This window comes from Stenella coeruleoalba (genome assembly GCF_951394435.1).
Source record: "Stenella coeruleoalba genome assembly, chromosome: 13".
Taxonomy (NCBI): domain Eukaryota; kingdom Metazoa; phylum Chordata; class Mammalia; order Artiodactyla; family Delphinidae; genus Stenella; species Stenella coeruleoalba.
In genome coordinates this window covers 83,149,071-83,725,786 of record NC_137159.1, presented here as the reverse complement: position 1 = coordinate 83,725,786, position 576,716 = coordinate 83,149,071, and the positions used below count along the sequence as shown (strand labels likewise).

At 46.7% G+C, this 576,716-nt stretch overlaps 6 protein-coding genes and 1 pseudogene across 18 annotated transcripts; 3 read left to right on the top strand and 4 right to left on the bottom strand.

Annotated features, from left to right (window-relative positions):
• Positions 1 to 131,567: 131,567 nt before the first annotated feature.
• On the top strand, positions 131,568 to 288,262 carry ASAP2 (ArfGAP with SH3 domain, ankyrin repeat and PH domain 2). Of its 8 annotated transcripts, none has more exons than XM_079940347.1 (28): positions 131,568 to 132,044; positions 184,844 to 184,916; positions 203,507 to 203,652; positions 219,451 to 219,525; positions 221,293 to 221,342; positions 223,602 to 223,731; positions 227,721 to 227,806; positions 233,840 to 233,915; positions 234,188 to 234,274; positions 242,988 to 243,091; positions 243,189 to 243,258; positions 247,843 to 247,930; positions 253,148 to 253,196; positions 253,274 to 253,440; positions 255,759 to 255,892; positions 263,781 to 263,875; positions 268,689 to 268,878; positions 270,342 to 270,427; positions 272,298 to 272,413; positions 273,418 to 273,485; positions 274,654 to 274,767; positions 276,985 to 277,237; positions 279,626 to 279,760; positions 281,254 to 281,422; positions 283,022 to 283,071; positions 283,567 to 283,637; positions 284,081 to 284,203; positions 285,878 to 288,262. In XM_079940347.1, exons 1-28 carry the CDS (start codon positions 131,919 to 131,921, stop codon positions 285,950 to 285,952), a joined length of 3,006 nt encoding a protein of 1,001 aa, XP_079796473.1. In that variant the 5' UTR covers positions 131,568 to 131,918; the 3' UTR covers positions 285,953 to 288,262. The 8 variants fall into 8 exon arrangements, with proteins under 8 accessions (XP_079796473.1, XP_079796472.1, XP_079796469.1 ...); XM_079940346.1 differs by having other exon boundaries at positions 283,546 to 283,637; XM_079940343.1 differs by lacking the exon at positions 279,626 to 279,760 and having other exon boundaries at positions 285,878 to 288,260.
• A 93-nt stretch (positions 288,263 to 288,355) lies between these two features.
• ITGB1BP1 (integrin subunit beta 1 binding protein 1) lies at positions 288,356 to 301,262 on the bottom strand. Of its 2 annotated transcripts, XM_079940348.1 has the most exons (7): positions 301,103 to 301,262; positions 296,360 to 296,464; positions 293,875 to 293,953; positions 292,446 to 292,582; positions 290,206 to 290,298; positions 289,495 to 289,644; positions 288,363 to 289,006 (listed from the first exon to the last, which is right to left on the bottom strand). In XM_079940348.1, exons 2-7 carry the CDS (start codon positions 296,429 to 296,431, stop codon positions 288,935 to 288,937), a joined length of 603 nt encoding a protein of 200 aa, XP_079796474.1. In that variant the 5' UTR covers positions 296,432 to 296,464; positions 301,103 to 301,262; the 3' UTR covers positions 288,363 to 288,934. The 2 variants fall into 2 exon arrangements, with proteins under 2 accessions (XP_079796475.1, XP_079796474.1); XM_079940349.1 differs by lacking the exon at positions 290,206 to 290,298 and having other exon boundaries at positions 288,356 to 289,006.
• A 98-nt stretch (positions 301,263 to 301,360) lies between these two features.
• Positions 301,361 to 343,394, top strand: CPSF3 (cleavage and polyadenylation specific factor 3). The gene is made up of 18 exons (XM_079941485.1): positions 301,361 to 301,497; positions 306,193 to 306,256; positions 307,394 to 307,491; positions 308,107 to 308,235; positions 309,522 to 309,699; positions 312,729 to 312,818; positions 314,106 to 314,256; positions 317,816 to 317,991; positions 318,947 to 319,105; positions 320,053 to 320,199; positions 322,710 to 322,862; positions 330,320 to 330,428; positions 331,585 to 331,683; positions 333,195 to 333,289; positions 334,882 to 334,969; positions 338,780 to 338,849; positions 340,894 to 340,990; positions 342,768 to 343,394. Exons 1-18 carry the CDS (start codon positions 301,448 to 301,450, stop codon positions 342,867 to 342,869), a joined length of 2,055 nt encoding a protein of 684 aa, XP_079797611.1. The 5' UTR covers positions 301,361 to 301,447; the 3' UTR covers positions 342,870 to 343,394.
• A 2,132-nt stretch (positions 343,395 to 345,526) lies between these two features.
• Positions 345,527 to 358,034, top strand: IAH1 (isoamyl acetate hydrolyzing esterase 1 (putative)). The gene is given in 7 exon segments (XM_079941484.1): positions 345,527 to 345,711; positions 347,625 to 347,677; positions 351,942 to 352,012; positions 352,015 to 352,089; positions 354,329 to 354,480; positions 356,298 to 356,444; positions 357,844 to 358,034. Coding segments are annotated over 7 exon segments (765 nt in total). The 5' UTR covers positions 345,527 to 345,630; the 3' UTR covers positions 358,030 to 358,034.
• A 1,585-nt stretch (positions 358,035 to 359,619) lies between these two features.
• ADAM17 (ADAM metallopeptidase domain 17) lies at positions 359,620 to 410,282 on the bottom strand. Of its 4 annotated transcripts, XM_079941480.1 has the most exons (19): positions 410,022 to 410,282; positions 398,906 to 399,038; positions 390,484 to 390,614; positions 389,602 to 389,690; positions 387,444 to 387,612; positions 386,274 to 386,407; positions 384,343 to 384,432; positions 382,295 to 382,408; positions 379,026 to 379,170; positions 378,829 to 378,917; positions 376,179 to 376,331; positions 371,437 to 371,636; positions 370,331 to 370,434; positions 365,418 to 365,552; positions 363,919 to 364,049; positions 363,098 to 363,176; positions 362,254 to 362,342; positions 360,542 to 360,592; positions 359,620 to 360,067 (listed from the first exon to the last, which is right to left on the bottom strand). In XM_079941480.1, exons 1-19 carry the CDS (start codon positions 410,116 to 410,118, stop codon positions 359,708 to 359,710), a joined length of 2,493 nt encoding a protein of 830 aa, XP_079797606.1. In that variant the 5' UTR covers positions 410,119 to 410,282; the 3' UTR covers positions 359,620 to 359,707. The 4 variants fall into 4 exon arrangements, with proteins under 4 accessions (XP_079797606.1, XP_079797608.1, XP_079797607.1 ...); XM_079941482.1 differs by lacking the exons at positions 389,602 to 389,690; positions 390,484 to 390,614; positions 398,906 to 399,038; positions 410,022 to 410,282 and adding an exon at positions 388,787 to 389,534 and having other exon boundaries at positions 386,274 to 386,427; XM_079941481.1 differs by lacking the exons at positions 389,602 to 389,690; positions 390,484 to 390,614; positions 398,906 to 399,038; positions 410,022 to 410,282 and adding an exon at positions 388,787 to 389,531.
• LOC307196558 (ubiquitin-conjugating enzyme E2 Q1-like) lies at positions 394,539 to 395,947 on the bottom strand (annotated as a pseudogene). Its single transcript has 2 exons — positions 395,813 to 395,947; positions 394,539 to 395,720 (listed from the first exon to the last, which is right to left on the bottom strand). The product of its transcript is annotated as a ubiquitin-conjugating enzyme E2 Q1-like (transcript).
• Positions 410,283 to 428,594: 18,312 nt separating the features above from the next.
• On the bottom strand, positions 428,595 to 460,765 carry YWHAQ (tyrosine 3-monooxygenase/tryptophan 5-monooxygenase activation protein theta). The gene is made up of 6 exons (XM_079940277.1): positions 460,629 to 460,765; positions 459,852 to 460,209; positions 434,340 to 434,463; positions 432,187 to 432,350; positions 431,447 to 431,542; positions 428,595 to 429,676 (listed from the first exon to the last, which is right to left on the bottom strand). The coding sequence occupies exons 2-6, from the start codon at positions 460,143 to 460,145 to the stop codon at positions 429,617 to 429,619; spliced, it is 738 nt and encodes a 245-aa protein (XP_079796403.1). The 5' UTR covers positions 460,146 to 460,209; positions 460,629 to 460,765; the 3' UTR covers positions 428,595 to 429,616.
• Between the last annotated feature and the right edge of the window lie 115,951 nt (positions 460,766 to 576,716).

Below are 576,716 nucleotides of genomic sequence, written 5' to 3'. Positions count from 1 at the left end.
AACAAATCGCGAACTCTATTTGTAGGGTTTGTTTCAGCAGTGATGTGAGTTAGCAATTCTGAAACGGCTTGCTACATACAGTAGGTGAACAAACGAGTACAAGTATTGATAATGTCATGACAAACAAATATGGAAATGCTAAGAATCCCTCGAGCTGCACTCGAATGGGAGCATTAGCATGAACTCGTGGTTTTAAAAGATGGAGATATAGTTATATTTGTGGGGGTGTGTGCATATTCTCTAGTTTTGTCTGCAGAAGGGGCCTGGAAACAGTGATACCCCAAAAGCAATGAACGAATCTAGTGCCTGGGTGTTGGATTCTAAATACTGTTTTCCACCACAAAGAATCAGAGCTTCTTGAAAAAAATGGCTGATGGCAAGTCTGAGACAAGGAAAGTACAAGATGAACCTGAATTGCTTTGTTAGGCTATAAAATGAAGAAGTGTTCAAAACATGAGGTGCGGGCAGGAGCTGCTGAGAGGATACAGGAGCCAGAAAGCAGGAGCTCCCGCTGACCAAGAGCTGGGAAAGTTGAGTAACAGTGATAAGAGTGGGCTATAACCCACTAAGTAAAATAAGACCCCATTAGTTCATACTGATTAAACCACAAACAAAAAAGCACATAAGCAAGAAGGGAAAGGTCATCTAATGCAACTAACAAATTTAGAGAGAACGGTGGACTGAGAAAATTACCCTTTTGCAACTATCATACGAATAATTAATTTAGGCAAGAATCATCAATGAATGTGGAGACTAGTTGTGGGTCTCTCACCCCTAATTACTGCCTTTGAGAGGACACTTACCAGGAGCTAGACAATTAATTCATGTTTAATCATCTCAGCTCAGTGAGCTGGCTACCGTTGTGCTTATCCTCATTTTACAGATTAGGAAACTGAAATTTAGGGCTTCCCTGGTGGCGCAGTGGTTAAGAATCTGCCTGCCAATGCCAGGGACATGGGTTCGAGCCCTGGTCCAGGAAGATCCCACATGCCGCAGAGCAACTGAGCCCATGCACCACAACTACTGAGCCCACGTGCCACAGCTGCTGAAGCCTGCGTGCCTAGAGCCCGTGCTCCGCAACAAGAGAAGCCCCCGCAATGAGAAGCCCGCACACCGCAATGAAGAGTAGCCCCTGCTCGCTGCAACTAGAGAAAGCCACGGGCAGCAACGGAGACCCAATGCAGCCAGAAATAAAATAAATAATAAATAAATTTTTTAAAAAAAAAGGAAACTGAAATTTAGGTATGAAGCAACCAAGGCCACGTGTTCTGGAGACAGGACTCAGAGCCAGCCAGAGCTGTCCCTCGTCCCCCAAGCCCCATGACCTTCTGCCTGGGCTGAGTAGGGACCATGGGGTCTCCGGTGCCCTGAACTCTAGTGGGTGAGGGACGACAACCTGTGGGGAGGATGGGTGTGGCTTTGGGAGCCCCACAGCAATTGCTGCTGGCCGGGGCTAGAGGCGTGATGTAGGCAGGGCGACAGCTGTCGTCCTGGTTCCTCGTCCTTCCAGTTCCCCTAATTTAGGCATGAGCCTCTTGCTTTGCCTTTAAAAGCAGAGTTAGGGGAGGTGTTAGAATTAGCCAGATATTCATCTCATATCTCATTTATCTTGGCCCATGTAAACATGGACTCAAACCTCTCCAGTCACCAGAAAACTTGCGTATCTTTCTTCCAGGTGCAGCCACGAAGACCAGGGCCGATCTCCTGTATTGTCTGTGCACATCAGGGCCTAATTTACACACGGCCTCAGATTCAGCTGTCCTGAGTTGTCTCTGAATAATCTCTATAAATAACTACAGAGGCACTGACAGGATTAAAAGGTTTCCCTCATGCCACTCCCATGGTTAAATGTAAACATTCAAAATATACCGCAACTTGGAGAATCCTGCTTTGAGAATGTTTATTATTATTTGTTTTTATTTTAAGTACACCATAAAAATGGAAGGGATGCAGAGCCTCTGTCTTTCTCTGGGTAGTCCCAAGTCATATGTCTGTTTCCTCCTCTAGAGGAATGTCTTTTGTGGTCATATGAGATCACATGATGGTCAAGGGAGTTTGTTGAAGAAAATAAGGATCTTATGCTGTCAAATTTTCAACCAACATATCACCAGTTTTAGAAACTCTGGGATAAATACCACCAATAATAAGGAGACAAACCCTTACAAAACTATAGCAAATGGAAATTCTAGCAATAGTCAAGATGACTAGCTGGCTTTTGGCCAATTTGGTTATCATTTTTGATAAAATGTCATTCTTTTCCTGGTTTTCAAATCACCTTTTATTTATAGATTTTCAAGCTGCTTTCTTTCCTTGGAGTTAAAGTAGCATTTTAAAATTTTAAAGATTAAATTAAATTAAAAAATAAAAATATCCAAAAAAGTGGCATTTTAATTTAGAGATTGTTTATTGAAATTGTATTATAGTATCTAATTGAATAAAAAACAAATATTAAGTTCTGTTTACAAAATGCTCCTTGCTCTTAAATGGGTAGATTCATGTTTCTCTGTTGGAATAAAAATTAAAGAAATATCACCTCTTAGAGAAAGACAGGTCATCACAGTAATTAACACAAGAGGGTGGGGCACATATAGAATGATTATACCCTTGAAGTTCAATGTCACTGAGAAGGACTACGCATCCATTTGATGCAATAAAGTGTCAAAATGTCTGAAATGCACACTCAGTGTTACCAGATGAAGTCTGAACAAACACATGAGGCCTTTGGGCTTCTATAATTTAAAACATATTTTATCAACTATCAACTCTCCCCATCCCAACTCCTCCCAAATTTTGATATTTTGTCAGGTTCGAAGAAGAAATTAAATCTAACTAGATGTGTTTTTACCCTTTCCCCTAAGCTGGAACACATAAGCTTCATGTTAACTAATCTGTGCCGTATCCACTTGGCAATGAAAGATAGCTTTCATCTCTTTATTACTAGAGAAGAAATTGTTTACTTAATCGGAAGGTAAGTTAGAGACCCAAAAGGAATCTTTGAAATAAAAATTTTGAAAACATTTTTTGAGGTCTGTTGAATCAAAATCAATCCCATTTTTGAGGATTTCAGTATCAAAAATATTGATTAATAATAAACCATATAAAAACCTTGTAAGATTCCCATTTTATAGAGGAGGAAAATGACATTCTGTTATTTACAGAATTACAGCGAATGAACGACAGAACTGGTATTTCAACCCAAACCATTCAGCATTTCACAGGACACCACCCTTCATGGCTTTCTCCCACTCCCACTTCCTCTCCAGATGCCTTCAACACGTTGCCAGAGGTCACCTCCCTGACTCCCCAGAGGCCCAGAGAAGAGTGAGGAGATGACATTACGCATCAGTGATTTTTAGCCCCATACAGAGTCTGGGACTATAGTTCACCTTTTCTGTTTTTCCCCAAATTCTCACCTGCTGGAGGTTAATTCACCTCAGATCCTGGCCTGCTTTCTGGGGCGCAGTGAGCTTAGCGGGGCAGATTCTGGGAGGCAGTGTTCCTAGAGACGGGCCATTATGTATAATTTATGTTTATAGCCAACATCCCTTTAGTGATTAACTTGTAATAGAATACAAAATGTTCTCCCCTGTTACAGAATGTGATCAGTAAACCCATTTTAGTGAATGAATATAAGGGTTATATTTTATTTCCTTGAGTAAAGGTGTAATTTTCTCTTTGGGTATAAGTTTTGGAAGTGGCCCACCATAAGTAGTGAATAATCAGAAAGCATTTCTGCATCTCCTTCAGAGCACGAACAAGCAAAAGAGGTGTTTCCTGACCCCGAGGATCTTACAGTTTTATTCACATACATTTAAAAATGTTTTAATGAATAATGGTTCGTGAGAGTATATGACAAATGCCAAAGTAATTGCACATACAGGAAGTTCTATAAATCATCAAAAGAAGGGTTGTCTCTGTCGTAAAAGGGAGCTTTGAGATAAGTGGGCTTTGAAGGATGGATGGGATTTAAAGAGAGAAAGTGACATGAAGATGACATTTAAATAAGCAGAGGTGTGGTCATAGAGTGAACAGGATGTGTTTAAGAATAGAGGGTATAGGGCTTCCCTGGTGGCGCAGTGGTTGAGAGTCCGCCTGCCGATGCCGGGAACACGGGTTCGTGCCCCGGTCCGGGAGGATCCCACAATGCCGTGGAGCGGCTGGGCCCATGAGCCATGGCCGCTGGGCCTGCGCGTCCGGAGCCTGTGCTCCGCAATGGGGGAGGCCACAAGAGTGAGAGGCCCGCGTACCGCAAAACAACAAAAAAAAAGAATACAGGGTATGCCAGGCTGTTTGGAGAAAAAAATTTCAATTAAGAAGCAATAAAAAATAAGGTTGAAAAGGTAAGATATGTCTAGATTATATAGAACTTTGAGTGTACTTAGAAATTTGGACTTCGTTTTATAAGAAATAAGCATGTATAGGTATAACCTTTAAAAATTGTGAATCACTGTATTTTGTACACCTGTAACTTATATAACATTGTACAGCAACTACACTTCAATTAAAAAATAAATGAATAAAAAAGGCACATACATTAGTCAAAATTACTTTGCATATAACATAATAAATTCAAGCTAGTTTAAAAGGCAAGAGAAATTTTTTTTAATATTTATTTATTTATTTATTTATTTATTTATTTATCTTGGCTGCACCAGGTCTTAGTTGCACCATGAGAGATCTTTAGTTGCCGCGTGCGGAATTCTTAGTTGTGGCAGGCATTCAGGATCTAGTTCCCCCGACCAGGGATCGAACCTGGGACCCCTGCATTGGGAGTGCAGAGTCTTACCACCAGGACCACCAGGGAAGTCCCGGAAGGAAGAATTTTTTACAGAATTTGGAATATCTTGCACGTGGTAATTACTTTACATATAGCTGTTATATTGAATTGAGGTTTTAGAATAATCTTCCTTTAATATGGATGGGAAAAATAAAGAGAAGAACAAAAGATGTGATGAGGAGAAGAGGATGGTTGTGAGAACAGCTATTAGATGACCTTGAGCTCAATAAAAGAGAAGTTGAGGTCATTCTAATTCAAAAATCTTTTGCTCCACATCTCATTCCTTGGGATACCTTGACCATTCCCAAAAGGCACGTTTATGACAGAGAAAACTGAATATTTCTGGCTGTTTTCTCTCTTCCTTTTGTGCAGCCAGAGACGGTAAGTTTCCCATCAAAGGAACACGTTTTCATCAGAGGTTTTTCCTTCCCTCTCCGCTTTGTATTATCATCAGGCACACAAACTACTTTAATCATGTCTCATTCTGCACAGAGCAGGACAAAGTCAGGTAATGCTGTTTCTTTTTAAAAATGGGGGAGGGTGTCCCTGGTGGCGCAGTGGTTAAGAATCCACCTGCCAATGCAGGGGACACGGGTTCAAGCCCTGGTCCGGGAAGATCCCACATGCCGTGGAGCAACTAAGCCTGTGCGCCACAACTATTGAACCTGAGCTCTAGAGCCCGCGAGCCACAACTACTGAGCCCATGTGCCACAACTACTGAGGCCTGCGCACCTAGAGCCCGTGCTCGGCAACAAGAGAAGCCACCTTAATGAGAAGGCTGTGCACTGCAACAAAGAGTAGCCCCCACTCACCTCAACTAACAAGAAAGCCCGCATGCAGCAAAGAAAACCCAACACAGCCAAAAATAAATAAATAAAAAATAAATTTATAAAACAAAAAAAAAAGAGGGGAAAGAACAATTCATTGTATGTTGGAGAGCCCTAGTTTTTATAGTTCATTTTTCTTCATTATACATCTCAATCTTACTTCATTTTGAGAATTAATTCAGAGGGCAAACTTCGCTCAGCCTGTTAATATTAGAATAAGCAGCTGTGAAAGCAAGATTTGTTTTAAAAGCTGTGAGTATAGGTCAGACAAAATCAATATTACTTCATTTGTTCAAAGAAGATTTTTAAAAAAGCAAATTAAAAGGAACATTAAGATCAGAGAGGAAGGCAGTCTGAGAAATGTAAACGAGCAAATATTCTCATATCTTTTTTTTTCTTTTAAGAAACAATTATGGGGCTTCCCTGGTGGCGCAGTGGTTAAGAGTCTGTCTGCCAATGCAGGGGACACGGGTTCGAGCTCTGGTCCAGGAAGATCCCACATGCTGTGGAGCAACTAAGCCTGTGCGCCACAACTACTGAGCCTGTGCTCTACAGCCCGTGAGCCACAACTACTGAGCCCGTGTGCCTGGAGCCCATGCTCTGCAAAAAGAGAAGCCACCGCAATGAGAAGCCCGCGCACTGCAACAAAGAGTAGCCCCCATTCACCACAACTAGAGAAAGTCCGTGCACAGCAATGAAGACCCAACACAGCCAAAAATAAATAAATAAAATAAATAAATTTATGGGAAAAAAGTTATTTAAAAAGAAAGAAACTATTATGAACTTGTGTGACTTTATAGGAAGAAAACCTTAATGTAGCATTAAACTGCAATTGCTATTATTCCAACTTTATTTAAATTATTCCAATTTTAGGGCTTCCCTGGTGGCACAGTGGTTAAGAATCCGCCTGCTAATGCAGGGGACACGGGTTCAAGCCCTGGTCCGGGGAGATCCCACATGCCGCAGAGCAACTAAGCCCGTGTGCCACAACTACTGAGCCTATGCTCTAGAGCCCACAAGCCACAACTACTGAGGCCACAAGCCACAACTACTGAAGCCCTCGCATCTAGAGCTCGTGCTCCACAACAAAAGAAGCCACAGCAATGAGAAGCCCGTGCACCACAATGAAGGGTATCCCCCGCTCGCCACAACTGGAGAAAGCCCGCACGCACTGAGTACCCAACGCAGCCAAAAATAAACAAAATAAAAATTTATAAAAAATAAAAAAAATTCCAATTTTATTTCAAATCCTTTTACATACACTTATAAACTTTACATTGTAATAAGTAAGATACACCTACTATGTTCTGTTTGGGGTTTTTTCATCTTTTTATTTTATATAATCATGTCCATGTACTAACATTAGTTAGCACGCTTGTCATTTTAATATGCTTATAGCATCCTATCATGTTGACATAACCCTAAGCATTGGGGAATTGGAGAGCGAGTTAGAGGGTTTTAATACCATTACAAGGCTTTTCTCCAACTACAAACTGACTTCGTATGTGTAGAAGAACAGCCAAGTGGAGCAGTATAAACGCAGAGCAAGGAAAGCCTTTATGTGAAGGATGTTATTATGGTTGGTATTTTCAGGAGTATGGTCTTCTCAATAACTTCTGTCTGTGAGTTTTTCTTTACCAAAAAACCAAACTGGGGCAAGGTAATAATCCACTTCAGCGTGCTGGAGGAACAGGCTGAAGAGCCCTGAGCCAGTTACCGAGTTATTGTCTATTAGCACGAAAATCACCCTTTCATACTCTGTGATGTTGGAGCTAGGACTCTGAAAACCACATTTCCACTTTGCCAGCAACTCCATGCCTGGCTCTGTCACTAGGAGCACTAGGGGACGTCTATCTTTCAGCCTATCGTACCTCCTGCTGATAACACCTAACATGGAGCCACGTGGCAAAGGAGAGATGTTACATCTCACAGAGCAGCACAAAGAAAAGTCGATTTAGGGCTGAGAGACAATGGCTTACTAAGTGGCACAGGTGCTAGGTCAAGAAGGAGTGGTGACAGACCATGTCTCAGCTTTGTTCCTATATTTTAAAAGAGGTGTGATGTTAGTACCTTCCATCTAGTATAATGCTGAATCCATTTTAAATATGTACTCTTCACCATGTAAAGAAATGAATGTTCCATTCCTATTGTTTTTAGATATTTATGTTTTGTCAAGAAGACATTGCTTCTTGACATCTATCAAAAGAGCTACATTTTTATTATTTTTGTGTTACTATTATGGGTAATATAGTTGACCTTACGAGTGTTATCTTAGTTACATGTAAGTGGACTGGCGTGGCCGTCCGGCAGGAACAGGATGGAACCCCACTCCACGTGAAATTTGGTTTGGATGTTGAGAATGATGACACCACACATACACCAAAAAGTGTTTAAAGATTTATTACTCATGCAATGAAACTTTTAGGGAAGAGCAGAGCAGGTTCCCAAGTTGGTACAAAAGTGGCTTGAGACCACATAGTGCAGGGAGATGAGCTCGGTGCTTTGTGACCACCTAGAGGGGTGGGATAGGGAGGGTGGGAGGGAGATGCAAGAGGGAAGGGATATGGGGATATATGTATATGTATAGCTGATTCACTTTGTTACAAAGCAGAAACTAGCACACCATTGTAAAGCAATTATACTCCAATAAAGATGTTAAAAAATAAATAAATAAATAAAGTTAAACTAAAAAAAAACAGTGGATTGAGAGAGAGGAAAGGGAGACTGGTTTGCCTTTTATTATGGTTAAAGGCTGGGCCTGTGGTTTGAACTTGTGTGGTCTGGGACTTGTGTGGGACTTGAACTTCCTTCTGGAGCCAAAGGAGGGAGAACCCAGGCTTTCTTATCAGCTTGTCCAAATGTGGGGCTGAACGGGAAGAGAGAGGGGTGGAATTTGAAATCTACCAGCAGTCAAACTTCAAAAATGGAGTCATATCAACCGATGGAACAGAATAGAGAGCCCAGAAACAAACCCACACATTTATAGTCAACTGATCTTCGAAGGGGGGCTGGGGGGCAAGTCTACACAATGGGGAAAGGATAATCTCTTCAATAAGTGGTGTTGGGAAAATTGGATACCCACATGCAAAAGAATGAAATGGACCTTTATCTCACACCATATACAAAAATCAACTCAAAATAGACTGAAGACTTAAACATAAGACCTGAAACTATAAAACTTCCAGAAGAAAACATAGGGGGAAAACTTCTTAGCATTGACCTTCGCAATTATTTCTTGAATATGACACCAAAAGCATAGGCAACAAAAGCAAAAATAGATAAATGGGACTGCATCAAACTAAAAAGCATCTTCACAGCAAAGGAAACAACAAGCAAAGTGAAAAGACAAACTACAGACTGGAAGAAAATAATTGCAAACCATATATTTGATGAAGGGTTAATATTCAAAATATATAAGGAACTCCTATGATTCAATAGCAAAAAAAAAGACCCACCAACAACAACAAAAAAAAACTAACCCCAAACAAACAAACAAAAAACAACCAAATAACCTGATTAAAAAGTAGACAAAAGATTTGAACAGACATTTCCCTAAAGACAAGTGGCCAATGAGTATATGAAATGGTACGGGACACCATTAATAATCAGGGAAGTGCAGATCAAAACCACAAGGAGATAGCATCTGTCAGGATGGCTATTAATAAAAAACAAAATACAACAAGTGTTGACAAGGATGTGGTAAAAAGGAAACTTTTGTACATTGTTAGTGGGAAGGTAAATTGGTATAGCCGCTATGGAAAGCAGTATGGAATCTCCTCAAGAAAGTTAAAAATAGATCTACCATATGGTCCAGCAATCCCATTTTTGGGTATGCACCCAAAAGAATTAACACCAGGATCTCAAATATCTGCACTCCCATGTTCATTGCAGCATTATTTACAATAGCAAAGATATGTCCATTGACAGATGAATGGATAAAGAAAATGTGGTGTGTACATACAGTGGAAGATAAACCAGCCATTTAAAAAAAAATCAGGAAATCCTGCCATTTGCTACAAAATGGATGAACTTGGAAGACACTATGCTAAGTGAAATAAGCCAGATACAAAAAAACAAACACTACACAATACCATTTATACCAGGAATCTGAAATAGTCAAACTCACAGAAGCAGAGAATAGGATGGTGGTTAACAGAGGCTGGCAGGAGGGGGTGTTGGTCAAAGGATACATAGTTTCCTCATCAACACTCTGGTGGTTACCAGAGGCTGGCAGGAGGGAGGTGTTGGTCAAAGGATACATAGTTTCACTCAAAAAAAACTGAGTCAGACGGTTATATAAATCTCACTTTGTGTATGGGCTGAATTGCCTCCCTCCAAAAATATGTCGAAGTCCTAACTCCTAATACCTCAGGATATGACCTTATTTGGAGATATAGTCTTTAAAGAGATAATTAGTTTAAATGTGGTCATTAGGGTGGGTGGGCCCTAATCCAATATGACTAGTGTCCTTATAAAAAGAGGAGACTAGGACAGAGACATGAAAGGGGAAGACCAAGTGAAGACACAGGGAGAAGACGGCCGTCTACAAACTAAGGAGAGAAGCCTCCCAGAAGAAACCAATCCTGCCGACACCTTGATCTTGGACTTCTGGCCTCCAGAACTGTGAGGGAATATGTTTCTGTTGTTTAAGCCACCCAGTCTGTGGTCCTTACTTATGACACGCCTAGCAGACTAATATAATTGGTTGTAATGACTATACTTTGATACATCATTAGATTTGATGAAGATCCATTAAACTAGATGAAGTTGAGCGTCCTAAATTATGTTCTGAATATGAGTGTATTCAATTTCTGACTTCTCTTGGGGTACAGCATAGAAGAAAAACACAATAAAAGAGAAGAGAGGAGAATAAAAGAGAAGAGACGAGGGTGACCATCTAGAGAAGAGAGGGTGATCACGGAGGAAAGGACCTTTAGCAGCACCGTGCACTGGCCTTTGGTTTAGGCCTGAAAAATCCCCTGAGGGTCTGTTTGTTGAGCTTCTCTTCCCTGGCAGCGGAGTGGATTTCTTGATCAGGTTTTGACCACTGGGAATATTCGCTTTTTCTGATTTGCTTAAGTAGCACATTTGAGAGGAGCGTTATAAATAAAGAACTACCTCTGGCTGGGAAAGTGAGTGAGTGATTGTGTGTGTGTGTGTGTGTGTGTGTGTGTGTGTGTGTGCGTAAGCATGTGACATATCCCTAGCAGACCTCTTCCACTTATTGTCTCATTCTTTGCAGCTGAGTCTGGGAATAGCTACAGAGGCTGAGATTCTCTGTTAAGGCCAGCATGGATCTCTCATGACCAGGATTGGATTGTCTTTTCTGGAAAGAACTTCTCTTCTGGAAAGAACTCCTGGAGAACCAGAGTGAAATGTCCATCAGTTCCATCTGGGGCAGACTCTGTTATAAGCAATGTCAGTGGTTTAATCTCACTGATCTCAGCTCCTCCGCGCCTACAAGGCTGTGGGCCGTATCGCGGGATGGATAAGAGTGTGGGCTCTGAAGTCAGATTGACCTGTGTTGGAACCTTGGCTTTTCCCAATGATGTGCTTTTGCACAGATTTTAACTGAATCTGTTTGCAAGTCTACAAATGGGAATAATGAGAGTGCTCACATCCAATCATTTGTGATAGGAGCATACAAAACACTTAGGCATGGAAGATATAAAAGATGGAACAAATATTATTTATGATGGTTATTGTGACGTTCCTTAGGCTTCTTAGAAATTGAAGTAAGAGCGTTCAGCCGTATTTTCACGGCTCCTTTTAACAATCTTGGCCTGAGATCAGTTAGTGACACTCTCCTCTTCTTAACAGTTAGTGTGGGCCTCAACACAGGTGGGGAACCGCAGGTTACGATGGCTGAGGACTTTGCCCTTGCGTACAGACTCAGGCTGCATCCCAAGTCCAGCTGGAAAAAACCATGGAGGTTTTGGGGGATCAGAGCGCCGTATTTCATCCCACGTGCAGGGAGCGCTCCATCCATCTGCCAGGACGCCCAGTCTTTTCTAATCAGGGCATTAACTTTAGACACAGGAAATTAGCTGACACAATTCTGAAAGGTAAATTAATTTCTCAATCTAGCCCTCCACCCTCTGAGAACAATGTGTCTGCTTCCTCTGGCCCTTGTCGAAAGACCCCTCAAGAGCCACAGAAAACTGGCTTTCATGTCAGGAATACCTTCTTTAATTATTTCTTAATTGCAGTGTCTGGTTTCTTTGGTACCAATATTATTGGTATGTTGGATCTTATTTAATTAGCTAGGGTGGTTCATGTGACTGGCATCCTTATCATCTGTGCACATAATTCAGCTGTAATTCGGGTTCTCTCTGCTGGCGTATTATCAGCCCCACTGTGTCTTTGCTGCAGTAGCGCTGCTCTTGACAACTACCCGGGTGTCTTGGGTTTCTCTGAAAACATTAGTGTACTAATGCTCATAGGTACAGAGCATTCTTTTGTAAGACTTTTTCTCCTTTATAAAAGATGGTTGGTACCAATTCGTTCAAGGTTCCTCTGAACAGTTCTGTTGCTTCTGCAACTGTAGGTGTGTTGTACTTTGATCTTTCTGGCAAATATTCTATCATTTATTATAGTTAAAGGAGTATATTTATATAACGTATCTGTCTCATTATGCTATGCTATGGCTGATCAGGATCTTCTCTAGTTAGGTCTCTTTAAACAAGACATATCCGGTTTCCTTACCCAGGCAGCAAAGCACTAATTTTATTATAAGTAGATTTGGTCTAATTTAATCTTGACCTCGGTAACATTTCCTAATAGTTCACTTGCTCAATTTTCTAGTGATATTAGAAAAAGAATTTAAAGAATGTTACAACATTGACAACATTAGCTGGAGACAGTAATTGTTATCATAATTTGGAATTCTTTGCCAGAAAGAAATCTGGAAGCAAAGCGTAGGTGACAAAAAGGATGCGGTGTTGAAAAGGGAATCCATGTTTTAGGTGGGCACCACGCCTGGATGGTTCTTGGGGTGTCCCCAACACGAAGATTCCGTGTTCTCTAAGGTGCACAGAATTGCTCAACTCCTCTGCAACGCTCCAGTGTATTCCTTTTCGCCCTGCTCCTTCTCCATCACCATTACGGTGTTATTTCTAAGCAAATACTTGCAAGGCAGCAGGACCAAATAAGGAAACACCAGTTGTTAATTTATGGTATCTTAGGATCAAAGCTAAACCCACTCTAATATTTTTACTACATTAAAAAAAAAAAAAGGGCTTCCCTGGTGGCGCAGTGGTTGGGAGTCCGCCTGCCGATGCAGGGGACATGGGCTCGTGCCCCGGTCCGGGAGGATCCCACATGCCACGGAGCAGCTGGGCCCGTGAGCCATGGCCGCTGGGCCTGCGCGTCCGGAGCCTGTGCTCCGCAAAGGGAGAAGCCACAACAGTGAGAGGCCCGCGTACCGCAAAAAACAACAACAACAAGAAGAACAAAAAAAAGCCAGCTGACAAAAGACTTATGTATTCAAAGGAACACATTTTAAAGAGATGAGAAAGTACATACAGGTTTTCTAAAGTAAATGCTCTGAGAAAAGGGAGAGGAGACAAATCGCTCTCCCTGTTTCAGCAGGGAGAATTAAGACTCTGATTTTAGTTTGTATTTGTCCTTACATAGCCAATGCAATAACGCATCCACACTGGCTTTCCTTCCTTCCCTGCCCACTTCTCCCTGGGATCACTTAAAATCCACCCTGGAGGGCTTCCCTGGTGGCGCAGTGGTTGAGAGTCCGCCTGCCGATGCAGGGGACACGGGTTCGTGCCCCGGGCAGGGAAGATCCCGCATGCCGTGGAGCGGCTGGGCCCGTGAGCCATGGCCGCTGAGCCTGCGCTCCACAACGGGAGCGGCCACAACAGTGAGAGGCCCGCGTACCGCAAAAAAAAAAAAAAAACAACAACAACAAAAAAAAATCCACCCCTGGAAAGCCTGCTTAGCAGGGACCCCCAAGTAGGTTACTCATAACAAAGGCACTCTATAACAAAAAGAGCTCTATAACGAAGCATCATAATTAAAATTAAAAGGCAAAATAATTGGGGGAAATATTACTACAAACGAGGGAGAAATAATATTCTAATATACTAAAATATGTGCAAATTAATTAAAATACTAAACCTTCCCCCAAATTGCAAATTTAAATTAGAAATCATTTTCCCCATCGGTTATTACACACTTTTAAAAGATAATATTGTATTTAATCAAATCTAAGATGCATTAATTACATGATGTACCATCATGTTATGAGCCATTGAGAAAGGAAAAATGCTACCTGTTCAACCATAACCCATTTTTTTCACTTTCATGTATGATTTTATTTAATGTAAAATAAAACGAAAGCGTCAAGCCTTGAACATGGGCTTCTGAAATGTGAATTTCTGATGTTTTTGAGTCAGATTTGGAATTCAAATTTAGAGTCTCTCCTCTAGAATTTTAATTATTGCAAACTTTGCCCTATCCTGAATGACAATTTACATTATATAATAATTATCACCTAAATGGGCACAGAATCAAGAAAACAGAAAACCAAATATAAACACTGACTACTATTAACACAACCCTTTAATGGGTTGAGTGCCAGCAACATACAAGTTTTGTTTTTGTTTTTGTTACTTATACTTATTTTAGAAGAGGCTTATATTTACGGGAAAATTGCGAAGATAGTACAGAGTTTTCATATACCTAATACCCAGTTTCCCCCATTATTAACATTGTTCATGAGTAACGTCCATTTGTCACAATTAATGAGCCAATATTAATATTCTCTTATTAACCAAAGTCCCAAATTGTATTCAGATTTTCTTATCTTTTACCTAACATCCCATTTCTGTTCAAGGATCTCACCCAGGACACCATATTATATTCAGTTACAATATCATGTCTTCTCAGGCTCCTTTTTTCTGTGAAAGTTTCTCAGACTTCCCTTGTGTTTGAAGACCTTGACAACTTTAAAGACTGGTCAGGCATTTTTACAATGTCTCTCGAGTGGGATTTGTCTAGTATTTTCCTCATTATAACACTGGGGTTTTAAGTTTGGGGGAGGACAAACATAAAAGTACAGTGCCATTTTCATCACATCATATCAAGGGTACAGACCGTAAATAGGACTCATCATGGCTGGTGTTGACCTTGATCATCCGGCTGAAGTAACATTTGTCAGGTTTCTCACTGTAAAGTTATTCTTTTCCCCCTTGTCCATACTGTCCTCCTTGGGAGGAGTCACTACGCACAGCCCACACTTAAGAAGGGGGAGGTCACGCTCCACTTCCGAAAGGGCAGGGTATCTACGTGAATCATTTGGGATTCTTATGCATGAAAGATTTGTCTTTTTTCCCTCATGAATTTATTTATTCAATTTTTTTTTTTTTTTTTTTTGCTGTACGCGGGCCTCTCACTGTTGTGGCCTCTCCCGTTGCGGAGCCACAGGATCCGGACGCACAGGCTCAGCGGCCATGGCTCACGGGCCCAGCCGCTCTGCGGCATGTGGGATCTTCCCGGACCGGGGCACGAACCTGCATCCCCTGCATCGGCAGGCGGACTCCCAACCACTGCGCCACCAGGGAAGCCCCCAATCATTTTTATATCAGTATGCACTCATGGATATTTATTTTATACTTTGGGTTGTAATCCAGAACTATTTTATTTATTTTGTTGCTCAAATTGTTTCAGCTTTGGACTTTGGGTGCTCTTTCAGTTGGCTCCTTTGTCCCTTTGACACACCGCGATCAATGTGGGTTTTTGGTTTTGGCTTGGGTTTTTTTTTTAACCCTTCCTTATTTTCTGCCACTGCAAGATGCTCCAGAATCATCTCATGTATTTCCTGCCCAGTCCTAGAATCAGCCATTTCTCTAAGGAGCCCTGTTTACTTTTTTGAAGAATGATTTTTAACACCAAGACCTGGGCACTAGGTATGCTCATTACCACCGGGGTATCAATTCTTCTTGTCCTTTGCAGCTGACAGAGTGAGGAAATACATGTGTGTATACTAAACCATGTATATACAATACATGTATCTATAAATAATTCTAAATTTAACCATCTGTACTGATATTAAGCTAAACATGAGCTCACACTGATGTCTCCAGCTCTACTCCATTACCGCAGGGATCATTCTGGCCTCCTCCCCTTCCTTTTCTGTAAACTACTTCACTGTAGAAAAACTGGCTCGCTATAGAAAAAATTTTTTCTATTTCTTTAATTTTGTATGAGATGCTGGATGTTCACTAAATTTATTTCACGATGTATGTAGTCAGATCATGATGCTGTTCACCTTAAACATACACAGTGCTGTATGTCAATTATACCTCAATAAAACTCGAGGGTAAAAAAACATGATGTGTTCCTTACAAGTTTATCAGCATAACATGTTCTCCGTCTGCCAAAAAAGATATTCAGGGCTTCCCTGGTGGCGCAGTGATTAGGAATCCACCTGCCGATGCAGGGGGCACGGGTTCGTGCCCCGGTCCGGGAAGATCCCACGTGCCGCAGAGCAGCTGGGCCCATGCACCACAACTGCTGGGCCTGCGCTCTGGAGCTGCAGGCCGCGGCTGCTGAGCCCACGTGCCGCAGTTGCTGGGGCCCGCGCGCCTGGAGCCTGTGCTCTGCAACGAGGAGGGGCCACCGTAGTGAGAAGCCCGCACACTGCAACGAAGAGTGGCCCCTGCTCGCCGCAACTAGAGAAAGCCTACATGCAGCAGTGAAGGCCTAACGCAGCCAAAAATAAAATAAATTAAATTAAATTAATTTTTTAAAAAAAGATATTCATACTCTAGTCCAAAAGAAAGTACTGTGGCTCATCAAAATATAATTTACTTAAAGGTTTTCATAGGTCTAAAACTAAAATCAGTTGTAACTGCTTTTTAAGGAGGAAGCAGTGTCAGCATGCTTGATCAGCATATATAATTAAGTTTCTCCACAACATAAAGCCTGTCTTAAGCTCTCACTTGCTAGATCTACGATATGAGTATAGGCTAAGCTGCTGTAACAAAAAGATTGTGAAACACCATGGCTTTAAAAAGTTAAAAGTTAATTTCTTTTTCAAGAAATAGTCTAGAGGTGAGCAGTCCAGGATTAGAGAGACGGCTCTGGCCTGTGGGACCATTCAGTGATCTGGGTCCCATTCCTCCGGGTCCCTTTCAGCATCTGCTGTCTGTGCCCCTTCCCAGGGCTCCGTCCTCATTGTGTGGTTGGAGCTGACTCACCTCCATCCATGGCCCATGGGAAGAAGGGAAGAGAAACTCAAGGTCACACATCTTTGTCTCCTGTTCACACCCAGCTGTAAGGAGGCTGGGAACTACAGTAGCTACTTAGGTGGCTATGTGCCCTGCTAACGCTCTTAGAGGTTCAGTCCCTAAACAGGAGAAGGGAGGATGGGCGTGGGTGTGGGGTCCATTAGCCATCCCAGCTGCGCTGCTGTGGTCCCGAGAGCTAGTATCAGTCTCTAGAGCTGACTGCCACCGTCACTGCTCTTAGTGTTCACTTCTGTCTGGCATATATGCAACTCTCCCCATCCAAGTTCCCTTTAACATGTGTGTCCCTACTTCTCACCTGCCCTTGCCAGTCTCAGAGCATCTGACTCACTAGCAGAGACCACTCCTTTCTCAAATCTTTAAATCCCTGAACTCTGAGTTCTTGGACAATACAGCTAACTCCCTTTAGGGCACAGACCTTCCAAATACAAAAGTCTGAAATGGTCTCCAGGGTATCCTCCTCAAGCCTGGAATCTTCCATCCCTTCAAACATCAAAAACAAACAAGTGGGCTTCCCTGGTGGTGCAGTGGTTGAGAGTCCGCCTGCCGATGCAGGGGGCACGGGTTCGTGCCCCGGTCCGGGAAGATCCCACATGCCGCGGAGCGGCTGAGCCCGTGAGCCATGGCCGCTGAGCCTGCGCGTCCGGAGCCTGTGCTCCGCAGCGGGAGAGGCCACAACAGTGAGAGGCCCGCGTACCACAAAAAAAAAAAAAAGTGGCTCTTCCTCTGAGGGAAAGGAGAACTCAGGCTTCCAGAGGACGGGAGAAATATTTTACTTTAATTCCTTCCAGGTGGGTCTACAGTAATGAAAACAAATTGCAGGGCAAATATCAATAGATCTCCATCCTACATTAAATTATAAATAAATCTCTACGCTACACACGTATTAGGGGCCTGAATTATATCCCCCTAAAACTCATATGTTGTAGTCGTAACTCCCAGGACCTCAATAATGTGACCTTACTTGGACATAGGGTTTTTAAAGAGATAATTAAGTTAAAATGAGGTCATGAGGATGGGCCCTAATCCAATATGACTGGTGTCTTTATAAGAAGAGGAAATTTAAGACACAGAGTCGTACAGAGGAAGAGCATCTGAAGACACAGGGAGAAGACAAAAATCTGCAGGCCAAGGAGAGAGGCCTCCTGCCGACACCTTGATCTCAGACTTTCAACCTCCAGAACTGTGAGAAAATAAATTTCTGTTATTTAAGCCACGCAGTCTGTGGTACATTGTTATGGCAGCCGGAGCGGACTAGCTAACTAATAAACATGATTTCTGAGCAAAATGCAGGTATTGTAGCAGGAGATTTAGAAACATTTGCTGATTTGTAATTACATATTAATAACAGTAGGATTTAGCTTAAGGAGTAGGGACCCAAGTCTGGGCTTCTGAATTTTAACTTTTTTAATTTCTTTACTGTCCACCTGGCCTGGTACCTGCCATGTAACTTCTCTAGACCTTGGATTCCTTATTTATTATACAATGAAAGGCTTTGACTAGATCCTCTTTAAGCAATCAGTTTCTGAGTCCACGCTTGATAAAATTGTTAGAAACCCCCAACTGAGTAACTCTATTCCAGCCTTTACAAAGTGCGCTTTGTGCAATGCTGGAAATTAAAGATAACGGACACCTCCACAAAAAGAGGTCAGATAAAGCTGGGAAACACTGTATTCTATATCCCACTTTTGGAAAGATGTAAGGCCCATTAGCATCTGAAAGGATCTTTTAAAACAATCCTATAGGAAAGAAAACTGTTGGTTTAACCTAAGCTTATGGGAGCCCAGGACAGTCTTTCCCAGTTTGCAACCTTTATAAACATCCTGAGGGGCTAATATTCCACAGCTCTTGCTTGGACAATGCTGAAGTGTCATGTTCCAATATGAAAAGAAAATTATCCTGACACTTGTTAAATGGTAGCGAGACTTTTCAGGAGTATTGCAATAGGAGTTTCATTTATTACAACAGGGGAGAGAGATGGGGCTCAACTCCGAATACAGCAAGGATAAGTTTTACGATAGGCAAGGAACAGAACGAGAGGGTCGGTGGATGCAAAATTACTAACAGGCGACATCAAGAGTTGGGAGAGGGGGCCTTTGATAAACTGACCTAACAGGACTCTTGCTGAATGCTGGCCAGAGTGATCAGATTATAAGAGTGGGGGTAGGAGGGAGGAACTTGGCCAAAGAGCAAAGGTGGGAGGACACTTGCTAAAATAACTTAGCAGGATTCTTCCTAAAACTGGGCTCGGCAGGCTAAAGACAAGGCCTAAGGACGTGGCCTGGTCAAAAAGAGGACTCAGTGGAGGCTGATTCAAGTTTGGTTTGTCACCAGGTCCATCTGTGACAATCATAAAAAGAAGCTTCTGTGAAATCTTTATCACTCAATCTTCTTTTTTCTCAGTAAGTAATTTCAAGATAATCTCATTTTCCAAGAGGAAAAAAAGATGGGAACCCAATAATAGGACTTGGCCTCTTGATTTCGGTCTAATTACTGTCCACCATCTACTGTGAACACAGTCCGTGACTGAGGTCAGCTGGCAGAGAGGCTCCTCTTGATGGTACTGACCCAGCGGCACTGGTTTTGGATCTGACAGTGTCAGGCACTTGTCCCCGTTCAGATATTCGTCAGGCAGTTTCCAACGACCCGGAGGAGTTAAACGACACGGGAGCCCCAGGGCCAACGGTGGCCAAGAAAAATCCGAAGATTATTTCAATCCACGGTGTTACCCCATCCGCTCCCTTCTCTGTCTGTCACCTTCCTTTATTCACAGCAGCTGTAGGACATTTCTATGGTAAGGTGGCAGCATCCTGTTTCACTGGAACAGCGATTTGTGTGCAGTGAGAAGGCTGTGTTCACGACAAATGTGGCGAAAACAGTGATGGTGTTTTTCCCCCATTAAACTTCACTGTTTATCAGGAAGCTGTTTAGGATGAAGGCTTGAAACCCAATCAGAATGGGATGGGGTTATATAAACACTTCCTTTGCACCTACACACATCCTTGAGACTAAAACTAAACCCTAAGACAATTAAATAATGATGAAAGTGGAATGGATGTAAGAACTGCCTGGTTCAGTGATTCCACATCCTACTGGATCGGCATCAGCTGGGGAGCTTGCCAGGGTCCCGCTCCCTGAGATTCTTGTTCAGTTGATCTAAGGAGGGAGAGGGAGGGTTACTCTGAGCTTTTTAAAAGAAAACACATGTGAATAATCTGCCCAGGTGACTTTAATGTCTAACCAGGTTTGAGACCATTGATCTATTTCAGCCTCCTTACTTTAAGCGTGAGGCCCAGAAAAGGGGAGTAACTTTTGAAAGGTCACACAGCTAATTAGTGACAAAGCCAAAAATATAAAACTGGCATTAAGCAGGCTGCAGGTTTTAAGAGGTTTTCTTAACTTCACCTGGTAACCCCAGTTGGCACAATGTTCATTTATGGTCTTAGCAAACAAGGTAGGAAATCTACAGGCTTCTGACTAGTGTTCATCTGCATTCACTCGTGATTTGGATATGCTGATTACAAGAATGTGAAGTTGACCAAGAGTAAATGGAAAAAAGAAATTATATTTCAATCCTTGTGTTTAAATGTTTCTATTTACCATTATAAGTGTCGTGTATTATGTGCATCACGTCCAATATCTATCATTGCAATATCATTATCTGAAGATAATTGATACTGGGAAGAATCACTAAAGAATAAAATAGGGACTAAATTTTTACAGAAAATAGTGAAAAAAGATTGACTGGGACTTTATCTTGAAAAATGAAAGTGTACCTGATACTTACAATTGCCATGACAAACTACCTCTTAGAATGAACAAAGAAAGAACGAAATGTTGATGGCTTTTACGGCATTATTTTGCCATAATAACAAACCATATCCTTCACTTCCCACTTGACTTTCAAAAAACGATCTTAAAAACGATCTTAAAGAGAGGCACTTTGGCAGAAACATTTCAGAGCTTCATAAATTTTCCCAGGGGTTTCTCTTAATCCTTTGTTATTCAAATCCTCCTTTCAAGCAGTGTTCTTGTGTTCTTAGTCGTTCCCTGTTCTTTGTTGGGTACCAGCCTTTCTCCAGCCTCACTTCACCAACTTCATCAAAATCCTACATCTTTAGAAAACTTTACAACATCACTTCACAGGCAATTTGCATGTATTTGCATTATATTTCCATATGCAACTACAATTTGTGAGAGAGTGATGAAGATGTAGCTAGCGGGATCGGGGATAGCTATGCTCATATCAAGTAGGAGTGACATATGAATGGAGACTGATTTTACAAGTGGTCAGTTGTTCAGTGATTACTTCCCGATAGAACAAGTCTTCTGTACATGGTCATCTAAAACTATGGAGACTTGGATAATAATTGCTCAGCTAGGTTGCACACCCTGCACTGGTTGGCAATTCCAGTGGATCACCACGGCCTCTGTGGAGATGGAACCTGCCTTCTTTGCAGGCAGGAAAAGCAAGCTTTGCAACACATCCATGTGGTAGCTATTCTCTGCCTAGAACACCTCTCTTACCTTTTTGTGGAAACAGATCCCACCCCCTGATTACCGTGCGTGGACATGACCGTGCTGATCAATTACTGTACCGCATGCTTGGAGGTTGGTAAGGGGATCTTCCTTCCTCCATAAGTGAAATTCCCATTCTAGACCAGGAGTTTCTCAGCTGGCCTCATGTCCAGCAGTATGGTCCATACAGACCAGGTGCAGCCCTAGCTGCCTGGAACCTGAGTTTGGTGATCACAGCTCTGAAGACAGGAAGATGACATTAGTGGTATCTCCTCTGCCTTAAAGACTTCATGTCCACGGGTGTCGTCTCATTCAGATTTGTCGACTGGTTGGCATACACAGCAGCGGCAGCTGTCTGGCGCCTGGATGGCTCTCCTTGTCCTGCACTGTTACTACAGGAGGTCAAGCAGCATCTTCCCCAGGAAAACGAGATGGGAGGGCATCTTCATGAGGACTGAAAAGAGATGCTCAAATACTCAAGCTTTCTGGCTGTGTGTTAAAGCAGTGGTCCCCAACCTTTTTGGCACCAGGGACCAGTTTCGTGGAAGACGATTCTTCCATGGATGAGGGGTGGGGGACAGTTTAGGCAGTAATGCCAGCGGTGGGGAACGGCAGATGAAGTTTCAGCTGGGCCAGCACTCACCTCCTGCTGTGCGGCCCGGTTCCTAACGGGCTGTGGACCAGTACTTGTCAGGGGCCGGGGGTTGGGGACCCTGTGTTAAAGGAACAAAGCAAAGACATTGTGGCCCCCGGCCCCGGTTCAGAATGAACCGAGGCTGCAGTTGCTCTGTTGCCCAAAAGGGGTTTTACAGGAAAATCATTTCTACTGAAGTACAGAAATGGACCTCAGGCAGGCCCACCTCCTGGATCTGCTTAGTGACGTGATGGGTAGGAAACTATCTTTTGATTAATCCGCAGTCATAGTAAACATTCTGTGTGCGATGGGTGGGGGCTGGGTAGGCATAGGCACGTGAACAGTCTCCAAAGTGAGGTCCAGTAGTGCAGGGGATGCAAATTTAAGCCACGCCCTCCCCAGGAGAATGGCAAAGGCAAGCTCCTTTTCCCTGGTGGGTCCTGGCACCAGGCAGTGACAGTATCAGTGGGTTGGCCCTTGGGGTTCTGGGAGACCCGCATTTGTGTTTGTGGTGTTCTGCCTTACATCACGATATCCATACAATTTTTATCCTTCGCCATTAAATTAACTTTATCACCTCTTCTAACTATGTATCTTTCCAGCTGTCACATTGCCGTCCCTTTGTGACACCCATGCAGTGAAGGCTAGGCCACAGTTAGGAAGACTTCCTTGTTTCAGGGTGTCGGATCTGAGCTCAGGGATCCTTGCAGGAGAAGCCCTTCATCTGGCTCTGTTAGGCCACGGTGCTGTACATGACTGCCTCTAGGCAGCCCATTAGAGACTCAAGGTTACGACAAGCACACGAGGAATGGACCCTTTCACCCCTTTCCTTTCAGAAAGGCAGGTATTTACTGAACCAGCCAGCGGGTTCTACCAGCCTGTACTCCATTAACCTCAGTGGCATCACAAAATGAAATTCACAGTTTAAGCTAGTTCATGTGACCAGCAAGTTCAGGAGACAGCTGGAAGGGTCTGAAATTCAATGTCATAATACAATTACCTCATACCAGCACTGCTTTCAAAAGTCCTCAGCTTGGAGACTTTCCAAAGGCTGTGAGTCCCATTTTCCACTGTGACATGTTAAAAATCATCATGGGTAAATTGTTCCACAGATAGTTTCGGGTCTTATGCCAATGCAATTTCCTGTGAATTGAACAAAATTGCTCTTATAGCATTGAAAGGCCTATATTTTATCTGTGAGGGAAAAAAAGACCTAGAAATGATTCCTTGCAACCTGGGTTGTATGGAGGTTGTACTACTGGCAATGTGACCCCAGTTATCTTGATCCATAAAAACTGCCTCCAATCTGCTTCCACCACCATATTTCTGAAAACAATTCTGTGGGACAGTCTGCCCCACACATGGAGACTTCAAAGCCCTGAGAGAAATTCGAAAACTGTTCCTTTCTCCTGAAGCCGCATTAGCTAACTCCCTACCAGATGGGCTCAGAAGACTCTAATATTGAAGTTGCACCTATAAACTGTGAAATGTTAACAGCAGAAACGGCCACCTTGAGAGGGTATGTGCCCTAAGAGGCTCGGAATGGTGTGTGAGTGTCCCAGGTAATCCAGTCATTATGAATTAGGACATAAAAAGATCGAAGGTGAAATAGCCAGCCTTCGAAAGAGTCACACCCTGAGAGAGGCTTCCTGGGGGCTGCGACTGACCGCTGGCGTTCGGGAAGCACGTGGAAATGGGTGGTGCTTACTTATGGCTGAGGTGCTGGTCGAATGATGCTGGGACTTCACCTCCTTCTCCCATCCTCTTAAAAAACAAAAGATTTGCCTTGCTGAGAATTAAGGCAGGAGATACTCGTATCTATGGAAAGAGAATTCAGAAGTCAGCTAAAGAAAAGGAAATGATGAAACTCCCACAGGTTCCAAGATGGAAATGTGTGGAGTCAGCAACACTGCTCAGCACTGGATGACCGGGGAGCCCACTGGAAGCAGGCTACTGCCCCTGAAAATGAATTCTTGGAAGAGTCAGATGATAACAAAAGAGCACTTACAGAGACTTGGTTAGATCCTAAGACAGACTTTTGAGAAGTACAATGAAATACTTTTCAAATTTAGAAATTCAAATCTGAAGAAGATGAAAGCACTAACTTGAAAAGATACATGCACCCCAATGTTCACTGCAGGATTATTTACAATAGCCGAGATATGGAAGCGACCTATGTGCCCACTGATAGATGAATGGATAAAGAAGCGGAGGTTCTTTATATATATATATAAAGAACCATATATATATATATATATATATATATATATATATATATAAAATGGAATGTGACTTAGCCATAAAAAAAGAATGAAATCTTGCCATTTTTGACAACACAGATGGACCTAGAGGGTATTATGTTAAGTGAAATAAGTCAGACAGAGAAAGATAAATATTGAATGATTTCACTTATATGTAGAACCTAAAGAACAAAACAAATGAACAAACACAACAAAACAGAAACAGAGTCGTAGATACAGAGAACAAACAGGTAGTTGCCAGAGGGGAGGGGGGAGGGGGAAGAGAGAAATAGGTGAGGGAGGCTAAGAAGTACAAACTTCCGGTTACAAAATAAATGTCACAGGTATGAAATGTACAGTGTGGGGAATACAGTCAAGAAATGTGTAATATCTTTATATGGTGACAGATAGTAACTAGACTTATCATGATGACCATTTTGAAATGTATAGAAATATTGAATCACTATGTCTTGTACCAGGAACTAACGTGGTGTTGCAGGTCAATTATACTTTGAAAAAAACCCAAACATATAGAAAAAGAGATCAGATTTGTGGCTACCAGAGGTAGGGGGTGTTGGGAGGGGAAACTGGACGAAGACAGTCAAAAGGTACAGACCTCCAGTTATCATATCAATAAGCACTAGGGATGTAATGTACAACGTGGTAAAGATCACTAATACTGCCGTATGTTATAGACGAAAGTTCTTAGAGAGTACATCTTAACAGTTCTCATCACAAGGAAAACAAATGTTTCCTATTTCTTTAATGTTGTACCTATATGAGATACCGGATGTTCACTAAACCTGTTGTAGTCATCATTTTATGATGTATGTAGGTCAAATCATTACGTTGTACACCTTAAATGTATACAGTGCTGCATGTCAATTAATATCTCAATAAAACTGGGGGGAAAATTCAATAGTCAAACCAAGAAAGAGCATTCACTGTGGCCTGGATCATGGTCTTGGTCTGGTTGCTAAGGAAGAAGACAGGATTCTCTAAATGCTGAGCAAAAATAGAGTTGAAAATCATGATGGAAAAAAGGTGCTTGGAGGAGAGATTTAGGAGACTTAACAGGGAAAAATATGAAGCCTGGAATGTGAAAAATATAAGAGATGAAGAAGAATGATAATAAAATAATAGAAAAAAATGTTTTCAATGAGAGATAAAGCTAAAAATTTTAAAAGACTCCCCCAAACCAAGCAAGATTGAAGAGAAGAACATCTGAGCATATTCTCATAAAATTTCAATATTCCAAAGAGCAGGAATTCTTCCAAGAGATGGTTTAAACTAAGGAATGCCTGGAGACTTGGGTTTTATATTCAAACAGTCACACGTTGAACACTCAGGAATGTGCTGCTAGTGCTTGCCCCTGTCATTTGCCCTTGGAGCACATGGGCAGATTTCCAGAAGAATCCAGAGGGACCAAGAAGGTGCTTTGAAAACCTAAGAAAGACCAAAGTGGGCTTCTCGTGCCTGGTGGGCTGACACTCCGTGAGGGGACTGACAGGCAATGGGCACGTCCATGAAGATTCAGGGGGTCTGGGATGCTGTGTGCCCACCTGTGACACTGCTGCCCCTGTAGAGCCATCATCTGTTCCTTGAGGAGCCACCTCTGCAGAAAAGTTTTCACATCCTTTGCAATTAAAGAAACCTCATATCCCTTAATGTTGTTTGTTGGAATTTTCCAAACATCGATCATTATCATAAAATGACAGACCCACTTAAAGATAAAGCCTTCCAAGCTTCCAATCTTTCCGAAGGAAATAGAATCAGACTGGCATCAGATTTTATCTGTAACTCTGGAAGCTAAACAACAGAGGAGAATCTATAAACCACTGAGGTAAAAAATAACGTGACTCCAGGAATCCCACAGGCAGCCAAGACGAACAAAAAAGATACTGTGGATGTGTGAGAATTAGTATAATCACAGCATTGGTTAGGGTCTTAGCAGCAGAAAGCAGAATCTGCTCCAGCTAGTTTTAGCAGAAAGGGATAGAGATCATTGACAGAATCACTGGGAGAGCTGAAGAAACAGATTATAGGATTAGCTCCTGAGAATAACTCCCAGATCCATACTGCAGAATAGGCCTGCTAAGGATGTGGACATTTTGGGAGGCCGTTATTCAGCTGATCACAGCAAGCAGAGTTATTTTACAGTCCGTGTCCAATAATTTCAAGATCTAAAAGTACTGGAAGGTCTGTTTCTGTGGGCCATCCTTGCAGACGGTTCTCTCACGTGTTGCGTGCTTTGTTATATGCTTGCTGTCTGACTATGTGCTGTGCCTTAGACCCGAAATGTATTATTAAGAAAACATTGATGACTGTAGTGAACGTGCTCTTCATCTAGAAAGGATCTGTGTTTGCCTTTTTCCAAGCATCTGTAAGCATGACCAGTATGGGACCATTTTAAACCAAGGCTGTGGCTTGGGGGTTTTCTTGATGAACCAGGCAACGTCAATCCAGCTGCCTAACCTTGTTCGGGCTGGTTGACTTTTATCTCAGTCTTACCATGAAGGGGAATCTCAGTGGGGCCCCAGCTCATGCTGGGAAGATCTCTTAGAATCTCCACCTTGTGCAGACCTGGGTCTTGATTTCTATTACTCCATGAAGCCAAGAAAAAAAAGTTCAAGTTTCCCAGTCTGTTTCTGGATTTCCATTTTTCCTTAAATTGTGGCCTGACTATTCTTTAATATATTTTCAGATCTCTGATGGCTTGAAAATAACTTATTTAGAACTTTTAGTTGTTTTTAATTTGGGAGTTTGGGGGCCTGAAAAGTAGTCCACCATAACCAAAAATGTGAAGTCAAGTCTCCCCACCACAGTAATAAATAATACATTAATGCATGCTCACAGCATGCCAATCACTGTCCTAATTGTGCTCTATCCTTGTCTGTTTGGTGGAACAATGGAAGGTCTGGGCCCTGAAGTACGCAAGTTCTCAATCCCAGGGCAACTCAAGTAGAGATAATGAGAGCTGAAAAGTACTTCATGTTTATGGTGGAAGAGACATTTCAAACTAGAGGTTTTAAAATGACAGTGAGTCGATGAAAATATCCTCGTAATTATTTCTGAAGCAAGAGTGTCATGTCCTTCACACATTACTTGAATCACTTATTATTCAGTTGACACTTTATTGAACACAAATTATCTACCAGTTACTCTGCAGGGGACTAAAAATACAAAGATGAAAACAGATTCTGAAACACGGTATTATTATACCACGTAGTGAGTGTTGTGATAAAGATACGCCCACAGGAGGGGGTGCCTTCCCCAGGCTAAGGGATTAGTGAAGGCTTCTTGAAGAAAGTGGTCCCTGAACTGAATCTTAAATCATGGTAAGAGCTGTCCAGGTAAAGTTGGGATGAAGGGAAGGGCTACCAGGCAGAGGGAACATCATAAGCAAAGGCCTAGAGTTGAGTAACAGTGTGATGTGTAGGTCAGGAACCCAGTTAGCTGGCAGCTGCAGCCACTACTGCCCCTAGATCTGGCCAAACAGGGCTCCTAGCTCAGTCCCTTAGCCTCTGGCTGCCTCAGATTTTGGAGGGCCTTCCTCCAAGTTTTCTAAGTCCCCCTCCAGTGCCTGGGACTGACTGGGATCTGCAGAGCCATCTGAGAAGGATGTACTAAGCTGGACCAAGAACTGTGTGGACCCAGTCCCCATTTCTTCCCTTTGAGGTGCTTGCTCTCCAACCCTCTAGCATGCATGTGGGGTTGACCAGATGTCCTGTGGAGCCCCAAGATTCATGTCAACGGTGTTGTCTCCCAGGGCCCAGGTACTAGGACAATGGCTTGGCCAACACATTGCTCCAGCTGGCCAGCCCAGTATTTCTTTCATGGGATCCTGAGATTGGGCCACCAGAATGGTGTTGACATGCTGATTCACATTGATTCTCACTCGCATTGTACACAAGTTCAGGGCTCTGGGCTACTGAGAGTCCGTGGTTGATCCCTGGGCTTGATCCACATCTGTGTCCCCATGGATTGGCTCTTGCTCTTCCAGGTTCCAACCGTGGTGCTGCCTCTGGTCTACAGCATCGAGGATGGCAGGGAGGTAGCGGCATCATTTACCTGTGCACCCTCTGCTGCTGGCCACACAGGGTGGCCACCCCACCTTCTGCAGGATCTGTGCCACAGGTAGGGCAATCCTCTAGGGGTGACAGCACCTCTTTCCTCCAAGGGCTTTGAGACCCTTGCTCCACAATGTCAGCAGCAACACATCCATGTCCTCTTTCGCCCCCAGTCTCAGTGATGTCCTCTCTTGCCTCCGACCATGTGGTGACATTTTGTGTTCACAGGTCAGTCTTGAACCATGCCAGATGAGGGACAGACATTCTTCGGGTCAATGCCCCTTGTCTATCCTCCCCGCTAGTGGTGGTTTGTGGAAGGCAGGAGTGAAGTCAGTATTGAAAAGATATCACATCCTAGGAATGCAGCACTTATGGACCAAGGAGATGAAGAGAAGACATGGCTAAAGGCATGACTATAGAACAGATGTATTGTTCTCCATTTATACTCTAACATTTCAACTGGTAAATTTAAGACGACCAGAAAACATTCTCCTGCACACTCTGTCTAAGACTTGCATTCGTGGGCATCATAAACCACGCACAGTAACAGCTTTTGAGGGAGTCACTGGAAGCCCATATTCACCAGGGCCATAAGGAAGGATGCAGCTTCATGAGTAATGATGCAACCAGCACTAAACAAATGATATCAGGGAACTTCAGGGAAAAGTTTACTTTTAATGCCAACAGGACCAGAAAGCCATAGCACTGCAAGCAAGAGCAGTGTTGCCACTTTTTCTTTATGGTGGGAAGTGTGAAACTAGCAGCAAAGGCGCATTTGACAGAAAAGAGCATGAAGACGCGGCTCCTGGGGCTGTGCAGGAAGAGATGGTACCCGGACAGGCACTAACTGGGTCACTAACAAAACCACAAGCACCTCTTTTCTACCAATAATTCTAAATCTTTGTTGATAAACCACTAAAAGTTGTATGGTCTATAAATGTTGTAATACATATTTAATCAAACTGTGTATAGAATAACAGGGCCCTGCTAAAACGTATTTGCCCAGGTCCCCGTAAACCCTGGAGCAGCCCCGGCCGCTGCAGGGTGGGCAGAAGAGGGGGGAAGCTGACCTGAGAACTGACAGTGGGGATGGAGAAGAGGGATCTGAGCTGGACTACGAAGGGTGTCAAACCAGGTGGACTTGGTGGTCATCCTGCTGTGTCTCATAGGCAGGCGATGCTGGAGATGGGGAGGGGAAGGTGGATGGACACGTGAACACAGAAAAAGAACAAGTTTGATATCTAGATGGGTCTGGTGCCATACGAATGAAGCTTCAAGTGTCCATGGGACTTCTGGGAGGCGTCCAGCGAAGAAACCTGGCTGTGCGATGTGAAGCCTGAGTATGGGGGAAGCAGTGGGCCGTCCGTGTACCGGGGGGTGGTGGAAACCTAGAGAGAATATGGGAGTCTTCCAGGAGACAGTGCAGAGCAATGCCAGCAGTGGCTGAGACAAAATGCCCTGAGATTTACTGACCGCAGCTCTAACTAGGTTCTCTTCCTCCTCCTGACAAGCACGAGATCCCAGGCTAAAAGTGGGTAATGGTTATGAAACAATAGCCGTTGCATTATGTAATCTAGGTCCCTGGGATTTGTTTGCTAAGGGACTGAATGTACTTCTCATAAGTAAGAGCTAATAATGGTAACAGGACTTTACATATTTCATTAAATAATGTTAAGGGTGAAAACTCAGAACTAAATCAAACTCAGACATGAGAAGACAAACAAAATTCATCTCAATATTGGGTTATTGTGTTCCAGTGCTTTGTCCCCTAGGATGTCAGGTGGTGTTAAAAAGCTCCTTCCTCTGGAGAGTGATGCTTTTCTTTGGAAGGAGGTATGCACACCCCCTCCCCACTGCTTATTTTTCTTAACAATTGGGTTGTCTAGCAAGGGAATCTCACTTTAGTTCTATTTTTAGCCATGTTGCAGTATAGTCATGCTAAAAGCCTCAAGTACTTGAGGTAAAAAGAACAATCCAATGTTAAATAAAACTGACTTCACAACTGTAGACAGACTTACAGTCAGAAGCACACAGTTCGTTAGTTATTACTGAGAGAATTAGTTATCCATATTAGTGAGTTCCACAGCCTTTAACTCCCGGTAAGATGGAGGCGGAGTACGAATAAATGTAAATTAAAATGTGAACAATTTACCCAGAAGATTTTCTTTGCAACTCACTGACCTTAGATTTTAGCCACAAAGTCTATATAAATGTTAGCTACGTTATCTAATCAGCTAATCATACTGGGTGGAAGAAAGATTTCTTTAGTGACTTTTACTATTATTATAGGACAGTAAGATATACATCAAAGAAAGATGAACAGAAAATCAGAGCTCTCAAGACTGTTCTCTTAAAAACAACGTAAGTAAAGTTTTGAGGTAATACTTACAATCTCACCATCCTAATACAAAAATTATTTTCATTTTTACATGTCTACCGTTCTTTGGCCAGAACATTTCCGTGCTGTTGCAATCACACCATATACATACTTTTGCAGAGTCTGCTTTAAAATTTTTATAAGGTAAAATATTGTGATGTTTATACATACTCTTTAAAATGATCATTTTTTCAAAGTCTTCACGTTGATAAACCATAATTTTTCAGGTATTCTCTTGTGGTTGGATATTCTAGTTACATATAGCTTTTGATGTCCTAGAGAATATGGAAGTAAGCAAACACCAGTATTTTTCCTTCTAATTAGGTTGCACAACAGTACTAGCTAAAACTTCCAGTTTCATCATATCTTTACCAGCAGAGAGCATTATTAGTTTTTAGATGATTTGATAATTTAGTGCACAAGTTCCCTGGAGTTTACTTTAATTGCATTCCTTTGGTTATTAGGGAGAAAACATTTTTGTATGGAATTACTTACCATTATGAGAGTGCTAAAAATAAATCAAAAAGGAATGAAATAAATAACTGAGTAATTCTAGTAAACTAACCAGAGTCCAACTTCTGACTGAAGAAGTTTTGATTTTGTCCCCCTGTGTCAACTTCATCACTAATTGAACAATTAGAAACCTCTACGTCACGATGGGTTTTCTCCCCTTCTCTACTCTTATTCCGCTGAAAGAGAGGGCTTATCTTCTGTTGCTATGTTCAGTGCAGTCCATAAGGTAGAAGACAAATGGCCTCCATAAAGTCCCACCCCTTTATGGGTTTTGTAGCGCTAGCCCATAGAAAAGGAAATTGAGGCTAAGAAGACAAATTACTTACTCAGGATCATACAGGTCATGATTTGGCCCAGCCAGGCTTTGAATCCAGGTATGCCCCTCCAAAGTTCATGCTTTCTCCAATATGCTGACTACCCTAGATGATCACAAAATGAACCTACCCCAGATCATTCTAATGAACAGCTCATTAATCAACCCTCTTTGCAAACAGAAAGTTGCATACAGATTCCTGGTAGCATTAATGTATTTTCTGATAATGAGTTTAGTAGGACACAAGGCCTTCCTCATGTCTGTCTCAGACAGTGTGATTCCACAAAAAATGAGATTATGTAAGAGAGTCCTGTCCTCACTGCTGCTCAGGAACCATATGTAATTATCTCTTGGTGACTGATTTAATTAAGATTCAAGAACTGATTCACATCCAAAACCACATTCATTGTGATAAAATCTACTGGACAGAAGTCCATTGATGTCCTAGTTAATAAGACATACGATTCTCCTTTTAGTTGCTTTGTCTTTGAGTACTTTTCCAAACATTCCCTTTAACAGCTAATGTGGTTTAAATTTTTTTTTCTTTATTCCACTTAATGAGATCTTGGTTGCTACAGGATTCAAGGGAGCTATGCTAAACAATGCTGTTGTATTTAACCAGGTCCAGTCATTTGATAGCTCTTGGTGGCTGTGTAAACCCGGCCAAATGTACACGTTCAGCACGTTCCTTCTATCTTGGGTGTGGGATGGAGCCAACAACTCCGGACAATTTTCTAACTTGGTAACTGGAACACTAGGGGCTTACTTCCATTTTTAGTGAGGGGTAAGTACACTAAGATACATGAGATTCCAAAGTATACTCATAGGAACTTGGACAGGGTGGGCGGGGGAGTGGAGTTAAGATGCTCGATCTCTTGCAAAAAATAAAGTTGCACATGCAGACTATCTATGATAACTCCCAGCAAATGCCATTTAAATCCAATAATCCTTTAAAGTCCAGCTAATAAACAGTCATATGATACAGGATATGTGATAAGAAAAGTATCCTGTTTGGACTAATCCCAGTTCTGCTACTAACTAAGTGACCTTAGCACCTAATAATTTTGAATATTTAAGAAGCATCCAGTATGGACCAGTCACTGAACAAAATGCTTATTTATGAAACACGTCTCATTTAATTCTTACATCCTGTAAGATAGAAACAAAAAGGAGTCCTAGAGAGATTATGTAAGTTACCCAATATTATAAAGTTATAAAGTGGCAAAGCCAAAATATTTAAACTTTAGATTGAAATGCAACATGTATACAGAAATGTGTGCACATCTTAAGGGTACAGTTTGATGAACTATTAAAAAGTGAATACACTCATGTAACCACCAATCAGGACAAGAAATGGAACCTGAAAAGCACCCCAGAAGCTATTCTTCTGGCCCTTCCCAATGACTAACCTGTTCTTCCTTCCAACACCATATGCTAGTGTTCCCTACTTTTGAACTTTCAAATAAATGGACCTATAAAATATGTGACCTTTTGTGTCTGGCTTCTTTCACTTACAAAATTGATTTTTATGTCTGGTGTAAGGTAGTGGCCAAATTTCATCACCATTTGCTGAAAAGACATTCCCAGCCCTGCTGCTCTGCAGAGGTACTTTTGTCATAAATCAAGTGTTGCTATACGTGTGATCTTCTGAGCTTTTTGCTTTGTTTCAGTCATCTGTTTGTCTTTTCTTGTGTCAATACCATACTGAAGTATTTCTGAAGTCTTGGAATCCGGTTGAGAAATTCCTCCAATTTTGGTCTTCTTCTTCAAAATTGCTTGGTTATTCTAGTCCTTTCCTATTATCATATAACTTTTAGAATCAGACTATTAACTTTCACAAAATACCTGTTGGAATTTTATAGGGATTGCATTGAACCTATAGATCAAGTTGAGAAGAATTGACATCTTTAGATTGTTGAATTTTCAACCTGTGAACATCTCTCCATTTATTTAGGTTGTTTTTACATTTTTTTTTATTATTAATGTTCTATAGTTTTCAGCACAGAAGTCTTAAATGTGTTTTTGTTAGATTTATTTCTGGTTATTAGATTTTAAAATGCTATCTTTTAAATACAACTTACAATTTTATTTTATACAACTGACTTTTATAAATTGACTGTGCTTCCAACAATTTTGCTAAATTGACTTATTAAATCTAATAGCTTACCTGTAGATTCTTTGAGATTTTTAAAATATAAAATTATGTAACATGCAAGTAATCTAGTTTTATGTCTACCTTTTCAATCCCTATGCCTTTTATTTCTTTTTCTTGCCTTCTTGCATTGGCTATGATCTTAAGTAAAATGTTGAAGAGCAGGGGGCTATTCAAGGGAGTATCATCAACTTCTTTCTGTTCTTAGAAGGAAAACATAAAAAATTCACCTTTATATGTTTGCTATGGATGTTTAAGATAGACATATTTTTATCAGATTAAGGAAGATCCCTTCTTTCTTCAGTGTGCTAAGAATTTTCTATGAATTCATGTTGAATTTTATCAAATGCTGTTTCTACACTTATTGAGAGAATTATATGATTTTTCTCCTTTATTCTATTAACATGATAAAAAACACGGATCAATTTTTCAATAATAAACCAGCTTTGCTTTCCTGGAATCAATCCAGTTTGCCTGTGATGCATTCTCTTTTTTATATAATGCTGTATTTGTTTTGCTAATATTTTGTTTAGGATTTTTGCATTCATCTCCTTGAATGAAATGGGTCTATAATTTTCTTTTTTGTAATATTCTTACCAAATTTTGGAATAAAGATTTTTCTGTCCCCATAAAAGTCTTAAGAAATCTTTTCTCTTTTTCTGTTTTCTGGAAGAGATACGTAAAATTGATATTTCTTCCCTAAATGTTTAATAGCATTCACTTGAGAAGCCATCTGGGTATGAGGTATATTTTGTGGAAAGTTTTTAAACAGTGTTCAATTACTTAAATTTTCTCTTTATTCTTATGTCAGTTTTGGTAAATTGTGTATTACTAGGAAATTATGCATTTCATTGAAACTTCCAAATTTACTGGCATAATGTTGTTATAATGTACTCATTTTTCAGTCTATTTGTGCCATATTAGTATAGCTGAATTAGGTTTGTTCTGTTTTATTTTTGTTTTGTTTGCATTGAATTATTTTTTTCAAACTTACTTTTCAGCTTCAATAGCCTTACATTTAAAATTTATCTCCTGTAAGCAGAATATAGTTGGGTTTTTTATAACCCATTTTATTGATTTTTAAATCTTAATTGTGTATAGTGCATTCACTTTTAACGTAATTATTGTTATATTTCCATTTAAATCCTCCATCTCATCATCACCTCTTCCTATTTGTCCCACATCTTTTATATTCCCTTTCTCCTTTCTTGCCTTCTTCTGTATTAGTTAACTAACTATTTGTTGTTATATTTTCCATACTCTTTTAGCTTGTTGGTTAGAGGTATATGTAGGTTTTCTGGAGACCTAAAGCTTAATACAATTTCAAGTGCCTTTATTAAGAAAAATAATAGGGACTTCCCTGGTGTCGCAGAGGTTAAGTATCCGCCTGCTAGTGCAGGGGACACGGGTTCGATCTCTGTTCCCACATGCCGCAGAGCAACTAAGCCGGTGCACCACAACTACTGAGCCTGCGCTCTAGAGCCTGCGAACCACAACTACTGAAGCCCACGCACCTAGAGCCCATGCTCTGCAACAAAGAGAAGCCACCGCAGTGAGAAGTCCGCACACCGCAACGAAGAGTAGCCCCCGCTCGCCGCAACTAGAGAAAGCCCACGCGCAGCAACGAAGACCCAACGCAGCCAAAAGTAAATAAATAATTGTTTTTAAAAAAGAAAAGTAATAAAACATTATAGATATAAAATTAAGAATAAGAAGGATATATAGAGAGAGAGAGCGAGAGAGAGAGAATCACAACAAATTTCAACTTTTCAAAAGCTGACCAATATCACAAACATCACCAAACCCAGAAAAAAAAATAACATAATATTTTTGACTGCCTAACATACTTCCATATTTCCCTACTTTTTTGTGCTGCTTTTCTATATGGCAATAATCTTGTAATATCATTTACTATAGAGAGAACAGAAAAACAATTCAGCCTTTCTTCTAATATGGCTGATTGAAATTTTTTTAATTATTGTTCTTTATTCCTGGTCATTGGAATACATAAAACATATGACTTGACACACAAATGTATTCACAGGAATTCTGATAAATTCATTAAAAAGATTTTGATGTGTCTGTAATTGAATATGCTTCATGACCAAGTATGTTCCTTGAGGGACTTCCCGTCAGTCCAGTGGTTAGAACTCGGTGCTTTCACTTTGGGGGGTCTGGGTTCGATCCCTGGTCAGAGAACTAAGATCCCGCAAGGACACAGGGTGGCCAAAAGATAAATAAATTAATTAATTAGTTAATTAAAAAATTAAATTAAAAAATTAAATTTTTTTAATTAAAAAAGATTTTTTAAGTACATTCATTTAACAAAATAAGAGAACTTTCACCTAAAGAAAAAAAAATTTTTTTTTTGGCCATCGTAAGTGGCATGTGGCATCTCAGTTCCCCAACCAGGGTTGAACCTGTGCCCCCTGCAGTGGAAGCTTGGAGTCCTAACCACTGGGCCGCCAGGGAATTCCCAATAACTTTTATTTTGATTAGGCATCAATAGAAAACAAATTTTCTGCTCACGAATACACATCTGATCATTGGAAACATGTTCCAAAGACAAGCTGGTCTTGTATATTTCAAACTTGACCTCATCAATGGCTACACATGTACTTCCAATGCTGTTCACAGAGGGACACGTTCTTATTAGAAAACAATCTGGGTCATGATGCCATGTAGGTGGATGACACAATTATTCCTGGAAGTCATTCTTATACTGAAACAGCTAGAATAACCTTAAATATGCACGAACATGACGGCACGTCCCCAAACACATTTCAACAAAAGGAACTAAATATAATGTCAGCTCGAATTAGCCAGGTCCCGCGTGAACATAGCCGGTGTTTTGTTATTTTCAGCACACAGGTCCTGCACAGATTTTGTTAGACTTATACCTAAATATTTTATATTTTAGGGTGCTATTGTAAACGGTACTATTTCTTTTCAATTCCAGATTGCTCATTACTAAAATATAGAAATATGATGGATTGGCTATTGTATGTTGATATCGTATTCTGGGACCTTGAAAAACTCACTTATTCTAGTAATTTTAGGTAGATTCTTTGGGAATTTCTACAATCTTGTCATCTGCAAATAGGAACAGCGTTGTCTCTGCTTTTCCAATCTGCCTATTTTTTCCTATCTGTGCCTGTCCTATCTGTCCTACCTATCCCTGGCCAGGACCTCCAGGGTGATACTCAACAGAAGTGGTGATAGCAGACATCCTTCTTTTTTCTTGATCGTAGGGGGAAAGCACTGAGTCTTTTACCATTAAGTGCATTGCTAGCTGTGCGTTTTTGCACAGGGCGGTTTATCAGGTCGAGAAAGTTCCCTTCAGTTTCTCGTTTGCTGAGTTTTTTTGTCATAAACGGATACTGAATTTTGTCATGTGCTTTTCCCGAACTCACTGAGATTATCATGGGGTTTCTCTTCTTTCGTCTGTGGATGTGATGAATTACACTGATTGATTTTCAAGGTATAAAACATGCTATTCATGGATTCATTTGACAAATATCTGTGGGCAGTTATTCTGCCCAGGCATTGGGCTGGGTGCTGGAGCCACGTTTCTGACCCTGGCTGGGGCAGGCCCTGCCCTCAGGGAACTCAAGCATCCCTGTACCCCTAGTGCTCGCCAGCTTTGGAGCCTGCACCCCACATCACGTCTGCTTTGAGGACCGTGTCGCCAGTGACTCCCTCAGCCAGAATGGCCTGGTTTTCCTGCCCTTCCGGGGAAGTGTGTTAAGGCACAGCCGGCCCAGGGACGAGGGGAATCAGGAGATCTTGGCTGGGGGAATGCAGGGCTGGCCCTGCAGCCACTACTGCTAAGAGTTCATTCCGCACCTGGATCCTGACGCTACCCCCGAGGGACGCAGCCCTGGCATTCCTGGCTTTCTCTCCACCTGAGACTGAGGGCAGCTATCACCCCCCTGAAGGATTTTAAAAATTCAAAATAACACCCCTGCCATAGGAAAAGTCTCATCGGGTTTGAGAAAGAATACTAAACAGTATCAGGGTGACACCCCTGCGTGGCAGCGATCAAGGTCACATGTCAGCAGTGCTGGAGCTGTTGCCCACAGTCCCCATTCGGAAGCCTTTTTCCTTGTAAAAGACAAAAAGCTCTGACCGCGCTGGAGCTCCCATCATCTCTCACCTGGCTGCTGCCCTTACCTGCTTGTTGCTGTAACTGGCTTCAGAGCTGGGCTCCCCACCTCAGTCTGTCTTCCCTCTAATCCACTCTCTCCATGCTGAGCCAGAGGGATCTTCCTGAACTAGAAAGCCAGGCGTGAAAATGAGACAGGAGGGAAGGGGGCACAACCTTTCAAAGAAGAACACAGCCCTTGAGGACGCAACGAAAACTGGTTAGAACTGATTAGGCGCAAGATGGCGGAAGACTTGACTTCCCTAGACCTTGAGCCTCATTGTAACACATCAGCATATGCTAAGTGACACGCCCACAGGCGCCATGACAGTTCTGAGGCTGACCGTAAAAGGCAGAAAAGTGGCCGGTGGCCCAAATCGTGGAAATCCCTGCCCCTTCCCCGAGATAGTCAGAATAATCCACTCATTAGCCTATGAAATTACGCAGCCCATAAAAGCTAACCACCACACATTCTGGGGCCACTCTTGCGTATTGAGACGGACCACATTCTGCCTATGGAATGTGTATCTCTCTGAATAAATCCACTTCTTACCTATCACTTTGTCTCTCAGTGAATTCTTTCTGTGCTGAGACATAAAGGACCTGAGCTGCGGGCTTCCCTGGTGGCGCAGTGGTTGGGGGTCCGCCTGCTGATGCAGGGGACACGGGTTCGTGCCCCGGTCCGGGAAGATCCCACATGCCGCGGAGTGGCTGGGCCCGTGAGCCATGGCCGCTGAGCCTGCGCATCCGGAGCTTGTGCTCTGCAACGGGAGAGGCCACAACAGTGAGAGGCCCGTGTACCGCAAAAAAAAAAAAAAAAAGGACCTGAGCTGCATTAAGTCCCGAGTTTTGGCTGGGTTCGAATCCCACCTGAGGTGCGACTGGGTTTGAGTTCCAATCTGAGTTGGGCAATTCCAAAACTCCTCCACTTCAAATGTTCCATTGGCTTCTCAGAACCTTCAGGATGAGAATCAAGCTCCAAGCACGACCAACACAAGGTCCCCCCCACCTGGATCCTGCCCACTGTCCCGTCTCCTCGCCACTGCTCCCACCTGGCCTTCTGCCCCCAACCACCTGAGCCAGCTTGCCTGTGCCTCGTGCCTCTGCGTCCTCACAAGCTGTGTTGTGGCCGCCGTCCCCACCTCTGTCTGATTCTCCAGCAACCACAGCCAGGATGGCAGTTCAAAGAAACCAGCCCTTCCTCACACCTAGCTGCCTGGGAGGATCACTGGACCGCTGGATTCAGATCAGGTTTACCAAACATGTGTCAAGCCCTCTAACGTTACGGGAGAACTGGGTTTGCCTCTTGGTGGCTGTTGAGCCAATAGACACAACCAAGCCAAAGACTGGGAGAAGGAAGGAGTTATTACTTGCAGCAAGGAAGGGAACACGGGATCTTTACAGCAAAATTGGGGAAGTTTTAAGCTAAGGGTACATGCATATTCATGAAGGGGCTTGAGCAGAGGAGAGTTCAGCATAGAATTGGGGCAAAGGTCGACAGAGTCCAGGCTCTAGTGACTGAAGTGAGGATGGTCAACGTCATCGTTCCATCCTCCACCTGGGTGGGGACTTAGCTCCCGCAGAGCTCAGACATCTATTATTATGTCTATCCCTTGAGGAGGAACTAGGACTCTGCTCTATCACTGCACTATTGTTTGACTGCCTCCTCCCCCTTCCTGCCTTCCTTTGTTCCCTTAAGATCATTAATTACTGAGACCTGTTCAAGAGCAAACATTGTGGCCAGGCTTAGATCACAAAATGCCTAGGGCCAAAATGACTTCTCTCGTGTCAAGAAAACTATTCCCGGTTCTCTTTCTCCGGGGACCCCCTGAAGTATCTGCTTACACCAAGACCCACACTAAGACTCTCCGTACACACCATGTTCACTGGCTTTGGGCTGCACCCTGCAGGCCTGCAAGGCCTGTACTTGCCCAGCTTTGGGACCAAAGAAAGAGCCTGGAGTTGGCGACAGAAACATCCCTGGTTTAATGGATAGGGGATCTTACACGTCTGAAGCAAGGTCCTGGAGAGACACCCCACCGTGTGTGGTGGACCGCGGGCAGGACACGACAGCAGTGTTCACTCCCAGGGTCAGGGGGAGGTTAGCAGTTATAGGGGGAATTGCCATCAGGTTGCTTCATCAGTTACCAGGGAAACTAGCAGAAGGGCACGCCCCTCACCGCCCTTTTGAAAAGCTATCATGGTGGAGATGCTCTGATCTAAAGTTAGAGTAGGGACTTCCCTGCTGGTCCAGCAGGTAAGAATCCACTAGCAATGCGGGGGAGGCCAGTCGGGTCCCTGGTCGGGAAGTTAAGGTCCCTCGCGCTGTGGGGCAGCTAAGCCGGCGCCACAAATAGAGAGAAGCCCGTGCACCGCAGTGAAGAGCCTGTGCTCCGCAGCTAAGACCCGACGCAGCCAAAAAGTAAATGAATATTTAAAATAAAGTTAGAGTAACGATTAGCTGGGGTGGGACAAGTACGTAGGAAGGTCAGTCATGCGAGTAGGTGTAAGTGAAGCAGGCACTGGCCTGGAGGGGGGATGCCCAGAGAGCAAGAGAACAGGCATCTGGGTTGGCCTGACCATACACATCCTAAGCTGCAGAGTGGCAGAGCAGAGTTCTCAGAAACAGAGCAGCTCAGGCAGCCCGAACTTGCCTGAGTTCTAGTACGTGAGAAGCTCCGGTCTTCTGGTGTGGAGACAAGCACGTGGTTACCCAGCTGGCCTGGGCTCCAGTCCCCCCGGCCCTTTTGTTAATTATTCTGAGATTCTAAAGTGGAGGAACCTTTAAAGGGCTTCTAGCCAATACCCTTAAACCATCTCCTTAAAGATCTCTCGTTCCCGCTCTGGTGCATCTAGAGCGAGTATTTGCTGAAAGCGGACCCCTTCGGGGAGAATTTACCTACAACTCTTGCTGAGCTCTGAACCTTCAACCTTAAATGTGAAAACGAAAGGGAAAGTGTCAGCAGCAGGATGTGGGGGGGGAAGGGGGAACTTGAGTCCGTATGTGCAGAACACCTGCGGTGCGTGGGTGGCTTAATATCACCCAGCGAACTGGGTGGAATGAGGTGATTACTGAGCCTTCTAGAGGAAATAACATGTTCTTCCCTGGCTTCTCAAACTGAGGTCCTTGTGGGGCAGACCAGAGACTGCTGCGGTGCGTCTTCCTGCTGTGTTAAATTTACTCAAAGATTTCGAGTGAAATCAGTAAATTAAGTGGTCAATCAGTGATTGAAAATATTCCTTGTATATAAAAGCAAGCAGAGATATCTTAAGGAGTAGGATAAAACTAAGATGGGAAACTTCATGGAAATATGATCACTTTGGGGGCTTGGGTGATTTTCTGTAATCAACATTCACTCTCCTCTGAAGTTAGGGAAGCTCAGGAGAAAGGGTTCAAGTGTCACTGCTCACAGCATCCTTCCTGGGAGACGGACGGGCATGTAGGTATGACTGCGCACTTCCCCTGAACGAATATTCTGTCACGGTTATTCTTGTCATTCATGCCACTTTGAGCTCTAGAGGCTGAAACCATGCAAGTGGACGGAACCCAAATCCATTCCTGTGGCCCGAACTCTACCCTAAGATGGTGTGGGTTTGGGAAGAGCCGATGCACCCCGCCCCCAGCAGAGATGGCAGCTGAGGGGACAGGAAGAGCAGGCCGCAGCCCCCCAAGCCTACTTGATATTCCGGGGATAAAAGCAGCAGCGGGCAGAATCCTTAGCTGAACCTGCCTGGCCGTCCGGAGGTGGGAGGGTGCTTGGCAGGAAGGCCAGGAAGTGAAATAACAAACAGTCTCCAAAAAGCCCACCCTGCGAGGAGGCCGGGAAATGCAGTGGCCCTTCGCTGCGTCCACCCTGTGGAGAAGTCCCTGGGCTCAGGGCTCGGCCTGCAGCTGGGCCAGTGTGGACGGCTGTGAAGGATTCAGCAAGCCCCGCTCCTGCCCGACAGCGGCTTCCAACCCGTTTGTCTCTCACTCTTTGGCTTAAGCCTTGTCTCCTGTCCGGGTGCAAATGACTCTGTGCCATGATGGCCGTTGTGGTGGCCCAGTCCCCTCCAGACCCCTGGAGAGTCATCTCGGGGAGCCCTGAGATGAGGGGAGGGCACAGGAAGGGGAGCCAGGCAGAGAGGCCGGGGCCCGTGTGCCAGACACACCGCTGCCTTCACGCGCATCCCGGGAGTCTAAGTTCCAGGCGCGCTCTAAATCGTGTGAAATGAAAAGCAAAGAGGGATCCGGGTGGTGCAGAGCCCATCGCCTCCCAACACCGAGAAATAAACTGGGGTCCAGCGAGATGCAAGCGTCTCCCTACTGGCAGCGGAGGGCCCACACGCAGCCCCTGGTGTCTCCTCCTGGCCTCCTGGGCTTACCCCTCACGGGCTCCAGCGCAGCGACCTTCCCGGGAGGGGCTGGCACGCCCGGCAGGGCCTCACAGAGGACAGTCAGGGCCCGTCCCCAGCGGCCGGCTCGTCTCCGTTTCTGCTTGTCCGCAGGAGCGCTCGCAGACGTTACTGGACGGGCCGGGAAACTCCACAGGCCCTGCAGCTGAGCTGGAGACTTGCAAAAGCCCGTGACTCAGCCCCGGGAGGGGAGATGGCTCTGGCCCACACAGAAGGTACCAGAATGGGTAAACAGCAGGGGCAGGGGCCAGGAGGGGCCCCCTTGCTGCCTCCTGAGGGGGTGAGCCCTCTCCTCCGGGTAGGGGAAGGAGGCTGTGGGCAGAACCAAAGAGCTGGGCATCGGAAGGCAGAAAAGCCAGAAGAGAGGACAGTAAACCAGGAGCCAGAGCGGGCCCCGGGGCCAGCGAGGGGAGAGGTGTGGGGAGCAGGCTGGGCGTGGGAGGTTCAGAGTCTAGGTGCCAGGGTGAGTGCCACACGCACCTCTTCACTTCGGGCAGGACGGACGGTGAGAGTAGATTGGGTTGACGTGCGTCTCATTCTCTATTATCCCAAACAAGAGCGGGTCCTTTCTGAAATTCTACCTGTGCAGCTGAGACGCAGACACGGAAAGTGACCATGCGGGGGTCGGGCTGTGCCAGGCAGCAGGAGGGGAAAGTGGGCCAGGGTGTGGGTGCTGGCGTCTTGGGGGCATGGGGTCAGCGGGGGGCCTGGAAGCCCCCAGGGAGGCTCTGGGAGCTGTAGGGACCCCTCTCCGGCCCTCAGGCTCTTCCTGCAACATGACTTCAGCTGGCCGGCGCCCCAGGGACAGTTCTGGGACGGCGGTCACCATGGCTGGACACTGAAATGTCAGGAATGTCAAAGTCGATGCTTCCTGCTCCACAGGCATCTCCCCAGGGCCGGGGCGAGCGGGGAGGGTGGGGGTCTATAAGGGACGTGCCGTGACTGTCACTATTTATAGTTCATTGTCCTGCACTCAGGCCTGGGACCCTTTCCATCCCCCCCAGTTATCGTGTGTGTGCATGTGTGCGTGAGTGTGTCCACCCCCAAGACCTCCGAATAAGGGTTAGAGTGACCAGTGCCAGGATCTGGGCTCCATCCGGCTCTGCCCAGACATGCCACGTGGCCTCCAGCAAGTGGACCCATTAACACTCTCAGGGCCTTTCCTCTCTCAAGTTTAAAAAGGGGTCTAGTCCTTCAGAGGTTGTCCAAGAATCAAGGAATGTAACAGACGTGAAAGGAAACTGCGTCCATTTGCTTTTTAGAGCGGCGCTACCTGCACGTTCACTCATTTGCTTTTGTTCATTCGTTCGTTCCGCGAACACGCCTCATGCTAGGTGCTGAGAAAGTCGGCAGGAGGAAACGGAACCCGCGTGGCCCTCGTTCTCAGGAAGGTGACAGTTTAGTTGGAAAGACAAACTTGAGTCATAAAAGCAGATGCGCAGGGCGCGCCCGATGTCACGCAGGGCAAGGACAGCGAGCTCGGAGCTCCGAGCCCAGCACAGACCCTGGGCTAGGGGTGGGCCTGAAACTCGAGCCTAGGATGGACCCAGAGGCGGGTCCAGGAGGCTCTGAAGCCCAGAACTCTGTCCACAGGGCACGGGACACGAGGCTTATCAGCCAAGACAAGACCCAAAGCCTGGGAATTTGCCCAGACAGGGATGGGGCAGATGGCAGCAGACAGGGTCCCAGTCGTGCAGACCAGCATCAGGACCGGAGGCTTAGAGGCAGGACGTGTAGCCCTTTGGGGGAGCAGGACCTTCAGAAGCCAGTTCCTGGCGGAGTAGGGTGCCCAGGTCCAGGAGGACCCCCAGTGGGAGTGGGGGCCTCGACCCTCAGCATCCGAGCCAGCCTGGGACGTCGTCAGGGGCTCTGCTCGCCACGGTCGCGCACCTCTCCTCCCATCCCACGCCCGGCTCCACATCCTTCGGCTTTGTCCCTCATCTCCGGCCCCAGCTGAGACCCGAGGACTCTGAGGCTGGTTCTGTCTTCTCTACTTTTCTCCTCCATGCTGTTTAAGGCCAGAATTCATATATAGTCGCCTTGTAACTGCCCAGGGCAGTGCTGGCCTCCTGGACCAACGCATCAGTCAAACCTTGTCTGACCCACCTAGAAGGCTTTGAGCATCAAGCCACTGCCGGCCTGGGGCCTCCTGACACACCACTTGGCAGGAACTGGGTGGGTTTCAGAGCCTAAAACAGGGACCTTCTTCTTCTTCTCCTTCTCCTCCTTCTTCTTCTTCTTCCTCTTCTTTCTTCTCCTTCTTCTACTTTTTTTGTGTTTTTTTTGGCCGTGCTGCGCAGCTCACGGGATCTCATTTCCCTGACCAGGGATTGAACCCAGGCCACGGCAGTGAAAGCCCAAAATCCCGACCACTAGGCCACCAGGGAGCTCCCAGGGACCGTCTCCTTGATGGGGGCTCAGTGGTCCCAGGCCAGTCTGCAGATGTGTGCTGAGTGAGTGAATGATGAATGAGAAAAAAGCCAGAGGGTTAAAAATGTTTGGAACCGGGCTTCCCTGGTGGCGCAGTGGTTGAGAGTCCGCCTGCCAATGCAGGGGACACAGGTTCGAGCCCTGGTCTAGGAAGATACCACATGCCACGGAGCAACTGGGCTCGTGAGCCACAACTACTGAGCCTGCACATCTGGAGCCGTGCTCCACAACAAGAGAGGCCATGACAGTGAGAGGCCCGGGCACCGCCATGAAGAGTGGCCCCCGCTTGCCACAACTAGAGAAAGCCCTCGCACAGAAATGAAGACCCAACACAGCCAAAAATAAATAAATAAATGTATTTATTTATTTTTTAAAAAAAATGTTTGGAACCACAATACTCTTTTTTTAACGGGAGCACAGGCTCCGGACGCACAGGCTCAGCAGCCATGGCTCACGGGCCCAGCCACTCCGTGGCATGTGGGATCCTCCCGGACCGGGGCACGAACCCGTGTCCCCTGCATCGGCAGGCGGACTCTCAACCGCTGCGCCACCAGGGAAGCCCAAGATACTCTTTTGTATATAAATGAGACAGTTGAAGAAGACCAGAATTTCCAGTGCAGATGGAAATGGCTACACCCCTCCCCAAATATCTTTTTCTAGAGGGATTTCTAAAAGATTCACACACACACACACACACACACACACACCCCACACACACACACACACACACACACACCTAAACAGGTTTTACTTTTGAGCCCTACAATAACAGAAAACAAATATGGTGTAGCTGTCAATATTCATATTATACCCTTAAATAGTTCTAGACACGAAGTGCTTTCCTCACTCAATCCTTTATGGAATAACACCACGAGGTACGTGTTATTTGTGTCCATTGTGGAGGAGAGGACACTGAGCCCCACGAAGGCAGGCGCACAGCCAGCGACCAGCAGAGCACAGACAACTGCACGTGCAGTAAGCTGTGCTCATGACCTTGGAGTCCGGCTTAGATAGTTTGGTGTCGGTTAATTCTGTTTATGCAACTGAGGCGATTAAATGATTTGGCTCCTTCTTGGTGTTTGTTTTCAGACTTTACAGGATTCACTAAAGGCTGATCCAGACCTCTGGTTGCTCCCACATTCTTCTCCTGCCACGTGCTCGGCCCCCCTGACAGCGACATCAACAAAATCACGTGTTAAAGAAGGGGCGGGCGGTGGGAGAAGGTCTGCAGCTGGAAACCTTCCCAGGCGTTGTGGTGGGCAACCAGCAGCCGTCCTTCATCATCAGACCTCCATCGGGGAGATGAGCTCAGCACCAATTCCTGGCAGAGGAAAAGAAAGGATGCTTCTGAAAAGGAAACCAATTTTCCAAGTTGCCTCCATGAATCATGAAAGGCTAGGGAGGTAATATTCACTATCTCGCTGCCCACAGCACTAGACTTCAGCAAGTATTACAAATAAATACCCAAATAATGTCATTACCAAGGTACTTAGATGACAAGCATACTTAATGGAAACGCTTCTGTTTAAACTCTGAAAATCCTTGTGTAGCAGTTCGAGCGTCTGCTGTAAATGAATTAAACCCTGTTCTGCTCTGAGAGCACTTTGGGGACCCTGCAGAGACCCTCTGTGTATATCACATGATCTGAAGCTATAGCTAAGAAAACCTAGTGAAGTGGGTATGATTCTCAGAAATCAAATATGCATAAACCATAACTTTATTTTTCTATTTTACTAGCCCTCCCTCTTCTGGGATAGTAACAACTAACATCAGTCATGCTGGAGTTCCCTTACCTTCTTCTCTCTGGGGTTCCCGCAAGTTCTGGGGGCAGAGTGATGGTGGTGGGACTTCCATAGCACTGAGGGCTTGGGAAGGGGGACGTCATCTCACGCTGTCATCAGCTGACACTGTCCCACCTGCCCCTTGGTTGAAGGTCCACACCATGTGTCCACAGGCCTCATCTCCTGGGCTTTGCCCCTCAGGTCCTCCTGGTGTTATTCACAGACTTATGGACACGATTCAGCAGCTCTTGTGCTGCATTAGTCACAGAAAACTCTGGGAAGTGGACAAAGGCCCTGTCCACCGGACACACGGTGCCATTTCCTCTCCCAGAAGCCTTTCTTCTAAGTTTGGGAACTTATACGCTTATGGGGGATTTCAGTGCCAGCCTCAGGCTCACAGCCTGGGAAATGGGTCTCTCAGCCTCTTGCTTCCGACACCTGTCAATCTAAGCACGTACTTGCCTTCTAACCTTCTGACCCAGAGTCTGGGGAGGAGGGAAGGAAACCTTGCCCTCACCGTATTTTCTTTTCCCATATTTTCTGTCAAATATGTTGTCTACGCCCAAGTCCATTCTATTCCTCCAAGGACCTAAGTTTGTTTTGCTTCAATGTGAGTTTTTCGGTGTCATTTATATATTGATACAATAAAATGCACAGATTTTAAGTATTCAGTTTGAACAAAAGATACATTTCCATCATCCCAGAAGATTCCCTCGTGAAAGGGCCTAAACTTTTGAAAATCAAGCCCAAAAGATTTCCCTTTCTTCTCCTCTCTTCTCTTTTGCTGTTTCCCTTTGCCAAGGTAATGAGTCTCACCACCTACCTGCTGCTGCCTGAAAGGGCCAAGGTATATAAAGAAATCCCTGCGGCGTGGAGGGCAGAGGGACCCCAGAGGTAACATTTTAGAATATTAAACTCCATATGAATCACCCAGTAACAAAGGATTCTCCTCATTACATTTCCGCAATGCATTACAATTTACCACGTGCTTTCACAGTATTCATCTCATTTACCCTTACAGTGACCCGTTTTATGTATGTGCAGATCATCATGCCCATTTTGCAGATGGGAAAACTGAGGTACCGAGAGTGGAGAAATGATTTTCTAATGCCACAGCTGGTGGGTGTCAGAGATGAGAAAGGACCCAGGTTCACAGCACTACATTCTGTGCCCAGCCCTCAGAACAGAGAACAGACCAGGCAGTCATTGCTGTAGAAGAATCTGAAGGTCTCCCAGCCCCTTCCCCTTACCTAGACCCCCCTCAAGTCCCCAAGGACAGGTTTCCCTCCTTTTACTCTCCATCAGTTCTTCCTGAAGGTTAAGGCATTAAAGTTGTAGTAGGATTGTCCCTGTGGAGTATGCCGTGAAGATGGGGCGGGGCAAATTGACTCCAGCGAGGAAGTGAGTACGACAAGTGATGCCGTGTAAGACGCTGGTCCGTCACGGCTGGAGCTGAATTCCCTGGGCCAAATCTGGTCTTTCTCACTTACAAGCTGTGATTCTGGACAACTTACAAAAAACTTTAAAATTAAAAAAAATTTAAAAACAACAACAAAAAAACCCCTATGCCTCAGTTTCCCCATATGTAAAGGGAAGGTAATAGTAAGAATCTCATGCAAAAGGGTTATCATGGGAATCAAATGAGATAAAGTCGGTAAAATACGTGACTCACGCCTGATGCATCAGTAGATGCTCGCTGGTATCATTGAAAGCAGGCTGTAAAAACACGCCTATGCTAATATTCCACCGTGTCATTCACGCCGCAGAAAGACAAACTGACTGTTTTAAGTCCCCTTTGATGCAGTGTTCATCTGGGGAGGCTCCTGGGAATAACCCAACGTGGCTGGGTCCAAATGGGTGCAGGATTCAGCAGGTACAGGTAGAAGCCACCCTCCACTTTCCAGGGAGAGCAGACCAAAGACAAACACTCGTAAAGGAAAGTGAGGTCATCCCTGAGAAGCAGGCCGGAGTAGAGCAGAAAACTGAGAAAACCAGGCAGGTTTGGGCATGTTCGTCCTGGGACTACGTGTGCCAGGCAGGGAGACGCCAGGCGACATGTGGCGGAATGAGGGCTCAGCTGTGCGGGGAGTTCACCCAGGGCAGCTCCAAGTGGCCTCTAGGCCAGATGTCGACAGGGATTGTGACACAGAAGGGCTTGAAGGTCAAAGCCAGCGCAGTGCTGAGCATGGGGTTGGGGAGCTGCCCTTTGGAGCAGGGCAGAGAGCAAGCCTTGAGGAGAGTCGGGGAGAGTCAGGGTGAGTCATGCAGAAACCGAGGGGACCACGTTTATGTGGGTGTCACGAGGGCTCAGGGCACAGGGCTCCACGTCTGCACTGGAACCGGGTTCTGGAAGGAGACGGGCCTCCCCCGTGGCTGTTTGGGGGAGTGAGGAAAACTGTGTTTTCAGGTTTTAGGAATTGTTTTGCCCTTTTTCTCCCTAAGAAATTGGAATCTGAGCAAGCCTCTTAGCTTATTGTTGAAAATCATCAGGACTACAGAGATTAGAAGCTGAGACTGAGATTTCAGCTAATTTAAACTCACTGGAGCGAGGTGGAAGGAATTATTGTAGGTAGATCAGCTCCTTTAGGAAACAGGGAAAGTGAAGACAAGCCTCGTTGGAGAGATCCTTTCCCTGTGGTCACGCCCATCCGGGAACCCCTGACCTCTTCACCCCCAAAAGGCCGAGCAGAGAGGACCGTGGACCCTTGGAATGCTGAACCTGTTAGAGGAATGAACCCACGACCCGTCAGGAAAGCTTAAATACATGAATGTCACAAGAACTTCCCCCGGGAACCTAGGCCTTCAGCAGCACAAGAATAGCAATTTTCTCATATGTTTTCATTTCAACACCGGAGTTTCATGTTTTTTCTTCTTTCTTTCACTTTACTGTTTTTTGGTGTCTTGAGGCATCATGCAATTCCGTGGAGATGCAGCACAAAAAACTGAGAAGCAATTCTGCCAGTAAGCAGTAGAGTGACAGAACTAAGATCCGAGTGACACTTTACAGTTTACAAAACACTGTGGTGGCCATTTCAGGGCTTTCAGCTTTGAAGGAGCTGAGGGACACGATGTGGAAAAGAAGGTCGTTGTCTCGGAGACACAGAAATGGCCTTGAGAAATGCAGTTAGAAGTGAAACCCCAGTACTACGTATGAGTCTGTCTTTGACAAACCCTCCATCTGAGGTTTCCCAGGTCAGCAGATGACTCAAATTCTCCACCACCGGCTGCAGAAGGGAAAAAAACAAACGGAAAAGAGTAGGGAGAAATTCAGCCCTACATGCTTGTCTCCAGAGGAGGTGGGCTGGGACTAGGGTCTCTCTGGAGTGCGGAAGGCTCAGACCTGTGTGGCTGTAGCCACGCGCCACTCAAAGCCTTGGCGATGTGGTCCAGACGCTGGTACCCTCTCGGCAGGTGACTCTGGGGGAGGGGGGCCAAGAAGCCATCACCTGGGCCTTCAGCTGATGCATTTGGAAAACACGCTCTCTCTCTTCACAGGGTGGGGAGGATTCATTCATATTTGCAAAGACCCTTCCGATCCTTGTTGGGAGGGGCTGGGCCAGCTCTGATTATTCAGGGCGTCAGCCGACACTCGCTCTTCTCTGGCACTACTCTGCCCTGGAAGGTGTCAAAGGAGACTGGTGTTTTGTTACTGTCAGGATGGGCCATTGCGCTTCCAGCTGGTGTGGTTGCTTGTCTGCGTCGCCAATTTACTGCCCAGATGCCCAACCTCAGCAGGGAGATGGAATCTCATTTGGGGAGATGTGACACTAGACCTGTGCCCCACCCGGCCCCCTCCCACCCCAGGAGGAGGCAGCGGTGCCTGGGGTATAATTTGACAAACTCCTAAAAGGATGCACGCAGCCAAAAACAAACCCCATGACTTTCACAGGGGCTGGAAATCCCTTCATTAAAAATTCACTCCTGGGACTTCCTTGGCGCTCCAGTGGTTAAGACTCCGAGCTTCCACTGAAGGGGGCGCAGGTTCGATGGCTTGTTGGGGATCTAAGATCCTGCATGCCGTGTGGTGCGGCCAAAAAATAAATGAAATGAAATATAAAATTAAATTAAATTCACTCCTTTGGGTCTCGGATGATTTTCCTGAGTCCGGGATGCTATAGTAGAAGAGGACACAGAACACCTGGCCCTGGTTCCCGCCCCTTGGTCTGGTGCTGGCTCTGCTTTTTCTAGCCTGATGACCTGGGATAAACCCACTCTCTTCCTTCCTTTTCTTTTTTTTTTCATCTGAAATGGCACCGCTAATGCCCATCTCTCAGGGCTGCTGTGAGGATCAGGTGAGATAATGGATGTGAAAGCCGAGTGTTGCAGAAACGTAAGAAGGACAATTACTACAAAAATGCTCATTGGCCGGGCTGGCTAATCCCTAGTGGGGATTAGTGGATGGCTCCCCGGGCCCAGGCAGGCACCCAGGTTGGGCAGAGCAGCAGAGCCAGGGGGCAAAAATGGGGAGGAAGACTCCGGAAGAGGAAGGGGGCAGGGACCCTCTCCTGCTGGCATGACTGTGCAAGTTTTGGGGTGAGGAGGGGCCCAAGACCTTTCCCTGCTTCCCCAGAGGACTGACTGGGAGCACGATGGGCGCTCCAGTGCTGCGTGCCCACCCCCATCCCCAGCCTCTGAGCCCTGCTCTCCTGTTGCCAAGGCCGTGAAGACTCAGGGAGACTCACTTGGAACCATTAGGGAAAACAACCAGCTGCGCCTAGGTCTATATAGACCCATCACGCAGGTAATTCAGGCGAAAGCCTTGGTTTTGGCACGAGAAGCCCACATGTGTCAGAACAGAGTAATTGCTTTCTTTGTCAGAATTTCCTGGATAATCTCCTCCCCATTGTCTGGCTGAAAGAACCATCCTCGCATCTGGGAGCCTGCTTGCCAAACATGATTGGGTCCTTAGAGATGAAAGGCACAGTGTAAGCGATTTTCCATAAACACGCTGGCACACATATTAATTATTACAAGGGGGAAATGTGCCCGTGTGTTCCATCTGAGGGGACGATGCCGGGGTGAGATGTGTGGGGAGGAGATGGCTGGAGAGGGAACCACAAGAGCGCCTCCTTATCAGCAGCCTGCTGGCACCCAGGCTCTGTCCCGGGTATTTTGCATTAAAAACCTCATTGAATCCTCACAACAGCCCTGGGAGGCAGCCACCAGGAACAGAAAGAACTTGCATTTAGAAGCCAAACGTTAGTGGGTTTGATTCCCGACTCTGCCATTTGCTGTGGGAAGAAGCGAGAGCCCCAGTTTCCTCATCTGTTAATGGGAGAGACGTCGGTGGCCTCAGAGGGTATTGGGAGAACTGAGTACAGTTATGGGTGTGAAGCACCTACCGGGCACACAGCAGCATAGGACAGATGTTCCCCTTCACAGGTGAGCAGATGCAGAGCCATCTCCCTCCAGCGGGCAGGCGTCGGGCTCGGAGGTGATTTGATTCACACCCTTCATGGCATCTACTGCAACCCTGGATGTCTCACCTCCAGGGTTTGCAAGCAGGTCGAGGGCACCGTTGTGCATCTGTCTCTGTATCCTCAGCGTTTCTCACACAGCACCTCACACACATACCCTAATTCCTCTGAAATGTGTGTTCAGTGAATGGAAGAATGAAGAAGAGCCCGGACAGGACTGACCCCGCTGAGTCAAGGTGATCCTGTGACAGGGATCCCCGTGTGCCTGACAAGTCGGGGCTGGGATGTGAGCTCCCCTCTGACTGCAGGGAAGGTAGCTTGAAGGCTTTCTGATGCCCACCTTCCTTATAGGAGGAGTGTCGGAGGTGGCAGAAATGGCCTCAAAAGGAAATGGCACAAGCTGGGAACCCATAAGGGAACTTGCGATGAGCGAGCATTGGGAAGGTCAAATGGGATAATGGCTAGAACACACTCTGAAAGCGCTGCAGCCTGGGAAAGCGAGAGGGATGGCCATTTCTATGAAGAGCTGCACCCTGCAACAAGAGTTAGTGGGGCGTCTTCTTTGGGCTTCCCTGGGTTGTAGCGAGAAGACAGGAAAAACAAAGGCCCGGACAGAATCCCAGTCATGATATACACATAAGATTGTGGGTTTAGAGGAAGAAAACTGGGCACAGTGCCCTCTCTGCCCCCGGCTGTTGTGCCGAGGCCCCAGGGAAGTGGCTCCCTTGGTCCCCCGAGGAAGGAAGAGGCACTTGACCGAAGTGAGCTCCAGAGGGGCAGGTGTGATGGGGATTCTGGCCTCCAGGCCGAGGCTGAGCTCACTGCTAGCCGCTGGCTTTCTTCTGAAGGACAAAGCCCTCAGCAGGCAGGCGCCCCTCCCAGCCCTGCCCAGCCCTCACCCGCAGCCCTCCTCCGCCGCCCAGCCTGTGGTGCCTGGCACAGGGGGTGGCACAGACCACGGGCTCCCCTCCGGAAAGAAGGTGAAGTCAGCGCCTCCGGGCAAAACGTCACCTCCTGCCTCGTGCTGTGACGTGCCCAGTCCTCAGGGCCTCGGCCCAGCCGCTGGGAGGAGTCACACGGCCCCCACCGCTGCTGCCGGGCCTGGGACAGTGGCTAATTAAGGTCTCCCTTGGCCGCCTGCAGCCTCTGCCAGCGGGACCTCAGGCAGCTTCCTAGCCCCTGTCCCTCCCGACACCGCCACCTCCCTCGTAAATGGCATCGGACTTCCTTGATCTGCCTAAGCAAGAATTCTGCTCTATTCAAAAGCAATAACGAATTGGAGGGTGTGACCTCTGCAGTGATGGGGGAATTAGAAAGACACATATGTCCCCTGCTGTCAAGGAGTCAAGAACCCGCAGGGGAGGTGGCAGGAGACACGGGACAGTTAAGTGGCAGCCAGAACCGCTATCCGGACACACATGCTGGCGGAGGAGGGCTCCTGGGTAGAGTCATCCATGAACCGGGCCTGGAAGGGGAGGTGAACAGGAAGTGCAACAGGATGCAGTGAGGCGTATTTTACCTCCACATCAACTTGACAGAGCTGAGGGACGCCCCAGTCACTGGTAAAACATTATTTCTGGGTGGGTCTGTGAGTCTGTTTCTGGAAAAGATTAGCATTTGAATCAGTAGACTGAGTAAAGAAGATCGCCCTCCCCAAAGGTGGCGGCAGGCAGCATCCCCGTCTGCTGAGGGCCTAAATAGAACAAGAAGTTGGAGGTCTTTTGTGTTTCCATACAAATTGTGAAATTTTTTGTTCTAGTTCTGTGAAAAATGCCAGTGGTAGTTTGATGGGGATTGCATTGAATCTGTAGATTGCTTTGGGTAGTAGAGTCATTTTCAGAACTACCATATGACCAGCAATCCCACTATGGGCATATACCCTGAGAAAACCATAATTCAGAAAGAGTCATGTACCAAAATGTTCATTGCAGCTCTATTTACAATAGCCCGGAGACGGAAACAACCTAAGTGCCCATCATCGGATGAATGGATAAAGAAGATGTGGCACATATATACAATGGAATATTACTCAGCCATAAAAAGAAATGAAATTGAGCTATTTGTAATGAGGTGGATAGACCTAGAGTCTGTCATACAGAGTGAAGTAAGTCAGAAAGAGAAAGACAAATACCGTATGCTAACACATATATATGGAATTTAAGAAAAAAATAAAATGTCATGAAGAGCCTAGGGGTAAGACAGGAATAAAGACACAGACCTACTAGAGAATGGACTTGAGGATATGGGGACGGGGAAGGGTAAGCTGTGACAAAGCGAGAGAGAGGCATGGACATATACACACTACCAAACGTAAAATAGATAGCTAGTGGGAAGCAGCCACATAGCACAGGGAGATCAGCTCGGGGCTTTGTGACCACCTAGAGGGGTGGGATAGGGAGGGTGGGAGGGAAGGAGACACAAGATGGAAGAGATATGGGGACATATGTATATGTATAGCTGATTCACTTTGTTATAAAGCAGAAACTAACACACCATTATAAAGCAATTATACTCCAATAAAGATTAAAAAAAAAAATAGTTGGAGGAAGGGCGAATTCACTCTCTCTGCTTGGGCTGGGACATCCACCTCTCCTGCCCTCGGATGTTGGTGGACTCCTACCACCAAAAGGCCCAGGTTCTTGGGCCTTTGGGCTGAGACTTATGTCTTCAGCTCTCGTGGTTCTCAGGCCTTCAGACTTGGACTGAATTACACCCCTGGTTTCCTGTTCTTCATCTTATAGAGAGCGGATGTCAGGACTTAGCTCTCAGCCTCCATACTCACGTGAGCCACTTCCTATAAAAAATGTCCTCTTCTATCTATCTATCTATACACCCTGTGGGTTCTGTTCCTTTGGAGACCCCTAATACACTCCTATTCAGGCACAAATTAATAAGTACGGCATTGCCAAGTGCTGGAGAAGATGTGGATCCACAGATCCCTGGAAAACAGTTGAGCAATTCCCAGTGGAACAGTTACATACACTGTGACCCAGCAATTCCACAGCCGGGTTCATTTCCAAGAAAATGCATAAACAAAAATGTTCATAGCAGGACTGTTCAAACGCTCATCAAAGAAGACTGGATAAGCAGACTGAGATATACTCCCACCATCCGCTGAATATCAGACAGCAGTCAAAAGAAATAGACCACAGTGACACGTAACAATGGATGACGCTTATCGACTTAATATTAAGTGACAAAAATAAGTCCTAAAGTATTACATACAGCATGACATTCGTAAAGAAGGTAAAGACAATTAAAATTTTAAAGACACATTTTAGAAATATGTATGGAAGAGATAAATACCTATTGATGACATGAGAGGGTATAAGAAGGAAAAGAAGAAAAGAAGGCATCTAGGATTCAGGATGGTGGTTACTTAGGAGAAGGGAAGGAAAGAGGGGTGTGATGGGATGAACCACACAGCTGGGTGTTCACCATCGTTAGGGCTCTGGGTGTCAGGTTGGGCAGTGGTTTCACAGGTGTTTATTACTTTTAAATGTGATATATAACATAGGTAGGCAGATAGGTAGGTGGGTAGTAGGGCCATGCATGGGCCAATAATAAAAATATTATCGTGCACCAGGGATTACAGTTTAGGCAATTCTGTGTGCCTGAGATCCACGAGAATCTTTTTTAAGTGGCAGAGAATCCAAGGAAGGGGGAATGCCACGAGCAGAGAGAAGGAGTCTGGTGTACACTGTGGACAATATAGGAACCCGACTTGCTGATGCAGAGAGTGACCTAAGGGCGATCTGAACGCAGGGGGTGTCCAGCTCTCTCCAGGCTTCAGGTGGGCAGTCAGGTGTCAGGCCTCGCGCAGAGCCTCGAGGCCCCGACCTTGCCCTTGGGTTCCAGAACCAGAGCACTGGACAGCTTTGGCCCCCAGAGGAGAAGGAAGGCTGGTGTGAGCAGGAGAGGTTGGTGGCTTCGTCCTGCACTCGTCACCAGGGTGTGAAAACGGGGATCCACATTTTGTCGCAGCAATTTTCTCCTTTCTACTTGGGACCTCTGCCTTGACAGACCTTTCACTAGAACAGCGTGCATATTCTAGGACTGGAGCAGACCACCAGGTCTTAGTCTCCACCCAGGCTCTAGAACGCTGGCCTGGTGGAAGAAGGTGAGGCCGGAGTCCTCCAGGGCCCGCCCTGCCCTCCCAGCTCAGGCCACACTCCCGGGCCAGGAGGTCTCACTGTAACTCCCCCCAGGGCCCTGCCCCAGACCTCCACCCACCCCCCAACCCCCAGGCCTCTGGCAAGTTCTGCAGCCTGAGCGGCCTTCCGCAGACGACTCTGCCTTGCAGCGAGCGGCAAGATCCCCCCGACTCTCTGCACCCCTCCGCCCCGAACAGCCCCACCTCCTCCCTGCACAGCGGTCAGGGTGGGGTCCAGCTCAGCTCCAAGGCCAGCCCCCCTCTGCCCTTGAGCACGCCCTCTCCCTGGTCCTCCTGCACCGGCCTGGCCTGTCCCTCCACCTTCTACCCTGGACCTTCCTTCTCTCTGACGGACTCCTTCCCCTCCTCAGCCTTCACCCGTACTCAGGGCTCGACCAACCTAAGACAGAGAACGTCCCTTAACCGTCAGTCACCATCCAATCTCTCCTCCCCTTTTCTTCTTAAAAGAAAGGCCTGCACTCCGGCTCTCCACCTCGGGTCCCTCCCTCATTACCCGAGGACTTGCAATCTGGAGTTTACTCCACCACCCTCTCCCAACTCCCTGAAACAGGCCTACGTTCTCCAGGGACTTTAATTGCCAGACAGAACAGAACATCATTTTCAGTCCTTATCCAGAGTCCTTAACTCTATTCTTGAAACTCACTGGTCCACTGTTTTCCACGGTCTGTCTTGGCTTCCTCCCTCTTACCTCTCGGACTGTTTTTCTTGGACTCCTTCTTTTATTTGCCCCTAAATGTCGCAGAGTCTGTCTTTGGCCCACTCTTATTCCCCTCTACTCACTCTCCTTGGATAATTCAACAGTGAGTTGGTTCAGGCACCAGCATTTGTTCAGGCCTCTCCGATCTACGCCTACAGGTGAGATGCACCTTGTAACATCAACTTCCGGTTAGTTGTCACCACCCGAGCTACTTGCAGTCACCTCGAGCTCACACTAGTCTTCTCCCCACAAAAGTTGGGCCTCCTATTTCCTCACTCAGTGGGCACCACCATCATCCCATCCAAACTGGGATTCGCTCTTGATTCCTGCTTCCCCCTAACTCCCGCCACGACTGAATCAGTCACTGAATCCTGCTAATTTTCCTTCCCACCTATGTCTTCTCTCCAGTCCTACCATCCCCATCTCTAGCTCTTAGGTGGAATTGACTTCCTCATCTCTGTATCCTCCCAAATTCATCCTCCCCTGTAGCCAGAGTGTTGTGTCCCCAGCCCAGGCTCTGGCCACACCACTCTCATGCCCGCTCGCCTCAAGGAGAAACTTCGAGTTTCTGCACGACACACAGAGGTCCCCAGGGGCCTTCCCACTCTCGCGGCTCCCTTCTCCCTGCCCTACCTTCCTCCAAAGCGGAGCTCCTTGCCCTAACTGCCCACTCCCTCTCCTTGCTGGTTCTGGGCTGTGCCCATCCTGGGTCTCTTCCCTACACACCTACTCATCCTCCAGTTCCCAGTTCAGGCTCTGCTGCCTCTGGGGCACACTTCCTGGCTCCCCCGGTGCAGTGGTCACCAGCCCTAAACCCTGGATGAATGTCCATCACCATACTTTTCACATTGCTTCTTGTTTGCTTGTCTATATGTCTATTTCCCACACTAGACTTGGTCAAGGTGGCATAACTCATCTTTCTCTGCTGAAGCTCCAGCACCAGACCTAGTTCAGTGCACATTTTTGGATGGAAGAATGAGTCACCTTGTGAGGCCCCTTCCAGCTCTGAGGTTTTGTTGTTTCCCTGTTAACTTTAGAAATTGCTAGACTTTGAACTTCAAAGGAAGCAGGAGAGAATTCAAGAAGGTGGAAGAAAGAAGCGTAAACCGAATACACGCTCTGCAGTTTCTTGGCACAGCTCCCGAAGAGCCTCCCGTCTAAGGAGCACGTGCGGTATGAAGTACCCCTTCCTTCAGAGATGAAACAGTGCATGAAAACCGAGCTCAGCTACTGGCTGTCCCATACGAGGTGAGGGAACAAATCTTAATTCTTTTGGCTTCCATTTCCCATGTATACAATGGAATTTCCATTTTGGATTTATTTATTGAGCAGGCATTTCTCATACTCGTATCTCTTGCCACATACAGCAATACGCTCCCAGTACGTCAGAAGGTTAAACACAAAAAGCATAAAAAGAAGAAAACAGAACCACACATTTATTCCAGCCGTGGAGCAAAGATAAATTGCCAGCTCTTGAAAAATTGAGTCTGTCATCAGACAAGATATATGGGTTTGAATAAATAAATCTTTGTACAACAAAATTCTACAAAATATATATGAAAAGGAAAACAACAGAATGGGAAAATTATGTCACCAATATTACTGTGACATTTCAGGGAGTTTCTCAGTTTTCCTGGATAGCTCCCATGTCTACAGGAGCTGTGTGGCTGACAGGGTCTTGGTGGTCTGGCCGGGTGTCAGGCCTGTGACTCTGAGGTGGGAGAGCCCAGTTCAGGACATTGGTCCACCAGACACCTCCTGGCTTCACGTAATATCAAATGGCAAAAGCTCTCCCAGAGGGCTTCCCTGGTGGCGCAGTGGCTGAGAGTCCGCCTGCCAATGCAGGGGACATGGGTTCGTGCTCCGGTCCGGGAAGATCCCACATGCCACGGAGTGGCTGGACCCGTGAGCCATGGCTGCTGAGCCTGTGCGTCCAGAGGCTGTGCTCCGCAACGGGGGAGGCTGCGGCAGTGAGAGGCCCGCGTACCGCAAAAAAAAACAAAAACAAAAACAAAAACAAAAGCTCTCCCAGAGATCTCCATCTCAGTGCTAAGACCCAGCTCCACTCAACGACCAGCAAGCTCCAGTACTGGACACCCATGCCAGACAACTAGCAAGACAGGAACACAACCCCACCCATTAGCAGGGAGGCTGCCTAAAATCATAATAAGGTCACAGACACCCCAAAACACACCACCGGACGTGGTCCTGCCCACCAGAAAGACAAGATCCAGCCTCATCCACCAGAACACAAGCACTAGTCCCCTCCACCAGGAATCCTACAAAACCCACTGAACCAACCTTAGCCACTGGGGTCAGACACCAAAAACAACAGGAACTACGAACCTGCAGTTCCCTGTGAAAAGGAGACTCCAAACACAATAAGTTAAGCAAAATGAGAAGACAGAGAAACACACAGCAGATGAAGGAGCAAGGTAAAAACCCACCAGACCAAACAAATGAAGAGGAAATAGGCAGTCTACCTGAAAAAGAATTCAGAGTAATGATAGTAAAGATGATCCAAAATCTCGGAAATAGAATGGAGAAAACACAAGAAACATTTAACCAGTACCTAGAAGAACTAAAGAGCAAACAAACAATGATAAACAACACAATAAATGAAATTTAAAATTCTCTAGAAAGAATCAGTAGCAGAATAACTGAGGCAGAAGAATGGATAAGTGACCTGGAAGATAAAACGGTGGAAATAACTACTGCAGAGCGAAATAAAGAAAAAAGAATAAAAAGAATTGATGACAATCTGAGAGACCTCTGGGTCAACATTAAACTCACCAACATTCGAATTATAGGGGTTCAAGAAGAAGAAGAGAAAAAGAAAGGGACTGAGAAACTATTTGAAGAGATTATAGTTGAAAACTTCCCTAATATGGGAAAGGAAATAGTCAATCAAGTCCAGGAAGTGCAGAGAGTCCCATACAGGAAAAATCCAAGGAGAAACACACCAAGACACATAGTAATCAAACTATCAAAAATTAAATACAGGGGGCTTCCCTGGTGGCACAATGGTTGAGAGTCCGCCTGCCGATGCAGGGGACATGGGTTCATGCCCCGGTCCAGGAAGATCCCACATGCCACGGAGCGGCTGGGCCCGTGAGCCATGGTCACTGAGCCTGTGTGTCCAGAGCCTGTGCTCCACAATGGGAGAGGCCACAACAGTGAGAGGCCTGCATACCGAAAAAAAAAAATTAAATACAAAGAAAAAATATTAAAAGCAACAAGGAAAAAACAACAAATAACACACAAGGGAATCCCCATAAGGTTAACAGCTAATCTTTCAGCAGAAACTTTGCAAGGCAGAAGGGAGTGGCAGGACATATTTAAAGTGATGAAAGGGAAAAACCTGCAACCAAGGTTACTCTATCCAGCAAGAATCTCATTCAGATTCGATGGAGAAATTAAAACCTTTACAGACAAGCAAAAGCTAAGAGAATTCAGCACCACCAAACCAGTTTTACAACAAATGCTAAAGGAACTTCTCTAGAAGAGGAAAAGACTGACAATAACAAAACAATTAAGAAAATGAATTCAGAGTACATACTCTATCGACATACATATCGATAATTACCTTAAATGTAAATGGATTAAATGTTCCAACCAAAAGACTGGCTGAATGGATACCAAAACAAGACCCGTATATATGCTGTCTACAAGAGACCCACTTCAGACCTAGGGACACATACAGACTGAAAGTGAGAGGATAGAAAAAGATATTCCATGCAAATGGAAATCAAAAGAAAGCTGGAGTAGCAATTCTCATATCAGACAAAATAGATTTTAAAATAAAGATTATTACATGAGACAAAGAAGGACACTACATAATGATAAAGGGATCAATCCAAGAAGAAGATAGAACAATTGTAAATATTTATGCACCCAACACAGGAGCACCTCAATACATAAGGCAAATGCTAACAGCCATAAAAGGGGAAATCAACAGTAACACAATAATAGTAGGGGACTTTAACACCCCACTTTCACCAATGGACAGATCATCCAAAATGAAAATAAATAAGGAAACACAAGCTCTAAGTGATACATTAAGCAAGATGGACTTAGTTGATATTTATAGGACATTCCATCCAAAAACAACAGAATACACTTTCTCCTCAAGTGCTTATGGAACATTTTCCAGGATAGATCATATCTTGGGTCACAAATCAAGCCTTGGTAAATTTAAGAAAATTGAAATTTTATCAAGTATCTTTTCTTACCACAACACTATGAGACTAGATATCGGTTATAGGAAAAAAAATCTGTAAAAAATACAAAAACGTAGAGGCTAAACAATACACTACTTAATAACCAAGAGATCCTGAAGAAATCAAAGAAAAAATCAAAAAATACCTAGAAACAAATGACAATGAAAACATAATGACCCAAAACCTATGGAATGCAGCAAAAGCAGTTCTGAGAGAGAAGTTTATAGCAATACAATCCTACCTCAAGAAACAAGAAACGTCTCAAATAACCTAACCTTACACCTAAAGCAATTAGAGAAAGAAGAACAAAGAAACCCCAAAGTTAGCCTAAGGAAAGAAATCATAAAGATCAGATCAGAAATAAATAGAAAAGAAATGAAGGAAACAATAGCAAAAATCAATAAAACCAAAAGCTGGTTCTTTGAGAAGATAAAGAAAATTGATAAACCATTAGCCAGACTCATCAAGAAAAAAAGGGAGAAGACTCAAATCAATAGAATTAGAAATGAAAAAGGACAAGTAAAAACTGACACTGCAGAAATATAAAGGATCATGAGAGATTACTACAAGCAACTGTATGCCAATAAAATGGACAACCTGGAAGAAATGGACAAATTCTTAGAAAAGCACAACCTTCTGAGACTGAACCAGGAAGAAATAGAAAATATGAACAGACCAATCACAAGCACTGAAATTGAGACTGTGATTAAAAATCTTCCAACAAACAAAAGCCCAGGACCAGATGGCTTCACAGGCAAATTCTATCAAACATCTAGAGAAGAGCTAGCACCTACTCTTTTCAAACTCTTCCAAAATATAGCAGAGGGAGGAACACTCCCAAACTCATTCTATGAGGCTACCATCACCCTGATAACAAAACCAGACAAAGATGTCACAAAGAAAGAAAACTACAGGCCAATATCACTGATGAACATAGATGCAAAAATCCTCAACAAAATACTAGCAAACAGAATCCAACAGCACATTAAAAGGATCATATGCCATGATCAAGTGGTGTTCATCACAGGAATGCAAGGATTCTTGCATATATATATATATATATATATATATATATATATATATGCAAATCAATCAATGTGATAAATCATATTAACCGAAGGAAAAAAAACATATGATCACCTCAATAGATGCAGAAAAAGCTTTCAGTAAAACTCAACACCAATTTATGATAAAAACCCTCCAGAAAGTAGGCATAGAGGGAACTTACCTCAACATAATAAAGGCCATGTATGACAAACCCACAACCAACATCATTCTCAATGGTGAAAAACTGAAACCATTTCCACTAAGATCAGGAACAAGACAAGGTTGACCACTCTCACCACTATTATTCAACATAGTTTTGGAAGTTTTAGCCACAGCAATCAGAGAAGAAAAAGAAATAAAAGGAATCCAAATCGGAAAAGAAGAAGTAAAATTGTCACTGTTTGCAGATGACATGATACTATACACAGAGAATCCTAAAGGTGCTACCAGAAAACTACTAGAGCTAATCAATGAATTTGGTAAAGTAGCAGGATACAAAATAAATGCACAGAAATCTCTTGCATTCCTATACACAAATGATGAAAAATCTGAAAGAGAAATTAAGGAAACACTGCCATTTACCACTGCAACAAAAAGAATAAAATACCTAGGAATAAACTTACCTAAGGAGACAAAAGACCTGTATGCAGAAAACTATAAGACACTGATGAAAGAAATTAAAGATGATACAAACAGATGGAGATATATACCATGTTCTTGGATTGGAAGAGTCAACATTGTGAAAATGACTATACTACCTAAAGCAATCTGCAGATTCAATGCAATTTCTACCAAACTACCACTGGCATTTTTTCACAGAACTAGAACAAAAAATTTCACAATTTGTATGGAAACAGAAAAGACCTCGAATAGCCAATGCAGTCTTAAGAAAGAAAAACAGAGCTGGAGGAATCCAGCTCCCAGACTTCAGACTATACTACAAAGCTACAGTAATCAAGATAGTATGGTACTGACACAAAACAGAAATATAGATCAGTGGAACAGGATAGAAAGCCCAGAGATAAACCCACACACATATGGTCACCTTATCTTTGATAAAGGAGAATATACAATGGAGGAAAGACAGCCTCTTCAAAAAGTGGTGCTGGGAAAACTGGACAGCTACATGTAAGAGAATGAAATTAGAACACTCCCTAACACCATACACAAAAATAAACTCAAAATGGATTAAAGACCTAAATATAAGGCCAGACACTATCAAACTCTTAGAGGAAAACATAGGCAGAACACTATGACATAAATCACAGCAAGATCCTTTTTGACCCACCTCCTAGAGAAATGGAAATAAAAACAAAAATAAACAAATAGGACCTAATGAAACTTAAAAGCTTTTCCACAGCAAAGGAAACCATAAACAAGACGAAAAGACAATCCTCAGAATGGGAGAAAATATTAGCAAATGAAACAACTGACAAAGGATTAATCTCCAAAATATAAAAGCAGCTCATGCAGCTCAATATCAAAAAAACAAAGAACCCAATCCAAAAATGGGCAGAAGACCTAAATAGACATTTCTCCAAAGAAGATATACAGATAGCCAACAAACACATGAAAGGATGCTCAACATCACTAATCATTAGAGAAATGCAGATTAAAACTACAATGAGGTACCACCTCACACCAGTCAGAATGGCCATCATCAAAAAATTTACAAACAATAAATGATGGAGAGGGTGTGGAGAAAAGGGAACCCTCTTGCACTGTTGGTGAGAATGTAAATTGATATAGCCACTATGGAGAACAGTATGGAGGTTCCTTAAAAAACTAAAAATAGAGCTACCATACGACCCAGCAATCCCACTACTGGGCATATACCCTGAGAAAACCATAATTCAAAAAGAGTCATGTACCACAATGTTCACTGCAGCTCTATTTACAATAGCCAGGACATGGAAGCAACCTAGGTGTCCATCGACTGATGACTGGATAAAGAAGATGTGGCACATGTATACAATGGAATATTACTCAGCCATAAAAAGAAATGAAATTGAGTTATTTGTAGGGAGGTGGCTGGACCTAGAGACTGTCATACAGAGTGAAGTAAGTAGAAAGAGAAAAACACATACCGTATGCTAATACATATATATGGAATCTAAAAAAAAAAAGAGTTTCTGAAGAACCTAGGGGCAGGAGAGGAATAAAGATGCAGACATAGAGAATGAATGGACTTGAGGACATGGAGAGGGGGAAGGGTAAGCGCGGGCGAAGTGAGAGAGTGGCATGGACTTATGTATACTACCAAATGTAAAATAGATAACTAGTGGGAAGCAGCTGCATAGCACAGGGAGATCAGCTCAGTGCCTTGTGACCACCTAGAGGGGTGGGATAGGGAAGGTGGGAGGGAGACACAAGAGGCAGGGGATATGGGGATATATGTATATGTATAGCTGATTCACTTTGTTAGAAAGAAGAAACTAACACACCATTGTAAAGCAATTATACTCCAGCAAAGATGTTAAAAAAGAAATAAATAAATTAGTTACAGAAAATAAATAAATAAAAATAAAAATCTGGTCCTGTAAAAAAAAAATTACTGTGAAGAGCTTATTTTTATTTACTTATTTATTTATTTATTTATTTATTTATTTATCTTTGGCTGTGTTGGGTCTACGTTGCTGTGTGCAGACTTCTCATGGCAGTGGCTTCTCTTGTTGCGGATCACAGGCTCTAGGCACGCAAGCTTCAGTAGTTGTGGCATCCGGGCTCAGTAGTTGTGGCTCACTAACTCTAGAGCGCAGCCTCAGTAGTTGTGGCGCACAGGCTTAGTTGCTCCGTGGCCTGTGGGATCTTCCCAGACCAGGGCTCGAACCCATGTCCCTTGCATTGGCAGGCGAATTCTTAACCACTGCGCCACCAGGGAAGTCCCTGTGAAGAGATTATTAACAGAACTGCATAATGAACAGGTCTAGATGCTCCTCCCAGAAGTGAGCAAAGACGTGTCCAGCTGGTACTCAGGGCCTCCAGGAGCCGTGGTCTGGCCTGGAGTGAGTCTCAGACCCGTAATGAGTCAGAGTCCACACATTCCAATTACCTAATGAGCCCACATCTGTCCCTTTACATGTAAAATGGATATAATTATACCTACTTTGCAGGATACTTATAAGGATAAATTAGAGGACCTGTCACTATTGTGAGCATTCAAGAAATGGGATTATTATTATCAGCAGAGGGTAAAAATGCACACTGTTACTGGCAATTAAACAAATGGAAATTATGACAATTTAAAGGTAACATGCCATATCTATTGAAGTAGCAAAAAGATATCGAAATTCACAAAAGGACTTGAACAAGAATATTCATAGCAGCTTTATCCATAATTTCCAAATCCTGGAAAGGGTCCAGGTGTCCATCAGTGGATAAACAAATTGTGATATATTCATGCAATGGAATACTTCCCAGCAATAAAAAGAATGATACATGCAAGAATATGGATGAATAGCAAAATCATCATGCAGAGTGAAAGAAGCCCTACACAAATGACTTCCTACTGGATGATTCCATTTCTATGGAATATTCTGGAACTCTAGAAAAAACTGATCTGTGTTAGAAAAAATCAAAATAGTGGCTGCTTTTGGAGGAGGGGGTCAGGGATTGACTAGGAGGGGGCATGAGGAAATTTTCTGGACTGTGGGAATGTTCTATATCATGATATGGGTTTACATATGCATTTGTCAAAACTCAGCAAAGGTACCTTAAGATCTGTGCATTTCATTATATATATATATATCATTTATTTACCTCAAAAGGGAAAACTATAAACAAATATTGAATTCTAGTTAGTGATGAGCATGCTGAAGTATGTGAGAGGAAGTGAACTGGTGTCTGCAATTTACTTTGAAATATATAAAAAGTGAGATATATTGTTGGATGGCTAGATTGGTGGATATGTGATAAAGCAACTACAGTGAAATATCAAGGGTAGAATTTGGGTGGTGAGTACTCACTGTAAAATTATTTTGGCTTCTCTGCATGTTTGAAACTTTTCATAATAAAATATTAGGACAAAAAAAAGAATTAGGACATTGGTAGAAGCTGAACTCATTCTACATGGTGGCCCTGAAAATATTGCATTGATCTTTCTGTGGAATGTTCCTGCCATTTGCACGTATTTTGACCAGATAACTCCACATAGGGTAATATATCGCCAAGAAATAACTATAAAGTGGGGGAAAGAAACATGCAAGAAGAGAATAAGAAGGAGGGGGTGGGGAGAGGAGGGAGGGGGAGGGGAGGCAGAGGGGAGGGGAAGGAGAGGAAAGTTCACTTTTGAACTATGTACAATAGCGATAAACTGGGAATACCACAAATGCTCAATAGGAGAGGAATGGAAAGACATGATGGCACATTTATCTGGAACATAATAAATTATTAAAATGACAATTATCAGTCAAATGCACTATTTCCACATCTGAACTGTATATGTGAAAAATTGACAAGAAAAATCAGTAGAATTCAAATTAATATGTTCACACTCATTAATACTGAACATGGGTACTCATTCATTTTCAACAAACATTTATTAAGCTCTTTTCTGCACCAAACCCTGGGGAACCAGCAATGGAAAAGATTCAGGGCCAGCCCCTGGATCCCACTGTCTTGTGAATGGGACGTGGACCTGTAGGCCAACAATGACAAAACAGTGAGAACGTTATTAGAATAGAGGCATGAAGAGGGCATTGACCATATTCTTGGTGAAATTTTTGGAAAACACTTGCATGGTATGAATTGGTTTCAATTTTCTTTTCCTTTTCTGTGTTGTTCAAGTGCATAGCTTTGCTCTGTTTTATGAGGGGGTTCACCTTTTACCTCCCTCCTCGAAAGATTGGTGAGGCTCAACAAACAAGAACTTGCTTCTGAATCCCTGCTGGGTGACCAGGACACTTAACACTGGCATCCCATAGCAGCCGTGGCCATATTACTCCTGCCTGGAAAAGGGCAAAACATTCCATAATTCTTAGAGTTTCCATAATTCTTAGAGACACCTGGGTGGCATTCTTCTCCGGGTTATCGCAGCTTGGCATTTACCCAGAACCCACAGCGCACACCTTATCACACCATGCCTCTGAAAGGTGTCCACCTTCAAACACCTGTGCAATACTAACTCCTCATATTTCTCACGTATTTGCCCTGATCAAAGTGCTTTCACATGCGTTTTCTCATTCCATCCCTGCAGTGACGGATGAAGCAGATTAACTAAATTGATTTTATATTTGAAAAAGATAAGGATCATGTTAAAGGACAGCAAGAGCCTGAAACCTAGGAATTCCAATTCCAAATTCAGACTGTACCCGTTACATAAGGGTATGTGTACACACATATATCTATATACGCTTTCCATACGTCCTTCTTAAAACCTGTCTGTAGAACACACCCCACCCTTTTTGGTTATAACTTTGCACCTCTGTTTTGTGTGACTACATCAAAACCTTAATTTCTTTTTTTTTTTAACGTCTTTATTGGAGTATAATTGCTTTACAATGGTGTGTTAGTTTCAAAAACCTTAGTTTCTTCTTCCACCTTCAACAGGCCTTTTTGGACCCTCATATATCAGCTCACCCTACGGAAGGGAGGGACTATTTCTTGAGATTTTACCAAATCCCAGCCGCTGGATCAGGGGCTCAGCGTGTGTCATCACGTTTGACCTTCAAAATAGCCCTGTGAGGGCAGCATGATTCTTCTCATTTTACAAACGTGGAAACAGAGCCTCAGATTCCCAAGGTAACTTGACCAGTGTGACACAGGTAATAAGAGATGGTTTTTCTTGGAGAATAAACAGCATTCTTTGAGGCTTTATCTTTTAGAATAAAACCACTGGGATCAATCCTATTTCAAATTAAAACTTTTCATTGCAGTAAAAATGGCAAACTCATTTTATAACAGAAGAATCAGTCACCCATTTTTACTAGGTTCTGGGGAAGCAAAATGCTTGCAGTCTGGAAAAAGGGTTAATTTTAATTCATTGATTTTCCCCCTGTTTTAATTCCACAGCTTATAAGTCACATTAGCAGTGGCTTGGATTCATTTTTGCAGCCTCCAGGAGACCTTGGGCTCAGGGTGACCTCCCAGGGGCCAAACTTGTTCATCAGTGTGGCTGAGTGATGAGACCAGGCTGCTAAGGATGGGTGGGCATTCTGGGATGCTCCGCTTGGCACCTCTGAGCTGGCACAGGGGCAAGTCTGCAGCCAACCTTCCTCAGCCTGTCCTCTTAGCCCCAGGCAGCTGCTGTCCTGCCCTGGAAGAAGATACACCAGGGAAGAAAAGGGAGCAAGAGGGTCAGAGAGCAGGCGGGGTGTCACAGGGGCACCCCAGATAGGGCACCTCCGCTGTGAACCCAGTTTCATGTTCAGGGTTTGTAAACACAGCTCCAAACTAATGGCTCAGCGACCTGAGCTCTGCCATCTCATCTCCAGGGTGTGTCACCTGCACGGCCATGGAAGGACATGGACTGTCACTCGGGGGTTAGGACCTACTGTCCTCTGTTGGCCAGAAGGCGGTCCAATTGCCCTGATCTAACTGCAAAAAAGGCCGAGGAACGTGGCCTTCGTGTCTGTGCAAAGGAAGGAAAAGGGAGCTGTAGGCATCCGGCCAGTTTCCTGTTTCCTGTTTTACATGGCAACCCATCCCAAGCCCACACACCTAATCCCCTTTACCTCATTTTCACTTTTTCTTTCCCACAGCTCTTCTTTTTAACACATTGCATATATTTATGTATATATTTATTTCTTAGGTTCCTGTCAGTCCTCCCCCACAAATCACATAGGCTCCGTTAACTTAGAGATTTTTGTCTGTTTTGTTCACGGGCCCAGAAGAGTAGCTGGTACGTATGTTGGTTAAAGAAAGGTTGCCCAGTGCTTCCTAAGTGCCGCATGTTCCCCACACCCTCTCTTTCTGGCTCCATTGTTTCTCCGTCACCTGCCTGCCAGCAGCCTGTTCATCCTTAAAAATTCAGCCATGAGGGCTTCCCTGGTGGCTCAGTGGTTGGGAGTCCGCCTACCGATGCAGGGGACACGGGTTCGTGCCCTGGTCTGGGAAGATCCCACATGCCACGGAGCAGCTGGGCCCGTGAGCCATGGCTGCTGAGCCTGCGCGTCTGGAGCCTGTACTCCGCAACGGGAGAATCCGCAACGGGAGAGGCCACAACAGTGAGAGGCCCGCGTACCGCAAAAAAAAAAGAATCCACCTGCCAACGCAGAGGACACCGGTTCAAGCCCTGGTCCGGGAAGATCCCACATGCCACAGAGCAACTAAGCCAGTGCGCCACAACTACTGAGCCTGTGCTCTAGAGCTCATGAGCCACAACTACTGAGCCCATGAGCCACAACTATTGAAGCCCATGCACCTAGAGCCGGTGCTCCTGTTTGCAATGAGAAGCCCATGCACCGCAACTAGAGAAAAAGCTCACTCGCAGCAACGCAGGCCCAACGCAGCCAAAAAAAAAAAAAAAAAAAAAAGCGTGTTTCCCGAATGGGAGAAGATATTTGCAAATGATATATCCGATAAGAGGTTAATACCCAAAATAGATAAAGAACTCATACAACCCAACAACAAAAAAAAGCCTGATTTTAAAATGGGTAGAGGAGCTGAATAGACATTTTTCCAAAGACATACAGATGGCCAGCAGGCACATGGAAAGATGTGCAACGTCACTAATTATTAAGGAAATGCAAATCAAAACCACAGTGAGATATCACCTCATGCCTGTTAGAATGGCTGTTACCAAAAAGACAAGAAATTACAAGTATTAGTGAAGATGTGGAGAAGAGGGAACCCTTGTGCCCTGTTGGTGAAAATGTAAATTGGTGCAGCCACTATGGAGAACAGCATGGAGGTTCCTCAAAAACTTAAGAACAGAACTATCATGTGATCCAGCCATCCCACTTCTGGGTATTTATCCAAAGAAAACAGAAACACTAATTCGAAAAGATACATGCACCCCTATGTTCATAGCAGCATTATTTACAGCAGCCAAGATATGGAAACAACTTAAGTGCCCTTTGATGGATGACTGAATAAAGAATATGTGATACACACACGCGTGCGCACACACATACACACACTCGCATATACGCAATGGAATATTACTCAGCCATAAAAAAGATGAGGTCTTGCCATTTGCAACACAAATGGGCCTTGAGGGTGTCATGCAAAATAAAATTAGGGAAAGACAAATATCGTATGATTTCACTCATATGTGGAATATGAAAAACAAAGAAACAAACACACACACACACATAAATAAATAAATAAATGAACAAAGCAAACAGAAAGAAACATATTGATACAGAGAGCAGAGTGGTGGTCACCAGAGGGGAAGCGGGAGGGGGGAAATGGGTGGAGAGAATCAACGATGCGGTGACGGATGGAAACTACATTTTCAGTGGTGAAAATTACATCTATAGGGTAAATAGAAGTGGAAATACAGTGTTGTGCACATGAAACTTATATAATGCTATAAACCAATGTTACCTCAGTAAAAAAATTACGTTGGAGAAGGAGGATAAATGAAACAAGGTAGGAAAATATTATTATACTACCTGGTGAACTGGGGTGATAAGAGCTGCATTACACTGTTCTCCCTACCTTTGTGTATATTGGAAATTTCCATAATAAAAACTAAAAGCAAACGAGGTGATGAAGCCACCTGTGCCCTGCCCAGTCCCTGTGATGCTGCCCCACCCTCAGCCCAGGTCCAGCTCTAACACATCTCACCTTTCTGGTTCCAACAGAAAGTCATCCACGCTAGGAAAGTGTAGATGTGTGGTGATTAAGACTGAAACCAGGAAGGCCAGACTGCACTACTGTCCCATTTCCCAGGCCATGTCCCCACCCACTAAGGAATGAGGGCACATGGGAGGATTCTTCTAGAGAGTCAGGCCTGGCGAGGGGTCCTAAAAACCGCTTAATTCAACTCCCTTGTGAAAGGAATCCACCAAAGGTTGAATGACTTTCCTAAGGTCACACAGTGAGGCAGCAGCAATACCAGAAGTAAAACCCACGTCTGGGGTCCCCTGAGCCCGCTTCCCTCCTCCCGCGAGTCTCTGATCTATCTGTGAAGAGTATCCGTGTCTTATACATCTTTCAAATACTTTCCCTAATCTACACTCATCAGAGAGGTAAGCCTAGAAGATGGACTCGTACGCACTGGTTAGGTGGACAAGTATTTGTAAAATACTGAATGTAACTCAGACATGGAGTAAAACTCACTAAAATTCACCAAGGAAAAATTCAGAGTCCCTTGGAAATCCGTGAGTTTATGGAGATGTAGTAGAAGGGTCATCTGTGGGGAAAATGCATCCCACCTAGAAGCCGATGAAAGCTCCCCGGCTTCTGCCCCCAGGCTACACGAGACCTACCAGTGTCAGGTGTGTTTTTGTTTTGTTTTGTTTATTTTATTTTTTTTAACTTTTTATTTTATATTGGAGTATAGTTGATTAACAATGTTGTGTTAATTTCAGGTGTACAGCAAAGGGATTCAGTTATATGTATACGTATCTATTCTTTTTCAAATTCTTTTCCCATTTCCCACAGGGAGCAGAGTTCCCTGTGCTCTACAGTAGGTCCTTGTTGGTTATCCATCTTAAATAGAGCAGTGTTTTAGCAGAGCAGCCAGCATTGTTCTACCACAAGCTGTTGATGTTGACTGTTTACTATCTCCAGGCCCTTAGTGTTCACTGTCTGATGCTCTCAGCGACCCTGCAGAGTAAGAATCGTCCTCTTCTTCAGATAAAGAGAATGAGGTCCAGAGAGGGTGAGAGACCTGCCGAAGGCTGTACACCTGGTGAGTGACCGACCCAGAGCGGGAATCAAGTTTGTCCAATCACAGCTTATCCTCTTTTCACTCTGCCAAGCTGTGTGTGAAGAACCTGAATGATTTTGGCCAGATTAAGATCACACCTAGGTGAGCCAGAGCCGTCTGTCATCCTGAAACAAGACGGTGGGCAGAGAAAGATGAAGCAGTGCATCCTCTCAGCCCCCTGGCAAGGGCTCTGCTAGAAGCTCTGCATTTGATAGACTCAGGGGCCCCGCCAGGATCCTGAGGGAAAGGGGCAGTGGGTGACAGGAAGGTACCCCTTGCGGATGACTCACTGAAGGCCTGATTCCGCATTCTCTCTCCAAGTCAAACTGTGCCGATCCGACCTCGGAGCTCAAAGTGTCTTAAACCCTTCTCACCTGCATCTTCTTCCAGCTCAGCAGAGGGGCACTGAGAGAGGAGAGAGGATGGGGTCGTTGAGCGATCCCTCTCTCCTCCACCAAGAATGTCTTCCTCTTCTGAGTGTCTCACCAGCCACCCTCTGGTCTGTTTCCTGATTAGCACCCCTCGCTCCAGCCCACACGGAGAAAGACATATACATGTGCGCTCACACACACACACACACGCACGCACACACACACACAGATCTGCTGCTCTTCCCAGATCTGTTTTATAGACGAGAAACCTGGGCCCAAGCAGACACAGTTTACTCAGTGTCATCCATGAGGGGTCTCCAGAGCATTTGGCTCCTAGAAAAGAATCACATGAAAATAAAGGATAGATGAAAACACGTGACCACACAAAAATCTATGCAAGAGTGCTCAGATAGCATTATCCGTAATAGTCAGACAGTGGAAACAACCCAACGTCCATCGGAGGATGAATGGATAAACAAAATGTGGTCTCTCCGTACGATGGAATGTTTTTCTGCCTTAAAGGGAATGAAGTACTGACATGTGCTACAAACATGGATGGACCTTGAAAACATGATGCTCAGTGAACGAAGCCAGACATAAAGGCCACATATTGTAGGATTCCATTTATATGATATGTCCAGAATTGGCAAATTCGTAGGGACAGAATGTAGATTAGTGGTTGCCTAGTGAGGGGACGGGAGAGGGGGGTTAATACAAAAGTGTGTGGGGTTTCTTTTGGGGGTGATGAAAATGTTCTAAAATTAACTGTGGCAGTGGTTGTGCAAATTATTTCAATACAGTGAAAAATATTGTATTGTACACTTTAAATGGGTTGATTGTATAGGATGTGAATTGTATCTCAATAAAGCTGTTACCCAAATTAAAAATAAATGCTAGTTTCCTAAACTTCTAAGGAGACTGCACAGTTCACTTTCAGAAGCCTCAAGAAACATGTGAAGCTAAAATACATGAAACTGGCTATCTTTAGACAATCTCGCAGAGTGACCCATACTAAAAACCCCAGAGGACCCAGCTCAGGGAATACACTGAACACGGGCGTGCAGCACGGCTGACAGGGCCCAAGACAGGGGTACCAGAGAGACTTGGGCCCCAGGCTGACTCTGTCCCCTCCAAGTCGCAAAACACCGCGGGCAGGTCCCTTAAGTTAGATTGCCATCTGTAAAATGGAGAGAGATGGAATTGGTGTTGGTGTGAATTAAATTAACCCCACGCGCACAGTGTGCATTCAGAGAGGTGGCTGGTGCCGAGACAATTACTGCACCCTCCCAAGGGCAGACCTGGATGGTCAAAACTTGGCTAAGAGGAGGAAGGCATCATGTATTCACTTCAGTGTTCCAAGCATCCTCGGGGTAGATTTCCAAGAGTCTGACCCCAAACTGAGCAGCATCTGTCGTCCTCTTGAATGGAACCGAGAGCAGCAGAGTCCAATGGGCACATTTGCACAAGACACCAGACAGCCTGTTATGACAACACATCACACCCAGCCCATCATTCACGTGGCTTTGCCTAAGACCTTTCCCTGCATTATCTCCTGCTTTTATCAAGTATGTACTGAATCTGTACTAAATGCAAGGTGCTGGGCTGGATTTGCACAGGTGCAAAAAGGAGAAGTTGCGTCCCTACACTCAAGGAGCTCCTAGCAATTCCAGGGGGTAGGCAGGGCTGTTATCTGCATGCTGACTTTACAGATGAAGAAACTGAGGCCAAGAGAGGCTAGATGACCTGCCCAAGGTCTCATAGTGATTTCAGGTGCTAGCGTGGTGAGGTAAAGTGCTAAGCGCCAGCCTCAGGTTTCCTTCCACTGGCTCTGGGTTCTCTCTTTCAGACACCTGAACGTGGGTTTAAGGCTGTCAGTGTCACCACTTGCCTCACAAATCACCAGGGACCAAGGACACTCATCGGGACCACTATGTAGTTCGCCGGGACCAATGCAACAGGAAAATGCAGGACCTCTTGTTCAAAAATCATTAAGAATTTCAAATGGCCAGACTAGAGTGTAAACTGAGCTCAGGCTCTTGTAAGTGCAGGTCACACACCCCTGAAGCCACCGTGCCCCTGTCCCTGTCTCACAAATGCCCAGATACGTGGAGCAGACGGATCCTTAGGCAGCTCCAACGAGAAGGGAATCCTCCTGGGCTGGGCTGTGAGCGCACTCTGACCCCAGCATCCAGCCACCTGCCCTGTGGACGTGTATCTCTCGGGCCAGCTGACACAGCATCCTTCAGCATTTTCAACTAGGCAGTTTTGCAATCTCCTGGCTGACACCACAGCCACCTTCTTTGAGTGAGAAATCTAGTCTCCCAGCCAAGGTTCAACGGCAGCGGTACACGGGTTCATTAACAACTCTCCCACCCCAGGCACAGGGAAGAGGAAATATCTACTCAAAACTCAAGAGCTCTTTGGCAGGGGTGTCGTAGCTTCATTTGTCTCATGCAACTGTTTTCTCCCCCAGTTTGCAGTGCCTGTAGGTGTCTTGCAGAAAACAAAACAGTGCACCAAAAACTAGCTCATCTTTCTTTCCACCATACAAGTCTTCTTTTTCCTGAATAACAGGCACATAGGAATTGCAGACAAGCCAGAAGCTACTAGCATTTCAAGAATTTGAAAGATAATTTGCTATTAACTGGGCACCAGAGGCAGAACGAAGTGAATTAATCAATGAATTAGCTGTGAGATTTAATCAGGTCATAACCCGTCTGTTATGGGTGAATTGTGTTCCCCAAAAATGGTGCGTTGAAATCCCAACCCCCAGTACCTCAGTATGTGATCTTATTCAGAAACAGAGTTGTTGCTGTCATAATAAGATGAGGTCATATTGAAGTAGGGTGGACCTTAGTCCAATATGACTACGTGGATTTTCATTATTTTATTTTTTTATATGTCCCTATGAAAAGAGGAGAGGAGACACAGACACACACACAGGGAGAACGCCCTTGAAGACGTCAAAGGCAGAGACTGGAGTGATGTGTCTACAAACCAAGGAGTGCCAAGGATCGCGAGAAAACCAGCGGAAGCTGGAGAGAGCCTGGAACAGATGTTCCCTCACAGCCTCAGGAGGAACCAACCCTGGCGACACCTTGTTTTCAGACTTCCAGCCCCCAGAGCTGTGAGAGGATAAACTTCTGATGTTTTCAGCCACCCAGTTTGTGGTGCTTTGTTACAGAAGCCCCGCAAACCAACACACCTTCTTTATCTGAACCATAACATGGGTCTTATCCTTGGTGGTCTCTGAGGTCCCTTCCATCTCGACATTCTTGTTACACCAGACCTGATGACATGCCTGCCATAATCCCAGAAATAAAATCTCTCACTCTAGTCAAACCCAGCTGTTTCTTCATTCAGGGAGGTTTCTAGACCCTGGAAATCTGGGCCAACATTCTCTGAAAGTTCTCTTTTTTTATCACTAGCCCTCTTAATATCTCTTCAGTTACTCAGCAATGCTTGAGGACATGGGGGTTGAGGGTGACAGCTTGTGAGCTGTGAAGGGGTGGAAGGAGGGAGACGGGGATGGGAGGGGAAGAAGCGACACCAGATACAGTGGATTGAGGTGCCGGGAGATGTGAGAGGTGTGCGTGTGTGTGCGTGTGTGTGTGTGTGTGTGTGTGTGTTCCAAGGCTCGGATCAGCGGGGTGTAGCTGTCTGCAACCACCTAGTGTCCCTCAACACAAAATCATGCAGAAGCAAATGTGAAATTTGAAATCCGTGTCATGCTCACCTTGTTCCCTGATCTGTCAATCATGTTGGGACAAATTCACATTTCACAGCGGACAGTACAGCAGAACTGAATTCTGCACATCCCTGAGGACTCCCAGACATATTTAGGGAAGGGGAACTTTCTAGGAGGCGGTGTCAGCCAGCAGGACTTGGACCATCAGTGGCTGGTGGCAAGCGTCTCCTCGGAACCGGGTGGGGCCGCTGTGGGCCGAGTGGCAGCAGCTCCAGCCAGCGGGCCCAGCACAGGCAGCTAGCGCTCTCCCCGGCTGTGTGCTTAGCTCCCTGGGCAGCGTGGCTCACAGCAGGTGCTCCGTCTGCTGTTTGCCAAGCCCTTCCATACACCTGGCACCTCTCAACAGTCTCACTGGAGCAAAAGGCGGGCATTCCTTATTCCCATTTGACAGGGATGGAAACAGAGGCTCAGGGAAACTGACACAGAGCCCGCGAATGGAGGGGCTGCTTCCTTGTCACGAAGCCCTGGGGGAAACGCTAGGATGCTGAGCGCAGGCCCAGTGTCCAGGGCAAAGGCTGTAGTGGGCCCCCGGCCACAGGAGGACAGGTACAGGACACCCAGGAGCTGGGAAAGGCACCTGCCCCAGCTGAGCTCACCTCCGGTTCTGTTACCTGCTTATTCTTTCACCAGAAACGGCAAGCATCCGTCCGCACAGCATCTTTAAACATTGCACCAGACAAAGCTGAGGAATGTTCTAGCACGCCCAGGACATTAGCTTTTCTTTTCTTTTTTTTTCTTTTTGCCTCACCTCGCGGCATGAGGGATCTTAGTTCCCCGACCAGGGATCGAACTCACACTCCCTGCAGTGGAAGCGCGGAGTCTTAACCACTGGACCGCCGGGGAAGTCCCAACTTTACCTTCTTTTTAGCAGGATCTCAGGATTTCCTTTTAATCACAAGTCAGAAGCCCCATAAAAAAGACAGCAAGCAGTTTGCACCATGTTTTAGTAACTTGACATTGGTTCTGTGGCCGGTAGTCGTTTATACTATTGGAATATGCAGTTCCCCATACCCTCCTGCTCTCAACTCTCAGGCCATAAACTGGTTCCAGGCTGGGTGCGGCAGGGCCTCGGTGTGAGCGGAGAGGAAGCAGCACACTCAGTGTGGAGTCATGGTGACACTGAACTGACGTGCGAGCTGCTCACCTTTGCCCGATAGCTGCCCCGGCCTGACAAACGAGGCCAGCCTGAGGAAGGCTGGCCTGAGTCCTTCAGTGCCATAAAGGCTACATGGGGCCAATCGGTCACCAGACCACGCCCCCAGCCTTCAGGGGGCGAGCCTGCTCTTCTAGAATATGCTTCAGAGACCTGAGCGTTTAACCCTCACCTGGGCCAGGGGACATTAACCCTTTGCAGTTTATACCTGCCCCCAACTCTCTCTCTCTCTCTCTCTGTCTCTCTCTGTCTCTCTCTCTGTCTCTGTCTGTCTGTCTCTCTCTCTCTGTCTCTCTCTGTCTCTCTCTGTCTCTCTGTCTCTCTGTCTCTCTCTCTCTCTCTCACACACACACACACACACACACACACACACACACACACACACACACACACATACTTTAGCAAGGAGCCTGGAAGCAAAGCCTGTTCTGTCAGAGAAAGAGGCGTGGACACACTTATAACCAGATTCCAGCTTCACCTACTTGGGGTATAAAATGCGGTCACGTGACTCTTCTTTTCAGATGAGCTCATCTCTCTCAAAGGTACCTTGGGGTCCTCCTCCATGAATACCCCCAAGACTCCCCAACCCCAGTGAATGCTTTCCCAGATGGTATCCAGGGGCCTGTTGTTGTGGTCCCTGCCACAGGGTGTCACTGTTGAGCAAAGGTGGCCCTGCCAGCCTGGCCTGTCCTAAGTTCAGAACTGCCCCCAACCTCCCAGCCGTCACCCGCATCCCCAGTTTCCTGTGCAGGGATAGATGATGTTTCAGGGAAAATCCACTGCTATCTTATATTAATTTTTGAGGACATAAAAATGACAGCTGTGTGGTTGAAGGCATATTTTAGGGTCAATCTTTGTAATTGCCATGAGAATCTTGCACCCCCCAGCTGGACTTTCGTCTGGTACCTATTAAGGGGTGTGCTAACTTCTTGTCCATATGCAATCAAAAAACATCTGAGAGGAGAAAGGAGATCTGGACACAGGCTGCTTGATTTGCGGAGAAGCTGCTGCCTTTCCAGAGCCTCGGAGGTCAGGAGCCAGAGCCACAAACTGGCGGTGCCTACTCGCTGGTACCTCCATAGACATCATGTACACACACGTGCATACCAGTGTGCGTGCATGCGTGTATACACGTACATACATATCCATGTGTGCACACACACACCTGCTAGTGTATATTTACACACACACAGGCATACATACCAGTATACACACACACACATGTGCATGCCTGTGTGTGTGTGTTTGTACTGGTATACATGTGTGTCTATATATACATTTTCTATGCTTGTATATATGTATGGATACACAATATATACATATACACATGCTGGCATATGTGTGTATGTGTGTGTATGCTGGTATGCGTGTGTGTGTGTGTATACCTATTGGTGTATATATTGATATGCATTTATGTGTGTGTGTATATATTTACTAGTAAGTATGATGTGCGTGTATTAGCTGGTATGTATTTATGTACGTGTTTACTGGTGTACACACACACACACACACACACACACACACACACACACACACACACACACACAATGCTCTTAGGTGGACTATAACTCCTCTAGTCCCCAGCCCTCCCTTTTGCCCTACACGTGGTCCTTTCTCTGAACTTAATTTGCACGGAAGGGTGCAGACCTCTGGCCCAGCAGCGCCACCTCCTGGTCACCTTGGTATTTCTGGCAGAACCTGATCGGCCGCAGGCACCAAAGGGGAGGAGGAATCTGAGGGGAGACCCCAGGGGGACAGGAGCTCTGAGGGAAGCCCCCAGAATCACAGAGTTCTCAGATGACCCCGAAAGCCCATTTGTAACTGCAGACATTGATTCAAAAGGGCTGGAACCTTCAAGAAGTCAGGGAGTCCAGGCGAGTGGGGAAGGCTGAACCCCAAAGGCGTGTGACCCCGGGAAAGGTGGGAGCATCTACACCCAAGAAGCCAGGACGAGGGCTTGCTGGGCGCCGGCCCTGCACTTCTGTCCCGATCTCAGGCTCAGCCCACACTGGACCCCGTGGCCCAGGTTAGGGAGAGTTTCGCTTACAGAGTGGAGGGGTGGTGGGAGTGTAATCCAGGGGAAGGGGAGGTTCCAGAGCGTCCAGGGCGTGGGTGCTCAGGGCTCAGGGAATGAGCTGGCCCCTGGGGGAACCTGGAGGGAAGAAAGTTTTAGAAAAATCAAGCCAGGGAACCAGCCCATCAGAATGTGGAAAAGGCCTCCCAAGCCTTCTGACCAGAGCAGGTGGGCAGATCGGGGCTGGCGGGGGGGGGGGGGGGGGGCAGGGCTGCAGGGGAGCCAGAGCACCCCAGTTCCACCACCCTCCCGGCTGGAGCCCCTGGCAGCACCCATGGGGGGCCAATGAGCGAGCTCGCCACCTCCCGGAGTCCTCATCTCCATCGTGGCCAGCTCTGACTGTCCCAAAGCCCTTCCTTACCTCAAGAGGCACCTGCTTCCTTACAACGCTTTCATTCTGCCTCTGGGACGGCCCCAGGTTAGCCCGCTCCTCCCCCGGAAGACGAGCCCCTGTCTAATGGATCACAGCCTGCAGCTCCTTGAAGGCGAGGTCAGCCTGGCGTTCCTCCCGCTTCTTCCCAGTCCCCCATCTATTTTATTTTTATCTAAAATGAAGAGGTTAGACTAGATCGTTTCGAAAAGCTTTAACGTTCCATTGTTCTCCGAAAGCTCAAAAGCCATCTAGCTAAGAGACTGGGAACATAAAGAGGTTGATAAGTAAGTAAACATGTGATCTAAATAGATAAATGTATAGATAGGTACAGAAAATAGATGTAAATGTGTATGTACACACACACGTATATTCCATTGAGAGGCTCTGGGAGCCGTGACCCCCCCAGTAGCAACAAGCACACCTGGCACCCGGATACTGACTGTAAATTCTATTCCCCACTGGGTGGACTGGGGCTCCTTGGAGAACTGGCTGTGGCTCCAGGGCTGCGGCAGAGAGAGAACATAATGAGCTTGGATTATCTTATTGCAGCAGAAAACAGGGAGTGCTCAGGACGAGGGGACATGTCAAAAGGACGCAGAAGGGCTTCCCTGGTGGCGCAGCGGTTGAGAGTCCGCCTGCCGATGCAGGGGACACGGGTTCGTGCCCCGGTCTGGGAAGATCCCATATGCCGCACAGCAGCTGGGCCCGGGAGCCATGGCCGCTGAGCCTGCGCGTCCGGAGCCTGTGCTCCGCAACGGGAGAGACCACAACAGTGAGAGGCCCGCGTACCGCAAAAAAAAAAAAAAAAAAAAAAAAAAAGGACACAGAAGCCAGTTTCAAGGGCTCCTCATTAGCCGAATCTGAGACAATTTGCTCCTCAGATAAATAACGATATAATGGATTATAACCCACTGAGTAAACAGGATAGAGATGAATACATGGAAAGTCTGGTGAGGAACGGGATAGTCACAGAGTTTCAACATATTACCCCACAGAGTATTTATTAATTGCAAAGGTAACTTGACAGAGAGAAGCCTGGTGGTCACCACAGTAACCAGATGATACCATGAGTGTCATCATTAATGGGACTAATTGAAATCATGTGCCACGTAAGTAGCCCTTCTAGGATTTACCTGTCAAAGATTTTTAACCTGAATCCAATCACAAGGGAACAGCAGACACACCCGAACAGAGGGACAGTCTACAGACAAACTGACCCTTAACCGTACAAGTGTCAAAGTCGTGAAAGTCAGGTAAAGACTGAGGAAGTGCTCCAGACTGTAGGAGACCGAGGAGGCCCACAGTCAGATGCCAACGCAGACCAGAACTGGATCCGTTTATGACAAAGGAATCATGGGGACGGTTGGTGAGACTTGAACAGCAGTGACGCATCGTGTTTACTACCCGGTTGGGAGTGATGGGTGTATTATGACCGAATAGGAGAAAATCCTTATTGCGGGAAATACACTGAAGTCTTCAGGAGCAATGGAGCATCATGTCAACGTACCCTCAAATGGTTCCAGAAAAAAACATATAACTTGTGCTGAAGGTTTTCTGTAAGTTTGAGGCTGTTTTGCATTTTTTTAAAAAATTCCGTGCGCACCCACAAAACTACCTCTGGCAAAATTCCTGAGAAGGAAAAGCAGTGCTCTCTTCCTTCCAATAAGGAATTTCAACCAGAAAAACCTTAATGCACGCACCCAGCATAAGAATCTGGCCCACAGAGTGGGTTTCCCTGGCCCTGAACCTGTCTTCCCTCAAATCCTGACAGCACAGATGTCAGCAAAACAGGACACCAGCACCTCTGGTAGCCCAGGCCTTAAGAGCATCGGGGCTAGGGTAGTGTCTACTTTTATCGAGCACTCGCTGCGTGTATAGGATTTGAAGTCAAAATAACCAGGGATTGAAGCTCAGCGCACGTTAACTGTGTGATCTTGGGCAAGTCATTCAACCTCTCTGAGCCTCGGCTCTCTGCTGTGTATAATGTTTACTTTGCCAGGTTACGGATTAGAGAGAATTATGCAGAATGCTTGGTAGAGCGATGGTATTCAGACATTGGACCTTGAGCAGGCTGCCTCAGAATCCCCTGAGCATCTTTTACGAAACAGGTTTTCACAACCCACTCCTAGAGATTCTGATGGAGCTCACTTGCCCAGCTTCAGTTCTACCTGCTCCACCTCGCTGCCCCCCTACTTCTGCTTAGGTGAGACCAAACTGTATGCCATTTCCCAAATATACCGTGGAACTTCTTACCACTGTGCCTTTGTACACACCGTTCACCCATACAGAATGCCCTTCCCCTTTGTCGGATTGGAAAACGCCTACTCATCTTTCAAAAGCCAGCTGAAATGTATCCTCACTTGGGAAGCCTTTCCTGACCGCCGCTCCCCAGCACTCCCTTCTTTGTCTGATGAGCTGTTATTACATCACCAAGAATATAATTACCGCCCTTTTAGTGAATCTCTACTATGTTCTTTACATTTCAAGTTGTGTCTTTTTTAAAGCAACCACACCAGGGACTAATTATTAGCCTCGTTTTCCTGTTTAAATACAAAAAAAGCTGAGCCTCAAGGAACTTAAGTAGCTTGCTCCAGGTCCCACGGCTGGTAGGGGCAGAGCCAGAACTGCACCCCCAGGCGCTCCAGCACTTCCCATCATTGTCTTGGCTCTGGGATGTCGGGGCCCATGTCCCGTTCATCCCTGGTCCTCATCAGCCAGTGTAACTCCTGACACGCAACCAGTAGGGATCCATAAACGGTGGTCCCTGTCTCCCAGGTCCACACCTCCTTCCGTCACACCAGGCTTTCCCAGAGCTGGGAGCACCTGAGGCTGAGTGAACCGGGTTCCTGTGGAAGGTGATGGAGAACAAGCATTAGCCGTCCTCAGGCTGCAGCTCTCATATCCACCAACAGATGGCGCTGCTGCACCATTCAGGCCCCGCCGCAGCCCGGGAGGCGCCATCGCGGGGTTTCCACTGGGCGTGTGTCTGAAGCTGTGATGGGCAGAATCTGCAAAACTGAGACTTCGTGGATGAAAGAATTAACGAGCAGATGACAGAATAAAACTATAGAGAGAATGAAATTGATACTAAGTCACCTCCGTCCTCTTTGGGGAAAAATGTCCTCCTTACTTAAGTAGGAGTTGACTTGCTAAAGGCTTTCAGGAGATGCAGCCTGGTTGTGCTCTCCTAGGAAAAAAGGTGCCAAACGGTAGCGATGAACCACAAACAGCTGAGCTGCACACGAGTGTGCCCTGTACGGCAGCCCTGTGCTGAGGTATGAGATCCCGGTGTCCAGCCTCAGGGTCCCCTCAGCCTTAGTTATAGTATTAAGTGTTGTTGACATATTATTCAAATACGTTTACATTTTCCCAAGCCCAGATCTGGTACACACGGCCCAACAAAGCACTCCAGATACAGACTGCTTTCTGGGGAGCGTAGCGGAGGGACCACTATGATGGCATTTGGGGCGGATGATTTGGGGACCTATGAGTAGGTCTGGAAAACCTGGGGCCAAGGGCTGGGACAGCGGTGGGGGAGGACGCTGCAGGCAACACGGTGCCCTGGAGGGGAGCCCAGACCTCTTCCTTTCACAGAACCTTCTCTTTCAGGAAGGCTCTTGCAGGAGCCAGGGCAGAGCCCTTCTCCTCCGTCTGGTATTCCACCCCTGGCATCCTCCTTTGCTCCCTCTGAAAATCTCATCCAGGTCTACGGCCTTAAGTGTCTATCACAGATGCCCCCAAGACACTATTACTGAACAGAGACATTCAAGAAATAAATAAACACACGAACAATCGATGTCGCAGTGGTTACCCAAATCTGCACGCATCATCAAATTGCGCAGAACTGTACATACACACACACGGCATGTTAAACTGCTGGAATCTGAAAAAGCTCCGCGGATCAGGCCAATGTCAGCTTCCTGGCTTTGATACTATACTCATGCAAGATATTACCATTGAGCGAAACTGGATGAAGGCCTGATGGTTTTTTTTTTTTTTTTTACTACTTCCTGTGAATCTGTAATTATTTGAAATTTTAAAAGTTTTTTTAAAAAGTGTACAGCCCAGGGCTTCCCTACTGGCACAGCGGTTGAGAATCTGCCTGCCAATGCAGGGGACATGGGTTCGAGCCCTGGTCGGGGAAGATCCCACATGCCGCAGAGCAACTCAGCCCGTGCGCCACAACTGCTGAAGCCCGTGTGCCTAGAGCCTGTGCTCCGCAACAACAGAGGCCACTGCAATGAGAGGCTCACGCAGCACAGCGAAGAGTAGCCCCCGCTCGCCGCAACTAAAGAGGGCCCACGCGCAGCAACGAAGACCCAACGCAGCCAAAAATTAATCAATTAATTAATTAATTAATTTTTAAAAAAAGTGTCCAGCCCACACTTCTGTCCCGGGCTCCAGGCTTAAGCGTTCAACCACCCTCCCCCCATGCAAATTCCTGCAGCTTCCTCAAACTAGCTTGGCCAAGGGACCCCATCACACACACTTGCTCCCCTGGGCTCTAGTCTCCCCAGAAGTCTCCCCAAAGTCCAGACTCCCTGCCCCAGGCCTGTCTTCAGCCCCAGTGAGTTTTTTTAAACACAGAAGCTATCCTATCATTTTGGCTTCCGAGTGCAGTACATGCTCAGGTGTTGCTTTAAAGTCTAATAATACGGTAGACGGAGAATTCATTTAGATAGTGACCAGTCTCTCTCCTTGACCTCACTCAATCAGGCTCCCCTAACCATCTAGGCCTCGACATTGGTTGTCCTTGGGCCTACACGGTCCAGTTGTAGCAAGAATCCTGTTAAGTCAGTTGAGAAAGAACCCCCAGCCTTTAATCGCCCTCAATATCTGATCAAATTCCACACCCCCCTCCAGGGAAGTCTGATCCCCCAGGGCTGCCTCTAGAAAGAATCCTGCTAGGTCAGTTCAACCAGAATCCCCCCTTACTCCTGATGCTTCCTCTTAGTAATTTTCTACCCATTCACCCCCGCCTCGTTCCTGGGCTGTAAGTGTCCACGCTGCTTTCAGAATTGAGCCCAGTTCTGTCCTGGGGTCCGTTTTCCCCCATTGCAATAGCTTCTGATTAAATCTCTTTTTACTGCATTAGCTACTGTCCAGCTCTGGTTCTCTTGGACAGTAGCTGAAGTAAAATCCACTTATTTCATTGAAACTTTATATCAACAAGCCTTCAGGAGCAAAGGACAGACACAAAGGGCTACTAAGAGTCCAGACGTTTGATTTGAGGCTGACAGGCAGGCTGGGCTAGGAAGGGTCTAGTCAGTCACACCAAGTAGCAAAACCTGAACGTCTGGTTTCCAGAACCGGATGGAGCTTCAGAAAGAACTTCACCTCCCCTGCTGCACCACCTGCTGGACGTGGGGCCTTGAACAAGTTACTTCATGCCTCTGAGCTTGCTTTCTCTTCCGTGAAATGGGGACAATAGCGCCTGGATATCATGCTTCATGGGTTAAACGAGACAACGTCCACTTCATTTAACGCTCAGTGTTTTCTCCGTCCACGGCTAGTCTGGGTCCTGGACCATCACCCCCTGTGTCGGGAGCTTCCAGCCTCCTCTTCTTGCTGGCCGTCCCCAGCAGCAGTTCTCCCCGACTTGGCTCTGTTTTCTGCAGTCTGGAATTTTATTAGCTTGTCTCTTAAGTTGCTCAGAGGTCAGATGGTGGGACAGGGGTGTTTGGACTTTGGAGACAGATGGTTTGAATCCCAGCTGCACCACCCCTGGGATCCATGTGCTGCCACCTGAGAAATCATTTAAGCTCCCCAAGCCTCCATGTCTTCCTATGTAAAATGGGGCTAACCACACCTGCTCACGAGATTTTTGGTGAGAAACTGAGTAGTGCCACCTGGATGGAGCAGATTTAAGGTGTGTACTACAAGAGTCCTGGGCGTGGGCTTCCCTGGTGGCACAGTGGTTGAGAGTCCGCCTGCCGATGCAGGAGACACGGGTTCATGCCCCGGTCCAGGAAGATCCCACATGCCGCGGAGCGGCTGGGCCCGTGAGCCATGGCCGCTGAGCCTGTGCGTCCGGAGCCTGTGCTCTGCAACGGGAGAGGCCACAACAGTGAGAGGCCTGTGTACCGCAAAAAAAAAGAGTCCTGGGCGTGAACCCTGGCTCTGCCACTGTGTGACCTTGGGCAGGTTATACAGCCTCTTGTGCCTCGGGTTTCTAACCCGTAAAGTGGGTGCAATTATAGCACTTAACTCTGCTACGTAACAACTGTGGATCGAGTTCATCTTTGCAAGGCACTGAGCCAGTGCCTAGCATGTAGTGAGCACTAAGTATAAAAGTTTTGATAATAACACAAGCAGTCGTCATGGTCGTTTCAGGAAGGGTCTGGTCTGGTAAGCTTCATTCTCACCCCACACCACGACCACGCCTCTCACCTATGCGCAATGACCACGCAAACCAGCTTGAACAGTAAGGAAGCTTTGCCTCACAGCCAGGGACAGGATGGACTCGAGGATGCGCTTACCCAAGGGCTCTGGCTCCCTTCTGCAGGGGTCCCTCCACGCTCCCCTCCTCCCTGGGTTGTCTTCACGTGTGGGCTGGTGCTAGAGGTGAACCCTTGCCCTCCAAACCCACTCCTCCTCCTGGAGTTCCTGTCGTGGTTGCTAGCACCACCAACCATCTAGTTCCCCAACCATGGGAATCATCCCCACCATCTCCCAGGTCTGGTCAGTTCTATCCTCCCAACAGCATCCACATCTGGCCCTGTCTCTCCTATTCCAGTTGTCACGGGCCTGACCCAAATCATAATACGCTGCAGTTAGACCCACAAACCACAGCCTGTGGACTAAATAGCTACTACCTGCCCCTTTACAGAGAAAGTTTGCCAAGCCCTGCCCTAGATCGTGGCCACGTTATGCTAACTGGTCTCTCCTATCCGGTCCATCCTCCCCATCTCTGCAGCACATTCATCTAATCACATCATTCAGCTACTCAAGATATTTCAGTGGCCCCTCAAGACCTACATTCCTATGATTATCACCCACAGCCTTCACGATCGAACCCTGCCCGCTTCACCCCTACGCCTTTCCCACACACACTCTGAGCTCTGACACTCAACTCCACCGGGTGTTCCCCAAGCACACCCTGCTTTTACATTTTCTCTTTACACTTCGGGTACAAGAGGTTGAGTTAATCACATTCTTCAATATCATCATTATTCCATGCAAGACCCTTCTTTTTCTTTTTTTTTTAAAACTCTTTTTTTGTTTTTTTGTGGTTTTTTTGCAGTACGCGGGCCTCTCACTGCTGTGGCCTCTCCCGTTGCGGAGCACAGGCTCCGGACGTGCAGGCTCAGCAGCCATGGCTCACGGGCCCAGCCGCTCCGCGGCAGGCAGGATCCTCCCGGATTGATTGTCTGTCATTTCCATAGGCTACTCCCATTTCCTTCTCCCCAGAGGCAATAATTTTAATATGTGTAACATATATGTTTCATTTATATGTGTCTTGCAAAATATATACTGCTGCTATGGGTGTGTGTTTTAATGCCTATAAATAGTCTTATATTCTATTTCCTGCCATTTTCTTTGCCTTATGTACTTCGCATCTAATTTAATCGCTGCATAGTTCCCCATGGTATGGATAAAAACCAGATTACCTACCCATTCTCCCTGGTTGCTTTCAAATTGTCACCAGCACAATTAAAGCTGCAGGGAATATCTTTGCATTTGCCCCTTGTGGGTCCAGGTGGGAATTTTTTGAGATTTTTTCCCAGGAGCAGAACAACAGGCTCACAGGATAAACGCATTCCTGATTGGGCAGCCGCCCTCCGGAAGGGCCATGTATATCCGGGGGTTCCTTTCCCTCCATCCTCCACAACACTTGGCTGTAGGCAGGTTTCTATTTCTTTTCAATCTAATAGTTTTTCAATGATCTCTCATTATTGTTTTAATGTATATTTCCCTAATCACTAATGAATTTGGTCATCTCTTTATAGTCCTGTTGGATCTGGGGGAGTCCTCTTCTGTCAACTGCCTGTCCATATCCTTTGCCCGTTTTTCCCGTCATGGCTGCAGACTTGCAGGAGCTCCTCTGCACCTCTTCCCTGGCTCTGCCTCTTTGCATGTGCTGTCCGGCCTCACCCTCAGGGCGTTAAATGGGGCTGCTCGCCTACAGCCGTGCTGGGGAGCACTTGCTTCCGGTAGTGATGTGGGACCGCGGCTGTGTTCCTTTCCCACCTTCGCTCTTCCATCCCTGGCGCTCCTGTTCTGGCTTCACGCTCCTGTGCAGTTACTCTCCCGTGACCCCCTGACAAACACCCTCCTCGATTTTGTATCCTTCACTGTTTTGAATGAGAAGTCTTCCTTTCCCAGCTTCCAGCCCGAAGGAGACGCATCAGCTCTACTCTGTTCAGCTCTACCCTGCTCCCTGTGCCCTTCTCTCCCCTTGCCAAAGCCAGGGGTAAGCCTGGGGGCAAATCTCTTCCTCTGGTGGGGAGTTCCAATCTCCAGGTCCCTCCGGACCTGGTCCACCAGGTGGGCAATCTCATGTTCACCCACCGAGTCTTGGGTCCGCTGTCACCTTGGCCGAGGGCCTTCTGACCTTTCCAAGCAGCTGCCTGCTCTCTCCCCTGAGGTCTCTTACTTTGCTAAAATGAGTGGGCTCCACGTCAGTCTCCACGATCACTCAGGAAACACATGGAAGGCAGGGATCGTATCTCTCTCCTTTCTGTTTCCCCAGCACACAGAGGTAGTCAGCAAGTATCCAGTAATAAGACAACCTTCTGAAGCACTTAACTTCACACCAGACATTGTGCTGGGCGCCACACAAGCACGATTGCAGTCTCACAGCCCTGCACGGTTAGTACTTTAATATCTTCCTTTTGCAGGTGAAGAAACCTGAGATTTAAAGAAATCAGGTGAGGTGTCCAAGACCACACAGCTAGTGAGCAGCGTTCAATGAATAGACCAAAGCATGAACGAACGACTCCAACGGTGATGTTCATGACAAATAGAGCTACCGCCCAGAGCGCTCTTCCCTGGCACAAAATGAGTGTGAAATTACTAACTATTCTCCATGGCTACTAAGCCTACAATGAATGGGAGTTTCAGGAGACTGGGGTTGAGGTGATATCAAGGGCATCCCCGAATTTCTGCCGTGGACTCCCCAGACTGGACTGGATCTCAAGGACCTAACTGTGCAGAGACACTGCACCCACTGGGAATGGCAGCCCCGCTCTGCCCTTACAGCCAAGGAGCTGCCAGGGCTCGGGGCTGGCCGGGCTTCAGCAGCAGCCGGGAGGGGCCCCTGGGGACCCCGGTCCACCTTGTTGGCCGCTCCTGCAGCTCTGCTGATGGCTCACCTCAGAGATGAGAGGGGTTCTTCAGTCCTCTGTGCTGTGACTACCTGAGAACCCATCAAGCTAAGCCCCTTCTTGGGAAGAGCAGGCTGAGATGCGTTCTGCCTGTAAAGAACAGGTGTTGTCACTGAGGCACAGCTCTGGGGACCACTTGCCCATCTCTGGGGCAGTGCCCCCCCGGACACTGAGGTCCAGCTCAGCAGCTCTGGGTGCTGTGAGGGCCTGGACAGGGCCAACCACCTCTCCCAGTAGTACAACCCCATCGGTGGGCAGCCCAGGGCAGGCAGGAGGAGGAAGGATTTGACTTGGATTGACTAGTGATTTGGGGGTGGTGAACTTGACCTCTCTCAAGTCAAGTAGATAAAAATCTCAAGGACCAGTGACAATTCTAATCCTGGTTTCCAACTTACAGGTGGTGGGACTTAGGGCAACGTAATTAAACTCGCTGTGCCTCACTTTTCTCACCTGTGTAATGGGAACAGTGGCATCTACTCTACAGCAGTTGGCTGTGGGATTAAACGGATAATATTCGTTAAGAGCCTGGACCAACAGGTGGGAAATACGCAGTGAATATAAACCGTGATTATTCTGACAGCAGTTCGCGTGGGAAAGGGCCAAGTCAGCCAAAGGAAGGGAACTAACATTTGTCTCTTCAGCGGATACTTATCAAGCACCCGGAGGTCAGGCCATGTTCAAAGTAGTGCCAAAAACGGAGCTTGTACTCCAGAGAGGGAGTCAGGTATGGGCTCTGGGGGCGATGCGCGCTCTGAAGGAGAGGGACGTGGCCCTAGGATAGGACCGGACTCAGGCTCTGTGAAGCGCGGGTTGGGCCGGGCTCACCTCTCATTTCCCAGACACCACGCCAGGCACGTCCACATTCATTACTTGCGGGAATCATCTCGGCAGTCCTCTGAGGTGAGTCTCCTTGAAACCTATTTTACAGCTAAAGAAATGGTGGCTCAGAGAGGTCGAGTGACTTGCTCAGGATCACACAGCCAGCGGGGGACAGCGTTCGGAGGGTCAGTCCCAAGACCGTCTGAATGGAGCTCAGTCCACGCCTTCCCATTGCTCCTCTCTGTGCTGACCTTGAGAATGTGGGCCTGCGAAGGCCACCGTCAGTCTCTTCCTCCAGAGGGGACAGACTCCAGTGGCCCCTGGGGCAAACTGCTTTTCTGTGCCCCAGCAGCTGACCCTGGGTGTGGCCCTGGCAGCCCTGGGAGGGGCCATGAGGAGGGCCATGTGGCTCAGGCCCAGAGAAGAGCCAGCGATGGGCTCTGTCATTCAGCCTAGGTCCTCGGGCTGAGAGGAGAGCTGCTACCGGGCCTCGAGAAGGAAGACAAGTCAGCATTCACAGTGGACCTCCTCTGCCCCAGTGCTGTCTGAAAAAAGCTGTCAAAACTAAGAGAGGACAGAGATAAAAATTACACTTCACAGCAGGCTTGAGGGCATGATGTTTGGAACTAATTGTTCCTTTTTTTGGTCCTAAATCGTGAGAGAAAATTCTACCATAAATGGCTAGCTTTGGAGTGTGTTTCATCCATTATTCATGCCTTGAGTCTCAGAGTGCAGGGACCAGGTACAGTCCTGTTCAAGGAGGCCCTAGAGGACGTCTCTACGGGGTCCCCCCATCCCGAGGCCAGTGCCCCAAGGCTGGGGAGAGGAAGATAGAAGAAGGAAAGTCTCTTCTCAAATCACCTCATTGTCCTGGAGGCCTGACCAGAGCAGTGAGGGTTCTAACGACAAATAGCTCAATGGCTTTCACTCACTTTAGTAAACAAGAACAACTTTTAGCCAAGTTTTACTGACCAGGATAGGGTGTCTTTTCCTGGCACGACTGAAGCCCCTAAAAGTCAGTGTGATTCTGGCTTCTCCTTTACAAGGGAGGGTGAGTTAGTGACAGTCTCTCTGCAGGGCCTCTCACAAATGGCCTGGCCCCGACTTTTCTCAAGCCCCAAATGCCGTGATTAAACGCAGAGCTTTAATGAATCCTGCAGCATTTATATACATGATGTAACTGAATCCTGTGAGGTGGATGCCTATGTCTGCTTATAGAAAAGGAGCCTCAGAGATGGTGGACACACTCATCTACGTCACCTGGGGGTCAGAGCGAGGGTCCCTCCGACCCTGAAGCCCAGGCTCTTTCCCTTGCACAAGGTCTTCAGCAAGGTGGCCCAGGCCCTGTTCCGCCAGGCACTGTAAGAGCCTCCCAGGGACAGCGACTCCACCCCCTCCTGCTGGGGCTGTTGCAATTTCACGACTCCATCAGTGGTAAAAGTGTGTTTTAATGAATGGGCTTTCAACAGCAATTCATCAGTTAGTTAAATTGCATTTGATCGATTTTCCCATGAGGTTTGGCTCCAACCACCTCTTGAAATGAGCGGCCAGAGAGCCAGCTGTGTTCTCCGAGCCTCATCCGTCTCTATCTCACTGGCTTTTGTCATGTCTACAGCTGAAGTGGAATAAATCTATTTAAGGCTAGGAAGAAGAGGTAACTTTTACTTCCTTAAGTCATGGTCTTTTGTAGGTCATTTTTTAAATCAACAAATCAAATGCTTTAAAATTTTAAAATAAAACAAGCCTCCAACTGTGTAATACCTTGTTTTTGTTTGTTTGTTTGTTTTTTTGCGGTACGCGGGCCACTCACTGTTGTGACCTCTCCCGTTGCGGAGCACAGGCTCCGCGGCCATGGCTCACGGGCCTAGCCGCTCCGCGGCATGTGGGATCTTCCCAGACCAGGACACGAACCCGCGTCTTCTGCATCGGCGGGCAGACACTCAACCCCTGCACCACCAGGGAAGCCCTACAATACCTTCTTATAAAGAGTAAGGAGTTCTACACATGATGAGTCACACGTGGGGCAAGAATGGCAGGATAGAAATAAGTCAGCAGATGTCAGAACTTCTCCCAGATGCTAGACTAAGTAAAGTGGTCCCGGGGCACACAGGTTTCTGCTGGGAAGTTAACTAAGTTCTGGGCATTGAGTCCTTTCCTCCTCCTGGACTACTGTTGACAATTGTCTTCTCTTCTGGGCTAGTATCTTATGACAGGGCTTGAGAAAGGCCCACCCAAGAACCATTCTTCCTTATTTAATTAAACCCACATTCAATTCAAGGAAGCAACATGTCTTGCTAAAAAGCTAAATTTCCTAGTCATTCTGAAATGATGTGTGGTCCTGTGACACAGTTCTGTCAAAGGAGAGGCAGTGAAAGGTGTTGGACAAGGCTTCTATGCCCCTTTTAACCTTTTAACCTTCCCCTCTGTCTTTCTGGAATAGAGATATGATGGCTGGAGCTCCAGCAGCCAGCCTGGGACCACAGGGCCACAAACCCCTGCCAAGGATTGCTGTAAGGAAGGACAGAGGGAACCCTGGTCTCTGAGGAACTGCCATATCAGTTTTGGACTGCCCTCCCCTGGACTTCTTTTGCATAAGAGACACATACATTCCCTGTCTTCTGTAAGCTACTGTTATTTGTATTATCTGTTAACTGCAGCCAAATTCAGTCTCAAGAAGTGAGAAGGGGGCTTCCCTGGTGGCGCAGTGGTTGAGAGTCCACCTGCCAATGCAGAGAACACGGGTTTGTGCCCCGGTCCGGGAGGATCCTACATGCCGCGAAGCGGCAGGGCCCGTGAGCCATGGCCGCTGAGCCTGCGTGTCTGGAGCCTGTGCTCCGCAACGGGAGAGGCCACAGCAGTGAGAGGCCCGTGTACCACAAAAAAAAAAAAAAAAAAGGAAAAAAAGAAGTGAGAAGGGAGTAGTCATAGTACTTTAAGGAGGCATTAAGATAATCATAGCATGTAAAATGGTTAAGAAATAACCCATACAGTACCCAGTGTGGAATAAAATCTATGGAACTATTCGTTCCTTGAGGCCCACTGAGGCTGGGCTCCTATTCCACCCTCATCGCTGTGAGGATGGAGTGGTGAGGGGGTGACAGCTCCTCCTTCTTGGGGAGAATTCCCTGTAGCAGGAATGAAGCTTTATCTTGGAGTTTACAGAACCATCACAAAGGGGACCACCCCAAGCCCCGATTCCGTACCTGCCGACTGGACCACCCTCCGTGATGGGCTGTTGTTCCTTTGACAGTGGAACAGGGGACTTGGAAGGTTAACAAAATTATAAATTCTTAGGAATTGTAGGTACTGCTCAAAAATAACCATGAAATCCACATGTGAGTAAGGTACACCAGTTAACAGCATTTTTAGGACACTGTTAGCAAATCAGTTTTAATCAGGGAGTTAATACAGTCTTATAATAAACATGATTTATTTAGGGCTAGATTATAGAGATTATCTTAAAAATCTGGTATGTCAAGAATTGTTTTTTACATGCTCAAGTAACCCCACATAATATTATGTTGCTACGGCCCATTCAACCAGGGAACAGTTAGCCAACAGCATGAGACAGTCTATGATTGAAGGTTGAATGAATGGCATTGCTCCCAACATTATATGGACTGGACAGGGACAGAAAACAGTGCATATCAGGAACCCAAAATGAGCAGGTACCATCTGCCAAGCTAAGGAACTGCTAAGGAGCTGCCCCATGTAAGGTCATTAATCCTCAAAAAACCCACAAGAGAGGTATTATCACTGTACGTATTTCACAATGGAAGAAACTGAGGCTTAGGGAGATTGAATAACATGCCCGTGGTGATGTAACTAGTAGGTAGGAGTTGTATACTTAAACTCAGGTTTGTGTGACTACAGCACCCAAGTTGTTCACTGGTGTATCCTGCCTCACTTGGGAAAGATTGACAGATGAAGTCTATTATTCAAGAGATGGAAAGTTAAAACCCACTGGACAAAAAGTGAAATTTGCGTCCGTATGGTGGGACTTGAGAGGAAGATTATTAGTTAGCATTCGATCAAATAAAAGCTCTGTTTCCTCTGTGCGGTCAGTGTGAGTGGATGCTGGTGCCCCTGCTGGACCCTGGATGCTCTGGCCTTGCCCCAGATCAGGCGGCAGAGAGCTGAGCACTTGTCTGAGTGGCCCTCGGGTACCGCAGGCTTGACCCTCTTCCTTGTCTCGCAGACACAGCTCAGCCCCGGCCAGGACAAAATGCTCCTGGGAATTCACAAGAGGGAACAATGTGGCAGACGTGGTGGGTCTGTACGAAAGTTACTGTTCTGTGGGCAGTGAGGGGCCTGGCCTGGCCAAGGTGCAGAGCTTGATCTGAGAACAGGGGAGAATGAGGTCATCTGGGGCTAGACCGGTGCAGGGCGGGGAGGGTGGCATATGGACCGGACGGAAAAACAAGAATACGAACTCAGCTAATGAAAAAATCCAATAATCTGAAAGCTTTCAGGGAATGTGAGATCGGAAGGATAAAGATAAGCAACGACTTCTCACCAGTGAAACACAACCCACCTCTGGGCTTTGGTGCTGACTCTGTCACTTGGAAGCCAGCTGGCATTACCCCAGGTGGAGGTATGGGCATTTAATCCCAAGGAGTCCTCACTGGCACTTGAAGTCTCTACCTTGTCGTTGTTTCTTTTTTCTTTCTTTCTTTCTCTCTCTCTCTCTCTCTCTTTTTTTCCTTAATATACTGAGTAACTTAGTAATTTCACTGCAAGTAGAAAACAGTTTACTTACTTTTAAGTAAAACAAAAATAAGTCACACTTGTAAAAATTAAAGTAAAAAGTGTTGAAAATTAAGAATTCCCCTTCAATCCTGTATCTCTAACCACTAACTCTGATTTTCACCCTTTCAAACAGTTAGCTATACTCATGTCAACATATGCTACAGTTAATAGAATTTCTAATTTAAAAATTTACTGAGATATGAGTAGATTTACAAGTAGTTGTAAGAAATGATACAGAGAGATCACTTTTACACTTTACCCAGTTTCCCTCAATGGTAACATTTTGCAAAACTATAGTAGAATTTCACAAAGCTACTGCTATTGATACAATCCACTGATCTTATTCAGATGTTTCCCAGTTTTACTTGTATTCTTTTGTGTGTATGTGTGTGTTGTGTGTACTGTGTGTGTGTGTATTAAACACTATACAATCTTACCATTTGTGTAGGTCTGTGGATCGACCACCACAGTCAAGATACTGGACAGTTCCAACACCACAGGGATCTCCCTTTTGTCCTTTTATAACCACACCCAGCTCTCTCCCCAGCCCCTCCCCCATCCTTTATGGGACTGGCCTTTTTCCTTAGGGACTCATTCATGTTGTTGGGTGTGTTCCTTTTGATTGCTGAGTGTTCAGTTTATCCACATTTAAAGTAAGTGTACTTTCTTATGAGGTAGAATTTACATCTGCCTTCTTGCTGTTTGTTATCTATATATCTTATACATTTTGTGTTCTTCTATTTCTCCATCACCGCTTCTTTTCTGTTATATAGACATTTTCTAACGTACCATTTTAATGTCCTTGTTGTTTCTTTAATTATGTTTTTGTTATTTTATTAGTATTTGTCCTGGGGATTACAATTAACAACTTAAAACACTGAGGGCTTCCCTGGTGGCGCAGCGGTTGAGAGTCCGCCTGCCGAGGCAGGGGACGCGGGTTCGTGCCCCGGTCCGGGAAGATCCCACATGCCGCAGAGCGGCTGGGCCCGTGAGCCATGGCCGCGGAGCCTGCGTGTCCAGAGCCTGTGTCCGCAATGGGAGAAGCCACAGCAGTGAGAGGCCTGCGTACCGCAAAAAAAAAACCAAAAAACAAAAAACACTGTAGCTCAGATTAGTAGCAATTTAATTTCAATAGTACTCAAAAAGTTTGCTGTAATGTAGCTTTATTTTTCCCTCTTTTGAGCTTATTGTCATACAAATCATATCTTTTTACACTATAAGCTTATCAAGCACAGTTTTATAATTATTTCTTTATGCAATTATCTTTTAAATGGATTGCAGGAGAAAGATTACAAATAAAAAGTCTTTTATACATACCTATGTAGTTATCTTTACTGGCGTTCATTCTTTCTTCCTGTGGAATTGAGTTCCTATCTTATGTCTCTTCATTTAGGACTCCCTCTTGTATTTTTTGCAGAGGAGTTTTTCTGGGACAAATCCACTCAGTTTTTGTTTATTTGGGGAAATCTTAATTTTTCCTCGTTTTTTGAAGGATAGTTTTGCTGGATACAGAATTCTTGGTTGACAGTCTTTTTTTCATGCATAATAGGAGTCACAGAAGTAAAGGAAAGAGAAAGGGAGCAAAAGAATATTTGAAGAAATAAGGCTGAAAAACGTCCCAAATTTGATGAAAAACATCAATCTGCACATCCAAGAACCTCAATGAACTCCCAGTAGCAGGAACTAAAGAAATAGATACCTAGACACATCATAGTTAAACTGTCGAAAGACAAAGACAAGGAAAGAATCTTATAACTATCAAGAGAAAAGAGACACATCAAAGAGAGCCTCAATAAAATGAGAAGCTGACTTTTCACTAGAAACCATGGGACTTCCCTGGTGGCGCAGTGGTTAAGAATCCGCCTGCCAATGCAGGGGACACGGGTTTGAGCCCTGGTCCGGGAAGGTCCCACATGCTGCAGAGCAACTAAGCCCGTGCGCCACAACTACTGAGCCTGCACTCTAGAGCCCATGCGCCATAACTACTGAGCCTGCGCTCTAGAGCCCATGAGCCACAACTACTGAGCCCATGAGCCTAGAGCCCGTTCTCCGCAACAAGAGAAGCCACTGTAATAAGAAGCCTGTGCACCGCAATGAAGAGTAGCCCCCGCTCAACTGCAACTAGAGAAAGCCCGTGCGCAGCAACAAAGACCCAATGCAGCCAAAAATAAATAAATTAAATAAATTTAAAAAAAAGAATCCGCCTGCCAATGTAGGGGACACAGGTTCGATCCCTGGTCCAGGAAGATCCCACATGTCACAGAGCAACTAAGCCCGTGAGCCACAACTACTGAGCCTGCGCTCTAGAGCCTGCGAGCCACAACTACTGAGCTCGCGTGCTGCAACTACTGAAGCCCGCACACCTAGAGCCTGTGCTCTGCAACAACAGAAGCCACCGCAATGAGAAGGCCGTGCACTACAACAAAGAGTAGCCCCCACTTGCTGCAGCTAGAGGAAGCCCGCGCACAGCAACAAGGACCCAATGCAGCTAAAATAAATAAATAAAATTTTACAAAAGAGAAAAGAAAGAAACCATGGAGGCCAGAAGGCAGAGTCAGGACGTAATCAAAGTGCTAGAAAGAATTCCAGGCTTTCAAGTAGGAGCCTATGTAAAGCAGAATGCTTACCTCCTAATGAAAATGGAACGGCAGTACAATCAGTGATATATTTGTTTGTGGTGACCAAAGAAAGTTTCCTATAAGTTTGTAGCTTCAAAGGAAATGTCGAAAATGTAATTATTTAAGCTGTGGACTCAGGTACACAAAATGTATCTTTCTTTAGTTAATTAGGACCTAGACTCTGTTTCTATCAGTAGTCCCCATTCCTTGCAGTAGCAGAAAAGAATATCTTGCCAATTCAACAGTTTCTCAGTTGACTCATGAGAAAATTACACAATTTATGTTTCTCTGCTCTCCCCTTTCTCCTTAGAGTTGCAGCTAAACTCCGTGGGGAATCCTTAGCATTAGAGGATGACGGTGGGCATATGGTCCTTGGTCAGAAAATATCTCTGAGCTGGCATACACACAGATGTCCACATGCCCGTTTATGCATTTATGTCAGAACTCCCTACAGTGCTAACTGGTCCTCTGCTGGACACAGCTATTGGTGCTCACAGATACCAACAAACATAATCCTCAAAGCAACCCTATCAGGTGGGTCACAGTTCCATTTTACAGAAGAGGAGACTGAGGCACAGAGAGGTTATGTAACTTGCCCAAGGTCACGTACTTAAAAGCGGTGGATTTGGGATTCAAGCTCATGCATTTTGGCTCCAGAGTCTGTGCTTTTCAATTGCTGCCCCTCCACGTGGCCTTCAGTCCTGAGGTCTATGACACCTTCCTTCTTCCAGGCCATAAGGGTCCTCCAGGGCTGCTGATTTTAGCATCCTCACACCAGGAAAAATCTTCAGCTTCTCTCCATGCCCCAGTGGCATGGAGAGGACCGTAAGCCTGCTGTCAGTGCCTCTTTCCAGAGGCTTATCTGTGGCTCCAGTCCCCTCTGCCCTTGCGTCACAAACATATCTGGAACATTCCCCTAACCTGGGGCCCTGCCTGAGGAGGGTAGTGTGCAGGCCCACACCGGTGCCCCTCCCGCCCCCTCCTCTCTGACTCTCCCCTCTACCAGCTCAGGACCTCTCTCTTGTCTCCCAAGGGGATGGGAAGTACCACCTCTGCTGAATCACTTACTTTTCTGAACACTTCTGCCTGTCTTACACCTCGATCATAGCTTTTCAAACTTTAAAGCAGTGATTCTCAGCCCTGATGCATGTTAGAATCACCTGGGGAGACTCTGAAAACTACTGGTGCCCAGTCCCCCCCTCCAGAGAATGAGTCAGTTGGTTTGCAGTGGGCCAGAGGTGTGGCCTTTCATAGGCTCACTGGACACAGCTGGCACTCAGGTGCTAATCAATGGTCAGAGCTGAGCCCTGGACCATGAGTCAGAAGGCCCAGTTCTCACCACGGTTCTGCGGCTCCCTGGACTCTGGACTCGGTGACCTTTAAGGTCCCTTCCGGCTCCAGGATTAATGAAATCTGTCAGCCACTCGCTGTTCTGCCTGTGTCATTTGATCAACAATGTCTGTGTGCATAACAGGATCCTTTCATCTCAGGACTGTACATTTGGCTTCATCCACTTGACCCTTCTGTCAATACTCAGTGCAGCGATAAGGCAGAGCCTTCCAGTCTGGGTCTCCAAACACATGATTAACTGGGAGGACAATGGAAGCACTGCGCTCTCCAGGCTGTGCTGTCAACTTCGACTTCAAACATACAAGGACGTGTGACACTTAAGAATACTCCCCTGTGAGTTGACCAACATTTGAAAAATCTAAAGAGATTGTTCTGATGACCCTTGCAACACTGGGTGAAGTATGCTTTTCATATTTAATCTAAGGCTATTGACTTTTCCATGAGATAGGCAGGTAAATAGACATCTGAACGTTCTCTTTATCACAATACGGCATTTTTTTTTGAGCTGCTTTTGTCTGGGAATGCCAAGGTACTTTATATCCCAAGACCATCACCTAAATGTCTAGATAGAACTCATGGGTTTGGTATTAATTTTACCCCAAAGTTTGCTCTTTAGCTCCATATCCCCATTATAAAGCCAAGAGTCAGCACACAGATCATGAAAACTAAGTGATCTGTCAGTGCACACAAAGTATTTTGAAAATAGAATAACTGCGTATGTGCTTTTGTCATCATCTTGGTCAATAGTAGCAAAATGTTAGTCATTCAAACAGCCAAGTTCAACTGCACTGTGAAGCTTCTATCCAGTCCAAGGCAGAAATCCCCACTCAGCAAACAAGTTATTTGCATCTAGGTCCCAAGGTAGTTGTTGAAATATTTTTTGTAATCTTCTCCTTCCCGACGATGTAAGCTACTGGTGGTGGGCATGACATGACTAAAAGCGAAAATGTGAAGCGTGCGTTTTCCTGGTCTCTAACAGGGTTTGGCCCTGTCTCTTTAGAACAGAAGGAACAGGACACACCATGGAAATGGGTTTGTGTTGCTTCCAGGGGGAAATCTTCTTCCTGCTGCTATCAGAAGTTCCTTTCCGGGCTTCCCTGGTGGCGCAGTGGTTGAGAGTCCGCCTGCCGATGCAGGGGACGCGGGTTCGTGCCCCGGTCCGGGAAGATCCCACATGCCGGGGAGCGGCTGGGCCTGTGAGCCATGGCCGCTGAGCCTGCGCGTCCGGAGCCTGTGCTCCGCAACGGGAGAGGCCACAACAGTGAGAGGCCCGTGTACCACAAAAAAAAAAAAAAAAGTTCCTTTCCTACAACTCAACAGGGTTTCCTAGGGGCTAGATAAATAGATGGGACTACAGAGTTAGTGGCTGAGAAAACCCACGATGACAGCCGTGATGACGCAGCCCAGATGCCCAGGACAGCAGCTGGGGAGGGGCCGGCAAGGAGCCAGAGGAACAGGAGAGCAGGTGCAGTGACCCAAGGACAGGTGCAGGACCGAGGAGCTGTGGGGACGCCACGAGCGTGAGCCACAGACAGGCAGCAGACCCAAGTCACAGGAGCTGGGCATGCGTTCCTGGGACAGCTCTCAACAATCCTTCTAGACCAGAAAGGTGGGTGCACACACCCTGGGCAGCCCCTCTCAACTGGGGTTCCAGTGAATTAAACCCTAATGCCTTATGTATCCATTGTACGTAAACACTGTATGTACACATAAATTGTATGTACTATGTACACATGGCATCCATTGTAAATAACACATTCAGAGGTGCATAGAGAGATTCTCGTGGAGTGGGATCACTGCAGAATACCCTGAGGATCGACCCCTTATAAGGGAGTGAAGGAAGCAGGATTGGGCAGAGGGAAGAGTACAGCTGAGATGTAGGATGGAGTCACAGCAAAGGTTTCAGCCAATCCCATGACCCCACGGGGATCCCTAGCACTGGGATGACCCTCCAGAATTGTCTGGCCTTGAGAAAAGAAGACCAAGCGTGTGTATCCCATTCATTAACCAATTGCTGGATGTGAGCTACCCCTGGGGAGGGCAAACCCTAGGGTGAGAGGGTTTTCTTTGCCCTACGGTTAAGGGCAACGTCTGAAGGATTCAGCTGAGAGTGGTCAGCACCAATGCTCCCAGCAGCAAGGGAATGAACGTCGCAGCCCTGAAGAGGTGTCTTGGGCAACTGGAGCTTCTTGAGATCCAGAGAGATTGGTCCACAGCCTGAGGACATTCAAAGCCTCTCCAAGACTTTAGTGAAGTCCTGTGGGGGGGGGCTTACGTTCTTTTGGCCTCCTTTGCCTCCTATGACCCTGCTTTTTGGAGCCAGAAATAAAATTCAGCCTTATTTTTTAAATGACACAAAACTCCCATTCATACAATCATTTGGGGTTCAGTAGACTTTACTGAAGATCTCAGGCAGAACTTTCAGGGGATCTACATCTCACCGAGTTACAGCCTCTCCCTTTTCTGGATTCCTCCCGTGTTAATTCCCTTGTTGCTCTTTCTTCTCAACTTTCTCCCACCTTTCAGAAGCTAAGCAATACTCGTAGAGACTTCCACTCCCAATCAAGATGGAATCAGATTACCCTTCAAACTGAAACAACTTTTTAAAAAAAGCGGAATAATAAAACAATGACACTCAATACATTGGACATCAGACAATGAAGGACAGTGATCCCTGAGAGACTGGAAACAACTGAGGTGAGCCCTACAGTTGCTCCAGTTTACTCAGTAGAGAAATTTTCCTGGCTGTGGCAATAGGAGGGGAACCCAGGCAGAGCCCAGCCATCTCTGTGACCTGAGGACATAGAGGTGGAAGTTCACGGAAGCCAAGGCAGCCAGAGTTGCAGGCAGGGTACCAGAGAGAACAGAGCTGGAGAGAGAGGCGGACAGGCAGAGAGCTCTGGAGATCTGCAGAGCGTGCCCTCTCCGCCCTGACCCAACTATTCAGCAAGTGCTGATCAGCACATGTGTATGAGAAAAATACCCAAGGTTAAGCAAAGGATCAATCAAAAGGATAGGAGGGGACAGTGCTGGATCTTACACAGATCCAGGAATCGTGTCATCCCAACAGCCAGAGTGGAAAACCCCATAATTCAGGAGTCCTCAGAAGCTTGCATTAGTACTGGGAAAATTAACCCTAGATTAAACGCAGCTCTGGTCCCACCTAACAAATCTCAAAAGCAAAACCTGAAAGGATTAAACTATTTCTAAATGTCTTGACCATGTTCCAGACCAATGCTCAAGAATACTGGTAAGAATACATAAATAACCAGTGTCATACAAGGTGTAATTATAACATTCAGCTTCCTACCAAAAATTACTAGTCAAGCAAAGAAGCATGAAAATATAACCCACAATGAGGAGAAAAATCATTCAATTGAAATGAATGCAGAAATGACACACTTGATAGAATTATAAAAGACAAGAATATTTAAAAAGTTATTATGACCATATTCTATACATATGTTCAAGAAGCTATAGGAATATTAAACACAAACATGGGAGATAGTAAAAAAAGATTCAAATTGAAATTCTACAGATGAAGGTCTCAAGTCAATGACTTCAGCTTTCACCATAAGAAAACAGAAAAGGAAGAGCACATTAAACTGAAGGAAGAAGAAGGGAAATCATTAAGAACCATGTAGAACTCAAATCAATGAAAGGGGGTGACAGAGAGAGGGGTAAAGGAGAGAGAGAGAGAGAGAGAGAGAGAGAGAGAGAGAGAGAAAGGTGATCAATGAAACCAAAAGCTAGTTCTTTGAGAACATCAATAAAATTGATAAACTGCTAACCAGACTGATGTCAACTTAAAAAAAAAGCACAACGTAAAAGCTGTGAGTCGAGTTTAGTGTCTTACTGAGACACTAACCGGGAAACAGCCTCTCAGGTAGCTCTGAGAAACTGTTCCAAAGAGGTAGGCAGGGAGGTCAGTATATGTGAGATTTTGTTGAAGGGGGTACATGCAATCCAGCACTCATCTCGGTGGAAAGTTGCTGCTAGTCACAAGGAGATGTCTCCGTTAATGATTTTAGTACTTTTCTAGGTATGAGACGATGCAAGAAATTGGGTTCATAAAACTTTCCCCTGAAAATATCTAACTATCTGAAGGCCAGCTTTTCCCAGGGCACAGAGTGCCTCATTCCTGATCTCCATCCTGAATTCCTTTCAGGATGTGTTGGAGGTCAGTGACTCCAGTGGCTAATGACCTAAACTTTGCAGAGCCGGATGGCAAGCAATATTCTTTATTTGACGCTGATCAAGAAAATCAAAGACAAAAAAAAAAAAAAGAAAGAAAGAAGATCAAAGACACAAATTACCAATATCAGGAATGAGAGATCACCACAGATCCTACAGATATTAAAAGGACAATATGGAATTTCAATAAATAACTTTATACCAATAAATTGGACAATTTAGAGAATTCAAGAAGAATAGCCCTATACTTACTTTAAAAATTAAATTTGTAGTTAAAACCCTACCCACAGAGAAACTTCCAGATGCATATACCCTCACTGGGAAATTCTACCAAACATTTAAGTTAGAAATAATGGCAATTCTATACAAACTCCTCCAAAAAGTTGAAGAGGAGAAAATACTGCTCATCTCATTTTATGAGACCAGTATTACTCTGATACCAAAGCCGGAAAAAATCATTACAAGGAAACTACAGACCAATATCCTCCATAAACAAAGACATAAAATTTTACAAAATTTTAACAAATCGAATCCAACAACATATAAAAAGGATAATACATCATGATCAACTGAAGTTTATCTCAGGAATGCAAGGTTGGTTTCACATTTAAAAATCTATGAATGTAATTCACCTTATCAACAAACTAAAATAAAAATTATCTAATCACGCCAATAGATTCAAAAAGGCATATGAAAAATCCGTTTTGAGAGAGAAAGGGCAACTATCAACAAACTAGAAATATGGGGAGGGATAACTTAGGAGGTTGGGATTAACAGAAACACACTGCTATATATAAAATAGATAATCAACAAGGACCTGCTGGGAATTCCCTGGCAGTCCAATAGTTAGGACTCCATGCTTTCACTGCCGAGGGCCTGGGTTCAATCTCTGGTTGGGGAACTAAGATCCCACAAGCTGCGCAGCATGGCCAGAAAAACACAAAAAACAAAACAAAACAAAACAAAACAAAACATGGACTTACTATATAACACAGGGAACTCTACTCAATCCTCTGTAATAACCTATATGGGAAAAGAATCTGAAAAAGAATAGATACATGTATATGTATAACTGATTTACTTTGCTTTACACCTGAAATTAATGCAACATTGTAAATCAACTATACTCCAATAAAGAATAAAAACAAAACTAGAAACAGAAGGGAACTTCTTCACCATGATCAGGGGAATCTACAAAAACAAACCAAAAAATCCCCCAAACCTACAGATAGTATCATGTTTAGTGTTTAAGGTCTGCTTTCCCTCTAAGACAAGAACAAGGCAAGAATGCTGACTGTACCACTTCGTTTCTGCATTGTACTGGAGATGCTAACTAATGCAATAGACAAGAAACAAAAACAAGGTAAAGAAGTAAAGTTGTCTCTATTCACAGACGACATGATCTTCTCCATAGAAAATCTTTTGGAATCTACAAAAACGCTACTAGAACTAATAAGCTGAGGAGCAAAGATTCAGGATATATTAATATAAAAAAATCGATTGTATTGCTATGTACTATTGATGAGAAATCAGAAACTGAAAAAAAAATTTTTAACTTCATTAATAATAATGCCCCCAAATACGAAATATTAAGGATTAATGTGACAAAAGGTTTGCAAGACCTGCACTTTTACAACTACAAAATACTGCTGAGAATGGCCATCAACAAAAACTCTACAAACAATAAATGCTGGAGAGGGTGTGGAGAAAAGGGAACCCTCTTGCACTGTTGGTGGGAATGTAAATTGATACAGCCACTATGGAGAACAGTATGGAGGTTCCTCAAAAAACTACAAATAGAATTACCATATGACCCAGCAATCCCACTACTGGGCTGATACCCTGAGAAAACCATAATTCAAAAAGAGTCATGCACCAAAATGTTCATTGCAGCTCTATTTACAATAGCCAGGACATGGGAGCAACCTAAGTGTCCATCAACAGATAAATGGATAAAGAAGATGTGGCACGTATATACAATGGAACATTACTCAGCCATAAAAAGAAACGAAATTGAGTTATTTGTAGTGAGGTGGATGGACCTAGAGACTGTCATACAGAGTGAAATAAGTCAGAAAGAGAAAAACAAATACCGTATGCTAACACATATATGGAATCTAAAAAAAAAAAAAAAGGTTCTGAAGAACCTAGGGGCAGGAGAGGAATAAAGACACAGATGTAGAGAATGGACTTGAGGACACAGGGAAGGGGAAGGGGAAGCTGAGATGAAGTGAGAGAGTGTCATGGATATATATACACTACCAAATGTAAAATAGATAGCTAGTGGGAAGCAGCTGCATAGCACAGGGAGATCAGCTCGGTGCTTTGTGACCACCTAGAGGGGTGGGATAGGGAGGGTGGGAGGGAGACACAAGAGGCAGGGGATATGGGGATATATGTATGTGTATAGCTGATTCACTTTGTTATAAAGCAGAAACTAACACACCATTGTAAAGCAATTATACTCCAATAAAGATGTTAAAAAAAAAAACTTTGGCAAGAAGCGGCAAAAAAAAAATTAATTAAAAAAATAATAAAGTGATCAGGAAAGCTGGTAGACTTATGAGTAATTTTATAATTGGTTTTACCTGAATGATCTGTTAGAAATGGCATGAAACTCCCATTACTTTCAGAATGTAAAGACTAGTGGTAGAAGTGTAACACGGAGAGGATCTGAAGATATTGGAAGTAAAATGGAACTCAGTAATTGTCCTTTTAGATATTAATGGAGTATAAAGTCTTTTGACCAATAAAAAAAAGAATACTGCTGAGAGAAAGTAAAGAAGACCTAAATAAATAGGTCTCTGAATTGGATGATCTCTACTTTCCTGTTCAGTGGATTGAAGCTACTCAAGAAGGACTTAGCAACTGCTTTTAAAAGATATCAGTTTGGGACTTCCCTGGTGGTCCAGTGGTAAAGAATCTGCCTTACAATGCAGGGGAAGCGAGTTTGATCTCTGGTCAGGGAACTAGATCCCACATGCCGCGGGGCAACTAAGCCAGTGCCACAACTACAGAGCTCGCGCTCCTCAACTAGAGCCCACGTGCCACAAACTACAGAGCCCACACACTCTGGGACCCGCGCACCACAACCAGAGAGAGGCCCTCGCATCACAGCAAAGAGCCCGCACACTGCAATGAAGATCCCGCATGCCTCAACGAGGATCCTGCGTGCTGCAACTAAGACCCGACGCAGCCAAAAATAAATAAAATAAATAAATAATATATCTTAAAAAAAAAAAAAGATATCAGTTTAAGGGACTTCCCTCCGTGGTCCAGTGGTTAAGAATTTGTCTTCTAATGCAGGGGACGTGGTTCAATCCCTGGTCAGGGAACTAAGGTCCCACATGCCACGGGGCAACTAAGTCAGCGCCACACCGCAACTACTGAGCCCGTAGGCCACAACTAGAGAGAAGCCCGCGCATCGCAACAAGGAGCCCACGTGCTGCAACGAAGATCCCAGTGAAGATCCCGCATGCCGCAGCTAAGAACTGATGCAGCCAAAAATAAATATTTTTTTAAAAAGATATCAGTTTAAGCCTTATTATCAAATAATGAACATCAACTGAACATCCACTGAGTAGACTTTTGCAGGATCACTTTTTCCTGTAGCCAAAGCTGGAGACATTAAGAACAAGGAGAGGATGCATAGCCCAAGGTTCTCACTGAGACGTCTACACAAAATGGAAGATGCCACATTATGTAAGCTCGATCAGTTCAAATGGTCCAGATCAGGGTATCTCTACCTTGGTGTTACTGACATTATTTGTCGTGGGGGTCTGTCCTGCACATTGCAGCATCCTCGGCCTCTCCCTCACTAGATGCCAGCAGCACCCCTCCTAGTGTGACACCCCAAAATATCTCCAGACATTGCCAGACTGCCCCAGCTGTGAACCACTGATTCAGACCCCACAGGGCAATCCCACTTATCGATGATGTTCTAACTCAACCAAGACTTTCCTCTGACAATTCTATCTTCCTGTAACAAGAAACTGCATTGAAGAATCGCGTCACAGTAATGACCAAAGCTGCTATGGCTACTTTTCAAAAATGGAAACCAGTTAAACACCTGCCACGGACAAATACCACCAGGAGTCATCTCGGAGCTCTTAAATGAGAGCTGAAGTGCGCAGACTTCAGAACCTTAAATTTACAGAATTCCTAAGAGACGTGTGACTCAGAACAGTGGTTAAGTGCTGCCTTAGCATACACCCAATGGCAGGAAAATGTTTTCACCCTGTCAGACATTTCAGCTTATCTGCGTTTGAATCTCAGCTCTGCCACTTACTAGCTGTGTTATCTTTCCTCTCTCGGCCTGTTTCCTCACTGTAACATGGGGATAAAAACAGATGAGAAAGACGGCTAATTGCTTTCTGTTATCTATTTTCACCTTTCTCTTTATTAACAGAACCCTGAATTTTGGTGGCCATATTGCCACCAGGAAGAAAAGACTACAGTTCCCAGCTTTACAAAGATAGAGGAATGGCCTTCCCTACTACCACCCCTTTCCTTTCTTCTTCCTGTTGCTTGAAACAAGGATATGATAACTGGAGCTAAGGATGTGACAGCTGGAGTTCTGGCAGCTATCCTGGACCCAAGAGGAAACCTTGAGAACAGGAGCCATGTGTTGAGGAAGGAAAATAGTAAAAAGATAGGCGTCTGGCTGCTCTATGACGTCTCGTGGAGAGTTCCCGGCCTCTAGAACTCCTCTACGTGAAAAAGAAATAAACTGTCCTGGTTAAATTCATTTTATTTGAAGGTTTTTGGTCATACACAGTTCAACTTAAATCTTAGCTTGGGTGAGGATGATGAGATATACACATAAAGCCTCTAATACAGTACCTGCATTTCTGATGGGACCAGGACCAGGGGCTGCTCAGTCTACCAAAAGGATGGGATAAACTAGAGAGTCATAAAAAATGTTTACGTATTCTTAAACATCTTGTTTTAACTAAAAAGTACACTTATTCACTCATATTTTGAGTAGTTATACATGATTAGACTTCCACATGTAGTAACGCACCCTTATTAAGTCTTTTCTCTAAAAGAAAGTTGCTGTTTCTAGATGACTCTATTTACACCCGCATAGTTTATCGGTTGCATTACATATAATTAAATGATGTAATTAAAATAGCAGGCATTACTGGTAGAAACAGGTTTGGGAACAAGCAGCTGCCTCTTGGTAAGCATGTAGCCCTGCTGTCAGGATAAATGACAGTGGTGTGAGCAGTCTCGGGGGTAGCCTGCTGACCAAGAACTTTGAGCCTGCAGTGGATGGGGTCCATATGGTTTTTAGAGTGAGAGAGTGTCAATTAATCTGTCAAGTAAACGAGTTCTACTTACCATAAGAGAAAGAGGAAACGAATATTATTTGATGCCTATTACATGCCAAGCACTGTACATAGGTTTTCTGCTCTAAAATTCACAGCTGCTAGGTTAGGTACAACTTATTACCTCTGTTTAACAGAAAAGGAACTGAGGGTCAAGGATCTTAAGTACGTTGCCCCCGTGGCAGAGATTTCAACGCTCATTTGTCTGGTTCCAAAACTTCAGCTCTCTTGACACTGTTTAAGTTCCATCCCACAGAGTTGATTCAGCGTCGGGTCAATGATAAAAGATTCTTGGTGTTTTGTCTTATAATAGCTGGCAACCAAAGTTAACAGAGTGTGTGAGAAGATACAGAAAATTCCATACTGAAAGCACAAGATCTTCCTAAAACTGCCAATTCATAGGCACCCACAACTGGGCACCTGGCATCATTCTTCATCAAAAACAGCCTCTTTGTCAGGCGCGGTCGTGCAGGGCAACCCGATTGACCAGTGCCTGGGCCTCACCAGCAGTTAAATATTTTGAATATCACTGCTGGCCACCCCTAACACCAACCCCCAACAAACCACACTCCCCAAGTGGGCTCCAGAGAGATTAATAAAAGTCCGAGAAGCTGAGTCCAAGGCTGAACTCAACTGCCCTTGCAGAGTGTTTTTGGGAGACCCATGTCAAGCAAGCATGAGTCACCCAGGCCATTCGCTTCTTCAGCCAGTACTCACCCAGCACCGAATAAGCCTCTCGCTGGCTGCCCTGGGGCCGTCCGCTGAGGCAGACCCTGCCGCCAAGGACTTCACCGTCTGGGGAGACAGACAGGTGGGCAGCGAAAATAGAGGGCAGGAAACAGTCCGGCAGAGGAGAGCCCAAGGTGCTGGCAGGGCACCAAGTCAGGACAGCATCCCACTGTCTGGGTGAAGGGACGAGGGTGCCCAGCTGAGAGCCTGGAGGGACCAGAAGGGGTCAGCTGGAAGGCAAGGATGAAGGGAATGGGGCTCTGACAGAGAGGGCAGACTGGAGCTGGGTCAGAGGAGCTGGATGTGAGACGGTGCCTCGGGACGTGGGACAGACAGAGTGTGGGGGGGACGAGGGAGGGTGGGAGAGGGGGTCAGGTCTGCACACCTGCCCGGAGCTCTCGAGCAGGTCCTAGAGGGCAACGCTGCTGGCAGTGCTCTGTGCCCTCCCTCTCCTCCCAGCCCATTAATTGCGGCGTATCCTCAGGTTTCAGCCCAGAGGCCACTTCCTCGAGGTCTTTCCTCCTGGCTCCCCTACTCCACAGGGGCAGAAACTGGGCTGTGTGCTCACTACCCTGCTGCCTGGGGCTGGCATGGAGGCTGGGAGATACTAGGCTTAGGGTGTGTGTGTGTTGAGTGAGTGAGTGAGGACAGATCATCGAGGGTGTTGTGAGCCACGTGGGGAGCTGGCGTGTGTACCCCGAAGCCATGGGAAACCACGAATGGTCTCAAGGACAGCGAGAGACTTAGGGAGCTGACTCTTACAGCCGCGTGGAAGATGGGTCGGAATGGGGTGGGGATGGGAACGAGGATATTCCTTGGAGGTTATATGTGATAACCCAGAAGGGCCGTGGGGACTTGTGGGCTGACTGAACCACAGGGTGACACGGGCGAGCACGTAGCATGATCCAGGCTCTGGGCGGGCGCTTTACGTGCATATCATCTAACCCTTGCTACAACCCGAGGACGTGAAATTACTGTCACCGTCCCCTGCAAAAACGGCTGATGAAACAGGAACAGAGATGCTAAATAACTTGCCAGGTCACTCGATAAGGAGAGGCAAGTGCCTAAATCAGAGACGGCCACGCTCTACCTGCTCACGTGTGCCTGGGTGTGCACAGGTGGGTCCAGGTACGCAGGGGGCTGAGGGGGCATCTGCCTCCGGACAGGCCGGGTCTGGGTGCCGTGGGATGAAGGCTCCAGGCACCGGATGTTTGAATCTCAGGCTGGGGGTTTTGAGGGACATCACTCCCCCCTCCTCTCACTCCCTTTGCCTTCTGGTGTCTTTGCTGCACATTGAAGACTGGGGATGGGGCTCGAATGTTGGAGCGTTGCCCCTAAGAAGAGAAATCGTGCTGGCCTGACGCTCAAGCTCCTTATGCAACACGGCAATGAAACCTAGGAACACACTCTGGGCTCTACCCGGCAGAGCCAGCAGGAAGTGTGTTAGAGCTGCTTCCCAGCACGCCTGTCACAGAGCCGTCTACCTCTGTGTGCAAGGGATTCTACGCGTTCCGGCAAATACTATTTACATTTGGAATCCAGCTGTCGAGTGAGAACAGCTGCGAGCAGGTGCTTTAGGGCACCTCTAAGACATGTTTTCAGATTTCAGAAATCCATGCGAGCCACACTGTTTAAACTGTTTCCCCATGGAAGTTCCAGACTGAAGCTTCTTTGTTCCTGCTGAATGACTCATGATTGCCCTTTAAAAGAGGATGAAACAGACGTGTTTTGGTGGGGAAAATACATAAAGAATGCAGTGCATTTTTCCAAACAGCCGTCAGAGCATCTAATTTAGGCCAATAAGGGCAAACTCACTGAAGCTCTCAGGCTGACCTTCCCCGTAAGGGCCTCGTCCTGGCCTGGGCCCACAGATGAAGGACAGACCGGCCTGGGTGGGAAAGGGAAGGCAGGCTTCCCCAGGGATATGAGTGTTCCCGGGGTTCCATTTGAAAGGAGGCTCCCTGTTTTCTAGAATGTTGTTTTTCTGGGTGCAAATCACGTTCGGTAGCAAGGTGATGTAATAACCGTAAGAAACTCAGAGCTCATTTATATGGTACTTCCTGTGGGATGAGCATGGTCTACATACAGTCATTCCTTTAACTCTCATAGCCATCCAGATGAAGAACTAAGGCTCAGAGACAGTAAGTCACTTGCCCAAGGTCACAGAGCTAGTAGGTGGCCCAGCTGGGGCACCAACAGGTAGTCTGACCCCTCCCAACATCCCTGCTGCTTCAGCCTCGGTGCGTACCTTCCAGCTCTTGTCTCAGGCACCCTGGGCTGCAACAGCCCCTCTGAACCCACTGGCTTAATTGATCCCATTCTTGATCTTTAGACTTTCTAGTTGTACAGGCTGATGAATTCTCTTTTTTAGGCTTAACTTCTTTAGAATTGGATTTTTAATCTCTCAAACAGAAAGAGCCCTAACACAACTATGTCCTATAAGGTGTGTAGAATGTCAGACTAAGCAGCTTGAACATTGCCTTGTTGGGAGGGAGCTTCCGAAGATTTGCGAGTCTACAAGGGCATCCGCTGGTTTACACTAACACTCAGGAAACATTTGAGTGCTACCAGGTACCCTGTGGTGGCCCCTCCACTGGTAAATACACGTCATCCCCGCCCCGAGGAACACACTCCTAATTTCATCCAGAAATGATGTTTGACCGGGAATGATAAGTGCTCGTGGACCTAACACACTTGGTTCACAATGGTGGCAAACTGGTGCTGATGGAAGGATGAATGGTTGGTACCAGTGGGCAGGTGTCTGGCTGGACTGGACTGGGTGGGGATGCCATCGGGGGCTGCTTCGAGTGCCCAGCTGTGAGGTGGGGGTGGGGGGTCCTGAGCAGGGACGAGAGGACGGGAAAGCAGGGACAGACTTGAAACCATCTGACCGGGAAGGAACATTGAGGACGAGCTGAGTAACTGGACGTGGAAGCAGAGAAAAGGAAAAGGAGAAGACGGGCTTGAGGAGGACTGAGTGGGATGCCACGACCAGCAGGGTGTTGGGAACAGAAGCTGGCTTCAGGGGGTGGCGAGAAGATGTGAGTTCAGTTAGACGGGTGGAGTTTGAACATTTGTTCAACAGCAATGGGAGAGGCCACTGTGTGTCCACAAGTTGCAGGCTGAGGAGTAGCGAAGTTTGGGGCAGCACCTCAGACCTGGAAGACCTGGATTCGAGTCCCAGCTCTGCTCTCTCTTTGCTCTATGGCATGACACTGAGCCCCTCACTTAACCTTTCTGAATTGCAGAGGGGATAATGGTACCCTCCTTACTTTGCCTGCCGCACAAGGAGATCAAGTGACATGATGTCAACCGTATCACACCATATACAGCTCGGTTATTAGTGTTATTATAAAAATTGATAAGGGAATTCCCTGGTGGTCCAGTGGTTAGGACTGTGCGTTTCCACTGCCGTGGGCCCAGGTTCAATCCCTGCTTGGGGAACTAAGATCCTGCAAGCCTTGTGGCGTGGGAAAAAAAGAACGAAAATGGATAAAGTGTGAAAAAGCATTCAAAAAACTGTGTACAAATGTAAGTAACATTAACTCTTTGGATTAGAATGTTGGGATCATCAGATATTCCCAGATAACTGTAAAGACAGAGACAGTAGGGATTTGGGGCCTAAATGGTGGAAATAATGACTTCGGGTCTCCGTCTGACCCCCGCACTGGAATGAAAGCTTGAATACAGACCTTTCCCTCACCCACTGAACTGCCCTCCAAGGCAGAGCCTGTCACTAATGAAAGAGACAGGCACGGACTCAGGCATTTCAAAACTTCATCTGTCACAACGAACAGAAGTCAATTATATAGCACCAGAAATTGCTTCCTGGGATGATAGATGGAGCTATTAGCAGGTCCTTGGCAGGCTCTGATGCTGCCTCTGGGCCATGTGGTCCTACAGCAGTGGCCTGACCCTTCCTGGGGGCCCAGGTCTGAGACCAGCCTGCCCCTCGGCATGGAGTTTCCCAAGGTCTCGCGTGCCCAGGATGGTTCTGCCACAAGCATATGAGCCACCTCTAGGCCCTGCGGAGGCTATGTTCTCTAGTCTGTGACTTGCTAAGTAATCTGGGCTCAGCACAGAAGAGTTAAAACGAAAACTTTCACAGCAGGGGAAGGAAAACGGGGTCCAATATCTGTCCCTGACACCAGCTAAGAGCAGCTTCTCTGCTGGTCTCGTCCCTGCCCAGCCCCTGGGAACAGGTGTGGCACCTAAGGGCCGGAACAGGCATGCCAGGCCCACTGCAGGTCACGCAGCTTTTCAGACAGCTCAGAAAAGCAGACATTTGATATTTATTTCTTTTTTGAAATATTTATTTTTTATTTATTGTGGCTGCACGGGGTCTTAGTTGCGGCACACGGGCTTCTTAGTTGCAACATGCGTGCGGGATCTAGTTCCCCGACCAGGGATCGAACCCAAGCCTCCTGCATTGGGAGCGCGGAGTCTCATCCACTGGACCACCAGGGAGGTCCCAGACATTCAGACTCTGTTTGCCTAACCTTCGACCTTCCACAAAGATGCATCATGGGACCAGACACTGGTGAGGAGAGGAAGGAAGGCGTCTGCCAAGCGCTGCCCTGCCTGCAACCTCACAGGCTCCTTTCCCGGGAGACGCAGCTCCAGGGGCCAATGCCCGTCCCGGCGGGGGCCGTGGTGGGTGACTCGGAAGGTGGGGAGGACTCAGAGGTGCCTTCCTCCAGGGTAAGCTCCCTGGGCACATGCTGGCACGTTCCTTCCGTGGATAAATGAAAGACGCTGGCTGCTCTCTCTTCTGATTTGCGGGGTTTTGTTTTTTTCCTTTTGTGGCAGGAAAGGTGTGATTTGGCGTTGGCTTAGTTTTAACGATACGCCTCCTATTCCTAGAAATGTAAAGGACAACTTCTTTAGCACCAGTCGGCGTGGAAGGTGGAAGGTTGAAGGTTGACGGTGGCCCCGGGTGGCCAGAGTCTGACAGAGAAGTCAGTTTACAAAAAGGCACCCACTGTCCTAGGAGAGCACAGGTGTTGGAGCTGGGCAAACCCAAGTTCATTGTCCCCGCTGTGCCCCTCGCTAGTTGGGGACGTTGGAAATAACTTTATTTCACTGAGCCAATTTCCTCATCTCTCACACAGGAATAAAAACCCTGCCTAGGGCTTCCCTGGTGGCGCAGTGGTTGGGAGTCCGACTGCCGATGCAGGGGACACGGGTTCGTGCCCCGGTCCGGAAGGATCCCACATGCCGCGGAGCGGCTGGGCCCGGGAGCCATGGCCGCTGAGCCTGCGCGTCCGGAGCCTGTGCTCCGCAACGGGAGAGGTCACAACAGTGAGAGGCCCGCGTACCGCAAAAACAAACAAACAATCAAACAAAAAAACCCTGCCTCACGGATTGTAGACTCACTAAATAAAAAAAGGACACACATCCAACATCCTAATGAATACGAAGTTATTACTTTTTAGAAGATCTATCAATTGTATGAGGTTATTTACCAGGAAGGGATGCCATCACGATCCTATGACTCACACGTTAAACCCGACTCGCTAGATGGCTATGAAGTAAACCTGAAAGGGATCCTCTGTGAGAAGTATTTTTGGAAGCATAATAAATGTGAATCGCAGGGAACTAACCTCAGGCACATAAACACACTGGACAGTAAAATAGCGCTCATAACAATATCGTCTCCGCATTAGAAACATTTCCATAATTGGTTTCATGTACAACAGATGCCTAAAGGTGAGCGATCGTTTCCCACGAGAGCCCTGGAGTATATGCCAGGCGGGCTTTTTAACTGAACGCTTCTTGGAAGAGGTAGAACAGCTTGACCACCAGGCGCTGGGTCACAAGCTCTAATGCTCCGACCACAGTTCATTTTGCCCACTCCGCGGCCCCAACGCAAGGTCTCTGCTGCAAACACTGCTGTGATAACTGACATGCCACAGAACTCCGAAGAATTACGAAAAGCCAGCAATCTGCCTTTCCGGTTGCTGCCAAAGAATGCGCTTCATATTTTATTGCCTCTGAAGATAAAATCAAACGTCACTTCGGCTCCTGCTTGTTCCTCTGCTAATCCGATGCCCCCCTACCTTGAGCAGGCTTGTATGGTCTGTGGCCATTTGTCTGCCTCTTAAATTGCTAGCCACTGGGGCAGGGACCATGACTTTTAAAATTTTTTTTTAACTTATTTTATTTATTTATTTGGCTGCCGTTGGGTCTTCGTTGCTGCATGCGGGCTTTCTCTAGTTGCAGCAATCAGGGGCTACTCTTTGTTGCGGTGCTCAGGCTTCTCATTGCAGTGGCTTCTCTTGTTGTGGAGCACAGGCTCTAGACGCGTGGGCTTCGTTAGTTGCAGCACGCAGCCTCAGTAGTTGTGGCTCACGGGCTCTAGAGCACAAGCTCAGTAGTTGTGGCGCACGGGCTTAGTTGCTCCATGGCATGTGGGATCTTCCCAGACCAGGGCTCGAACCTGTGTCCCCTGCATTGGCAGGCGGATTCTTAACCACTGTGCCACCAGGGAAGCCCCAGGGACATGACTTCTTAAAAAATATTTATTTCTATTTATTTATGTTGGCTGCGACAGGTCTTAGTTGCAGCACACAGGATCTTCCTTGTGGCATGCAGACTCTTAGTTGCAGCATGCATGTGGGATCTAGTTCCCCGGCCAGGGATCAAACCCGGACCCCCTGCACTGGGAGCGTGGAGTCTTACCCACTGGACCACCAGGGAAGTCCCAGGGCCATGACATTTTGTGCGCTTCCTCATGGGCCTGTACCAAGAGAGATGCTCGATAATTAAATCTTGGGCTCATCCCTTCATTTTTACCACCACCTGATCTTTGCATCCTTTTAAGGCTTAAAGCTCCAGAGCAGCTTTTAGGACCGTCATCTCAGGATGGTAGAGAGAAGGGGTCTCATCTCCTTTCTGCATATCCAAATCCTACCGAGTCTATTTCCAATGCCACCTCCTCCAGAAAGCCATCTCACATCTTGGTGACCAAAAAGGGTCTCTCCCTCCTCTAACCTCCCAGAAACGTCATAGGCACCCCTTTGGAGACCAAGTGTTACATTCTCTCGCAGATCATGGGTATTTCTCTATATGTTCTGTCTCCCCTGGGAGAGATTAAGTCCCTGGAGGGAGAGGGCCCAGGCTGGAATCCCAGTTCCATAGTGTCCTAAACGTGTGGCTCTATCTAAGCACATGTCATGACCTTTCTCATTTTTTTTTTCTTTTTTGGCCGCACTGCGCAGCTTGCGGGATCTTAGTTCCCTGACCAGGGATCAAACCTGGGCCCTTGGCAGTGAAAGTGCAGAGTCCCAACCACTGGACCAGCAGGGAATTCTCATGACCTTTCCCATTTAGAGTATAAGCTGGGCAAGGGGAATGGCGATACCTGTATGACAAGGGCTTGGTGAAGACATAACACGTGTAAAGTAAATGGCAAAGGGCCAGGCCCCTCAAAGATGCTCCATAATTATGTCGAGTGAATAAATAAAGAATTGAATTAGTGACTGTATCTCAGTTTTCACCAGTGAGTTTCACTTGTAACCTCAGCAAAGGTGTTTACTGCTTGCAAGACTCCAGAGCCCCAGGCCCCGTTGCGAGGCAGGTGCTGCGAATCAAACACCTCTGCCCGACTCACGTTAAGACCCTTTCCAAAAGAGCAAACCTCCTTCTTACATCAATCAATCCTGACTACAGACTGCTAGAAGCTACTTACAAATAATAAACAAATAATCAACCAAACCAAGTTTCTAGCCTCTTCACCAAAGCCCTACTCCTAGTTTATGAAGCCCACACAGAGCCATTGTGTGGTTGGAAAAGGTACCCCTTCTGAAGATACTACTGCCCCCCTGCCCCCGCCCCTCAAATAGCCTAATCAATATGCAGCATGGTGGTGACTGCCAGGAAGGGGCCCCCCTGAGTTACGGACTGCACAACCTGCCCTGGGCCCCTTCAATGAAGCCAATTTTAAGTTTGACTTCCTGACCAGGCCTTTGCCCAAACTTAGGTACAAAGTCAAGGGTTCCCACATTGCAGAAGGCTGTGAGGAACCTGCAGAGCTCTCCTTTCCTTCAGGAGCCTGTCTGCTGAAATGTACTGCATGGAAAAGAGAGAAACATCCAGGGAAGGGCAAACCCTGTGAGATTTCTGGATTTGGGGCAAATGGGACCTCCAGTGGGGAGAGAAGGAGGTAATATGGAGGGAGTCATGGAAGTCTTGAATCTCAACTTTTCTGTACTTCTTGCCCCTGGTGTAAATTCACCCATTCAAAGAATATTCAAAGAACATGTTTAAAGCAACTAGTACGTGCTAGGCCTTAGGGATGTAAAGCTGAAAGGAAAACAGCCTGGATTCCCTTTATAAACACACAGCCTAGTGATGGGGACGGACATATGATGTGAAAAATACTATAATAGAATAATGAACAACAGACCTTGGGAGCAAAGATGGAGATATGCCCAACTCCGCCTGGGGAGAGGGTGAAGGCTGGTCTGTGAATTTTAAGGATTTTGAGTTGAGTTTTTGAATTTATTATTTATTATTATTATTATTTGGCTGCACTACACGGCATGTGGGATCTTCGTTCCCCAACCAGGGATCAAACCCGGGCCCCCTGCATTGGAAGTGCAGAGTCCTAACCACTGGACTGCCAGGGAAGTCCCCTGAGCTGAGTTTTGAAAGATAGAACTCACTGAGTAGACAAGAGCCAACGGGCATCCTAGAGAAATGAAAAGGCTCCCGCTAAGATGCAACTGTGCAGAAATGCACAGCACTTCGGGGCGCTATTGATGGTTGGACCCATTCCCCAAACTCAGCCAGAGAGACCTTTCAAAAATAAAGTCTGCTTAAAATGGTTCTGTGGCTTTCCATTCCCCTAGGTAAAGTCACGAAATGCTTACCTCTCCCATGACCAAGAAGCCCGCTGGCCTCTCCAGCTTTCTCTCAGCACTCGTAGGCCACTCTTCCCTTCAGCTGCTTGAAAACACCCCGAGCTCTCACCTGTGACTCTGCACACACTGGCTCTCACCACCAACTTCCAACTTCCATCCATTGTTTCTTACTCATTCCTTTGGATCAGGGGCCCGCCCTACATCCTAGGCCAGGTGATGTCCGTCTGCTCTGCTCTAGCAAAGCACCCACTGAACTTGATTGGACTTTCTTGTTCAAAGCCTGTCCTCCGCCTTCGATTGTCTGCTCTAGGGGATCAGGGACTGTGGGTACCTCACTCTCACCACTGGATTATCAGAGCCCAGCACAGGATCCGATACACAACAGGAACTCGAATGAACGAATGAGTCAAGTGTGATTGCATCTCTGGATATATGTGAGGTTTGATGAGAAATTAGATTAGGTTCCTAACCACTGCGCCACCAGGGAAGTCCTGGATTTGCGTTTTTAAAAGGTCATTTTTGGAAAGATAATCCTGGTACCCATGCAAACAGGAGGGGTTGGTGAGGTGTCTGGACTGGAAATGGGAGGATTTGTTATAAAGTCCGTTCTTCATGCACAAAAGGGATGAAGAATGGGATGAGGGATGAATGAGGGATGAATGAATGAGGGATGAGGAGTGAATTGAGGGGAAGGGGACAACTACGTGTGTATCAAACAGGTAGAGTCATCAAGATCTGGTGACTAACTGGACGTGTGAGATGAGGCAGGGAAGAAACTAGGATGGTGATACAGTTTCTGTTTCGACAGCTAGATGAAAAAGAAGAGTGAATTAGGGGCTTCCCTGGTGGCGCAGTTGTTGAGAATCTGCCTGCTAATGCAGGGGACACGGGTTCGAGCCCTGGTGTGGGAGGATCCCACATGCCGCGGAGCAACTCGGCCCGTGAGCCATGGCCGCTGAGCCTGCGCGTCTGGAGCCTGTGCTCCGCAACAAGAGAGGCCGTGATAGTGAGAGGCCCGCGCACCGCGATGAAGAGTGGCCCCCGCTTGCCACAACTAGAGAACGCCCTCGCACAGAAACAAAGACCCAACACAGCAAAAATAAATAAATTAATTAATAAACTCCTACCCCCAACATCTTCTAAAAAAAAAAGAAGAGCAAATTAGATGAATAGAACCATGAAGTGAATTATCCTTTTATTTGGGTTGTTGTTCCCTGGGGCCTTGATCAAAGAAAACCATCTTTTCTACGGCTTCGGATTAGCCTTTCTGAGCAAGGAAGTGAGGTGTCTTTCTGTGAGGGACTCTTACACTCAAGAAGTGTAAGGACCACTTGTTCAGTCTGCAAGCCAGGTGGGCTCTGAGGCCCTACTCAACCCATCTGAGTCAGTCCTATCCTGTTCAGCATGTCCACCGTTCTATCCGATTCAAGGTCTATAAGATGTGCTCTTTGCTTCTAAGAGCTCCGGGCTGGATTGCGGTGTCATTTTATGGAGCGGGGCACAAAGGAGGCATTGATCAGCTGCCTTTGCTCCCATCAAACCCCTCAATCATTCCTCTGCTGGGTCCTGTCTCCGGTGTAATGACTCCAACTGAGCCAGTGTGCCTGACCCCATTTCCAGAGGTCTGGCCCTGTGTGGCCTTCTGACCAGCCCTAGAGTTCGGGGCTCTACCCAGTTCAGGACAGGACTCTGGTGGAGCCTGGAAGCCCAGGCCCAGAGCTGCTGTGCTCAGAGCCTGATGGAAAATCTGAGCAGGGCCTAAGCAAACAGCACAGCCCACTTCTTGGCATCTGCAAGAGGGCCTCACCAAAACGCGATGCAGAGTCGGTGAGGTCAGCTTTGGCTGCGAACCTCGAACAGAGGGGGAAGCGTCCAGGGGAGGAAGGAAGGGACGCTGGTGAGCACGTTGCCAGGGTGTAGCCCTCGTTTAAAAACAACAACAGAGAAAGGAACCCTTGGAGGAAAGGTCCTTGACCCCAGACCCAGAGGCACTGGCCACGGCTCATCTGATGTCTGACCAGGGCTGCCCTGAGCAGTTCGTTCAACGCTGCCTCCCGGTCAGGTTAAAAGGCCTTAGAAAACAACTCACAACCCCTTTCCAAAGAGAGTCATACACACAGCCTCGCAGACAATGGGAATTCCACAGAGCTGAGAAAATGAAGTCTCTGTTTAAAGCCATGGCTAGGCCTCTTACATGACTAAGGGTTATTGCTTCTGCTTAGAGGCAGGAAATATTCACAGCTCCAAATCCTACAGGCGAACCAAGCCCTCCCTGAGTGCCAGTTAAGTAAGCCCTTTCAGAATGTACATTGGGCATTTTCAGATCCCGTGGGAACGGTTTTGCTCTCAGATCAGAATCGTGTCAGGCGTTGTCCAGAGGGCTGAAATTAATGGTCTGTGAAGGGGGCTTTGCTGACTTAAAACCTCCCCTCTAGGATTTGCCCTGACACATGCATGCGTTTGAAAAGAAATCCAAAAGTCTTTGTTCGGGGTTTCTCCTCTACAATGCTACATAAAGCTTCCCAAACTCGCTTTATCTAAAATCTCCCAGAGCGTGTATTAAAAATCTAAAATTCCAGGCCTCTCTCCTGAAGACTGATTCAGTGGGTCTAGAGTAGGGCCTCCTGGAATCTAGATTTTTTTTTTTTGAAGAATGTTCTCCTTTTTATTTTTATTTATTATTATTATTTTGGAATCTGGATTTTTTTAAAGGGTCCCTGGAAATTCTTGTGATGAGGCAAACAACGGCAGTGCTTTTGAGTCATGGGGCACTGGTAGGGGGGCAGGCCAGCCCATGGTCATTCCCCCTGCACCCCTGACAGGTAAGCAGTGACCACCACGAGGAGGAGACCACGCTGACCCGGGCAGCCACAGGGTGACGTGGGGACAATAGGCAGGAATGCTCTGGGGGGAGGAAGCAGCACTAGGACAGGGTGCAGAGGTAGGGGATTTTGTCAGCCATTCTCCATTTCCTCAAAGTTTATGAGAACGTCATCTCTGAATGAGATGTTCTAAATAAGGCTGCATCTGCTGGGATTATGAATCATAACCGTAGGATTGTTTAGATAGGACATGTTTGGAACATAGTGACAGGATGGAATAAATGGACTGTCTAGAGAGTTGGGAGAAAATGTAATTATCGGGGAGGTTTCCCTGGGACTTGACACCCAGATCGCGTGGCACCAAGTCAGAGGTACTCTGGTGTGACCTTGAGCTCCTCTTCCACTGACTGAAGAATGCCTCTATGAAGGGCGTTTGTTTGCTTCTGTGCATGAAACCAGGTGCCTCTGCAGACCCCATTTCACCATCATCTCTGTATTCCCAGGGTCCAGCACAGACAGGGCCTGGGACACGGTACACCATCCATGAGTGCCGCTTAGTGCCTTTGAGTGGCATCTTTTATATTTTTTGACCTTAGGGCTCCGGGCATTGTGATGGAGACATCTGACTCACGGCCAGAGCAAGATTTGATTCTGATTTTCTCTATAAAGCCTCAGGAAATGCTTAAGACTGGTGGCATTTCAGAGACTTGTTCTCAAGTCTTTCTGTATTCATTCCGCTCTTCAGACTCACGCTGACCTGGGTCCATCCCTTCAAACGGATGCGCTACAAAACCCTCCTGGACTCAAAATTAATAACCCAACAGCCCGGATGCTCAAATCCCCCACTGCCTCGAGGGTGAGCTCCTTCCTGAGGAAGCTTCACTCTCTTTCTTCAACTCAGCAACGTGTTCTTTAGTCCCAGCTGGAATGTGTCACTGAAACACTGAGCAGTGTAAGCCTTCTCTGACAGCTTCAATTATCAGCTCAAGGAATAAAAACAAAAGCCAGGCAGAGGTGTCAGAGGCAGAAAATCAGCACAGAATTGGGTCCTCCTGTGGAATGAATAATGTGAAGGAATATGTTTTTCTCCTAAGTCGTAGTTCCATTTTGGGAGTTTGCTTCCTGAAGGGGCATTAAAAAGGCCTTGTTTGACAATTTAGAAAAATAAATTACCCAAAGAAAGATTTATCTGTGATGGAATCACACTATGTTTTCAAGGGTGAAACGTATCACTAATAATAGCTTTTAGGGAGCAACTACTGTGCGCCAGGTGTTTTTACCTAGATAATCTCTAATTCTTGAACAGTCCTGCTAGACGAGTAGTAGTGACTCCTTTCACATATCCCCATCTTTCCCGTGGAGAACTTAAGGCTCCCAGAGCAATTTGCTCAAGGTTACAGAAGGTTGGAGGATTTGAATTTTGGACATGAACCCTAGAAGTCACACTTTTTTTTTTTAGTCTTTAACACTTTTTATGACACTAATTTGTGTTTTGTTTTGGTAACAGCTTTACTGACGTATAATTCACATACCATACAATTCAATCATTTTAAGTGTACAATTCAATGACGTTTAGCATATTCACAGAGTTGTACAACCATCCCCACAATTTTAGAACTTTCCCATCATCCAAAAAAGAAACATGTACCCTTTAACTATCACCCTCCTGTTCCCCCAGCCCCTCCACTGCCCCCAAGCAACCAGTAATCTATTTTCTGTCTTTACAGATTTCTATATTCTGGATTTTTCATATAAGTGGAATCATACAACACGTGGCCTTCCGTGTCTGGCATCTTTCACGTAGCATAATGTTATCAAACCTCACCCATGTAATAGACTGTGTCAGTCTACTTCCATTCCTTTTTATGGCTGAAGACTATTCCACTATTTTAGGGATTTGTGTTCCCCCCAAATTCCTATGATGAAATCCTAACCCCTAATACCTCAAAATGTGACTTTATTTGGAAATATCAATAGAATCATAGCAGATATAATTAATTAAGATGAGGCCCTATGGACTAGGTGGGTCCCTCCTCCAGTATGATCAATGTCTGTATAAAAAGGGGACATTTGAACACAGAGATATGTACACAAGATGAATACCATGTGAACATGAAGGGAGAGATGAGAGTCCTGTTTCTACACCCCAGGGAACACTGAAGACTGACAGCAATCCACCAGAAGATGCGAGAGAGGGATGGGATAGATTCTCCCTCCCAGACCTCAGAAGGTATCAACTTTGCCACAACTTTGATCTTGGATTTCTAGCCTCCAGAAGTATGAGATGATAGGTTTCTGTTTAAGCCACGCAGTTTGTGGTTCTTTGCTACAACAGCCCGAGCAAACTAGTACACGTTATATGAATTTACCACATTTTGTTTACCCATTCATCAGTTGTTGGACATTTGAGTTGTTTCTACTTTCTGGTTATTATGAATAATGCTGCAATAAACATTTGTGAACAAGTTTTTGTGTGAACATGCGCCCTCATTTCTCTCGGGTATATACCTAGATGTGGAATTGCTGAGTCATTTGGTAACTCTATGTCTAAACTTTTGAGGAACTGCCAGACTGTTTTCCTTAGTGGCTGCACCATTTTACATTCCCACCAGCAGTGTATGAGAGTTCTAGTTTCTCCATATCTTCAGATCACTTGTTATTATCTTTTTTATTATAGCTATCCTAGTGGATTTGAAGTAGTATCACGATGTGGTTTTGATTTGCATTTCTCTGATAACTATAATGTTGAGCATCTTTTCATGTGCTTCTTGGCCGTTTGTAGATCTTTCTTGGAGAAATGTCTATTCAGACCCTTTGCTCATTTTTTTCATTGGGCTGCCATTTCATTATTGAGTTTTAAGAGTTTTATGTTCTATATTCTAGATACAAGTCCCTTACCAGATATCTTACTTGCAAATACTTTCCTACAACCTGTGGATTTTTTTTTCACTGTTTTTAATTTTGATGAAGTCCAATTTATCCATTGCTAAATAGTGTTTTAGCCAACTGCCTTGCCTCTACCCTTGCCTACAATCATTTTTCCAAAAGCAGCCAGTGATCTTATTCATTTTTAAGTATAAAGCAAACTCTGCCCATCCTTCTTGTGCAGGAAAATCATGAAGATTCTGAGGCTCTATGTGATCTGTCCCCATCCACCTTCATCATCACCTTACTTCATCTCTCTCTTTTTTTTTTTTTTGGATGTTGATGTTTCCCTCGCAACATCCCAGCTGCTGTGAACTTTTTTCTCTAAATGCCTACCCAGTTCCTGCTTTGGGACTTTGCACTCACTGTGCTTTTGTAATATGCTCACCTGCTCCTTCTGTTCATCCTGGACTCAGCTCAAATGTTACTTTCTCCAGGAAGTCTTTCCTGATTGCCCTAATGCTTCTACTCCTCACCCACCCCAGACACTCTTTATTACATCACCTGTTCCATGCCTGTCGATGGGACTCACATGAAATTAATTTATTTATGTATTTACTTACTATCTGCCTTTCCCTGCTAGAATCTAAGTTTGATAACAGCAGTGACCTTTTCTGGCTTGTTCACAGCTACATCCTAGTTTGGGGGACAGTGGCTGACATACAGTAGGTAGGTAGTAAGTGACGGTTGAACTACCGAGCAATGGAGTACAGCAGCAACTAGACAGAATGGGTGATAGCATGGTACTTCAGAACCGAAAGGAACCTTCACGAATCTCAGCATTAGAAAGAACCTTAACCCTTTAGGTTTTATCAAGTCCCATTAGTACAGTATAGTTGACATATTTTGGGCTTCTGACAGGATGGGAAAGCTAAGTTCCTGCTTGTGGTGTATGTGTCCTTCACGTACGCTAGAAAACTGCTTCTCAAATTTTAAAGTGCAAATAATTACCTGGGGGTCTTGTGAAAGTTCAGACTCTGACTCAGTAGGTCTAGGACTCCGCACTTCTACCATGATCACAGCATCAGTGATGCTGATGCTGCTGGTCTAGGGACCACAGTTTGAGTAGCAAGGATTGAGGGGACAGAGCGCCTCAGTTCACATGGGGCGAAGTCACTCCACCAGCAGGTGGAAACCAGCCACGCAGTAAGGCTTCCAGTACTGATATCAAGGGAGGAGGGCTGAACGTTTCAATCCCTGAAGAGGTCAGGTCATCAAGCAACCTGTCCCCCATCCCCAAGGCTTGACTTCCCTCTACAAGCACATCTTTACTCAAGCCGACAGAGAAGGAAAAGCCGAGTGTGCCACCCCTGCATCTCTCAAACCTGCGGATTTTCCTTATATCGAATTGATATGTCTTCTCTCATTTTGTGTGTTGGAAGAGAAGCACCTCCAAGCAATTCAATCCACATTTATTGGGCACCTACTGTGTGTGTGCCCTGTGTTTTGGAGCTGGAGGTGCAAAGATAAATAAAACACGGGCCCCTTTCCCCCAGAAGCCTAGTCTATGATGTCGGTGAGATGAGAAAACAAATGCTCTGGTCAGGATATAACGTGAAACTTTCTGTAACGGAAGCATCCAGTGCTTTGGGAGAGCTGAAGCATTTTCTTTCCAGAGTGAAGGTAAGGCTTATCAGTTCAGCGAAATGAGAGCTCCCATCTTGCCTGACTCATTGTTTGGCTCCACACCGCAATGAGAAGAGAGAGGGTGGTGCGGAGCACAGGACGGAGGAAAGGCAGGAGACCTTTTCCAGCATGTTAGGATGTAGAAACGGGCACTTCGTTTCCTAGCAAAAGCCCTGGACATATGTCTAAAGCACTGTGGAAGCAGAGAGGCGGAGACGGCTGACTCTGCCTAGATTATTCAGAAGGGACTTCATGGAGGAGAGGTCTGGTTTTGACCCTGAAAGATGGCCAGAAGTCTGTCAGATGGGCAAGAGGATGCATGCTCCAGGCCAAGGGGCTCGCGGAGCAGGAAATACTTAGGGTTAAGAGAAGAGCGAGAGTTAGGCGTGGCCTGGCGTGGTTAGGGTTGCTGGGCGGTGGGTGCCTGGGAATGAGGCTGGAGCAGTGGGAAAGCTTGAGAGGCCTTCGGTACTGAGTGAGGACTTGACCCCTAGGAAGCAGATTAAAGGCAGAGAACCATGTTAATGCCCAGCACAAAAGGGCTCTGTGAGCTGGGAAAAATGAGAAGCTTGGTGAGGTTAGAGCGCAGTAAGCAAACTTTCTCTGTGAAGGGCCAGATAGCACTTAAACATTTTAGGTATGTGGGTTGCAACTACTCAACTCCACCACCACTGCGGATAATATGTAAACGCACAGGTGTGGCTGGGTGCCAATAAAACTTTATGAACACTCAGATTTGAGTTTCATATCATTTTCATGTGTCACAAAATACTGTTCTTCTGCTGATGTTTTTCAACCATTAAAAAATGTCAAAACCATTCTCTCCTCAGGGGCAGTACAAAATCACACTGCAGGCCATCTTTGGTCCCTGGGCTATGGTTTGCCAACCTGGCTGGGACAAGGGAACAGTTAAGGAAGTTAGGAAGAAGCCTGGGACACATTGTGAATTTAAACTTAATCCTGTGGCCAATAGGGAACCACTGGAGGTCTTCAGTGCAGGGACCATGCACAAGTGGCCTGCTGGGCCACCTAAGAGGGTGTCCTACAAAACCTAAGAATCGGTCTAAATGGAGGGGAAGAGAGTGATTTGACTCAAGAAAATAAATTATTGCAAGCACTCTTTAAAAACTTTAGCAAAATTTATTTGCATACAGACTGCTAATTAAACTTTTTTTTGCTTTTTCATTAAAACAGTCCACACCCTCTGTTGGCCCTGGTTTGTGTTGTTCTAAGTACTCGAAAACAACAAATGGCATTTTCTTAATTACTCTAAGAATTTTTATTAACGCAAGTTGCCTTTGCATGTACAGTCCAGTTTATGGAGGTTTTGTCCTATGTGGGCTTTAGCCCATCAGCATGACTCAGAGTGGGAAGGTCTAATGTTCTGCCTCTTGGCAGGGAAGATACAATTATACTCAGCAGTGGGCTGGTAAATGTTTAACAACCTGCCCTGCAAAAAATGTCTGTGTACATACATACGTAAGTTTATTTTCATTTAATCCTATAAAGGATGTATAGCACCCAATTTGTAAGTAATAACAAATTATACAATACTATTTATTATAAATTCCATAGAGCTCATTGATTTTCACAGAACACTTCTGTTGATTTTTGCCCAACTCTTGTATTCATAGCCAATCAGTGTTTGCAATTCAACCATGACTTGACAAAATAAGACTACAAATAAATGCTTGATTATTATCCAGTTCGGCAGAGAAGTTCCTCATGTCATTGACAAATGAGCGTAGTTCCAACATGAATGCTGGTTAACATTTTTATGTTAATGAGTAAGACCAAAGTGAAGCCGTGAAGATGCCTGCAGTAATTTCACTCATCTGTCAATGACATGAGTGCCCTCTTTGCTGAATCATATGACAGTTTGCAAATACTGGAAGAATATTACCTCCAATATTTTCATTACTCACAATGTAAAGGCTACAGACATGACACACTTTTAAGTTTAATCTCCATTTTTTTTTTTTTTTTTTTTTGGGCAAGGTGATGCCACTGAAAGGTGTAAATAAAGGGAGTGACAATTGTGCTCATTCCTCTCTGCAGAAGCCCCTATTTCTTTTTTTGTTTGTTTTTTCCCTGTGCTGTACAGTATGTTCTGATTTAGAACCCCCTATTTCTGAGCTTTGAAATCTGCATTTTTAACATTTTCTTGATCCCTTTATTAAGCTTAGACAATCAACAAAACAATAAATAAAGTCTTGATTTTTTACATTTGCCAGTTGCACTAGTGTAAATACTCCCACTGTGGACGATTTCAAGCTGCCAGAACGTAGAGTTAGGAAAAGATGTGTAGCAGCGCACCATTATAGTGGTATTTCTGCCGTACAGATACAATCTACAGTTTGCAAAACTCTGGAAATTTAGCAGTCAGCTCTCTGGAGTCAGCGTGAGCTGCCTCCAGTGCAGTAGATTATACCTCGTTCATCTAGAATTGACTTTTGCAGTTCGGTAATCAGAATATCTCCGATAGAAAGAGCTTTGTTCAAACAAACAAACAGAATGAACAGACCTCAAATATTGATATCTTACTATGAAGTTAGCTATGAATAAATCAGTTTGTCATCTAAATCTACCAGCTTAACAAAATGATAACATTCTCGGAAATTAGCCCTCAATGTCATCTAAAACATTCTTATTCTTGGGCTTCTCTGATGGCGCAGTGGTTAAGAATCCGCCTGCCAATGCAGGGGACACGAGTTCGAGCCCTGGTCTGGGAAGATCCCACATGCCACGGAGCAACTGAGCCCGTGCACCACAACTACTGAGCCTGCGCTCTAGAGCCCGCAAGCTACAACTACTGAGCCCATGAGCCAAAACTACTGAAGTCCACGTGCCTAGAGCCCGTGCTCCGCAACAAGAGAAGCCACGGCAATGAGAAGCCCGTGCACCGCAACGAAGAGTAGCCCTGGCTCGTGGCAACTAGAGAAAGCCCATGCGCAGCAATGAAGACCCAACACAGCCAAAAATAAATTAATTAATTAAAAATAAATAAATCAATTCAAAAAAAAAACCATGCTTACTCTCAAGTGTCTAGGACCAATGATTAGATTTTCTCAGTAGGAATATGGCCCTTGTAGAAATTCCCTCTTGTGACCAAACAAACATAAAACGTGGATCATGGAATGATGAGATGCCTGCACAGGGAAGGAGTCTTCAAAATTAGCTAGTCCAGCTGCTTTCATTTTACAAATGAGCTGAGTCCAGGGAGGTTAATTAACTTATTCAAAGTCACAGAGAAGCAAAGCTGACATCAAAACCAAAGTTTTCATTTGTAAAATACTTTCTGCATGCTAATTTTTTTCCCCTAGAGTACTAAGGTGAGATCACTGTGCTAAGTGTATTTAAACTTCTCTCACTTTGGGGATAAATTGGTCCCTTCAGCAACACTGTCTTAGGGTGAATCTTGTTAAGCATGGAAATGAAGCTTCTGATTACGCTTACATGTTCACATCACTGGCGTGTTTCTTCTCGTTGTTTTTCTATTTAATTACACCGTTTACCATAGTTCTTTTCAGACACAGATCTCTCCATTCCAAGAGTAATCATTTACAAATTAATAGCAAGTGAACTGGATAAGTCTTGTGTTAAACCAACCAACCCTCAAGCAAATTTCAGAGTTAAGAACATATTTTAAAACTTGATTTGAGAGTGAAAAATCTCAGGTTCTTGAGAACTACTGGGGGCAGAAAATTCCTTTGGAAAATGGGCTGTTGGCCAATCTCAATGGGCTGCTGAAAATCCCATTTTTGAGAAGAGGATTTCTTTCCTCTTTCCTAGAAATGACAAGTCAACACGATTTCTTTCCTCTTTCCTAGAAATGACAAGGCAACACGATGTTTCTTTTCTTTTTTTAAAATAATACAAGTCTACAACCTCTTATCTGAAACCCCTGAGGCCAGATGTGTATAGAATTTAGAATTTTTCAGAATCCAAAGAGTTAATACAGCACATACACTAGATATTTTGAGTCACCCCCAGTGGGGTCAGGGGCAATACTCCATAAGCAAGCACATTTATAGTTTGCACTAAAACATAAATATTCATATGAAGTGGGATAAGCAAGACTGTAAATAGTCACATGTCAATTCATTTCAGATCATTTTACCATGAAAATAGTTTTTTTTTAAACTTTATATTTTTCAGAGCTATTTAGATTTTAAAGTTCTAGGTAAAGGGGTATATAGACCTATAATGGTTTTCCCATCATGTTCTTCTTTTCTTCATGAATCCAAAAAAAAAAGTGTGTGTTTATAATGTTTTCTTGATCCACATTCAACTTTTGTTTTATTATTATTTGTTGGAAACTACTCATTCTCATTATATTAATCTCAGAGACCCATTAGCTACGTTTTATTCTGATCTTGCTTTAATCCCAGGCTTTTGTGCTATGCAAGGTTTTTTGAGATTCTCAGTGATGGTTGGAAGAATAAATTGCTTTGGTGTTCTATCACAGATGTTCTCTTTGCAGTGGACTTGGTGATGACTTGCTTTCCACTAACCTTTGCATCTACTTGTATAACGCAATGCAGCTTTGCAATTTTATTTTTGTGGCTACCAAAGGTTTCTGTAAAAATACTATTAAACTACAAAAAAAAAAAAGACAGTAGCTGCACATAAAGAGAATAAAGAACATGAAGCTTAACTTGGTCCTTGGAGAAGTAGTCTGGATCAGTCTGGTTAATGCTGTACTAGATGTCAAGGAAAAACACTACTTTCTCTTCTTAAATCCTTAAATCCATAGCCTGATAGATATTAGTCCTCTAAAAATCAAGACTTGAAAACTTACCCAAGATAAGAAGAACAACAAAACCGTAGCTAGAAAACTACCTAGGAGGGAACAGAATCTGCCTGGTGTAGGAAAGGGTGCATTAATATAAGTATTATCTATAGGACTTGAATTGTAGAAGGCTGCAAATAGAGGAAACCACCAAAGACACCGAAAGGGTGAAAAAACATACAGGGAAGATAGAAGCAGAGATGCTACAATTTTAACAACGGTAACTTATTGCCTAGTGCCGTTATAAAAGCTATCCACTAATACAGTTATTTCAGAAAGCGAAATTTCATATGCAATGTTACTAAAATACCAAAGGCCATACATAATGTCTGACCCATGCTGCCACCTCATATAGCAAATTCTTACAAGGGAGCTTAAAAAAGATTGGTCCACTGTCCTTCAGTGTCAGGAGACTGCTTTGTCTCACGTATTGAATTTCCAACGTCTCTCACACTTCCTCCTTTTCAGATGCACAAAAGGTTTTTGTAAAGTTTCTCTTGGGTTTATTGCTGGCAGCTACAGAAACCATGCCACATGCCTGGTATAGAGTTATGGGGTGTGATTCTATTGGACCAGCGTCTTCAGAACTTCTGGATTAAAAAAATTTTTTTATTGGAGTATAGTTGATTTACAACGTTGTGTTAGTTTCTGCTGTACAGCAAAGTGAATCAGTTATACATATATCCACTCTGTTTTAGAATATTTTCCCACATAGGTCATTACAGAGTATTGAGAAGAGTTCCCTGTGCTCCACAGTAGGTCCTTGTTAGTTACCTATTTTCTATAGAGTAGTGTGTTTATGTTAACCCCAGTCTCCCAATTTATCCCTCACCCTCTTTCCCCCTGGCAAGCTGGATTTTTAAAAATAATTATGAGAGTTTCCTTAAGACGTTCAATGAAAATCTGTTTTAACTCAAACTCTTTACTGGGCCAGTTATATATGAACTTTGCCCTCTCTTGTTGCACGTTCTCCTGGTTCTCTCACACACTCCCTGGGTCCCTTCCACTTCCTACAGGAGTACCATTTCAGCGTATTCTAATCCGCCCAGAGTGGATCCTGGCCTAGTACCCTGAAACTGTTTCCAACCAACCGAGAACGACCGAGGATTTTAGGGAAAATGCATAGGAAACACGACTGGGACACTGACCAGGGGTCCTGTTAAGCCCTCGGAAGCGCTCCGACTTGGATATGAAGCCCACTGGGCCACTCAGCTTCTCTCGGGAGCATCGTTTGCCTTCCTTCTATGTAAAATACATAACCATCTCTTTACTTGCCTCACAAGGTCGTGAGGATTGGATGGCACAAAAGCACTCACTCTATGGTCATTTCTCGTGGCTGTCACCGAATCCCAAGCTGGCGGGCGGGTGCTGCCGGGCGGGGTGCGGGAGGCATCTGCCAAGCGGCGCGCATGGTCCTGCAGGGGGCGAGCTCCTCACACCTTCTCCCGCGCCCGGACGGGCATTCCCGGCGGTTTATGGGGGACACCAAGAAGGGTTCCACGACCGGGGGTGGGGCGGGGACGAGAGAGGGGGACGGTGGCTCGGCCCGGGAGGTGTCAAGCGCACCCTGCGCGCGCGCTCGCGGACCCGGGGTGGGAGTGAGTGACGGGAAGCTCGGACGCGGCCCGGTCTGACCCGCCGGCCCGGCGGGGCGCGCCCTGGAACCCCGGCGCGCGGCGGGGGCCCGAACGCCGAGACAATGCGGCGCGCGGCGGCGGCGGGCGAGCGGCTCAGCGAGCCGGAGCGCGCGCCGCCTTCCTTCCTGCAGGCTCAGCTTCCCGGCGGCTGCGGCGGCGGCGAGCGCGCGGATTGGCGGCCCGGCCCTCCGCGCCGCCCCGCCCCGCGCCCGGCCGGCCACCGCCCCCGGCCCGGACCCGCCCCTCTCCGCGGGAGGCGCTCGGGGCCCGCGGCTGGGTGGCGGGTAGTTCCCGCCGGCTGTGCGCGTCCGCCTCGGGGCTCGCTCGGGAGGATAGGCGGCAGCGGAGCCCTCGGCGCGGCAGGCGGACGGGCCGGGCCCGAGCTGCGCGGGGCTGCGCGCGCGGCCCCTGCTCCCGCCGCCGGGCCCCGCGGGCGGCCGACCCGCGCCCTGCGGCGGCTCGTGCGGCTCCCGCGGCGCTTCCCTTTGTCCGCCGGCCGGGCGAGCTGCAGGCGCGGCGAGGGCGGCGGCGTCGGCGTCCGAGCGGCCGGTCGGAGCCCTCGCGGCGGCTGAGGCGGCGGCTCCCCTGCGGCCCGCCGCCCGCGCTCTGAGGCGATGCCGGACCAGATCTCCGTGTCGGAATTCGTGGCCGAGACCCATGAAGACTACAAGGCGCCCACGGCCTCGAGCTTCACCACGCGCACGGCGCAGTGCCGGAACACGGTGGCGGCCATCGAGGAGGTGAGCGGCGCCGGCGGGCCTCGCCGGGCGGGCGGCTCCGGCCGCAGGTAGCACCGCGCCCCGCTAGCCCGCCCCCGCCCCGGGCCCGGCTCCCGCATCCCGGGAAAAGTTTCTTTTCCTCGGGATCCGGACGCAGCTGGGCGAACCCTGCCCGCAACAAGCCCTTTGTTCCGTGGAGGTGGCTCAGAAGAGACGGCTGCCGGCTGCCTACCTTGGGCCTTTTTAAGACCCCCCCCCTCCTCCCCTCGCGGGGCCCCGGGCCGGGCGGTACCCAGCCCCGCCGTCCCCCCCGCTCCCTGCGCCGCCAACTTTGGCCCGAGAGTCGGGGCCGGCGGTGAGCGGGGACCCCTCGGCTGCTGTGGCCGGGGTCGTCGGCTTGCCCGCGGCCCCCCAGCGTCCCCCTCTCAGCGCGTGGAGTGCCCCTGTCCCCAGCTTGCCCGGCGCGGTGCCCGTGTGCCCGGGACCCGCTCTGCACGACTCTTGGGTCGGTCCGGGGGACCCCGGCTGCCTAGGAAAGGTGTGCACACCTTAGCCAGGAAGGCCTGACCCGCGCCGTGCCGCGCGGCGCCCGGGGAGGAGTGGGCGAGCCGGGCTTCCGATCCAAAGGCCATTGCTGACCCCCGGGGACGTGTGTCTTACCTGCTCGCAGCTCTGGACGCCTCCCTTCCCCCATCAGCCTGGAAAAGGCCTGCTTTTAGTCAAGGTGCAAAGTCATCGTCTAGTGCTAACTAGTAAGCCCTGCACATCCTGCGGAGAGAGCGCTTAGGACCCGCAAGCTTAGGTGACAGTCAGAGCAGCCTGGGACTGAAGGGCAGGCAGAGTTCGTGAGTCCAGGGCCACTGCCGACTGTGGTTTGGGGCAGCTCCTCACCTTTCTGCCTTCATTTTCCTTACCTATCAAACGAGACTAGCAATGCATCCTTTCCAGGGTGGTTATGAGGGTCAGAGACACTGTATCAGGTGCTTGGCTCATAACAGGGAACTGGTTTGCCAGCCACACGTGTGCCAGTGTCGAAGAGATGATTAAATTCCTCTTGGCCAGAACGTCAAGTAACGTTCTTAAAATGGGGTATGGTAGGTATTTTAGAAGGAGATGACTGGGCTAGAGTGAGTGAGGAGAGGTCACCAGAGAGCTTTAAATTAAGCGATGGCATTCAGGTTTTTGCCGACTTGAACAAAGCAGCTGCTGTTAGGAATTGCTTGGGGAAAAAAAATACAGAATGTTTTCCCTTAATGGAAATTTTTTTCTTTGTAGACATGAACAGTCAATAATTGGCTAAATCAAAAGTAGCAGATTTAACATTCTGAGTGTTTTAAGTATAGTATAGGGCTTTCTTCCCCCCTTCCTTCCTCACCCCCCCCTTTTTTTTGTAGAGGAGAGCTGAATGTAACCTTTTGTAGTGAGCTCTGTGATCCCACATCACTTAACTCTACCTGTATTAGCAAGGCTTCAAGATTATGCCTTCAAATGAGGCAGATGGGGATGAGCGTAGTAAGTTTTTTCAGAAGTGCTGGTTGAAAAGCAAGAAGAAATTTTCACGCTGTTTTGAAAATACACCATTAACAATGTTTATGGAATGATTGCAGCCCAAGAGGTAGCTGAATATCTTTTAAGGGAAGGAAGCTTTGTACACAGTGCCTTAAAAAGAAAGCTTAATTGTGTTTAAAGTTCTGTTTCTTTTCCCTACTGAAGTTTGTCAGTTAAATATTACTAACACTGGCAGATGCTGGAAAGCTAGGCAAATAGGAGTTGCTGTTAAAATTGACGTATCCTTTCCAGATTAATTTTAGTTTGCAGTGTGTAATTCCAGAGCTCTTTTTGTATGCTGTGCAGGAGATTACCCTAGAGCTCAGTTACTGAGCAGATTAAAGAGAGACTGGATTTGGTCATGTTACTAAACTGCAGGCTTGCTCCATGTTGCCATCCAAGAACAAGAATTGGTTAAAGTCTCAAAAATGAAAAAAAAAACCCCAAATCATTACAGGTCTGTCTCACTTTAAGCAAATTCAGTATACATACTAAGATAATGGTACATGTGAGCTTACATTTATGAGAGAACTAAATCTGAAACAGTTTTATTTAACCAGTGATGCCCTCATGTTTTGATTTTAAACAAGCATCTGCTCTTCATACTGAAATGAGACATGAGAGTGGGTATTGTGACAAATTTTCAAGTCCTTGGTCCTGTGTTTAAACAAATGTGTCATGGAATTAGTAAACTAATTTTAAACTGGTTAATGTTTGTGAACCTATTATTTCCAAGATAGGTTATGTCTGCTAAAAGTCGTCCTACAGTTGAAGTGTAAGGGTTTTTTTTGATATGTACACCTGTAGCTGGACTGTGGGTAGCTAATGGATCCCTACCCTGTACTATGAACCTCACATCTGTTGTATTTATTCCTCATCCCTGCTTTACACATGAGGACATTGAAGCTTAGAGAGGTTAATTTGCTCAAGGTTAGAGAGCTAGTAAGTTGAAGAGTTGGAGTTTGAACTTGGTTTCATGCTGTTTTCCAAAATGATGCTGCTTTCTGTTACTTTTAATAATGCTGAATTCTCTAAATTACTCCTTTGTCAGATGGACCTGGGTTCAAGTTCGCACTCCACCACTGGGCAATTGTGTGAACTTAGGTGAGATACCTAATGTTTTCTCATTTTCCTTGGCTTTAAAGTCTCAATCACAATACCCGTCTACTTCAGAGGGTTGTGAGGGTTTAATGAGATAATACACAGCACAATACCTGGTAGACAACCAGTTTAGTAAATGCTAACTGCTTTAATAGGTTACATGATAGTTAATCCATAGAACCTGATGAGGGTGTTTGGCCCCCCCAAGCCGGGATTTACATGGGGGGGAGGGGAGTAAGGGAAAGGAATGGTTGAATGAGTAAGTGAATGGAAAACTGCTATATGTTCACTGTTGCTTATTTTTTAACCAGTTTGTTGTCTTGGCAGCAGGTCAGCACATAGCTGTGTTTTAAAATTTTCACTTTGTGATCATCGCTTTCTCTTGGTGAAGTAATTGTTTTGCACAATTTTAGCAAAGTCTGGTACTTCAACTGGAATCTGCCCTGTGTTTTTGGAAATAATGGAAAAAAAAATAAGTAGTTGTGGCTGAATCTGAAAACCCTCCTCCCCCCCCTTTTGGGGGTTTTTATTGCTGTCTCAGTTTCTTTGAGTCTGAGCTCTTTGAAATATTCTCAAAATAGGGAAAAATTGTATACATGTGTGGGATATTCATAGTTAGACCCTCCTTTAGAGCATCATCCATTCTGTCTTGCTTATTTGGCTTTGTCAGATATGTAGTTTTAAAAATAAATTTGATGTTGACTCGTGAGTATTAAAATTTAATCTACTTCCTTCCGGGCCATAATTCTCCACTCTGTTGTCCTTGGTTGCCTTGGAAATCTCATTGCTGTCACAAGCGCAGGGTTCTAACTGCAGGGGTAGAATGAGCATCTGGGCTGCACAGACTCCCAGGGGCCTTGCTGTCCTTGGGGCCAGAAGCGCCTCCCAGCAGTTATTAGTGGGAACCCAGCCTACGGCCTACGTACTTTTTAGGCAAGAGTGTGATTCTGAATCTTAGCCCTTTGTGACTTGTTTGAAAAACAGCGCTTCCACATCCCAGACTAACAGATTTTAGATTTATTGTCAGAAGGACATCATCTGCTTGCCCAGTCCCTTCTTATTTTCGGAAATGAGCCTCTGTGGATCAGACAGGGCCAGCTTGTTATGCTGTGTCCTGTAATCTGGATATAGGTGTCTGGAAATTTTCGAGTCATTCAAGGAGGGAATGATCCCTTCTTATGTGATCCCCCATTCTCCCCCACCCCCCATTCAATTTCTCTCTTTCTTGTGATTAACAGTAAAAGTACTAATGCTGTTCGTGGTGAATTCCAGGCCCTGTCATTCATTCAGTATTTATTAAGTGCTGCTGTGTGCTAGGTGATGGGAACAGAATTCCCAAGAGGCATGCATTGTCTTTGAAGCAACCTGAAGCTTAGTGGGAGAGACAGATATCCTATAAACAAATCAATGCAATAAAGCGTGGTGAGGCCGTAACCACAAGGCTGTCCAGAATCATGGATGCCTAGGGATGGGAGTGCTCAGGTGTGCCTGGGTCCACGGTTAGGGGGGGCCTTGCATGATGATGTGCAGTTGAGTCTTGAAGCCAAGGTAGTCATCTGTGGCTTACCACATGCTTTAATTACTGAGGGATCTCAATATAGTCTCTTGTATCTGCCTCCCAGCCTTAGGTAAATATTGATCCACTCCTGAGGCGGTGGCCATCTAGGCCTCTGGTTGGATTTTCATAGCCAATCCACAGAGGGCTGCTCAGGCCACGAATTTGGAAGAATCCTTGATTCTTACCCTCCACATGGCCAGGCCCTGATGCCTTTCTTTGTGGAGCACATACATTCTAGACTTGCACTGTCCAATATAGTAGCCTAAAATTAACCCTTCAGTGTCTCAACTGCCCTGGCCACATTTCAAGTGCTGATAAAGCACAGGTGCATTGGACAGCGTAGGTTTAGAACATTTTCCTCATTGCAGAAAGTTCTGGACAATGGTTTTTAGACGCTTGCAACTCAGAGAAGGGTTCACTGACCAGCTGCATTGGCATCACCTGGAAGCTTGTTAGAAATGCAGACTGTCAAATCCCACCCTAGACCCGTGGAATCAGAATCGAGGGTTTAATAACATCTCCAGGTGCATTACATGCACATTAACGTTTGAGAAGCACTGTTCTAACCCTGGCGGCACATTAGAATCACTTGCTGGGGGGCTTATAGAATAGAGATGCCTGGCCCACTCCATGAAATTCTGACTTAATTAGTTTAGGTGGGGCCTGAAGCATTGGCAATTTTTAAAGCCACTCCCTAAATGGGGTTGATAATCACTGCAGTAAAGAAATGTAATGTCAGGTAGTGATAAGTGCTCTGAAGAAAAGTTACACAGAATACAGGAACAGAATGTGACTCTGGAGAGCAGGAAACTGAAATCAGGAAAGGCCTCTCCGAAGAGGTGGCATTAGAGAGAGCCCAGAAGGCAATGAGGAAGTAGCCAGGGGAGAGCAGCACGTGAAAAGGCCCTAAGATGTGCCTGGCCCAGGCCCTGTTGGAGGAGAGAAGTGGGCGTGGGAGAGGGTGAGGGCCAGGCAGGACCAGATCACAGGAGGTCTTCTGGGTCTTGGGAGGGAATTGGATTTTGTTCTAACATGGTGGGAAGCCGCTGGAGGGCTTGATCTGATTTACATTTTAAACCTTTCCCGGTGGTTGCTCCAGAGAGAATAGATGGGCAGCGCATGAGAGAAAAGAGGGGGACCAGTTGGGGCTGGGGGTCATCCAGGCAAGAACGTCGTGGCCTAGGTGGTAGCAGTGGGGGCGACGAGAGGTCTGATGGAGACCCTCTGTGTTGTCTGTGCTGGGGGGCGAGAGGGACAGAGCAGGGCTCCCGTCCCAGCGAAGGCAGAGGCCAGGCTCGGTTCACTCGGGCGCTTGAAGGACGGGCCTCCTGGTGTCCCTGCAGCAAAGCTGACACTCTGCGGAGCTACTTAGTGTTGGTATCGAGGCCGGCTGTGTGCTGCTCAGCATGACTGGCTGTAGCACTTGTGTTGGGGCCAGTGCTGGATATCCATTTTGTTCTCTGCAGACACTGATAAGGGAAGGGAGAGAGTAAGCAGAGTTGTGTAGACAGGGCCGGCGGGGTATGTCTGCTTCTCTCCTCTGCTGTTTGTAGGCAGATGATAGCAGGTGACGCTTTCTTAGCTGTGTCGGATGCCTGGGATACTGCCACATTCAGCTCCCTAAACACTCCTCTTTCCCACTGCAGAGAGGTGGTGAATTCACCTAGTCCCACCACCATAGGAAACCGCCTTCTTTGCCTATACTTTCTGTGTCATGTGGCCTTCAAGTGGTTGCCAGGGCCCTTCCAGGTACTTCTGTACCATTATCGTTTTATCATGTGGACGATGTGGAATAAATGGACTGTCAACCAGAGCTGGAATGCTTGGGCTGAATTTTTATTTGTATTTGGTTGTGTTGGGTTTCTTGATTTGTAAATGTGTGTAGGCATCTACCAGTATTTTGTTACCACCAGGGGCCAGTGATGGAAAAGTGGGCGGGATTAGCTCCTTCCCCGTAAAGCACTTATTTTGTGTGTAGTTAGTGTTTATCCTTTTAGCCCTTTTTTTTTTGCGGTATGCGGGCCTCTCACTGTTGTGGTCTCTCTCGTTGCGGAGCACGGGCTCCAGACACACAGGCTTAGCGGCCATGGCTCACGGGCCCAGCCGCTCCGCGGCATGTGGGATCTTCCCGGACCGGGGCACGAACCCGTGTCCCCTGCATCGGCAGGCGGACTCTCAACCACTGCGCCACCAGGGAAGCCCCTTTTAGCCCTTCTTTTTGTGCCATGGACCCCTCTGGTACTCTGGTGAAGATGGTAGACCTCTTTTCAGAAAGATGTTTTAATGCATTGAATAAAATACATGGGATCTCGAAGGGAACCAAGTATATTGAAATATATTTCAAAAATATATTTGAAAATCTGTGTCATAGTAATATATGTTTCTTTACTAAAGCATTAAATATCAAGATTTGGTTTTGGGTCTAATAAATATTTTAATTTTGAGGTACTGATGAATGTAAGCAGTATTGGAGCTGTTTCCAACACCTCTAAAGCTATGTAAGTATATCTTTTGTTGGAGTCGCAGGTACTGCTAATACCATCACGGTGTGTTGCTTACATTCATAATTGAGGGAAACGCTGAATTTCATTTGGGGGCTCATGAAATCCAGATGTAATTCTTTTTTCCAATCCAAGTTTATGAACCCCCCTGAATTCAGGCTAAGAATTCCAGGCTTATTGGTAAGATTACTTTAGTTAACTGTATTTTGGAGTGAGTGAGTGACTCTGCAGCAATGCTTCTTAAACAGGCTTCATAATTATACCGTCATTGTGATGAATTGGTTCTTAGAGTTGAGCAGAGAGGGGTGACACCCCAAGCCAGCGTTATAGTTGTCCAGTAGCAAAGGTGCTTAGAGGAGCTAGGGGTGGAGGGTGAAGCTGTCGGTTGTGGTTTGACAGCCATGGTGCTCTCCGCATTTTTTCAAGGTCAGGGCTTGGCAGTTTCTCATGTGGTCCTGGTTTAGTTCATACCTTCATGCATGCCTTGGCGTTCAGCAAAACTGTGAATTGCATCTGATGAGTCCTGTGGTTAGGGCCTTGAGCTGGGCCGCCAATTCTCCTACTTTTACCTTTCTTGTTTTTCTGGTTTGTCATATGCTGTCCTTGACTCTGGAGGGCAAGCTTGGATGTGAAGTGATAGATTTACAGGTACCTTCCGCCCAGACTTCTAAGGCAGACTTTGAGTTCTGTCGTGTTTTCGGTGAGGTTGCGTGTTTGAAACGATGCTGTTGTTGCATGAGTGTGTTTGGGGTATCCACAGCATGACTGAAGTGTTACTGTCAGTCCCTGTTGTTGTTTTTTCCTTGCCTTTTAGCACTTATTGGGCGCTTACTGTGTGCCAGGCATGCTTTAAGTTCTTTACACATATTAACCCTTAACTTGCTTGATGATTACAAAAACCCTGTAAGGCCCAGAGAACCTGAGCCACTTTACCAGGATCACAGAGCTAGGAAGTGGCAGAGCCAGGATTCAAACTCAAGCGTTTTGACATGAGAGTCTGCTCCTGTAGCCGCCAACTGCCTCTGTAGAGCCTGGACCGGAAAAGGCCCTCCATATTGATGGCTGTGACCAGCACGACCCCTCTCTTGCTGTCTTGCACTGTGATGCATCTGCCGCATTTCCTGAGTGGATGCTTCTGAAGAACCCTTGCTGCCACTGTTTCCTCTCTGCCTCCTCTGTCCGTGTTGCTGCAGAAACGGTTCCTCGTTACTCTTTTCACTGCTCTGCTGACATGCCCAGCCCTGCAAAGCCGAGTGGCCCCGGGCATTGCTCACACCCTGGCAGGAGGCCTGCCCTACTAACGGGATTATTAATGACATCATCTCTCCACTCGGTGCTGAAGATGGCTTTGTCAGTGTGATTTTATACACAGATGCTCGCAGTAAAGTCGGCCGGCTGGTGAAGATGGTTCCCTCTAATGGTGAATTCCCTCGGCGTCTAGGATTCTAGCCAGGTGACCCGGATTTGGGGGCCTCTTTCCCTAGTTTCCCAGAAGAAATCTTAATAGAGGTTTTGTTTTTGTTTTTAACAGCAATGGCTGACGTTTCTTTGAGCCCTAGTTCTGGGTTAAGGGCTGTGCTGTGTTTTAAATGGCTTGTTTTGATGGCTGAATCCTTTCCCTTATCCTGTCTGCTGTAGATCCTGTTATCTCTATGTTATAGTTGAAGAAACCCGAGGCTCAGACAAGTTCCATGACTGCAGGTAGCCCGCCCGCCCCGCAATTAGCGGTTGATAGAACCAGGAGTCCTAGCCACGCTGAGATTAGCCTGTGTGCTTAGGGGTGTTCCTCCTGCTGGCCCTTTAATGCCTCACCCTCACCTGACGGTCTCCTGCTGGGATCTCTATTGCCCGGGAAGTTCCCTCTTTAGGTGTTTCTCTGGGCTTCTTTAGTGCAGGTTGATAGTTGTCGACCTAGGTCATCAGACTCTAACCCCTGGGGAGGTACTTAGCATCAGAGGTGTTTATTAAGTGGCCTTAACTGTTTTGGAGTGAGTTAGAAAGGTACATCTGCCTCCCCTCCCTCCCCCTCAGAGCTGAGGGACTGAGGACAGCTGCTTGTAAAGGACTCCAGAGCCCCGTAGCCAGGGATCAGGTCCATGCACTGTTCCTCCGTGTCAGCAGATCCGTGTTTGGAGAGGCGACCACTGAAGGGGGGATCACAGATGTGGCTTGTCTAGGCAGTCTGCATGGGGTGTCGGCACCCTGCTGCCAGTTAGGGAACTTTGGGGAGATTCTGAGAGGAAGGGACATGTTAAGTCTTTGTACTGTATTTATTCCTCTGATAGCCCTGACCTGTTAGCTAACCAGGTGCTGGGCCTTGGGCGGCTGATTTCACTGGTCCAGGCTTAGTGGCCTCACTTGTAAAGTGGAGGGTAGATGAGACATTTCCTAACATTCTGTTTCTGCAACACAGTTCACCTGCCTCGTGCCGCTCTTTACTTTCTCTGACCACCTCGTCCACTTTCTGCTGGCCATTCGTATTTATACTTTTCAAGAGACTAGAGGTGAAAATAACACTTTCCCTCTCTACTCCCCCTTTAAAGATTCTCCCTCCCCCAGAATACCACTGGAGTCGATATGGTGGTTGGCCCATGAGCTGGAATTTCATTGGGTGCATCACTAGTTTAAGTTTGGGCCAAATGGGGCTCTGTAGTGTGCTACCCGTCTCACCTTGAACTGCCTTTCCAGGTGCATGCCTTGGTTTCTTGATTACAGCTCTGTTGTGCTTTGCTTCTCTGGTGAAAAGAAGATTGTGTTAATGATCACAGGGTTTTGCGATCACTAAATAACTTGGACTGTTGAATTTTAAGTAAATACTGATTTTCTGACATCAGGGTTCCAAGAGCTTTTCCCTAGCCTTAGGGGGAGCCAGTATTTCATCACTGGAAGACGTGCTATTATGAAGCCCTGTGGATTTGGTTGTGTTAATATGGTGGCATGGGAAGAGCACCAGCCAGGGGGTTAGAAGAGTCGGTTCCAGTTCTGATGTGGTCTCCACCTTGCTGTACGACCTTGAGCAAGTCACTGCCCTGGATGTGTGATCTCTTAAATGAGGTGTTGGGATTAGTTGATCTCCGACTACCCTCTCCAGCCTAAAAATCTCATGGTTCTTTGTATCCCATATATTCAGTTTGAAAAGACACTAGAATAAAGGTGGGAATAAAACTCGGCAACGAATGGCTAGTTTTTAGTCCTGAAAAAAAGTATAGGTTATGAATTAATCAAGTTGATAAAAAAACACCTTTCTGTGGTTTCCTCAGGTGCTTATTTTTGTTGTTGCTTTTTTTTTTTTTTGTGGTACGCGGGCCTCTCACTGCTGTGGCCTCTCCCGTTGCAGAGCACAGGCTCCGGACGCGCAGGCTCAGCGGCCATGGCTCACGGGCCCAGCCGCTCCGCGGCATGTGGGATCTTCCCAGACCGGGGCACGAACCCGTGTCCCCTGCATCGGCAGGCGGACTCTCAACCACTGCGCCACCAGGGAAGCCCTGTTGTTGCTTTTTTAAAAAATTGAGATACAATTCACATACCATAAAATCTACCATTTTAAAGTGTCTAATTCGTGATTTTTTTGGTATATTCACAGAATTGTTCAGCTATCACCTGTATCCAATTCCAGAACATTTTTTAAAATATCTTTATTGGAGTATAATTGCTCTACAATGGTGTGTTAGTTTCTGCTTTATAACAAAGTGAATCAGTTATACATATACATAGGTTCCCACATCTCTTCCCTCCTGTGTCTCCCTCCCTCCCACCCTCCCTATCCCACCCCTCCAGGCGGTCACAAAGCACTGAGCTGATCTCCCTGCGCTATGCGGCTGCTTCCCACTAGCTATCTACCTTACGTTTGGTAGTGTATATATGTCCATGCCTCTCTCAGAACATTTTTTAAAATTAGTTAATTTATTTATTTTTGGCTGCGTTGGGTCTTCGTTGCTGCACGTGGGCTTTCTCTAGTTGCGGCAAGTGGGGGCTGCTCTTCATTGCCGTGCATGGGCTTCTCATCGCTGTGGCTTCTCTTGTTGCGGAGCGTGGGCTCTAGGCGTGCGGGCTTCAGTAGCTGTGGCTCGCAGGCTCAGTAGTTGTGGCTCGTGGGCTCTAGAGCGCAGGCTCAGTAGTTGTGGAGCACAGGCTTAGTTGCTCTGCGGCATGTGGGATCTTCCCGGACCAGGGCTCGAACCCGTGTCCCCTGCATTGGCAGGCGGATTCTCTTAACCACTGCGCCACCAGGGAAGTCCCCAATTCCAGAACATTTTCATCACCCTAAAAGAAAATCCCATACCCATTAGCAGTCACTCCCCATTTCCCTCTCCCTCAATCCCTGACAACCACTAATCGACTTTCCTCCTCTATAGATTTGCCTGTTCTGGACATTTCGTGTAATGGAATTCATGTAATGGAATCATACAATTTGTGGCCTTGTGTGTCTGGCTTCTTTCACTTAGCATCATGTTTTCAAGGCTCATCCAAGTTGTGGTATGATTCTGTACTTTACTCCTTTTTTCTGGCTGAATAATATTCCATTGTATGTATATATGACATTTTGTTTATCCATTCATCAGCTGATAGACATCTGGGTTGTTTCCAGATGTTTTTGTCTATTATATCTGGGTTGTTTTTGTCTATTATGAAAAATGCTGCTGTGATTATTCTTGTACAAGGTTTTGGGTGGACATATGTTTTCAGTTCTCTTGGGTATATATCTAGGCGTGGGATTGCTGGGGCATATGGTAACTCTGTGTTTAACTTTTTGAGGAACTGTCAGAATATCGTCTAAAGAAGCTGCACCACTTTACATTCCCAGCAGCAGCAGCAGTGTATAGGGTGCCATTTTCTTCACATCCTTTTCAGCACTTGTTACTGTCTTTTTGATTGTAGCCATCCTAGTAGATATGCAGTGATCTCTCCTGGATTGACTTGCATTTCCCTGATTGATGACTAGTGGTGTTGAGCATTGTTTCATGTGCCTGTGGCCATTTGTATGTCTTCTTTGGAGAAATACCTATTTAAATCCTTTGCCAATCCAATTTTAGAATTGGATTATTTGGGTTTTTTTACTGTTAAATTGTAAGAGCTCTTTATATATTCTAGAACTAGACTCTTAACAAATACATGATTTGCAGATATTTTCTCCTATTTTTACCCCCTTGATGGTGTCCTTTGAAGCACAGAAGTTTTTAATTTGGTAAAGTCCGGAATATCTGTTTTTCCTTTGGTTGCTTGTGCTTTTGTTGTCATACCTAAGAAACTGTTACTAGTATAAGGTCACAGAGATACACACCTACATATTCTTCTAAGAGTTTTAAAGTTTTAGACCTTACATTGAAGTCCTTGATCCATTTTGAGTTTGTTTTGTGAGGTAGTTAGGGATATGATATGAGGTAGGATTCCAACTTTATTCTTTTGCATGTGAATCTCTGATTGTCCCAACACCATTTGTTGAAAAGAGTATTCCTTCCGCACTGAATACTTTGGGCACCCTTTTCGAAAATCAGTTGAAGTTTGATGTATGGGTTTACTTCTGCACTCTCAACTCTAGTCCACTGATTTTATCCTTATGCTAGGCTTATGGTAAGTGTTGAAATCAGGAAGTGCGAGTCCTCCAACTTTGTTTTCTTTTCCAAAATTGTTTTGGCCATTCAGGGTCCCTGTTACCATATGAATTTCAGGATCAACTTGTCAATTATTGCAAAAAAAAAAAAAAAAAGCCAGCTGGGATTCTGATGGGGATTGCTTTGAATCTGTAGATTAACTTGGGGACTGTGGACATCTTAATATCATCCAGTCTAGGACGGTAGGATGTTTTTGCACTTACTAAGTCTTTAATCTCTTTTAATGATATTTTGTAGTTTTCAGTGTACAAGTTTTGTTAAATTTATTCCTTAGTAGTTTCTTCTTTTTTTCTTTTCCATTATGGTTTATTACAGGATATTGACTATAGTTTTCCTACTGTATAGTGCTATACAGTAGGACCTTATTGTTTATCCATTCTATATATAATAGTTTGCATCTGCTAATCCCGAGTATTCTATTCTTCTTGATGCTGTTGTAAATGGAACTGTTTTCTTAATTTCATTTCTGGATTATTCATTGCTAGGGTATAGAAATACAATTAATTTTTGTGTATTGATCTTTTATCCTGCAATACTGGTGAACGTGTTTGTTAGCTCTAATGGGGTGTGTGTGTATGTATGTATTAGGATTTTCTGTATACAGGATCATGTCTTCAAATAGAGGTAGTTTTACTTCTTCCCTAACAGTCTGGATACTTTTTATTTCTTTTCGTTGCCTCATTGCTGGATCAGTTCTTGATCATCTTTAAATGCCAATGGGTTGCACAGAATTGGGGTGCAATAAATTTAATTTGTTTTGTTTGTTCTCATTTGGGCTCTGAATATACTGAGAAAATTGGAACACTTGGAGGCTTGGTCTCTGGTTGCGAAGTCCGTTAGTGGAAATGTCACCTGCGTTGATAACTGGGTTGCAGACATTTGCCTCATCCGGCCAAGGTGTGCGGTAGGTAGTACCTGGCAGGTTTCCAGTCCAGGGCCAGGCCTTGTCTGTCTCTGCAACAGCAAACTCAGAACGATACATTGTTTTTCCCGGTTAGCAGCTTTTTGTTTGCCTCTTTCCATAAGCATCACCTTGATCTGTTCACGGTGGAGACTGCTCACTTCTTGACAGAAGGTAATTGTTGAGATTCCTGGTTTTCTTCTCACCTTGTGAATCCTCTTGTTGGCTTTTCTTTTGCGGCGAACGGGAATGAGGTGTGTTTACTACTCAGGCTGTTGGGCTGTCAGAACCTGTAGCTTTTGTTTGCCTTGGTTGTAGCTTGCCAGCCGCAGGCTTCTCATTCGGAGGAGGTAGCAGCAGGGGTGGAGCGCGGTGGAAATGGTGAGGTAGGCGGGCGGCTCTGCGCCTTTTTCATCTCCCTTCCCTCCCCTCCTCCGTGCTCCTGTTTCTTTTCCTTGGGGATGGGGTTGCTGTCTAGGCAGTGTCCAAAGCTTAAAATTCTCACCTCCCCTCTTTTTCCCCCTGCATTCTCTTACCTTCACTCCCTTAGTGTATCTTCAGACCCTCGGGGCCCTGTACTTTCTTTTCAGAGTGGAGATTCCAGCCAGAGGGGACTCAGGAGGGAAGCTTTACTTTGGGATTTCAGGCTGAGGCCTTCCTTCCCCGTAAGCTGCTGCTTTGGTGATGACATTTAAAGTTGGCCTCCTTTCCTACCACACTGCCTCCCCTCAGTTTTCCAGAACTGCGTTTATTGTTCTTTTAAAAATAATTTATTGTCTTCTGTAACAGTGTGGAAGGAGCTTAATATTTGAAGCGCACAGTTTTCTTCTTTATGGTCAGAGCAAAGTAAAGGAGGTTTGATTGATCTTATGACAAAATTGCTTTAGTCATAGCTAATGTGAAATCTCTTTAGGGCTTCGGTTTTATTTGCTCTTTTAATTTATGAACCTCCTTGGATCCCTAAGCGTCTGTGCACACAGCCAGTGAGGCCTGCTGTATCAGATTCAGGGCTTGATTCCTGTCCCTGATAAACCATGAGCTGGTATAGGGTTCTGACAGTTGGTTAGATTTTGGTTTGAATTAGGGAGTAGCAGTGTCAGCTGATGTGTGTTTCAGAAATTTGTTACTGTTTTTCCAAAGAAAAATGTACTGTTAGGTTGGGTGGTTAAAGCCGGTGGTAGGCATGTGTTAGAACTTGGTGGTAAACAGAAAAAAAACCCTGTGTAAGTAGCTGCTCTAAAGCCCATCTTGTTTCTCTGTAGGTCATGGTCATCCTCGGGGTTCTGGAAAAGACCATGTAGTGAAATAGAAATAGCAGGGACCGGCGCTCAACAGCTGAGGCCAGTGAAAGGGAGGAAAAGAGAAAATTGGACTCAGAAGTGTGGAGCTGCCCCTGCTCTAGGCATCCCCGAGGGTCTTCCCACAGCAGCAGGTTTAAGAAGAGTTCGAATCAGTACTCTGCTGTGTTGGGCAGGGCAGCACGTAATCCATTGAGGAGAGTTTGCATGAAAATAGGTTTTGAGTTTCGCTGTGTAATTTTGATTACTTTCAGTTCACTGAGAAAATGAAATTACGTGGAACAGCTCTTTCCTTTGGTGTTGGCGCAAATGAGGCGTTTAGGGCATCTTTCAGGATGGGATCTGGGCTCTGGCAGAATGATGTGGAAATCTCTTCCAGGGACACGTAGACTTAAGTGAGGACAACCCTTGGCTCTTAGGCGTCTGCTGTTAAGGAGCGCGAGGCTTACTGGCTGGCTTCAGAGTATCTTGGCGTTTCCTTTTGGGGTGAGGGAGCCTCCAAATCCAAGGTTACGCCTGCTTGCAGTTAGTTTTCCTGTCGGACCCTCACGCCAGGCTGAGTGTGCCTCAGGTTCAGTGTTGCTCCTCTTTGAGTCCTCAGAGCCCGACATGGTTCCCAGCACACAGTTCTCAGAAAGTGTCTGTTGAATGTTGAAGGCCTAGGTAATCTTTCTGTTTCTGTGATTTGATATCTTAACCTTCAAAACACTTGCTGTATGTTTAGAAGTAAATTCGTTTTGATTTGAAAAATCAAGATTGTCATGTTATCCTTTGAAACAGGAAAATCTCTTTAAGAATTACCAAAATCTCCACTCTGTAAAGCACCCTAATATCTAGTTTCTTCATTGAAAAATACATTATGTCTTTTTTATTCTGTAAAGGCTTCCTGGCATTCCCCAGTCCATCAGAACCACTTTCTTCTCTGAATTCTTAAAGCAGTTACTCTAAAGCAGGTTTTGGTCCATCTGTCCATCCATTGATCCATGGATTGGTTGATCCATCTTGGATCGATGCATCCATCTGTCCATCCATCCACCCACCCACCCACCCATCACTGGGACAGACCTGGGCTGTCTGATGCTTGGAGCAAAGCGTGCTGCCGCTGTGCAGTGTGGTGGTCTGCAATAGCTGTAGGTCCTCCCTGGTGCCGGGGGTGGCCCTGGCTTCCTCCTCAGTGCCTGCTTGCTTCTGTAGAGCAGGGGTCTCATCAGGGAGCAGGACAAAGGAGGGTGTAGCTTGACTGAGGTGGGTAAGTTGAAACAATGCAAGTTGGGTTCAGGGCTCTCAGGGTTGTCCCTGTTTGTTCAGGGCAGAGGTTGGCAAACTACAGTCCACGCTGTTTTTGTATGCAAAAAAACAAAAACAAGAAACAAAGTAAACTAAAATAAGGGTGGTATTTGCGGTTTAAAAAGAGTTATAAAGAAAAAAACCCCCAAATCTGAAGAATATACAACAGAGACTGTGTGTATATGGCCTGCAAAGCCTAAAATATTTACTCTCGGGCCCTTTATAGAAACAGTGTTCCTACCCCAGGGGAGAAGATGGGCTGTGACTATGGAGAGTCTGTCTGGACTGAATGGACAGAATGTTTGGGGGTATAGAGCCTTCACGTTGCTTAGAATAGTGGTCCACATATCACACAAGCCCCTGCCTTAAACATCCCTGCTTGCTGTGAGGACCAGGTACTTGCTACCGGTGGAAGTAGCCTTTTCTGCCCAAGGTTGTAGGGAAATCCCTAAGGCTTTTGAGTAGGGGAGCGAAATGAGCAGAAGCTGGGTTTAAGGCAGACTGACTTGGCATGGCGGGGATGGGGGACAGAGGTGAGAGGGTCAAAGGGGAGAAGGACCCGGAGCAGGGAGCCCAGGAGCGAAGCTTCGGCCACTGCCCAGGGAAGCAGTCACTGTGGCCTGGATTAGCGCTTTGGGAATCCAAAGGAAGGTACATCACAAGGTAGTCAGATGGGGGCTGCTCATTGGTCAGCCCTCTTCTGGTTTTGGCCACCTCCTGAGGTTGGTTGGTTTGTGGTTGGTTGGTTCAGGCCTCAATGCCTTCCTTCATTAAACATGTAGAGCACTTGGCTCTGTACCAGGCCCTGGACTTCAGAGTTCCTGCCTCGGAGGTGCTCATGGGTGGGAGGGAAGGAGAAACAGTGACTCCACCAGGGAGAGGGTGGGGGGAAGCATCAGGGACGAGCAGCAGAGGAGCTCCTCAACAGCAGGGTTGTTTGGTGTGTGCTTGCTTGAGCGGGTGTCTCACCCCCAGTGCCTGGCCGGTAGTAGGGCCTCAGAGGTTGAGTATTTGATCTTTGGCAGCCGGCCACACATGCAGAGAATGATGATGCTGTGAGCATTATACTAAAGTGTTAAAAATATCATCTTGTCTCTACCCTTAAGGAACCTACCGTTTAAAACTAAAAGACCAACCGCTAATTAATTTATTCAGTATTTATTTTACAGGAAGCACGTGATATACCTGCATGCGCACATGCATAGTGGTCACTCAGATGCGTATGAAGTGGGCAGGGTCACCTCTCTTAGGCCATGCAGGACTCGGCACACATCTGCCTGCTGCTCCCCTTGAGCTTTTTTCCTCTAAATGCCTTTTGCCTTCTTTCTTGATCCGAGAGTGGCCATTTATGACTTCGAAGGCACCTTCTAGCCTGCCTGCTGCGTGGCTTCAGTGTAGAGGGGGCGTGGCAGGGTAAGCAGTGCTCACGTTGTCCTGTTCTGAACTCTGGCCTCTGCCAGAAGATCTTCCTTGGCTGCCACAGGAGGATCACACTCTCCCCTTCTCCTTTCCCTCTTCAAACTGGCCTCTTGGCCCCAGGGACGAATCTGAGTGGGACGGAGGACTCAGGGAGCCTGGAGAAAAACAAAGAAACCTGCCACCCAGCCCACTGCAATGTCAGCCGCCTAGAAACCTGCTCTTCCCTTGCCTGACATCACCGGCCCAGCCTTTCCGGAGGCCGCCTGGCTCAGCTCTCACCCCAGGGGCGAAAATTGCCTGGTGGTCTGGAGACAGATTGCAGACGGGCACTCTTGGTCAGGGAGCCGGCCCCTTCTCCTGCCTGGCCCAGGGGAGGGATCCATCCACACCTCGGAGGCCTGCAGGGTGGGCTGGGACAGGGTGATTGTCGGCGGAGCCCAGCCTGGGCGGTAGGAGACGGCGGGGAGAGTTGGTGTGGGAGCCGAGGCAGGGTGCTCACTTCTGCTCCCTGGTGAGAGAGTCGGGTGCTGGGGACTCCAGACGGCAGAGGCCTTCCTCCCCCTGTGGACCTATGATCCCACCCATTTAGTTTCTGGGTTCTTCTCCAGCCCTCCTGTGCTGAGGAGTTTCCACTTACCACTAGTAGCCTCCATTAGCTGCATCTCCTGCAATTTTAGGGCACCTGGCCTGTGCTGCAGCCTTCAGCCCTTCGTTATGGAGGGCACTCAGAAGGGAGCCTGGTGTTCTGCAGCCTGTGTCCAGCGGTGCCCGACCCCCCAGGCCCTCCCGCAGGAGCGGTCAGGGATGACTGTCCTGGCGCAAGTGCACATTCCCACCGTGGTCCTGCTTCCTGCCTTTGTGTTCTTGTTTCCTGAAACCAAACTGCACACTCCCGAGAGCAGGAGCTCTTTTTAAAATAATATGCTTGTCTTTTTATTTAAACTTGACTTTTTCAAAACACTGGGCCGGACAGGTTTTATACACTGAGCTGAGGAAACAGCCCCCCAGACGTTTCATAGCTTCGCAAAAGAAGATAGGCAGTGGACTTCCCTTGTGGCGCAGTGACTAAGAATCCGCCTGCCAATGCAGGGGACACAGGTTCGAGCCCTGGTCCGGGAAGATCCCACATGCCGCGGAGCAACTAAGCCTGTGCGCCACAGCTACCGAGCCTGAGCTCTGGAAGCCGTGAGCCTCAACTACTGAGCCCACGTGCCACAACTGCTGAAGCCTGTGCGCCTAGAGCCCATGCTCCGCAACAAGAGAAGCCACAGCAACGAGAAGCCCACGCACCGCGATGAAGAGTGGCCCCCGCTCGCCACAACTACAGAAAGCCCGCATGCACAGCAACTAACTAACTAAATACAATTGCCATCTTTCAAACCACTAAAAAAAAAAGTTTAAAAAAGAAGAAGATAGGTAGTCAGTGGTAGCCCTGAAGACTTGAACGAGGATCTTACAGCTCTTGTCAGTGAGGGATCTTTCTGTTTCCCGGAGCGTCAGAGTACCTGGGAGCTGCTCAGTAATCATTTTATCGAGTTAAAAAATGTGGGTATAGTATTTATGCACAGATTCTTTATGCTTAGAAGCTTCTTTGTTTAGCTTCTCAACTTTAAAAGAGATTCAAAATGTTGTACATGCATTGTTTGCTATGAGTTACCGTCTTTAGAAATGACTAGAGAGGACAGATAATTTAGAAATATTTGCACCTACGTCAGAAGAGAGTTAATAGTACCTGTTACTATTAATACTACTGGTATTAGCTGTTCTGGGAAAAGGTACTATTTAGTCATAATAACCAGATAATAGCAGTGAGATTGGAGAGGAAAGCCCAGATAACAGTGAGTGTAGGTGTAATTATAATTTTAAGTGCCATGGTGGTGGGGGCAAATCTTTAAATATAAGTTTTTAAGAGCTGGGTTGTAGTGTAAGGCATAAGTCCTGTCTTGTCTGTAATAGGAGGTGCTCTTTGGCCCTGTAACCTTGGAGAAGTTATCAGTCTTGAATTATTTATCACTGGAATGAAGTATCTTTTGAGAGAAGCATATCTTCCTTCAGTGTTAAAAATATGTTTCTATCGTGTGTCATAGTGAGTATTCTAGTTACATTGGATATTTCTTTTTTTATATCCTGCCCACTCACTTGGTTATCCTTGAGAAGAGAGACGGATTTTAGGTGGTAGCTAAGTGGTACCCAGTCTTTGGATCCATAATCATATTCCACATTTTTACAATTTTCTCAATCCTTTTGGTTGCTGTTTTGCGATTGGATTTCAGATCTCTTTCTTTGGGAAGGTCGATTGGGTGGCTGCAGCAGAACTGAGCCCATTTAGGGGCTGGTAGATGACGTGTTTTTGATATGCTTGACAAAGTAAACTGTGCCCTTTCCTCCTGAGTGGAGTTGATCTGTGATCGACAAATGAATGGTCTCTTTCCATCTGGCTGTCACACAGACAGGCGAAAACGATGGTGCCATTTGAACGTTGAATTTCTCAGACTCCCAAGGGACAACAGAATGTGTATATGAGCTGGCACACCCAAATGCAAATTATTTCTGTTGATACCTAATGTATGTAAATTTATGCTGCTTGGTTGACAAAGGCATTATGAATGATACTCTTTCTCAATAGTGTTATATAACTGAAATTTTCATTTTATCGTCACAGTAGTGAAGTACAGTTCCTGCTGAATTTCTGTGACATTTCCAGCAGCTCCAAAGCCTGTTATGGGGCTACGGCACCAGAGTTGGAGGATTCGGCGTCTTCTGGAGCGAGTGCTTGCCTGACTGTCTGCTAAAGGCCTTGACTATCTTCTCCCCGTGTAGAAATGCCCTGATTGAGGGCAGGGTGGAAAGTGGACGGTCAGGATAGTGCGATGACTCAGCAGAGAAGAGGAGTTTCAGTACAGATTTTGGGGGAGGTTGAGACAAGGGAGCACTTTGGAAAGAAAGTTATCTTTTCCTTTTCAAAACTGGGTCCTTCTTTCCCCCCCAGATCATTACATCTCAAATTCAGGGACAGAGAATCCAAGCAGGTTCCAAGATAGAAGGGTTCCATCAGCAGAGTTGGTGGCAGGGGTAGCGTGCATGTGCTGGAGGGAACCGCTCAGCCTTGGTGGTGCGTGTTCCACGCTTGCTTTGCTGTTGCTCTGGGGACGTTGTCACTGGGCCGTACTTCACTCAGCGGCCGTGACGGAGGGGAGTATTAGCCGCACTCCTGCTGTCTTCACCTCTGCACTCCCTTGAGCCTTGACAACGGTGTCTCCCCATCTGGTGAACAACCAGCCTGAGGACTGTGTGTCCCGCCCTTGCCAAGCTGGGCACTGGGGACACCTGCACAGCAGGCAGATGGGGCTGCTCTCCTGGCTGTGCCGCAAGCCTGGTGGAAAGGGCCGCTGGTCGGTGTGTTTCCTGCAGGAGCCTGAGCCTTTGCTGGATCTGGGACGGTAATCAGGCGTTCGGTAGCCTGGAACAAGGCCTGACGCACAAAAGGCTCTTCTGGGGTATTTGTTGAGTAAATGACAGAGTAAATGATAGCAGAAGGAGATGAGAGCCTTCTAGGATGAGGACAAAGTACCTGAGCCCAAGGGTGGGGAGATGGGTTGCACGGAGAAAGCTAAGAAAATGCAGGGTTCTGGAGGGCTGTGCCCACTGGTTTTCTCTCTGGATTGGGGGGCAGGGCAGTGTTGGGCTGTCTGTTTTGTGGGCTGGGATAGAAGTGACTGTGTGTGGAGTGAAGAGGGGTCCTAGCCTTGCTGTTAGAGGACAGGAAGGCAGTGGTTGAGAGCAGCTTTATGATTTCTGCAAGGGGAGATGATTGTGTTTGCTTTTTCCACAACATTCACTGAAGGTCTGCCTGTCCTGTTCAGGCGCCGGGCGTTTACTAATGTGAGTAAAGAGCATCCGGATTTCTAGGCTTTCACAGTGTAAACAGATGCGTAAACAAACAGTTACACTATGGTTTGATTAATGCCGTGAGATACAGAGGCAGTTGCTATGGCAATGCCAAGCCACTCATAACATCCTGCCAGCACCAGCAGGCTTGCTTGCTCAGGGTCTTGAATGGGACCCAGCAGGCAAGTGACGGTGACGCGGTAGGGATGAGCCTGCCACTGTGTGCCTGGGTCAGCCCCAACCCCAGCGAGTGGCTTTACCACGCACCAGTCTTACAGCAGCTGTGGGCCTGTGACTTCTCTGGAACTAGCAAGGAAAATCCAGGCTGGGACTGATTCCCCAGAGGGCGGTTCTACAACCAGGTTGTGAGAAGCTTTCTCTGGGGAGATGCAGCCTCATGAAGGGGAGGGGTGGCAGGGATGGAGAGCAGCTTCTGCACGTGGACCTGGGATCTGCCAGGAACCGAGATGCTTATAAATATAGTCCCCGTGTCTCCTGAGCTGCTGGGTGAAGAGGGTGTTCCTTGTTTTCCATCTGGGCTGGGAGCAAGGGCAGGTATGGGAAAAGGAGAGTAGGTTTCTTCCCCCCTGTTTGCGGGAAGATTGTCAGGAAAACATCTGTATTTCATAATCCCCGGAAAAGCCCTTTCAGTCAGATGAGACAGGATCTGTGAGGGTTTTGACGAGAACGGTGAAGGCAGCAGCGATCTCTGTGCAGAGCCTGGCTGGCTGTGCTGCAGACACGGGGCTGCGGGGTTTTGTGGGACCAGGGCGCCGTGCGTGAGGGAGACCTGGTTCTGAGTGGCAGGTGACAGGTCGGCTTCTTGCCTCCCGATGGTACAAAGACCTGCCCGTTTCCGGAGGGGAGATCACTGCCCGGGCTCGGGTTGGTCTGTGATTGTGTGTCACTTTCCCTGAGCCATTGACTTCCTTTTTCTTCTCATACCAGTCTGGAGAGAGGAATCCCTCTTCTACCAGCAGGATAGGTGGGTGGCATTTCTGAGTGCTGGAAGGGTTCTCTGGTGTGATTCCGCCCCTCCCATCCCTCCAGCCAGGGCTTGTCACCTCTGGGAGGCAGGTGACAGTCTCCCTTTGACTCCTGACTGGGCTTTCAGGCTCTGCGTCTTGTTCTGCCATCTCCTCTCCCTCACTGACTCTTGCTCCTGGGATACGTATGATGTCACGTCTAATTTGAGCCCGCATTTAAGGGGCGTCTGGTGTGGTGGTCACGGCCTGGGCTTTATATGAACGTGGATTTGAGTCACGCAGCAGACCTGCCACCAGCTGAGTCCATGCCAGTTGCCGGGTGTTACTTGGTGGAGGGGTTGATGTTGCTGGTGCGCTGTCAGCATCTCCCTCCTTTTTCTCAGAGTGAAAGTCCCTGCGTGGGACCCTACGTTGTCTTGGCGTGACCCGACTCGGCCGCCTTGCTCTGCTCCGGCCACATTCCCTCCTGGCTGCTTTGCAGGAGCAGGGGTTCCTACTCTAGAGCCTTTCCCTGCCGTTCATTCTGTCCAGACCGTCTTCTCCCCTTGCTGCTCATCCACACGGCTCCCTCCCTGGTCCCTTTTGTGTGTCACCTTCTCGTGAGTCCTGCACTGACCACCGCTTAAGCCAGCTCCCTGGCCTCTCTTTTCCCCACAGCTCTTCTCATCACCTCCTAACCTAGTCCAGAATTTACTTACTTGTTATAGTTTTGTTTTCTAATTCTCTCTTCCCTCCATTAGATCCTAAGCTTCATGGGGCAGGGATTCCTGACTCTCTCATTTAATGACGCATCCCCAGGGCCCAGAATTGTGCCTGGCACATAATACATGAATAATGCATGTTTGTTGAATGAGTACAACTGGCCAGCAAACACAGCTTATATTGCAGAGAGTGAAACACATGATCCAGGAGTGCTGGTGCTGTCGGTTCACAGAAATCTTGTTTCTCTGGCTGTGGAGAAGAGACTTGATTCTTACAGGGTAGGGTAGTGTTTGAAAAGTTGAATGAGTGAATGTAGATCCTAAAAAAGTAAGAGCGTGTTGGAGTGGCTCAGTCCCGTAGGCACTTGTGTAGCAGGGGTTGAGGCTGCCTCTTGCCTGTGGATGAGGGGGTTCCGGGGTTAGACGTGTGCCCGACCTTGTTCTGTATCCATGTCACCAGGCTCAGAGGATTCCTTGTATGTTTCCAAACTGCCGCTTAGTAGGAGTGGAGAATGCTGCTCCTCATTTCTTTTACCTGCAGGGACCAAAGCAGTTTGGAGTTAGAGCAGTTCGCAGACATGGCTTTCAAACTGTGTGAGTCAATTAATTATTGTCCAAGACGGCTGGAAGGTTAACCCCCAGGGTTGCTTTGGCTATAGGGATCTGACGTCTTTGTGACAGTTGTGACGAAAGCTGGTATTCTGCTGGGACTTTGAAGAGTCTCGTCAGGTGGTGAAGGAATTGAGAAGCAACGGTTACCACCTGCTCTGTCACCCTGTTTTCTGGTTTGTACTCTTGCCTTGTGGAAATTTATTTATTTGTTAAGGCCTCCAAAATAAACATACTTGGAATGGTTATCCAGATTATAGGGTTACCATGATGAGAGGCTGCTATGCTTTTTGTACTTTTTTCTTTTTCAGGCCTGGTAGTTCTTCGGTGTTGATAATCTCTTTTCGGAGACACCTTTTCATGAATTCTTCAGATTTCCCTCCTTTAGTAACACGACACTTCGAAAACTTGCATGGTGGCCTGGGACCAGTAGCTTTGCAGGAATACAGAGATGAAATGGTTCATTCCCGTGAGGAGCTTCTGTTACTCCTGAGCCCATGCAGTGATCAGAGCCTCTGCTTTGAAGCCACTTGGACCTGGACTTGACTACTGATTTCACCAGTTAATGCCTGTGTGACCACAGGCAGATGGGCTCATTGACTAATGTATGTTTAACAAACACATAACGCTTACTGCTCCAGGCACTAAGTGCTTAACAAATGTTAAATGTGTTTAGTCCTTAGGACGACCCTGTGGGTAGGTACTCTTGTCATCCCTGCGTTTAAAGAAGAGGAAACTGGGACGCAGAGAGATTAAGTAACTTTCCCAGGATCGCTGAGCTAGGCAGTGAGAAAGCCAGAATTTCAACCCCAGATACTGTGGCTCTTGAGTTCATGCTTTTCATCATGACACTATCTATGCTGCCTCTCAGCTTTCAAAGCTTGAGCTTCCTAAATCCATAAAATGGGAGAACTGATCATAATACTGCCTAGGTACAGGACTGGTGTGAGAATTAAGTGAGAAAACCCAGGTAGAACATTTAGCCCAGTGCCTGTCACATGGTGAGGGCTCATGGCAGCTGGCGCCGCTACTTCAGCCTGGCGGAGGGAGATAAGATGGTACACAAATTATACTAATACAGAGTAACGTGTGCTAGGTGTCTTTCAGAGCACTGATAACAAAAATTGCTTCCTGTGAGGCCTAGGAAGCCTTCGTGAAGGGGGCGGGGAGGACAGGCATGGCACTGATTCACCATCTGTGAAGCAGTCACCGTCCCATCTGATAGATCCAGAGGCTGGGGCTCTAACTGGTTACAAAGCCCAGGGTTTGACTAGATGGGAGACGTGACAAGGTGCGGGAAGGTGGGTCTGTTGGGGGTCCAGTGGGCTGGACCCTGAGTGGAGCAGAGGGAGGAATGAGATGAAGGGCTGGCCAGCACCGCGTGGCCAGGTCGCCGCTGGCCCAGCAGAGCCCACTTCCGGCCTTGTGAGTGCTTAATTAGCTTTGCATATTGTCTTTTTGTTCCCTCTCTTTAGAAATTTTCTCCCACACCTTCTTTCCTGTGGATTTCTAGAAATACCCTATTTTTCGTGACTCATTGCTGGGACACATCCTGTTTGGGGAAGTGTTGAGGAGGAATTGGAGGATGGTGTGAAGTGTGCTCCTGGTGATGGGTGGTGCAGGCGGGAGGTGACTCTGCTCTTCTGCTTCCCCCACAAAACCCACAGCCCTCACCCTGCCTCGTACCCGTCTCTCCCGATGAGCTGGATTTCTCCAGATGCGGTGTTTCAGTGCCTCGACCTGATGTGTGCCAACTGGAAGTTTTCCTCTTGTGTTGTAAGCAGGGATCTGTCTGTGGCTACAGTGACTGATGATGGGATTAATCAGATTAGAGATGGGGCCTGGAGTCTTGAACCTGACTGAGTTAGATGACCTTCTGCACCTAACGGATGGCCTGACTTCATTCGCGTGCGCCAGGGTGGCCTGGTGCCACGTGATGGATTACGCGCCAGGTGCCCTGGACGGAGTTGCTTCAGAGCGTTGTTATGAGAAGTAGAGGAGCAGCAAAGGCTCTGAGCACAGACAGAGCACACGCAGTGTGGAATCAGCTGGCCCTTTCCTTGGATGGTCTGATTTTACCATGAACTGCTGTTACTTCAGTTTTTATTGTAGGCCTTCCTCGTTCTAACAGAGCCCGGATGTTTTAAATCATCACGCAGTGGCTCTCTTTTGTATGGCCCAAGGCCTTTTGGCAGGCTGATTGGAAAGCTCGGGACATCAGGCAGTGAAATAATAGAAAAATAGGAGAAGCTGAACTTGAGCCATGGAGAGGGCAGGTGAGGCTTCCCCGGGGGAGTGGGCGCTGGTGTGGGAGGGGCTGGCCGCTGTGACGTGGGGTTGGGCCCAGTGGCAGAATGGTGGGAACGTTTAAGAAGCAAGTCAGGCTGTCTTGTCAGAGCCTGAACCCCGAGGGTGGCCGTGGTGGTGGTACCCGGAGAACGTCGTTGGAGCATGAGGCGGTGGTGCCCTCCCTCGAATGGCGAAGGCAGTCGGAGGAGGCTAGAACAGAGGTGCTCGGCCTGGGCAGTTTTGCCTCCTAGGGGACTTGTGGCAAGGTCCAGAGATGAGCTTGATTGTTTCATCAGTGGGCGGAGGCCAGGGATGCTGCTGAACACCCTCCCGTGCACGGGGAGGCCCCGGGTGTCACGAGTGCGGCGCGGGGAGCCCTTGGGCTGGAAGGTTGTCAAGTACTGGGAGGCTTGGAGGGCGAAGGGGGGACAGTCCTCTGCACCCCAGCTGCTCTTGGCTCTGGTTCCCTCGGGAAAGGAGGGGGAGGGTCTTGGTGGGCCTGAGTTTCTTTTTAAGTTGGACAGGATGAAGATGATTTAGAAATTTTCATAAGCTGAAGCTTAATCAAGTGCCGTGAAGTGAAAATCGTGATTTCAGCGAACTCAGGTGTATTAAGTCAGTTGAGACCTTCAAAGAGTGGCATTAAAATGCCGATCCACTTAAACTCCTGACATGTTCTCATCTCTGCCTGTATTATTTTTTTCTACCCTTTAACCTTGTGCCGTGCAGAATGCCAAAGGGTTGGGGTATGGTTTGATAGCTTACTTTTATGATATGAAGATTAATAAAATTAAAACTGCCTTAGTACTGATGTAAAGAGCTTGAATGTAATTTACTTTTATAATTATCTGCCCTTAAAAATCTTAATTCGGTATCTATAAAAATAGGAAGACTTTTCACTGGAAAGGTGAAGGGAAATATGAAGATTGATAGAATTAAAAAAAATAAAAAGGCAACCTATTACCCCATTATTATGTGTGTGTATGTATTGGTTTGGCCAAAATGTTCGTTGGGGTTTTGCCCTAAGATGTTGCGGATGTTTCCATCTTACAAAAAACCTGAACAAACTTTTTGGCCAGCCCAATATGTGTGAGAGATACATGACACATTTTACTTTTTTTTGAAATGGCCTGCCTTTAAAATTTGGAACTATAATTTATTTCCAGCAGAATTAAAATCCATTTTTCTCTTGCTTTTCTTTCTCCTTTCCTGGGTCGGATAAAAGGTGTTCATTTGCTTCTGAGAATGTGTTGACTTCTGGTTTATCTCTTAATTAAAATTCTGCCATAAGCTGGAGAGCTTAGACCTTATCCTGTTCTTGGTGGGGAGGTGTGGCAGGCTTTTGAGCGAAAGGGCAGGGACGGGGCAAGGTCTGAGTCAGAAAGATCCCTCTGAGGCTGGAAGCGGGGAGACAGGCAGACAGACCAGGGGAGGCTAGTTCCGATTCGAGAGGACGAGTTCTGCGCCTGGGCAGGAGCCAGGGGACAGGGAGGAAATAGGCAGGAGGGAGAGACAGGTCTCGGTGACCTCTTGGCCGTGGCGGCTGAGGAAGGGGTGGGAAGTCAGGAAAACACACAAGTTTCTGGCTTGCGTGGGTAGAAGCCTTAAAAAAAAAAAAAGGGAAAAATCCCTGTTTTGTACATGCTTTGTTTGTTAATGTTGCTTTCTGGCTTTTGCTTTTCAAAAGTAAGTGAAAATGGAGAAGTTTTAACAATGCCTCAAGTCTTGAGGCTGGATTGAGACCTTTCTCACATATACTGTGAATTTTTGATAAAAACACACTTGATATCTTTGGGAAGGTTAGGATGATTCTTCTTCCTTCTGCAAGCGTTTAGGAAGTATCTCGTCTGTCAACCGTGTGATTGAAAGGCTGGGTTCTGAGCTGCCAGGAAGGATGGGAACCAGTCTTGCTCCTCTGGTAAAAAGCACGTAGCACGCCGGAGACTCTCAGTATTCTGCCTTTGATTTGGGGAGTGGTTGCCCTGAGAAAAACCAGTGGACGGTCAGATAGTAGTCTTACACCTATTCCAAACTAAAAGCGAGCAGTACGGCGGACAAGTTCAAGGTGAGCGGCATTCTGTGTCTACCTTGTGGTCCCACGTGTCCGGTTCTGCGGGCAGGTGTGTAGCTCAGGCGACGTCTCGCGTGGGTGTCTTGTGTGTGCTTTCCGCGGTTTTCCCTCTTCCGCGACTGGGAGGTGGTTCAGTGAGGCGGGGAGTGGGTGGCTCTTGCCTCCGATACTGGGTTTGAATCCAGTTTCCAGCACCCCTGGTATTGCTCCCCAGCAGGCTACTTAGTGACCTTTCACGTGTGCTGTTTACTAACTGTGCACATAAGCTACACGTTCAGGTTACACAGTGCTGCTTTTTGCTGTTTGTCCAAATTTAAAAAAAAATTCATCTCCTGGTCTTCGGTAGAAACTTCTGTGTTCTCTTGGGCAACTTAGGTAGTCACTCCTTCTTTTTGGAACCTCAGTTTCCTTATCAGTAACACCAGAGAGCTAGACTGGGGCCCCTTGAGATGTGACACTTTGGGTTCTAACATTCCAGGTCTTTGTAAACACACGGACTCCATGCACAGCGTCGTTGGCTGCAGCCACGTTCACCTTACAAAGCTGTGTCTCATCAGGCTGTGTGGAATCTTGATCACTTAGACCTTGTGTGGAAGTTGTTTTATCCCTGAATTACTTAAAATGACATTCTCAAGAGCGTTTTCTGATTTACAAGTCAGAAATTCCTCCTCAAGGCGGGGAAACCACAACGCTTGAAGCATTTCAGGTCTTCTGAGTACAGTGTTGTGTTCATGTGGGGAGGAGGGTGCAGGTCTGCAGCCTGTGAGTGAGGAGTGGCCGAGTGTTTCCTGCTGTGGTCTGCTTCATTGTGGTGTAATTTACGTGTAATAAAATGTACCGATTTTAAGAGTACTATTCAATGAACTCTGACAAATAGTCATTTAATCATCACCACTACTGTCACTAAAACACTACTATCACCCCCAAAAGTTTCCTCCTGCTTTAAGCTGACTTACTGGTGGTTCTTGTAGCTTTTTTGTAGATTTCTTGGCACCTTCTACACAGATGATCATGTCATCTCTGAATAACAAGTGTTACCTTCTTCTTTTCCTGTTTGCCTTATTTTTCCTGCTTTATTGCACTCCTGGGGACTCCAGTACAATGTCAAGCAGTCACGGGGGGAGCGAACATCCTTGCTTGGTTCCTGATCTTAAGGGGAAGCATTCAGTCTTTCATTATAAAATATGACATAGCTGTAGGTATTTTCTGTAAGCCCTTTATCGGGTTCTCTTCTATTTCTAGTTTGCTGAGAATTTTCCGACATGAATGGGTGTTTAATTTTGTCAGATGCTTTTTCTGCATCTATTGAAATGACCATATGGTTTTCCTTTTTTAGCTTGTTAATGTGGTGAGTTACATTACATTTTTAATGCCGTGACTACCCTTTGGTACAGAAGCCTTATCTGTAGGGTAAGCACAGATTTTGTGTCATCATATTGGGATTTGAGGATTAGCTGTACTTCATTTTTTTTTTCTTTTCCATTATGGTTTATTACAAGATATTGAGTGTAGTTCCCTGTGCTATACAGTAGGACCTTGTTGTTTATCTATTTTATGTACATAGTAGTTTGTATCTCCTAGTCCCAAACTCCTACTTTACCCCTCCCCATACCCCCTTTCCCCTTTGGTAAACATGTTTGTTTTCTATGTCTGTGAGTCTGTTTTGTAAGTTATTTGTATCATATTTTAGATTCCACATATAAGTGATATCATATGATATTTGTTTTTCTCAATCTGACTTAATCTCTAGGTCCATCCATGTTGCCGCAAATGGCATTATTTCATTCTTTTTTTCTGGCTGAATAGTATTCCATTTGTGTGTGTGTGTGTGTGTGTGTGTGTGTGTGTGTGTATGTGTATATATACACCACATCTTCTTTATCCATTCATCTGTCAATGGACATTTGGGCTGCTTCCATGTCTTGGCTAGTGTAAATAGTGCTGCTATGAACACTGGGGTGCATGTGTCTTTTTGAATTAAAGTTTTCTCCGGATGTATGCCCAGGAGTGGGATTGCTGGGTCATATGGCAACTCTGTTTTTATTATTTTCAGGAACCTCCAGACTGTTTGCCACAGTGGCTGCACCAATTTATATTCCCACCAACATCGTAGGAGGGTTCTCTTTTCTCCACACCTCCTCCTAGCCGCACTTCGTAATTGTATTACAGTACATTCAGAGTTCTTGACAGCAATGACTCTTCATAAATAATCTCGCCTGTGGGGTCACATCTGTTTAAGTATAACTCAGTTAACCTTTTTACTATTTCATTGTATTTTGAGTCACATGAAGCCACGTGTGTGGGAAAGAATAACAACATATCTTTCCCTAACCTTTATTCTATGCCAGATACTAGTCTAATATGACCTCTTAATTGCCATGACAACCCAAAGGCATAGGTACCATTTCCTTCATTTTACAAATGAAATTGAGGTCCTGCTTCTTGGAGGGTAAGAGAAGTAATTCCATTTCACCTGACTTTAACTGAGCAACATTTATTTATATGCCAACCATTTGGACCCATATAACTGGTACAAAGCTTTTACATAGGCAGCATCCTCACTTTTTACAGAGGGTACTGATGGAGAGGTTGAAGTAACGTTCCCAAGGTCACATAGCTGATGAGAAGCAGGGCTAGATTTGAATCCAGGTCTTTCATTTCCAAGTTAAGTTCTTTTCCCTGTAGTATTACTATTATGGGGGTGGTTTATGGAAAGGAATTAAGTCAGTGTGAAACTAGACTATTTTCTAGAGCAAGGTAGCCAAGATTTTCATAGTTTGTCTTCACAAACCTGTCTGAATATCAGGATGAGTATAGGAATACATTCCAAAACTAAATATTGCTAGCTCACATATTTATTTAATGAACAACAACCTTCTTTCTTAATTCACCATATATCCAGGAAGATATTTTATCGGTATTAAGCAATGATGCTGGTATTGTAGAATTTGGGTTGAACTGTTATGCATGTAAAACATTAACTCTTTATTTGCCTAATAGTTTTCAGTGAGACGTTTTCTGGTAAGCCATCGCCTATTGCCACCGTGTATGCTAAGCCACGGTGTGATTATGAGTTCCTTACGCAAAGCTGGAGTTGGTTTAAGTAAATGCTCATGCCTCAACAAAAATGTGTCCCATAATTTTCCTATTGTGGACACAGCCAACATGTCTTAAGCCCCTGCGTCATGCCAGACACTATGCTAGATCAAGGAAGGGGAGAAGAGAGAAAGAAATGACCTAGGCCTTACAGGATGAATTCAACAGGCAGAAAAAGGACTAAGGGCCAGCGGACAGAGGATTCCCTGGTGGCATGTGTTAGGATCCAAGTAAGTTTAATGTTTAGAGTAGCATATTAGACAGGTTAAGAACTTTGTTATTGGACAGGCACGTGTGAATGTCAGACCTGATTCTGCTGTTTGGTAGCTTTGTACTTCTGGGCAAGGTGGTTAATCTTTTTTTAGCTCTTGTTTCCTCATATGAAAAAAATGGAGATGAAGGTACAAGGTATATTTCACAGGTGTTCAGTGTGTGTGTGTGTGTGTGTTTCTTGTCTTGGAAGTGAGGCCAGAGGTCTGTGTTCTGTGCTGGAATGAAACTTTATGTTTTTGGCCAGACAGTAGTGACAGGCGTTCTGTTTGGACTGTGACCTCATGGGAGCGTGTTTTGGTGGTTTACAGATAAAATCTAACCTGGCCTGGATCATGGGAAGCGCAGGCTCAGTCCCTTGTTGAGACTGTCAGTTGTTCTTCCAGCACATGGGTCGTGCAAGGTAAATGTTTGTTGAATCCGTGCACTAAGGTTTTACAGTAACCTCTGGAGATCTGCTTTTCTAAGTCTTTTCTTCTGGGAGGATCAGCCCTTGGGAGATTGGATGCTGCAAACGGTGACTAGTCCCAGCACTGTAGCAGCTGTGTTCAGCCTGGTGGCGATGGGTGCATGGTGTGCTTTCAGCCTGGCCTGGAATGAACATCTTGTGTTGGAACAGAGTGTGGCTTCTGTTTTCTGAGCCTTCCTTCTGAAGCCTTTGGGGAGAGTAGCTGGTGGCTAGGTCACTATTAGAAGGAGGGGATCCAAAGGCCTATGCCTCCTTGTAGTTCCAGGATCGATTCAAGGAGAAAATCCACAGTTGGTCACCGTTTTATCTTTTTTTTTTTTTTTAAATCATTTTTTTCTGTTTCAGCTTTTTCTTTTCCTCCCTCCTTTGTGGAGGAAAATTACCCTCCATGGGGCAGCATGTTATTGGGGAAGCAGCTTTCGATTGTGTAATGATTGTCAGGTGAGACTGTTAACATATGTTCAGACCATTAGGTATGAGACCTTGGTGAGCATTGGCTGCTTGGATGTAACCGGGGCACAGTAACATAAAAAACAAATTTTTTTCTCATAAAAGATACACAAGCAATCTTGTGTATTTTCTTTATTTTGGCTGACCCTGAATAACGGTGTCAGGTATGATGGAGAGAAGGCATATGGATTGACAAAGGTTTGTACTTCGGCTTCCAACAGCAGGAAGGATTTGCCCCAGTGAGCCTTGAAACAATTTTATAATGCACATTTTTTTTCATAAATTATAATCATAGTTGGTATAGGAACTCAGATGGACAATGTGACCAAATCAGAGAAGGAACTGTTAAAATGATATTTTTTCAAAAAGCATCTGCTTACTGTGTCATACAGATGAATTTTAATTAAAATACTTTCAAGATCGAGTTAGGTGGAAAATCAAAGATACAGTATATTTTTCAGGGAGGTAGGGTCCGCTTAGAGGAGCTAAAGCTTGTTTTGTTTGTACCTGGACTAATTTGAGGCAGAATGAATGGATATTATCTAGGTCACTCTGGTGTGTATTCATTCATTCACTTGTTCACTTACTCATCGGGCAGTTTGGCTGTATACTGTGCTAGTTGCTGAGAATGGTATAAATATGGACCTTCCAAGGCTCACAGTCTAGTTGTAAGGGACAAATAAATGTAATTAGGAAATAATGTGGTAAAAATAGCCAGCAAAATTGGTTCCTCAAAATAAGTGGTGGTGCACGTGTGTTAGTTTTTATGAAATATGAAGTTTCCTTTTGGGAATTAGTGGGAAAATTGCTTTTACATAAACTCATCATTAAAGAATTTGAAGCTATTGAGGCTTCAACAAGCCATTAAGATTAAGTCAAAATGCTTGCTTTTGGAATATCAAGGGCCTGTTGATCTACATAGGCAGAGGGGGTTCTATAAGATCCAGAAATAAAGTTCTAGGGTTTTATGATGGGGCTAGAACAGAGAGCCCTTTATGAGAACACATTTCTAGCTCCCAGCAGGGATTATGTGGTTAACACTCATGGGAGGGACTTGACAGCACGCTGAATTGAGGCACATTTCCTATTAAGCTCTTTGCCTCAGTGGCTCTGGTCTTTGGTTGGAGGACAGAACCACTAATGGGCTCTCAGGTGGTGCCACAGTGTAGATGATGCTTTATGACCGTGTCCTGAATCTTTACCAGGCACCCATTAGTGTTTATACAAAGAGCAGGGGATGGATTTAACGTGTTCTTATTTACCGTTTAATTGGAATGTGTGACATGAAGGAAGAACGTGTTCACTGGGTCCTTTGTAAAACGTCATGAACAGTATGGCTTAGACTTGGGTATTTAGGCTTTCTGCAGAAATAAACTGCTAGTTTTGATGGTGCTTGAGTTTGTTTGCGTTTCGCCAGCATTAAGTGAGCTCCTAACTGTGATATAGAAGGTCAAGGCGTAAGTCATACAGCCCGGGGAATGGGTGTCAACTTTCACCTCTTATTGGTAGTGTGGTCTGGGGCAAGTTCACTTTGCTTCGCACTCTGCAGATTGTTGGGAGTTTCTCGAATGTAATAATGCAGTTAAATGCCTTCTGCAGTATGCAGCCACGGTCAGGGTTCCGTACTAGGTGGTGGTGATAATATTATCGTTATTAATAGAGGTCGCGGGCACTATGCTTGATTTTTGTACAAAGAGCAGGAATCCTCCCAGACAAGAGCTTGGGGGTCAGAGAAAGACTAGCACTGCCTTTGCTGGGGAGGCCGTTTTTTTCTAGACCCTTTGATGACTGTGGTGTGGATGCCGTGTTGCTGCCGCTCCTGGACGCCTGGGGGTGGGGGCGCAGCTGAAGCGCAGCCGGCCTGCAGGGCCAGTCACTTTATTCAGTGCCGGCTCAGACCCTCACCGTGCTGAGTGTGGAGCGTTCTGTAAAAACAAGCCCCGAGAGATTAGCCATTCATTTATTTTTGGTCATTTCTTGAAGTAGTGGCAATCGCCACCTGTAACGCAGTTGTTACGTCTTTTTTGCACGTGTTGCTCAAATATCACATCTTCCTGACTTTCCTGTCTGAACTAGCACCGCTCTTCACTGTCTCTGTGTCCCTTCAGTCAGAAAATATTCATGGAGCACCTGGGGGAAGCCGGTGGTGCAGCAGTGAGCAGAGGATACAGAAGCCCCTGCCTTGGGGAGCGCCACGATGCTCTTGCTTTGCAGTCGTCACCGTCTGGCGTGCTGTGCCCCGTGCATGCCGCTTTATTTTCTGTCTCCACTGGAACGACACTGGACACTCTGTGGGGTCAGAGACTTTGTTTTGTCTGCCACCAGCTCCCCGGTACCCTAAGCGGAGCCCAGGACGCGACTGGCTCTTAAGGAATATTTTGTTGCGGTTGTTGAGACCCAGACGCAGGAAGAGCGAGCCCACCTTTGATTACTGAGAGTCGCAACTCTGAGCTAGTGTATAGAGGAGGAAGCTATTTAAGTTCAGTAAGGGACAGGAGGGTCACGTCCCGGGCCGGGAAGGAGCTCTGGTTTGGGCGCCAGGAGACCTGGTTTGGGGGCCTTGGATCTGCTCCTGAGAGACTACTTGACTTCGGGCAACTCTTTACATTTGTGAGTGAAAAACTGGATGAGATTCTCTAAGTCTCTTCAGACCCATACTCCCGACCCGTTTAAGATAGGCAGACTCAACCGCCTTTTGATGTGCATGTATCTTTTCAGTAACCTGGATGCTGCTGAGCAGGTGAACTGTGTGAAACTTTTAATCCTTCAACTGTATATAAGATTTCATCCTGGGTCCAGAATATTTTAAAAAACTAAAATGCCTTCACCTCAGTGCTTCTTAGTACGATACGCCTTCCTCGCTTCTCCGTCCTCCGCCGCTGGGCGTCTTGATGAGGCTGAGCTCTCTGCCCTCAGTTAGAGAGACTCCCCTGCCCTTTGCCGGAGAGGCGCCACCTCGGCAGGGTTCCAGGTCACCAGGTGCCTCCGACGGGGGAGCCTCCGACGGTCCGCTGTCCTCACCCGCACCAGATGATGGTTTAGCAGTTTGCCTGCCTGATGGGATGTTGGCCTCATCGACCTTGTTACCTCATGTGTTACTTGAGCTTTTTGATCCGAGCGCTTCTATGGCTTTGCTGGCTGCTTCTGTCAGAAGGGTTTTTAAGCGAGCATGAGACAGTGCAAGGAACGTGGACGGGCGTTGGTGTTTGCGTTGCAGGGTTCACATCTCACCGCCACTGCTTACTGGCTCATGTGTTTTTGGTTCTGAAAGCTCAGTCTGGTCCTCAACTTCCTCATTCTGAAATTTGGGAATGACGATAAGTCAGTTGTTAAAGGAAACCGTGTTCCTAGAGCACGTGGTTCAGTGCCAGGCACAGAGTGGGTGTTCAGTGAGTGGGCACTATCACTGTTATTTTTTGCACATGCAAACAGTGCCCCTCCTCACATAGTCTCTCTGGTCCAGGAAACTGTCCCTCTCTGGCTCCATTCCCCACTCTCCTCCACACACGCACACTCTCCCAGCTCTTAGGCATAATTATGCCCCACTTATCTAAAGGTCAGACACTTAGCATCTGGAACATATCCAGGAACCGGAGGTCAACGGCAGAGGCCTCTCTCACCTGCCCTAGGGTCCAGGCCAGAGGGTAGGTGCCGAGGACGGCAGCTGACGGGGAGGGGAGAATACAGCACCAGGGCGGGGCCGCGAGGTGCGGGGGCCAGCGGTCCTGCTTCCCACGCTGCCCGTCCAGGCTGTCACAGTCCTTGGTGCTCCCAGCGATCCTGAGAATTAAGGCAGAATTGCACTCTCGTCTCTGTTTAAGAAAACAGGACAATATAAAATTTGTTTCTCTGGGATTTCCAACCAAGATGGTTTAAAAAAAAAAACCTTTGATATTTTGGTGTCATTTTTTTCCCCCCAGATAATCACTTTATGTAGAACTCTTAATTTTTCAAGTTTGATGAAAATGTTAGATGGTGAGCTATGGGGTCACAGTCCAGGGTGTGAACACCTACTTGCTGGGTGACCCAATGAGAGTTAACTGCTTGAGCCTCAATTTCTTCTTCTGTAAAATAAGGGTAATACCCCCTGGCTCAGAGGGTCACCCAGAGAATTCGTGAGACACTGACCGGAAGGCATCAGATGCGGGTGCTCGTCAGGTGTGGGAATTTGCTGTTTCCCTGCTGTTCACTCTGTTTCTAGCAATAGCATCCCCTTGTGTCTACCCGTCAGTTACTTGGTGAATTTTCCTAGACCGTTTTAACATCCCCTTGTGTCTACCCGTCAGTTACTTGGTGAATTTTCCTAGACCGTTCGATATGTAGGTTGTGTACTTCAATTAGATTATAAGCTCTTTACGGTCAGGCACCCTGTTTTCAACCAGGGATGTTATTGCTAGTGTCTCCTTACCAGAGTGGCCATGGCTGCTGTGGTCCGCTCCGCCAGGGGCTCAGCATCGGTGTCGAGTGAGACTGGTTCTTGCGTTCATCTGTCACTGAGAGTTCTTCCTGTCCCTGAATCCAGAGAATGAAGTTTGTGTTAAATAATGCTGTCCTTGGACTTTTGTAATCCCCCCACCCCCATGTGCATAGAAGCATAGACGCCTAGAAGTTAGGTCTAGAAGAAATTTCGCTTCAGCATTCCTGTGGACAGTGGCGAGTTCTGCGATGGGTCAGCCCACCCAGGCAGGGGCTCAGAAGCTGTCGCTTGGCCAGGGCCACACAGGCAGTTAGTGGTGGAGCCAGGCTGGCCCTTGGGTGTCTGCGTGACCCAGGTTTCTTCCCTCTTTACAGCCGATGGGGCCTAATGCCTTGTTCTTCTGCTGTGAGGCTTTGGTCTCAAGATCCTGCCCTGAGAGGACCTTAAATGTGGAGTGAACTTGCTCTGTGCACTGGGGTCTGTGGCTTAGCCCTGCCCCTGAACCCTCTCTCTGTCTGCCCCGTCTGCCCTCGTGTCTCCAAAGTGGGTGGCAGAGCTCTCCTCCTGCAGCAGTTTTCATTTCCGTGATGATGATGGTGTCTGAAGGGTTTTATACTCAGAAACCGGAACCACACGTTTAGACTCTCCCTGTACTCAGGTGGGGAGTGATTTGAGGGGATGTCATAAGGCCGTGTCTGCCGCACACACTCCCCTAGGGCCCTGCCAGGAGTGTCCTCTGGAAGGACCTTGCCGAGATCATGTGGAGAATTCCTGGGAAGGAAATGACAGGTGTCACGTGGACTGTACGTCGGGCCTTCACGGGATGGAGCAGCGCAGGTGGTGCCGTGGAGCCCAGAAGGTGGACGCTGTGTGAGGCTGGAGCCCGCGTGGGCTGAGTCGAGCTGGCTGTGCTGCTTCTCTGCAGGGGATGCCTGAGGGCCCTGGTCACAGAGGGGTGCCCTGGAAACCACTCTGCCGACCTTCTGGGTTCTTGTTTGGGCTGGTTGTGCTCGTGGTCTGTGAAGAGAGCACAGGCACGTCAGGCTGTGCACCACGGTGGGGGGAAGGCCGGAGTCGGGGGTCACATCCGAGTTTACATCTCTTCCCGTCTGTACTGTTTTTCTTACTTAGAAATTTTACTTCATCTCTTGAGCCTCAGTTTCACCATCTGTAAAATGAGGGAAATGGCACCTATGCTAACTGCCTTCTAGGGTTGTTATTGAAGTTGAAATGGTACACGTGGTCTTCTTGGGGCTGAAACTCCTTCCTCATCATTTTTAGCATTTAGCATGCTGCCTGACACAGTGGGCATTTAAGGTTTGTTGAATAGCATTCTGTAATCTGTAAGGTATGCTACACACATGGTAGTTGTTACTAATAATTCAGCTTGTGGTGTTTGACCACAGACATTAGGGGCAGGGGGAAGGAACAAGAAATCCAAAGCAGGCTCATTGCGCCGTTTCTAGAACCTCGGAGTTCTGGCAACGCCCAGAGCCATGCACAACTGTGGGGATGTCAGACCCGGGGCCCCGTGCAGCGATCAAGGCCTCGGGCTTAATCACGTAACAAGCTCTGGAATGCGTAAAGTGGTTTCCCATTCCACAGTTGGTATAAAAGGATGGGGGACACGTTGCCTGGCCCCCAAGAAGAATACAGTGTGGTGGGGTTTTGTTTAAACTGGGTCCACGGATAACCATCAGACACAGTTGAAAGCAGTCAGCGCCTAAGAGAGGAACAGGGGTGGGCTGTGGTGCTCAGGACCTATAAATCAGAGCCGGGACGGAGGGGCCGCCTCTCCGCCTCTGAGATGTTGCATCTCTTCCTGTTAACCTGGCTCATAGGATCAAACAATAACTGCTGGAGGTGAAAGGGGCCATGGAGATTAAATCAAATGCAGCCATCTTGGGCCATCCATGAGCAAAGCACCGAGCCCAGCATTGTAGGGGTCAGAAGTAGGTAAGACACGTGCCTTACCCTCAAGAAACCTGGCATCTAGTGGGGAAGACAGTTTTTCACCAATGAACAATAAAACAAGGCAGGGTGAAGGTAGGTTTTCTCCAAGAGGTAGGATCAGGGATCTGGGGAGAACGGGGGGATGGGAAGGCTTCTCAGGGAGGGTGGCATCTTGGTGGATTCTGAGGGCTCTGAGGATTTTAATAAGAGGACGGGGGGGGGGGGAGTGGGGCAGGCAGGAACACCCACGGCTCTTCAGGGAACAGTTGTCCATAGGAACAGGGTGTGGAGGGTTGATAAAGCGACTGTGGAGATAGAGGCAAAAGAGGAAGGTGGTCAGGTGGTGGGAAGCAGCTCTCTTTGTCATCACAGAGATTTATTCTGTGAAGGGATGTGAGCCCTGTGGCTTTCACCAAGTCACTTACTTTGAAGAGAAAGGAGCCGAGGTCCTGAGAACTAGGCTGAGGGTGAGAGGGGACCTGACTCCCACCTCCTGTGCTGGGGGCGCTCTGCAGGGGGCAGGCAGGGGGACGCTGTCCTCCTGGTGGGTGCTGAAAGCACGGTGCTGCAGGGCCCTGGGCAGAGGTTGAGAAGTTCTCAGAAGAACCGCTCGTCCTCAGTATCTGCCGACTGGGTTTCGTCTGTTTAATGATTAGAGGTAACATGTGCATTTTGTCCTTGACACCTCACCTGATTTTCCCTTTCCCCCACCCCGTCCCAGCTGGTGAGTGCTGGGATTCGGTGACCCGTGGGAGGAGGTGAAGGGAACGGGGGGGGCGCCGACCTTGTTGAATTTGTGGGGACGGACGTCTCTCCTGGGGACCTTCAGCTTTGTGACGGAGAGTAGGATGGCTGGGAGATTAGCCGCTGTCTGTCCAGCAAGGGAACTGGCAGGGAGGAAGCCTGCACCTAAGAGGACCGCGGACGGGCCTGGACTGAGCTGAAGGACTTTAGGAACAGGAGGTGCGAGAGGCAGCATCTCTCATTTTTTCCTTTCCTTTAAAAATTTTTTTTTTCCAGAAATTAACATATGTAGTTCATCGAGTTTCTTTCATCAGTTTTTTGTAATGAGCCAGACCACGTGCTTGGGACATACTGACAGGGAGACGTTTGAGTGTAGCCTGCAGAACACATCCCTCAGGGAAGGGCTGGAGGCAGAGCCGTACTCAGTGTGAGACAGCCAGTAACGCTCCCTGAATAGACGCTGACCAGCGCTGTTGCTGGGAGCGGGCATTGGGGCAGGCGGGGCAGACAGATGCCCGAGGCCATGATGCTGGACCTGCATTCGAGTTTAAGTAATTGAGGAACCAGTGAATACAGAGAAATCTATCTTAACGGCCTTTGGAAGGTACTTGATGGATTGAGGCATCAGGCAGTCCTGCATCAGCTACCCCGAGCTTCCATAGTTCACTCCAGCCCTCAAAAGGAACCTGTGCTCCACTCGGCCTCAGTCTGTCCTCAGGTAAACCGTGGTGTTTAATAGTGTCCTGAGAGTGAAGGAACAGTCACGAGGGAATCCAGAGGCCAGACATCTAGGGACTTGAACATTGTTTTTCAAGTTAAGGGACTGAGAACAGCCATTTGAAAGAAATAAATGGGACCGAAAGTTAGGAAAGAAACATAGTCAAGTTTTTGTGTTATTGTTTTAGTTTTAAAAATCAACTTAACTGAGGTATAATCCACATAGAGTAAAATTCACCAGTTTTAAGTGTGCAGTTCAATGAGTTTTGTCACATGTATCAGTCATATAACCGCCACTACAGTCATAATAATAGGAGTCCTGTCACCTCGTGCCCCTCTGAGGTCAGCCCTCCAGTTCCTCCTCTCCTGGCCCTGCACAGTCATCGATGTGCTTTATGTCACTATAGTTTTGTCTTTGGTAGAATTTCATATAATTTTGAAAACAAAACAGAATCACACGGCATGTAGCCTTTTGTGTCTGGCTTTGTGTGTGTGTGTGTGTGTGTGTGTGTGTATACATGTTTATTTTATTTTTGGCTGCATTGGATCTTAGTTGTGGGATCTTCGTCGAGGCACGCAGCCTCTCTAGTTGTGACGCACGGGCTCCATGGTGTGTGGGCTCTGTAGTTGGCGGCACGTTGGCTGTCTCGTTGAGGTATGCCAGCTCAGTGATTGTGGCGCGGGCTTAGTTGTCCTGTGGCATGTGGGATCTCAGTTCTCTGGCCAGGTGTCGGATCCACGTCCCCTGCACTGGAAGGCGGATTCTTTACCACTGGACCGACCACCAGGGAAGTCCCTCTCCCTGAGGTTTTGATTTGTATTTCTCTGATAATGATGTTCAGCATCTTCTCATGTCCTTATTGGCCACTGTATAACTTCTTTGATCTATATGTGGGACTTAGACCATGTAAGTTGGTTATCTTCAGTGTTTACTCTTGTTAAAAAGTTTTCAAAAGCCAAGATTTACACTATAATGTTTGCATCTCCTAGCAGTGTGGTGATATACCTGGAACATTTTGAACTCTTGATGAGGGGTGCAAATTCACTTATTTATTTGTGTGCCTGTCGGTAGGGAGCTCGGCAGGTGTTGAGGAAGACTCATAAACTGGCGTTGCTCCAGTGACGTAGCTCTACAGTGATACTGTTTTTAGTGCCGTTTAGATGAAGGAACTCGTGTGGACCCGGATTCATGGAATGACCGTTGCAGGCAGCCTTCCTAATCAACAACACGTTTACAGGTCAGACAGGTTCGCAGAGAAGGCACTAGGAGAAGAGTTGTTTTAGGGTCCCTGGAGAAGCGATTGTCCTGGCAGCACAATTAATTCATTTAGTGAATATTTATCGAGTGCTAGCTATGTGCTAAGCATGGCTCTGTGGTGATCAAGGTAGAAAAAAATAGCACAGCAGCACAGGCACCAGGATGTTAAAGTTGGTGTTTGGGGCGTGTGTGTGTGTGTGTGTGTTCGTGCGCGCGCGTGCGTGCGTGCCTGGGCCACCTTTAGTTGAACGTCAGGCAAAGCAGCAGGCAGCCGTGCAAGAAGAAATTAGTGTTCCACCCATGATGCCATGATAATATTGACATGGGTTTAGTGTTACTGTAAGTTTCAGGTGCTTGTTGTCTAACACATTTGAGATAAGGAGGGCAAGAAGATATTAGATGCTGTCAGTGATAGAGAGTTGAAACAAATTTCGTACTATTTCAGAGCTTTTGAATTAGTTTAAATAAAGAATATCTTGGCCTGTTTTTTAAAAATGTTTCCGACCATCTGTTTCTATTTATATGTGCAATTCAGAGTTTTCTCCATCTTGTAACTGAAAGAATACTGAAGTGCAAGTACAGGCCACTGGCATCCACACGGCGTATTTCAAATGAATGAAAACAGCCTCATGGTTTCGTTGATCCCGTTTATAGGATGTGATGGTATATATTTGAACAGTTTGTATTCTAGTAAGATACCTTTTAAAGCTACTCTGTTTAAGAAGCCGTCGAACGGGTGAGTGGGACACATCGTGACTGTCCCTTGGCGATTGTCCTGCACTGCCCAGACCTGCTTGTTTGACTGTGTCACCTGCCTGCCGGGGGCTCCTCCACCTTCTCACAACTGCCACTGTCTTCAGGGCGTGACTGTGTTTACCTTCCGCAGGAAGCCTTTCCCTGTTAGCCGGGCTGGGCGATGCGTGTGGTTTAGTCCATGTTCATGGAGCGTTCACAGGTGTCAGGCACTGTGCCAGGTGTGGAGATTCAGAGATGAGAAGTCAGGGGTCCTGTCCTGGAGGAGCTGCTAGGCCTGGCTTTATTCTCTGGGGCTTCGTTTCTGAGAGATCTCAGTTGCCTCAGGAAATTTTAAGGCTTTGAAAGCAGGGACTGTTTCTTGCACAGTGGTGTGAACCAAATCTCACACAACGATGTGAACAGAATAGCTACGTAATAAGCTTTATGCAATGACTGCAACTTTTAAAAAAAACTTTCCCCTCAAATGAAAATAGCTTTATTTTCTTGGTTTGTTGTTTCTTGACTTTTTAACAGTTGTTTACCTTGAACAGACTAAGGAAACAGCACATGATGTCAGAAAGAATAATAGGCTAAGATACCGTGAAAGTATTTTTTTTTTGAACTAAAAGAAATTACAAAGGTGGCATCTTGGTTTTATCATTACTTCTGTGGCCTTGGAAAAATAACTTCACTTAGTCTCTGCTTTGTTATGATAATGTTACCTGTGTTTGAGGATCACCAGCCATAGTATACGTAAAAGCACTTTGTGTTGAAAGTGCTGTACAGATGTGAGACATTTAGTATCACTCCCACCGGCAACACGACTGCTGGTATCTCCACGTTGGTATTTTGACCTTCTGGTAAGTTGTACTGACACACACTTTACATTTCTTCCTATTGTGAGAAGTCCAAGCCAGGGAAATACGAAATTTTTAGTTAAAAATTACCTTTTTCCATTACCAAATATTTGTTTTTACGTTTGGAATAGGACTGATTATTCACAGTGTTAATAGCTAGTCATTAATGGATTCTGTTGAGAGTCTTGGGCAGGATTCTTAGTTACCCTGGAAAATTAATCCATTACATCACATGTATTTGAATACAATTGTAGTCCCTCCTTGGAAAGATAGCTGAAATGCAAACTGTCTTAAAGACAATAGTTTCACAGAATCTTACGTCTGGCACCTCGGAGGAGAAGTGACTCGTCTAAGGCTACAGTATGAGTAGGTGACAGAGCTTGGATGGTGCCTTTTGCCGGCCGCCATGCTCACCCCTTGTTTTGCACGATCCATCGTTCCAGTCACTGTGATAAATGTGGACCTTCCCAGATGCCTGGGCTGCGTGGCTTCGACCAGCAGGACATCTGTGTACTCTGGGAGCTTCCTCAGGTTTCTTAAGAAACAGTACATTTGTATCTCTGCTTTTTTTGAAAGATAGTAAAAACTTTGCATATTAGCTTTAAAGCAGATAGCGTTCTGGTCTGAGAAACGCAGAAACCATGCCTGCTGTGAGACACTGCACCACTACATGCAGTGTCTGTTTTCAGGACTCAGCATTAGGAGTTCCCTGGGGATTGCAGCACGCAGCGGGCACGTGTCCTGTCAGAGGGGCGGGGTCTGCTCTGTGGCCCCCTGGTGCGGGCCGGAGGGGGCCTCTCCCCTAGGCAGAGGGAACCAGCCCCTTGCTCTCCCTCTTGTTCTGTTACTGGGGTTTAGAGTTTTCTTTTCTTTGGATGGAGAACAAAGAGAATAAAACGAATGGTCAAGAGCCCTTCCTTGGGGAGAAACACTCACATCCCCAGATGCTGAAAATAGACAGCCTTTAATGACCCTCAGGAAGCCACGTCAGCCAGCTGAGAGCTGCTCTTGCCTTTGGCTGCCCGTCCCGCCCTCCCCCGCTGCCCCTCAGTGACAGGGACCTGCCCTGCACGCCCCCTCCCCAACGCCTCCCCGCCCCCCACGTCCAGCCTCATCCTGCCGCCTTGCCTGGCCCTGTGGCCTGCTCTTCCTGCCGGGCTGCTCGCTCCTCTGGAATGTCACCCTGTCTCGCTTCCCTGACCTGGCCAGTCCCCCATTTCTGTCCATGCCACGGCCTCAACTCCGCACCTTCTCCCCTGCTTCCCAGCGGCTCCTCCTCTCTGGTCCCCGCTTTGCTCCCCGCTGGGCGCAGTTTGTGGATGCCCGGCCTTCCGAGGCCGTGGAAGCAGTCTTCTGTGCGTGTGTTTAGCGGAGGATTCGTTTCTTTGAATGAGCTCTTCTGATGCCCGGCGTGTGAAGCGGCCCTGCCACGCTCCAGGCGCCGATGCCGAGCTTCCCCAGACCATCTTCTCAGCTCTCGCACCCCTGAAGCATTCTGCGCAGCCTGGGTTAAACGGAGCAGGAGTGTGGGGCCCGGTTCTGCAGGGCACGGGAGTGGTGGGCACCTGGTGTAGACCACTCTAGGCTCCCTGGTGCCGGGAGCCCCATGTACAACGCCAGGGCTCGGGGCAGGCTTGATGCTTTCGCACCTCTGGGCACCTCCAGCTTCGCTCCCAGCATGTGTGTCTAGTGTACGTCCAAGCTCTGTCCATCTCTTCCCGCAGATGGCCACTCTTTGAGTCTAGGGTGGGGCACCGTGGGGAAGAAGCCCACTCAGACCAAGGCTGTGGATGCAGGGTCCTGGGGGGCTGGGTATCCGCAGTGCGGTCTGGGGGTTGGCGTGGGCTCCCGGTAGGTGCGCCCCCTGGCCCCTGTTGTTCTCACCGTATGTGGACAGGGTGCGGCCACAGGAGAGCTGGAGCAGGCCGCTCCAGGGTAGCCGCCAGGTCCAGCGGCAGCCGTGGGTCTGTGCCAGTCAGTGACCAGCCGCACTGCTGCCTGCTGTGCTGTGCTGTGCCAGCTGCCGGGGCGGTGGGAGGGGAAGGGTCCTCAGGTCGACGCGGATGCTCTCCAACTGCTGGGCAGTGCTCACCCGTGTGGTGTAATCTTCACAGTCGCCATATTGAGTAGACGTTATCGCCCCATTCTAGGGATGTGGAAGCTGAGGCCCAGGGATGGAGTCATTCGTGTGTGGCGATGCAGGAATTAAAGCCCAGCTCTGTGTGCTCAGCCATGCTCTCTACTCTAGCAGTGCTCTCACAATAAGCCGGGCTCACGAGGATGAAGTGGGGAGCAGGGTGCGTGGTCTGGGGCAGGAAGATGCCTGGGTGGTTCCCATGCGCGCCTGGCCTCCCCAGTTTATCTTTCTCTGCCCCCATTCCTGCACTACTTGAATTGCAGAAAAATAAAAGGTTAGTTCCTAGACGTGCAGCCTTGGGGATCGGCGGGGCGTGTGAATGGAGGACAGGCACCGAGACTCTGGGGGTAAAGCAGGAGGGGCACCGCGGGATCCAGGTAGCACGTTGGCCTTATTTGCATTTTCACCTCCTTCTTTCAGAAACCTCCCTCTGCTGTGTTTAGAGGGTGGCTCTGTGTGTGGCAGGCAGCTTTGGGGCCTCAACAAGCCTGCTGGCTCCTTCTTTCCTCTGGTCTCCCTTCCTCATTCTGGGTTTCCCTCCTCCCTGCTTTCCACTCCATCGCAGGGCAGGGCTCCAGGTCTTTGGGATGGGAAGCAGGAACCAAGAAGTGGAAGATCAACAGACGGCAGGCTAGCCATGTCTTATCTAATCTTCCTCTCGAAGAGCTCAGGAGTAGATTGTGTGCAGATGGTGACAAATCCGACACCCGCCTTCATGCACTACCCACACCCTCGGCCCCTGGGAAGATTCTGAAGCCCCAGGCTGGTTACACAGGTAGTCTGGGCAGTTGTGCCCGTGCACCTGGATGAGCTTAGTGGAAAGGGGCTTAAAGGAAGCACAGGGAGTCGGGTGTAAGGGGGATGATTTTCCCGAACGTTAGGGAAGGCAGCTGCAGAAGCCCACTGAGCTCCCTGGCGCCCCTCTGGCCTCTGAAAGCCAGGCTGTTAGCAAACGGGGTGGGGGCACAGTTCGGGAAGCTAGCCCCCTTAGTTTGCGGGAGCTCTCCTAGCCTTTCTTTAGTTCAAAGCCAAATAAATGACCTTGGGCAAGTCACTTAAACTCTGAGTCAGTTTCTTCTACTTTAAATTAGGGGAAGTGATGATTTCACAGGGTGTTGTAAATGTTGCCCAAGATAATGGATGTTAAAGTGCTTTGTGGAATTTAAATTGGTCTATGATCCTTGGGACTGCAGATGCCTTTTTAGACTCCCATCTCCTGCTGTCTTCGGAACTAAAAGGTGTTTCTCTCAAATGCTGATGACCTTATCTGAGTAACACTGTGGCTGTTCATTCCCTGGATACACCTGTAGAGCTTCAGGCATCGTCCAACTTCACAGTGCGGCCCTTTGTGAGCAGAGGGTGGGCAGAACTTGGGGTGGCCCCTGCAGGTGTGAGAGCGGCCAGCCCGCCTAGAGGCCTTGCTTTGTGAGTGGGGTTCCTGATGCCTGGGGGTCTGTGCGGGGCGGGGACAGACTGATACCAGGTGCCCACCATCCCCTTGCACTTCAGACCTGGGATTCCACACTCCTCTCCCTAAATGTTAAAGCTGATATGGCCCAGAGCACCCTGTGCTACCACTAGTCATGTGGCCCTGCCTTTGTCGTGATACCCATTTAGAGAGTCAGAAACGCACCAGGAAAAGTTTTGGAGAATTTAAAGTGGTGGAAGGAAACGGATGCATGTGGAAGTGAAAGGCTGGCAAGAGCTACAAAAGTGTTTTTTTCTGAGTTATTTCCGCTTGTTATCATAACCATTATCAGACCTGAAAATATTTATCCTATTGATTGGGACAGTACTGGGGTGATGGTGTTTCCGAGCAGCTGCCTTACTTGGTCATAAGTGTGGTATAGTTTTAGACCCTCTGAGAACCGGAAGACACTGACAACGGCTACTGATTATTGAGTGCCTGCAATATGCCAGACCCTGTATATGTTGATGACCTTATCCTAGGAGGCAGATATTATTATTCCCAACTTACAGATGAAGAAACCGAGTCAGGGAGATGAAGTAGTTTTCTGAGACTGTGCTGCTAGTAAGTGGAGCCTGGCTGTCCAATTCTAAAGCCAGTGATTTCTAACTTCTGCACTATTCTCCAACAGGACAGCACTGAGGGGCCAGAACTAAGATCCCATTCTGTTGGGTTCTTTTCTTTCTGGTGTCTTCCTGTAGGTGACATCGTGGACTTAGAGACGTGGGTGTTAGGAGGGGATTAGGAGATGGAATGGAATGATGGGTTTTCCCATTTTCAATGCATGCGTTGCTTAAAGTCTCTGGTCACTTACGAGATGCACTTTTTGAAAGAATATATAAGACACAAATGTGGCAGCCAGTTGACCTCAGGAAGGCCCCCGTCGAGGGCCCAGTGGGAATGGTGGGGCTGGGTGTGCTAGATGGGGTGAGGGTAGGGACGTTGCCCACAGAGTGGATGTGGTTGGCGGAAGTCTCACTTCGCTCTCCTCGTCTGCGTGTGGGGCTTGGAAAGAAAACGGCCATCTCCAGCCTTCGCTCCCCTGTTCACGTTCGCAAAGTGGAGTTCACGTGGCTTGAGCCTCGTTTCCTGGGGAAATCAGCCTGGCTTGTGATGACGTTGTCCTCTGGGACGGGGACAGATGTGGAAGGCTGGCCTCGCTCTCAGCCGAGGGTCGCCTTCCCAGCCTCTTCTGCATCACCAGGCCTGCGGTGCCGCATCTGGCGCAGCGCCCGCACCGCCTCCCTCCCACTTCCTGCCAGGGGTGTGTTAGCACCTTCTGGGATAAGGTCCATTCTGTTTGTGATTAGTCTCCTGAGATCACCCGTTTCCTGCTTGCATCCAAGCTCTCTTGTCAGCCCCAGGGAGCAGAGCACTCTGGGAGGGTCGGGGGACCCAGGCCAGGCCCTCCCCCTGCCCTTCATCTCCCCGGGAACAGGGCACCAGGGCCGGGGAGACTGGGGGTGCCTTTCTTTGCTTCTGGTGGGTTGTAGCTGTTCTGCCAAAATTTGCCTTTCCCTTTTCAGCTCCCCCAGATCTCCCAGTAGCTTTCCCCCCTAGTAAAAATCAGGACGTGAAGCATTTTTATAAAGCTGGCAGTCACTTCATCTGTTTCCTACGTTTCTCTACATTAGTGATCTAGCGGGGGCTGTGCTGGGGGCTGACCTCTCCAGGGAGAGGGTCCGTGGGGTGCCTGTGGGTACTTGGTTCTTCAACTTTACTTACCTCAGGGCTCTCCTTTGTTAACATGGGCATTTGTACATAGTCTGCGTTCTTTCTGCACTCCATGTTTTCACGTAGTGTGACCCAGTGGGCATCGGTGATACTAACAACTGTCTGGACTTGAATCGTAGGAGTGCCCTATAGTTTGTGGTTATTCTCCTAGGTTAGGCATTCGGGGCTCTTTCTCATTTTTTCTCAGCAACATCTACATCCTTAAACATAAACATAATCTACATCCCTAAACATAATCTAATTTTGTCTATTTTTATTTTTTAAAATTAATTTATTTATGGCTGCATTGGGTCTCCGTTGCTGCACGCAGGCTTTCTCTAGTTGTGGCGAGCGGGGCCTACTCTTCGTTGAGGTGCACGGGCTCCTCACTGCGGTGGCTTCTCCTGTTGCGGAGCACGGGCTCTAGGTGCGTGGGCTTCAGTAGTTGTGACTCGCGGGCTTAATTGCTCTGTGGCATGTGGGATCTTCCCGGACCAGGGATGGAACCCTTGTCCCCTGCATTGGCAGGCAGATTCTTAACCACTGCGCCACCAGGGAAGTCCCATAATTTCGTCTGTTTTTTTAAAACAACTTTATGGTATTATAGTGCACGTTTACTTTTGCAACTTGCATCTTTAATATTTTTGTGAAGTTTCATTTGTGTTCTGGGTGGGTAAAGATTGTTCATCTCCATTGCCGTGTAGCGTTCTGTTATGTGAATACACAACAGTTCATCTGTTTTCCCGTTGACAGGCATTTGGGTTTGTCCAGTTTTCAGCTACTTGGAAGCGTGTCATGAACATCCTTGTATGTGTCTTCCGGTGCAAACATTCACATACTATGAGCAACTTCCATATTATTAGGTAATACCAGAGTGTGTCGTGTTTGTCCTTAGGCACACGTTTCGCACAGCTGTGATCTAGCTTGGCTATTTATTTGATCTTAATGCTTCATGACACCTGCTGTTCTCTGGGCCTCTGCTTTATTCCCAGGAGGAGGTCGATCCATTATTGCCCTCACTTTAAACCGAGCCTGCAGGCCACATTGCATTTCTGTGCTTCCCAGAAGTGGTCTGGAAATATTTGACACTGTCGTTACCATTCTCTGTTACTTCAAAAGTTAAGTCAAATGTGCGCTGAGGGAAAGCCACCATCTAAATATCTGTATGACTCTTTCTTGGCAAAGCTGTCCTTGGGGCACAGGTCTGGGCATTGTTTTGTTTTGTTATTTGGTTTTATGTCATTTCTTCTCCAGTTGGCCTTTCATGAAAGGAACAAGGGGAGAGGAGATGGGACAGGCATGGGTCATGGCCCAAATGGGGAGGCCTGTGGTCAGCTGTCCTCTTGTCCCCTCCAGGGCAGAATCTCTGGGTTCCAAGAATAAGCCAGGCCCTTCCCACCCTTGCTGGCTCAAATTGTGACCTTAGGGTGCTAGGGACCAAGCCGGCCCTGTGTTGTCGCCTCTAGTCCAGGGCAGGAGCAGCAGGGCCGGCTGACGGTGCAGGAGGAACGTTTGTGTGGATCCTCAGGTCAGGGGTCAGCAGACTTTGTCTGCAAAGGGCCCGATAGTAAATATTTTAGGCTTTGTGGGCCTAAAATATTTAGGATTTTCAGGCCTAGAGGCAAAATTGAGGCAAAATGATGTACATCCTTACATAATAAGAGAGAAAAGAAATTTCTACAAAATTTTTTTACTGAAAATTAAAATATAATAATAATAATGATAGTAATGGAGTATAATTTTTTTGGTAGTGCAGGTCTACTAAGAAGAGTGGAATTTTTTTTTTAATATCTTCATTGGAGTATAATTGCTTTACAATGTTGTGTTAGTTTCTGCTGTAAAACAAAGTGAATCAGCCATATGCATACGTATATCCCCATATCCCCTCCCTCCCCTCTAGGTGGTCGCAAAGCACAGAGCTGATCTCCCTGCGCTATGCAGCTGCTTCCCACTAGCTATCTATTTTACATTTGGTAGTGTATAGATGTCAATGTTACTCTCTCACTTAGTCCCAGCTTACCCTTCCCCCTCCCCGTGTCCTCAAGTCCATTCTGTACGCCTGCATCTTTATTCCTGTCCTGCCCCTAGGTTCTTCAGAACCATTTTCTTCTTTTTTTAGATTCCATATATATGTGTTAGCATACGGTATTTGTTTTTCTCTTTCTGACTTACTTCACTCTATGTGACAGACTCTAGGTCCATAGAAGAATGGAATCCTTTCTGGGGGGATAACATTTCTCTCTCTTTTTTCATTATTTATTTGTTTATTTGAAGTATAGTTGATGTACGAACCTTTCTCTTAATGGGTTGTTCAGAGTTAGTATTCTCCATCACCCCATCATCACATGGATTGGAAATATTCATCTGTACAGATCCTTAGTGCATGGCTGCATGAAAACAGGCCGAGGGACAGAAGTGGCTTGTGGACCCTGGATGCTCAAGAGTCATCTCAGACAGACTGCAGTTTTGGCCCCACGGGCCGGCATCAGGACATAGGTGCCTCCGTGCCAGATGGAGGTCCCTGTAGGGCCCTGGGAACAAAGACTGAGGCAGCCCTCCAAAGGGAGACAGGCGTGTCGCACGGAGGGAAGAGGGAACGGACCCCCTAGGTGCTACCAGTGCTTTACGGGGTAGCCCTGGGGGATGGCACACAGAGGGATGCAGGTACAGAGGAGAAGCATGAAGCGGGGTGTGCTTAGAAACAGTACATGGGACGTGGCTGGAGCTCTTGAGAAAGGTAGCCAGACTGAGGAGCTGGCTAATAAATTTTACTACATTTTAATTTTACTCTAAATTTTATTCTAAATATTCCTCTGTGGCCAGTGGCTACCATCCTGGACAGCACGGGTCTGAAAAGGAAAAGTGTGAGCGTCCTCCCAGGCAGGCCGTCCTTTCCCACGCTGCACAGGATCCCAGACCAGCCGTGGACTTGGAGGAGAGCTGCTTCCATGAATAAATAAGAGCCGTGGCTATTAATATAACAGTTTAGGGGATCAAAAGAGATGCTTTTAAAGTGGTTGAAGACAGTTGTTTATTTTCCTCTGAAATATCTGTGACACATCCCTACAGTCTTGTTTATGTGATGAATTTACTCCCTGAAATTTGCTTTGTAAACTAAGGGTCAGCTGTGGTCTGGGTCCTCAGAATTAATGAGGTTTTTGGCCAGACTTAGGCTTTTGCGCAGTTCCTACTTAGGGCCGTATTGTCTGTTAGATTTTTGCTTGTTTATAGTTTTTACACACAAATTCTGGTTGCAGGTGCAGCTTTTTTCCTTCTCCTAAGCTTTCTGGTTACAGTTGCGGCTTTTTTCCTTCTCCTAAGTTTAGGTGGATTTTGCAGAGGGCAGGGTGTGGTGAGTGCATGACCTGGTCGGAAGTCTCAACCTGATTGGTAGAAACTTTTGGTTCCTTGAGACTCTCGAGTTTTATTATTTTTGTTCTAAAATTCCCGTGCTGTTTTTATATATAATTGACAGAGACTTTTTCCAGCATTCAGTCTTAATCATTTTAACTTCTCCTGACCAAGTTCAACCTTAATTATCTGTAAATACATACTGTAATGAGGGGTGTGTTTTTGAGTGGCGAGGTAATTGCTTTTCCCTCTTGTCATTTTAATTAAAAATCACCTCTACCGCCCACCTCACCTGTACTTCTAAGCTCCTCATAATAGACTAGAAAACCAACAGTTACTGTTCATCTTCTCTTTCCTGAGTTCAGGAAACAGTGCGTGCCTTTAATGACAAGGGTACAGTTTCCATCTGGTGGCATTTTTACAAGGCTTCCTGAAATGAATGATCAGGGAGGGGTGTGCCCCACAGTGTAACATGGGAGGGAATTTGTCAGAGTTCAGCTGTGTGATAAAGGGCATTTCCTCTGCCGTCGGCCTTCCACACTGAGGCATCTGACTACCCCCAGTTCCCATTTCTCAGCGCAACTGAGCCAGACCCCTGTGGACAGAAGATTACTCTGTCATCTGTGGGAGGGCCGGCAGCTGGAGTACTAAAACCTGGTTGAGAGTGGCAGAGTCGATCTCGAAGGCCACTCCCTGACTTTTCCAGCATGTCTGCTGCCCTGCGTCGAGCTTCCGTCTGTGGGTCCCGGCCGGGCCCTCACCTTTGGGTAGCCTTTCCCTGAATCCACTTCCTGCCTGCCCCGTTGTTCTCACTGCGGCCAGCATGACCTTTCCCCCCTGCTAAGAGTAAGAAGCTTTCAGTGGCTGCCCCTTGTTTCTGGGCTCAGCAGGGACAACCGTTGTCTGGCTTGGGGTCCTGCCGGGCTTGCTAGTCTCATGGTCATTTTCTGAGCTGTGTTTTGAGTCCTGTTGTCTGCCAGGCTCTCTGCTGGGTGCTGAGGATACAGTGGTGAACAGGTGTGTGCCTTTAGAGGAGAACATTAGGAAGTGTGTCTGTTTGATTATGCGGGGGACGGGCCCCGGCAGGCTGGCACACCCCCAGGGCTCGCTGGTTCACAGGGAGACCTGAGGGTTGGTGGAAGCAGAGGTGGTCCAGGTTAACTCGCTTCACCGCAGAAGGCTGGTGTCCAGCAGGCAGTGAGGGCAGAGGCGGCTCGGGAGCTTCAGGTGGATGAGGCACGTGACAAGGTGGTGGCTTTTAGGGACCACCTGCTCCATCTTCATTCCCACCACACTGAGCACCGGTCCCACGGAGGCAACCCCAGAGGGGCCTCCACATGGCGCTCCTGTGGCTGCTCTCTGAAGCTGTGATCTAAGATCAAACATGTTTTAATGAATACATTCTCTGTATTTTAGGCTTTGGACGTGGACCGGATGGTTCTTTACAAAATGAAGAAATCCGTGAAAGCAATAAACATCTCTGGGCTGGGTGAGTATGCCTCCTTTCCTGGGGGTTTCTTTGTGGAAAATTTTGTGTTTGCAGTCCTGATATCATAATGTTAATCAACCATTAATGAATAATCAGCCAAACTTCTTTTCCTGGGCATACAAATTAGAGAGGTGAGTTGGGATGTGTACGTTTTAGAAGCATGGGTGCTTCCGGTTCTCTGAAGTGTAGCTGAGTCTCGCGTGATGGCCCTGCGTGGACCAGCTTTGCCAGGCTGGCTAGGAACGGTGGACTCACTCCTGCCTCTGTTATTTGGTTTGTGCTGTTAATTATGCCAGATGCCCTTTCCATTTCTCTCTTATCCAATTCTTGCCTTTCTTGTCTGGGAGGAAAATTAATAAGTATAAAAACATGATCAACTACTCAAAGTAATATTTGATCTAGACTTATATAAATAGGTTAAAAACAAAAAACACTGCAACTTCTGACCCAAAGATGATGGGCTGCACGTGTGTGGCAGGTCTGCTCCCTGCACAAAACGTTACTAATGATAGAAGATACTTTTTTTTTTTTTTTGCGGTACACGGGCCTCTCACCGCCGTGGCCTCTCCCGTTGCGGAGCACAGGCTCCAAGACGCGCAGGCTCAGCGGCCATGGCTCACGGGCCCAGCCGCTCCGCGGCATGTGGGATCCTCCCGGACCGGGGCACGAGCCCGTGTCCCCTGCATCGGCAGGCGGACTCTCAACCACTGCGCCACCAGGGAAGCCCTATTTGCATATTTTATATATGGCAATTACATTGATGTTAATATGATTAGACAGATATTAATTTGTTTATGACAAGTACCATATGAATGTGAAATAAGTTTGGGAAGGCAAAGAAGAGCAGGAACTTAATTTGTTCTTGACTGAGCTAGTTCCCGACTAAGTGTGAAAGCTTTCTGGCCCTGGAGTGTGTGGTGCTGGCTGTCATACCCTGGAAGAAGGTACTTAGCGTAACTAAGGTAGCATAACTTAGCATAACTAAAGTAACTTCTAAGAAGTTACTTAGAAGGTACTTTTTTTTTTTTAAATGGATTAAAAAAGTCATACTTGTGCAATGGAATACTGTATAGAATGAAAATGAATTAACTATAAGTATATGCAGCCACAGAGATGAATGTCACAGATAAAACATTGAGCAAAAGGATACACACTGTGTGTTTGAATAGATACAGATATAGATATAGAAATACATATAGATTTCAAAAATCTCCAAAACTATTCTTTTTTTTTTTCACACATACACACTGTATTTTATTTTTACAAGAGATAAATAAACTGACACCAAGCATTGTAAATGGATGACCACAACAGAAGCAACAGTGATTGCAATTACCAAACACGAAACACACTCACACGATGTCATAATATTGACATTCAGTCCAGGAATCCTCCACTGTAACAGCTCCTTTACTTTGCAGTGAAAATTGATTTGTATATTTTTTGCCTCTGGGTCCTTGTGGGATTTTTTATTTTTTTAATTCAAACAGAAAGTCACAAAAATTATAATCTTCCTCATCAGTTCACTCAGTCCCATGTAATTAATTTTTTTCATCTTGATCTTTTGTTAGCACTTTAATGAATTCATCAGTTTTCCATTAGAGTTCTGAAAATGCTTATTCAGTTCAGCAGTATAGTCAGTTACCAGAAACCTGTACTGGTCGGAGTCTTTTCCATGAATTCCTTGAAAATGAAACCCTTTTATAGGAACATTTTTGCAAAAGCATCAGAGTACACCCAGAACTGTCTGTAAATGACAAAAGACTTAAAAATGACCACGGTTAAAGATTTGATAAAAGTTCATAATAATGCAATTGACAAGGAAATTTAGTTATATCTGAGATATACATTTTAAAGTAATAACTAGAATTATGACTTATAACATTATACCAGAACATATAAGATTTTTAGAAATTTCATGTAATGTCTGAAACATTTATATTAACGTATTTCCTACTTAGCATCTTTTAGCCATGGTTTCCTTGTCTCAAAACCAGTCATTTAGGTTAGAATGGGGATCAATTGTTCTCAGCCAGGGTGATTTGTCCCAGTTTGGTTATTAACAGCTGAAGTGTGTGTGTGTGTGTGTGTGTGTGTGTGTGTGTGTGTGTGTGTGTGTGTGTGTGTGTGTGTGTGTGTGTGTGTATGTGTGTGTGTGTATGTATGTGTGTGTGTATGTGTGTGTGTGTATGTGTGTGTGTGCACTAGAGGCCAGGGATGCTGCTGAAGGTCTTGTGATGAACAGGACAGCCCCCAACAAAGAATTATCTGGCCCCAAATGTCAGTAATGCCAAGGTTGATAAACCCCCATCTAGATGCTCTTCGAAGTCCTCTACAGTTTTTTTAAATTTTTATTTTATTGAAGTATAGTTGATTTACAATGTTGTGTTAAATTCTGCTGTACAGCAAAGTGATTCAGTTATACATATATATACATTCTTTTTCATATTCTTTTCCATTATGGTTTATCACAGGATATTGAATATAGTCCCCTGTGCTATACAGTAGGACCTTGTTGTTTATCCTCTACAGTTTTTTAAAAACAAGTGACAAAACAAAAACAAAAACCGCCACCATGCTTAGCTTGCCGGTACATAGATATTAACTGATTACCTGACAACCACTGATTTTATGAAAGACGGAAATAGAGTCAGTTTTCAGTGACTAACACCTAACTGGAAGTAAATGTGTAGGGAAATTTTTATTAATTTTTTTTCTATTTAAAAGTAAATATCAAAGACGAGTATAAAACTCCCTCCGCTTAATACAGCGCTGAGATTTGCTGAAATGGGTGTTGCAGTATCCGAAAAGGCAGTCACCCCCCGGGAAAAGCTCTTTTCCTGGATAAAGTAGGAGGTGGACAAGAAGAATAATGATTGTTTCATGTTTGAACACTTCCTGTGTACCTTGGGCTTTCTGTACCTTATGCTCATCTTTACAGCACATCGTTGTAAAGACTTGTTCTCGGTTTACAAAGGGGGAACCTGAGAGCAGAGGGTTGCCGGTGTTCTCTGGATGCTTCTGGAGCTCAGCTTCCTGCCGGGTAGGGCTGAGGTCAGCGGCCACGCGGCCACCCTGCTGCGAGGCCCCCACTGTGCTGGCATTGACAGGCTGTCCTCAAGACGTCAAGAAACCACCAAGAGGGCTTCCCTGGTGGCGCAGTGGTTGAGAATCTGCCCGCCAATGCAGGGGACACGGGTTCGAGCCCTGGTCTGGGACGATCCCACATGCCACGGAGCAACTAGGCCCGTGAGCCACAACTGCTGAGCCTGCATGTCTGGAGCCTGTGCTCCGCAACAAGAGAGGCCACGATAGTGAGAGGCCCGTGCACCACGATGAAGAGTGGCCCCCGCTCGCTGCAACTAGAGAAAGCCCTCGCACAGAAATGAAGACCCAACAGAGCCAAAAATAAATAAATAAATAAAATTAAAAAAAAAAAAAAAAGAAACCACCAAGAGATTGATGCTCAGTTTTGTTGACAAACAGCAGATTTCAAAAAGGATCTTAAGAGATTTCTTTTTTGTTGTGTTCACTTGGGCTTTTTGAGTTTATAATTTAAGCCTTGTATAAAAGGGATATTTCATATTCTGACCTGACCAGGTTCAAAAGTGATCTTAAAACCCTATGTTGAGAGGTTGTTCTGCTCAGAAATAAGATGCAGTCACGTGTAAACACTGGTTCTGTGACTGCCGCCAGCCTGGAGGAAGGACTTGAGTGGCTCCTGAGGCTGGCCCGGCACCCGGAAGGGGAAGTTTTCAGCAAACAGGCATTAGAAGGGGAAGGTGTAAGCACTTTGGTGTCAGGAAGCTGGCTTTTACGAATTTAACACCACTCGTGGCCAATCTGCGTTTCTGACCTATATTGCTGAGCGTGTGCCATAAACCTCATTGCTTTACCTGCCCCAGAGTCATTTTCTAAAACAGAACTCAGTGGTGTTGCTTCTCTGCTCACAACTCTGCAGAGTTTCTTGTCCACATTGATGTTCGTGACGTTCCAGAGCCTGGGAGAGATGGGGGAGGCCTCTGTGGGCTCCGGAATTTTAGGGAAATTGGACTAAAGCACGGGTAACAGGTTTTTCATCCTGCAGGACTAGCCAAAGACTTTAATACGCTAAAGTGAATTGTGAGGGGAAATTGGTCTTAACCTTTTGCAGATTACTTTGCCTGTGAAACTACTACCGCATCCCTTAACCGCTCCCACCGCGAGCCTCGGGTTAGTAAACATGGCAGAAGACCAGATTTGGTCCCAGCTCCTTGCATCACCTGGACCCAGGCTACCTGTGCGGAGTCCCTCCCAACTCTATGCACCCTTCTTTTTTATTTATTTATTTATTTACTTACTTACTTACTTAACGGCTGTGTTGGGTCTTCGTTTCTGTGCGAGAGCTTTCTCTAGTTGCGGCGAGCGGGGGCCGCTCTTCATGGCGGTGCGCGGGCCTCTCATTATCACGGCCTCTCTTGTTGCGGAGCACAGGCTCCAGATGCGCAGGCTCAGTAATTGTGGCTCACGGGCCCAGTTGCTCCGCGGCATGTGGGATCTTCCCAGACCAGGGCTCAAACCCGTGTCCCCTGCGTTGGCAGGCAGATTCTCAACCCCTGCGCCACCAGGGAAGCCCTCTGCGCCCTTCTTTGATATGACTTGCCTTTTGCCCCAACGTGCCACGTTTCGTGTCCTCTTCTCTCTGTTCATGCTTTTCGGTCTGCTTGAAATGGCATTTTGCTGCTTGATTGGAGGAAACCGAGGCTTCGGAAGTTGAAACGTTTGCTCTGGAATTTTAACGTGGCATTTGGACACCAGCCTGTGTCCTTTCTGAGGTACCACACACAGCAGGCTGACCGTCAGCCTGACCTTGCAGGGGCCCTCTTTTACCCATCTTTATATCATGCCAAGTTTGAGTTATTATAAGGCTGTGAATTCTGAATTTTTTTTTTTAAGCCAGAATCCTGATCCTGAAGTCTTTATTTCAGAGCAAGTGTTGTCTCCTTCAAAAGAGTCACCTGAGGAAGCCCTGTACCTTCTCCTGCGAGTTGCTGGCGTCGTTCACAGCATTTGGGTCTCTTCTCTAGAGCTGCTTTTAGTAGCACATTCTTTTGAATATATTTAGTGGGGGAATTTAAGGATAGATTAAACTTCTTTAGAACTAGATGTCGGAAATGAGCCAGGCATATTCAGTAAGGGATTGAGCTGCTGGCGACCACCTCGGTTAGGAGCGCTGTAACTACCATCCTTCTGGCTCTGACTGCTGTTAGTTCCAGGAGAAGTCCCCGAAGTGGTTCCATCATTAGAGTGTTCAACATCCTCAGGCGACTGCTTGCATAGGAAGAACGCTCGTTTTCTGCATTATTAAAAGAACAGTGAAAATAATTTAGTGTTTATGCCTCACACTGCTGTGTACATTTTCCTGTCTCATGTTCCTTAATTTATGTGCCAGCAGGACTTTTCTGCCGAGTGTCCTGATTGGTCATGGGCTGGCCCCAGCTGATCTCTAAGCGATTCCCTGCCCTCCGCGGTCTCTCTCTGCTCCAGGCTGACCGGTGGCTCCCTGCTGCACGAGCGTGTCACAGCCGTGTGTGTGTCTTTCACACAGTCTCCCATCTGGCCCTGCTCCTGGTCTGTACGCACGCGCTCCTGTCCCAGGCGCCTGTTGAAGGCCCATGCAGCTGTCTCCATCGAGCTGAGACTTGACGCTGAGACTTGACGCGGTGTCAGCCTGCTTTAACTCTCGGTATTATTAGTTTTCTGTGACTGCTGTAACAGATTACCACAAACGGAGCGCCTTCAGATGACACTGATTCACCTACAGCTCTGGAGGTCAGAAGTCCAAACTGGCCTCGCTGGGCTGAAATCAAGGTGTTGGCTGGCTTCCTTCCTGGAAGCAAGTAGGTTTCCCTGCCCCTTCCAGCTTCTAGAAGCCCCTGAGTTCCTCTGCTAGGGGCCTCCTTCCATCTTCAAAGCCAGCAGTGGCTGGTGGAGTCTTTCTCACGCTCTGTCACTCTGATGCTGTCTTAGTCTTCATGGGCTGCCATGACAATACCACAGCGTGGGAGGCTTAAACCACAGACATTTGTCTCACAGTGCTGGAGGCTGCAAGTCTGAGATCAGGGTGCTGGCATGCTCTTGTTCTGGTGAAGGCTATCTCCCTGACCTGCAGAGAGCCGCCTTCTCACCGCATCCCCACGTGGTGGAGAAAGAGAGAGAGACAGAGAGCGTAGGCATGCTAGAGTGAGCGGGCTCTGGACACTAATCGTATCTTGACGGCCCTCCCCTCTTAAGCACATCTACACTTCATTATCTCCCAAAGGCCCACCCCCCACATACCATCATACTGGGGGTTGAGGCTTCAACGTATGAATTTGGTTGGGGGGAGGAGGGGAATGACACACAGTTCAGTCCCTAGCAGACACTGACTCTTCTGCTTCCCTCTTCCACATCTAAGGACCTGTGATTACATTGGGCCCACCCAGTGATCCAGGATAATCTTCCCATCTCCAGTTGAGCTGATTAACAACTTGAATTCCATCTGCAACCTCGGATGGCACAGTATCCCTGCCTGCAGGGGTTAGGAGTGTACATCTTCGTCGGGGAGGGGACAGCATTCTGCTGAACACAGTCCCCCTCTGAATTGTGAGTTTTGAGGTTGAATCAGTTTTGATTTTTCTTTCAGCCAAAACTGAAAGAGTATCTAATATGCAGACTCTACTCTCTCTTTAAATCTTGCTCTTTATAAATAGTTTTATGTCTGTTGATCTTTGCCCCCCAGTTAGATGACAAGCCCTGAGGTCCATGACCTGTTCTGAAAGGCGGTGTGGTTTAGGAGAAAGAGCACATGGGTGTTAGGATCCAGGAATCCTGGAGTCAAAGCTGGCGGTGCCGCTCAGAAAGTCTGTGACGCCGGGAAAGTTGTTTATCTTTCTGAGCCTCAGTTTCCTCATATGTAAAAGGAGAGTATTAATATTTCATGGGCTTGTTCGTGACGAGTAACTGAGGTAACATGAAAAAGTGACAGATGTGGTTCTGGACACATGAACAGCACGACAGCTGCAAATGTACCTCCTGTGTGTCCCTGCAGTGGTCAGCACAGAGGCCGGCAGACACATAGGACATGTCAGTAGTATTCATTTGTATGTTATTACGTTTCTGCTGTAAGTTCTTACACTCTCCTCTTAGTGTAGGAGAGATCAACTTAAAATTTTAGGGGTAAACAGGATTTATACAGATTTATGTATGTGGAAGGGGCGGGGGAGTGGTTGCGGTGCCTTGCAGTAGCGAGCTGTGTCATTTACAGCCTGTGAGCTAAGCGTGGTTTTTAGCATCTTAGCACATACATACCCAGTAACCTCTGTATTGCCTCTTGGTGCCTACAAAATCCTTTAATCTCTCTCTCTTGCTTTTAGGAAAAGTTTGCCAACCCCCGTTTTAGAGTTGCGGTTCTGAAACTTGAGAGCACCCCAGAGTCCCTTGGAGATCTTGTTAAAACACAGATTGCTGGTCTCTACCCTCAGAGTTTCCGGCTCAGTAGGTCCAGGATGGAGCCTGAGTATTTGCTAGTTGAATAAGTTCCCAGGTGATGGTGAAGCTGCTGGTCTTGAAAATACCACCTTAGACACCCCTGCCCCCTCCCCCCCGACTTTAAACATTGGACTGAGCCAAAAGGTTATCAGTATGTTCCCAATATATGCAAAACAATACTTTTCTTACACAATAGCAAGTACACTATGTTTGCTCCCAGTTTTCAAAAGGATAACAGCACAGCTGGATGTATTTTCTAGAACGTCTTGTGTACAGGTTTGCAAAAGCAGTTATGATGATGATTTGTTGAGAAACTGTTTCTACAGTAATTTTTCCCACTTACAATAGACTATCTGACCTCTTTAAAAAAAAAAAAAAAACCCAGTTCATATTTATTCTAATACTGTTCTTAGTCTAAACTTTCCCAATCTCTGTCTCAGCTCATAGGTGTTTTTTTTTCCCCCCAAGAAGTTGATGCTAACATTTTTCAGCTATTTGACATATCAGTGGGTGGAAAAATTCATCTTTATCAAGAAGGAAGCAACAAAAGACTTTGATTTTCACTTCTCTAGAATTACTGTATCTTAAAGACTTGGTGGAGCTATTCTTACCGAGAGTGGGATATCCCTTCTTTACCCTTTTTTAGAGAAATTGGCACATCCTGGAAATGAAAAATGCAAAGAAAGAAATGCTAATTTTCCATCAAACCCTTACCATCTTCTGCCTACAAAAGAAAATGAGAATTTTTGTGTGTGTTTCTCCCTGTTGTTTGCAATGCTAATTAGGATGTGGCTATTAAATTAACACAGAATTGTTTCTATTACCATATCATAATTAGGATAGAGCAGTTCAGAAGAAATATATGTAATTGTTTAGGAAGTGAAATTTCATTGTGCGTTAAGAAGGTACTGTGTCTGGCATGACTTCCCACCTGTTACATAAGAGAATAACTAAATTATAATCCGCAGTGTTTGTCAAGAATAAAGTGAAGCTGGTTTTCTGCTACTTTGTTGTGGCCTTGAAAGCTGGTGCATGGAGTTTTTAGAAAGCAGTTTGGCCGTGCACATCAAGAAAAATAAAATCTTTACTGGGGATGCTCATTGCGTTGTTGCATTGCTTATCAAAGTGAAAAACTGAAAGCCTCCTATAACTAAATTAGAATATAGCTACTTGATGGAATTACGGTTATGTAGCAACGAAGAAAAATTCTTATGATGAAGTCTTCAGACAGTAAAACTGAGGATACAAAGGATGTGTGTATACCATATCTGGGATTAAAAAAAAGAATAGATTGTAACAAATGATGATAAAGCAAAGAAAATACATCTGTATTGATGTACTTTCATAAATTTGAGTGGAAACATAACAATAATAAAAAATCTCACACTCATATAGAGCATTGATTGTAGGCCAAGCACTGTGCTAATAAATAAATGCATAAGTTTAATCCTCACACCAGCTCTGTGAGTTAGGTACTATCAGTAACTCCATTTACAGATGAGGTCAGTGAGGCGCAGAGGAGTGATTGACCCAGGGCTGTCTAGCTGGCAGCTAGAGGAGCTGAGATTCAAAACCAGATGTGCTTCCCAGTCTCTCCTTGTGCCCACGGCGCCACACTGCCTGGATGTGAGCGAGGGTGCACAGGGGAGAAACACCGAGCAGCGACGCCATAGGAGCATCTTAGGTGTCATATGGCTGATGAAAAACCTCCAGGTGGTTTTGCCTGGTCACAAGTTCAGTGGGAGCCAGTACGTGACAGGTGTGCCAAAGGTGAGCACAGGTGACCTTAGGGAAGTATGTAGTGCTGCTAAAAAAGGTAGTTAGTTGTCCCACTATTGTGCTGTAAGAGCAACATTTTAGGAGGAAGCTCATGTTAGAGCTGGAAACCTTGTGGTAGGAGGGGACCTAGGATGTCTTTGCTTGGGGAGAGTGGGAGAAGGCGCATCTGAAGGCTTTCCTCTGGCATGAGGAAGTGAGACATGTTATCTGTTCCTCTCTCCTGGGTAGTTTCATGAGAGTAGGTTTTGACTCATATCTGAGGGGGAAGTTAGCGGGGGAGCAGCCCCAGCGGTGAGCTGGGTGTGGGAAGGGTCCCGGCGGAGGGCTGGTTGGTGGCCCTCTGTCTCTAGGGAAGTCGCGGGGGCGGGGGGGGGACGTGCACTCGGAGACCTTGAGACGTCTTCCGGTGATGAGGCTCTGAGATTCTCGTTGTCTCTTCTCTGATGGCTAAGGATAATGATTGGAACTTAGAAGGCTAATTTGTGGAATCCCGGCAGCTGTGATCAACATATTCATCATGGAAGGATAGCTCATCCGAAGGTATGCTGAGATCTGTGACTTAATGTCCCAAGTATTAACTTGAATTATACGTGGTTCGTACATACTCAAATATCATACTTAATTAAATTTGATTAACATGGTCATCATATTTTTTGGTAGGGGATTTATGCTCATCTAGGCTAGGGCTTTTTACCTGGTGTGTTGGGTCTATGGACAGGCCTAAAGGGTCCTTGTATCCCAAAAATTGTACAAAAAATTATGCAAGGATACCTTTTCCTAAAAAGATAATCCACAGTGTTCTTCTCATTCTTATTGTTGTCTGTGATAATGAGAAGATTAAAGAACCACTCATGTAGCCAAACCCCCATGGTTTGTGGATGGGGATACCATCACAGAGTTGGCTATTTGCCTTACTTACCGTAAAACACTGACTATGTTATTTAGCAAATATGTTTGAATGTGTTTCCTCATCTGTAAAATCCTGCAGAGTTGTGGTGACGATGAAGGAGACTCTGTAAATGGGTGAAGTCTCCCCTCTGTGAATGGCTGTTGTTACATGGGCTTTGAGACCACTGATTTTCAGGGGGCTACTTGTCCCTGAGGCCACAGGAGTCACTTCTCTCCTGGTCTGCTGTGCTCTCCGTGGAGGTGGGCTGGGGGCGTCTGCTGTAAGTGATGGGAATTGTATCCCTCAGGTACAGTGAGGTAAAAACAGAGGGGGAAAGGCTGAGCACGCCATGCAGTGGCCACACGCACGTCCTGTAATGTAGCTCATCAGATGGCTTTGCCAGCAAAGGGCGTCAGTGTGATCGATGTAGCTTCTAATCGCTGGTGGTCCACATCCAGCAGATGTTGACTCACCTCCCTGTTGTGCCTGCCCGGCCTCTGGGGGCTCCCGGCTCACGGGGGGCCCTGCCAGTTCATTAGCAGGAGCCCCTGTCTCCTCTGACTTGAAGGAGCTCCTAGGATAAGGCGAGTTGGATGAGGCAAGCAGCTGGCAGCCCAGTTTTAATCTCACCCTCTGTTGGATTCTGAAGGAAAATTCCTGTAAGCTTCTCCTCTGAGAAGCCTTTCCTGTCCGCAGGCCCCAGGAAATGTCCTCTTTTCCCCCTCCTGTCATGTATACCACGTGGATTGTTATTGCATGTTTATCTTTGTCTTGCTAATTTGTTTTTGTCTTGCTAAATTGTGTGTTGGCTGGTACCAAGCCTGGTTCATCTTTGTCCCCTCCAATTTCACTTTTCTTAAATGCAAGTCTTATCTTGTCAGTTTGTAACCTTTTGGGGGTGCCTGGGATGAAGTCCTTCCCCTGGCCCCCTCCTGCCTCTCCAGCCACGTCATCTGTGGACTCTCCCCGTGCTCTGGCCGTACCAGGCACCCCGAATTCCTCCAGGGTCATCCTCGTTACAACCTGTCTTTGCGCCAAATTGATTGGTGTGTGCGTGTCTCTCATTGGAAGCTGTTCCTTGGATGCAGGGGCTCCATGTCCTGAATCTTTGCATTCGTTAGTGCTTGCGGCGCAGTAGGCTTTTGCCACGATTGGATTCTATGCTGGCATCCAGGGAAGTTCTCGACTGATGGGGTATTCAGGAAATACAGGATGGATCGATAACGTTGAACGTTGATTCTGACCTTCTTAACTCCATTGCTGGCTGCCTGTGCCAGACATCACCAGTCCAGGTACATCCTGTGTTAACAATCAAGAGGTCTCCATAAGGTCAGAGGGGACGCCCCAGGAAAGTCTTGATGGATATGAGTTTTGCATGAAGTTTTGAAAGTCGCAGGGGGACTTCCCTGGTGGCGCAGCGGTTAAGAATCCGCCTGCCAACGCAGGGGACACGGGTTCGAGCCCTGGTCTGGGAAGATCCCACAGGCTGCGGAGCAACTAAGCCCGTGTGCCGCAACTACTGAGCCTGAGCTCTAGAGCCCGTGAGCCACAACTACTGAGCCCACAAGCTACAACTGCTGAAGCCCGCATGCCTAGAGCCCGTGCTCTGCAGCAAGAGAAGCCACCGCAATGAGAAGTCTGCGCACCGCGACGAAAAGTAGCCCCCGCTCGCCGCAACTAGAGAAAGCCCTCGCGCACAGCAACGAAGACCCAGCGCAGCCAAAAATAAATAATTTATTTAAAAATAAAAAAGAAAGAAAGAAAGTAGGGGGAGCGCAGAGTGTTGGAGAGTGGTGGAATGGCGATGGTGAAGCCCCAGGGGCAAGGCCATCTTTCCATGTGCCCGGCTTGAGCGGGGCCCTGAGGGCTTGTGAAATCCGGTGGGCATTCTCATCAGACCCTTGGTGGTGGGTGCTCGTGTCTTACCAGAGACGATGCAGGTGCTCAGGTTAGGTTGCAAAAGCTGTCTCTATCATGTCAACTTGTGCAGGAGAAACTGGTGGAGAAAGACAGATTCTGATACCCTCAGTAGGCATGGAGAACCAAGGTAACTGAGCCGTTGGGGCTGACATTTCAGGTTTCTCTAGTTTGTTTATTCCTTGTGTTGTTGTTTTCTGATTATAAAGATAATATGAGCTTAGTTTAGAACATTTAAAAAATTCAGAAAAGCATTAGAACGAAGTCACAGCCCGGCCAGATGCCACCCTCTGTGAGATGGGAGGGGCCGAGCTGCATTCTTGGTCTGAGGTCCTCCGGGCTGTGACCCTGGCCATTCGGAGCTTCCGCCTGGCCTAGGTATCTCCGCCACCACAGTCTGTCCCCTCCTCTGCGAAATGCCCCTCAAGGAGGGTACAACGATGCACGGAAAGCACCTGGCCTGCACCAGCCTCCGGGTGCCGAGCACCTGCTCTTTTATCACCACCTTAGCATTTTGATGTCCTTTCCTTTCGGCCTTTCTCTACATTTTACCTTTTACAAAATTGAGATGAAATATATAGTTCTGTGTCCTGCCCTTTTTTTACTTGGCATTCTATCCTGACCATATTCCTACATCATGATTTTAAAAGCTTACATCATATTCCATTTTGTAGAGACACTGTTCTTTAACCATTTCCATTTTGTTGGAGCTTAATACATTTTCAGTTTATCAGTTGTTCTGTACATACATCTCTGATCACTTGATTATTTCTTTAGGATAAATTTCTAGAAGTGGGAGGGGATGGCAAAAAATGTTTTTAGAACTTTTAATGCAGATTACCAAATTGTGAATGGAAAGATTTTTATCTGGGATGAGTCTAGAAATAAAGTGCTAAAAATGGTTTTCTCCCATGAGGTGTTCACAGGGTAGAGATCCTGTTGAGAAGTGGGGATTATCTTTGACTCCAGGAAATTGCTTTCCCAGGAGCTGTCTGCCGAGAGTTAGATCAGGTGATGTGCGGGGCTGACAGCTTGAGGGGAAGTGGCCTGGCCTCCTTGACACTGAGTCATACAGATTATCCTGACATTACAATTGCGGCTCACATTTGAATATTAATCCTCATCTGGGGGGGTCTTTATAAAGCTCTACTGCAGAGAACATATGTCTCTCCTAAACCGTGCCCTTGGCGGGGCTGTCTGTGTGGATGGTTGGCGTGTGCAGTGATGTGGATGAGTTTACCTCAGCCTGACCCCTGCCTGGCCAGGAGCGGGGGGTTGGAGGGTCCTGGCCAAGGCGAGCACCGTCAGGCTGCCTCCCCCTCCCCCTCCAACATGTACCCCCATTTGTCTCTGGTTAGGGCACTTGGACTTCGGATTGCCAGTGCGTGTGCTTGGCTGGAGGATTGTAGCACATTTCTGTTAGCCTAGAGCCGAGAATAGTGACTGTGTGGCGAGCAAATGAAGAAACGCTTCCTCGCCTGGTTGGGAGGACTTGCGCGGACCGGAGGCTGGAAAGCTGAGTTCTAGTTCTCGAACTGCTGCCAACTAGCTGTGTGAGCTTGAGCAAGTCAGTGCCCGCTCTGAGCTTTGGCGTCCTTGTCTGTAAAGGACCGGCTTTCTTTTCGGGATCCTTCGGACTGTAAAGACCCAGGAGCGGCCCCAGGTGGGTAGGACAGTGAGGCTGGTGCTGCCCTGAGATGGCTTTGCGTCGGGAGCTGGGTGCAGGCGGAGGCTCGAAGACTGAGAAAGTGTTCACAGCCTCTGAACACACAGGACTCCTTGCTGTTCCCCTGGGGTTGATACCTTCCTGTTCCTGCTCGTCTCTGTCTGGAAATTCCCAGCTGACCTTGGAGCCTCAGCTCAAACGTCCCCTTCTTGGCGTCTCTGAATCCTCAGCCCCAGCACATCACAGGCCATCGTGCACGGGTTGGTGCATCTGTCCTGAGACATGGGTCGCACTCGTCTCGTGTGCACCCAGCACACCATCACAGCCCGCTGCAGGCTGGCAGCGAGGAGCAGGCATCAGGTGGACTTGAAGCTGGCGGAGATGAGTTGGCCGTGGGACCCTTCTTGTCCTTCGGCAGCACTGGGCAGGTGGCTGGCTCCCCCGCCGTGCTGTGGCCCATTGAGCAGGAGTAAAAAGGCTGCCTTTTCCCCATTTGGGTCCAACAATTTTGCTTGAACTATATGCACTGGGCCGCCTTCTTGGTATCAGGGTTTATTTTTGTTTTTTTTTCTGTACGCGGGCCTCTCACCGCTGTGGCCTCTCCCGTTGCGGAGCACAGGCTCCGGACGCACAGGCCCAGCGGCCATGGCTCACGGGCCCAGCCGCTCCGCGGCATGTGGGATCTTCCTGGACCGGGGCACGAACCCGTGTCCCCTGCATCGGCAGGCGGACTCTCAGCCACTGCGCCACCAGGGCAGCCCGTATCCGTTTTTAAAAATGACATAATCAAGTAAACTAGAAGGCACACAACAAGGCCCAACCCTCACCTCTAAATGCAACGTGTGCACATGCTCGCTGGCTCCGTAGCAGAGTTTTCTGTTAGTCTTTCATTTCATCCCCTTGTATGGATTGGTGGAAGGTCTGACCTTTGTGTAGTGAGGTGTGGGAAATGGGAGGCTGTGGGATTAGAACTGGGGAGAAACGGGGTCTCATCTGCTGTGGTCTCAGCAACTCCGGTTCTCATTTTCCCAAGTCCCTCCCACATCAAAGATTCTTGGGTCTGGTTCATTAATAAGAACCAGAGTTAAAGATACAGTTGAATAAGGGGGAGGTGGGAGAGTGAGCTCTTTTTAGAAGAACAGTTTTGACAGTTCTGTAAATAAGAGATGATAGAGCCAGTTTGGATTCTTTCCAGAAAGTTTATTCCCTAGCCATTTATTTTAGGTTCCTATTTTAAATTTAGTTTTGGCTAAAGGAAAATAAAGGCACTCAAGGACTTTCTAGTAGGAACATCTCAGACTTTGGGTGATGTGGAGCAGTAGGCCAGTCGGATACTGTGTAGTTATGGGGCGTTTACTGTCCTGACAGTGGGCACCAGGCAAGCTGTTACAGGGAGACACGGAGAGACACGGGGCTGTGGTCATTATCAAGAAGCTTCAAAGTTGTTTGCAAGAAGAGAAATTTGTCTTAGAAACTCCAACTAGATCAGCGTAAAGAGGTTCCCACTGACCTAAGCTGGGACAGTTTGAGCATCAGAAAACAGTGATCACAGTAGATCAAAATGATTTAAATATAAATACATGAGATGGCGGTGACGATGATCCAGAACACTCATTGATCACCACTGGGGTTGCTGGGATCAACACATTATTTTGCAGATTTAAAAGGGAAAGAGGGGCTTCCTTGGTGGCGCAGTGGTTGAGAGTCCGCCTGCCGATGCAGGGGACGCGGGTTTGTGCCCCAGTCCGGGAAGATCCCACATGCCGCGGAGCGGCTGGGCCCGTGAGCCATGGCCGCTGGGCCTGCGCGTCCGGAGCCTGTGCTCCGCGACGGGAGAGGCCACAGCGGTGAGAGGCCCGCGTACCGCAAAAAAAAAAAAAAAAAAGGGAAAGAATTTTTATAAAAAAACGTGACCGATACCATGTGGTCAGTTGAAAGGCCCAGAAGAAGGGATGAAAGGAAGTGCATCTGTCCTTCCTGGTGCCAGAACCGGAAGCCTCACTGGCTGTTTCTCCTCTGTGCTGGTTTGCTGGACTGCCCGTGGAGAGAAGGCAGGTTCCTCTCTCCAAGGTTGTCACAGGCTGGGGGCAGCCTGCGTGAACACAGGATGGATTTGACCCTTCCCCACCTTCTTCCAGCTGTGTGATCCTGAGCAAATCATTAAACCCCTCTGAACCCCACTTTACTCAACAGGTAGTAAGGACGATGCTTTGACACCTTATAGTCTTATTAAGTTTCATTGAAGGAAAGGCTTGTAGGCCACCTCACGGCCTTTACTGAAGCTGATTCTCTCCCTCCTCCCTCTGGGTGCTCACCTAGAGCAGCTGTGAGGGTCCAGGATCATTTTGAAGGCAGTACTTGGCTCCCGAGGTGACTTTAGCCTCCGCATTCCTGTTTCTCTCTCCCAGGGGAGTGACATCAGCACCAGATGTCTGCTTGTGGCTGCCACGCCCTTCCAAAACCACACTGGAATTGCTCACATCTTGACGACCAATTTTGAAATAGTTATAAAATAGCATGTGGTTTGAAAGGAACTGCCCTTCACTGTTGACCACATGTTCTAGAATTATAAGTCGAACAAAATAGGTGTAACTGATCCACCTCTGAAATGGAATTTTAAAAATTTAAAACTTGGGTACTTTTGGTTTTGGCAAGGTAAGCTGTTTTTAGAAGGAAACACACATCAGTGTAGTAGAGTGGGGGACAGATGGGCGTCGGGATCAGACAGACTTGGGTTTGCACCACAGCTCTGCCACTTTCTGGCCCTGTTTCCTAGGACAGCTTACTTGATCTCCTTGAGTCCCAGTTTCCTTTCAGCATTGTGAGAAATAATGCATGTCATATATAAGTTGTTGTGAAGTCTAGAAAAAAACATATGGAAACCATTTGTGCTCAGTATAGATGACATCTGTGCTGCTGTTAACTATTGTCAGTTCTGGTGGGCGTGTATGTGTTGGGTGTGGTTGAACTGCCTATCCTCACCCACATTCTTTGATTCTTACCTTAACCCTGTGAGTATCTCCCAGCGGGGTCTTTGTCCTTCACGTGGCTGAGACAGCGCCAGAGGGAGTAAATACGTGTGTTACCAGGTCATGCACGTTTACTGGGAGGCATAGGCTCGAAGCCCAGACCTTCTGAGGGCTCTTCCTGCTCTGCCGCCCCTTCGTCACACTCTGTGTGTGTGTGTGTGTGTTTCTGCCTCAAGTCGTGTGCTGAGTATAGTTTCAGAAATACATTTAATGTATCCAGAACTTTCAGGCTCTTTTCTGGGATGTAAAAGATGATAATAATAATAGAAAGAAGGGAAAGGAAAAGGGCCTAAACAGTGAAATTAACGTTCTCTCGTGTTTGTTAGATCCACACGGGCATCCCCTAAGGCACCCGAATGCCCCCGGAAGTCGAGGGCAAAGTACTTGCCTGGCAGGGTCGGTGGACACACAGTCCATGGATCCTGGGATCCGGCTCAGCCCCAGGGCCGCCTTCCGCAAGCACATGTCCCCTGTGTGCTCCGGTTGTCAGGCCCAGGCACCGGCACTGCCGACAGTGGTTTCGTTGCCCTGAGGAGTTGTTTGGGGCGCTGCCAGGGGCTTTTCAGGATCTGTTCTTTGGCAAAGAAGCTGCAGCACTAAGGCTTTCTGTGGCCTCCTGGCAGCCCTGTGCCGTCCTCCTTGTGGGAGCAGAATTCTGAAGACGTGGGCAGCCTGAGGGGGGGGTGTGACCCTGCCCAGTGGAGTCCCCATGCAAGGTGACACGCCCGCCCGCCCGCACTGATGTGCCTGTACAGTCGTCGTGTTACATTTCTGATTGGAGTGATGAGGGAGCAGGAATCAAATGTCCATGCCAGGAAGTTGTTTCATTACAGGCTGGCTGGATTCATTTAAAAATGCTTGACCCAGAAGTGAGGGAATCGTGTCCAGCCACATTGGCTCACCAGAATTACCTGTGTCCCCTTCCCACCCCAGCTTCTGACTCAGAGACGGGACTCCAGCTTCTACAGTTTGACAGAGATCCGTGTATGATTTCGACGTCCACCAGGGCCTGGGAACCACAGAGCTGGAGACCCGGAATCCGGGTTTTTCACATTTTAAGGTGCTGCTTTGAAGCCTGATGATGGTCATATATACCTTCAGATGGATGACCAGCTTTTGCTTTTCCTGATCAAACGACATGCGTCTTGTCTTACTTATATTTCAAGCACAAAGATGAATAAAACTTAGTCCCTACCCTGGAAGCACTTCCACTGTGCTGGGAACCACGCTTACCAGTTGGACATTTGGAATGTGACACTCTGAGCGCAAGTCCAGGAAGGTGCCAGGGACGTGGGGCAGAGGCACGGAAAGACCCCCAGGCAGAGGACGTGTCACGGGCAGCGGCGCCCTGGCCTGTGGCCTGTGCTCTGAGGACCGTGGCTTTTCCGGTGTTGAAAGGAGAAGCTAGGGCATGCGGCTGGGTGAGCGTCACGCCAGCGGCTGCGTTCCAGCAGAGGACTGGGTCTGTTCTGTGTCTCCTGCCAGCGTGTGGGCTACGGAGGAGTGCTAGGAGGTGGGGAAGCGTGGGCGTCCCCGGGGGTCTCACCCCGGGAGCTGGAGGCTGTGGCACTCGTGCGAGGCACTCTCCCTCCTGGTCCTTACGCTTGTTCCTTGGGATCCGTCGCTGGCACCACGGGTGGTTGTCAGGACAGCAGAGTTATTTCTGTTCGCGGTGTGACTTGGCTTTTCTCAGATCTTCGGGCTGTAAATGTGTTCGATTTTATCCACAAGTAAGAAACTGGTGGGGGGCAGGGCTAGAGTGGTTGAGGCCTTCACAGCACCTCTCCCGTTGCTGTTGCAGCGCACGTGGAAAACGAAGAGCAGTACACCCAGGCTCTGGAGAAGTTCGGGGGCAACTGCGTGTGCAGAGATGACCCGGACCTGGGAAGCGCCTTCCTGAAGTTCTCAGTGTTTACAAAGGAGTTGACGGCGCTTTTCAAAAACCTGGTAAGTGTCATGATCGTGTGCAGCGAACGGGCAGCGTGGGAGGGGCCCGAAGTTGCTCTAGCTGGGAAGGTAGCTCCCTAGACGGTAATGAAGGTTTGTTTGGTACACGAGGAATACGTTTCATAGCTCCTGTGGTACCGAAAAGAATTGTATTTCCTGTACGCGTGAGGTCCCTTTGGAGTAAATTTTTAGAATTGTGATTTTTACTCTCACAAGACTTTCAAATTTAACTCGGCATTTTGAAGCTGTGCAGCTGAGGCACAAAATGGGTAAATGCATTCGTCCTCCTAAGGGCCTCTGACTTCAATTTTCAATAGTTCCTAAACTGTGTAGAATAGTCTGTTTCTGGTAATTATAGTAGGTATTTAAACTTAACAGTATTTCATAAATATGTTTCAGACCCGTCTTACACAGCAAGGTAACCTATAATCAGAGCACAGAAATTACCGTGAATATTTAAAGGCCTTTTATGCCCTCACATGCAGAGCCTAAGAAAAGTATCACTTTTTAAGTGAGTGGAGATACGGACTGAGTACTTCTTGCCTGCGGTAGGTGCTTGGTAATGTGGGTGAATGGACTCTTCCTTGCACTTGGCAGCGCTGTACCGTCCTCACTGTGGGAGCAGAATTCTGAAGAATTGAGCAGAGAGGGGGTTTGGGACCCTGCTGAGCGGTTTCTTCCACAAGGGGAATGTACGTCGGGATGGTCCCGGCATGTCTTTCCTGTTTTTCTCCCCCAGCTTCTCCCAAAGGTCGTGGACAAGCAGACCAGGTCAAGAACTCAATAATGCTTTCTGTGTAGGTCGCAAACAACAGTGTCTTTTTCATTTCTCCTGTCAGCAAGCTTATAACAAGTGAAAAAATAGCTCATCATTCTTGAAGCGGTGATGATGGCGGGTCTGTCAGTCTGCTTGTAGAAGGGCAGGAGCAAGGGACACGTGTATGAGTTAATAAGGAGGAAGGGAAAGAACTGGATCATGAAGGCTCTCGGTCTCCCTCCCTGTCTTCACTTGTAAAGTGTTTCATTTGGAAGTGGTAAATATAAAAAGCCGTTGCTGTGCTTAAGTTTTTTACTCGGGTTAATTTGGAATCTCTTGGGGCCTTTGTCAGGTTTGTCACCCGTTTATTGCTGCCCCAAACAGGCTGACAGCATGCAGGGCACACAGTGGAGCCCAGCCCCTTTCCAGCCCCACTGCCCAGACACTGGCACACGGCTTGTTAGGGCCTCACCACTGAGTCACAGTGGAGCTTTTTTTTTTTTTTTTTAAACTGGGGAAGCTGCACGGTCCTGGGGAAGATCTATAGATGGTGACGTGTCAGGGGTCGTCTAGTGTAAAATCGGCCCGCCGCCTCATCTCCCAGACCCTGGGCGGGGGGGCGGGGGGTAAGCCCCTTCCTCGCCCCCTGAGCTGCCAGCCAGCTGCTTCGTGCCTCTCTCTTAAATATGAATGAATGGCCTCCAGAAAGAAAGAGACCAAAATAAACAGAAGAAAGAACTTGGGGAAAACAGAGACAATGCAGAGAGCAGAAGAAAACTTTAAAGAAATTATACTTAATTCCTCAGAGAAATCAGAAGAGAGAATGGGATGAAGCTTGTCGTTAAAAAAGGGGAGAGACAATCAATATAAGAAAATATAAAATTGGAAATCCGATGAGAAGTGTTAGAGTAAAAGAAATCTCTCAGAAAATAGATCAAAAGGACCAAAAAAGACAAAAGAGTGGGAAATAGATGAAAGACGAGTCAGGGATTAATTCTCAAGGTCCGGTATCCAACTGACAGGCGTTTTCAGAAAGAGAGAATAGGAAACAGAGGAGGATGCCGTGAATGCAACAGAACAAAAGATGGTTCCTGAGACTGAAGGATTTTCATCTCCAGATGGGAGGGCCCAGGACAGTAAGGGAAAAGGACCTGCCCCAAGGCACCCCCCTGTGAAATTGCAAAAGATCTTAACCGCTTTCAGAAAGCACACGGGGGATTCAGCATCACAATGCCATCGGTGTCTCAGCGGGTGACCCTGGAAACTTGAAGGCCCGGAGCATTGCCACTAAAGTCCCAAGGAACGCAATTCTAACCTGGAATGAGACCCACCACCTGAGCGTGAAATTCGAATTAGAGATGTTTCAGCCGCCTAAGGCTCCAGACGCCTAAGGCTCCCAAGCATCATTCCTGTGGAACTCCTAAGGGTTGTGCTTTAGTGGCATGAAGAGGGAAGCCAAGAAAGAGGAAGACGTGTGAGTCAGGGAACAGGATCCAGCCAGAAAGAAAGCAGTGAAAGGGGTCCCAGGGGGATGGCAGAGGGAAGCCCTAGCACGGCGACTGAGCAGGCAGCCTGGAGACAGAGGCACGGGAGGCCAGGGTCACCCCTCCCCAGCCAGCTCTTGTATCTTCCTTCAGCTGATCTCCACTCAGGTTTTCTCAGCTGTAAGATGGAGATGATAACGCCACGCCTGGTGTTGGAAGCAGTACAGCCAGTTGCTCTTACACACCTTAGCTTATTTATTAACCCTTGTAACGATCCCATGAGGTGAACCAGCGTTGTCCCCACTTTGTAGATTAGGTAACTGAGGCCCCGGTGGTTTAAAGGGCTAATCTCTCTCGGGACAGGTCTGAGCCCTTGCCAGCTTTTGGACGTGCGCCTCCAGGTGTGGAAGGGCCCCGCCTGCGTCGCTCCACGTGGTGGAATCCTACTCGAAGTAGCTTGTTCTCAGTTTTAACGTGAGCAGCTGCACAGTTAGACAAAAGCAGCCCCTTCATTTCTTGATTTTCCGCAAAACTAAAAGCAGAGCAGGGCCTGGACATTGTGATGGGCACATTGGCCACTGCCCCATGGCTCTGCCACTTTGGGCACATCAGAAATCCCCTCCAGGCCTCGCTGTCCTCCCCCTTCCTACAGTGAGGGACTTACCCACGGCCGTCACTTCCTGAGCACGCGCCGCACTGTCAGCACTGTGCACTGGTTCTTCCTCGTTCACTGAGTCCTCCTGTCAGCTGCACTAGATCCCTCACGTTACCTCCGTCTCAGATGGGGCTCGTAGCCGGCAAGGGACAGGTTAGGAGTCACATCTGGGTCTTAAAACTCCACTCCCATGCTCTTTGCACTGTGGTATTTAAAGGATTTAAGGCCCCTTGTCAACTCCTTGGGGGAAAAAGGGGGCAGAACGGAAGGGAAGGCCGGGTAAAGTGTAGCATAAAGAGAGATGCCCAGCGGGCCGAACTGCTGCAGCCACGAGCAGCCAGACACCTCAGTTTCCTCACCTTAAAACAGTGTGAGAAAACCATTCCCGCCTCACCGACCAGCATCAGGGTGACAGGGATAAGCGGGAATTAGAAATGTCACCCCACAGGTGACATTTCAGTGTCGCTATGGTCGGGTAGCTTACTAAAGCCCGGAAGACAGTAGCTCTGAGTCCACGCGCATGACTGTAGTTTCTGCTTGTACTTTATGGAGTTAGGGTTTTTGATCCTGTTTCCCAGCAAATACCTTATTTGTGCCCGAATTCATGTTCACCAGGCCGGGCTTTCCAGGCCAGGGCTGGTGTTGAAGATCTGCGGCTGTAAGGACGCCAAGTGGCTGCTTCTAAGAAGCTGTCGCCGAGAGTGAGTTGCTTATAGGAGAATTCTCCTTTTTTGGTATTTTGTATACCATTCTTACTCCTATTTTTGGTCACATCTGTCCTATCTCTTATTTTTAAAGCCTTGCTTTTGCTTTTCCTCAGGCGTTCAAAAAACATTTCAGGTCTGCATGGCCAAGACTCTCAATCCTACCTCTTGCCTAGAAAGAATAATAATTACCACCTACCTGCTCTTCAGCATGAAAGAATGTTTATAAAGCAGTTGGACCGTCTCCAGAGAAAGGCCAGCTTAATATAAAGTGAGATTTTGTTACTAAAGGGTGAGATTCTCACCTTCAGAGAGTCTGTGAATTCCTCTGCGGTAATGCAGGATAAAGGGAAAAACAAGGCAGCTCCAGAAATGTGACATGTGTGAAATTAGGCTGGTTATAAAGTCAGGCCAGTCTCCTCGGTTCTTTTCCTCTTACCAGGAATTTGAGGTGGTTGTGAGAATCCTGGAAAGATTTTCCAGGGCCACTTCTGTGTTAAGAAGTGGCCTTTTAAAGAACGGTTGCATGAAAGCACATTCCTGAAAGGTCATTTACAGGTATGTCATCTCCGTCTCTGGTTTCAGAGAATCGCTTGTGAGATATGTACTCTTGGTCCATAGAACCTGCTCCAGGTGAGGAGGCTCAGCCCAGGACGGAGTTCCAGGGCGAGAGCCGAGAGTGGCCCTGGGGTTGAGGAATTTCACTTCACTCACCCGGAAAGAAGAACCTGAAAGTCCCACTGACCAGCGTGCACAGAAGTCATGTTTTTTTTCGTTTGTTTGTTTTTCCTTTACACAAGTGATTGGAGTTAGAAGACATTATAGCCAAAGAGTGAAGAGCTAGTCAGGTTGTTGAGGAGAGTGTGGCTTTGTCCCTGTGATGTGCGCAGGGCCTGGCGGGGAGGCCTGCCCACCTGCTGGTTGGTAATATGGTGGCGCTCTCTTCCCAGCACCCTCGGGTCGGTCGACAGGAGCTGATTCCCCACGTTAATAAAGCTCATCGCGTTGCTTAGCGTAGAGCTCTCTGTAGCAGAGGTCCTCACCCTCGGTGCTCCCGTAAACTTTCTTCTCTTTCCACTTCTTCTATTGAAAATGTCCGATATTTTAAAATGTATTACATTCTTTCTTTTAAAGCATTTTTTAATTGAAGTAGAGTTAACTTACAATACTGTGTTAGCTTCAGTTATAGCAAAGTGATTCGGTTATACATATATCTATTCTTTTTCAGATTCTTTTCCATGAGTAGAGTTCCCTGTGCTGTACAGTAGGTCCTCGTTTATCTTATGTATAGCACTGTGTATCTGTTAACCCCCAACTCCTAATCTATTCCTCGACCCCTACCCCCTGTCACTCTCCCCTCTGTAAGTTTGCTTTCTATGTCTGTGAGTCTGTTTCTGTTTAAAAATGTCTTACATTCTTTCTTATTCAACATGGGCACTGGTCATAGTTTATCTTCTGGGGAGGAAGGCTTACCGTTGTTTGGGGCATAAATTAAGGGGCAGCGCTGAAATCTAGAGAAACTCTTGGTGCCTGGTACCTGCAGTGTGGGAGTACCTGCCCCTAGATTGGTGCCAGGCCGTCGGCTTTCCCATTTTCAACATTTACTTTTTAATATTTTGACACCCTTGTCCCTGCTAATTGCTGGCTTCCACCGCTCTTGGTGCCTTGTTCCGCAGCGCTGTGAGCTGGAGGACGCGATGACCGGCTTGTTAGGCTTGTACGCAGAGCAGGAGTCTGTAAGCTTTGAGTGAGGAGCGCTTGAGGGCTGGGCCTTCTCTAGGGGAACAGAGTTCCTGGATGGACCTACTGACAATTACTTTGGACGCCTAGAAATCTCTGCCACCAGTTGTTTAATCTGGCCTAATTCATGGCTGGAAATGCTCTGAGACTCACAAGGCTTCAACACTGCAAGCTGCTTCCTACACTCAGAGATCCTTGACCAAAATGAAAGCACGTCCTTAGTTTGACCAAAACGACAAAAGCAGTAAGGTTACTGTCAGAGCCCTGTGTTTGGTTGTAGCACAGCCACGACTGTGTGTAAATTGTACTTTGATACTATTTTTTTTTGGAAAGGCAGTGCCACCTCATTGTAACCGCTGTGGTACACTGGCTCCCTGAGGTCAGAGAAAGTGGGAAAAGCCATGGGGGAGAGGACAGGGTGGGAGCAAGGCCTTGGGCCCAGGAGGAGAGCTCAGCTGAGAAGAGTGACTGATCGCCTGCTGGGGGTGGCCCGGCTCTCTGGGCAGCAGGGCAGTAAGCGCTCGTTGCTCCCGTCTGGGCCACTTTTATTAGGATGCTGTGTGTGCTGGGAAGGCCCCAGGACAAACGCCACGGAGCCCCGAGGGCGCGGCCCCGGAAGGTGTGGCGGTGACTCTCCCACGGCCTTGGGTGCTTGGGTCCTGGGTGGGGGTGGGTTGGGGGCCTGTGGGCCACCACAGGGTCCGTCTGCATCTAAGCTCCTGGCAAAGTTTGCGAGCACATTCCTCGCACTTGCCTTTAACAGCTTGTCAAGTGCGTGGAGGACGTGCTGTTAAAGGATAACCATTCGAAAACATTAGCAAATTCAAACCAGGGCTTGTGTTTGCTTTCTTCTGTCACCGTGTATTCTCTCACTTGCTGGCTCTTAAAAGAACAACTGCCACGATGTAGGGCACCTCAAACTTTAAAATCTTTTGCCAAACGCGAGGGATGCTGTGTGGACAGGCTGGAGTAGGGGGTGTGAGTGAAGGCGGAGGGTCCGCCGCACCCGGAAGGCAGAGGAGCAGGAGGGGGGCGGCTGATGAGTGCCGTTGGCCTCGGTGCCGGGGACGCCACAGTGACTCTGCCGTGCAGGCAGGGGACAGTACAGTAGCAGAAGGAGAGACGCGCGGCGGGAGTTCGCTGCTCCAGGGGCAGGCTGCTGGTGGAAGTCGCAAGGGAAGGTTTCTGTGATGGGAGACACTGGCGCCTACTTCTAGGCCCCGGGGGAAGGGGCTGGGGGCTGGAGGAGTTGATGGCCCCAAAGAGAGGGGGCTGGGAGCTGGGGTGCTCGGCGTCCTGGGTCTCCTCCTGTTGGTCATTGGTCATTGGCTGAGCCAGGACTCAGGCCCCTGCCTCCCTGGGACCTGGAGATAAATTCCAGGTCCAGCCTCTCTGGGTGCATTTCCCTTTGGGAATTTCCACTGTTTGTTAATCATTCCTTAAAATCTAAAACTTGACAAACAACATCAATACCTGTATACTCCCGAGTCTGGTTTACAGAGCACTTGGACGTAGTTTGTTTCATTTGCCTCCCTAGGGTCCTAGTCTTGCCTTGCCCTCAGGTGGAGTCATCTGGGGCCTTGTAGAAATGCAGGCTCCCGGGCCCTTGTCCCCTAGGCCTGCTGAAGCAGAATCTCCATTTCCCCAGGGCACGAGTCAGCCCATTGAAGTCTGAGAAGCGTTGCCCTAGAGCAGAGGTGGACCGGGAGCCCCAGCAGGACCTGGACCTTGTTAAAAGGCCACACCCACACCTACTTAAAGGCGATTCCCAGCTTCGCCGGGAGGGTTGCTAGAACCCTCCCTGTTGGGAGCCGTTTCCCAGAGTTCCTGATCCATTCGCATTTCTAATCAGTTCCCTGGTGACACTGACCTCGTTGGTCTGGAACCAGCAGCCGCTCTGACTCCTCCCCTGGGGAGCCTGAGGCCAGGGCTCCGGGGCCTGGCTGAGGACACAAGTATCCAACCTCGAATTCTCGGAGGCAGTGGATTCGGAAAGCTGCTTTCGTTTTCGGTGTGGCTTCACTAAGCATTTTACCATCATGGGGGTTTCAGAAGAAGCTGTGGATTGATGAATCCTGGGCCCTTCTGTGCTGGCCCCCAGAAAACGCGGCTTTTCCAGACGGTTGCAAGTAGGCTGCGGTGTGTGGTTTCATCATCCGTTCTCCAGTGGAAGAGGGTCACTATTTTCTCTCCACTTAGAACCTGAAAGATCAAAGCTGTGTGACTGCCAGAGACGCAGCGTTAAAGGCAGAAAGCAGGTCAGCTGTTTCCCCTCTTCCTTGTGTGAAAGTTGCCAGTGTTTTTGGCAGCTGCCCAGTTTTGATCTTCCAGTTTGTGTTAAACACTCAAGATCTGCGTGGGCTCCCCCGTCTCCTTTGATTAAACAAACCATCAGAGTGGCCCTGGTGCCGAAGAGCCAGGCCTGGGAGCACGTGTTCACGAGGGCCCCGTGTGAGAGCAAGACCGTGTGTGTGTGCGCGCACGCCGTGGGCCTTGGCGGTGTTGTCGCCGGCCCCCGGGGAGAACTCGCTGAAAATGAAAGTGAGCTAGATGGTTTTCCTTTGCAAAGTGTTTCCCTGTACGTCCTGGTGTAGATGGTACCTCCGGTCTCACAGCCTGCCCCGCTCCGGCCGTGGGTCACGTGTGAGTAGCACTGACCGCTCTGGAGGCGGGTTGCCTATGGCAGTGGAATGATGGGAAGGGCTCTGGCCTCATTCTCAGCTCAGCTGCTGCTTAGTTGTGGGATCTGGGGGGCAAAGTGGGTGGCTTAACTCTCCCTCTGTTTCCATTTCTGTAAAACGGGGGTAACACCGACTTCTCAAAGCACTTGTGAGCCTTACATGCGATTAAGTGGCCCTGTGCCAGTTAGTGATTTATTCAGGCCACTTCACCTGGGACCTTCTTCTCCAAAAGATTTCTGTCTGGATGTTCATTCTTTCAGATAAGCAGGAAGAACATAGGAAGAACATAGAAAACTGTGCTTTGACCCTGCCAGGTGCCTGCCTCGTGGCCTTTGTGTTAAGAATTCCCTCTGCCGGGAATGCTCTTCCACCAGGCTTTCACGGGGCTAGCTGCCTTGCTTCCTTCATACTCTGCTCCACGTCACCTTCTGAAGAGGCCTTCCTGGTCACCATTGGAGAGTCCCATCCCACAAGTAATCAGAGCAGTCTTATATGTAAGATTTGTAGTAGCCCCCAAACTAGAAAGAACTCAGAAACCTGTCAGCAGTTGTCTGGATAAGCCAGGAGATGGACAGCTGTTCAGCAAGAAACGGGAATGAGCCGTTGCTGCAGCAGCACGGATGGATCTCAAAGCGAGTGTGAAAGAAGCCGATAAAGAGCAGTGCGTGCTGTAGAATTCCAAGTATAGAAAGTCCTAGAAAATGTAGATTATTCTGTGGTGACGCTGGGGACCGGAGATTGGGGAGTGAGCAGCTGGGAGGTGGGAATTGCAAAAGGGTGCAAAGAAGCTTCTGGGGGTGATGGGTACGTTCACTGTCTGGATTTGGGCGATGATTTTGTGGGTGTATGTATGTGCTGTGACTTATCAAATTGTGCGCTTTGAATATGGGCAGGTTATTGTACATCAGTTACACCTTCAGAGATGCTTACAAATTTTTTTAGGCTACTCGTCTGAAGCGTTGCTGTCCACCAGAACTTTTTTTTTTTTTTTTTTTTTGCGGTACGCGGGCCTCTCACTGCTGTGGCCTCTCCCGTTGCGGAGCACAGGCTCCGGACGCGCAGGCTCAGCGGCCATGGCTCACGGGCCCAGCCGCTCCGCGGCATGTGGGACCTTCCCGGACCGGTGCACGAACCCATGTCCCCTGCATCGGCAGGCGGACTCTCAACCACTGCGTCACCAGGGAAGCCCCACCAGGGAAGCCCCACCAGGGAAGCCCCACCAGAACTTTTTGCTTTGATGGAAATGGTCTGCATCTGCTGTATCCAGTATGAGAAGCCGCTCAGCACACATGGCTCTCGAGCACCTGAAATACGCTAGCGCAACTGAGGAATTCAGTTTCCAACTTGATTTCATTGTAATCCATTTACATCTGAATGGGCACATGTATCTAGTGTCTGTCATACTGGACTGCACAGGCGTAAAGCCTTACCTGCTGCTCTAACACCCCCGGCGGTGCCACCCACACGCACAATCCTGGGTCTCAGGCTCCAGCTCCTGGAGAAGACTCGAAGCTTCCGCAGGTGCTGGCTGTTTCCCAGGTACACATCCTTGGCTAATGCCGAAGCCTCCGCTAAGAATGCCCTTAAATGAAGCCGTGAGGTCTGAGGTCTTTCTGCAGCTCTCCGCCCCCTGGCACGGAGGTGCTGCCAGTGCCTGTGCCCACGTGAGCAGGTGTTGGCCCTTCTTTGAGGTCTTGATTTTACCTCTGACTCTGTGATTGAGCAGCACTTGCCCAAGTTAAAAAGAAAAAAGCCCTGCAGATCCCAGCGTTCTGTCTCTGGTTCCTCATAAATTAGGCATATTGAAATAAACTTAACGACACAGGTGCATTTCAGGCTCTTTGGCCATGTTTTATATATGGTCTTTTAGGAAAAGCTGATTATCCCCACAGAGGGTTGGACACTATTAAGGGTTTTTGAGGAGAGCCCTGGGAAGACCTGGTCTTTTCTAGACTCCTGAACCTGGAGCTGGGAAGATTCTGCCCAGCAACCTTTCTGTTTTGAGTCTATCTTCTCTTTGCTGCTCCTTGAAAATAGAGCACTGTGATACAAAAACCCTGTCTAGGTTCAGGCTTCTCGACAGATCCCCAGCCAAGGAGAAGGCAGCACTGGGGCTCCCAGGGCTCAGGCTGGAACCAGGGGCGGCGCTCTGGCTGGATGGGCAGCTGAGGGTAACCGGTGGCAGAGCCGAAGGAGCCGCCGAGACACTGACCCTGTGGGCAGGGGGAGCGTCACGGGGAAGGGGGGAAAGATTTTTAGGCAAAGCTCGCGGGTCAAGGAGTTTTAAGACCCCCCTCCCCCGCAAAAAATATAATAATTAGGAAGACCCATGTGGAAAGATGGCTATTGCCTGGCGATATTCCCCCACCCCTGCCCCATCTCCTGGTCTTTGTTTGCTAATCATCTATGACGTTACGTAGGCTGCTCGCGATCTCTGATAGCCCTGTCTGCCTGTCTCCCCACGACTGAATCATTCTCCTTCTGAGATTACACACATTGGACTACTTGTCAACTCATCTTGTCAGACATATCCAGGTGAACCCAGGAAAAGGGAAGACAGAGCAGGGAGGGCTGTGACTACAGACTGTCTGTGTGCCATTGGTATTAGATCCATACTTACTGGCAGCAATTAAGAGTAATAATTTGTATTCAGATCATGCTTGGGGTTTCGAAAAGCCATTTTACTTCATATACTTGTTAAAAGCCAGTCAGAGGATAAGAGAAAGCCCAATGCTTGCTTGGTGCTAAGGGAAATATTCTAGTTGGGTGACCCAGGGGTAATTTAATTCTTCCCAGCGATCATAACAGTTTTATTGCTCGTAAATCGAGGCTGGAGCTGCTGAGCACAACGTGTGTGCAGTGATCTCCTGGCTGTGGTTTTCATCTCTCACGGCCAGGATGGAGATGGTTCGTTCAGCTGTGGGCCTGAGGCTGCTGGGCGGCCCCAGTACAGGCAGGCAGAGGGAGACCCAGAGCGAGCCCATCCTTCCTGCCGCAGGGCGCTCTTGCTGAGACAGGACATCTGGGCACCAGCCCATGGTTCAGGGCCCAGGCAGAGACGAGGGCCAGTCATTTCCTGGACGCTCACCCTTAGTCAGAACGCGTGTGTGCTGCGCGGGTTCCGTACAAGAGCAGGAAAAGGCAGAGGGCGGGCGGAGGCTGGTGCCAGGAGTGGAGGGGCTTTGTTAGGAAGCCCGCCGACGGGGACGCTGTGCATGTTTGTAATAATTTCTTAAAAAAAAAAAAGCCTTATAAGGTATATTTTATATATCATAAAACTCACCCATTTCAATTCTACAAGTCATTGATATCTAGTAGCTTTACCAAGAGATGCAACCATCACCTTAAACCAGTTTGGGGACATTTTCTTCCCCCCAGTAAGGTCCCTCCTGTCCCCTCACAGTTAATCCCCATTCCCACCCCCAGCCCCAGGCAACCGCCGATCTCCTTTCTGTCTCTTTTGCAATCATTTAGCTAATTAGTTTCTGATTAGAGGAGTAGTAGTTTCTTATTTTAGATCACTTGAGTAGCCCCCCGGAAAGAGAAATGGATGGAATGGAGGCCAGAATCCCCTTGGTGGGATTCTCTTCCAGCTGCTCTTTTTAGCTCTTATCTTCTGCCGCCCCCGCCGCTCCCCTGGCTGATGTGCTCCCACTTCTCCACTGTTCCTGTGCCTGGACACCCTCCACCCCATCTTGCAAGACGTAATTCTCCCTGTCGTTGAAGGTCTATCTCACATGACCTCAATCAGCAAACATCTCCCTGGTGTCCAGACTGGAAATAATTTTCTCTTCTCAGAAACTCAGTGGTGTTTTATTTCTGGCTCGTAGAGTTTCCACATGGCACTTTACTTACTTAAATATGTGCTTTGGGGCTTCCCTGGTGGCGCAGTGGTTGAGGGTCCGCCTGCCGATGCAGGGGACGCGGGTTCGTGCCCCGGTCCGGGAAGATCCCACATGCCGCGGAGTGGCTGGGCCCGTGAGCCATGGCCGCTGAGCCTGCACGTCCGGAGCCTGTGCTCCGCAACGGGAGAGGCCACAGCAGTGAGAGGCCCGCGTACTGCAAAAAAAAAAAAAAAAAAAAAAAAAAAAGTGCTTTATCTGCCTTATTAAACGGTGAGTTCGTGAGGACTGAGGTTCTGTCTAATGCATCTTTGTCTCCTAAGTCCTCTTACCCACCCAGTTTCATCTCCTGTCGCTCCCTGAGGGCCCCGTGTGCCTCCTTTGTGGCAGTCATCACAGTTTTGACGGCTGTTTAATGTCGTGCTCACCCTGTGTCCAGTGTCCAACATGAAAGCAGCCTGGCCCAGTGTCTGGATGTCCTTAGGTTTTTCACTCTTCTGGATGCCAGAGCTTAGTTTACCTCCTCTTACCTACTACCTGTCGTCACTACCTGAGTTCTTATTTGAATCAAGTAACAAAAAGTCGTCTTTGTTTTTGGCCTTGCCACACGGCTTGTGAGATTTTAGCTCTCCGACCAGGGATTGAACCCAGCCCCTCGGCAGTGAGAGGGCAGAGTCTTAACCACTGACCCACTAGGGAAGTCCCGATAACAAGTAGTCTTAAAATAGATGTGTAAACCAAGTTCTGGGTGATGTGCTTCTCCCCTGCTACAGAGGGTTTTGTTTTTCTCGCTCATTCATGCATACACTCACACGTAATACACCTCTCATAAAAACATACTAGAGTTCTTGCTAGGAACACAGTTTTTAATCTGCAAGCACCTTATTCTTTTTTCCTCCAACCTCCCATATATCTGGGTCGCTCTGGTGCCTTTGGCTCAGCCTCCCACCCTGAGCAGCTCTGACCACCGCCCCTCCCCCCCTTGGGCTGCTCCTGCCGTCTTGCACGTGACTTGTCCAGGGTGGCGCTGCCTTGGCTCCCCTCTGGGCAGCATTGAGGACTGACCGGACTGCAGCCATGGCTCTGCGATCAAGTGGATGAAAGGGCAGAGTCTCGCGGCTCAGGAACTGACCGGTCACCTTCTTCCCAAGCCCAGGTCAGCCCGCCTGACTGCTTAAAGCTGTAGTCGTTGTTTCTTTCCCCCAGGAGCCGCTGGTATCTGTACAGGGTGAAACATGCTGCATGTGGTGTGTCGCAGGCTTTCTGTTTCATTCTTGTGTATATATTTATTCTTCCTCTGAGGTGAGAAGCATCATGTTTTGTTTACATCTGTACCCAGCTTACTGCTGTCTGTAAAATAGGTACTCAGTAAATACATGATGAATGAATTCATGAATTCACACATTAGTTATATGATGTTTAAAGCTATTAATGTATCTCTAGATTCTGTCTCTTATGCATTAGATGCTCAGAAACATACTTAGGTAACTTGATTCACTCAGCCATTGCCACGCTCTGTGTTGAGTGCTGTAGAGAATAGAAAAACTTGAAGCCGCCCCTTGGGATTCGTGGTGTGAGCTTGATAAGACAAATGTAGGGTAGAACCTGTCAAGTCCTTTAAGAAATTTTTTTTTTTTTTAATTTATTTATATTTATTTTTGGCTGCGTTGGGTCTTCGTTGCTGAGCGCGGGCTTTCTCTAGTTGTGGTGAGCGGGGGCTACTCTTCGTTGCGGTGCACGGGCTTACTCATTGCTGTGGCTTCTCTTGTTGCAGAGCACAGGCTCTAGGCGCACGGGCTTCAGTAGTTGCGGTGCACAGGCTTAGTTGCTCTGCAGCATGTGGGATCTTCCCGGACAAGGGATTGAACCCTTGTCCCCTGCATTGGCAGGCGGATTCTTAACCACTGCACCACCAGGGAAGCCCAAGAAATTTTTTTAAAAAGAAAATATCGGAGGATTTGGAGAGGGAGGGGTCACTTCCTGCTGAGAGGTTGGGATGTTGTTGGAAGAGGTAGCATCTGAGAAATTCCTGGTGGATGGGAAGGCTTTGAACAGCGGATACTGAGATGAAACGTGGCAGATGAGGTTGGACTGTGAGGGTCCAGATGCGGGAGCAGGTTTAGTGTTTATCAGGGACACAACGCCAGAGAAATCCAACAACTGCGTAGGAGGGGTTGGGACGGGCAGAGACTGGGAGGCGGTGGCGAGGAGCAGGGGAAGCGGTGCCTCAGTCCAGACGAGGGGCAGTGAGGCCACTGAGGGAGGGGCAGGGCGGTGAGAAGGCCAGAGGGAGCTCGTGGGCGAGCAGCGGGTCAGAGGGCTGGAGCCCAGGAGGAGAGCGCCGCTAGCAGGGAGTGAGGGGCGGCGGCGGCGGGACAGGGGGCCCGAGGAGGCGGGGGTGGGTGCGTTCTCGCAGCGGTGGGAACGAGGGGCGCATGTGGGGACGGAGCCCCCCACGGCTCAGCGGAAGCCCAGGTGTGCTTGCGCCAGGGGTGAGTCACCTGCACGGCCTGTCTCCATCCCTTCCCGTCACCCACGGGACCTCGCCTTAAACTCAGCTTTTCAGTATTTACAGCTTAACTCTCGAGGTTAATCCTAGCACGTCATAGCTGATGACACCGTGCCTCTGCCGGGTGCATGACACACGTTGAGCTGTCTAAGCGCCAGACAGAAGTTACCCCAGAAGGCATTTCTGAAATGACTGACAGTCATTAACTGACCATTTATTTGGCAGGAAAGGTGGTTGGTGCAGGCGTTCTTACACACCTTACCAGTATTTTTCAAGTAAATTTCTTTCTCCGTTTAGAAATTTCATATCCTGAATAGTGCATGGAAATCAGATCCCATATTGCCCTAAAAGTTGTGCCTGTGTTGGGTCTTCCCAGTCAAGGTAATTCTGCTAAAAATAAAATTCTCCTTTGCTCGATTGTAAGAAGGAATGCACAAGGTTCCAAAGTCCATACTCCTGTCTCTGTCCTTTTGTGGTCCCGTAATTTCGTCACGTGTCACCAAAGTGACACATGCGCACAGCCCCAGAAGGCTGCGTGTCACTTGTGCTGACTTAGGGAGAGAGAGCCTGGGGAGGTGAGAAAGTAGAGCCTCAGCTTATTTTCTCACTGGGGAGGGACTCCTGTCGGGTTCAGAAGCTGGGGAGTCTGTGCGTCGAGGTTGTTGCTCACTGAAGTTTTGTGTCTTTAAGCTGTGGCTCAAAGCTCAACGGCCGGCGGGGACGGGCCTGCTTGGCGTGAGCATGCCCAAGTGTGTCAGGAGCGTCTGGTTCTCCGCATTTAATCTGTGGTGACAACTTGCTAAGCCACCATCTTTTGCCTTCTTGCTTCAGGGAGAATAGGGGACCTTAAGACCACTTGTCCCTCCTTTTCCCTTTCTCATCTGCTTTCCTCTCTCTCTCTCCGTTCTTTTCTAGTTCTCTCTCATACACGTTCTCAGGAGACAGAAGCCCCCTTCGTTCTGTTTATCCTTTTAGTCTCCCCTGTTGGGGGCTGGGCTAGGGAGATTGGGGGCTCTGGGCCCCCAGAACTGACCAAAGCCCAGCCCCAGGGCATCAGATGGAGCCTGAGTGAGAATAGGAAGTGTTTGGGCTTCTGTTCCTGTCTCTTTAAAGTGCTTCTGTCATTGATTTTTTTTTCTTTGTTGTAATGATTATCTTTCCACAGACTTTATAGCCCAGTAATAGAAGGTTATTATTGTTGTGAAATATAGACAGATGTAGACTTTTCCTTAGTTATATATTCATTTGTAAGGTAAAATCGTTACTTACAGAGAATGTAAGAATGAATAAGGCTGTCATGCTTGTGCTGGTCAGGTTTTAGGGAAGTTTAATTATCACCGTGTGTTCTCTAACCTCCTTGCTGTCCTTACTTTAGATTAAAAAGGAAATGGAATAAGGATATTTTTTTTCTGTTTTTGTTTTTTAGATTCAGAATATGAACAACATAATCTCCTTCCCTCTGGACAGTTTGCTGAAGGGGGACCTAAAAGGAGTGAAAGGGGTATGACACGAAGAGTCCTGTCACGGGGGGCGGCTTTCATAGGACGTGGAATCGCGTCACGCTGGCCAGTCGGGGCAGCCGCGGCCTCGAGCCTTCTCCCTGGGACGGCGGGGTGGCGCTGTGCTGCCTTGGGCTCCCTTGACTGCCCATCGTGGCACCACCTTCCGGCCCTAACAGTGGTGACCCGTGGCCTTTCTGGCTGTCCTGCTGGTGCTCCTGATGTGGAAGGGAAAGAAACAGCTCTTCCGGAAACTGCCAACGACTTTTGGGTTCTGCCAGTTGAGCAGGGAACCCCGTGTGAAGTCTGGTTTTTCCAGCTAGCGTGTCACTGATTGAGCCCTGGGAGAGGATCCTTGCAGGGTGGTTTCCTGGAGGGAGAATGGGCACCAGCAAGGCCTGAGCCACCTTTATTTTTCTGTCCTGCAAAGGATGCTCGTTGTTGAGGCCTCGCCTTGCCTCGTACAAACACTTGAGGCGTGAACTGTTTTCCCGGGCACGTGCGTGGGGACAGTCAGGGTCTAGTGCTCTGTGGGCACCAGGCACCGAGCAGAAAGTTGCTCTCACACGTCATTGGCACAGACAGGTGTGTGATGGGAAAGAGAGGCAATCGTGCCCCAGTTCTTAGGCGACCGAGTGCTCTGACGGGATCCACACGTGATGCCCGGCGGCCTCTGGCACATCCGGAAGCCCAGCTGATTACGGGGGCCTCTGCAGGGGCAGAAGTGCCAGGAGAGCTGTTGGGGCAAGGAGTCTGGGCCCGGGGAGCCGTTAGGACACGGAGGAACACTGCTCAGCATCCCCTGGGGGCCCGGAGAACACGTCCGGCGAGAACCAGGAAAGCGGGAGGGAAGGGCACACAAAGCAGAGGGGAAACCATGCCTGTCTGCAGCAGCATGACGCGGCCCTGCAAAGGGATGCCCGTCTGCAGCAGCATGACGCGGCCCTGCAAGGGGCCCTGGGTCGGCGGCGCTGCACAGTGGGACGTGAGGCTTACAGGGTGGGCAGACGCCTTCCTGGAGGCTTTAGGTGCCAGGCTGTGGAGCTTAGGCCTTGTCAGAGGCCAAAGAAGAGTCAAAAAAAGAAAAAAATCCCCACAACGAAGGGGTTTTCTCTTCTAAAAGACCCCTGTTAAAGGGAGCATAAATAGGTGGGAACCAAATTTGATAGAATTTCTAGTGGCTCAGTATATTTTTGAGTCAGGCTTTATCAGAGAATATGAGGTCCTGAGTTCCAGGCAGAATTGTGGAATCGGGAGACCTCAGGAGAAGGTGAATGGCTTTTATATTCTTGTTTTGGGGTCCAGATCAGGGGTACATGTGTTGAGGAGATTCCCATATTAATAGAAAAAAATCAGAGTCCCTTTCTTTTAGAGAGATATACTAAAATACTTGAAGATTAAATGTTATGTCTTTCCAGGTTTAATTTCAGAATAATCTCAGGGCAGAGGGCGGGGTATAAGTGAAACAGAATGGGCTGTGAGTTGATACTTGCTATAGCTAGCTGACAGGTACGTTATATAATTCTCTCCACCTTTGTCTGTGTGCATTTGGTATATTCTATAATAAAAATTTCTTAAAGAGAAAGAAAACTAAATGCTACCGCTAGTCTGATTAAAAGCCTGTGCTCTAAGCTCTCCATTTATCCTGGGATCACATACGTCATTTATTGCAGAAATTAATACTCTTTTCAGGGCTAGTCTAGGGATAAGTTTATTTTGCCCAGAAATTAATGATTAGTCCTGTTTAATTTATGCCTCTCTGTTTACAGGATCTGAAAAAGCCTTTTGATAAAGCTTGGAAGGACTATGAAACAAAAATGTGAGTATTTTCATTTAGAAAAGTAAGCATAGGTAATTTGAGATTTTAATTTTAAATCGAGCCTTTATTGCTTAAAGGTATTGTCTAAATAAACCTTAATCCAGGAAAGAATTCACCCAAAACTGTGTTGCTGTGGTTTGTTGTGATACCAGATGCTTTCATACCGGATGTCCACATTCATGATGTCAGCCTCTTTAAACTGTTTTTTCCTCATCCCTCCTCTTGTGTCCTAATGGCTACAGAATGTTATTTTCAGGAACGTTAATTGGCTTCTACTGGTTGACTTCAGGCACTTGTTGGAACATTTCTGATCACAGTTTCTCATTTCCTGGAGTGGAGAGGATTGAGCTAGCTAGAATTGGGCTAGCGATTGTGGGAATGATGATTTCAATTATTTTAAATACTTGAGAAATAGAAAATATTTTTAAATGCCTCATGCTTGCTTTGTAATTGCTGTGCATTGAGTAATAGAGTTTTCTCAGTGGAATTAGAAACTTTTATATGAAGCCATCTGGTAAAGTGGGACACGATAAGAAGAAAGCCTTTTCAGATGTAACTACACGTATTTAATTGGGTTTGTTTGTTTTTACCAGCCTTGGGTCTCTATTCAGAGCTGAAGGATCACCAAGGAATCCCAAACCTTTGGTACTCATCCCATCCTGGAAATCTTAAGTTCCCATACTCCAGATTCCAGAGTCTCACTAATGGCACACATTCGTATGTCAGCACAGATACAGTATTAAACCAGAATGTTTGAAGGTCGGCTCAACCCAGAGAGGCTCCAGACTGACTATCCCAGGCTCATTAGCATCCTGCATCTGTGTGTGAGTTCAGTGCAGTGAATAAGGAAAGGGTCCACGTTCCTCTTTACAGGTGGGAAACCTGGGCTTGGTACTTGCTGCTGGTCACCCACGAGAAGCTAGTTGAGCCAAGGGCAGGACATGGATTTGCCGACTTCATTGAGCTGCCGTCGCTGCTGCCCTCGAGGGCCTTAGAGGAAATGCTTCTGTGCACTTCTGAACCAGGGACAGGAGAGGGTCTCTGAAGAGGGTTGCCTGAGAGAGTCTTCTCCTTCTGAAAGGAAAAGGTTTGAAAGAGGAATGAGATCAAATTCTGTAAAATCAAGACACACGTAGATAAGGTGAGGACAGAGGTACTCACAAAACCCCAGAATTGGAGAACAAAGGAGCAGCACCCGTTAAAACTCAGAGTAATTCTGGGGTAAATTAAAAAATTAGCTCTACCCCTTGACACGTAAGATTGATTTTTCCTGAGAGGCCCTGTGATATGCAACAAACAGCTTTAAGACGTCTTTACAGTTCCTGGCCTGTCGTTCCATACCTGACCATTACAAGAGTGACCGACATCTGGGCCACGTCTTGATCCCTTTGCGGTGGCGTCAGGGGAGGCTTGGAGTTGTGTGATTGTCCCCGGGGCCCTCCAGTCACGCTGCCTCCCTGGTGCACGAGCCCCTTTAACACACCCTCACCAAACGGTCACCTTTTCTTTACGTTCTTAACTCACCCAGTCAAGTCACTGCGGGTCTGCTGTGTGCCCAGTGCTGTGCTTCAAGATAAAGAACAAGGATTAGAAACTGCATTTCTCGCCTCTTCCTAAATACCCCCTCCCCAAATGATGGGGCCTCTGGACCCAGAGGAACCCATTTCATGTTGAACAGCTTCCTAAGACACGCTGCCTGCGTTGTGTAGTGTCTGCCTTGGGGCTCTGCAGGAAAAGTCTGCGCCCTCCTCTTCATGGCACCCTTTATATTTTTGAGTGCTTTCCGTGGCTTTTGTTTAGCCTGCTTTTGTCCAGGATAAAAATCCAGTTACTAGTCCAAGCCCTTACTAACCGATGTGACGCATGGCTGCCTCACCCTGGTCACCTGTCTCGGGATGCACTCCGGGGGTCAGCTGGTACCCTGACCCACACACTGGACTCGAGCACAGGCGAGCATGAGAGAGACGTGGAAAGGGGAACGAAGCTTAAAAACGGGAAAGGTCACTTGTTTTCTTCTGTGATGATGGGCACTGTCCTAGTCGAGTTGCTCTGGAAGCATTTCTTGGGTCGATACTCAACAGAAAGGGCCAAGGTTGACATGTTTATGACGAAACGCTTTTTCCTTTCCAGTGAGTTCGAGGCCGTCCTGTTCTGGAAAGGCTCGGCGAGCATTTGTGTCCAGGGTGGGTGTCGGGATCACAGCGGGGCGCTCTCCAGTCTGGAGGTGTCTTGATTGAGTCTCACCTTTTCCACACGTAGAACCAAGATAGAAAAGGAGAAGAAGGAGCATGCCAAGCTGCACGGGATGATCCGCACGGAGATCAGCGGGGCTGAGATCGCAGAGGAGATGGAGAAGGAGCGGCGGTTCTTCCAGCTGCAGATGTGCGAGGTACGTCCGCCAGGCGCTTCAGGCAATGCCAGGTGCACTGCTGGACCCTGCCGCCCAGTTTCTGTCGTTCAGGGGGCCTGGGGCTCCTGGAGGGTCGGGCTAGACTAGCCCAGCTCCAGCCTTTCTGAAGGAGCGACTCACTTGAAAGCGGGTTCTTTCTGTCTCCACACGCGCACACTCGCCCCCGCTGTGGTGTTCTTAAGGAGGTGCTGGGGGCGGGGCGGTGAGGCCCCAGCCGTGGTCCCCTCTATGAGTGTGAGAGCCTCTGCAAGTGCGTGCCCCCAGGCTCCGCTTGCTCGGGTGGGGACGTTCCCCAAGGCCAGAGGCCCAGGCACCCTGGGGAGGTCCTCTGTCCTGCTCCACCGGCGGCCCAAGTCCTCCCCTCGGGGAGGGGAGAATGTCAGGACTGACATTCAGAACATTTCTCTGCTGGAGGCTCAGGGGTGGAAAATATCGAAGACCAATCGTGCAGGCCTTTGCTTCCAGCCTTTTTTATACCTTGCTTGGGGGTCTGTTTGTGGAAGCAGTTTACCCCTCGGCCTGAGGGTTCGCTCCTCCAGGCGGTGGCAGTGAAGCGTGAGCGTGGTGGCACTTGTGTTCCCTCCTGTAGCCAGGCAGACTTATGTTTTGAGTGTCCACAATGCAGGGGTGATACTTGTGACAGGTGTTGAAACTAGGTTCAGCCAGCTCTCGATTCCCTGTAAGCAGTCCACAGCAGAGCTCATCAAAAGGCACTTTTTGATTTTAGAACGTTTGTTAATTTGTTAATTACAGTAGGAGCCTAGTCTTTTTAGATGCGTGCCTTAGGAGTATATTAAAATGCGTTTCTATTCCCAGAGCAAACTCTTAAGTGGTCAGCAGAGGGGAATCAGTCCCAGGGATCGGGGATATCTGTCTGGTATTAGCACAGCCGCTCCGGCTCTCTTTTGGTTTCTATTTGCATGGGATTTCTCTCTCCAGCCTTTTACTTTCAACTTATGTGTATCTTTGGATCTACAGTGTGTTTCCTGTAGACAATCTATATTTGGATCATGTTTTTTTATCCAGTCTGACAGTCTCTGCCTTCTGATGGGGTTGCTTAGTCATTCACATGATGTTACTGTTGATGTGGTTGGGTTTGTATCTGCTCTTTTACTTTTTTGTTTCTTATGTCTTTTTTGTTCCTCTGTCCCTCCTTTGCTGCTTTGTTTTTCATTATGTGCCTTTTTTTTTTTTTTTTTTTTTTTGCGGTACGCGGGCCTCTCACTGTTGTGGCCTCTCCCGTTGCGGAGCACAGGCTCAGAGGCCGTGGCTCACGGGGCTCAGCCGCTCCACGGTATGTGGGATCTTCCCAGGCCGGGGCACGAACCCGCGTCCCCTGCATCGGCAGGCGGACTCTCAACCACTGCGCCACCAGGGAAGCCCCATTACGTGACTTTTTAGAAAGTTAACTAAGCTCAGAGTGTTATTGTAGATAGGAGAGTGGATGCTTTTATACACGTGCTGTTTTATAAACAGACATCACATATAATACCTGCCCGACCCGTTTCACACAGTGTTGGAGAGATCATCCCGGGCAATAGAGACAGGGACGAAGAAAGCGCTGTGTGTTACACAGACACGGTATTGCTCTTATTGACTCGGGGTAAAATTAAGTAGTGGTGTTTCACAGGGAGTGGATTTGGGAAGGGTGTGTGTGTGAGTTCAGGATGAGCTCTCTTTTTGCCTAGTGAGGAGGAAAGCTATTGACGTAAACTCTGCAGGGCTGCTTGTTAAAGTATGTTTAGTGACTGAGAGACTCAGCCAGTGTTAGTGTCATACCCTCGAGGTGAGGGTGCGGGTTCCATCCTCAGCTCTGTCATTGCTTTCTGGGACACGCACTCAGCACTGGGCTCTTTTCCTCGTCTGGGTGAATGGGTTGTGTGGACTGGTCACATAGGTTATTTTATTGGAAAAACGCTATCTACCCGACGTCTCTAAGTCACACACGTGAGTCATCTGTTGGGCGGGTCCCCAAGTGGCCGTCGGGCCCCAGTCTGTGCCGAGCATCACGGGGTCCCTGCAGTTGGTGGGGTCTGGCACTCCTTGCAGGCACAGAAGCGGAGGTGGGCTGACCGGGCACTGAGGTTGGAGTTTACAGAGGAGCACACATCTGATGAAGCCTGTACACACGGACCAGACACACCTGGGCTGGAAGGAAAGAGCGTCCGAAAAGCAGTCCCTGAGAACCCAACCCCTCAGAGTGAACAGATTGCTGCAGTTAAAATCATTTAAAAATTGTTCAACCATTTCCTCAAACTGAAGTTCTCAAGTTTTGTAAACGTTTGATGTTGTTTAGGTGTTTAAAGTTTTAGTTGCGTGGGATCTAGTGTAGAAAAGTGACTTCCAGGTGTTTGTTTTAAAGCTGTGGAACTTTTTCTTCAAAATGAATCTTATAAAGACAGTCAGTATGCCAGATAGATAATACAGAGCTTCCATGAATTGAGAACGTATGAGAGATCCGCTCTCGCTTTTTTATGATTATAAAAATAAGTGCTTTAAAAAATTGGCCAGTATATATGTGTGTGTATGTATATATGTGTATATATATAAAAGAAATCAAAAATCACCACAGATTTTACTTACCAAAAGATTACCGCTTTGACATTTAGCTAAACATCTTTCAGATATCCCTGTTATACGTACATACAGACAATTTGTATAAACAGGATCATTCTCCACTGCTGCTTTGTAACCTGATTATTTTCACTCACTAGTGTGCTACGGACATCTTTCCATGTCAGGAAGTCTCTGCTTTATTGGCTTAATGGCTACATAGCCCTTCTCTCTGTGGATGTACCACACTTTAATTCCCCATTCATTACATTTAGGTTGTTGCCACTTTTCACTTTTACAAACAAGTCCTCAACGAACCTTCTTTTCTATTCATCTTTGTAAACTTTTATGATTATCTTCTCAGAATAAGTTCCTGTAAGTAGAATTTCTGGGTCAAAGGGTACGTGCATTTTATCGTTTGACGCATGGCCAAGTATCTTATTAACCATGTAACCATTTTGATACATTGCCAGACATCTTATTTAATTAACAGAGAATAAGTTATCAGAAAGGAGGGAGATGAGGACGTCAAGGAAAAAGGCAGTGGCAGTTGACGTAGTTACCGTTTCAGCTTCCCTCTTCCAGCTGGGCTGCCGGCTGACCTGGGAGGCCACTTGAACGCAAGTTTCCCAGGTTACAGCTGAGATGCCTGTGGTCAGCAGGGGTCAGCAGCTCTTTCGGGGTCATTCGGTCTTAGAGGCAACGCATTCTCAGAGTTGTTGACACCCTATTTCAGCAGTGGAAGGGACAGGGAATTTATGGAGTCTTTGTTCTATAAACTTTTAGCAAAGAACAAGTGTATTTCCGGATGCTTGTTTTGTAGATCCCTGGGGCTTTCTGATGTCTTAGTGGTTGTTAATGAAGTCTCCAAGTTAAAAATGGCTTTAATTTATTTGAATTTAAAATTCTTTTTTTTTTTAAACAATCACGATGTTTTTTTAAAAGTATCAGGGAAGTGTTTTAGTATTAGAGACATGGAGACAAAGTCTCAACTACAGAAGACTAGCAGTAAGTGTTTAAACGATGACCTGCCTAAAGAAAGGGACCTGGGACAGAGTATGTGGACAGCGGTGTTTGAGATGGGTAGAATCCCCTTCATTCGCACTGTCATTCTTCCACACAACTAGGGCAAAAATTTCTCCTAGCTGGTTAAGACAGAATGTTTTATTACTGGAAGTTCTTGGCACTTAAAGTTAAGCATTTACTTACCTGTATGTGAGATAATTCATGTGGCACCAGACTGAAAGAAACATTTAGTTATGGCATTCAAAAAACATTAAGCATCTACCATGAGCCCTTCGCATTGTACAAGATGTCAGAGAAGTAGAAGAGGTGATCTGTCCTCAGAGGCTCACGTTCAGCTCGTATTCTGCTTCTATCTATGACATTTCCTGTTTTGTTTTGTTTTTTAACAGTATCTGCTGAAGGTCAATGAAATTAAGATTAAAAAGGGAGTGGATTTACTTCAGAATCTGATCAAATATTTTCATGCCCAATGCAAGTAAGTTGTTTTTCTTTGTTATGATGGTATTTCGGATGTTTCTTTCTTTATGGCAACTTCTGGGAGATCTGTAGTGTTGTGTCGAGGAAAGTAAACACTTATTTAAAACTCTGTAGTAAAAGGAATGAAACAGTGATGCAGGCTACAACACAGATGAACCTTGAAAACGTGTAAAGTGAAAGAAGCCAGAAATAAAAGACCACATACTGGATGGTTCCATTTATTTGAAAGGTCGGGAATAGGCAGGTCCACAGAGGCGGAAAGCAGATTGGTGACTGCCAGGGCTGGAGGCAAGGGGGCCGGGGGGAGTTACTGCCAGCGGGCACAGGGACTCTTTTTGGGGTCACGAAAATATCCTGGAATTAGATAGGGCTGATGATTACGCAACTTTGTGAATAAATATACTAAAAACCACTGAACTGTACACTTTAAAAGGGTGGATTTTATGGTTTGAGTTCTATATCTCAAAAACTAAAAGTAATGTAAAAATCTACATTATCAAATATACTTATTTTTGCTTTTTTCGTAAAGTGGCAAACTAGTTTGATTCTCGGATGTTCTTTATTTGTTAAAAGAGAAATGAGATGGTGTTAATGCAGTGTCTTAAATTAACAGAATACTTTCATGTATTACTTATCATATAAAACAAATGACAGTACTGAGCAGAGGAGGCTGTGTGTGGAAGCGGAGGAGGACCTTGCAGGTCTGGGAGCCGCTCGTGTGCTCAACTTCACCGTGTCCGTCAGCCCTTCACAACCCGGGCCTCGCCTCCTGGCCTCGTTGTTGTCTTCCCCTGTCCTCATCCTGCTTCTCCTCCCTGACCCCCCACAACCCCCACCCCCACCCCCACCCCACCCCCCACCCCCCACCTGTAAACAGGCCGTGGGCTCATTCACTGCCTTTGTTGAGTGTGTGCCACGCCTCAGGCACAGCTCCTGCTGGATCAGGTCAGGGAGTTGGACTTAGGCAAACACACTTCTAAGTGCACATTTAACAAAGTGTTCTGAAGTACGGGAGTCTAAGAAGGAACAGAGTAGAATAGAAGAATATAATTCAGATTAAGGTTGAGGGCAGAGATGTTGTGTCTTTTTTCTGTGTCTTTTTTCGTTCCTTGCTGTGTGTTCCAGAAGCCAGAACACAGTACCTGGCCCACAGCGGGTGTTCAAATTCTTCTTGAATTCGCTGCAGGCCTCTTTGAGGGACATGTATTCATGTATTCTGAGGTCTGAAGGGTGATTGGGAGCCAGCAGGTAAGGAACGGGGGAAGAACATTCCAGGCAAAGTCAAGGTCTTGAGGCAGTAGGAAGGCCAGTGTGACCTAAGCATAGTGAAGGAAATGACGCTGCCTAGGAAAGCCTGGGGTGGGGACGGCTTGGAGGTCCAGTTAACGGCGTCCGATTCTTATCCCAGACGTAATGGGAAGCTCTCAAAGTTTCAAGCAGAGGATTCATTCAGCAAGTAGTGCTTGAGCTCCTACTGTGTGCCAGGTGGTGCAGCACGAAGGAAACCAGCCTCCTACCTGCATGGACCTTCAGGTGGGGTGGGGAGACCACAAGCGCACGGGCAGGTATGTGACAGAGATTCGGGGCCTGGCTGTGGCTGTGCAGAGGCAGCTGTGTGAAGAGAAGAGGGTGTGCTGGCTGGGGACGCCAAGGTAGCTCCTTCCGTTCCGTTTCTGTTCCAGCAGGTAACTGTGTGTGTTGAGAAGGACCCAGATGGGGATGAGCGGGTATGCGACCACTTAGGGCCTGCAGGTTGCGTCCGAGGGCGCTCGGAGCCGCAGCGCCTGGGCGCAGACTGCGACAGTACAGGGAGGGGTGCAGAGTGACGGGGACATCTTTGAGGGTGTTACTGCCACACGCATCCACTTGCCTTTCCCCTTAATGGGCTGTGCCCCACGCTGATGCCCCCTTGTGCCTTCCCCAGCCTCTGTTCCTCCACGAGGCCCAGCTCAGGTGTACCTGGCTGCCTAGAAGTCATCAGCTCTCCCGCTTACCTGAACACTTCCCTTCCTTCTTGTTACCACTGTGCTCTCTGCACATTCCCCTGACGGCACCTTTCATGTTGTCTCCCAGTGACCTGTGTGCTCTTTAAGGATGTCCTCCATGACATTTATTTTTTAACCTTTAGCGCGTTTACCTGGAATGATTTGTGGTGGTGAATTGCACTGAATCGGATGGAGCTGTGCTTTGGAATTCTTACTACGTCTCTGGCGACACTGCATTTCTAAAGCAGTGGAGGTCCAACAGCAAAGGAAGGTGTGCTGTGTGATTCAACCTGGGTTAACAAAAGAGCTCCAAGCGTGGAGCTTAGAAAATAGAAAGACCCCTAATTTGTAGAGTTTTTAAGATGAATTGTTTTACAGAGGCTCAAAATCCTGTGTGATTAACATATAAATTACTTCTTCAGTCTTACCCTCGTAACCTTATGTGAGGCTGGTAAGGAAGTGGGTTGTTTCCTTGCTGATACTTTATTTTTAAAAAGAAGTTATTCTGGGATTTCCTTTTTTTTCTTTATTTTGCCCAAACTAATCAGTTGGGTAGCAACAGACCACTTGTGGAAGATTGAACCAATTGGCCTTTTATGGGCATGAGCTCAGTAATCTTTAAAAATGATGACTCTTCCATTACTTCCTTTCTGGATGAGTGTGTGTGTGTGTGTGTGTGTGTGTGTGTGTGTGTGTACACGTGTACATACATACTGCACGCTCTTTAAAACATTTGGAAGGCTTTGACTTTTCAAATGCATATTTTGGGGCGTAAAATGTGGAGCCTGAGTGACTCAGCCATTGGACAGAGGAGCCCGTGGCCACACGTGTCTCTATCCTCCGGGCAGTTCCTTCGTGTCCCCATTGAACATTCCCGGTCTCCTCTGCTCACCGGGGAGCACAGCTGTGCCCAGCGGGCAGAGGCAGCCTGCTCAGCTGAAGCTGCTGGTCTCTGCAGGTACCAAGAGGCCTCTTGGTGGAAACTAGATTCTGTGGAGCCATGTTCAGGCACTCACCCTTAGAACTGCTTAGACATTACTTTGCTTTTTACTCCTTTTTGCTTTTCTCTGGAAGCATTCTCGAAGAGTATGTTCTTTGTCTTTTATTTCATTTAAGGAAAGACTTAGCATCTCTAGTTCCTAGAAGAGCCTGGAAAACGTGTCTTACTAGCCTTTGCTGCTAAAGATTGAGGATCCTTTTCTCTAGTGTGAACCTAGAAATAGGGCAGTCTTTAAAACAGAAGTAAACAAAAATGGTCATGTTCTAAACGGTAGTGATGAGCGTTGAAGTGACTTGTTCTCTGTGCAGATACCTGCTGAGAACCACTGTGACCAGCTGCGGCTTGATGAACTTGGGTTGCAGATGCAACGAGACCCAGTCCGGTGCCCTGGACAAGCACACTCCAGTGGGGGGCGGGGGAGGGCAGAGGCTGCCGGCCGTGAGGCTGCAGTTGTGAAGGCTGGAGAAGGGAGAGTCCGCCCCACTTGTGGGCGCCTGAAGGTTGGATCTCAGTGGGTGTATTTTAAAGGCTGGCGAATTTGATCAGGTAGGCTAGAAAACGTTAGATAAAAAACGAAAGTCGACATTTGGTAATACCAATGGTAAATGTTGTTTTGACTGAAGCTTGGGAAAGTGTTAACAGGCTCAAGCTAAAAAAAATGTCTGGGGGTTTGTACTTAGGAATGTTGCAGTGACAGCAGTCAGCAAAGGGGCCCCTTTTTTTGAAGCTTTCCCTAAGGCCAGAGAAAGTATCCAAACATGCCTCAGTATGGACGGTACAGAAAGATAGGAGTTTTGAAAATCAGAGGGAGGAGGTTTTCTAGGTAGACGGTCGAGATTGGCTTTGCTTTTACAAGATGAATAAAACTGTATCGTTATTCCAAGTGTGACACTGTGCAGTGTCATGATGGAAACAACGTCTGTGATGAGAAACACCTCTCCGAGCCCTTGACTCCACTGCGAGGTGCTCTCACTGTGGGGACAGTTGCCAGGCACAGAGGTTCTGGAGCCGTGCACCCGCTCCCTTTCCCCGAGAGCAGGACCGTTTCTGTGCTGATCTCCTGTGATAATTTTCCTACTCCCTGAACTAGTGTGTGTTCAGCTTCTCTCTCTCTCTCTCCCCCTCCCTCCCAACCCCGCCTATTTTATAAGAATTTGAATTGATTAATAAAATAGTTATACAAAAAAAAATAGAGCTGAAACAGAACATAAGAACCGAATGAGTTCATGACAAGAGGAAAAAGCTCAGTTTCTCATTCTTGTGTTTATTCTTCCCAGTTTCCTTTTCAATTTAAAATTGCTGCTCTGTGTCGGCCATTGTGCTCAGAGTGGAAACACAGAGACGTATATGGCATGGCATTTCTGCCCTATCAGTGGAAACAGACCATGTGGAAAAGTCATTGTAACACGGACACAGTTGCTACACCAGAAGCGTATTTTACGTTTAGAAAAAAATGAATTAGGCAAAATACAGGAATGAGAATGTAAAGTTAAAATTATGCATATATCTGAAGATTTTTAAGGTAAGAAATTCTAATAGCCCAGCCTCTGATTCCTAATAACTAGCTAGTAGTGGTTCGAAACCCACATCCTGTGTGTACGCTTTCCTCTTCCTTCCTCCTTGGAATTATTGTATTAAGTGTCATGCAGCATTGTTTTTACAACCCCTCCTGCTAATTGCATACTTGATATGGGAAATTCCCACAGGACCATTGCTGAGTTTAAAAGAAATAAACACGTGAACCCCAGATCACTTTTTGAAGATAGTCTCCTTGGTACCCAGTAAACTGGCAGAAGTTAGAAATTCTCCTTCCTTTCCTCATTAATTTCTTCATTCAACAAATATTGTGTGCCTGAGATGTGTCAGGTTTTGTGGATACTGTGTCCTCAACCTCCCGGAACTTCAGATCTAATGGGGGAATTTTATTTTAAACAATTACACCAGCGAACACGTAATGGCAGTTGTGGTGAGTGTTTTGAAGCCAGAGACAGAATGCTCTGAGAGAATCTGGCAAGGAGACCTCTTTGAAGGGATGGGGGTTGTGGCATACCTCAAGGGTGAGGCCGTATCTAACTTAAAACTTGAAGAGTGAGTGGGAATGAACCAGGAGAAACAGAAGGTAGGCTGCAGGGAGAACTCTTCAGGGGAAGGAAACAGCAAGTGCAAAGGGCCTGAGGCAGGGAGGACTTGGCTCCGTAGAGGAATAGAGAGACGTGAATAAAGGGGCAAACGGTGTGGGTGGAAGCCTGGAGACATAGTTAGGGGCCAAGCCCACGGGCATTTTAGGCCTCCTTACAGGTTTTGAACTCTCTCCTGAGCTCCCTGGGAAGCCTCTTCTTCCTCTCAAAAGGGTTCAGAGGCAGTGTGCTGCATGTCAGCCTGCTGTTGCTGCAGAAAAACTCGTCCAGCCTCTGTTGTACTTCCTGAATCACTGGTTAAAGGTGACTTCACAAGCACTGGGTTCTGAGCGTTAAAAATATAAAGTTCCTTTTGATATCCGATCTCAAGGTCTCCAACCACATCTCCCTGCTCTGCCCACGGGGCGTGGCCACTCACGTGCTTCAGGCTCAGCTCGCTTGCTTTTTTCTTGCATTCTTTCTCTTTTCCACTTAGTTGTTGCCTGTCAAGGAAAATATTTTAGCGTCTTATTCCGTGTTCACCCCATGCTTTCCTGGCCTCAGACTTTTCCGTTCCTGAACCGAAGCCTTTGCTGCCATTTGTCAGTAGAGTCCTGTTTCCCGTTATAAACTGAAAATTTAGGGCTCATTTTATATGGGTCAAGAAAAATCACAAATACGAGGCTTACTACAGTGCCTTTTTTCTTAGCTTTGAGTGTTACTTTATTCTTGGTTTGCCTAATATTAGTTTTGAGTGTCACTTTATTCTTGGTTTGCCTAATATTTCAAGGTTTGGGTCCTAGTCTTTTCCCCCAGGAATTACACAGTGATCTCAGCCATTTCCTTTAAAGAAGTTTTTTCTCCATCTAACAAAATTGCTTTCTCTTTTATGAAACACAATCTATGTTTCTTGTTTTTTTTCCTCCTAGTTTTTTCCAGGATGGACTGAAAGCAGTTGAAAGCCTCAAACCTTCCATTGAAACACTTTCAACGGATCTTCACACAGTAAGTAGTTTCCCTCCCACGTGAGTGTTGAAAGGGTTTTTATGCAACAAACACTTGGATTTAAATGTTGCTTCCGTGCTTTCGTGTCTGCGTGCTGTGCCACCTAGAAAGTGACAGCCCTGGAGCGCACGCGGAGTGTGGAGAATGGGGTTCCCAATCCGTCCTCGGTCTTGGTTGGGAGAAGGTTGCGTTTATGGAGAAATGCCCCGCGAACTGCACCATCTCACTGTACCTCAGCCGTACTTTTCTCTGCTTTGTTTTGTTTTTTAAAGATCAAACAGGCCCAGGATGAAGAGAGAAGGCAGTTGATACAGCTTCGAGATATTTTGAAGTCAGCATTACAGGTTGAACAGAAAGAGGTGAGGGGATTTAATTTTGAAAGATTGTTATTTTATGTTTTCATCCCTCAGTCTCGGGGGCTTCGGGACTGAGGAGGTGAGATCCAGGTCTCTGGGTGCTCAGTTCACTGTGGGGCTGTATCGGGCAACATGCAAACACGTAGTTTGTTCTTTAAGCTGGTTTTATAAAGCCATCTTTTTAAAAATACGCTTATTTCATGGGGAAGCATTACCGTAGGCATGGCCTTAATGGCAGTATTTAAACCTCTTCTGCTCCGTCCGTTGCTGGATGAGTAGCTCTTAGGGTCTCCGTCACATAGACACTTGCTATTCATGCCGTTGGTTCTCTCCCTGGAGCTCTGTGGTTTCCCTGCCCACAGATATACATGGACTTTGCCTGTGTGGCACCAGCGGGTGACTGGTGACCATCTGAATCTTCCAGCCTGGAGATTATGTTCCGTAAAATGGGAGGAGCTTGATTTTCTTGGGGCTGCTTTCTGATGGGCAGAAACTTTCGTTTTCTCGCGTCATCTCTTTCACACAATCACTTCTCTGCGGGCCAGCACATTCGCAGTGATGATGTGTATTTGGGGGTCTTGTTAGAAAACCATTAAAAAGTAAATTTTGAGGTAATTGCATATGTTTGCTACAGTGTGGGTATTATAATGTGAAATTTAACATAAATCCACTTCCTTGTCAATAAAGGAGTGTGTTTACGTGTATAGCTAGTAGATTTTAGATCAATACCTCTATTAAACTACTTACCAGAGCATAAAGTTCCCTGTTGGCAGTTTGGCATGCTCTATTTTGTCTTAAGTTCTTGTACTATAACTGAATATTGTTGTTTTTCTCCCAAATGCATTTACCTTTTGTGACCGAAGTCTAGGAGAGTAAGTAGTTCAGTATTTTAATAAATTATAGAACTTTGCATGCTTTTTTCATGAACTTCAAAAAATAGATATTTCCTCCGTGTATATACTAATAGCTAGTAGCATTTTTTATTTTTACTTTTCTTCTTTCAGTAGCTGTGGGCTTTATTAAAGACTAAAGAATTTGAACGCATAAATGTTAGCGAAATGGAAATTTTCCAAGTTTACAGTTTAGCCTTTGGTGTCACTCCATTGTGAAAGTGAAGCTGCTCACCTCCCCCCACTTCCGCTGCGTCGCTGAATTCTGCCTGTCCTTCTGATGTACCTTAATCCCTCCCTCTGGAGGGCTGCCTCTGCCCCCCGCCCCCGCAGTGATCTGTATCGCACATTTTGTTTGAGAGAGTTTTTTTCAGTGGCAGCATATATCTTTGGGGGCTGGATGGCCATGTGCTCAAGCGCACAGGTGCTTTTCCTCCAGCTGGACCTCGAGCAGACTGAGGCTGCCCTCCTGCCTCCTGTGCCCATCTGGCCGTCACGTCATAGCACCATATTGCTCATTTCATCGGTTCTTGGTAAACAGGGGTCAGCTAAGTGAGAGACTGGCCCACTGAGGCCCCATAGAGTGCTGGAAATTACCCACAGCATGGTGACTTCCTCCCCGTCTAGAGAATCTAGGTCCTGACACTTTGATATTCCTAAACATGGAATATAAACAGAAAAAGAAAAAAAGAACTTGGAGTATGGAGAATACAGTGGCCTGATTGTAACAGGAGCCAGGGTGCCGTCGAGCACTGGAGAGCTGGTGGGAATGGTTGGGAGCAAGAAGGATCCGAAAAGGAGGATCCAACCTGTGAAGCAAAGCTCGGGTTTGAAATACAGGAGAGCAGGTGGTGGAGTCCAGGAGGCCTCTGGGCACAGAGCAAGGGCCATGTTTGCTTTGGCTGTGCAGGAGGACGAGGTTTGGGGAAACTGGCTGTTGTCAGAAAGCCGGTTATTTACAGCTCTGCAGAAAAGTGTAACAGAGGTACCAGCACAGACCAGACGTCTTTGACAGTTTGTTGTTTCCGTGTTTTTTGTTGACCAGCCATTCTGCCCCAGATGCACAGCGGGGTCAAATGGACCTTCTTTACTGCTCTCCTCTGGCTTTATGCCCAAAGATCGAACCCACCAATCTCCTGGCTGTGAATGTCTTGTCTTTTCTGTGTATCACATTCTGCGTTGCTTTTTGATGATGGTATTCCCTAAATTGGACAGTCTGTGAACGCAATTGCAAGTAATAAGCAAATACGGATACGTTAAATTTTTTTCTATTTTAAAGTAATTTTTATAATTGGGGTCCCTCCAATTACAGGAATCGAACATTTGGGCGTTACTGTTTTTTAGCTCTCATCCGTTGTTTTTGGATTCTCTTCTGTGAGGCAGAAAAATGAAGGTATTGATGGATTTTTTTCAGTGTTATAAAAACTCTAATTCTACATAATTATAGTTCATAAAAATTAGGTAACGTGCCCCAAGGAGACTGCAGTGATGGTTGGTAGGAGTTAACTCTCCTAGTTCCTTCCTGTGAACCTTGAGCGTCAATCGTTTGGTCTAAGTGGAGGACATGGCCGTCACCTACAGGGGCTTTGGGCTGCTTCTGTGTCACCCGTGGCTGTACTTTGGAGAAAAGACTGTGCCGTCACAATCCCAGCACCCCCACACCTCGAAACCAGCGGCATTCCTATTCTGTTCCTGATATTTCTGTTCCCTGTAAATAGGATGCTACAGTTTGACTTTTCCATTATTTTATTATGAAACTGTTCAGACTTAGAAGTTGAAAAACTGTACAGTGAACACCTATATATGCATCATGTTTTAACATTTGGAAAATACCCCTTCTACAAAGTTAAAACTCTTCAACACTGCCAATCTTTGCATGAACTTCCTCCCTGTGTGCCTTACCTTCTCCCGCCTTCCCCATCCCACAAATGTCCATTTCAGCTGCGTTCTGCTGGGATAGACCCCGCTGCGGTGCTGGAGGATTCTCTGCTATTTGTTGAGAACCCAGACGTGTGCTGTGCTGGGGAGGACTCAGGTTCGGGGGGATGGTCTTGGTAGGTCTAAGCGCTGAAACCACAGTGATTTTTCCACTTTGGAGATCTCTCTTCGTGCCAGTTTTTAAAGTGTCCCTGTCTGGTAGGATGTGGTCGAATAGTATGTGCTGTCCAAGGAGCAGAGGTCCATGACAGCCATGATTTTCTTCCAACTCCGGCCTTTTGGTCTGGGGTTGCATATCTTAATCATGCTCAAATCTGGCCTTAATCAGTACCCTCTGGCTAGGTGTCCACTTCCCACCCGTCCTGCCAGCCTGCTGGGTAGCCTAGAGCTGGCCTTGAGTGCTGACTCCAGGCAAGACTTGGCACATTCGACTGCCATTTCCTCAGCAGTTACTCTAAGCAGGAGCTGCACAGACACACACCGGAGTAGGCTAGATACGGTTCTTCCCTCTTAAAGGGCTCACAGTCTGGGGTGGGGACAGAAAAGGAGTTGAGCGCAGTGTGATGAGAGCTCTACTGGAGGTCACCTCCAAGGAAGGTGTCACCCCAGTGTGGGGTGGGCAGGTGTGTGTCAGGAAGGAGGGTTTGGAGGATGATTCAGAGTTAGGAGAGGCCCAGCAGGTGAGACAGGTGGGCCAGCTTCTGACCAGGACAGAAAGCTCGCCTGGTAGCCGGCTGTCCAGCAGCACATACCGTTTGAACCCTAGGTCTTCCACTTCCTGCCAGGGTGGCCTCGAGCAAGTTACTTGACTTCTCCACGCCTCGGTCGCTTCACCTGTAAAACAGGAGTGATGTTGCCTACGCGAGAGCTGTTATGAGATCTAAGGAACAAGTTCTGTAAAGCACTTACACATTGTCTTGATAAACGGATACTGGTTTGTTCATTCATTCCACAAATGCTGGGCTCCTGATGCCGACGAGACAGGAGTGAACAGAAAAGACCCGATTCCTTCCCCCGGCCTTGGTAGTTGAACAGTGGTGGGTGGCGGTGGTGGTATCTCTGAGGGGTCCTTCTGCCCACTTGACCCTCCTCCGTTGGCTGGTCATCTGGCACCTTGTCTTCGTGACTCTGGCCCCGACCTTTGCCCCCTCCGCACTCTGACTCACACACCAGTCTAGGCTGATGCCCTTGCTCCCGACCCCGGCCTGTCAGGTGCCCCCGACTGCCCCACTCCCCCATTCCCAAGCCTTCATCATCACTCCCCCTGTCCTCTCCCCTGCTCTCTGTTGTCATGGCGTCTCCTGCTTGCTTCACTTCTCAGGTGTTTCCAGGCACGTGATAAGCGTGACCAGTAATCAGTCCTTAGTAAAACAGCATGGCTGGGCAGGTAGTATTAGCCTGCATTTACAACTCAAGTCTGAGAGGAGAAATGCATTTGCTGGAGTTTGGGGGCCAGGGTTTGAGCCCTGGTCTGTTCTCTGTCAGCTATATTATGTGACTTTAATAGCTTGTGTCAGAATCTTTTAAAAAGCTACCCAGAGGGGCTTCCCTGGTGGTCCAGTGGTTAGGACTTGGCACTTTCACTGCCGGGGCCCACGGTTGGGGAACTTAGATCCCTCAAGCCATGCAGTGTGGCCAAAAAAAAAAAAAGCTACCCAGAAATAATGGGGAATAGGTGGTAAGAGATGTTAGAACACTGTTCTTTGACCACAGCTTAGTGCTTGCTTAGCAGAGCCCCCAGTTCCCGGTGCATACACACACACACACACACACACACACACACACACACACACACACACACACACACACACACACACACACACACACGTCCATGGACACACCTGACACGCCTTGGGAAAATGGGCAGCGATTGGACATCACAGCCCTCCCTTGGCAGAGAAACTTTAAGCTTCGTGAGGTGACTCCTCGGCAATCTGTTCATCACGAGAATTGACCGAACACAGACTTTCTGAGAGGTGGACAGGTGAATTGAAAAAGTGTGTGTGATGTTCTAGAGTCTTAGGGAGCTCGGGGATACTTCTGATGTTATGAGTAGACGTGTGTGTGTGCGCGCGCATATATGTGTATATAAAGTATGCAGTATCGCCCTTCCCCGGCCCCACGCCCTGTTCCTGAAGATTTCAGATATTGAGTCTACCGCTCATCTGGGCGGTTTCTGCTTCAGCAGGACCCAGTGGCTAACACTTCATAAGGCCACACAAAACTTAAGATCATGGGCAGTGCCTGGGATCTGAGAACTTGTCTGGATGTCATAGAACAGAGGATTTGTGGATACTGATAGAGTTTTATGAGCGCTTTCTGAAGGTCCATAAAATGCCTACTTATGTGCTTCAGACATATAACAGCCTCCACGTGGAGGCTCACTCAGCCGAGTCTTAGGGTGTCCTTGGCTGTCCTGGAGAAGCGCAGAATACGTGGGAGAGTCTCCAAGAATCCGAGCAACGTGGATGCCCCGGCCAGTTGCCTGCTGTATTGTTAGATGATGGCTCTCCTCAGAAAGAGAGGCTCTTTTCCCTTGAACTGTATTCCATTCAGTTGAAATCTCAGTATGTGAAAGGGCCGACTTCATTTGTCACCCCTTCCCTTGGTCAAGTGTTGTATGAAACACTTGTATAAACAGGTGAAGAAAGGCTATTTTTGTTGGGTCACGTAGAAGTCACCTGGAAGATGCTGAAATAATTAGTTCTAAAGCAGGTTCAATTTTATGTTACACAGATTATATTCCTTACAAATTTTAAATTTCATAGTTTCAGATTTGCTTGCATTTTAAAATTGATTCAAGAAATGCCTTGTCTAAAGAATAAAACAGTGATTTCATTCCTGACCTCTGGCATAGGGTCTGACTCTGTTGAAAAGAAGAATGTCCTTTATCCTGTTCATAAGACCTGTGAAGAGTTCTGATTAATACGCTTGGCATGAACACTTTTAGCAGTGTTGCCACGTGGTTTCATCACTTATTTTGTGCAGGATTTTTTTTTCTCCCCAAATCAATACACGTATTTCTTGGTTGTGACATTTAGTCTTTTGACAGGTTCATTTTTAGTCTTTCACAGAGATTCAGATAGGTGAACAGTATTTCTCCATTTCCCCTCCGCTGCATACATTTCCAGTGATGTTTAAAGCTGGGTTTGCTCTAATGTCTAGTGCTAGTATATACCGCCCCTTTGAGAGAATGTAGAAACTGGGACCGTCCTTATCCGATGAATGAGCTGTTTGCCCTAGTTGTTTAGAGGCATGACCTCCCTGTGGAAAAGGACATTTGTCCTGTCAGGGGGTCTGCTTGTTCAGGGTCTGTTGTCAGTTCAGTAATGGAATACTTGAGCACACTATTGATTTCTCAGATGAAGGTTTTTTGTTTTCTAATTTTTTTGCTGAGTTATCCCATATATATTTCAGAGTTTAAAAAGTCAGTGCTAGGCAGGCCATGTTCATGGATTGGAAAACTTAATATTGTTAGGTTGGCAATACTTCCCAAACTGATGTACAGATTCAGTGTGATCCCCATCAAAATAAAATCCTAGCTGCCTATTTGCAGAAATGGACAGGCTGATTTTAAAATTCGTACGGAAATGCAAGGGACCCAGAAGAGCCAAAGCAATCTTGAAAAGGAAGAACAAAGTTGGAGGACTCATTCTTTCTGATTTCAGAACTTTCCACAAAGCTATAATAATCAAGATGGTGTGGCACTGGCGTGAGGATGAGCATAGAGATCAATGAAATAGAATTGAACCCTTACATTTATGGTCAGTTGATTTTCAACAAAGGTGTTAAGACAATTCAATGAGGAAAGAACCGTCTTTTCAGTAAATGATGCTGGGACAGTTGGATAGCCAAAGCAAAGGAATGCATTTAGACCCCTGCCTCACACCATAATAAAAGATTAATTCAAGGCGGGTCAGAGACCTAAATGTAAGAGCTACAACTATAAAACTTGGAAGAGGGCTTCCCTGGTGGCGCAGTGGTTGAGAATCTGCCTGTCAATGCAGGGGACACGGGTTCGAGCCCTGGTCTGGGAAGATCCCACATGCCGCGGAGCAACTGGGCCCGTGAGCCACAACTACTGAGCCTGCGCGTCTGGAGCCTGTGCTCCGCAACAAGAGAGGCCGCGACAGTGAGAGGCCCGCGCACCGCGATGAAGAGTGGCCCCCGCTCGCCGCAACTAGAGAAAGCCCTCGCACAGAAACGAAGACCCAACACAGCCAAAAATTAATTAATTAATTAATTAAAAATCTAAAAAAATAAAACTTAGAAGAAGACATAGATGTAAATCTTCATGACCTTAGATTAGGCAATGACTTCTTAGATGTGACATCTAAGTACAGACGACAAAAGAAATAGTAGATAAACTGGACTTCATCCAAATTAAAAATTTGCGTTTCAAGATTTTTTTAAAAAACGGTCAAGAATTCAGGTGGCTGGCTGTGGCTTTCGGATGAAGTCTAGGCTCTGACTCCAGCCCGCCTGTCCCTTCGGCCGATGGGCCCCCTTATCTTGGCTGTAGTATTTGTCCTCGTTTCCCTCCCTGTAGGATGGCCACAGCCACCACTTTCCTCTGCAGGCCTCCGCGTGTGTCCCTCCCCTTATCCTCTGGCGGTTCTCACCTTCATCTTTAAAGCTCACTTCTTCCAGGCGCTCCCATTGTTTTCTCCGTTTGACTCTTCACTTCTGGAGCTGGTGTATTCTCAGTTCGGATCATGTTGACTGTCGTGCACTGGTTCTTTCATTGTTTGGGCAGCGCCTAGGGTCCCGGGGGCTGGTCAGCTGCTCGACAGTGGAGTGAGGCTAGCTCTGGATCCTTGGGCGTCCTCTGGTGAGGGCACGAGGCGCAGTGGAAGGGGCCTCAGGGTGCGAGGCGGAGTACCCTTCCACCCTCCGCTCTGGCTCCAGCGAGCCCTGCCTTTTGAGCAAGTGCCTTATTTTCATCGTTTCTGTTTCTTCTGTGACGAAGTGAACGGGGTCGGGAGCTCTCACAACAGATGGAGGCAGCTCTTAGTCCTGCCCGGTTGACCTGTGAACTGCTTGTTCATGTTTTGCTCCCCTTGTTTCCTTTGCCAGAATTTCCAGGGTTAGCGCTTCTGGTATCATCTGTGAAACACCAGTCGAGCGCATGTTGGACCCCAGACACTGGACTTAGGCCCAGGGGATTCATTAATGGTCTTTGCCCTCAAGAAGCTGAAGGCTGGAGTTTCCCAGAGGTGGTGGACTTGGCCATATTCTCAGCTGACCATGTGGACAGTCTGCCCTCAGGCTGGAGCAGTTGGGTGTAGGGCCATGGCCCCTCTGCTGGGATTGATGGGGTCAGGAAGCAGATGTTGTTCATATGTGTTACATAGCAGGTATTCACACACGTGGGCTCACTCAAGCCTTTCTATATTTACTGTCCTTACTAGAAATTGTTTTCCTGTTTTCCCAGGAGGAAACTGAGACAGGGAGCTTAAGTAACTTGCCCAAAGTAAGAGGCAGAACATTGTTTTTGTGTTTTTTTTGCCTGAAAGCCCTGCCTCTTCCAACATGTAGCATTCCTGCCTTCCTTCTCGAGGGCTGCTTTTGCCACACCGGGAGTTCTTGCCACTGTCAGGGACTAAAGGCTAGTAAATAAGTAAAATCTCGTAATTTCCAAATGGCTCATTCTTTCAGCCAGTCTGGGGATACTGGCATTTGTCATTTCCTTCTCCAGCCTGGTAGGTGGCATTTAGGAGTTCCAGGATATGAATTTCATGTCCCTTTTTCGGTGTGTTTAAGAGGGGAAATTCTCTAATTTAAAAAGAAAAAAAAATTTTTAAGGGTGTAAGTGTCTCTGTGTACTGCTTTTTAAAAATTGGAACCTGGACAGTATTAAAAAACACTAACATCTTAACTGTTTGCAGGATTCACAGCTTCGCCAGAGCACAGCCTATAGTTTACACCAGCCTCAGGGAAACAAAGAGCACGGCACTGAGCGGAATGGCAACCTCTACAAGAAAAGCGATGGGTACGTAGACGGCGTTGCTAGAGTTTCAGTGTGTGTTCGTAATCTCCTGTGTCCAAAATTTCTCAACTCTTTTATTTTTTCCCCATTTATCTGTAAGGATCCGAAAAGTGTGGCAGAAAAGGAAATGTTCAGTGAAAAATGGTTTTCTGACCATATCCCATGGCACCGTAAGTATCCTCTGTCATCACGGGCTCCGCTGTAGCGGGATGAGGCCATGTGGGCTGGAGGCCTGGTAAGGGGACCGAGCCCTGCGCTGCGGCACTAGGCGTGCATTTTAAACAAGGTCCCTGCTGAGAAGAGCCTGTTTGGGTGCCTCCTCGGTTTGGTGCCCTTGTTGACGCTCCCCTGGCAGGGGCCCTTGCTGCCTCACAGGGTCAGGAACACCTGAGGAGCCAGGTGGTCTGTATTCAGAGGCCTGTGACTCCCAGAAACAAGCAGCAAACCGCTCGCCAGCTTCCTTTGTCTGTGGAAACTGAACATCACACTTGGAAAGAGTTCTGCTCTTCCATCAAGGGAAAAGAGTTTAGGTAGTCAGGAGTCTGGGAATCAGAAATCCAAGACAAGAGCGATTTCAGTAATTTTATTGTAGACGTACTGCACCCAGCCTTCATCGGGGTCTTTTTCTACGACCCTGTGTATAATTGCCCGTGCAGGAAACTGAGCCAACATACGCTGAGCCAGTTGGAATGCCAGTTGGAACAAAATGATTTTCTTAATCTGGCTTTTGGAGACGAGGGACTGTGTAACCACAGTTACAAACACAGCCCTTTTCCACGGTGGACTTTATGCATATGATCACCTTACCTGGTGTGACGGGATCTGGTGAAAGCCGTGGAGGCCGGTAGAGATTTTTTAAACGTCTGAAGGCAGAGTTGGTTGCTGTCTTGCTGAGAACGAGGACGCTGGTGGTGGCCTAGGTTCCTGCACCCCAGGCAGGAGGCCTGGCCCTGACCTCAGTCCCATAGTGGAGATGAGCCTCAGCCTTCGTCTTTCTTCCTCTGTCCCCACCAGCTCCCCCGTGAGAGGCAGAGCTGGGCGGGAGTGCAGACAGCCTTTTCAGGGCCCTGGCCAGAGGTCATGGCTCAGTGTGGTTCCAGAGAAACCCTGCCCTTGTCAGTATTTAGGAGTGAGGAGACAGAATAAAACCCCGCCTGAAGGGTGGCACTGCAGCGTGGACTGTGTTCCACGGGGTGGGAGTGGGGTCCCTTCCTTTTCACCCACTCTGTATGAGAAGGGAGAGAGACCACAGAACTAGCAGATACCAAGTGTCTGGAGGGACCTGTGGCCTGGGGGATTGAACGTGGCTCCTGCCTGGGCAAATAAAGGTCATTTCTCTTTTCCAGAATCCAGCCTTCACTGGCCTTCTTTACGCCCACCACGTCCCTCATGGGGCCATGCAGTTTGGATCCTGATGTAATGTTTTTCCCGTATGGACGTGTGTGTGTGTGTGTGTGTGTGGGTGTGGGTGTGGGTGTGTGTGGGTGTGGGTGTGGGTGTGTGTGTGTGGGTGAGACTGGGTGTAAGTGCTGTAGACTAAGGAAGGCAAAGTGATTTAGTCACCACTCCTGTTTAAAATGGAGAACGTTAGACTGCATGAAGGCCAGGTTCCCTTCCTGCTCTAACACCTGCGATTCTGTGACTTGCTTTCGAATTGTATTCTACTCTGTTTTGGGTCAGGTTTACTGCCTCAGTGCAGAACATCTCATAAAACAAGACTGGGTTTCGCTTCATATTTGTTTACAGCTCTAAGGCCTGCTGGGATACTTGCTTCATTGGCATGTCCACTAGACCCAGGGCCTCGGCTTAAGCCAAAGAGCGGTTCTCCCCCCGACCACAGAAATGACAGCAGGTCTGGTGATCCTTTGCCGACAGCATAAACTTTGGGTCTCTTCATTTCTGTTGCTTGAGCTTCCTCTCAAGAGACGTGGAGGCTTAGTTTTCTTTAAATGTTGACGGGCTGCCGCAGTTTTGGGCAGATGGTACGGTCCTAAGTAGCTTTACCAGCATGCGGGGAGCTCAGCTTGTCACGCCGCTCGCATGTTGTGTTAGTGCCCCGCCCTTGCGGGGATCCTCCTCCAGGGAGTCCCGCTCTCTGGATGCCGCTTCCAGCCCAGAGGAGTGGCAGGCGGAGGCTCCGTCCCGCTGCCTCTCCTGGGAAAGGAGTGGGTCCCTGTGGCAGCCGTCTCTGCTGCGAGGCACCCTGCGGGCTCTGGGGGGCCAGGTCCCGACACCTCAGTGCTGCTGTGATGTGAATTAACCTCCACCGAGAAAGACAGTGGAGACATGCCTGTTGGGTTGGGTTTGGTTTGGGTTTGGCTCCTTTCGTGGCTTACCTGTTCAGCCAGCATCTCCCTGAGTATGTTTGTTAACTTACTGTCAGGAAAAAAGGGACAGGTTAGGACATGAGATTCTTGTATTCTGTATTTTAGCAGAGGGACAGTGATAGCATCGGGGATGAATTCAGTAGAAAGCCCAAGTCGGTATTCCCCGTTAGACAAGGCTGATTGTGTTTTCTGGCCCTGGAAAGAAGTTATCCTTGGGACAAGATGACTCTAATTAGATATCCTCTTTGCCAAATTCGTTGCTTTGCCACACCGCCAAAGGCTGGGGACTGTATTAAGCTGGAAGAAATGTCTGTTGTTTCTTACAAAATCTAAAAAAAATTTTTAAATGATTATCAGTCATGCAGAAGGAAGACTAGAAACTTCCTTTTAAAAGCCTGACAAGACTTCCCTGGTGGCGCAGTGGTTGGGAGTCCGCCTGCCGATGCAGGGGACGCGGGTTCGTGCCTCGGTCCGGGAAGATCCCACATGCAGCAGAGCGGCTGGGCCTGTGGGCCATGGCCGCTGAGCCTGCGCGTCCGGAGCCTGTGCTCCACAACGGGAGAGGCCACACCAGTGAGACGCTCGCGTACCGCAAAAAAAAAAAAAAAAATTATTTAGTCTGTCGCGGACAGTATCTTTATCTATAAATGTGGAGTAGTTCCTGCCTCAGAGTGCAGCTGGGAAAATTAAATGAGTTAATTCATTAAAAATGCCTACAACAGTGCCTGCCTCAGGTAAGCACATAATAGGATAATAACAATAGCGGCAGCAGCAACTGAGTAAAGGTAGCTTTTACTATTTGAAATCATCTTCTTGTCCGTGGAAGTTTTCTGTATTTACCAAAGTGCATCACCCCCTTTACTGCTCCTGCTTCTAAGACTCAGTGGACACCAGCATTTGGAAGTAGTCCAGGAACGTCACCTAAATGCACCTGTATAGTTGTGTGACCATATGAGGTAATGGAATAAGCACATACTTTTTATGGGCTGAACACCTTGGTGGCGTGCTTGGTTGCATTTGTGCTGTGGTCTCCTACTGTAGAAACGTATCGTTTGGTGTATTGGTTCCTGGACGAGCCAGTTAATTGTATTAATAAAGATCAAAAACAGGATTGGTGGTACTTCTACTTGGAATTGTCAGGGTTTGCAAGATCAGGCAGAGCTTGGAGTCTTTGAATACTGGTTTCTGATGACCCAAGGGCACCTGTTAGGCATCGACAGACTGCAGAACACGCAGTGATTTCCACGTAAGAGATGTCAGCACAGCCGTGAACCAGGAGAGTCTAGTCCAACCCTGTTTATCCAGCTTCTGCTTGTCCCAAATTGCTGTCATCAAACCCAGTTGTTCACACTGCAAGGATCAGTCCTGTTTTAATGGAGGCCACGCTGCCTCGCCCCTGACTCTGAGCTCAGTGGAGAGGGGTCTATAAATGCAGGTCTGCCCAGATATAGACACTTGTGAGTGTGTATCTCGATTAATCCCAACTCCAAGCTTTTACAATTTCTTGACATGGCTGGTGGCCACGGGAAGGGGTAGACAAGAACAATTGAACTCTTAAGACATTTTATTTGGTCTTTCTTTTAGCAGCTTGGTGGGTGGGTAAGATAAGCCTTTCATACTTGAATATTTCTCCAAGATTTCTGAGAGGTGTTTTGCCATTCAGAATTCTTTTTTTTTTTTTTTTTCTGAAATTATCTTATCTTCTGCCCTTTGCTTTTTTGGACTAGTTATGATAGTTTCTGAAATGGGAATAAAATAGTCATTTTTGACACATCTCTGACAAAAACATCTCTTGTTACCATTGTGTGTGGAGGGCAGAAGGTGGGGGACACGTATGTGAACAAGGTGGGTTTTGTTGAAATTTAAGTGACAGATGGCTGGCATTAAGGATTATGAATCTGTCATCTGTCATTTCATATATATATATATATATATATATATATATATATATATATATATAATTTCTCTGTCATTTTTGTGCTGTGAGGTTACTTTCCTTGAAAGTGAGTGTTTATACTCAGGAAAACACTTTTAAGATCACCAGAAATTGATGTGGGTGCCCATGTGCCCAGCTGATCAGGACGGAATGTCTCTGAGCTTTAGACGGGGAGCATTTTGATCTCGGGGAGCCCACTGCCCTTGGCCTCAAAGCTGGGCTGGCATCACTTGTTATCCCTGTCTGGGTGGGTGTGTGCCCCCCCCCGTGTCCCTTGCAGGGAGGGGCAGCTGCCCCCTGGGAGCCGAGGTCCAGGGACACGCTGTGATGTGCCTCTGTCATGCCTTCCACATGAAAACCTGCCTTCTGATAGCTATCACTGCAAGCCAGTGAGAACCTGTTCTCGCTATATTTTAATGAGGAATGATTAATGAGGAAACTGTGGTTTCCCAATCCTTTCCACCCATCTCTGTTTTTTTGTCTTTCAACAGGCTAACCGGCCTCCCGCAAAGCTTAATCTATTAACCTGCCAAGTGAAAACCAACCCTGAGGAGAAGAAGTGTTTTGACCTCATTTCACGTAAGTTTATTTCTCAGACGTGATGCTGCAGAGGAATCATTTTACACTCTCAGCTAGGGCATCAGCCCCATTTCAGACGGTGCATTAATTTAAAGAATTGGTTTTCAAAGAGAAAGCCCTTTATTTCAGGTGACTGCGTGCTTTTTATTTCCGCTGGTGATGGTCTGCTTGCCGGTCTCTCGGTTCAGGGCTTGAACCTGCGGACGGCCTTGCTCCGCTCGCGGGATCTGTAAACTTGGGCACGTCCTCTCAGCTTCCCAAGCCTCGGGTTTCCTATTCGTAAACAAGGAGATTATGCTAGATCAGCCCTCAAGCCTAAAAATCCCTTCACTTCACTATAAAAAAGGACAGTTCTGTCATCAGGGCTCCCCTAACTTGGGCGCTGTTAGAACTCCTGCACCACTGATGTGATGAGGCCCCCGGCAGAGCCCTTGGAACTCTCGGGTTGAAATCTACTTGTCTTCCTGCCCCAGAATTAGTGTTTCTGCTCCTGTGCTGCTCGTCTTTGTGGCAGACCCAGAAGAACCACCACAGAACCACCCGTTGTGGCGAGTGGCCTCGCAGCATCGCCTAAGGAAGAGGGAAAGGGCGAGCGATGTCTTAAAGAAACGTGATGGCCTTTTTGGTCTTGGCAGTTTTCGGTGGCAGGGTTACAGTTTGGGGGAAGGAAAGGGCTAGCTCGCCTTTCAAAAGGCAGTCACTGGGGATTTGGGCACAAGAGTTACATTCATAGAGGAGAACTCCGGACCGTGCCTTCTGGGAAGGTGAGTGCTGTCCTGTTTGCCTCAGTATCCCGAGCACGAGGCGGCTGCTTTAACATGTGTGCTGGGCTGTATTATTGAGGGTAGGAAGTTACTATGTAAGTTCATGCTCACAGCAAACTTAGAGGAAGCGATCACCAGCTCCTCTGTGCTTGGGGAGGAGACGGAGGCCTGGGCCGGTGCCTGTTCTCATGCGCCCGGTCCTGAGCTGCGGCAGCATGTTGAGCCGTGTGGCGTGTGCTTTGGGCGCTGTTGGTTCTGATCTTCAGCTTCCAGACGGATTTGCAAAATAAAAATCGACTCTCTCCGGCTTCCAGGCCTGTGTGCCCTGCTGTGTTTCGTCAGGCCCGCAGGTGCATTTACCCTCCTCGCTCTCCGATCCTTCACTCCCTCAGGACGGTGTGGAATGTGGAGGATTGCCCATGCTTTAAAATGTGCCCCTGGATGGCAATAAAAAGTGACAGTTTAAGGGAGACAGCTTGGGGGTCGTATGTGACGTCAGTCAGTGTCTAGGGGACACTTGGAGGGCTGCGGCCTCTCCATCTTCTGAAGCACTAACTCATGAGAAGGGGCGCATTCCCCTCCAGTAGCTGATCGGCGGTTAGTCACGGAGTATGAGTTCTGCGCCCGGGGAGGTGGGCCCACACACCCTCGCTTGCCCCTGTCGCTCCAGCACCCCTGTGGGGCCCCCGTCAGAGACCACGTGTGCAGAAGCGTTTCTTTCAGGCGTTTCTTTCAGGCGTGTATGCTCCGAAGCCTCCCAGCATACACATTTGAACAGCTGGCCAGGCCCCGGGCATCTGGTTCTGTGCTCGCGCACTGGCCACCTGACATTCGCAAGATTCCATCAGTGTCTTTGTTCTGTTGCCTGACGTGATAAATACCCTCGGTCAAGAGCTTCCAGCCTCCGGTACCCGGAAGGGCTTACCGAACCTGGTGCTAGGCGCTGAGTCCACTGTCGTCTCTGAAAAGTGCTCTCATCTCTTCTTGCCACTGTCTTCCAGTGGGTAGAATGAGTCCCGCTCCTACACACTTGTCATCCTCAGCTAGTTTTCAAGAGGTGATGCTGCCCTGGGAGCGTGTGTAGTGGCAGGCTTTGTTGCAGCGCTATGTGGGTTTGGGTCGTTACGGAGAAACGTCAAAACTGGTCAGACCCCCACCCCCACCCCCAGGAACCATCAAGGGAGACACTGCAGAGCTAGAAAACCGTGACCAGACGAGCGTCCTGAGAGGTGGGGGCCTGGCTTCGGGTCTGACTCTACCTGCTGACGGGGCTGCTGGGACACACACGTATCCCCGAGACACCATTGTGCTCGTGAAACATCTGGGTGGCTGGAGAAATAAAAGTCAAGCTGTAGATGGGCAGTGAGGATGCTGTTTCAGGTGTGAGTCTACCAGGCCCCGAGGAGCCGCCCCTTCCTCCTGTCCCTCAACCTGCAAAGCCAGCTTGGAATCACCCAGAGAGCCCGGGAGGAACAGACCGGCTGCTGGCTTCAGCTGTTTCCCTGCAGGATCCTCCTTTACCGATCTTTCCCCCAGACAGGGACTCCCCGCCCAGATCAAGCCATCAGTGGGCCTGGCTTCTCAAGGAGGAGGTCCCTGTGGCAAGGCCCCAGCCCTTCTGGAGCCTGTCCAGTCCTCTTGGCCTCAGATTGACCCCACTGTTTACGAAGTCCTGAGCCATTATCCTCAGATCATGCAGTCATGCCAGGTAGGGTGGGAGGTGTAGCAGAAGGTGCACATGATCTAGGTCAGTCCCCTGAGTGGGATGGACCCACAGGGTGCCTCTCCAGGCCCACATGGAGGGTTCGTGGCCAGCTGGAGCCCAAGCCTGGGGCAGAGAAGCAGCCCTTCCCAGGATACCGTCGCAGCAGGGCTCTGGAAACCTCCTGTTTTCTCCTCCCTCTAGTTGAATCTGCTAGAAACTGTTCTTGGTGTAAAGGCATCGTGAAAGAGTGTCCATACAAGGGAATTCTTTTTTTTTTAATTTATTTTTTATACAGCAGGTTCTTATTATCTATTTTATACATATTAGTGTCTACATGTCAATCCCAGTCTCCCAGTTCATCCCACCACCACCAGCCCCCACCACTCTCCCCCCTTGGTGTCCATAGGTTTGTTCTCTACATCTGTGTCTGTTTCTGCCTTGCAAACTGGTTCATCTGTAACATTTTTCTAGATTCCACATATATGCGTTAATATACGATATTGTTTTTCTCTTTCTGACTTACTTCACTCTGTATGACAGTTTCTGCGTCCATCCATGTCTCTACAAATGACCCAAATTCGTTCCTTTTTATGGCTGAGTAATATTCCATTGTATATATGTACCACATCTTCTTTATCCATTCGTCTGTCGACGGGCATGTAGGTTGCTTCTATGACCTGACTATTGTAAACAGTGCTGCAGTGAACATTGGGGTGCATGTGTCTTTTTGAATTATGGTTTTCTCAGGGTATATGCCCAGTAGTGGGATTGCTGGGTCATATGGTAATTCTATTTTTAGTTTTTTAAGGAACCTCCATACTGTTCTCCCTAGTGGCTGTATCCGTTTACATTCCCACCAACAGTGCAAGAGGGTTCCATACAAGGGAATTTTTATTTGGAAATTTTCACTGAGAATTTCCCCTGCTTCTCCACCATTCACATGTTAAAATGCAGAATTGGCCAGAGAAATGGGTTGCTCCCCCGTCTCCTTGATTTTCCCGTGGCATCTGTGCCTGGTCTGACCATGAAGTGGCTTCAGGGAAAACTTGGAGGGTTTTAGGCCTGGTGTCAGACCCGGTCCCCTGGTGCAACCTGCCATGGTCATGGCTTCCCGAGGACTCTGAGTTCCACTTAGAGTGGATGTGGACCTGCCCCCTGCGGCCCTCCCGCAGGTAAGGCTCTGCACACCAGGTAGAGTGGGGGCAGGGAAAGCGGCCTCTCTTCCTAGCACCCGACCACTAACATTTGGATCACAGGATTAAGTTTATTTTTCTGAACTTGACACGGGTCTCTTTTTTTTTAAAGTAATTATTTTATTTTTGGCTGTGTCGGGTCTTAGTTGTGGTATGCGGGATCTTTCGTTGTGGCATGTGGGCTTCTCTAGTTGTGGCGCAGGCTCCAGAGGGCGTGGGCTCAGTAGTTGCTGCGCGCTCGGGCTTAGTTGCTCTGTGGCATGTGGGATCTTAGTTCCTGGACCGGGGATGGAACCCGTGTCCCCTGCATTGGAAGGCGGATTCTTAACCACTGGACCACCAGGGAAGTCCCTTGGCACAGTTCTCTTAAACCCTGTTCCTTTCCTCAGCAACAGACTGGGGATAGAGGGTGCGGGGTGTCCGCTCCGTGTCAGGAAAATAGGAAGAGGATCAGAGCTGGGGTCAAAACCTGACCCCTCGGCCACTGGGTGCGCTTGTTCCTGCCTCTTAACCTCTCTGGGCCTTAGCCTCCTCCCAGTCAGCTCACCAAGAATTATCCTAAGAACTAAAGTGCTTTCAGGAGTGTAAAAGCCGCAATGTTCACTCACTTTGAGGGGCACAGGTGTTTATTGTGAACCCCAAGGACAGTCCCTGTGTGTCACCGCTCTGCCATCTGCAGAAGTTGGATCTCCCTCCCCTTTTTTTTTTCTTTTTTAATTTAATTTTCTTTCTTACTTTGGTTTTGCACTGATTGTAGGCAAAGAATTTCTGTATATCCCTTACCCAGCTCCCCCCAATACTGACAGCATAGTACAGGTTATCAGTTACTATTTAGTACATAATATCAGCCATGTCTGCAGCTGTCAAAACCAGGAAATCTACATCGGTGTGATGCTGTTAACTAAGAATCTTATTCCGATTTTACCATTTTTTCCACTAGTGTCCTCCTTCTGTTCCAGGATTCTCTCCAGGATTCCACATTGCTGCTGTTATTTCGCCCTAGTCGCGTACAGTCTGTATCAGTTCTGTATCTTTCCTTGTCTTTCTTACTTTGATACTTTGAAAATTATGGATCAGTTTTTTGGTCATATGTCCCTCAGTTTGGGTTTCTCTGATGCTTTCCCACAATTGGACTGAGGCTATACACTTTGGGCTAAGAAGGCCAGAAAGCTTGTAAGATACTCGCTTTAGATAAGGCTTTTACTATTCAAAGGGCCATAACAATTGGGGGCCAACTCTGTAGCAAGTTAAAAAAAAAAAAAGGTTTTGAAAGGACAGTGATGGTTTTCATTGAAGAGCTTCAGTGTTTGGAAGTTGCTTCTCTTCAGACATGAATGGAGGAAAGGAGCTGGCTCGGTAATTTGCATTAGAAAGCCGCAGTTCCCAGGCGAGGGCTTGTACGGGGCAGGAGGGAGTGCTTGGTTGTATACAAATCATTGACTTCGTGGCAGAGTTTTAGACTCTTCCTGAGGTTAATTACAAACCGCTTTCTTTTGGAATTGTGTATGGATGACTGTCCGGGCTCACAACTGATGAAACCCCTCTTGCCGTGCAGATGACAGGACATACCACTTTCAAGCAGAGGACGAACCGGAATGTCAAATGTAAGTTGTTTGGGGGTGGGACCTTGGAAGGGCAGTTGTCCTTGGGATTTAACACAGCGTCACTGTTATTTTTCTAGATGGATGTCTGTGCTGCAAAACAGCAAAGAAGAAGCTCTGAACAATGCATTTAAGGGAGATGACAATACGGGAGAAAATAACATAGTCCAAGAACTGACAAAGGAGATCATCTCCGAGGTCCAGAGGATGACAGGCAATGACGTGTGTTGCGACTGCGGGGCGCCAGGTGACCCAGCCACCCCCTCCAGCTCTAGGACGTTTAAATCCTGTTCCGATTCACAGAAGCCAGTCACTGATTTTCCCTTTCATTTCAAACACCAAGTTCAGCGCAGCCCAGCCTGAGCTCACGCTGTCACACAGATGCTTACTGAACTGTGCGCAGACTAAGTGGGGGAAAGGGTGGGAAGATGCCTGCCTCCGGGCCCTCAGAGCAGGCCTGCGGGGAGAGAGCCCCATAGCGCTGAAACGGTTTAAATGCTTTTTGAGAAATGAAAACAGAAGCACACAGCGAGGGTGGAACCAGGGTCATCCGGTCATTGTATTGGCTCCAGACTGCGGCTTTTTCCGGGATTCAATCCGTCCTCCCTTGGTACCGCTTTGTAGAACTTCTGCAGCAACTTTAAGCCGCTGTCTAGTCTGTGACCCTGGAAGAGCCACTTACTTTGTTAGATGTCAGTTTCCCTTTTTGGAAGATGAAGGGACCAGTGGAGATTGTCTGTGAGCCCCAGCCAGCTGTCACATTCCGTGAAATGAGGTGTTTATTTCTGTGTTTTCATAAGGCCTACTGGGGTTTCATTTTCAATGGACATAAACTGTTGTAGATTTTAACAACCAGTATTTTAAGCGTTTAATGAGCTGACTTATTCCTGTAGCTCAGATGGGCCGGTGTTAGGGGAGCTGTGGGCTGCTTAGGGTGGCCGTGTGCCTTTTCGTTCCCCTGGTTCTGTAACAACTTCCATTTTAAAAAAGGTGCAACGGGGCTTCCCTGGTGGCGCAGTGGTTGAGAGTCCGCCTGCCGATGCGGGGGACGCGGGTTCGTGTCCTGGTCCGGGAAGCTCCCACATGCCGCGGAGCGGCTGGGCCCGTGAGCCATGGCCGCTGAGCCTGCGCATCCGGAGCCTGTGCTCCGCAACGGGAGAGGCCACAACAGTGAGAGGCCCGCGTACCGCAAAAAAAAAAAAAAAAAAGGCACAACAAAAATAGAGTGGACAGTTGAGAAGTGCCGTAGGTTCCTGTTACCCTGGAGGCTGTATCTGGGGGTAATTTGAGGAATTACCTCATGGGGTCTCGGACTGTTAAAAACATACCTTTGGCAGGAGATGCTGCAGGGAGTGAAGGTAGCGAACTGTGCTTTTTCTTAGATGAGGACAGTGTAGTACTTGGACTTCTAAAACACTTATAAGGGATCAAAGCTATGACATTTTTGTTTTAAAATGCTAAAAGACAGTCTGAGTGATATAAAGCAGTCTAAATGTACACTCATTCCCACCAAAAGCGTGACACAGTCGATTCGGTAGAATAGGTCTAGTGAAGTGAAAACACCAGTTTTTCACACCCGGGAGTATTTCTGAACTCAGATAAAATGTTTATAATTTGAACATTTAAAAAATAACTTTGCAATCAACTAGTGACCCAGGTTGCAATACTTGCCTCCTATGAGTTTCTGAGGGCAACAAGCAATTCTAAAGAGAATTGTACTTCTGGGCTGTGATCCTGTCCTCAAGAATGTTTGATTTTGAATTCCGTGTTTTCGGTAAATTCAGCGTTCATCCGTCACGCACTTCTTGAGTGCCTACCCTGGCGCTCGGCCAGGAGGCGTCGCTGAGCAAGTAAACATGCGGTGCGGGTGTGGGTTTGAGCCCAGGTGAAGGCAGGGCTGTGGTCTGGCTCTGCAGCCTCAAGCAAGGAAGGCCCTTCACCTCTCTGAGCAAGATGGTGAAGACACCTGCCCTGTGTGCCTCCAGGCGCTCTTGTATGTGTTAAATGAGAAATTAAGGGAAAGCACCTGTAATTTCTGAAGCTCTCACACCTTGAGCTATTATTGCTACTATAATTGCTTCAACTCTACGCTGAACAGAGCATGGCCTCAGCACATAGTGGGTGTTCTCTGCTGGTTATTAGCATGTTTGACATATAGACGTGTGTTAAGACAGTCCCCCGTGTGGTGCTAGACTTTGTCCCCTTTGCTGGTACCATCAGGTTGGTGATGGGGGTGGTCTGTATCCAGGGACCCTCGGCCACTAGAGGGCGCTGTGTCCTATTCCTGTACAGACAGCCCTGCCCCTTGGGAGTGCTTAACAAATGAATGGAAGGACCGGGAGGTGGAGCCCTAGGAAGAGGAGGGAGAATAGATACGGGCGGGCGCATGTGTGTATTGTGTGTAAATTGGTGGTAATTAATGATGAACGAGGGTTCCAGCTACATGTAGGATCCAAAAAAAATGCTAATGATGCAACAAAACTCCACGTTCAGTAACTGCAAGAAAAAAGTTCTGACTCCTGCCCTCTCCTTACAAGCTCCGATTTTCCCTATTCTCTTTGGCAGATCCTACGTGGCTCTCCACCAACCTGGGCATTCTGACCTGCATTGAGTGTTCTGGGATCCACCGAGAGCTGGGGGTTCACTACTCCAGGATGCAGTCCCTGACGCTAGATGTGTTAGGAACATCTGAGCTGCTGGTACGTTTCGAATCCTTGATTTTGGAGTGAAAACAAATGATCTGAAAGCGAGGTTTTCATTTTGGCACTTGAATCCATTTCTGTTTCTTAAAATTCCGCTGGGCTGGTAGCTGTTGATATTGCCAAGCGGATTTGGGCAGTTAGAAACTCATTGGTAATTCCTCCTCCTCGGCTGCTAGTGTGATAGTTGAGGGTTGCAAAGCTTTATTCTTTTTTTTTTTGTTTTGGCTGCGCTGGGTCTTAGTTGTGGCATGCGGGATCTTTAGTTGCAGCATGCGGACTTCTTAGTTATGGCATGCGGACTCTTAGTTGCGGCATGCATGCAGGATCTAGTTCCCTGACTAGGGATCGGACCCGGGCCCCCTGCATTGGGAGCACGGAGTCTTACCCACTGGCCCACTAGGGAAGTCCCACAAAGGTTTATCCTTAAATGAATAAAATGAATTGAACTTATAAAGGAGCGTTGAGACTGGTGTGAGATTCTGGAATAGGATGGTGGCAGAGTCCAGTTCACCCCAGTCATTAAGCAGGTGCAGAACCCAGAGCCCAGAGCCGGTAAAGGACTGAGTCGTCTGCCGAGTCTGCGGTGCGGTCACTACCTGGCTCAAGCCTCCGGTGGACTTGTCCTCTGTCTCTTATTGTTGCCTTTTGGGAGAGATACTGGTATTTGCTTCTACTGCCTTTGTTTCTAAAGAAAAAGGTGTTTCATTGTTGGTTGGGTGATAACACATAAGCCATGCAGTGTATTAGGGGGTTGAAGCATTTCCTGTAAAGTGACTTTCAGAGCGTTGAGACTGGCTCCACTGAGGAACAAGCATATCACACATGGGCGGTGCTTTGGGGCGCCTAAAACATGAGCTCTTCGGACTGTTTTCAAAGTCTATGACTGCCGATTAGAAGGTAGTGTTTGAAATTGTTTCTTGAGGTGGCTGAGCATTGGACAGTGACTATTAAGTGGATATTGATTGCCATGGATTTTAATGTCAAGAGCAGTAGTCTTGGCAGAAAATCGATTACTGTGGTCAGTAGATCTCTCAGGGCCGTAAGTCGTACCGATGACTATCCTGGATCCAACGTGTCTGAACTTGTAATGCATTTAGAACTGTCTTGTCGAATCCTTCCTGTCCTTCCAAGGAGTTCGTTTACGGTCTTGAGAGACAAAGCTGGGAGAAACTGGAGTGGATTCTGGTAGCCCAGTTTTAGTAGCATCACTGATTACTTCAGGTTTACAGCTAAGCTAGCCTTGGCGGGACCCAAGCAGTGTATTCTTGGTTACACACTACAGTTATTTTTAATGTCATAACGCATACAGCCTCCATCATAGAGCTGTGTGTGTGCAGGCGGTATCCTGGGTAATTGGCGATGGCATAGATTTGAAATTCTCACGGTATATTTTCAGAGACACATAAATTACTTCTCAGTGAGCCCTGGTAAACTACTGCCTGCAGTGGCTGTACTGCCCTGGTGGGTTTTTTTAAAAACATTGGAAGTGTTAAGTGGTTTATGCTGAAGTAATAATTGTTGATTCTGTACGAGGCGCTCCTCAGGCACTTTGCGCAGCGCTTTGTCCTAGGTCATTTTGCTCTTCACTCCAGCCCTGTGGCCCTGGTGTATTATCCCCATTTTACAAAAGAGGAACTGAGGCTTAGAATGTTTTAACAAGCCCAAGGTTATGTAGTTATCAAAGCACCAGATCTGGGGTGGAGGCCTCTTTAATCTGATTCCAGAGCTCACACTCTCAACCCTTGAGGACTCTCCCTGTGGAGAGCATTTAAACATCACTACCATCCCTCCTCATTCCCCATCCTCATGCCTGACAAATGTCTAACCGCCAGCCCTCTGGGAGGGAAAAAAGCCCGGCTTTGTAGTCCCAGGCACATGATGTAAATGCTCCCACCGTGGCCATTTGCAGGCCGCAGTGTGGATAACTGAATGTGCGGTGGGAAAGACCGCACACATTATGTAGTAAGTTTGCCGCACAAATACAACTTCAAAAACAGCACAGTAAAATAGTTAGGAAGTGATGCATTGAGTATTACTTTGTTTTTAGTATAGTCTTTCTGTTTGTTTTTTCTGAGGATGCACCAGGCAGCTTATGGGATCTCAGTTCCCCGATCAGGGATTGACCCCTGGGCCCCGGCAGTGGCAGCGGGGAGTCCTAACCGCTGGACCGCCAGGGACTTCCTAGTATAGTTTCTTTGATCACGAGTTTATATCATGTAATTTTTAATAACGGCTGTCTAACAGCTGGCTTGTGCAAGCTGGTAGGAGCCTGATCCTGGCACATCTGTTATACCTGCTTACACGTGTCTCAGAAACTTAACTGACGATCTGCCTGAGACTACTGCCTACTGCAGAGAGGAACGCCAGAGACGGTTGGAAGGAGAATGTCTCCATTTCGATGAAAAGATGAGCTGGCTTCTGATCCCAGGCTCAGAGCTTTGTGTCTTCTCCTGGAGCCTCCGTCTGTATCTGTCTGTATATTCTCCTAGGCGTTCAAAGTTTGACCAACTGTCAGCCATTATGGAGAAATCAGGAAGAGGCTGCTTAACTAAGATCTGCAGATGGTTCTGATGTCTGATCTCTGCCATAGCTTTAAACGCTCTCTTATCTAAGCCTCTTTTCCTGAGTGGTTATCAGAAAAACAAAGGGCAGAGGCCTGAATCACGTGGGATTTATTCCCACCCTCTCTTTGCCCCTGAACTCGCCTGTCTGGCCACTCACAGGAGGCAGACGTCTCCCCCTCTCACCCCAACCCTGGTACTGCGGGCATGACACCACCTCCAGACCCTTATTCCTCAGCTGTTTGTTAAGCAATAGGTGGAGGGTGTGTGTCAGGTGTCGTTAGTACCATTTGTAAAGCATGAGAGTGTCGAGCCTTTTTAGAGCGCCTGGTTCTTTTATTTTGCTTAGTCAGATGCCTGAACAAAAGATCTCCTGAAGGCTTGACACACACACTGTGTGTGTGTGTGTGTTCAGAATTACATCCAGCACATAGTGAGAACTATGAAGTATTAGCTATTATTATTATCGTTGTTACCTTCTCCTCCAAGATGATCTGAACAAAATCCTTCCAGAAAAATCATCTGCGCGTCCTAATGTGTGAATCTGCAGGGAGACCCCACCCGGGTTGACTGCTCTGTTTGTGAACCTTTCAGGTTCACAGAGCAGTGGTGTCAGGGTCTTGGGCTGGTGTGTTCATCAGAATACGTTTTCTTGGGCAGCACATGTTAATTAGACCCCTTGTACCCTATTAAAGAGATATGAGGGTGAACTGGAAGATAACTTGCTGTCGTGTCCGAGGCTGCAGCCCGGATAGGGCTGCTTTCCAGAGCAGAGTCACAGAGCCACACACATGGATGTGCTGTGTCAGGAGAGGGGTTTTTGCACGGCCTGATGGAGACAGCAGATACACGAGCAGGGATTTTCATTTCCTGGCTGGCACTGTGTTCTAAACAGACAGATGCTCACCCACCCTGTAAAGTGCAGCTCCTGTCCCCCCATACGGTCTCACCGTGGTCCTCATGACAGAAGTCTTTTGCTTAATTCCATAAAGTATTTTCTGGCCTGGGGTTTGTAAACAGTTTCCCCTGATGATATGTCGTGGCGGTTTCACCATTTCCTTCTTAATTTGTTTTTGTTTCAAAGCATGCTTGATTCCCGTGTCAACCGAGTGGGTTTCAGCAGCATCCGTGAAGGTGGCTGGTCAGCAGTCATCTTTCCTTCCCTTTGCCTCCTGCTTCTAGAATCACTTCTTACTCGGTGGAAAGAAACTGGGGTAATTGCAGTATTAATTTGATTGGAGTTCAGGGCAGCTGTACCATTTTAACTACTCTAGCATGCACCAGCCTAAGATCCTTAGATTTTAAAGCCAATCTGCTTTCAGAAAACCTCCTGATAAGCATAAATTTTAAAAAGATAAAGTTCCTCCTTAACATAGAAGATTACGATTTCAGTTCTGATTTTCAGGTGCTACGTAAAACAGTATTGTCGGTAAGAGGGTCCTGGTATCATATGATCAGTCCCACGTCGTAAGTGAAATTAGTAAAGGAAATTTCAGTATTATGGAATTGAATTTGAGTCAGTAATTTAAAAACCTCCTTCCATCAAAGAATAGGGTCAGAAACCCCCAGGAGCCCATATTACTGACTCGGGCCTATTTTATGACTTTCTCCTGCCTCCTCATGAAGTTGTTAACCAGCTGTTAAATATAAAGCAGACCAGCCGACAGCTGGATCCGAGAGGGGGGGTGGGGAGGAGCGCCCTCAGAAACCAAGAGCTTCCTCACAGGTCGTACTGCGGTTTCACCGGGGTCCGAAATGAAGCCACTCGGGCTGCAGAGGGGAGCAAGCAGTGTAGAACCAGGTACCGTTTATTGAGTGACTGTTATGCTTCAGGCATTGTCCCAGGTCCTTTGTCTTAGCTAACCTAAACAAGAACCCCATTTTAAAAGGGAGGCCGGAGCCTGTGTTCTAGTCTTTGTTCTTAAATCACAACTCTGAACTTTTTTTAACCACAAACCCTACCAGAAAAAATTGAGCACCCAAACATATGCATGTATGTGATGTATAGTTAGACTTGTACCACTTACTAAGGAGCATATTATATACTTTGTCAAATAGACCAAAAGCAGAATTTCTAGAGGCGCAGGTGAAGCACGACACACAGCTCTCTTTGCGCACCACAGGGTCTTTTTTCGTGCTCCGGTCTTCGGAGGCAGCAGTCCAGGGCTCACAGCTGTCTCTTAGCTCGCCTGCCAGGGTCAGGTTCCTTCACTGCCCCGGGCGTTTTTACCCACCTGTATATTAAAGATGTGCCGTGTGCTCCAAGCCTTCCAGCCTCCTGGGGCCTGAGGGGCCCAGTAGCTAACACCCCATTTCCCTACATGCGTTTCGAACCGCTTGAGAGAGCAAAGGTCTGATTTATGGTTGAAAACAGCGGAATCGGCGATCTGGTTCACACGTGTGGTGGCAGCCCAGCCCCAGGCACGGGCAGAGCGGCACACCCACCACATGCTGCCTCCTGTGGGTGCCCGTTCTTCTGAGCCCCTCGGGCAGGGACGTCGTCTCTCTCACTGTCCGCTTCTTTCCTCCGGGTGCGTAAAAACAGAGGAAGACAGAATGTCACAGGAACTGGTGACCCTCCACCTGGAAACATGAAAACAGGGTGCAGGAGGTTCCCCATCCTCACCCCGAACTCTGGAAACAGTTTCTAGAGAAAACCTATGGCCTTTTTCTGGCTCAGCGGGCCCCTCAAGGGTTGGTGCTGCGGGTCTCCAGGCATGTGTGACTCCAGGTCCCCGTGCACAGGGCGCCTTGTGCAGTGAGGGAGATGCACACAGGCTTTCGTGCAAATTCGGGCTGTGGGAGAGCGGGTGTCTAGACCAGGTCCCTGCTCTGCTGCCGGCCCCTGGCCGTCTCCGTAGCACTCAGTCCAGCCCGTATCACGGTGCCCTTCTTTTTCGTTTTCGTTCACCTCTGTCTCGTTAGACCGAGCCCCTTGGAGCAGGCCCGTGTGCCCGGCCCGGAGCCCAGCCTGCCCGAGGGCTCCGCGTGTGTCCTGGGGCTCGCTTCCCTGAGGACGCGGCACCTGAACACCCCAGGGCCCCCCGTCAGCCTCGGTGCAGCCCCACATGCCGGGGATGGGGCTCTGGGAGTGGAGGGCGTGTGTGTCCGGGCTGTTTAACCAGCCCTCCTGCTGCCTAGGCTCCTGCCCGCGCGGCCTGCTGGACCGCACATTTTCTTGACCTGACCCTGCAGCCTCCATCTGCAAGTGCTTTGCTTTTGTTGATGGTTCCAGAGGGTTCTCTGCAGGCTGAACTATTCGCTGGAGGCTGGTGAAGCTGTGAGGCGGCATATTTCTCCGCGTTCGACGAGTGTGACGCACGGCCGTGGTGGCTCCCTGCACCAGCTGTCCCCTAGTAAGCCAGCCAAGCCCAAGCAGAAGGGGAGCAGCTTTCGGATTCCGGGGGATCCTCCTCCTTGCAGACCGGGAGGCTCCCAGGGGCAGGTGCTGTGGCTTGTCCTGTCACTGCCCTGCAGATAACGAGGTTTGGGTGCGGGATGGCGTCCACGTTGCACTGAACGGTGGGGCCTTTAGCGTGGGCCTGGCTCTAAACCGGGGCCCCGACGCCGAGGTTCAGCCTGGATCTGGCACCAGGCGCCCCCGAAATCGTCGGGGCGTTGGCTCCATGGTACGCCGGGCCCCCTGCTCTGCACCACCCTGACGGGCAGCCCCGTCTCCAGGAAAGTGCAGTGAGGCAGCCTGGGGCTTTGCCACCTGACGTCGCCTTGAGGCCCCGGGGACAGGGCTGAGGACCGAGGACCCAAGGCAGGGCTGCTGAGAGCGTGGGGCTCGGGGCACCCGGAAGCTCTGTTCACTTGTCAAGGACAGGGAAGAGTTAGGAAGGCTCCCCACCCGATTATCAGGCTGACTGCGTGTTTCCCTTGTCCTTCGGCCTCCCTCGAGATCCCCTCTTACCTGCCACCAGGAAGTTCGGCCCTGTCTGACCCACATCCCTTTGGCTGTTGCTCCAGCCGGTCCCCCTGGAGCGAGAAGAGGCCACTGGGGCTCAGCCTTTCCTCGCAGAGAGTCCCACTCAGCCTGTGTCCACATGACTCACCGAGGGCAGAAGCACCAGAAGTGTCGCTGCTCCCACGGCATCGTTTTCAACGTGGAAGTGAAAATGTCTGTTCTCCCCAAAGCACTGGGCCCGGTGCTTCCTTTCGGTTTCTTTGTTTCGTTAGATATTGAAGGGTCCGATCTCGGTCAGGTGCTGAGCTGGGTGCTGGGGTTGGGATGAAATCCGCGCTCTTAAGGATCCTGGTCACTCCAGATCCGCACATCCCTTCAGGAGCGTGCCAGAGCGGCCTGGCGTTTATCTTGTACCTGCCGCGTCCAGCACAGTGCCTGTATCAGTGAGCACTGGTGAAAACCTGCTCATTTCTGACGAGTCAGAAGGTTGATCGGCAAGTGAGGACCTTACATTGGAACAGATACACTTTTAGCGCTCTAGTTCATTGAATGCTTTTACAGAAATTATCTCATTTTATCATTATTACAACCTGGCAAGGTAGGTAGGTAGGTATCTGCATTTTATTATTAAAAAATTGAAGCTCGGGGCTTCCCTGGTGGCACAGTGGTTGAGAGTCCGCCTGCTAATGCGGGGGACACGGGTTCAAGCCCTGGTCTGGGAGGATCCCACATGCCGCGGAGCAGCTGGGCCCGTGAGCCACAACTACTGAGCCTGCGCGTCTGGAGCCTGTGCTCCGCAACGAGAGGCCGCGACAGCGAGAGGCCCGCCCACCGCAATGAAGAGTGGCCCCCAGCTCACCGCGACTGGAGAAAGCCCTCGCGCAGAAACGAAGACCCAACACAGCCAAAAATAAATTAATTAATTTAAAAAGAAATTGAAGCTCGGGTAAACTGCCTTGCCTGTGGTCACAAAGCCAGGAAATAGGACCACAATTTGAACCCGAATCTTGGCTTCCTGGCCCAGCACCCTCTCTGCTGTCTGAGCCACCCCCTCACTGGTGCAAGTAAAGGCTGTTAGATCTGTTTCAGTTGGAGCGAGCACAGATTCTTTTTGGGGGGTGGGGAGAAGGGAAAGAAACTCAAGCTGGGCCGAGTTACTGCTTCTCCCTGTCCGTGGAGGCATTCTATCTAGGGGACGTTTTATGAGAACACTCCTCTGTAAGAGGCATGCTGTTTCTTATCTCTAGTTTTATGGGTACCTTTGGGGTTTGGGTTTTGTCCAGCTTCATTAAAGGCAAACCACTTTATTGCTCTGTTTCTTAGTGACCATTAAATAAATCAACTGTGTGAGTCATGTGTAGCAGTGGAAGGTATTAATAATTGAGAACCCTGAAATAGACTTTTGTTTTTGCAGCTTGCCAAGAATATTGGGAATGCAGGCTTCAATGAGATTATGGAGTGTTGCCTTCCAGCTGAGGACTCGATCAAACCCAACCCGAGCAGTGACATGTAAGTATGGGGCTGGCTGTTCTTGCTTTCTGAGCAAAGGTTGGCCTTGTCCCCGGGCCCCACCCCCCACCCCCTGCCCCGAGGCAGGGGAATAAACAAGCTTGGGTGCATCGATTGTTGCTTCTTTAGGGAAGAAATCAGCCTATGTTGTTTATAAAGTCACTTGAACCTTTTTGGATGTCCAAGTAGAAACTTGGTTTGGCAGCTTTTCTTAGGAGCCGGAGGAAAGCGGATTTGCCGGTGGGCGGGGGCGGAGGGAGTCCTGAGTGGCGCCCCCTGCTGGTGGTGTGTGGGCACCACCTTGCTTCTGCCTCAGGGCAGGGGAGTCGCTCTCCCACCTGCCTTCTCTCAGTGTGAATTCTGAGCCGCGCGGAGGGTCCGTTGTCCTAGATACATGATTATGTCCCGTTCTCTTTCCCAGTGCAAATGTCGAGCGTGTTGTTTCCTTCAAAAAGCTTTTCTTTGTTTCTGTTTTACTTTGGACACAAAACCTGATCAAGAAGCTTTCGTGCCTCATCAGGCGTCCAGCTGGCCCGCTGTGGACAGGGGAGGCCAAGTGAGAAACAGGTGATGAGGGAGAGGAGGAGGTTCATTCACCGAGACAGCCCTTCCCTGGGAGCAGCCTGAGGTAGAAGTGCTGGCAGGGCTCCCCCTGGGGCTCGGCAAGGACAGGGAGGACCAGAGGCTGGGAGAGCGTTGCAGAGAGGTGTGGTTCCCGGCCCTTGGCAGGAACATCTTGTGGGCGCCGGTCTTTGGAAGCTGAGCTCACGGGATCTGTGCTCTTCTGCGCTTGGGTGAGGTGACTTGATACGGTGAAGGAGCTTAGACAAACTAAAGGGAGGAGCAGGTACTGTGTGCGTTCCACACCCTCGCAGGTGTCGGCGTCTGAGGTGAGCGCGCGTGCGTTGGTGCTGGGTGACAGTCAGGTCACATCCGGGCCCTGGAGCAAGTGTCAGTGGGGAAGCGTTTCCTTGAGATTGGACGAGGTGCGACGTTAGATTCCAGGCACAGGGCCTATAAAGTGATGGTCCTTTCTTGATGAAGATCCGAGTTCCAAGTCTGTATCCTTACCCAGACCTGGAGAGGCAGCGCGGGACACAGAAAGCTGCATCCTTCCCGATCGTGGGACCTGGGTAGGTTCGTCAACCTCTCTGAGCCCTTTTCCTCTAAGAGAAACAGGTGCAGCCGTCGCCACCTCGCAGAGTCGCTGGGACGTGCGAAGGGGTGAAGCGGTCACGCATCTTGTGCCGGGTTGGTGTCGGCAGCCCTGCTTGCTCGCCGTGGGCGGGGGCAGTGGGGCAGCACACATGCCGGGAGCTGATTCCACACGCCCTGAAAAGTTAGGGTCCTCTCGGGGCAGGTGTCAGTTGGAGAGTTACCCCAAGGAGAGCTGACTCTTCCTGGGATATGAGAAGATCTGTTTAGGACAGGAAACATCGCGGCCCACTGCGGCACTTTACTTACTGTCTAACGGACACCTGCTCTCGCGGTGAAGGGACTGGTCTCCCGAAATGCTGTAATACTGATCAACTTTGAACAAAGCATATGGTAACTCATTTCTTCCAAGTACCAGGGGCACTTTATAAAAGCAGATCATTTGTTTACTGTGGGGCAAGATGATTCTAAAAAAATGAATACCGTCTGCTTGGGACTCTTGGATATAAACGTGGCGTCTGCATTGGGGCCCCTCCCCGCCCCCCAGCCTTGGCACAAATGAAAAGGACGTTTACTCCTCCCCCTCTTATTTTTCCAAAATGAGAGCAGATGACCAATGTGATGGCAAAATGCCACCCACGTTGATACCTCCTCAGCTGAAATCAGTCACTGGGCTGCTGTGCTCCTGTAGCACTCAGTTCTGTTTTAAAGCAGCTCATCCCACTTTACGTTGTACCGAGGTATTTACACATATTTTTCTAATACATTGCGTCTTACTCATTTTTGTATCTCCCACCACAATGTGTTGCTTGTGGTGGGAAATACATATATAATGAATCAACGGGTCAGAGGTGAAGTCCTAGCTCTGTGGCTACTTAAATAAGCTAGTATTTTACTTCCAGATTAAATCTGGCTTTATCTCAGAGCAACACACCATCTGCAGATAAATTTGTTGAAAGGGAAGCCAAAGACCATCTCGTGGGCTGTGAATCCTCAGATGGATTTGGGGGTGTTGAGAGATACACGTAGGCGGGAAGGGGGAGCAGCCAGGTTTGTGTCTGCTCCCAGAGGCCACAGGAGTGTTTCTCTCCTGTGACTTAGGGCCCTCGTGCAGGCCATGTCCTTCGGGAGTATAAGAAGCCCCTCTCTCTGAACACGAATGCCAAATGCATTCTTACATTAAGTTCATTGCCTTTTCTCCAAAAACCTTAGCCTTTCCCAAAAAAAGAGGGGGTGGGGGAATCGCTCCGGCAGAGTGAACTCCCTCCACGAAACCATGGGGCGTGGTGTTGCCCAGAACAGACCTGTACCTGAGCTTGTGGAGGGACGACCTTCAGGGGACGAGACCCAGAGCCCTGGACAAGTGGATAATACATTTAAAAAGTAAAGGGTCCAGTTCATCTCTAGCCCCTTCCTGACTGTCCCACAGTGATTACTGGAGCCGCCTAAACCTTGACACATGTCCAGCCCCACTGCCCATCAGAAGGGACCCATAGAGGTTCATCAGACAGGTTGTCAGTTGTCAACCCCAGACGGGAACCAGGCAGCAGGCTGAGCGGCACGCTGGCTGGGAGCCCCGCAAGGAGAGCTCAGTCCAGCAAAGCAGGGCAGCCCCGAGAGCTGTCCGGCTGCTGGAGGGGACGGGCTCACAGTCACAGCACTGTTGTGAGGGTCAGATGGACAGCACATCTCAATGTGACCTGTAAGCCCGCAGCAGCTGTCCACGTGTGGGGTGATGTGTGAAGTCCACCAGCACGGTTCACACGAGGCTGCATTTAGAAACACCCAGGCAGTGGATTCATCGGGTGAGGCAGTCGGAGTGGTGTTCGCCACACTGGGAGCCTGGAGTTGACCTGCCCACTCCCGAAGCCTGGTGGGTTGACGTGGGGGGCTGGGCCCCTGACGGTAGTAGAAGCAGGTGTGGTGGGTGCAGCCCTGGTGGCAGGGTGGGAGTGAGCGGTGCCCCAGCAGAGAAGAGCTGGCGGGTCCCACCCGCCTGGGCCACCACCAGCCCCTCTTCGTTCTGTGCTGCCACAGTGATTACATCCGAAACCCTGGGCTAAAGGCCTCAGTGTGGCATCTCGTCTAGTCCTGCAAGCAGCTGTGCTCACGACACAGAGGTCACCGGGGGTGGGGGCGGGGGAGCCTGGAGCTGGGCTGAGATCCGGCCGTGTGACCGGGAGCCAGGCCTGAGTGACTGTGCGCTCTCAGAGCTGACCGCCAGCCTGCGGGGGGTGGGGGGGAAGGAACCCAGGCCCCTTCTTCTAGTTCAGCCTCCCCTGCCTGACCTTGTGAAATCTCAGTGTACCTCACACTTTCCAGAAAGAGGGGACAGAAGAAGCAGGGGGCTCAGTCCTCTCGTGTCATTCGTCCTATATCCCTGGTAGCTCTATTGGCTAAAGTCAGGTTTTTGTATTTGGAATTTGGTTTTCCCTGACATTTTTTTTTAAGAGCTTTGTTGAACTGTAACTCACATACCATACAATTCACCCATTTAATGGACAATTTGCCGGCTTTCAGTATATTCACAGCTGAGCATCCATCACCACAAGCGATTTTCGAACGTTTGTATCACCCCGGAACGAACCCCCATACCTGTTGGCCATCCCCGACTCTCTCCCCTCGCTCTCCCAGCCCTGGGCAACTGCGTACCTGTCTGCAGGTGTGCCTGTTCTGGGCATTTCAGTAAATGGGATCACACAGTGTGTGGTCTTCAGTGTTTGGCTTCTTTCATGTAACTTAACGTTTTCAGGCTTCGTCCACATCATGGGCTGTGTCAGTGCTTCCTTCCTTTTGTGGCTGAGTCGTATTGCATTGTATGGACACCTGTTCCTCAGCTGATGGACACTGGGTCGTTTCTTGGCACTTCTGACTTGACTGTCACGTGAAGTAATTAGTGTTTACTGTCCCTCAACAATCGTGTCTTATTATTGCTGCTGCTGTATGTTAGAGTCCTTGGAGCAAAATGCTGCGTCCTCTGGACCAGGAGCTGCTGTTTTTCTTGCTGTGTCTTTCAAGGTCATCGGTACTTTCCGAGGCCCTAAGGACCTGCCGTGAGCGCAGCAAACGTGTCAGCTCATTCCCTTCTCACAGGCCGTGTGCATTTGCACAGATAAGAAGACTTGAGGCCACATACTTGCACGTCAGTCTGTGGTGGGGCAGGATTTGAGCCCGGGCTTCTTTGGCTCCCCTGGAGTTGCTGGCACTCCGAGCTCCTTTGAGAGGCAGGGTCTGCACACACAAGGCCGCGTGAAGGCCAGGAAATAGACCGCGAAGATGGACAGTCGTTTGGTTCGTCAGGTGTGTGGTGAGCCTGTCTGCTAGGCACGGTGCCCGCAAACAGGAAGACAGGCTTCCCATGAGGGCTGCCAGCCCCGCGACCTGGCCCCTTAGCCCTTAGACCCGGGCCTTGATTCCACTTGTCTTGGCAGCTGGAGGGTTTCTGGCCTCTTGAAAGTGCCTGGAGGCTGAGCGAACGCAGGTGCCGAGGGGGAGCCACGCGGCGCCCGTTTCCCGCTTCCCGTCTTTCTGCCAATACTGCTTATTACGAGGAGGGTGGGACGGGATTTTTTTTTAAGTAGTTATAGATGAGTGGGTGTTGGGATCTGTTTGAATAGAGGCCCTTAATCATTTACGAGGCAATTATATTTGATTTCAGGAATGCAAGAAAGGACTACATTACTGCCAAGTACATTGAGAGGAAGTACGCAAGGAAAAGACACGCGGATAACGCGGCAAAACTTCACAGCCTTTGTGAGGCTGTCAAAGCAAGAGATATTTTTGGATTACTCCAAGCATACGCTGATGGTGTGGATCTTACAGAAAAAATCCCACTGGCCAATGGACATGTAAGGAAAGACCTGTAAAAACAGAAAAGAAAGGGTGAGAGGGTGGGGAGTGGCAAGGCAGTGTCAGCAGAAATGCTGACAAAGTCGTGTGCCTCTGAAAGAAGAGGCAGTGGGTCCTGGGGGAGGAAATTAGTGGGTGATTCTTAAACCAGACCTGTAATGGCAGCTCTGGAAGGAAGGTCCATCCCCGGGGGAAGGAGCGTCTTCTCAGAGGCCTAAGCGCCTCCTTCTGTCGTCCGAGAGCCGCATTAGCGCCTCAGCCAGGCCTCGGCTGCAGCTCCCGAGGCCACGCCGGGAAGGAGAGCTTGGACCGGGCCTGGTGCACCGCTGTCCAGCCTGCTCCCCTTGCCCTCCTCCCTGGGGGAACTGGGCCAAGAGGGTGGGGTCTCACCGTCGGGATCCGTCCGCAGGAAACCACCAGTGTTACAGCCAGTGTGGCCTAATTCTCTTCCGTGGGTGTGCCCTTGGACGCACACTCACAGCCCCCCGGACCCTCCTAACCCTCGTGGACGCACACTCACAGCCCCCCGGACCCTCCTAACCCTCGTGGACGCACACTCACAGCCCCCCGGACCCTCCTAACCCTCGTGGACGCACACTCACAGCCCCCCAGACCCTCCTAACCCTCGTGGACGCACACTCACAGCCCCCTGGACCCTCCTTACCCTCAGAATAAAGGCGCACGGGACTGGGTCACCCTTAGCAGCTGAGCACGTTGTATGAAACCGTAATGTCCAGTGTTTGAGAGTAAGACAGGGAACTGCAGCCAGAGTGCCCAGGGCCGCGTATGCTCAGCTCAGAGCTGTGCTGCAGCCGAGGAGGAGGAGGGGGTGGCCCGTTGTCTCCCTCTGCCCCACGTTCCCCGTTACCTGGATCTCCCCTTGGCCTCCAGCTCCCTCCCACCCACCTACCTGAAACAGCCTTCATTCGTGACTCTTCTCTCCCACCGGCCAGAACTTCCTTCAGAAGAGGCAGGGGTAGTCATGTGCCATTTAGTAGCAACTAAAGGCAGTCCAGGTATTAGCATTGATGGCGTTATCTCTAAGTATAGAATGAAAAAATTGAACCCAGCATTTAAGACATACATTTATATTTACCCAGGGAGCAGGTTTAAGAGCCCGGGGAACCTTCCTGGAGCCTGAATGGAGACCCCTCTTACAGGCAATACCTCATGTTGAGAGGCAGGGATGAGGGCAGAAAGATCGAGAGGACTTTGCCATGAAACCCCTGAATTCCTCATTATTTCCCGTGGAGGAAGGAGGAATAGGGCCAGTCTCTAAACGCAGGTTCCCAGGGGCAGAGTTTGCCGTGGAGATTAAAGGGGCCCTTGGTATCTTAGAGGTAACGTTTTTCAAAAGAAAGATTTAGAGGCTTTTGGAAGAGAAATACACAATTTTTCTCATGTGGGACACAGAATTGAATGCTCCCCTTGGAATTCTGGGATGTTTCTGCTTGGTCTTCAGGAGCCAGATGAAACTGCCCTCCACCTGGCTGTCAGATCCGTGGACCGGACTTCTCTTCACATTGTAGACTTTCTAGTTCAGAACAGGTAGGTGCTCTAAAATCAGGGAAGGTGTTTGATTTCGTTCCTTGGTGTTTCTGAGAATGGAGCCAGGGGTTGCCCCATTGCTTTAGTTGTGTGGCCAAGATGCTGGAATTTCCCTGGGTCTGAAGAGGAATCATGGGACAGGGACAGTGCTGCCAGGTGTGGAGTGTTCGGATGCAATCCTAATAAAGCCCCCTCCCGGGGTCTGCGAGGTCCCGCCTCTAGTGTCTGGGACTCAGGGAGACGCCCCGTCGATAGCCCTGCTGAATTCCGAGCCCCGGGAAAGCAGCCTCTGTCTGTGGCCCCCACGACCACCCCTTTGCTTGTGCCGTGAGGTGCGGGTCCCACGAGGTCCAGGCGGGGCCCCCTGAGCAGAGCGGGAGGGAAGCAGGAAGCAGAGATCCTCCTCCAGCCGCTGGCCGAGCTGACGTTGTAAACCGCAACTCGGGGTGGTGGGCTTTCTGCGTGGTTAGAAAAGCTGTTATTTTTAATTAGAAGTTGACTTTAGAGAGGACATGCGCAGACGGCGTCCCTGGCCCCAGCAGTCCCATTTGGTGCGTTCTGCCTCGCTTGGTGCGGGGCCTCCCTGGCAGCTGAAGGCCAGTGGTGAAGCCCCGGCAAGGAGCATCCTGACTGCCTGAGCCTGGCGTGGGTGGGTGGGTGGCTGCTGGAGGGGCCGGTGCTGGTTAAAAGCCACAGGAATTGGCTTCAGATGGAATAGAAGATCCCAAAGTGCAGAAGCAAGGAGAGATTTTTTGCATTTTGTATCTTCTGCCGTTCCCGGCTGTCTTCCGAAGAAGAAATGGCCAGAGGTAGAGGAGCTTGGGAGGCAGCTCCTTCCCCGGGAGCCGGGAGTTCTCTGGATGCCTGGGGGAAGCTGTCCTCTGATGGAGCCCGAATGCTGTCCCCGCGCCAGCAGCGTGGCAGGGGCCAGCTCCGTGAGCAGCTGAGCGGTACCATCCCCCTCAGTGCAAATTCTCGGGGGCAGGAGAAGCGGAATCCTGGTTTCTTTTCTTCCAGAATGGGAGGAGGACAGCAGGAGTAGAGGGGAGATCAGAAGCGAGGCTCCTTTTTCACACTGAAAACGTAGCTGCTTTAAAAAAGAAAGGGAGGGCGGGAGGAAGGAGTAAGTGTGGCTGGTTTCCTGCTGATGGGAGCTGCGGGCATCACCTGATGGGCACGCTCCTGTTCCCACATGTCTGTCCAGCTCCGAACAGGCCCAGGGCCACCTCCACCAGTGGGGTGAGTGGCTTGTCCTGGGATCTCCTGGTTTTGTTTTGTGTTGGAAGAATCTTTGTGGTCTCCTCACGGTTCCCCCATAGCCTGTTTTCAGGGCAGCTCAGAGGAGCCTGGGGACTCCGAACTTTGGAAGAGCGGCTTTTCCCCTTCCTGGCAAGAGTGTTGTTAGTAAGATGAGAGAAGCTCACCCCGTCCTTCTGTGTGGGACAGACTGGGCAAGTCACGCAGGCTTCCTAAGGCCCAGATGGGCACTGCCAGTGAAGCGGGAGGGATGCCAGGTTCACCTGCCTGTGCCCCCGCTCAGGTGCGCACAGGTGCCTTGCTCCGTTTCTGGCGGGCTCTGCCACTGTTGTTTATTCCCCGATGGCCTTAAGCCAAGGCCTCCTCCTGCCCACAGGCAGGGCTGGTGCTGTGGGCCCCCCACCCCGGAGGAGGACTGAGAGAAACCCTGCCCTCCGTGAACCCGAGTTCTGGCTTCCTCTCCCGGGGAAGGAAAGCAGCCATGCCCATCGTTCGCATATTGTCTGTGGCTGCGTTCAAGCCACCCTGGCCGAGCTGAGAGTCCCTGCCCGGGCAGCCCCAGTCCTCTGGCCTGTGCCTCACTGCTCTCTTTCTCTGTTCCCGTCCTTGCCAGTGGGAACCTGGACAAGCAGACGGGCAAGGGCAGCACGGCCCTGCATTACTGCTGCCTGACCGACAGCGCCGAGTGCCTGAAGCTGCTGCTGCGGGGCAAGGCCTCCATCGGCATCGGTGAGCCGCCCCGCGCCGCCCCGCGCAGTCCTGGTGCGGGGCTCTGGGCAGAGCCGGGGAGTCAGTCCCGCCCTGCGAGGCTGCTGTGGTCTCGTGCTCAGCAGCAGTTTCCCTCTGCTGTCTTGTAGGCTTGCCGTCATGTGCAGGCATTTTCTGAGAGGCAGAGGATGGCCCTGCAGCTGTCGCTGGTACCCAGGTGACCTGGACCAGGTTTGGGCATCTCGCCCTCCTGTTCCTGACCCCCACCTGGGATCATGCTGAGCCCCTCACTGGCTCTGGGTGGGCATGTTTACTGGTGAGAGTCACTGTTCACTGCCCCTCTGTTCACTGGCACCAAGCCTCCTCCACAAGGGACCCACATCTGCTTGGCCTTCATCCCTCCCTCCCCTGTGGGACCCTGACCTGTAGCCGGCCAGGCACAGTCTCGCCCGAGGGTGTCCGGCTGTGATGCTGTCCTGAGGTGGAGCTTTTGAAGAACTGTTAAACGGAGAGCAACGAGCAGAGAGAAGGCACATGCCTGCTTGCGAGCCAAGTTGGGTTTTTTTCTTTTTTAATTAATCATTAAATCTCATTGACTGAGGCTCATTTAGAAGAAAATACACAATTCCAAATCTTCAGACTGCTTAAAAGGAGGTGTAAGGTCTTCTACAGTCGGCTGCCTGGAACTAGATGAGCAGTGCTTTTGCTTAGAGAATTACCGTGAACTGCTTTATTCAACAACTTGTGCCTTGGATATTTATTTCCACTAGTTGGCTACTTCAGTGGTTTTATCTTCATTAGATTAGCTCAAACCTTGTCTTATAAAACCTTACCGACTGCACACTGCTGCAGTTTTGTGCGATTTCAGGACAGTTCAGCACCGACTGGGGCGAACTAGCTGGGCTTCGTGAGTCGTGCTCAGTTCCGTTTGGTGCTGCTTCGCCGGGTTCTCTCTAATTGCCTTTCAGTGTCAGACCTCTGCTTGCTTTTGCCGTAACACGTCTGTTTGTTCCCCCGCCTCTTAGCTAACGAGTCAGGAGAGACGCCGCTGGACATCGCCAAGCGCCTCAGGCACGAGCGCTGTGAGGAGCTGGTGAGTGTCCCACCACCCGGCACGGACAGGGTGGAGTTGGGGACGCCGCTCCCTGGGGAGGGCTCTCTCGGAGCCTGCAGGAGGGTCCTGAGCAGATCCCAGTGGCCTAGAGGGGATGGCTTGGAGAAGGTGTCCTGGGGCCCCTTAGAGAGGAGGTGACCATCCCCCCCTGTGGTGACACTCGGAACACGAGTCAGTATGTGCTGGTGGCGCATGTTGACGGCGGCCCTGGCTTCGTCTGGGGTGAGTGGAGCTGAGGCCCCTCTGGGTCAGGCCGGGTTTACAGGGGGCTCCACCGCTGCAGCTTGGGAAGGTCACGCCAGCTCTCTCCGCCGTTGCCTTGTGTGTGAAGGGGGCTCAGGCATACCAGTTCGCAGGTTTTTGGGGGGAATCGTTGTTGAACTCTGCAGAGCAGTGGGCACAGAGTAAGTGCTCAGTCCATGGCACCATTAACAGTCGGTGCTGCAGAGCTGTAGGACTGCTAACAGGTATTATCCTAAGCACTTCATGTCCAATAACTCATTTAATCTTGATAATTACCGTAAACCATTAATTAATAGGTACCTACTGTTACCCCATTTTACAGATGAGGAGACAGGTACGGAAGGGTTAAGTAAGTCGCCCAAGACCACATGGCTGCTGTCTGGCTTTGGAGAAAAGTCAGACCCTCATGTGCTAAGGCGCCCATTTATCTCATGGATTAACTTCTCTCCTGTGCACCTGGAACCAGCTCTCTACCTTCCTGGAGAGAATTGAGAAGCTGGTCATTCACGTCATTTTCCGCAGGGCTTCATTCCCTCGTGCTGGTCAGGAAAAGCGGGGTTAACAGTTAGTGGACACGTTCCTTCTCCTCAGATTGAGATGCTCCCGCGTGCAGTTGTGGGTACCGGCAGGCTGACCGTCACCCTTTAGATCTCAACCCCTTGGCGGCGTGCTGCAACTTTGCAGCTTACAAAGCGCTAAATGGGGGTGGTCGGGCTTGAGCTTCAAGGTTATCTGTGGATTAGGGAGTGTGGGGGCTTGACCTGAGACGCAGCGAATTGTATAAGCCAGCCTCACACTGGGGTGCAGGCTCCCTGCCCGCTACCTCTTGGCCATGTTGGTGGACACCCGCTTTACAAGGCCGAGTATTTGAACAGCGTCACCGACAGTGCTTTGTTGTTCTCAGCTGACCCAAGCCTTATCTGGAAGGTTTAATTCTCACGTTCACGTCGAGTATGAATGGCGACTGCTCCATGAAGACCTGGATGAGAGCGATGACGACGTGGATGAGAAGCTGCAGGTCTGTGCCAGCTTGGGGAGTGCTGAGAGTGTCAGGATCAGCGGCCTTCAGAGCGGCGTGGGTCCTGGCCTGTAGTTAGGGTAGAGAGCTGTTTGCAGAAAACGAAATACGGTTTACTTTTTGCTTCCAGTGATCTCAGTAGGTTTGTGGTTTTACCCTTCCCCTAACTGCCTCCTGTCTCCCAGCTCCTACAGACGTGACTATGAACGAACAATAACTATGTAATCAGAGGCAGCTTCTCGCCTTCTGATACGAAGGAAAGATACAGAGAGCCTTGGATTTTGGGGGATTTTAGAGGGATCTCTCTCTCTATGGATAATGTGATAAAGAGCCAGCTTCCCCCAGAAGCAGTGACCATGTTCACCTAGTTGATCTTTAAAACCTTCGCTGAAGTCACTGACCCTTAGAGATCATTGGGTCCAACTCATTCCTTTATTAGATGGGGTCATTCAGGCCTCAGGAGAGGGGATGTCTTGGCCACAGGGAAGCCAGTATTTGGAGACCAACCTGGGGCTCTTGCCTCCTGGTCCAGCCTCTCCTCATGACGCTCTCTGTCTTGTGCACTTGAGGGCACCCCTGGAAGGCTGCCACCTTCACACGGGCTCAGAGTCAGACCCAGGAAGACTGACTCCAAAGCCCATACGCCTAGCTGCTGTGAAATTAGTGGGAAAGCCGGGTGTAACGTTTTAATTTTTACTGTAGGATTTTAATGTCCTGATGTGTATTGATGTCTGATTATTTATATATGGCATTTCCGAAACCTGTTGGACTATCCCGGTTTATGGAGCAGTTAGTATCCGTACTTACGGTTTCTTGGAATAAGAAATTTCTGAGTTAGCTGTAAAACGGCATCAAAGTGAGGGGAGCTGGCTATTTCACGCTAGAGTTGCCTTTACAAGGGGAGAAGGTTTGAAACACCTGCCCTGGAGCGAGTGCCTCTTGGTCAGGCACACGTCACATTCCCGGGGTTGTGCAGGCAGTGACTCGGCAGGTGCCGTGGACCCAGTGAAAGCCCGGCAGCGGCGCTGACACTCGTCCCCACCCCTTCAGCAGAGAGTGGCGGGTGGTGGTTTGCACAGCCATGGGCTTTGTTGGAATTTAAACTGTGTATGAAGAGCCACTGGCCACTGAGCTCCTCGTACTGGAGCTGGGCGTGAGCCGTTGGTTGGCCAGAGCCTTGGCCAGGCGGGCGGGCGGGCGGTCCCGTGAGGGGAGGAGGCGGTGACTGCCGATACTGATACCTGCTAAGCTCCGGGCACAGTGCCGGCAGTTAAAGTCAGACCCACTGGGGAATTCCCTGGCGGTCCAGTGGTTAGGACTCCACACCCTCATTGCCAAGGGCCCAGGTTCAGTCCGTGGTCGGGGAACTGAGAATCCCGCATGCCGCGTGGCGAGACCAAAAAATAAAAATAAAAGAATAAAGTTAGCCCCACTTATCAGATGAGAAATAGGATCAGGAAGGTTAATTTGCTCAAGATCACAGCTATTATAACGAAGCTGACTTTGAAATACAAGTTCCATCTAATTAATTCCATGGTTCCATGCACATGGCTTTCAGGTGGAGTAGGGGTCAGCAGACTCGTAAAGGGCCAGATAATAAATGTTTTAGGCTTTGTTGCAACTCCTTAGCTCTGCCAGGGTGGCTTGACGGCAGCCACAGACAATATGCAAATGATGTGATGGGCGTGGCTGCTGTCTAATAAGACTTTATAAGAATGGGTTGTGGCCCCATGGGCCGTGATTTGCTGACCCCTGAGTTAGAGGACTCTTAAGAGTTCCAGTTCCTACGGGAAGAAGACGTTGATCTCCCCCGAATTAGCCGTATGGCGGTTGGGGATCCGCTGTGGCCGTGCGTGCCTAGAGCAGCTGCACTGTTCTGCCGTCAGAGAAGGGTGTTTACGGAGGGGACACGCAGTGAAATACAGAGCTAGGCTGAGGTAACTGGATGGTCAAGGTGAAACAGCTTATATTTTAAATTCTTCACAGAATGAAGAATTGTAAGTTTTTGTAAATCATGGCTTTTTTTCGTGTGTGTGTTTCCGTTAAGGGACATGGTAAGAGTGAGTTTTAGGTTTTGCGGCTGTCATGTGACAGTAAAAATGCACCGTGCCCAGGTGTTAGACTGCTGTACCTGAGGCTGTACCCAGTGCGTCAGTCACTGTGCCCAAGAGGTCAGCGCGTCTGTATTTCACACACCTCCGCCCACTACCCCCGCAGCCCAGTCCCAGTCGGCGAGAAGACCGGCCCGTCAGCTTCTACCAGCTGGGCTCCAGCCAGCTGCAGTCCAACGCCGCATCTCTGGCCAGAGACGCCGCCAGCCTGGCCAAGGACAAGCAGAGGAGCTTCGTGCCCAGCATCTTGCAGAACGAGACGTACGGAGCCATCCTGAGCAGCAGCCCACCGCCCGCCCAGCCCGCGGCCCCCAGCGCCGCCAGTGCTCCCCCGCTGCCCCCGCGGAACGTTGCCAAAGGTACTGAGCTGTTGGTGGCCCCTGGATGCACGAGCGGTGTCGTTGGGATTTCGCTTTGGGGAAGCTGTAGTTGCTTTGTGTGGGCCAGCTTCAGGACATGTTTTTTCATTTGGGGTCCTTTGTTTTGTACTTACGTTGTTTGCTTCTTAAAAGAACTCCGTCATTCTTGGGATGGTGGTAGAGTGTCTTGACTCCATTCTCGTTCTGGGCAGGGGTGTGGCACGTGTGACTCGAGGGATGCAGGGACGCCACCAGGGTAGGCCTGAGATGGAGGGGTCAGCACCTGCTGCTGGTCCCTGGATGTTTTCCTGCAGACCTTTTTCCTGGTCCTTTTCTCTTTGCGGTCTGCCCCTCTCTACCACTCCCTTTGCCTTCATTCTTTCCCGTTTTATCTTTCTCCGACCTGTACTCGGCCAGCTTGTGGCATCCGATTATTTCCTATCTCTGTGATCCCCATGGAATGAAGGATAAAGAGATGCTAATTTGGGAAACGGTGCTCAGCCTAACTAAAAATACGAAATAGTCCCCGAGGGTCCTACCAGCGCCTTAAGTGCCAAAGCTTCCTGTGCTAACCTCAGTCGCAGCACAGTGAGTTTGACTCAACAGATGCTGTTTCTTGTTTTTATAAAAATGGAAACTTAAGCCCCCAGAGGTTTAGTGATTTGCCCAGCACTGAAGGCCCACTGGCCATGATGCTCCCTGAAGCAGGTCTCGCAAGTAGCCAGGCCAGCTCTGGGCTGGGGCCTCCAGAGGGCTTCCCAGGGGACCGGGGGCAGGAGCCTCCATGGGGCGTGATGTCTGGGCCCACGGCTGCTGTAGGCCGATGGTGGTCCCAAAAGTAAATCCCAAGTTGCATTTGCGCGGGAGCTGCTCTCCGGCAGAGGCGTGTAGGCGCGTGACCGTGGTGCTGTGAGCCCCGGGAGGGAGGAGTGCGCACATCTGCCGTCCTGTGGGGTCTGTGCTCACAGTGTGGGGTGGCTGTGCCCACCGCCGCCCCCCAGCTGCTCTGAGTGTATTGCAGACCCTCCCACACGGCTCTGCCCCCAGTGCTCAGGGAGGCAGAGAAGGCTAATGAGCCTCCTGTCTGGGTCACCGAGCCACACGTCTTAGGGGCGGACCCACGCTGCACGGGGCAGACCCCTGAAACCCGCCCGTCACCGCCCACAGGGTCCGTTCGTCCAGGGCACCCAGGCCTGACCGGGAGGTCCCTCAGCAAGGAAGGAGGTCACGTCCCCCAGCTGCGAGGGGCCGGGGCAGGCGGGGGCCGCTGCGGTGGCTGGGGCCTTGTGGGTGCGTCTCGTTGCCTCCCCCCAGATCCCAGTGCCTGTGTTTATCTCCACCCCATTGGTGACTTTTACTGACTGTGTGTGCCATGTTAGGAAAGATTTTATTTTGCTCTGTTGGGCCATATAAGAGGAATAGAAAGCTGTTCACCTCTATTTCTTGTTTTCTTAAAATCTTAGGATGAGAAAGTTTGGGTTTTTTTCCCCCCATTTCTTTCTGCCACTCCCACCGTTAGCTCTGTCTCTTCCTTTGGTGACGGAGATTACCCTTCATCCCTGCCAGCCCCCCAAAGGGTACCTTTGTTCTCCATCTGTTCCACGCTCGATCCACGAGGAGTCCCCACACAACAAGCAGGACGGGATTGATGTTCTCGGGCCCTGCATGGAGGAGGACGTTGTCCACGGCAGACGTGTGAAGGCTCGCTCTGACCCCGGGTGGGCCCTGTGCGGGTGTGGCCTGCTTCCATCTCCAGGCCCAGCCTCGGACACGGTCATGCCTGTGCCCTGAGCAGATGCTGCTCCCTGAGGAGGAGCTTTGTGGGCAGAGGAAGGGTGTGGCCAGGACAGTGCCATCTCCCTGGTGTGCCACCTGAGCTGACTTTCAGCCAGAAACGTGTGCCCCTCACCAGGTATCTTTGATTTGCAGCCTTCTCTCCACGTGCTCTGAGGACAGGTGCCCCCCTGTGCGAGGTGGTGACCCCACAGGGAGGACTGAGATGGGTAGAGACAAGCAGACGTCCTGTCCCCGAGTGCAGTGCTCAGGAGGCTCACTGTGGTCATCATTTCCCACTTCAAACAGTGTTTAAATTTGAGAAATAAAATTGGTAAGACTGAGAAGACCAACTGGGAATTTTCCCCGGAGCATCGCTGGTTCGGTGTGTATTGGTATCTGTCTTCCAGATACCAGAAACAAGAATTTTTTTAAAATCAACGTCCTATTTGTGGCCTTAATGTTATTCTGGAAGGGTCATGTGTACCATTTTATAGGGGAGAGGATCAATAATGCAGTGTTCTGTTTCTGTTTTTGTTCTGTGCTCGTGCGTGTGCGTGCGTGTGCATGCCTGCGTGTGCACGTGCGTGCGTGTGCATGTGCGTGCGTGTGCAGTCCAGCCAGCCTCCTCAGCTAACGCCCTGTGGAAGACAAACTCTGTAAGTGTGGACAGTGTAAGCCGGCAGCGATCTTCGTCAGATCCGCCAGCTGTCCATCCACCGCTGCCCCCTCTCCGCGTGACATCTACCAGTACGTTTTTTTCCTTTTTCCTTTCTCGCTGTTGGGCTTTATGCAGCTGGATGGCTGGGGGGGGTCTCTCGGCAGCCACTCGCTGCCGGCTGCCCGGCGCTGCCTGGGGGCCTGTGGCTCTTCTGTGGCCCCAGCCCTGCGGCCGCTGCCCCCCAGCGGCGGACTCCTGTCTGCCTCACACCCCACGGGGGCCCTTCACTCTCCTGCTCTGTCTCCCGAGCACTTCAGCAGCATTTCTGTCTCTCACACATTGGCCCCGGGGCTGCCTTTGGCCATTGGGTGGTTCTCGATGCTGGGCTGTGTTCCTGTGGATTATAATCTGGTCTGTGCTCTGCCCTTCAGTGTCACATGTCTGTGAGAGTCTCAGCACCCGGGGAAGGGGAGGGGCTTTTTTCCAGCTGCGAGGTTGGTGGGGGGTCGACTGGAGGGGGGGCCGAGGTCTGGACGCTGTAGGAGGGAGGGGCTCTGGCATCGCGGGCTCAGGGGTGCTTTGAGGGCGCTGAGGGTTTTCCCTGGTTCCCCCGGTTTCCTTACCCGGAGTTAAGGGGGGAGAAGCCCAGCCCTGGCTGCGGTCGGTGTCGTACGCGCACTGGAGGCGGAGCGGGCACGGGGTCTTCGGGACGCTGGGGCGGGCATCCAGCGGGTCTCAGAAGCCCACTTTCGCACTCGCAGTCTGGCGTCCCGGGGGCTGTACCTCTGCATGCTAGAGTCTGCCTTTTGACTTTCCCTTTAAAGCCGAGAAAGGAGAGAAGAATGGCAAAAGGAAAGAAGGGTTAAGCCGACCCCTCCCTGGTCAGCCGGCTCCCTGCGCCCGCTGCCCTGGGAGAGAGGGGCTGCCGGGTCCATGGGTATCAGCGTCCAGGTCCGGGGCAGGTCACCGCCCCCCGCCGCGCCCGCGGGACACTAACGCCGGACGTTGAGGGGAGGGCTGCTGTTGGCCGGGGAGACGGGGAGGAGGCGTGGCCTCGAGGCGGGGCTCCCTGCCTCACTGGCCCGTGCGCTTGGGGACAGCAGCGGCCTCCTCACCTGTGAAACGTAGAGAGTGATACAGCTCGTCCCGCTGCCCCCTCGCGGACCGGGAGCCTTTCCAGCTAGTTCTTCGCAGCCTTTCCTCAGACTGACCGGCCAGCGGCATGGGTGGGGCCCGGCCAGCAGCATGGGTGGGGCCCCGGGGCGGGACCGGCGCCAGACCCAGGCCGGGCCTCCTGCTGCCGCTTCTCCAGGTCCCCGTGGAGGGCGGAAACCCACAGCGGGTTCTAGCTGAGAAAATACTCCCAGGCTCATAGAGGCATTTTAGTCCCAACCTGAGGCTCGGAAAGACTCCCCGCCAGCACTGTTTTCCGAAAATCGTCAATGAAAGTAGGTTTTTTCCTTACGAGGTAGGTAGGGGAAGGAAAAAGGAAGCCCTTATCGCAAGAGCCTCGGGTGAGAAGGCTGGGAGGGGGCGCCTGAAGTGTGACCCTCCGCGTTTCTGTTCTTTCCTCTCTCCGCAGACCCCCTGGCTCCCACGCCGCCCCCTCCGGTAGCAAAAACGCCCAGTGTGCTGGAGGCCTTGAGCCAGCAGAGCAAGCCGGCGCAGCCCGGGCTCCCGCCCAGCAAAGCCCCGCCGCCGCTGCCGCCGCAGCTGCCCAGCCGCCTGCCCCAGAAGAGGCCTGCTCCCGGGTAACGGCCGCTCCTCTGCGTGCCCCTCGGGCCGGGCCAGCTCGGCTGTCCTTGCTTCCCAGGGGCACCAGCCCCGTAACTTCACCTGCTGAGGTTTCTCTGAACGTTTGAAATCTTCCATGTCTCTACTACTGTGACCCCTAAGGTCAAGTGTTACATAACTAAGTGGTTATGCTTCAGGTGTCTAAAAAATAATCAAGAATGTTTAAAATGCAAAAAACTTCATACCGATGTACATCTTATATCCACGTGATGATTTTAGATTTCCGTTCAGTACAGACACCAGGATTTGGGGAGTTAAAGTTCTCAAGACATGAGGCCTCTAGGTCTTATTTGTTGGTCGCTCACAGGGTTATCTCGACTACATGGACCCTCTGTAGTGCAGGACATGTATTTCCTACAAACAAGGACATTCTCCTACATAAACACAGTACAACCAGCAAAATCAGGAAATTAACATGGATGCTACCTTCCAAAACTCAGACTCCAAGTTTATTTAGACACACGTAATACCTAAATACCGTCCTTTACTACAGAAGAATCCAGTTCATGGCTCCCAGTCTGGATCTTTATGGTGGAAAAATGGTTCCTTTTTACTGGAAATGACATTTAGAAGCCAAGATCTGGGTGCTTAGTGTCTTCTTGGCTGTTGGAGTGTCACTGCGCTCAGGCCGGCCCTCTGAGTGGTCAGAACTGGGGACACACACACACACACACGTGTGTGTGTGGAGAGCCGTTTGTCCCTGGCTTGTCCCCATCTGCCTCTTCTGCCCTCCATCCCCTCCCATCATATGTCAGGCCCCAGTTGTGTGTCTGGCTCTGTGCAGAGAACTGGAATAGGGTTCCTCTCGGCTCATGACAGACATTCTTGTCACTTGTCCTTACTTTGAGAGTTGACAGAACTGGTGTCACACCTTTTGCAGGTGGAAATGCCAACTCACAGAAACACGTTTATCCAGGCCCACCCGGCAAGCCTGAGTTAACAGACCGCTGTCTGCCAGCCCCGGGAGCCCCTTACCTGCGTGTCCCTTCCTGTGGTGCTGGGACGTGCCGGGCCCGGGGTTCATGGGGCAGGGTGTGCTGAGCCATGTCAGTCACGGTGGTTAATAGGCAGCAGGGGTCACAGAGTACAGAGGCATGGCTAACGCGGGCCAGAGGCATGGCTAACGCGGGCCAGTGGTGCTTGGACAGGTCCTGGCAGAGCCACCAGGGCCCTGGGGTTGATACTGCCCCACCTGACGTAGGAAGAGACCCAGGCCGCGCGGGGAGGGGATGGGGCACATCACGGCTAGAGCTGGTTGGTGGTGCCCAGTTTCCAGCCCAGACCCGGGGCATTGGCAACGGGCTCACATGGGACAGGAGAGCCTCAGGAGGAGCCTGGTTTGGGAGTCGGGAACCTTCGATCTAGCGCTGCCCTCTGGACCTCTCATGCTTCCTTTTTCCAAAAAAAAAAAAAGAGGTAGTTGGATGGCAGGTGATGAAATCAGGTCAACCATTTTCAACTCGAACACAGGTCCTTTAGAAAAGGGAGTGAGGCGGAGCGGTAGCGTGCCTTGCAGGCCTCGGGCACCAGTGAATCTATTTTCCCCTTCTTTGTAGGCCTGACAAGTCAAGCCCACTGATCAACAAAGGCCAGCCAAGAGGACCTGGTAATTATTCCACGTGAAACTGGGCTACTTTCTGCTGGGTCTCGGGGGCAAAGTGGAGGGTGTTTCCAGCTGTGGTGAACCCCTGGGTCAGGCCCACTGTCCTGCCCTGGCAGCCACCCTGCCCTCGCAGAACCTCTGGCGCCCCTGCTCCTGGGCTGCTCTGTCCCACGCCCCGCATTCCTGTCCCCCTCTGCCGATGGGGACGGGGGTGTGGGGGAGCCCTGGCGGGGTCTGGGAGTCATTGGAGGAGGTTATGGCGTCTGCCTCACTCTGTGACACCTGCAGGCCGGCACACTCTAGGGAGGTTGCGTGGAAGTCACAAGGTTCTTTGGCCTTTAGGGGACTTTCCCTCAACAGTTAGGAAATCTCAGGCAAGTTGCCTTGTGGCTATGAGAGACGGCGTTTATGTCGTTTCTATCTCATGGTGTTGACTGAGGGGGCATATTGTGAAGTCCGTTCATTTTGGCCCTAAAGCAGTGGATCTCTCTGGGACAGAAACTCTGGGTCCTCTGTCCAACGCCGTGGTCACGCAGCCCCCGGCGCCCATGCCCAGGAAGTCACAGGTGGTAAGCGGACGAGCCCCTTCCTTTCTGCCTCTTTGCCCTGGCCAGGAGCGGGTGGGTTATCGTCCAAGGGCTCAGAGGAAACTCTTCCTCTTGCCCTGGTTGGGGTGGGGGAGGCTTCTTCCTGGGCACCTGGTCCTTCGGATCGGAGCAGGATGCAACCCAGAGCCCATAGCCAGTGGGCTGGGCCCTTCCGGCTCCAGGACAGGCCCCCACGTGCCCACCAGGCACCAGGCCGGCCCGCTCCCTGCTCTCTTCCCTTGGCTGGCCTCCTCCTGGAAGTCCCCCTGCCCCGAGCGCACTGAGCCGCCCATCTTGACACCCGTGGGCTCCCAGGCCTGCGGGCGGCCCTCGGGACCAGTTGGAAGCCAAGTGGCCCGGTTCTCTGCCCTGGAGCAGACGCTTCCCCACACACTAAGCTGTGAGCCCTCTTCTCCCTGACGCAGACCAGGCTGAAGCCCAAGCGGGTCAAAGCCCTGTACAACTGCGTGGCCGACAACCCCGACGAGCTGACCTTCTCCGAGGGGGACGTGATTGTCGTGGACGGGGAGGAGGACCAGGAGTGGTGGGTGAGTCGGGCCCGGGGGTCTGTTCCCGGGCGGTGCCCACTGTGCCCCGCGCGCCTCAGCTGCCCTTTCCGTGCACCCGCTTCTGAGTGGGGTCCTCCCTCGTCGGGGCGGACGGGCCACATGGGCTGCAGTTTGCCGAGCGCACCTGAGGGTTTGAGATGAGGCCCTGGCTTTCTCGGTGGTGCCTCTGCCCGGCGTTGCAGGCTTGGTGGAGTGGGGCGCAGATGGAGAGCTGACCCGGAGGGCAGAGACGCTGGGTGTCGGGCTGGTCCTGAAACCAGCTGTGGCATCCGGGTGGGAGCTGGAATGGGATGAGCGTGGCGCTTCCCCTGATGACCCTGAGTGTCCAGCCCCGGCCAAGGTCAGGCTGGGTGACCTTGGGCAAGGTGGTTATGTTGCTAAGCCACAGCCAGCTCGTCTGAGAAAGGGCGGTGACACAGCACTGTTGCAGCGACGGGCACGGCAGCCCCCAGGGAGAGGTGGCTGTCATAAACTGGGCAGTCGTGCAAACAGCTCCCGCACGCCTGGCAGCGTCTGCCACCTGGGGGCCGCTAACGGCCCAGCTCCGGGGCTTGAGCTCAGATATCAGATGGGTCATGCTTGCCGCCAGGACGCAGCCAGGACTCACGGAGACAGCTCCGCTCTCTCAAGGGCGAGGGGTGTTGGTCAGAGTCCCTAGCCAGGCACCCTCCTGGGTGAGCTGTGTGTTCTCTCTCCAGGGCCTTTGTGAACCAACTCGGGGCCTGGCACCGCCTCTGGCATGGCTGGTTCAGGGGTCTTCTTGTGGCCTCTCCCCTCGAGGGGTTCAAGTACCTGTGGGTCCAGAGCCCCTTCCTCCGTCAGCCTTGCTCCACACAGCGCAGTCGACACCACGGGCGGCAGAGGGGGCGGCAGCTCCTGGTGCCCCTTGGTGCCCGTCCAGGGCTCTGCCCGCCCGCTGCCCACATGGCCCTGAGACAGGTCTGGCCTTCACACTTGTGTACAACCCACCACAAGGATGGGGCTCCAGCCTGACACCAGGCTTAGGCATCTGGAAAACACCTGTTCATTTCAAAAACTGTGGCAAAATCAGAAAGCTATAAAGAAAGTAAATGCTGTCTATAATCTCAGGGTATCCCCCTCACACACACAAAGATAATAATTTAAATTTTGGTGATTTTGTTTTAGATGTTTACTTAACTACTTAATTTACATCGTTGAGATCAGACCTGAGGTATAATTTATATAATTTTCCCAGAGCAAAAGTAAATGGATTTACTGAAGTCTTAAATGCTTTGACTACATTTGGGCCAACTCACATTTGCCACTCTCTCTGACTTGGCAGTGCACAGACTTCTGACATTGTTTCTTCATCCATTTAAAAAAAAAAAACCAAAAAGGGAGGTCGGGGTGGTGGTCTGATCCTGTGCTGCCTGCCCCCCGAGACCACCAGGACTGAGGTGGGGCGTGTGTGCAGACACCGACTCCCCGCGGATAGAAGTCCCTGCGGGTAGTAGGCCGGCACTATTTGAGACGGGAGCGAAAGGAAAAACAGTTTAGATGTTGTACCCAAGTAACTCCCAGAAGAGATTCTTCCAAACACATCTTTTTTTTTCCCCTCCAAATGCTGTAATGCCCTTCAAAGTTTCCAGCATTTGGAATTTGTGTAACAACATAACCTTTTATTCATTTCAGATCGGCCACATCGACGGAGATCCCAGTCGCAAAGGAGCATTTCCCGTGTCATTTGTGCACTTTATTGCTGACTAAATTGCTACTGAACAAAAACACTTCTTTTTAAAGTTATGTCTTGTCTCATTATTGGTACCCAAACTCTTGCCAGATAACCTGTTTCATGAATTGTATTGTACGGTAGCCCACTTTCTCTAAGGCCACTGTTCTGCTTTAAAAACTCAAAGGCAATTTATATACATCAATGAATTGTTTTTATAATTCGTGTTTTTCATGAAACATTGCTACACTTCTATTAGGAACAACTGAATTTCCAAAAGGTGAACTGAAAAGTTATTTTAACTAAATAATGAAGATTCTGAATCTACAGCAGTAGTTGAACCTAAAAATGTTTTGAGTGTGGGAAAGAAATTCGTCCTGTTTTTCTTGGCCCACTTCTGGGGTTGGTGACCTTCAGCACAATTCTTTTGAGGAAGCCAGGAAATTGTTGCTTTCAAAGTCCATAGCCAGCCCGCACTTCCTGCTAAAATGCTTCAGTTCACCTTTAAAGACTTTTTTTTCTTTAAAGATACCTTTAAAGATTTCCTTTGAAACCCACCCAATGTTTATTGGAAATGTATACATAAGCGTTGTACTTTCCAGCCCTGGTGTGTGAGGTTGCAACTATCAGTGTATCCTGCATGTGTGTGTAACCTGTTGTGAACAAGCCTACTTGACCCGACTATAGATGGTTTATTATGGCATATGTCACAGCAGTTAATTCAGTTCCAGATTATATTAACTGCATTTCCTGAATCTGGTTAAAAACTAAGGTTGATGGACTGCGAAACAGTTCTTTAAACTAGTTTCTATGCTTTAGGTGTTCGGGATTTGCCTTCCTGAGCCTCCCGCGTCACACAGCTAGAGTACCGTGGTGCAGACCGACCCCCCCATATTACCACAAGACTTGCTGTTTCCTATCGAGTGTACCACTGCCTTCCCTTTCTAGCCCAAGAGAATGTCCACTCAGTTTAGTGTCTTGTATTTATATAATATACGAACAGGAATGGTAGTTACACTGTCTTGAAATTTAATCTGTCCATTTGTTTGTAATCAAGAGCATATCAGAAATCTGTAGGTCCCAGGTAATAAAATACTCTCAAACATCCCGGTTTTACTATTGGAGTCCATCGTATCATTCTTAAGCTACTGGGGGTGGAGGGATTAGGTTGTATATGATAAAATCAAAAATTCATTAGTTTAATGAACTTGACTATCATACCTCTATTTGGTAATTGTGTAAGACTCATGGTAGGTATATTGGAAATTCTGGCACTCTTTGAGAATAAACAGGCATATGATGACCACTTAGATTTTTACCCAAAGCGAAGGAGCAAATTTAAGAAGAGGCTTGGAAAGCAAGGAGACGGACGATGCTGTTAGTGTGTTTGTTATGATGGTACATTTGATTGAAGCAGCCTGTCTTTATTATGCAAGACTCTTGTAAGTACAGAGCTTTTTTTTTTTAAATTGCATTGTATTTTTTCATTGTTATAAAGGGAGACAGAATAAACTGGAATGTTTTATGATGTTGTATGGCAATCTGCCTATCAGAGTTCTGGGAAAAAATGTGTTAGATCTGTAATTAAAGTCTTTTTTTAAAAGCACTACATCTGTTTTCACTAATGGTTAATTTCTGGTTTTGAACCCTTCATTTAGTTAATTCTCTCATAGGTTTAAGAAAGTAAACAGATGTTTCGCACAGTGCACTTCCTGTGTATATTTTAATACAACGCTCCCACATCTGTATCTTATAATCAGCCTTTTGACTACTTGGTGCCAGCTGTGTAAGGAATTAAAGTTGATTCTTATCAGCATTTGAACACCAGTCCCGAACTGATATATCAGGTTCACTGGTACATCAATATCTAGGAAATATTTTTCCAATCTACAATTTGGTGGTGCTGTTGTGCAGTAATTAATACTACTCTTGCCAGAGGAGAAATTATATTAACTTCCCTACTAATATCCTTTCCTAGTTATTTGCTCTTTGCAAATTAAAAAAAAAAAGCAACTGAGAGAAAGGAACACATTGTAGATATCTATTTATATTTAAAGTTTACATGTCATGAACTTAGCTGCAGGATTCTGGCATTTGGCATGCCATTCTCCATCAGATCTGACTTCTAGGGATGGCGACTCAGAAATCTGTCCACAGACTAATGGTTACTGTGTGATCTGTGAAGGGGTGGGCGGGTACCACGGTCCACAGGGTGGATACTGTCTGAGATGTATGATATTCAGTTCATTCACTTGATTACTTCGGTCTAGTTGCAGCGCAACTGTATATACTGTATAACCTAAATCAGTTCTTATTTTCATTGTCCTAATTAGAGCATGTTTAATAAGTTTACTCTTGTTAGCTAGTCCTTTGACTGGAAAAAAATAAAATACTTTTAAATGGACATGGTGTTTTTCATGTTTTTAATCTTTAGTAAAGCACTATATATAAAAACAGTCCTTTTAAAAATACACTAGCCTACTGAACATGAGATTCTTTACAGTGTGTGACTTTTAACGTGAGCAGTAATCTTTGAAGGTTTTATTACTTCTAATTACCCTGAAGATGATTATTGCGGGTTACCAGCATGTCATCCTGATGGTACACTTTTAAAGTTTTCCTCTTTGTGACTTGAGTTGGCAGTGTCACCTGCCGGTGCTGCAGGATAGACGGCCTTGGTCGTCCTCAGAAAGTTCTCCATGTTCATTCATCACCGAGGGCACTTCTGCGACACGTAAAGGTTATTAAGCTTATTTGTGTTTAAAAGCGACAAATGACGTTGCTTTTTTAGTCCCAGTAGGTAGGTAACTTCACTGAGCGTTAACTCACTGTTAAATAAGATACATTTTAATAGAAAAACAAACGACTGGTATTTTATACATTGCGTTTCTTCAGAAAATCCAGAGCCAAGGATCGCTCATGTTTCCAGAATAGTTCAACACCACCGCAGAGTGAAAACAGAACTATTGAGAAAACAGCGGAACTTGCACGTGAAGTCTGCTTCCCCTTGACTGCAGAATTCAGGGTTTCTCAGATGTCAACACAGAGTCAAATGCAGTGGATAAAACTTTGCAGATTGCTTGTGCTTGTTCCTACGTTAAGTGAAAAGATGATACAGTAAGAGTTCATAAATCGCTTCCCGAAGTAAACGCGACCCTCCTAACGCCTCTCCTAAACCTACACATCACCAGTTTTGGAAAGCCCCAGACACGGCCTGCCTGGGTCACCGTGTTCCTCCGCCCCTCAGGAAGTGCACGCGGTAACACAGGACCCCGTGGCCTTCAGGAGGGACCCTCACGAGTCAGAACAAGGTATGGAAAGGCGTGGCTCTGCCCTGGAGGACACACCGCTTTCCCTCACCAGCTTTACATCTGCTGGCCTAACAAACAACCTGCAGGAGGTCTGGCCCGGCTGACCTGGGGCCTGATTGATATACTCATTTCTCCTGTTATGCCAGGTGTTTGCTAGGCACATGGCAGAGAGCATCTCTTCAGCCTTTGAAAAGACTAAACAGTCTCTGGTTTTGCCACTTTGTTTGATGAATTATTAGACTAATAACCAAGGAGACTGAAAACCTCACCAGGCTGTGGCACTGGTAAACCCACAGGTTGTATTCTTCGTTGCTCGCATCTGTGGTCTTCAGAGCCAATAAGCTTTTTCCTGCCCCCAGACCATCATCATAACACACCATCCGGATGATTAAATATAGAGCATGCCGATGCAAAACATCCTGCAGGAATCAGGGAGAAGAAAGACCGTGCTATTTTACATGCTTCTCCATTCTTAAAACGCATTTTCCTGTGCAGAATTTATCATGAGGTTTTAAACTGAGCATATCCATCCATGGATCGGGCAGAAGGTAGTTTCACAGATTTTTCACCCAGTTATTGGCTCAGTTATGGGCCAATTTGCCTTTAGGATCATACCTTCCTACTTAAGTTCTAGGAAGATGGAGTGAGATGATCTAAGTTCACGATCCCGTCCTCTATGCCCAGCTTCCAAGCTGATGCCTGCTCTGAATCGGCATGGGGTCCTAAGCTGAAAATGCATTAGGGGACCAGCCGGGGGAGGGGAGGGGAGGGGAGGGGATTGGCTTGGGCCCTACACACACAGAAGCAAAAGCCCCTATTCATTTACCCTAGGAAATTGGTCACTTTTAAGGCCAGGTGCCAGAAATGTTTACAAGCCAACCACTCTGCAAACAGAAGCAGACCTAACTACAAGAGGGCCCTTCCCAGCCTGAACTCCCCAACACCTAAAACACATTTTCCCCCTTAATTAAATTACTTACATACTGATCTGACGTGGATACTTTTATGCCATACTTGGAAACTCCCATAATAAATTCTTCCTCCAGAGGAACAAAAGGCAACTTTCCATCTTGCTTTAAAGTAAAAATAAATTACATAATATATATTTTAAAAAATTATGTTTCATTCCTAATTCTGATTGGTCAATTTTAGCATCTGGCCATCATAAACCCAAACCCTTTAAAGAATGTGGGGCATACAACAGCCCAGCAGGAATTTCTCTCCAAAGAGGGAGAAGAAATATCCCCCCGACCTGTTTTACAGTCTGCAAATTTGACCAAAACTCAGATCCATGTACCCCATGCTTACTGTTAACCCCAGTTACAAACTGATACTACTCACAGATCCCAGCGAGGCTTAAATAAATACTTACATTAGAAACATTAGAAAAATGAAGGGCCTTTACTCAAAGTTTATACTCATGTCAGCACATTAAGTGACAGGTAACATGCAGCAAGAGCCATTCTTCTCAGCCGCTTTACATCTTAGCCGGGTGTTGGGTATGTCTGGTATTCCCAGCGCCCCAGGGCTTTGGACAAGTAAACGCTGCTTGAAGAATGGTTACTCGGCTCTCAAAAATATCAGTCAGTATCTTGAGCTATGCAGAACAAGTAAAACAGCACACGATGCCTGATGGTTTCCCTAGCAGATGGTCCAGTTCTATCTGTTAAGTAGCCTAACTTGCCTTCTCTAAAATAAATATGATGTTGCTGGCAATCAGCAGATATTCCATACGGTCAGTGTTTCTGTGGAACCATTTGCCTGCACTAAAGAGATGATGGTAAATGAGCCATGTCCACCTGCCTTAATTCTTGGGTCCTCACATGCAAGAGTAAACTCTTGCCAATCATTTCTCACAGCAGGTTAAATCAATTCCAAGAATCAACAGATGGGCTAATAGCAAGCTATCGTCAATAATAGAATTCTGATAAGCCCCATTTCTGCAGTGATGTGAGAAATTGAGCAGTCCTTGTCAGAATGAAATGCCTAGTGTACTTTTGGGAGAAAACATTATTAGCCATCTTTCAGTAGAATACTTCACTTAGATTAGTTGTTGCTTGCACGTTGGAATGACTTTATATTTCAAACTAAAGTCTGGGATAATTGTGTTTGCCCAGACTACCAACAGTTGTCTGTTAAATGGCAGATTAGCTCAGCTGATTTCCCCTGAGACACCGGAGACTTCCTTCACTTTCATGAGGATATGAAACAGTATATTTAAGGATCCCATCTCCATGAGTTAAGAGACTATATACTCTTAATAGTAACCAGCACGCTATAAATTGATAAGGGACTCTTTCCATTGCAGTAATATCCCTTTGTTAATGAAAACAAAGACAAGCAATTCCATCTTCTAGAAACTTGGGAAGCAAGTTACTAACTGTTGACAGTATTAAGTCTTCTGGCTCATCCACTCCCAACTCTGGCAAGGGTACGGACCTTACAATACTTTAGGCGCAAACCTCACACCTTGATTTGTCTTAATGTTCACATTAAATTTTCCTTCGTGGTGATTTATTTTTTTATCTTCTTGACCAGGATATATTTTTGAAACTTACCTCAGTTCTTGTTGGAAACAGGGTATGAATAAATAGATATGGTAGGTCAACACCACTATGAATTAGATTATTCAAAGAGCTGAACCTAGTTCAACGGAGATACAGTAAGACTTGCCAGACTTTTAGAGATAAGCTTGTGGTGTGTACCCAGCCACCGTACTCGGCTCCCCATTTTTTTATTATTATATTTTTTGTGTGTGGTGCACGGGCCTCTCACTGTTGTGGCCTCTCCCATTGCGGAGCACAGGCTCCGGACGCACAGGCTCAGCGGCCATGGCTCACGGGCCCAGCCGCTCCGCGGCATGTGGGATCTTCCCGGACCGGGGCACGAACCCGTGTCCCCTGCATCGGCAGGCGGACTCTCAACCACTGCGCCACCAGGGAAGCCCTCGGCTCCCCCATTTAAACAAGGGGACTTTTTCAGTCAGCCCCAGAAAAAGTGAAAGGCACTGTGTGAAGGAAGGGACTGTGTCCCTGTGCTCCTCTTCGACTCGGTATCCAAGGTGCCCTGTACCTCCTCTGACCCCAGCGCTCAGTAACAACTAACAGTGATAAAAGCGCGGCTTCAGGAGAAGCAGTGAGGAGACCTGGAAGAGTGTTGTCTTTCTCCAAAGCCATGAGTTCACTCTGGAATCTGAGAAAATTGAACCTTTTTTTTTTACCTGGGCGACATCTATATAATTTATCAGGTCTAGTGGCCCTTCGAGACTTTTTCCCTCGGAGAGTTTCAGTTTCTCAATGGCACCAACGTATTTTATTCGAAATTCTGCACAGGTGTCTGAATTACTGTTGCTTTGTCCTAAAGGTGAAAAGAAAAATTGTAAGAGTAAGACTTCAAAAGAAATAGTTGCATTACAGGGTATCCTCAACCTCTCCCCAGGCAGGAAATAGACAGTGTCATCAGAAGTTAACCTTTAATAAAAATTAAAAAATTTTAAATGCAAACTTTTTGATGTCATGGGAAAGAATTAAAAATTTCACTAACCTTTTCCTCAGTGACTCACAATGTACTAAATATATAAAAATCTCAAAAGGAATAAATTATTACTATGCTTCATTTCTTCTTCAAAAAGAAGAGAACTAAATTGTCAATTTGACAATGATTGAGTACCTTTGTAATGCATATGACATTTAATTATTTTTTGGTTTCTTCTTCCTTTTTACCTTTCACTTTTAGCTTTCTTTCCTGATTCAGGAAACCTGATCTACCTCTCCCATTCAGTCAGAAAAGACCAGAAAATTTTTTTTTCAATGTAGATGGAATAATGCCAGACAGGAAGTCCCTTACAAAACAGATGGTAATAGGTGAAGAACTGTGTGTGCCGTAAAATCCAGCCAGTACAAAGGTACCACAAAGGGTTTTACAACGTCTGCAATAGTAAAGGAATACCCTGTGGTCACTTTTAGATTATGTTTATGTAATAAAAAGATGCCCACATTTTTAATGTTTTAAAGCATCTGGAAGTAAAGACAATAGACCTTATGCTACTATACTCCCTTTTACATCTTCTCTCCCACTCCTACCACCTTTTATGGATAGAGTCGCCTATGATCCCGAAAGGAAAAGGGGAAGGATTTTATACAAGAAAATGAATGTAGTAGGTTTCCAATTACACACCGGCTAGCAGGTGGGTCAAAAACCACCTTTTGATTTCTGAAGAGCTGCTCCTTTTGGGGGGCTGCATAACTGTTTTCAAGGGCCTATGACAGATGCTCCCCTCGTTACCACATGCTCCTGATGTTAACTTTTTTTAATCAGCAGGACGTTGTCTTACCCCCACGAAGAATGTAATTCCGAAATAATTCACAATCGGCCAGCCCATTTCTTACAAAGCTATTTTGACACTTCTAAACTGTCACCACGCAGTTTTCCACAAGTTTTTGCTCCACGACCATTAAGAGCAGTTTCCTCCAAGGCAGCGGCTTTCACCACCCACCCGCCACCCCAACCTGCGTTCCACCAGATCTTGGACCATTTCTGGCAGAGCAGAGGAAGAAAACCCCAAATACTCAAGGACTCCCTGTGCTACTCTGGCAGAACTGCGCAAGCGTCAGTTAGCAGCCTTCGCCAAAATGATCCGCCCTCCGTACCTGAGCTCTTGGTGGAATCGGTATCGAGGCTCGCCACGGTGCTGGATCGCGAGAGCCCCCCAAGGCTGGAGTCTACAGACTGAGAAATAACAAAACAACAGAAAAACCGTAAACGCAATTAGAAGCACTATCTTCTCTCAAGTTCCCTACCAAACGTTCAAATGACTTATTATAGTTGAATTAACACATATAAAATCAGGTCAATTATTCAGGTAGATCGACTTGACAGATTTTTCTAAAGACAAATTCCTTAGCAAACTTCCAGAAAAGCAGACAGTCCCAACTGCTCTTGCCATCACACAATATTGGATAAACGTGAGGTCAACACTCCCACTTTAAATGAGAGCCACTACCTGTATCTCCTTATAAGATACCTGATATTTATGTCATATGTGAAAACCTACACCTTGCTTTTGTAGTATTTCCAAAGAACCCCAAAAGAACCCTGTGCAGAAAGCAGGCAGGGAGTTAATATTATCCTGTTTAGTAAATGAGCGGAGAGACACAGAGAGGTGAAGTGATTTACCCAAGGTTACATCTAGTAAATACCCTAGATCTCTAATCTACGTCTCCTAATTCTCACCCCAGCATCTGCAATGACTCCAACTACTACCTGGCCTACAACAGGTAAACACAGGCCGACTGGTGGACCAGAGCATAACTGCAATGTGAATTACAAAGAAAAACCAACAAACCTGTTAAGCAAAATTTAATGAATCATACATGTTAATATAGTTTGTTCTACAGCATCATACTCTCATTTTTTAGAAATAACAGTAAAAACTTCTGATTAAACAAATCACTTATTGGGAATTCTCTGGTGGTCCAGTGGTTTGAACTTGGCACTCTCACTGACGGGGCCCAGATTCAATCCCTGGTTGGGGTACTAAGATCCCACAAGCTGCACAGCTCGGCCAAAAAAGAAAAAAAATCACTTTTTTACACTTCAAATCAAAATTAAATTTTAAAAGTACACTCAAAATTTTCGATGTTTAAGAAGTGAATCAAGGTGAATGCAAAAATGTATCAAGCCTTACTGCTTCCCTTTCTTAATAACAGCACTTCTTGGAATGTAAACTAAGAGCAGAGCCGTATGCACACGGAAGTTCAACATCATGTGTGGTTCTGACAAATCGGAAAAAAACCTAACTACTCAAAGGGTGACGGAAGGGGAGTTGGAATTAAGATGCCGTTACGAAGTCAGGCTGGCTTCTGGGAAGCGTGTGACAGAGTGAGGTTCTGTGCTTCAAATTACCCCTCCGCACGGGAAAAGCAACCAGGTTGTCAGAACCTAACAACCCTCAGAACAGAAGAACAGGAAGGGAGAAACTGGCCTAGTTTTCTGAGGTTCCGAATCGTAACGGCAGACGCTTACATCATCCTGGCACACAAATCTGAGTCCCAGCACCCTGCTTAGGAACCGCACGAGGCTCGCCATCACTCGGGGTAAGACCTCCCTCTGGGCCCGCGGCCCTCCTGCACCTCTCTGGCCCTGCCTCCGCCACCTGCCCAGGGCAGCAGGTCCTTCAGGAATCAGAAACCGCGCTCTGGTCCTACTCTGCGAGCCGCAGGTCAGCACGTCTCCCTTTATCCACTTTCTGATCTAGAAAACAGGAAGCGGGGCCTGATTCCCAGGCTGAGGTCCTCACACTTAGGTAACAGCGGGTGGGTCTCAGCTAGCTGCAGGAGTTCCGAAACCTGACAGGAAAACGGTCAGTTTTCCCATTTAAGACCGCACAGGACTGCTAAAAGCTCAGGTTTTGGTGCTTTTGGCTACGTGCTGACAGCTCAGCGACGCCGCCGCTGCCCTTGCCTGCTGGAAACTCCCGAAGGGCAGTGGTGCGTGTGTCCGTCCCTGGGCGTGGCCGTCGCCACCCAGGGCGCTGCCCACAGGCTGGTGAGAGGCACCCCGGAGGTGGGCACCCGTGCGTGTGGGCCGAGGGCTCCTCTCCTGCCTCACCCAGTCCTGGCACTGGGCACCGAGAGCTCACAAGGGTGGAGAATGACTTAAACAGGCTCTCTAGTCCTAGTCTAGCGGACCCAGTGGACCAGGACTTGGGACTCGAAGGGTCCCACACACTCACACCAGGGCATTTTCCTCACTATCCAAGTAACTCACCGTGACTAAACAGAATTATAATTTGCACACACACCTCAAGCCCTAGAATTCAAGACATCCAGCTCCCTGAGTGCCTGCAATTCCTGTCATATAAACAATTTAAAAATCAGCGTTTCAATGAGACCGTTCGGAAGTCCCGATCCCTCCAGGTTAGCGGAGTTAAGAACTCCAGAAAATCTACCAAAACAAAATAAAATTAAATCAAGCGCACAATGCGTGTCGAGTGCAAAAAAATGAATGTGAAAAACCTCTAGTTTGAAGAACATCAGCAGGTCTGCCGGGGTTAGTACCCTTCACGCAGCATCGGTTAGAAGAAACAAAATTCTCACCACTTAACGACTGCGGCCTCCACGCCATCATCCCTACCTTGCTCTTAGTACTGATTTCACTACTCTGGGAGCTGCTACTGCTGTGTCGCTTCTTCCCTTTCCGAAACATCTTCCACCATAGCTCGATCCAGAGGCACGCCCCCTGGAAGAACAAGCGTTGGTTAGGTACATTGAGAAAAGCAACTTTAAATCCCTTTACACGTAATAGGAATAAAAATAAATAAAAACCATCAATTCCTCCCAGTTCCACGGCGTATTCCTTTTACTTGAAACATAAATATTTTCCGTTGACCACAAAATGTGGGTATTATTCTTTTTCATTCTTATTCTCTTTTTGAATCACAAGATTCTAACCCAATAAACCAAAAAGGTAGGAACCTTCTTGGCATCTCTGGAGGTGTGAAAAGCACTGTTCAGAAGTAACATCTAGTTCTCAATATATTCAAGTGCCTGCCTTCCCTTTAACCAACTCAAGACGTTAGTAAAATATGTGACATATCAGTTTATCAACCACGTCACTGTCTCCGGTTCCTGTTCTGTGAATGGCAGGGCTAAGAACTGAAGGCGCTGACACATCTCGGAAATGTGCATTTTTCTTGAAGTCTCCAACTATCTTTAAGTAAAGGCTGACATGAAAACCTTGCCAGGTGCTACCTCTCATCTCGTTCCAGTAAGGCCAGGGAAGGAGGTGACCTTAAGTTTCCCAGAGCCAGGCTTATGTATCTCTTTTTTTAAATTTTCGATTTCTCCTTGCACATTTCATAGGAGCACATATATTATACTTGGAAAATTACGAACTAGCCTGCATAATGTTTCATAGTTCAAGTACTTCCAAACACACTGTCTCAATTTATCCTCACAGCAACCTGGTGACACAGATGTTCTCTGAGGGTCTCTGCTGGAGCTCTAGGCCCCCCATCAGGGGGCTTACAGAAGACAGGTTAGAATCTGCATTCTGTAGACAAGGGAACTGTGACCCATCTTTCAGGAGGATTTATGAATACAAGAACCTAACAAATGTTTCCTAAAGGTTGGTTCTACAGAGGGAACAAGGGAACCTGCTCACTACAGAATCGAACACTATCTTATCGTCTTCAAACGTTCAACAGACAGCAGTCTGCACAGATAGCGTCCTTTCATTCCGACATGGTGAATTCTTGTCAGAAAAACAAGGGACCTGATGAAGGAAAAGAATGAGTAAATCACGGGGTGGTCAATGCATGCCCCTCTCCAACACACAGTTTCTCCCATTGAATCTGGAGGGCCACCCCCGCCAAATCCACTCACTAGCATCTGACCTTAGGCCACTGACCCAAAACTCGACTCCTGAGCCCAAGCTTTTTAATCAGCCCCATCAGCCAACTTATTTCTGTATCTCTGCTTCATTTGTGGAGTAACGAGAACATGTGATTCATTCATTCGTTCCTGAGTAGCCAGTGAGCACCTACCAGGTGCTGGGGATACACCAGTGAATAAGATAGAAAAAGCCCCTGACCTCAGGGAGCTCATTTTTAGAGGGAGTAGACAGACCAACAGGGAAACCAAATATAAAACACATTATTTGGAAACAATAATTGCTACGAGGGGAACTAAAGCAACTTAAGGAGATAGTGATCAAAGGAAGGGGGGACGATTTTAGACAGAAAAAGATGTTCTGAGGAAGCGAGAGTTAAGCCCTGAGGGAAGGAGGGGGCAGCCGTGAACGTGGAGGAGAAGCTCCGAGAGTGGACGTCCTTCTGACGCACAGACCGGTGAGAGGCCAATATGACTAAGAATAGGAGGAGGAGGGAGAGTGACAGGAGGGAAAGAGCCACAGGAGACCTTGCAGGCCACAGCGAGAGCTGGGGTTTTGTTCTGGGTTTCACAGGAAGACTCAGAGGGTTTTAAAAAAGCAGTCAGGTGATACGATCAGATTTCTGTTTTAGAAAGATGACTGGCTGCTCGGTAGGGAACTAGTTGCACAGGACAAGAGTAAAAAGAGGGGGCCTACTTAGAAGGCTTCCGTGGATAATTCGTTGCAAACGATAGCCCTGCCATCACAGGATACTTCTCGGTTAGACAGAGAAGGCAAGAGGGCCTCAAGGTGTGCACAGAACTGGGTTAACCTGGCAGCATAACATACCATAATTGATGGGCTAGAAGGTCAGTGTACAGCATATTTAAGCACATTATATTTTAAGTACATATAAGTACTATATATATATAGAAATAACAATTTTAAATATGATTTTTTAAAATTTGATAGTATTGTTATGAAATCCTGAAGCATCTCTTCAAATCCCTGGAATACTAGAACGATTCGAAAATCACTACTTAATAAGGGCTTTGCAACTCCTTAAGACTTTCTTTCCATCATCAATCTAGGAGCTGAAGGGGAAATGCATTTACAAAAACCTTTGATATCTGCCACTATTTTGATGCATGTTCTTAATTAAGCAAGTCATTCTTGTCTCTAAATTATTCGTGCATAAAAATGAGACCGAAGATACTGTCACTTGGGTGTTCCACAGACTCATCAAAGGCCAAAAGGCCAAACCAGAGCCCATCCTCTTCCCCTCCACAGCAGCCCCTCTCCTCTCCCTTTCAATAAATTCCATTATTTCTGGTAGAAACCAGGAAATCACCGACTCCTCTCTGTCCTCCAGCCCTCACATCCAGCCAAGTCCAAGATGCACTGATTATCCCACCTGAAGAGTTCCCTCATCCATGTCTCTAAACAGGGCCTGCATCATCCTAGACTATGGCTATACAGAAACACTTTTTCATTATGTGATGAAAGCAATGGACCCTTAACCCATAAAAATGCACAAAGTCTGGAATACAATGTAAGGAATTCACAAGCCATCAGGAGATATTTCAAGGGTGAGGGACCTTGTCCTGAGACAAACTGGGACCTGGGACACTTTGCTGCAGTGACTGCAAGTGGACAAACGTCTTCTCGAGTAACAGATACAAAGAAACTATAAAGGAACTAAAAATAACTGCGTGCAAGCACGTGCAGTTGGGGCAAATTCTGGACAACAAAACACAAAAAGACCAAAAAAACCCCAACTACCGCTTCTGAAGAGCAGAAAGCCAAAGCAGGGTCCTGCGCGTGCCCCCTGCGCTCAACACCGCCAGGGGGTGGGCAAAACACCTCAGCCGCCCCTCTGCCCGACCCCTGGACACACCCCTACCCTCACCCCATGTAAGGAACGAGCTCGCCCGCCTCCCACCGCTCTGGCCCCTTTTGGCGGGGAGGAGCGAGCAAGGGAACCTGTTACTTGTTTTCGCTCCCCTCCTGCAGCTGCAGGAGCCCCAGTCAAGCCCTGCCTGAATTTCTGGACTGGCCTCTTATCCATTTCTACTGATTGGGAAGGCTAAGAACCCTGGTCGGTATCAGTCCCAGCTGGACTCCTTGCCGCTTCAATTCTGTCATCAAGCTCCAGCTGAAATGATTTCTTTAAAACTCAAGTCAGATGCCATTTAACCTGCTTCAAATCTTTTGTTGCCTCCTCAAAGTTAGAGACTGAAGTCAGGCTCTTTGCCAGGACACGCAAGGTCCTCCATGACCGGGCTCGTGTGGACCCCTAGTCTCATCGTCCACAACCAGTTTCACACTCAATTAATCTGTAAGGAATGCATGCAAACTGGCTTGCGGTTCTCAGCATGCACTCAGCTCCCTGTTTCCACACTTTGCTCCTGCCATTCCCTCTGCTTAGAATGCTCTTCCACCCTCTATTTATTTGGCTAATCAGTCACCTTCCAAGACTCAGTTCAGGCTTCTCTTCTAGAAAGCCTCAGGTTGGGCAACGGGATGGGTCTTCCACAGCTTGAGTTTATACCCTGATCTCAGCATTAGTTAGCTACTGTCTACTCGTAACTATCTCACTCAGAACTGTGAGCTCATCAAAGACCAGGGCTAGGTCAGCTCTGTATATCCGATGCCTGCTACAGCCTGGCAGAGGCCATGCTTAATGAACCGGAGAACCTTCTTGTGAGATAACATCCAGATGACAACTCCCACGTCCTGAGCACCTACCATCTGCCACCCAGTGCCAGGTGATATGTTTTATACACTCACATACACACACAGCCTTATGCCATCTGTGTATACCTCTGACCCTCTCCACTGACCAGCAAGGTTGCAGTATTACAGCCCCTTTCCAATGAGGCAGCCAAAGTGCAAAGTTGATGAAGCAGCTTGCCCAAGGCCACCATGGGGCCAAGTTTGGAACCTTGGTAGAGTTGGCTCCAAAGCTCTTTCCACACCCCGCCCAGCTCCTGTCGGGAGCGCCTGCCACGTGCCGGTGACAGTAAACAAAACAGACGCAACCCCGGACCCGCGCTGCGGGGAAACAGCCACGACGCGTGGAGGAACCAACAGGATCCCGCACAAAAAGTGAACGGTCTCCATCGCCCCTCAAATCAGAGCCTGACATGAGGAACGTGGGGAGCAGCCCCGCGGATGCTCTCACTCCATCACCCTTCCGACCGGACCCAGACACACGCCACACGCCACACCCGTCGTCACCGGAGCTGCAGTCCCACCCCAGACAGGAATCGGCACCGGGGCACTGCCTCCTCCCGCAGGCCCGGGCCCGCTCCTCGGCTCCCGCCGCCGGCCCCGCGCCGCCTCGGGGCCTGGGTCCCCCACCCAGGGAAGGCGGGTCCCGGTGGAGACCGTGGCCCCCGCGGCCCCACCCATCCGCCCCGCCGCGAGCCTCCCCACCGGAGGCGCCCTCGGGACCCGCGTTCCCGGCCAGGCTCAGCCCAAGCGCGGCGAGGGCCGGGCTCTCACCTCAAAGCCGACTGCGGTCGGGGTCAGACACCCACAGCCTAGGCAGCCCGAGCCGCGGCAGCCACTCCGTGTCAAAAGCCAGCGCCCGCTTTTCGAGGCCCGTGGCACCGCCCGCCGGGCCTCATCTCCGAAGCCTCGCGCAGGCGCAGCCCTGACCCCGCCCCCGGTGCCCGGACCGACACCTTGTTCTACAACCGGAAGTTGGAGGGAGGAGCCTAGGGTGGCTGACGCCCGGGCGCCGGAAGTTGTGCTCTCGGTGGACGGCGACCATCCTTGCGGGTTCCCTGTGGCTGCTCTTCCAATTTAGAAAGCCTCCCGCAACCTGTTCCTCGTCCCCGTTTGCAGATGTCTGCGATTCCCGCAGAAGAGAGTGACCAGCTGCTGATCCGACCCCTGTAAGGGACCAGCGAGAGGGAATGAAGCCACGGGTTGTGAGGCGAGGAGGGTACCCGGGTGGTTGGGCTCTTCAGTCGGCCCTTGGTCCCTTGGTCCGCAGTTGCGGGCCAGGCCTCCGGATGCAGGGCTTTGGAGAACTGTGGATAGGAAGGGGCCTGCTCGGTTTCATGGGATTTTGCTTTTTCCAAGGGAGGAGAGTATGTGGAGTTGGGGGCCGGGAAAGAAGGTCTGTGGGGCCGCTGGGCGCTTTCTTGTTCGCCAAAGAGTGGCAGGCTCTGAGGGAACCGGTGACGCCGAGCATGGCAGGATGAGAGGAGGACCTGGATAAGGCTGTGGCAGTGCGAGGAAGAACTAACCTGTTACCTCCAGAACTTGGTATTTGCCAAGATGGGAAAGGAAGTAAATTAGGGACTCGCTGTGAGCTCCATTCAGAGCTCCAACTCTGGGAGAATAAGGAGGGAAGAAAAAGCCGAGGTGTTAAGGACAAAATCTCAGCCCCTGACTGACCAGGAGAGGGCTGGCCTTTCACTGGAAATGGCCTTCTGTCAGAGAAGCACCTTACAGATCTGGAATGCTGCTTAGAAAGGGAAATATAAATGTGGAGGAACTTATTCTGTAAGTGAGCAGCTAGAATCCACAAACATGCTCACTGTTAGAAATGAGTCAGCACCACATGAACACGTGCCTTTTTCAAAAGGCAGAAATATTTCCTTTACATGTTCATTTAGTAAGGACTCCTTGAGCACCTGCTGGGGACGTGCCCCAAGTTTGCCGCTGCTCAGTTCACACCTGTCCTCTCTTCCTGTGCTCAGCAAACACTGAGCAAGTGTCAAGGCCACACTGGACACTAGGGATACAAATAAGACGGAGGGCTGAGTTAACTGGATTCACCCTTTTGGAGGGAGCTGCAGCGCCGCATGAAAAGTACCGGAAAGATAGTTTGAAGGAATAGCAGACTATCACTTTGGAGTCAGACCTGAAGTCCTATCTGTACACTATCGATTGCTAGGACAGCAACCTCACTGAACCCATGTCCTCCTGTGGAAATAGTATAGCAGTACTTAACTGTGCAGAGTAAAGCTCACGGTAGGCGCTCAGTCAATGGTGACTACTGTAAGAGTACAGATAGGCGTTGCACTAAGGCCGTGAGAGTGCAAAAGGGATTTCCAGCAGAGAGGAGAATGCCACCTCATGCATCCTGGAAATTATGATACGAGCTGAGGCCTAAAGAATGAGTAGGAATTAAAGACAGCTGAAGTGTGGGCAAGGATGCTCCAGGCCGAGGAAGTGGCACGTGTGAAAACGAGAGGGCTCTGTTTGTGGCCAGTCTCCCCATGGCTGCGGCTAGAAGATTAGCAGATGAGATGGGAGAGGCTGTCAGGGTCCAGCTTATGTGTAAGGATTTGGGGTCTTTATCACCAGTTATAGAAAGCCAAGGAAGGATCTTAAGCAAGGATGGGATGTGATGGAAATTATGTTTTAGGAAGATCGAAGATGCTCCTGGCAGCAGTGTAGCAAATGAATAAAAGGGTGGAACAAGGGACTTCCCTGGCAGTCCAGCGGTTAAGACTCCAAGCTTCCACGGCAGGGGACACAGGCTCCAACCCTGGTTGGAGGAGCTAAGATCCCGCATGCCGCGTGATACGGCCAAAAAAAAAAAAAATAGGGTGGATTAAGTGGAGAGAATCCAGTGGGATGAATTGAAATAAACCAAGTGATGAAGCAGTGAGAGCTTGGAATGAGTGAAATGAGCAGCAGTGGATTGGACAGAGAGAGATTTAAGACAGTAAAGAAGTGAAATCTTCAGAACTTTGTAACCGATCAGATGTATTGTAAGGGGCCGTTGTTGGGGGAAAGGCAGTGTAGAGAGGAGTGTTAGGATGACACGGACTCCTAGGTAGGACAGCTGGTAAGTGGTTGTGTTATTCACTCCAGGAGTACAGGAGATGGGGCAGGTCTGGAGTAAATTTGGGAGTTTTATTGTTTTAAACAGCCTTATTGAGATTGAATTCACATCAGCACACTCATTTAAAGTGTACAGTTCAATGGGTTTTAATATATACAGTTTTACAACTATCACCACTGTCTAATTCCAGAACATTTTCATCATTCCGAAAAGAAGGCCTTATATATCCATTTACCTCCAACTTCCCCAGCCCTAGGCCACTACTAATCTACTTTCCATTTCTACAGATTATCTTCTTTTGGACATTTCATATAAATGGGTTACAATATGTAACCTTTTGTTACCGCCTTCTTTCACTTAGCGTAATGTTTCCAAGGTTCATAATTTGGGGGTTTTTACTCATTCAATAGGTATTTCTTTCATTCTTTTTTTTTTTTTTCCTGGCCATGCTGTGGCTTGTGGGATCTTAGTTCCCCGACCAGAGATTGCACCCATGCCCTCAGTAGTGAAAGCACAGAGTCCTAACCACTGGACTACGAGGGAATTCCCACAATAGGTATTTCTTGAGGTTTACTGCGTGTCAGGCAGTGTAGCTAGCTATACATTGGTGAATGAAATAGACAACGTCTCTGCTGTTATGGAACTCTCATTTTAATAGTTAGAAAAACCATAAAGAAGTAGATACAATAACTTCATGTAGTTTTAAGTGTTATTACAGAATGTTGTGAAGGGCAGATGAGGGGGTGACATTTGAACTGAGACCCAAATGATACACAGGAGCCAATTATGTCAATATCTGAGGGCAGAGCATTCCAGAAAGAAAGAAGAACAAGGGCAAGGGACCTGAGGTGTAAACTTGTTTGGCATGTTTGAATATAAGGTGCCTGTGGATGTCCCGGGAGAGATGCCAACGCCAGGTGACTGACTGTTAGAGGTCTGGAATTCAGGAGGACAATCTGGCTACAGATACAAATTTGGAAGGTCCTCAGCATGTTAAAAATGTGACAATGAAGATCAGGAAGACTGAGAAGACGACCAAGGAGAGAACCCTTGGAATAACGGCATTTGACGGATGGGCAGAGGCAGCTGAGCAAAGGAAACTAAGGTGGAAAACCAGTAGGACAGGATGAAAGTGTGAAGTCAGTGAAACCAAGCTCGGAGAGGGACGGAGCAGGAGGGATGACGTGCTGCCGGGAGAACAGTGAGAAAAGAACTGAAAGAGGGGCTGTTTGCGCTTAGCAACAAAGAGCTGTTCTGCAGGGAGAGTTTCAGAAGAGCGGTTGGTAAAAAGCCAAATTGCAGTGAGTTGAGTGAGTGGAGGTGAGGAAATAGAGGCAGAGGGTGTATGCAGCTTTTAGGAAGCGGGCAGGGAGACTAAAGGAGATGAGAATTAAGGGATTTTCTTTTGGGGATGAGCATGACTGTGGCATGTTTAAATGCGGTTGGTGAGGGAAAAGCCAATGATGTAGCAGGCAGGGGTCAGTTCCTCAGAAGGAGAGAGTGTGCAGAGTGTAGAACCATGGTGAAATGATCAGCCTTAGAGAGAGAGGTCTGTTCTCTGTTGCAGGAGAAATGGAAGGAGAGAAAGATGCGGGTGGGTTGGTAAGTTGAGGAAATTGGCAGCTGAACTGTACAATTTTTTGATGCAGAGAAAGCCGTGCCTCGAGTGAAGAGTTAGGATAGAGGGTTGGACAATTTAGGAACGGGGAGAAAGGTTGAAATAGTTACCACACTAACTGTAAGAGAAAACTGAGCTAGGGACACTTAAGAGGGAGCGCAGAGGGCCAGTTGAAGTGGAAGGCCAGGAATTCACAGTAGCACTGTGGTGGTCTGATTTTCTCTGGAGTAGGATCTCAGTTTGAGGATGCATCCATCTCATGTCTGTCTCCTAGCAGCCTATGCGTTCCTTGAGCTCAGTGTCTTGGTATTAGGCCTTTCCATATTCTAGGCACTTAATACAGTGCTTGGCAAATGGAAGCTGCCAGTGGTTAGGACTCTGTGCTTCCACTGCCGTGGCCCCAGGTTCAATCCCTGGTCAGGGAACTAAGATCCTGAAAGCCTCACAGTGCAGCCACACACACAAAAAAAACCTGCTTGATCTCGAATGAGTGGGTGAATCATGAGCTAGAATGGTTGGGGAGAGGCAGTCAGAGAAGGGGAGGGATTGGAAAAGCAGGCGAAGTTTAACTTAAAGTCTTACGGGAATTGGAAAGCAAGGCTGTTTCATTAATTTAAGAAGAAAGGAAATTAATTTGAAATACTTGGTATCAAATATACTGAAACAACAGAAAGTAGAAGGAAAAGGGAATGAGATTCAGAGGTAGGAATAAGATAAGTCTATTTAAATTTAAGCTATTTGGTAAATGCATATTTTCATCTTAAAGAAAATGAAAGAATTTTTAAGTGCTGATGGGTTTTTACTTAAGTGCTAATTCAAGAGTCTTATTAAATAATCTGAATCACTGCTAGTTTACATGTTGAATACATCACAGTTTAACCGTAACATTCAGAAGGTTGGATTTAACCTTTGGGCTTCTCAGATCTATACCAGCTTCTCTCACAATTTTAACAACTGAAAGATCCCTGAACTCCCAAAGGTCACTTTTCATCTTTTCCCACATTGATGCTGTTCTTTGCTATCTTTGTAACTTTGTGGAACTTTTATCTGCCTCAAGTGAGTGCTGGCATCAGATGGAACATAGTTTAAGTTGTAAAAAAGTTTGAATTTATTGGGCTTTATTTTGATTGTTTTTCAGTCATTTTTATTTCTTCCTTTGAATGTTTACAGTGGAGCTGGGCAAGAAGTGGGAAGATCATGTATTATTCTGGAATTCAAAGGAAGAAAAATAATGGTAATTATTATTTTGTAGTCTGGTTAACAGTATGTTCCTGTCTGCCTCGGGTGTTAGGTCTTTTCTAGCTCGGTAGTTTTTTCTAGTTCAGTAGTTACCTGTTTAGCTCCCAGAATAATGTCATAGTTGGTATAGGTCGTCTGTGTAAAATGTTAATGTGGAAAACTAGTACACCTTCCACTTAGTAATTTGACAAAACATTAAGTAAACTGAGAAAATATATTCTAAGTTTGTAAAATTGTCAACTGGATCTCCTGATCTTTTGTATCTTCAAAGTCCCTCTTCCATTCCTGAAGGTCTGGCCAACCTAACTGCCCCACCACCAGTGGGAGACCCCAAGAAACTGGCCACCTGAACACATGCAGAGCTCCAGCCACCCCCGTGCGGTGTGACAGTAGGGCCCTGGTCTGGCAGCTTAGGAACCTAAGTTAGCGCTAGGATACCTGGCCTTGGGCAAGTCAGTCTCTCCTCAGCCCACTTCCTTGACTGAGAGGTGGAGGGACTAGAAGAGCTGGTCTCCGTGGTCCTCATTAGGAAGGCGGTGCAGTGGCTTATCGTGGTCCTTTGGTCCCATTCCTCTGTTTCTCCCACTCTTAAAAGAACGGGCGTATGGCAGACACGTTCATCTCTTTAGTCATTTATTGTATTAATTGATAGGATATGACCAAAATGAGGATATAACCCCTTAATGACTGACTCTTCAGATTTTGCCTTCTAATACTTAAATTGCCCTGATCAGGGAAGTTTCCAGTTTCTAATCATTGCCTTCTCACAGTAGTCGCATCTGTAGTAGCGAATCTATAAACTTTAAAAATGTTCACCATTTCTGATATTAAAGTTCTTGAAAAAGAGTTCATTCGTTGTTATAGTGCCTACAAAAAGTAGCTGGAAAGAAGATGTCTTGTATTTTGTGTCCTGTGACTCTAAATGTGAGCTACAGTTAAATTTGTTTGGAAAGTTAGAGGTAATGGCGTATTTGCCCATTTAATAAGAATTACATTCCAAATGCTTCCCACATGTATAGAGTCCATCCTGATTATGTATGGTGTGATGGGTCACTTATAATTATTGTCTATTTGTTGAATGAATTTTAATGTAATGTGGAGGAAATTATGATCTTTTTTCTGTTTCTTTCAGTTGGACTGTGGGATCCACCCAGGCCTAGAAGGAATGGATGCTCTTCCTTACATCGATTTAATTGACCCAGCTGAGATTGATCTCCTGCTAATTAGTCAGTAGGTTTTTTTCTTTATTAAGGACACTGTTTTTCAAGGACTTTCACCGTAAAGATCATTCTTTGCCAGATTTTAAGATTCTGGTGTTTTAAGAGTATTTTATACGAGGAATTATATTGCAGACATCTAAGTCTAAGACAACACACCATATCATCCTCACAGGTGAGAGAAGGTTACTATGAAAAACTTACTTTCCCATCTCTAGAGTGAGAAGAAGGTAACATATGCCTTGGATCCTTGTGAAACTTAAGACCAAGAAAGCTCTTTTGCAGAATATCTCCTGAGGCCACTGTGTTGTCACATTGTTCTGTGGGAACTTCACATATAAACAGTGACATGTTTCAACTTTATACGACTAAAGCGCTTGTTATAATTTTAGCTGTTGAGAATAGGTTTGGCTCCATTTTGATGTTTAAAATATACTTTTAATATCCTTTTCTTACACTAGAACTAGATGCATTATTCCTTCCTTCTGTACATACCTATCCTTGGTGTTCTGAAGGTATCAGTATGTAATTGTTACATAGAACTTTTCTGTACAGTGAGTTTTATTACATAAAATACATGATGGATAATATTTTAAGAACTGACAGAAGCCCTTTGTTTCTTTTTAAGTTTCCATTTGGATCACTGTGGAGCTTTGCCCTGGTTTCTACAGAAGACAAGTTTCAAAGGAAGAACATTTATGACTCATGCCACAAAAGCTATTTATAGATGGCTTCTTTCAGATTATGTCAAAGTTAGGTAAATTACTTTTTTAGATTTATACATGCCCTTGGTTCTACACAATACATACGGTTCAAGATATAGACCATTTTGTGTTTTGAAATGAGATGTTTTCTTTCTGTTCACAAGGCTGTCATTAATTTAGTCATTCATCATAACAACTCATCAAATACCTGTTGTGTCCCCAACACCTCCTTGGCCTTAAAGTCTTTATGTAGTTTTTGCATCCTTTTAAATCTTTGCAATGTAGGTGAGTTATAAGGTATGATAGCAATATTCTATAAATAGAATTTCATAATTTTATTAAAATTTAAAACAAAATACATTTTACAATGCTGTATACTGAAATCTTTTTTGGATGATTTGATCTAAGGAAATTGACTATCTTAATTGAAAAAGTTCTCTGGGGAAGTTTTCTCCAGTTGCAAGAGGAAAATCTACTCCTTTACCAGAAAGTTTGAAGGATTTTTATGATACCTATAGCACAAATGATTAGCCTTCAGAAGTTTACTGTTTAATATGTATATTCCAAGAGTAGCTAAGATGCGATTTGTTATTCTTCTATATAAATACAGAAGAATGGAACAGTTATCCTTAGTAGTAATTATACTGGTTAACACTTAAAGCTTATCATGTGCCAGGCACAGCCCTCAGTTCTTAATATATGTTAACTCATTTAATCTTCATATCAACCTCATGATGTAGGTTCTGTCGTGAATCCCATTTTACAGATGATGAGACTGAGGCACAGAGAGGTTAGGTAATTTGCCTGTGATGGTCACAGTAAGAGACAAAGCTGGGATTTGGACCCAAGCAATCTGGCTCCAGAGTGTGTGTCCTTAACCCCTACTCTCTCTTGCTTTTTTGGAAGTACGTTAGCATAATTTTCAGGAGAACACTTATGTTAGACTTTCTAACACGACCTTTTCTCTTTTAGAGAAATCTTTTCACATCCCAGAGTGAAAAACTCTGCATGGTTCAATGTATGTGAGTGAGTTTATCTCGCAAGAGTGTTGGGGCAGGAAGAAAGGTTGAGAAGTACTAGCCTAAAGAGTACTTTGCCTTACTTTACTGTTTGTGCTTTGCTTAAAATCATGCTTTATAGCTACACACACTGAACATTTTTATTATAATAGCAGAGTAAAACAAATACACAAAAGGTCCAAGAGATTCTAAATAGCATAATATGTACAATATAATTTTAAGAAATATGTGGATATGTCATCCACAGATAATTTCTTTGAGTTCAAAGACTTGTAAAATCTTACCGTTAATTTTTGTTGTTGGCATCTTTAAAAATTTAGTAATATATCAGCAGACGACATGCTATATACTGAGACAGATTTGGAAGAGAGCATGGACAAAATTGAAACCATCAACTTTCATGAAGTGAAGGAAGTTGCAGGAATCAAGTTTTGGTGTTACCACGCAGGCCATGTCCTGGGAGCTGCCATGTTCATGATTGAGATCGCGGGCGTGAAGGTACGCTCTAGCTCGGGAACTTCCTGCTCACAAGAAATCAGTGCAGGGCTTTAAAGAATATTCCCTAAGACTAGCAAAGTGTCAAAACACTGAAACATAAGATAAAATTAAGTTGATACTTTTTCCTTGTAAATATCATAGTTCATACCCCCATGATAATAATTCTCTAATCATGATTAAGAAAAGAGAATGATAAGCATCTCAATAAAGTCCCCTCATGTTACCGTAGGATTAATTCCTTTTCAGTGTCCCTAGAAAACTGAAAGCTCTTTAGGGAAGAGCCTTCTTTGTGGCTGCATGCATTTAACATTGAAATACGTTTTGGCATTCATGTCCTCTTGATATTCTGGGATTCACATATAAACCCCTAAGGAGGGTAGACTGCGTGAGTGAAAGAGGTTAATCAGAAAGGATCTTTCCAACCATCTTTGATGAAAAAGATTGATGGAAGTCTTGAAAAACTTGAGAAAAATGTAGGTGGACTAATGGATTTCAGGACTCACTTGTGCACCAGTTCTCAACTCTGGCTGCACATTAGAATCACTTAGGAAGCTTTCTAAAATACAGGTGAAGGACTTCCCTGGTGGTGCAGTGGTTAAGAATCCGCCTGCCAATGCAGGGGACACGGGTTCCATCCCTGGTCCATGAAGATCCCACGTGCCGCAGAGCAACTAAGCCCATGTGCCACAACTGCTGAGCCTGCGCTCTAAAGCCCGTGAGCTACAACTACTGAGTCCACGTGCCGCAACTACTGAAGCCCGTCCGCCTAGAGCCTGTGCTCCACAACAAGAGAAGCCACCACAATGAGAAGCCCACGCACCGCAACGAAGAGTAGCTCCTGCTCGCCGCAACTAGAGAAAGCCATGCGCAGCAACGAAGATCCAGCGCAGCCAAAAAATAAATAAAATTTTACAGAAATAAAATTAAAAAATAAAATACCAGTGAATCTGAGAGAATGACCTTGGCCTTTTATTTTTAAGTTCTCTGGGTGACTTTTTTTTTGGCCTCATGGCAAGGCTTGTGGGATCTTAGTTCCCCGACCAGGGATTGAACCCAGGCCCTCGGCAGTGAAAGCGTGCAGTTCTAACCACTGGACTGCCAGGGAATTCCCTCTAGGTGATTCTTCTGTGCAGCCAGAGTTGGGAACCAGTGCTATAGTGTGATAGTGTTCTAAATTTTTTGTAGCTGCTCATTGTTTGAAATTTTTACACAATGACTTGTGCTGCGCACTGCTAAACCATTTATTCTTGCCGCTTTGCTCAGAAGCGCAGAAGACAAGCGGGAGCAGCACAAGTGCAAATCTAAAGCCACATTTCAAATGATGAAATTTGTTGGAGGTAGGATCTTATCTTCTATCTAGATAGGTTTTCCATATACCTCAGTAGATTTCTTTCCTCATCATCATGACCTTTTTCTCTAAGATACTGAGCATATGCTTCAAGTTCATTAATATAGAGGTTATCTTTGTGGGCTGATTCTTGGAATATATTATTCCCATTAGTTAGGTTTAATAATTGAAACACTGGATGGTTTATGACTGAATTACTTTACACATTTTGAATCAGACACAAGCACTGCATCTAAATTCATCAGTTATAGGCCACTTTTTTCTATTGAACCTCACTTTCAAGCATTTATGAGCTGAACTATTTACAATAGGCAGGACATGGAAGCAACCTAAGTGTCCCATCAACAGATGAATGGATAAAGAACATGTGGCACATATATACAATGGAATATTACTCAGCCATAAAAAGAAGCGAAATTGAGTTATCTGTAGTGAGATGGATGGATCTAGAGTCTGTCATACAGAGTGAAGTAAGAGAAAAACAAAAACCATATGCTAACACATATATATGGAATCTTAAACAAACAAAAAAAAATGGTTCCGATGAACCTAGGGACAGGACAAGAATACAGACAGAGAATGGACTTGAGGACATGAGGGGGGGAATGGTAAGCTGGGACGAAGTGAGAGAGTAGCACGGACATATATACACCACCAAATGTAAAATAGATAGCTAGTGGGAAGCAGCTGCATAGCACAGGGAGATCAGCTCAGTGCCTTGTGACCACCTAGAGGGGTAGGATAGGGAGGGTGGGAGGGAGACATAAGAGGGAGGAGATATGGGGATATATGTATATGTATAGCTGATTCACTTTGTTATACAGCAGAAACTAACACACCATTGTAAAGTGATTATACTCCAATAAAGATGTTAAAAAAATAAACTTTGGCAAGAAGTGGCAAAAAAATAAAAACAGAGTGATCAGGGAAGCTGGTAGACTTATGAGTAATTTTATAATTGGTTTTACTTGAATGATCTGTTAGAAATGGCATGAAACTCCCATTACTTTCAGAATGTAAAGACTAGTGGTAGAAGTGTAACACGGAGAGGATCTGAAGATATTGAAAGTAAAATGGAACTCAGTAATTGTCCTTTTAGATATTAATGGAGTATAAAGTCTTTTGACCAATAAAAAAAAATACTGCTGAGAGAAATTAAAGAAGACCTAAATAAATAGGTCTCTGAATTGGATGATCTCTACTTTCCTGTTCAGTGGATTGAAGCTACTCAAGAAGTACTTAGCAATTGCTTTTAAAAGATATCAGTTTGGGACTTCCCTGGTGGTCCAGTGGTAAAGAATCTGCCTTACAGCACAGGGGACACAGGTTTGAGCCCTGGTCCGGGAAGATAACCACATGCCACGGAGCAACTAAGCCCATGTGCCACAACTACTGAGCCTGTGCTCTGGAGCCCATGAGCCACAACTACTGAGCCCACGTGCTGCAACTACTGAAGCCTGCGCGCCTAGAGCCCATGCTCCACAACAAGAGAAGCCACCGCAGTGAGAAGCCTGTGCACCGCAAAGAAGAGTAGCCCTCGCTCGCTGCAACTAGAGAAAGCCCGCACGCAGCAACAAAGATCCAACGCAGCCAAAAATAAATAAAAGAATTTATGAGCTAAAGATAGTAGTAAAACGAAGCCTTCCAAAATCCTAACTTTCTGGCTTTATCTTTTTCACAGCTTTTGTACACAGGTGATTTCTCAAGACAAGAAGACAGACATTTAATGGCAGCTGAAATTCCTAATATTAAACCTGATATTCTTATCATTGTAAGTATTACTGCCCTGTATTGTAATTAGTGTAATGTAAGCAGAATTTTTCTAATGGGAAAAAATATCATCTCATTTTCATAATATATGATCAGATATAAATGTGTCTGGGTTTTTAGTATGAAAATTCATTTTGGGGCCTCTCTTTGTAGTGCAGCTCCACTTTCTTGCTGTTAAATATATTAACTCTAGTCTAATATCAGAGATGATATGCTGTCTCCTGAATATTCTTGTCTAGGTTGATTACCTCAGATTTCTCGAGTATCTTAAAAGGTTGTGTAGAATGGCACGGCCCCACTGTCTTTGCCATGGTAACTGTCTTTTGGCCTGTAGCACCTGCTAACTTTCTGTGTATGTTCTACTGGACTACTAGGTTACGAGTCTCAGAAAAATTTTAAAAATATTAACTGTACACGGAAGCTTTGGTGGAGAGGGGGTGATTGCTGAGGAGCAAATTAATAAATGTGCATTGGGCCTGTGGTTTATATAAGAATATCAAGGACAGTTAGTTCAAGGTAGAAGAGCTGTTTCTCCCTCACCACCTACGGCATCCCCCAGCTGCCCAAGAGTGAGGGACTGGTGCGTGTTGCTGTCCATGTGCAGTGTGTCATGAGCAAATTCAGTTGGCTCAGCTCACAGTATACTTGGCATATAAACTGACCTTAAATTAAAGGAAGTTTTTTTTAAACCCTCAGGAATAAGAGTTATTTTCATTATATCTGGTACTGTAGAGCAGTGCTTCTCAAATTTTAATGTGCTTATGAATCATCTGGTGATGCTGTTAAAATACAGATTCTGATTATGGCTGGGCTGGGGCCTGAGATTCAGCACTTCCAATAAGCTCTTGGGGATGCCAGCGCTGCTGGTCAGTGCACCACACAGAGTAAGGTCTAGGGGATATTCTTAAACAAAACTATAAGAAACAGTATCTATTTCTGATTTATAAGCTTTGACTTAACAGAGGTGGGAGAAATATCCTTTTCCCCAGCCATGGAAAGCAAAACGCTTTAAAAGAAAAAAAAGGCATCGCAAAATTATCTTGAGCAGGGAACATACATTTTTGGACTATTTCCTGATTCCATTTTCTAAAAAGTTCTTATTACTTGGATGTGAATTCTAACTTTTGTATCTGTTCTTTCTAACTAGTGTTCTAACAATATATGTTCGAGTAAATGGCATATTAATAGAGAAATAGGTCACTTTGCTTCTGCATTTCATTGATGTTTAACTTTTGTATTCTTTGAGAGTTATCAACCTTGGTCTCAACACTTCTGATATGTTCTTTAGGAATCTACTTACGGAACCCATATCCATGAGAAGCGAGAAGAGCGAGAGGCAAGGTTCTGTAACACTGTTCACGATATTGTGAACCGAGGGGGCAGAGGTCTCATTCCTGTGTTTGCTCTTGGAAGGGCTCAGGAGCTTCTCTTGATTTTAGGTATGCCTTTTCCTTTTTATTTGGGAGATTCTCAAAATCTTCCAGTGCAGTTATATCAAGATAGTTGCATGTCCTTGGATAGGTCATTCTACCCTTTGGGGCTGCAGTTTCTGTATTTAAGAATAGGGACTTGGTGCCAGAAAGAGCCCAGAGCAATAGTGAGTCTCATACAGTGCTACTGGAATATGAATGGTGTACCATCAGCGTCAGAAGTCTTAAAAATATGCTACCCTTTGACCCAGCAGTTCAACTTCTGGGAAATAAATACACAGAAAATTTTGTAAGTAACACAATTCATAATTCTAAATATTTTTAAGTAAATATTATGGTAGTAAATATATTGTAGGAAAAAATCATGGTTCAGATGAGTCATTACGTATTTTTACGTAATATATTAAGTGGACCAAAAAAGTAGGGTCCAAAACTGTGAACGCTGATCCTAGTTAGGTAAAAAACACACAAATGACTGGAAAGGCATTTAAAGATACCCAGATGTTAAATCTGGATAGTGAGAAAGTGGGTGATTTCTTTTTCATTTTCTGCTTTTCTCCGTTTTCCAAATACTTCAATGAACATGTGTAACTTTTTGTAATAAGAGGAATAGTGGGTGTCACTTTTTGCGTATATTTGTATTTAATGACCCTTTTTAACATTCTGTGATTATTTTCTGGGGAATACACTCTTAAAGAATAACTGATAAGTGCCTCGTACGTATATAGCTTCAATGTCAAGAACTAGAAATGATCTTGAGCTCTTACTCTCAGTTCTTCTATCTGTACGATGACAGGGATAAGTAGTATCCCTGTTACACTGAAAAGGGAAACAAGGGAAAAAGAATAAATGGCCTCAGATCAAAAGCAAATCTGAGAGAGACAGGACTTAGTAGAAGCTAAATTTTCTAAAGCCTAAGCCAGTCCGTTTTCTCTTGGTTCTTCTTTCAAACTGCAAGTCACATTTGTCGTTATAGAAGTCTTGAAATGGAAAGTCTCCATAACAAAGTAATCTGAGGAGCAGAAGAAATTAAGAGAGTGAAACCATGTTGTCACCATCAAATTGAGTTGCCAGATCTAGCAAATAAATATACAGGACACCAGTTGAATTTTAATTTCAGATAAATAATAATATTTTAGCCTAGGTATGTCAAATATTTAATATATATTATTATACTAAAAATCTTTTATTTGTTTGAAATTCAAGTTTAATTGGGCATTTGCTGTGTTTGTCTGAAAACCATACTATCAAGTATATTATGATTCCTTTTATGAGCCAGGACTGCCCTATACACTTGGTTGCTCCTTGTCCCTTAAATTCCCCTTGTAATGCGCTATGATAGAAAGAGGGTAACTGCGCAAGCCACTGGTTTCAGATTCCACCTACGATCTAACCATGTGACCCTGGGCAAGTTATTCAACTTTCTTTAACGTTTAAAATTTTTTCTTAAAAATACACCCAAAAAAATAGGAGACTGTGATATGATCATGGGATGTAACGTACTTTGCAAGGTATTTGAGAAATCATGAGAGTATATATGAAAACATCGATACCATTAAAAATTTTAATTACATCTAAAAGAACATGAACAATTAAACCAGAGGGCAAAGCAGGAAATGTAGTTGTAATATGCATGGCAGGAAAAGTCCCTGTCCTTATGGAGAGTTTTCACTTATAAATCAAGTGGAAAAAGAACATTCCCACACTTTTCAACCTTTATTAGCCTCAGCTTCCTAATCTATAAGATGGAAATAATCTTCATAAATTTGTTTTGAAAACAGGAATAATATATGCAAATTGCATACTAGACATTTAATAAATTTCCGAAATGCACGTGTACCTAGTAGAATGAATGATGTCCTGGCCATACTACCTTCATAATATTTGGGGATTTAATGAGGATTTTCAGCTAATTTTTCAGTGAAAACAAGCCTTCTTTTGAAGGTATGTTGCCCACTGTTTTCTTTTCAATAATTATCAGAAACTGGTTAGCAGTTTTCTAAAAATATAGTCACACAATAATGTGACTTTTTTGTGTTCAAAATCGGTTTTAACTCCTTTGGTGGTCCTGTCTTGTAATTAGTAAAGTCTAATTACAAAGTGTCTAATATCAGTAAGTCTATATGAAATATTAATAAAACATTTTATTTAAAACCATCACAGAATTTAGTGTCTCTCTGGAGTAATAAGTTATGGTCTGTTATTCAGCATCAGCTTCTACCAAATTATTTTTAGAAACCTCCACATTTGGGACTACGATCACAGCATTCTTTGTAGGTCACGCGTTAATACTTAGGGATAGGTTTTGTGAGAGGACTGCTACGGGCTGGGAGAAATGCTTGCAAATGACGCGACCGACAAGGGCTTAATTTCCAAAATATACAGACAGCTCATGCAAATCAATATCAAAAAAAACAACAACCCAACCCGATCAAAAAATGGGCAGAAGACCTAAACAGACATTTCTCCAAAGAAGACATACAGATGGCCAATAAGTACATGAAAAGATGCTCAACATTGCTAAATTATTAGAGGAACGCAAATCAAAACTACAATGAGGTATCAACTCACACAGGTCAGAATGGCCATCAGCAAAAAGTCTACAAATAAATGCTGGAGAAGGTGTGGAGAAAAGGGAACCCTCCTTCACTGTTGGTGGGAATGTAAATTGGTGCAGCCACTATGGAGAACAGTATAGACGTTCCTTAAAAAACTAAAAATGGAGTTACCGTATGATCCAGCAATCCCACTTCTGGACATATGTCTGGAGAAAACTCTAATTCTAAAAGATACATGCGCCCCAGTGTTCATAGCAGCACTATTGATAATAGGCAAGACATGGAAGCAACCTAAATGTCCATTGACAGATGAATGGATAAAGAAGATGTGGTGTATACACACAGCCATAAAAAAAGAATGAAATATTGCCATTTGCAGCAACATGGATGGACCTAGAGAATATCATACTAAGTGAAGTCAGTCAGACAGAGAAAGACAAATATCATATGATATCACTTATATGTGGAATCTGAAATATACAAATGGACTTATTTCCAAAACAGAAACAGAAAACAGACTTATGGTTACCAAAGGGGAAGAGTGGGGCGGGGGGATAACTTGGGAGTTTGGGACTAGCAGATACAAACTACAATATGTAAAATAGATAAATGACAAGGTTCTACTGTATAGCATAGGGAGCTGTATTCAGTATCTTGTGATAAACTAGAATGGAAAAGAATATGTATATATATGTATAACTGGAGCACTTTGCTGTACACCAGAAACTAACACAACATTCTAAATTAACTATACTCCAAAAAATAAAAATAAAAATAAATAAATAAATTAACTATACTCCAATTAAAAAAAAACAGAAGGAAAGAAAGAAAGAAGTTCTTGTTTTATAAGTTTGAGTTAAGACCAGGCTAATTTTTCTTAACCTCTTTAAAATATAGTTATGTGCTTTATTTCTTGTCTGAATTTTAAAAAACTAATTGTACATGTCATTTATTATTTGAACTATTTACTCCACATAACAAAATATTTCTTTCTTGTCAAATCTCTCTAGATGAGTACTGGCAGAATCACCCAGAACTCCATGATATTCCCATATACTATGCATCGTCTTTGGCCAAGAAGTGTATGGCGGTGTACCAGACGTATGTAAACGCCATGAATGACAAAATCCGCAAACAGATCAACATCAACAATCCCTTTGTTTTCAAACATATTAGTAACCTTAAGGTGAGTGCTTGTGAAGAAAGAAGGACAGATAATACTCAAGTAAGTCGTTAGTAGTAGGAGATGCCTGACATTGATTCTGTGGCTGCATCCTTGCTGAAGTCTTACCTTTTCTGAAGCAGGCATCACTTTTCTGAGGGAAATCAAAAATTTAGCAACTGGCATTCTTTTTTGCTTAAACAAATATTGCCACCTGTTCCAAGTCTCTGCATGTTCTCAATATTTACTGTTGCTAAGTAACTTGGATTTCTCTACTCAAACCTAATCATCTTTTTCATTAGCACTGCAGATTCCATATATGAAAATGTTCATGTTTATATTTCTAGAGCATTCAATAAAATCTGACTTCCTTTAATTTAAAAAAGTTTCATTCAAACTAATGCTCTAATCATAATAAACATAATACCCCAAATAATTCAAGTAATAAGTGGTCTTCCAGTTATCAGTAGGCTCTGTTCATAAAGTATTATTTTTTAAGTTAATTGCTTAGGAATTAGAGCCAAGTTTTCCCTCGAAACAGTATTAAACTTTTTAGTTAGATTTTCTGGCCAGCTCAAAATATTGATGAAGTGTACAAAGCCATCGTGAGTCTTCGGGGAAATTCTTTCAGAGTTCTCTCTTGGGTGGATAGAAACCCATTTGACTCTTCCTTTTACTTTCTGCCTGCCTGCCTGCTAGGCACTGAAAACGGTCCTAATTGTCTTTTAGCTACCGTAGAAGGTTTTGAAGTCAATGTGAACTAATTGCTTTTTATCATTTTGTTTTCATTTCATTCCCAGCCTAAATCAACTGTTTAGGGACTTAGAAATTAGACTTAAAATGTTTATTAGTCTTGTCAAGGCCCTTCCAGTCATGTGATTAACCTTTTTACCTCACTTTTCGGTATTCTTTACAAATAAGGAATGCTTTGTCAAACCTTGGTATTTAACATGCTTTTACCATTCCTTTTCTTTCTTAGAGCATGGATCATTTTGATGACATTGGTCCCAGTGTTGTCATGGCCTCCCCAGGCATGATGCAGAGTGGCTTATCCAGAGAGCTCTTCGAAAGCTGGTGTACTGATAAGAGGAATGGCGTCATTATAGCGGGATACTGTGTAGAAGGGACGCTTGCCAAGGTCAGTCAGAGCCTGAGACCATCGTGTTCTTCCTAATCAAGGCTGCAGAGGTGGCAGTATCCTCCCAGGTTTTTCCATTGAAGTAGTTCTTTAAATAGTGCAGGTTTTGATTTTTAAAAATGAGGATGGCAGTAGGCAGTTGGAGATGTTCTTAAGGTTGAAGAATGAGGTCCTCAGCTGAGTGGTTGGCACATGAAAGTTTGAGACGCACTCATCTGGTTGCAGTAAGAAAAAAAAAATGGAAGGGAATCTATTTGAGACAAACACATGGATACCCTCATCTGATGAGAAAGAGGTTTACTAATAAGTGTTCTCTTGAAAAGCTGGAGAATGTGTTTGGGTTGATTGCCCATCTTACTCGATATAAGGTGGTTGATATTAACTCTGAGGTATATAGACATTGATGTGCAAAACTTTAGAGAAAGTTTATGAATATTCCTGCATCATGTTCTCTTATCTTTTATTGATAACCTCAATTTTATTTTTTTAATACATTATGATTCCCTGCTTTAATCATTTTTATTACATTACCTTACTCTGTAAGTCACTTAGACAGTGTTGGCTGTGTATCTAAAATAGATTTCCAGAATAGAAATACATCTGTCCTTTATACAAATCCTCTTAACCTGGAAAGTGACTTTTTAGAGCAGATAGTTCGGGATACAAGTGTATCTTTCTAATCATAAGTTATAATTTTCACTTCGAGGATCCCAGGTGTATTGAATTTTTGTTAATCTGCTTACGTTCCTGATTAAATGTTTGCTTGATCGAGAAAAGAAGTATTTGATATTTGCTACGTCAATAGTGTTAGAATGCTTTTTGTGTTAAAGGTCCTAAACTAGTGTAAGACTTTATGGCTGGGTGAAAAAGTAGAAAATGTACCTTTTCTTTTCTAATTAGAGAGTTTATGTGTTTTGTTTTGTTTACTTTTCTTTGTTTTTTAACAGCATATCATGTCTGAACCTGAAGAAATCACTACCATGTCCGGACAGAAGCTACCACTGAAAATGTCTGTTGATTACATTTCTTTCTCTGCTCACACAGATTACCAGCAAACCAGTGAATTTATTCGTGCTTTGAAACCGCCTCATGTGGTTAGTCTGTGAATTTGATTTTCAGCATTAAAGGTTGGAAGAGGCATGCCCAGCAGCAGCTGGTTCTCAGAGCAGACACTGCCTTCCTTACAGCAGCCGGTATCGCTCTCAGCAGTGCCTTCACGTGCACTTGCATCTGACCTTTACCACTCCCCTTTGACTTAGGCAAGCTGTGTACTTCAGTCTTCTCCATTTTACATGGCATCTCTTACTCAGATCTACCAGCTCCAGTGTTCTCTTCTGCTGCGTTCTTTCTGTTTTTTTCTGCTGCCTCCCCAATAACTTAAGAGCCCTGGCTTTGCAATGTGACTGTTTTGAGTCCCAGCTCCATCCCTTACTTGCTATGTAGCCTTGGGCAAGTTACTTAACCTCTCCTTAGCTCATATGTAAATAGGGATGATAATACCTCATAAAGTTATTGTGAGGACCAAATGAGAGTACATATATCTAAAGCACGTAATAGGGTGCCTGGCAAACGGGAAATACCTATTAATGTGGAGAGAGGAGAAAGGCAAGTCATAATAGTAAAAGCTATAAAGATGCAGTTAGATGTGAAGTACATTACACAGCTCCTTACTAATGTGATTTGCTTATATTTTTAAGTTTTATGTAATTATTACAGTAACAGTTATATTTTGGGGGGACTGGAGAGAGTTAAGCTAAAAAAAAGTATCTTAAATTAGAGGAACATTTATGGAGCATGAGTCTAGAAAACAGATGAAGCAATGAAGTACCCTTTCTGATTGTAGCATGTATCAAAACTTCATTCCTTTTTATGGCTGAATAATATTGCATTGTCTGTATAGACCACGTTTTGTTTATTCACCTGTTGATGGACACTTGGGTAGTTTCCACCTTTTGGCCATTGTAAATAATGCTGCCATGCACATTGGCATGTGACTATCTGTTTGAGTCCATTTTCAGTTCTTTGGGGTATATACCTAGGATTGGAATTGCTGGATCATGGGCTAATTCTGTGTTTAACTCTTTGAGGAATCACCGAACTGTTTTCCATAGCAGTTACACCATTTTACATTCCCACCAGCAATGCACAAGGGTTCCAGTTCTCCATATTCTTGTCAGCTTGTTATTTTCCCTTTTTAAAATTGTCACCATACCAGTAAGGGTGAAGTAGTATCTCTTTGTAGTTTTGATTTTCATTTCCCTGGTGACGAACGATGCTGAGCATTTTGTGTGCCCTTTTGTTCGTTTTTTAGTTTTTTCCAGCATATAGTCCTCACAGGTAGTTACCATTGGCCCTTAATGAGCAGATTCTTTGGTGGAGAAAATCCCTCACCTACTTGGCTTTATAGCACGTCAAGTTTAGTTACAGTGTAGGCAGTTCATGGGTGCCTTCTGGTGTGTGTTGTTTATGGATATCCTCCCAGATTTTAAAGCTGTGCAGGAAAAGCTGTACTGCTCTCTCTCTGGAATCACCACCTCATCCTCAGTCCCATTTTGTTGCTCTCCAGACTCTGTCTCTGCCGTCAGTTTAAATTCCTGGATTGAATTTGATGCTTACCTTCCTCCAGTAACCAAGTCAGCAAGTCTGTCCACACGATAAAATAATAGTAGTGTTGGTGGTAGTGGTAAAAATAATAGCTAGCATTTATCGAGTATTTACTGTGCGGTAGGCACTGTACTGGTGTTTTACATGTATCAAGTCGCTTACTTCTCACAACCAACGACTATTTTGTAGAAGAGAAAACAGAAATGTTAAATAACTTGCCTAGAGTTACCCAGCTAGTAAGTGGCAGCGCCAAGATCTGTGTTACAGCAGCCAGGCCCCAGAGCTGGGGCTCGTCATCTCTAGGCCATATGCCTCTGCCTGGTGGAGACACTGGACAAGCTTCTGTCAGTCCAGGCAGGAAATCATCTACCAGTAGTCTATAGGTTAAGAATGATCTGTCTTGTAAAAAATAAGTTAGGAAAATGAATTAGAAAGACTGGTAGCTAATGCAGTCGTTGTAAACACCTCTCTAAAACATGGTTTCATTTGGTTCTGGAATATTTTATATGATATTACTTTAACAAATAAAGTATCAGAAGTCATTTTTTTTCACATAAAAAGCTTATTTTGTTAGTCTTATATTAAGAAGCCTAAAGAAAACCGTGAGCGTTTTCTGAGATAGTAGGAGTAGCAATAGTCGCGTACAAGAACCACATGCATTTAAAGCTGGTCACCTGGTCCAGCCCATTTCTAGTGTGAGCACAGAAGCCTAGAAAAAGTACAGCTTTCTTAAAGTTGTGTATCTCGATAGTGGCAAAAACTGGAACAGAAAAGAAGTTTCTTTACTCTCTCTTGAAGTAGTTCCACTTAAGGATCTTTTAAAGCCAAGTAGAATGAAAACGTCACACAAGTTTGATTGACTGGAGATCCTTAAAAGTAGTAAAGTTTAATAACTTCAAGTATATCTCCATTTCATATAATTAACTAATTCAGATAACAGCCATCATTAATCTGAACTAAGGATGCTTCCCTATGCTCTTTTACAATTTACACTTTGTAGATTTTAGTCCATGGAGAACAAAATGAAATGGCCAGATTGAAAGCAGCCCTGATTCGAGAATATGAAGATAATGATGAAGTTCACATAGAGGTTCATAATCCTCGGAATACAGAAGCAGTGACCTTGAACTTCAGGGGGGAAAAACTAGCCAAGGTAAAAGGTTATGGTTTTTAATCCTGTCCATTCCAAATAGTTCCTAATCCCTTTAGGGAAATGTATACTTCTTAAGAATATCCAGCTTTTAATTAATCAAGTAATGTGCTCAGCGATGATTTCTGTCAGTTTACTCAATATGCTGTAAGACCTTGATCCTTGTGCTTTTAGGCTTTTTCTGGTTCCACTGATTTGTTTTTCACATGGAAAATTTTCAAATAAATTAGATCTTCAGTCTGATGGCTTTTAATCCACATTCCCATTTACTTATCATACCCATGTTAGAGAGTAAACAAATGTCCATTACTGTTTTGTTTTTTTCCATTACTGTTTTTCACTATATCCAATACAGTATTCTGTCTACCTCTTGGCATTCTCCCTCAGAATCTAAAAATAGACCCATATCTAAACATAATATCTGTGGATATGATGGAATTTATAGATTTGTCTTTTCAAGAGTTAATCATTTTTGATGATGAAATATAAGGTTTTCAGAATTTAAAAAAGAAATGGTTACGAAAAAAAAACCTTACCTGGGATTTTAGAGGGATGCTATAAGAAATCTGCATTTTTACCTCCTGTTCATCAAACATCTTTTTAAGATACCTCTAAAGGAAACTTTTAAATTATCTGTCTGAAGTTTTATTTATTTATTATTTTTTTAATATTTATTTGGCTGTGTTGGGTCTTAGTTGCGGCACACGGACTCTTTGTTGTGGCACACGGGCTTCTCTCTAGTTGTGGTGCACAGGCTCAGTAGTTGCGGCGCACAGGATTACTTGTCCTGCAGCATGTGGGATCTTAGTTCCCCTACCAGGGATCAAACCGCGTCGTCCCCTGCATTGAAAGGCAGATTCTTAACCACAGGACCACCAGGGAAGTCCTGTCTGAAGTTTTAAATATCAAACGTGTTAATGAGCAACTTTACAGAATTCTTTCAGTACATAATGAGCCAAATATGAGGAAGCTAATGGATGAATATCATTTCTTGCAGTTGAATTTGAGGAAAATTTGCAAAAATTAGGATGTGAGGCTCTTCTTGCCAAAGAAGAGCAAATGGTTGTATTTACTCCTGAATCTTACTGTTCACAAAACTTTCCAGGGGCCAGTTTAATGGAAGAGATGTTATACCTGTAGAGAAATATATTCTATAGGTATAAGAATATTTACAGTTGGGAATCTAGAACGGTACTTCCCAAACTCTACTGGTTGCAGTGTGGGAAGAAAAAGAAAGTTTTTCGGTCAATTGAGGAGAAGCCGAGTTGAACAAAATTAAGCTGAGTTTATAGCGAGACTTTGCAGAGTTTTTATTAGGCCATTGTGCATTATAAATCCTCAAGAAATACAGTATACAGCATTAAAAAAAATTTTTTTTCACATCTTTATTGGAGTATAAATGCTTTACAATGTTGTGTTAGTTTCTGCTGTATAACAAAGTGAATCAACTATATGTATACATATATCCCCATATCTCCTCCCTCCTGCGTCTCCCTCCCACCCTCCCTATCCCACCCCTCTAGGTGGTCACAAAGCACCTAGCTGATCTCCCTGTGCTATGTGGCTGCTTCCAACTAGCTATGTATTTTACATTTGATGGTGTATCTATGTCAATGCTACCCTCTCACTTCATCCCAGCTTCCCCTTCCCCCGCCCCATTCACTCAAGTCCATTCTCTACATCTTTGTCTTTATTCCTGCCCTGCCACTAGGTTCATCAGTCCCCTTTTTTAAATGCCATATATATGCATTAGCATATGCTGTTTGTTTTTCTCTTTCTGACATACTTCACTCTGTATGACAGATTCTAGGTCCATCCACCTCACTACAAATAATTTAATTTCTTTCCTTTTTATGGCTGAGCAATATTTCATTGTATATATGTGCCACATCTTCCTTATCCATTCATCTGTCAATGGACACTTAGGTTGCTTCCATGTCCTGGCTATTGTAAATAGTGCTGCAGTGAACATTGTGGTATGTATATCTTTTTGAATTATGGTTTTCTCAGGGTACATGCCCAGTAGTGGGATTGCTGGGTCATATGGTAGTTCTATTTGTAGTTTTTTAAGGAACCTCCATACTGTTCTCCATAGTGGCTATATCAATTTACATTCCCACCAACAGTGCAGGAGGGTTCCCTTTTCTCTGCACCCTCTCCAGCATTTATTGTTTGGAGATTTTTTGATGATGGCCATTCTGACCGGTGTGAGGTGATACCTCATTGTGGTTTTGATTTGCATTTCTCTAATGATTAGGATGTTGAGCATCTTTTTTTTTTTTAACATCTTTATTGGGGTATAATTGCTTTACAATGGTGTGTTAGTTTCTGCTTTATAACAAAGTGAATCAGTTATACATATACATATGTTCCCATATCTCTTCCCTCTTGCATCTCCCTCCCTCCCACCCTCCCTATCCCACCCCTCCAGGCGGTCACAAAGCACCGAGCTGATCTCCCTGTGCTGAGCTGATCTCCCTGTGCTATGCGGCTGCTTCCCACTAGCTATCTACCTTACGTTTGGTAGTGTATATATGTCCATGCCTCTCTCTCGCTTTGTCACAACTCACCCTTCCCCCTCCCCATATCCTCAAGTCCGTTCTCTAGTAGGTCTGTGTCGTTATTCCTGTCTTACTCCTAGGTTCTTCGTGACATTTTTTTTTTCTTAAATTCCATATATATGTGTTAGCATACAGTATTTGTCTTTCTCTTTCTGACTTACTTCACTCTGTATGACAGACTCTAGGTCTATCCACCTCATTACAGATAGCTTGATTTCGTTTCCTTTTATGGCTGAATAATATTCCATTGTATATATGTGCCACATCTTCTTTATCCATTCATCCGATGATGGGCACTTAGGTTGTTTCCGTCTCTGGGCTATTGTAAATAGAGCTGCAATGAACATTTTGGTACATGACTCTTTGAATTATGGTTTTCTCAGGGTATATGCCCAGTAGTGGGATTGCTGGGTCATATGGTAGTTCTATTTGTAGTTTTTTAAGGAACCTCCATACTGTTCTCCATAGTGGCTGTACCAATTCACATTCCCACCAGCAGTGCAGGAGGGTTCCCTTTTCTCCACACCCTCTCCAGCATTTATTGTTTCTATATTTTTTGATGATGGCCATTCTGACTGGTGTGAGATGATATCTCATTGTAGTTTTGATTTGCATATCTCTAATGATTAATGATGTTGAGCATTCTTTCATGTGTTTGTTGGCAGTCTGTATATCTTCTTTGGAGAAATGTCTATTTAGGTCTTCTGCCCATTTTTGGATTGGGTTGTTTGTTTTTGTGATATTGAGCTGCATGAAGTGCTTGTATATTTTGGAGATTAATCCTTTGTCAGTTGCTTCATTTGCAGATATTTTTCCCATTCTGAGGGTTGTCTTTTCATCTTGTTTATGGTTTCCTTTGCTGTGCAAAAGCTTTTAAGTTTCATTAGGTCCCATTTGTTTATTTTTGTTTTTGTTTCCCTTACTCTAGGAGGTAGGTCAAAAAGGATCTTGCTATGATTTATGTCATAGAGTGTTCTGCCTATGTTTTTCTCTAAGAGTTTTAAAGACCACTTTAGGTCTTTAATCCATTTTGAATTTATTTTTGTGTGTGGAGTTAGGGTGTGTTCTAATTTCATTCTTTTACATGTAGCTGCCCATTTTTCCCAGCACCACTTATTGAAGAGACTGTCTTTTCTCCGTTGTATATTCTTGCCTCCTTTGTCAAAGATAAGGCAACCATATGTGCGTGGGTTTATCTCTGGGCTTTCTATCCTGTTCCATTGATCTATATTTCTGTTTTTGTGCCAGTACCGTGCTGTCTTGATTACTGTAGCTTTGTTGTATAGTCTGAAGTCAGGGAGCCTGATTCCTCCAGCTCCATTTTTCTTTCTTAAGATTGCTTTGGCTATTTGGGGTCTTTTGTGTTTCCATACAAATTGTAAAATTTCTTGTTCTAGTTCTGTGAAAAATGCCATTGGTAATTTGATAGGGATTGCATTGATTGAACCTGTAGATTGCTTTGGGTAATATAGTCATTTTCACAATATTGATTCTTCCAATCCAGGAGCATGGTATATCTCTCCATCTGTTTATGTTCTCTTTGATTTCTTTCATCAGTGTTTTATAGTTTTCTGAGTACAGGTCTTTTGCGTCCTTAGGTAGCTTTATTCCCAGGTATTTTATTCTTTCTGTTGTGATGGTAAATGGGATTGTTTCCTTTTCTCTTTATGATCTTTTGTTGTTAGTGTATAGGAATGCAAGAGATTTCTGTGCATTAATTTTGTATCCTGCCACCTTACCAAATTCCTTGATTAGTTCTAGTAGTTTTCTGGTGATATCTTTAGGATTTTATATGTATAATATTGTGTCTTCGGCAAACAGTGACAGTTTTACTTCTTCTTTTCCAATTTGGATTCCTTTTATTTCTTTTTCTTCTCTAATTGCTGTGGCTAGGACAATACTATGTTGAATAATAGTGGTGAGAGTGGACATCCTTGTCTTGTTCCTGATCTAGAGGAAATGTTTTCAGTTTTTCACCATTGAGAATGATATTTGCGTGAGTTTGTCATATATGACTTATTATGTTGAGGTAGGTTCCCTGTTTGCCCACTTTCTGGAGATTTTTTACCATAAATGGGTGTTGAATTTTATCAAAAGCTTTTTCTGCATCTGTTGAGATGATCATATGGTTTTTCTCCTTCAATTTGTTAATATGGTGTATCACAGTGATTGTTTTGCATATATTGAAGAATCCTTGCATCCCTGGGATAAATCCCACTTGATCATGGTGTATGATGCTTTTAGTGTGTTGTTGGATTCTATTTGCTAGTATTTTGTTGAGGATTTTTGTGTCTATGTTCATCAGTGATATTGGCCTGTAATTTTCTTTTTTTGTGATATGTTTGTCTGGTTTTGGTACCAGGGTGATAGTGGCCTCTCAGAATGAGTTTGGGAGTGTTCCTCCCTCCACAATTTTTTGGAAGAGTTTGAGAAGGATAGGTATTAACTCTTGTCTAAATGTTTGATAGAATTCGCCTGTGAAGCCATCTGGTCCTGCACTTTTTTTTGTTGGAAGATTTTAAATTACAGCTTCAATTTCATTACCTGTGACTGGTCTATTTATATTTTCTAATTCTTCCTGGCTCAATCCTGGAAGGTTGTACTTTTCCAAGAATTTGTCTATTTCTTCCAGGTTGTCCATTTTATTGGCCTATAGTTGCTTGTAGTAGTCTCTTATGATCTTTTATATTTCTGCAGTGTCAGTTGTAATCTCTCCTTTTTCATTTCTAATTTTATTGATTTGCATCCTCTCCCTATTTTTCTTTTTTTTTAAAATATATTTTTTATTTATTTATGTATTTATTTTTGCCTGTGTTGGGTCTTCGTTTCTGTGCGAGAGCTTTCTCCAGTTGCCGCGAGCGGGGGCCACTCTTCATCGCGGTGCGCAGGCCTCTCACTATCACGGCCTCTCTTGTTGCGGAGCACAGGCTCCAGACGCGCAGGCTCAGTAGTTGTGGCTCACGGGCCCAGTTGCTCCGCGGCATGTGGGATCTTCCCAGACCAGGGCTCGAACCCGTGTCCCCTGCATTGGCAGGCAGATTCTCAACCACTGCACCACCAGGGAAGCCCTCCCTATTTTTCTTGATGAGTCTAGCTAAAGGTTTATCATTTTGTTTATGAAAGAACCAGCTATTAGTTTTATTGATCTTGGCTATTGTTTTCTTTGTTTCTATTTAATTTATTTTTGCTCTGATCTTTATGATTTCTTTCCTTCTTCTAACTTTGGGTTTTCTGTGTCTAGTTTCTTTAGGTGTAAGGTTAGATTGTTTATTTGAGATTTTTCTTGTTTCTTGAAGTGAGCCTGAATTGCTATGAACTTCCCTCTTAGAACTTCTTTTGCTGTAAAAAAAATTTTTTTGACTCTAGAACTGAAAACACACTTTAGGTATATGTGTCATTTTTATATTTAACTTTATACAGGCATAGAGAAACTGTTGTCAATATCTGTTTCCCCAAATGTAGCTTTGTATTAGAGTGTTGTTCTGTTATTTTAGCCATATTTTTATTTAAAATCATTAGCTGTAGTTATTTTTTTTCCACAAGTGTAATAACCTTGCTTCGGGAGAAGTCAGATTTATTAAGGCAGCCATCCTCAGGCATGTAAAACAGAAACTAAGAAGGAGGTAAAGAAATCAGATCCACAAAAACTATCAAAAAACCCATGCAGTTTACCATCGAGAATTGTCAGGCCAGCAGTTGTGTGCGTGGTAAGAAATCAGCATGTTGGGAACTAGCACACAGCTGAATAAACAAAGAAACCGAGGCTGGCAGCAGAGCCAGAAGAACCACTCAGTCTTGTTCTCCAAGGTACTTGGTTCTCCCGGCAGACCCCTCATCAGCATCTGGGATGTCACTGCACTGAAATCAGCCTCCTTAAGTCACCAGCATTTAAGGAGAAAAAAACGCTGACAAACCATGTGAAACAGAGCTAGGTCCCATTATAGTTACAAGAGCAAATGTTACCACTGCCTCACCGCCATCTGCCCTTAACTGATGAAAGGTAAACAAATACGAAATATAAGGTCTTTGTCCCCTTTGAGTTCATTTCTTTGTAGCTGAGAAAAGTTATATTTAAGAATGTTGGATTTCATGTTTGTAAGGGTTTTGTTTGTTTGTTTGGTGTTATTGTTAGTTTCTGAACAGTCAGTCAGTGCTCTCTTCTCTTAAAAAATGCTCCCCCTCAGTTGCATGAGCTCATCCATACCTGTCTTTACAGACCTTTCTATTCAGAGATGCTGCTGCTTTTTGGATCTGGCATGGCCTTGCATCTTTGTATTTTGGGGCTCCTCCAGGTACAGGGTTGAGAGCCAGCCTGAGGGAGCCACGCACGTCTGGCCCTCGGTTGCTGTCCTTCCCACCATGCTGTCTCTGTTGAGAGATTTTTTTGTTTTGTTTTGTTTTGTTTTTGCGGTATGCGGGCCTCTCACTGTTGGGGCCTCTCCCGCCACGGAGCACAGACTCCGGACGCGCAAGCTCAGCGGCCATCTCACGGGCCCAGCCGCTCCGTGGCATGTGGGATCTTCCCGGACTGGGACACGAACCCGTGTCCCCTGCATCGGCAGGCGGACTCTCAACCACTGCGCCACCAGGGAAGCCCTGTTGAAAGCTTTTTTAAGCCCCAGCACCCAGTAGGTTTACTTGGTTGCTGAACTGATTGGAACTGACGGAACCTAACCATTCTTGCCAGGTCTGCCCCCGTGAGTCTTGCCTTTGGTCTCTTGGTAACCTTGTTACTGCCCTGGTCGTAGAGGTATATAACATTTTATATTTTTCATGTTCAGATTCATGGGTTGTTTTCATGGTTCAAATGGTCATGATTGAGTCCCTGAATAATTAATTTCATTTTACAAGATTCTGTTCTCTTCAAATTGTTTTGGTTTTTTTTTTTCTTTTTAATAGGTCATGGGCTTTTTAGCAGACAAAAAACCAGAACAGGGCCAGCGGGTCTCAGGAATACTTGTTAAAAGAAACTTTAATTATCACATACTTTCTCCTTGTGACCTCTCTAGTAAGTATACTATTAAATGTCAAATGTAATTTGATTTTAGCATTTAAAGAAAATCTTCAAAAACTTCTCTTACCCTGTGGCCAAATCTTAAGTAACAGCCAAATAACGAAGTATAAATAGTTGAAACTTAATAATCTAGTTATAGCTTCATTTGAAAAAAAATCTTCCTTGAACTATTACAATATTTAAATAACATTTTCTTAATTGGAAACATAAGTTCCCCTGTAAGACAGATTGACTACTGCCTTCTGAAGCCTGTCTTCTACCTTTCTCCGTGGAATACTGCTACTTTTATTTCCTGAAGTAATTGTGGACTCCCCACACAGGCTTTTTTGGTTTTTATGACCTGTAGTGTTAAGTTGCTTGCTGAGCCTGTGTTTTATGCACGTGTAAATGCTAAGCTGTCATTACTTTTGCAGTAACTACGATATTATCTTCAAGTAAATAACTGTGCTCAATTTTATTTATATGGCACTAATAAATTAAAAGTGCTTTATCAAGGAATAAGAAATAGCAGCAGTGTTTAGGTGTTCAACTGTGAGATAAGCCAACTGTCAGCTTTCAGACTATCACACAGTAGAATATAACTTGTTCCATTAACAGTTGTCGAGGTCTTACTGTATGCCAGGCATTGTGCTAAGTGCTGGAGGACTAGAGAGGTACTAAGAAGCACAGTCCCAGCCCTTGAGAAACTGTCTGTTGAGAGAAACCATCCTGTGAAGAGCTAATCACAGTATTGACCCGGGACATACAGAAGTGCAAGATAACATGTAAGGAGAGAATGGGCCTAGAAGGGTTGGGAAAAGCATTGCATACCAGGTAGCTCTCTTGCCAGGTGGTGAAGGTTAGCTAACCAGAAGAGATGGCAGAGGACAGCTGGCTTACTGGCTTGGAGATGTTAGGGACCAGATGTGTCTTGGAGAATGAGAGTGCCTTCTTATGGCTGAAGTACAAGCTAACTGTTGGCCAGGGTGGGCGGGGGGGGAGGAGTGTAGGATGGGAACCAACTGTGGAGCACTTTGTTAGCTTGACAAGCATGTTCTCACATACTTTCCTTTTACTTCTCTTCTCTTGACTCCTGGTATGTGTTTGCAAATTGTATTTTGTGAGACTAGTGTTGTTTCCTAAAGTATATTTATTCTAATTTCCTCTCCAGATTATACTGACTTGGCCATGAGCACTGTAAAGCAGACCCAAGCCATTCCATATACTGGTCCTTTTAATTTGCTTTATTACCAGCTACAGAAATTGACAGGTGTGTATATTTATTGACATTCACTTAACTGTTTTCTAGTTTTGAGTAAGATAATTATATATCTAGGAAAGGATGTTAATTTTGGTATTTGTGTCAGAATTGCACAAATTTTCTTTGTACTTTACTTGGTCATGTTATTACCACCTCCAGGTGAAAATTTTGAATATACACTGATAAACAATTTGTAAATCTCATAATACCTCTTATTATGATCCACTTAAAATTCTAAAATTGTCAGTAGTCTTTGCTTCTTGTGTTTAAAATCTACTTTAACTACTATACCTAGAATTTATCATAATTTCTTTTCTTTGTTCAGTGAAAATAATTTTTCTGGTTCCATCAGTACAAACCCTTACAGCACGTTATATAAGAGTGCATGACCACTGGCCAAAGGCCAGTAAAAAGTAAACCTATTCTGTTTCTATATTAGACCATTTTGAATTAGAGATTTTTGTGTATTAACATCATGAGAGGTGAAGAGTTAAGTTAAAAGGCGTGGGCTCTCTCTGATAAGCAAGAACACTTCAGATCACAAAGTTACGCTTTCTATGAATATGCTGTTTGTAATTCATACAGTGAAGTACTGCCATAAAATAAAACAGTAGAATGTATCTTTTTTTACTTCAGAACCCCATGTTAGAATTATAGGTTATAACACAGGAAGTTAATAAAATACATCTGAATTAATCCTTAACTAAGAAGTTACTACTGGGAAGACCAGAAAAGCCCTGTCTTAGACAACGGAATTTCCTTGTAGAACCTTTAAACTTATGAAGACAGATGGTAGAAGTGATGTAGTTGATGAGGTTCGTGTTAAATTTTAAGATGCTAGTCACTAAATCCCTTGTACAAACATAGGTGTTTGACAGTCACCAAAGTTTGCAACTGATAAGATGTTTAATGTCCAAGGTAAATCCTATCTAGTTATATGAATATTTATAATACATGTTGAGATCTTTTAGTTGCTATAAGCAATTAATATAAAACTTCGCTACTTGGGCTTCCCTGGTGGCGCAGTGGTTGAGAGTACACCTGCCGATGCAGGGGACATGGGTTCGTGCCCCGGTCCGGGAAGATCCCACATGCCGCGGAGCCTGCGCGTCTGTAGCCTGTGCTCCGCAACGGGAGAGGCCACAACAGAGAGAGGCCCACGTACCGCAAAAAAAAAAAAACTTTGCTACTTAAAATCTGCCTATACACAAGTTATTAAATTTTTTTCATTGTGTATCACCTTATTTCAGCTGTCTCTATAAACAAATGAATAATTATACTCTAGAAGATTATTTTAAAAATTTTTTTATGCTGGCTTTCTCAAAAAATTTTTATTTATATACAATTTTGAAAGGTTACTTTCCATTTACAGTTATCACAAAATATTGGCTGTATTCCCTGTGTTGTACACTACATCCTTGAGCCTGTCTTACACCCAGTAGTCTGTACCTCCCACCCCCCACCCTTATATTGCCACCCCCAAAAAAACTTATATACATCTTACAACTTCTTTTTTTCAGGTGATGTAGAAGAATTAGAAATTCAAGAAAAACCTGCTTTGAAAGTGTTCAAAAATATTACTGTAATACAGGAACCAGGAATGGTGGTATTAGAAGTAAGATCATTTACCTAAACAAGAAGGGGAAAAAAGTTTTGAGTTCACATGTAAATGTAGAGAAAATTGGGTTCTTCCCAGTCAGGAAAAAAATTGTTGGAAAATATATATGTGTATATTTTTCTTTCTAAGATCAACATTAAATATAACATAACTAAGCATTTTCTATATAGTTACAGTAGCATGGAAACTAATAATAAATTAAGACAATATTTAGTATGTGAAATGAGCAGAGGTCTCTCATCTGAGTGAGTCTTAACAGATTTTGTGGTACCACAGGTGTCTTCCGTTATATCAAAAGGTCTTAAAATTATCAAGATAAAAATATAATTCTGTTACTTTAAAGCAAACAAACTTGTCATGCAACACTTCTTAAGAGAGTGGAATTCTGAAGATTCAAATAAGCAACATTAAAATGACCCAAATCCACAAAGGCTAGAAATCATTAATTTAGGTAAATGTGGTTGCCACTGTTAGAATTTTAAATCCATACTGGTACAATTTAGAACCCAGACACCAAATGACTTTGATGGTTGATTTTAACAGATTAGCATCCCTTAAGTTTAAAGAAGGACTTTCAAAGTGAATCCTGGAACTGAGTGATACAGGGAGATACTTTGTTGCTCTGCCTCAAGGTTGAATGTAAATTTCCCAGCTATATGGTCAACTATTCTGTCATACATATTATTTTTTAAAACAGAAAAAGATCTGTCAGCTCTGGTTCCACTGCAGTTCACTGATTTAAGTCTGAATTTGATTTATAAGGCTAAAGGTAACTGGAGAAATTATCAAGAGGAATAGTTATCTATAACATGAAGTTACATACAATAATATATAAAGTGTTATCTGAGAAAGGGGAAAGGTTGTTAGAGACATTAGTTTGGTTCTTGCTACCAAATAGTATTAGAGAATGCATTTTTTATTCCCTAGAATTAACAGATCAAAGAAGATCTTAGAGGAAGTTTTTCAGGTGACTCGTGTTGCTCGTAAAAGTACTCTTTGGAGAGAGAATTAAAAGAAGGGGGTTACTCATTCCTGAAGTAATTCATCTGGTCTCACCCTAACCTGGTGGACATGGAAAACTTTCTTAGAGCAGCAGGCACATGGCACAGTGTCAGGGGATCTTAGGCTTTATGTGAGAAACAAAAGTAAAACTTTAAAAATATTACTGTCTGTGCTACTAAAATATAGTGACTAGGAATTTGAGTTTGAGTCACAGAACCAGCAATTAATTACTGCTTATGTTATCTTGCGTAAGTTACTTTTGAGTCAGTTTACTCCTTTATGATGAAGATGTGAGAGTTAAATGAGATAATGCATATAAGACACTTGCCACAAAGGACATGCTCCATACATTTTAGTGTTGTTTAAAAAAAAAAAATTAGAGAATTCCAGCATTACTAATTAATTTCAATAAACAAAGGGTTTACTGAAATTAATTAGTAATGCTAATCAATTTGAGAAAACAGTTGATTTCAGTGAAATGCTAGAAGCAATAATCCCACACGTATAGTCTGTGGATGGGTGGTAGTGATTGCAGTTTTGGGGGTTGGCTGGGTTGTACCTCCCTAATTCTGCCTCTTGCTTTTCAGTGGCTGGCAAACCCTTCCAATGATATGTATGCAGATACAGTAACAACCGTGATATTAGAAGTCCAGTCAAACCCGAAAATAAGGAAAGGTACAGAATTACTTCATTTTTATCACTTCTTTCATTTCTCCCATGGTTCTTTGACATAAAAAGCAGAAAACAAGAGTCCTAAAGAACTTAAAATATCCTGATTTTTTCATCCCTGTAACTTTTAAGATATGATACATGCATAACAATGTGTATTACTAATATTTTACTCTTTGTCCTGAGTCTTCGTTCATGCTATAAAAACGTGGCTGCAGTTAACACGAAGATAAGAATCTCTTAGTAACGGTCCTCTTAGAAACAATTTAATCAGAAATTCCAAAATATTGCTGAATTGAGCCAGAATGTCTAATAGGAAAATATGCTGCTATATTTGTGTTGAATAAAACTTGTTGAATAGAATGGAATTTCCACATGGGACAATTTTGCAGTAACTTTCTTCCCTTTTCTAAGAAGCAATTTTCAATCAAAGAAAACACCAATGAAAATATTTTTGTGTCATTTCTTTATAGTTTGATTTTGTTTTATACATAATTCAGTGTAACACATTACGGTGCACATATACGGTAGCCCTTTGTGTTCCTGTGGGAAGAAGCCACCCTTGAAGTATTCCAGGAAGCCTCACATGGCAACAGGTCTCTGATAGAATATTTTTGTTTCTTAAAATTTTTTTTATAAGTAAGCAAATAGTTAGTTCTTTGATTTCAGGAGAAAGAAAGCTTGGGTAACCACTTCATAATCCATCTGCTTGTAATTGGTCACATCTATAACATGAAACTAATAAATGCCTAGACAAATCTAAATTATTCATCTAAGTTACTGGTAAGTTTTTGAATTTGAATAATAGTCATTGTAAAATTACAATTTGGACACTATTTGATCATTTTAGTTGAATTAATTCGTGGGTAATGGATGCCCCTGTGTGCCTGTAACATGAGAGATGGAGCTGTGCATTCATACCAGCCACAGAAGAACGCCACACCTTGGATTCCCACATGATGTTCAGTCTCACAGTCTTCGCCCGGGGGCACAAGTACATTCATGCCAGAACAGTTTTAAAGGCAGTGGTCGGTTTTCTGTTATTATTTTACATTTTTCATATCTTAGTTGGTAAAAATATAAAAATGGGGGGGCTAGATGGGAAAGAGGACCTTTTACCAAGGTCATAACTAATTCGTGGTGCAAAGTTAGGAGCAGCGAAGTGGGGGACAGGATTAAGTGCAGAGACCAGGAGTGAGAGATCAAGGCTGGAGCACATGAGCCGGCCCACCTCCCCACGCTGACACCCAGCTCTCCAAGAGCATGGCCCCTTCGCTTCGTAGCATGGCCTCGGTCACTTGGAATCGAACGCTTCTGAACTGAATTGTGTTTTAACCTCCAAGGTTGCTTTCTGTTCATTAAATTCTGATAACTCTTTTGTAAAATGAAGTCAGATATTTATACTTTACTGAAAAATGAAATCTCTATGCAAAAATGACACTTTTCCAAGGCCAGTTAGGATGTTGTGTGGTCTTCGGGGATGTTAAGTACCTGAGCTCCTCTAAGCCCATTTCCGCACTGGGTGGCAGAAGAGGGGACCCAGCGCGTGTTGGTGTGAGATTGTCAGCTATGTTGTCAGGATGTCATCTGCTGTTCCAATGAAGACTCCACCTAATGATTGTGCTGAAAAACCGAAAAGGTGCTGTGGTTTAACAGATAATCACCAAATATTTAATGTCTGTTGTACAGGAAGGAATACATGAGCTATCGTTGCTTGGTTTGACTTTATCTTGGGTATTTCTCTTAGCGCTCTGGTCCAAAGTGAAAATACACCTTTACTCTGATCTGCATTAGTGGAACTAAAAATAATCATCCTGCTATTAGTGATCCATCTTAAACTAATTATAAAAACATTTGTTCAGTTAAGCCTCTGGGCATTTCGGAAGAGGTTCATTGCTGAGAAGTCAGAACAGGCATTTTCCATGAGTGACTGTAAAAGCTAACTGGCTGCCTCATATTGCCTGGTTTCTCCCCACTTTGTGGCGTATCGAGAGTGGGATTTTATACTCTTCTGGGTAATGAGGTGCTTCCTTCTTTTCTTTTTTTTTTTTTTTTTTTTTTTTGCGGTACGCGGGCCTCTCACTGTTGTGGCCTCTCCCGTTGCGGAGCACAGGCTCCGGACGCGCAGGCTCGGCGGCCATGGCTCATGGGCCCAGCCACTCCGCGGCATGTGGGACCTTCCCGGACCGGGGCACAAACGAACCCGTGTCCCCTGCATCGGCAGGCGGACTCTCTACCACTGCGCCACCAGGGAAGCCCTGGAGAATTTCTTTTAATAGACAATTTCATAGCTTAGATGTTTGCTTTTTAATAATGTGTTTTATGAGATTGTTTTTACATGTCAGCTAAGTGCTTAATACTTAACAGAATTGATTATAATTAAAGTATAAAAGTTTTATTATATAGTTTTCTTGGCTGGCATTTAGTTACTTGTATATTCAATTAAAACCGATGAATTTAAAATTAAAGTGACTATGGTCTGAACTATAGAACAATTTAGGAGAAATGACAACTTGGCTCTTTTCCACATAGAGTAGATTCATCACAGTCAACTTGAGAACATACACATTACTCCAAAAAGTAACTTTGTGTATCTTTTAGCTATAATTCCCCACACTCCCCACTCTCCCCAACTCAAGGCAACCACTAACCTACTTCTGTCTCTCTGGATTTACCTCTTCTGGACATTTCATATAAATGGAATCCTACAAAAGGTAGTCTTTTGCGTCTGGTTTCTTTGACTTAGCATAATGTTTTCAAGGTTCATCCATGTCTTTCATAAACAACCTCTCCTGGCCATGTGTTGTGATCTTATTGACACTCTAAGGTTAAAACCTGAAACTATGACGTTTGAATTTACTAATGAACAGCCGGTGAGCTTTTCATGCCCGGGGGATTGTAAAAATATAGAATTGTGTGGCTGAATTCAACTGCATAAACAACAAGCATAAAGACTTTAAAAAAAAAAAAAAGTTAATCCATGTCATAGCATGAATCAGTACTTCATTCCTTTTTATGGCCAAATAATCTCCCATTGTGTAGATATAGCACATTTGGTTTATCCATTCATTTGATGATGAACATTTGGATTGTTTCTACTGTTTGGCTATTGTGAATAATCTTGCTATAAACCTTCATGTACAAGTTTCTGTACAGACATGTTTTCATTTCTCTTGGGTCTATGGAGTAAAATTATTGGGTCGTATGTTAACTCACTGTTTAACTTTTTGAGAAACTACCAGTTAATTCACTGTTTTGTTGCTGGTGATGAACTGGGAGGTACTTAGTGATATTCCCCAGGCAATATTGAAACTTCAGATCAAGTATGGCTCATCTTCCTGAACTGTCAGATTACTTTGTTTTAGGGGAAAAGCTAAGTAATCTAACTGGCAAGTTATTTTAAATATTTTATTAAAACTACTGTAAGTGCATTATATGTAGTAGAATTGCTAAATTTACTTAATATTTTAGATAAAACAAAAACTTCAGAGGTCTCTGAGGATGGATGTGCTCCTAGACCTCTTGGAGTTCTAATTTCACTTACTTCTGCTCATAAATATGGAAAAGACGGAGAAACATTGGAAATAAATTTTTAAATAATCTTAAATGCACTTGTGGTTCCTTAACAAAAACATGAAATAAAGTGATGAAAATATCAATTTGCCTCAGCAGGTAGATGCTCTGTATACATTTGTCACTTGAAGGATTTGACAATTAACCACTTTGGTTTCTCAGCAGCTACATTCTAATTATTGATTTGGAAATTATTCTAAACAGGAATTTGGAAATTGAACCCTCTGTTGCTTTTCTCCCCAGGTGCAGTACAGAAGGTTTCTAAAAAATTAGAAATGCACGTTTATAGCAAGAGGTTGGAGATCATGCTCCAGTAAGTGTTGCATACGTTACCGCTCAACAGGGTGCCGGGGGTGGGGTCAGACAAGGTCACTTAACTGGTCTGGGTGCCTCTGCTTCTATCAGTGAAGCAGTTTGAACCACTTCCTTCTAGCTACACACTCTAGCCAGTTCTGAGAGCATGTGACCTGCTTGGTCAGCCACTTCCCTGTGAAATACGTTTCACTTAATATAGAGCCTCAGGATGCTTTCCCGTGGCTGGAGTAGCTGAATAAAGCACTGTTACCAAGGACATGTGCTAAAATCTTAACCTAGTGTTACTATACCTTTAAGAATTATTATACGTACTTACTTCCCCTTAAATGTGAATTCCACGTTAAGAATGTTTTTTTAGACTCTTCCCAGTAAATCTGTAAACTATGAATTACCTTTAAACTCATTTTTCTTACATGCCAAATATTAGGTCTTTCCCCTTTCCTCCAGTACTTGTTAAGCCTGATTTCAGAATGGTTTTTTCCAAATAAAATAATCATATAAAACTGTTTCTTGGGACTTCCCTGGTGGCACAGTGGTTAAGAATACGCCTGCCAATGCAGGGGACATGGGTTCGAGCCCTGGTCCGGGAAGATTCCCCTTGCCGAGGAGCAACTAAGCCCATGTGCCACAACTATTGAAGCCCAGGCGCCTAGAGCCCGTGCTCTTCAACAAGAGAAGCCACTGCAATGAGAAGCCCGTGCGCCGCAATGAAGAGTAGCCCCTGCTCGCCGCAACTAGAGAAAGCCCGCATGCAGCAACGAAGACCCAACGCAGCCAAAAACAAATGATAAATAAATTTATTTTTTTAAAAAACTTTCTTAGTGGACAACTACAACTTAAGCTTATGTATTGTACCCCAAAAAGGAAAAATAAAAAGATTGAATTGAGTTTTATAATTTCAGCATCTAGCACAGTGCCTTGAACATATAGCAGATCTCTCAAATACTTGTTGAATAAATGCTTCCATTTTTAAATTTTTTATTTTTTATTTATTTTTGGCTGCATTGGGTCTTTGTTGCTGCATGCAGGCTTTTCTCTAGTTGCAGCAAGTGGGGGCTACTCTTCGTTGCAGCATGCAGGCTTCTCTTTGTGGTGGCTTCTCTTGTTGTGGAGCACGGGCTCTAGGCGTGTGTGCCTCAGTAGTTGTGGCGTGCGGGCTCTAGGGCACAGGCTCAGTAGTTGTGGCTCGTGGGCTCTAGAGCACAGGCTCAATAATTGTGGTGCACGGGCTTAGTTGCTCCGCGGCATGTGGGATCTTCCCAGACCAGGGTTTGAACCCGTGTCCCCTGCATTGGCAGAAGGATTCTTTTTTTTTTTTTTTTGGCAGGTGGATTCTGAATCACTGCACCACCAGGGAAGTCCCAGTGCTTCTGTTTTGAAATTGAAAGTTACTTAACTAGACGTTTTGAGGTGCTCTGCATGTTTGGAGATTTTTATGTTAACACTTCTGTTCCTTCCTTTCCTCAAAATTCCACACTGATAATCTTTTAAAGCAGCCATTTCGTGGCTTTTAAAAAATGAATGCTAGGCTTTAAATGGTGACTTTGCCTACAGAAGCCGTCACACATCTTCAGAAGTGTTCTTGGTGTTGTCATTTTGATTTTAAAAAGCATCCCTGTCATACAAACTAAAAAGCAGGCACCGGTGCAGGAGCGCTGATTTCCATTGCTGGTAAAAAGGCAGCGGGTTCTGTGTTGGTTGGTTTCCAACCCTGTGGCTATAGCAGTCCCAGGTCTGGGTGAAAAGGGCTCCTTACCAAAATTAATATAGGTTAAGATAATGTATATAAAGTGCCTAGTGCAATGCCTGCTGAATGGAGCATTCTTAATGAACTATAGCTGTGTATTTCACCTGTATTATAAAATGAACAAAGTATGTGAAAATAAATAATTAAGAAGTACATCTCAGGGGTAGATACAGTCAGTATTCTACTTCAGAACTAGGGCCTATCTTCAATATTATTTCTCCCCAAATATATAAAATTGTACTTTATATATTTGTAAAGCATTTTCCACTAATACTGCATCTTTGTTTATCTTAAGGGACATATTTGGAGAAGACTGTGTTAGTGTAAAAGATGGTTCTATCCTTAGCGTCACAGTGGACGGAAAAACTGCTAACATAAACTTGGAGACACGGGTATGTAGCTGTTCATTCCTACATTTTAAGACACTTGGGAGATAAAGTGAAAGCAAAAATAATCTATTTTGCAGTTTACTTTTGCATTTTGGCGTTTTCTTCCAGTTTTCTTCCTACTTTTTTTTAATAGATTGTGTTTACGCTATCATATGTCAGGCTTTACATCTTTTATTTCTCTGTCATAAGCGTTTTTCCACTTGCTACATAGTACACATTTCCCTTGTCTTTATTACTCCACTGTTTTCCGTTTTCATAATGGAAAGCCTTAATCCACCTCAGCATTTCTCTACTTTGGCATCCAGTTGATTCCAGACTTTCAGAGAAGCTGCTCTTCTGTTTGCAGCAAGATGCAAGTGGCTTTTCCAAACAATAGAACTTGAGAGCGTGAGGCCCACGCCCACCACACCAGCAGACCTTTCATAATTATTTCACAAGCATAAATGAATAAGTATCATCTTCCTTGCTGGGTTGTTTTTGAAGATTACAGCAGTTCATCTACTAAACAAGTAACATGTTTGGGGTTTCTTCTATATAGTCTTTTGAGAAAACACTAGGTTTATTTTACCTCCATAGAAAAATAAGCTAAGAACATAAACAAGTAATTCACTAGAGAAGACATAGAGAGAGCCAGTAAACACGTGAAACAAATGTTCAGATCAGATCCACTAATAATTAAAGGAAATACAAATTGAAAGTATGAAATATCACTGTTTTGAGCTTATACTGGGCACAGATTAAAAACAGTGATATGACCCAGTGATGGTGAAAGAAGAGGGAAACAGTTATTTTCCAGTGCCACATAGGACAGGGAGAAGGTTGTACGTTAGGTGGTGTGTTCTTTCTGCAGGGCGGTTTGGTGATCTGCATCAAAAGCCTTCAAAAAGTAAATACCTTTATCCACAATTCCACTTGCAGGATTTAACAAAGAAAATAATTAGGCAAGTGAGCAAATATATATATATACAAGGATGTTTATCTTAGTATTGATTAGCAAAACTGCAAGAGACCTAAATTTCCAAGAGTAGGATCTAATAAAATAACTGAATAAATAATGTGTATGGTGTACCCTTATACATGGAATACTATCTATACAGCCACTAGAAACGATTTATTCAGGTGCAGAGTTGTCCACCTATACATTATTGAGTGGGGAGGAGTTACAAGATAGTCAATGTGCTGAATTATCCCATTTTTGTTTTGAAGAAATACACATGTATAGCCAGAAGTCTAGAAGGTTATGCACTGAAATGTTAACAGTGATTGATCATTAGGTCATAGAATTAAGGGTATTTTTTTTTCTTTCCTAAATTTTTACATGAGGGATATTTACTGTGTGATAAAAATTGTTTTAAACAGCATAGTGTTTTGTAGTTGAGGAGTAACTGGAAGATGATTAGTGAATCTAAGCCAAATTTAATACCAAATGTTGATTAGATGACCACATCCATTGCTTGCTAAGTAATTTGTGTTGCACAGACTAGATTCCTTGGAGTATTATTTACTAGATCCAAACATGGGCTTTGAAGTAAACATAGTTCACTTGACTTTCCCTTTATTCTTTTTTTTTCCAAAGTTAATCTCTAACAAAGTCATCATGCTCTCGGGAATGTCTCTGCATCCAGGTGCAGACCCACAGGTGTGCAGTGATTCTGGCTCTTAATAATCAACGCCCCCCACCCCTATGGGAAACGATTGTTCTTAAAGAGCATTAGTTTATCTTCCATATAATAATTCTAGACACTTCCATTGAAAGGCATGTCTGTGCTCTCGTTTTTAGACTGTAGAATGTGAAGAAGGAAGTGAAGATGATGAGTCCCTCCGAGAAATGGTGGAACTGGCAGCCCAGAGACTATATGAGGCCCTCACGCCAGTTCACTAATAACCTTATGTCTCTGTAGATGTTAAATTTTTTGTAATGCTTGACTCTACTTCTGTTACTTAAAATAAAATACATTAATTTCTCTGGGGTAGCCTGTTTACTTCTGATGGCAAACGGCCTCTATTGCAGCACCTATTTGAATACTGCTGAATTACCAACTCATTGTCCATTATTCTAGCACTGCTAAATAAACTGCCGTTACTGATTCTGCTTCTGGGGTTGTATGCAGCTCCCACTGAAACCTTTAAGATCTGCTCATAGCAGCTGAAACAGAATGTATTATTGTCCGTTTTCAGGAAGGAAATGAGTGATGGTTTGAATTTTCGTATCCATTTTCTGAATTTGAATTAATAATTACATATTATCACTTAAAGTTTTAAGCCCTTTTTCTATTTCTCCCCTCCCATTATTCTTGACAAATTCCTTAATTTATATGTCTGTAAAATTGGGACTTTTGAGATTCAATAATATTTTCTTTGTATGTATACATTCAATTCAGAGATATTCAAAATATAATTTTTATGACTCAGGTTCAAGGGTTCGTCATGTGTGTTGAATCGTTTCCTGTATAACTTAATCATTAATCCATTTTCTTCCAAGTACGAGCAGTTCAGACTTGGAAGCAGCTGGACACAGGATTGTCGGGTGCCGGGTGCTGGGGGAGCAGGTCGACTGCCCAGGGCGGCTTTGGCCTCTACTTCAGTGAAAGGTCTGGCTGCTCCCTCAGCAGAGGGGGTGGGAACAAGCATGGGAAGGGGCAGCTAAAGAGCTGTTACCCTCACTGTCAAGCTAAAGCCATCGGTCAGCCACAGTCACTAATTTGCACTGACATTGCTTAGTCCTTCCCTGTGCTTTGCTGACACACTTCGGTGCCTGAATCTGAATTTTTACTTGAAACCAAATACATTTATTTCTGTAAGATACCCTACTTTGTCTTTGGCCCAAACCAAAGGCCTAAGGGTCACCTTTTATAAGTGTCATATAAGTGTGTTATGATAGATGTTAAAACATTTTTAAGTTACAAAAAAAACTACACACTTGTGATATCTTTACCACGCAGGTTATACACAGCAAAAGTGGCAAGCCCTTTCTGCTAGCCCCTCTCCCTGAGGTAGCTGATTTCAGTTAAGGATTCTAAATCGCTCTTGAATCTGTCCTCGTCTCATCTCCACTGTGGCTCGGAGTCCAAGTCATCTTTTCCCCTCTGGTTCCTGCCCCAGCCTCCCTCCCTCCTCTCCCTATAGCTGATTCCTAAAGTAACAGATCTGCTGAAAGCCTCCCTGCTGAAAATCCTTCAGGGCTTCTTTACTGTGATTAATTAGGATGAAATCCAAACACCTTAACTTGGCCTAACAGGGGTTCTCTACCCTGGCTGCATATTGGAATCACCTGGGGAGCATTAAAAATGTACTGATGCCCACCACCTACCATCAGAAGTGTTGTTAGTTGGTCTAGAGTGGTGGTCCTTTATCAGCACATTCTTAAAGCTCCCAGTTGATTCTAGCTGAAGCCAGGGAAATCCAGCCTGAAGACGGGGTCCCGCTCTGTATCGCCCTACCTGCCTCTCCAGCTCCAGCCACTCTCCCCCCCAACACCCTACGTCGAAGCCACGGAAACGGCAGCTATTCTAACACACACTGCTCCCCTTCTGGTTTTCACCTTAAGCTCAGTTGTTTCAGGACACCCTTCTGGCTCGATTTTATCACAGCTGTCACACTTCATTAAAGTGCTTGAGCAAACCTGCGCCAGGCTCTTCTGTCTTCTCTCTAAGCACCCCCCCCCCCCACCTTGGGTCCTGTCCTTGGCCCCTTCAGCCCAGTTGTAGCAAGAATCTCGCCGAGTCGGTTTAGCAAAAATTCCTCCCTCTTGGTCTGATCCCCCTGGGTAGCTGCTCAAATTCCGCATCCTGATGTCACCCTGCCCTGCCTTCAGGAGGAACTCTGTCAGGGCAGTTTAGCAAAGATTTACCCCGCCTCTTAGTACTTTTACATTCACCTGACCCCTCACCCTGCTCCTTGGCTATAAATCCCTTTTCTTTCTTGTATTTAGGGTTTAGCCTAATCTCCCCTACTGCCAAAGCCCACCATCGTTGTCCTTCCTGGATAGTCGGCCTTACTGTCTTTAGCACACGTCGTCAGTTTCTCTTTGAGGTCAAAACGCTGGACAAATGCTTGCCTAATTTTACTTAACAAGAGAGGGCTGCGTGATGAACGAGCCCCTTGGAAGTGCTTGCGACTCGCTCAAACTGAACCCACCTTCGCGGGGTGGGTGATGCTGGATCTGGTGGCAGCGCCAAATCGCTCTCCTTTCGGGGTTGGTTTCCGCCTGGGGGACTGACAGGCGACAATGGCCAGAGGGCAGGTAGGCTCCCCGAGGGCAGGGTAGCCACGCGCGCCCTGCATCTAACGACTCGGATAAGTGAACAAAAAGCGAATGCATGCAGGGGGCCAAGCTTTTGTAAACGGACAAAAATGAGCTTTCCAAGAAGCAACAGCTATCGCACGTCTTAAAAGTGACCGGTTGGTCGCCGAAGGAGCCCTGCTACTGGAGCCCCTACGGAGCGACCCGGGAAAGAGAGCCAGCGGGCGAAGACAGCCAACGAGCGAAGGCGTCGGACTCCGCAGGCGCCTCCGCCTCCCAGCCCCCCGGGAGCCCCTCCTCCCGGCCGCTCGCCCCGCCCGGATATCCGGCCTTGCCCCGCCCCCGGCTATTCGCCTCGCCCGGATATCTGGCGTGGCCCCACCTCCCGGCTACCGGTATAATGGCGCTGTGCGAGGCTGTTGTGTGCGGAAGCTCTCTGCTCTGGCCTCGGGTGTTGCTCTTCGGCGACTCCACCACCCAGGTACCGCCGCTCGGCGCCGTCCATTCCGCGGAACCCGGCTCGGCCCCCACGTGGCCCGGTCTCTTGGGCGTCCTCGCCGCGCCCTCGGGGGGGCGGCACTCTGGCCGAGAGCCGCGGGCCAGGCTTCTTCGGTGATTCCTGGCTCTCCCCTCCGCGCGGGAGGGGCCCATTCCTCCCGACTGTTATGAAGTTGTCGGGGCCGCCTCCCTGCACCCCGCTTCCCCCAGCAGATGCTGCCCCAAGGCCTGGACGCTCACAGAGCGTCGTGTCCCCGCCGCCTCCAGGGCCCCTTCGTGACACCCTGGCATTGGTTCATTTCTCGGTGTTGGTAACTTCAGGGAGGATGACATCTTCAGGAGGGCAGCGCGGCTTCGCAGTCCTGGACACACGTTCCGTTTAGTCTTAGGGGGCCTGTTTGACGGATGAGACGAAGTGCAGGGAAGTTCAGGGACTTGTCCACGCCACGCGCTGGGAGTGCCAGGGCCTGGGCTGGCCGCTCTTTCCTTTCTGTGTCATTTTTCATAGGGATTTTGGGAAGACCTGGCACGTTGTGTTCATCGTAGTGTCTTCCTGGTCAGTGGCTGTTGTGCTTTTCCCTGAAAGGTACTTTGAATTTGCTCACAGCGGGAACAGTGCTTTGCCACGCGGAGCTTCCTGGGGCGTCACCTTGCACAGATCACGGGGGCGCCTGAAGCACTTCCTGCAGTTTCGTACCTCCCATTCCATGCGGAAAACACTCAACCCCCGTGCTTCCTCTGATGGAACATCTCGCCGCTCTCTTGAATGAGATGCCGCCAAGTGATACCGACCAGGGTTCTTGGCCTCCCCAATCAGTAGAAATGGATAAGAGGCCAGTCCAGAAATTCAGGCAGGGCTTGACTGGGGCTCCTGCAGGTGCAGGAGGGGAGCGAAAACAACAACAGTTTCCCTTGCTCCCGCCCCCAAAAAGGGGCCCGAGCGGCGGGAGGCGAGCTCGTTCCTTACGTGGGGTGAGGGTAGGGGTGTGTCCAGGGGGTCGGGCGGAGGGGCGGCTGAGGTGTTTTGCCCACCCCCTGGCGGTGTTGAGCGCAGGGGGCACGCGCAGGACCCTGCTTTGGCTCTCTGCTCTTCAGAAGCGGCAGTTGGGTTTTTGGCCTTTTTTGTGTCTTGTCCATAATTTGCCCCAGCTGCGCAGGAACGCAGTTATTTTTAGTCCCTTAGCGTTTCTTTGTATTCTGTTGCTGAAGGAGGAGACGTAGGTCCAGGGGCAAGCTTTGCAGCCGAGGACCCCAGGTCCCAGATCACCTTTTCAGCCAAGATTATTTCAACTCTCATTCAAGGAAAAATAGATGTTCTTACTTCAGGGAGGGGGAGCACGTTTTAAAAATTACCTTCCCATGGTGTTTTTCATTTTGTTTTATTCTTCTCACATTCAGACATGACTTCCTAAACCAGTTTTCTGTGTGTATGCTAACAATTGGTAACATTTTTAGGCATCTAGGGCAGTAAGGACTCTCCAAGTTCCGTGGGAATGTATATCAAAAAATATTCACCCTGAGTTCTGTAATTAATTTCTTTATTCTTTCAACTATGAAGAGGTAGTGTAGTGTGGATTTCACTTCCTAACTGAACATACAGTTGATTTCATCTCTTGTACCTAGATTTAGGTAACTTTTCTAGATAACACTGAGTCTAATACAGGTCTCAATAAAATGCAGGTGATTGGCTCAAATCCAATTGACAGGGAAGAAAACTACCTCTTGCTTCCAGAGTGCTGCTCAGGTGTAGCTCTAGTAATCCCTAAAACGACCGCGGAGCAAAGCAAATGGTGAAGGCCGAGAAGTCAGGGAGTACAAAGAGAAAACAAGAGGGGAGTCGCTGAGCAATATGGCCTAATTACATTGATGAAGCGTAATGGGCTTTTCTTTCTGCAGTTTTCTTTCCAGCAGGGTGGGTGGGGAGCGTCACTGGCGGACAAGCTGGTCAGGTGAGGATAGTTTCTAGATTCCTACTTGAGTGTTTATTGATGGAGAAGAGAGTGAATGATGCAGTTTGAAACAGTACGTTCGTCCTTTTTTTGTCTTTGCAGGCCTTTCCTAGTTAGTGTGTATGAGGGGTTGGGGGAGAGAAGGGCAGCGCTCAGGTTCAGTTAAACTTCGCCACCTCATGAAACCAAACCCTGAAAGTTGTAAAATATATTAGGGGCTTGGATCCGAAAATACAGCTATTCACTATCTAAACAAGACAAGTTCTGTTTCAGTTATGGTGGGTACGATTTAAATAATTAGCAAGGAGTTCAATTGAAAGAATACAAAATATATTCTAAAACCAAAGTTGGATTTATTTTTGGATAGAGATTTTCCCCCCAGATTCTCTTTATAAAAGATATCAGATATATAAAATAAATAATAAAATATATCAGATATATAAAAAATATTTAAAATATATCAGATTAATAAAAATAGTGATGATTTTGGTATTCCATTTGCCAAATGGAAATCATTAAAAGGGAAACAATGTTCCAGTTCAGGTGCCAGAGACTTTAAAATACTTCATGTTTATTGTCTCATTTAATCTCTACAACTGCCCAGTAATACAGTGATTTATCATCCTCCTATCCATCTTATAGCTGAGAAGAATAAGGTGGGGAGAGGTAGATAACAAAGTCACACAACTAAGAAGTGTCAGGTGGCCTGGCCCCAGCGCCCAGGATCCTCCAGCTCTGGGGATGACAAGGGCCCTGCTCTCCTGTTGGAGGGTGAGTCAGCTGCTGTGCTCTGCTTAGTCAAGTGCGTGGCCCGTGAGAAGTGCTCCATAAGTACTGGCTCCTTATTTTTTAAAAATTCAGTACCTGTTTAATTAGTCCATTAACCTTTTCTCATCAAATAGAAGATATGGAAAAGCTAAATAATTATTCAAATGGTCTGAAAAACTGCAGGCATTGCAAATGTTTCTCCAGTACATAATAATGTTAGTACTAAAATCTTGTCAGAATTGTTTACAGGTGTGATTGCTAGAAGACCATTTAATTAGCAAGTAGTTATTTTGCAGAATTGAGAGTAATTATAGGAAAAGAAGCTGCAGACAGTGTGTGGTCTGTTAGGCTTTATCTATGTCACTCTTAAAAGCATCTTGTGACAGCAGGCACAAAACCGAGCGGCCACCGGGAGGCCTCAGCTGGGTGAGTCCCGCCTCCCCTCTCCTGGGCTCACTGCCCTCGGCCAAGCCCGAGAGAGCCCGTTGTGAACCAGAGTGGCACCGCGACCCGGGAGCTAGAACCCAGGCAGAGCGGGCTCCTCCTGTGGGCGGGCGGGCGCGCCCACCTTCCACCAGGCAGGCCCACGGGAGAAAGCAGGAGGCCGTGTCGGGAGGGGTGCGCGGCAGAGGGACCGCAGCTCCAGCCCAGCCCCCCCTTTGTGTGCCGGCAGCGCTGCCCTTTGTCCCACACCGACAGCTGCCCGAAGGAACGCGGTCTTTAGCCACGTTGACGCTGGGGGTGAATCTTTTGCAGAGACTGTCCGCTTCAGCCACGTGCAAGGCCCAGAACTGACTTGATTCAGTGTTTTAATTTCACCTAACTTCCAAGTTCGAAGGTTATTAAGAGTCACCTTACTGTGACTGCCCTTCTGTACTAACTACGTGGATAGCAATAAATTTAAAATATGTAATTGTGTCCCATAGTGACGTCCTTAAGTTTTAGCTTTAAATAAGATCTTTGTATACTCAGTACAAAAAGCATTTTAACCATTCTTAAATCCACTTAAATGCTTTTAATTTATTGATATATTTTCATCAATCTTTTTTTAGCCTTATCCAAGTATTTAACCAAAAATACTTGGTTTGAAAGGTTAGAAAAAACTCACCTTTTTCAGTTTTTAAAAGCTTCTGTTTGCTTTTAAAGATATGGTCTTGCCTGTTGTCATTTATAAAAACCTAATTTACATTTTTTCTGGAAGGCAATCAATCTTACAGAGCCTGGATGTTTTGGAAGGAATCTTTTAGTTAATTCCTATCCTTTTCCCAACTTCATCTGAACTTAAATACCTGTTATTAGCCAGGAATTCATGTAAAAACCTTTCTTAATTTTCCAGTTTCTTCCAGCCTTTTGAATAACTTGGGCACTATTGATTATGTTATTCAATCCAGAGAAATTCAGATATTCTTCCCCTTTCAGAAGGGAACTTTAACAGTTTCAACCATGGGCCTCACTAGCAGTTTTTTTGGTTCACAGCCTCATAATAATGATATATATATATATATACATATTTTAAAATTTATAATGGCTGGCATTTATTGAGCTCCTTGTACGTATCTGGCCACTACATTACTTTTAATCTTCACGTATCCTAGCAGATTGGGTATTAGTGTTCATCTCTCACAGCTGGGAAGACTGAGGCCCGGAGAAATTAAGTAAGTTGTCAAGGCCTCCTTGCCAGTCGAGGGCAGCGAGATCCAGGCACTGGCTGCTCTGCGTCACTGCCACAGCATACAGGCCTCAGGGAGGGAGCTGTTCTGCCTCTTGCTTTTTTTTTTTTTTTTTTTTTGCGGTACACGGGCCTCTCACTGTTGTGGCCTCTCCCGTTGTGGAGCACAGGCTCCGGACACGCAGGCTCAGCGGCCATGGCTCACGGGCCCAGCCGCTCCGCCTGCCTCTTGCTTTTTAAAGTGCTGCCGTGCGTGACTGAACTACTGGATGGATGTAAGACAGACTTGTCAAAATTCTAGAGTGTTCCATTTTAAAGTATTCTAAGTGGAGGCTTTAAAATGGCTAGTCAGCATTTTGTAATCGTTACACACTAAAAACACAAGAACCACACTTAGAAATAAACGTGGCTGAAATTTTGTTGCCCCGAAGGCTTATAAATGCTGAGAAGGGTCAAACAGGAGTCCCCCCTGCAGTTCTCTGGCCTCCGGTGCTTGGCCCTTGGCCTGCAGTTATTTCTTGGTGCCCTGGCTTCTCTGCTTAGTTGCTTATATGTAGGAATTTGAACCGTACACCAAAATTAACCACATCGGTTTGCTAACCATCAATTGAAGTTGGAGATTCATTGGGAAAAAAATTTTTTTTAGTGGACAACTTGAAACATCTACAAACCTACCCGAAGTCACAGCTACTCAGTGTTGGAGCTGGGATTCTAACGCAGGCAGCCAGCTCAGTTTCCATGGTTGGTTTTTTCAGTATACCATACAGTACTGTGAATCAAATCATACATTTTTAAGAAGGAATAAAATGCCCGTTAAACTGGTTTAAACTGAAACACAACTAATACATATTTACTAAAACTACTGAATCAAAACCACCGGGTAATAATGAGAACTGTGTGTCAGTGTAGTTTGGCACCTGTAACAAATGCACCCACTGGTGGGTGGTGTAGGTCGTCGGGGAGTGGGGCTGGGGGTTAGGGGAAGTCTGTACCTTCTGCTCAGTCTTTCCGTAAACCTAAACCTCCCCTTAAAAAACGGTCTGTAAAATAAGTCTCAGGAATTCCGTGTACGCTTATCCCATTAGAGTTCCAGCTTATTAGTGCCTTTCTACCTTTAATACCTGCCTGCTGTAAACTCCATTTCAAAAGTACCCCACTGACCATGCATGAAATCAGCTAGTCTGCATAGCCCCTCTGTTCATTATTATTCATAACCTCTCTCGTCAAGGAATGGGATGGACTTGCTACATCTTGGAACCATGAAGGCGACGAACATGCCTCAACTCTGCTGCTGCTCTGATCTTACCAAAGTGACACCTGGGCAAGCAGCAGGGCCATGGCACAGAGCGGGCACTGTGAGCCCAAGCACACCCTCCCACACGGAAGGTTGCCTACAGGCGACCAGAAATAGTTCTTTGCTCACAATTATTCTTTTTTATTATTATTATTTTAAATTTTATTTTTTAATTTATTTTTTTGGCTGCATTGGGTCTTCATTGTGCGCAGGCTTTCTCTAGTGGCGGCGAGCAGGGGCTGCTGTTCATTGTGGTGCGCGGGCTTCTCACTGCGGTGGCTTCTCGTTGCGGAGCACGGGCTCTAGGTGCGTGGGCTTCAGTAGTTGTGGCACGTGGGCTCAGTAGTTGTGGCTCTCGGGCCCTAGGGCACAGGCTTAGTAGTTGTGGCGCACGGGCTTAGTTGTTCCGCGGCATGTGGGATCTTCCCGGGCCAGGGCTCGAACTCGTGTCTCCTGCATCGGCAGGCGGATTCTTAACCACTGTGCCACCAGGGAAGTCCCTACAATTCATCTTTAAAACTTTTTCATTTCAGAAAATGCGATGTTCTGAATCATGGATTTTCGGGTTACAATACCAGATGGGTGAAGATTATCCTCGCGAGGCTAACCGGAAGGGGAGCAGTTTGGACAGCCCAGCAGCAGGTACAGTTTTCTTCGGTGCCAGTGACAGTGCGCTAAAAGGTAAAGGCATTCTTGTTTTCCTAGTTCATTTTTAATTGTTTTTTTCGTTAGGGCAAACTTAAATTTATATACTTTTTTCATCTGTTTACCTATCTCCCAGTAGGTAAAGTTTTGCCAAATTTATAATGAGTTCCCTGAGTTTACTTCCTTGTATTTCTTCTGGCTTTCTTTAATGTCAGTGAATTTTATTCCCGACTTATTTTCTACATGCCTGGGTCATTGGCAGACCTAAAATTTCAAGCACTTGACTGTTTTTTAGAGTCCGGTAGTGCTGTGCTCAATTTCTAATGTTTCTTTCTCTTTAGTTGATGTAGTTGGCAGCAGAGAGGTCAAACTGGACACCTTGCTGTGTGACTCACACTGATGGAGAAAGGGTAGCTCAGGGCAGCAGCGCCGTGACCCAGCACAGGCTTGACTCCTGGGCGATGGGAAGCAGGTCTGAACAGGAGACAGGTCTCCATATTTTTGGAAGAACTGCTGCTGTGACTAGAGGCACAGGCCTTTCTTCCTTTCCTACTCGTGAAAGGAGAGCCCTCTGCTCAGCATAAAGGAGAAGAGTAGTCAGCTTCCAGAGGCTTCTCCCATGCCCCACCCCCGGCAGCGAAGGTCTGCTATTAACAGGCACACGGTCGGGCCTCTCCGGTGAGGCTGGAGAGAAGGGAAGGAAGGGACAGCTGCTGACTGTGATGCAAGGAAGTCTTGCCGGCTGTGAGAGCATAGACTACAGGTGTTAGTGGAGACTGTAAGCTCGCTCCAAAAAAAACCCAGAAGTTTTCAAACAGGTGAATTTCTATCAAATATAGGACAAGGAGAAATACTTTCTAAGTATAAAAAGTTAGAGGAAATTGCAGTGGAGGAAACTGCAAAGGAAAAAATAGATTTGTGAAATAAATTAGCTGTGTCAAAAAAACTATTAAAAAAAGAAAATGACACATTAAGGAAAATATTTGCAAAAGCATGAGAGACAAAAGGTTAATGTCTTTAATGTAGAAATCAATTAAGAAAAATGTTAACTCCAGTTCAAAAAATAGGCAAAGGCAGAAACAGGTAATCGAAACAGGAGAAATTTAGTAGCCAGTACATGTTTGAAAATGTGTAAAACTTCTGTTATCCACAAAATGAAAACTGAAACAAGGAGTTTTGGTTTTTTGACTCTCAAATCCATGGTTTTAAGCAGTAATACTTACAGCTGACAAGTGTGGAAAACAGGCACTCTTACAGTACTGGTGGGAAAACTTGAAACCTTTCTGGAAAGCTTCCCTAGAGACTTCCCTCATCTAGAAACCCAGCCTAAGGAAACACCCAGTATGTAATGCAGCCAGGTATATGTGTAAAGACTTCTATGCACAGGTATTTATAATAGCAAAACATTAGAATGCTGCACAGTAAGGAAACAGAAGCATCCAGTGTGGTCACCCGACACCTAAACACCATGGTTTTGAGGACTTTTTGTAGGAACAGAGATGCTCATAATGTTATGTGAAAAAAAGCACAATATGGTCGTTTATCTTCAGTGTGATCCCTCTTTTTTCTAAGTCTCCATATCTGCATGGAAAAGACTGGGAAGAAGATGACCAAGTGCCAGCAGTGGTTTTCTGGGTGGCAGGACCATGAGTGCTGTTACTTTTCTCCTAGATTATACTTACGTGTGGTTTGCAAATGGCCTGCAGGGAGCCGTGTGTGAGCCTGTCTAGAAGGAATCCTTTGCAGTGACGTTAGCTGTTGCTTAGTTTATTTATTGAGGGCTTCCTTCCCAGCAGGCACCTTGCTCTAAGTGCCTTACACACTTTGCTGATGTAATTTTCACAGCTACACTATGAGGTAGACCCTACTGTCAATCCTCATTTTACCAGCGAGGAAACGGAGGTACAGAAAGGCTGATCATTTGTCCAAGGTCACGTGGCTAGCCAGTGACAAAGCCGGGCTAGAACCTGGGCAGGCTCACTGCCCAGCGCAGGTCTTACTTCTTAACAAATTCAGCCTGATTGACTAATAGCCACATGACCAGTAAAGGAGGAAAGACAAGCGCTTACAAGGCCTCGAGCCAGAGCCTTTGGAGTCTGTTTTATGTAGGACTCTGTACTTGAACTCTTCCCCCTTCTCTTTCTGCGCTTGGCGCTAAACAGTTCCCCAGCGACGTCACGAGTTATGCCCATTTGTGAATGTGCATTAACCTTAATTGTCATCACTTACAGCAAATGTGCATTTGGGCTGAAGTGTCCGTGTTCCTCCCCAACAGGTGAGAACCCCAAGCAGCGCATCCCCCTGGAGGAGTACGCGGCAAACCTGACGAGCACGGTGCAGCGCCTGCAGTCCGTGGGCGTGCCCGAGAGCAGGCTCATCCGCATCACACCGCCGCCGCTCTGTGAGGCCGCACGGGGACAGGAGCGGGTGAGCTCCTGAGCTCAGGTGAGTGCGGGCCCGGATGCCAGGCCCGGGGAGGAGCAGGTGGGACCTGGTCTCCAGCCTGGGGCCTCGGCTTCTTGGGGGCCTGTGAATTCCCGTCTGTCTGCTTTAGTCGACAGAAGTTAAAGCAGAGCTCCCAGCATGTCGTAGCGTGACACAGAAAAGGATTCTGGCCGTGCGTGAGTCAGGCCCCGGGCCTGGTATCTGCCCGACTCCGGGGTGCACAGGAGGCCACCGCCGTGGCGCTGAGGGTCGGGCTGGCTGCGCTTTGACACTGACATCTGCACTCGGGGTGTCTCCTGACTTCTGAACGGCAGGGGGAGGTTGCTTTGCCCATTTCCGCCTGCACATGGCCCCTTCTCCGCTGCCACCAGTTGCCGCTGCCAACTGGTGGTTGAGTGATCGGAGGCTGCTCCGGGGCTCACCAGCGCCAGGGTTCTGGCTCCTGTTCTGTCCCCACCAACTATGCATCTTGGCACTTTTATGTGCTATACCAGGACCTGGCCAGGTGCGCCGGATACAGAGATGACTAGAACCCAGTAACTGCTGTTGGGCTAGCAGGGGAGCTAGGCCAGCTGTCATCACATATTTGAAGGGCGCCGTCACATAAAGAGGACGGAAGGCCCTGCTTGTTAGCTCCAGAGGGCAAAGGGAAGACCCCCATGGGCACCATCAAGGGCGATTTTAGGTCAAAATGATCACTTGTGAGGTGGAAAGTCGCTACAGGAAGCATTCAGGCTGAGCCTGGACGGGCAGAGGAGTGCGGCCAGAGCTCAGTGCTTCTCACGTTGCAGGTCACAACCCATGCGCAGATCGCGAAACCAAGTGAGTTGTGACTTTTTTAATGGACTATAATAGAATAAAAAAATCTGTATCTAGAATGCGGTGGGCACCTCTCATGAGACTGTTGCACTCTTGTAGACGTGTGTGTAATGAGTCCTGCTGTATCACTCTAGTTTTAGCCAGGTTTATGACTTTGGACCACGTGTGGTTCTCCCGTGGTCCCAGATTAGCAGATCAGTGTCATCTGGGAACTTGGCAGAAGTGCAGATTCTTGGACTCATCCCAGACCTGTGGAAGCAGAAGTTTAGGGGAGCGCCCAGTGCATCCCCCGGTGATCCTGCTGTACCTGAGTGTGAGAGTCCCCACACTGCGGGGGCGGTGGGCAAACGACGCCCCATCGCCTACAACAAGTACAGTTTCACTGGCCAGGCCCATGGTTTACATGTTGTCCGTGGCTACTTTGGAGCTGTGACGGCAGGGCTGAATAGTTGCCCGTAAAGCCTGACTCCTGTCCAGCCCATGGCAGAGAAAGGTTGCTGACCCCCAGGCTGGCCTGAGTGACCTCTGTGCTCCCTTCCAGCTCTTGCCTTCTCTGGTCCAAAGTCTACAAGTGACTTTTCCACTACGTGGCTGTGGCTCCTCATCACACATAACAATTCGGGGCCTGAGCCCAGCGGGCCTCCCCACCACACCCCGTAGCGGTCACCTGCCCAACTCCGTTCGCCTCTGGCCTGCACTCTAGCCAAGCCGCTCAGCTACCCCGGCCTTTTCTGCCTCTGTGTCTATTCGGTGTCCTCTAGATGCCCTCCATGGCCCCTCATCCCCATCGTCCTTGGTCCTGTGCTGGGGAGGGCAGCACACTAGTGACCTGTGAGGCCCGTCCTGTGTCCCCCAAGCCCCGTGGCTGGCCCACTTTGGGTCTGTAAGCACACGCCTGTTCACTTGAACTGAGAAACCCTCCGGGTAGTAGAACTTGCACAAAGACCAGCACTTGGGTTTATCAGTTGCATAAAATCCAGCAGTTGGATTTTCTCTTCTCCATAGGGTGCAAATTAAATCGCCTCAACTCAGTCGTTGGTGAATATGCCAGGGCCTGTTTACAAGTAGCCCAGGACTGTGGGATTGATGCACTTGACCTGTGGACCCTGATGCAGAAGGACAGTCAGGTATAGTGGCATGCTCGGTCCTGTCGGGTGAGTAGGGTCACGCAGAAGTGACCAGGCTGTGCACTGTCCTCCTGGAGCAGCTCTGAGTGGGTGAGACAGTTGTCCTTTTCACCAAATGGAATGAAAACGTTGGCTGGAGTGGAGGAGCTGCAGGGCCGCCTGCACACCCAGCACCGTGCTTGGCCTGGTGCTGTACCGGCACCATGCTCTGGGACCCCCTTTAATAGGAGTTGGCATGTAGTGAAATGAATGAGCAATAAATGGTTCATATTTAAGAATATCTAGGCCAAGTTTTATAATATGGAGAGGGGGAAAGTTAAAAGAGGCAAAACAATGCATTTAAGTAGAATATGGTATTAACTAAAATTCATAGTTGAGGTATGCAGTTCTAATTGGTTTATAGCCAGAAAGCCCAGTTACAAATATAAAAGGTAAAAAGCCAGTCCCCGTGCAGAATGACACAGCCACCCCGGAAGACAGCACGACAGCCTCCTGTACAGTTAAATAAACGCGCGCTTACGTGGGACCCAGCAGTCCCACTGCAGACGAGAAGGCCATGTTTGTGTTCCTCTGCACCCTGAGTGGACTTGACCCACCTTGTGCGTCCCCAGGTCGGGAGCAGGCTTGGCCACGTGACTGCTGAGCCAGCACCCAGAGCGGTGTTTTTGTCTGCGTTACGCTTCCACCTGAGATGGTTTGGAAAAGTAATGCTGCTAGAGAAAAGGAAACTGCAGACTGCTGGGCTAGTGGCTCGTTGAAGTCCTTTTAGACTTACCTAACGTATTAGGAGTCCAGAGCTGGGAAGGTCTTCCTCAGCGATCAGCTGACCAAACAAACACAGCAGAGATGAGAAAACTAAGGCCCGGGAGGAGTGCGGCTAATCGGAATCCCTGGTCTGCAAGTCATGAACCAGTTCCAAGTTCTAATGGGGATGGGCGGAGCTCCCGCATAGGGAAAGGATTCTTCCCCAAAGGAGAAGGGGCTCCAGGGGTGGGGCGTCTGGACTCTGGACAGTACAAAGTCTTTTCATCTAATACTGTGCCTGTCAATTTAATTCCTAGACTGAGAAGAGTCAAAAACAATTTGACACACTGGGCCCTGAGCTCTTGTAACAAATTTTTCACTTTGTTGGCTACATCAACGTGCTGTACTCACTCATTGATCCTCTTCTTCCGTCTGCTGACTTGGAAGGACACTTCGGCTCAGGCGCTCATTAATGGTGTGAGGTTCTGTGACGCTCCATGTGTCATATGCAGACACTGTCCGTCCACAAAGGGCGTGGGAGCATTTGATGAGCTAATGCAGCACCAGAGGCTGCTGTTCAGGCCGGGGACTCGCCGCCTGGGGCCACAGCTGGGAGACCAGCCACCCCTTTAACTGTGTTCTCTTCCCCTTACAGGACTTTTCTTCTTCCTGTTTGTCAGGCGAACTACATTTATCACCAAAAGGAAATGAGTTTTTGTTCTCCTATCTTTGGCCTTCGATAGAGAAGAAAGTCTCTTCACTGCTTTTGTTGCTCCCTTACTGGCGAGACATAGCAGAAGCAAAACCAGAACTAAGTCTTCTGGGAGACGGGGCCCACTAGTCACCGAAAACCAAGTCCAGCTGTTAATCTACAGAACAGGAAGTCGCCAGTGCACAAAGACCCCAAGATAAGTGGTCAGAGAAGTTTAAACCTTTGCTCATGACCCTGCAATAAAAATCACAGACATCTGCCACCAAGATTAATAAAAGCATTGGAAGTTTTCAGGACAGCTTTGTAGGTGCGTCGTGGTTTGATAATAAATATTTATTGATGGATGCAGGTGTCATCAGATCAGTGCCACAGCTACAAAATATACCCTGAGCAGCTTATTAATTTTATAAATGGAAAAAAGGTAAAGACAGTGTTGGTTTTTTAAAAAGTCACAATTTTATAAAAAATGGTTTCTTACATTCAGCTGGGAACCATTTCACTCTCATACATACACCCACACACCCCACTCACCTTATATCAGATTGCGAAAGTGTTAACTATAATATAAGAATATTATGACTAGTTAAAAGACAGCAAATACCACAAGGTACAAGTTCAAGTATTAGTGTAACAGGTATCTGCGTAACAAACATCCTTAGAAAAAAAAGATACGATTTGTCACAGGTTTGGCTGATTGCTCTCAAAGCTTACAAGTTATCTCAGTTAAAATGTGTTCGCTGGTGAGCACATTTCAATACTTAGCAGGGGAAAGAAGCTTTTAAAAGGAAATCAGAATTCAACCTGATGGTTTCTATCCTTCACACAGTAGATGCAGACCATACTGAAGCACTAGATGAAGAAGTAACGGGTAAGTACCAATCAGTCGTGTGGGGAGAAAGCCCCAGGCCAGCACGTCGCACCCAAACCATCTCCTGTGCATCCTTGGCCACTAGTGTTTGAGAAGAGGCGACCATAACTTTCTTATTCTGAAGTAGTTCAGGCTTTCTGAATGGCGAATGTTTTAAGAGGATGGTGACAGTATTGATACATGAAGATAATTCAGAAACACACAAAAACTGCCCAGCTACCTAGGGTCCTAAAACAGTTGGCAGAATTCTGTAGATTCATTGAGCTACAATTTGTAACCCTCACTATAAGCTAGATTGTTTTAATTCTAGACATTAGAGATTCTTAACAATTTAGAATTAAGAAACCCTATCCCTAAATTTAGCAGTGTAATTCCCTTCTGCTGCTACAAGTTCTAGGTAATACCTAGAAACAGAACCCACATTTTGGAGACAATCTATACATTGGTTTTTTCTCCCTTTGTCTTCAAGGCAAAAGAAATAAGTCTATTCTGTGTTCCAGTTATCCTCACAAGAAACTGCTAAATGCCTCATTAAGTTTGCTGGATCATTACAGTGTTTAAAAAAAAACTGAGCATCTCCCTAATCAGTGCCATTCCCAATATGAAAAGTTAATTTACAAAAATGTAAATACTCATAACCTAATCCAGCTGTAGTTTCTGCTTTGGCGTCAGAGGTTGAAGGATATCTTAAAGATCAAAAAAAACTAAAACCTGAAAGCCTCAAAATAAGCGAGATTCACCTTACCTCTTCAGAAGGAAAAGGGCCTGACCACACAAGTATTACATATGCAAAGGAAGTCCAAACACATGACCGGCATCTGCTATGAAGTCACTTCCTTTTTTTCTCCCAAATCTTCACAAAAACTGCAGTGATTTGAGGTCAAATCTATAAAAATATTCTGCACACGGAAGTCAGAGCACTCGGGACGCGGTCCTGAACTAGCACTCGGTTTCCTTGCTGTTAATGCGGTTCTGACGCTGCAGCTTAAAGGACGAGGCCTTTTCGCTTCTGGTGACCGGATGGTCCGTGAGGTCCTCGAACGACTTGGCGGCTGCGCTGCTATTTGGGAAGGGGTCCTTCTCGAAGCCATCCTCATCGGCGTGCGAATCCGTGCTGGGGTCCTCCTGGATGGTGTCCATCCGCTGGTGGTCCAGCTTTGGGGCCACAGGCACCAAAGGCGCGGGGGGCACCGCAGGGGCAGGCTGCGGGGGCTGCAGGCGGCCCGGGGTCGGGGGCGCGGGAAAGGGCTTGATGATGCGAACCGACGCGGAATCCATGCTGCTCAGCATCTCGACGTTCTGGAAAGGCACGGAGTAGGTGCACCCCAGGTCCCACAGTCCCAGCCTCACCCGGCAGATGGCCACGCCCATCAGCACCCTGATCCCCACGCTGGGGAAGGCACCCCAAGAAGCGACTCGAGCGGTTAGTGTTCAAGTCCTGACACGCTGCCGTTTGAAGACCCAAAGGAGACTCACGAGAAACAACGCTGTCAGGATCCCAAGACAGGAAAAGCTCTCTCAGTGTTAAACTAAGCCCGTGCTGAACAGCTGACCACTCAGGGCTGACCATCCAAGCGACTAGCAAACGTTCACCATCACTGTCATGAGAACTGACCTTAGCATCCAACCTATATCCCTCCTGCTACCCCAGGACCTTCCTGCCAGAGACGGCGCCGATGGAAAGGCTGGTGGCTCTTGCTGGGGAGGCCAGTGAAGGTCTCTGCTTAGCAGGCCTCAAAATACAACCGAGAACGACTCGTGAGAGATACTTACACTGGGGTGGAACAGAGACAGCGATTCAAACTGCTTGTCCAGTTTCTTATCCTAGAAAGAAGAGCAGAGCAGTGTCACTCCTGCGAACAGCTCCGTTCAGCGCCCCTTCCTCATAAGCCCCTCCTACTGTCCGGGGAAGAACGAACTCAGAGCTGGAGGTGTACAAAGTGGAAGCAGGTCGCGCAGAGGAGGAGGAACTTTGCAGCCACGCTTTAAGGGTTCTGCCCAAGTGTTTGCTCTGCACGTCAAAGAAATGTGTTTTTTGGCGTTAAGTAAGGAAACAGGCAAGGTTTAAGCGCTGGTGTCTGAGGCCCCGCCCCGGGTAGGAACGAGGGTGGCTCCGTGCGGCCAGCGCTGGCCTCGCAGCGACCCAGCCCACCAGAGCCTCGTCACTCCTCCTGGCCGTGTCCAGGGTCGCTGTGGCCCCAGCTCTTGGCGGCGCCAGGCCTCGAGTCCTGACACACACCCTGCAGAAGGCTGGACACGTGGTCCGCCCTCCGCCCTCGGTCCCTGCCCAGGGCCTGGCTTCCAGCCTGGCTGCCCTGAACGGCCACTGAGGTCAGAGACAAGCCACTGCCCGCCCTCCCGTCGGCAGCCCTGCGCAGAAATTGAGCATCAGGCCTCTCGGTCCACAGTCGTAACTCGCCGTAAACCACGCAGGTCTGACTCTCGGGTAAAAGCGACCGTCCCATCTGTCAAAGCCTCCACCGCGTCCCCTTTAACACCGCTCCGCTTTCGCAGGGCTCCTCCTGGCGTCCGGCAGGCTCGCCGCCCGAGAGAAGAGCCGTTCAGTGAGAGCGCGCAGCCGAGGGAAGGCACGGGGCCGTGAAGACCGGAGAGCTCGCCGGGCCGGAGCATCCCACGTGCTCGCGGGAGGGCCCCGCACAGGGGTTTCAGGGCACAGGCCTGGAAGCCTGGCTCTGACGTCCTCATCTACACAGCAGACAAATCCTCCTTTTCCCACAGAAGCAAGGAGAACGGATCTATAAGAAAATTTCTGGAGAAAGAAATTTTCGGGAAAACAGGACCAGGCCGCCCAGCGAAGCCTCTCGAGCCCCTGAAGCCCTCCCCGTGACAGCACAGGGATAAAATCGTGTTTCTGTGGACAGCAGAAGGGTCTGACTTAGGCGAGTCAAGCTGCCCGTAGGTCTTTCCTACCCACTCAGCACCCGTTTCAAAATCAAACTTCATAAAGTGCCTGGAGTTTCTCAAAGCCCTATTCAACTGTTAACTGTTCCTCATTTTGAACAGTAAAGAAGATGGCTCCCTCTCCTCATGTGGAAGCATCTGAGCGAGCACCCCAGACGACGCTGCCAAGACTGCAGACCTGATGGGGCAGCATGTCTGGAATGCTGCTGTTTGGCATCTGCTCTGCCACAGCAAAGTCAGCCTGGGCGCGCTCGTTTAGAAGCTTCACTCCTCAGAGGTCCTGGACAAGCCCAGTTAACCAGTCTCCTGTGCTTAGAAGTATAAAACTCAGAAATTATACATGAGAGCGAAACATCCGTGCACAAAATACGTGATTTTTTTTAGAGACCATTAGTTAATCTTTTTACAAAAAATGCTTTCCCAGGGATAGCACCAAAAATGTCATTGGAAACAGCAGGTCAGATTTTTCTAAGAAGAACTTTTTATCTTTTCCGAAGATAACATGGTTCGAGTTGCTCAAAATTTTAATAAAATGTTTCATCACTTAAAAACTGGTGACTTACCACACAATGGACCAGAATGCTGAAAGGAATCCAAAATATCAAGGAGAAAACCAGGACGGAGCCTACGATGTTGTCTGCTAAAAACTTCCCTGTGAACAATTCCAAACAGTGAATGTCTTGACCAAGTACTTTAGAAATTGAAAATGCAACGTTCTTAGAGTACTATCACGTGTCAAACGGCACAGACTGCTGGCGGGATATAACAACTGGGCTGGTACCGAGAAGCGTTTCTGTGCCACCTGCTCTACACCCAGCTGTCCCCCCACACACGGGAGCTCTCCCCAGAATGGACCCATGTGCTTGTGGAGAACAGATCACATCACAGGAGGGCCCACACAGTCCCCGGAGGGACAGTGCAGGAGACTCATCCTGGAGGCGGCTCCTACTAGGAACAATGCTTGCGAGGACAACGCTGATGCGGTCTGGGTACTATTGTTTTTGTGACTAAACCCTAACTTATGAGCCCTAGAGGACACAGTGCATCCTTGCTTCTGCAAAGTCTGAGGCCCACTTTTAAATAAATGACTCTTATATCAAGCAGGATTCAGCTTTGCAATCTATAGGACTGAAGGACACTTACGCTGTCACATGTTCATTTTTTAGTAAAGAAGCCAGTATTTTTACTTCCCTTGTTTTAAAATTTGTGCATCCATGCTACACAGGGGCAGACCTATAATGTGTCCACTTTGTTTTAGCCAACGAAGTCGTTTCAGAACAAAAGTGGTAACTATTTCCATCTTCTATTGCACGATTAGGGCCTATCAGTCTGAAACCACACTTTTCTAACGTCATCAGTGAAATCAGCTCAGTTCCAAGCAACCATCCACCTGGGGAAACCACGTACCGAAAGTATTGATGCTCAGCTTGTCAATGAACTCCCAGAACCGCTCAATGACATCCTGCACTCGCTTCTCACATTTGCCCTGTGAACAGAAAGCACCCGTCATTACCCCAGCGGCCATGCATTTAGAAGGAACATGGCTGCCTTCAAGTCAAACACACAATTAACACGAAAAGGGCTCCACTGAAACCAAACGGCCCGGAGAGCCATCTCTGACACACTGGAATGGGCACCTAAGAAGGTAGCATTCTCTGTCACTGACACTCCACACTCAGTCCATTTTCATAAGTGGATTTAGAATTACCAGAAGACAAAACTCAAGAAAACCAGTTTGTTAAAGATGGGCCAATTCCAGTAAGGACTGCACTGATCTCACACACACACTGCCAGAGAAGCCTCTCGAGCCCCCGTGACAGTGCAGGGATAAAACCGTGTTTCTGTGGACAGCAGAAGGGTCTGACTTAGGCGAGTCAAGCTGCCCGTAGGTCTTTCCTGCCCACTCGGCACCCATTTCAAAATCAGAGCTTGCAATCCTGCAGAATTAGTGACTTTTATAATTAGCCCAGAAAACCAAGTAAGTAGGACTCCCTGCCTCAAACTCAGCTTTACCACAAAGTCCCCCAGGTCCTGCCCAGTCTCCTGAGAGCACCTGGTCCTCCGAGGTCACACGCACAGTACGTAACTAGACTCTCACACAACGACAACGGATAGACATGTGAGCATCTGTGCTCTGATTCCCTTCCATTTGCAAAACCCAGCATTTACAAAATAAAAACTTCACATCTGGCTGTTAGAGAAAAAGCTGCAGATAAATAAATACTCACATTCATGTCACAAAATCCTACTGTACAGGGCTTTCCCTTCCTCAAAAATAAGTTCTTCTGTTCGGCGTCGACATAGGGCAGGCAGCGGCCCGAGGGGTCCCTGCAGCACACCTTGCACGAGTTGTCGGTTTCTGAAACAGCAGAGCCTCTTAGACACGCGCTCTCCTCCTGCCTGTCCCCCTCCTACCCCGCTCCCGCAGGGAAGGAATCGCACTCATTCTTTATTCCAACAGCGAATATGATCCTGGTTTCACACCCCTCCCCTCCCCTCCCCTCCCCCTGCCAAGGAGTAACTCCTGAGTTCAGGCTCCTCAGCCCTCAGAGAGGTAAAGCAAAAGGTAAAAACGATTTACACAGAAAAGTTTCCTTTAAGAGATTAAAAGGCAGATTCTCTCTACTTCAAACCCTTCATAATGCTAAATGATTCCCTCCGTCCCAGCGTTATTACGCTGCGGCTTTCAATCCTTGGCTTCTCAGTTTCCAGCACACTCTGGAAAGCCAAGGCTCCAGCGAGAGCCAAGCCACTGTGACAGAACTGCCAGCCTGGGGGCAGATCTGAGTGACCCACCAGCGACAGGAGCACCGCGGCCAAGCACGACCTCTCCCCTCCATGGACACCACCCTCCGACAGCACGCGGGGTATTTGGCACACGTACAAACGGCAGGAATGTCCAAAAGGTCAACAGGCCGTATAACGCGGGACAATCTTTACTTGACCTCTTAGGAAAAACTGAAATCAGCCAGAACACAAAAACAAGCAAAACCACTTTAAAGGGAAAACAAAACCCTTCTCCTCATTCATTCACGTATCAGCATTTCCTGGGCACTTACTATGCGTGCTTCCAGGGCACCCCAAGTCTCTTGCCGCTCACTGAATAAATCATCTGACGTTGACTGTGTGTTACCTTTATTTACATGTTATTCCACCTGGAAGAGCCGCGTGCTCCACTGTGTGGATGCTAAGTGCCCATCCCAGGGGTTCTGACTTCTGGGATTTTTGTTGTGAAAGCAGCAGAACTCTCTCCGATGGAGGGCGGGGAGCTCAGAGCCCAGCCAGTACCTCAGGCCCTTCCTCAGACCCAAGGGTTCCAAAAACAGTGTGGAAATCTGAGGACAAGGGTCCCAGAGGCCGTGGCTGAGAGGTCCCTGCCCCAGGCGTCTGGCAGGGAGCGGCAGCGGCTGGCCCAGCAGACGTCCCGACAGAGGGGGGACCCGGGCCTGGGCCGCACCGGGTGGGTCCTGGGCCACACCAGAGCTCGAGGCCAGCGGGAGGAGGAGTGAGGACAGACCTCCAGCCACCCGCCCTTCCGCAGTCCCCTCTGGCCTCACCGCCGAGTGGCCTCACGGTCTGAAAACACAGCCACGAGGGAGATGGACAGGACGGCTTCCGGAGACGACCGTGGAAGGAGCGGGACCCAGAGGCAGCGGTCCGTCTGCGCACACCACCCGCTGCTCCTGCCCTCGCCCCGCTGCAAGGATGGGCAGGGCCACGTGCTCACCGTTACACGCGCAGGACTCCAGCCTCTGCTCCCGCTCGCAGAAGGGCACACACTTGCCGTCTTTACACTTGCCGAGATCCAAGCACACCGTGTCGTCGGCAGCATCGCCAGGAGGGGGGCACTCACTGCTGTTACCTGCAGCACGCAAAGGGCACACGGGCCGCCCTGAGTCACGCGGCCCAGTTCCACGGGGCGGCCCGTGTCCCGGCAGCCGGGGAGCACCGAGGCCTGGCCATGCCGGGCACCAAGCTGCCCACTCCTCCCAGCGTCCACCCGGCTCCCATGGCCTCGCCTCCGTCACTACTTACACATGCCAAGCATTCTGCTTTTACCTTTATACTGTGAAACATAACATACATACAAAAGAATGTATATACAAAAGAGATCTCTACTACTAGCACCAATAAAAGACACCTGTGTGCCCTCCCTTGACTAAGACGCAAACTCCCTAGGAAGGCACACGACCATCCCCAAGCCACACGCCCGCTCCAACGGCCACCCTTCAATGTACTCCATTTCTCTCTCACCTCAGAACCTGACTGTATGCGCTCAGTACCCACAAGGTTCTTGTCTCCACTCTCTGAGAGGACTGGCTGCTTCTCACCCTTCAGATTTTCTCTCCAAGACCTCCTTGCTCAGCCTTTCTCAGCCATCCCCGAGGACCCTGCCTAAGCTGGTGGCCCCTCACCCCCGCCATGCTCTGTCACTCCACGGGCTCCTGCCCTTCACAGCACATGTTTTACAATTTACATCTATTCGATTACCTGTGGTTATTTTCTGTTTCTTACCACCAGACTGGTAAGCTCCATGAGAGCAGAGCCCCAAACTATTAATGAATCAGTGATGTCCAATCCCTGTCACACTGTAGGTAAGCCACAGATATTTCTTAAATGAATCAATGATTCATAAGGACAAAGAGAAGCCAACCAAGGATGTTAAATTCGAGAGAAAGGGTGGAACGAATGACTCATTCTGGAAAATGAGAAGCACGAGCAGTTGAAAGCCAACACTAAAAGGGAAGGGAAAGACCACAGGCCTGGCCTCTCAGCTGAGGAATGGAACCAGTCAAAAGATTCGGACTCAAAGGGCTGTGAACTTAAAGGAATCTGCCCTATTTCCTACAAAAGCAGCCTTTCATTAACTACCTAACACATATGAGACACTTGCTTAGGCTGCTACCTCTGCCTCTGGTTTTATAAAACCCGTTACGGGTGCTGGGCATTCAGAGTGCCAACAAGACTGTCTTATAGCAAACTCACTGCCACTGGAAGCAAACTCTGGAAAAAGTACAGCAAGTTCGGGGGAGGTTTATGTTCTGTACTGTCACCATATTTTTAGTATGTTATGCTGCCCTCAGCAGAGACATAAAAAATGCTTTAGAATATTTGTTGAACATCTGTTCTTAAAAGATTAAAATCAGAGTATAAAAAGACAGGAAAATAATTAAAAACATATAGCATCACCTATTTAACATGGTACTCCGAGTGGAGCATGCATGCAGATCTGCCAGTGGATGCTGCAACAGAGGGCTGGGCCCTGCCCCGAGCTACCAGTTGCAGGAGGCCCGGGGAGGGGACCAAGCATTTCCATTTCTAACAAGAGCCCAGGTGATGCTGCTGCTGCTACTTTGTATAAAATACCAAGGGAACAAAAGGCTGTTTGAAAAGGAATATCTTTTTTTCAAATTGTTTTACTTACACTTATTTAAAGAAAACATCTTTCTATTATTACAATAAAGACAAACACTGAGCACAGCTAGAAAGTGGTTTTGGGGGGGTTTTTTGGGGGGTTTTTGCGCTACGCGGGCCTCTCACTGTTGTGGCCTCTCCCGTTGCGGAGCACAGGCTCTGGACGCGCAGGCTCAGCGGCCATGGCTCACGGGCCCAGCCGCTCTGCGGCATGTGGGATCTTCCCAGACCGGGGCACGAACCCGTGTCCCCTGCATCGGCAGGCGGACTGTCAACCACCGCGCCACCAGGGAAGCTCCTAGAAAGTGTTTTTTAAAGACTAATTGAGATATTCAGGCTCTTGACATTTGCCAAACTAATGTGATGCTGACAGATCTCAGAATGTAAGAATCATGTGTAACATCTCATAAAATGCACGTGTAAAAGCCGAGGGAAAAATCAAAACGAGATAAAACCTCGCATCCACTAGGATGGCTACAATCAAAAAGACGGGAATTCCCTGATGGTCCAGTGGTTGGGACTCCACGCTTCCACTGCAGAGGGCACGGGTTCGATCCCTGGGTTGGGGAACTGAGATCCCACATGCCGTGTGGTGTGGCCAAAAAATAAAAAAAGACAATAAGAAGTATTAGTGAGGATGTGGAGAAACTGGAACCTTCACACATGCTGGTGGGAACGTAAAATGGGCAGCCACTTGGAAAACAGCCTGGCAGTTCTTCAAAGGATTAAACAGTTACCGCATGACCCAGCAATTCAACAAAAGGATATATATATAGGAGAAATAAAAACATAAGTCCACACAAAAACTTGCACACAGGGACTTCCCTGGTGGCACAGTGGTCAAGTATCTGCCTGCCAGTGCAGGGGACACGGGTTCGAGCCCTGGTCCGGGAGGATTCCACATGCCGCGGAGCAACTAAGCCCATGCGTCGCAACTACTGAGCCTGCGCTCCAGAGCCCGCGAGCCACAACTACTGAGCGCACGTGCCACAACTACTGAAGCCTGTGCACCTAGAGCCTGTGCTCTGCAATGAGAAGCCAGCACAACGAGAAGCCCGCGCACCACAACGAAGAGTAGCCCCCGCTCACCACAACTAGAGAAAGCCCGCGCACAGCAACAAAGACCCAATGCAGCCAAAACTTTAATTAATTAATTAATTAAAAATTGGGTGGGTTCATTAAAAAAAAAAACTTGCACACAAATCTGCATAGTATCATTATTCATAGCAGCCAAAAAGCAGCAACAATCCAAAATTCATCAATTGATGAATGAATAAAAAATGTGATATATCCACACAATGGAATATTATTCAGCAATTAAAATAAATGAAGGACTGATTCATGCTACAACATGGATAACCCTTGAAAACATTATTCTGAGGGAAAGAAGCCCACATATTGTATGATTCCATTTATATGAAACATCCAGATTAGGCAAATCCATAGAGACAGAAAGTAGATGAGTGGCTCTCTGGAGCTGGGATGAAGAGGGGACTCGAAATGGGGGCTGAAGGATGCGGATTTCTTTTTCAGGTGATGAAAACGGACTGGTAGGTGGATGCACAAATGTGAGTATACTAGAAACCACTGAACTTACACTTTAAATGGGCAGGTGGTATTATATGTTAATTGTATCTCAATAAAGCTGCTACAAAAATCAAACCAAGCAACCAAAGGGCACAGAAATTAGAAAAATGCAAGATGGGATAGATACACCAGACAAACAGGCACAAGAACAACAAACAGGCAGCAGACTGAATACTAACACGTTAAAACAGTATATGTGTAACGGATTCACTCTGCTATACACCTGTAACTAACACAACACTGTAAGTCAACTATACTCCAATACAAATTTAAAAAAAAAATTTAAAAGAAATCACAAGGGTCAAAAAGGAGCATTACATACCGATGAAGGAATAGCAGATCAAGAAGATGTAGAGAATATGTCCAATCATGTACCTAATAATATAGCTTGGGGATTTTTTAAAGGAACAACTAACTACAGGTACTAAGAACTACAGGTAATATTGATAATCAATACAATCTCAAACTTAGCTCCAGATAAAGTCCTAAATGTGAAAGGTAAAACTATGAAGCTACAGAAGCAGCTGTGGAAAATATCTTTGTAACTATCCACAACTCAAAAAAATAAACACACAAACAAAATGACAGATTTGATTCAAGTGAAAGATTTCAGTTCCAAAAAGGACAACAGATAGGAGGAAGGCATATGCAATGTTTAAACCAAATGGATTATCATAAAAGAACTCCTCCAAATCAGTAATAGCAAAAATGAAATGCAATTTTTAAAAATGGACCAACTAAATGAACTAGTTATTCACAAAAGGAGAAATCTAAATAGCTAACAAATATAAAGAGATGTTCAAGAAAAATGTAAATAAGAAGAAATCACTTTATACTCATCAGACCAGCAAAAAAAAATAAGACAGCCAGATAATACAGTGTGTCAGCAAGGACGTCAGAATACAGGAACCTGGACCACTGACGGGGGCACTGACAAAACCCGTTACTGCTGTTCTAGAGAACGCTGGAGTGCCTCCCTCCACGACTAAGCAATTCCACTCCTCCGTATGCACCCACTCCTCCGTATGCACTCAGCAAGCTCTCAGAGCTCCCAAAGTAGATGTGTAAGGGTGTTCGGTGTAGTCCTATCTGTAGTATTAGGAGATAAAGGCAATCCAAGCAGCTACTGCTTGGCGAACAGATAAGTAAAATATAGTAAATCACAAAACTAAACACTCAGCAAGTGCCCGAAACAATGAACTAGATACAAAGATACAGATACACAGACAGAAATACAGAGCAATAGAAAACAGAGTTGTAAAAACATGGTATTGAGTTTAAAAAAAAACGATCTAAGGTAGAGTACCACTTTGGCACGTTAAAAACACACATATACAGAAGATAAACACACTATCTTTCAAGGATATACACCTATCTAGGCAAATATTAGACACGTTAAAGCAGATGCCTATGAGGGGAAGGAGAATGGAAGTGAATAAAAGGGAATAAACAACGAAGAGAAATAATCACAGGCCTTGCACAGACCAATGACAAGTGTGCTGAGATCAACTCAACTCTGCACATGAGGTTAACAAAAAGAAAGGGCTATATTCATCTGAATGAAACACAATCTTGCTTTCCAACACACACATACCTGCTTGAGCAAATTATTCCAAGAGAACCGACGGGAGGACATACCTGTGCAGTAAGACACGCCTTTGCACGTAGCATTAATGGCCTCTTGGCACTTCTTCTGGGCCGTCTCGAACTGACAGTTTTTACAGCAAGGACTGTTCCTATCACTACAGAGGAAGAGCAGACAGTCCAAGTCAAAGAACAGCCCCACAGCACAGACTACGGTCATGCCACAGGGCCCCGAAATGGCAGGGCAGGGGCTCCTGGCTGGATCACCCACTCCTGCACAGACTCCCAGGTGGTAGCACCACCTGCACATGGTCCATCTGCCCTTCCTGATGCAGACTCACGCAGCACAGTGGTCCAAAGTGACCCATCTTTAAAACATCTTGGTGTCATTGGTTTTCATTAACTTAATACAGTAATTAAAAAAAAAAAAAAAAAGGACTTCCCTGGTGGTCCAGTGGTTAAGACTCCACACTCCCAACACAGGGGGACATGGGTTCGATCCCTGGTCAGGGAACTAAGATCCTACATGCCGCGTGGCGCAGCCAAAAACTTAAAAAAACAAAACAAAAAATACTCAAGCCCACAAGGCAACAGTGGTCAAGAAACTAGTCAGCCCTGTCAGTATTTACAGTGTTAATAAGCACTGTATTCCGTTAAATCTGTGACCATAAATCAAAGTTTTCCCCCTACTTCTAAGCCAGGCACTGGACGTTAAAAATGGAAATTTAAGTACCTTCTAACTTGTAACCTGCTTCCTCCACAGTTTCTGGGATTAAACAGTATTCTTCAACACTATTTACAGTATAGATACACAATAATTAATTTATGTCCCAGGACTGTCATTTTGATTGTTCCCCATACTTTGTTATTATGAAAGGATGTAGCCATGAACATCCCTGCTGAATCATCTTTGTGCATCTGTTTCCTTAGAAAAGATTCTTTGTACTACGGCATCGCTACAGCAGAGAGGACGCGAGATGGAGGACTTGTGATACGATGTCACATTGCTTTCCAGAAAACATTTTTCTCGCTATAAAGGGCAGAAGGGGTAAACACACACTTGCCAGGCCCTCTGATGATTCTAGAGCCCCGCGCTTTCAGCCCGCTGTTGTGAGGACCCCTGTCAGGCGCCCAACTCCACCCCGCGCCACGCTCCTCACCTGCACTGGACGCCCGGCCTCAGCATGCAGTCACTGTTGCAGCAGGTGTCATTGTTCAGGTACATGATGCCGGGGTCACACTCCTCCCCCTCGTCCACCCTGGAGTTCCCGCACACTTTGTTGCTGCGTTCTTGAAAACACTCCTGGGCCTTACTTTCAATGGTCTTATAGATGGACTGTTTACTGCAGTTTGAAAACATCTTAAGAGAAAAGAGGCCACATAGGACCCAAAATAACATAAAAATTCATTCCCAGGTGGTGTTTGTGCTTCTTTTCCAGGGACAAACTTTAACACAAAAGCCACAATCAGAACCCCCTTGAAGGTATGTCAGGTTCACTGTCGCCTCTAAATGTCATTTGTATGGAATTGAATCATGGCCCTCTGTAAGATGCTAAAAAGGTGACATGAACGTGGTTAAGAGCCTAAAATTCTTCACAGGAAAGTAAGCTACACGAATGCTGAGACCAAACACCCCAGCCAGCCTAGCACGAGCAGAGAGTCACCAGACTCTAAGCCACCCCAGGCGCAGGCACAGGCCCCGCTGCAGGGACACTGAGAACAGGGCACAGGCGGCCATCTTCCTAGATGCAACGTCAGGCCTGCAAAACAGGGTCTGCTCTGGTTTACCTCTTCAGCTTTCCCTGAATATTTACATCAATGATCCATGTTTAAAGTGTTTAAATAGTTGAGCTTAGTAAGAGGCATGTTATTACATATAGTCTATTAAAAGATTAAATTTCAAATTATTACCTAAACGTTTTCATGAGTCCCCAAGATCTTGTTTCTTTGAGTTTCTACAGTTGACCAGCATCTCAAAGGAAGCCTGAACCCTAGCTTGCCCACTTGGTGTACAGAAACATGAAAATGACCTTCTAAATCTGGGCATTTTTACCTGGAGCTCTAAAATGGAGTCCATTTCCCAAACCATCTGAAATTATCAAGAGAAGCGGAACAAGACTTGGGTAAAGCTCAGCGCGGGTACTTGTAGAGGTAGGGCCGCCACGGTTTGCAAACGGATACAATGGCTTCACTTTCAACCCAGACAAGGGCCATGAGACCCCTGAGGAGCAGAGAGCACAGGACCCTTATGAAATAGTATAACATATACACTGGTCTCTGGCCCCAGTTCCTAGCACAGAGCTCCCGAAGCCCCTGTAATTTCCTGGGTCAAAATGGGAGTGTCTTTTGTTGTAATGAGCTGACTTGGAGTGGGCTCCTTGGGGGCTCCTGGATGGGGGCTGGTCACCAAAATGACCAAGCCGCCATGAGAAGCTTGGAATTTTCAGCCCCGCCTTCCATTCTCTTTCGAAGGGACAAGGGCTTAAAATGGAGCTAATGGCTGATCGTGCCTATGCGATGAAGCCTCCATAAAATCCCCAAAGTACAGGGTTCAGAGAGCTTAGGGGTTGGTGGACACGGGGGTGCTGGGAGAGGGGTGCACTCTGAGGCAAGGCAGCGCCACGCCCCTTCCCACACACCTCGCCCTCTGCATCTCTTCCATCTCGATGCTCATCTGTATCCTTGATCATAGCCTTTTATCATAAACTGGCAAACGTGTTTCCCTGAGTTCTACGAGCTGCTCTAGGAAATTAACTGAGCCCAAGGAGAGGGTCACTGGAACCCCCAATCTATAGCCAGTTGCTTAGAAGCACAGGCGATGACCTGGGCTTCTGAGTGGCATCTGGGGATGTGGGGGGGGGGAGCGCAGCATCAGGGCACTCTTACGGGACTGAGCCCTTAACCTTTGGGATCTGATGCTATCTCCAGGAAGAGAGTGTCAGAACTGACTTAAACCCAGCTGGCGTTGCAGGAAACAGCTTGGTGTAGAGTAAAACCTCCACGTTTGGTGACCAGAAGGGTCAGAAGTGAAGTGGGCTCTGTGAATAGTAAAGTAGACACACAGGAAGAAACACACAATAGGGAAGAACTGTGTAGGTTTTCCCTACACAGGAAGAGAAAACTGAATTGATTTTCCTTTTCGACCCTCCAAAGGTGACTGTGACCACTGAATCAGATACAAAAGGATTACTCTCCGAAAGACACTGAAGACCCCATCTCCCTAAACGGAAACACTAATTGGATTTTTTTTAAAGCATAGTAAAGACATTTTTAAGGGGCCTGGTTATTTCAGTCTAGACCTCGGGCAGTTGTATTTTGCTGCGTTTATTCACCAGCACTGCATACTCATGAGCTCAATTCTACGAGTTCATTATGGGAGGCCAGGTCCTTATGAATTCAAATTCACACTGAACCAGTCAGATCTCTTTGCTAATTTATCAGAGTCACACCCCTAAGCAGCTGGACCCCCGGACAGAGCTGAGGGAAAAGTGACCACTTCACTCTCGCTGCTGTTGCCTCCGCACTCCCCAGAGACCTCTGAGCCCTCTCTCTGTATCCTGACCACACCGCCTTCTCCTCCCACCAATAAACTCTAAGAGGTTACAATCCCTAATGCCGTCTGCTCACAGCAGAGCCTGTGGCTTGATACTTCTCAGTGGCTTGTCTGGTGCAAGGTGCCAGGTCCTGTCTTTCTAGGTCGAGGAACCACCTTATTTTTGTCCTGGAGCCTTGTTTACCTAGTTAAAAACATTTTAAGGAATTAATTTTAATTAAGGAATTAAAATGTGGACTAGAAGATGCTCCGTATCTTTTTACAAGGAGATTACTACTTGGGTAAACCAAACTATTAAAGAAAATACACTTGGGACAAAATAAATAAATGGATAAAGTGTTCTTCGCTGATAGACTAGCAGCTCCAGGATAAATAAATGGCTCTGCCCAGCCTCCATCCTCATTAGCGAGTTCCTACAGGGCTGTTCCGAGAGCCCATCGGCGAAGTCTCCCTTAGGAAGAACTTGTAACAGGAAGAGTGAGCACCACGCATGCTCACGTGAACAGTCTGCAAAGTAAAACATTTTACCCCAAAGTACTGATGCCATCCTCATGACCAAGAAGCAGTGACTAACAACTAGAGCTGCACTGTCTAGTACGGCAGCCACTGGCCATATGTGATTATTTAAATTTCTTTTTCCTCACCACATATTTCACACTTTTTATTACAGAAACGTTCAAGCATCTGTAAAGTGGACAGAATGGATTCATGAATGCTCACATGGCCCCTCACCAGCTTCAGCAATTATCAACTCATGGCTTCATGACTCACCTATATCCTCACCATTTTCCCTCTGTTCCCACACTGTTTTTTGTTGTTGTTGTTTGGGTTTTTTGCAGCTTTATTAAGGCATATTTTACATATCACAAAATTTACCAGTTTCAATTGTACAATTCAGTGATTTCTAGTAATTTCACCAAGCGATGAAACCATCACCATAAATCAGTTTTAGAACATTTCATCACCTCAGTAAGGTCCCTCAGATCCTTTTACAGGTAATGCCCATTCCCACCTCCAGCCCCAGGCAACCACTACTGAATTTAAATAAAACAGAATTTAAAATTCAGTTCCTTGGTCTCTCCAGCCACATTTCAAGTGCTTACTGGCCACATGGGGCTAGTGACTACTGTATTGGGTACAGCAGATAGTGTTCCCCCATCACAGAACCTTCCAGTGAACAGTGCTGAACTATAATGTACATCATTAGAAAGAGAGAGACAACCTCTGAAAAAAGGAGAAAAATTCAATAGGGTATGTGATACAATGGAAGAACAGGCAAAACAGGTAGCTCCTCAGGCACAGGTTGTCCAGTGGAGGAAAAATAAAGCATAACAAGCAAAGAAAGAGAGGAATGGACTTTGCACCTAACAGCCAAAGAAAACAAGATGCAACAAACAAAAAACACGACAAAAAAACATGAGACCAGAATTTTAAAAGGCAGGGTCAGGGCCAGGGAAACGCAAAAGTAATCCTTTCCTCTAGCTCCTAGTCAGGCTTTAAAAGGGGAGTCAGGACAAATAACTTGACACTTCCTTCCCGATTAGATGCAGATGGTTAGCCCATCCCCCAGCCCACTGAAATTCTGCACAAAACCACAATATCTTCCTCATGATGCCTCATGCTGCTCAACTTCAAGTAAGAGGAAGAAGGCCCAGACAGACAGAAGGCCCAGACAGACACCTATGAGCACTTTCAGCTCAGGCTCTACGAGTTAGTCACAGCCACGCTTAGCAAAGTCTCTGCAGCTGTTTACCATGTCCCAAGTCAATGAGTATTGTGTACTCCATCAGACACCCTCAAAAATCGTTCCTCTAAAAAAACAAAAATCGTTCCTCTATTTACCTAACAAGTATTTATTATGTACCAGCTACCCTGAACAGGCACTGGAGACAGAACCGGTAACCAGAAAGGCAAGGAAGGGCCCTACCCACAGGACGCTTACATATGGCAAATTAAATATTTTTTTGCGAAGGTTTATTAAAACGTGCAAATTGTGAAGCAGTGTAGGGTTAATATGAATGACAAACCTGTAAATTAAATGAAGTTTTTAATTGAAAGCCTGAGCCCACCAGATCCTGCAAACTAGGACTCCAGTGCAAGCCATTATATTAAGTAATTAATTTTCCACACAGCCCAAACCAACACATGATCATCTTTGACAACAAACAGTCCAGAGGAGCAGATTTAGATGGACCATGTTTCACTCTTAATACACACAACCAAGTTTCAAGGTACTTCGTAATCTGCCGTTCCATCCCTAGAATGGAAAGCTTTTCTGAGCTCTCATTATAATTAAACATAGCCTCTTTCTTTCCTAACCACATAAAAAAAGCTCCAAAAGTTACATACCTTATTGTTCTCGTGATCGCCACTCACAGCTATGGGATACATAACATACTTTCCTCCCTGGTCCTCATTTGGGGCACATTCTGCTAGACCATCTGGATCGTGTTCTGCTCCAAAATTGTGCCCCAATTCATGAGTTGTAACGAGGTCAGCTTCCTGAAGGATCATGCAGAGCAAAGATTATTTCCTAATAGCCAACCATCAAGTGCTCTGGCCAGCTGGGTCCTGCTGTCTTAGATGTTGGACTATGACTTCTTCTATCAATTACAGAAATTAAACAGAATTCATGGGATTTTATTTAATATTGCAAGTAGTATTATAAGGATGAATTTAAATCAGTGTAAGAAAACATAACTTAAAAGATACACTGGAACACTCTTACTGAGGCACCAAACATTGGCCATTCCAAACACCGCCTGGCACCAGTAAACCCAATAGCTAACAGTCAATCACCCAACCTCCCGCCCCTCACCCCAATCACACTCCTGTTAAGATCTAACTATTGCGGGGGAGGGGGTGGGTGAAAATAAGACAACTGAAGAACAACAAAACAATGTTCCTTATCCCAGTGACTGAATTCATGGCCAATGACAATCTTAATGACCTAGAGGATTTTATTTATCAGAATCCAGTTAAAGAGCTGCACTGAACCAATGAGATCACCAGAGGATTTCTACCTGAATGTAACAATGAATTTGGCCAGTAAAGCTAAAAATGTTCCCGTATTTAACTGCAAAAAATAACAAATTTATTTACTGATTTTTTTCCTAAGGGGGGGGAAAATCACTCCATAGAATCTGAAAAAATTTGTATGTATTTTGCAAGACATGGGAATTTTTTTTAAGACAGAGTCCCAATTCTGAAACCAGTGTGTTGAAGATTACCAAGTGTTTATATTAAAATGGTAGTAAAGAAAACTTGGCATTTTAGCAAAAAAGTACTCAAATCCTAAAGGTGCAATATGGAGAAGTGATTCCAAACTGTGCTTTGGAAAAATTCATTAGTGGATTCTCTAACAGACTGACACTTTAAAAACATCGAAGCAATTTATTTTTTGTTCTGTGTGTCTTATAATAGAAAAATTCTGGAAGACCAAGGAAAACATGTCATGAAATCAAACCATTGATGATGCTGTGATACCAAAAAGGTAAAGGAGTACCATAAGAAACAATTCTGGAAATTAAAAAGTTTCCAAAAACTGCTTAGTATATTTTTCTTCTCTCATCCCATTTCACTTTTTTTAAATCAACCAAAGTCCATAATTTATATTAGGGTTCACTCTGTGTTGCACTTTCTATGGGTTTTGACAAACACATAATGTCTTATATCCATCATTAAAGTATACAGAGTAGTTTCAACACCTGAAAAAATCCTCTGTGCTCCACCTATGCATCCCTCCCCACCTGGCGAAGCAACCACTGGCAACCACTGATCCCTTTCCTGCCTCCGTGGTTTTGCCTTTTGCGGAATATCATATAGATGGAATCAAACAGATTGGCCTCTTTTACTTCGTAATATACATTTACAGTTCCTCCATGTCTTTTTATGGCTTGATAGCTCTTTTTCTTTCTTTTTTTTTTTTCAAAGTGCTGAATAGTATTGCATTGTCTGGATGTAACAGTTCGTTTATCCATTCACCTACTGAAAGGCATCTTGGCTGCTTCCAAGTCTTGGCAGTTACTAATAAAGCCGTTATAAACATCCGTGTGCAGGTTTTTGTGAGGGCTCCTTTGAGTCAACACTAAGGAATATGGTTGCTGGATCCTATGGTAATACCAGAGTAAGTTCAGTTTTATGAGAAACTGCCCAACCACCTTCCTAAGTGACTGCACCATTTTGCATTTCCACAATCAAGTGCGAGAATTCACGTCGCTCCACATCCTCGCTAGCATTTGGTGTTACCAGTATTTTGGATTTTAGCCATTCTAATAGTTGTATAATGGTATCTGCTTGTTGTTTTTTTGTTTGTTTGCTTTTGTTTTTGTTTTTTGCGGTACGCGGGCCTCTCACTGATGTGGCCTCTCCCGTTGCAGAGCACAGGCTCCGGACGCACAGGCTCAGTGGCATTGGCTCACGGGCCCAGCCGCTCCACGGCATGTGGGATCTTCCCAGACCGGGGCACGAACCCGTGTCCCCTGCATTGGCAGGCGGACTCTCAACCACTGCGCCATCAGGGAAGCCCTGCTTGTTGTTTTGATTTGCAATTCCCTAACAGCATATAATGTTGAGCATCTTTTCATATGCTTATCTGCCATCTGTATATCTTCTTTGGTGAGGTGAGGTGTGTATTAAGATCTCTGGCCAATTTTTAAGTGAGGTTGTTCGGTTCTTTATTGTTGAGTTTTTAGTATATTCCTTATATATTTTGGATAGCAGTCCTTTAACAGGAGCTGTAGATGAAGGGCGCCAGAAGGGATGTCTTTAGGGAAAACAATAATCCCGACTTGTCTTAAAAGAAATTTGACAGCTAACAATTATTTTCTTCTTTATACTTTTTATTTTCATATTTCCCACTAAAAGCATACATCTTTTTAGGCAGAAACAAAAAACAGTATGTATAGCTTTTAAAAAAGATACCTAAATAAATATGTAATAGCTCAGGTCCTACTACAATAAAGTCAAAATCTACACTTTAAAAAATTAAAGAACATACCTTTGTAAGGATGGTTTTACCATAATTTTTTGTGCTGGTCAAACCACTATTCAAATAGATATTTTTCTTTCCAGTTGGACTATAATAAGCTACAGGAAAAAGGAAACAGAAACAAACTGCTTGTTCAATACAGAATTATAATATAATCCAATCACCTTGCTATCCCCACATATTCATACAACAAATGGAAAACTTACCCTTTGGGCAAACACCTCCATGACTGTTTGCTCTGGGAGAACCAACATAAGCTAATCCAAGAGTTCCCATATCAAAATCTTGGTAGGTGAAAAGATGTGCTAGGCAGACTTTAGATGCTTCTTCAGCTATATCAAAGCTAAATTGCTTTTAAAAAAACAAAGTACTCTTAATTAGATTGACAGTTACATCAGACTAAAAGATATATCAACTTAATATTCCAGAATACTACCATACTTTATGATTGCAATTTTTTTTACATTTTTTTAATTGAAGTGTAGTTGATAGACAGTATCATATGTTACAGATATAGTAATTCACAATTTTTAAAGCTTATACTCCATTTATAGTTATTATAGAATATTGACTATATTTCCCATGTTGTACAATATATCCTTGTAGCTTATCTTACACATAACAGTTTGCACCTCTTATCCCCTACCCCTATTTGCCCCTCCCACCCCCCCAACTGGTAACCACTAATTTGTTCTGTGAGTCTGTTTCTTTTCTGCCACATTCACTAGTTTGTTGCATTTTTTATTTATTTGTTTGTTTGTTTGTTTCTTGGCCGCACTGGGCGGCATGTGGGACGTTAGTTCCCCGATCAGGGATGGAACCCGTGCCCCCTGCAGTGGGAGCGCCAAGTCCTAACCACTGGATCGCCAGGCAAGTCCCTTGTTGTACTTTTTAGATTCCATATATAAGTGATATCATATAGTATTTGTCTTTCTCTGACTTATTTCACTTAACATAACACCCTCCAAGTCCATCCATGTTGTTGCAGATGGCGAAGTGTCATTCTTTTTTATGGCTGAGTAGTATTCCTGTGTGTGTGTGTGTGTGTGTGTGTGTGTGTGTGTGTGTGTGTGTGTGTGTGTGTGTGTGTGTGGTGTGTGTGTTGTAAAAAATGCTATGAACATTGAGATGCCTGTATCTTTTCAAATTAGTATTTGTTTCTTTGGTCGACTGCAGTTTTTCACCAGCAATCACAAAATTGTGCGGTATAGTGCTCCTTACCTATGGTTCTCACTCATCTACACAGATGAGAAGCAGACTGTCATGGGGAGGGTGCAAAAGGGAAAGAGCCTGGAGCTTTTTATAGCATTTCGGAACTAGGAGGGTTGATGTGAACACATGCAGTTCAGCACCGGGGACACTCCAATTCTGCAAGGTGGAGGGCTTTGATACTTCTTCCAGAGGATCTCAGCACCTCATACCAAAACAAATCCCTCTAAAGGACTTCAAGGATTCTATTGGTTTTGTAGGGGTTTTAAAGTTTGCTTTGGTTTTACAATGTATAGAAGTTATAAACTTATAGGAAAACATATATATCTAGTTTTATGTTACTAAAATTAAGATAAAAATTCATTCAAGTCAACACTGGTGCTTTGGGTTTTTTTTTTCTTAAAAGGGGTCCACATATTACTTTATTTTTTTCATTTTTTAATTTTTTGGCCACACCACACGGCCTGCAGGACGCCAGTTCCAGACCAGGGACTGAATGCAGGTCCCCGCAGTGAAAGCACCAAGTCCGAACCACTGGACCGCCAGGGAATTCCCCAGAACGGGTCCACATGTTACTTTAAAAACCTCTACCATAACAGTCAGAGACTCCAACTTAAAAAGACTGATTTTTTTAATGCTTAAAATGAGTGGTCGGAAAGCCCCGTATAAGGAATGAGGTGTTCCCGGGAGCTGTCTCCCTAGCCACATAGGGATTTTGATAGTTCCATGATAATAGGCTTAGGCTCTGGGACACTCTCAGGAGCCTTAGGGAAGAGAACTGGAGAGGAGCATCTGCAGAGGCAAGTCATTCCCTTTTGCTCCTCCCCCGGTGTGAGTTGTCTGGAGGCCCACAGAAAAGCAGAGGTGGGATCGTTCAGCTGTCCTAGATGTCTGGAGATCTGGCCACTTGCTTTTGGCTTTGTCATCACTAGTTGTGTAACTGAACGTAGACAAGTCATTTAACCTTGCTGTTAATGGGCTGAATTGTGTCCACCTCCAAAATTCATAGGTCGAAGTCCTAAGTCCTAGCAGCTCACAATGTGACTGTATCTGGAGACAGAGCCTTCCTTTAAAGAGGTGATGGAGGTAAAATGAGGTCATGCAGGTAGGCCGAACCCAAAATGTCTGGTGCCCTTACACACACAAAGGGAAGACCATGTGAGGACACAGAGAGAAGACGGCCACCTACAAGCCAAGCAGACAGAACTCAGAAGAAGCTAACCTTGCCAACACCTTGACCTCAGACTTCCAGCCTCCAGAACCGTGAAAAGATAAACTTCTATTGTTTAAGCTGCCCACTCTGTGGGGCTTTATTACTGGCAGCCCTAACAGACCAGCACACTTGGCTGAGTCTCCTTAGAAGAGTAATGGTGCTATCTCAGACCCACGTTAGATAAGGTGTGTCAGAGTATTACACAGATACAGCACTCTATGGATCTCAACCTGATAATATCCTTTAATTCCATTCAAGCTTTGAAAACTTGATTTCGCTTTGGCCTTGTTGAGACTAACCAGAGAACCCAGATAAGCCACACTGCCTGGACCAACCCTAGAACCTATCAGATAAATAAAGATGTTGTTTTAAGCCGCCAAATGTGCAGTGATTTGTTACAGCAGCCATAGGAAACTAACACATTAACAACACAGCGAAAGATAAACACTATCACTTCACAGGTGGTCATTTTACAACAAAGCAATAGGACACACAGACAGAAACTGAGATCATGTGACAAAAAGGATAAATCATATCTTGTCAAGGCAAGAATCCATATGACATAGAATGTTTATGTTATCTTTAAATTTGTTACCAGAATAAAAACACAAAAATTTTAAATTTCCATAGAGAACTTTCAGATCTCCAAGTTATACTTCTACCATCTAATACATTTTCATACCATTTGGTAATTACTGACCTAAAAGATCTACTGATAAGCTTCAAAGAGACCTGAACTAACAAAATGGTGTGTAAAAAATCTGTAAGTTGGGTATCCATCTATTTTCTAAAGGCCTATTACTTCACTAGATTCGCAGAGATATTACGGTTAAGAAGCATTGCTTTGTAGCATTTCTTGCTTTCAGTTCTGCCCACCTTGCTGTCTGCCCTGCTACAGGGGATAAGGTCACTGTTGGATCAGCTGGGGTGGGCTGCCCCTGGTTTTCAGTCACCTTTCCTAAGATGCCCCTTCATTAATACAGACATGACCCACGTTTTTAGGAATCAGAAAATGGTGTTAAATAGTATCACTTTCAGGGTTCCACGACCTACCTCTAGCAGCATCTTCACGTCCCAAGCATCCTTTTCTTCATTTGGGTAACTTTTTGCCATATTGAAGTGCTTTTCACCAGGTCTTACCTCTTGTGGAGACTTGAGAATGCGAATCTATACTTAAAGAGATAAAATACTTAGAACACTTCAGAAAAAAGTCACAAGACTGAAATAATACGTCATTGTTTCAGCTATTCAAAAAAAGACCATCTACCATTCTTTAAAAAAAAAAAGTTTTAGAGTCAAAATTCCATAAAATTCTTCAGCTCTAATATCTAATGTTTAATTTAAAAACAAACTGAGAAGCAAATGGTATGGAAAACACATATGTCAAAGAATGACTTATACATTTATAAATGTACTCCTAAAATTTTATTTCCTCTATATAGTTGGAAAAAATGAAAACCTAGGTTCCATGAGCCTAAAATAATTTATTCCAACTACAGTCATTGATTCAGATACAGAACAATAAGATGTGCAGACCGCACACCACAGGAATAAGAGTACAAAAAATAAGGGCTTTTCCTTACACATACAGTACAAATTCATATTAATCCTAATTTTTTAAAAAAGGAACAAAGGTTTCTCTCCAAAGGAGATGAAACGTATAGGTTGGAAAATCTGGCAAAGGAACAGAGCCATGCTCAGCTCATTGTGTCCGGCATCTCTTCCAGATCTGCCTGCCTACAGAGGGGATACTGGGGTCTGCTCTGCCACCACGTGGTAAGCTCACTGGGGCGGCTCTGCAGCTTTGGCGGTGGGTGATCAAGATCAGTTCTGCGATGAACCAGGTGAAGGCCCACTGTGACAGCGTATCTAAACCACAGCCTCCAACCCACCTATCATCTTTAAAGAAACGGGTTTTTTAATCTCCTATCACACCTAATTTTTTCAATTGTTTCCAAATTTTAAAGCAAAAAGGAGCTTTATTTATTGGTCTTCTAAAACTCAAACATGATGCAGCTATTTTAAACAAGTGAGACAACTTTATTGTACCACAATGGAATAATCACCAACATATTCATGAAATGAAAAAGCGAGGTGCAAGAGTACAACATACCACGAATATGTCAAATACACACATATACAAACACATGCTATGCATGCATAAAATATCTCTGGAAAGATACGGATGAAACTAGTGACACGGATGTCTCTGGGGAAAGGAACTGGTTTGACAATGGGTAGAGGTTGAGGAGACTTACTTTTCACTGGCTTTTGTACCGTGTATATATTACCTATTCAAACAATAACTTAAAAAAGAAAATGCAAAACAGTAAAAGAATGGAAAAGGGGAAAATAATTCTCTTAGTTTTCTACAAGTACTATAAAAGTTTAGCATTTATAAGTATGATTTCAAATGCTTTTTTCTTTTTATTCTCTAAATTCTAACCTACAGAACCTATAAGAATATGTCTAGTTTAGTACAAAGAGCCTAGAAAAAATAGAGACAATAATTTCCTTAATTTACATGTCAGAATGTCTGTCCAAAGCAATACCCAATTTCAGAAGTCTTGTTAATCAGTCTTATCAATTTGGAACAATTTTTACTATGTGATATAATTAGGATGACATTAATACATAATTGCTGGACATACTCTATTGACAGATAAGAACTCAGGAGATTTTTGGGAAAAGAGATCTAATGGTTCTGTATGTATAAACGCCTTGCAAATGTACATAGTATTTTTAAGTAAATTTTCTAAGCATTCAACAATACGTGCTAGAATTCTAACTAAAGACATTAAGCATAATCATAGAAAACTAAAGCAAGGCAGGGGATAAAAAGGCTATGAATTCAGAAAAAAGAGAGATCATAGCAGCATAAGGCGGCTTTCTGCCTAAAATAAGCCTAAGAAAAGAATATTTCATAATCTATAAATAATATCAAAACACTGTTAAGTTTATCAGATAAAAATCACTGGCATTTCAGAATATTTATTTATGAGTAAAGTAGAAGGTAAGTTTCTGGGTTGTGAAAACAAGTGACAAATATTTACAACACATAGCTTAGCTGAGTATTATAACCCACATCCATTGATAAATACCTGCTCTATCTGTATTCCATAACCTTTAAAACCTGCATTGTCCCATGAAGTGTTCCGATAGATGTCATCAACTCTGTCAATTAGCTCTATCTGTGTGTATAAAAGGGCGAGAGAAAGACATTATGTATATCTTTACCACTCTTTGCAATGTAATATAAGTTCTGTAGGGGTAAAAAAAAAAAAAATCAGTTCAGATAAAATACCATTGTAAAAGTTTCACCAATTACAAAAACTTGCATTAAGATGTTACGCTTTACGTTCACAGCGCTAATAAAGAAATTATTCCTAGCCTCAAACTTAAAATGTTGGTACCAGAATAGAGCAGTGGTACAGTTCATCCCAAATTTCAGGTAATCAACTGCACAGGGAACCAAAATATCAAGTAACAAGTTTTTTAAAAACTGCCATTCCAGTCAACTACAGAAATGAAAGTTAAAAGTCAATCAATTTACCTAAAATATTCCTAAAAATAAGTACTCTGTTCATTCTATCTCTTGCCACGTACCTCAGAAAAACATCTTCTTCAGAAAGAGGTAAGGAACAGTGACAGATACTGCTAACCCTACACCAGACCCTCCCTGGGCAAAGTTCAGCACCGAGGACCAGGTAGAAACAGAGAGAGAGGAATGAGGTCTCACCACACCTCCTTTCTCCTGTCCTCTGATTTGGGGAGGGGGAAGGTGGGTAGAGCTACTGAGGGAGGAGCCGTGCGTGGTACAATAGCCAAGGACAATTCAAACTATTGCATATATAGGAACAGAATACTCACTACCAATCTGCTCCTCAAAGAGAAGGTTTTATTGTTCAAAAACTGGGTAAATGAGGTTTGCTCTGGCAGCTGTGAAGCACATTATACGTCTAAGAAATTGTTCTTTGCTTACAGTAACTGTAAACCAAGAAATGCAATTTTTAACACCAGACCTCTCATTATATTCATATTCTTGGTGTAATGAACAAAGAAGCAAACTAAGAGCCCCTAATACAAAACCCATACTAAGAAAGCATCTTTTCAAGAAGGACTCTCTTACTTAGGAACAAGAACTATAGTGACTTCACACACTACTCCTACTACCCTCATAATAAATTCACTGGACATGGAAGGGAAGGGAAAGAAGGGTGAGGAAGGGCACAAAAAAACACAGAATGGGAATAGCAAGGCAAGGAGAAAGACGTCTTTGCTGCACCGGGCTCTGCACTACGAATGAATAGCTGCATTCTCTTATTCCCTCAACATCATTTCTGTCAGTGCCAAGTTATCACGAGGAATGAGGTCATACTGACAAAAAAATGTCAATGAAATATGATTCCCTTGACTTTTAAAATTACAATAGTAAATGCTTAAAAATTCAGCATCAATACTTCTGTAATCCTGCCTGCAAATCTTTGCCCTATAGTTATGACCACAAAAGCCCCATCTATTTCATCCAGTTATAGTCCAACAATTAGCTATTTTATACCAGTACAACATAAACCAAATTGACCAACTCCTCTGATATATACATATAAGCAAAGATAATACACACAAGTTCATACAAATATCAATACTTTTTTCCCCCACTCTGGAGCATACATCCATACGTGTCACCAACAGGATCACTGCCATTATAGCAGAGATGTTTTCACAGAGTTCACTTCTATAAAGGAAGGCCTACGTTATGAACTTTCCCTAAACATAATATGCATAAAAATTCTGATGTGCAGAAAATCTTAGTTGAAAGGCAAAATGGGGTTTCAAAAATTTGAAACTAGAATCTCTATACAATAATGTAAGAACCTCAGGTGACAGCCCTCAAATATTCTAGGGAATGACAGAGCATCTGAAACAGATCTCATTTCACTACGTTCAAATTATAGCAGTCTTCTCTTAAATGGAATTTGCCTACCTACGTGAGCTTTTTTGTCCATTACTTCATCCAGTATCAAACACTTACCAAGTAGTTTGTAGTTGTACTCTCTTCCCCTCTGCCCATGTATCTGTAAAAGCGATGATCTGCTACCACCAATAATTTACACGTGTTCTTCAGGGGATTAGGGTCAGCTCTTCTCTTCACCCGATGAACAAGCTCTAATATGAATTTGGATGCACTATTAAATCAAAATTCATCAAAACAAGGAGTGTTTTATAGTAACATTTTAAATCTACTGTATTTTTGAAACAAATATTATTTGAGCTCAGTATCCTTAACGGTATCTTGAACAGGAAAACACTTTGGAGAAAGACAAAAAGTGAAAAGTAATATAAGGTTTTCAAATTGTAGAATTCAAAACCAAGGAAAAGTGCAAAAGTACTTAACAGAATAAAACAATCACCTATCTATTGCTGGGCTATGAAGGTGTCATTTTCTTCTAGAAGAAGTCTACAAATTAAAAATTACAGTAAAAATATCCAGATAATCAAACATTAAAAGATTAGTGGGGATTCCCTGGCAGTCCAGTGGTTAGGACTCCACACTTTCACTGCTGAGGGTGCAGGTTCAATCCCTGGTCGGGGAACTGAGATCCCACAAGCCATGGAGGGCAGCCAAAAAAAAAAAAAAAAATTTGAAAAATTATTTTGTGTCAACAGGTCATTTTTTCTTATCAAATAATCACACTGTTTAAGAATTTAGTTATATACTAAAATGCTAGTAATATTTTTCTAAAGTTTTCAAAAATGAGGACAGAATATTTCTCCAAGATGGGTAGATGGTCTTTAAATGACTCTAAATTCATCTGTCCCAAGACTGATAATTTTCTTCTTTCTGAACAGGACAGACCTCTCTTGCTACGAACTAATTTCTTATAAACATATCTGAAGATTGTTTTTTCACAGTACTATTCTGTCATTTCTAAATACCTACAAAGGAAAATATTTTCCCTCAGATTATTCAATTTCCCCTTTCCCCAATCTTTTTAAAAGTCCAACCTTTATTGCCATCATTATTTTCTAGTGTTTTCAATTCTTACAGAAAAAACATCAAGAAATTTCTGAACAAAACTATTTTCAAGCCAAATACTATAATTACTTGATAATCGTGTTCCTTTTTATGAATTAACAACCACCCACCGAAGACAACTGTTATGCTTGCTTCTTATTTGAAATATATTTTTCTTAGTCTTACCATCAGGTGGCTCTCTGCCTACCAGCCCTTTTGGAAGCAACTCTTCATTATCCGCCTTTATATAACCACACACTTTTGGAGACTGCAAACGTGAAACATTCTTGATATCTTCAGATTTATAAACTAACACTCTTTTGTCTTTAGTATCATTAATTAGTCTCCAAAGTGGCTAAAATAGAAAACAAATATAACTGAGATGGAAAATATAAAAATTCCTAAATATTCAAGCCTTACAACATCCCTTCCCTATTTTTAGATAACATTCATTCCCAGGTTAAGTAAACTGACTAGTCAAAACAAAGTTCTTCTCTGTAAGGACAATGGTCTCATCAGAACCAGACAGCCCATACAGAAAAGATTCTGCGTACGTATATGTGTGTGTGTGTGTGTATGTATCTCCACATCCGTCACAGAAATGAAAATCAAAACCTCAAGGAGACCACTTCATACCCACTAGGATGGCTGTAATCAAAAAGACATGTAACAACAAGTACTGGCATGGATGTGGAGAAACCCTCATCTACTGCTGGTGAGAATGGAATACGGAATATAAAATGCAGTAACTGTAAAATGGTGAGAATGTAAAGGGCAGCCACTATGGAAAACAGTCTGGCAGTTCCTCAAAAGGTTAAAAACAGAATTACCATATGACCCAACAATTCCACTCCTAGTGTATTATATACCCAAGATCAATGAAAATATATGCTCACATAAAAACCTGTTCACAAATGTTCATAGCAGCATTATTCATAACATAAGTAGAAATAACACTAATCTCCAACTGATGAATGAATAAGCAAAATGTGGTATATCCAAACAATGGAATATTATTTGGCAATAAAAAGAAATGGTGTACTTGACACATGCTATAACATGAATGAACACTGAAAACATTCGAAATGAAAGTAGCCAGACACAAAAGACCACATGTTGTGTGACTGCATTTTTATGGAAATGACCAAGCAAATCTAAAGAAACAAAAAAGACAAATCTAAAGAGGCAGAGAGTAGATTAGTGGTTTCCTAGAGCTGGGAGGGTTGGGGCGAGGGGGAAGTGGGCTTCTAAGTAATAAACCACTTTTTCAATTTAAAAATTATTAATCTCATGCAAAAGTACTTCAATAAACCTGATGAGTTTACTTTTAAGTGAACATCTCACAGGGAAATGTTAATTATGGTCATTTTTGTACTTAGTGAAACCGAGAGATACGGATGGAAAGAGAATTCCTAATTGTCCCAAAGGGTATTTGGAAAAGTGAGGAATCTGAGCAAAATTAACTTGGATCCTAAATGCACCCATTTTGGATTAAGAATTAATAGATGATCCTAAGGAAATAAGCAAACCTGTGCACTGTGGCAGAAACAACGCTGTGCATTCCCCACACGGTTTTATCTTTCTGAGCACAAGAGATTATCTTCCCCAGCCTCCTTTGTAGGCAGGTCAGAGACAAGAGTTTCTGGAACGTGGGTGGAAGTGATGTAGGCCACTTGCAAGCCTGGCCATAAAAATCCCCTGTGGGATCCTCCAGCTGTTTCCCTTCTGCGGCAACCTCAGAGAATATGTGTCCATGTTCCAGAGTATTCTCATTTTCCTAGAGACGCAGAAACACTTCAACCCACAGATCTGTAGCAGACGTTTTGTTTTCTGGACTAGTATCTGACATACAGCCATGTGTCTCACACAAATGTGGCCAGTTTGCTCTTGGTTTCTACTGCTAGGATTTCAATGGAAGAATGGCCAGAGCCTGAGTTTCCTACAGTTTCCTCTTTTAACTTCTCAAGACTATGAACTATCACCTTTTATAGATCTTGCATTTCCAGAGCATCTAGGAAAGAAGATTTCATCTTCATCTTTGAGAAGGATTATTAGAGAAAGAATAAAGAAAAAATGAGGCAGTTCCTCTTCCCATTATCCATCTCACATGTGACTTTCAATTACTGTACTTAAAAATACAGAGTGCATCCTATGACAGCATCTTAGATATATAAAATATATGTATATTTTTTAATCATCTATTTGTCTGGTTTAAAAAAAATGTAAATACAAGGAGAAGAGAAGTTCAGTATAAAGACCCTTTTCTTCTTAAAACAACTGCATAATGGCTTTCTAAACATCAGAGATACATGCTCCTGATAAAAATATTCACATGTAGACTTACCTCTACATTATATTCCACCCCATCTGTGTTGATTCTTATTGTGATATCATCATCTCCTATGTGGGCTAGAACCCTAGAGTCAGGCTCACCTTAAGAGAAAAAAAAGTCATTACTAAAAAATATTTAAATCAAAAAATAAACTATGCACTATCAATAAAAATCAAGCAAGCCCTTCTACAGAGTGGAATGTGCCCAGGCACTGTGGAGATGTAAAAAACACAGGCCCAGAAAGCAGCTGGGTTTTCTCACTCCTAAGGAGGAGCCACAACTCTAGTCATTTGAAATCGGCCTCTTTCCCTGAAGCCTCTTATGAGAATTACCTAGCGTGTTACAGAACAAAACAAACAAGGGTACATTTTCTTCTGGAATAACTTTACCTACTTTGGGGTAAGAAAGAGGAAGCAGAAAGCATGATTCAGAATATACAGGTCTTGAACTGTACTACTTGGGTATTTTAGTGCCATTTTTTTCATATTGCAGAAAATTTTCCAGAAGTAAACTGCAATTGCTTGTTTAATATATTTTCTTAAATAAATACATGACAGGATCACAGAGTCAATTATTTTATCTCCTATCTTCCTTGTTTACAATCTCATAAGGGAAGTCGACAATCCCTCCCTGAAGACAAAAGGTTAAATTCGTATGACTTAAGAGGAAATCTGTTGTAATCATGAAAATAGCCAGTTAGTATGACGTACTGGATAATACTCATTTCCTCCTGTTTTAATGTTTCTGCTTCCAGATTTACAAAGCTCAAATAGAACAAACAATAACACTTCTTTGACACCCCTTTTTCCTCCCCTCAAAAAAGAATATACAATCTAGTTCAATCTGGACACCTAACCCCCAAGCACAAAGGCAAACAAATGAGCACCTACTAACCAACCACATGTCCATTGAAGAAGTCCTGCCATTTGACGGGGTACTCGCTTTCATCTTTCCCATCTACCACCACGACTTTGAAATTTTGGGAAAAGCGTTCAGTACTTGATGTCAGGTATAATTTAAAATGCCTAAAGAAAGAATGCATCTGAACTTTAAGCACATAAAACAGAGGCCTAATTTTCATTTAATTAAACTTACTTAAGAAAAAACTTGACATGAGTTTACATTAACGAAGTACTATGCAAGTTATAACTACTGTTTTACTTAGTTATAAGGTACTTAGAGTGTTGTTATCTCCAGTAAAGACAAAACAGACTAGTTTCTTTAGTTGTAAGAACTTGGCAGACCAAAAGGAACTAAAAGTGGGGGGGGAAAAGATCCAAAGAGCTTATATATTCATCTTTTCTGGAGACTCGGAAAAATAAAGAAACACAACTGGATAGTTTAAGCTGGAGTTCTGCTTATCTTAAAAATTTAGGGAAGACTGATATTACTGGATACTTTATTGAACACCTACTCAGTGCTAGCTACTCTGTACGCTGTCTCCACCTCACACAGTAAAAACTGAGATTAATCAACATGCTCAAGTTTCCACAGCTGATAAACAGAGGAACTGAACACTGAACCTGGCTTTTACTTCAAACGCCTGCACTCCACTGCCTCCAGCAACCAGCTGCTCTTACTGCTGCACAAAATTAATAAATATGCTACTTTCCATGTTTAAAAGCAGCCATGCTTCTTTTCTCCTTCTAAGGAGAACTTACCTTGAAAAAAGTAATCCACAATTACCATGAGGAAAATAAGTATCAGGTATCCAACAAAGATATCAAAATACACACTCCAGTTCTTTAGTTGGTTTAAATACTTTTTTTTTTTTTTTTTTTTTGTGGTACGCAGGCTTCTCACTGTTGTGGCTTCTCCCTTTGCGGAGCACAGGCTCCGGACACACAGGCTCAGCGGCCATGGTTCACGGGCCCAGCCACTCCGCGGCATGTGGGATCCTCCCGGACCGGGGCACAAACCCGTGTCCCCTGCATCGGCAGGCGGACTCTCAACCACTGCGCCACCAGGGAAGCCCTAAATACTCTCTTGTACAAGTTTCATTCCTGACATAAAAACTGGACATGGTGAGCAAGAATTTTCAATGATCATTTACAAAATCCTTTCAATGTACCCAAGAACACCAAAGATAAAGATATGGTTTTTATCTCAGCCACAGGAACTAATTTTGTCAGCTATGGTGTTGAAAATATAAAATGTTACAGGTTTGGTAAATCGAAACTGCCAGGAAGAATCCAGAGTGGGACTATCTCCATGGCAACACTTTTTTTTTTTAACTTTTTGAGCATAACAAGGTAACTTCAGTTTGTTTGTGGTTTTTTTTAATGGTCATTGGGAAGGAGACACAATAGAACATAATCTCAGAAAACCTTGGAACATTTTCTCCTGCTACCTTAAAACGTACCTTCCCACACACAGTTATGATTTTTTTCCCGTCAGTCATGCTGAGAACTTTGAAAAGAAAAGCATCCCTCCTGGGAATTCCCAGTGGTTAGGACTCTGTGCTTTCACTGCCAAGGGCGTGGGTTCGATCCCTGGTTGGGGAACCAAGATCCTGCGAGCCGGGTGGCACGGCCAAAAACAAACACAAGAAAACAGAACAACCACCACCACCAAAAAGAGCATCCCTCTTCTGAATGCCTTATTAGTTAGTTTTAGACTCTCTAGGAGTCTCAATACTATTTTTGCTTAATGTTCTTTCCAGGAAAATCACTAGAATTGCACTCTTCATTTTCTACATTAATCTTCTATGTCGTAAAGAAAAGGACCAAGTGTTGGTAAAATTCCTGTTTCTTGAGTTTCCAATCTTCACCTTTGAGCTATAAAACCTCCAACAGGATATGTAAGTCAGAACTTACAGTTTACTTTATCCTTCCCAAATTATGTGAAATCGTGTACTTACAGACTTCCTTTAGCAATTTATCTTTCTGACTTTTAAGGATTTACAGTGACTACAAACTGGTGTTAATCAGTCTGAATTAACATTATTTTCGTATCTTTTTCTGGGGTATATACTGTAAAATGATCACCACAATAAGTCTAGTTAACATCCATCACCGCACATAGTTTTTTTTCTCGTGATGAGAACTTTTAAGATCTACTCTTTTAAGGTCTAACTTTCAAATATGTAGTATAGTATTATTAACTATAGTCACCATGCTATACATCATTACATCCTCATAACATGTATGTTATAACTGGAAGTCTGTACCTTGTATCTATTTTTTTATAGTGTTTTATTTATTTTTGGCTGCGTTGGGTCTTAGTTGCAGCACGCGGGCTCAGTAGTTGCGGTGCGCAGGCTCAGTTGCCCCGCAGCATGTGGGATCTTAGTTTCCCGACCAGGGATCAAACCTGCGTCCCCTGAAATGGAAGGTGGATTCTGAACCACTGGACCACCAGGTAAGTCCCCATCATATCTATTTTTAATGGTCCATTTAGCTGGGTATATATCTCTCTCCTTCCTTCCTCCCTTTCTTTGTGGCTACACTGGGTCTGCATTGCTGCACGCAGGCTTTCTCTAGCTGTGGCGAGCTGGGGCTACTCTTCGTTGCAGAGCACAGGCTTCTCATTGCGGTGGCTTCTCTTGTTGCAGAGCATGGGCTCTAGGCACGCGCGGGCTTCAGTAGTTGCGGCTTGCGGGCTCTAGAGCGCAGGCTCAGCAGTTGTGGTGCTCGGGCTCAATTGCTCTGCGGCATGTGGGATCTTCCCAGACCAGGGCTCGAACCCATGTCCCTTGCACTGGCAGACGGATTCTTAACCACTGTGACACCAGGGAAGTCCCCACTTTCATTTCTTTATCAGTTCTAGCCCTCTTCAAATATTTTGAGATATTTCACTTTTTGTTTGCTTGTTTGCTTTGTAACAACAGAATTTCATTTCTCGTGGTTCTGGAGGCTGGGAAGGCCAGGATCAGGGTGCTGGCAGATTCAGTGTCTGGTGAGAACCACTTCCTGGTTCAGAGACAGCTACCTTCTCACTGTGTCCTCACATGGCAGAAGGGATGAAGGAGTTCTCTGGGGCCTCTTTTATTTCATGTTTTATTTTATTTTATTTTTTGGCCACATGGCATATGGGATCTTAGCTCCCTGACTGGGGATCGAACCCACGCCCCCTGCAGTAGAAGTGTGGAATCTTAACCACTGGACCACCAGGCAAGTCCCTGGGGCCTCTTTTAAAAAGGCACTAATCTCATTCACGAGGGTTTCACCCTCATGACCTAATCACCTCCCAGAGGCCACGCCTCCTAACACCATTGCATTGGGGGTTAAGATTTCAACAGATGCATTTGTGGGGACACACACAGTCTACAGCAGTCATTTTCACAGTGGACCACCAGGTCAAAAGGGCATAAACACCCTCCAGTTTCTGTTTCTCCTGAGGCCTGGGAATTCATCTCTTCCTAGGTTCCTGTGTATATTTCTTTTCTTTTTTTATTGAAGTATAGTTTATTTACAATATTGTGTTAGTTTCAGGTACACAGCAAAGTGATTCAGTTATATACCTATATATATGTATACATCTATATTTTTTTCCCTATTCTTTTCCATTATAGTTTATTATAAGATATTGAATATAGTTCCCTGTGATACACATAAATCTTTTATTTTATATACAGTAGTGTGCATTCTGTAAATCCTATAATCCCAATTTATCCACCCCCTTCCCCTTTGGTAACCATAAGTTTGTTTTCTACGTCTGTGAGTCTGTTTCTGTTTTGCAAGTGAGTTCACTTGTACTAATTTTTAGATTCCACATATAAGTGATATATAACAGGTATAACTTTTTCCAAAAAAATTATAACATTATCAAAATAGTATTAAAATATTTGTATTCATTATTTTTTTTCAAATTAACAAACTGTAATTGTTTTCCCAAAGATACATTTTTTTTTCATATACACCCATCATACACTGTAACCCAAAAAAGCAGTGTACATGAAATAAGAGAAAATAAATGAAAAATCCTTACCAAAGCATAGGTAAGGAGGCTCTAGGCTGGAGCACAGCTGAGTTTCCAGCAATGTAAGGAGGCTCAAAAGTTTCTTTTAAGAATGCCTGCTAGCAAGGGCTCCAGCCAGGTGGTTGGTTGGTCTGTAAGTCAGTCTTGAGTACTTGAAACAGTTCTGTAGTTTTTGTTTTTTTTTCCTTAGCATTTAGAATAGCCATCATTGTCCTGCAATAGGCAGAGCTATTACGTCCAGGAAAAATGAGGGAGGGAACCACAGAGGCAGCATGAGATCCAAATACAGCATTCAAAGGTAATTGGTCCAGTGGTGCCTAGGGAAGGAGGAAGGGGATGGCACTCCCGGGTTAGCCATCTTCCTTCGGGGGTGTGTACTAGCCGTTTTCTTCATGGATCTGCACCAAGGACTTGTAGGACTGCTGTGCTCTTGTCAGGCTATACTGAGATTTGCTGGCTCCAAACTGCACTCGTGCTTTTCCCTTCACCAGTGTGGCACTGATCTGCATGGTCGCTGACTCTCTTCACTGCTCCAGCCCTGCTTGGTGAGAAGTTCCATGCAGATGGCACCTCCGCCCAGAACATACCCCCGGAGAGGACTGGAGACACAACCCTGACAAACGGCGCCTCAAAGGGAAAGTTATCTTTAAAAGAAAAGTTAAGTAGAATGAAGTCAGCTCCTTTTTTCTCTTTGAGGATCTGGAGATCGTTGTGCAAAGCGCTGTCCTGGTCAACTTTGAGGAGTCTGACATTCCAATCATACAGACTGTCATTCACGAGTTCGACTGCATAGTTTCCACCTCTGAAACTCTGTGATGGGTATATATCCCTGAGCTCCTTCATCAGCCGGCCAGTAGCCTGCACCGAGCCAGACACCGCACCATTTAAGGAATCTTGCCTCAGGTTCTTTTTAATTTTCTCTGGTATGGCCAAGTCTTCTTTTCCGATGCCGTCATCTTCAGACTTCTTGCCCTCAGCTGGCTCTTCTTCTTTCATTTCATAGTGATCAGCAGCCAAGTTAGGGTCATCGGACTCCACTGACCAGGTGGGGGCACAGCAGGGTACGACTCCATGATGTTGCAGTGGATGCAGACGGGATCCCCAGGCACTGACCCCCGTGGGGGGAGATGCGGTTCAGGCGCGGCCCCCTCACCCCGGCCCCTCCGGCCCCAGCCAGCAGGAACTCTCAGCTCAGCTCGTCCAGGCAGGCTCTGGCAAGGCGGAAGCGCTCGTGGCCGCAGTGAAAGGTGGACTCGGGCAGGGCCCCCGCCCCGGACCCACCCCCTGGGCCGCCCCCCGGTGCCACTCCCTGGCCCCCCGGCTGCTGCCCCTGCGGCTGCCCCTGCGACTGCGGCTGCCCCTGCGGCTGCGGCATCCTCCGCTCCGCTCCGGGGCCGGCGAGCTGGGAGCCTCCGGCCTCAGCCGCCACCGCCCTCATTACTTTAATAGTAATACTATTTCTTGATTTATAAAAAAAAGGGAATGTAACTTCTGGGTAAATTTCAAAGTTTTTTTTCCCCATAAGATTACTCTTTAACTCATCATACAATCTCTCAGTGTTTCCATGCTTTTTCAACCACTAATAATCACATCAAAATTTAATGTTATGATCTTAAATTATTTTGCTTTCGTCTACCATCTAAAAACAGAACATCTCATTTACCATCACCATCAAATAATGAGTGGCTTCATATAGGCAGTTCAGCCCTCTACAATTTGATCATTTCAAGTATCCCATTTTTTTTTTCTTTTAAGCTTCAATAACACAGTAGAACAGAAAAGAAAGGGTATGGGCTTTGGATTCTGACATACCTGACTCAAATCCCGCCTCCACCACCGACTTGCTGTTTGATCTCTGCCTTAACTTCTGAACCTAATTTATCTTCATCTATACGTGGAAGTAATACCAACTACTAACTGAAGGGTTTTGAGGGTTAAATGAAATAAACTACTTTAAAGTACCCGGTACTAAGTTCTCATATATTGTTAGATACATTTCCTGTTAAACATTTAAGATGAAAATTTAAATTATAAATTTCTCTGCTTCCTTACACAGAGGGAAGATAAGGAGATGTTGTTTAACATTTCCTTAATGAATCAATGGCATCTATGAAACACGAAAGAGAAGTATGTTAGGCTATGGCAGCGTCTGACCCTAGAGTAAGGATTCTACAGGCTACCTCAAGTCTAACTTCAAAAGAAACCCAGAAAACTAAACTTTGAGTTCTTATCATTTTAAAGTCTTCTCCCTTCCTCCTTTGCTCTTACTCATTTCTCGCTGCTACGTCTCCACTCCTTTGTCAAACTCTTCATCAGCATAGCAGAAATAACACAAGTTTTGGAAGTCAGACTTGTGTTCAAATCCTTTAACTTCCACTTTCTAGCTGAGTGACTTTGGGCAACCTACCTAACCTCTCTGAGCCTCAGTTTTTCTTTGCCTTCAAAAAGGGAGTAACAAAGACTTCTATGCAAAGTATGGTGAGAATTAGAGATAATATATGTAAAGTGCCTACTGAAGTAAATACCTGATAAACTATAGCTATTATTAATATCACCACTCTGCTCAAATTTGCTATAGGTGAAGCTAGATAACCTATACTGCAATATTTTGACATAAAATCCAACAAAAAGAAATCATTCAAAAATAATCTTCCCTGGTGGCTCAGTGGCTGAGAGTCCGCCTGCCGATGCAGGGGACACGGGTTCGTGCCACGGAGCGGCTGGGCCCGTGAGCCACGGCCGCTGAGCCTGCGCATCCGGAGCCTGTGCTCCGCAACGGTAAAGCCCACAACAGTGAGAGGCCCGCGTACCGCAAAAAACAAAATCAAAAACAAAAATAATCTAAGGATGATGGCAATAACTAGGAAAAATAAAAAGATATAGTAAAAATATTTGCATAAAATATCAGTAACACATGTGATGATGGATTCATTTCCTTAATACCAAGCACTACTACAATTCAGTAACCCAAAGGATAAACCCAACAGAAAAATGGTAAATGGATACGAAAAGGCAGACAGAAAAATAAGTTATAAACACATGAAAAGATGATCAATTTTACACAAAATTAAAATCAAAACATTTGTGAGGTACCATCCCCTTTCAGAGCAAGAAAAGTCAAAGGCTGATAAAACCTAGTATTGGCAAAAGGATAACAAGAAAGAGGTAAACTCACACACCGTTGCCAGAAGAATAAATTGGTCTAATGTCTTTAGGAGGAAACATGTCAACATCAATAAACATTTATAATATGTATACCCTTGATCCAGTACAGTAATTCACCTTTTAGGAATGTATCTTATAAAAATACCTAGATTGGGTAAATGTATAAAGATATTCACTGGAGCACTGTTTGTTACAGGAAAAAAAATCACTTTGATTAAACAGTATCCATCTGTATGGTACTAGTCAACAAACTGTCACAATTTTACGCAATAGGAACATTTATGCAGCTGAGATAAATCTATGTTATCTATATCACCTACATATATATAGATCTATATGCAAAAAATATGCATTAAAATCTTTTGGAAGTTTATACAGGAAACTTGCTGGGTCTGGGAAGTAAAAACTTCTCACACCCTCTATAGTTTTGTTTTGTTTTTTTGCCACGCCACACAGCATGCGGGATCTTAGTTCCCTGACCAGGGATCAAACCTGTGCCTCCTGCAGTGGAAGCGTGGAGTCTTAACCACTGGACTGCCAGGGAAGTCCCTCTTAGTTTGTTTTCTAAATCAGGTGCATATATTACTTCTATACATGTGTTGGAGAAGGCCTACCCTATGTGTAAAGAAAAAGGCCATTTATATGCTCCCAACGTTTGTTATTTGATATTAGTAAAGCTCCCTAAAAAGACTTTAGAAAGAGGCCTGTTATTATCTAACACATTTACATCTGCAAAACACGAGATATTAAAATTAATGCCCAAATAGACCACATCTATCAGTTTGTGCTATGACATAAGAGCAATTCAATGTGGAAAGAGACCCAGCTCACCACTAGGCTGTGGAGTCCTAAACAAATCCTTCATCTCTAAACCTCAGTGTCTTCATATATAAAATTAAGACAGTACTTAGTATAAGGTGGACAATTCTAAAGTAGCACAAAAGTATTATAATCATTCAATTAATTAAAATTCTTTGTTAGAATTCCAAAAAATAAATAAATATACCATCATTAATTCCTTTGGAATACACATCTACATTTTAAAAAATAGTCATTATATGAATTTTAGAATAAGCAATACACTATTATAAGAATCATGACAGACTATAATTATATTACAAATCTTTAAAATGTAACTTTCTAAGATTTAATTAGACACTCCAATTTTTCTGCTTTTACCACACCAAGTTCCTCATTGCCCCAACATTATTCTATGAATAATTCAAATTACCTTTTCAAGGCTGAAAAAATTAGTAGTGTTTCTAAGTGTGTTGAAGCCTGTAGATCCCTTTTTCTTACAGAGTGCTGTTGGATATTGGATAAAGAGAGGATATCGTAGTCTGAGAGCAAAGAATCAAGCTTTTCTGAAATAAAGGTAAAAAGGTTATTAACACCTAAACCTACTAATCCATTGTAATATCATTAAAATGAGAGTCAGACAACAAACTCTTCCTGATGTAATGCCCCAGCACGACCTACAAAATACTCTTACCAAACACACATACACATACATACACACACACACACACACACACACACACACACACACACACACACACACACCAGTTTTTAAGACAAAAAGGGATTAGAGGTTGCCAAATTAAATAACAACTTTAGGACGTAATCAGTCACACCTAAAATGTTCCATTCCTGCAAAACAAATGACCCAATTTCTCCAGGAAACAAATGGCATGAGAATGACGGGAGGCGTGGAGACAGAAGGGACTTAAGAATACAGCAAGCAAGCCAGTGTGTGAGCCATTTTGGATCCTAGGCCAAGCAAATCAGTTGTGGAAAGATATCTGTGACAATCAGGGAAATGTGAACATGAGTCCATGTTCATATTAGATGCTAATAATTTTGATATCTCAGAGAGTATCAGAGTATGCAGTGAACTAACTTCTAAATTCAAGGAATTTCTGGCTTGTATAGATAGAATTTTTAAGATCAAGCCTGCCAACTTGACCTGCCCACTGCCCACTTGGGCTACATCAATTCCTTATCAGTTGATGTACAGTAACAAAGAGCAACAAATGTATTAATGGCCTGAGGAAACCAAACTGGGAAAGTAAATCTTTTACAGAAAATCTTTTATAGAAAAACCACATATTCCAAATTAGAGAGCAAAGAAGTGGTAATATCCCTATCATTGTTGCCCTCAACAGACACAGCAGAATATCAATCCACTGGACAGCAGGAAGTATAAGTGGCAAGACCAAACCAATCCCTAGGAAAAGAAAAACATTAATTATTTTACCAGGCTGACTTGGAACCCAGGAAAAGCAAAGATGGACTGCCCCAAAGACAGAACAAGCACAAATAAGTTTTTATTTGGTATAGAGCAAGAGTAAACACTATAGAGTATATGCTACCCCCATAAGTCACTTTTTATCCACAGCAACTCAGCTGTCTCTCCCACAATCAGGAGGATTTTTGGAAGACAATTTTGACTTAAGTCAAAGACTTAGGTCTCTGTAAAAACTGTCTAAAAAGATTTGAGCTGATGCTTTCCTTTTCTCTCAACAAATATCACTGGAGAAGCAATGGTATTCAAAATCATTCCACTGGACTTAGAATGTCCTCAAAATATAGCAGCAGGAGCTTAAAATACAAGTGTGTTGCTACTGCAGTTAAATATGCTCACAAAACCATTTTTAAAAGAAAGAATCCACCCAATACTTTTCTCCGTCCTCTTCCCCTGAATATCCTCAATTGGCTCTTTCATCTGTTCATTCACTGCTGTGTGCCAGGCCCTGGTCTAAGTACTGAGATACAGCACTCAACACAGCCAAGTCCTTGCCTAAAGCAGCACTCATTTTAGTGGGAGAGACGGACAATGCAAAAGAAAATCCACGTCAGTGCCATGGTGTGAAAACAGGACAGCAGAGCGGCAGTGGGAAAGGCCAATTTATAGAGAGTGGTCAAAGAAGGAAAAAGGCCCCACTGCCACACAATACTCAAGCAAATGTGAAGAGACACACTACTATATGGTTAAAGCAATGTAATCAAAGTCCACTCAAGGCTCTAACTCAAGATAAGATTAAAGTGGTAGCAAATTTCACACTTGCTGGGTACCACCCATTTTCTGTTAACAAAAATTTCCTTTTAATTTTAATCCAGAGGAAAGCTGTTTCAGAAGGCATCAATCTCTTTTATGCCAATGGATGTTTATTGGTGATTTGGCCTTGCTAATTACAATGCTTCGAGGCACCAATGAAAAACCTTCAAGAAGCTTATCATTTATTCAACAATTTTTGAGTGTTTTGTTTCCCACAAGACACCATACTAGGTGTTCTATGTTATCTACACAAACACCTTGGGGTATTTTCCCCATTTTACAAATGAAGAAACAGACTCCGAGAGAATAGTATCGCAAAGCTAACGAAGCTCAGGACTAGGATTTTAACTGGGGCCTGTCTGGCTGAAAACCCCAAGCTTTATTGATTTCAACTTTTGAAACTGCTTAAAAAGAGCCTACCTCTTCCTGCACCTTCCACTTCTTGGCCTCCTACATTTTGACATGTCAATCAAACATGACCATGCCTCCCTCTGAATTCTGAAGCTTTTTGTTTACACCTTTTTTTCTGGCATTTTTTAGTTGTATTTGTCTTATCTCACAAATAGACTGTAAAATGGCCAAAAATGAGCTGTTTTAAAATCACAGTATTCTTACCTCACAACACCTGGCACAGAACCTTGCACAAAACAGCACTCGTTTGCTCAAATTCTCAATGCTGATAAAATCCTTTAGCTCTTCGACTTCCCTGATACAGGCTGGTACACAGACTCAGTTTCATTCAAGATCATAATCACTCCCACTGAGAAACTTAACCTCAATTCTTTAGTTTCACTGTCAACAAGAGAGGCCAGCTGTTCTCAAAGAGTGCTCGCTACAAGCAGTCACCACCTGGGAACTTGTTTCCCATCCCGGACCCCCTCGATGGGAAATTCCAGGTGCAGGGCCCAGCCATCTGTGTTTAACATGCCTTCCAGGTGATGTGGATGCACACTACTCCTGTTTGAGAACCACTGAACTAGGCTAAACTCAGGAAATAAAGTGAAGAAAAGGACCTTTAAGCACAAAGATGTTCACTGTTCAGCCTTGTATTAGTTTTAAGAAAACTGGAAACGCAGTAAATTAATACCTGGCAAATAGAGAAGTTATAGCATTTCCTAATGACCAAAAAAAAACCTGCAATCATTTAAAATGCTGTTAACAACAGGTTTTAAGAACATGAGGAAACACTTATAATATTAAATAAACAAAGGTAGATTTAAAAACTGTTCATACTGCATGACCTTAACTATGTATACAAATAGGGCTAGAAAAAAAATAAGAGCAAGATAGTAACATCTTTGGTTATCTTTTTTCTATAATAAGCACTTTTTAAATGCAGCTTGCTAAAGCACTTTAAAATACTTAATATGTTTCAATTGTAATTTACTCCTTTTAATAACGAGAGGTCTCAAATTGGACTTCTGGGAGCCATTACAAACAGTGTGGTAAATGCGCTCTCTTTGTCCAACACCCTGAGCTCCTGCTCTTGCAGGTAACCTCTCAGATGCTCAATATTTCACTGCACTTTACTTCCAAAATTCCAACCAACGGTAATCCAATTTTCTATAGCTTTTTCAACAGAATTTATATTTCCCCCCATCCATATCCAAAAATCTTAAGTATAAACCACTAAACTTCTTACAGTAGAGTTTATGACAGTTTATACTAGACAATGCTACAAAAACTACCTTCCTTATCAGCTCAGTGTATGGTCATACTCTCCTGTTTAGAAACGCCACAGTGGCTGCCCAGCATGCTCTACAATGAGAACACTTTCCTTGCTTCCTACAAGTTGCTGCAGCGATCATCCTAAACAACTGAGCTTTTCTCATTTCGGCTGCTACAAACACATATTAGAAAACAGACACTATTCAAAAGGTCAGGCTAGAGTACTGCATTATTTAGGATCCCCTCCCCAAAGCTCTCTGCTCTTCTCTGCCACGTGTTAGTTTCCCTCACTGGGCCTCCTCTGTCTGGTCCTCCTTAGGGACCCTACCCTTACTCACTGCTTTTTTAATCTCTTCCACCCCCACTCCCATCCCTCCTTTCTTGCAAACACATTCTGCACATATTTTCCCCTTTCCACCAGACCCCACCTATTCATTTATTCAACAAAAAGTTATTGAAAACCTCCTACCTTCCAAGCACTAGGGATATTAATGGAGAGAAGGAGAGATACATTTCCAATACTGCGACTTTGGGGGAAAGAGCATCACACAAAAAATCATTATAAAGTATGTCACAAACCAAGGGAGAGGAAATGGGAAGAATTTATAGAACACAGCAGGAGCTTGACCCCTGTCTGGCAAGCCAAGGATGCTTTTCCCAGGGAAACAGCACTGAAGTTAAGACCGAAAGGATGAGGAAGCAGCCAAGAGAACGAAAAGAAAGGACAGGGTTCTAAGTAGACGGCATACCTGTGCTGAGGTCCACAAGAAATACAGAACACAAAGCAAGAACTGAAAGCAAGTCAGTGAGGCTGGAGTACAGAACGGCACCGCGGACATGAAGAGGTGTGAGGCTGCAGAGGCAGGCAAAGGTCTGGTCATGGAGGGTCGTGGAACTAAATAAAGGATTTTTGACTTTGGATAAGGGCAACAGCTATAAATTAGAAATTTCTTCGTGACTGTGAAACCAAATGCCCCTAAAACCAAGTTCCCCTGCCAAGTTTGTGATTAGCCTCCCTATCTGAAGCTATATTCTCTTTCTTGACCTGACTCTGTTGCCCTCAGGATTGAAGAGTATCACATAAAAGGCGGGACTGAAACCAAGCAGGACCCTTCAGGGCCCTCCCAGATAAAAAAAAACTTTTTTTAAAATAAATTTATTTATTTTGGCTGCGTTGGGTCTTCATTGCTGCGCACGGGCTTTCTCTAGTTGCAGCGAGCGGGGGCTACTCTTCATTGCGGTGCGCAGGCTTCTCATTGCTGGGGCTTCTCTTGCTGCGGAGCACGAGCTCTAGGCGCACGGGCTTCAGTAGTTGTGGCTCACAGGCTCAGTAGTTGTGGCTCGTGGGCTCTAGAGCGCAGGCTGAGTAGTTGTGGTGCACGGGCTTAGCTGCTCTGCAGCATGTGGGATCTTCCCGGACCAGGGCTCAAACCCGTGTCCCCAGCATTGGAAGGCAGATTCTTAACCACTGGTCCACCAGGGAAGTCCCTATAAAAGCCCTTCTGTCCCCTGTTTCTGGTTTGTAGAAAAGGCTTTAGTCTCTTAGACCTTCCCCGAGTTCCAAAGAGCAGATTCAAGCAACTACTAATTAGAGAAGTGATGGAAGGCTGAAACAAAGGGAAAACGGTCAAGAAACAATAGAGAGTCCTAGTTCCTCCTCCAGGGATATACAGAACAATCTGACACAAATCTTTGAGTTGTTCTGCAGGAACTAAGACAGCCCCCTCCTTCCAAGTGGAGGATAGTGACTACAAGCTGACCACGAGCACACAGAATCCAGACTGGTTGGAACCAGAAAGTTGATGATTAAGACTCATGAAAAACCACCCTGTTACTTCACCACCAACCAATCAGAAGAAAGTCATGCTCCCTGCAACCTCACCCCAAACGTTGCCTTTAAAAACCGTGTCCAGCCAGGAAGATGGATCTGAGACAAGCCTACATCTCCCATCTCCTCCATCTGTGCCCTCCCAATCAATAAACCTTTTTCTGCTCCAAACTCGGACATTTCCATCTGTTGGGCCTCACTGTGCATCAGGCACATGAGCTTGGGTTCAACAACAACTGCAGTGTGCAGAACGGGCTAGAGGAGGACAAAACTGCAGTCTGGGAAATCAGCTAGTAAGCTGCTGAGCAATCCAGGTGGAGATCACTAAAAGACCCCCAGGTTTCTGGCTTGGATACCTGGGTAGACAGTGGCACCACATTCACTGAGATTTAAAAAAATACACAACTAAGAGGAGGTTTGGGGGAGGGATGTGTTGAAGAGAAAAACCATAAGCCCACTTTTGCTAAAGCCCACGATACCAAACCTAAGTTTAATACCTAACTGTAGTTTCGACCTTCACCAGAAAAGTAATCTTAACCAACAAGTTTGGAATTGTCTACTAATGAGGTAATCTGTCATAGGGGCCCCCTCCATCCCCCAGAGGAAGAAGAGGTTATCCATATGATAAAATCCTTGCCAGTTCCCTTCCCCCAAAAAAGATGATGTCCTAGCCTAAAAACAATCCTTTTCTTTTCTTTCGCTAACAGATCCCTTGCCCCACCCTTACTCCTATAAAAACCTTCCATTTGGTACAAACCCTCAGAGGCCCCTTCTAGTTGCTAGAAGGGATGCTGCCCCAATTCATAAATCGCCTAATAAAGCCAATTAGATCTTCAGATTTACCCGGTTGAATTTTGGGGTTTTTTTAGCAGGTTGATATAAGGGGACAAGTGGATGCTGAAAGATTCTGAAGTTCTACACTGTATCTTGTTCCTTTATATACAGTTTGCAATTATTCATTTACATAGAACTTTTTTGCATTAAGTCATCATATGTTTGCAGTTATGTCACTGATAAATCACGTAATGATTTTAAGCAGGGAAAGAGTAAATCTGTTATTCTATGATTTTCAAAATCAAGATCAGTGGTTAAAAAGCAGCTGATACTTCGTTCCTTTTTTTATGTTCTCAAAGAATAAACAGAGGGCTTCCCTGGTGGCGCAGTGGTTAAGAATCTCCCTGCCAATGCAAGGGACACGGGTTCGCGCCCTGGTCCGGGAAGATCCCACATGCCATGGAGCAAAAGCCTGTGCACCACAGCTACTGAGCCTGCGAGCCACAACTACTGAAACCCGCAAGCCTAGAGCCCGTGCTCCGCAACAAGAGAAGCCACCGCAATGAGAAGCCCGCACACCACAACGAAGAGTAGCTCCCGCTCGCCGCAGCGAGAGAAAGCCTATGCAGCAACGAAGACCCAATGCAGCCAAAAATAAATAAATAAGTAAAATAAAGTTCCCTTTAAAAAAAAAGAATAAAAGAGGAAGCTGGACCTTCAGGCCTGCAACAAACCGGCTTTCTGTATACAGATATGGAGTGGCCTATAGATCTGATAAACCTTCTTACTCTACCCTTCTCTCATACCTGAATTGTTCTGTCTCCATGATATGCTTGTATGGCCACTGACTTTTGGTACAACGACACAAAATATTCCCTTACTTCATTCATCAAGCCAAGGCAAGTTTTTAAGATAAAACTGATTTTTAAATAATGAGGTGTTAGAAGAGTCTGGGAACACTTGTGAACTTTTTACTTAATTTCTCTTTTTTTTTTTGCAATAAGTTGCATCTTCCTGGAATTCAACTTGCAATTGTCATGCAGAATCCCTGTAGCACTCTGTCCACTCTCCACGGCTCTGCTGCACAGAGTATGAAGAGTTCCCCCAAAATGACACAGTGTCATGCGCGCACTTCTGGTGTCAGAAGTGGAAAAGATAAAGCCAGGGCTGCTGTCAAGTGTTTATTCTGCTTGTGCAGAAGACACATGAGACTTGACTGCTCTTCAATACTCCCCAAAATACACAGGACAAGGGAGAGGCCTGGTCGGGTCACTCTGCAACAAGCCCTAAGCATGGGTGAATCCCTCCTTGGGACTAAGGGATAAGAAAAGAACAGTGCTGTTTGCTAGGCAGTGGACCCCAGAACCTGGGAACTAAAAACCTAATTTTATGGGTTTATACCAGTTAGGGAAGCTGGAGGGTGAGCTGCCTCAAATACTTCCTTATCAAGAGCCCTTCACCTGGGCTGGGACTAAACCTGGGCCAAGACTCTCCAGCAAGACCAGTCACATGGAAACTCTGAGCCAAAAATGAAAGTGAGCACAGCCCAAGGGAACCTCCAAAGAACCCTGGATTGATCCATAAGGCTCTGCAGCTGCAATGGATGCAAATTCGGGTTAAGCAATGAGATTACTTCCACAATTTCCAGTGCTGCTGCCTTTTCCTAGATTAAACCTTGTCTCCTATACACATTCTTCTAATCAAAGAGGTTAAGTAATTTTGGACATATGTTTGAGGCACCTGTGAACACTGAGGTGGATACATGAGAGTGGAGCTTCAGAGAACAGGTCTAGGTCAGAGACACATATTTGGTAGTTACCCAAACAGTCAAATGGTAAGTGAAACCAGGGCAACAGATGAGACTTGTCAAAGCCTCCAACTCTTATTAAAAGAGAGAAAAAAAGAAAAGGAGGTATGTGCGGAGGGAGATACCCATCTCCTTGGTTCATTTTAGGACTAAGTTAAGGGATATGTGAAAAAGCACTTCATTTCACCTCCCAACCTCTGTGAAGCCTCTTCCTGTCCCTCCCTCCCTACCCATCTTTTTCTGACTTCCCTCAAAGTATACTTCCAACTGAAAACACTCACCATCTCTCACAAATACAAAATGGTGAAGGATCTAAAATTCAACCACACTTGGCCTTGAAGGACACCTACACTTAATGTTCTGGAAAACCCCATGAAGGCCAAATGGAATTCTCCAGTTTCCCCACCATGGCTTTCTGCTTAACTCTTCTCTTTGTTCTACTCTAGAAATAGTTTCTCTGACTAGTACAAAGGAGAACTGCGTTAAATTTCTGTTGAAGCAGGTGGGGTGGGTAAGTGTTTTAGTTTCAAAAGAATCCAGCCTGTAAGCAAAATTAACATCAAAAGACTAAGTCAGATGTAAAAATATTGAGCAAAATGATGCCGTCAATAATGAGAAATGAGCACTGCAATGTGGAGAATCCCCATGCCAATTACCAAAGGTACATTTCAAATATATGTTTCAGATGCAAATTTTCATCCCTCATCTGTGACCTACATTTTTTTTCCTTCCACCCACTATATTCTTTTATTAAAAGTAACACAGAGAAAACTCTTTTGAAATCAGTGACACTTATATACCCCAGCTGTAACTTCAACAGAAGATATCATTATGACTAAGCTCAAATGACTTGTAAATTTCCTAAATTATGCAATTCATGACAGTTCAACTGAAAGCACTTTGGGTGACGTGTAGAGTACTCCAAAAGCCAGATTCTATTATACACTTTTATTCTTCAGAAAATGTTGTCAAATCCCTAATCAATATTTAGAACTGCAGTTATGGGGTTATGGTAACATTTATAGGATAAGAAGGCTATTAAACAATAAACCATGCTCTTTAACTATGAAATTATTCATTGGCCTCGACCAATTCAATCTAAATGGTAGAGTTAAGCAACAAGCTGCATCCAAAGCTATCAAACAAACACACAAAAAAGTCATTCTTCAAAAGAAAAAATACCCTCAAGCCATGTATTTATCACTAATTGAATGAACCTGACAAGTCACTACATCTTTCAGAGACTCATCTCACCTGCCGCTTTATTTGAAAAACTAGACACGATCTCCAAGGTTCATTTCAATTCTAACAATCTCTAAGTGCCTCCACCAGGACTGTCCTTATTTTCTCCCTTCAGCTACTTAACCTTACAGCCTGGGCTCAATATCATCACCTCCTTCAGGGAGCCTTCACTAACCTTCCCTGGATAGGTTCAGTGTCCCCTGATGAAAATAATACCCACCATAATGTCTTCTCTCACTCTCCTTCCTATTGTTCTAGAATTGTCTGTTTAGATGTCTCTATTCTACTACACCAAAAGCTTTTTGAAGATGAATGTAGTCTGATCTTTATATTTCCAATGCCTCACATAAAAAACTTGCATACAGTATGTGTTCTTCAAACATGCAGTGAATAAATGGTAAGTCTATGCATTTTTCTGGCACCAGTGATCTGCACTCTGCAAATGAAAACACACGGTCAAAGGAAAAAAAAACCCTTACGATTTGTGAATGCTGCTGAGAATTGACCTAGAAAGTAAGGTTTTCTTCTATACTATGTGCATTCCTAGGATTCGTTCTACTTATTTTTCCACTTGTGAACAAGAGAATGATAACAAAAGTGAAACAGTTGTGTTAGAGTGGTAAAAATATAACTTTAATATTTCAAAATACATGTTTATTCTTTTCATTAACGTTTATCCTCACGAAGTGGATCCTTACCCTATTCCTCCATCCTCACCACCCCTAACTCACCATTTTCCTTCAATTTGTATTAACTTATCACATCTCAGCACTTCCTACCAGGTTCTCCCTGGCCTTTCTTTAAACTAATCACCTGTAATCCATTGCAATTTGAGATAACCACAAAGCAGTCGTTCAGGTGAGAACACAACACCTTTAATACCCTCCGCCAATTACAATTTTTGTCCATTAAATAAGGAAAAAGAACTGCCAGGTAAACTAATGCAAAATTTTTATTGGCCATAAAGAAAATCTACAGTGTCTCAATCTGCACGATACTATACTATATGGATTCATGGTGAGATTTGGGGGCCAAAACAACCATGAAAAATGAGGCTACAACTTCTCACGCTGGGAAAATATACTGTTTCATACTTTGTTACTAATTCATCAAGCTCTCTTACACGCTAACTTTTAACAGATAAAGGGCCCTAACAGGGGTCACTATACGTTTACACAAACTAACTCCCACCAAATTTCACATCTCTCAATGTTAGTCCATCCTTCAAATCCAAGCTCTTTAGAAAATCCACATGACCCTCTACTTTCTGGCCTCAAAACTGACCAAATTGGTCGTCCCTGATAATTTTTGTTTCAAATGGCAAGGAAGGCATTCACAGTAGCGGCATTACGAGCTGGCCCGGCAAGTATAAGTACCTTCCATAAGCTACAATTGAAATAACTAACACGCTTAAGATGTTCGCAAAAAGCAACTCCAAGACGAGTTCCCCAGGCACCGCCTTCCAACCAGATTACCGCCTAAGTACCTCCTACAGAAGAAAACCTAGTTCGCTTCCTTGGACAGCCAGGAAGAGCCGTGCAGCCTTGGGCCTTCCTACCCTCCTCCAGAGCCCTGCCTTTGGTAAGGACACAATACAGATTTGCTCCCGAGAAGGGCAGGGACCTGGACCACATCTCCCTCTCCGAACACGAGCCACCACCAGCCCGCCTCACCTCTGTCCGGAACACACGCCCAAACACGAACTCAGCGGGCAGACCCCTCCCAGGCCCTCAGTCACTCCCGGAGGCTCCCTCCAGGATCCCTGCCCACCCCGAGACAAGCCCATCTCCATTCTTTCCTGAACTCTGAGGGCCACACCCCCTTGCTACGCTGCAAACTTAGGGACGCGCCACCGTCGTCCAATACCCCGCCCCCAAACACCTGATAGATCCTGCTCCCCTGCTCTTCCCCGAAAGCTGCGCGCTCCAGGCACCCGGTGCCGGCCGAAGCCAGATCCGCAGGGTCTTTACCGAGTCGCTGGGGGGAGCCGAAGCCCGGCTCGTCCGGCGGTCGCGGCGCCAGCACGAAAGGAACCAAGCTGCTCAGGAAGAGGACACACTGCCTCATGTTCCCGGCCCGGCCAGCGGCTCCACCTCTCTGGGCAGCCTTCGCCTGACTGGGGCTCAGGACGCTGCTCACATTGGGAGAGGAGGGGATCCGCCCGGCCCGGCGCCTGCAGCCTCTTACTCTTACCGCGCCGCCTACCGGAAAACTCTAGAGCCGGGCTCCAGGTTCCCGGAAGCGTAGGCAGCGCTCGGAGAGGCTGGCTCAGCCTGCTTCCGGCCGCCGCCGACCCCCGCACCGCCCACAGCCGGGCGCCGCGCGGCATGCCGGGAGGCCCTCACTACCGTCGGCCCCGCGCCGGCGCGTCGCCATTTTGCCGCCCCTCCGCCCGCGCCCTTGCGTCCCGTCGGGGCTCGGCCGGCGCCGCCTCTGACGCGGCCCGCGACGTCCTGACTCGACCCACTCGGGCCACGCCTCTGTCCCTGGGTGACCGCCGCGAGGGAGGCGGGAGCTCGCGAGTAGGCCTTCAAAGGTGGCCCGGCCACCTCCCTCGCCTCGGTCCGACCCACGTCTGGATAGGATCCCTGTTACCTTTTTTACTACCTAGCTGTGGAAACCACCGTGGGGGTCCAGAGTGGGCGAGGAGGAGCGCCGGGCCAGGTGGGCTCGGGGTGATGACCCAGCAGCGGAGTGCCTGGGACGAAGGACGGGCTCCCGGGAGCAGAGGCCCCGCGTCCATGCGCCAGCTTCTGCGAGACCAGCCTCCTAGTCGCAAATGGGGTGCAGCTTGGCGTTCGGGGCCCAGCGTCGTACCACCCGGGCATCTCAAGCCTCCGTCCGTTGTAACGGAAGAGCCTTTGTGGCGGGAAATAAACAGGCGCTTCCTTGATGCCCATTTTCTCGTTGGCCCCGCTGTATGTAGAGGGTCTGCAAGCATTTCCAGAAACTAAATCCTAAACCTAACTCCTCGTCTGTCCGTACAGGTTCTAGGGAGGTCCAGCCAACTTCTTGAAACCTAACTCCATGCTTGGTCACTTTAGCTTAGACTGGAAATTTGCCAAGACACTTTGTGTTTTGTTTTACAATCCTTTGCATAATTTTAGCTCTAGTGAGTGTTTATGGTACTGAATAAAACATTCTAATAACGTTGGACGTGAATTGCTATTTTGGTTCAACTAAAGTTTATGCAAGTACGACAGAACACATTTTCCACTTAAGAGTGAGTGGGACAGCCTTGTCTCCATTATGAAATCGAAAATTCTTAGGAATAGCATATTAGTCCTGTCTGGTCAAGTTTTACGGCTACTCCTAATAAAATACTCAAACTATGGTTTTGTCCTATGAATTTAGGTTCACTGTGGCATGCCTCAGTAAAATCTCAGCATCTTTTCCCAACAGTTATTATCCAGAGTTACTGGTTTTGTGCATTTTGGGCTTAACTGGACCTGTTGTGTTCATCTGAGGTATAAAGTGCCTTCATTAAACATATACATTGATGGCATACCTAATCAAAAAGTAAGCAGAGGTTCACCTCTGCAAATCGTACATAATTTTTAAAAGATGTATCCCATAAAACATGTGACAGTTGTAGACATTTTTTTTTTGTACAGTGAGAATATCATCTTACTTTCTGAGCACCCAGACACCATGCTCTCCAGCTTATACCTTTAGTAGATCCTAGATTTTACTCTTTCTGTGTTTCACCCACAGCTCTTCTACAGTACCTTGCTTGTAGACGGCCCTTCACCATCTGTTTAATAAATGCCATTTTAAAAAAGTAAAGTTCCTGATTCATTTGCTTATTCATATCCAGAAGTCCTAGATTTTCAGAGACAGTCAAGGTTTCAAGTAATTTTTCCCATTCACAAATCAGGACCCAAATTATGATTTCCAGTTTGAGGTTTATCTTTCATTTATAAATTGTCCATGCCTTTTAGATATAAGAGCACCACGTGGGGGAGATAAAGAGCCAGAGGAACATAAGAGGGATACATTGGATAGAACTAGTAGTCTGAGCCAGCTGTCTTCAAACTTTTATACTCTTATCCCCAAAAGAATTTTTAAAAAATATGTACTCCCTATATACATTTAACATTTTTCATCATAAATTTCCAGCATAATGTAAACACTGACATTTATTTAATTTTATTTATTTTTGGCTGCGTTGGGTCTTCATTGCTGCGTGCGGACTGTCTCTAGTTGTGGCGAGCGGGGTCTACTCTTAATTGCAGTGCACGGGCTTCTCATTGCGGTGGCTTCTCTTGTTGTGGAGCACAGGCTCTAGGCATGCAGGCTTCAGTAGTTGTGGCACGCAGGCTCAGTAGTTGTGGCACACGGGCTTAGTTGCTCTGTGGCATGTGGGATCTTCCCGGACCAGGGCTCGAACCCGTGTCCCCTACGTCGGCAGGGGGATTCTTAACCACTGCACCACCAGGGAAGTCCCAACACTTAACATTCAAAATTAAAACTCTTAGGTTTAAATTTACCCAATGGAATATAAATACCTGACAGATTTGATAGCCACTGTGGTAGTCAGCCTCCCCGATGGCCCCCAATGATCCCTGCTTCCTGATATTCACTCCCTTGTAGAGTCCGTCCCCTTCCACACTGGTCCAAGGTTGGTCTCTGTGGCCAATAGCGCAAAGAGGAAGTGATGGTATTTCACTTCCAAGGTTAGGTTGTAAGAGACTGTGTCTTCCATCTCAGGTGTTCTCTTACTTGCTTGGTCTCTCTTGGATCACTCACTAGGCAAAGCCAGCTTCTGTGTCATGAGAACATTCAGGAAGACTATGGAGTGGTTCATAGGAAGAGAGGTGACCAGCCCACAACCAGCAAGTAACTGAGACCTGCCAAAGACTATATGCCTGAGCTTGGAAATGAAACCTCCAGCCCTAGGCAACCTTTAAGACACATGCAGTCCCCCAACCCAACAGCTTGACTGCAGCCTCAGGAGAGACCCTGAGCCAGAACTGCCCACCCAAGCCATTCCCTGATTTTTGACCATCAGAAACTGGGAGATAATAAATACTGGTTATTTCAACCTCCTAAATTAAGGGTAATTTGTTACACAGCCACTATTGTCTGTTTGAAAAACACATGAACAAGTTAACTGGATCCTGGGTTTCTCTCCTTAACAACAGAAGTGGTTCTTTTAATTTAGGATTTAATAAAGATAAGTAAAAGATTACTTGAGATTTGCTGATCCCAAGCTATAGAATGAATTACTTACAGTTTACTTACTGCAAGTGAATGTAAGAGTAAAATATTTACAATCATTAAACACCTGTTGCCACCTATGGTTCTGGAGTTAACTAGCAGATCCACATACGCATTGGTAAGACCTTTCATCTAAATGATCAGAGACATGGCTGTCTAGCTCTGGCTGAGTTTGGGGGCTTTTTCTTCTGTCATCCCAGCTCTATTTCTCTTATTAGCCACTATTTGTCCTATACCAATCCCACCAGTCCTTATAGATGTATAGATTCTTCATCACTCTATTTCTAAAATGCTAATTATTCCTACATCTGTATCCTTTTTTGCCAGTAAACAAATCTATGTGAAGTTAGCACTTCAAAAAGTATGAGTCGGAACCTCCCTGTTGGTCCAGTCGTTAAGACTTACAATGCAGGGGGTGCGGGTTCGATCTCTGGTTGGGGAGCTAAGATCCCACATGCCTTGAGGCCAAAAAACCAAAACATAAAACAGAAGAAGCAATATTGTAACAAATTCAATAAAAAACTTAAAAAGTATGAGTCAATCCACAAATCTCCATTAGACGATAGATCGCTCTTACTGGAATATGACTATATACAAAGTCATGTACCAAGAACTATAGTTTCCAGGATTTTAGTTCAGAAATTTTAATGTATTTCAGATCCTTTTAGAAAGAAAAATGAAAAATACATCACGCACGGAGCAAAGCAGAATATTTGAGGATCCTCACTGATAAACAGATGATTCTTCGGGAAATATTTAATAGGCAAAAAAATAACCAGCCCTCTTGAAACTGGAATAGTAGTTCCCCTCAAGTTCAGAAAGAGGAAACCAGCCATTTCATTCAAAATGTTATTTCAAGAAGGTTCATTTCTAAAATTTTAGTAACAATTTCTCTCTCTCTCTCTCTCACGTACACACACACTTTTTTATGTCTCTTTCTTATCAGGCATCTTTGTCTTTATCACAGAATTATCAATATTTGCAGCGGCTAATCTGTCTGTTGTGAGCAGAGGTAGCATATCTCCTATATATTGTATGCCATACAAAATGTGGAGCTGTGTTCTTTTCCTTCTTAAATCCCTTTCTCTCTCCCTAGAGATCTCGGAGTAATTGAACCACAGGAATAACTGAACACGGAGAATAGATTGGATAAAGAGAACAAAATGGAAACTTCTGCCGGCTTGAAATTACCTCAGGTCTGAAATGGCCAAAAGTCATTACTCTTGGGTTGACAGGCCCCAGAGAGGAAGCAACAGCCAATTACTCTCCAGTTCTGCAGTGGCCACAAAGGCCTTAATTGAAAACCTGTTCTATTCCGTCCTGTTTAGAAAAACAGAACTCAGTTGTTGAATGTTTAAAATCTGGTAATTCTACTAGCATTTTAAGAATAATACCTCCAAAGTGAATGAAATCAGAATCTCAAAGAGATAACTGCACTCCCATATTCACTGCAGGGTTACTCACAATAGCCAAGACGTGGAAACAACCGAAGTGTCCACTGGCAGATAAATGGATAGAGAAGATGTGGTGTGTACATACAATGGGAGATTACTCAGCCATAAAAAGGAAGGACATCTTGCCATTTGCAACAACATGGATGAACCTGAAGGACATTATGCTACATAAGTCAGACACAAAAAGGTAAATACAGTACGATCTCACTTACATGTAGAATCTTATAAAGGCTAAACTCAAAGAAGCAGAGAGTAGAACAGTGGTTGACAGAATCTGGGGGTGGGAGGGGTGGGAATGGGGAGATATCGGTCAAAGGTACAAACTTTCAGTTATAAAATGTGCGGATCTAATGTACACTATGGTGACTATAGTTAAGAACACTGTTTTGTATACTTGAACTTTGCTCAGACAGTATTTGTTTTCTCTTAAATTTATTTATTTGTTTGTTTGTTTATTTATTTTTGGTTGTGTTGGGTCTTCACTGCTGTGCATGGGCTTCTCATTGAGCTGACTTCTCTTGTGGAGCACGGGCTCTAGGCGTGTGGGCTTCATTAGTTGTGGCTCGTGGGCTCTAGAGCGCAGGCTCAGTAGTTGTGGCGCACGGGCTTAGCCGCTCCGTGGCATGTGGGATCTTCCCAGACCAGGGCTCGAACCCGTGTCCCCTGCACTGGCAGGCAGATTCCTAACCACTGTGCCACCAGGGAAGTCCCTGACAGTATTTCTTAAGTGTTCTCACCACACACACAAAAATGGTAACTATGGATGTGTTAACTAGCTTGACTGTGATAATCATCTCACAGTGAATAGGTATATAACATCAACACATTGTATACCTTAAATATACACAATTAAGAAATATATATATATATATACACACTTTTTTTTTGTCAATTATACCTCAATAAGGCTGGAAATAAAGAGACCCACATCATACCTTTGATCTCAAAGGACTTATATCCTAAAAGATGAAAGATACATAGAAACACAAAAACATACAATGTGTATTGGCCTAAAAAACACTGGTATCATGCATTTTTTTCTATTAATTTTTTTTTTTTTTCGGTATGCGGGCCTCTCACTGCCGTGGCCTCTCCCGTTGCGGAGCACAGGCTCTGGACGCACAGGCCCAGCGGCCATGGCTCACAGGCCCAGCCGCTCCACGGCATGCGGGATCCTCCTGGACCGGGGCACAAACCTGCGTCCCCTGCATCGGCAGGCAGACTCCCAACCACTGCGCCACGAGGGAAGCCCTCCTATTAATTTTTTAAAATAAAATTTTCATTTTGGAATAATTTTAGATGTACAGGAAAGTTGCAAGATAGTACAGAGTTCCCATATACTCCCAGCTTCCCTAATGTTAATATCTTACGTAATCAAGGTATGTTTGTCAAAACTAAAAAAATAACATCCGATTTCACAATTTTTTAAAGTATGTGCCTTTCTGTAGTCTTTAAAAAATTGTGACGTAAATTTTATGTCACATAAAATTCACGTAACATAAAATTTATCATTAGTGACATTCAGCACATTCATGGTGTTGTACAATCATCACCACTATCTAGCTCCAGAAGGTTTTAATCACCCCAAAAGGAAACCCCATACACATTAAGCAGTCATTCTCCATTACCCCCTTGTCCTGGCCCTTGATAACCACTAATAGAACTGCACAGTTTCTGTTCCAGGAGTCAACCCAGGATACCATATTGCATCTAGTCACGTTGACTTTGTACGCTTTAGGACATATGAAACTTTTCCTAAATATTTTACTCTGTAGAGAAGTACCAGTTAATATGCTTAATTGGGGTTGAAGGAAACTATCCACCTCAGTCCCTCACTCTTCTGTCCTCTGTACTAGTCTAACAGCCTCTGAAGTGACTTTCTTGCTTCTCGTTTTCTCTCCACCAACATCTCTTCTTGTCTTGGATAACACTGGCTAAATGTCTCTTCCTCATGGCATGTTTCTTGCTTCTTTTATCGTCTATCCTCCGTTTTGTCCTGCATTGCTGTCTACTGATGCTACCTTGTTTTTCTCCACAAGAGCATAAGTTCCTGAGGCAAGGACTATGCTACCTTCCACAGCAAGTAACACAGTCCTGTGCAGAAGGCTATTCTCATTAACCAAACAACTTAGACAAGTTAATGCTTGTAATGGGTGGAACTGTGTCCCATAAAAAAGATATGTTCAAGTCATAACCCCCTGTATTTATGAATGTGATCATATTAGGAAATAAAATCTTTGTAGATATAATCAAGCTAAGGTGAGGTCCTACTGGATTAGGGTGGGCCCTAAATCCAATGACCAGTGTCCTTATGAGGAGAAGTGACACAGATACACACATAGGGAGAACACCATGTGATGACATGGGCAGAAGTTGGAGTGATGCAGCCACAAGCCAAGGAAAGCCAAAGGTTGCTCAAGACCACCAGAAGCCAAGAAGAAGCAAAGAAGGATTATTCCCGAGAGCCTTCAGAGGGAAGAAGGCTCTGCTGATACCTTGATCTTGGATTTCTAGCCTACAGATCTGTGAGAGAATAAATTTCTCTTGTTTGGGGAATTCCCTGGTGGTCCAGTGGTTAGGACTCACACTTCCACTGCAGGGGGCCAGGGTTTGATTCCCTGGTTGGGGAACTAACCTCAAAAGCCCCATGGTGCAGCAAAAAATAAATAAGTAAACATATTAAAATTCTCTTGTTTTAAGCCACCTAGTTTGTGATCATTTGTTATAGCAGCCTTAAGAAACTAATACATGCTCATGGAACACACTCTGAGATTTCCTCCCCTTCTACCTTTTCTTCTGAAATTCCTCTTGCCCAGAACATATTACTAGCTATCAAAAACCTACCTACTGGGGCTTCCCTGGTGGCGCAGTGGTTGAGAGTCAGGCGACACGGGTTCGTGCCCCCATCCGCGAAGATCCCACATGCCGCAGAGCGGCTGGGCCCGTGAGCTATGGCCGCTGAGCCTGCGCGTCCGGAGCCTGTGCTCCGCAACGGGAGAGGTCATAGCAGTGAGAGGCCCGCGTACCGCAAAAAACAAAAAATCAAAAAAACAAAAAAAAAACCTACCTATCCTTCAGTGGCCATCTTAAGAGACTTTGTGGGTTCCAGGTCTCCTTCACAATTTTTTAGTAGTTGTCGCCTTTTGAAGATCCCATGGTAACTGATAAAGAGTAGACAGAGACCTGTTAACCAATAGACTTTTAGGAGACTTTTTTTTTTATTGGACACAAAGCATGTCCTAAGCCCTGAGAATCAGGCAACCCCCTAATGCAAGCCCAACTCAGAGAAGCTTCCGTGTAGATTTGATAAGTTTCAACATCATAGTCAATATTACCCCAGGTTCTGCCAAGTACTGTGTCATTTCCAGCCATGACAGCCCTCCTCAGAGAGGGGACAGGACTAATGTTATCTGGTTCAGGACCCAGGTCTCATCTTTTGTTATTCCATAATTTATACTTTAACCACTCAATCCTGCTTTGTTCTTTGAGGATTTCATTAAGTCTTAGATGCTAACAGCATGGACTTTGGAGCCAAACAGCCTGGATGTGAACAATCTACCATCTGTTTGACACATCACTGAAACTCTCCTAGCCTTACATTTAAAATAGGGAATGAAAAGTACCTACCTCATAGGGTTAAATGAGAGAGGCTGGTCTTTATCTGGTAGAGATGTAGGGAAATAACTGTAGCATTTTAAAGCAGTTTGTTGGGGCAACTGAATGATGAAAGAAAAAAACAGAAAAGCTATACATTATGCATACATTTGGTCTTTCAAAGCCGGTCTGCCAGAGGGTCGCCAGCACGGAAGAGAATAAATTTACATTTTATTTTACTTCTCCCTGCCTAATTCTAATGTTTAATATGAAAGCTCTCATGATTTAATCATTATTCTTCAGCTGTTCCCATTTTCTCCAAGAATTCTTGAGGCCAGGTCATGGTAGGTGTGGACCCAAGCCCCTCCCTCCCCAAGCTCTATGTTTCTGTTCTTAGTTGGGGGAAAGCTCTTCTCATCCTGGGCTGATGCACTGTTTGGAGAAAACTTGCTATAGGGCATGGGGACTGACTCCGTTCAAGGAACCTTATTTCATGAATCTGTCCCCAGAAAATAAAATAACTGGTTAATATTCTTGAATGATTCACTCTTTGCTTTTTGGCAAATTCTAGTTTATTCTTGCTTGAGGGTGAACAATAAAATCCACACGTTAACTCCCACATTTTTGACCTAACCCAGCAATTTAACCTCCTTGTTTACTTGCCAAAGCTACTATCAAGTAGCTGTGTGCCTGGCTTCCTTTCCCCCTCTCCTCTCCCCCTGTCCTGCCCACTGGCAGAGAGCCTCTTGTGAATTATAAGATGCTCAAGAGATCAGACAGCAGGAGATTCAAAGAGAAGAAGCAAAGCCATGGGTAGACAGGCCCTGAAAGAAAAGTGTTAGGATCTTAGTGGAGTGCTTTTTATGCCTTTGAAATAGCCAGTTAATTTTCCAGAGGGATGTTGGCTTGGGGCCAGAGGGGGTTGGTGCTCAATAAAAATTCATTACACAAATAAGCAAATTTAGGCTTAGAGAGTACTAGCTGATTAGGAATGAGCTTGTCCTTCTTCTATAAAAGCGTATTGTTTACCCACATTGTGGCTTAGGAAAAGGAGGTACAATCAGGTGTGGGGTGTCTGCAGACTCTTTAAGGGGACAGCACTCACTTACATTGTAGTTGATGTGAATGGTGTCCTCAGAGTTGGGCAGTGGGTGGTCTCCAAGTTGACCATGACATCCCTGCAGGGAGCTAAGAGGTCAGGGTCTAGGATCCCAATCAATGAGAGATCTACTTACAAAAACACCTTAGAATCTAGACAACAGAAAGAAGCACTCTTGATTCCACACTGTTCAGATTATGCATGAAAATCAGGGAGAACTCCCTGTCCAGTGGTGCCTCTCTCCAGAGCAGAGGTTCCCTAATTCTGATCTGCGTGGCCACCGTGCAGTCCTGTGCTCTGCTTCTGAGGGACCAGTCACACTGAAGAGCCTGAATGTAACAGAGTTGCCTGGGGGGACATTACCATTTATTTACTGGCTTGCTCTGAAGCAGTACAGATCAGACAAATAAGTCGATGCAGAATTACAACGCTGGCTTATTTTTAGTATCATGTACAGCCCTCAATATTTCATCACTACAACTATCTGGTTATGTAATGATTTTTTTTAACATCTTTATTGGAGTATAATTGCTTTACAATGGTGTGTTAGTTTCTGCTGTATAACAAAGCGAATCAGCTATACATATACATATATCCCCATATTTCCTCCCTCTTGCGTCTCCCTCCCACCCTCCCTATGCCGCCCCTCTAGGTGGTCACAAAGCACTGAGCTGATCCCCCTGTGCTATGCAGCTGCTTCCCACTAGCTATCTATTTCACATTTGGTAGTGTATATATGTCCATGCCACTCTCCCACTTCATCCCAGCTTACCCTTCCCCCTCTCAAAAATATGGAACGCTTCATAAATTTGCATGTCATCCTTGCGCAGGGGCCATGCTAATCTTCTCTGCATCGTTCCAATTTTAGTCTATGTGCTACTGAAGTGAGCACTGTAGATTTATACATTCTGCCTTGTTCTGGAAATAATTTCAAAGTAGACATCCATTAAAAACTCCAGTTAGTGTCAAAGATGTGAATTTTAAATAAACAAGGGAATGTGTGTCATCCAGTTTGGCGATGTTTTCAAGTCTTTTTTTGGGTTGTTATTGTTTTTAGCTGTAGCGCTCTAGCTCCAAAAGAAATCTTTTGCAGAAACTTAATGTGTAAAATAGATCAAAGGAGAGCACTGGGTTTGAAGTACTCCTGAACCATCTTCATAGAATCCCTAGGCCTTCCTGAAGTTTACAGAAAGTTCATTGATTTTCCCAAAGTCCCACAGCAAGTTAATAGCAGGAATGATAGGCCAGGACTCAGATCTCCAGTCCATGGCTTTGTTGCCTAAACGGTGGTAACTCTTTAGACAACTCCTGAAAATGGGCCCTGGCTGAGGCCGGCTAGTTTCTGACTGTCATCTGACAGATGAGTGTGCAATCCAACAGTTGGTAGTAACAGGACCATCCACCCAGCAGAATATACACAAAGAGAACAGCTGGAAGGCCCGTCATTCACCAGTTGTCACCTCCAATGCCTCCACAACAGGGTACTCAAGTTGAGCACAGAATGCAAAATTCAAGAGTGAGGCATCTATTTTGAGAGAATGAGAGGGTACAGTGCTCTTTTTACAGTTAAGAGCTCTTAGCCCCTGGAAAGGTACAGGGATATTTGCCCTTGAGAGTCTTCTTAAGAAGAGAAAGACAGGGAGGGCAGCCTGATCTGGGTTTGCAACCTCTTATTCTATTGGGTTGGCCAAAAATTTATCTGGGTTTTTCTGTAACAACATACAGAAAAACTCGAATGAACTTTTTGGCCAACCCAATAGTTTAGCCTGTAAAGAACTAAGGAGAAAGAGACTAGTATACTCGTTTCTATCTAAGAAGTACTATCTCCCCAGAGCCATCAGGAATTTTCATCACTTATTTTTTTGGCTGTGTTGGGTCTTTGTTGCTGAGCGCGGGCTTTCTGTAGTTGCTGCGAGCGGGACCCACTCTTTGTTGTGGTGTGTGGGCTTCTCACTGCAGTGGCTTCTCTTGTTGCGGAGCACCGGCTGTAGGGCACACAGGCTCAGTAGTTGTGGCGCACGGGCTTAGCTGCTCCACGGCATGTGGAATCTTCCCAGACCAGGGCTCGAACCCACGTCCCCTGCATTGGCAGGTGGATTCTTAACCACTGCACCACCAGGGAAGCCCCTCTAACTTATCTTTAAGAAAGAAAGCTCATTTGCATTTTATTTTGCCCTGAATCAACAATTTAGGATTGACGAATCAGAACAGAAGGAACTCAAGTGCTCTACCTTGTAACAGGAATATTGGACCTCTAGTTTGACCCTGGTGACCCATAGAGCCATTAGTCAGCTCACATGGTGCCCTAACAAGTTTCTGGGCCTCCCGCCCACTGTTGATACATCCCTGGCTTCCTGCCTCAAGCTTTAGGCCAATCTCCCAACACTGATCTCCCATTAATGCTGAAAGCAGACCTCTAACCTCACATCCACCAGCCAGATGGATCCTCCTTACCTAAAACCTTAAGGATCAGTTCTAACTCACCTCCACGGCATCTTGTCAAATCACGAAATCTGCTTGTTTAGTATTAGAGTATAACTGTATTTTATTTTTACTTTTTTTGTTGTTTTTTGGCCACACTGCACGGCTTGTGGGATTTAAATTCCCTGAACAGGGATCAAGCCTGGGCCCTTGCCACTGAGAGCACAGAGTCGTAACCACTGGACCACCAGAGAATCCCCTATTTTTACTTTAAATACAAAACCATTAACATGGGCATGACTGAGAGTCGAGGCAGAGTGAACCGGAGCCTCCAGTGCTCTTCTGCATAATCAACCCAATCAACTTCAGCTGGTGACAAGAAGGCCCTCTCATTCATTAGCCTCAGGTGGGCACAAATCTCAACCGTGTGCTGCTAGATTCAGAATCATTTAACTGACTTTTTACTCCCCTGCTGTGAAAATCACCTGATCTTTTCTTTGGCCTTAATTGTTCATGCTTCCTTAAGGCAGTGGTTTCCTAAGTACCTACCAAGCCCTGATCATTAGCATCAGCATCGCCTGGGAAGTTGCTGGAAATGCACATTATCTATGGGCCCTACCTCAAGCCTACTGAATCAAAATCTGTTTTAGCAAACTCCCCAGGTGATCACGATGCATGCTGAAGTTTGACAATTACGGCCCTGTGGCACTATCAATCACTTACTGAAGTTACCTGTTGAGAAACAAAGGCATTTCCTCTTGGTACTTGTTCCTGATTTTTTTCTCATGTCAACAGAACAACCTTTCCCCATCTGCTCCATCAGCGAATGCTAATTAGAAGCAAAACCACTGCTTAAGTTTTTTTTTTTTCGGTCATTTTCTTTTTGTCTACTATGCCCTTGAAAATCTAGGGCAATAGGTCTGCTCCAAGTGTGGTCCCACGGTTTTCTCTTCCACAAGACTAGTTTCACTTTATTAGAACTTTCCAATTCTGAAATTAGGTTGTCCTGCTGCTCACCAAGTATTCCACATATGTACATCTCACAACCCATTTACACTTGGAAATACTTTCACATATTGGCTCACAGGCCGGGCAGGTGTCTCTTTCATAGGTAAGAAAACTGAAGCTGAGAGAGATTAGGCCTACAACTAAAAAAGTGGCAAAGCTGCAAGTACTAGTACCCAGTATAGTCCTTGGCTCATAACAGGCACTCAATATATTTAACGAGTAAGTGAATGAACGAATGCTCGTGTAAGCTAGATCTTTTTCCGCTAGGTCACATGTCTCTCACATCACGCAGCTGTAGGAACAGACAAGTAATCTTGTCCCATTTATGTTCCTAGTTCCAAAGTAGTGGCGTTGCCCCAGTCTCAGGACACAATAGTCTTCTGAAATCTTTCCACTGAACGCACCAAGGTTCTAAGTTCCAGAAGAGCTGAAAGAACACCACCTGTTAAGAAGAATGGCTGAAATGCAGGGCCGTGTCTGAAGACCCACGGCTCTAGGATGGAGAGAGTGCTCAGCACTAATTCCAAGTGGGCAAAAAACATAAGGTGATGCCAGCAGAAAATAAAATACAAGTAGTTTGGTCTCCCCTTCAGGGTCGAGTTATTCAAGTCAGATGCTGTGGAGTGGCGCTCATAAGATGAGTGAGGGGCAGGAAGTTTTTTCAATAAATGCCGACTTCTAGTATACACATACACGCGTCCTCAGAAATGAGGTTGACCTGAGCCTCATTAAGTGGGTTTATCTCCCCTACATTTCCAGAGTGGAAAGAAAGCCAGGCTGCACCCTAAGTTAAATTTTAATTGACTTTTAAGCAGAACTTTTCTAGTTTTCAACAATGTCATCTGCTGTCACAGAAAGAAAAATGGTGATTTTTGTATATAGGCAAATAAATCTCATCTCAAACAAATAAGTCTACAGTATATAATTTCATTTGTCTAAATTAGCAATGAAATTCCTAAATCTTTAGTTCAAATTACAGTAATACAACTCTTTTCATAGGCATTTGGTAAGAACCTTAGATACTCCTCAAAGAGCTGTATTCCAGCTCAAATAAAAGAACTTAGGAGCCTAGAGTAGTAAGGCCTATTGTACTGATTTTTACTTGGGACTCAACCCAGTTTCAAACCCACTTAGTAATTCATATCCCAAGAAAGCCCTTAATAATCCTCTTTGCTAGCTGAGTAAATCCTAACTCTGCCATGCTTCTAGGGTTTAAGTACTTCCTTGATGGTCCTAGGCCAAGGCTGTGATATGCTGCAGAAAACAGTGTCTGAGGACAAAGAAAAGATACAAGAATTAATCTTCACATAATCCTTCAAGCAGTGTGGAATAAAAGTATTGCCCCCTTGGGCTTCCCCGGTGGCGCAGTGGTTGAGAGTCCACCTGCCGATGCAGGGGACACGGGTTCGTGCCCCGGTCCGGGAAGATCCCACATGCCGCAGAGCGGTTGAGCCCGTGAGCCGTGGCCACTGGGCCTGCGCGTCCGGAGCCTGTGCTCCGCAGCGGGAGAGGCCACAGCAGTGAGAGGCCCGCGTACCGCCAAAAAAAAAAAAGTATTGCCCTCAAAAGAGGGAGTCCCCTTTTTTTCTAAAGGGCATTAATGGACTCACTGCTCAGCATATTCTAAAGTAGAAAGTGTTGCCATTAACACAACGCTTTAAGTGGAAGGGACCCAACAATGTCACCATTAAAAACTCTGATACTATTCACAACAGTGAAATTATGAACTTAACAGTCCTAGGACATGAATTGCAAAGAAACCTCTAAGACCATCTAGAACAAATGGCTCTTAAACTCATTTGAAATCAATTTTACATCACAACCCACTTTTCACATAAAGTGAAAATGATTTCACAAACTATTATCCCTATTAACATGCCATATATATATATTTTTTGGCCACGCCATGCAGCTTGCGGGATCTTAGTTCCCCAACCAGGGACTGAACCCGGGCCCCAGCAGTGAAAGCACCGAGTCCTAACCACTGGACCGCCAGGGAATTCCCATGCCATATACTTCTATTATAAAAGAGCTGGCTGTGACCCATTAGGTTTCCACTATCCACTAATCGGTCATAATGAAATTTTTAAAAAGCACTGTTACTGCTTTAATCTCCAAAAAAAGGCAACATAGCACAGCAGCAGAGTACCAACTTTCAAGTAGATTACCCAGGTTTGAATCCTGATACCGCCACTCACTTAGCTATGAGGACCCAAGTTCTAGGACACATCATTAGCTTCTGTGCCTCAGTTTTCTCATTCATAAATCAGGAGAAAAATCTACCTCAAAAATTTTATGAAGCTGAGTTTTATTTGTGAAGATGCTTAAAAACAGAACCTGTGAAGATGGGTAAGTCAGGCCCCCGAGATGGTGGCCCAAGATCACATGCAGCTACCAGTGGGGCGCCTGGGCTAGAACGCTGGCCGATGGCCTTATCACTATACTGAAGTATTGAGTATACGATGAACATTGACAACACAAGGGCCTTCAGTGTGAAACATACAAAATGAAGAACGTATCTGAACCATAAATTTGACAAATGCTTGGTAATGAACATTATTTCCTTACTTTCTGAAAATCATTAGAGGGCTAACATCTTTTAAAAAAACCTCCTAGGGAAATGTAAATTAAAGCCTTCATTTTCTAAGTCTGAGTGGCAAGAACAAATAATTTTCATTGAAAATTCTTTTCAACTTAGGCAGTAGAGAATTACTGAGAATCTGGAACTATTTTCATCTGTTTTTTTGGTCTAATTTTGTCTAGCTTCAGGTCAAACATTAGCTGGGACCTTGGGAAATTCAGTTGATTTTTTTTGGACTCGCTTCCGTAACCATGGGTTAGGTCCAGCATGTCCTAATGTTCCCTGAGCTGCTTTTAAGGTTTTCCTCAAGGGCAAAAATGACAGATTGAGGGTAAGCGGAGGAAGAGTTAAAAAAACAAACCAACCCTCCCAATACGACAGAAAATAAAAGATAAATAATTCTATTTACTGGCCACAGTAAACAAGCTGAAGCACGCACAGCTGGCAACAGTGACACAGAAATGAACTTGCTTTTGGCACCTGATTTCAAACTATAAGTCTGCCGCTTAATACACATTAATTTTGGACAAATAACTTCATTATTTTTCTGATCAGATGTCCTATCAGTCAAGGCGAAATTAACTTGGCAGGGCAGTTGAGAGGATTAAATAGGACTAAATGTGAATGTGTGTGCCTAATACATGACCAGGCACCAAAATGAATTCAATCAATGCTGGGTCCCTGTAACTAAAACAGAAGGGCCAGACCATTTATGGACATGCTCAAGGTGTTCTAATTTTAAACTGAAGATGGTTCAGTCTCCAGCTTCTCCCCCTGGGTATTTATTATTACTTACTATTTATTATTACTCCCTTTAAAGCATCAAGTCTAAAGGCTTTTGTAAGTGAATTGTGGCTAACCAGTAAATGGCAAGTCTGCTGTGAACTGAATTTCATGATGGTCTGGGACTCATCTTCTGGTATTGACACCACAGGTTTCTTAAGCACCTGCTGAATGCATCAAAAACGTTATTGTGGGGGACTTCCCTGGTGGCGCAGTGGTTAAGAATCCGCCTGTCAGTGCAGGGGTCATGGGTTCGATCCCTGGTCCGGGAAGATCCCACATGCCCTGGAGCAACTAAGCCCGTGCGCTGCAACTACTGAGCCTGCGCTCTAAAGCCATGAGCCACAACTACTGAAGCCCACACACCTAGAGCCCATGCTCCACAACAGAAGCCACCGCAATGAGAAGCCCACACACCGCAACAAAGAGTAGCCCCCGCTTGCCACAACTAGAGAAAGCCCACGCACAGCAACAAAGATCCAACACAGCCAAAAAATAAATTAATTAATTAAAAAAAAAATTAGTGGTTTCTGTTAAAAAAAACGTTATTGTGGCAGGTGGTTTATACTGGTACTTAATTGTGATGGCCTCAAAATTCAACGGTAATATATATGATATACAATGGTAACTCTCCTCTTGCAAAGCTGATGAAACACAAATTATACAAGGTAAGATGATATATGGCAGAATAAAACATACAACATAACTGTCTTAATCAGTTTAAAGTGAGTCTTCCTAAACATATCAGATGACACCTATCTATAACCAGTCCAAAGAAACTCAGGCTCATAATTTAACAAAAATTGTCACGTTTGTGCCTAAAATAGGCCCTCAAATATTTCTGCATGTTTGCCTCAACTCCACAAAAACAAAACAAAAAACTCAGTCCAGTTAAATATAAGTGACTAGAATTCTGATCTCAAAATATTTTACTCTATTAGAATTTTTACACACTTTAAATGGGCTTCCTAGTGTTTTTCATGACTTTTAAAAAAACTAACAGTCTCTACTGATAAATATTTGAAGTTATACACATGACTGTAGTCTACCAATCCCGTCCAAAAAAACGTACTGTTCTTTCCCAATCTCGGGTCAAATAATCATGGCTGAATGTACTGTATGTTGGAAGAGAAATCCCTAATGTTTCTATTTTGGATAATCAGTGTTAGGATGCAATCCACCCTCCTGTTATTTTCAGTTATTAAAACCTAAATGACATTTTAAAGGGAAAACTGCCAATTAAAAAGTTCTAACTACAAAATAGGTTTAACATTTAAAATTTCTAAACTATCTCAGAAAGTAATTATAAAAGTTAGAAAGCTCAAACCTGGGTTTAAACCCTCCCTCTACCCCGACTGAGTTCTTAGCAGTATTCTATTAATATCCTCTACATCTAGTACAAGGAGGCCCCAAAATGAGAGTCAAAAAGAGATAATACCACAGGCTGGGCCCCCTTTTAAAGATGCTCACCTCTCCTAAAGCAAGGAGATAACCTGGGACTAATCTGCTCTTTAAGAAAGAAGGCTACTTTCATAACTCACCAAAGTAATGTAGTCATTACTTTATTCAGTACTTACAACTTTGTTAGGACTGATATTTTTTTCTCCTAATTCACAATGTTCTTTCAATGTTTATTGAAATTTTTATTTAAAAAGCACTGTCTTACTGATTTAGATTTTGGCGGCCAGAGTTCTATTAATCTTATTTAAATGGATAATTTCTGCAAGTCCCCTTCAATTCTGTCTTTTCATTTCCCCTCAGAAAACAAATCAAGTGCAAACAAAACCTTGTTTCATAGTTACACTTTTAGGAGAAAAAGGATAATCCTACACAGCTTAATTTTTCAGATTATTTTCTGACTTTAAAATAAATTCTCAGGCCAATACTAAGACAGGCTAGTATACTAGCCATGGCAATATCATAAAACCCAAATTATTCTGAACTCACCAATGGTACAACTGAGTGTTTACAAAGAGAATTATCTGAAAACAAAACAAGGTACTCTTAAACTCTGACATTCTGTTTGAATATCCACTGAAACGTAATTCTAACACCAGCCAAAGCATTCACAATCACGTAATTTTAACTTTTCTAGTTTTAAAATGTCCACTTTATTTCATTTAACAGTTAGCTAATATCATTTACATCTAAGGAAGAGAGGGTCCACAAAACTGATCTAAGGTAAAACACTAACTCTTAAGAAATGGAGTCCAATTTTATACAGGTCCAGGCATCCCTAGACAAGTGTATCACAATGCAGAAAAATGGGTACCACTACTCCATTTTACATGAGATAAAAGGGAAGTATCAATAACTTCAGAAAGTAGTAAAGTCACCTGTCCCTTAAAATATGAGTATGTAATTGTTACAAAGCCATAGTAAATGGTTTATAAAATGTAATTTTATTTTATGTTACTCTGTTGTTACATAGGGCATAACATTTTCACAAGGCCTTTTTGGGACTACAGTCGATGATTATTAGCAACATACAATAGTGGTCCAACTCTCTAACAATCACTAGACAAACTGGACACCCTCTCACATGTGCACAAATCTGCATGGAAAAGTACTGAAGTTTTAGACTTGGACTCGTGTACTTTATTTCCCCTTTCTAGTGTATTAAGAAATGACATGCACTTTCATTTGCCAAAAGCAATGCTTGTATTCTGGCAGCAACATGCTACTTCTATTACATCGTAAAGTGAATACCAGAACTACAAAGGCAGGAGGTGTAAGTGAATTTTTATTGGGAAGGGAAGTTGTCAACTTAAACAGCAGCAAATGAAGAATGAATGAGGAAACTCCCTGTTGTCACAGATACGCAAGACCTCCATCATATATGATACAGGAGGCATTTTAATTTGTGACCTCCAGCCTCAAAATGTCAACTGCTTTTCCATTCAATCTAATACTTCTGGATTCCTACCAAAAAGGAATATATTAAGAGGATGGAAAAGTTGCTTTACTGAAAGAAAACCCCCGAAGAAGAGTAAGGGAGGGAATGTAGAAATCAGGAAGTTATGCAGAACACTCTTTAAACTGTAATTAACTACATTTTCATATCTTCACAGTAATACAAAACACAGTCACTTGCAGAACTGGTTCAGATTACTTAAATACCAGATACATTTTTAGTCCTCTACATAAGTGTTTGGAAGTTACTTATGTTTATATGAAATGAAGCTATTAATACTTTTCTACAGCAGTAACTGCACACCAGAAAGGCCAAGACAAACACAAATCAAGGAATGGAGTTTTCCCAAAGCTGCGGTGTGAAAAGACTATAAACAGTTGATTCCATACACATGAATGGGTTTCTTTGCTATAGGAAATCCAAATGGAATAAGGAATGGAGATGAGTAAAAAGGTTTCTTGAGGGGAAGAAGGATGACACCCTGTATGCACTTAGTTCTCTGCCCCTTCTGCCGCATCACATTCTTCTCCTGCACTGTCTGATGTCCATAACTAGAAAAAAAAATCATATTAAGTTACTATTTCTAGATCAATTATTTCAAGTCTTATTATTATATCAGAATGTAATTCTTAGAGCAGTAAATTAAACAATAGAGATTATGACTAAGACTGGAAGTTATATTTCACCAACTCCTCCCAAAGTGTACCCCTGTATTCCTTTCACTGTGCATTTGCAAAATGACAAACACATATACACTATTTGAGTACGTTTTCAAAGCTTACTATAATCTCAGATAAAAACAAGGTAACTAACATCCTTAGAATTTAATGCTCTCTCAATTTCTGGCAGCCCAATGCTCTTTTTAAAAGCACTACTAAAATATAATTTATGAGATTAATAAGGCCAAAACAAATTTTTTGGGGGGTGGGCAGGGACCATGGTCAAAGTCACCATTGCCAAGTACTTGAAGGGCTATCATATAGAAAAAGAAGCAGGCTTACTTTGTATGCTGCAAAGAGTTAAACAGGAGTGAACGATGTTAAGTTACAGGGAAGCAGCATGTGTGCGTGAAGATATGTAGATACGGTTCTTGAATTAGGTAGGATGTTAGTCTCTCTAATTTTAGGATGGAACAATGAAGTGAAAAAGGGAATAGTCAATACTTGTCGACTATGCATAATAATAGTTCACAAAATGGATTTCTATTAGACCAGCACCAAGACACTAGTGGCAATTTTAGCAAAGCTGAAGTCTTAACCTTTAAGTCATTATTAAGATACTAAAATAAAGACAAACAAATATCCCCAAAGAACTCTCTCTGGGAGAGAGAAAACAGAACTAGTTAAAAGATAGCTCCACGTGGGCTTCCCTGGTGGCGCAGTGGTTGAGAGTCTGCCTGCCGATGCAGGGGACACGGGTTCATGCCCCGGTCCGGGAAGATCCCACATGCCGCGGAGCGGCTGGGCCTGTGAGCCATGGCCGCTGAGCCTGCGCGTCCGGAGCCTGTGCTCCACAACGGGAGAGGCCACAACAGTGAGAGCCCCCCCTCCAAAAAAAAGATAGCTCCACGGTGTATCTGGAAAGAGGTTAATTGCTCAGTTTGTTTTTCTTCTATAGAAGCTATTTATGCTGATCATTTTTCTATTGTCACCTCACAACCAGAGGGATTTCTAATGGCTGGGAATGAACTGTCTTCATAATTTCTCTCTTCAGCAAAGTTGAACAGATAGGGTGCTAATGTTAAAATTTTTTTTATCTAGTAGAAGATAAAGCATCAAATCTGGGGGGGGGCGGGAGAACTACATTTATATTAAAAGGTGTATTTCTTCCACATTTTGTCTAAGATTCTGACCTATCCAATTTACTTGAACCTACAAAAGAAGCTAAGTAAAGCTCAACCTGTATTTTTTTCACCATTACTTTTTCCTCCATCCCCTGTCTATACAAGAGGTAGGGAGAAAAACAAAAGAAAAAACAAATTAAAAAAGACAAACTTTCTATATTAACATAATTTATCAACATCTTCATACCAGTCAAATAAAGAGTCAATAATGTTAATATTATGAGTTCCTAAAATCTTAGTACTTTCTCAGGAAGGTCTGATAAAATGCCTATTCAGCTTGAAAATCTGCCTACGAAGAACAGTTGTCCTATACAAAATACTAATACATATTTAATATTTTTATGTAATTTTTATATAATCATTTTCTAAGAGCAAGTGTAGCTCTAATATAGGTGCCCCAAAACACAAGGAGCCTGAATAAAGTATTAATACTTTTGTTCCTGAAAAGGAAATAAAATTAAAAGTATGAAAAACTCACTGTTAGGTTGTCTCTAAGCAACTGCATGATGAGGGTGCTGTCTTTGTATGAATCTTCATTCAGTGTGTCAAGCTCTGCAATGGCCTCATCAAAAGCCTGACAAGTATTAATATCCACGGTAAACAATATTCACATTGACACACACTGGTACTCTATAGTCACAAACCATTTTTATAAAATAGATGAACATCCACTTTATGTTCTATTATCACTTAAAACAAAACTCAATGAAATCACTGCCTCGGATTCTCAGCTTAAGAATTTCTGAGGATGACTAAAACTTATCAAGTTATACATACTTAATCAGTAAACAAGCATTTCTTAGTTCTTTCACAGGACAGACAGCACAGTAGCTATGCCCAATATATTTTTTACAAATAAGAACTAGTATTTATTTGCAAAAACCCCTTGGAACACTTCCATTTTGAAACACTTTGAGGAATGCAGAGATTCTACTGATCAAACCTGGCAGGCATTACTTTCCAATCCTTTACATTTCTCTCATACTTTTTTGATTACTCTGACCAATATGCTCTTTAGACAGATCTTACTGCTTACAACCATAGCTGGGAGAGTAAGATCTTGAGAAGGATGGTGGTAGGTGGTCACGATGGTAAGAAAAAGGAGATATCCAAATAAATGTAGAAATCATCCCTGGATATCCAAGTAAAATACCTAGAAATTAACATGCTTGCTATCTCAAATAACCTAAAGAGGGTATTTCTGGAAACACATCTTACCGTTTTAGCCAGTGTGCAGGCAAGTTCTGGGTTATTAAGGATCTCATAGTAAAATACAGAAAAGTTAAGAGCCAGCCCCAGGCGGATTGGGTGTGTGGGTTGCATCTCTTTCTTGCTTATATCAAAAGCCTCTTGGTAAGCTCCTTGGGAATTATCTATCGTTTCTGTGAAGGGAAAAAAACGAAATAAAAAAGCATGATACTGGAAATATCCACCCAGTATACAGTAATACCTTTAACCTATGCTACTAACTCGGTAGAGCCAGACTTCTCTCTGTAGCCTTCGTTTAAAAGCACAGTAGCAAACCAAAAACATTATCCTGTACTGGGCTATTAAAAAACTAGTTTATAATGTTGCTTGTTTATAATCAGCTTAATAAAAAAAACATGAGACAGTGTATCAGGTTTTTCATCTCTGGGGCTAAAACACTTTTCTTCTTTCATGTCTTTTAATTTTATTACCTGAAAATGCAGCAATTATAAACAATTTGATATATGTCAATAATATCTCAATAAAACTTGAAAAAAATCAGCGGCAATATCCCTTCCCACAATAATGGAAGCATTTTACAAAGATCATCACCACCAAAATCTCTATTTTTGTGACTTATCTGTAGAAATAACACTGACCCTCGGTATCAACATGTATTATGTGAAAGGCAATATAAAAGCACCAGTATATAGATCAAAATCTGCTGACCAGAGTTTGATTACTGGCTTAATAAAAATGTCACCTTCCTGAACAAAATGTTCAGGAAGAACTACCAGCACTAATCTGATTATATCATGTTTTGAAAAGGTTAGGTTTTCTGAATGAGGCCATTGGGCCCATTACAGCTCTAGAAGGACTGACCTAACAGAAATCAAGTTATCCCTTTAAAGCCCAAATATGTGCCTTTCCTCCTTCTTCTTCAATGGCACATTCACTGATCTAAACATAGCTGGTATGGCCCTCACATTTAACTAAGGAGCTCTTGGTGTCCAGCACATAAGGAGGCATTACAATGAGAGTTCTAAAGCGTCTCAGCATCTAGACTTTGTAAATACAGACTATTTACAAATCCCAGACTACTGGAGTGTTCTACGTATAGGACAAGAAAATCCCAATGAGCCAGAAAGGGTCAGATCAGATTAATGCTGGGGCTATGGCCCAATCTCCCAAAGATATCCCTTTGACTAGTTGACGTTTAAATGTTCAGTCCTGTGCAAATATCTGTCACATTCAATTTTGCTTATCATTATGGCAACAGAAATTATATATTGATAACACAACAGTTTAGTATACAGATTCTATTACAGCAAGGTACAAAAGTTTTCTCTTTATATTTTCAATTACACTAATTTTGGGGATGCTAAAACTGTCTCACTTTTAGTAACTCTCTGAGAGAGAGGAAGAGGAGGCTGTAATAACCATTTGTGGGGCATGCCCTTTTTGGATAGGGTAAAATGACGAACAAAATAATAAACTTATTGGAAAAAAAATAAGGACTTAAGTGATACTTCTACCCAGACTTGCTTCTACCTAGACTAGCAGGCACATGCACAATATACTACCGTACACTCAGCTACCAATACTCCAGGAGACTGAGTTCACTGCTAATAAATTTACTTTGACTGTTTTACAATCAAGTTAGGAAATCAGGTTACTCTTTTCCCCATAGCTGTGTTTTCTGTGATAAATTATATACCAGCAATAAAACTCTCATCTGACCTCTCCTCCTCAGAAATCTGGTTATGTGTAATTAGTAGTCAATGTTATGATCCCTCAAAATAGGTAGTAATTAATAAATTAATATGTCAAGTAGAAAAAGTACAATGTCCTGTTTCTACTCTACATGTAATTTCCAGTTATCTTAAGTTTCAAGATACAAGATGCTGAAGACCATGTGACACAACAGAATCACCCAAAGCATATGCAAAGAACTCTGGGGCTAAAAATATGGTGAACCAAATTCTAAAGCCTAAAAGATTAAGCCTGTTTTTAATAATATCTTATCAGGTTATAATCAGAGAGTTTATGAGTTTAATTTTTTATAAAGAGCACATAATGTAAAGTCATAACTGTTTTCATGTTTGAGAATGTAAGGTAACATTATAAATTTATCCTCCCTCTCTTTTATACTTTAGCTTTACCCATAAACCAAATACACTTACGTTTCCGATCATCACCACAAGCAACTTCAGCAAGGTACCGGAAGTAATCTCCCTTCATCTTCAGATAGAAGACCTTACTCTCTGGATTAGTTGCATTGGCTATTAAATACTTATCCAACAATTCCTGAAAGAAATAAGTTAAAACATTAGGTACTAGCAAAAATAACTGCCATAGTAACTCCACACCATACCACCCTGGATTGGAAACATGGCTAGAGAGCAGGGGTCAGGTGGTTGCCATTAGTTGAATGCTCTGGGGTCATAGCAAGTCATAATTTCTAATGGTAGAGCTATATCACATCAAACACTAATTAGAAAGAGCCTGTCTGTCCACTCATCCACTCACTGAAGCAAGCATTTCCTGATACCTGCTAGGTGCTAGGCACTGTATTTGACCAGAGGGGAAATAAGGTCCTTGCCCTCAAAGAGTTCACAGTCTAATAAGAGGTAAGTATACCATTAACAGTACAGATATGTGAATAAGGGGCTATGGAAGCACAGAGAGGGAATGTCTAGCTTTGTTGGTGATGATCACTGTAAAGACAGGCTTCCCTGGGGAAGGGATATTTGCCTTGTCAAGAAGTAACAGAAGGAATGCAGCAGTTAGAAAACAAGGATGTGCAGTTTTAGGGAGGGGAAATGAAATGTTTAAGACATCAAATATGAAGAAGAGTGTAATCACAGAGTAAGTAAGTCATCACGGCCCAGAGTAGGGCTACTCAGTGTCCTCTGCGACCAGCGCTCATCCAAAAACAGGGTGAGTCTAGGGGTTGAGAGCAAGTGGCCTAAAAACTTACCTAGCAATGTGACAGTCATGTCTATCAAATACAACTATTTTTAAAAATTAGGTTAGTATTTAAGTATGTCTTTTATCCCTCACTTCATACCAAGAAATGTCCACTTGATCCAATGAGCTAGTGCCTCTCAAACTGAGATATTTGTACAAGGTGTGCCCAGGAGTATTAAAAAGTCACAAAAAATGAATATGATAGACACCTTCTTGGATTATCAATTTTACTTGATGCTAAGTAATTTAAAAATCTTTTTGTAATAAGAAACTTTATGGTGAATAAAATTTGGGGGGAGTAAAATCAACAAATAGATACTAAAGAAGTAGAATATGGTTTAGAAAATGTAGTTTTAACTCAAGAGCTTTCTTGCTGTTTATCTGAATAAAAAGAACCTAAACAAAATGCAATGATTATATGCATATTATTTTAAAGAAAATAAACAGAGAAACATTTTAAATCCTTAAATTTAATGAAAAATATGTTTAGGTTAAAAAAATATATTTTAAAAGGGTCTGAAGCTCAGGGGAAGTTAAACTTAGTATTACACTAAAATTACCTAATGAAGCCCCAGAAATTTATACGTTATAAAAGTGGCAAGTATCAAAAGTGTGGCTTACATCTGCAAAGCCGCTGAGCCAAGAAGGGAAGAAATAGATGGGCTACACCCAAACACTAAAGCCAAATGAAAATAAATGCTGCTTCTGCACCGTCATACTCTTAAGTGGGAAAAGAACTGAAGGATCATGTTGTAAGAGTTTCTCCTGCTCACCATCACCAATACAATTATAATGGTTATTTATTAAAATAAACTTGAGGAAAACTCTTTCCCAGAATCTTACAAAATCATACTACTTTAAATTTTTCCTCTAATACCATTTTTACATATCATGGATGACTTCCAATTTTAAAACTATTTCTATGGAACACCTGAATTTAGGGGGTTTCTGGGGAGGAAGTGGGGGGCAATGGTGAGACAGCCACAAAAACATTCACAAAGCTTCTAAACGTCAAACTGACTCAGTCATCTCTATCTTAAAAAAAAAAATAATTTAAACAAGAGTAGATTCTGAGAAGCAGTATCAAATAATGCAAACACAGTATTATACTGCGGGAACCAACACCCCTGGCTTAAATCCAAACTAACGAACTACAATGTAAAATGGAAGGGCCTCTCACTTTTCTTTTACTCGCAAGTAAGTCAGGCAGTTAATATGAGATCCCATAGAGGATCTCCAAAACAGTGCCAGCACCAGCTCTGGTACAGACAGTATTTACAATTAAAAAAAAAAGCTACTTGGAACATTTAAGACCTAGTACTTTATGATTAAATGTGGCAGAAATGTGGTAGCAGGGGCTGAGAAAAGTCTGACTGACTAGAATGAGGACTTGGGGAGAGGAGAGGAATGTGATTCTAGCTCTCATCCCCGCTCAGTCACTTGAGCCAGATGTGGGGATGCTCATGAGGACTCTCTTATTGGCACAATGGCCTTCCAAGGATTTGGAAAGCTGCTAAACAGCTACTGCACCGGTTTACACAGCCACTTATAAGCTAACTGTAAACTTTTCCCTTCTAAAATTATTAACTTTGATCACTAGTTTGCATATAGCCATTACGTACGATTTACAGTGTTGGCTTTTATAAAGTGACTTGTGCATTACTTCCATCCTGGAGTTTCAGCCAGGTATCATGGTTCTTTGTCAGATGCCACTAGCTCTCTGTGAAGGAAACAACAGGTACAGAATAATTCTGTCTTTCCATGTGCTATCAGTAGTAGCGATGTAGATTTTAGCCCAATTAAAAGACAATGGATTCTGTTTCATGTCTTACCAAAACGATTTACGGCTGTATCAGGTATTACATCAATACCAGTTATTAATTATTAATACCACATAGAATAAAGGCTATAAATACTTAAGGTATATAGAGCCTAGGTGCACAATTTTTTGTTAAAAAAATTAAATTATAAAAAAGACTCTGGGCTTCCCTGGTGGGGCAGTGGTTGAGAGTCCACCTGCCAATGCAAGGGACGCGGGTTCGTGCCCCAGTCCGGGAAGATCCCACATGCCGCGGAACGGCTGGGCCCGTGAGCCATGGCCGCTGAGCCTGCGCATCCGGAGCCTGTGCTCCGCAACGGGAGAGGCCACAACAGTGAGAGGCCCGCGTACAGCAAAAAAAAAAAAAAAAAAAAAAAAAAAAAAAGACTCAATACAGGTCAGAGAGTAAAAACCAAAATGACAAGTGGCTCCCTGGAATAAGAAAATCTTCCCAGATAAGGTCATTGATAAGAAGTCAGGAGAGAGGAAGGGAATCAATTTTTAACATTAATGTAGTTAAAAGTTCCTCCACTAATTCCCCCTTTACATTATTCTTGTCAATTAAGCAGGAGATCCCCTTTGTAACGCTTCAACCAGCAAATTTTATGATCCTGGGAGGCTTGGAGAACTAAGATTGGGGCTCCCTTCAGTGTTGAGTGTTACCCGATTGAGAGGCAGAATGCAAGAAGTACATTCCTTTTTGAGAATCTGAGAGATCTGTGAAGAAGTCAGGGCACTTACTACCCAAAATTACAAGATGCACTAGTAACAAAACATTCTAGACGAAAGAAACTCAAATACAAGCAAAGTCAGAGGAAAAAATATAAGGTATTATTATACAGGTCGTTTTTGGAGATGCTAAAGGACCTCAGAATAAGCTTAATCTCAGAAAAATAGGATGGGAATAACAATAAAAAGGATTACATCATAAAAGCAGTAAAGAACTATGCAAGAAATGAAATTGTGAGAAATAACAGTGATGTAAATTTAGTATAGTAATTATTCCTCTTCAACCCAAAACCTTAGAGAAAAGGTTAGGAAGAATAACAAAACTCCAGTACTAACTCTATCTCTAGGAGTGAATTATGTTTACATACAATAATCCTACCATCACTTCCACAGCTTTTCCAAGACAATTAATTTACCTTCAGTGGTAAGAGTCCATGTGTGGCATTCAACAAACGAATACTTTTATCTTAAATTCATTTATAAGTGATTTGTTTTATAGACAAAATAAGCTGCTCTTCTTCCTCATTATATAGCTTATTCTTTATATACCAAACTGATTTTTTTTTCCAAACTGATTTTTTTTAAGAGAGCAGGTAACCAATGAAGAGCCTTGAAATACAAACAAAATAATCAACAGGAAACAAAAAATGTTCTAAGGATTTTCAATTTCCTATCAGCTTACTGAAATTCATTAAATAAAACACTATTAACATGTTCAATCTCTAACTTTATGGCACATATACTAGTCACTATCTGTATACTTTTATCTGTTTAAGCAGCACACATTACCATAAAAGATTACATTATTCATTCAACAAATATATGTGTTCAGTATGTGCCACGCCCTATTCTAACCACTCTTCCATGTATTATTTACATATAAGAACCATTATGATAATTTTACAAGTGAATAAAATCACCTAGGAATCAAGAAACTTACAAAAAGTCATATTATTAATTAAATGGGGCTAGAATCTGAAAATAAAGCTAGCATTCTTAGCACTACCCTATAAAATAATGGAGCATATCTATGAGAGATGAGGCTTTGGCCTTAAGTTGTTTAATTAGTAAAGCAAACAAAAGAATTAATATAGGGACTTCCCTGGTGGCGCAGTGGTTGACAATCCGCCTGCCAATGCAGGGGACACAGATTCAAGCCCTGGTCCTGGAAGATCCCACATGCCGTGGAGCAACTAAGCCCATGCGCCACAACTACTGAGCCTGTGCTCTAGAGCCCGTGAGCCACAACTACTAAGCCCGTGTGCCACAACTACTGAAGCCCAGGCACCTAGAGCCCGTGCTCCGCAACAAGAGAAGCCACCGCGTTGAGAAGCCTGCGCACCTCAACAAAGAACGGCTCCCGCTCACCACAACTAGAGAAAGCCTGCGCGCAGCAACGAGGACCCTATGCATACATACATACATACATACATACATACATAAATTTATATTAAAAAAAGAATTAATATAGTACATAGGGTAACATAACTATTCAACAAATGGAACATTTATCTAATGGTAAGAGCTAAATTTTTCTAACATCCCAACTTCAAGTATTATATATAGTACAAAGAACCACTGACATGTAGGAAGAATAAAGTCTCTAGACAATAACTAACTCTTAATTAGGTTTTAACTCCAAGAGACCAAAATCAAAGAAAAATTCAATACTCAAGAAGGAAGTCATATTTCATCCAGAAAATTCTATTGCATTTTACAAACAGGCAGAAAGCATGGAGGAAGAAAACAGTCCAAGGCACAGAGCCCATGGCATAGGAAAAGGCACAATTGCACAAACAGGTAGAACGTCACTGAAGACAGTAAAATCTTTTTAAAACAAAAAGAAATAAGTAGAAAAAAAAAACTTTCCAAACCAGCAAAAGTACATTTTAAAAAGGAACCAAATTTCACAATTGAACCTCAGTGGAATGAATGCTGGACCAAACATCTGGTTCTAGAGTCTCCATCTAGAGCAAGTTCCTTAGTTTAATTTCTTCTATAAAATAATCAAAATATTTTCTAGTTTTAATAATCTATGCTAATTCTAAGGTATTAAATCAAAGGAGCAACCTGTTAAGCAGAGCAACTTCTAGATGAAAATGTTTCCTTAATATTTTTCATTCACAAAATTCTGTATATCGTATGTTAAGTATTTAGCACAGTGCCTACCACAGAGTAAGACTCGTTATTTGTCAAATGAACATTAACCATGACATGGCAACATACTGAAATGGATGCAACAGCAAGAGAATTTCACATGTATTATAGGGCTTAAGATGGCACAGGGCTTTTCTTGAATTATTTGTTTTTGTAATTATTTTTATCAAAGTAATAATGTACAACAGTTAATTAACTACCACTCTCAAATTTCTGAAAAAGGAAAAAAGAAATCTCCCCCATTCTGTTCTCACTGTTTCACTCCTTCAGCATTTTTTTTTTTTTGAAAAATCATGATCTCATACTGATATATCCAGAATTCAAATTCAACCTCACAGGATTCTTCTTCCCTTACTTGTATCTTCTTTTCACACACAATAAGACTCTGGTTTCCATTAAAATAATACATAATACTGTCCATCACCTAAAACTCAAAAGTGAAAAACAAAGTTTCTCTCCCTTCCTTGGATCCTGAGCCAGCCAGTTCTTCCCCTCCCAAGGTAACCATCATCACCAGTTTCTTGTATGTTCTTCCAGATATTTTAAACATTTAAAATCCACGTACATTCCCCCTCCCTCATGTTAGCATACTACATACATTGTTCTACACCTTGCCTTTTCCATGTAATAATCCCTCGGAGATCATTCCATATTCATACGTTTATAACTGCCTCATGTTATAGAACACTGAACAGTATTATGTATGTCCACTGTATGGGCATACCATGATTATTTAGTTTCCTCTGATGAACATTTAAGTTGCTTCAAATCTGTTGATATTTCCAACAATGTGCCAAATGTACATTTGATCCTTGGAAGACAGATGTTTAACTGTCCTTCCTTGGGGCAATTTCAATTTACATCCCCATTAGCAATGTGTAAGTGTTCCAATTTCTCAACATCCTTCTGAACCCAAGGTATTATCATTTTTTATCTTTTCCAATTTAATAAGGAAAAACATCTTACTACGGTTTTATTTGCAGTTTTCTTTAAACAGTATGTTTATATCCTTTGCCATTTTCCCAGTGAGTTTTTTCCCTTACTGATATGTAGGGATATATGTTAATGATATTAGTCCATTTTCCAGATGTATCTCATATAACTTCATGTACTTAAAGATTCTGTCTGGGACTTCCCTGGTTGCACAGTGGTTAAGACTCCAAGCTCCCAATGCAGGGGGCCCGGGTTCGATCCCTGGTCAGGGAACTAGATCCCATGTGCATGCCGCAACTAAAGATCCCGCGTGCCGCAAGTAAGACCCGGAGCAGCCAAGTAAATAAGTAAATTAAATAAATAAATATTAAACAATAAAGACTCTGCCTAGCAGTAAAACTGCATTTATTAATATTTTTCTGTTACATTAAATCAGATCTAATATTACCAACATTTCTGACAAATGTGAGAAGCACAAGTTAATGTAACTATTCGATTTTAGCACAAATACACGAACCGAAGACTTTTAATTGAAATACAAGTCCGAATGTGTTTTTAGGTATTGTCTACCTCACCAGATGAAATAGTAACACATATTAAATGTTACCTGAATAGCAGTGTATCAGATTAACACACACACACACACACACACACACACACACACACACACACCCCTCTAACTCACTCTTGTATGGAGTATTTAAGAAATTTATGACTCTTCACCTTAAAATAGATGGGTAGAAACATGATTTCTGGTTGTGGCAATACAGTAAGACCAAGCAGACTTTCCCGTCTAAAAATAATCAAAAATGCTAAACAGAATAGAAGAAAAAATTACAGCAAAGCTCCAAAGGAAGGAAGGGGAGATATTCAAGTGCTAGATAGGAAGAGGAAATGAAGTTAGAGCAAAAAAGTAAAAACTTACAACACAATGACAGTGATGTGTAAGGGGTAAGGACCCTAGAAAAACTGTGTCTATCACTGCTGAGAAGTACCAAGAAAGCTATTTCCTGGGCTTTTGGGGGTGTGGGTGGATGTGGGTGTCGTCCCCCATGAAACACTGAAACCCAAATGCATGTTCTGTGCAGGTGCTCTTCAAATTTTTATTTCATACATGATGTGTGAGTCCACGAGCTGAAAATCTGTAAAAGTGGGCCGAGGCTTAGTGTGCCCAGCAGAAACAAATCATCAAAACCACTTCCATAATCCAAGGCACACACACAAGTTCCACAGGAAAAACTACATCTGAATTTTTAAAAATAACAAAACTAATCAAGGGACAGATCCACCATGAGGGATCAGCAGACAAACAGATGGTTAGTACCCAAGAGCTTAAAAAGTGAAACACCGTGTAATAAAACATAAGTATATTAAAAAGGTCTAAAGACTCTTTTAAAGAATCCTTTAAAGATATGTATTTTAATATTTATGGATTAAATGGATGACGCCCAGGACTGGCTTCAAAATAATGGGTGTGTGTGTGTTGGGGATATAAACAAAACAAAATTTACAATTGCTAGAGCAGGGTAATGGGTACATGGGGGGTTATTATAGCATTCTCTTTATTTTTGTTAAGTTTGAAAATTTTCTTGATTAAAACAACCCAAAACAGAAGTCCAGACAAAGAACAGGATACAGTGAATTAAGAAAAAGTAGCTTGGAGGTGGGGGAGAGAGCTTTTAGAATTAAAAGAAGAAAAAAAAAAAAAAGTAAAACAGAAGGCATATTTGAGGAAACGCCACAGAACACAGAACTAACAAGATGAAACAAGTGTGGATAAGTCAAAAGATGCAAGTAGAAAGAGATGTCTAAGATATGTCTAAGGTAATATGCAACAGGAATTCCAGGAGAAAACAGAAAGAATGAGGAAGAGACGTTATGTAGAGCTAATGGCTGAGATTCTCCCAGTTACGAATATAAATAATCTTCAAAGTGGAAAAGCACACTAAATCCCAAGCAAAATAAAATAAAAATAAATTCATACCTAGACCATCATGGCAAAATTGCAGAATGTCAAAGACAAGAAAATTCTTAAAAGCAACCAGAGAAATGACATGTTACCTATAAAGGAAGAAACAACAGTATGACTGACAGTTGATTTTTCATCAGAAAACAATCAAGTATCTTCAAAGTGAGGAGAAAAACAACTGTCAGCTAGAATTCCAAAACCAATTAAAGTACCACATAAAAGCAGGAGCAAAACAAAGACATTTCCAGACAAAGACAGAAGTTCCCACTCAGACCTTTACTGGAAAAACCTTTTTAGAGTTGCAAAGGAAGGAGTAATGGAATAAAAGAGAAGTCACCAAGTAGAATAATTACAGCAACTACAATACTGAGTAAATGGAAAATTCCTGGTCATAATCTATGAAAACAACTCTTCCAAAACTGTAACAACACAGAAGTATTACAAGATGCTGAATAACAATACATGTGTGATACTTCATGTTTGCAGAGCATAGTATTTCAGATTATTTAAAAGGACAAAAGTTCTTTCGTATTAAGTATGTGCAAAGGATTGAGTTGGCTAGTGAAGAACAAGTGTTTTCCTCCCCTCTTTTAAAGGATTAACTAAATTTTTAAGGATAGTTAATGTGCTCCCTTCCTCCCTTCTTTAATCCAACAAGTGTCTGTCTTTAAGAGACTACACTTTCTAAAAATCTGACAATTAACTATGAAAATGCAATCTGCTACTAGGAGGAAATGTTTCATTAGAATAATCATGGATCTCAACTACTTCTACAGCTCACTATCCATTTTTAAGGTAACTGACAAGATGTGGGTTCATTTTAGATATTTCTTGGCAGGACTTCAGCCAATTATCTACATGCTGATTACTCACAAATCTGCCCTTTACCTGGCTGGGCAATTTACTTTTGCAGCTCATACCTCAGTTTACTGTTAAAAAGAGTTAATGACAATCCCTACTTCTCAGCAGCCTGATGTGAAGACTGAATGACTCAATACAAATTACTTAGAACACTGTTTGGTACACAAACCTCCATCACCACGCACCACAACACAAGTCTTTCTCTTAAACACCAGGCAAGGTGCTCCTATTTGTATTTATTGACACCTGGATGGGCCACTGGCCCTTTAAACTTTACTCATCTAAAATATATTAAATTTGCCTTCCTAATACAATCTGCTGTTGATTCTCCTCCCCTACTCAATTTTCTGTCTTAGGAAAGAAAAGCCCTCAGTTGCCCTAGTTAGAAACCTGGGTGTTATCCTAATGCTTCTTTGGCCTCGCTCCCCTGGTCCCCCATATTTATAGTCACCCAAGCCTGTGGATGTAATTTTTTCCAAGTCAAGGCTTTGGAAACCTTCTCGAAGAAACAGAGTATACTTTGGGAACACACATCTCCCTGCTCTTAACTATAAACCACTGAAGGAAAAGACTTTATTTTGTCTATAATACATACATATATGTATTTGTATAGCAAATTAATAGGAATGCAAGACTTGACTCTAATCCTACAGTATGTAAAGTAAATCTACTTTACAAATAAGGATGAGTCAGTCAGAAAGAACAGTGCTAAGAGGCATGGAAACAGAAAAGGGTTACAGACATTGAAGGAAAAGGATCCAATATACAGTCATAATCAGGAAGTTGCTTATATGGAGGGCCAACCCTATCCATTGTACTACATCATTTTATGGAAGGGACTTGAGCATCTGCAGATTTTGGTACCCTTGGGGGCTTCTGGAATCATTCCCCCTTGGATACAAAGGGCTAACTGCATAGTCTAGGGGAGTGTGAATCACAGTCAATCAACCACCGATTCATCCATGCCCTACCCTGGAGATGATGGCCATTAAACACCTGAAAAGCCATCCACTTCTCTTGTTATAATGCCACATTACTAAGCAACTCCCTCATTATGACTTGATTCCTATGTGAGTCTACTTGCCTCCTGAATGAGATCTTACTGGTCACGCCAACACAAGTACTTCAATCTCTGTGCTAGTTATTCCTCACTGTAAATGAATAAACTAATATTCTTGGTTTTATATATCAGTCACACGAGCTTGATTACTGTGGATCTATCCCCGAAAAATAGCTCAATTCTGGTGTTTTTGAGTCAAAAAGGCTAAAGGTCATACTACAAATTGCAATAAACTCACGGAGGTAATGCATCCCCTGCCACTACCCCATCCACAATCCCAACTTCTCCGTAGTGTGACACGGCTAAGTATTCGTATATATTTTGAAATATGAATAGCCACTAGACCTCAATATGCCTTAAACAGGAAATTTATTTCCAAACCTGTTTCTATATTTATATTGCTTATTTCTACTAATTATCCCACCATCTTCCTACCTCCTAGCCACCCAGCCTCATCACCACAACCTTTGACTTTTCACTCCCCATTTCCCATCCTACCACCAGCTGTTAAGCCCTACTGACTGTACCTCTGTACTAGTATTCTGATCTATCCTTTCAGTCTCATTCCTATTTCTATTACCCAGAATTAACCATATCATTTCACTTCAACTAATCCAATGACCTAACTGATCTACCAGGTTTTAGGCTTTCTTCTTTCTCTAATCCATTTTATATCCTGCTACAAGATTAACCATAAATTCTGGACATGTTAATCCCATGCTCAAAAAATCCCCATGGCTGTTAAAGAATAAACTTAAAGCCTAGCACTCATGGTCCTTCAGGATTAGACTCTAAACCTAGAGCTTTCAACTAATATAAGTGATAAAGAAGTACTGATCCCCTCAGCCATCAGAGCAGTAGGGTGAATGAAGGTGGAGAAGAAATCCATTTGCCCCAGTGTGTCACACAAATATGGTTATTCTGGGGCTTCCCTGGTGGCGCAGTGGTTGAGAGACCGCCTGCCGATGCAGGGGACACGGGTTCGTGCCCCGGTCTGGGAAGATTCCACATGCCGCGGAGCGGCTGGGCCCGTGAGCCATGGCCGCTGAGCCTGCGCGTCCCGAGCCTGTGCTCCGCGACGGGAGAGGCCCGCGTACCGCCCAAAAAAAAAAAAAAGGTTATTCTGTGTGTGCCACAAGACAAAAGGAGCTGAGAAGCACTGTCTCAACTGACTGACATCCACACTTATTTCTACTGTTACCATTCCTGCACCAGCAGGAAGAGCATGGAGCAACAAGATGCCTCCCAAACATCAATACTTAAAGTGGTGAGCTAAGAAGCAAAACACTAATTACTAGCAGGTATGGGGGGCGGTTAATACAGCAGGTATGGGGGGCGGTTACAGCAGGTATGGGGGGCGGTTAATACAGCAGGTATGGGGGGCGGTTAATGAAAAAGCAAACACTGCTAGTATCTACAGCACTATTCAGAGAAGATGGTACTTGGGTGTATGAACAGCGAGGCTTCCAACAGCGAGGCTGGATGGAGCAGTGTTGATAGTAACTAGTCATTAAGATCATCCAACTACTGCCTCTTCTTGTTGGTTTCTATGCTCACCAAACAACCTTCTAATGCTAATTTGGTTCCTCCAGTAAATCGGCCTTCAAGCAATAAACACGGCTAGACAATGACTGCCTGATTTGTAACTCCTGTAGTTCCCCCTCTCAGTGTGCCAGTGAAGTGGATTTGGAGGCCCTAAATCCAAGGAGACAAACCCTGGACCGTTAAGTGTACACTATGTGTTACTCATCTGGCACCCTGACAGACAGACAGACAATTCTGCCTTACCCTGATTTGAGGGACGGAAATCTGTGAAAAAGTCACCAAGTTCTTCATATCTCCAATTTCTATGTACTAAAATTTAAACAGCTCTGGAGCATTCATGAATGTGAACATGCCTTCCTGGGAGAAAGGGTGTAGACTAAGAACCACCTTGTATAAAAAGTGTTCAAACTTTGGAGATATGATTCTACAAGTAACAAAAGACCTAAAATCCAACATTGCCTGAAATACATGTCAAATTAATAAAATAAAATTAGTAGGAACTAATGTGACACGATGAACTGTCACCGTGGTCAGAGAAATTAATTTGGATTCCTCAGATCCAAAGGGATATATGTGCTACTGTAGTGTCAGTGAAAGTAAAATAAGCCAGAGTAGTCCATGCAATCAAGTGGTTAATCATTTTGTGGGCAAAAAGAAATAAGGAGCTAAAACTCAGAAGATAAACAGGCAAAGGGGAAGGGGAGGAAACAGATAAAAAGAATTCAAAGTTCTCAACAAAAAGAGAAAAAGCTCTGATCTATGTCCCTGTCCCAATTATTTCCAAACTCTTTCTCCTGGTCTATAAGATGTCTAGCCACCACCACCCATGACCCAGGCAAAATGATCACCAATGACAGTACTATTGCTATCAACATCTATTGTGGCACCGTGGTGCCTTTTAGTGGCCCTTTTGTGGGCATAGTACACCCCTCTCTCCTCTCCTAAACAATCAGCACTTAAAAACAATAAAAATGCTCTCTTGTATAAGAATGTTCGTCCCATCTTCCAACGCAGCTACAGAGCTGTTATGACTGCAGTGGTGAAGACACATAACAGAAAGAGTTTAGCCTCTGACAAATAATACGGTTTGTGCAAATTGCAATGTGTCAGTATTAAAGAAAATCATGGTCTTTGTCCCCTTACTTCACCCAAGGCAGCCGAGCCAATTCCAGATATTCTTAGAAACAAATGTAATGTCCAGTCCTTTGTGTCTGACCTGCTGTATCTCCACATTTTAGCAGCTAGATACTGAGTGGCCACAACAGCAAGATACGAATGTTATCCCTTCTGCTCAAAGTTCCCAACCCTCTGGTCAAGATATAAAGGTTCGGAAGGACAGTTTAACACATACACTGGAAACACTAATATTGATTTCCAAATTTGTCAATCTGCATTAAAACCAATTACACATAAACAACCACAATTTACCAACATTTACAAATCAATGCTACCAAAAGAACCAAGGCAAGCATCAATGTCCATACTTCCTTCCCCTTAGAGAACTTGCAATTTACTAGTCTCCAGAAACTATGTTAGCCACTGCAATTTGCAAAGTAAAACATGACAAATGATAGTAAGAAAACAAGAGTGTTCCTTAAAAGGAAAAGAAAACAAAACAAACAGAACAGGAAGTCAAATCTTAGTCTGGTCATAAGTAATCCAACTGGACAGACATCCTGATACCTAAAAGAGAATATATTCAAGTAATTAAAAATAGGTCAAAATTGCCTTGCTAGCTTAGTATATGGGTCAAGTTTTGCTATATCCTAGGAAAACTACCAAAAATAGATAATAGCAAAGATACCAGTGTACTTTCACATGAGCTTTGTCTTTTGTAAGTCTATGACAAATTGAATTAAGCCATTTCTACATTATAGAAATGACACAATTATTTGCAGACTAATTTTTCCATCTGTGGCTAACCCACGCCACATACGTTTACTTCTGCAGCTGAATTATATACAACCCTGTAGTTAAGCCTTTCGTCTACCAGACCTATTACAGAGCATAAAGAGAAGAAAATTTAAAAAGAAGAAAAAAAATTCATCGCATTTGCACCTAAACTTACATGGGTTATTGATTATATTCAACTGAACTACTGGGTACAGCACAAAAAATAACCTTGAAAAATAAAGCAGTGCTTAAGAGTATACAGAAGAAAAAATACAGACGAAGTCCTTATTCCTACGTACCCTTACAGCTTACCAATATTGATCTGCCTTAGAGGCAGCCACAAGAGGAACTCAGGACACTGGTACACTCCAGACAATACAGAATTGGGTCTCATTACTAGACGGTGGAAAACAAAACATTATATTAATACAACCACCCATGCTTACACAGGGGAAAGAATAAGAGCAAAGCTAAGAAAGTACAGAATACAGGAGAGAACCATATAATTCCATGTGGCTGGAACACAGAGGGATGAGTAGTGAGAAAGGAAGCTAAAGGGAAAGGCTTGAAGGTCTCCTAAGCCCTGTTAAGGAGCCTGGACTCCATCTAACAGGGTAATGGTTTCAAATTTTTTTGAAGTGTTTATTTTCTCTCCCCCCTGCCCTAAGTCTTTTTTAAGCAATACCAGTAAACAGTAAAAGAGATAAAAGGGAGCTGCTCTAGTTGAAGAGCATAGACTTATAAAGCCTTGACTCTCCCCAACTTACACACGAGAGAACCCAGAGAAAGATGAGATGATCTCAGAAGAACAGGGTCTATAAAGGAAGGCTTTACTATGAAAGGCAGAGGGAACAGAAAGAACACTCTTCTAGAAGAACTGAATTTGAGGTCACAGCTAACTGGCTATGTAACTAAGTAAATCAATATGGCTCAGTTTCCTTGCAGGTAAACACATGTCTCATCCACCCATAACTGCACATAGGAGAGCAGAAGGAAACAGATCTGAAAGTATTAATAGGCTGTAATTTGTAACTGACTATAATAACAAGTGTAGTGGCACCTAAATTCTATCTGGTAGGATAGGTGTGATTTCAACATATAGAAATGGGAGAAGGAAGGGCTTCCAACCAAGAAAAGCAGTGAGTAGAGGGACAGAAACAAAATATGGAGGGCTTTGGGTGAACAATTTGGCTAGAGCATGAAGAATGGAGCAATCACAAGTTTCCCTTAAGTGAGCTTTTATGCTAAACCACTTGTTATTTTCCCCATAAGTTGAGAATTTCAGATCAAGCATACGTGAATATTTCAACAAATGGTGCTGGGACAACTTGAGTAGCCACACGAAAAGAATGATGGTTGGGCCCCACTTCACACCACATGCAAAAATTAACTCCAAATGGACCGAAAGTCTGAATGTAAGCCCTAAAATGGTAAAACTCTTAGATAAGAGCACAGGTATAAATCTTTACGACCTTGGATTAGGTAATGGTTTCCTAAATATTACAACAAAAGCACAAGCAGCCTAAGAAAAAAAAATAAGTCATATTTCATCAAAATTAACAAATTTTGTCATTGAGCCGGGCCAATGCACTGTCCCCTACCTCCTTCCCTAATCTTTTTTTTTTGTGGTATGCGGGCCTCTCACCGTTGTGGCCTCTCCCATTGCAGAGCACAGGCTCCGGACGCGCAGGCTCAGCGGCCACGGTTCATGGGCCCAGCCGCTCCACGGCTTGTGGGATCTTCCCGGACCGGGGCACGAACCCGTGTCCCCTGCATCGGCAGGCAGACTCTCAACCACTGCACCACCGGGGAAGCCCCCTAATCTTTTGAAGTTGCTACTCTCTTGATCCTTTCTCTAATTATATGGTTCTCAAGTTTTTTTCTACTCCAAGTATCTTGGTAGATGTGGGAAAGGTCAGGAGGAAATAAAAATTTCCAGAGGACCATTGGTAGTTTGATAAAGACTCCCATCTCAATTTGTTCAGGAACATAAAATCACCTCAATATATACCATTCCTCATTTCAAATGTCAGTCCCTCGATTTTTAAATATTGCATTTTTTCAAATATATTAAAAGCTAAATTACATAAAAATTAACTTACATATAGCATAACTATATTAAAGGGATAGTCAATCCTTCCAAACTCTTTTTTAAGTTTCTTACATCCTTAAGAATCAAATACCTGGTCTCTGCAATCAGTCCCCAAATAATCTAGAGTATTTCCTGATTAAAGGATGTGTAAACCCTTACTATAACCTTTCTAACCTCTTTACTAGTCCATCAGAATCCTGAGAGAGCAACACAATCACTGAAGGTCTAAAAGTATATTGCCAAATACTTGGAAATAGTACCAGGCTGAAAGATTAGAACACCTAATATGTATTGATATATGTTTAGTTGCAGGTATCTAATACTATAGTTTTTAAAAGAGCAAAACCTTTCTGAGCTGTGCTCAAGTCATGTCTGGTGGAATGAGCAAAATAAGGAAAATGGGAGTACTAAATATTCTAGACGAGTAACAGTAGAAAGTCTGATCCAAAAATCAGTATCATTATGGTTTTAAAGCAGTTTTATGTACTTTCCCACTTATTTCCCACAGTCACCCTGGCACTTACAAAGAGCAATCTAAGACTGTCCTTTAAGAATAAAGCATTTAGGGCTTCCCTGGTGGCGCAGTGGTTAAGAATCCGCCTGCCAATGCAGGGGACATGGGTTCGAGCCCTGGTCCGGAAGATCCCACATGCCGCGGAGCAGCTAAGCCCTTGCGCCACAACTACTGAGCCTGCGCTCTGGAGCCCGTGCTCCGCCAACAAGAGAAGCCACCGCAATGAGAAGCCCGCACACTGCAACAAAGAGTAGCCCCTGCTCACCGCAACTAGAGAAAGCCCGCGTGCAGCAACGAAGACCCAGCACAGTCAAAAATAAAGAAAGAAAGATAATAAAATATAAAAAAAAGAATAAAGCATTTAGATTAAATTTACAGAAGTCCTTACAGTCATGGTCTCACCACGTGCACCACTGTTTCTCCATTTCTCTAAGTAAAGCCTGCAGCAAACATACACAAGAATGGTCAAAGGCAGGCAGTAAACTGAGAATACTTTACAACATGTTTTCCGCACCACACCACGCCATATCCATTCGAAGCAAAAGGCCCAGCTGACAAAGAAATCATGGAATACCGTTCAGCTGGATAGAAAAAATGTAAATGGATAGTCAAGATCTTCGTGAAAGACGAGTTTCACTGAAACGCTTCAACCAATGCTGGCTAACAACTAACCTGACTTCCTGTCTTCAAGAGCTAACTTTCGAACCTAAATGCAACCAGATCCAAAAGCCCATTATCTGCATATTTCATTCATGCCACCTCTGCTTTTGGGTTGGGTACTGGGGAGTGAGACATCATATTAAACCTTACTTTACCATTCTCAACATAAGGAAGCAGAAGCCATTCCAACATACTAGTTCTCAAGTTAGTTGTTCAGGAATGAACAGGGACTCTTTCTTACCCAATATCTAAAATAAACTTTTCTTTATTATCAAGTCTGTGATTTTTTCTGGTCTCCAAAACTATATTCCTCGAATAATTTGGGGGGGGGGGTAAAGGGAGTGACTGGGCAATGGGAAGGGAGGGGAAGGTTTTACAAATTTCATTATCACCACACGATGACCACTACTCAGAAACTGCTCAATCACACAGAATGCCCCTAGAACAGCAATTTTCGAAATGTGTTCAGAGAACTTCTAACCCTCCCCCCAACTTTTTGGATGGGGAAGGGCACAAACTCAAACCATTTTCATAATACGTATTAAGGTACTATTTGCTTTTTCATTGCCATTCTCTCATGAGTGGAGTTTTCCAAAAGCTAAGAGACATGATACTACAACAGATTATGAAGCAATGCCACTTTTCTCATTCAATTTTTTTATTTAAAAAAATGTTAGGGCTTCCCTGGTGGCACAGCGGTTGAGGGTCCGCCTGCCGATGCAGGGGATACGGGTTCATGCCCCGGTCAGGGAAGATCCCACAAGCCGCGGAGCGGCTGGGCCCGTGAGCCATGGCTGCTGAGCCTGCGCATCCGGAGCCTGTGCTCCGCAACGGGAGAGGCCACAACAGTGAGAGGCCCGTGTACCGCAAAAAAAAAAAAAAAAAAAAAAAAGTTATTATACTTACACGAAGTATCCAGAGTTGTCAATTTCAGAGACAGAAAGCAAAACGGTGGTTTCTGAGATGGGAGAATGGGGAGTTAGTGTTTGATGGGTACAGAGTTTCAGTTGGGGAAGATGAAAAATATCTGGAAAGGTGGTGACGATCGCACAACAGTGGGAATGTACTTAATGCCATAGAACTGCATGCTTAAAATGGTAAATTTTACATCATGTGTATTTTACTACAATTGAAAAAAAACACAGGTAATGTTAATTTCTAATGGACTTATTATTCTAAAATGGATTATAAAACCCGCAGTTTAAATTTCTAATAATGTAAATATCTACAGATACAATCTACACAACCAAAACCTTTTAGGTTCCACAGTATTTTCAAGTGTGTGCAAAGGGATCCTAAGCCCAAGAAGCTTGAGAACCACTGCCCCAGAGTACAGTCAGTTCTGTAAGTCTTCCACAGCATTCTTTACCCCCATTAATCTAGTTAGCATCCACCACCAAACGCAAACAAAAGCTATGGTGCCAAGTCCATCAGGGCCATCTCCTAGGTGGATAGGAGACATGTTCTCATATCTTGAGGTCAACAAGACATGGGTTTCACTACTTTTTTTTTTTTTGCTACAGGTATTAAAGGCATTCAACCATAGCGTGTAGAATATTATACCCCTAATATACAGCAACCAACAATTACAGTGAGCACCCATATACCCACCACCCAGATCCTACCATTAACCTTTTACCAAACTGCTTTATCAAATATCCATCCACTTCTACTAGTTTTTGTGTAAACTGAGACATCAGTACAGGAATATCACTAACTAGAGTTTATTTTCTTTTGAAGCAAAAATTTACATACAATGAAATGAACAAATGTTAAGCGCATATTTGCTGAGTTTCCACAAATGCATATACATGTGTAACGCAAATCCATATCAACACAAAGAATATTACAATCACCCCAGAAAGTTCTCTCCTGTCCCTTTCAGTCAGTCCCTGCCTCCATCCCCAGAGGTCACCACTCTTCTGATTTTTCACCCACAGACTACTTTCTGCTTGTTCTAGAATTTCATATAAATAGAATGACATTATGTCCTATTTTGTGCAAAGCTTCTTTCACTTAGTGTGTATTTGAAATTCATTTACATTATAGTATGCGTCAGTAGTCCCTTCCTTTTTACGGATGAATAGTATCCCACTGTATGAATATACCTGTTTATCCTTTTTCCTACTAATGGATTGTTTTCAGTTTTCTGCTCTTAGAACAAAGCTGCTATGGTCATTCTTGTACAGGTCTTTCCTCTTGTGTAAGTATGTAAGAGTGGAAAATTTCTAGGGGTAAAAACCCTTTAATTATGGAAAACTGCAAACATATACAAGAGAAGAGAGAATAGTATAATGAATTCCCATTAAAGCCAGTTGCAACTATATTAATTCACAGACACACTTGTTTCATCTATAACCCTCACCCATTATTTTGAAGTGCTAGGTATCATCATCATTTTGTCTTTAAACACTTCAATATGCAAACAATGTTTTTGAATCTGGTCAAATTATTTATCATGAGATATTTCAGGAACCTTCATTGTTGATTTATCCATGGATTAAGAGTTTAATTAAAGTAGAAATGGATGAACTATAGTTGTTTTTCTTTTCTCATCTTTTCAAATGATGCCTCTCTACCATCCCTCCTTGATACCTAGAAAATCAATGGTACAAAGATATTTTCCGTTGTTACTCTGAAAGAACTAGTGCTAAATACAAAAATGGTATTGATAAATATCAAAAAGGAATAAATAAACATCAATATGATCAAGCAGATTTCCCAACTGTCAAGCACCTTGAATTAACTAATCCCATGCTATGCTATCATTTTATAAGTGAAACTGTATATGAGACTCAAAAAAAAAAAAAAAAAAGTCTGGTAACCAGCCCTTTATGAGAACAAAGGTAGTCCTCATTACATCCAAAACTGAACAAGGAGGTAAAATTTCAACCATTCTAGTCACTAGATTTTTGTTAACCTCGAACAACTGTCTGTGCTGGAGAGGGTAAGGGGAAATGGCCTTTCTCAACAACAGCTGATGACAGTATAAACACATAAAATCTTTTCAGAGGGCTATCTGGGGAAAAAAAAAAATGCGTATCTTCTGATTGGAAATTTCATTTCCCAAAACGTAACCTAAGTAAATCCTAGCATAAAGCACGCAACAAGGATGTCCTTCCCAGTGTTGTTTATAAAAGAGAAAAATTTGTTTACAACCTAGATGTTCAGTGGGCCATTAGTATAATTATGCAACATCCAAATAAACACACAGTACAGGCTGGAAAGTCTGGAACCACATATGCCAAACTATTAATGGCAGTTATGAAGGAGAGGAGAATATTTGCTGTTATCAATTTTAACTGCCTCTTCCTAAATAGATTTCACTATAATTTCAGTTGGATCGTTTTTCTCTGTGCCAAGTTTTTTTTAAAAGAAAAAGCGCAGGGCCTTGGAGGTAAACCCCGAGGTGGAACTTTGAAAATGCAGGACCCACTGAGTAAGTGCCAGAAAGGTGAACTGCAGAGTTAAATAGCATACACACAAGAGTGACAAAGAAAAAAAAATAGCTGAAGTCTAGACAAAGGGTTCTGACAAGATGCCAATATATTAATAAGAATCTAAAGGACAGGTGTGATACAATTCAATACAACTTAATACTGCTTGTTTTATTTATAACCTAACCCAGAGTTTCTCAACCTCAGTCATTACTGACATTTGGGCTGGGTAATTCTTTGTGGTGGGGGATTTTCCTATGCCTTATGTGATGCTTAGCAGCATTTAGGTTTCTACTCACAGTATATCAATAGCATCTCCCCACTCTCACCCCAGCCTTGACAACCAAAAACTATCTCCAGAACTTGCCAAATGTCCCCTGGCGGGTAAATTCACCCTGGCTGAGAACCACTGATCAAACCTTATACTTCTATGCCTGTATGTACAATATGTATGTCCATTCCATTTCACTCTTCAGAAACAACTCTTAGCTTCAAGGAGCTTACACTCTTAATGCCAAAAATCCAAAAGTCAAGTTTTAAAATTTTACTTCAATATCCTGCATATAAGGAGGGCTTCAAAATTATAGACTGAGTTTTGTCCACCACAGATCTATCCTCCCTCCCTCCTAACTTACAAACATTTATTAGACTGTATAAATTCCTCAAAACACAGTGATCTTTAGTCAGCTACTATGTTATTTAGGGCCAAATGTGTTTCATATACTTTCATCTGGAGTCACACCACCTGGGTTCAAATCCTTGCTCTACCACTCACTAGTTCTGTGATACTGACCAAGTTACTTAACTTGCTTATGCCCCCGTTTTCTCAACTTTAAAACATAAATAATACTATCAACCTAACTAATGGGAACACAGTGAGTATATCAAGTGCTTAAAACAGTACTTAGTATATAATAGTAAATGCCCATTAAATGTCAGTTATTACCTATTATTTTAACTACAAGCCTATCAAGGCAAGAACCATCATCAACAGTTTATAGATAAAGAAACAGAGGCTGAGAGAAACTTGCCTGCAGTCACAAAATTATAAGGTTATGGAGCAATGACCCCAAAACAGTCAGTCTTGATTCCAGAGCCCATAATTTTTCCATCATGTCAAAAAGATTACATTAAGACTCATTAACTATCAAAAGCAACATATTGGTCTTACTTCAAAATAACAACTAGCACTAGACATATTTTCATTAAGAGATTAATTTAGAACACAACTAAATTCAAGCACATTATGGAATTAATATTACAGGGCTTTTACACACCAGAGACAAATCTCAGTTTCTATATATTTTAAATGATTCTTACTTAAAAAAAAAAAAAATCACAACATAGACCTTAACTCCTGAAACCGTTTATACGTTATACTAAAGCAACCTACTGAAAATAGTCTAATAAAAAGACCATTAACACAGAAGGATAACATGGGGTTGCCTGAGACGGAGGTTATCTTGTACATTCTCTAAGTGTCCTGCTCTTACTCCAAGGTCATGAACTTTGTACATGATATTCGTTCCCAGGTCCCAGAAGGGCTTTGTGGACCCCTCTGATTTCTTCAATTACCCTTACCTCACACCCCAGTTCTTAATGACTCTTAAACACCTTGTTCAAGTTTTTAACCACTGCCCAGTTGTCATACAACTTACAGTATTAACCTTTCTCACTTAAACTTTGCTATTTCCAACACTGCTTACTAGGATCACCAATGACTTCCCCATCCCCTCTTCCTAAAGACATTTCACTGAAGTCGTTAGTTTTTCCACATTTCTTAAATGATTGAGGACATGTTCTTCTTCAACCTGGACTATAAAAACTACTCATTTTAGAGTTGCAAGTCAGAGCACAGGTGGAATGACTGGGACCATATAACTCTATAGTCCCGAAATATCAGAATTGGAACAGACTTAGAAATTTTAGCCCAACCTCTGGTTTCACAAATGACACTGAGAGACAGAGATAACTTGGTAATATCTTCCTCTTTAACTCCTCTTAGATTCTACGAAGAGTTTGGTCTTGGCCATTTGGGTCTTGTTAATTCCTTTTGCTCTTTAGATTACATATTTGGATTTTAACATTTTTTACTGCCTCCACAATTCAATAACCTCTCTCAGTACAGTGATTGTCAACAGGGTTGAGAGTTGTCTGCCATGTTCGTTTCGAGTAAATAGTCCAAATAATTCCACCCTGAACCTACTCTATGAAATAGAAAGATGAGGCTGAGAATCTCTGCTATTTAAAACCAAAATTTTGCCTAGCCCTCCACGTTACTCTCTTATTAGCCTTCTATAACAAGTCAGTGTCATCCACTTCCTCCACACTAAATTCTCCTTCCTGTTCACCAAAGGGGGGGAAAAAGAGAGAAAACCTAATTCTGGCACTCATGTTCAGCAACTTTAGATTTCATTCTTCTTTCCCCATTATTTGATAGACTCCTGATTAAATCACTAATTTACCAATTCTCAAATTCTTGTTCACTTGTCTATCACTTCCTTATCTATCAGTTCAGATTACAAACCGGAAATTAGCACCCAAACCATGAATTCTAGATACTGCCACCTGCACCTCATTCGAAAATCTTCAGTCTTCCCACTGTCAATCAAATGAGAAAAATTCCCTCTGACATTCTCTTATATAGTTCCTAATTCCCTCTGACATTCTCTTATATAGTTCCTATCTTCTTTTACAGGCTTTTCTCCTGCACCAGCTCTGCACATATTCTGCTCTTCTTCATACAGAAACCTTCTTCCATGAATAAGGCCCATCCTGTATACTTCTTCTGCTTGGAATATATTGACACTCCCCTCCCCTTGATCCCCCTCCCTCAATGCTCGTCCCAAAAGCCACTCCTTGTAAAGCTTTTCCTGAGGTTTCTGTTTCCTTTAAACTACATAGCATTTTATTCATAACCATCTTACGGGAATTAGATATTATTTACATTTGGGTATTTCTCATATGCACTCCTTATTATAAATTACTGGAGGACAAAATCTACCATTTTCAGCATTGCTCTTCCCCATGCTGCTTTAGCACAGTGCCTTGCACATGCTCTCAAATACAGCGGCCAACTTGACAATGGGCTTTCCTCAGGACTTTTTTCGGAGGTTGGCCGTTAAGTCACAATTAGTCTTTTAAGCCATTTCATTAATAAAAATATTTTATTTATTCCTTGGTGTCTGATGAATCAACTCTTCTATTTCACTTAGTATATATGAAGAAAACAGAACGAACAAACAAACAAAACCTGTCCCAATTTCAGGGGTTCTCTCCTACTGAAATGATCTATTTGGTCTCTATTTCAAGTCACTTATCAACTAAGCAAAGTCTCCTCTACTTATGCCATTAGAGAAACTAAAATTTATAAGAGCCACAAAATAAAACAAATATTCCCAGCTAACTTGCTAGAGAACAGGAAAAATTCTGTGGTAATTCTGAATTGCTGCAGGGTAAGTAACAAATTGCAAAACAATAATAGAACAAAGAGATTGAAATATGCTGTGAGAGTGTCCCAAAGTAAAACATGTATAGAAGAGCTTCTCGTTAACATATGGAGTTCTTATAGTCTTCCTCGATGACAGAGTGGATGTTGTCAATAACCATTACCATATGCCACTGAAGTCTACCATCACTTTCAAGTTGGCAAATTTTTTGAATACAAGCAATTCAGTTCAAAAAGCCTAAGTGTTTCCTCTATGCTAGGCAGGGAGTGGAACCTAAGACATGGATGAACATAAAATCTCGCCTACATAAAGCAAATAATCTCAAAGTTTTCTCCACCTCGTACACCTGCTCTGCACTGCTTCCTTCGCCCCTTTACCAGTTATCTCCATCAGCCATGATTTCGTTCAGATCACTTGTTATTTGTACTGGAAAAATAGGTGAAAGGAAAAAACTTTCCTGCCCCACGAATCTCAGGGGCAAGGAAGAAAAGGCTGGGAGAGCAAGAGGCATTTCCTCCTCTATTCCCTCTTGAAAAATCACCAACCTACCATGTTTGTCTTTCAAAGCCCACCTAAAACACAACGTGGAACAAACACATCAAAAATCAGTAGGCCCCTTGGAAAAGTGGCACTTAAAAGAGGCAACCGCATCGGCTATTTCATATTTTATTAGTAGAAATGACTCTTTGCAGTATTAAAACACTTCAAAACACCTCAGGATATAATGCTGGTATCGACATTTTAAAAACTTATCTTACTGATCAAAAGATCCATACGATGACAAAGCTAAAAATGCTCTCTCTCACCAATAAGCGTGAATACAGCAGTCACCCTACTCCACCCAAAGCCACCCTAGCTAAGACTGGACAGTTCAAAACCTGGAAAGCTTTCCTCGCTTACTCCACACCAGATACGAATTCATTTCAACACCTCGGGGTTCACGTGTAGCTATGTAACAGCGAAGAAATGGTATCAAGCACCGAAATTTCCCAGGACATTTTATTCCTTTGATTTAGCTGTGCCTTTTTCACATTTACCAAACTCTCCCCCTTCCCCGCTTTTAACAAGGAAAAAATCAACAGATACTCTTACTTGAAAAACGAGATACCTATTCAGATTTTCGAAGTAAATTTCCATTGCTGGATTTGGGAGGAAAATCGACTTACATACGTGATCTTTATGGAAAAGGCACCCGCCCCTTCTTTCAACGGAAGCCTGAAGCCTACGAACTGATTCAATACGTTTAAAGGGTTCCCAGATCGCCTCAGGACGCTGGAAAACGATTTTCAGCCTTCTACAAACCTACTCTCATGTTTAAACTTATCTGGTGGAGGAGCAACGCAGCACCTAGGAAAGATATACTTACCACAGGAAAAAAAAAAAAGGAAGGAGAAAAAAAAAAGAAAAAGCAGCTTCTTCATCTCAAGAACTGAAATAACGCGTTAAGGAGGGCAAGGCTAACCTCCTCAAGCCCTCTACGCGTCGGCAGGGCGTCAGGCAGGCCCCGGCCCCCACTTCGTTCCCGTTCCCGTTCCCGGGAAACTCCCCACGGAAAGCCTCACACAAAGGCGCCTCGGCGCCCGCCGCCCGGACGGTCGCGGACTCACCAGGACCGTGGTGCAGATGGACCGCAGTTCAGACTCCACTTTCTCCCGATAGTCCTTAATCAGCTGCAGCTTCTTGTCGGAGGTGTCGGTCTTCTGCTCGATGCTCGAGATGACCCTCCAGGCGGACCTGCGGCCCCCGACCACGTTCTTGTAGGCCACCGAGAGCAGGTTGCGCTCCTCGTTGGACAGCTCGGCGCCCTGCTCCGTCACGGCCTTCATGCAGGTGGCCATGTCGTCGTAGCGCTCGGCCTGCTCGGCCAGCTTGGCCTTCTGGATCAGCTCCGTCTTCTCCATGGGGCCGGGGACAGGACAGCGAGGGCGAGCACCGACCCGGATGCCGAGGAGGAGTGCGGAGGGCCTGCGGGCGGGGCGGGGTCGCGGGCAGAAGGCGGGGGCGGCGCCGTCAGACAATGCGCCCGCCGCCCCGGCAGCCCGCCCGCCCGCCGCCCCCTTTGTCTGTGTCCGCACGCGCGGCCCCGTTGAATTTCCCTCCCCCGCCCACGCTCCCCGCGGGGTGCCCGGGAGGTCCGGGGGCGCCAGCCGAGGCGGCCCGCGGCGGGGGGAGGAGGAGGAGGAGTAAGGGGAGGAGGAGGAAGGGCCGCTCCCGCGCCCGCCCGGCCCAAGATGGAAGCGGCCGTTGGCCCGCACCTTCCTTCCCGCCGGAGCCGTCCCTGAGGAGAGCGGCGTCGAGGCCAGCCGCTCCCCGGGGCTGGCCTCCCGCCGGACTCTCGGGCCCGGCCCGACACGAGGAGGGCCGGGGGCGACCCTGGCGCTCACCTTCACGTCTCCGCGGCCGCGGCGCGAGTCCCACCACTTTGATCCGCCTTTGGCTTTAGCCGAGGACCCTCCCGTCTCAGCCTACCTCCGAGCCGGGAGGCGGGCCGCAGCGCGGCGGCCCTCGCTCCCCCCGCCCAATGGCGCGCTGAGTTGTCCCCTAGAGTCCCGCCTTTCTCCCCGCCCCTAGCCAATGAGGACTGAGCGCGCGGAAGGGGGCGAAGAAGGCGGGGCGGGAGAGGAAGCGGAGGCTAGGAGGGTGGGTCGGCTTGGGCAAGTTCGGTTGGCCGGCAGGCTGCGGCTTCGGCCACGGGGTTTCCTCCAATTAGATCCAGGGTACAAGGACGTCACTGTTGCCATGGCGATGCTGTTACCAACTCCCCTCAACCTCCCCGCCACCCCCGGCACTCGTGGGCGCGGCACGGGAGCAGGAGGCTCGCATGACCTCCCCTGCGGTGGCCGGGTCTACTGCTGCAGCACCGTTGCAGATGGTGCATAACATCTTGTGGGCTAATGTAGCTGCGGCTCTCGGCTCTGGTGAGGTCCGGCCTGGGAGGGTGACACCATCGGCTGTTTTGTTGCACAAGCGCCTGCCTTTCCTCCACCTTCCTATAAGTGACAAAGGTTTGGAGCTCAATACACTGAACTCAGCCTTTAATGACGTTGCGATGGGGACCGCGAATTAGAAATAATCCCATCCCCATTAAAGAGGAATTAGTTGCTGGAGAAAGTGGCATAAGCATGCATTTTACAAGATAAATTCGGTTTCAGACGGGCACCTAAAACCTGAAATTCCCTTGGAAAATACCCAAAAAAGTCCAGGCAGGTGTCTCTGGCAATGCCAGATATTATGATTTTCTTTAAAATGGGAAATGACCTTAAGGATAATTTCGAGAAAAACACCCATTTAATCCTCCCCCCGCCCCCCGAAAAAGCAACTTTTTATATTTCTTTCCAGCCTTTCTAGGTCATGCATCTAAATACGTATTTTTTACATCATTGTCGTCTTATGCGTACACGCTATTTTTATCTTCTGGTATTATTATTTTTTAATAAATTTATTTATTTATTTTTGTCTGCGTTGGGTCTTCGTTGCTGCGCACAGGCTTCCTCTAGTTACGGCGAGCAGGGGCTATTCTTCATTGCGGTGTGCGGGCTTCTCATTGCAGTGGCTTCTCTTGTGGCAGAGCACGGGCTCTAGGCTCGTGGGCTTCAGTAGTTGTGGCACACGGACTCAGTAGTTGTGGCTCACAGACTCTAGAGCGCAGGCTCAGTAGTTGTGGCGCACGGGCCTAGTTGCTCCGTGGCATGTGGGATCTTCCCGGACCAGGGCTCCAAACCGTGTCCCCTGCATTGACAGGCGGATTCTTAACCACTGCACCACCGGGGAAGTCTCTTCTGGCATTATTTTTGAGAGGACACTTGAAAAGCTAAACTTCTCTCCCTAGATGTTGACTTCTGACTTTCTACTCATGAACATCCTTCTGAAACGGGAATGATCGCCCTAGATGCCTTTTATTGAGGGTCATGGCTAGACTTTTCCTCTCTCCTTAAACTGGGCACTCCCCTCCAGCCACTCCCTTCTTTCCTGGCACTTCCCCAGTGCCTGACTCCAAATCAGGTGGCTGTCTTGGGTGTCTGGAAAGTGGCCTTTGTGCCATATGGGCTCACACTGCCGTGATTCCAGTTCCGGCAAGTTCAAGGGAGAATAGATGGTTGAAGGCAAAGAACGCCACAGCCAAGAAACAATTTCAGATTCTAAGTGGAGCCTGGAGCAGATCTGGAGACTCTCTAGAATGGAAGATCTGAGGGCAGAGAGACGGCAGGAGAAGGTGCGGACTTTCCAGAAAGCTACACTCCCTCCCAGCTGCCCCTCCCTGTCCTGACTTGTAAAGGTTGCTTTGTGCTTTGACGGACAGGAGAGGCCTGGGCTGGAAAGGGCTTGTGTCTTAATGCAGAAATGCCTTACTATGTTCCAGCGTTCTAATGGAGGTCCCTGCTGTTATTTCTGGAATCCCTGGGGCCGGGCTGTAGACACATGAGTGTTTATGGCCGTGTGGGCTGGGGTGGAGCCGGACACTAAGAAATCCCAATGGAAAGAATTTGCATGTGCAAGGGCAGATAAAATGCTTTCTGTATGACCAGTGAATTTCAAGCTTACTGAAATTAGAGACAGCTCAGGCAAGAGGAGAAACCAGCGCAGGTGGGTGGGGGATGGAGACCCCTGAGCAGAACGGTCAGGGGACAGAACCTTTGTGGTAGGGAGGGAGGGTAGGGGCAAGAACACTAATTCTTTGTCAGAAAGTCTGGGCTGTACTGCCATCTCCCCAGGTGACCTTGGGCAAGATTTTGCTGCTGCCTGTAACTCGGTCTCTATAACTTCTGCTTTCATCCAATCATCAGATATTTATGGAGCACCAACTCATATAGTTACATCTGGAATCATGGGTAAAAACTGCTCGGAAGCGATGGCACACTATGAAATTATATTTTATGAGGGACCAGAGGGATTAGTTAAATCTAAAGTCATCGGCGCCTGAAAGAACTCAGTTGGAGAAAATTAAAGCTCTGGGGACTGGGACTTCCCTGGTGGTGCAGTGGTTAAGAATCCGCCTGCCAATGCAGGGGACATGGGTTTGAGCCCTGGTCTGGGAAGATCCCACATGCCACGGAGCAACTAGGCCCGTGTGCCACAACTACTGAGCCTGAGCTCTAGAGCCCTTGAGCCACAACTACTGAGCCCGAGTGCCACAACTACTGAAGCCTGAGTGCCTAGAGCCCGTGCTCCGCAGCAAGAGAAGCCACAGCAATGAGAAGCTGCACACTGCAAGGAAGAGTAGCCCCCGCTCGCCACAACTAGAGAAAGCCGGCGTGAAGCAACGAAGACCCAACACAGCCAAAAATAAATAATAAATAAATGAATTTATTTTTAAAACTTTTTAAAAAAGCTCTGGGGACTTGAAGCCCCTGGACACACAAAGAGCTAACACTTACTAAGTGATTACGCGTGTCAAACACCATTTTAAGTCTCTTGCAAGTATTAACTCATTTATTCTGCTTAATGCCACTATGAAGTAGGTACTATTCTGATCACCTTCTCCATTTCACAGATAAGGAAATTGAGGCACAGTCCTTCGATTGTGCACAGAGTCAAACAGCTAGTGAGTGGCAGAGCCTCGATGTACACCGATGCACGCAGTCTGGGTGCCAAAGCCCATCCATGTAACGGCTCTGCCAGACCTTTGCTTGATGCTGTAGGGACTCCAGGAGAGATCACACCAGTCTCTGTTCTCTAGGAGTTTCAGCCCGGTAAATATGAAATGTGTTAAGAATCCACATTCAATGTGCTGGGAAGAACTCTAGGGACCAGACAGCTAAGAAAGAAAGCACTGAGTTCTTTATCTGTTTGATGTTCTTGTTATTTTTTCTAAATTACTTGGTGAGAGGAAGCTTCCGGAGAAGAGCAGGAGGGAGCATGCTGAGCTTGAAGCCAGGAGATCCTCAGTCCCAGCTCTACTCTTTATTTGCAGTTTGACCTTGAACACCGTGATCTTCTCTGAACCTCAGTTTGCTAACCTGTAAAAATAATCCCTACCCCAAAGGGATCATGGAGCTATCCCATAGGAAAATGCTGGGTGTATAGCAAGTGTTCAGTAAATATTAGGGTTTTTTTTCCCCTTTTTCCCTCTGCTTGGTGGTAGAATCAGGGGGAGGGAGGGAGATGCCTGTCACGCTGCAAGGAGCCTCAGAGCCTCATAAAAAGTTAGTGAAGGGGACTTCCCTGGTGGCGCAGTGGTTGAGAGTCCGCCTGCCGATGCAAGGAACATGGGTTTGTGCCCCGGTCCGGGAAAATCCCACATGCCGCGGAGCGGCTGGGCCTGTGAGCCATGGCCGCTGGGCCTGTGCATCCGGAGCCTGTGCTCCGCAATGGGAGAGGCCACAGAACGAGAGGCCCACGTACAGCAAAAAAAAAAAAAAAGTTAGTGAAGGTTTATCTCTTGAATCACTGTTGTAATTAGCAGAGTTAATGGTCTGCAGAATGGCTACATTCAGTGTACATTTCAGAATGAATGAGTCCTTCTGGTTGAGTTTACTCTGATAAATTGTTTCAGTGGTTTATTTGCCAAGAGCAGTGGGTCATTGGAGAGGAACTTCTTCCTCTCTTGCCATATGGCAGATATTTCATTGACAAACAAACATTTGAGTGGGAGTTTTCACTGCAAATTTCCATATAATCATTACCAATACTTCTGTCGAAGGGGTAGTTGAAGAGTTGCCCCCATTCTCCACTCCACCTGGAGGGGCTAAATGAGCCTCATGTAGAGCCAGGACAGGTGGGGAAATCAAAGGAGTCTGGTCAGGCAAGGTCTTCCTACACATTTCCTGGCTTAGGGCCGGGGTCAGGCCTGTAGAACTCAGTCTCCCATCAGACCTGCAGCTGGCGAGGTTTATTCTTGCCATCTGGAGGCATCCCTCTGTGCTCGTGGGTGTCCCATTTCTGGCACCTCCTGGACACCTGTCGGCTACACAATGTCTTCCAACTCTCACTGTGTGTTCTCAGGAAAAAAATCTAATCAAATCATTCCATCATTAAAAAACAGATAAGTCTTCCAGCAATATTCCTTCTGCCACGATTTGCATTTTAAGAGAAAGAAAGCTCTTACAGTGGAAGAATAAAAGTTCACTGGTAGGGGAATTCCCTGGCAGTCCAGTGGTTAGGACTCAGCGCTTTCACTGCTATGGGCCCGGATTCAATCCCTGGTGGGGGAACTAAGATCCCACAAGCCATGAGGCCCGGCCAAAAACAACAACAACAAAAAGTTCACTGGTAGAATTTCAGGCATTGTGAACCAGCTTTTGGTCCACCAGGCTTCTGGGGAAAGGCTTAAGCATTCTGACATTTCTCCAGCATTTCCTCTATGCTAGTAGGGTATTTTTATATATATATAAATTTATTTATTTTATTTATTTATTTTGCTGCATTGGGTCTTCATTGTGGTGCATGGACTTCTCATTGTGGTGGCTTCTCTTGTTGCAGAGCATGGGCTCTAGGAGCGCGGGCTTCAGTAGTTGCAGCACGAGGGCTCAGTGGTTGTGGTGCACGGGCTTAGTTGCTCCGTGGCATGTAGGATCGTCCCGGATCAGGGATCGAACTGGATTCTCAACCACTGTGCCACCAGGGAAGCCCAGTAGGGTATTTTTTTAAAAGCTTGATTGCTTTTGTAATGATAATAGTGATGATGATAATGTTGAGTAAAAATGTAATAGCACACATTATATTAAAAAATGAAACAATACATAAATATACAAAAGGAGAGTAAAAAAGAACCTGAGAGGCTGCCTCTGCAAGGGGACCACTGCTGGCATTTTGGTGACCTCCTTCTAGATATAGCTTTTTTCATTTGGACATATGCATGTGTTTTTACATGCATGAGATTACATTCTTCACTTTGTTCAGTACAATGGTTAATTTTATGTGTCAACTTGGTGATCAAACGTTATTCCAGATGTTTCTGTGAGGGTGTTCTGGGGAGAGATTAACAGTTAATTTGGTGGACTTTGAGTAAGCAGATTGCCCTCTATAATGTGGGTGGGCCACCTCCAATCAGTTGAAGGCCTGAATAGGACAAGAAGAATTGTCTCCCTGGAGCAAGAGACAATTCTCCAGCAGACGGCCTTGGACTTCATCTGCAACATCAACGCTCCCTGGGTCTATAACAGCAAGCCTTCAGACTCAAACAGAAATATAGTTTCTCCTAGATCCCCACCCTGCAAGCCCACCCTGCCAATTTTGGACTTGCTAATTCCTTATAATAAATCTCTCTATATATCTATCTTATTATTATCTTATAATATATACCTATGTGTACATATTTTATTCTGTTTCTCTGGAGAATCTTGACTAATACTGTCATTCAACAAAAAATCTGGTATCTTTTACTAGCTTTAAGTGTGTGTCGGTGACATATGTTTCACCTCTCTCCTTTGCCAGACTGTGAGCTTCTTGAGGGTTAGGGTTTTCCTCTTTGATCTGTATCCTTAGTGTCCTCTCAACAAAGGTGTACAGATGAGTAAACTGATGCCCAGGGAGGTTAAATTACCAGTCTAAATTGGTAAGCTACGGAGTTAAGATTCAAAAACAAGTCTGTCTAATTTCAATCTTCTTCTACAACAATAAACAAGACTCTACACTACCTGCGATGGAAGATGAAAACTCCAGCGTTTGCTGGTCTGGGAACAATGTTTAGTTATCTGAGGCTCGTGGGTGGCTGAGTATATATCTGCTGGTGAATCAGCTGCTGATTTTGTTTTCATATGGAAGTCTCTGTTTTACTCTCAGCGCCTGTGCAGGGAGAGGGTACCTCCTCATCTTTTATCTGTTCCCTTTTATTAATTACATGTCTGTCTCTCCTCTCCTCTCCCAGCTCCCCCATTAGACTGTGACCTTCCAGGGGGCAGAGTTTCATCTGCTTTCCATATCCCTAGTGACTCTGACTCATAGAAGACATTCAGTGAGGGTTCGTTTTGAGAGTGAATCTGGGCCATCAAGGGGGACATTTCCAATACCAGCAATTATGTGCACTGGGTGCTTCCTTTGTATCCAACCATATATAAAATCACTAGAATCGCAGTAAATTCACAGAGGAAATTGTAGAAAGCAGAGCTGTACATTTCACAGGTGCTCCCTTAGCACGGAATTGCATCTGCTGTGACGAGCACGCTAAGAACCTCGAAGCTGGCCCTGAAGGTCTCTGAGCATCAGAAAAACGTCCTGAAGTCCAGCACTGATGCTCACACGTGGAGGAGTGTGTGAGGCCCTCTAAGGAGCTCCCAACCCCTGCCTCAGCTCAATTTCCTATTAGTTCATTCAACAAAATATTGAAGGGTCTGCCATGTTCCAGACACTGCCCTAGGGGATTCCAAAAACAATTAAGACACAGTGCCTACGAGGAGCCTGATGGAGAGCATGGAGGTGGGGCACCTAACCTGCAGCTCAGGGGAGAGGCGGGAACGTCTCCCTGGCTTTTCAGTTCTCAGATGCTCAGCAACCTGACTTCCAAGCCACAGCGGTTTAGAAGTAACTATTCAGAAAACAGGAATAGAATTTCTCCTGGGAGTCCCTCTGAAATCCACTCTACCTTCTCACCAGGTGACTCAGAGGAGAGGAAGTGCAGGGGGCTCTGGGGCCAGCCCGGGCCTGTCCCCATGGCCTGACCTGGGATCTAGTCTACGTGGAAGGTCTGTGCAAGGCAATCAGTTGACAGGTGGAGTCAACAAACCTACAAGAAGTGAATGAGAGAGCCCAAGGGGCTGGCCTCTCTTAGTGGAAGGGCACACGACCCGTACGTCTCAGGCCGGGCTAGGTACATAGAAAGGTGCCTCAATTATCACAAAAAATGTTCATTATGTTCTCATTTTTTGTTGCTGTCGCTGAAGTCTGTTATATACTACATGTGTATGCGTGTATACATATATATGCACATATATCCAGAGTGTTTAGAGTTTTAAAAAAAGTTTTGGTACAGAAAGCAACAAATCTTCAGCCATCTCTCAAATTATGACTCATCTGCAGACAATTCAGGACAGTTGAATGGATGAATGAACACAAAACAGTCGCAGAACAATGCACACAGGACTGATTGTGTGGCTCTCACAATAAGTGCTATGGGAGTGGAGAGCAGGGAGATGTGAGTGTTGGCCAGGACCGCTGCAGAAGACGTCAGGCATCAGAAGGCTACAGGGAGAAAGGGATCATGGTAGAAGGGGAGAGCCACCGAGATGACGATGGTCTGCACACCCACTTTTCTGCCGCCCCAGTGGAGGCCTCTGGAAGCGCAGGAAGGCCATAGCAGCTCCCCTTTGTGCGGAAGTCAGCTTTGGACAGGGCTGAACCCCGAGAAGGGGGCTCTGGACAGAATGCCAGAATGCAGACCACCGAGGGGGGCTCAGCATCTGTAGCTCGGAGGTGGACCCTTGTGTGCCTCTTTACCCCATCCCATCAGAACCAGCGCAGCCACACGGGCAGCTTAGCAAGTGCAGGCCGCACTGGGGAGACTGGATATATGAACCTCCTGGCCCCTTCGGCAGGGCTGATCCTGTAAAAAACGCAAGTCTCACCTTTGCTTTACTTTCCTGCTTAAAACCCTTCAGCTTCATTTAACTGCAGCTCAACACAGTGGTTGGACTCGGAAGCCAGATGGCCTGGCCCCAGTACTCACTAGGTAGGTGATCCTGGCAGGTTAGCTGAGTGCGCGGTACCTGACTTTCTCCACTAGTAAAATGGGGATGATGACAATAATGGTACCTACCTCATGGGTTGTTATGAGGATTCAGTGAGTTAATATTGGGAAGGTGCTTTGAACAGCGCTATATATGTGTTTGTTAGATAAACAGAATCAACTCAGAATCCTTCAGGTGACCCATAAGCCCCCCGTGATCTCACCCCAGCGCCTCCCCTGTCTGATCTGTTGGCCCTCTCCTCCTCCTGCGCTCCAGCCTCTTCGGAGATTTGCCCCCGTCATCCCCTCTTTCCTCACATCTTCAGCTGGCTAACTTCTCATGTCCTGAGCCTGCAGGAATGACAGCTTCTCGGGGCTGTCCTTGGGCTCCTCTCTCCTCCAAGCTAGGTGAGCTCCCCCCGCCCTGCACTCCGCAAGCAGGAAGCATGGCACCTTACCTTCCCACTGGGCTGAAGCACCAGGAAGGCGGGGCTATGTCTCTGTGACTTGCCCAGGTAGCCCCAGTGCCTAGCAGAGTGCTGGGTGCGTACACTGGGTACCAAGAAGTGGACAACTGAATGGACAAATTAACAAGGGAGGGAAGGAGGAGTCGCGGGCGAGTGCATGTTGGCCACCGGACAGGGTGAACGGGGGCTGCGGCAGAGGGTGGCTTCAGGCTCTGGCTGGAGTCTGGCCGCCAGCTGGAGGCACGCATCGCTCCAGCTGGGAGGGGCTGGAAGCCCCAGGCAGTCCCTGATGGTCCTCCTTCCCTTCAGTCCTGTCCAGCTCTGTAAACAAACTCCCCATGGCGCCAGAAGGCCTGCTGATTAAGAGAAACCAGTGAAGGAAACTTTGCAGAGGAAAGACCCTTTTGAATATGAATAACCCCTTGATTCATTTGGACAGTTTCTCTTCCGGATTTCCTTAAACCAGGATAAGCCCAGGTAAGAAATTTGGGGGCATCGTACGTCTAAACAAAATACATAAAACCTTGTTCCATCAAAAGCCGCCCCTGGAAGGAAGGAGCGGATGCTGCCCTGCTCGGCTTTTAATACACCGTGAGGTGCCTGGACGGTTTGCCAGGGCTCTAATCAATGTTAATGAGCAAATGATCCCCAGCCACTCTCCCTGCTCCCGGTTCTGAAACTCAGAGACATGCCAGTCAGACTGATGAGCCCGGGACCCCTTTGAAGGATCGTACAGCAGCCGAATTGCCAAAATGTGTTCAAACAGAATGCGGTAGCAGCAGCTGCTACAGCTGTCGGGCAAGCCTCCTGAAATGAAGGGGAAAGGCAGCAGCCTGTCGCTCCTGAGCCAATGGATTTAGAACAAGAGAGATGAAAAAACATACAGGAAGTCGGTGAAACAAGAACTTAGCTCTCCGGACCAAAGTAGGCAGTCTGGAGTCTTCGGAAGAAAGTTTCAGCCGCACAGGCAGCCCCTGAAGGGTTAGGGATTAGGGCGCTGATGCTGAAACTCAGCCTGGACATGATGATGAGGGGGCGGGGATGTGGCAGCCCCATTGCACTCTCAGAGGTCCTCAGGGTCCTCAGAGGATCCACACATAAAAGCACGTTTAGCCACGTTAGCTAGTAGGTGCTAGTAGGTGCTCAGAAAACATGTGTTTCCTTCCCCTTCCTGAAGACCAGCGTGGTCAAGGTTAGTTTCTACGTGAGTCCTTATTTGTAAGTAACACACACTGACTCTAGTTGACTTAAATATAAGACCATTACTTCTTACCAATTGTGAGGAAGGCTGGCGAACCAGGCCTCCAAGATGGGTGGGCACTGGAGAGAGTGTGTGGTCCGAAACATGGCCAAAATCCCACTGCAGACCTCGACCAGAGGGATTCCTGTTGCTTCCTCCACTGGAGCCCAGACACGAGTCCCTACTGCTCTGACTCCATGGGCACTGGACCCTGGACCCTGCATTGGCTCCACCCTCATGGAAATCCAAAGAAGCTTTGCCACTGCCCCCAGAAAGAATTCTCCACAACCCCTGCTTCTTTGGGTCACTTGCTCTAGATTCAAAATCCGAGTCGGGGGTGTCTGGCCAGGCCTGAGTTCAGTGCCATATCTTGTGGCAAGACAAGCTAGGAGGTGGGTATCTGGAATATACACCTTCCAAAAAGGTGTATAAGCCTCCATCCCCCCCCCCCCAAATAGGATTCATAAAGTGAGGAATTCCTCAAAGGGAGGGGCTTCAGATGCTGGGCGGCCCCAAAATAGCCCACGTCCCTTGCAATTATACTTGAACTTTGGGTCTGCATGGTGGAAAAAAGCAAAAGCCATTGTGGTGGGGGAAAGGGGCATGTGAAAGTTGGAGCCTGAGGAAAGCCTTGACGTGGGTCTCATCTTACTCTCTCTGGAAAAAAGAGGGAGGGTGCTTTGCTGTCATTGACACCCCTACCTGGAAGGCCTGTCTCCATTCAAACTGGACCTCCTCCCAGATCCACAAAGATCTCTCTCTGGTCCAAGATGTTATTTCACCTCTAGATTGCATCATACTTTTTAGAAATGAATTGCTTCATTTATATATGTCTTGTAAATCTCCCCCAGGATGGAGACAAAAATCTCATTCATCTAATAGTTAACAAACATTTATTGAGTGTCTGTGAGGCCCTGCGGAGACCGAGGGGACAAAGACAGGGCCTGTGCTTTAGAGAAGAAGGTCATTGCTGGTGCAGGTGCGGGGGTGTGAAGGCTTCTGACCTGGTTTAAATGGGTCTTAAAGATTAAGATGTTCTCAGCCGTTGTGGGGTGGGAGGAAGTAGTGCCCTCCAGAGAGAGGCATAGACAGGGGCAAGGAATCGTGAAAAGCTGTGATGTGTTTGGGAAACAGAATGGGTGGGATGTGGCGTGTGCGTGGCCCAGGCACGGAAAGCAGGGCGATATGGTTTCTAATGAAGAGTGGAACCACATTCTGAGGATCCTTGAATATCTTTCTGAGGAAGGGGTATTGTATCCTGAGACACCAGGAATCATCTTTATTTTTATTTATTTATTTTTCTGGTAATTTATATATGTAACATAAAATTGACCATTTAAACCATTTTGTAACGTAAGTTTCAATGGCATCAGGCACATTCACATCATTGTGCACCAGTTGCCACTATCCATCTCCAGAACTTGTGGACTGTTTTTTTTATGTAAATTTATTTTATTTATTTATTTTTGACTGCATTGGGTCTTCGTTGTTGCGCGTGGGCTTTCTCTAGTTGTGGCGAGCGGGGGCTACTCTTTGTTGTGGTGCACGGGCTTCTCATTGCGGTGGCTTCTCTTGTTGAGGAGTACGGGCTCTAGGCGCACGGGCTTCAGTAGTTGCAGCACGCAGGCTCAGTAGTTGTGGCTCACGGGCTTAGTTGCTCCGAGGCATGTGGGTCTTCCCGGACCAGGGATCAAACTCGTGTCCCCTGTATTGGCAGGCGGATTCTCAACCACTGCACCACCAGGGAAGCCCTCCAGAACTTTCTGATCTTCCCAGACTGAAACTCTGTGCCTGTTAAACTACAACGACACATTCCCCCTCCCCCTCCCCCCGCTCTGGCAACCACCATCTGCTTTCTGTCTGTATCATCAGATACTTTTAAGCAAGACAATGACCTAATGGAATTAGAAGGATCCCTCTGCCTACAGTATGAAGGATGGCTTAGAAGACTTAAGGTAGGAAGCGGTGGCAGAAAACTCCAGAAGAACTGAGAAGGCTGAATCGGGGCAATGGCGATAGTGACAGACAGACAGGGAAGACATTTCAGAGATATTGATTAGATGTTGGAGTCGATTACTCCTAGGCATCTTTTTCTACTTTATTTTCTCTATGTTGACCTCCACGCCCCTTCCTATGTGAGGAAGAGAGAGAGGATTTACAATCCTACAAAAGTGATTTTTCAATATCCCTCTGACCCTACTGGCTCACAAATATTTCACCATTACAGCCTGTGTAGATGGCAAAGCACAGCCCCACATCACTACTGTAGGATGTGTGAGGTGACTTTGGGATGGACTTGATCATTGCACGCTATGATCGATTTTCTTAAAGAGAAATAATTTACAAGAGGAGTTTGTGATCATTAAACGTGCGGTGGCAATTCAGAACAGTTGCTGTGCTAGGAAGAATGATCTGACGCTTGCCTTCAAAGGACAGCTGACTACTCATAGGGTCTGGAGTGGATCTCAGAAAACCTGGATCCCAGCCCAGTTCTGCCATTCACCAGCAGTGTGGCCCTGGGCGATTTACTTAACCTCTTTGCATCTCTGTGTCCTCTTTAGTAAAGTGGTTGGTGATTAACTGAGCTGATCTGTACAAAGCACAGCAGTGTCTGCCCTACAGTAAGTGCTCGGTTTCTGCTGCGATTGCTGTGGTCTTGATGGTGATGACGACGGTCAGCATTACCACCTCGGAGGCCTCTTTCAGGGCTGAAACCCTGCGCTTTGCAGGAGTTCTTGGAGGGAGATGGAATTGTTCATTCCTCGTGGTTCTGAAAGGAAGCACTGGCCTCCTCCCTGCATGGTCTCTCTCCCTCCCTGAAGACTCAGCCTCAGCTTTTCTGCAGGAAAAACATGGCACGTGATGTTTCTGCCAGCCTCATCCTCCCTGCTTCTCATTTCTTCTCCCAACTTGCTCTGGTTCCAGTCACCCTGCCCAAGTCTTCCTTAGCAGATGAGATGTTTTATCTCCTGCCGGGTGTGGGAGCGCAGGAGGTGCAGGAGTCATGCCCTCTTCGCTCTACCCTCTCTTGGACCACAGCCGTCTATCTCCCATTCTTTTTTTTTTTTTTTTTTTTTTTTTGCTGTACGTGGGCCTCTCACTGTTGTGGCCTCTCCCGTTGCGGAGCACAGGCTCTGGAAGCACAGGCTCAGCGGCCATGGCTCACAGGCCCAGCCGCTCCGCGGCATGGGGGATCTTCCCGGACCAGGGCACAAACCCGCGTCCCCTGCATCGGCAGGCGGACTCTCGACCACTGCGCCACCAGGGAAGCCCCTGGTGCCCTTTTGAAAGGTGTGTTCTGGCCACAGAATCTTATCTAGAGCCTTGGGTGATGAGGCTTTCCCCTGGGTGGCCAGGCCCCAGGGACCAGCGGGACACCCTGAGCTCTGTGCCGGCTGCATAGCCGGTGCGTGAGTAGGTGCAGGGCTGCATCCAGGACAAAGCAGGGGCCAGTGTGAACTCTGCTGATTGAGAAGAGACTGGCAGGTGAGACAATGGATAAGATGTGAGTCGAGGCAGCTTTGAAACTCACACCAGTAGGAAATGGCTTTAGCTTTGTCTGTTCCCACTGGGCTAGGCTCTCTCTGCCTGAGGGAGACACGTGCTTTCCTTTTCATGGTGTCTAGTTTTAGATCACTTGCTTTGTTGGCAAGATCCACAGGGCTGGACATGTACCTAATTGACCAATTGATTACAGAATCAAATATTTGTTGATGGAAAATCCTTTAAGGTGCTTTAAAAAAAATTGCTCTTTGAGGTTAAACATCACAGATCTGAAGGTACTTTGGCTGAGGCTTGAGGTTCTATATCACCCTATACAGTTTACTTTTCAGGTCCTTACATCTTTTAGTGTCTTGAAAAAGAGGTTTGCTGTTCACTACATGCTTTGATATTTCCCTAACTTAAGGGCAGGGACAGTGTTTGTCTCTCTCCCAGCACATAGTAGGTATTCAATAAATATTAATGTCAGGAATCTTTTATAGCAAAAAGTATTCATTGCAGACAATTAAACTCAGAAATTCTTTTTTTCCTATAATTTTATTTTATTTATTTATTTTTGCTGCGTTCGGTCTTTGTTGCTGCACACAGGCTTCCTCTAGTTGCGGCGAGCAGGGGCTACTCTTTGTTGCGGTGCGTGGGCTTCTCATTGCAGTGGCTTCTCTTGTTGCAGAGCCTGGGCTCTAGGCTCGCATGCTTCAGTAGTTGTGGCACGTGGGCTCAGTAGTTGTGGCTCACGGGCCCTAGAGTGCAGGCTCAGTAGCTGTGGTGCACAGGCTTAGTTGCTCAGCGGCATGTGGGACCTTCCCAGACCAGCGCTTGAACCCGTGTCCCCTGCATTGGCAGGCGGATTCTTAACCACTGCGTCACCAGGCAAGTCCAGGAGCCACCTTTTTAACTAGAAGTCAGTGGGCACCTCTGCCCAGCCTATGTGGGATGCTTGGCACTGGTCTCAGATGTTGACTTTTAGGCATCCTAGTTGTGCGGGGCAGCAGGCAATGCCCAGGTTTGGTGTCAGACAGACAAAATGCAAATCTCAACTCTACCAGTTCCTAGCTGTGTGACTTTGAGAAAGCTCCCTGCTCTTCTGAGCCTTACTTTTGAAATGGGTACGGAAGGGCAATGTCCAGTATGGTAGCCGCTAACCACGTGAACACTTGAGATGTGGCTCGGATTGAGCTGTGTTGAGAGTGTGAAATGCACCCTGGCTTTCCTTCCCTGCCGGGTCCAGCAGTGACTGGAGACGCTGCTTGGAGGGCTACTTTCCTCGCCCCAAGGAGGCCTGGGCTGGAGGCCTGCATAGCTCTGGAGAGGGCTTTATGGGAGGCCCTCCTCTCCACCCATCACACTTACGGGGACACCAGACATCTGTGGATGGCAGCCTCTTGGTGCTGGCCTCACTTGTACCCAGCATGCCAGTGGCATGCGTGGGAGAGAACATTCTATCTTCCATACTCAGCCTGGGCCCAGGGTGCCACGCTGGGGAACGATGGGGTGTAGATTGTGCCCACAGGAGTTTCTGGCTCTGGCTCTGCCACCTACTGCCTGGGGGACCTTGCATAGGTACTCCTTACAAACCTAAACTTCCTCATCTCTAAAACTGACTAGGCCTGCTGCTGAGTAATTCTCCAGGCCTTTTTTCTTTCCTTCTTTCCTTCCTTCCTTCTTTCTTTCTTTCTTTCTTTCTTCCTTCCTTCCTTCCTTTCTTTCTTTCTTCCTTTCTTCCTTTCTTTCTTTCTTTTCTTTCTTTTCTTTCTTTCCTTCCTTCCTTCCTTCTTTCTTTTTCCTTCCTTCCTTCCTTTCTTTCTCTCTCTCTTTCCTTCCTTCCTTCCTTCCTTTCTTTCTCTCTCTCTCTCTTTCCTTTCTTTCTTTCTTTTTCTTTCTTTCTTCCTTCCTCTCTCTCTCTCTCTCTCTCTCTCTCTTTCTTTCCACTACATGTTCCTTGGCTTCTACATGCATCATTCCAATCTCTGCCTCTGTTGTCACATGGCCATCTTCTCCCTGTGTGTCTTTGTCTTCATGTGGCATTCTCCCTTCTTATAAAGACACCAGTTATACTGGATTAAGGGCTCATCCTAATCCAGTATGACATCATCTTAATTAATTACATCTGCAACGACCTTATTTCCAAATAAGTTCACATTCTGAGGTGCTGGGGGATAGGATTTCAACACATCTTTTAGGAGGACATAATTCAACCCAGAACATATCAGGAGGAGCTGAGATCAAGGTCTCTTGCCTGCTCCCTTTTTTGGCTATTTCCCTCTACTGGAAACCACATCTTCCTCTCCTGTCAGCTACTCTCTCTAGGTTCTGGTAATCATTTTTTCCCTTTGCCCTGGAACTGCATCCATCTTTTGTTGATTGCCCTAAACCCTTACCCACCACTTTGTAAATAGTTCTTAATTAAACTTCCCTTTGATTTCCCAATTTGTGCATCTGTTTCCTGACACGGTGCCTTACTAGCCATCCACCTTCCATCCACCCATCCACCCATCCATCCATCCATCCATCCATCTACCCAAATATCCATCCATTCACCCATCCACCCATCCATCCATCCACCCATCCATCCACCCAAACATCCATCCATTCACCCACTCACCCATCCTCCCATCCTCCTGTCCAGCCACCCACTCTTCCTTTCTGCACAGTACACAGTTCACTGTGGGCGCTCAATACATTCAGCAAACACTGAGCATTAGTGCTATGGCCAGTGCCAGGAATGTTGTAAGTAAAACACAGTGCCTGTTCTCCAGAAGCTGATGATACAGTCCAGGGATAAGAATAAAATATACAAGCCTTATTTCCTAATAGTTCTCTGCATCTAGTGGGGGGAAAAATGCCTGGAGAATTACTCAGCAAGACTTGGAGACAACTTAGGAGATACATTCTGGGCTCTGTGTTTTTTAAATTTTGGAGTAGCTTAGGTCTGAAATTTTCTGTTTGTCTTCTAAGAGACAGAGAGACTAGAGTTGATCATCAATATCTCTCTCTGAAAGAGGCTTCCTGATGGCCAGCTGCCCTCTGGCCATGTCCTGGGAAGACAGCTCTCCCTCGGGACCCTGAGACAGCCTTCTTATCATTCTGTGAACAATGGGAGGGCGCGTTCTGAGAACAAACACAGGAACAAGGGAAGGGAGGCAGCCAGAGCAGTTTGGATTCATGGCGAAGCTCCTGCAGTGGCTTCTTTGAACAGTCCCCGTGTAACCTGTAAGGCGCTGAGTAGGTGAGACAGTGTCACAGAAGCCCACCAAGGAGCTGAGCCTCCTCCAAGGATGAGTCAATTCAGCAGGCCTCAGCTGAGTCCCTGGAACAGCAATTCATCCTTCCAGGCTTGGCAATACAAGGATAAGACCCCAGATCCCACAACCTCATCATCGAGCTGTAATGAGGGTGATGCACGGCGGGGTCCAGGAGACTTCCCCAAGGTCATGCAGCCAGTCAGCGGGTGTCAGCTTTGAGGCAGGGCTGAAATTTGTTCAATAAATATTGGGTTGGCCGAAAAGTTTGGGTTTGTTCGGGAAAGTAAGATCTTATGGGAAAACCCAAACGAACTTTTTGGCCAACCCAATATATAATGAGCGCCTACCATGTGCCTGGCATTGCCTGGTTGCTAGGTGCAATGGACAAGATGCAGAGAGGGGGCCTCTAATTCTGGAAGTCTTCCCTTTAGGGGGGCCAAAAGGGGAAGGCTGTGGGAGGAGAGGGGTGTGTGAAGACCATGTGACTTTGCACTCCACAGCCTCCAAAAACTGCCAAGGATTGAACTGGGTGTGAGGTCTCACAGGGCAGAGACCCTGTCCTACTATTCTTCGTGCCTCTGGGGCCCAGCACTTAGTTGGTGCTCAGTGAACTCTGTAGAGTTTAATTGATTCTGCTCTGAAGAGGAGTCCCTGCAAAAATGGAGATGTAGGGAACAGTCTGCACTCAAAATGTTACAATAACAAGCGGTCGGCAAAACTGCCCAGTGAAGAGGCTTCTCCCTCCCCTCTCTCTTCCTGTCTATCTCTATGGTGACCATTACTAGGACCGGTCAAGGTCAAACATGGTCAACCAAGCAGCAATACTCCCAGGGACTCCAGCAGCTGCATCTTGGGTTATACTATTGTGTGAACAGCTTTTGTATTTCACATTATGAACTTCTTTACACGATAGCGAAGTCTTTTGTTATTGCACATATGATAAAAATATTAAATACATTTTTAAGAAAGGAAAATAAACCACCCCTTGGCCACAGGACTGATTTAATTTTCACATTTGCCTTCCAGCCTTTGTCTATATTGCTGCATATTTTATACTCATTGGTAATCACAGTGAACATACAATTTTGTATTCTGCTTACAAAGCCTTTTTTTTTTTTTTAAGCATTTGTTCTTTCATATAGATTCAGCGCTTGGGGCCCATCTTTGTTGGATATCAGTTTTCCTTTTAAGAGCACATCACTGAAAAGACAATGGGAGATGTTTTCCTTGCTTGTATTGGGTGTCTGTGAAACACTTTGTTTTTCAGAGTTCTATAGACTAAGGAGTTCACCCAAGAACAGAACAGAACAGACTTTTCATACAGATTATGAAAAGGGGCAGGCACCCCTCACACACACCCCAGCCCCTTCCCCTGAACTCACCCTCTTCCTCACTTCCCCTTCTCCTTCTGTTCCTAGACAGAACGCAGAGAGGCTAACAAGGCCGTCAGAGCCACAGTGGGTGCTCAGTGACTTCCCTTTTTAAAAGCTTTTTTGCTGAGGTGCCACTAAGCGTGCTTCTGACAGCCCCTCCTTGGTGAAGCTTTTCCAAAACACCACCTGCTCTTTCTCTGTTCAACCCCTAACCACCCAGTTCTGCTTTTTCTAGGAGTTCTCAAAACACTAAATAATACTGTTTGAGTTTATTAGCTAATTGAATGTACAGATACCTTAAAAATCAGAAATCAGATAGGACTTTTTTCAAACAGGGCTTTAGAAGGAAAGTTTTAATGCAGGCAGTTATGGGATTCCAGCTGGGGGAAGGGGTGGCGTCCCATAACTTGTCTGTCTTTTCCCAGTGGCGGAAAAAGCAACTCAATCCAGAGTTGCTCAAGGACTTCCTGTTAATATTACTAAAAGGAGAAACCCTTCTTCCCTCTACCCACAGTCACATCCACGCTTCTGACCCCAAATGTGTCACCAACAAATTCTCCACCTCTCTGGACACCAAGTCGGGGTCCTGCAGTTCAATTCTGACACTAACTTCCTGCAGGTAGCGCCGATCCCAGAAGTTAAGGGCTCAATATCACAAGACTGCTCCCACTTCAGAGGTCAACGGCAAGGTAGCCCCACTTCCGTGTGACTTTGCTACAAGCTGGGGGTCCCCGCAAGCCCCCTTCAGGTTCAATAATGTGCTCTAACAGCTCACAGAACTCAGAGAGACACTTACGTGATTTATTATATAATAAAGGACACAGATGAACAGATAGAAGAAGCGGTACATACGAGAAGGTCTGGAAGGGTCCCAAGTGCAGGAGCTTCTATCCCTGTGGAGCTGGGACGCATCACCCCCTCAACACATAGATGCGTTCACCAACCTGGAAGCTCTCTGAATCCCATAGTTTAGGGATTTTTATGGACGCTCCCCATGTAGGAATGATCATTTATTAGCTCAGTCCTGGTCCCTTTCTCCTCCATGGAGGATAGGGGGTAAGGCTGAAAGTTTCTAACCATGGCTGGGTCTTTCTGGTGAGCACCCCCTTCCTGAAGCTATCCCGGAGCCATCTCATTAGAACAAAAGATGCTCCAGGAAACTCTAAGGGACTTAGGAGCTCTATGCCAGGAACTGGGAACAGAGACTAATATATATATTTATTATTATTTCACAATTACTTGTGTAGAAGTGAATTAATCACTGCTGTGAAGTGACCACCTGTAGTTGTCCAGTGCTGTCACTGAACTACTGAATGTGCATGCATTGTTTGAGTACTTTGCTCTCTTAAACTCATACAGGGTAGAGATCGTTCCAGTTACTTTGGACACGCAGAAAAGCTACTCCGTAAATGAGCAGTGGATAGATCAATGCTTCCCTGAGCCTATTACCACTTTCTTTCTTTCTTTCCAAATTTAACACTAGTTTATAGACATTTTCTTTACACAAAACTCGAGAGAATTGCATATTAACCACTATGTACCGATCACCCAGCTTCAACAATTATCATGTTGCTATTCTTGTTTCATCCACACTCCCACCAACACTTTTTGCTAGAGTATTTTACAGCAAACCTCAGTCATCATGTAATTTCAACCATAGAGACTTTAGTATAGATTTTGAAAAGGAAAGGACTTTATACGAAAAAAAAACCTCAACTACGTGCCATTTTTGCCACTAACAAAATTAACAATAATCTCTTAATATCATCTTAACACTGAGACCCGACTCAATTTTCCTTGTATCAAAAGAGGTTTTTTGCAGTTGCTTTGTTCAAATGAGGATTCTATTTTTTTTTTTTTTTTTTTGCCTGTGCCGCATGGCTGGGAGATTTTAGTTCCCCGACCAGGGATTAAACCCACGCTGTTGGCAGTGAAAGCGCCGAGACCTAACCTCTGGACCGCCAGGGAATTCGAGGATTCTTAAAAGAGTATGTGTGGCATTAGATTGGTACGTCTCCATGTCTGTTTTAATCTCTAAGTTGCTCTCTTTTTATTTATTTATTTTTAAAAGACTGTTTATTTGTAGAAGCCAGGTCATGGGTCCTGCAGACATCGCCCACGTTTTGGGTGTGGCTGATTGCACGCACCTCGTGACACTGGGCACCTTCCCCTATCCCGGGGTAGCAGATGCTTGTGATGCACTGGGCCACGTGGCTTGGACCCGCCTGGTTTCAGTGAAGCTTAAATGATGATAATTGTGATCCCACACGAAACACTGCAGCCGTTACTCTGCTTATCTGCCTCTTGGGTTTCTCCCAAACATCGTGTGGAGGAGGGAAGGTCAAGGGGGAGAATTAACATTTCTGGGAACCCTTAACCAGTGACAGATAAATTCCCCACCCTCTGGTGGGATTATTTTGAGGCATGTTCTAGATAATTCCTCAGAGGGTCCCCAGTTATCCATCTTTCATTGGTTCTTTGTTATTAATTAATAGAAGGTAACCACCCTTTTTATTTTTTGTTTTGTTTTTTTTGTTTTTTTGTTTTGCGGTACACAGGCCTCTCACTGCTGTGGCCTCTCCCGTTGCAGAGCACAGGCTCCGGACGCGCAGGCTCAGCGGCCATGGCTCACGGGCCCAGCCGCTCCGCGGCATGTGGGATCTTCCCGGACCGGGGCACGAACCCATGTCCCCTGCATCGTCAGGCGGACTCTCAACCACTGCACCATCAGGGAAGTCCTCCACCCTCTATTATTAACACACAGACTTCATTGTCTTTTCTCCCAGGTTTTACGTTCTTCCTTCCTTCACTTCTTCCTGAGACCATCTGGCAAACAAGCCACCTCCAGCCAAATCCTTGTCTCAGGCCCTTTTCCTGGTGGGTCCCGAACTAAGGCACCTCCTTATGCCCTGGAAGGGATGGTTACATCTAGAGGCTTGGCCAGATTCAGGTTCCTTATCTTTTTCTTTTTGGCAAGTCGGCTTCTCAGGAGGTGCTGTGTGCTTTGTTGTACCACGTCTGTCACCGGCATTGTGTAGGCGGGGGACCTGCTAGTATTTTGTGCCTCAAAACATTAGGACTTTACCTCGAAGACTCAGGAGCTTACTCTCATGTTTCCCGTAACCCATTTTGGAGCTGCCCTCCCTGCACACGTATCTAAGCCCTTCCAAAGCTGACGGATATCTCCGCCTGCAGGTAGCACACTGTTCATTTAATGGGAGGAGACGTGTCTGGCTGCCCCTCACACAGAGCTCTCAAAGCAGCAGAGTTTGGCTCACTTCCCCTCACTAGAGCCTCCACGTGTGAGTCATTTCTGCTGCGTGTGTACCTTTTAAAGTCCTCACGGATGGATCACTTGGTATCACAAAAATAGATCGTCAAAGGTGTGCGTTGCTCGGCTGGGTGGCTGCTAACCAATTCCTGTGAGGCTTTGCACCCTGTAATGGAAAGCAGGGGGGAGCCATCAGCTGGGCGGGTGCGTGTGTGCGCGTGCGGGAGAGTGTGGACACACAGGACCGCTTTCCCTTCGGTGGCACAAATTGCTACCTGCTTGGTATGATTTCTCCTTCTGAGAAGCCTTCCCCCTTCTGTATTGCCTCTCCTGGTCCCCAGTTATTCCGTCCTGTCTGAGATACCTGAAGCGGAGGATGTTCAGGTGGGAAGTGGCTTGATGAGTGAAGAGACGTGGAGTTTTGAGTTAGAAGACCTGATGATTCACTGCGTGACCCTGGGCCAGTCACTGAGCCACCTGTTTTTCTTATCTTTAAGTTGGATATAATAAAAACATATGTTAGAATGCTTTGACTTAAATCAAGTGAGAGAGTGCATAACGAAGGAAGAATATCGTAAGCAGTAAAGCCTTGGGTGAACAAGAGACAGTATTTCTATGCCTCAGTAGGAGTAGATTTTTAATTCTTTCTTGGACAGGTTTCAGTAGGAATAGAAAATGAGGACTGAACCAGACAGGGTGCTTAGTTGCAAACAACAGAAACAGACTCGGGCTAATGATGTAGCAAAGAGACTTATTGACAGTATATTGAGTAGCTTTTAGATTTGCCAGGAGGTCACAGAACCAGGTGTGGAAAATGATCAGGAGTGAAGAAATGACCACAGTCGTGGCTGAGACCACACCATGGAACTGGGTCACTGGTACAGCTGCTTTTAAACATAGGACAGCACGGCCCAGAACATTCCACAGCCCTGCAGCAGCTGGTGCCTCCCGCTTCAGGTGGCTCTCAGTGGTCCCTGCTCCTGGGCTTGCTTTTGGCCAGCAGCTAGGCGGGCCTTTGAGGCAAGCCCAGTCACCACCTGTGCCCCTCTGAGCCCCCCTCAGCGGTGAGAAGCGGGCTGAGGGAGGAGACCCAGTGTCAGTAAGCAGAGCAGCAGTGGGATGATGCCGGAGGCTGACAAAGGCCAAGATAAATGCTGATGTTGCCATACTATTGATTATTGATCAGATACAAGGCTCTCTGACAGACATTTGATGAGGATCTATTGTGGCTGAGTGTCATGGTAGCTACAGGGTAGGTAAGACACAGCTTCTGCTTTGAATCCAGAACATAAATTGTGTAAATTACGGTATGCCGCGTGATGAAATTGTAGCCAGTATTAATGATCATTATGAAAATGTGGGAAAATGCTTTTGATACACTCTTAATGAAACAAAAGAGAATACCAAATTGTATGCACATTTGATTACAAGGGTATATAAGTGTGTGTGTGTGTGTGTGTGTGTGGTGTGTGTGTGTGTGTGTGTGTGTGTGTGTGTGTGTAAGGTCGTGTGTGAAATGGAAAAGGGCTGTTTTGGGCTAGGGTAGCAGGATTGTGGGTGATTTTTATTTTATTTTATTTTATTTTAATTTTATTTTTGTCCATGCCATGTGGCTTGCAGGATCTCAGTTCCCCGACGAGGGATTGAACCTGGGCCACAGCAGTGAAAGCCCGGAATCTTTTCTTTTCTTATCTTTTCTTTTTGGCTGCGTTGGGTCTTCGTTGAGGTGTGCGGGCTTTTCATTGCAGCGGCTTCTCTTGTTGCGGAGCACGGGCTCTAGGCGTGTGGGCTTCAGTTGTGGCACGTGAGCTCAGTAGTTGTGGCTCGCGGGCTCTAGAGCGCAGGCTCAGTAGTTGTAGCGCACGGGCTTAGTTGCTCCGCAGCCAGTGGGATCTTCCCGGACCAGGGCTCGAACCCGTGTCCCCTGCATTGGCAGGCAGATTCTTAACCACTGTGCCACCAGGGAAGTCCCGAAAGCCCAGAATCTTAACCACTAGGCCACCAGGGAACTCCTGGGTGATTTTTATTTAAAAAAATTTTTTTTTCCTTTAAGGAAATTGAAAGAAATGTGGCAATCATTCTAATATATATATTTAAAAGCAAAATAAGAACTTTTGGAGGATGATGTTAACAATACTCAAAACTGTAGCAGTATCCCTGTGCTTCTCTGAATAAGTTACCAGGTTGCAAGGTGGGAGGAGAAGATGCAGGACAGACAGAAGGTGCTGGTAATAAGGTCACCTGCCTCTCTCTTTCCTTCTGGAACAGCTGATTCCCAAGACTCCAGCAAGTGGCCTGTCTCTAAACCCACTGCAATGTTTCTTTGCAGCCAAGATGACTCCTTTACCCTCTTCCATCTCAGTTTTCATGGCATGCATTTCCTGGTTCAGTGCTTATCCCTGAACGCATTCGCCTGAACCGTCCGCAGCAGCAGAGGAGAAGGTAGTGCTGGATGGTGGCATGCTTGTCTCTGATCTGCCTGCTCCTGTTTCTACCAGGACATGTATTCTCAACTCTTTCTGTCTCTTTTCCTACCAGTCAACAGATTTGAGTTCAACTAAAGAGAAACAAATGCTGCCTTTTAAAAAAAATTTTATTTAATTTATTTTTGGCTGCATTGGTTCTTCGTTGCTGTGCACAGGCTTTCTCTAGTTGCGGCGAGCGGGGGCTACTCTTTGTTGCGGTGCACAGGCTTCTCATTGCGGTGGCTTCTCTTATTGCAGAGCACAGGCTCTAGGCGCGTGAGCTTCAGTAGTTGTGGCATGCGGGCTCAGTAGTTGTGGCTCGTGGGCTCTAGAGTGCAGGCTCAGTAGTTGTGGCGCATGGGCTTAGTTGCTCCGCGGCAGGTGGGATCTTCCCGGACCAGGGCTCGCACCCGTGTCCCCTGCACTGGCGGGCAGGTTCTTAACCACTGCGCCACCAGGGAAGCCCCAAATGCTGCCTTTCTGACACAAGAACTTCAAGGTGCGAAATGATACAGGTTGTGAAGTACTGGCCTGTCCTCAGCTTACTGGCTGGTCTCTGACAGTGGTGGCACACAATCGGTACTGTTGGCCCTAGTGATGGCGAGCTGATTACTGCAAAGTGCCAGTCACTGTTGGAAATGTGCACAGGTAACCCTGCTTCGTGTAAGATGGACAGGCAGATGTTTCAATTAACTGTAGCTTTAGCAGTAACAGGATATATGCACAGGATACCAAATTCTGCAGGATTATCGGGTTTGCTTGATACAATTCAAGGGCATTTTCAAGATGTTGTCCTCAGTCTTCTACTGATCTATGCAAACTCTCTGTGTCCATTTCCAAGATTTCATTCGGTCCCATAGCTTCCTGTCTCTTCTGTTTGACTGATATCTAGTCCACAACTTGAGTAGGACAGAACGTAACTCACTACCACTTGAATGTGCAAAGTGAGTGCAATTTTTATGTTTTCCATAATGAATACGGTCTTTCTCCTGAAGTCCCTCCACCCTCCACTCCCCACCCACTGATGAATGAAAAAAACTAACTTATTCTCCAATCCTATTTAAACACGGTCTGATCTGTTCATTTAACTGGCCCCTTTAGGAAATTGTTTTTCATTTGGATAAGATGCTCATCTGAGTGAAAAAGAAAAGACTCCAAACATGTCATTGTGGGGTTTGGGGGTCTGGAGGAGACTTCCATGGGAAGATTTGAATCAGGGTCTTGAGTTTCTTGCTGGGACCACAGGGATCACTGCAGAGAGGATACCCCAGGTGATCCGGGTGTGAAACCGCCACGCTGCAAAACCCTAGGGAGGAAGAAGTAGAATGCGGACGGTGCTTAACTCTGACTGTTCCAACTAAGAGATCATTTGGTAACAGAACACAAGAAGAACCCAAGGATGAGGGAGGTCTTCCATTCAGCTCTGGAATGAATCTCTTCCCTGCGTAGTGACAAAAAGTTCAACGAAACATCTCCCAAGCCCTGCAGCTGTGACAGCCATTTTTAGAGGAAGATTTTCAGAATTGTTCCCATTAGGAGAGCGTGCCTGGAGACAGACCCCACCAGCCCTTCAGCCTCACATGGTCCCCACAGTAATGAACAGAAATGGAAATTCCAGGATCAGGGGATGGTGGGTAAAACCTGGTGGACAGAGAGAATGAGACCTCTCCGCAGTTAACACTGTCGACACCAGTGAATACTGTAACCGCATGGACTTTGTGGGGCCGGAATGGATCAAGCACAAAGACAGTGATGAGAAAAGCTATCTGGGCCCAAACCAGGGCAGACTACAGATGCTCCCAGGTGGGAATTTAAGTGCTATCTAGTGGGGCGAAATTGGCCGGTAACTCCAGACTCCCTCCGGAGTGGTGTTTTTATTTTACACATGTGTGTAGATGTAAGTTTCTATCTGGAGTGATGTTTTTATTTTTATGTATGTTTCTGAGTCCTGAGACACGTGTAAGGGGGTGAACCTGAACAGTTCATTCCATGGCGTGGGCACAGTTTTCTGCAGCTGAGCTCTCAGATCCCAGCGCCAAGTCTAAAGTGCACGAAACCTTTGTATAAATTGTTCTGGCAAAGGTATATTGTGGCTGCTATCTCCTTTCCTGGAGGGGATCCTGGGAAGGTGAAGTCTGTTGGGACGGGCCACACCCCGCCCTTGCTCAAGACCGACATGCATCTGCTCTCCTTGGGCTGGTGCCAGCCTGCGTCAGAGCATTTGGTTTGCTGACTGGCAGTTCCTTCTTGGGGGCCGTTGGCAGAACCTGAGGCCTGGGTGCAGGTGCTGATTTAGAATGTGTAGATTCGACACTACAATCAGCAAATGTGCACGCTATGCCCTGCTGGCTTCAACGCTCTAAGGTTTTGTTTACTCATGAATACAAAAGGAGATATTAACTCTACCTAAAAAGTAAAGAGTTTCATGCAGCCGAGAAAACACCAACAGAATATTTCACAGACTCTTTGGATGGTCCCGAAGACTCTCAAGTTGAACGCTGTTATTTTATAGAAGGAGCTGCGAGGCTCATGAATGGATGAATGAAAGAATAGTGTATTTTGAGCCCCTTCTTAGGCGTCTGAGCCTCCTCTCAGCTTCTGTAGCACCCTGCTTTGTATAACACCCCCTCCTACAGGCAGCCCCCCAGCCACACTTTGGCTCCCACTTCACCCTCCACTCCCCGATGTCAGATTTCTGACTCTTTCTGAGAATGTCTCTCAAAGCCTCCCTGTCAGCACATGGAGATATAAGTTTTCATTTTCTTCTCATGACCGCTTTAAGGTGCTATGAGTTTTGAGTTAGAATAACTCCCCTGATGCTCTTTATTCCTTCGTAATACCCTTCTGGGCAGCCATCACCCTGGACAAGGCCATTAGTTATTCTCTAGCCGCGACACAAGGGAGCTGACGGATTTCTCACCGGCCCTGTCATTTTTTCCCCTTAAGGGACTAAAAGTCACTGCAGCAGTCCAGCGAACAGTAAACGTCACTACAGATTTTTACTTTGCAGAGGTTCAATTTAAGCGCAACTTCCCTAAAATGTGCTGGTTTTACAAAGGGAGCGACACCGGTGTTTTGCATGCAGGCCTGCTGAGTACAAGAGGGCCTTCGTTCAGGGTGGCTGAGACAGGTCTGGGGCCGGCCTGCAAGTGCCCTGATGCGTAACCAGGTCAGGACCGCTCAGCAAGGTCACGAAACGTATCCACTCGCCTGTGACCTATGTGTTTCCCTTGGCTGGGATTTTTTTCCCCATATTTGTGTATCAGGCCATCTCAGTGTCACGGGTACTAGTTATCACTTAATACTTTGAAAGGAAACTTTCTATCAATACTCTACATGCTAACTATATTCTGATAAACATAAAAATGTCAGAATAAAAAAAGTTCATCTGTGTACCACCTAAAATCACTTCACATACTGCTAATGCTATGCACACCTCAGCTGGATAAACAGTGTGACCATTGCCATAAGAGAAGTTTGACAAGGTGCACATCTAACAAAGAAGAAGGTGAAAAATGATCGTACCCAGAGCTCTACTCCTGGACTTCACTTTTGCTTTAAGAATATTGTAGCTCCACGCCATATCATATCACACACGTTATTTTTTAGAGCAGTTTTAAGCTCACAGCAAAATTGGGAGAAAAGTATAGAGATTTCCCATGTACCCCAGCCTCACCGCCACCCCATGCTCCCCCTCCCCCATTATCAACATCCTCCCCCAGAGGGTACAGTTATTACCATTGATGAGCTTCATCACCCAGGTTCATGGTTTATATAGGGTTCACTCTTAGTGTTGTACATTTTATGGGTCTTGACAAATACATCATTATATACCATGCATCCACAATTACGTATCATACAGAATATTTTCACTGCCCTAAAAATCCTCTGTGCGCTGTTTATTCATCTCTCCCTTCCCCCAACCCCTGGCAACCATTGATTTTTTTTTTTTTTTTTTTTTTTGCGGTACGCGGGCCTCTCACTGTTGTGGCCTCTCCCGTTGCGGAGCACAGGCTCCGGACGCACAGGCTCAGCGGCCATGGCTCACGGGCTAAGCCGCTCCGCGGCATGTGGGATCCTCCCAGAATGCGGCACGAACCCGTGTCCCCTGCATCAGCAGGCGGACTCTCAACCACTGCGCCACCAGGGAAGCCCTGATTTTTTGTTTTTTACGGTCTCCACAGTTTTGCCTTTCCCAGTATGTTATATAGTTAGAAAATTATGCAGTATGTAGCCTTTTCAGATTGGCTTTTTTCACTTAGGAATATGCATTCTGTCTTCCTCTGTGTCCTTTCCTGACTCGACAGCTCATTTCTTCTTAGTGCTGAATAATATTCCCTTGTCTGGATGTACCGCAGTGTATCTATCCACTTACCCACTGAAAGACATCTTGGTTGCTTGCAAGTTTTGGCAATTATGAATAAAGCTGCTATAAACATCGGTGTGCACGTTTTTGTGTGGACATAAGTTTTCAGCTCATTTGAGTAAATACCAAGGAGCATGAGAGCATGATTGCTGGGTCATATGGTAGAAGGATATTAAGTTTTGTAAGAAACCACCAAACTGTCTTCCAAAGTGACTATACCGTTTTTCCATTCCTACCAGCAACGAATGAGAGTTCTTGTGGCTTCATATCCTTGCCAACATTTGGTGCTGTCAGTGCTTTGGACTTTAGCCGTTCTATTTAGTGTGTTGTGATAGCTCACCACTGTTTTATTTATTTATTTGGTTGCACCGGGTCTTAATTGCAGCAAGCGGGCTCCTTAATTGTGGCATGCAAACTCTTATTCACAGCATGCATGTGGTTCCCTGACCAGGGATCAAACCCAGGCCCCCTGCATTGGGACCCCCCCTGTGCCACCAGGGAAGTCCCTCACCATTGTTTTTATTTGCAATTCCCTAATGATGCATGACGTTGAGCATCTTTTCATATGCTAATATTTGCTATTTGGACATCTTCTTTGGTGAGATGTCTGTTCAGATCTTTTGCTAATTTTTAAATTGGATTGTTCATTTTTTTACCGTTGAGTTTTAAGAGTTCTTTGTATATTTTGGATAATAGCCCTTTATCAGATATGTCTTTTGCAAATAATTTCTCCTAGTCTGGCTTGTGTTCTCATTCTCTTGATGGTGCCTTTCACAGAACCACATTAAATATTTAATTTTGAGTTTTGTTAAGGATATTTAATTCTTGCAATTTAAACTTAGTAAAATTATATAACTCTGTAACTCGAGTGGTGGATGACCAGTTGGTATAATACTTTAATGAAATGTTTAACGTTTTTGATTTTGTCATCTTCACGAGTCAGTATCATTTTTCTGGTTGCACACATTTTTATAAAACCTTGGAGCACATGTTGACCCTTTGCATATGGGCCCTAACAGGTTAACTGTCTCTTTGACAGCAATCGTGACGTTGGCAATCGTGACGACTTCTCAGGGTCGTTTAGGATTGGCATTGGTGGTGATAGACTATTTGAACTGGAAGTGCTCTTAAAGCCCATCAAATTCAATCCCCCAATTTCCTAGTAAAGAAACTTGAGGCCCAGGGAGAGGCAGCGACTTGCTGTGTCATTGTTGCCATCTTCATCACCACCACCACCGTCTACCATTTATCTAACACTTTCCAAGTGTACGCATCTGAGGCTACAGAGAAGAATAAGATGAGGTCTCACTCTCAAGGAGTTTGCAGCCTGTTGAGATGATTGGTCTTGCAGGGAGTTAGCAGCCGAGCTCCGAATAAAGCCCAGGTCTCTCTCTGGATTCCCAGGGCAGTGCTTATCCCATTCTACTGGGGCCTCTTCTATCACCACGGTCACATGGAGGTGGGTGATCTTACACGGTAGGGCAATTAGCATGGTAGATCCTTATAGGTGAATTGATTAGATCCTTGACAGCCTTGGTGATCTTGGCTCAATGCTGAGTATAGGTGTTGAGGTGTGACCTGGGCTGAGGGCCAGAAAAGATGAGGCATAAAAATGCCTAGGGAAGGATTTCATAGGCTCGGCTCAGATCAGGTGTCCACTTTTGGGCTAATTATCTACGGCCACCAAGTCACTAAGAGCATGGGAATTCCTGCTAAAATCAAGGGGTTGGAGTTGGCGGAGCCATTCTCAAAAGGAAGGGTGCTTTCCCAGAAGAAAGAGGAAGAGACAGACAAGCAAAGCCAGAAGCCATCCCCCTCCCCTGCAGAAGCCCGTTCAAAAAGACACCGAAGACATTTAAAGAGGAGAGAGGTTCTGTCCCATCGGGGATCAGCGGTGCCATACTAGACATGGCATTTCAGATGGAGAGTGAAGGGGGATACGTTTGCAGAGGCCCAGAAGCAAGAAAGCAAAAGGCAAAGCCACACATAGAAGGTAGTTAAGTTTGTCTGGAAACTAAACTGGATGCAGGAAAGGGAACGGTGAGTAGGAGGCAATGTTGCAAAGTTAGAAAGGGGCTAAATCCTTGAGAACTGGATGCCAGAATTTGGGCTGTAAGTTGTAACCATTGAGAGATAGGGTTTGCCAGATAAAATACAAGATGCCCAGTTAAATTTGAATTTCAGATAAACAGCAAATAATATTTGCATGGATATACTTATACTAAAAAGGTATTAATTGGGCATCTGAAATTCAAATTTAACTGGGCATGCTGCATTTTTATTTGCTAAGTCTGGCGATCATAACTCGGGAGTCAATGAAGGGTTTCGAACCAAGACACGCATGAAGCGGTTGATTCAGCCCAAACTCCAGCACCTCTTATGTCTGGGGCCCAGAATCCGGGGCAATGAAAACCGATGCCCATTACAATGAGTCAGGCTTCGCCAGCTATCAGGTTTCCTCGGGTTCTCTGATTCCCCATTGTGGAGCGGGAGTGTTAAGTGCACTCTTTAAATGTCTTAATGCTCTCAGCCCTGGAACATCCATCCTCTGTTACTGTGGTAACTCAAATGCAGCCATAGAATTCGATTAACCAGATGCCCCATTCCCTTGAGGATGACTCAGGAGTCAGAACCCCTGGGCTTGCTGACATCACGCATGATTTATCCCCTCAGTGAGCCTGGACAGAAACACAGGCAGAGATCAACGCAAAGGAATCACGCATTTGCAAACGCGTCACCTGCTCTTGCCCCCGATCCTTCCTCCGTGTCCGAGCGGTCACAGGGCCGGTCCACACGGCCCTGGGCTTCCTGGACAGCGGTGAAGAAGGAGCTCATCCGCCTGCACAGCTAGGCCCCTGGGGGAGCTGTTATGAGCACCCAGGAGCCAACTCTCTCAGCAATTTTCACTTACAGCAGCACCAAGTCAGCTGGGAAAACACGTCCTCTTCAAGAAGTAATGCAGATGACCCGATCCCAACTTCTGGCTTCTCTCTTATCGGCCCTTCACACCCTCCCCATCACAGTAAGACTTAAAAAAACCCAACCAAGAGAGAGATGGAGTTTGGGATCTTGCTCCAACAATCCTAGAAGGTGCCAGAAGCAGCCAGAAACTTCTTCCTCCAAGAGGCCTCCACTTTGACTGCAGCCTCAATGACTCCTTCCTCAGAACTCCTGGTGAAGCAGGTGGGCAGCTACCCACCCTGGGCCGAGGTCCCCCAGCCCCACGTGCTCTGGTCCCTTGTACAACCATGCCTCTCACCTCACCCACAGCCATAGAACCCTGCCCACGGGGCTCCATGCTCCCGTGTGCGCCCTTCTTTCAGCCTAGGTCCACCTGCCCTCACTGACCTTCAGATCTCAGCCCACACACCAGCTCCTCCAAAACGGGGCTACCCCTTCTCCTCCCCACAGAAGGCTGTGCCCACTCTGTCACTCTCAAAACGTTGTACCCAACCTGTCTGTTTGCATTCCTGTCCTAACTGTGGGGCTGCTCAAGGTCAGCATGTGTGACCTTCATCTCTGTTCTTTCGGGGTCTAACATGGTGCCAGGTCCAGAACTGGTGCTCAGCACCAATTTCAAACTGGTTTTTAAAATAATTCCAACATTGCAGAAGGGTCTAAAGCAAAAACTAAGTAATGCTCTCTGTCACTTCTCAGTCCTGCTCCTCAGAGGCCTTTCCGGGTATTTACGGTGTGAAGGAGCACAGTCTGTGAGCAGATGCGTATACCGCCGGTCATGTGATGCACTCTGTCCCTGGCTTTGCTTCTCATACTTCACTGATGTATCTTAGACAACTTTCCACGTCAGTGTGTATAGATCCACCTCAGTCTTTCTATCGGCAGCATAACATACCATAATGTAAGTGTAGAAAAATGTATTTACACAATCCTGTGTTCATGAATATTTAAGTTGATTTTTTCCTTGATATTTAAAAGAATGCAGCATGAATAGTCTTCCTTTTAATATGCACTTTTCTGCTCTTGTGCAGGGATAGTTATAAGATAAATTTCTAGAGATGAAACTGCTAGGACATAGAAAAAGTATTTGGAAATTATCAAATGCTCTCCAAAAAGATGGCAACATATTAAATTCCTAGGTACAGGGTGTAAGTGTCTTTTTCTAGAAACTCTTACCATCATGACATACAATATAATCAACCCTTGTGATTTTTTATCAGTCTGGAAAATATAATTCACTGTTCTGACTGGCACTAATTTAATTATGAGTAAAGTTGTATTTTTTTGTAGTTTGATTATTTTAATTTCTTTCGTAATGAACTGCTTAGTTACAATGTCCTCTGCCCATTTTCATATTTGTTTATTTTTCAATTGATTTGTAGAAGTCTTCTATTGATTTGTAGAAGTCTTTTATATTTTAAGGAAATTAGTCTGTTTTCATATATATTATAAAATTTCCTCAGTTTGTTGTTTAATTTTATTTATTTCTTCTTTCTTCCTTCCTTTTTTTGAGATCTCTTACTATTGTATTTTATTCCTTTCTTCCTTTATTGTTTATCTTTGCCACACAAATTTTTAAATACAGTAGTCAAATCTACTCATCTATTCCAGCTTCTGAGAATATATACTTCTTAAAAAGAAGTGAATAAGGGACTTCCCTGGAGGTCCAGTGGTTGAGACTCTGGGTTTCCATGCAGGGGGCGTGGGTTCGAGCTCTGGTTGGGGAGCTAAGATCCTACATGCCGTGCGGCACGGCCGAAAAAAACAAAAAAGTGAATAAATGAAAGAATAAACAAACACCCGTGGCACTCATTATTTGTACCCTCCGCATACAGCGAGGGTCCTGAGAAGGAAGGAGAAGCCAGCCCAGGCCTTAGGGCCAGTCTGGGTCAGAGGCTGGGAGAATCTGGGGAGCTGTGGCCCAGCATGTGGGGACTGGGACGTCACAGGACAGACACATGGTAGACCTCCACTGACACCTCCTTCTGGCCTTCCTTACAGCCCCCGGGCTCAGGGCTGGGAACGGGGAAGGACGCTGCGTTGCTGCCTTCATGGCCACACTGGAGATGCTGAGGCCAGGGCAGCACTCGGAGAGTCTGGCCAGCCCTGCCTGCCCACCTGCAGGACGGGCTGCCTGCCGAGCTCTCTGGTTTCCTGCGTCAGGTTCTTTCCTGGTGACTTTCCTCCTGTTCTGGTTCCCTCTAGACATTCGTCTTTCCACCTCTACGGGGGCTCTTCTGTGTCCCAACCCCAGACTTGCGCCAAGAGCCCCAGCGCCTGCCAGCGTCGCCCTGCTCCTGCCTGCCAGCCTCTGGCCTCTTCCCCCCAAAGTGGCACGTCTACGACAAGACCCCAGTGAGACTCTCCCCACGTTATGTTAGTGCATATTCTTCATAAGTTAATGGCTGTCTGCCATGCGCCAGACTCTGCTTGATGCTGTCCACACAGTACCTCCTTTACATTCACCAACAGAGCCTGAGAGTATTGTATCCTCATTTACCAATCAGGAAGCTGAGAGTCAGGGAGATGAGGTCAGTTGTCTGGGATCTCACCATCTCGGAGGGGTGGGGTCAGGACCTCGACCCAGTCTCTCTCTGCACCTGGGGACTCTGAGGCCCCTTCAGGCATCAGGTTCCACCTGTAGAGCAAATTTCCTCCCAGGGCCTCCCATGGCTCCACCCCCAGGGAGGTAGTTCAGTCCAGCCTTTCCCCGCCAACCCCTGAGCCACCTGCTGCCATCCGGAGGTCAGAGGTCGAGGTGGGAGAGTCACTTTGCCTCTGTCCCTACAGATTCTGCAAATGTTTTAAACAACAAGAGGGAAAAAGCATCCAGTTCTGTCCCTATGGCTCCCTTCCTCTCCAAAGTGAGAAAAGCCAGGCTGTTTGTAAACCTTGAAAGACAAAGTACTGCATCCCTCTGGCCTCTTAGAGGCCCTCCAGGCAGGATCACACAACCGGGGGACCAGCTCTGCATCTGCCACCCAACCCCCGGGCCACCTCATCCTCCTGAAGGAACAAATGTGGGGAGATTTCCTGGGAAAGAGCTGCTGTAGCAGAGAATCGGGCTGGTTTGCCTCCTGAGGCCTGCCAGACTCAAGGCTTGAAGGGAGGAGGTGTTAAGCTGAGATAATGAGCTCTTCCCCCCCTTTCATCTTAAAAAATTGTTTAGTCATGGAAAGAAGCAACATGTGAATACGTTACTATAATAGATTCAAATACAGGCATATCAATGAAAGCTTGAAGCTTCCCAGAAGATATGACTAACAGTATGGTATGTGTCATACATCTATAACTAATTACTATTTATCATTTACTAATTTCAAATTATAATTACAAACAGTATGGTATATGTGTCATATAGACCACGTATATATTTTTTAACATAATGCGATAATGCTGTAGTATATAAAATACTATTATCCCATGACTTTTTAAATTTTAACATATTAAATTTGACTTGGAAAAAATTCCATGTGAGAATATACAGTTCTACTTCATTGTTTCTATGTTGTTAATGGCATATTTTACAGTAGGATTAACCATCATTTTAAAAAATCTCAGATCAGTGGTTCTCAAATTGTGGTCCTTGAATCTCTAGGGAAATCTGAAACCCTTCAGGGAGTCCTTGAAATCAAAAGTCTTGTCATACAAGACTTTGTCATACAAATACTAAGATGTTCTGCCTTTTTCTCTGTGCTGACAGTTGCCCTGAGGATGCAAAAGCAGTGCTGAGTGATCTGCGGGTGCCTTAGCACAGATCAAAGCAGACAGAGACCCCGAACTCTTCTAGTGGCCATTGTTCACCACCTTGCACTCACAGTGGAAAACAGAAACCAGTTGCACTTAAGAATGTCCCTGAAGGGGCAGTAGAAATTATTCATTTCGTTAAATCTCAACCTTTAAAGACACGGCCTTTCAGCATTCTGTGGGAAGAACTGGGAAATAATCGTAAGGCACTTTTATGCATACTGAAACGCGGCGGTCGTCCGGAGAAAGGCACTTGTGTGATGGAGCTGCGAGCTGAATGGGCTGCCTTTTCCATGGAACATCATTTTTACTTGAAAAGAACAACTGATAGGCAAGGGATGATTGATTATTCTGACTTGGATGTTTGGCAAACATTTCCACAAAAATGAACAAAGTGGCCTGTCACTTCAAGGAAAGCAACTGACAGTATTTGTTGCCGATGAGAAGATTCAAGTTTTCCAGTGAAATTAGAATTTGGAAAATTTGTATCTGCCACCTTAAGCTGATCGCCTCCTAGCACTTAAAGACTGACGAGATGTGGTTAAAGATTAACGTGGGTTTTTTTTTTTAATATTATATGATGAAATGTGTCAACATTTGGAAGCTCTGTATAACTCAACGAACCAATATCTTCCAAACAACAAAGGCATTGTTACAGAATCACGCATAGATAAAAGATCCATTCAAAGTACAAGACAGAATAATGGATTTTGATGTAACAGAGTAGAAAAAGTGTATCGATATGGATTCAGATTCCACGTTGCAACTATCTTTAAGAAACTACCGCTTGTTGAGAATTTACGTAATGTTGAAGAAGAATGTCCACAGTTACCTGGAAAAGACCATTAAAATCTTCCTCTTTTCAAACTACGTATCTGTGAGGCCAGCTATTCTTTAAATACTTCAACCAAACAATATATCACAATTGACTGAATGCAAAATGGTGTAAAACTCCAGCTATAAATATAAAACAGTGTCACTCTTCTCAGTAAATTTTTTTGTTTGAAATACACAATTATTTTTCATTAAAAACATATTTACCTTCACAGTAATGGGTAACTATTACTTAAAATTCATTAAGAGATATTTTAAAACTTTATCAGTTTTAATTTCCAATTGAATTAATATTGATAAATACAACCTCCATAATTTAAAGCTCTATGGGTTCTTTGATGATTTTTAAGAGAGTAAGATGTCTTGAGACCAAAAAATTTGAAGACTGTTGCTGTAGATAATGAGCTTTTAAACCTGGAGGCTACTTGTTATACTTGACCCTGCTTTGGCCAGAAGAGGCAGCTCAAGGTCATTCAAGGACCAAAGATCTAAATTATCTCCATGTCTCACAGACCCTCCTCAATGTCCAACACACACACATACTCCTGATTTTCTCTCTCCTGAGAAACCAGATAAAGGTTTGTTAAAATTAAGTATAAATTTAAGTCCATAGGTTCCAAATAAGGAGGAAGGAGAGTAGAGACACTTGATTTTATAACACCCATTTAGGAAACTCAGGAGCCCTGTTTTAGGAACTTACAGATTCCCAGTGTTTTCTGGGAAAGCGTTTTCTATAGCCTTGCTACTCAGAGTAGCGGTCCATGGACCACAGCAGCAACAGCATTTTCTGTAGCTTGTTAAAAATGCCAGTCCAAGACCCCTACCCCAGACTACTAGGTCAAAGTCTACATTTTAAGAAGATCTCCAGGTAATTTGTACGCACATTAACGCTTGTGAAGCACTGCTCTAGGATAAACATTTAGAATCTTGAGTCTAAAATTCAAAAGGACTTCTAATTTCCAGAACGGTTGGCAGCTCATCTGGGTTAATTCTGCTACTGAAAGGAACCAAAAACATATGGTTAAGATGCATCTTCATCACAGCATTAAAGAGATTTCAAGACAGCGAGGAACAACCATATCCAAAATGAAAGGAACATGCATTTGGAGAGCTAAGCCTCAATTGAAGATGTTTTGGCACCAAGGTCATTTGCTAAACCCAGAAGTTTAAAACCCAAGTTTGACAGATTCTTGAGGTGAGAGACACAGAATTAAAATCTGGAAGTGGAAAAGCCCCTGGGTCGTAAACTTTCAAGCCTTGAACTTGGTAATGTTTCCAGGTGTGGGAAAAGCAAATGGAAATCCTCTCTGGGGGAAGGTATCTTTATCATGGTTGGCAAATTATTCCCACAAGTAATTTTTAAAATATGATGACTAGAAGAGTCCTAGAGAACGAGGCTTTCAAGGAAACTAGGCTCCACGTGCAAGAACCAGACTACAAGGCAACTATGCCGACTATGTTTAACAAAATAAAGGCAGGCCTGAAAATATCTTCAGGGAATAGGAAACTATCAAAAGTCATGGAGCCAATTTGATAAAGAACCAAATAGAAATAAATATATTCAATAACTGAAATAAAAACTATAAGAATGGGGACTTCCCTGGTGGCGCAGTGGTTAAGAATCTGCCTGCCAATGCAGGGGACACGGTTCGAGCCCTGGTCCGGGAAGATCCCACATGACGCGGAGCCACTAAGCCCGTGGACCACAACTACTGAGCCTGCGCTCTACAGCCCACGAGCCACAGCTACCGAGCCCATGTGCCACAACTACTGAAGCCCGCGTGCCTAGAGCCCGTGCAAAAGCCACCGCAATGAGAAGCCTGCGCACCACAACGAAGAGCAGCCCCTGCTCGCCGCAACTAGAGAAAGCCCGCGCACAGCAACAAAGACCCAATGCAGGTTTAAAAAAACACACAAAATTATAAGAATGGGTTCCATAGCAGAATGTACATGGCTGAAGAGAATATTCATGAATTGTAAGATAGGCTAGAAGAAGCTTTCCAGGGAGCAACATGAAAGAGCAGAAAGATGGAAAATTCAGGGTGAAAAGGCAAGAGAAAGAGTGGAAAAGTCTAATACATATAAAATTGGAATCCTAGAAAAAGAATGTGGCAGAGGTGATATTTGAGACCTAATGGTTGAGAATTTTCCACGACTAATAAAAGAAAGACATTAATCCACAAACTTTAGAATCACAATGAATCTCATGTTGGAAAAATAAAATGAAATCTACACTTAGCTATATCGTTGTGAAACTTCAGAAAAACCACCAAGAGCGATCATCTGAAAAGCAGCTGGAGGGAAACCTCACATGAGCGACACCAGGACTGAGGGCTGACTTCTCAAAGCAGCGACAGAAGCCAGAAGACAACAGAATTCAATCTGCTGACATAATTGCCAACTTCAAATCGTACACTCAACAAAATATCTTCCAAGAATAAAGACTAAGGTGTTTTCATGCAAGGACAGTTAAGAGAGTCTGTCACACAAAGCCCTACACTATAGGAAATTCCAAAGAATCTACTTCAGATAGAAGAAAGATAACTCCAGTTGGAAAGACTGAAGTGCAAGAAGATACTAGGAACAAAGAAACTAGGGAATATGTGGATAAATTTAAATGAAGACGGACTGTATCCGGCAATGAAAACAATGTCCTGTAGGGTTTTAAATACATGACAACAATTGCCTGTAAACTGACGGAGAAGTAAATGGAGTTAAAAGGAGGGAGCAGAGTAAAAAGATGGCTAAGCTAGGATTGCAGGTTGTAATTTTAAAGGTAAACGCTAAATGCATTCAAACAGAATATGTAATTTCCCAATGAGTAAGGGGAAACAAGTAGAATGCTAAAACATAATCTATCTAAAGGAAGGCATGATATGAGAGAAAAGGAAACAGAATAGGCAGGACAATTAGAAACTATAAAATAAGATGGCAGATTAAATAAAATATTTTATTATAAAAAATTTAAATAATGTACAAAAATAGACATAACAGTGTAATGGACCTCATGTACCCATCATCCCAGACACTTAATAATCGAGTTTCAATTCTCTCCCTCATTTTTCTTCTTAGAGTATTTTAAAACAGATCCCAGACATCACATCATTTTATTCATAAATATTTTAGGATGTATCTTTACCAGATAAGGACTTAAAAATATAGCACTACAATACCATTATGACAAAAATGTTACATTTAACCAGAAATAAATCAGAAACTATGTTAAAGGGGATTGAATAATCGTGTTAAAGATTGTGAGACTGGATAAAAGACAAAATTCCACTCTATTCCATTTACATCTACAACATAAGAGTTCAGAAATGTTGAAAGTAAACACTGAAAAAGGATATATTACCTTTAACCAGAAGAAACTTGTACAGATAACAAAAAGCAAAAGGTATTTTACATACACGATAGAGAAAAAGTTGGGCAAAGTTCTTTCACCAAGAGTTTATACTGCACAGAACTCAGTTGTTTGTCTCAGCTGAGGTGGACGTGAACCTAACCTCTGCTTCAGGAGAGGAGAGGGGCTTGGGGAGCCCACTGGCCACAGACCCCCCAGCCAGTGAGTGCGGAGGCAGGTCTGGAGGTGAAGGCAAGTACTCCTTCCACATCCCAGATGCTTCCCCAGGCCTGAAGGGCTTCCTGGGAAGGAATGGGCTTGAAATTTACAGAGAAGGTGGGTCTCTGGGCCCCTGTCACAGGTACAACTTGAGGGTCGTTAGAAATGAGGGCAAGAGCAAGAAAGGCACTGGCTCCAGGGTCCCTTAGTTAGTGACACCTGGGAGAGAGACAGAGGGGGATGTCATGTCTGCCCCTTGGGATCCGTGTCCATTGAGCACTGGGGTCTTTCCAGGCTGGGGCCACAGTGGGGAGGGGCTAAGGAGGACCTCCATCCCTGCCAGGAAGAGTGTTGTTGCCTTCCCAAGACCCTGATGTCCCAGGAGCACGGGGCTCTAAGGCGGCCTCGGGGCACTGTGATTTAGAGGGGAGCCCCCAGAATGAGGCCTCAGTCTGATCTCACTCTGCTCATTCCAGAAGACAGAGGGGAATCTTATGGAAGAAACGTGGCCCACAGGAGATTCAGAATTTATGTTCATCCAGACCTGTCCGGACCCATCTGGGAGGAGAGCAGTGGAGATTGACAGCTAATCCTGGAGGATTCCTATGAGGAGCCTGGTAGGGCTGCCAACCTTCTCACGCTGGCTCGAAGGAGCTGCTGCTCTGGCGACAGGGGTCTGAGCTGAAATTCAGCCACACAGAAGGACAGAAGGACAGAGACATGCACACAAATTTAGGTTTCTCTCTCTCTCGCTCTCTCTCTCTCTCTCACACACACACACAGACAAGCTGGCACTTAGCCACATAAATACACATACACATTTTAATTTCACCCCCTCCCCATCAGGTTTAACTACACACAGACAGACAGACAGACACACGCACCCAGAGTTACAGTCACAAGCTCAACACACACACGCTGCTGTTCCGACCACCTGCCTTTCCCGGCTTGATCACGGGGGACCAGCCAGGAATGACAGGAGCCAACAGGGCTGGGGCCACTCCTCGCCGAGAACAGTGGGAAGAAACACACTGTCCGGGAAAGCAGGAGGCTGTAAGCTGCGGCCTCGCTGTTCCTGGTGGGCAGACATATGGAACAGGCCACGCTGTTTTGCCCCCCTGAAGAGCCAAGTGCAGTAAGATCTGTCTTCACAGGAGCTGTAGTTAGTCCAGTTAACCGTACCGCCTGTCTGCGATAGGATGTGGAAGGGCAGCTCGTACTGTGGAAAGCACAGGCTTTGGAGCTAAATGGACCAGACCTCTGGCCTGGATTTGATGTTTTCCACCTGCTGAGCCCCGGTCTCCTCATCTGTAAAATGGGGATATCACCCTCATCAGTCGTTGTGAGGATTAAATGAAGTAACATACATAAAGGACAGGGCCTGGGACACAGGAGGTGTTCAGTAACTGTTGATTTTTTTTCCCTTCCCAGTTTCTTGCCTTCAAACTACACCTACTCACCTGGGCCTTTAGGGCAAAGAGTGCAGTCAAGGCCATTGACAGGTGGGCCCCTGCTTTGACGACACAGGCGCTGACAGCGTTGTCACCGCTCTTTCCCTCCTACCACTGCTGCACCACCTCCACCCCGTGTTCACAGGCCCCCACTCCAGCCCTCTCCCAGATTAAACTCTGTGGTTCAGCTCAGGACTGGCTGCCTTTGGGAGGGACAAACTGCAGGGCTTCACAGGGGCTAAAACTGACTTACGAGGGAGGGGGCGGGTGGAAGGCAGACTCTGGCAAGGTCCCCAGAGGTCGCAGGTCGTGGCGGGGAGGGAATGAGATGCTGCCCGTGAAGCTCGGAGCCCAGGGCTTTGCACTCAAGGGACACTGAGTAAACAGTCACTCCAATTACACTTCGATTCATCCCTCGGCTCAACAGTTCTTCTGCACGGGAGTTGCCCCGCACACGAAGGATTGCTAATTGGTAGCCCACACACTGGATTTCCTTCATTTGGCTTGAGCCCAAATATTTCCCATAGAAGGTCAGATTTCTGGTTTCTCTCAAAAAATCAGAAACTCTGGGAGCCCTGATTATGAACTCCCTCAAGGCAACAACTAAAATACAGCCGGTCCGTTTAGCTGTCCATGCTCCTACGTTTACCTCAGTCCTCACCGTTCCCTATTGCCCGCACTGGGCCCTCTTCACTTGTTCACATCCCCTGCCCTGCCCTGTGGATACTTGTGGTGCACGCTTTGCATTAGATTGTTCCCACGTGGGGTAGAAAACGACATCAGATCTGGAAGGACCCTTAAAGGTAATCTCATCCAGTGAATTTAAATCTTTGGGGGCAGATATAAGATCAAACCCAGAGGCATAAACAGAGCTGTCCTGGTTGAAGCAGGACTTGCTATAACCCAACCCCGTCATGGTTTAGGTGAGGAAACTGAGGCTCGGACTGGAGACATGGCTCCTCCCCAGAGAATCTGTGGCAGAGTCAGAATTGAGCCTTCTGAGCCCCTGCATGGAATTCGATCCCGCCCACCATCTGAGGGCAGGTACCAGGTGAGGAATGGCGAGAGAACACGAGGAAGATGCTGGAACCATGAGGTGGGGAGAGGAGATCACACAGCATGGACCAGAAGACAGATTTCCCCAGTCTGGTGCCCAGCACTGCCAAGGACTAGCAGCAATGCTGGGTTATGCAGAACGCACTCACCATGTCCGCTGGCATCGTCATGACGCCTGACCTCATGGTCTAAGAGTGACACACCTTGAACAAGACACGTAGGCCCTGGGAGCAGGTGAGAGGCTAAAAGTCTGCATCAGGAAGTTCAAATAAAAGAGGGAAGCTGCTGGATAAATGAGGTTGCACCATCATTTGAAAGGGTCACAAGGAGATCCAAGTCCTGAGTCAGCCTTGGCATTAAAAATAAAATTACCGTGTACTTCCATTCAGACTCATCGGTAGCATCTGGTATGATCTGGGCTTCAAATGTTAAAAGCCCCCAAGGTAAACGCACCTGTGAGCTCACATGGCAAGCAGTCAGAGGCAAGATCTGCCACAAGGACCCAAGTTCATTTCCTCTCTCTGCTCTGCTGTCTTTTGCCCTCAAGTTGAGCCCCTCGTGGTAAAGCTATAATGGACCCAGTTGTCACGTTTTCATGACAGTGTCCAGGGACTCTTTCTTCCCATGTGCTTTTTTATCCCTTTTAATCATGAAGGAGCCTTCCCTGGAAGCCCCCTGCAGACTTCCTTTCATCTTTTATTGGCCAGAACTGTGTCACAAGCCCACGCTGATCAGTGACCAGCCAGGAGAATGAGGTCACTACCATGGTCCTGAGGCTCTGATGCTGGGGGCTGACAACTCGTGAGAGTGGGTACCTGACACCATCTGGTTCTGCTAGGATGGAGGAAGGAGGGACTGGGGGCTTCCAGCAGGGATGCCTATGCCACCTTGTACACCACCTTGCTTCCAGAAACACCCCCAGGTCGGTGGAGCAGGAAGTCGTGTTTACATGCTGTATCCTTGGAATCTCATGAAAAACCACAACATTCTGATCTGAGAAATGGGCATCACAAAAAAAGGAAAGCGGTGGGTCCACAGTCCCCAAGCCCAGGGCCTTCTAACTCCCTGTGTGGCAGCTGTAGGCTCCACACGCTGCCTCATCCCGCCCCTGAGATGGGGTGGCAGCCAGGGCAGGAGGCTGGTGCAGAGGCAGTAGGGCACGGGGGAGAGGATGCAGCCCAGGGGCCTGGATGGGTCCCCACTCTGCCGCTCACTTAGATGAAACTTCCCTGCTCTCCAGCCTCAGTGATCCCAATCACGCAGAGAGGGATCAGACTCTGCAATCTCTAAGGTTCCTGCCAGCTCCAACATCCTTTGATTTAATACCTTCTAAAAGAGGTCTGGGGCCCTCCACAAAAAACAAAAACAAAAATAAAAAAAGGACCCAGTGTGTTTGTGGCTTGTCAGCGCAGAGGCTCCACGACAGGCGTCGGAGGGCTGCGGCTCCACCTATTTTGGGCTCATGATTTCATCCCGAGGCCTGTGCCAGCCCCTGTGGTTTCCCATCTCTCCATCCTGGTCTGTATGACAAAATGACTAAAAATACCGAGCTCCCACAGGCCCGCCACCAGCTAACGCCCTCTCTTGAGTCAATCCCTCTGCAGTTTGAGGTGTGCCTCGCGACACCAAGGACAGGTCCCACGTGGCAGTTTTGACTCCCAGCAACCTCACTCTGGTCTGTCCGTGTGGGCAGGTGGGAAGGGCCCTGCTGTGCCACCTCCCACTTCCCAGCTGGGTGAGCCTGGCCTGTCGGGAGCCTCTGGGCCTCAGTTTCCTCATCTGGAAGGTGGGGGTAATGTTTCCTATGTATAACATTGTTGTGACAATTAAATGAGAGCCTGGGTGGAGGGCTTAACCCAGGCCCAGGGCTTGATCCACGTCGTCTCCCGTTTCCCCTGACCCTCCTCTCTGCTCAGTCCCTCTTGGAGGGTTCAGATCCCAGGATGGGTTCCCCTTGCTCTCCCTCCAGATCTGATGCCCCCTGGCTGTGTAAAGGAAGTCCCTCCCTCAGCTGCTTCCTGAGCCTGTCTCAGATGAATTGTGTGAGGAGAGAAGGTGCAGCTGGGCAGGCCAGCTGATCACTCCACTGGGGTCTGTACGCACCGTCTCCAGTGCCTGGACGCCTCAGCCTCCCTCCTCCCTGCTGTGGGTTCTGGGAGGCCTGATGGAAACAGAAATTAAAGGTGAAATAAAAGGCAACAAATAAATAAAATGCCCCGTGCACAGCTGGGGGAGTTTGAGAATATCTTCTCAGGCTCCACAAGGAGCCCCGCGGCCTTGGGTTCATGCTTTAACCTCCCAGACTCTGAGTTTTGCCTTCTGCGCAAAGAGAAAAATTAAAACGCCTCCCTTATAACATCCTTAGAGGATGTGAGGATCAGAAGGGGTAAGTCCGGGGCCAGAACACACATGTGTATTTATTTTGTTATTTACAGCCTGAAGATGGCCTTAAAAAGACTTACACCACCCCCCTACCCTCCCCCCGCCACACCAGGTTTGAGATCAAATTTAGCTCAACATTTTGTCCATGACATGAATTCAAACAAACGTTCAGAGCACCCAAGGGGCGCCAGGCCGGGGGGGGTTGGGACCTGGGGCTGCATCAGGTGTGGGTGACCGCCGTCCACGGTGAGGCCAGGCTGGAAAGTTGCCACTGCCTGCTGCTGCGTTCCCGTCGTTGTCCCGGAGGGTGGGACTTGAGAAGCTTCGGGATTCTCACTGGTTCTGGGCCTCTGCGCTGTAGGCTGCCTCAGGAAGCCTGTAATTTGGCCACTCAGGCTCCAGAAGTAGATCCCGGTCCACAGGCACGTGCCCCTCCGTGCTGTCCAGGGCTCTCCACGAGGCCGTTGCTCACCTCACCCGAGCGAGGAGCCTCAGCCACCCTGCGCTCCCCTGTGCTTTCAGTTTTACGCGCTGCATCTACTAAGGGGGCAGAGTGCTCTAGATGGTGGGCTGTGAAAACACAACAGGAGTCCCGGACGCTCCGCCCATGTTTCCCGCCCCGAAGCAGTCACCCCCAATCTTGCTCCCCGAGGATCTGGGCTGGCCTCTGCGTCTCAGATACACGCGTGCACACCCACAGTTTAATTTTTCCGTGTGGACACTGTCTCCTGACTTCCACCCGCTGCTCCTCAGGGACGTGTGAGCCCTTCCCATACCCCTTGGTCCCCGTTGAACTGTGATGCAATTTTGCTTAGATCCAGCCACTCTTTATATTATTAAGCCATGGAAACACTTTCTATAGTTGAAAAGTGTGGTGAAGTATGACTTACGACTCCTTCTCCTTCTCTGCAGAGTATTGTTATCCCTGAAATTAATCACCGTGTTGCTTCATAGCCTGATTCTCCGTGTATTTATCACCGATTCCACTGCAGGCTTTTTGCCAGTTGTCAAAGGGTCTTCCCGAGACATTCAGTTGCGTCTGGGGCTCTCTCGGTTTCATCTTCCTGGAGAAGCCCGTCTCTCCAGTGCTTCCGCACCGCCCTGATCAGGACCTGCCACCCCGTGTCCCGAGCTCAGCTGTGGCCCGGCCTCTGTCTTGGCTTCTGCAGAGGCGCTTCCTCTGCTGCTCTTCTGTGTCGGAACACCTGGTTCCTGGGTCCGGTGGCCTCTTCTTTCTTGGGTTACTCCTTTTGAGGGACCACATTCTCTAGAGGTTTCCAAGAAGAGGGTTATTGAAGGCAAGTATTTTGAGTTCTTGCGTGTCTGGAAGCATCCTTGTTCTAACTTCTCACTTGACGAAGTGTTTCACTGTTTATAGGATTCTAAATCGTAAATCACTACCCCTTGAATTCTGAAAGGTCTTCTAGCTTCCAGGGCCTCTGTAAGAACCCAAACTCGTGCCTCGACTTTTGAATGTGACTTGTTTCCTCTCTCTGGAAGCCGGTAGGATCTTCTCTTGGGCCACAGTAAACTGAAATGTCATGGTGATGGGTCGTGGTGTGGTCTGAATGCACGAGTGAGAACAGACGCTCACCAGGGCTCCTTTCTCCAGAGAGGACATTTCCAGCGGCCCCCTTCCACCCCCAGAGTGAAGACTTAGCCCCCCAGGCTTTAGGCAGGGGGCCTGGGGGTATGACCTTAGCATTCAGAGTTCCCACATTAACTTAATCCCGCCGTTTGTGGTGAGACCCCCATATCCTCCAATCCAAAGGGTCACTTTTTACCTTTTTCCAGGGTGTAAATCTCCAGTCTTCCCTTGGGGTGGGAATGGGCAGTTGCCCATTAGTGAGGAGTGGAGGGGACCCCAGGACCCACCTCCTTCTTTGGCTACTTTAGATTAACCCTCCTCATTTCAGCCACGCCTTTACTCCGAGTTCTGAAGTTTCCTGATACTCCTAGTTCCTTGAGAATTCTGAGACGCACAACTCTAGTTCTTAGTTTTCTTCCCTGTGGGTTTGAGATTTCACTTTCTGGGATCTGCTAAGTCAGTTCCATTCTTCCACCTGCTTCCCAGCTTCTCAAACCTTGCTGTGGTCTGCTCTCCTGACGTGCGCACGCGTGCGCGCGTGTGTGTGCGTGCGCGTGCATACGTGGATCTCTTTACCATAGCCCTAGTGAGGTTTTGGGAGAGAGTAAGACTAGATGTTCTTTCTGCCGTCTTTTCCCGGAAGGCTGGTTTCAGTAACATGAGCAAAGTCCAGAGGCCTCAGAGCGTGGAGTTCACGCCATTAACCACACGGTGGTTTTCCTACCACAGAAGGAGTAAAATCCTTTTGAGGCCGGGGAAAGAGTTTGGAGAGAATCTGAGAAAAAAAGGAAGTGAGTAGCCGTTGTAGAGAAAATCCTGGCAAGAGTGAGGGTGGAAGTGGCAGAGACCCCAGGTAGACTGGGGAGATATGTGGGACTCTCCGGGGAGAGCGGCCGGTGGATCCCACGCTAGAAAACCTAGTAAAGACAGCCCTGCCTCAGGCTGAGGCCAGTGGGACAGAGGCCGGCCTGGGAGACAGACAGGTAGGATGTAAGCTCCCCAGGAAGATAGGTAACACTCAGAGAGAGAGGAAAGGGCACCCCAGAATCACAGAGTCATGAAGTTGTCAGCACTGGGAGGGTCTTTAAGAATTACCTTCTCTGATGTCCCCATTTTAGGAAAGGCGATTCTGGGGCTTGGAGAGGAAAAGGGGCTTGTCCCAGGCCACCCAGTCAGGGCAAGATAGTGTTCCTTCTGCGATGCCTCTAAAGACAGTTGATGGAGAGTCTTAACGGTTTATTCACCCCGAAGTCCTGTCCTTGACCTGACCTGTTCCCTCTGTCCTGATCTGCTCGCCTAGACCTTCCTTGAGGCCTTTTGAATAAAGCTTATCTTTTCCACTGACTGTCCTGAGCTTACCTCGGGATGGTCATGTGACCATACGAGGGGCTATTTGAAGTGGACATTGAGGTTGGAGGAGGAGTTCACCAGTCAAAGGAGAAAGGACACTCCTGGCAGAGACTGTACCAAGATGCACAGATGGGTACGCAGAGATGTAAGGGATTTGCTGAATGACAAAATAAATATACGCAGAACCAACCACAGAGGACGGCCGCTGAGGAGGGGGCCAGGGCCCCCCTGCACCTGGTGGCAGCCGGGCAGACTCGGATCTCAGATCTCAGTCCTCCCAGCCGCCCAGCGGCGGCAGCCACTGGCTGGTATTTGTGGAACAGCCTCCACTAGGTTGCCAGGGAAACGAGGAATCCTGTCACCACCACTCACCACCACTGGGCCGCCAACACCCACCACACCCAGCTCAGAGGCTTTGGTTGGCCTCTTTGTGCCAGAGTCACATGTACACAAGCTCCTATACTGTGTTTGCTCACTGGGGTGAGGGAGCTGCCTGGGGTGAGGCCACTACCTCTGGTTCCTGAGTGCCACCCACCCATGGCTCTTGGCACTGAGTTCTGAGCAACTAGCTCCAGGGAGGATTTGGGTAGTTGACTGCCAACACCCATGTGTTAGGGTCCCTGAGCCCCCCTTACCGTCCCATTTTGACTGACACCCTCTCCCACCAGGGACACAGACACAGACGGTCTGCCCGGAGCGGTAAGACCAGTGGAAAGTGTAACTAGCAGTTGACGCCCAGAGCTGGGAAGCCAAGTGTCCCCCAGTCTCCCCATCCTCACTGGTCAGCTCACTGGTCTCTCTGGGGCAACCTGAGCTGCCCAGCAGTCGAGGCCAGGGCAGCAGGATGGGCCAGACCTCGGAGTCTGGAGACCTGGGTCGAGTCCTGGCCCACTGCTGAGAGCCTGCTTGGCCTCGGACAAGTGGAAGGGCTCCTCTGAATGCCATCCACCACCTGCCACCTCTGGGCTCCAGGAGCAGGTAAGGATCGGAGAAGAGTGGGCAGGAAACCTCCTCCAGGGATGCCCTGGGCTCCTGGGGCAGGACAGGGAGGGTGACTCTAGGGGGAGTTTGGTGACATTTCCAGGAGAAAGTCTCAAGTTTGGACAGAATCAGGTTGGGAATGTGGGCCTGCCCTGCTGCCAGGGAGGGTGTGCCTGCAAAGTGAGAGAAACACAAACCCTGCTTCTCTCTAGCTGTCATCCAGGCGGGGGTCCTGTTCCACACCCAGCCCTAGCTGTCATCCAGGCGAGGGTCCTGTTCCACACCCAGCCTCCCGCCTGTTCAGCAGAGGCGATCGTGGGTGACCTGTGTGAGGCCTGACTATGAGCGTGTGTATTCCTAAACCAAATTCAGCCCACCTGCCACGCACGGAGAAATGCGCTGTCAGTTACTCCTGGGCCCTCATCCCGACCCTGCAATGTGCAAACTCCCCACTGCTCCTGCTGAGATGTCCACTGGCCCAGCTGCACAGCACAGCCCGAGGCCCCACTGCCTCTGAGCCTGCAGCCTGGCGTCCTGGGCCCTGAGCCCAGCCTCCCTGTGTGCCCCCTTCTGAGGGCGAGGGTCTTCAAGCAGGTTCAGGACCCTACAGTCCTATGACCCTCGCTGGCTCCCACCCCTCCCTGGCCCCTGGGGCCCTCTTTTCTCCACCTTCCTCCAGCAGACTAGGAAACAAAGGACAGGGAGGAGAGGACTCTGGGGCCTGTAACAAAGGCCTCCAAAGCTTGGGACCTAGGCTGCTGGCTCTTCTGCTGGGGGGAGGGAGGGGGATAATGCAGGGAGAAAAACCCTTATTTCCGTCCCCAGAAACCCAGAGCCCCTTTCCGTGACGCCACCCGTAAGGCCATGGGATTTAGAGACCTCCACTTGCCTCCTGCACTCTCCAGCTCTTTTCTAAAAGTTTTTAATGTACCTTTCATCCCACAGAACACATCAAATACCGCGACCACCACGGAGCAAGATGCTCGTCCCTCGCACTCATTAATTTATTCACCAAACATGTACTGGTGCCTGTCGGATGCCAGGCATGGGGAAAACAGAAAATGAGACACGGTCCCTACCCTCAGGGACCTCCTGGTCTAGATGGGAGACAAGGGAGCTCGGTGAGCTGAGGAGCAGCAGGCACGCGTGTGTACGTGTGCACATGCCTGTACGTGTCTGCATGTGTGTACACACACATACGTGTGCACATGCGTGTACATGTGTGCATGGAGAGAAGGTGGATACGTGTTGGGTGCTTGGGGGCCCAGGAGGGTGTTGCGGTGCGCTCTGCCCCGGCCCTCTCTGCCTCTTCTCTGAAACGATGGCCTCTGGGGCTTGGCCTGCGGGGAGGCAGGCTGCCCTCGTTCCTCTTCAGCTGCGGGGAGAGGCGGGCTGGGGGTGGAGTGGTGAGGAGGGAGGAGATGGGGAGAAGCTGGCCGTTACTGAGCCTGTGTCTGAGCCAGCATGTGAAGTGGCTTGTCCTGTTGGTAAGTGGTGGCCAGGATGTAAAGTTTGTCCTCATGCTTTCCTCCACAGCCCCATTTAGAGGCTAGGAGGGCCCAGAGGGTGGAGGACGGAAGGGTGAGAAGATGTACAGCAGAAGGAAGCACAGCCCCTGGGAGAAGGCTGGTCTGCCGGGGAGCCTTCATGCTGCATCCCCAGGGGCCGAGCTGTCTGTGAAGGAGGCTCCTTATCTCCAGGAGGAACCCCCTCTGCTCCCCCTTCCTGGGCTAATGACTCCTGGATCCTTTAATTTTTCCCCCAGGCTCTGTCTCTGCAGCCTGTAAATCACTTTAACATCTATTTCTGCTCCTGGGTTTGCCTGGTCCATCCGATAACTCAAACCTTGAAGAGCTGGCTTTGGCAGATGGCAGCTGGAGTGGAAAGGATGTGCACAAAATTTTCAAATATCTGAGCAACATGTATCATAGCATTTCCCACCGGGAACGGGCCCCTTCTTACTCTCCTTCTCGCCCCCTCCCAGCCATGCAGGCATTCCCATCATGACATTATTCGCCCAGTTATTCAACAGGTGCTCACTGAACCCATACTCTGTGACCACGAGGATGAATGAGGCTATGAAGGGGAGACAGAAGGAGCAAATAGCTACTACATAGTAGGATGGGGGCTGGAACAGAGGGACATGGAAGCACCAACAGATGATAGGACAGAAAATGTGGCAGAGAAGGGGACATTTGAGCTGGGCCTTGAGTGATGAGTAGGAGTTCACCAGACAGACGCAAAGCAAAGTAGAGAACAGAGTGAGCAAAGCCAGAAAAGCGTGACTGTGTTTGGAAGACACGAGAGTAACCTCGCGTGGCTCCCGCTCACGTGTGAGTAAGAGAGTCAGTAAAGCTGAGTTTGCAGAGGCCTTGAGTGTCGTGCGAAGTAAGGGCCGTCACTGAGCCCACAGTCATCGAAGGGGTTTCGGCAGGAGGACCATGATCAGACTTGCTGCCTGTGACTCCAGCTTGGGTGATGTGCTAACAGGAAGCCCAGGCCACGCTCCCCGCCTCCCCTTCTCCCCCAGCGTCCACCTCTTTCCACGCTTCTGGGAATTCTGAAAGACCAAGCGCCTTCCTCATCAGCTCTCTTCCCACACTCTTCACCAAACGACAAGAACAAGAAAAATGATAACCACCAGTTACTTATTCAATAAATACATATTGAGCACCTACTATGTGCCAGGAATGTTTCTAGAAAATTGAGACACAGCAGAGAGCAAAAGAGATAAAAGACTGTGGCCCTCCACGGAGTGTGAGTATATTGTGGGTGAACTCGGCACAGGATTGCACGGACCTAGCCCTCTAACTCGACTCCCAGAAGCCAGGGCCTGGGACCCAGCTAAGCCTGTTGGAGTCTTGACTGCCACTTTCTTCTTGCACGACCTTGGGCGAGTGACCAGGTCCTGCTGTGTCTCAGCTCTCCCCTGTGTAGCATGAGGGGGCCAAAGCCACTTCAGGGCCGTGGGGAGGATTCTCAGGAGCCGGAGCCTGCTCTGCGCCAGGTGCCGGGTGACAGCTTACCTCAGCCTCCCCACTTGGGGCCCTGACAATGTCACCACAGGGTGCTCTCTGGAAAGTCTCCGAGAACCCGGGGCAGATGGCGTGCAAGGCTACAAGTCTGTCCTCACGCTCGCAGGAGCTTTGCGTCCCTAGAGACAAAAGCTTGTTCCCGTCACAGAGGCCGCTCCGGCCACCACCCTGTCACCGCAGTGCCTCCACCTTCCTGCCGTGACAGCCCTGCAGAGTGGCCCAGAGGGGCCCGAGTGACCCCTTCCATTTGGACTTTGCTGGGATTTGGCATCCCCCGGTGATGACACGCTCTGCTTGGAAAGGAGATTAGCTGGAAGCACGCATGTTTAGAGGGCAAATCACTCTATTTAAAAACATTCCAGATGCAGAGCAGTTGCAGACAACCGTTGGAGCATCCGTGCTCCCCTCAGCCGGGCAGCCTCTGCTCCTAGCAAACCAAGCCGGCCCGGGTCCTCTGGGTGTGCGTTTGGCTTTATCTCTGATGACACCTCAGGCGGGGGCTTCCCGTGAATCCCTCAGGGCTGAGCCACCTCCGTTTACACAGCGGTTCGACGGAAACTCGCAGAGGATGGCTGGTGAACACACACATTCCCGCCCACACAATGGAGATGCAGAATACACGTTTTTACATGCAGGTGTGCGCTCTGTGTTAGAAAGAACAGTGGACCTGACATAAAAATACCTGGTTTCAAATTTTGTCTCCGCCATGACATCTAAGGTCTCCGACAAAAGAGTAAGCTCTCTGAGTCTCGGTTTTTGCATTTGTCAAGTGCGGATGGGAGAGTTGTTGTGTGAAACTGGACACGATCCCGTATGTGAGGACCCGGCCCAGACTAGCAGTAAGTAAATATCTAGCAAGTTTGTCCCTCCTTGAGCAATTAATCTTCTGGTTTGGGAATTTATTTTAGAAAATATCGGTCTAAGTGTGTACTTGATGCATTCACTCATGTCACTCATGTGTCTATTCAGTAAATATTTATCCATCACCTGCTCCGTGATTGGGTGTGACCTGGTATCGAGGAAACAGGAAAGGCCTTGTCCTACCTTTGGGGGGGCTCCAGGTCTAGGGAGAGGGCAAGATGAGTGAGCATCTCCTGCCCAGCCCCCTGGGTCCAGCCCACACTGCCCCTTGGTACAATAGTCCTGAAATGCAAATCTGACCCTGCTTTACATTCAAGTGGTTCCCTGGTGCCTAAGTCCTTGCTGACCTCAGGCCCTGGACCTCTGGTCCCATCGGCCCCGCCAGACCCACATCCTGCCCCCTGCTGCCGCCTCGCCCTGCAGCCTCCAGCAGGACTGCACCTCTGGGGTACACCCGCGTCCTTGCCTCCTATTCCCTTTGTCTACTGCCTGCTATTAGCCCTCTGACTGCCCAGCTCCGGATGCTCCTTCCCACGTGTCCCTTCCTCTTAGACCCATCACAGGCACCGGTGTCCGGTATTTGTTATTGACTCTCGTCTTGCCTGGGGGCCTCTCAAGGGCAGGGGCTCTATTTTGCTCACTCTGATTCCCCAGGGGATGTCCAGGGACTGGTGCAGGGGCTCAATAAATTCAGCTGTAGCTTTGTTTTAAGAAGCAGGCTTCTTATTTCAAATGCTCCTTATTAGTCAGCAGTTTTGGAAAGAGAACTGGTCCCCCAGAAACGCGTGACCCTCCTACCCAGCCCGAAGTGGGAGGTGGCACTGGGGAGGCCAGGACGCTGCTCAGGACCACAGAGCCACAGGGACATGGGGACATGGGGACACGGCCAGGAGCCTGGCTGCCCAGAGCACGTGCCTCTGCACCTGCTATTTCCAGTTCTGCTTTCTGCATCTTGCTGCCTGGGCCCTTCTTGGCAAGTCATCTTGGTCATTTCAGAAAGAGGAGGGGGATTTATTTTTGAAAGTGCTTAATGATATTCCCAGAGGCCTGTAGGGAACGTCTGCAGGAACAGTCAGCGTCATCTGAACCTGCCTCATGCACGGCTCCGCTCCTGTCTTTCCTGCCTGGAAGCCTTTAATAAACAACAACGGGGCTTCCCTGGTGGCGCAGTGGTTGAGAGTCCACCTGCCGGTGCAGGGGACACGGGTTCGTGCCCGGGTCTGGGAAGATCCCACATGCCGCGGAGCGGCTGGGCCTGTGACCCATGGTCACTGAGCCTGTGCGTCCAGAGCCTGTGCTCCGCAACGGGAGAGGCCACAACAGTGAGAGGCCCGCGTACCACAAAAAAAAAAAAGAACACTTAAAAAAGAAATAAATCAGGAAAAATATTCTAATAGCAAAATGGACAGAATGTCCAGGGTAAGAAATGTAAACGCCCCGTAAGCACTCAAATAAAACCTCAACCACATTAGAGAGAAAAGAAATGCAAATTAAAAGGAACAAGAAAATACAGCTTTGCATATAAAACCAAAAGTAAGGAATATGGAAATATACATTAAAGTCATAAAAGGACATTTTGCCACGGAAACTTTACTTCTAAGAGAATAAGCTCAAAGATTTATTTACAAGAATGCTCACCCCTAATAGCATTGGCTATTGGAGTAAATGACTGCATGTAACCCACAGAACTAATGGCAGGGGATTCGTGTTCTTTTGATGGGTTACTTAAGTGCCCGCCAAAGTGATATTCCAGAGTGTACACACTCACCCACACACACAATTCTAGCAGGTATACACAAACACGTTACATGGTTAATCTCTAGGTGTGAGATTATGTGCGACTTTTACGTGGTGTTTTTTTGATTATCCTTATTTTTGTAGTTTATCTGCAGCGAACATGTAAAATCTCTATGATAAGGAAGCGTTTGCGAGTCCTCTGATCAGCGGAGTGGTTTCCCTCCACGTTGTCTTAGATCCTAACTAGAAGCATGGAGCAGTCAGCTGGCCACAAAGGTGGAACAGCTGGACACAGCAACAGAGGAGCTGGGGAAGGACTCGGGGTCACCTGCTTCCAAAGCTGGTGTCCCCTGAGCTCAACGTGCACCCTCAATGTGCACTTGGTAAAGGGGCCGTCTCTCTGATTCACCAGCAATGAGAGCTTCCAGATGCTTCCCTGCCAGGTGTGGGAGGTGACAGTGGCACCCCTCTGGCGCTCTATTTCAACCAGCCTTGGGGCTTCCCTGGCGCTCCAGTGGTTAGGACTCCACGCGTCCACTGCGGGGGGCACAGGCTCGATTCCTGGTTGGGGAGCTAAGACCCCACAAGCCTCGTGGGCAAAATAAACTTAAAAAATAATAAACCAGCCTCATTAGAACCCATCACACATGGTCCTGCCGCCAGGAGCTCTGTGGCTCCCGGAGGCCTGAAGCAGCCCACCCTGGCCCCCCAGGAACCAGTTTGGTACATGTGAATTTTCCAGGCCCTAGATCCTCTGGGAGGCTGAGCTCTGGGTGGGGACCTTGGCCTGCCCTGCCTGTGCCCAGCACGAGCGGGAGACGTTGGGCAAGTCCGTTTGCCTCGCGGAGCATCAGCTTCTCCAGCTTCAAAATGGGGATAACATTTTCTATCCCATGGAGGCCTTGAAGGCCACACTAAGGGGCTCAGGTTTATTCCAATGGAAGAAAACTCCACAGGTGATTCTGCCAGGCAGAATCCCAAGGGACTCGTTCCCGCCAGCTACCGCTACCGGGGTTCCCTGCGCTCAGCTGCAGCGGGCAAGGCCAAGCTTGAGGGATTTCCACCCGAGAGAGCGCATTCCCCCCTCAGAGGGAGGGGCGCAGGGGGAGGCCTGGCATCTGACTCCTCTCTGGCCCTTGGGTCAGTGCTGTAACGACGTTGAGGTCAGGGGTCACTTCAACCTCCCCCGCACAAGGGGTGCCTCGACTTAGGAATCCGACAGCGATCAGGGAAGAATGAGGTCCACACCTACATGGTTAGCAGATGCCTTGCTGAGCCCTGCAGATTTGGAAGACAGAGAATGCTCTGGGGAATGTTTCTGGGGAAAATTTTTCCAGATGTTTTTGGAGAATTGGAGCTATTTCTGAAAGACAAGAGACTTCCCCTCTGTGGGCCCCCAGATGTTTTCTCTCTTACACTGTCATCTTTCAGAGGACTAGAGAAGTGTGCTATTATTCTTAACCAGGGAGATACGGAAGATGGGTTTATTATCCCATTTTATGAGTATGACACACTGAGGCTTGGAGAGTTAAATGGCTCTCCCCTAGTCAGAGCTTGTTTGTGGTGGGCCCAGGAGTTCTGGTTCTGCCTTCTAAGCCAGTGGCTTTTTCACAGTCTGCCCATACCCATGCTGATAGTTTTTAAAGCTTTAAGCCCTGGGTGAAAGAATGGCTTTTCCACTTACTGGTTGTGTAATCTTGAGCACGTTATCAACAGCCAGCTAAAATAAGGGACGTCCAGTTAAATGTGAATTTCAGGTAGACAGTGAATAGGTGTTTTTAGAATAAGTATGTTCCACGCAATATTTGCTAACTCTGGTGCTGCAGATTATATGTTGGTGTCTCTCCCAATATTGATATGTTGAAATCCTAACCCTCAGGAGGACGGTATTAGGTGAGGTCTTTGGGGTGATTAGATCATGAAGGTGAAGCCCTGTGAATGGCATTAGTGCCCTTATGAAAGAGACTCCCTTGCCCTTTCTGCCAAGTGAGGACACGGCAAAAGGGAACCATCTGTGCACCAAGAAGTGAGTCCTCATCGGACATCAAACCTGCTGACACCTTGATCTTGGACTTCCAGCTTCCAGAACTATGAGAAATAAATTTCTGTTGTTTGTAAGCCACTCAGTCTTTGGTATTTTATTACAGTAGCCAGAACAAACTAAGACACCTGGCAACTCTAATTATTCCTCTAAGTTTAAAAGGTAAAAGGGAACTGTTGTGAGGAGTAACTTCGATAATGTATTAAAGAATCCACCGCGAAACAGCGTTCCGAAGGAAAACACAAGCACCTGCAGAAGGCCGTATAAACTATCTCTGGTCCTCTCCTTCCCCGACCTTCAAAAACTTCATACCCAGGAGTTGGTAAACTTTTCCTGTAAATGGCCAGTTAGTAAATATTTTAGGCTTTGTGGGCCATTAAGTCTCTGTTGCAAATACTCAGCTCTTCCATGCAGCATAAAAACAGCAAAGAGACCATATGTAATAAATGGTTATGGCTGAGTTCCAATAACACTTTATTTACAAAAACAGGCAGAGGTATGAAAAGATAATGCACCCCAATGTTCACAGCAGCATTATTTATAATTGCTAAGGTATGGAAGCAACCTAAGTGTCCATCAGAGATGAATGGATAAAGAAGATGTGGTACATATATATAGAATGGGATACTACTCAGCTATGTGGAACCTAAAAAATACAACAAACTAGTGAATAAAAGAAGAAAGAAGTAGAGGACTTCCCTAATGGCGCAGTGGTTAAGAATCCACCTGCCAATACAGGGGACGCGGGTTCGAGCCCTGGTCTGGGAAGATCCCACATGCCGCGGAGCCGCTAACCCCGTGCGCCACAACTACTGAGCCTGCGCTCTGGAGCCCATGAGCCACAACTACTGAAGCCCGCGTGCCTAGAGCCCGTGCTCCGAAACAAAGAGAAGCCACCGCAATGAGATGCCTGCGCACTGCAACGAAGTGTAGCCCCCGCTCGCCGCAACTAGAGAAAGCCTGCACACAGCAACAAAGACCCAACACAGCCGAAAATAAATAAAAAAAAAAAAGGAAGCAGAGTCACAGATATAGAGAACAAACTAATGGTTACCGAGGGGGGAGGGGCAATATAGAGGTAGTGGGGGAAAGGGTTATTTTATGTGAAATCATGTGCGTGAAGCTTTTGAAAATTGTAAAGCACTATAGAACTGAAAGAATCTTTAATTGAATTAAAAAAAACAGGTAGGGATAGATTTGGCTGAGGGAGCTGGCTGACTCCTGCCCTCCCGGTAACTATTTGCCTGTCAAGTGATTTGATTCTAGGTCTCTAGCTTCCTTCTGTATTTTCTCATCAGTCACTAATTGCTAAAGCACAGGTATTCTGTTCCCATTTCTCAAAAAACCACACACCCAGCTGTGGAGACCACAGGCTTGGGGCCAGGCTCCCTGAGGAGATTGCAGCACCCTTGTCCCCTTACCCCAAAGTCCATGGACAAGGCCCTTGTCACCCAAAGCTGCCCTTTCCACCAGCACAGACACGAGGCTGCAGCTACCAGACTCTCTTGTCAAGCCATTGCCATGGTAACCTCTGGCAGCTGCGCCTCCAGCTCAGCCCTGAGAGGTGTGCATGCGAGAAAATGAAGTCCCTGGAAAAAATTGACCAATTTCACCAATCTTTAGCGCAGTCATCGGGCCCAGGGAACCGTGGAAGGAGGGGAAAGAAATGATACAAGGCCAATAATAATTATGCTAAAAGCAATATCAAAATTATATTGTGTTCATACAGCACTCCACATCCACAATCTCAATTTATGTCTACCATCCTTAGCGTTTCCTCCAGTCATTTATTCATGTAGCACCTACCCTGTGTCAGGAACTGTTCTAGGCCCTGGAGTTTCAATGATGAAGCGGAGTCTGCCCTCAAGCACCTTATGGTTTAGTGTAGGGTTGTGGGGAGCCATGGAAATAAAGAAACAAAATAATTACAAACTGTGACAAGCACAGTGAAGGGAGAACAAAGGATGCAGAGTAGAGATTAATGTGTCTGTGGGGTAAATCTACCTAGATTGTAGGATAAGGGCGGGTCATTCAAAGGAGGTGACGTTTCAGCTAAAGGGCTGAATGGTTAGAATGAGTCACTTGGGAAAGAATAGGGGAAAGGGCACCTTAGGCAGTATGACTAGCATGTGCAAAGTAGATGAAGTTGGGGAATCACAAAGAACGTTTTGTTCTCAGTTAAGTATATCAGTCAACGCTATGGACTGAATGTTTTTGCCTCCATCCCCAAGTTCGTATGTTGAACCCTTAATCCCCAAGTGGTAATATTTGGAGGTGGGGTAATTAGGTATAGACAGGGTGATGGGGGTGGAGCCCTCGGGTGGCATCAGTGCTCCGATAGGAAGAGAAAGCCTGGAGCTCGCTGGCTCGCCACCGTTTGAGGACACAGTGAGAAGGTGATTGTCTGCAAGCCGGGAAGAGGGCTCTCACCAGAACCCGCCTGCGCTGGCACCCTGAACTCAGACTTCCCAGGCTCCAGAACTGTGAGAAATAATTTTCTCTTGTTTAAGCCACTTAGTCTCTGAGATGTTTTGTTACAGCAGCTGTAGCTGACAAAGACAGTCGGCGTCCAGTCCAGTGCCAGGGAAGCAGAAACCATTCTAGGCACTTCAGAGGGAGTTTAATATAGGGAATTGGTTTCCAGCTGTTGGGAGGGTTAGAAGAACAAAAAAAACAAAGGGAGTGGGGGTTAGAGGAGCAAAAGAAAGAAAAGGACTTTTTCCCAGAGGCTGGTGAGGTGCTTGTGCCCCTGGACTGGGGCCCATGAGCCCACGTGGGTAACGAGTCACGCTCCCATCCTCATTATGCAAATGAGCAAATCAAGGCAGAAACTTTCAGTAAAATTGACACTGTTTTTATCATTTATAGCAAAAAAACCCCACCCCAAACAACAAATAATTAAGCAAGTGTGCACCTGAAACCACCACAATATTGTAAATCAACTATACTTCAGTTAAAAAAACAGCTAAACAAGTGGCATAATGAACAAATGCTAAAATAAATCAACAAAGAACGTCTACAGATCATTCAGAAAATGACTAACAAACTATAGGAAATTAGGTAAGGGCTATTAACAACCAGTTGCACAAGAGGGAAACACAAATGGACCGTAAAAATATGAAAAGATGTCCCTTCATTGTGATAAGAGAAATGGAAAATAAACTACAAGGGATACCATTTCTCATCTCTCAGGTTGGTAAAGATCAAAGCGTTTGAGAATGCCAGGACACAGACGGAGCGGCCAAGTTTTCGAGCTCCTGTATTTCTGAGAGTGTGACTTGTTCCCACGTCTAAGGAGGTCAACTGGCCACCCCTGTCACACTTGGGGTGTGACCTGCCGCTGTCACTGCATGTTTGTCCTCCAGCTGAACTCGCGCCTGGGGGGGTGATGTGTGCACAAGGGTGCTAGCAAATGACTGGAAACGACTTCAGTGCCCGTTGGTAGGGGGCTGGTTAAATAAGTTAGAGAATAAGATGGGGCAGAGAAAACAATGAGAAATCTCTATATATACTAAAAAAGGAAATTTCTCTAAAAATATTTTTAAGGGAGAAATATGATAGCTCAGCAATGTGATAGTTGTGGTCCCACTAGAAGCCAATTCCAAAATGGGATTAGAGTACAAAACACTTACTGGGGGAGGGATCAGGGGAAGGTAGGGGTGGCGGCAGCCATTGGACTGGGTGAAGGTCTCACACCTGTGGGAGAAGAGCAGGAAGGAGGGAGGGTGAGAAGTTAGGAAGCATCTTGATGGCAGCTCAGGGCAAGAAAGTCTCCACCAGGTTAATGGGGAGTTCCCACGTCGAAGCGGCCTGTCCAGGGGAGTTTCCTGTCTCACAGAAGGCGCAGGCCTGCCTAGGTGCCCCTGCTGGCAGTCACGAGCTGGAAATGCCCTGAAGGAAGCCAGGCCTCGGGGAAGAAAGGCAGTGGATCCAGAGGGCAGCAGCTGGGCTGTCGGCCAGCTGTACTCCCTGCAGCAGGAGGCTGGTGAGCACGTTTTCCTGGCCACCACACGCAGGACCTTTGTGTAACACGGACATGGGGAGAAATATATACACTTGTCTGTAATGTATAGGACATCTCTGGAAGGGTGCACAGGAAATTAGGATCAGTGGCTGCCTCTGGGAAGTGGCCAACAGGAAAGGGAGAGACACGGTTTTTCCATTGTAAGCCTTGTGTACTTTAAAGATGTTGTACTGTGTGTATCACCTAGTCCAAAAAATAAATTAAAACTAAAAATGGGAATTGAGACGTGAGAATTGATGAGATTACCTAGGGTGAGAGTTGAAAAGGAATAAAAGAAGCAAGCTTGGGACCAGATCTGAAGAACCCCAATATCTAGAGGAAGAGGAGAGGGGAGGATCCAGCCAATAAACGGGGCCTGGACCAGAGAAGCAGAAGGGAAGCTCCAAGCGGGCGGCACCCCGGAACTCAGTCAACCGTGCCGAGTGGGGCTGAGTGTCCAGGTGGGAGAGGACGGAGGCTTGTCCACTGCATGGGGCAATGTGAAGGTCACTGGCGACCTCAACAAGAGCAGGCTTGGTGGGGAAGCAAGGTCTCCAAAGAGTGAATTAGAGGATTAGGAAGTAGAAACACCTGCCTAGACAACACTTTCTGGACGTTTACCTTGAAGGGGACTAGAGAGTGAGAAGGAAGCTACAGAGAGATTTTTTTTTAATTAAAGTATAGTTGATTTACAATCTTGTGTTAGTTTCAGGTATGCAGCAAAGTGATTCGGTATATATATATATATATATATATATATATATATATATATATATATATATATATATATATATATATATACCTTTTCAGATTCTTTTCCGTTATAGGTTATTACAAGATATTGAATATATTTCCCTGTGCTATACAGTCAGTCTTTGTTGTTTATAGGATTTAAAATTATACTATGGGAGGTGACAGCACATGCTGTGTGCTGACGGGGATGATCTAACCGGAAGCGTAGGAAGAGTTATGCAGAGGAGAAGGGCAAAGGGGGCATGGCCAAGTCCAGGAAAAGGTGAGAGAAAATCGATTCAGAGATGGTAGGGAGGTTGTCCAAAGTCACACAGCTCACTAGTGTCCCCTATTTTTTCCTCTTCAGTAGAGAGGAAGAACATAAAGTTGGGTTTCTTTTTCAGGTCCAAATACAGGACATTTCCCAAAGTTTACGAGTTGAAACAGAAATAAGACATTGCAGTGAAAAACTCCTAGAAGGAAAATAATTCGCAAGCGGGGAGACCAGCTTGGTTCAGCATCATGAAGGGCCTGGAGCTTCCAGGATGAGAACTCGTTGCAGCGAAAGGTCCTTCTACTCCAGGGCCACCTGTAGAAAGTGGTTGGTTTCTCCACCAACTTTTTAATCCAACCCCACTTCTATTTCAAAAAACAGGCAAACTAGAAACAGCTTTAAGTAGTCCAGGTCAAATGCCCAAGTTGTAACATTTTGGAAGTGAAAACTCTTTGGGGTAAAAATTAAATTAGATAAAGTATGGACATTTTCTTAGCTTAGATCCTGGCATGAGGTAATCGTTCAGTAAATGGTAGTTGTTAGTACAATGCCAGGCTGTGATTAATGGAAACTCATGTGACAGAAAATTCTGGACTTGGAAATAGATGTGTCTATTTTAGTCACCACTCAGTACCGAGGGGCTACACAGGTGCTTAATCTGCACAGGTCTACACAGGGTCTATACCTGTAGAAGGTGCTTAATCCATGTTTGCTGAATGAATGAACCCTACCTTAGCCCCTGTTTCCATGGTCAAAATCTAGCCTTGTCGGGGCTTCCCTGGTGGCGCAGTGGTTGAGAGTCCGCCTGCCGATGCAGAGGACACGGGTTCGTGCCCCGGTCCGGGAAGATCCCACATGCCGTGGAGCGGCTGGGCCTGTGAGCCATGGTCGCTGAGCCTGCGCGTCCGGAGCCTGTGCTCCGCAACGGGAGAAGCCACAATGGTGAGAGGCCCGCGTACCGCAAAAAAAAAAAAAAAAAAAAAAAAAAAATCTAGCCTTGTCACCACCAGTGGTGATGACCTCTCGGTCATCACAGCTGTAATCTACAACCGCCAAACTTGAATCACACATGACCCTCATTCACAAGCACTAAATCCTTGAGTTTCCTGGCAACCCAACGTTTCCCCTACCCAGTCACTCCTCCACTCTCTTGGTGATGAATTCAGCCCTCTCCTCCCTCCAAATCTCCATCAGTTCCTCCGCCAGCCTTATTCCACGACCTGTGCACGCTCCTTCTCAGGTACAGATGTGCACCAGATCCCAGCCTCTCCTCTGTCACCTGCATCAACTTTTCCTCTCTAGTGCTTTATTCCCATTAGCATGTACGCGTGCTGTCACTGTTTGACCAGCCCCTCCCACAAACTCCAGACTCATTTCCGCAGCGTACGCAGACGCCGCACTGGACGGTCTAGTGGGCATCTCAGCATATCCTGCTCAGAGCAGCACTGCTGAGCTCACCCTCACCGTGTCCTCCCCAGGCTAACCTCAGCCGGCAGCCTGGAGTCACCCGGGCCCCTCCTCCATCTCAGCTCTCTGCCTTCACTTCCCTCCAGGCGCTGGCGATCTTGTGGCTCCTGGGCACATGGCCAGGCTCCCAGGACCCAGCTCTTGCCCTGGCCGCTCCTGCCTGAACCATCCTCTGCGTACATCACAGGGCAGCTCCCTCCCTCCTTGACTCAAACGCTGCCTTCTCAGGAGGCTTTTCCCTCTGAAGCTGCGTCCACGCATATCCTGCGTCCTAGGTGTTCCACTCCTGGATAGAAATGCGTTCCTATGTTCATGAAAAGACACGCACAAGAATGTTTACAGCAGCACTATTCGTAATTTCCCTTCGAGTCTCTCCCAGGCTCAGGGGAAGATCAACGGGAGTTCATAGAGCACAGGTCTTCGGAACCTCTGGGCCTGGGTTTCCAGGGAAACTGAGCCCGACGGTCTCTATTGTGGTGGAGGGTCTGGGTCTCAGGATCACAGAGCCGCCAGACGCATTGCCTCCCGTCATTTGAAACTGGCCCTGAATTTCTCCCTCTCTCCGCTTTGCAGGCGGGACAAGCTGATGCCCAGTGAGGACGGGTGACTTTCCCAAGGCCACACAGCAAGACAATGGTGTTGAAGTCTACTGACCCCCGGCGGGCCTGTTCCACTGTGCTCTGCATCTTATCTTTCCTGGGCATCAGAGAAGGTGAGGCCGCAAAGGCATGGAGGTCTTGGGGTTCTCCATCCCGGCTGCCCGTTAGAATCAGCGGGGAATGCGCATGCCTGCACCCCACCCTGGATCAGATAAATCAGAGCCTCTGGGAATGAGGCCTGGGCGCTGATATGCTTTTAAAGCCCCCCAAGTGGTTCTAACGTGCAGCCAGGATAGAGAACCACTGTTCCAGCCCCAGAGGTGGGCGTGAACCCCAGAGATGGGAAAGGTCTAGGCCATAGTTATTAAGACCAGAGTGGATGTCACATCTGCTCTTTGGACCCGCGGTTCAGTGCTCTTTCTAATTCAGGACACTGCTACCCTCCTACCTCCACAGACCCTCTAAAAAGACCCTCTAAAAAGAGTCTAACATCTGGTCCTTATCACAGTGCTACTAAGCCCAGTGAGGAATACATCACACTCATATACGTTCGGAACAGAATTCAGGTCAAATAATGAGCAGGTTGGGAATTCTGGTGTCCCCATAGCAGAATTCACTAATTTCCAATCTTTGAGAGTTTTCGCCACCCCACTTTCCCCCAAATCATGCTGTCCACTCCCTGCAACGGCAAAGTCTCTGTGACCTCTGTTATTACAACATGCCCACAGCGTATATTGTTAGTGCCACTGAAGAGAGGTGCTAAATGAGGCCTCAGGGAAGATGAGTGACTTGCCCAGGGTCACACATCAATAAGGTGGCCTTAGCCGATAATTTGACCTTAGGTTCACAAAAATCCAAGAACATGATCTTTCTCCTGTCTTTGGCCAACTCTGTTCATTCCTGGACAGGCTCAAACCATGAGCTATTTTGTCAGCAGCCACCGTGTCCCCCATTTCCCCCCAGGCAGCCCCCCAGGTGAGTCCTCGGGCTCTTCCTTGCCCAGAAACCACTGGCTGGGTTGTGCTCCAGGGGCCCACGAGGCCCTCGGGGTCTAAGACTGAATCTGAGACTTGAGGCTGGTCAAGATCCAGCTTTGGCTCCAAAAATCCGCCTCCTTATCTCTGCCAGGGTCCGGTATGGCCAGAAGGCTCTTCCAAACCCGTCTTCTGGAAAGAAAAACATTTAAATTAGAGCTGAGTTTCAGTGAACCTTGCGTTACAGCAGAGCCTGTCATCTGAAGCCTGGGCTTTCCTTTGCAATTTTCATTTTAAAAGAGAGTGTTTATGCAAATTTGTCATGAAGGTTTAAAAATCTCGACTTGCCCTGGAGCCAAACTCTGCTTTTCTAATTGGGTAGGGGAGTCATCGCTTTTCTAATTGGGTAGGGGAGTCATCGCTGAAGCTCCAAACAGTGTTCTTCGCGAAATTGCATGTTTTGCAAGAGTTGCTCTTGAAAACATATAATTCAGATGTTGTGAAACCACTGCATCAATGCAGAGTTTTGAAAAAATGGAAATGTTCACTCGGGGAACCGAGGGGGCTGTTATTCGAGGTTGTAACAGTCTGGAATACTGTCTGCATAGGATGGGGAAGGAGACAGGCATTTGTGGGTTGATTTCTCAACAATACAGGAAGGTGGGGAATTGGGGAGGAGGAATGTAAAGAAGAAAGGGCCTCAGACTCAGAGACCTGGTCACCCTCTGCCCCAGTCTGCTGAGCTGCTGGAGGTCAATCTTTGAAGCTGGCCAGGCTTCAGTTACCTCGGCTAGAAAATGAGCCAGTTGGGCTAGATGCCCCCAGGGTGACTTGGGCTCCTGGGGTGCTTACTTCTCTGGGGCTCCTCTTCCCACATGGCAGCCAAAGGTGCTGACCTGGATGACTCAGGAACAGTCTGGTCCTAAATTCCATACTCTCTGAAATTTTCTGATTGTCACTGGATGAGTCCCAGTCCACAGGAGCCCTTGCTGGGCCGCCACCTTCTTTATGTCCTTCCCAGAGAGGTTCGTAGAGTGTTTCCTTAACTAACCACACTGGGGTTGAGTCTTTCCAATGCCAGAGATAAAGAAGGATTTAAGGAAATTTCATTTTTCTCTTTCAGAGACGGTCACTGTTTACTGTATTTGTGCATTATAAAGCGATTGATCTGTGGGGGAATGTAGGGTGCAGAGCAGGGACGGGGTCACATTTTTCCTCCTTCTCCTTGAAAAGATATGAACCTCTGGGACTCCTTGAACAGCCAAGAGTCTGCCAGAAACCTCTCTGCGACTTTCGACGTGGCTGAGTCTTGAGTCCAGGGCTGGCCTGAATCGCACGCTGGGCCGGGGACTGGCCCGGGCTGCCGCTGCACAGGTCTTTTGCGTTGCACTGTCTTCTCCTGTGCTCCTCCAAAGCCTCCTCCAAGTCCAAGATAATGGCCCCCCTGCTGGCTTTCTGGCCACTGGGGACTCAACCGCAATGGTTCCCGTCACCTGGAGGGTTTTTCAGTATTCAGTTCCTTCTGATTCGGGGGGGTGTCCCCCGTAATCAGAAGCTTTCCTCTTTGCTCCCAGCTTCCCTTCTAGTCCACCTTACAACCCTTCTCATACTTCAGTGCGAGAGTATTCCTCTCACTGGAAACCAAGGCTTTTTCGTTTGGGCCCTCACTCCCTATTCTGGCTCCAGCTCAGCACTGGCTATCCCGCCCCCCCAGCCCAGGTCCACAGAGGCCTGGATCTGTTTCTGGGATGATCTCTGCTCCTGTCTGATCTTGTCTGGCCTTCACGCACAGGGAACAAGTCCTGGCCAGCAGTACCTGCTCTTGGTGCGCGCACAGGACTGTCCTCTGCTACTCCTCACATGTCACTCCTGAGCTGCCCCTTATTTGACCCCCTGCCTCTCCAGTGCCAGCCTTGGTGCCTTGAGAAGCTCATTTGATCATTTTTGTCATTTTTACACACACGCACACATTCCTTCAGTCTAGTAAGTAGTGGACACAGCTTCTACTGATTGGATACCTACTCAGTGCTCGGCGCTTAATGTATCAGGATGCTTTCAGCTATAAAAAGCAGAAAAGACCCCAAATGGCTTGTAATAATAATGGCCAACATATTAACCCTTTTAATCCTGCAACAATCTCATAAAGTAGATATAATTATTATCTCCATGCCCATTTTACAGATGGGAAGACTGAAAGAGATAAGCGTGCTAAAAGTCGTAAGTGGTAGAGCCTGGATTTGGCAGTCTAGCTCCGAGCCTACACTCGGGACCACCACTATACTGTGCATTGAACCGTAGGATAGGATTCTTTCACTTAACAAGATGTCCCAAGGTGGGAACATTCCAAGGGCAATTAATTCAACAGCTCAACTTTGCCACCAAGCACCGGGGTTCTTTTCATCTTTGTGCTCCGCCATCTTTAACCTCTTGGCTTTTTTGTTCAGTATTATCCCTTTATGTTAAAACATGGCTGCAGCAGCTCCAAGTATCACATCCTTATCTAACAACACCCAAAGGCCATCAAAAGAGCCAGTCCCTTCCTTATGGTTCTTTTTAAGATGAAGGAAACATCTGCAAATTCCCCCAGATGCTTCCCCTCCTGGCCCCTTAGCCAGAATAAAATTACATGCCTTTTCATAAACTACCCATTGAGATGAAATGGGCTTGCCATAGCTGGCTTAGCGCAGTCAGGACGCACGCTTGTTGAGCTGGGAAGAAGCACTGCCTCTCCTGAAGCACAGGGATACCTGAATGAAGCTGGCTTCTGGTTTGTTGGCAGGGAAGGGGAGCCAGAGGCATGTGGGCCTGACACACCCACCTTATTTCTTGTTCTCATCCTAACCTTACGAGAAAGGGGTTATTATCATTTTACAAGTAAGGAAACTAAGACTCAGAGGGAACCAGTTGGCTGGCCTAGGTGACCCAATAGGTCTGCACCCTCAGCGCATCCTCAGGCAGCCTGGCAGGCCTGGGAATGAAAGCCTCCTTTCCTATCGTAGACGGACGGCACTGAAAGATTCATGGTCCTGTCAGACGGCTCTCTTGCTGTCCCTTTGCAGTGACTGCGTCCGTTTAACAACCAGAGGAATCCTCACATGATGTCTGCTCTGCTTGTAGGCACGTGGAGGCCCCAGGGGAGCAGCAGGGGAAAGAGAGGCTCTCCCAGCTCCCTCCTGTGGCTGTGCAGCCAGGGAGGGTGGCATCTCTTGGCGTGAGGCTTCCCTTATCTGCAAGCCTGGTTCTGCAGATTAGAGATAAGCCTGCGGTCCCATTCCAGAAAGCCCCTGTGGAGAGGTGGCCCCAGGCCCTGCTTTTACAGACCGGCTGCTCTGCTTTCTGATTCTCTTAGGAATGCCGGCACCTTTGATTTTCCTAGCCCCAGGACGGGATCAGCCCTCTCACTGACCCATATGCCCCTTCCTCCCAAGGAGGGGGGCCTGATCTCACCCCGGGGCTCCCTCTCCCTCCCCAGGTGACGTGCGTGCTCGGGAAGCAGAGGCAGCCTGACCTCTATTCGGGCCTGTGGGCCCAGGTAGCTGTTTCTCTGCACAGATGGCCGACGCCATTGAGGAGGTCCCGGGACCCACTGTCCAGGCACAAACATGGTGGGCGGTCCGGAGCAGCGTGCTTCTTTCCCGGAAACAAGCAAGGACACAGACTTTTTTGATTTTCCTCTCCCCTCTATTTGTGTATTTTTTACTCCTTGTTCATCCATCCATCCATCATCCATCCATCCGTCCAACAGGTCCGGAGCCCTTGCTGTGGGGCAGGCATGGAAATACAAAGACAACTCACACATGGTTCCTGCCCCACCAGGAACCTTGCATTCCAGGGGGATACACTCCACAGCCCGTGAGTATTTAAGGTTTTAATTCCCCTGTGGGCATTTGTGTTTGAATTTGGGTCTCTGCAAAATGAATACACAAATATGGACAATTTAATGGTGGTCTCTCCAGGATTGAGCCAAAGTGAAGCCAGGGCATTCTTTTTAAGAAGGGGCTCTGGGATTTCACTGGTGGCGTAATGGTTAAGAAGCCGCCTGCCCATGCAGGGGACACGGGTTCGAGCCCTGGTCCAGGAAGATCCCACATGCCGCGGAGCAACTAAGCCCGTGCGCCACAACTACTGAGTCTGCGGTCTACAGCCCGTGAGCCACAACTACAGAGCCCACGTGCCACAACTACTGAAGCCTGTGTGCCTAGAGCCTGTGCTCTACAACAAGAGAAGCCACCGCAATGAGAAGCCCGCGCACCGCAACGAAGGGTAGCCCCCGCTCGCCACACCTAGAGAAAGCCCGCGTGCAGCAACGAAGACCCAGTGCAGCCAAAAATAAATAAATTAAATAAATAATAAATTTTTTTTAAAAAAAGAAGGGGCTCTGCCTTTCCAGTATTTTTAAAATCTCTCCAGTCAGTCAGATCACCCCTCTTCCTGGGGGCCTTGAACACGTGCTTCTGAGCTGCGGACCTCAGGAGAGGTTAGTGATGCCGGCCTTGAAAGGGGCCTCAGGGAAGTCACTAGTGAGCATTGAAAGAGGGGGTCAGGGCGATGGCAGCGGGTGGCCAGTCCAGCTGGCTCTGGGCTTCCTCTCCCGCTGAGCAGGCTGCGCAGGGTATCCACAGGGGCCTGAGTTAGTCGAGGGCTGCCTGGGAACCTTAAATGTACTACAGGAATAGCTGCTCTCCTGGGGCAACCTCCCTCGTGGAGGGACCCTCTGGCACTGCAGAGTAACTGAGGTGGGTTTGGACCACCCAGGGAAGGGGCAGCACTTCAGCAGCGAGATGCTTGGCTTCTGGTCTGGTGGTACCCAGTGGTGGGTGATGTGTTTGCCACCAGGTTCTCTTCCCAAGGGAAGAGGGATTGGCATATTTCCAAGCCTGGCTCTGTACTTATTATTTTTAAACACATCTGTAGAAGCTGTCATGTTTAATAAGATAGTTTTTTAAAGGCATTCCTAAATTTATAATGGCTTTTCATCCTCGCACATTTTCTCAGATGATGGATACTAAAAGCACAATCATCATCACGAGGGGCTTTGATGTAAAACAGTGTTATAAAATGTCTCAAAAGGGTCTCCACGCTCAAAATGTGGGGAGCCTGCCCCACTGGAGGGTGATGTCCTCTGCGACCCTCACCTCCCTTTCCCCACCCCGGCAGAAGGCCCTGCGGGCTGGAAGCCCCTCCTCCAAGGCAGCCCCTGCGCTGTCAGCTCTGGCTCTTGGAAAGCCTGAAGTCACACTGGATCTGACTGTATCCCCGTCACTACACCAGCGTCCCACGCTCCCTCCTGGATCCCACCCTTCCCCCTGCTGTGATTTTTATTTTTTCACAAAGCAATAGTTACTTTTGTTATATGCTATGCATCCTATTTCCTTAAAAATAAATGATGGTCATGAAGCAGGGCAATTAATAGGTTGCACATTTTCAGTAGGTTAAAATTAGGTATATACCACATTTGAACGTGCAACATTGCTTTTTAAGTTTTAAATTAAAATGCATGACACCTCGATTTTAGCCAATAAGATCTGTGTCAGACTTCCAACCTACAGAACTAAAAGGTAATAAATTTGTGTTTTGTTTTGTTTTGTTTTTTTGCAGTACGCGGGCCTCTCGCTGTTGTGGCCTCTCCCGTTGCGGAGCACAGGCTCCGGACGCGCAGGCTCAGAGGCCATGGCTCACGGGCCCAGCCGCTCCGCGGCATGTGGGATCTTCCCGGACCGGGGCCCGAACCCGTGTCCCCTGCATCGGCAGGCGGACTCCCAACCACTGCGCCACCAGGGAAGCCCCATTTGTGTTATTTTGAGCCACTAAACGTGTGGCAATTTGTTACAGCAGCAAGAGGACACTAATACAAGTACCCAGGAAACCTTGGGTTTCTTAGTTGCCTCTGGGAAAGGGGAATAGTTAGTTGAAGGACAGGAGTGGAAAAGGTATACAGTATGAATTTTTGAACTATGTGAAAGTATTATTTTAACATAAATAAAAATGTTTTGAACGTTTGGGGATCCCCTGCTGTGATCTCCAGGGCCACTCCCTCAGCCCACCGTGGACAGGCCTCCACGCACCTGTGAGTTTCCTGTCTTCTTTCCTGCAGCAGAAGAGAGGATTCAAGAGGGAGCCAGTAGAGATCCTGATGAATCCAGAACCGTGGCCTCCTCCCCGCACCTTGGGGAGGGCTGTGCTACGTCCCCACCCTCTCTCTGACCCCTCCTGCCCTGAGGGAAGCAGCATGGTACGGTGGAAAGGCCACTTAGAATCCAAAGACTTTGGGTTTGAATTCCTTTTCTATCACTCACTAGCTTTGAAACTGGGCAAATTCCTTTACCTCTGACCCTCAGTTTCTTCATCCAAAAGTGAGATGAACAGCCACCCCTCACAGGGCTTTGGTAAGGATTAGGTACGTGGTACTTAGTAAGTGCTCCACAAATATTAGATAAACCTGGATCCTATTAAAAGTTCATAATATTTACCTTTGGGAGAATTTACACTGAGAAGTGCACTTAGCAGATGTGAGATTCGTTTTCTCCCTGGCCAGAGAGCACCTGGCGAAAATGATCACAAGCACCGTTCTGTAGCAAATCGTATTCTCTGGTCTGCCTTCACCTGGAGGCCCCCGAGCATCCTCAAAGACGCCCGTCCTCGGTTACTTCCAGAGGCCCTTAGCAATGTCTGCCTGTGCCTGGACGTGCTGGGCGCACACAGGGATGGTGGCCCGGCACTCCCGAGTGGTCGGGGCTTCTGCGGCCGGGGTAGTGAGAAATCAGAGGCTGATGTATTATCTACTGATCCACAGTTTATTCTCTCTCACCGTTTCTGAGGGTCAGGAATCCGGCAGTGGCTGAGCTGGGTAGTTCTGGCTCAGGGTCTCTCACGAGGCTGCAGTCAAGCTGTGGGCCAGACCGGCATCATCAAAAGTCTTGAAAGGGGTTCAAGGACCCACCTCCAAAAGGGTCACTCAAGTGGCTATTGGCCGGAGTCCTCAGTTCCTTCCTGAGCACCTCCAGACTCCACGTAGAGTCTCTCAGGACAACTGGCTCCCCCAGAGTGAGATATCTGTGTGCGTATAGGTGCACGAGATGGGGAGACAGAACAGAACAGGGGCCATAGTATTTTCTATAACCTTACTCAGAAAAAATGCATCTGGGGGCTTCCCTGGTGGCGCAGTGGTTGAGAGTCCACCTGCCGATGCAGGGGACACGGGTTCATGCCCCGGTCCGGGAAGATCCCACATGCCGCGGAGCGGCTGGGCCCGTGAGCCACGGCCGCTGAGCCTGCGCGTCCGGAGCCTGTGCTCCGCAACGAAGAGGCCACAACAGTGAGAGTCCCGCGTACCGCAAAAAAAAAAAAAAAAAAAAAGCATCTGTAATTTCCCTAATCTCAAACTGAAATTTGTCATTTCTTTCAATCATACATGTGGGCAACAAACCAAAGCACTTAATAGTGCATTATTAGTGTCTTTATCACCGTGCAGTCACAGATATGTTCAGATAACATGACAGTTGTTATGGGCGGCTCCAAATCTAGGGTACGTGCATCATCACACAGTCAAACCAAGGCTGACGTCTGCTGCTATCCTGTTATCTAATGTTTCCCTAATGACACTCCTATGCTACCATACTGCGCATTCTCTGTCAAGTGTCTTTCAATATAATTGGTTTCCTTTTAAATCCTATGTATTTTATTTCATTCATTCAAAAATAATATTGGCAGTAACCAGACTACTAAAGGGGCCCGTGGCACAAAAAGGGCAGGACTGCTGAGGCCAGGGGATCTGCACTGGCTCCTCCATGATTCATGTCTTACTGGGCAAATCAGCCCTTCCATCTCTACTGCCAAGGTGGGAAAGGAACAGGCTTGTGCTCCCTGCCCCCATGAATTCTGTAAATGGTCTTCTCGCGGATTTGATGCTGTTTGCTTTTCCTCATGGTGCCGGTTACGTCTGGGCCGGGCTGGTGACTCAGCGCCTGCGGCCTTGATGGACTGGAGGTGTGTCCCCACCACCCCATACTCTCTGTTCTTGGAGAAACACCTGCTGGGAGTTCCCTGAATATGTGTCAGGATCTAATTTCACTGCGGAAAACATCTGTGAAATTCTTTATGTAGATATGAAAGCGCAGAGGGGAACTCATCTCCCCTGGCCAAATCCACCTGCTTTGTCCTCACCCTGCTTCCGAGGCAGCTCAGCCAATGGATACCTCTCTACAGAGGGAAGGAGGGGACATTTGCTGAGCACTTACATGCATCTCCCCATTTACTCCTCCTAGCAAGTCTGGGAGGTTGTTTCCTATCTCCCCTTAACAGATGAGGAAAGTGAGGCTCTAAGACTTTACGGGACTTACTCCAGGTAACCCTGTTTGCAAGTGCTAGAGCTAGGACTTGACCCCTAAGCCTGCAGCACACTGTTCTCACTTCCTCTGTGCCGGTGAAGGCTGGTGGCCTGGGATGGATGCGTGCCAGCTTGACTGCCAAGTTGAGCAGTTAATGCTTATTTCAGTAGGTTACTGGGGAGCCCCCAAAGGCTCTTGAGGTGGGGAAGCAATACAATGAGTTTCACTTTAAGAAGTGAATTGGGAGCTGGAAGATGACTTAAGGGGTCGCAGGCCTGGAGACAGGAAAACTGATTAGGAAGTTATTGCAGCTGTTCAGGTAAGACATGCTGAGGGCCTCAGGTGATGGGGTGGGAGCCGGAAGGTTAGCATGCAGGGAGCGCGGCAGAAGCCGGACGACTGATTGCGTGTGTGGGGTTAGGGTGGGAGGACCCCGTGGAGCATCTGGGCCAGGGAGAGGTCACGGGAGGCTGACATGATCAGCTACACTCATGTTAGGGTGGCCGTGGGGAGTCTCGGTTCCTTCATCCCTTGGGTCCTGCAGGTCCCTCAGGGGAAGTCAAGCTGGCCTGTGCTAGAGGCCTTTCTGGAGCCCAAGCTCCCCAGGCGGCTCCTGGTGCCTAGGGAGAGACCAGCCCTTCCTTGCCCCACACCTGCTGTATGGTTTTTCCCTCTTCTGACAATTTAGCCCCATGAGTGGTGGGAGCAGATGCTCTGACCACAGGCTGGAGCCATGCGCAGAAGGAGCTGCCTCAGACACGGGGAAGTATTGCGTCAGTTTATGGGAGACCATCTGAATAGTGGTGGCACATTTTCTCCCCCTTTCCAAATGGCCAGTCACCCTGAGTTTTCTATTAAAGAAAGGGCAATAGAGGGTGATGGTCCAGCTTTTAGACTCAGGGGCCCAACTACTTGGGCCCAAATCCCAGCTCTGCCAGTTACTCACCAGGAGCCTTGGGCAATTAATCTCTGTGTCCCTGAGCTTCCTCATCTGTAAAATGGGAATAATACTGGTACCCACTTCAAAGGATTGTCGAGGTTAAGTGGGTTAAGCCATGAAGTGCTACTAGTGCCTGGTATGTAGTTGGTGCTTAATAAATAGGCATTGAACGGATGAGTGTTAGAAGAAAGCTTCCCAAGGAGGAAAATTAGAGGTGATTTGGGGTTTTTTTCACGTGAAATGGCAAAATCTAGATAAGGAAAGGCCCCGCTTTGTTCGAGCTCCTTCCCAATACAGTCCATTAAAGGGGGATGAGGGGAGAGTTACGGGAAGAAGTAAATTAAAAACCCATGAAAGGATTTCCCTGGTGGCACAGTAGTTAAGCATCCGCCTGCCGGGGCTTCCCTGGTGGCGCAGTTGTTGAGAATCTGCCTGCCAATGCAGAGGACACGGGTTCGAGCCCTGGTCTGGGAAGATCCCACATGCCGTGGAGCAACTAGGCCTGTGAGCCACAATTACTGAGCCTGCGTGTCTGGAGCCTGTGCTCTGCAACAAGAGAGGCCGTGATAATGAGAGGCCCGCGCACCGCCATGAAGAGGGGCCCCCACTTGCCGCAACTAGAGAAAGCTCTCGCACAGAAACGAAGACCCAACACAGCCGTTAAGTAAGTAAGTAAATAAATAAATAAAAAAGAATCCGCCTGCCAATGCAGGGGACACGGGTTCGATCCCTGGTCCGGGAAGATTCCCACATGCTGCGGAGCAACTAAGCCCATGCGCCACAAATACTGAGCCCGTGCTCTAGAGCCCGCAAGCCACAACTACTGAGCCCGTGTGCTGCAACTACTGAAGCCCGTGCACCTAGAGCTTGTGCTCCACAACAGGAGAAGCCACAGCAATAAGAAGCGCACACACCGCAACGAAGAGTAGCCCCCGCTCGCCGCAACTAGAGAAAGCCCGTGCGCAGCAACAAAGACCCAACGCAGCCAAAACTCAATCCATCAATCAACAAAATTTTTTTTAAAACCCATGAAAAATTATTTCCTTTCTCTGCTTATTGACGTTCTCCCTTCCAGGCCCAGTGTAGACGCCACCTCCTCAGGGGAGCCCTCCCTGGTTTCTACTCTTCCCCAGCACCCTCAGACATGGCTTCGTCTTCTATTCTAGGGCAGCTTCCAGCTTGTGGGTTTTATGGTCGCACTTACTCAGTCCTACTTTATTTTAGCTGCATTCATGGCCTTCTCCTCTTACCGGACAGGAAGCTTCCCTCCGAGGCAGACACACGTGGGAGCTTTGAGTTGGACAGGTCTGGGTCACATCCTTCCACCACTTACCAGCCAGGCTAGTCGCACAGGTAAGAGACCAAGGCACACCTGTCAGGAGCTCTTCGATTGGCCTCGTTCCTTCAGACCAAAGCAGACCAACACGCCGCATGAGCTGGACTCGTGGGACGAAACCACCAGGCAGCGTCTCCTCCCTCTGAACACTCCAGTCCTGTGGCCTTTCTGGTGGCTCTTAGTTGATAAAATGGGCTCAGTCCAGGAATTTCAAAGGTCCAGGCCTGAATTTGATTTAAAATGGGCACCTCTCGCCTTTCGCCTTGAGCCCTTGCCGCAGGTAGGAGGCCGCTGGCTGGGGAGAGGCGCCGTGCGCTTTCTCCTCCCACCTCCCCGACCCACTGTCTGCATCTCCCTCAGACCTTCAGGGGCCTTTGGCCCAGCTGACCGCGGTTCCTCCTCCGCCACCAGCCGGGTCTGACGTGGCCCGCCGGCTGAGGAGGCCTGTCTACACCCCGAGGACACCTGGGCCGCGCGCGCCTGCGGACCCGCGGCCTCCGGAGACGTCCCAGCGGCCTGAGCTCCAGGAGGCCTGGCTCGCGAGCCCGGAGGCGGAGTGTGCGGAAACGCAGCGGCGAGGGAGCCCTTCTCCGCGGAGGGAGGCAGCCGGCCGGGCTCGGTGCTAAGTGCTGACGTGTGTGTTGCTCCTGCAGACGGAGCCGCGGGGGGCCTGGCTGACTCGTCCCCGCAGACGGATCCCTTCCAGAAGCTCGCGTGCTCCGGCCCTGACTGGAGGCCCAGCCGCGGCTCAGAGTTCACGGGGTCACGGAGCACGCGCCGGCGCAGGAGGCAGGAGCTGAGCGAGAGGGGCGAAGGGGGCTCTGCCGCGCAGCCGCTGGCGACCACGGGCGCTGAGCCGGAGCTGCCTCCGTGCCTGACGGGGTCAGCCCGCCCAGCCCCTAGGCCAGCCGCGGGGTCAAGCCGGACAGTGACGGCGGAGCATCTTCCGCGACCCCCGGGTCACCGGGGAAATGCGGCCGGTGCACCTCATGCCCGTTGCGGGGGCGCCGAGATGGACAAGACTGATGCATCTGGAGGGCTGACGGAGACGTGCAGCCCCTGGAAGCCTCCCACACCGCAGGCGGGAAAGGAAAATGGTGCCGCCACTTTGGAATACGGCTTGGCGGCTCCTTAAAAAGTCAGACATCACCTGGCCGGCGCCAGAGACGAGCACATGCTGCACGATTCCATTTGTCTGAAATTCTGGAAGATGCAAACTAATGTATAGTGGCAGAAAGAAGTCCAGTGGCCGCCTGGAAATGGAGGGGTGGAGAGGGACGAGAGGGACCAGTGATGGAGAGGCACGGGGACATTTTGGTGCTCATGGTTTCATGGGTGTTTGTATGTCAAACTCGTCAAATTGTGCACTTTGAATGTGTGCAGGTCAGTGAATGTCAGTTATACCTCCACGAGGACATATCGGAAAAAAAGTCTTGGACATCGAAGCGCATATTTCACAGTGAAAAAAGACAGACAAAAAAGGGCAGCATCTGGGATACACGGTTGTTTAGTAAATGCTGATTAGTTGGCACGAGCCTGGATTCTCACTAAGTCTGTTCATTCACTCGTCGTGGTTCTCACAGGTCCAACCCCAGACAGAGCGATGGCAGCATGGAATCTGCATACCATGGTGGGCTCCCCTTCAGGACGGAGGGGCCTTGTTTCTAAGGCTGGCCCAGCTTACACTCCAGACCCTGAGAGATGACCTCTCTCCGCTCCGAGTGCTGCCTCTCTGACTGTCTGCCTGCTCGTCGGCCTTGCCTGGGACGGTTTATTCAAGAATTTCCTCTTCCCGTTTTGTAAATAAGTTCATTTGTACCATTTTTTTAGATTCCACGTATAAGCAACATCGTATGATATTTGTCTTTCTCTGTCTGACTTACTTCACTCAGTATGACAGTCTCCGGGTCCATCCTTATTGCTGCAGATGGCATTATTTTGTTCCCTTTTTATGGCTGAGTAATATTCCATTGTGTGTATGTACCACATCTTCTTTATCCATTCATCTGTTGATGGACATTTAGGTGGCTTCCATGTCCTGGCTATTGTAAATAGTGCTGCAGTGAACATTGGGATGCATGTATCTTTTTGAATTATGGTTTTCTCCTGATATATGCCCAGGAGTGGGATTGCTGGAGTCACTGATGTAGAAAACAAACTTATGGTTACGAGGGGGGAAAACGGGGGAAGGGATAAACTGGGAGATTGGGACTGACATATACACACTACTCTATAGAAAATACATAACTAATAAGGACCTACTGTATAGCACAGGGAACTCAATACTCTGTAATGACCTATATGGGAAAAGAATCTAAAATAAGAGTGGATATGTGTATGTGTATAACTGAAGCACTTTGCTGCGCAGCAGAAACTAATACAACACTGTAAATCAACTATACACCAATAAAAAAAAAAAAAAGAATTTCCGCTTTCTCTTTAAGCCTCCAAATGGTTCAAATCCCAGCTTGCCCACCTGTCAGACCAGTGACCTTGTACAGGTGACCGAGCCTCTCCCAGCCTTAGTGGAAGGGAAGATGCCCATGTCCTGGGTCTGCTGTGGAAATGAGCCAGCTTGCAGTTGGGCCAGGCCCCGCGTGCTAAACCACAGCTGCCTGACACTTGTAAGAGCCCCCGCACCCTACACCTTTCAAGACCCTTTGAGGAGATCTGTCAGCGCCCACTCGGGCTGCCCGCAGTGATGTTTGGTGCCCAGTCTTCCTCTGTCTCCCAGCCCCTGTCTCTGAGGCTCACATTCGGACCCTTTCCTCCCCTCCCCCTCCCCCAGAGGCTCCTTCCCCTCTGGACACCATCTGGGGCTGCTGGTGGGAGGTCCCAGTGCCGAGGCCGACGGCGCCTCATCCTCTGGGGTGGTCGGCATGCTGTGGCCAGTGCCCCTGCCCTCTCTGGCATTCTACTGGGGACCAAAGCAATATCGGCTCTGGCCCTGAAGAACTGTTAGTGACCATGGCACTGACATTTGGGTCTTCCTCAAGGTCACTACATCCACGGGGTTCACACCTGAGCCCCCAAAGCCTGGGCTGGAGGCCACGCTGTGCAGCTGTACTGCACCCCGGCTTGGAGTCAGTCCTTCCCAAAGACCGAGTTCTGTTCCGGGCCAAGCCTGCCCGCCTAGTTGGGGTTCCCTCAGGATCCAGGGGTTCCTCAATCCCTCCTGCCAAACAGGTGCGTCTTGGAGCTGCCTGTCTAGTCTCTGAAGTGTGCTCTGAGTAGCAAGGGCACTCTTGGCTCAGGCTAGAACCTGCCCCCATGTACACACATGCATGGAGGAAAGGGCTTAGCACGGCACCTGGTACACAGTAGGTGCTCAGTGAACATCAATACTCTACCGCTCACATGTGCACACACACACAGAGCGTGGCGCTCTTTGAGCGCACGAATCTAACAGGACTGCGGTGAGTCTCACCTGAGATGTATGAACTCTAGAGCCCGTGCCTACGTGAGGTGTAATTACCACAAATACTAACCCCTTTCCTTTGCTAGATCCAGTTATACGCTGGAGGATAGGGGAGGATGGGCTGGGGAGGACGGGCTGGGGAGTGACGAAGATACGTGGGCGCAGGATGGAAGAACGGATCCCAGGAAAGATAAGATGGGAGCATGTCCAGCTAGAGGGACCGGGAGCCAGGGCGGGAGGTACTCTGTCATGCCGGGCACCCCCTGCTCAGAGAAAGACGGCGTGGGCATGGAGACCAGAGCAGACTCCTGCAGGGAGAGAAGCAGCCTTCGGAGCCAGAAGAGACGCTTTAGCCAGGAGAACCTGTCGGAGATGCCATCCAGGTTGACGGGGTCACAGCAGCCGCGGCTCTGGGCCATGCTGCTCTGCAAGGAGGACTGCGGGAGCTCAGGGCAGGCGGGAGGGGCTCCTGCAGGAGTGCCGGGCGGGGAAGAAGGAAAGCTGAGTATGGATGGTCACACAGGAGCCTGAAAAGGCCCCAGAGAAAGGCCTTTGACCCACAATTGAGAAACAACAGCGAGGAAGCAGCTGTGGGTCAGAGTGGTAGCGGAGGCCAGCCCAAGGCCATGAGCACACAGAGTGGCACTGTCTCGGGAGAGAGGCATTCCCGCTCCCCTCCTGATTCCCTGCCCTTACCGCTGGTCTTAAATGAATCTGGGTGGAGAATAAGGCTGTGTAGGTAGCACAGCGTAGAGGGCCGCCTGTAGGGTCCCATCTGTGTGGTTTCATATTTCGGCCCTGCCCGCTCCTAGCACGGTGACTTTGGGCACAGTACTTAATCTTCCTGGCCTCTGGGAGACTGGCTGTTGTTTTCATTTGTTCTGAATCATCTATAATGTCTAGCATGGTCTGTGAGCCTAATGGATTCATTTCTTTATTCATCTGTTCATTCACTCATTCAAACACTGATCACCTGTCAGATCAGACCAGCTCACTCCCAGGCCTACGGTCACCCATTAAACCCCAACAGCTGGACCTGCTTGGACTCCTCTCCCCACGCTCCCCCCCTGTGCTCCATCATGTCACCACCTGCAGTTTCCGGAATGCACCAGCCTCCCTGGTGCTTCAGAGCATCTGCAGGCACAGCCCTGACTCCCAGCCAGCCCTTCCCTGACCCAGGTAGAGCTAGCTTGGCCCTGGGCTCTCATAGCCCCTTCCATTTGGGCCTCTAGTTTGGGGTTATCACCCGTGCCACAATCATGACCGGTCTGCCTCCCCCTGCAAACTGGGGGCTCCTGAAGGACAGCACTTTGGTTCTTGGCTTCTCTCTGTGTACCCCCAGCATCTAGCACAGGACCTGGCACAGAATGGGAGCTGAGAAAATGTTTGAGGCTCGAAGGAAAAAAGAGACCGTGCTACATGATATATGTCATGGGTTGAACTGTGTCCCTCCCAAAAGATACGTTAAAGCCTGATATGAGCTGAATTGTGCCCCAAAATTCATGTTGAAGCTCTAATCCTGGTACCCCAGAATGTGACTGTATTTGGAGACAGGGCCTTCAAAGAGGTGATTCAGTTAAAATGAGGCTGTTTCTGTGGGTCCTTATCCAATCCAGTGTCCTTATAAGAAGAGGAGATTAGGACACACGGAGGCACCAGGAATGCAAAGACAGAAGCAAGTCCACTTGAGGACACAGAGGGAAGACGGCTGTCTGCAAGCCAAGGAGAGAGGCCTCTGGAGAAACCGGACCTGCCGACACCCTGATCTTAGATTTCCAGCCTCAGGTACTGTGAGAAAATAAATGTCTGTTGTTTTAGTTGTGGTATTTTGTTATGGCAGCTCTGGAAAACTAATACAAAGTCCTAACCCCTAGCGCCTCAGAGTGTGACCTTATTTGGAGACAGGGTCATTACAGTTGTAATTAGTTAAGATGAGGTCAGTAGGATGGGCCCTATTCCAATATGACTGGTGTCCTTATGAGAAGGGGAAATGAGACAATAAATTTCTGTTGTTTTAAGCCATCCAGTCTGTGGTACTTTGTTACGGCAGCGTTAGAAAACTAATACAGGATGGGAGACAAAAAAAATATTACTTTATGACAAGTTCATCAAAGCGAGAGGCTTTCTGCCCACGGCAGCACAAGGCTATGGTGTCGACGCCAGATGGCTGGAGATGAGCTTCCAGGGCTCTCTTCTCTTCCATTCCTGGTTCTTGTCCGCTACCGCCCCTCAAGCACAGACAGCTGAGTTACATTTCTCAGGGCTGGCCCGAGCCCCATCCACCCCCAGAACTGCCCACCACGTTATCAGTCCAGGATCACACCTGCTCCCAGAAGTTCCATCTTCAGGAAATCTGGACCCAGGCCGCGCCCAGCCCTCAGCAGGTCCCCGTGCAGACCCCGGACACCACGTTTTCTAACCTTCCTCGTTTTTCCCAACTTGCCCACACACAGCTGGCTTTTATTTTTTACCTTTGCTGTTACCTGTGCCACTACACACCTGTCCACACCCCAGCTCCCAACAAGGAGTGAGGGAAGGAAGGCAGAGGCGGGGAACTGGACCCCACGCAGGCGCTCAGACCCCTCTGAACCCAGCCTGCCTGGCCCTGAATGCTCCGAGGAACCCGCCCTTGTTTAGAGTGAGTCTGGGCACAGAGCCCTCCCCACAGACAGTGGCAGCGCTGAAGGGCAGGTAGAGGCCAGGGCAACCCTCCTGTGGAAATTCGGGAGCTGCCACCGTTCACAGACACAAGAGATCTCAGGCAGCAGTGGGAGCGAAGCCCAGATGCGGAACCAACAGCGGATCTGCTGTGTCTGCATCGCTCAAGCCTTTCCCACTCTGGCCCACCGCTTCCCTGCTCAGTTCCCCTGTGACTCCCGTTATTGGGCTTATTCACTGCCCCGCACAGGCCTTTCTCAGGCCTTTCTCATGCATTTGTCTGCTTCTCCCTGTACCTCATTTATCCCTGACCACTGAAATGCTACACAGCCTTCAAGGCCTGTCCCACATGCCTCTTTCTCTAGCAAGCTTTCCCTGATAACCTCAACCAGAAGAGGTTTCCACTCCTGTCTTTGCCAAGTGCGGCATCGGGCATGGGGAGTCAGGAGGTGTGTTTTCCCCAGGCTCTGGGGGCAGTGCTGTGCTAAGGGTATAAGTGGACAAATCCCAGCTCTGCTCCTTACCGGGTAGGCGACCTTGAGCAGGTTCCTCTTCTGTCTGGGCTCTAGTCCCCCATCACAGTCCCCTGTGAAATGGAGATTGTATTTTTTATTTTATTGATTTTACTTTTTAAAATTAATTTTTTGGGAGTATAGTCGATTTACAATGTTGTATTCATTTCTGCTGCACAGCAAAGTGCTTCAGTTATACGTACACAGATATCCACTCTTTTTTAGATTCTTTTCCCATATAGGTCATTACAGAGTATTGAGCAGAGTCCCCTGTGCTACACAGTAGGTCCTTATTAGTTATCTCTTTTCTAAAGAGTAGTGTGTATTTGTCAGTCCCAATCTCCCAATTTATCCCTTCCCCCTCTTCCCCCTTGGTATGGAGGTTTCAACGGGGTCTCAGGTTTAATGAGATAATACATGTTAAGTCCTCAGCAGTCAGGGAGGAAGGGGCAGCCCTTCCACGAGGCCATTCCCAGGGACTTGGCCTCATCAAAGACAGTCGTTCCTGTCTCTGTCCCCACTCCCTCGGGCCTTCACTCAGCTGTCGCTTCCTAACTCAGCCTTCCCTCACAGCTCTACTGAAGATTTCACCCCCCGCCCATGTTCCCTGGCCAGCCCGCCCTATTTATTTTCTTGGTACAATAGCGTTAAGTCAGTACCTGGTCCTGAATGAACGCGTGAAAAGGGAGACTGGGAGGCCTGGGGAGGAGTGTTCAGGAAGTGGGTCCACAACGGGCCGGCTGGAGGGGCTGCATCAGCGTCCCCGGGTTTGGCAGTGGGTTCGATAGCTCTTCCAGCCGTCCCCCCGAAGACACGAGACTGCCTCTGAGGTCGGCCAGCTCCTCCGTGCTTCAAGCACTGGTTCCTCTTCCTACTTTTTCTCTCCCTGGGACATAATTGAAAGAACTCTTCCTAAGCCGGGTTAATTTGTTCTCTGTCAAGAGAAAATAAAGAAACCATAGCGACCGATTAGCAGCATCTCCTAAATCAGTCCCATGAGAAATAGGTTTGGCGCATCCACCTGGGAGGGCAGCTGAAACCTCCAAGGCCATGAGCACAGATTCTGTTTCAACGGGCTGTGAGAAGCAGAGCTGTGATTAAAGTGCCCGCCTCAGCCGTGGCTGCCCTTCCAGTGCCCTCCCCGGCCCTCATCTCTTAGGGACCAGACAGAAAGACTGGACCTTTGACGTGGTCCCGCAGAGAGGCCGGCCTCCACGCCATTCTCTTGTTTCCTGTCGAGGTAGCCCCAGGAAGTAGGCGGTATTCGTCTCTCCTATCACAGGTGAGGAAAGGGCGGCCCAGTCCCAACGGCTTGCTCATGGCCACGGAGCTGGTCCGTGACGGAGGGATGGAGCTGGGGCTCACGCTCAGGTTGGCCTCGTCCGCACAACTGTGTCTTGTCCATCGTGACCATATTTGAGGTTCTCCAACCAGACACAGACGGAGACCTGAAGCACTTCCCTTGGTGGCCCGCCTTTGACGTCCTGTGTCCCTTCAGCAGCCTCTGTGACACCAGCTGGGCCACTGGGCTCCTATCCCTCTTGACCTCTAGATACTAGTTTGGTTAAATAATCCTCGATTTACCTCTCACGGACATTGTGTCACTGCGATCTGATCAGAATTCTTTGAGGTCAGGCCCACCGGCTGCAGAGGTGGGGTGTAGCTGCAAGCGGCGGAACCTGGGGTTGGGTGACTTAGCCAGCAGGTTAGGGCAACGGGTGTTCCTGGCTGTGAGCAGCTCCTAAGGTTAAACATGGGTAAGTACGCAAAAGAGGTGTGCTTACTTATTTGCTTTAGGATTGCATTTCACGAATGACATTTGTTTAGTGCCCATGGTTTACAAACTGCTCCCACATACGTGGTAACCTCGTGTCACGGACTGTGAGTATAAAGGGACTGTCTGGCTCCTATTCTAGGGGGTTCTTTACATCAACAGGGCTTTGAAACCAGGGAGCAAGGCTTCTGAAATATTTACGTTGGATTTGATTTTTAATAACTCTATTTACTTATCATAAATATGACTTGTAGTAATATGAGATCCAAGACACAAATATTACTAGAGTATTATTGGGTTGGCCAAAAAGTTCATTCGGGTTTTTCCAGCCCAATACTTCTACTCCCTTCTGTTATGTTAAGTTCACATCTTGGTTAAGAGCTTGTCAGGGTTCAACTATAGCACTCCTGTTAGAGGCAGAGGGAGCCAGGAGACTCCCAATCTCCAGAACTTCAGTAAAGTCTCAAAGATAGATAGATAAATACATAAATAAATAAACAAAATTTCCCCCTTAGAATTTTCTCAGTGTTCCCGCTAATCAGATACTGTTAGCTTTATTCTGCATTCATTAATTCACTGAATGTATTTCAGGCCCTGTGCTAGGAGCACGGTTGAAAGACTGTCCTGTTCTGGGGCACTCCCAGTCCAATGGTGGTTCAGGGGCCCTGGCAGGTACATAACACATAACAGACCTCTACAATGTGATAGGGAAAGTGTAAGGACAGTGGAAGGCAGAAGCAGTCTGGAAGCACAGAGTAAGGACAACTAATCCATGCTGGGCATATCAGGGAAGTCTTCCTGGAGGAGGTGACATCTGAGTTGGACGAGAGAAGTGGAGGAAAGAAATCCAGGCAGCAGAGAGAGGCTCAGGCACGAGAGCATTGTGTACTCAGAGGAGGGGCTGTTTGGTGAGACGGCCCTTAAGTAGCCCAGTAAGAATGGGAACAGCTGAGCTTTAACCCTCAGCCAGGAGTCTTGTATGTGAGCTGCTGGGAGATTTTAAGCAGGGAAAACATTCTCATATTACCCCTTACTTCTTCCAGGTATGAACCACAGTTTATTTTTTTTTTTGACATCTTTATTGGAGTATAATTGCTTTACAATGGTGTGTTAGTTTCTGCTTTATAACAACACAGTTGTTATTAAACAACTACTGGGAATTCCCTGGCCGTCCAGTGGTTAGGACATGGTGCTTTCACTGCCGTGGCCCAGGTTTGATCCCTGGTCCAGGAACTAAGATCCTGCAAGCTGTGCAGCGCAGCAAAAATAAACAAAAACAAAAAACCTACTGATATAGTTTGATGTTTAGCATTTCCTCCGAGCCAATGTTAATATAATCTCTAAGAAAGCAGAGACTAAGATGTCTTTTTGTTCCACCCTATAATTCTCTAGACCTAGAAGAGGTCCTGGTTATAGTGGATGGTTAGAAAATGGGGGGAAGGTAGGGAGGGAGAGAAAGGCAGTGACAAGATCTGTTGTGCACTGGAGAAAAATCATTCTGGCAGCAAATAGAGGAGAGATGGCAGAGAGGTGTGACTTGGGGTTGGGAGGGACTGAAAAGTGCAAACTGTCTACAGGAACGGCAGAGGCAGAGGCGGGAGGGAGGGGACGTAGAGAGGAGAAAAGCCCAGGAGGTAAGGTCTATGTGACCTGGTGCCCGGGTGGGCAAGTAAAGAGAAGTAGAGAGTCACCTGGAGGGGTCTTGACGCCTGGGCCCGGCAATCAGTCTCAGTGAATTGGTCTGGGTGGTGTAGGAGACACGGGTAATTCCTAAAAGGACCCAGGTGACCCTCCCGTGCAGGCAGGATGGATAAGCACTGACCGAGTGAGGGGTTTATGAGGGCTCCGAGGGTTCCGGCTTTGGAAGAGAGAACACAGGAGGGAGAGCGAGTTTGGGAGAGTCGGAGAGAGAAGCAGTTCAGAAGGTACTGAGTTGACTGAGTTTGAGGCATATGAATTGAGAAAGGAAGATGTCAGATGGTTCTTGTTTGTTGCTTAAAGAGTGAAGGTGAGGATACACAATTGGACATTTTGGTTGGGAGTTGCTTTGTAATTAGGATGGTTTTGTGCAATGGGGGTCAGAGAGGGCTCTTTGGAAACTGTCTGAGGAAGTCTGTGTGCTGGCTGAGCACCAGGTGGTGAGAGACGTGAACGTGAGCTTGCAGAAAATCACAGAGCGAGCCGTGTAACTGGGTTTCCACCCTTGTTTTTACCTTCTCTGCTTCCAAGTTTCTTCTCTGCACAGCTGAACAATGCACCAACTTTGTTTCATAGCGAATTTCTTATGGTCTCTGGCAGCGCCGATGCAGCCTTCATATTCCATTTGTTCCTTGGATAATGAGCTTAGCCTCAGAGCCAAAGGAAAAAGCCCCAGTGCTTGTTAAATCTACTGGCACGGGCTGTCGGCTCCCCACAACCTCCATCAGACGTTGCGCTAAAATCGTCCAGCTCCGTCAGGCCGTTTGCATCTAGGCAAATGGCCCTTGGTGACTGATAGAAATCCAACTTTATATTGATGAGGAAGGGCTTTGATAAGAGCATTAATTTTGTCTGCACAGTGGAATGGAGCTCATCTCTACTTCCTTTTGGGGAGCCTGGTTTATGCTTCCCCCAGATAGCACTTCCCCGGGGCTCCCAGACATTGCATTCACCAGGTGTAATTAATCTCAGAGGCTCCCTGGTCCGGCTTTTGCACACAGCACACAATCTGCCTTATTTTTTTCCCAGCCTCCCAGCTCAGAGAGAATCGTGATGACGGGGCAACCTGAATTCTAATAACGCTTCAAGTAGTCATTTGGGCTCGATGCATGTGGCCTGGTGCAGACAGAACCGTAACAGCTGGGAGGACTCTGTCTGGCGTTTCCTCCCCCCAGGGGTCTGGGAATTAAGGCTGTTATCTTCCAGCTGGAGTCCTGGGAATTGGGTTGTTGTTGCCAAAGACAAAGGAATGGGTTTCTAGAATTATCACTTAGAAGAACAGTGCACCGGAGAGAAACTCTAGATGCTTCCAGAAAGGTGGGCAGTGGGTATCTCGGCAGGGTAATCGAAATGTGAAACGTCTCTGCCAACTACTTGGGAACACCTTGCAGTGGGTGGAAGACTCCTGGACACATCTCTGCCTCGCATTCAGTCCATCTGGAAAGGCAGAAGGACCCCTTCGCCTTCAGGATTTTACTGCACCCTTTGGGAAAAAAATCCCATAACCTTCCGGGGCTTCCAAGACACCCATTCAGTGAGGATGTGTGGTCTCAAGCTTCCAGAATATATTCAGTTCGATTCAAACAAAATTGTTGAGGACCTACGGGTGCCAGGAGGGAAGTGGGGGGTGAAGACGAGAAAGGATGCCCTTGGTCATGCAGCCACCGACTCGCCGACAGTCCTTGATCAAGCATTGGCTTCGTACCAGGCTTTTTGTTGCCATGAAGGATGCAAAAATGAAGGAGGGGGTCCCTGCCTGCCGGGAGCGCTTCTATTTGAGCAGATTGGCATGGGCTACCATTAGAGCCACAGAGTGACGGACACTGTCCTGGGAGCTTTGATAGAGACACTAGAAAAAATGTAAAACAAACCCAGAAGACACTGGAATTGATTCTGAGTGCGGAAACCAGAGAAGGCTGGAGAGAGGCGGAATCAGGCTGTCAGCAAGGCATTTGACCAATTTCTCCTCTTGGTCTGGTCACCAGAGCAAGAGCTAACACGCCCACAGCATTGACCCTGTTCCTGGAGTGGTTTCAAGAGCTTTACGTATTTTCACTTTGTCCCCACAACAAGCCTTTGAAGTAGGTACTATTATTATCCCCATTTTATGGATGAGGAAACGGAGGCACCGAGAGGTTAAATGACTTCTCCAAGATGACCGCTAATAAGTGGCAGAGTAGGATTTGGTCCCAGGCAGTCTGGCTCTAGACAACTCTGGTGCAGTTAGGTAGATCTCTTCTGGTTAAACAACCCTACCCCAAAAGGGTATTTCTTTATGTTTTGTTTGGTTTAGTCAAAATAATTCATGTTGGAAAAGCTATATGGCATTATAGAAAGTTTGGAGAAAAGAATAAAGGTTTCCCTTTGTGGCTGGCATGGTGTTGGCGTGAGGTGCAGAGTAACCCTTCTGAATGGTGGTGATGTTGACTGGTGTTACAATAGGCAGTCACAGCCTTGCACAACAGAATAATGCCATTTCGGTGTAGACCCCCTATTAGAATCATTGGTCCAGCCCGAAGCAATTTTAAGCACCCATCTTGGGGAGATAATACCATCAACAAAGAAAATGAGGACTCGGGGCCCTCACCCCAAAGAGCAGCCCAGGAAGCTGCAGCAATAGGTAGCCTTTCCCTGAGTTAAAGCCTAAAGCCAGCAGATGCAGGGTGCAGAGAATAACAAGGGGAGACCTAGGCCCAGAAGAAATCACCCGAAGACAGAACCTGGGATAAAGGGCTGAGCTTGATGCCCAGATAAAGCATTTTCTACAGTTAAAGAATTTTCTACAGCGTCCGTTTCCTGAACAGCTTGTGTGGTCCGTGTGCAGAGACGGCACATACAGCTGTGCAGGTTGTCCACTGCACAAGGGCGCCCACCTGAGGGACAAGTGGGGACTAGAATCCAGTCTGCCTTCCACTCACTACACTATGTGCCCATGAGGCTGTATCTGTCCAGAGGGGACACCCTTCCCTAATTCACACAAAAGGCCCCAGTGGGCTAGCTGGGGCCCAAGACTTACAGAGAATAAAACACCCCCAGGACAGGACCAACAAAATGTGGGACATCAGAACAGGGCTGCATGTAGAAGAGAAAACACCTGTTTCACCACACTGGCTACAGTTGCCTTCAATTCTTTTGAAGGGAAAAATCAGGAATTGCTAACAAAATTCACTCTGTTGTACTCTTTTTTTAAATAATTAATTAATTAATTTAGGCTGCGTTGGGTCTTCGTTGCTGCGCGCAGGCTTTCTCTAGTTGCAGCGAGCGGGTGCTACACTTGCTTGCGATGCTTGGGCTTCTTACTGCGGTGGCTTCTCTTGTTGTGGAGCACGGGCTCTAGGTGCACAGGCTTCAGTAGTTATGGCACGCGAGCTCAGTAATTGTGGCTCACGGGCTCTAGAGCGCAGGCTCAGTAGTTGTGGCGCACGGGCTCAGTTGCTCCGTGGCATGTGGGATCTTCCCGGACCAGGGCTCGAACCCATGTCCCCTGCATTGGCAGGTGGATTCTCAACCACTGAGCCACCAGGGAAGGCCCACTCTGTTATACTCTTTTTTTTTTTTTTTTTTTTTGCGGTATGCGGTCCTCTCAGTGTTGTGGCCTCTCCCGCTGCGGAGCACAGGCTCCAGACGCGCAGGCTCAGTGGCCACGGCTCACGGGCCCAGCTGCTCCGCGGCATGTGGGATCTTCCCGGACTGGGGCACGAACCCGCGTCCCTTGCATTGGCAGGTGGACTCTCAACCACTGCGCCACCAGGGAAGCCCTGTTATACTCTTGATGTGTGTACATATTCATACCCACACGCACAAACTCTTATGTTTCCTTCTGGAGTTTGGTCCAGTCATTCCCTGCGAATCCCCCGAATGTGTTGTTACAGATAGCTCTCTGCACAGGGGGGTTCTTCTCGATAGCTGGAGTCAAGGTTACAGTGTCCAGACTGGCTGAAACCAGCAGGCAGGTCTCTCTCAGAATTCTGCCTGCTGTGCTCCCAAATAATATAGTCAAATACAGTCAGCTGGGCCGGGCTGAGGAGTGGAAGCGGTGAGCGGACACAGCAGAACCCAAGGACCGCAATGCCAACTACCAGGCCCTCCCCGGCCACCTCCGGTTAGATCTGCCCCGGAAACGTCCATCCTTCCTGCCCCTTCTCTCCTTCCGTCCCTCCCATCCACCACTTCCAGACTCCATTTCCCCTCTCACCCACACCCCTCCTGAGACAGCCCCACGCGGCTCCCCCAGGCCCGGCCGCCACCTCCAGCTCAACTCCCAGCAGCGCCCAGAGGAAGTCTTTCCAGTGAGACTTCGGTCACGTCACTCCCCACTTAACAGCGACCCACTCTCCACAGCAGAAAAGCACATATTCTCCAGCCCGGCATTGTAGAATAATAACACACTCACCAAGCACCATCTACAGGCTTTGACACAGATTAACACAGATTAACTTCTGAACCCTCACCACCGCTTCCCTGAAGCAGGTACTATTATGATCCCCACTTTATAGGTGAGGAAACGGAGGCCTGCTGAGTTGGGAACTCACATGTCCACTCATACAACGAATTAGGGCCAGATCCAAGTTCAAACCCGGCTCGTGTGACCTCTCAGCCCACACTCAGGTGCTCAAAAGGCGGTCCCAGACCATGGGTAGCAGCAGCAGCGTTACCTGGGACCTCGTGAGAAATGCAGAGACTCAGACCCCACCCCAGACGGGCTGGACCAGGACGCGCATTTAAACAAGGGTCCGGTGACCGCTTTGCCCTACTGCCCTGCACGGAGCCCGGGCCGCCTTCCACCACCTGACCCAGCGCCCGCCAGCCCTTCCCGCCTGCCGGCTCCAGCTCTGAGGCTCATCCCCACACGGCCCTGGAGCCGAGCCCTGCCTGTTGATCTCGGAACTCCATGCGTCATTACTCACCAGCGCCGGGCAGCCTGACGGCTTTGTCTTTTTCCTTTGCCTTCCCACACTCCCCCCTTTGATATCTGGCCCTGTCCACGGTGAGGGTGAGGAGGGGTCTCCCAGCAGGGCTGGTGGGTGCCCTTTGTCAGTGGCAGCCCCCTGCCCGTGAGGGGCTGGCTGTGCTGTGGCAGGTGGCACAGAGGGCCCATCCTGGCCCTGGAACCTGCGGGCAGAGCACGGGGGGCAGTGGGTGAGAGAAAGAGCGAAGGCTCTGGTCAGGGTGATGCGGCTGGGCCCCCATCCCACCAGCATCCTCTGCACTTAGTTTCCTCCTTATCGTCCAGGGATAATAACAGGCGACCCACAGGGCTGTCGTGAAGACGAGAGGAAGATGTATTGGGACAGTTGCCATTTGATGGAATTCTGGATGGTACGGATAGAAAGTCCACAAGAAATCATTAACAGGCAGGGAAACGGAGGCCCAGAGGCACGGTGTCCTGCGCAAGGTCACAGGGCCAGCTGTCAACAGAACCAAGACTACGTTTCCCTTCTCCCAATGTCCTGCCCGGGCCCCTCTCCACAGCTTCTGTGTTTTGCACAGGAAAATGGAATCAGGTGGTGCCCCAAGAGAAGATTATGTGGATTCCAAGGGCCAAAGTCCAGTGTAACTGTTGGCCCCAGGGGAGAGCCCAGCAAAGATGGTAAGTGGGTCGCCCCCATCAGCCACTGCTGGGTCCTGAACGTCCTAGGAGAACGGGCCAGAGGAGAGGGTGTCCTTCTCCAGCGGTTGGAGAAATGTAGTGAAAGGAGTTGTTGTCCAGAATCTCTGACGCATTCCCTTCCCCTCCCTGGCCTCTGCCGAGACGCAGACAGACAGACAGACAGACACGCGAAGCTGATGAGGTGCAGGTACACAGACAGAGACTACCCCCCCAGAGGGCCCACGACACACAGTTAGGCGTTGCCGGCAGCCCCCGAGTCCCACAGACCAGAGTCGGATGAGCTGTCAGTGTTTTCCACACCTGCGCCTATACGTGTGCACACGTATGCCTGTGCACACCCATGCACACCGTCACTCTGGCCTGTGGGGGGGGGCAGGAACACGAGTGAGCTCCGGGTCTTGGCCTGAGTGGGTGTGTGGGTGTCTCCCGACCCAAATGGGTGGCCAGTGGCAGGAGACAGGCCACGGGTTAGCTGAGCACAGTGGTCCTGCACGGGGGTGGTGAGTGTTGCCATGGTGATGAGAGCTGGACATGTCAGGCTGGGCCGGTCCGTGTGGGTGGTGGAACACCATAGGCCCAAGCACAGATCCATCGACTACAGGAGGGAGGGAGGGCAGGTGTCTGAGGGTCTGGGCTGGGAGGCAGACTCCTGGGGTCCAGTGGGAGTCTGAGGTGATCCGGGATGGCAGGACCAGCTGCCCGCGTGGCAGGCCTGGGCACGAAACGATGAGCTTGTTAGCTGGTCTCTGGCTGGCTGCACAAAGCCAGACCATGAGGCCTCTGTCCCTGCCTCAGGGCCACGCACCCCTGGCCCTCTTCCCTCACCGGCAGTTGTGCCGAGTCCACAGATGAGGCAAAGCCCACAGGGAGAGCAGAGCAGGGACCTGGCAGTGAGAGGTAATAACTGGCTTTGGGAAAACAGCCGTGCAGGGGGGGACGTGGACAGACGGAAGTGGTCAGAGTCTGACAGGTCCCATATCCGTCCCCTGGGCCACCACTTGTGAGCTTGGGCGAAGTCACTTCACCTCTCTGATGGTCTGATGGTCTCAAGGGCCAAGTGAGCTCTCAGTCCTCGGGCTGGACCCTCCGCTGACCAGCCGGTGCCCCACATGCACACCAGGCACTCTGCCCGTGCTTCCAGAAGGGGCCATCCACCCCATATCTAGGTGGGGAAAGTGGGCTCCCTCCTGGCCGGAGAGTGGGTAGAGGCTGGCCTTGTCACCGGAGGGACCAGAGCTCGGATCCTGCCTCTGCCACTCTGCCACGTGTCTTCAGGAAAGCCACGGACCTCTCTGAGCTTCTACCACCAAGTGCCTTTCCTTCCTCCCCACCCCCAGAGGCTCAACCGGGATTGCAGGGCAGTGGGTCCGGTGCTCGGCAGGGTCTGAGGCCGGACACCTTGTAATTCTCAGGCCTCTCAGCTTCTGCCAGGTGAGCCCTGTGAGGCCCCCTGACCCCAGGGCCCTGGGGGAGGGGGAGGTGCAGGCGCCCATGTCTGAGGGGAGGAGGGGCTTGCAGACGGCAGCGCAAAGCCAGGGCAGGGGGTGGGAGCCCTCTGCTTCCCCAACCTGGGCCGAGGTTTCCCGTCTGAGGATGGTGGGGCTGGACTCCCTAATGCCGACAGCCTGGGGCCAGGGCGCCCCTTCATCACCCAGAGAGGGTGTGGGGCGAAGATGGCACGGCGGCAAGCAGCTTCAGATAGGGCAGTTGTGAGAAACCCAGTGGAAACCCACAGAAGAAGGGCTGGCTCTGGGCTCAGAGCCCTGCGGAGGCAGGAGGGGTGCAGGTTGTGGGAGGAGGGGCAGTGCCCACTGCACCCACTGGCATCTATTGGGATTTCTGTGGAAATGTTTGCTCGGGCAGACATGGAAACCCAATGTCTTCTCCGCCAAGCTGAGTCTCTTGGTGGGAGAACAGTCTCAGGGATGCCAGGGATGGCAAACTTAGGGGTCTTCCCAGGGCCAGGCCATAAGGCAACCCGCAACCCTCCCCCACGGGCAAGGGAGTCACATCCCTTCAAACACTCACTCGCTCATTCATTCAACAAACACCAGCCGGTCTACATCAGGCACCATGCTGGGGTTGTGGAAATTCATCCAACACGGTACCTGAACTCAAGAAGGCCACAGTCTGGTGGGGAGACAGGTGTGTAAATGAGGACGATTCGGCGGGTAAGGGCTTTCACAGGGAAGTGGGAGAATGCTGTGGAAGCACAGAGGGAGGATGGGAGGGCTTCCTGGAGGAGGTGACATTTTTGCTGTCCTGGGGCAGGGAGGGCACCCCAGGCAGAGGGAACAGCAAGTGCAAAGGCAGAGAGAACAGGCACGGCACCTGCAAGAAGAGTCATCTCGGGAGGTTCCTGAGGGCCTCACTCACACCCAAGGCGAGGCCGTGTGCTGCAGTAGTCAGTGCGGGAACCAGGCTGCCTGCCCTTGAACGCCAGCTGTGCCACTTCCAAGCTGGGTGATATCCGGCAAGGCACTTCACTACTCGGTGCCCAATTTCCTCATCTGTAACCTGGAGATGGTAACATTATCCACCTTAGAGGGTTGTTGTAGGATAAATAAGTTGGATGTATAAACCACTGTGCAGGGCTGGCCCGTACTATTATTATTAATAGTAGCTCTTCCCCTTCCCACCCACCTGAGCTGCTCAGGGAAGGTCTGATCGTGAAGGCCAAGGATACAGGACGAAGAGAGATGAAGGGAACAGACAGGCCTGCTCTGGCCGGTCTTGGGCTCCCCCCGGCAGGCTCCTCCAGCACCTGGGAAACCCAGCCCCCTGCCGGCCCCTGACCCATCCTACAGAAGAGAACACCGAGGTCCTTGGAGGGTAAATGACTTGCCAGGACACTCAGCAAATTCCTGACAGTGTGCTGGTGGGGTTAATGTGCGTGAAATGAAAGGCTGACCTGAATAAATAATTTATTTCTGGATTTTAATAATTTAAAAGCCTTCATTTCGTTGGTGTCTCATCAAAAATAGAAACTTTCTTCTTTTTCATTCTAGATTTTTTTTTTAAAGTAGCACACATAGCAGGAGCCAGAGCAAGGGCCTTTGAAGGGTTCTGTGGGAGCCGCCCCCCGGACAGGCCACAAACCCCGAGCACCCCCACCTGTCCTCGGATCTGCTGCATGAGGGGACAGGACCTGCTGGGAGAGCTGGGCCAGAGCCCCGGGGCCCTGGGCGACGGCCAGAGCCCCATCCCCCAAGTCCTCTCCTTCCTCGTGGGCACACGGGGGTCATGACACCTCCTCTCGGAGCTGTTGAGAGAATTCAGCGAGTCTGCGTCCTCGGTGGTCCCGTGTCCGTGTCCAGACCTGACACACAGTGGGCCCACAACCTACAGAAATGTTTGTCCCTCTGGGACAGGCCTTAGAGAAAAGGCAGGAACCAGGTGGCTGAGAGGCACAGAGGGAGGGAGCACAGGGTGAGGGGAGGCCTACTCTCCTCCTGGGGGATCTCGGGGCTTCTCGAGTCTCCACCTGTGCCCTAAAACTCGAGCATTCGGGGGCTCTCCCCACCCCACGACAGCCCCCACCTTGTTCCTCTGTTACCTCACAAAGCACAGCTCCCCCAGGACCAGCGTCTTGCAGGGAAGCCAGCCAAGGTGATGTCTCAGAATACGGCCCTCCGCACAGGCCCAGGCAGCCTTGCAGAGGCTCTCAGCTACCGGCATTGTGCATTTTCCCGACTCATCCAACGACCGTTCACATCTGGTCCCCTCCCTGGAGCTCACCCAAAAGCGTACCCACAGCTCAAGGTCTCCTCCCAAACCAGAACACACCCCCATCTGGCCCTGGCTCCTTCTGCCACCCTACAACCCAGAGCCCGTCCTTAGCATCTGCATCTCCGAAGGGCTTCATGCCCTGAGCCTTTGTCCGGCCCTGAACCATCACGCTGTTCAGAGCCTTAATCCCTCTGCTTGTTCCACTGCTGGGACCTTGTCACAATAACCCCTAACACAGCAGCCCCCTGGGGAGCTCAGCAGTCTTCAAAGTGCTTTCTATCAAATTAACCCCCCTGACCCCAAACAATCCTAGCAGGTGAATGGTATTTATTATTAAGTAACCTGCATGAGGCCACTAGGCTAGTAAGTGGCAAAACCAGGGCGGAAATCTAGGTCTGCGTCGCCACCTAGAACCCCGCACCCTTCCCCCCTCTCCCTGCCTCATCTGTCCTGTTGGATCTGGACAGCCTGGGGAAGGGGGATTACCGCGCTTTGTAGGCAGGGAGGCCTAGCAAAGGGAAGTAATGAGCCCAGAGTTCTAGAACAAAGGCTTTGGCCTCCACGAGGGCTTGCTGTTTGTCCACCAGGGGCCAGAGTTGTGGTCCCCCTGCATCTACCCTGAGAATCCGCTGCTGGTGCAGTCAGCCTGGCCCCAAGAAGCTGCTGTCCCCACCTGAGAATGCCCCCATGCCCAGCGCCAGCTAGGCTAGCTTCTCTGGGTTAAAGAAATCTCTCCCGGAAATGAGGTCAGGTTGTAAGTTCACCCGAGCTTTCCTCCCTGGGATGGGCAGTGTGGGAACCGCAGGACGGCCCCAATGACGGGGCAGTTTAGAAGGCTCCAGTGTGGTGGCCCAAATGCGGATGGGGGTTTAGATCAGAGGTGGGGAGTCATTTCTGGTGTATTTAGGGGGGCCCTTTGCCTCTTCCCTGGGGGTGGGCAGAGGGTGGCATGACAGGAGAACTCAAAAAGGGACACCCTGGCCAGGGACCCCAGCAGAATCAGAACATGACACCATTCTGACTGCAGTCTCCGGCCTCGTGGCCGCAGAGGGATGAGCTGGGATTCCAGACCAGGACACGCCACTCACTGACTCAGCGACTTTGGACCGACGACTTTCTCTCTCTCAAACCTCAGTTCCTTCATCTGAGAAAATGGAGATATTGATCCCGCCCTGCCTCTTTCACGGGGTTATTGATGATCAAAGGAGGGGTCCAATGTGAAAAGATACCTCACCTGCAGCGAGATGCACAGGAGAGTCAGCTTTGGGTGAGGTCACCAGCATCACAGGTGACAAAGGGCTGCAGTAACCATTTCAATTACAGATGGGGATGCTGAGGTCCAGGGCGGGGAAGAGGTTGTCCGGCAGGTAGGGAGAGTGTAACCAGGGCTCCCAGGCCGGCCGGCTGTCTGCCAGGCTTGGCTAAGCTGACCCTTTTCCTGGGCCCAGGGGGAGCCCACTTTGCACGGCAGAGGTGCCCCTGAGCCCACAACCTGGGAGAAAGGCCCTTTCAGCGAGGTGTTTGGGGACATGTCTTGCTGTCAGTTGATTGACAAGGACAGGCCAGACTCAGCACCGATGTCCTAATGACAGTGCCACCAGCAGGGGTGGAGGATTGCTTCTAGCTCCGAGAAGTCTGGCAGGCTTTTGGCTGGATCTTGTAAGGCCTCCCTCCTCACCCCAGAGGCTGGTTCCACACTCCTATCCCCCAGGCCTTGGCCAAAGAAGTCTCCTCAGCTGGCTGTCCTTACCTACTCCCCTGCCTGGGGACGTCCCACCCACCCTCCATTGCCCATGGCCCCCTGCTCCAGGAAGCCTCCCTCGATTGCCCAGTGAGAACTAATTGTGCCCTTCTCTCCCTCCTCACGAAGCATGGAGCAGTATGAAGGGTTAGACCCAGCTCTGGAAACCTGGCTTCATCTCCCAGGTCACGACTTACTGATAATGAAACCGTGGGCAAGTCACTTGGCCTCTCTGGGCCTGCTTCCTTATCTATAAATGAAGGATAATAACACCTATTCCCAGGGTTGCTGCAGGAGGGGGGTTAAATTCATACATTGAAGAAATGCTTTCAAGCACCTATTAAGTGCCAGGCTTGATTTTAGATGTGTGGATGCAGTGGTGAATAAGACAAAGTCTTCATGGAATTAAAATTCTAGTGGGGGAGAAAGAGAGTGAACAGATGAACAAAGGCATAATAATAACAGAGCAGGATAGGGGCATAGAAAGTCATCCAAGGGGGTGGGGTGCACTCTTTCAGACACGGTAGGCACTTAATAAATTGTGGATGGATGGATGGATGGAACAATGGATCAATGAATGGATAGATGGACGGACGGATGCATGGAAGGATAGATGGATGAATGGACAGTTGAATGGAAGGATGGATGAATGGATGGATAGATGAATGGATGAATGGATGTGTACACGCATGCTGGATCATATCTCCCCCACTTTTCATAACCAACAGTGACCATGGTTGTGGCCCATTTCATCTCCAACTCAGAGCAGCTCCCCAAATCCCAAGGCTGACCAAGGAGGGACCAGGAGGGCCATGTGGATTAGAGGTAGGCCTGGCTTCCCGCCCACACCGCCTCCTTCTCTTGATACCGTCTCAGAGCAACCCCCACTTGCAGGGAGACTCGTGCACACGAGGGCCAGGGAGGCCTGGCCGGCAGAGACGGCCACGCATGGCCCTGAAAAGAGCCACTAGAAACTGATAGCAAGAGTCCCAGGCGCGGTGCCAACAGCTTTCCCTGTTTCCCTGACTGGGCCTCACAGCAACCTGGCACGCGGGGCCTCATCTCCTGGATTTGATGCCGAGAGGCTGGCTGAGGGGGAGAAGAATAAAGACCAGCTCATGGCACTGTGGGCCCTGGGCCAGCAGGCCTATCCAAGTCCCCGATCCAGGCTTCTCGTTTCTGTGGCCCTGCCACTAGCACCGCTCACCTGTCCCCCATAATCCCTGTCACCCAAATCCACAGGCCACTCTGCTTGTCTCCCATGTCCTCAGGCCTCCTGTCAACTCCAGTGGTTATGGATGCCACTGGGTGACTCCAGCTTGTGGCTTAAGACAAGGTGCGACCCCACCCCAGAAGCTTGTCTCTGGAGGGCTCTTCAGGGAGACCACAGCCCTGGGGGTGCTGCTCCAGCAGGTGGGCGTGAGCAGAGTGGGTGATGGGCCCTGGGTCACGAGCACCTCTCAGTTCCCCCCAAAGGTGGGGCTCTGCTCCCGCCTCAGCACTCGGGCACCCGGGGCACACGGGGGTCACACACTCCGCATTATTCCAGCTGCCTCCGGGATCTTCCCCACCTGCACAATCCCCATCTCAACCACCTCAGAGGAAGGTAGAGGCCCCCCAGAGACACCTGTCTGAATAGAAAAGACAGAAACAAACAGCCTTTCCTCAATTCCCAGGAGAAGCCATGGGCCAGGGGTTGGCAGGAACTGCAAGGGCTGATTCAGCAGAGCGTGTGAATCAGAGAATTTTAGAGCTGCCGGGTGAGAGTTTCTGTGAATCACCAGATCACACAACTGGAGAAACACGGGCATTTCACGTCGTGGGATCGAGGAATCATGAATTCTCAGAATCACTGAGTCGGGGACTTCAGGACTCACTAGGATGAAGGATTTCAGGCTAAGAGAATGGCTGAGCCCGTCACAGCTCGGGGAAGGTGCCTCCTTCCCGGTCTCTTCCGCAGACGTGTCCCCAGATCTCCAGTGGCCCCACCTGGCTTCCTGGCCCTTGCTGCCCCGGCCCCGTGACCTTCCCACTCAGAGCCACGGGGATCGCTCCCAACCCGCCGCTCAGAAAGGGCTCAGGTTCATTCCTGTCAATAGGATGAGTCCCCAGGCCTGAGCCTGGCTGCCGAGGCCCTTTGCGACACCTGACACACCCCATCCTATCTCCCCCTGCTCCCCCGGAGGGGCCAACAAACACACTTAACATAAACAAAAACAGAAGACGCAGCCCTGAGTCATATCTACTGTTTATTTTGACCACAGCCACGCCGACCCAGGACGACTGGTCTTCTCATGGGGCGGTCAGGGCTCCCGGAGAGAGGGCACCACGAGGGCCATATGGAAGCCACTGGTTTCTCCAGGCTCGGCACAGACACCTGGGCAGCCTTCCTCCTGCTGCGATCCATGCCCAAGCAGTCCCAGCACATGCCCAGATTCAAGGAAGGGGATGCAGACTTCACGCCTCGATGGAAGAAATGCCAAAGGATGCCTGGCCATGGCTTCGGCACCACAGATGCAGGCTGCCCTGGGGACAGGACCTGACCTCCTGGCCGCTGGGGACTGAGCACTCTCGCCCTGGGACTCAGACGGGGGGATCTAGGCACCCAGGCAGCGCGTCACTGCACACTGTCGTGCTGGGAAATCCTCCAGTAATTCCGGTCCGTTTCCACTTGCTCCATCAGAGCCCGCGGACATCTCTGTAGATCTTAGGCCTCCGAGAACTGATGCGAGAACTCTTGTCAAGGTCCCAGTTCCCAGAAAGGGCTTGAGGAATCAGCCATCATTGCTGTTGAAGCATTGCATGTACGAACCACCTCAGAGAAGCACACGGGATCCCAGAGTTCCGGGCAGGATTCTCCATCCATCAGGGCTCTTGGCTGCAAAACGGAGATCAATTCTGACCGCCTGCAGCAAACAAGGGCTTTTGTTTTGTTTTTGTTTTTGCTTTTCGTTTTGTTGCTGTTACTTTTTTAAGGACGTTGCAGGCTCACAGAATAGATAGGAAGCTACAAGTCAGAGGCAGAAATCAAATGAGCCACAGTGAGATCAGCCAAAGGCAATGGTGACCACCTAGGCAGACCCGCTGCTGTCACATCACCTAGGCAGACCCCGCTGCTGTCGGACCACCTAGGCACACCTGCTGCTCTCAGACCACCTAGGCACACCTGCTGCTGTCACAGCCTGCGTCTCCGGCTCTGGGCCCCAGCACGGTTACCTCCACCACTGATGACACAGTCACGGTCTGGACCACAACGCGAGCCCTGCAGTCGGGGGCAGAAGAGGGGGAACTCTGACTCCCTGCTCCCATAGCGGGAGGCAGGCAGGAAGTGGGGACCACTCTACATGAAAGGGACACTCATGATGGAAAGCCAAAACAGGACCTCTGTCTAGTACTGGAACCCAACTCAACTATGGAAATGGCTCCTCAACTACTGGTTCTGGAAGCAAGAGCAGAATTTCTCCAGGACAAGCATGGGGAAGGTGTTCTGAGCAGGACAGCCCTTGGCAACTGGTGAGCGTGAGCCCCTCCAGACAGTCCAAATGGAGGGTTCGATGGGATCTGAAGTGTGACTCTGGAGTAACCTCAGCCCGACTCTCTGCACCCATCCCTCCCCTGTAGCACATCTCCTCTTAGCTCAGAGCAAGGCTGCCTGCAGGGGGGATGCTGCCTGAGTTGCATCCTGCAAGTCATGGAAAAGACAACCACGCACATGAGATCACTCTGGTGGGGGGGGCGGGGCAGTACAGCGAACAGGTGAGCGTTTTAGTAAAACGAGGAACCCAGCTGGTAGCCTGGGTGACCAGGAGCAAGCGCCGTCCTTGGTCCACAGCGGGGTCCACAGCTCTCCCCGGGGGTGCAGACCATGATGGCGGTTGGAAATCTACTTTCCTGCCTATTTTAATATGTGTCCCCCATGAAGGGGTCTTTGTGGTTCGTCACATGTCCCCAACGCAGAAAGCATCCCTGCTGCCGGCAGATCAAAATGGGGTCCCTGTTTCAGGAGGAAGAAACACTCATCATCAGAGACAGGGAGTCAAGCCAGGGAGGATGCCGTGCAGACGGACCTTGTTGAACTAACTCTTCTCCCGTAGCCTCTCCAGATGTTTTCGTTCCTTTTCCACAGTTTTCTTTCTTCATCCAACCTAGTATATAAGCACTTAGGTTCTGCCACGTCTCTGGGCCTTCGTTTTCCTGTAGGGCCCCCATGTGCAAAAGCTCTGCATGCTTTTCTCCTGTTAATCTGTCTTAGGTCAGTTGAATCCTCAGGCCCAGCTGGAGACCTAAGAGGGGAGAGGTCAAGCCCTCCTCCCTCCTGGGGGTGCAGCCAGACGCCAGGGGCGCATGTGGAGCCTGTGGAAGTCCAGGAGGGGCCTTGGGAGCAGAATGGACCTCGGATCCTGACTGAGGGGAGACGGAACAGACACAAAGCTCCGGCCCCAGGTGTCGTGCAGGCCGAGTGGGGACAGATGACCAGTTCACCAGCCCCTCCCTGCCCACCTCACTCAGTCCGTCCCCTGCCCAAACCCTAGAGATTCCATGTCTCCAGCCCGTGGCGGACAGTTGGGAGACAAGGGAAGGGAGAGTTGGGAGCAAGAGAATGGGGTTCCCAGAAGATGACTCAGGATCTAGCCCCCAGAATGTGCCCCATCTCTAATACAGGCCACGAACAAGCCTGTGCCCATCCCGTGGGATGGCAGCACCTACACGGCGTTGCTGTCAGCAAGCCAGACCTGCAGTAACGCCAAACCCCTAAAAGGCAACCAGGACTCCAGCCAAGTCCAAGTCCTGCATCGCCAATAAATTACACAGACTCTGGGCAATCAGCTCTCCTGGAGAGGCTTTCCTTTTCTCCTCTGGACGGTGAGGTCCGGTAGGTTTTCCTACTGATCTGTAACGTCCCATGTTTAGGATGTCAGGCTAATACTGCTGTTAAAAATAACCTCTTCAAACGGCAAGGTTCTCCCCGTTAAGTCCTTATAGAGTACAAAAAGAAAACTAGCCAAGCGAGCACGGAAATCCTGTTTTTAGGACAAATTTCCTTTGGGTTATAAGTAAGCAGATCTTAGCGGAAAGGAGCCCCGAGGCCGGGTCTACGAGGCCCAGCTGCTTTGCGCCTTCACCTGGGCACACACATGTCTGGTATAAAGGACGTGACAGGCCCGGGGGGGGAGGCAATATTTCTGTTGACAGCTGTTGCCAAGGTAACATCAGGCCAGGCTGCAAACAGGTAGAAAGAGCTGGCTCTTTTTGTAAAGCACCAGGAAGCTGATTAAATTTTCTTAGAATTACAGGTGGGGGCCGAGAAGCCTATTCTTCTTGAGCAACTCGCGGCTCAAAGCTGGACTGGAAACAAAGAGACATGGCGCTCGTACCTGTGCTGCCGTGAATTTCCCAGGGTTACCCAGGGAAATCGCTTCTCTGTTTCCCCACCTGCAACGTGAAGGGTTAAATCCGTGGAAAAGCTCCGGGGCTTCAGGGCTCCCCTCAGTAGACATCCTGGGCAGGAGCCCACTCTCATCGGTTTTTTCCCCAGAATATAGAAATGGATTTATTTTTCACGCGTCTCCATCTTGGCGTGTCCAAGTTCAATTACAGGTTAAGTAATAGTGGACCTTGTGTTTCAATCAAAATGCAATACTTATCCCATCTAGCTCTAGAGGGTCCAATGAAGTGGAAATAATGTATTCGTAATGATTATATCAAAATCATCCATCTTTGAAGAACACTGTCTTAGGAAACACAATTTTATTAAACTTCAATAAGAGCAGGTGCGGTATCAATTAAACTAAAAACTATTGATCAAAATTGCTTTTAGGAGAGAAAACGGGTAAAGGTCTCTGGGCCCGCGGGGCTGCTGCTGCGAATGTGGCATCACCCCCGCAAGTGAGCCGGGTCCCTCAGTCCTGGAGGCTCAGCGGCCTCCTGCCCCGGGGACCTGCTGACCCACGGCCCCGGGCCTCTGCTCCACGACTGGTGTCCGCGTCCCCCCCGCTTCTCACTAGCTGGGCTTCCCCTCAGTGGGAAGAGCTGGCGCCCACTTTTCTCTAGCTTCCTTCTCAGAAGAGATAAGACGTTTCTGTTGCAGGGAAGGAGGTTGTTCTCTCCTGTCTCCTCTCCCGTCTCCTCCTGCAGGAGGTCACTCCAGTGACTGTGAGGCTGATGTTTCCACGCACGTCGGGGAGCTTCTTCTCTACCTCCGCGCAGTAAATTCCCCCCTCCGCGGCCTTTCTGCGAAGGTCCAGCACTCGCTCTGGGTGAGGTGCAGGCAGGATGTGAGGTCTCGGTGGCGGCTCCGGCACCTCACCGTCCAGCTGTGGGATTTCAGGCTGCAGATGTGCTCACTCACGTTGGAGGCTTCTCATCTGAACTGTAAGTGCTTTGTTCATCTGCTTTTCTTCACAGAACGTCTCCTATATTCCTTGTTTTCCTCCTTCAAGCCTTTGGAAGGAGGGGAGCGTGGTGGGCCCTCTATGTGGAGGACAAAATCATCACATCTCCTGACTTAAAGCCTCCTTCTGCAGCTGGATGCCCTCCTGCCCACCAGGGACACAGGGTCCTCCTCTCTCCTCCCTCCCTCCCTCCGTCCCCGAAGGGCCCTCCTTGTTCACGCTGTGCCTCCCGCCGCTGGGCGGGGGCAGAGGACCGCAAGCCCTCATCCAAGGGGTTCACTCGTGACCCGCTTTTCACTCAGAAGAAATGCATCCAGACGGGCAGCGTGCCAACACCTCACGGACGGAGCCAATGTGTCCCTTCCAGTCCAAGCGCGCCTGACAGGGATCCTGGGGGCTGGCCCATGGCCAGGCTCCTTCCTCCATGGGCCTGTGTCTTGAGCTCACAGCTCCACGGTTGCCCAGTCATCTCAGAACTGTGCCTCTGTGGGCGGCTCTGCCAGCCAGCAGGTCCTTCCTGGCACTGAATGGGCACCCTTAGTGCTTTGGACAGCATCTCGCCGTCCTGGTCCCTATCTGGTAGGCTCAGGCCCAGCATCCCCTCGTCCGTCACCCAGACCTGCCATAAGCCACTGTCCACAGTGCCTTGACCTGTGGCTGGAGGTCCCAGTGGGCACTGGGGAGCAGGCCACGAGTCCCCGAGTGGACGGGGTGTTCACGGGTCAGACCAGGCCTGGAGGGCGAGGACGAGGGGGCCAAATGCCTGATGGAGAGCAGGGGCGGTGGCGGGAACGACGGCCAGGGCCGCCTCTGTCCTCCGTGCCCTGCACTTTGCTCCCTCCCAGCTCCTGCAGGGGCTGTGGAGGCCCAGCCCTTCACGGGCCACAAAACGTGGAAAGTTTTATATCAGGCTTCTGCTGAGAATTTCATTTGAATGAATGTTTCCTCAGCTATAAAAATCAGTCACCACTGAACGGTACACTTACACATGATTAAAATGGTAAATCACGGTTATATTTGACTACAATAAAAATGATTTTCTGATCAAGGGCTGGATCAGATCATCTCTGAGGCCCTTTTTGGCCCCAGATTCTGTCCACTGTCATCTGAGATGTGACCGATGCACTACAGTGAGAAGACGGACTCCACGCAGGGGTGGTCTGTGCTGCTCGGGGAGACGCGCTCACCAGGGAGAAGCACAGAGAAGGTCTGAGGTTTTCGCGTGAGGAACAGGAACCCCGAGGCGCTTGGGGACCGGGCACACCTGGGCAAGACCACGTGCCTCCACAGGCCTCAGAACCAGGAGCGCCCAGAGGAGGTGACCTGTGCATCCAGGGACCAGGAGGCCCACCTGGCATCTGGCTCACCCCTAGGAAAAGGTGGGGTCACGGGCCCTTGGCTTCAGGAGGAGGGCAAAACTTACGCTGCCTCCCCAGCCCTGCCCGACACTTGAACCTTGGCCGTGATACGCAAGCCGAGGAAGTGGGGGTCTGTCACAAGAGGGGAAATCCTGCCCCACCCTGACACCCCCTGGATGGCTCTGCTGTCTCCAGAGGGGAGAAGAGGGGACCAGTGGGAAACAGGGGGTTTTCCCAGGCGCTTCCGTGCTGGGTCCCGCTTCTTCCTCAAAAATAAGCCACCAGATCAGCACAGCTGTGGCCAGGCCCCTCATGACCTCCAGGCCGGGGCTAGCAGAGCCTCCCTGCTAACAGTAGCTGTTAGCCGCTGTGTCAAGACAGGGTACTCTCAGTTCACCCCTGCAACAGCCCTGAGGTGCAACCATTTATCATCATTTTACAAAAGCAGTGGCCTAGGCACAGAGAGGGTTATCTAGCAGCCCAAGGTCACACAGCTGGGGAGTGGCAGAGCCAGGACTCAAAACTCCAAAAGTCTGGTCAAATCTGCTGCCCCAGATGTTGCCTTTTCCTCCCTCAGAGCCAGGAAAGCAGTGAGCGCTTGATAGTTTTACTTGGGCAAGTCACCTCTCAGCCGCATATTCTCCTCACCTGAAAAGTCAGGTAAGAGGCCCAAGACATGGAGGGGGGAGCTGCCAATCCTCTTGAGTCTAGACCCCGAGCTGGTGCAGCGTCCCTTCTGCTGTACCCTGCTGGTCAGAGCAGTCACAGGCCAGTCCAGGCTCAAGAAGAGGAGAAACAGATCCCGTCTCTCAAGGTAGGTATACCTGTCTCCATTTCACAGATTCATCAACTGAGGGTCAGAGAGGTCAAGCACCCAGGGTCACAGAACTTGTGACATGGAACCGAGATCCACACCCGGGACTGTAGCCTGGTCTGTCTGATCTAAAGTCTGGACTCTTCTGCTGGCCTCAGTGTGTGCTGGGGCAGAGCTGATGGGTCAGGACTGACGGCCAACTTCACCACCTGACCCGGCGGTTCCCCGCCCGAGCTGCAGCCTCACCTGGGTTACTTTAAGATCACGGATTCCCTGGCCCTGCTCCCAGGGTTCGGCTTTAATTGGTCTGAGGTGGAGCCTGGACGCTGGGAACTTTTTAAGCGCCCAGGTGGTTTTCATCGAAGCCAAGGGCTGGGGACACTGTTTCAACCAAACAGGTTCCCTCCCTGCCTGTAGCCTGTGTGTGGGACCCTCCCCTGGACCCTCCTTCCCTGACCCTGAGCATCTCATGCCAGTCATGCCCCTGTCCCTCCCTCCAACCCCCCCTCCAAGTCAGAGGGACTGTCACCAGGTCAGCAGGTTTCCCAGACAGAGGAGAGATGTTCGGTCCCTATGCAGTTAGGGGCTGGAACGAGCGGCCCCCAGCAGAGCAAGTCTAGGCCCAGCTCTGCTGGCGGGCCAGGGATTTAAATCCCAGCTCTGTCACTTACTAGTTGAGGCATCTTTGATGTACAGAGTGTGATCTCTACTTCACAGAGGGTTTTCAAGGCTCTGAAGAGGGAATAACTGTAAAGAGACTTTGTAAAAAGGCTTTTACACAGAAAACTACAAAACACCATTTGAAGAAATTAAAGCCCTAAATAAATGGAAAGATATCCCTTGTTTGTGGATCAGAAGATTTAACATCATTAAGGTTTAAAATTGTCAATATTGCTAATACTATGTGAATTGACCTATAGATTCAGTGCAACATTAGGCTTAAAAACACTCTCACAGCCAGGGAATCAGAAGGCTGCTGGACATCCAATGTAAGATGCACAATTTTTTTTGTTGTTGTTGGTGGGAATGTAAGTTGGTGCAGCCATTATGGAAAACAGTATGGAGGTTCCTCAAGAAAACTAAAAATAGAGTTGCCATATGGTCCAGCAATCCCACTCCTGGGCATGTATCCAGAGGAAACTATAATTCAGAAGGATACGGGGCTTGCCTGGTGGCGCAGTGGTTAAGGATCTGCCAATGCAGGGGACACGGGTTTGATCCCTGGTCCAGGAAGATCCCACATGCCGCAGAGCAACTAAGCCTGTGCACCACAACTACTGAGCTTGCGCTCTAGAGCCCAAGAGCCACAACTACTGAAGCCCACGTGCCACAAGTACTGAAGCCCGCACACCTACAGCCTGTGCTCCGCAACGAGAAGCCACCGCAATGAGAAGCCCTCGCACCACAACAAAGAGTAGCCCCCCGCTCACCGCAACTAGAGAAAGCCCACGTGCAGCAATGAAGACCCAACGCAGCCAATAAATAAATAAATAAGTAAAATCTATTAGGAAAAAAAAAAGATACATGCACCCAATGTTCATAGCAGCACTATCCACAATAGCCAAGACATGGAAGCCACCTAAATGTCCATTGACAGATGAATGGGTAAAGAAGATGTGGCACATATATACAATGGAATATTACTCAGCCACAAAAAAGAATGAAATAACACCATTTGCAGCAATATGGATGGATTTAGAGATTATCATACTAAGTGAAGTATGTCAGAAAAAGACAAATACCATACGATATCACTTATATGTGAAATTTAAAATCTGACACAAATGAATATATTTACGAAACAGAAACAGACTTACATAGAAAACAAACTTATGGTTACCAGAGAGGAAAGGCAGTGGGGGAGGGATAAATTAGGAGTTTGGGATTAGCAAATACAAACTGCTATATATAAAATAGATATACAACATGGTTCTACTGTAGAGCACAGGGAACTATATTCAGTATCCTGTAATAAACCATAATGGAAAAGAATATGAAAAAAATATATATATATCAGTTATATACACATAACTGAATCACTTTGCTGTACACCAGAAACTAACACAACGTTGTAAATCAATTATTCTTCAATAAAAAATTAAATTTAAAAAAATGCACATTTTGTTGACATTTTAACATCCCTGAAATTAGAGTGTATCTTATAGAGGGTATCATAGTTTCGTTGTCACAGAGCCTCTCCAGCTGGCGTGCCCCCGATGGGGTCAAGGAGACGCCCTCCCAGGGTTACCCTCCTCCAATTCCAGGAACTCCGAGGGCTTGCTCCTGGGGTCTGTCCTCCTGGAGGCCACCCGAGGCAGCTGTTTGTGGGGCAAGGGGTGTGAGGATGGGCAGCCTGGGCCGATTGCACGCGTGTGCCCGTATGCATGTGTCCTCGTGGTGCAGGGTGGGTGGGATCAGAAGGGGCGGGCAAAGCTGGCTCCCCCGCACCATCACGTTTTGGTGTCTAACTCCAAGGAGGCCCAAAATTCTAAATTTGAACCTGGCCTTGCAGGCCCTCGTGAAGGCATATTTGTCAAGGTAAGAGGCCGGAACATACTTTATTTAATAGTTTATGAGCTTGATTTATAGCTTTAAAATATTTAGCCACAGAGGATGTGGGCCTCCGATTGCCCCAGGGCTTGACGGTGTTAGGATGAGGTCTGCGAAGTCCTCTCCTCTGAAAACGCCAGCCCTGGAATCGGTACAGGTTGTCCCCTTTCCTGGAACGCCCTCTGCCACTCGTCTGCCTGGCCAACTGCAATTTTCCCCTCAAGTCTCAGCTCAGATTCCTGACTCCCCCTGGGCAGACTTGGGCTCACAGGGGCCTGTGTGCCTCTGTCCCTCTCAGCACTTGCTGGTCAGCGCTGCCCGGGCTGTGTGGAGGCCAGGACGCTCTGAACCTGGCCAACATCCCTGGAATTTCTGGCCCCTGGCAGGGGTGCTGCCCAGGGAAGGCCCAGTGGGCACGTGCATCACCCTGCAATGCCTTTGCCCCCTGAGCCCCGTTGCTTAAGACACTCTCGCTCCTCGAGGTGTAATGGGCACGTGAGTCACCTGGGCTCTGGTTAAAATGCAGGTTCGGATTCTGTAGGTCAGGAGCGGGGCCTGAGGGTCTGCACTTCCAACCAGCTCCCACGTGACGCCGATGTTGCTGGTTAGCATGACACCACGTTTTGAGTGGTGAGGCTTGAGAACTCGCCCCCAGAAAGACAAGTTCAATAGATGTGTGGCTTGTAGCCAATGCTTTCATGCAAACTGGACGATGCAGCTCAGAAATAAGCCTGCAGCTGCCCACAGGGCCCGTGGGAGAATCCAGAGCAGCCCGCCCAGAGGGGAGCAGTTCCGGGCCTCGGGGAATCAAACAAGGGCGCTTGGAATCAGGACACAGTCTCTGCAGCACCCAGGCCTGTGCCCGGCTCTTGGTTCCAGGCTCAGCAGAGCCAGCGTCCTCGGGCGGGACACCTCTTTTGGGGTCTCTGCCCCATGGGCACTGTCTGGCATCAGAGCGAGGGAGGGGACACTTTTATTAGTTATTTATTTTTAAAACTTCTGGCCGCACCGCGCAGCATGTGGGATCTTAGTTCCCTGACCAGGGATCGAACCTGCACCCCCTGCATTGGAAGGTGGGGTCTTAACCACTGGACTGCCAGGGAAGTCCCGAGAGGGGACACTTTTAAAAGAAAGAAGGACCGGTGTAAACAGCACTTACCACGTGCCACATGCCGTTCCATGTGCTTTACTCCCATGGCCACCCTCTGAGGTGGGCACTCGCCTTCTTACTACCATCTTACGGATGGGGAAACTGAAGTCCGGAGAGAGGGATTGCACAAGGTCACATGGTGCCGTGAGGCCCCAGACAGTCTGGCTCCGAAGCCCAGGTACTTAACTAACTGGCCCCGAGGCCTCTCTAGTGTGAGGCTGGGCTCAGACAGGGAGAAGGGCTGGGATCCTCTCCACCCCTCACGCCACAGCCCCAAGGCTCGTCTGCAGACATGGTCACAAACCTCTTCCAGGCGTCCCTTCTGGCTCTGGGGCTCTGGCCGCAGACAGACCAGTACTGGAGAGTACCCCTGGCGCCCTCCCACCCCTCCTGGGAAGCCTAGGGCCTCCGGAGTGGAGGCTGGCAACATCTTCCCGGACCTGGCGGTGCCTCCTGCTGGGAAAGGCTCCTACTCTCAGATTTGAGGCTGTCCTGTTTTAAACCAGCCCTATTTTGTAACACCCCAAACTTCCCCAGTGTAAGTCCCTTCCTCGTTGTATTATCATGGCCTGTTTTCTCCTCTGTCTTCCACCCTAATCCATGCGCTCTCAGAACTGGGGCCATTTTCCTTTTTCTCTGACTACCAGCTCTGCGCCTGGGGCACAGTAGGTGCTGAATGGACTTGCATCCTACAGTGGTGATGCACTTGCAGATCTTGCCACCAGAGGGCAGGCGCACACAGCAGCGGGAACACAGGCCTAGCCACTGGGAGAAGGTGGGGCTGTGTGGGTCCCTGAACGCCCAGCGACTGGACCTCTGGACAAGAGAAGGCCAGGCGAGCCGGCTTGGGGCTTAGGACATCTCTGCAGTTCCCCTGCTAATTTCAGTCTCAGCTCCAGAGCCCCCCTTTTCTCTTCCTTCCCCTCCTCTTTCCCCTCCTTCTTTCCTCTCCTCCCTCCCCTTCCAGGTTCCTGGGTCAACCTTGACTCTGAGTGACTCTGGGCCAGGCACTTTTTTCCCTCTACGTCTTGGTTTCCTCATCTCAGCCTTTGCGCGTTTCTCCTACCTAGGGACTTGGGATCCTCGGGGTAAGGCTATACTTCCCTCAGCCTGGCCCTTCCCTGCTCTCAGGGCGGAGGTCCAGGCTGTGCTGAGGCAGAATCGTGTCCCCCTGGCTGTAAGTTGTGTCCTCATCAGGCCTCCTGCTCCATCCCTGGTGGACGGTATCTCAAGGTCTGAGTCTGTGGTGCTGCCTGGGGCTGGCTGAAGTGGCTGGACTGGCAGGACCACTCCTTTTCCAGCCCAGGAGCTGCCGCAGCCACATCTGTGCTAGGATGCTCGCCGGACATCAGCTGGGCCAGACGAGCAGGTGGGGATGGATGGATGGATGAGAGAAATTCATGACTTGCTTCAGAGCATTTGTAGCAAAGGGATTTTCATACCCACTGCCAGCAGAACCCTAAAGCCTTCTTAAGCCTCTTGGAGCCTGGCTCCAAATGAAGTCAGTTGCGAGCCTGTCCCCCTTTTGAAGCTCCCTGTCCTTTTGGGATTTCCCACTGGTGGTGGCCCTAGGGCACCAATGGCCCTGGTCTAGGCTGTCCTGGGGACAGGGCGGGAGGTGGGGTGGGCGGTAAGGATTCTACTAACTGAGGATTTTACTCCTTCGTCCCGGGCTGGCTACAGCGCGAGTCAGCCGGCTTCCAAGGAAGTCCCTGGCCAGAGGGTCAGCCAGGGGGACCCCGAGATGCTCCAGCCCAAACCCCAGGGAACCGAGGGCTCTGTGACAACCCACAGCGAGCCTTCCAAGCTCCGGCCCTTCCCTTACGCCACGCTGCCTCCAGAGAAAGGGTTTCTGGGCGGGCCCGGAAACGAGATGTGTCATGACAGTGGGTTCTCGGTCCCCAGCTGAGCTCATGCTTTCTTAAGTCTCTCCTGGCACTGGGGCCACTTGTCGGGATTTGCCCGTTGCTGACCCAGGTTTCCAGGCCACTCTGTCAACACCTCCAGGGCAGGGCAAAGCGCAGCTTCTCAGAGGCCCAAACAGAATCCATGACCAATATCGCAGAAACTTGACCGGCCGTGGGCGGACACCTGCCTATCCACCCGTGGGCGGACACCTGCCTACCCACCCGTGGGCGGACACCTGCCTATCTACCTGTGGGCTTCCTGGTGTCAGCCTGGCTCTGTCCCTCCCTGCAAGGCTGTCCTCAGGGCAGTGAGTGAAGATCTGTGTTAGGTAGTGGGTAAGGGGTAGGAGGCGGGCAGCACCCAACGGAGGCATGCAATTTACGTGCCTGGAAGGAGGGGCTCTGCGTGTGTCTGGGGCCGGTTTCTTCTTTATGGCTCTTGCACAGTCCCTGCTGCCCTGGGGATCACTCAGAGCCTCCCAACTTCTGCTGCAAGCCCCGCCCCCCAACCTTGGCACACCCAGTTCTCTCAGGATGGCTGATCTTGTTGCCACACAGCCTAGAAAATTCTGCCTCTGGCTTGGCTCCAGTTACTGAGCCAAGATGAGGCATGAATCACGGGGCTGTGTCAGAGGAGCTGCACGCCCTGGAGCTGCCGGAGGCTGGCGGGAACCGCAGACCTCAGACCTGCAGAGCCGTAGGCCTGGCTCCTCTTTGGGGCTGACCGCCTTTCCCTCCCTGCTGCCCGCCCTCCCCAGCCGGGGGCCATGACATCATCCAGCTTCTCTGGGTCCTTCTCTCACCAGCCTGCAGTAGTTCAAAGAGCCCCCACGTGATCTGGGCCCCAGACAGCGCATGGCTGTCCCCCACTTATTAGACGTTTGTCAGGATGAGCCAGGATATGCAAATCGTATTCCTTTTAGATTTTCTTAGGTTACAAACACCCAATTAAAAGTCTTCTTTGTAAAGAATTCCTAGACTCCCAAGCAGACCCAGGGGACCCCAGTTTGAGGAACTCTCAGAGAGCAGAAGTTTGAAGGTCAGGAACCAGCTCAGTGTCTGGTTTGTCCAGTTGTCCAAGTACCGCCTTTCTTGGAGCCTCATTTCCTAGCTGAAGGCTCCTGTAGCTTGGACATCCTTCTCTCTGTGATTCCTCAAAGACATCCCAGTCCCTGTGGCCGTTCAGACACCAGGCTTCAAGCTTGTGGCTGCACCCAGAGGTGGCAAGCTGGCTGCCAGCCGAGGCCCCTCCGGGCAGAGGCGGGAACGCACCCAGGGCTGGCGGCGGCGGTCTCTATCCCACCACCACTGCAAGGTCATCTCTCACTCCCCAACGCCATTTGCATGTTGGTAGCTCGCCACTCAGAAGAGTTTGGCCCAGGCCTCCCATCAGTGACCGCATGGGGGTCCGGGCCGCACGGGATGTTGACCTTGCCGGGAGGCCTGGCCTGAGCCAGCGGGTAGAAGGTCCGTGTACTCAGGAGGGACGCCCACTGGCTCCTCTCGGGCCCTGCGGGGAAGTCCCAACAGATAATGATACCGAGCAGGGCCCTGTGGGGCTCCTGGGCATGATGTCTGTGTCCCCCATTTCTCTGATTACAGGAAACAGGCTTCATTCAGCCTCCATAACCTTCCCTGAGTTCCAAGGGGCAGATTCAAGCAGTTGTTAATTAGGGAAGGGAGGGAATGTAAGACAAGGGAGAAACAAAGTCAAGAGAACAATAGTTCGGCCTTGGGGCAAAGTGCTGGTGCCCCATCAATGGATACACGCAACAATATCTCTGAGCTGTTTTGCAGATGCTGAAACACCCTCCAGATGGGAGAAGTTATGCTGCCTACAAGCACGTGGACCCCAGACCGGTTGGAACCAGAAGGTTGATGATGCCGACTCCCACTTACCTCCCCACCAACCAATCAGAAGAATGTCCATGAGCTGATCACGCCCTCTTTGAACTATTGCTATAAAACTTCTCACTACCCTCTGGAAGGGTGGGGGGCACAGTCTTCGGAGGCGCTAGGCTGCAGTGTTCCCTCTTTGCCTGGCAAAGAGTAAAGTTACACTTTCTCTTTCCTCCTAAATTCCGTCTTCATATTTCTATTCGGCACCAGTGTACAGAAGCCGAGATTTTGGCAAAAATAGCCTGGCACGTTCCCCTGGCCAGCCCTCCTGGAAATATGGCCCCAGCTCCCTCCCCGATGCTGGGAGGCTGCTGCCTCAGTTTCTTAGGAGGAGATGAGGAAGAGAGGACGCAGGCGCTGTAGAAACTGCTCCACACACACTACCTGTGCAGACATTTGGGCTGTAAGGTGTTTAGAGCTCACCTGGCCCAAATGCTCCCCATGAAAGAGGGCTGGCCCAGGGCTCCCCGGTGGAGTCAGGGGCACCTGGGTCTCCAGGCTCCTGGCCAGACCTCTGAGCTTCAGAGTCCGCATCTGTGAACCTTCTCTGAGAATTAGGCCGTGACATCAATGCACACAGATCACAGCAGAGGTGTGAAAGCCACTTAAAAGAGGCAGGGCTGGAAGGCCCCTTCCCTCTTCCCTGCCGCTCCCCCAGTACACGCTGGAGTGACTCCTCCACGTGGGACACGGTCTGGAGGGCCCACCTCGGAGGGCCCTGTCCTCAGCTCCCCACTGTCTCCTGCCGCCCCCTTGCAGGCTAAGGGGTCAGGCTCTCGGCTCAACTAGACCAGCCAGCTGCTCCCTGCTGGGATTCGAATTCTGAAGAGAGAGACACAGCACCTGGGCATGGTGAGCCAGTCCTCTCGAGAGGCTAAGGGGCAGCTAGCTGCTTGGCCCAACTGTGTGGGCTCTAAATCAGATCTTTTAATTCCTGCTCTGAAGCCTCGAGAACTGCCATGGCTGTTGGCTATGCCCAGACCTGGTTTTCTACGCTCCTTTGAATTCAGTCTCTGTTATGGTTTGAATTGTGTTTCCTTAAAATTCATATGTTGACGTCCTAATCCCCAGGACCTCGGAAAACAATCTTAGTTAGAAATGGGGTCCTGGCAGATGTAATTAGTTAAGATGAGGTCATATTGGAGCAGGGTGAGCTCCTAATCCAATACGGTTGGTGTTCTTATAAAAAGGGTAAATTTGGATACAGGCCTGCATATAGTGAGAACACCATGTGAGCACGAAGGTGGCATCTACCAGCCAAGGAGAAAGGCCTGGAACATGCCCTTCCTCACACCTCTCACAGGGAACCAACCCTGCTGACACCTTGATCTCAGACTTCTGGCCTCCAGAACTTAAAATGCAAGAAGAAGGAATTCTCCTCAACACTTCAACAAGGGACTTCCCTGGTGGTGCAGTGGTTAAGAATCTGCCTGCCAATGCAGGGGACACGGGTTCGAGCCCTGGTCCGGGAAGATCCCACATGCCACAGAGCAACTAAGCCTGTGCGCCACAACTACTGAGCCTATGCTCTAGGGCCCAAGAGCCACAACTACTGAGCCCATGCGCCACAACTACCGAAGCCCACGTGCCTAGAGCCAGTGCTCCACAACAAGAGAAGCCACTGCAATGAGAAGCCCACGCACCACAACGAAGAGTAGCCCCCCTTCGCCGCAACTAGAGAAAAGCCTGTGTGCAGCAACGAAGACCCAACACAGCCAAAAAGCAAAAAGTTGGTCCATATGACATTCATTATTGATAAATTGACATTTTATCCATCAGTCACGTGAGCTTGGTCCACGTGAGCCCTTCCTCCAGAGATGGATCCATCTTGCCGAGTTGGCAAATCCGGTTCCGAGCCTGCAAGGCTGACATCCAGAGGCCTGGTGGGTACATAAATCCTTTAGGGTTCGGAGGCCCAGGCCCTGCAGCAACCCTTCTGGGACGGAGGGGCCTGCTGGGCACTGCCCCGCCCTGACCCACCTGCGATGGCGTTGGCTGAAGGCTCCTTCACCACAGGCCGCCCCTCCCCACGTGGCACCTGCAGAGATGAGGATTAATGGCACTCTGACTCAGTCAGCCCTCCTCTGAGAGCCTCCCCCAAGTCCCCTTGTCTCTGGGCTCCTCCAGGAATGTGTTTTTTATCCACTTGCTACTGGGCGGCTTCCTCCAGAGTGATACTCTCGCCAGCCCTTGGAGGGTCTGTCTTGTTTTCTCTGCATTCTGTGACTCTGGGCCCACTAGCCTCTCCACCCTAACCCAGGGCCCTTGCCTAGCCTCCCCCCCAGGCCACGGTGCTGCGGCCCATCCTGACCGGGGGCCACGGACAGAGAGCTTCGGGTCCAGAGCGGGGCCCACCCTCAGCCCGGACCACAGTGGGAGGTGCCACTTGCCCTGCCCTGGTGCCTGGACACTGCCTGCCATGCCCACCGGCCTCACCAGCCCATCTCTCTGGTCTTCTCTGATGCCCTGCCTTCCGCTCCGGGGCCCTTGGAGCTCTGCTGCTTACCATCTACTTCCGGGCCTCCTGACCCTCTGAGGCCAGCCCTGCCCGGTCACCCTGCTGTAGTCAAAGCCCCAGCTTATGTGTGCCCTGCCCTGGCCAGCCTGCACAGCCACTTCGCAAGCGGGCCTGGCAGTCCCCTGGAGCCTCCGCCCTCCACCCTGACTTCTTACTGAAGCCCTGTCTCTGCTTGAGTCAGAACCTTGGCTCCAAGCCCCAACGCCAGTCCTGCCTCTGACCCCGGGGCTGGCATCTGTCCCAGGCAAGCTGATGGGTGAATAGTTAGAGCCTGGTTCCCGGTGCAATGGCAGATTGGCCCGTGTGCTTATCACCTGTGGTTCCCCCAGCCCCGTAGAGTGATGGGGGCTCAGAGACAAAGGGGCAACAGCAGTGAGAGTTCACGGACTGTCCGGAAGCACATGGAGCTAAGGTAACGGAGGTAGCAGCACTGAAGTTACATATAAGGGCCTGCGGAGCAGGTCAGCGGCGGTAAGGGTCAAGTTTGCCTTGCAGAATCGCAGGCCCTTGAAGCTCTCGAAGTTGATGAACCACAGGAGGCCTGGCGTTGGTAAGAGGGGAGTGATGGAAAGTCTTTCTTCAGAGACCTGGACCCGCAGTGCGTATCACTCCCCATGCAGCCAGGAGACCATCGTCTCCCATCCCTGGGGGCCGCAGAGTGTCTGGAGGATCTGAGCCTGAGACGCCCAGCACTGGAGACAGGCTGGGAGGGAAAGAGGATGAAGACAGAGTGGAAGCAAGTCGACGGACGCCCGCAGAGCTCCGGGTGGCCCTTGGACCTCCCTCGCCTCCGCTCGCCACGCTGGACACTGTCTGGCTCCACCCAGACACCCGGGTCCCTGGGACTCCTTCCGGGCACCCCTCTTGGGCGTCAGCTGCCGGCGCTCCCTGTGGCTTTGCCCGCAGCTCTCCTGGGAGCACCGACCTCAGGCTCCTGAAGCCACTTGGTCAGCACTTGCTCAGTCCCCTGGGGTGGCCCTCGGCCAGTGACTGATTGGTGGCTGTTCCAACAGAGTTTTCTATCTAGAAGCTTCCCTTTGAGCCCTCCGAGCTGGACGTAGCACGGCCCTGTCACTGTGGCTTGGATCTCGAGGGGCTGGAGTGGCCGCCTGCTCCCTACTGGCTCAGGAGCTGCGGCCGCCGAGGCCATCGTCCCTGACCCCGCGTCCTTATCTCTTTACACACGTCACCTTCTCTTCTCAGAGGTTCGCTCTCTCTTTAAAACTTGGGTTGCTTCTGACGGCAGCTAGGAGCCCAGCAACACGATGATGTGCGCCAGCCCTGCTCCAGTGCTGCAGCCCTTCCCCACCCCTTTCGGTGCTGGAGCTCTTCTTTCTACGGCTTCTCTTCTCCACAAGACCATCTCTTTGCTCTCCCGCCGTGCGTGCAGCTTGGTGCCGCCTCCTGTAAAGCCCCAGTGGACGCCCTGCTCCGTGCCCTTCACCCCAGCCCAGCTCCCCCGCGAGAGGCTCACAGAGCCCGGGGGCCACCGTGCTTGCGCACGCGGCTGTTCTAGGAGGAGCTGCTGAGCAGATGGGTCCACAGAAGTTTGAAGACACATTTGGGGCCTCAGTTTCCCTGCTCCTCTGGGAGCCTTTGACCCCAGTGCCCCCCAGGCTCCGGGCATTGCCCAGACTGTCCCGAGGTACACTCATCTTACCCAGAGGGCACGCCTCCTCACTGCCACCCTCCACCCCAGAGGCCCACTGCCTGGGCCTCTCCTTGTCCATCTGCCCCCGAGACTCTGTCGACCCCTCTCCCTCCTCATTCACAAAGGCTGGCGCAGCCCCCGTCGGGGTTTTTGGTGGAAAGACTGGCCTGCTGAGCGGCAAGCCTGAGGGAGAGGTAGGACCGTATCGGGAGGCGGGAGGACCCACATCCGTTCCCGGCCGGGCACCCGACTGCTGCCTCCTGCACCCCACGCTCACCTGGTGTGGACAAAACCTCTTCCCTTGGTTCAGCCTAGCATCTGGTATAAGGGCA

What these genes read in the sequence shown, in the direction of transcription:
- ITGB1BP1 (XM_079940348.1), bottom strand. Translation starts at nt 296,431, where the DNA reads ATGTTTCGGAAAGGGAAGAAGCGACACAGCAGTAGCAGCTCCCAGAGT. An exon ending in AAATCAGTACTAAGAGCAAG is followed by an intron (nt 293,954 to 296,359) that starts GTAGGGATGATG and finishes GTTATTTCTCAG; the next exon opens with TCTGTAGACTCCAGCCTTGG. An exon ending in TTTACCAGTGCCACAGCCTG is followed by an intron (nt 289,007 to 289,494) that starts GTGAGGTTTTCA and finishes CACTTAACGTAG; the next exon opens with GAACAAGCACAAGCAATCTG.
- CPSF3 (XM_079941485.1), top strand. Translation starts at nt 301,448, where the DNA reads ATGTCTGCGATTCCCGCAGAAGAGAGTGACCAGCTGCTGATCCGACCC. An exon ending in AACATATTAGTAACCTTAAG is followed by an intron (nt 317,992 to 318,946) that starts GTGAGTGCTTGT and finishes TTTCTTTCTTAG; the next exon opens with AGCATGGATCATTTTGATGA. An exon ending in AAACCCGAAAATAAGGAAAG is followed by an intron (nt 334,970 to 338,779) that starts GTACAGAATTAC and finishes TTTTCTCCCCAG; the next exon opens with GTGCAGTACAGAAGGTTTCT.
- YWHAQ (XM_079940277.1), bottom strand. Translation starts at nt 460,145, where the DNA reads ATGGAGAAGACGGAGCTGATCCAGAAGGCCAAGCTGGCCGAGCAGGCC. An exon ending in CCTGCACACTGGCTAAAACG is followed by an intron (nt 431,543 to 432,186) that starts GTAAGATGTGTT and finishes AATACTTGTCAG; the next exon opens with GCTTTTGATGAGGCCATTGC. An exon ending in TGCTTAGAGACAACCTAACA is followed by an intron (nt 429,677 to 431,446) that starts GTGAGTTTTTCA and finishes TTTTTTTTCTAG; the next exon opens with TTATGGACATCAGACAGTGC.
- ASAP2 (XM_079940346.1), top strand. Translation starts at nt 131,919, where the DNA reads ATGCCGGACCAGATCTCCGTGTCGGAATTCGTGGCCGAGACCCATGAA. An exon ending in CGGCGCTTTTCAAAAACCTG is followed by an intron (nt 203,653 to 219,450) that starts GTAAGTGTCATG and finishes TTTGTTTTTTAG; the next exon opens with ATTCAGAATATGAACAACAT. An exon ending in AGGCCAGCCAAGAGGACCTG is followed by an intron (nt 283,072 to 283,545) that starts GTAATTATTCCA and finishes TTGGCCCTAAAG; the next exon opens with CAGTGGATCTCTCTGGGACA.
- ADAM17 (XM_079941480.1), bottom strand. Translation starts at nt 410,118, where the DNA reads ATGAGGCAGTGTGTCCTCTTCCTGAGCAGCTTGGTTCCTTTCGTGCTG. An exon ending in GGGTGGAATATAATGTAGAG is followed by an intron (nt 387,613 to 389,601) that starts GTAAGTCTACAT and finishes TTTCTATTTTAG; the next exon opens with CCACTTTGGAGACTAATTAA. An exon ending in GCATTCTGGTCCATTGTGTG is followed by an intron (nt 360,593 to 362,253) that starts GTAAGTCACCAG and finishes TCTTCTTTCTAG; the next exon opens with GATAAGAAACTGGACAAGCA.